Source organism: Lithobates pipiens, unplaced genomic scaffold, assembly GCF_037356315.1.
Source record: "Lithobates pipiens isolate NorthernLeopardFrog02 unplaced genomic scaffold, aLitPip1_a1.2 Scaffold_1, whole genome shotgun sequence".
Lineage (NCBI taxonomy): Eukaryota > Metazoa > Chordata > Amphibia > Anura > Ranidae > Lithobates > Lithobates pipiens.
The window spans coordinates 18,822,321-19,399,036 of NW_027507685.1; the positions used below are offsets into that span (position 1 = coordinate 18,822,321).

Genomic DNA, 576,716 nt, shown 5'->3' on the forward strand with positions numbered 1-576,716 from the left:
GCCATTACTAGTAAAAAAAATAATAAAAAATTATTAATAAAAATGCTATAAAACTATCCCTATTTTGTAAACGCTATAACTTTTGCACAAACCAATCAATAATCGCTTATTGCGATTTCTTTTTTTTACCAAAAATATGTAGAATACGTATCGGCCTAAACTGAGGGAAAAAAATGTTTTTTTTTATATATTTTTGGGGGATATTTATTATAACAAAAAGTAAAAAATAATGCGTTTTTTTCAAAATTGTCGCTCTATTTTTGTTTATAGCGCAAAAAATAAAAACCGCGGGGGTGATCAAATACCACCAAAAGAAAGCTTTATTTGTGGGGAAAAAAGGACGTCAATTTTGTTTGGGAGCCACGTCGCACGACCGTGCAATTGTCAGTTAAAGCGACGCAGTGCCGAATCGCAAAAAGTGGTCTGGTCTTTGACCAGCAAATTGGTCCGGTCTGAAAGTGGTTAAAGGAACCTATTTAGAAAATAAAAAAACAGCTTTACAACCCCTTTAATGCTTGGCACAGGCAATTGCCAATCTGTCCCTTTTTAGAGTTGGTTCACTATGGCAGTAAGTTTTTCTCTACCTTTTTGTCCTGAGGCCTCTCATTTTTATACCACTGACAAATACAGTCAATGTGTCTGCATTCACTGATGCTCATTTTGGATGAAAGGTTCTGCAAGTGGCCATTAATGTGCCCCCCCCCCCTTTTTTTTTTTGCCTGCATTTGTTTGACATGCCCGTGCTGCAGGTGGGTGGATTTTGGAATTCCCTAGGTTGTTTAATTATCAATCTGTGTTTCTCTCATGGTCAATAGAGAAAAATATTACTTTTCCTGGAATCCAATGAGGTACAAAGCGCACTTCATTTCTATGCTATAGTTTTCTTTTTGGACTGCTTGCTACAGCTGAGCAGTTGTGCATGGGGGAGGGAGGGAGGTTTATAGCCTCAAGGGGGCTGGAATTCTGGGCCTAGTGTCCATTTTCTCCTGTAGGTGGTGCAATGTAATCCTATGTCGTTTTAAAAATATCATCAAGCTGTGTCCCTCAAAGGATTCTAAGAAAAGGCTTTTACAGTGAGTATCTTTTTGTTCAATATCTTTTTATTAAACAGAAGACAAACTTACAACAAAAAGATATCTTAACATGCCAGGTTATTGTCTCATTACATCTCAAGGACAATAAATTGAGGCACCCTTGTTCCCACTTAGTGTCACAGAAAAGGGACGTAGGCCATTATTTGTAACAATTGAAGAAATAAAGAAATGCATATAGTATGATTCCAGTCCATTGGCTCAGGTGGGAGCAAGGGGGCGCACAAGTGTTTAGCAATCCAAGGGACACGCAGCCTGATAAGCAGTATAACACATTAATATTGTATGATATTATAGAGTAAGAGAGAAATAAGGCAGGTGGGGTAAGGGAGAAAGAGAAGGTTGGGGGGGGGGGGGGGGTAGGTGGAGGAAGAGAGGGCTGGCTCACATGGCATTTTTTAGAGCCTATAAGTGCATATAGCAGTAGTTAAGACACAGATAATCTTGATAAATGGGTTAGACAGTTATAAACCTATTGGTGTGGGCAGGATGCTTATTCAATGAAAGAACCCTTCTACCCACTTTCATTTGTCCTGAGGATGCAGAAATAATGGTTTTGTAACAAGTCAAGGTAAGAAATGAGGACCATGGGGCCCAAGTCAGGGTATTGTGAGTAGAGGTACCTCTTGCTATGTGCGTGAGTTCTTCCATGAGGTTCACTTCTGTCACTTTTTGAATCTAAGATTTCATAGGCGGGATTGAAGATTGGCCCCATAGGGTGGGAATGAGGGCTTTGGCCGCGTTTTAGCAGATGGGGGACTAGGGATCTTATGTACCTGCTAATTGGCCTTTGGGTAGCGTGGAAAAGAATAGTCCAGGGATCCTGGTGGAGTTTGATATTGGTGATCTGGTATATTAGGTCCAATACTGTAGACCAGTATGGACGCATGTGTGGACAGGCCCACACCAGATATGGGCATGGGTAGCTACTTCTCCACAGTTTCTCCAGCAGTCTGGTGACTTAAGATACATACGGTGGAGTTTCACAGGAGTATGGTGCCCTCTCGTAAGGAGTTTGTAGTTTCCGCCATCGAGGAAGCAAAGGAAAAGATGTGTGCAAGCTGGAGTATTTTAGATTTTTTCCTTATCCGATATGGTTGATTCAAGGTCAGATCCCCATTTAGACAGGAAAGCAGGATATTGAGGATTTTGAAGCTCGATCAGGGCTCTGTAAAATTGGGAGACAGAATATTCAGGAGGGTCTGCATAGCTGAAGACTGATTCTATTCCGTTGAGATCTTGGAATGATCGTAAGGGTTGAGGGATTGATTAACCACTTCCCGACCGCCGCACGACGATGTACGTCGACAGAATGGCACGGGCAGGCATAAGGGCGTACATGTACGTCCCTGCCTTCCCGCGGGTCGGGGGCCCGATCGGGCCCCCGCCCGGTGCCTGCGGCGGTCGGTATTCGTTCGGGAGCGATCCCGGACGAGGGGGCGGCCATTCATTCATGGCCACCCCCTCGCGATCGCTCCCGACGAATGAAAATGCTCCGTGACATCACTTCCTCTCCTGTAATGTAAACACAGGAGAGGAAGTGATGTAATCTCTCCTCCGTGTTGGTATTTTTCGTTCCGACACCGAGGAGAGAGGATCGGTGAGTTGCACCAACACGACACTACACAGTAGAACATGCCAGGCACACTCACACCCCCCCCCCCCCCCCCCCGATCACCCCCCCAATTACCCCTGCCCCCCCAGTCACAGTGACACCAATGTCTTTTTTTTTTTTTTTTTTTTTTTTTTGCATTGGTGTCATTTGTGACTATAATAACTGTTAGGGCAGTTAGGGTTAGCCCCCTTTAGTTCTAATGTACCCCCCTAACCCCCCCCCAATAAAGGTTTAACCCCGTGATCACCCCCCGTCGCCAGTGTCACTAAGGCTGGGTTCACATTGCAGCGGTTTATGAGAACGAATGTGATTCGCACCGCACTGCAGTGCAAATCACATCCGATCTCTGTGCGATTCGAGTTCAGCCATACAGATAGTATGGCTGAATTCGCATCGCACCCGCCGCAAATTCGCACGGGACCCTTTTTTTGGCCCGCAGCAGAATCGCACCGCGATATGCGAACTGATCTGGGGGTGTCATTAACATTTCACTGACACTCCCAGCAGTTCGCATAGGGCAGTGTGAACTGCCGCCGGGAGGCATGCGATGCGGGAACCCGCCGCGGATTCGTGGCGTTCCCGCATCGCTCCAGTGTGAACCCAGCCTAATAAGCGATCGTTTTTCTGATCGCTGTATTAGTGTCACAGGTGACGCTAGTTAGGCAGGTAGGTATTTAGGTTCGCCGCAGCTTTTTATAGCGCCAGGGACCCCCATATACTACCGCATAAAGCCCCCTGATTGCCCCCTAGTTTACCCTTTTACCAGTGATCACCATATAACTGTTACAGGTGACGCTGGTTGGTTAGTTATTTTTTTATAGTTTCAGGGCACCCACCATTTATTACCTAGTCTCACTAGTGTACCCCTAAATTTAGGGGTGTCTACTTTCCAAAATGGGGTCATTTGGGGGTGGGGGTTTGTGCCATCTTGGCATTTTATGGCCTTCAAAACTGTAACGCCCTTAGAAAGCCTGAAGGCAGTGCTTGGTTTTCGGGGCCCCGTACGCGGCTAGGCTCCCAAAAAGTCCCACATATGTGGTATCCCCGTACTCAGGAGAAGCAGCAGAATTTATTTTGGGGTGTCATTTCACATATACCCATAGCATGTGTGAGCAATATATCATTTAGTGACAACTTTGTGTAAAAAAAAAAAAAAAAATTTTTTTTTTTGTCATTATTCAATCGCTTGAGGCAAAAAAATAAAATATTCAATGGGCTCAACATGCCACTTATCAATTTCCTTAGTGGGTCTACTTTCCAAAATGGGGTCATTTGGGGGGGTTTTGTACTGCCCTGCCATTTTAGCACCTCAAGAAATGAGATAGGCAGTCGTAAACTAAAAGCTGCGTAAATTCCAGAAAACGTACCTTAGTTTGTAGATGTGACAACTTTTGCGCAAACCAATAAATATACAATTATTGACTTTTTTTTTACCAAAGACATGTGGCTGAATACATTTTGGCCTAAATGTATGACTAAAATTTGAGTTTATTGGATTTTTCTAATAACAAAAAGTAGAAAATATCATTTTCTTTCAAAATTTGCGGTCTTTTTACGTTTATATCGCAAAAAATAAAAATCGCAGAGGCAATCAAATACCATCAAAAGAAAGCTCTATTTGTGGGAAGAAAAGGACGCAAATTTTGTTTGGGTACAACATTGCATGACCGCGCAATTACCAGTTAAAGCAGCGCAGTGCCAAATTGTAAAAAGACCTCTGGTCATTGACCAGCAAAATGGTCCGGTCTGAAAGTGGTTAAAGGAAGCTTTGTAGCTGATTATATCTCCATTTGTCCATAAATGTAAGGGACTTAGGCCCAAGGATTTCAGACAGTGGTTTAAGGGTGTTGCATACGAGGACCTGATGAAGTAAGAGAGGTCCATCTGGAGACAATGTTTGGAATCCGGGGTCAAGTTTTCCAGGCATGCAGTGGTCATGGTGTAAAAGTGGCATTAGAGGTGAGTTCTAGGACCAAGACAACTTCTTGTGGAGGCTATCCCAGATGCCCAGAGATAAGGTGGTGAGGGGTAATGTGTTGTGAGAAAGTTTTCGTGATGCGCGAGGTATCCAGGGCATAATGGAAAGGTCCGATTCGCTCAGAGAATGTTCCATCTGGACCCATAATTTGAATGTGGAGGCGTACTTCCAATCCGCGATGCGAGACAACACCGCCGCCTGATGGTACGCTTTAAGGTTGGGTAGGGCTAGTCCACCCGCATTTTTGGAATGAAAAAGGACCAGCCTGTAAAATCTAGCGTGTCCATCCTTCCATACAAAACGGGCAATCGTGGTCTAAAGCATATTAAAGAAACCTATCGGGACTCCCAAGGGTAGCATTTGAAATAGGATACGGGGTAGAATTTTAATTTTGACGACATTAACTATACCTAACCAGGAATGTGATAAGGAGGACCAATTCCTAAGGTCTGCTCTAATGTTATTTAAGAGGGGGATATAATTGTGTTTAAAGAGGGAGTGGATGTTGGGAGTTAAGTATATGCCGAGGCATTTCATGCACCCACATTTTCCCAGCGAAAGGGGAATTGAGGTTTTAGTTGGTCTGCAAGGGCTTTGGGGACTGTCAAATTTAGTATCTCTGATTTAGATAAATTGATTTTAAAGTTAGATATGGATTGGAAATCTGAGAAAGCTGACCTGAGATTTGGGAGTGAAATTCAGGGCTGTTGGATGAAGAATAGAATGTCATCAGCGCAAACTGCATATTTGTGGGGTCTATCACCAATTTGAACACCAAGGATACTTTTATTTTGTCTAATTGTGGACAGGAAGGGTTAGAGGGAAATGGCAAAAAGGAGAGGGGAAAGGGGGCAGCCCTGTCTAGTTTCATTATGTAATGAAAAACTGACATGGGGCAGGTCAGAGGCTGCATTGCGTGGTCTTAGAGCACGGTGCACCAGATCGAATTGTAAGGCAGTTGTAACAGGGTTGCCCAAGACAGTGTTAAGAATGCCCCTAATGGAGGGTTCCAAATCATTGTGCCTTGTCGCTTCTGGTAAGCTCCTGATACGTAGATTGTTGTTACGGTTCTCGAGGTCCTCGAGTTTGTATAGTGAGGCCCTGTGAGCAAATGCATGTTGGGTGACCGTGTCCTGATGCTCTTTAATGGCGACTGCCTGTGAGTCTTGGCGCTGCTCCGTCTCCTCTAGTCTGCCCAGGAAATGGGACACATCCCTCCTCACTGTGTATATATCTTTTTTTAATGGATTTTTCCATACTGCGGAACATGCCTGCCATTTCTTTTTTAATCTCACTCACCAATGAGGGCATCTCGGTGCCTGCAGGGGATCCCGGTTCGTCAATCTGCTCCGAACAGCAGGAGGAGGCTGGAGAGCTCTCACGAGGGGAAGCTGCAGAACCGCTATGACGGAAGTCCTGGGGCAGAACCGCTATGACGGAAGTCCTGGGGCAGAACCGCTATGACGGAAGTCCTGGGGCAGAACCGCTATGACGGAAGTCCTGGGGCAGAACCGCTATGACGGGGAAAAAAAAAATGCTGGGCAGAACCAATATGACGGGAAAAAAATGCTGGACAGAAACCTGGGGCTGAAACGCCATGATGAACCACTTTCGACTGGAACGGTGGGTGCCCGGAAGATGTGCGGGGTAGCATATGTGTATATATGTGTATATATTAAAACCTTATATCAAACTTAATGATTAGTTTAGATAGTACCCTCCATAGTTATCTTGAAATCCTGTTTTTTTTTTTTTTTTTTCCCTTTCTTTTGGAGGGGGACTGAGCCCAGGAAGTAGGTGCAAGGAGGTGGATGAAACACCCCCCCCCCCCCATGAGCGCCGGGCGGCTGCACACTGGCCACCCGGAGCTGGGGGGGAGATTGTAAGGTGGAGGATGACCGCTCACCCCCCCTCCCCCCGGTGGGAATACCGGGGGGAGGGACGGGCTGCCTGCAGGAGAGCTGAGGGGAGAGTTGTGGGTGGATGGCTGAAGGACAGCCGATCACCCCCCCTCCCCCCGACGGGAATACTGGGAGAAGCGGGCAGGCTGCCTGCAGGAGAGCTGAGGGAAGAGTGGGTGAAGGACGGCTGATCACCCCCCTCCCCCCAGCGGGAATACCGAGAAGTGGGCGGGCTGCAAGCAGGACAGCTGAGGTGAGAGTGCAGGTGGAGGACGGAAAGACGGCGGATCACCCCCCCCCTCTCCCCGGTGGAAAACACCGGGAGAAGCAGGGGGGCGGCCCCCCAGATCTGCTGGCAAGAAGAGCTGGTGGGCAGCTGCTACATCCCCCCACCCCCCGGCAGGAACACCGGGAGAAAGCAGGCGGGCGGCCCCCACATGGCGTCAGATCAGCTCAGGAAAAAAAGAGCTGGCGGGCATGCCGATCACACCCCCCCCCCGCGGGAACCCCGGGAGAAACATAAGGGGATCAGAGTGAAGAGGGGGTGGGTGGCGGGCGGATGGTATCCCCGGTAGTGCCTCCCACCCCAACGAGACACATGATTGTCACTCAGCAAGGAGCCAGCAGTTTCAGCATAACCCAGAAATCCAGACAACACTGGCCCTGACAGAGGAGGAGGTTTAAATAGCCCTCTCAGGCTCCTCCTACAAATACAGGCTGGCCTACAGCCAGCCTTTCAACAAGTCGGCTCTGTTACCGCTGGATACGTTACCGGCACCTTTACCGGAGGACTTATCTCGCATACATGTGATTTCATCCTTTAAATGGGAATAGTGGTGCCTGGGGACACACAAGACTACATAGCCCTAAATCGAAAACCTATACTACAAGAATTTCAGCAAAAGCAGGCTAGTTGGAGTAGATTGCCGTTGTCAGTGACTGGCCGCGTTAATCTCATAAAAAATTATCTGGGCGCCACAGCTGTTATATATTTTACACAATGCCCCAATATGGATACCACAATACTGGTTTCGGTGCATAGATTACAATTTAGAGCTCTCATTTGGACAGGGAGAGTGGCAAGAATTAAACTGGCCACACTACAACTGCCTAAAGATCGGGGTGGGTTGACGGTCCTGCATACTCAAATGTATTACTTGCGGCACAGATGCAACATTTTATGGGTTGGGACCTCGGGACAGGAGCGGACTCCTCCAGAGGTCTTCTGAGCCCTGATGTGGACTACTCTGCCCTGTCTCGTATGGAGATGGGCTTCCATAATGTACCCTCCACCTGTCCTACAGTTCTGTCACTGATGAAAATATGGAAAGGGGTCAAAACCACATTGGGACTGTTGGGGTATATCAGACAGACCCCTATTTGGCGTAACCGTTTTACACTGAACTAACTGAATAGAGAGCCCAGCCGGTCGATTTGGGAAGGGGCCGGGGTTAGATACCATACCTAAATACTCAACGGACATGTTTTAAAACCATTTGATCAACTGCTGTGCGAATTCCCTGCACTTAGAGGCCACGCTTCCTATATATACAACTACAGCATGCCATTAGATATCAGCGTAGACACTCTAATATGCGACTAGAAGTGTCCACGTTTATTGAATCTATATACTCTGACCCAGAGAAGAAGGGAATCATTTCCAGAATATATGTCCACTTACTATCACATATACAAGCTCCAGACTTGCTACCATGTAGAGAGGGGTAGGAGCGAGATGTTGGTCCCGTTGACGGGGAGCAGTGGAACCAGATTCTGGGAGTGGGCCCAGTGGTGTCGGCGTCGCAGAGATTATCCCACCTGTTCATACTACACAGGGTATATTGTACCCCGGTACAACTGCACAAATGGGGCAGGCGGGACTCTGCCATATGTCCCAAATGTCAGGCCCACTCGGGTGACCTCATTCACATGCTCTGGCGTTGTCCCAAACTGGTGATACTGAAGTCGTGTTGTCACTAGAATAAACAGTGTTTTTCAAGTTCAACTTGAACTGGAGCCACTGGTGTGTTTACTAGGTAGCCTGGATGAAGACCTGTACCTTCCCTCGGTATACATTGCCCTCTCGAGGCTCTTATACTTAGCCAGGAAGTTGATTGCCCATTTGTGGATATCGGCACGCATCCCAAGGGAGGTGCAATGGATCCAAATGGTCAATGCTACTCTCATCCAGGAAAAAAAACACATTAACCCAGAAAATCACCAAAGAAATTCTCCAATATATGGCAGAAATGGTTAAACTCCCCGGATGTGGCACCGCCAGATGGCTCTGGATAGGCTGCTGCTGGGTTAATTGGTCACATAAAGAAGCTGGTGTAGCATTGTGCGGTGGAGCAAGTGGTGTAATATGGGGTGATTCATTTACACGATTGTCTGCCTCGCGCTCTCTGTCTGCCTCGCGCTCTCTGTCTGCCTCGGGCTCTCTGTCTGCCTCGGGCTCTCTGTCTGCCTCGCGCTCTCTGTCTGCCTCGCGCTCTCTGTCTGCCTCGCGCTCTCTGTCTGCCTCGCGCTCTCTGTCTGCCTCGCGCTCTCTGTCTGCCTCGCGCTCTCTGTCTGCCTCGCGCTCTCTGTCTGCCTCGCGCTCTCTGTCTGCCTCGCGCTCTCTGTCTGCCTCGCGCTCTCTGTCTGCCTTGCGCTCTGTCTGCCTCCTCGATAGACTGGCATCCGTTGTGATCACCGTCCATTGGAGAGGTAGGAATGACCTTCCTGACCGAATCACCGGGGTTCTCAGCCACCATAGCAGGGAGTCTCTGACTGGCTCGCCTGGATGGAGTGATCCAAGGACAACGGAGATTTGTCCCATTTTGACAAAATCTCCTTCTGCAAGACCCTGGTGTGAAACTGGGCATACGGCACGGCCTCCAAGGCGACCACCATGAGTCCCAGGACTCGCATGCAAAAGCGAAGTGACGACCGCTCGCGATTCCACAGTAGTTTTATCGCAGCTCTGAGGGTCTGCACTTTGTCTGAAGGGAGAGAATCTCGCTTCCTTGGAGTCCAGCAGCAAACCTAGGTACTCCAGATGCTGGGTCGGTACAACCACCGACTTCTTTAGGTTCAACAGCCACCCAAATTCTTCCAAAGTCTTCATGGTGATCGCAACATCCTCCTCCAACTCTGAGGCAGAAGATGCTCTCAGGAGGAGATCGTCCAGGTATCCCACGATCGCGATCCCGTGTTGTCGCAGCAACGCCAAAACTGAAGCCAATACCTTGGTAAATACTCGGGGGGGGGGGGGGGGGGGTTGGCTGATGCCAGGCCAAATGGTAGAGCCACAAACTGATAGTGGGCTTCCCCAACTGAAAAACGCAGAAATTTTTGATGCCGCAGACATATGGGTATGTGCCTGTACGCATCCTGGATGTCCAAGGACGCCAGGGAGTCCCCTTGATGGAGTGCAGCAGCTACTGAACGAACGGATTCCATTCTGAACCTCTGCACTTTCACAAAGTGATTGAGGGCTTTTAAGTCCAAGATCGGACGTACTCCTTCCTTCTTGGGAACCACAAACAGATTTGAGTAGAATCCCTGGAAGTGTTCCGATTCCGGAACTGGTACAATCACCCCTCGACTCCCGGGACACGGGTATGCTGGAGGGGAAGAATCTATTTGGCGGCCAAGAGAGAAATTCTATCTTGTAGCCCGTGGAAATCCGATCGCAGACCCATTGGTCGGATAACCGTGAGGACTACCGGGCTACCGGGCTGCAAACTCCCGAAGGCGACCCCCCCCCCACCCGAGACATGGGTAGGGGCAAACCTTCATGCGGTAGCACTTTTTGACGCAGGCTTGTGATGTCAGGGACGCTTTTGTCCGTCCATGGCCGTCCTGTCAGGCTGGGGATGCTTCGCCGAAGCCCCGGTCGGATGAAAAAGCAGTTTGTGAGCGGAAAAAGAAGGCCCTTGCCTGCGGCGTAGCTCCTTAGGCTTCCTGGCTTGTGGGAGTAAGGTACTCTTACCACCAGTGGCATTTTTAATAATGTCATCTAATGAGGCTCGAAAGAGCCGGTCGCCAAGGAAAGGAAGATCTGTCAAGGCTTTTAGATGCCTGGTCAGCAGACCAGCATTTTAACCAAATCGGGCACCACAGCTGACAGTGAAGCCCTAGATAACAAGGGGAGGGTATCCAGGGACGCGTCACAAACGTACTTGAGGCCTTGCACTAGTTGGTCCGCCAATTCTACGCAGACAGGCAAAGCCTTTTGCTCTCCCAGTATGCGGTGCAAAAGTTTTGCCCACTCAGTGTCTGTGACACAAGTGCAGATGCCAGTACTGGTCGTATGGCGGACCCCACAACCGTAAACGAGCCAGCCACTGCCTCGGCCTTCCTGTCCATGGGATCCTTGAATGCAGGTGTCCCCTCTACCAGGATTGTGATAAATTTATTTAACCTGGTTACTGGGGGGTCCACAGCCAGAGGAGCCGACCATTTCTTGAGAAGGCTTTCCTCAAAAAGGTAACGCACCCAGGGCCGTCTTTAAGGCAGGGCAAAAGGGGCAGCTACCCTGGGCCCTGTCATTGTTTTGGGGCCCAAAGCAGCTGCCTCATACTTGCCAACCATCCTAGTTTTAAATTTCCTTGTCCTTTGAACTTTGTCATGTGCTGTGTCCCAATATATGTGGTACTGGTACTAATGCTGCCCAGCTCTGCCCTATTGTGTACAGATGACTCACCTGCAGACCCTATGTTTACATGTAATGTTACATTCATAAGTAAATGGCTGTGGCCGGCAACATGCCCCCCTGCAGTGAGGAGATGATGTACTGTATCCTCAAGCAACCAATCAGTGAGCAGTATTCCTATACAGTAATCTGTAGCAACCAAATTACAAGCAGAAATCATTTGCTGCAACGTCTAGCAACTAATCGGTGAGCCGTAATGTGTGCTGTAACCTCTAGCAACGTCAATAAGCAGTAATGATATGCTGTACCTGCTGGCAACCAATTGCAATTGCTGCCTGATCTGATACAGTAAACCGATTTTAAGTCTAGCTGATATTTATTGTATATCTCAGAGCAGGATGAGAGTAAAATTGCATGGGGGGGGGGGCAAGAATTTTTTTGCCCAGGGTCCAATCAATATTAAAGACGGCCCTGATCGCACCGCCATGTTTTTGGGGACCGAAAAGGTCCTTTGTGGCCGACCCCATTCCCTGTAGATGAATTTGTCAAAATAAGTCAAATACGGGAACACCTTAGGTGAACGTGCTGGCTTGCGGGACCCAAAAGCAACCGATACATCAGCAGAGGGATCCGCTGGCTCCTGGATCTTCAGGGTATCACGCACAGCTGTGATAAGTTCTCCAACCACCGCCTTGTCGCGCCCGGACGGGGAATCATCCTCGCTGTCCGAATGGTCTTGGTCAGCTTCGTCTGATAGGTCAGGGCAGGAGTCACCAGCCGCAGCAGGGCCAGAGTCTGCATCAGAGCTCTCCCCAGAGGACGGAGAGGGCAGGGGCCTTTTTTGCACACCTTTCCTTCCACACACTGCCTCTATTTTAGCAACAAATAAGTTAAGGACCGCCATCAGGGTGTCTATGGGCACAGCGCTGTCCGCAGCTGACCCAGTTGCAATAGCCTGGATTTCGGGGGAAGAAACACCAGTTTCTGAAGCCATGCTGACCCTACCCTGTCTGCCACCTGAAGGGAACTTAGGACAGTGAAGGTCCCACCCTCCTGCTGCCGCTGGCTGGGGGGGCTCCTAGCGCCAGACTCGCCACCCTAAGGCATTCTGTGATGGTTACTAGCCATGCCTGTAGTCCCCAGGAGGTTACCCAAGTGCAGAGTGAAGAAGCTGTGTCGGCAGCAGCAGAAAAAAGTGGTGAAACGATCTGCAGAGCTTGCACCAGCGTTCAGGGAATGGCCGCCGAGCGTCCTGTATACACAGGGAACACAGGATACAGTGTGTGATGGCAGATGGCATGCTGTCACAAGAGAGCTGCGATGAAAAGAGTGCCCGCCAATGGTCTGAATAGGAAAATCTCACAGAAAATGGCAGCTGAAGATCACAAGGGGAACCTGCTCTGCCCTCATCCAAAGTGGCCGCTGGACAGCGCCATGCAGTGACAATAGAAGCCACAGAACAGTGCTGCCTCCAACCAGAAAAAACCTCCCCAGGCACCTTTTTGGGACCCCCCACACCGGAACCAGGACCATCGCTAACCGCTCAGACCCCCACACAGGTGAGAGACCCAGCAATCCCCTTACACACACTGCCAGCAGACACATGCAGCCGCCCCCCCGGGGGGGAAGGATGAAAGATAGGGACATGGGAGAGAAGAGGAGGAAGTGAGGTGGCCCCCGAATCGACCTCCCAGGGAATGCCCAGCTTCTCAACCCCCTGAAGCAGGGAAAGCTGTACTTTCCAGTCCTGAAGAGCTGGGAGACGTTCCATCACAGACCCACTCCTGCGCAGTTACAGGGTGGCTGCTGGCCTTGGTATACTGTGATCCAGACATCAGTAGCCCAGTCATATGTATACCCCAGAGCATTGAAGCTCACCGACCACCTCTGGAGCTGAGGTATGTCATGGCCTGCCGAGCCGTAGCTGTGACTTGCACACGCTCGATGGCCGGACTGGGAGGACTACAAGGATAACTCAACCAGCCTGTCACCCAGCCGGCAGTTGATAGAGCACAGAATCATTCATGTTGCGCAAAAGCATAAGTCCTGCATCAAAAAAATTGACCGACGGGCCCGCAGGGTTCCTAGGTCATTCTCCTTCACTAGGCAAAATAAAACTGAAGCTGCTGAGGCAGCAGGGAGGGTTGTTGGCACAGGGTCCGCCCCCTGGGCGGTACTGACAATTCTGTGTATTGTGTTACAATTTTGCCTAGGTCTCCTAGTGGCAGGCTAACAAACCCATTTAGTTAGAGAGGAGCTGTGTCGGTCGGTGAATATAAGAGAAAACCGGTTTCCCTGAATATCCAGGGTGTACTTCTATGCAAATACCAATCAGATTTTTTGGTTGAAAGCTTCCATCTCAATGCTGGTTATTAAGGCTACTCATCATAGCAGTAAGCCAATAGTGAGATGTGGGAGGGGGCAGGGCTAGGCTGCCTATAGTGCTGGCCAATATTTGTTTCATGGCGCACTCCAGAATTAATTTAATATCAGGAGATGTGCTAAATGTTAAACCAGGTATGCAGGCATCTGGCAATAGCCACAGTATGCCAGTGTAAATTTCTTTTGTTTGATGGGCACAGGTTTTCTTCCGTAAGCATATAGCATAGTTTATGTTAAATGTCACACAATAAAGGTTGTTCTCTTTGTGCAATGAAACAGCTCTCACCCACTCTTTGAATTTCTAGCTTGTTCTTTTTGTACAATTAAACACTCTCTTCTGAATTCCAAAGAGATATCTGACAGGGCAGGTCATACCACAATGTAATTACCTTTTAGCTTACTGAATTAATTATCTGAGGAACAAAATTGAGCTACATTAATCACTCTATTATATTCTTTATCTTATGGTTGCATATTAAAGGTTGCATTGTTGTAACGTCAGTTTGATGAGTAAATAGTCATTGTTAATTTTTATTATGGAATACAGTCGGTTTCAGTGTTGCATAAACTTTTTCTTGCAAGTTTTGAGTATTTCTGGTTTCAAAACGGGGCCGATTCTTCCACTGTGGACCAGAAAAAGGTTATGTCATAGACTTTAGCCTTTGGACTAAATTGTTGGAAAGGGCTGGATTTAGAATAAATGCAACCTCCATTTTTACTGTGAAGAACTAATCAAAGTTCTTAGTTTAATAGCTTTTTGTTTTACTTTAATAGCCAACTTCAATAACCATCACCATTAGGATTCCAAACCTGTTGCTTAACAATATCCTGCATCTGTTGATGATTCAGATTCAGTACTCTAAAAAGGACATTCTATCTTGGAATTTCTGCATCAGCGCCCTTCATCGAACAGGGCAAAAGTTCATCAGTTGATACTTCACAGCATTACTTCCATATGCAAACTGTTGTGCAGAATACCAAAACACAGTTGGATACAATTTCTAAAACTCAAAACTGCAATAATATAATTTAAACTTTTTCTTTTACCTCTCTGCATTTTAGTACTAAAGCAATGTTTGTCAACATGTGTATTACCATTCGATGGGTGTGTTTTTGTTTGTGGTTTGTTTTGTTATGTGGGTATTTATGTAATTTTTGTATCACATTTGCACTAAAGTTGATTCTAATTGGTGTTCTTTCACTAGCACAATAAATAAGTAAGCATAAAAACCTTGATACAGAATGTTTTTTTGACTCTGGCTCATTATAATGATTTGTTGGAAGAAATATGTTTGGCCAAAACATGAAGATCAGAATCTTTGTTGTCCGGATTATAATAAATATATATGTGTGTATATATTCAAAATTGGAGAACAGTTTATAAACACTTGATTTTTGATGACATTTTTGTTTTGGCTATACCATGCTAATAGAACAGTGTTTTTCAAAATAACCAAGGAACTCCAACAAAAAAAACTTTTGTAGAGCACTGCAATGACTGTAGCATGGGGAAAGATTACAACTAAAATTTCTGAAAGTTACAATAATTAGTAGGAAGTGTACATGCCCCTGATTTGAGTGACTTCAGCACATCTGTGTCCACAAAACATCACACTGCTCTAGTGTGATTTTGTTCCACTCTTCTTCCAGTTGTTTGCCACGGTTCGGTGACTGTAGTGGGTTTCTTGGCCATAACTTTGTCACCAAGGATTTTCCAGAGGTTTTCTTTTGGGTTTAGATCGGGCTGGCCATTTCATTATTTCAATGTTTTTCAGCTTTAAGGAAATGCTTTACCCATTTTGCTGTGTAAGGGGTCATTGTCGTGCATGGAAATTGCTGGCTGATTGGGTGATGAACACAGGGAAGGAACCGCATGTTGTCAAAGGTTCTAAAAATAAAAATAAAAAACATTTCATTCACTATGTCATGTCACTGTATGAGGCCCATCTCCTGCAGAAAGCATCCCTCAAACCATGAAGCCTCCCCCCCAGTCTTTCCCCAGTTTGACGATGAGCATATTGTTTCCCATCGGACCCAAATAAAAACTTGCTTTCATTACTAAAGTGAACTTTGGATCAGTTCTCCTCTGTCCACACAAAATGCTCCTCAGGTTACCGTATTTTTCGCTCCTTAAGACGCACCTGACTATAAGACACACCTAGGTTTTAGAGGCGGAAAATAAGAAAAAAAAAATCAACCAAATGGTGTACTAAAAATATTTACTAGTGCCAATGAAATGCAGCCTTACCAGTCCCATAAATGTAGCTTTACCAGTCCCATAAATGCAGCCTGACCAATGCCAAAGAAATGCAACCTTGCCAGTCCCATAAATGCAGCCTGACATGCTAAAGAAATGCAGTCCTATGCCATAAATGTAGCTTTACCTGTGCCATAAATGTAGCTTTACCTGTGCCACATGTGCAGCCTGACATCAGGTTATCACATTCGCCTGACAGAAGACAGAGCAGCCCAAGTGGCCACCACAGATATTGTTCGGCTGCTCTGTCTGAGTGACAGGGCCAGCGGGAGATCGCCCGGCTCTAGTGGGGGCATGGGATATCTGTCCTCTGCTTTCCTCCTCTCTTCTGGTAACATGGGGAGGGGGTGCCTGGTCAGTATTTGCTTTATAAGATGCTGAGAGTTTCCCCCATATTTTTTGGAGAAAAAGTGCATCTTATAGAGCGAAAAATACGGTCGTCTAGCATTTTAATTATTTCTGCTAATGAGAGGTTTGGTCACTGCACAGTGGGCTTTCAGTCCAAATTCTCTTAAACAGCAAGACACTGTATGATGAGACAGATCCTTACTCTGTTCAGCGCTGAACTGGGGAGCTAGCTGCGATGTTGAACCTATTGCCCATTGAGATTCTCCTCATTATCCTGTCCTCTTGCATTTCTTTCGTGGATGACCAGCCTTCTTGGGGGACTTGAATGCGTTTGTGACATTGTAAAGATGCAATATTATAGAAATAAGATTTGGAATGATAAATTTCTCTTGCTGTGGTGGAAAGGGTCATCGTTTTGGCCTTCATATGGACAACCTGCCTTCGGATGGTAAAAACTGGAAAGTTAGACTGCCAGTTAAAATAGGTTTTAGAAATTAGCACACGGTGCCAGTTTAACACCAATATCTGGGAGGTATCTGAAAGTGTTCTCTAATTTTAATCAATGTTTTTTTCAAATCTCATTGAAGTTTATTCTGTGCTTCTAAATATACGTAACTCATGAAATATGCTTAACAAAACTGCTCTTTTACTCAGGTTTAGATCATTTCAAATAGGACTAAGGGTGACCTGGAAATTTTAGTGTGTGTATGGATATATATATATATATATATATATATATATATATATATATATATATATATATATATATATATATATATATATATATATATATATACACACACACACGCACAGTGGGGACGGAAAGTAATCGGACCCCCTTAAATTTTTCTCTGTTATATTGCAGCCATTTGCTAAAATCATTTAAGTAAATTTTTTTTCCTCAATGTACATACAGCACCCCATACTGAGAGAAAAACACAGAATTGTTGAAATTTTTGCAGATTTATTAAAAAAGAAACTGAAATCACATGGTCCTAAGTATTCAGACCCTTTGTTCAGTATTTCGTAGAAGCACCCGTTGGATCTAATACAGCCATGAGTCTTTTCGGGAAAGATGCAACAAGTTTTTCACATCTGGATTATGGATCCTCTACCAACTAACCTGACAGAACTGGAGAGGATCTGCAAGGAGGAATGGCAAACGTTGGTGGACAGCCATTTTTAGGTCTCTCCAGAGATGCTCAATTTGGGTTTAGGTCAGGGCTCTGGCTGGGCCATTCAAGAACAGTCAGAGTTGTTGTGAAGCCACTCCATTATTTAAGCTGTGTGCTTAGGGTGATTGTCTTTTTATAATGTAAAACTTTGGCCCAGTCTGAGGTCCTGGGCACTCTGGAGAAGGTTTTCTTCTAGGATATCCCTGTACTTGGCCGCATTCATCTATCCCTCAATTGCAACCAGGCGTCCTGTCCCTGAAAACACCCCCACAGCATGATGCTGCCACCACCACTGTTCACTGTTGGGACTGTATTGGACAGGTGATGAGCAGTGCCTGGATTTCTTCACACATACCGCTTCGAATTAAGGCCAAAAAGTTCTATCTTGGCCTCATCAGACCAAAGAATCTTATTCCTCACCATCTTTGAGTCCTTCATGTGTGTTTTTTTTTTTTTTTTTTTTTTTTTTTTTTTAAGCAAACTCCATGCAGGCTTTCATGTGTCTTGCACTGAGGAGAGGCTTCCGTCAGGGGCCACTCTGCCATAAAGCCCCGACTGGTGGACTTTCTACAACTTTCTCCTATCTCCTGACTGCATCTCTGGAGCTCAGCCTTAGTAATCTTTGGGTTGTTCTTTACCTCTCTCACCAAGGCTCTTCTCCCCCGATAGCTCAGTTTGGCCGGACGGCCAGCTCTAGGAAGGGTTCTGGTCATCCCAAATGTCTACTATTTAAGGATTATGGAGGCCACTGTGCTCTTAGGAACCTTAAGTGCAGCAGAAATTTTTTTGTAACCTTGGCCAGATCTGTGCCTTGCTACAATTCTGTCTCTGAGCTCTTCAGGTAGTTCCTTTTGACCTCATGATTCTCATTTTCTCTGACATGCACTGTGAGCTGTAAAGTCTTATATAGACGTGTGTGGCTTTCCTAATCAAGTCCAATCGGTATTATCAAACACAGCTGGGCTCAAATGAATGTGTAGAACCACCTTAAGGATGATCAGAAGAAATGGACAGCGCCTGAGTTAAATATGAGTTTCACAGCAAAGAATCTGAATACGTGGGACCATGTGATATTTCAGTTTTTCTTTTTTAATAAATCTTCAAAAATGTCAGCAATTCTGTGTTTTTCTGTCAATATGGGGTGCTGTGTGTACATTAACTAGAAAAAAAGTAACTTAAATTATTTTAGCAAATGGCTGCAATATAACAAAGAGTGAAAAATTTAAGGGGGTATGAATATATATATATATATATATATATATATATATATATATATATATATATATATATATATATATATATATATATATATATACACACACCTCTATGAAGGCATTCTCTTCGGCGGCCGGTGGAGGACTATACCGTGGACTTCCGTCGGTCTACAGATACAGACTGGAGTGAGGCTGCTTTAAAACATCAGTTCTGTCTAGGACTTTCTGAATCCCTCAAGGATGAGTTGGCCAGGAGTGGTATCCCTACTACTCTTTAGGGTCCTCATTCAATTGGCCACCAGTTGGATAGACTCCTACCAGGAATGACAGGCCGAATGATCAGACCTCCAGTACATCTACCCCAGAAATAGGTGCTATGTCTGTGGGTCTGGTGCAATTTGCACTGACCCCTGAAGAAAAACGGTGGCGTAAAGCCAATCTATGCCTCTATTGTGGAAGAAACGGACACTTCCTGTGCAAGGCCCAGCAAGCCACTCAATTATACCCCAGTGTACTTCCAGGTTTCAGGAACTTCCCCTTCTCACCTTATCCTTCCCATCATGCTGCAGTTGGCCAAAGAGGGGGTCCAGCTTCAGGCCATAGTTGACTCCGGGGTATGCAGCTGTTTCCTGGACTTGAACTTGGCAAGAAAACTTTGGTCTTCCCCTGCTCCACAAGAAACATAGGTTGGAAGTTCTCCTGGCTGATGGGACCCTGCCTAGTTCTGGTCCCGTTACGTAAAAGACTGCTCCTTTTTGTTACTACCGATGGCCATCAGGAATTCATACTCTTTGACGTCCTAAGTTCGCCTGTGTTCCCAGTCATCCTGGGTACTCCTTGGCTCCAAGCGCATAATCCCCAGATCGAGAGAAATTTTGTTTACCTCTCCCTACTGCCTACAGCACTGCCTTGTTCCTGAATCCAGAGATGCTACCAGTTGCTTGACAGTTCAACCTGTACCCGCCAATAACCAGAGTGTACCACCAGCCTACCAGGAGTTCTTGGATGTCTTTAACAAGAAAAAAGCTGATGTTCTACCACCACATCGGCCATATGACTTCATCCATCCCTCTTCCTCTCCTGCTAGTATAGGAGTCGTTTTTGACGAGGAAAAAAAGCCAAGCCCTTAAGGCCATGTGTGGATTACAGGGAACTTAATAAAATCACCATAAAAAACACTATCCAGTCCCTGAACCCTTCCAGAGATTCCATACTGCTCGGATATTTGTCAAGTTTGACCTACGGGGGCCTACAATCTCATTCGCATCCGAAAGGGTGACAAATGTAAGACAGCGATCAGAACACGCTTTAGACATTTGAGTATTTAGTAATGCCATTTGGTCTGTGTAACACCCTGGCCACGTTCCAACATTTTGTAAATTTATATTTCTTTATTGTACATCATAAGACACAGCACCATAGTAATTACTATGAGTATATAGGCACCTTCAGGCGATGGACACTTGTATACCCAATACAGGAAGTTCACTGCTTTATATAACCCCTCCTCCTACCAGGAGTACCTCAGTTTTTTCCGCCAGTGTCTAAGGTGTTGGTCACGAGTGAAGATGTGCTCTGAGGAGCTCCAGGAGTGATACATGCTGGATTTAAACAGCCTCCACAGACCGGATCCATCCAAAGTGCCACTGAGGCCAAGGTGGTACCCGAACCTCGTATACAAAGCACAAGGTTTTGGCTGTAATGCCTCTCTGCAGGGCTGGACCCCGGGGGGGACCCAGGACTTTGGTCATGCTACATTACCTAAAGTTTTTTTCTGGCGGGCTACTAATACGGTTGCAAGGGAGTGGAACCCCTATAAAAGGGATCCAGTCCTTGAAGGTTTGCTAAACGCAGCCCGCCCGCCGTGTTGGGTGAAGTTTGGATCTGTCTGTTACAGCAGTATCCTGCAGCGAGGATAAGGTAAGGGAAGAAGCCTAGGCACTGTAAAAAGTTCACCCATGGTTGTTTCTTCCATTAGTAAAATGTTATGCCTTAAAATCTCCACTAGAGGGAGTAAATGCACATACCTTGATACTTCGTTTCTCAGCAGTTCAGTGTCCAGCTAAAACAGCATGTGTGTGGTCTAGGCAGCAGGGTGGGTTTTTTTTAATCGGGAACCAAGTTTGCAGCACCTTGTTACTCGGCACCAAGCTGAACTTTATATAGTACAAAAGGTAAACCGCGCTACTCAAACAACAAAAGAAAGCAACCTATAAGCAGCAACCCTAATCGTAATACTCCGATATCAAACTAAATAGGTGAACAAAAATGAGCTGCGCTAAAAACAATGAAACTAGAAAATAATCAAACACCAAAAAACCTAATCAACCTATACCAATAGACGTAAAAACAATATTAAATTGACAGAAAAATGTGATTAGTGAATAGTATACATGAATACTAACGTATCGTCATAAAGTGAATAAAGTGTATACTAGACCTAAAATGACATTGATGTGAATATTACAAAGAAAACCCCCACAATAATTAATGTAGATTGACACAAAAAAAGGGTTATAATGTGTGCTAGATTTAAACGAATAGTATTAACTAAAATAATATTCAAAAAACCATAAAAAGTTCATATGTGATGAAAAAAATATATTTATATATAGTCCCAAGATTAATATTGGTTCTTCAAACTTGACATAAAGGTGCAAAAATATCCACAAATGCGTGTATATAAAAACAAAAAAAAATTTTTCAAAACAATCCTCCACCAGTGAGAAGAGGGGCCGCTTACCAGAGCTTTAGATCCCAGTGTTAGTGAGATCAGTAAGGCAACAGCACAGAGGTTTCTGGGTGAACCGTCACAGGCATCCCACCATCTCCATCTCCAATATGAAGCCTCCAATCGAGAAACGAAGGTGTCGTAGATTGCTGACACCACGCTGTCTCTATCTCCAATACGAAGCCTCCAGTCCGGGAACGAAGGTATCGTGGATCATATAAAAAATCAAAGACACTCGCATAGCGTAAAACCACTTGGTTTAATAAAGTAAAGTTTAAAAGATTTACACTCACATGCGTAAAGAAAAAACGATCATATAAAAACGAGCCGGCCGGACTCGTGTGCCGCCCGCACTTCCTGGTTGGGCGTAGAACGCGGAGACGTCAGAACGCCTATCTCCCTACGCGCGTTTCGTCACGAACGGACGTGTTCACGGGATGCGGGACGGCGTTCTGACGCACCGCCTATATACAAATTCCTAAACGGACAGCCTCGGTCTGAGCTCCATGCTGTCCTCTCAATCCACCATGTTGGGTGAGGGAAAGAGGACTGGAATGCCCATATTAACCCCCAGTCCACCATTTTACATAAGAAAAAAGGGGTAAAGATTTTTGCCCTACCATTACGCAGAGGCAAACCCATAATAATAACCCTCCCGATTCTTTTAGGAACCATAAATTAAAAATACAAAATTGTTATAGAAGTACATAAAAAGAAATTAAAAAATTTCTTTCAAATATCAATTGAAAAATATATTTATCAAAAGGTATCCAATAAAATAATAAAACAATATTAAACACAAACAAAACAATCCAAACGGATAAACAAGACAGCTTCTGTAGTAAAGATATATACTGTCTCGTATGTCCAGATACTAATACGTTCTTAATTGAAAGAATTATATACCAGTGGAAATTGGAAACTTTTTATAGTAGTAAAACCACTGATATGGCGTGTCAAAAAATGATAAGGGCAAAAAAACCTCATTGGGGACTCATGGAACTCACACCAAGTTTACAGTTGAAAAAGCAGCAACTACCACAGGAAGCTTAAGCTAAATTATTCCAACCAATCATATACTATTCAAGAATTGTCAATAAACGCATTTACGTCTACTTCAATATTAAGACCATGAGGAACATAACTTTTTAATCTGTGTATCCACATCATTTCAAGCTTGGAAATGCTTCTTACCAAATGGGTTCCCCTCCAATGGGGGTTGAACTTGTCAATTCCCATAAATATTGTGTTGGTAGGGTCTCTATTGTGTGCCAGCAGGTAGTGTTTGGAGACCGAATGCTGGGTATATCCTCTACGAATATTCCCAATATGCTCATTCAAACGTACATGTAAAGCACGTTTGGTCCGCCCTACATACTGGAGGCCACAAGGGCACTCCAGCATGTAGACCACTGCCTCTGAACAGCAGGTAATAAAGGGTTCTATGGTATAAGACCTAGATGTGACCGTAGATCTAAAGGTAGTACTTCTCCTAGACCGACAGCCATTTAAGCTACATACCGTGCACTTCCTGCATTGATAGTACCCAGTAAGGTTCGAGAAAAAATGCGGACGATTCGTGGGTGGGTCCAAAACATTAGGGGCCACCCTATCCCTCAGAGAAGTTACGCCTCTATAAACTACTTGGGGTCTGTCAGGCAAAATGGTTCCCAATACCGAGTCGTTCCTAAGTACATGCCAATGTTTTTTAAGTATATGTTTGATCCTAGTGTGTTGGCAGGAATAATTGGTGATGAAGGGGTAACGAAAATTGTTTTGACGGTCTCCTTCTCGTTCCTTTAGTAAATCGGATCTTTCTACTTGACTAATCTCATCTATCAGACGTGTCAAGGGTTCAGGTGGATAACCTTTATCAATGAACCTCTGAGTGAGAACGCGGGCCTGTTGTATAAAAACATCCTGTTCTGTACAGTTACGTCTCAATCTTAAGAGCTGACTTCTAGGTACTGATTTGAGCCAAGATGGATGATGGCAACTAGTAGTAGGTATAAAGGAGTTCCTATCGGTGGTTTTAAAGAAAGTTGATGTAATAAAACGTTCTCCTTTAATAGTGATAGTAAGGTCTAAAAAATTTATTTTAGTAAGACTGGCTTCATAAGTGAGGTGTATACCCCTGGTGTTGGCGTTAAGCTCACTCATAAACAAGGAGAGATCCGATTCACTCCCATCCCATAGGAGGAGGATGTCGTCTATGTACCTGGCCCAAAAGGTCAGCTGTGGCCTGACACGGGCATAGACGACATCCTCCTCCCATTTCCCCATAAACAAATTCGCCAAACTAGGGGCATATTTGGCCCCCATTGCGACCCCTTTAATCTGGCGAAAAAAATCCCCTCCAAACCAAAAAAAGTTATGCGTAGCCGCATAGTCTAAAAGTTTCATAATAAAGATTATTTGTTCTGAGGGGAGGTCAGAAAACCTTTCTAGGGAATCTGAAACGGCCTCTAGGCCCATATTTTGGGGTATGCTTGTATAAAGTGACGCAACATCTGCAGTCACCAGCAGAGTCCCTGGTTTAGGATGGTATCCCTCGAGAAGGTTAATTATATGCCTAGTGTCTTTAATAAATGATGGCATTCGACGCACTAGAGGTTGTAAAAAGAAATCTATATACCTGCCCACCCGGGAAGTGATGGAATCGATCCCACTAATAATGGGTCGTCCCGGGGGGCAGGTTAGACTCTTATGGACCTTAGGTAGGTAGTAGATTACAGGGATTCTAGGAGTTTTTGGGACAAGAAAGGCCTTTTCTTTCTTATTTAAGATTCCCTGATCGAATCCCTCGGCAACAAGGGACTCCAAAGTTCTTTTATATTGTACATTTGGATTAGAGGGTAGGGAGATGTAGGTAGCCCTATCTCCCAAAATCCGATTCATCTCGCCTATATAGTCATCCTTATTAAGGATGACTATGCCCCCCCCTTTGTCCGCTGGGCGGATAAGAAGGAGACCGTCAAAACAATTTTCGTTACCCCTTCATCACCAATTATTCCTGCCAACACACTAGGATCAAACATATACTTAAAAAACATTGGCATGTACTTAGGAACGACTCGGTATTGGGAACCATTTTGCCTGACAGACCCCAAGTAGTTTATAGAGGCGTAACTTCTCTGAGGGATAGGGTGGCCCCTAATGTTTTGGACCCACCCACGAATCGTCCGCATTTTTTCTCGAACCTTACTGGGTACTATCAATGCAGGAAGTGCACGGTATGTAGCTTAAATGGCTGTCGGTCTAGGAGAAGTACTACCTTTAGATCTACGGTCACATCTAGGTCTTATACCATAGAACCCTTTATTACCTGCTGTTCAGAGGCAGTGGTCTACATGCTGGAGTGCCCTTGTGGCCTCCAGTATGTAGGGCGGACCAAACGTGCTTTACATGTACGTTTGAATGAGCATATTGGGAATATTCGTAGAGGATATACCCAGCATTCGGTCTCCAAACACTACCTGCTGGCACACAATAGAGACCCTACCAACACAATATTTATGGGAATTGACAAGTTCAACCCCCATTGGAGGGGAACCCATTTGGTAAGAAGCATTTCCAAGCTTGAAATGATGTGGATACACAGATTAAAAAGTTATGTTCCTCATGGTCTTAATATTGAAGTAGACGTAAATGCGTTTATTGACAATTCTTGAATAGTATATGATTGGTTGGAATAATTTAGCTTAAGCTTCCTGTGGTAGTTGCTGCTTTTTCAACTGTAAACTTGGTGCGAGTTCCATGAGTCCCCAATGAGGTTTTTTTGCCCTTATCATTTTTTGACACGCCATATCAGTGGTTTTACTACTATAAAAAGTTTCCAATTTCCACTGGTATATAATTCTTTCAATTAAGAACGTATTAGTATCTGGACATACGAGACAGTATATATCTTTACTACAGAAGCTGTCTTGTTTATCCGTTTGGATTGTTTTGTTTGTGTTTAATATTGTTTTATTATTTTATTGGATACCTTTTGATAAATATATTTTTCAATTGATATTTGAAAGAAATTTTTTAATTTCTTTTTATGTACTTCTATAACAATTTTGTATTTTTAATTTATGGTTCCTAAAAGAATCGGGAGGGTTATTATTATGGGTTTGCCTCTGCGTAATGGTAGGGCAAAAATCTTTACCCCTTTTTTCTTATGTAAAATGGTGGACTGGGGGTTAATATGGGCATTCCAGTCCTCTTTCCCTCACCCAACATGGTGGATTGAGAGGACAGCATGGAGCTCAGACCGAGGCTGTCCGTTTAGGAATTTGTATATAGGCGGTGCGTCAGAACGCCGTCCCGCATCCCGTGAACACGTCCGTTCGTGACGAAACGCGCGTAGGGAGATAGGCGTTCTGACGTCTCCGCGTTCTACGCCCAACCAGGAAGTGCGGGCGGCACACGAGTCCGGCCGGCTCGTTTTTATATGATCGTTTTTTCTTTACGCATGTGAGTGTAAATCTTTTAAACTTTACTTTATTAAACCAAGTGGTTTTACGCTATGCGAGTGTCTTTGATTTTTTATATGATCCACGATACCTTCGTTCCCGGACTGGAGGCTTCGTATTGGAGATAGAGACAGCGTGGTGTCAGCAATCTACGACACCTTCGTTTCTCGATTGGAGGCTTCATATTGGAGATGGAGATGGTGGGATGCCTGTGACGGTTCACCCAGAAACCTCTGTGCTGTTGCCTTACTGATCTCACTAACACTGGGATCTAAAGCTCTGGTAAGCGGCCCCTCTTCTCACTGGTGGAGGATTGTTTTGAAAAATTTTTTTTTTTGTTTTTATATACACGCATTTGTGGATATTTTTGCACCTTTATGTCAAGTTTGAAGAACCAATATTAATCTTGGGACTATATATAAATATATTTTTTTCATCACATATGAACTTTTTATGGTTTTTTGAATATTATTTTAGTTAATACTATTCGTTTAAATCTAGCACACATTATAACCCTTTTTTTGTGTCAATCTACATTAATTATTGTGGGGGTTTTCTTTGTAATATTCACATCAATGTCATTTTAGGTCTAGTATACACTTTATTCACTTTATGACGATACGTTAGTATTCATGTATACTATTCACTAATCACATTTTTCTGTCAATTTAATATTGTTTTTACGTCTATTGGTATAGGTTGATTAGGTTTTTTGGTGTTTGATTATTTTCTAGTTTCATTGTTTTTAGCGCAGCTCATTTTTGTTCACCGAACTTTATATAGTGGCATTATATTGCTAGACTACTGTTCAACAAATGGTGCATTTACTTAGTGCCTCTGCTTTTGTACTTAGCACTATGACTTCCAAAAGAGACGCCACACAAAAGGTACCAAAAATTCCACCCCCGGGCGCAGGGAACTCCAGTCTTGCCTCCACACTGTCATTCTCTCCTGAATTACCATTTGTGGCAAGCCAGGGTGAGTTATTAGAACCAAAACTAGCTGCTTTTAACATCTCAGCCCCTGTATTCGTGACTGAAGATATTTTCCTCCACCCTGCAAGGCCTAGAAGGAAGATTAGATGCTTTAATCGCATCCTCCATCCAAAGGGATAGGAAGTGTTAGATCCCCCACCTCAGACCCTTTAAAATATGTGGCGTTCATGGCTCTCTCAGCCAAAAAGGTTCCCTACCCCTGCTATAGAGGAAAAAGTCTCCAAAAATGAAATGTACCAGCAGTTGACGCTGCGATTTCCAGTGTGAATAAAAGTCTAACTTGCCCAAGTTAAAAGGTAGGAATTTCTGTTAAAATCTTTTTTTCCTTTGCAGGGGCCGTTACTCAGCCAGCATCTGTCAGTCCCTAAAGGACCAGTTTAGATAGGCCCGCAATTTGGCCGAACTACTAAAGTCCATTATGTTTTGCCATAGACGCCATGAAAGACTCTATTCACCAGGCATCCGGCCTTGCGCTTGTACTAATACACACGCGTAAGATCCTATGGTTAAGAAATAGGGTTTTTGTACTCACCGTAAAATCCTTCTCTGAAGTTCATTGACACAGCACCTTTAATCTTGACCTTAGGGATGTCCCCAAGCAGTGTCAAAAAGGAGGGGTGGAAACAGAAAATAAACTCCACCCATGGCAAGGACTCCTCAACAGAGGAGTTGCAACCTTAAACGGCCACCTGCAAAACCTTGCGGCCGAAGCATGCGTCCACAGATGCGCTCATATCAACCTTGTAAAATTTAATGAAAGTGTGGGAAACGGACTTTATTTTGGAAAGCCCAGGAGGCACAAATTGCCCTGGTAAAATGTGCCGTGACAGGAAAGGGGGGGCGCCTTATGGCATACACCTGAACCACGATCTGTCTGATCCACCTAGAAATAGTGGTGGACGAGACCGCCAGGCCCTTCTTCGGACCAGCCACCGATACAAACAGGGAATCCGACCTCCGAAAGGAGCTGTAGCAGACACATACACAGAGCGCGGACCACGTCCAAAGAATGCAAAGCAACCTATTTGGGATGTGACGGCCGAGGACATAAGGACGGAAGCACAATGTCCTCATTTTGATGAAAGGCCGAAACAACTTTTGGAATAACGAAGGCTGCGGGCGCAGCACCGCCTTATCCTTGTGGAGGACCAAGTAGGGGGACTTGCATGACAAGGCCACCAACTCAGAAACCCTCCTCGCAGATGTAATAGCCACTAGAAAGTCTACTTTCTGAGAGAGTGCCAATAAGGGAATCTCCCTAATGTTTTCAAATGGCGGTTTCTGAAGCACCGAGAACATCAGATTCAAATTCCTCGGAGGCAGCGGTTGTCGTACCGGAGGGGCCACATGTCGAACCACCCTGAACAAACGTACTCACCAATGAATGGGTTGCTGAAAAAGACAGCCAACGCTGATATCTGCCCCTTGATGGTGCTTAATGCAAGTTTCTGATCCACTCCTCGCTGCAAAAACAGGATCCTGGAAACTGAATATGTATGCGGAAGCCACCCCATCTCCTCACACATGGACATGTAGGCCTTCCACATACAATGATAAATCTTCAGAGAAGAGGAATTCCATGCCCTCAGCATAGTGGATATTATCGAATCCGACAGTCCTCTTCAATCCTTTCAATGAAGAAGAGGTGAAGCATTTGGAGTCAGCGCCGTTGGTAGACGCAGCAGTCATGAGGCTGGTGAAACATGTCACACTTCCCTTAGAGGATACTGTGTCTTTTAAGGATGTTCTGGACAGATAGATTGATGCTGATTTGAAGAGAGTATATCTCACAGCAGGAATGGCCTGTAAGCCAGCGCTAGCCCTGGCCGCTATGTCCAAAGCAATGGAGATATGGACGGATAGTGTAGATGAGATGCTTAGAAATATCTCTGAAGATACGGCTAAGAGCTCGCCTATCCAAGAACTTAGGCTGGCCTCCGCCTTTCTTGGGGAGGCCTCTATCGACGACATACACCTGGTGGCTCGGGTGATACTTTCTTCTGTTACGGCCAAACGGGCTCTGTGGCTCCGCCCTTGGCTGGCGGACCCAGCCTCAAAACAAGTATGGTGCTGTATCCCCTTTTGAAGGGTCCTCCCTTTTCGGCAATAAATTGGATGAGGCTATTACCCGAGCCACTGGTGGGAGGTCGGGGTTCCTTCCCCAGGACCGGCGTTTGCAAGCCCAGAGAAGGTCTTTTCCAAAGAGACAGTACCAGGAACGAGCCAGGGAAGCTCGCAGTTACAGACCGGGCCGTGAGTTTTCCAGGTCCTGGAAATCAAGACAATTCTCTTTTAAAAAATCTACCAAAAGTGATTTAAAGGGAGAGAGGGAACCGACCTAAATCCTTTTGAGGTTGGGCCCGCTCAGACAGGGCAGGTGGGGGCTCGTCTTTTCCACTTTCGCCATGTCTGGACGGCCTCGATCCAAGACTTCTGGACCGTCAAGACTGTCTCCTCAGGTCATGTTTGGACCTTCAAGGAATCTCCCAGGCTCAGATGGGTCCCCACCTCTCTTCCGGCTTCAGACGAAAAAAGGCTAATTCTTCTAGCCTACGTGGAATCTTTGTTGGCTCAAGGCGCCGTTATCCATGTTCCAGTCATTCAGCGAGGCATGGGAATCTACTCTCCTTTGTTTATGGTCCAGAAAAAGAGCCGGGCTTGGAGGCCGGTCATAGATCTAACTCACTTGAACAGTTTTATCAAAAAAGAAAAATTCAAGATGGAGTCATTATCCACAATTCAACAATCTGTTCAAGCAGGGGACTGGATGGTCTCCATAGACCTCAAGGACGCCTATTTTCATGTCCCAGTTGCAGAAAATAACCAGCAGTATCTCCGCTTCTCCGTGGGCGAAAGCCATTTTCAATTTACATGCCTTCCCTTCGGGCTATCAACTTCTCGTGTATTTTCAAAAGTACTGTTGGCAGTGGTAGCTCTTCTGCGAACCAAAGGGATTCGTCTACATCACTACCTAGATGACCTTCTGTTGTTGGCTCAAGACAAGGATCAACTTCTGGTACACAGAAAGCCGGTCATCTCCACCCTACAGGAGTTCGGGTGGATCTTGAACTTGGAGAAGAGCCAGCTGGTCCCATCTCAGCGGCTGGTGTTCTTAGAGGCCCTATTCAACACTGTCAGAGGCACCATCTCATTACCAGAAGAAAAGTTGTCAGTGGTCAGGGACAGAATCCGTCCAGCCCTCTCTGCCTCTCATCTCCAGGCTCTCCAGTGCCTGAAAATTTATAGGCACTATGGTAGCGACAATTCCGATGGTGAGGTGGGCACAGTGGAGGATGAGGCCCTTTCAGAAGGGTTTCCTTCATCAATGGTCAGGCAGCAAAACCCAGCTGATTCGGATCACCCTATCCATGAGGAATTCCCTTCCGTGGTGGCTCCAACGGGAAAATCTCTGCAACTGCCATTCCATTCTCCCCATCTCATGGGTCACCATAACGGATGCCAGCAACAGAGGCTGGGGCGCCCACTGTCTGGCGGAAGTGGCTCAGGGCACCTGGATTCTCCCCTCCAGAGGGACGGTGTCAAACATCCTGGAGTTAAGGGCAGCCTTTCAAGCTCTGCTAGCCTTTCGGCATCTGATTTCAGGAGCCTCGGTCTCACTCAGGCTAGGCAATACCACAGCAGTAGCGTACATAAGAAGGCAAGGGGGTACCCGAAGTCTATCCCTTCTCCGGGAGGTGGAACCGATCATGACCTTGGCTCAGAGGAACCTGAAGGATCTGACAGTATCCTATGTCCCAGGGATTCAGAACGTTCAGGCAGACTTTCTTTCCCGGATACTTCTGGACAACGAGTGGTCTCTTCACAAGGAAGTGTTCAACTGGATCCTGACAATGGGGCTCTCCCCAGAAGTCGACCTGTTTGCCTCTCCCTGCAACAAAAAACTGGAGAAGTATTATTCATGGTACAGGGATCCTCAAGCCTACGGGGTGGATGCCTTGACGGAGAAATGGTGGTTCCACAAGGCCTATGCCTTTCCTCCAACTCCTATCATTCATCAGTTCCTGAGGAGACTCAGGTCAGAGACAGCAGAAGTGATAGCCATAATCCCTTATTGGCCCAACAGACCCTGGTTTCCGCTTCTGATACTGCTCAGTGTCAGGGATCCAATTCCTTTACCATCCAGACCAGACCTTCTGTCTCAAGGGTCGAGATTACATCCTTGCCCGGATCACCTGCGCCTAAAGGCTTGGTTTTTGAAAGGGGACGGTTGAAGGCTTTAGGCTGTCCGGAAGAAGTCATTCCCACTCTTCTTAGTGCATGAAGAAGTAGTACTAACCGGGTATATGAGAGAATTTGGGCGAAGTTTGCAGATCCCTTATCTTCAAGGTCCAGTTCCTGTAATACCCTGACAGTCCGGGACGTTTTAAGCTTTTTACAATCAGGGTTGGATATCTCCCTTTCGGTTAGTTCTCTCCGGGTCCAGGTTTCAGCAATTTCAGCTTTTTCTGGAGTCGCATGGGCCAATCATCCCTTGGTCCAACAATTCTTCAAAGGAGCAGTCAGGCTTAGGCCACAAAGGAAGCCTAGATTCCCCAAATGGGACCTTCCATTGGTTCTCGATTTCGTCTCTCAACTTGACAAAACGCTCTCAATCAGAGAATTAACCCTTAAAACCTCTTTTCTGGTAGCCATAACTTCGGCGAAGAGAATCTCCGAAATTCAGTCTCTAGGCGCAAAGGAACCTTTTCTCACCTTCTTTCCAGATAGGGTAGTCCTAATTCCGATGTTGGGGACAAATCCCAAGGTTAGCTCTGTTTTCCATGAAAACCAGGAAATCACTCTTCCTACCTTCAATTCTGCTGGAAGTCCGGATCCACATCCACTCGATTTAGGAGTTACTCTAAAACAATATCTGGATGTTACAGCTTCTTTTCGTCAATCTGACTTCCTCTTCGTGCTATTTAACGGGAAAAATAGAGGCGCTAAGGCCTCTGTTAGATCCATCGCTGCTTGGGTGGTCCAGGCAATCCAATGGGCTTATAGAGAGAAGGGCTTGGCTCCTCCTGAGGCGGTTACAGCTCACACTACCAGAAGTCTCTCAACCTCATGGGTAGCTTCGCGTCATGTTGCGCCTGATGTAATCTGCAGAGCGGCCTCCTGGTCTTCAATTCATACCTTCATGTCTCACCATTGTGTTGAGCCAGCATCTTTATCCTCTGTTAATTTTGGTTTGAAAGTCCTGTCGGCCGACAGTGTTAAATCTTTTGTTCAGCATTTTGCCCACCCGGGTGTGTTTGGCGAGTTATTTCCCACACGTTGCTGCCATGGAGTCTGTCAGGAAAATGGAAAATTCCTATCAAAATACTTACCGTAATTTTCCTTTCCTGATGGACTCCATGGCAGCAGGAGTTCCCTCCCAAATGGCTGGAGTAGGCTAGTTACCGAACACGGCCAGGGGCAGGGAGCAAAGATTTATGGGAGTAGTGTCCTATAGGGTAGTGGAGGCGGGACTCAACCCACACGTTGCTGCCATGGAGTCCATCAGGAAAGGAAAATTACGGTAAGTATTTTGATAGGAATTTTCCATTTTTCTGACCTGGTGAAATGGGTCAGAACGTGAGGTCAGCGGCTAGGATATGGAGGTGGAGGGGAGCACTTGCGTTTTCAGCTTTTATGCACTGGTGGTGTGTTGTGCCTTTTTGTGCAGAAGACTCTGAGGATTATATTTGTGCATTTGGACTCTTATTTTTATTCAATTCATTTTTGCGTGGACTTTATCTTTATAGTCTATTGTTCACTATTCCCATTTAGGGAACACGTATATTTCATTATTGTGTATTGTTCACTATTCCCAGTAAGGGAACATTAATATTTGATTGTGCGCTCGGTATCTTGCTACATTACAAGTTAATCATTTATTATTATTTAACCATTTAAGCCCCGGACCATTTTGCTGGCCAAAGACCAGAGTACTTTTTGCGATTCGGCACTGCATCCCTTTAACCACTTGCCGACCAGCGCACGACGATGTACGTCGACAGAATGGCACGGGCAGGCAAATGGGCGTACATGTACGTCCCTTTAAATTTGCCACCCTGCCATCGGGAGTGCGCCGCCGGCGGCGCGCTCCCACGCTGGTCGGGACCCCCGTGAGTCCGGTCGCGGGACCCGCGGACTCGATCGCCGCGGGCGTCCCCGCGATCGTCTCACGGAGCGGCCGAATGGAGAAGTACCGTTGTAAACAACATTTCTCCATCCTGCCTAGCAACTAGTGACGCTGATCTCTGCTCCATGTGATTGGAGCAGAGATCAGTGTTCACTAAATGAAAGCCCACCCCCCCCCCCACAGTTAGTAACACATCCCTAGGAACACTTAACCCCTACACTGCCACCCACTGGTTAACCCCTTCACTGCCAGTGTCATTTACACAGAAATCACTGCATTTATATAGCAGTGATTACTGTATAAATGACAATGGTCCCAAAAATGTCCGATGGGTCCCCCACAATGTCGCAGTCACAATAAAAATCGCTGATCGCTGCCATTACTAGTAAAAAAAAAAAAAAAAATACAAAATTATTAATAAAAATGCTATAAAACTATCCCTATTTTGTAAACGCTATAAGTTTTGCGCAAACCAATCGCTTATTGCGATTTTTTTTTTTACCAAAAATATGTAGAAGAATACGTATCGGCCTAAACTGAGGGAAAAAAATGTTTTTTTATATATTTTTGGGGGATATTTATTATAACAAAAAGTAAAAAAGAATGCGTTTTTTTTTTCAAAATTGTTGCTCTATTTTTGTTTATAGCGCAAGAAATAAAAACCGCAGGGGTGATCAAATACCACCAAAAGAAAGCTCTATTTGTGGGAAAAAAAGGACGTAAATTTTGTTTGGAAGCCACATCGCACGATCGCGCAATTGTCAGTTAAAGCGACGCAGTGCCGAATCGCAAAAAGTGGTCTGGTCTTTGACCAGCAAAATGGTCCGGTCTGAAAGTGGTTAACTGAATATTGCGCGGTCTTTGGATTCCAAACAAAATTGACATCCTTTTTTTTCCCCCACAAATGGAGCTTTCTTTTGGTGGTATTTGATCACCTCTGCGGTTTTTATTTTTTGCGCTATAAACAAAAAAGCGACAATTTTGAAAAAAATGCATTGTACATTTTGGTATAATATCCCCCAAAAATATATAAAAAAAACATTTTTTTCCCCTCAGTTTAGGCTGATACATAGTCTTCTACCTATTTTTGGTAATAAAAAAATAAAGAAAATGCAATAAGCATTTGGTTTGCGCAAAAGTTATAGAATTTACAAAATAGGGGATAGTGTTATGGGATTTATATATATATATATATATATATATATATATCACACACACACACACTACTAGTGGCGTCAATCAGCAATTTTTATCGTGACTGCGACATCATGGACACATCGGACATTTTTGACACGTTTTTGGGACCATTGTCATTTATTCAGCAATCAGTGCTATACAAATGCACCGATTCCTGTGTAAATGACACTGGCAGTGAAGGGGTTAAGTATGTCCTGGGGAGTGTTTCTAACTGTGGGGGGGGCGTGGCTACGTGTGAAAAGTCACTGATCTCTGCTCCCGAGTACCCAACTCGCGGAGGTCCCAGCCGGCGGCGCATGCATTGGCGTGCGTCAGTCAGGAACTGGTTAAGGATTTATTGCTAATTATTTAGGAAGCGCAACATGGTTTGTTATGTGAAGTGAATGCATTTTCTGTGTGTGCAGCAGCCACGGCCAAATTTGAAAAAAAATTAAAAATTTTTGGTGGTATTTTGTTACCACCTATTACACATATCACTACATAGTGATTAAGGTTATTATTATTTGCTCTGATAGAAATTTGTTTTATAACTTGTTTCTAATGTGTTTCGTGCCAGAAAAAATTATGTGACCGTATTCCAAACTTAGGAAAAAAAAAAAAGCAAATCTGAGGCAACTATGAACTTTCATGATACAGTAAGGAATCGCATACATGAATTATAAAAATATATAAATTTATTTAGAACAAGACATCGTTAAAAGAACCCTTATAGGGAAAGATACAATACACGTAAACTAGAATCTCTGAAAAAACTGAAAAAGTAAACGTTTATCCATCTGTAATGGGGATCAGATAGTCGTCATGGATCAGTTCAGCCCCTACATGTTTAGTGGTGAAACCGTTTCTTCAGAAGTATGCTTTAGAGTTTATTTGTATATGTGTAAATATCTCTATAGAGAACAAACATATATGAGCAAACCTCAAAACAATACATTGAAATAAGTACATTTATAGTTGCAGAAATTTGGATATATGTGGAACCCAACTCTATCTGCCATATAGGCGAACCACTCCACAATTCCAACACCAATCTGTAGTAAACTAAATACAATTCCACCCAGAAAATGTGTCCCCAAAAAGAATGGGTATACGTAGCTTGCCAACACAGGACTGACGCAAGCCAGTAGGGTCCCTCAGGCCCCGAAGGGCAATTACCCGGGGGGAGAGTGTGGAAGCCAGGTCACAGTATAAGAAATACAGAAAAAACTGTCAAAAATAAACAAAAAAATTATATGTAACTGATGTTGCTTAAACTGTTTGACAAGTGTGCTTACAAATCGCATAATTGGTGTGCAAGATAAACCACTCTCAGATAAATGTAAGAAATAAGTATCTCAGATAATACACACCAATTGAAAGTTTATCAAAGATAAAATAGATGGCGGTCAGGCCTGAAAGGGCGGGAATCACACAGATGTAACAGGAGTTTAAAGCAGTTGAGGGATAGCTGTAGGATATCTATCAACAAAGGGATTAACTAAACCCTGTGTATTAACACATTTATATCACTACTACTGCCATCCAGATCATAAAGTCAGAAATGGAAAATATAGATGCTCACCCTACTCAGATGGTTAACATGGAAAACAGCATTTCATCCTTTGGACCGAAGGTCCAATCAAACATAGGTGAGGTTGATTGAAATATGTCAGGTTTAGACAGGTTTAACCATGGTCAGATAACAGATGACACCGAGATAAGTACAATAATGCCAAGGTAGGGCATTGCTGCAAATTGCAAATAGCCGAGACCTCCGCAACATCCTTTTACCTCAATCCATGCTTGGGGTATCGACGTCTAGCCGAACAATGGGAGAAAGCTCCCATTATATAGACCTAGCTTCTTTCAGGTGGTGTCACAGCACAGCGTGCTGGCGCCGGCCGATGACGTCACTGGACACTCTTGAACTGCGCATGCGCAGTACCGCTAATAGGGAAAATAGACCCAGAGAGACCGTTTGCCTGTCCATAACAAGCGCCCAACAGCACCAGCTAGTGGATGGAACAAGGACATAGTTGGACAGAGGGTCATACACTCGCCCAAACTACAGAGAACACCCACTGGCATGAGACAGCACCGCAGGCAGCCCAATACTCCAAGCCACATAAGGAAATATGGAAAAATAGGATAAGCAAAGGCAATAGACAACTATTTAAAGCTGAAAAAAAAGGAAAAGTAGTATTAATTTAGGAACCAATTAAATATACTAGTGCTGATAAATCTCATCTATAATTATAGTGGAAAGGCAGTTAGCAGGGATATGCAATTAGTGGACCTCCAGCTGTTGATAAACTACAAGTCCCATCATGCCTCTGCTTTTGGCTGTCATGCTTGTGGCTCTAAGAGTCTTGCTATGCCTCATGGGAATTGTAGTTCTGCAACAGCTGGAGGTCCGCTAATTGCATCTCACTGGCATATAGTAATAATCTGCTCCCAAAGGAGGTTACAGGCGGCCGACCAACAGCCTGGATAGTATTCCATAGCACCAACAAACAAGGTCTTTAAGGAATAAGAGGGGAATATAAACAATGGTATAGCAAGTTGTGGGGGAGGGTTTACAACCACTTTAAGCAAGCAGGTTTATTATATTTTAGCACAGGGCTCATATTGATCATGTTCACTCGATCAGCTGAATAAAGAGAGCGTGGGTAATTAGAACTCTCTTTCACGAGTTCATGTGGAGGGGCACATTTCTGGGACAAAGGCAGTTGAAGTGTTCTTAGATGTGCGGACTGTGGATGCCTGCCAGCTTGTGACAGGCTAGAAGTAACTCTGTGGAAAGCAAAGACAGAAGGAGAGCAGCGCCATCTAAGTGCAGCATTATTAATACATTTTATTCCATAAAAGACAAATTGGTAACTCACAAGATGTATAAGATGTCAGCGCATGTGGGATTAATAATGTGGTTGATCAACTCATGGGAAAGACTATCTTCTCACTGGTGAAGAGGCAGCTGATAGGTTCAGGTACGGCGGCGGTTCCCAGCGCTTCCAGGCACTCAGGTCGGCTCACAGACAGTAGTGTATGTCACTTTCGGTTGGAGAGAGAGCGGGGAGGAGCATGTGTTTGGAGGATGCGTGCTCCTTCATCAGGCTGATCGTCTGATGAAAGCACATTCATAGCTTTATTGTTCAACGCTTAGTTCGCTTTAAATTTTTATTTTACAATTTTTACATTTATACATTTTACATTCATTTATTTATTTGTTCATTTGTATTTTTATGCCCCTATATCAGTGCTATACATTTTTAGCTATGCAATACATTTAGGCAACTAGAAAGACAAACAATGAAAGCACACACACATTATTTTATATATTAGGGCTGTTACTGATTACAATTTTCGTGTTCAGTTAACCACTTCCCGACCGGCGCACGACGATGTATGTCGGCAGAATGGCACAGACAGGCATATGGGCGTACAGTTACGTCCCTTTAAGAATGCCGCCATGGCATTGTGTGCGTGCGCGCTGGGCAGGACCCCCGTAAGTCCGGTTGCGGGTCCCGCGGACTCGATCGCTGTGGGGATCGTCTCATGGGGAGGCTGAATGGGGAGATGCGGAAGTAAACGGCATCTCCCCGTTCTGCCTAGCAACAAGTGACACAGATCTCTGCTCCCTGTGATTGGAGCAGAGATCAGTGTTCACTAACACACAGCCCCATAGTTAGTAACACGCCCCTATGACACACTTAACCCCTACACTGCGACCCCCTACTTAACCCCTTCACTGTCAGTGTTATTTACACAGGAATCAGTGCCTTTGTATAGCACTGATTGCTGTATAAATGACAATGGTCCCAAAATGTGTCCACCATAATGTCGCAGTCACAATAAAAATCGCTGATCGCCGCCATTACTAGTAAAAAAAATATGAATAAAAATGCCATAAAACTATCCCCTATTTTGTAAACGCTATTAAATTTTGCACAAACCATTCTATAGTCGCTTATTGAGATTTTTTTTTAGCAAAAATATGTAGAAGAATACGTATCGGCCTAAACTGAGGAAAAAACATTTTTTTTATATATTTTTGGGGGATATTTATTATAGCAAAAAGTAAATAATAATACGTTTTTTTTTTCAAAATTGTTGCTTTTTTTGTTTATAGTGCAAAAAATTTAAACTGCAGGGGTGATCAAATACCACCAAAAGAAAGCTCTGTTGGTGGGGAAAAAAAAGGACGTCAATTTTGTTTGGGAGCCATGGTGCACGACCGCGCAATTGTCAGTTAAAGCGACGCAGTGTCGAATCGCAAAAAGTGGTCTGGTCTTAAGCCAGCAAAATGGTCCGGTCTGAAAGTGATTAATCCATTTTTTTTTTTAATCGACTAATTTCGATTAATTATAACGCACATACAGATTCAACTACTTTTAGCTGATCTCCTTGCATTGCATCTCTGCATTAGTCAGTGGTAAATGTGGTATACACTATATACAATCACCCGACACTAGTTAGTTTCCACAATCCATGACTTAACTTCACAGTTCACATAAATACGCTTTAAATTCAAACTGTAGCACTGTTGTCATTTTGTTTTTCCACAGTCAGTAGAGTGACAATCCCTCCACCTCCGGTCTAACTAATCACTCTCACCTTATGGCATGGACCCCTGTGCAAACAGGTGGTCATGCAAGCGGGTATCAAAAGGGTTAACACGGACCAGAAACTACTCTCATGTCTCCTTAGATCTCAGCAAGGATGCCAGGTCATGGGTAGAAAGAAAAGATTTAAGTGCTCACCGCTTAAGTATAAGATTTCATTTTTGTGTTCAAACAAACTACTCACATAAAGATGATAAAAACACAGCATGTAAAGCCGACAATCGTCTTAGTTCCGTAGGGCAGCAGCGGGTGAAGTCATGCATAGCTCCTCCCCCATATGCGTTACTTTCAATCAGAACTTCAACATAACCGGACTCCGCCCCCTTCCCTTCATTAGCAGACAGAGGCACTTGGGGAAGCGGGGAGGAATCCAGTGACATTGATGTCCGTGACGTCACTGGATCTCCGACGGAACTCCCTGAAGACCCGGAAGCCAGCAGAGAGGCGAGTACCAATCAAAAGAATTTTGATTGATCAAAAAAATTAAATTGAGGAATTAATCTTTCATTTCCACAGCCCTAATTATATATATACATACACACACACACACACACACACACACACACACACACACACACACACACACACACACTACCTGTTATCATTTGTGTGAGAACACCTTTATGTTGGCAGCTACTTTGATGGGTTTATACATTATTTTTTCCCCTTTGTGGTTTGCGCATTAGTAACCCCCCTTTTTACAACATTATACACACACATTTTTTTCATGTATTTTACTTCCCCCATATAGTCAAATCTTTCAGTCTGTGCAATTAAATTTTATAAAAATACAGAAAAGGAGCACCAGACCAAAACTGGATGAAAGAATCCAAGATCGTTTTAATTGTTGGTAAAAAGAAAAAGTAATATAAAAACAGCCAAATGTGTTTCGGGGCAACAACACTCCATTCATTAGGGCTCAACACAGAATAAAATGGTCTTAAATAAAGGAATAAAAAAAAACTCTATGAAAGCACCTTCTGTATTACAGTACTGATTGTATGACAATTTATAATCCACTGGAGTTACTATGTTATAAGCAGCAAACGTTTATTGAGCCATAAAAACCATAATTGGGCACATGAAGCAATAGGGCTACAACTGGTCTCCATATAAGACATCAGATTGTTACATAGTTACATATAGTTAGATAGTAGGGGAGGTTTATGTTGATAAACTTTAACTTTATAATCTTTATTGAATTTTTTTTTCCCCCATTAAACTTCTTCACATACAGAAAAACCCTTATACCCTATCCCTCTCCCTCCCCACCCCATTTAATATACAAAGATACAAAAAAAAAAAAAGGAGAGAACATATTCAATACATTTTTCAGTTATTTGTTCTATACCAAGTCCATTTTCCTCCCATACATTTCCCATTAGAAACCTGCACTCCTACCCTCCATAACACCCCTATCACACCATTCACTTCCTTTCCATTCCATCTCTTTCCTCACCATCCCAATAGCCACTCTCAACCTGCCTCCACTCCATGTTCCACACCTTTTGCTCACATTCACACTACTCATCCATTCCTATTCATCACCTCTTATTTTTATTGTGTTCGTTCTCTGCCCCTTTTCTTTTTCCTTTTGATATAGTTATCTTTTATCTCTGTCTTCTTAAAACCTTACTTATACTCCTTTCTCTGTACAAATGGTTCATGACTATTAATGTCTTCCACCTCACTCTAGGAAGGATATGCTTTTATCTCCCACCAGGGTTTCCAGATCTCTTCATATTTCATTAAACAGCCTTGTCTTACATATACAGATTTTTCCTTCCAGATTGTCTCATTCATACCTTGCTCCCATTCTATATAGGATGGGGGCGAGACCGACTGCCACCTTTGCATCAATTTCCTCAACCTGAAATAGACATCTGAGGATTGCAATCTGGGTGCATCAGGGGATTTCCCTCTCCCTCTACGAGCCTCAATACACAAAGCCTTACATTTGGGTTTAGAGGTCCTCCGAATACCTTACTTATAACTCCGGACACCTCCTTCCAGTACCAGAATAACTTCGGACACCTCCAAAACGTGTATTAAATCGCTAGTGTCTAATATACGGACAAAAAAAGTCTTGGAACAAATGTGATATCACTTGGGAGGGGGAAGGTGAAACCAAGGGGCTCAGTTCAAGGATTCTACTCCATTGCTCTTCTGATATAGTTCCTACATCTTGTTCCCATCTCCTCCTTCTTTGTGGGGCCCTTATCCCCTCCTGGCTATAAAATCGAAATAAGGCCTTATGGGGGGGTTGTGTTCATAACCTTCTGGAGCAAAGGAATCTTTTTCCATTCAAGCACCCTCTCTCCAAACTGCGCCTCCAAAGCATGCCTGACCTGTAGGTTCCTAAAGAAAGATTTATTTGGTATCGTATATTGTTCCCTCAATTCCTGAAAAGATTTCAGAGCATCTTCAAAAGGGGCAGGTTGGTGTAAAAGTTGTCAAGGTATATGTGATATCCTTTGTTCAGGAGCGGGTATGCCAGGTCCTATACAATCTTTCAAGTTGTGCCCATGTAGGCTGGGCACTCAGGGGGCTGGAGCTGGGAATCTCTTCCTTCATATATGCGGAACGCATACAGATATCCTGTGGCTCTCTCACACAGCTTGTATAATTTTTTTTAAAAAGAGCTGAAAGGGTCTCTCTCAAGCTCTGGAAAGCCTACTCATCTCTGGAATCCTTCCCTGAGAGGGGCTGGCTGGTTAGAATGAGCGTTGGGACCATGAAATGTTTGCAACTGTTTTCAACACTGCAGCCCCTGTTTATTTTACTAAAAAAGATCTTTGTTCCTCAGCCATGATAGATTAAAAAAAAAAAATAGTTTAGCGACTTCAGCCACATCCCAGTGTGGATCAAAATGCAACAGGTTCTCTTCCATTACCCAGAACCCTCAAACTAAGGAACTAGGAGCAGGAGATGAATTCCCTCAGGAGACTTTGGTGCCGCTGATGACTCCTCTTCTGAGGTGTTAAAGGCGGGAGAACCAGCTTTTTCAATCTTAAGATTGATGGTGCAGTTTCTTGCTGAATGGTCCTCTCCACATTTATGTACCCTTAACTGAGTGTTTGGGTTCACTAAAGCTTCCTCAAGCTGTGCATGCCTTTTCCTGTCCATTCCTTGTTGGAAAAGCTTTTTTGTATCTGAGAGGATCACCCAGATGAGCATTATTTTCCCTCCTAAAAAGTTTTCACACTTTATCCTATGGTGGAGAAAATTCACTAAGTAGGGTATACCAGCAATATATATCCTATATTCTCTGTAAATACGAGTTTGACTTGTCCGGCAGACAATGCTCAAATGCTTAGGGATCCAACAGATAAAAAGTTGGAATTCCTATTAAAAAAAAAAAAAAATTCTCTGGCAGATTGTGTCTCAGCCTGCGGTGACAGTAATTGCTTAATCATTGAGAGACCAGTTTAAACAGGTGTTCAAGGTTATCCTTCTTAGCAGGCCCAGGATCTGGCAGCTTTGTTTGCAATAGTTGCTATGAGATATTATATCCTTTAGGCCTTGTGCCCTTCGCTAAGCACCATGCAGAAGCTCTTGGCTAGTCTTCCTTTTTGCGATGAAATAGCTATTTGGGGATGTTTTGGATAATACATCCAAAGAAATTCTAGTGGAAAAAGTACCCCTTTTGCCATTTAAGAAAATTAGTAAATGTACTTTTGGTTTAAAGCTCCTTCTCCTGTGCCAAGGGCTTCAGTCTCCAGGCAGTCACGACGGCTTCCGCCTTCAGGTTCAAAAGGTATTCCTCAGGAATATCCCCAGGGACAAAAGAGGTCTTGGGGGAGGAAACCTACAAGATATTGAAGCCTCCTTATGAGGAGGGGCCCCCGCTCACTCAATAGGGGAAATTCTTCTACAGTTCTCAAGGATCTGGCAGAAAGAGTGTCAAGACGAATGGGGGATTCCATCCTACAAGGAGGAGAACTTCTGCCTTCAATCGACATCAAAGATGCATACCTCCATATGCCTATTTCCTCGCTCACTAGTAATATCTACTTTTCAAGGTGGAAAATCTTCATTTTCAGTGTGTAGCTCTGCTTTCCGGTCTAGCTACTGCACCTTGCATGTTTACAAAGGTTCTGGCCCCTCTTCTGGCCAGATTAAGGGCTCAAGGTATAACGATTATGGTTTACATGGACAATCTGTTCTTGATAGACCAGCTGTTAGCCCGCTTAGACCAAAGTATGGTCACCACATTCAACTACCTGGAATATCTATGTCAGATTCTCAACCTAGGAGAAATCTTCATTAAAACCATGAAGAAGGCTAAAATATTTGGGTCTGATCATAGGTACACCCAGAAAAGGGTATTCTTGCCCCAGGCAAAGATCAGCGCCATAAAGGAACTGATTTAGATGGTCGAAGCAAGATGAATTTTGCTTGAGGTTATTGCATGAGGTTATTGGGAAAGATGGTGGCTTTATTCAAGGCTGTTCCTTATGCTCAGTTTCATTCGAGACTGCTGCAAAACAGTATCCTATCATCTTGGAACAAAGGGTTAAAGCTCTAGATTCTCAATGTGTATGACTCCAAAGCCTATGGCCACATGACCCTGAAAGCACCCGATTTTTTCTGATCTTGGAGGCTAAGCAGGGTCAGGCCTGGTTAGTACCTGGGTGGACCACCTGGAAATACCAGGTGCTATATAGGCTGGGTGCGCCAGAGCCAAAAATCTGCAAAGGGGAAAAATCCTTTCTTCAGTTACCTGGAAAGTGGAAACAACAAATGCCAACCTTTCAATTTGGGTTGAGGAGCAGTCCTGGAAGAGCCAACTGTCCAAGAGAAGTGGCCCAGATCAGAAATGGCCTTACCCCTTTATCATTCTAGAAATTCAGGCAGAGCATTTGGTTCTGAGGGCCTGAACATTCAGTTTACGGTATTGTACTGCCAGGATTCAATCCGACAATGCCACAGCAATGGCCTATATTAATCACCAAGGGGGCACAGAGAAGGTGAATCATATCATATCTTGGGCAGAAAACAATGTACTTTGCCTATCGGCGGTCTTCATTCTAGGAATAGAAAATTGGCAGGCAGACTACTTGAGCTACCAGCAATTTTTCCCGGGAGAATGGTTCCTTCACCCCAATATCTTCCTGTCAATATGTCAAAGGTGGGGGATCTCAGACATGCACAACATATTCCCTTGGTCCTTTTTGACAAAAGAAACTATTTTTTCTGATAACCATATCTGCTGCAAGAAGGGTATTGGAATTAGCTGTTTTTTCTTGCAATGAGTCATATTATTATTGTTCACAAGGATAAGGTAGTATTGTGTTGTCCTCCTAACGTTTTACCGAAGGTAGTATCGGGTTTTTTTTTTTTTTTTATATTGTTCTATCTTCATTTTTTTCAGAACCCTGTTCTATGGAAGGAAGAAAAATCACTACATTCTCTTGATTTGGTGAGAGCAGTCTACTTAAAGACGACTGCTCAGATTCGTAAAACTGATGTTTTGTATCGTATTGCCTGAAAGTCCTAAAAGAGGACAGGCAGCATGGAAATCTACTATTCTAAATGGATTTGACAAGTAATTGTTATAGCTTATTGTTTAAAGAGGTAGTTTCTACCCCCTCAAATAAAAACGCACTCCTCTAGGGCTGTTAGTGCTTCGTGGGCAGTGCACCAAGCCGCCATAGCTCAAAACTGCAAGGCCCCAACTTGGTCTTCAATCCATAAATTTACTAGATTCTATCAGGTGGCTGTAAAAAGACATGAGGATGTTGCCTTTGGGCACAGTGTACTGCAGGCAGCAGTATAAGTCCTCTGATCTCATGGTGCCCTACTTTTGTTGTGTCTCTCTCCCCTCAGTTGCCATTGCTCTGGGACATCTCACATAGTAATTATTATGGCTCTGTGTCCCGTGATGTACAATTAAATAAAATAGGATTTTTATAACAGCTTACCTGTAAAATCCTTTTCTTCTGAAGTACATCACAGGACACAGATTCCCGATCCTCTTTCTATTATACACGTGTATTTCTTTGCTACAAAACTGAGATGCTCCCGGTATGGGAGGGGTTATATAGGGAGACAACTTCCTGTTTAGGGTGTGCCAGTGTCCAGCACCTGAAGGTGGACTATAACCCACATAGTAATTACTATGGCTCTGTGTCCCGTGATGTACTTCAAAAGAAAAGGATTTTACAGGTAAGCTGTTATAAAAATCCAATTTTTTTTCCATGCACGCTCTGAAACAGGTTAAAAAATTGGTTATTACTGAGCTAGATAATGCTGGTGAATTTGTGCAACAGTTCCATAAAGGTTTGGCAGCAAGAATTTGCACAAATGCCCCTTGGCACAATTGCAGCACATAAATCAGTCCCCCTGTGTCCTGTACTGTATTCCACAAAATTGATTTTTACGGTTAAGTCAAAATTGCTCATCTTTTCTGCTTTCTTTTCCCCTCTCTATTTTTCAAATACGTCCCCAACCTCTTTCTTCCCCCTTTCTACAACTTCTTGCTACTAGAGTCACTCTTCTTTCTTTTTGGGTTCCTGGAATCCCTGGTCTGCCAAATTCTGTATAACTATTACTTTACTATCTGTGCTACCGGAAACCCTACCATTTTGCGGATATGATGGCGATCTCTTCTACACACAGTGCACAGATGCTTATTCAACACTCCTTGTCCCATGTATCAATGTAGAATTTCTTCTTAACGCACACATACACAATACAAACATGACCGCACTTTCCTGTGGAAGACCAGGAGCATATATTCCCTTGCATTTTGTACCCTGTACATGATGATTAACACCTATTTTGCAAAAGTACAATAGTCTTACCAAACATAATAATTCAATACATGTAATTATGGTTAATGTATTATGACTATTGCATTAAATGCTGAAAATTTTTTTGATTGGTGACACTTTTGACCAGATGTATCACTGTCTGAACAATATTGCTGGCTTCCTGTCTGAATACAAAAGAAAAGCATTAAAAAAAATTACAAAGTAATCCTGCAAGCAGATTATTTTGTAGTAGTAAAGGTTTATTGGCAACGTAAAGTTTTCATACCATATGAAAGAATAAAAAAATTTAATTTGAGTAAGCATACATTTTTTGGGAAAAAAGATAAGCTTTAATTATATATTTCAATGTACAAGTAAGTTACAAAAAACATGGAAATAAATACATTTGTTATATACAAAGTTTCTTTGCAGGAATATCGATCTGATTTTTTATTTTTTTTGTATAACCCAAAGTGCTCTCTAAGTTAATTCTATTTTGCGTATTTTAAATGGACATTCAGAAAGTACTGGTACCCGTCTGTGCTGAAGGATTGGCAAGGCATGTTTAATGTATTAACTCTCACCTTCCAGGATTGGAAAGAGTTATGAATCCACTATATTCATTGCTTGCTCTATATGTGCAGGCAAGATGCCATTTTGGTGCATATTGCTGCCATTCTATAAAATTGTAAAAAATAATTATGTACAGAAATGTATGTACCTTTTCAATGTAATAAGCATATACAGTATATTTATACACACATACAGTATATATTCATATATATTTGATAAATTCCCAGAGATATTCAGTTCTGGTATCACCCATGCATGTTTGCAGAATTCCTATTGCGTTATATAAATAAACAAGATGGGCAAAAGGCTTTTTGGCTACTATTTTGCACAGTGCTGCATTAAACATACATTGAACGCATTTTCTAGACATACTGTAGTACTAAAGACTGACCCCTATGCCCAAAGCTGAACTGCTAATGCAGGTGTCCTGATATATCTTGTGAAGACTCAGTAGTTGTTGACATACGTTCAATCCTTCTTTAATACTTTTTAGTGTGGGTGGGGGCTTGAAACCAAACCCAGCCTACATTTTTGTGGCTTTAGATAGAGAACCATTGAAGGCTTTGTTTCATTTAAAATGTATGTTTCCCCATAGAGAAGATTTCTCTTCCTATTCTGTTTGGCCCTCACATCCAAAATCTAAACAGAAGCTCCTTCCCGCAGTACTAGAATTGTGTTTCTATCGCTTGCTGTGTCCTTGTTAAAGGGAACTCCACTCCCTTCTTCCAGTCCAACACAAATCAAATAGAAAATCTCTCTCACAGTAAACACAGATGACAAAGAAAGTTTATTCTAACCAGTGGCAGCTGCTCCATACGAGGCACCCCTAGGCCATGCACACGGCCCCTAATGTACATGCAGGGTGCCAGGGACATGGATTCCAATGGGTGTTTTTTTTTCTTCTAAAGCACATGATTAGAGGCCGAGACCCTAATCTAATTTGGCTTCAAAAGAGGGTGTACCCACCAAGTTGTGTGATAATAGCAAATTAAAATTCACTTTTGTCTTCCTGCTTGTCCTTGCCAATCAGAAAGTGGGTGGAGCACGATTGGGCGAGAGGGGAATCGATTGTATTGGCTGGGCAGGGGGGAGGATGTACAGGAAGATTTGTGAGTTGGCCGCCCATAGCGATCTTAGTGCTTTGCATTGGTGCCAATTGAGAGCCCGACCACGTGAGCACCTCCGGGGGGGGGGGGGGGGGGGGGGCGGGTGGTTTGTTTGACGCCCCCCCCCCCCAGAGCACCAGCCGCCACTGGTTATAACTATATTCCACTATATTTAAAACGGAAAAAAATGTTTGGCTGGAGTTGGGCTTTATTCTATTTAATTTTGTTCTACTTTGGCAATCTTTAAGGACAACAAATTTACACCTAGTCTACCTAAAGCTTTGCTACAAAATAGTCAGTGGTCAGCTAAGCTACTTTAAGGTTACTTTATATCCTTCTACAAAACCTTGTTTAAGCTACTTTAGTACAGAACAGCAAAATATCTACTACGCACACACACACACACATTTGAGGGGAACCCCCACGCCAAATTGTAAAAAAAAAAATTCCCCAAAACCTATACCAGACCCTTATATAAGCATGCGTCCCGCCAGGTAAGGAATGAGGGGAAGGAGCGAGCCCCCCTCCTAAACCAGGCCAGTATGCCCTCAACATGGGTGGGTGCTTTGGGGCAGGGGGGCTCTGCCTTCCCCCCCAAAGCACCTTGTCCACATGTTGATGGGGCCAAGGGCCTCTTCCTCAATAAATAAAGCTAGAGGTGGCAATGCATATGTCTAGTAAAATTAACAGATTACGTTTATGCTTTTTTTTTTTTTTTTTTTGTGTCTATTGGCTCAGTTACCACAGCATATTTGAAAATGAAGCATAATAATCTTAATGTTCTTGACAATAACATGCATAATAAATCAAGCATGTAGCATTATGAAACTTGTTTGTTTACCTAGAGCATAGGGAGTATCATCCCAGGTTAGGTTGCAGTGCAAAAAAAGCAGATGTATTCTCCGTAATCTGATTACACTAATTTGGTAAAGAGGCAAGTAATGAATGATTGTGTTTTCTGAACTGCTGTTTTTTGCACTGTAGTGGCAATGACTCAAATATTCACTGTGTTGGACTGTTAGTGTGGGCCATTGGTTCCTTTTTTCTATTTCTTTTATCAGGCTTAAGCTGGCAATACTCTGTAAAAAATTAATTTAATGGTTGGCTAATCCTGCCTGGCATTAAGTTGATGGAGTCGTATGGAAAATTATTGGCTGAACAGTAGCTGCATCAGATAATGCAATCGGATAATACAGCCACTGTTTGGGTATTTTGCTGTCAAAATAGAAAGGTTGCAGCGAGTGATTCATAGAAATATGAAAGGAAGAAGCTTTTCTATCAGAACATTTCAGTCATGATGTGTATGAGGTATATAAGATTTAGAAATTACTCCTATAATGAATAATTAATGAACTCCGGAAACAAAAATGTCACCAGCAGATCTCTGGTCTTTGGTGCAAAGTCCAATCTTTTATTTGGAAATCACTGTGCAGTTCAGTGCAGTGTTAGAACCACAAAACAACACCTCTCCATCAGGCATGTGGTAAAGGGGCCCTATGTGGCACCGAAACATTGCACTGTGACACAATCTCTCAGTAAAAGATTGAACTTTGAAACAAAGATCCAAGGGGTGCTGGCAGCATATTTCTTCTATGTTTATATAGCAATACTTAAAGGGGTTGTAAAGGTAAATGTTTTTTCACCTTAATGCATTCTTACCCGACACCTCGAAAATCCCGCGCTCGCCCCCGCCATCCTCTTCACTGCTCAGCCTGGCCGCTGATTGGCTGGAGTGGATAGATGGAAAGCAGCGCAGCCATTGGCTCGCGCTGCTGTCAATCACATCCACTGACGCGGAGCGCCGGGGGGCAGGGCTGTGTGATACAGCCAGCGGCTATAGCCGCTGGCTGTATCACGGGAGCGTGCCCGCAGGTGCTTCTCACCATGCGAGGGAGCTCGCATGAACGTGAGAAGTACCTGCGGGAGGAAGCAGAGACAGCCGCCGAGGGACCCCAGAAGAGCAGGTTCGGGGCCACTCTGTGCAAAACGAGCTGCACAGTGGAGGTAAGTATAACATGTTTGTTATTTAAAAAAAATTTTTTTTTTTAACTTTACAATCCCTTTAACAGTTACTGCAGCACCCTAAACCTACATGGTGAAATTTGGTTTGGTGTGTATATACCGATTGGTTTAAGAGTAAAGTGAAAGGAACTTTGGCTGCAGTGATTCATTCATTTTTTTTTCTTTTTCTGTTATTCTGGAAAAATACATATATATATTCTCTGCTTATGTCTGTATCTCAGTGCATGCCATTCTAGTTCCAAAACAAAAACGTGAGCACCATCCTGTGGGACATGGTTTTTTTTTTTCAGTTTAGTGGTAAAAACGTATTTCTTTTCATATTGTATGTATAGCCAAAATATTTTCTTTTTCTTTTTTTTTGTTTCTTTGCATAGGGAAGTATTGGAACCACTGTCCATTTTTATTGTCTGTCACCATTGCTGGAAAGACAAAAAGTTTTGAGGATTGCAACATTGTACAGTTGTCCCCAGAACTTTAGGGTTGGTAAATGTTTTGATGCAGAAATTAAGTAGCAACTAAGGGAAGGATTTGCATAACTTTGAGATTTTCTCTCACTTCCTCTTAGGATTCTAGGGCAGGAAGTGGCGAAAAATCTCCCCAGAATGAAACAGCAAAACACCTTAGCTTTGCTTTCCCTAGTCATCTTTCCTAATACCTGGAATGTTATTAAATAAACCTATCCAGAAAAAGGAAGGAGGCTGTCATCTTTCGGAAGTTGCTAGATGCCAAGCTGCCACCATCTACTTTACATAATGAGTTACTGACCTATAAACATACAGAAAGAAAAGTCAGGAATTTTTATTTTCTCTTGTTAGTCAGCGAGTTAAAGAGGAAGTTCAACCTCCCAATGAAAATTTGAAATTAAAGTTTCATTCTTCTTCCCACTTACCTTTTTAGCTCTTTTTTTCTTCTGTAATAATATGCAAGCCCAGTATCAGAATCGCAACATTATTTTTCTGTCTTAATTTTTCATTGCTGGTATTTACATTTTTTTACATTTAGCTGCATTCAGCTTCAGGAACCTGTCTGCGGAGACAGCTGATGACTCATCAGTTGTTAAGGACACAGTGGCCGCCCACTCCTTAACAACCAGGACAGTTACTGGTTGTTAAGGACACCAGCAGCTGCTTTCCTTAAAGGGAAACCCTGATTGGTTTTACTACCTCTTTGCTCCCCTGCAATGTAAAAGCGTAATAGGGTAGTATGCATTGCATACTAGGCCATTGTGTGCCACTTACCTGTAAAAAAAAAAAAAAAAAAGCCTGCGTGTCCCCGCTGGTAGCCGCATCCTTCTGCCCTCTTCCTATCAGGGCCGCGGACTCCAGCCGGAGCCACGTGACATGACTCATGCGTGTGGGAACCATTAGTCATGGTACATACGGGTGAAGAAATGGCACGGAGATCCGTTTCTTCACAGTGGCGCAGTGTACAGGAAATATCTCTTAAACGCTGCACGTTTAGGAGATATTTCCACTACCTATAGGTAAGCCTTATTATAGGCTTACCTAGGGGTAAAACTTACAAATGTGGGTTTACAACCAGCTATTTACAGCCTGTGTTAAGGACGCCAGCGGTAAATTACTGCAGGCTTTCACCACTAACATACTGCATTACATCACAAAATAACTTGTGCGGTATTTTAGTAGCATTGTTTTAGTGAATGCGAAAAAACATTTTGAAAAACTCTGCAATATTTTAATGCATACTCAGATGAGGTAAGATACAGATTTGTTTTTGGGTGTAATACTGCTTTAAAATGGAACTAAACCCTCCTATTCTTTTCAGCCAAGGACGCTGCCATATTACCCTCTGATCTGAAACTGCCATGATGCTGCCATTATCAGTTATGAAGCAAGCCATTTGTTGGTTTGACAGTTTGGTTGAAAGCACAAACAAATGTGAGAGATGGCATTCCTGGCATGCCAGAGATATAACTGTTTTTGAAACCATAAAATCAATGAGTTTAGTTTTACTTTAACTCAAACTACAGTTCAGCGCATTTATATTTGCACATTTTTCTATTGCTGCTCAATGCTTGTAAGTTGCTATTTTCTCTTAAGAATCCTTGAGTACATCTTTAGGTGGAGTTTACACACATGCCAATTGGAAGCGAGTTTCCCCGAATCCAATTTCTTTGACAGGAGAGTGTGACCGCCTCTCAATGGAGCCAGTTCACGCAGCTCTGGGATGTCCATGGTTCACATTTAAAAAGGGTCCTGTGCGTCTTTGATTTCGATTCAGGTGCAAAATCAGGTAACAATTCGGACCTGTTCACCTGAATCGGTGAACAGGGATAGACTGGACTCCATGCTGTGAACCCAGCCTTAAGTATGGTTTGTTATTACTTGCTGCACTTCAAAAACTAGAATGTGTTTAACATTTTTGTATTGTCCTTCAGTTTAAAAAAATAAAGTAATATTTTATCATATGCTATAAAACTGCTAAATTCAAATTACCTCAACCATGTAATTGCTTTTCATCTTCTAATTTTAATTTGAACGTCAGCAACTGCATTTCATTATCATTTATAAGCACAGGAATTGCACTTCTGAAGACCGTGCCACACTCCTACTATCAGGTATTGTAATGTTTATAACTCACTAGTAATGCTGTGAACAGGATAAAGTGAATGTTTTCTTACACCTCTCGGAAGTGAGATCTCAGTTTGTGTATGTGATCGCATGATAAAGCTGAAATTACTTTTGCTACACAGAGCTGTACTGTATGCTGCTATTTTTAATTGTGAACCTAAAATTACCTGTTTGATGCTTTTATACATGTATTTCCTTGTTTGAAACACACATATATGCTTATATAACACAATACTGGGTGTGAATAATATTTTCTTTGAAACATTTAGAGCTCTAGCAAACAGAATGCTCTTAAAAGACCTTTACATTAGGTTTTTCTAAAACATCAGGAGTGGACATGTCTATAAATTTTAACTTATTAGAAGAGAAGTATGACCAAAGCTTTTTTGGCCATACTTCTCTTAGGGGTCACGGGAGTGCACTTTTGCTGTCCTCTGACCCAGAGTCATCTTATAGCTGGCTGTTGCCCACTATCAGCTAACATCACAAAGCCACTCTAGGCCATATTGTCAGGACCCACCTAGGTGTCTGACAGCTGGCTCTGGCTCTCAGTGTGTGGTTTGGTGCCAAAGCCAACTGCACTTGCCCCTCTCCAGTCTGGTGCTCCAGTAAGTGTAAGCCCTTGTACAGACGGTCAGACATTTCAACAACCAAATCTGTCAAATTTTTTCCGACGGATTTTGTCCGAAACTGTTGCATACACATGGTCGAACAAAGTTGTCAGAAAATCCGATCGTTCAGAACGTGATGACGTTATTTCGTTATGACGGGACTACGTTCACGCTAGTAGCCAATAGCTTTGGTGTAGGAATTTGATCTGAGCATGCGTGGCACTTTGTCCGATCGGAATTCTCTACACGTGATCGGACAAAGTCCGATCGGATCATGTTGTTGGAAAATTATATAGCCAAGCTGGAAAACTTGGTCCATCGGATATTCCGATGGAAACAGTCCGATGGAGCCCACACGCAGTCGGATTATCCGACAACACGGTCCGATCTGACATTTTCCGTCGGAATGTCCGACCATGTGTACAAGGGCTTAGAGGGGCAGAGCAGAGAGCGGTGACTGACAATCGCCACTCTGTGCAGACAAGAACTGGGTGATTAGCGGTCATAGTTTGGCTTAGTTCTCAGTCTTAGAGCTGACATGCAACAGCTGCAGTATCAAAACCAATACTGTGCGTATGTTTTTTTTTTTGTTTTTTTTTTTGTTTTTGTTTTTTATAGATATATATCTATATATAGATATCCCATACATCTCTTTAAAATAATTTCTAAGGCTCGGTTCACATAGGGGTGACTTGTCCAGGCGACTTCGCCGCCTGACAAGTCGCGCCCCGTTCTGTACTACGGAACCGTTCTAATAGGAGCGACTCAAGTCGCTCCGACTTAGAAAAAAGGTTCCTGTACTACTTTTGCGGCGACTTCGGGCGACTTGCATTGACTTCTATACAGAAGTCGTTTTGCAAGTCGCCGCTGATCGTGTGCAGGTCGCGGCGCTGCAAGTCGTGCCGCGTTCTGTGTGAACCGAGCCTTGGGATCCCTTGGTGCTGAAACAGTGCTAATTTAGGCTGTGTCAGTGTGTTAGCCCCTATGCAGAAAATGTTGTGCAACGTTTTAGTCTTAAATACACTTGGATGAATCAAGTAATACAGCTCTGTAGATGCACTGCTAGTTTAGGGTAGACTATGCAGCACAAAACAGTAGGAAAAACATACAGCTATGTTTTGTCTTTCTAGTGATGTATACAAATCATGCTACATGTAATTAGCATTCCATTCCTACAACAGGGAAATGTTAATTCATTCACAAACAACTAAAAAAATAAAAATAAAAAAGAAATGACCTGTTTTATAACATTTTTGCCATGTTCAACTTTGCTTTTCCCTACGCACATCATCTGAGAAACTTATTGGAATAACTAAAGCGGAATTCTACTGGTCTGATTGCAGAGAGATTGCGTGAATGTAGAGGCCATATACAGCTTACCTACCTTTTGGATCCCTTACTCATTTATGATATATGCAGTAATTGGGACAATGTTGCTGTGACTTTAGGTAAAAGAAAGCTTACTTCAGGCCTTTTGCTAATGATTCAATTGAATCTGAGAAAGTAGCCTAACCAATTCAGAATAAGTTTAATACGGTTTTCTAACTGCTACTGCTGCTGTAGTAAACAGATAAATAATCCAATGGACTTTTTTAGCGAACAAGGAGCAGGAATATTCTTGCATATCTCTATCCCTTCCCATTCCCATACATATTGTCTTGCTTTACTTGCACATCTGGCTGACCGACTAGATACAGAATAGCCCAGTGTCTATCAATACCAATCTGATGTTTTGGGAGTATAGCCCATTTTTCTGGAAGCCTGATATTTTTAACATTAGCCTGAAAGGCATATAGGCTTTTATGAACATGGCAAGGAGCCCACATGTGCCCCTTTGCCATAGATAGCAGCCCATGTGGCTGATGCACGTTCGTGTTTAAGAAGGTGGGAGGGAATATGCGCTTTAGTTTTAGTGAAAAACCAAAAAGATGGACTGGCATAAGTAGATGTTTTTCTCTCCTTAACTCTCCAGTCTCTTAGGTAATAGTCACAATCATTTTCCAAAAAGTGTTACAGCTGCTGCATCATGCCATTTTCCAATAAAAAGAAATATGGGAGTTGTAATTTCTGGGCTTCTTTGGAAAATGCTAGTTACCTAACTTGCCTGGTTCTGGCTTCAACAATTGCATCGCAGACCAAGGCCAAGCATTTAGCAAATAAAATAGTAATTTCTTATATGTTCAATGACTTGGTTCATGGGTGCAGCCTATATGATCTCCCATGAAAGGTTTCCTTTAAAGTTCAGAATTCAGAGTGAACAAAGTTAATGCTTGCTTGTTGGTCAGTTAGTAAAGTGCAAGTTCTAGAAGCCTGCATGCATTTACATGACAATACAATGATGATTTAAGTCAGTGGTCTCCAAACTGTGGCCAGGGGGCTGGATGCAGCCCCTTGCTTTCCTTTATCTGGCCCTTGAGACCAATAATAAGGGGGAATTCCTGCCACTGACACCAATAATAGGGTACTATTCCTCCCAGTGACACAAACAATCTGGGACTAGTCCTCCTCATATTGCCAAAGATGGGGCTTTGTTTACTCGCACTGGGCACAGTCCAACCTCCCCTAAAGTCTGAATGACAAAAAAACTGGCCCTTTGTTTGGAAAGTTTGGAGACCCCTGATTTAAGTGATATAGTTTCATGATTTGTATGATCCAATATTGTATATGCCCTGTATTTTTACTCTTTGGCATTACTGCTGGTGTACTTGTCCAAAATGAAAACGAAGAACATTATCTTAAAAATAATGGTGCATTTATTGAATTAGTTAAATCTGCATCTTATTTTGGCAAAGGCTCAGTCACCCTGAGAAATGTCCCATCTGGGTCAGTAAATGTGTTTAACAGGTAATTAACATTGTTAAGAGAAAAACAATTTCTTCTGCATAAGATATGGGTTGTAACAGATTGGCATTTCATGCAAATAGTGTTTTGAAACCTTATATTTTTACAAGTGTTGTACAGAAAGTTACTATTATATGCATACATTGTTTACAGGATGCAATCTGCTGTCTGAAAGCCAACATATTCACACTCAGAAGCAATGCTTCTCAGGATTGGAAGGATAGGTGGAAGAGCAAACTAAAATTGAAAATCGCTTTACACAAAAAGTATGCATTATCTGGTTTAGGTTGAACTGTTTTTTTGTTGACTTTTTTTCCTGGCATGTAAAGCTCAAGAATGTGGATATATGGATTTTCAGATGTTGAATGGAACAAGGTAAGTCTTCCAGCCACAATTGGAGATGATTTACTAAAGGCAAATATGATTACTTTGCAAGGGGATTTTTACTTTCCTTAGTCAATGAGGTCACGTCCAAGCAAATATATTTTATGTGTGTGTGTAATCTATATAATATAATATATATATATATATATATATATATATATATTTATTAATTTTTTTTCCTTGAAGAGTATTCTGTGCAAAGTGAATTTCTATCACACTCACTAAGGAAATTTCCCTTGCTAATTGAGCATTTACTTGCAAATTGAACAGCCTATTTGCCTTTAATAAATCAACTCCATTGACTGCTATGATGATCACTAATGTATCTGACTCAAATTTTTTTCCTGCTTATAAATGTACTTTTTTTTTCTTAAACTGTACCAAATAGCTGTTCTTAACATCTGACCTGTGACCTAGTCTGTTATTATTCCTGGCTGCCAAAGACAAGGAAACATGTTTTCTATCTCTTCTTTACAATGTATTTCCTGCAGGGGCGGACTGACCATTCGGGTACTCGGGCACTGCCCGAGGGCCCCATGTCACTAAGGGGCACCATCAGGGTTGCCAGCCTCAATAAAACCAGTGACAGTATGTAAAAATCTGTGTTTTTTTTAAATTCCCAAGATTATAGCTGCCCTGCCTCTCCAGTACATTTTCGGTGTGTATGTGTATTCTGTGTGTGTATACTGTGTGTGTGTATACTGTATGTGTGTGTATGTATACTGTGTGGCCCCATAATCTATTGTCCAGGGGCCCCATAATCTCCAATTGCCCAGGGGCCTCATAATCTTCTCCTATTGTCTGGGGGCCCCATAATCTCCTATTGCCCGGGGGTCCCATGAGTTGTCAGTCCGCCCCTGATCTCCTGCTATGCAGCAGTTTCTTAATGTAAATCTTCAGTAAATGGTAGCAGTTTCTTAATGTAGATGCTCCACTAGATAGTGGACACTGCCCAATCATGCCAGTATTGTTAGGACTGGAGTGGCACTTTAAATCTCAATCTCAAATCTCAGGAAAGAGTCAACTGGCCTCTTATACACAGAAGCCTAAAAACCCCATGTTTTAGGCAATCAGACATTTTTTCCACTGATTTAAATGCAGCCTATTGTTTTTAATGGGCCTATACACACGGACACGTAAACGTGTACTGCATACAGATCAGTAAAAATAAACTTATAATGTAATTTTTTCATCCAAAAATCAGTTTTTCTGGGATAATAGTGGAGTATCTGCAGTTCACATTTAACATACGAAACCAGTGTGTTTACTTGTGCATACTGATCAGCTTGTTTATAGCTGTCTAACTACAACACTACAACAAGCTTAAACGAGTGCTTCTAGCTGCTATTTTTAACTTATTTCTATGTTAAATGTTGATTACCTAGGATTATAGCTTAACTGAATGCGATAAATTGACACTGTAGTAGGACTCATAAGCCAGAATGAAATTTGCATTCAAAGAAACTCATTGTATTCTTTTATTTATTGAGTATAAATGTAGTTATACTATAAAATGTAGGGAACATAACCAGTCATTATGACTGTGTAGGTGATCCAATTGTAACACCTATGCAAAACCTTTTACTTTCCTCTATTCTGTTTTTTTATTTTTTTATAATGCCCCTAGTTTAAGATGACCTATAAAATCCCAAGCAATTCGATTTTTTTTTTCTTAGTCAAACCTTTTCAAACTTGAACTATATAACTAGGCAGGTTCCATTATGATGAGTAACAATGTGCTGTTAACTCTGTTTGATATGGTTAGTTAGTTTGATCTAAATTATTTCCCTGGGGAAGCCAATAAACAAACTTTAAATACTGAAAACCACTTTTACCTACTGAAAATTTTTATATCCTGCTGCCAAGACTACAAACAGCTTCTATGTAATACTTCTAAATTAAATTTATATTAAGCTTAATTTTCTCGAATGGTGCTTACCTTTCCTTGTCTTCTAATACATTCCTGAGATAATTAAATATATATAAATAAAACAAATGTTTTTTAAAGTCAATACATTTTTTCATTAACTTTTTCAAACATTTGATTTCTTTAGCATTAATTCTGAAGCTTCGTAGGACATAAAATCCGAGGTGCACAAAACCACTCCCTTAACCTTTTAAGGTGTTATTTGTTGGTTCTTGGTTCAAATACTTATAGTAGTAGGATTTTGACTGAAGAAATACATATCAATATATAATATAAAGAATAAATAATATATTTTAGAATTCATTTTAAGTGATTCTATATATATGTATATAATTTGGATTAAAAAAAAAAATCACAATTTACTATTCTTAATATTCTGTGCCTGCCCCTGAGCTTCACATTTAGATCAAGAATACAAACACCTTTCTTAGGTTTATGTGATATTACAAGATAAATGATTTACAAAAGAAATTGAGAAACTTCAGTCAATAAATTGAGTAAAGAGTCCCTTCAATTATTCAATCATGTGTAAAACTAATTACTGTTTATTTCATCTGCACACGATTGGGTATTCACAATATCTTTTGTAAATTAGCAGAAATGTTACAAATTATACCAGAGTTTAAATTGCAAAAATAAACATTTAACTGTCTGTTTTTAAAAGCCTTAAAGTTGCCTTATATAAAATAAGTTATCCATGACATTCACAAACATATAGGTAAATATTTCCTGGAGTATGACTGGAGAATGCGATATTTCACCTAATCCTACATTTGTTTTATGTTTGTGCAAATGATGGGTTTCATACTTTGTAGACACTAGCTGCTGTTGCCAGCTATATGCGTCTGAAATATCTTCACAAAAATCTCATATTCTTCAAAACCTTAACATTTATATGCATATTTGTTATTTATAGCATCTTAATAAATGTCAGGACACATTAACTTCAGTGGACTGTGTAAACTGAAGACGTATCTTGTAGAAAACCTTTGCATCATATCTACATGGGCAATCTTGGAGAGAGAGCTGGGCCACATCACTCCATTTATGTCCTTCCAGTCCTGAGATTTACACAGTCCTGCAAAGACAGTCTAGTGACAAGACTTTTTATTCCTGCAGTTAAGCAATACAGCTAGCTAACCTTCCTACCTTTAGCCTGTAACTAAACAGTGAAGGAGTAAGAAACAGGACTCTGGCTCCTAGTGCTACTCCTTTCTCGCCCAATGTGAGTGCTGCTATGAAGATGATCTGTCTCCCCATATATTTCTGAATATATTTCTAGAAATGTGAGCCATCTGAGTTGTTCGCTTCAGATGGACTTGCACTTTAATTGGCTCGAATGTTTTCTCCTTTGGGTTTTAATGCTGTTTGGAATCTTCTCACTTAACTGCATAATTAGTTGAAGAATGTTTTTATTGTATAAAGACTATTACAGAATGCATGAAAATACCTTAGTGTAGAGTTAATGCTTACTTTATAGCGGTTGTCCAGTTAAAATAAAAAGTGCACGAAAGGGGATGAAATGCTAAAAGATATGCACAGATTATCTATATCTATCCTGATATACAGTTTTTGTGCAAAAATGTCAAAATCCCACATGCTGCTGGTGGAAATTGCAATACAAAAATCCATAACAATATTTTAAAAGAATTTTTTTTCTGGGAAACAGCAGGGGAGTGCATCAGTGAACAAACTTTTAGGATGCAAGTGCAGCAAGTGTTACCTGCACATGCTTGGCATTCCCCTTAATGTTCTTCTATAGCCTTGCTGATGCTGAAAAGATTAGCATGAAAGCTTAGACAGTTTAGTAAGCCTTGATATAAAAAGCAAACAAACATGGTAAAAAAATATTGCAAAATAGATCGCTGTTAATGAACGTCCACACTCATCTATGTGAACGGGAAGGGATTCCTACCTTATTTTATGCTCTGTAAAAGGAAATTGTTACAAATCTATATTTTGCTAAATAATACAGCAGTTCTAAATAATTATTTTATAGTCTTGTTGTGACCTGTTGCTCCTCCTGTCCCTCTTTCCACTTGTTCATGAGCAGGTCACATGCTTCGCCCCATGAGTCAAACACATCCTCCGTAGAGTCTATTAGCTTGGTATTAGAAGAGCAGAGGTTGGAAGCACAGTGTAGGGATAGGGAGTTGGAACAAATTGGAGAATGATCATGACTTTGACCACCAATACTCCCATCTTGACTCACCTCATTGAGGTTAATTTCACTTTTAGAGCACTCTGGCTCTTGATCGCTACATTTTGTGTCCTGCCACATGCAGTGAGGTTGAATAAGTCCATCAGAAATAGAATATACTGGTTCAGCTGGTGGTGTTGGCATATGTCCATTCATTTTAGAGAAAAGTAAGCCCAGTCTTTTAAAAGATTCCTTTTTGGAACTTGAAAGCCTTTGGAGCTTGTTTCCATTACGAATGAAGGAACGCTTGCTAATGCCATTGCTTTTGGGTGTATTATCCATGATTTCAACCCCAGACATAGTTTTAATAAGGGCTGAGACATTGAAATCCTTTTTCTTGTTGGTTTCATGAAAAGAAACACTCTTTGATTTGGGTCTCTCTTCTGTCCCTTCTTCCTTCTGTGATACCTCTGTACTGCTGGTGGAATAGCTTCTCCTTGGAGGTTTCCTGTTTCCCAAAAGATCAAGCACCTCGTAACGGAAGCTGGAGATATCCTGTTTTAATTCCTGCAACAAAATAATAAGTAATGATAAAGCTGCCTCTTTGACTGAGCAATTGGCAATAGGTTGCTTACTGGCTATATATGACACAGGCTTAAATTTCTATGCATATCGCTACAAGAAAAATGCACTGTCAATTCCTTTCTAAACATATTTTTCTTTGTTTAGGGGTTAAACTAATTATATTAAAGTCTAGCATTTCTGACCTTTTGAGAGTTGACAACATTATTTAACAATGATACCTATAGCTAGTACTAGTTCATTTTAGTGTCCTGTAATGTTAAAAAAAATTTCGGGCAGTGATCCAGGTGACCCCCTCCATTTCAACATTCCCCAGCATTTATACACATGTGGGCAACCTTACTCTGGTGTTTGTGAAATATGTCAAGAAAGAAGTTGATTATGTTTAGAGTTACCCGCTATGAAGTCTGGACAGCTCATTTAATTGGTTTGATTATCATTCAAAATTATTGGCCTGTAGGGGGGTGCCTATCATTTGCTGTCTAGCACTTCTTTCATCCTATGCTGGTTTGGCTCAGTGGTTGTCATCCAACTTTGTCTGCAATTGGCAGTGAATCCCAAGGGTACTTAGTTTTAGTGAACATTTGCAAATCTCTCACAGTTTACCATTCACAGAGATAAATCTAAAACCATTTGAGACAGACATGGATTCTATTAATTATTGTTACCCACTTCCATCAGTTTTAATAGGCTAGCTGGCTTTGAGGTTACAAACATACACACACACAATAGAAGCATGATATGAAGACACTTTGCTGTCTTCTAATTTATCCTGGTCTAATTTGTCACAAGTGAGGATGGTTACCTCAATAGCCATTCCAAACCCCTTTGTGTCAACGTGTGAGCATGTTATCAGGCCAAAATCACCAGGGTATGTAAACTTTTGATCAGGGTCATTTGGGTAGTTTCTGTTGTGATTATGATTTAAAAAGAGTAAAAACAGTTGATTTATAATAAATGGCTTCAGCCAAACACTAACCATGAGTAAAATAAATGTTTTTGTGTTATCAGTCATATTCTCTGAAAAATGGCCAAGAAATTATAAATAATGCAAGGGTATGTAGACTTATGAGCGCAACTGTATATATACATACACTACACATGCATGCTCATTAGCCAAACTCGAGATAATTATTTTTCAAAATTAGGATAAACAGAGGAAATAGCAGATTTCAAAGCGGCATGATACTTTCATCAGTAAGGCTAAGGTGAGAAGGCCAGCAGTGAAGAGGATGAATTGCTTCCTGTGGGATTTATGTGTCTGTGTTTGGCTGTCTTAGAGATGATTAACCTTTATTAGGCTTGACACAACATACAGGTATATACCAGCTCAAATGCTTCGCTTCAGACTGCTGATTAATAATTGGCACACTATTATACTCACATTGTCAAAATGCCATAAATTTCTTGCATGTGGCTGACTTTCACTTTTTTCTCCTATTACTTTTAGAATTTATAAAGTGCCTGTATGAATTATTCTGAATAAATGGCACTTATCTTCTAATAAATTCCCAACTTGAACTGTAAAAATTGCACGTCTAATTTAGCAAATTTGTTTTCTTTAGATAAGAATAACTTTCTAATGAATAGCTTGTGAGCAATGACATACTGTTGTACTGTTGCTGTCTACATACTGTAGAGGCGTTTAAAAAGATAAAACTTAATTTGTTTTTGTTTTTTGTCTTCAAAAAAATTATTATTGAAAGTTGTTCAAGGTTTACAAAACACAGATTTGAAACACAGGCAGTACCAGTTCTTCCACTGAAGCACAAGAAAAAGTAACTGGTTAATACAGTAAGGAAAAGATTTGTTGACGAAGACAAGTAGATGAAGACTTCAATGCGTGCAGTTACACATCTGATCATATCAAATGAGCCAAAAACACCAGTTATTCATAGACGGGCATAGGCGGCCATCGGTGGGGGCTAACATATATTCATACATACTGTAGGTGTGTACCAAGGTGATCATCTCTGATGGGGATTAGCCATTTTTCAGTGGCGTTCAATGACTTCTCTAGCGGCCAACAAAATGTGGATAAAAAGGCATTGAAGATGAGAGAATATTGTCAATACCAACATTTAGTAAGCGGGAGGGAGTTATAGGAATTTTGATATTCTTGGAAGCTAAGTGAATGATATAATTCCAAAAATAGGACACATTAGTACATTCCCAGAGCATATGATACAGATTACCTTTGGAGCCACAAACCCTTCAATAAAGGGAGGAAACTGAGAAATTCATTTTATGCAAGGGGCTGGGGGTAATATACCATCTGAGATTATTTTGTGAAACATTTCCCAGTGATTGCTAGAATGTGAGGCATTAAAAGGAGCTTTAAGCGCTGAAAACAGAGTCTCTAAAGGAGGAACCAATGTCCCTTTCCCACCTTACAAAGGGGGCAAACTTGGAGAAAGTAGCTGTAGGATCTTGATGGGGAGCGGAAGCTTAAATGGATTGGTTCCTTGTACAGCTTTCTAGAGAAAATACTTGAAGGCCGCTACAGAGGCAGATGATGTTGTAGAAAGAAGCTTGTTTTTGAATTGGGTCTGTGCGTTACTAAATAACCAATTGTAAAGAATTTTTCCTGGGATTTGTTGTCATTTTCTTCCATAAGCATAATTGAGCTGAAACAAACCAGGCTTTGATTCTGGATAAAATGGTGGCCTTATAGAAGGGGTGTCCTAACTTTTTTCAAAGAGGGCCAGATTTGATGAAGTGAACATGTGTGAGGGCCGACCATTTTGCCTGACATTCTTTGAACCATTAAAATTCAGTCTAAGTGTTTTCGTCAGACCACTAATACACTGCTCAGCAAGAATTATCTTGCCTTTGTGGCTGTGTGTGGTGAAGAGATGATGATGGGTGTGTTATTTGGATACATACATACACATATATATATATATATATATATATATAGTTGTGCTCATAAGTTTACATAACCTGGCAGAATTTGATTTCTTGGCCATTTTTCAGAGAATATGAATGATAACACAAAAACTTTTATTTCACTCTGGTTAGTGTTTGACTGAAGCCATTTATTATCAATCAACTGTGTTTACTCTTTTTAAATCCTAATCACCACAGAAACTACCCAAATGACCCTGATCAAAAGTTTATGTACCCCCAGTTCTTAATACCGTGTATTTCTCCCTTTAACATCAATGACAGCTTGAAGTCTTTTGAAGTCTCTTGAAGTCTTTTGTGGTATCTGTGGATGAGGCTCTTTATCTTTTCAGATGGTAAAGCTTCCCATTCCTCTTGGCAAAAAGCCACCTGTTCCTTTAAATTCTTGGGCTGCCTTGGATGAACTGCACGTTTGCGATCAGCCCCAGAGTGGCTCAATGATATTGAGGTCAGGAGACTGAGATGGCCACTCCAGAACCTTCACTTTATTCTGCTTTAGCCAATGACAGGTCGATTTGGCCTTGTGTTTTGGATCATTGTCATGTTGGAATGTCCAAGTACGTCCCATGCGCAGCTTCCTGGCTGATGAATGCAAATGTTCCTCCAGTATTTTTTGACAACATGCTGCATTCACCTTGCCATCAATTTTGACCAAATTTCCTGTGCCTTTTGTAGCTCACACATCCCCAAAATATAATTTTGATCTCATCACTCCAAATGACTTTGTGCCAGAAGGTTTGAGGCTTTTCTCTGTGCTGTTTGATTTATTATAAGCGGGATACTTTGTGGCATTTGCGTAGTAATGGCTTTCTTCTATCGACTTGACCAGGCAGCCCATCTTTCTTCAAGTGCCTCCTTATTGTGCATATTGAAACAGGCACACCACATGTTTTCAGAGAGTCCTCTATTTCACCTGAAGTTATTTGTGTTTTTTTTTAATATGCATCCCGAACAATTTTCCTGGCAGTTGTGGCTAAAATTTTAGTTGGTCTACCTGACCGTGGTTTGGTTTCAACAGAACCCTTCATTTTCTACTTCTTGATTAGAGTTTGAACACTGCTGATTGGCATTCTCAATTTCTTGGATATCTTTTTATATCCCTTTCCTGTTATATACAGTTGAACTACCTTTCCCATAGATCCTTTGACAATTCTTTTGCTTTTCCCATGACTTAGAATCCAGAAACGTAAGTGCAGCACTGGATGAAAGATACAAAGGTCCGTCAGGAGTCCAGAAACTCATTGACCCTTTATACACACACACACACACACACACTAATTACAAGCAAACATATCACAGGTGAGGATAGTTACCTTTAATAGCCATTCAAACCCCTTTGTGTCAACTTGTGTGCATGTTATCTGTCCAAAATCACCAGGGTATGTAAACATTGGATCAGGGTCATTTGGGTAGTTTCTATTGTGATTATGATTTAAAGAGTAAAAACATTTGATTGATATTAAATGGCTTCAGCCACACACTAACCATGAGTGAAATAAATGTTTTCATTCATATTCTCTGAAATATTGCCAAGAAATAATAAATTCTGTCAGGGTATGTAAACTTATGAGCACAACTTTATATCTTTTGTGGTCCCCGACGAATTCCCAAGCACCGCTCAGGACTAAGGATGAGCACAGGTGTGTTATTTAAATATTTATCTGTGTATAACATGCGCATGCATATAATACACACCTTCACTTTAAGAGGGAAGTTTCAGGAATTGTTTTTTTTAAATAAAGAACTGTGAAGCAAAATAAGGGTCAGTGCAACCTAATCAGTGCCCAGCTGCAGCCTTACCATTGCAATGAATGCAGCCTTACCATTGCCATGAATGCAGCCTTACCATTGCAATCAATGCAACCTTACCATTGCAATAAAGGCAGCCTCACCATTGCAATCAATGCAGCCTCACCATTGCCATGAATGCAGCCTTACCAGTCTACTGACTGGAATGGTACCAGCTGATTGGAGAAAAGCCAATGTAGCACCAATATTTAAAAAGGGCCCAAAATACATCCCTGGGAATCGCAGACCAGTTAGCCTAACATCAATAGTATGCAAGCTCTTGGAGGGGATCATAAGGGACTATATACAAGATTTTAGTAATGAGAATGATATCATTAGCAGTAATTGGCAAGGATTAATGAAGAATCGTTCTTGCCAAAGAATTAACCTTCTATGAGGAGGTGAGTTGACATCTAGATAAAGGAAGGCCCGTAGGCGTGGTGTATCTGGATTTTGCAAAAGCATTTGGCACAGGAATAAACTAAATAAATATTTACTGTACAAAATAAGGTCCATTGGCATGAACCATAGGGTGAGTACATGGATTGAAAACTTGCTACAATGGTGAGTTCAGAGGATGGTGATAAATGGGGAGTACTTGGAATGGTCAGGGGTGGGTAATAAATATCTCGTAAGTGCTGGTTGGCACTTTAAACCAGCCTTTAGCTGCAAGATTAAAAGTGCCTGCATGTACTGAGCCCCACTATAAAAACACATTTTCCATGTATGTAACTGTTCTGTAGTTACACTGAACTTCATGCAAAAGAGTAAAAGGCAAGTTTCTGTGTTGCTAGTTTCTAGCAACAGTGCAATTACTTTTCAAAGACATTATTACAAGACCACTTTAGTTCATGAATCACAGTGCTTATGACCACTTGCTCTTTCCATTCTTGGGGTTTAAAAAATAACTAAAAATAAAAACTGATACCTCAGACTTGTAACCTTTGCTACATGTCATACCTTAAAATTTTCCTCTGTTAGTCCTTCATTGGTCTTTGAATTTCTGATCATTGCTGCAACATATCGTTTCACCAAATTTCTAATAACTTCCTGCAATGAAAGAGATATTGTGCAATGTTAAGAGGCTGAATGTTCAATGAAAAGTAAATTTTCCTTCAAATGTGCCTGTACAGTCCAAATGTATCTGCAAATTAGAAACAAGTGTTAAATTTGTTTTAGCTTTACATGATACAAAACTGTTTGATCAAGCTGATTAATTCTGTAACAAGTACAGTCTGTGGAAGAATGGTACCAATTCTGTGTTGTTTTTCTTGAGGATCATATTGCTTGAGCCTAACCCAAACATACAACTCTAAAAGCTAAAATATGTTGGTCACATCCATAATTTACTAAAGGAATTGTCTCTCCAACAAATTTTCAGATTTACAGGGTACCAATAATTATTAAAGATGTTTTTTTGAGTGTGCTGTGTGTACAGAAGGGCACAGCTAAACAATGTGCTTTATGTATAGTAACATTATAAAAATCCTTTTCCTTACTTTACAACATGCGCCCTTGTTTTTCTGCATCATGTAACTGGCAAAAGAAAATGGCATACAAATCTCACAGGGAGCAAATATGAACATTCTAAAACTGTTTTGTAAGTGAAATCCAAGTACTAAAAGTCCCAACTGTGCATAGCTAGTATAAGCAATACTTGCACTTTATTTATATTGCCTACATCATAAACAAAATTTTGTAGTGCTGAAGAATTATTCTATTTTCTCTGTAAATGCATTTATCAATTATACAATAAGTCAAAGAGTCTACCGTTTTACATGTTTCACAAAATTTGTGGTTTGTTGTAGTGGGTTGCTACAAGCATGTAAGATTCAGTAATTTTGTATTTAGTGGGTTACAGTGAGGTGGGTTAAGCAGTCCATTAACTTGGAATCAGTTGCCAGTGCACGGAGAAAAAAACAAACAAACAACGCACCGCTTATATTTAAAGGTATTTGCTCATTTCCCCCAGTAAAACACACATTTTACTGCAAGTTAAAATAGCCCTAGTTAAATATCTCTTATATCCATGGTGAGGTCAAACAAGTGCCTTTTAAGTTCAGAGGTAGATTTATCCAGTAGAAGGTGTTGGTGACACTTCCAGTCAATGGAACGCACGCTGACAACCAGGAGCATGAGGTCACTTCCGGAAACTGGAGCCAGTAGGTGACGCCTTTGCGGAGCTACGCTCCTTCTTCAGGCCTAACGTAGGCTGTAATAGGGCAAAGCTTATGTGGCCGATGAACTGCACTGATAGGTCAGAAAACGCACCTGCTGATTGGATGGCAGCGCGTTCACTCACAAAATAGCATTAATAATAGTGACAATGGCAAAGTGATACATTAACATACATGGAAAGCCTTATAAGTTAAAAAGAAAAAAGTTTAAAAACAAGTGTGTTAAAAGGAGTAGTATTAAACTGCAGGTGAAAACCCAATTGGTTAAAAACAATTTCAAGTACTTGAGAAGTGATCGTTACGATCTTTACCTGGGGGTCATATGTGGACCAGTGAATTAAACTAGGAAGAAAAACAAAAAAATATATATATACATAAAAAGGAAGTGCGCATGGTGTTGCTGAAAAAAGAGGGGGTGGAGAGAGCACAACCAAAAACCAATGGATTGTTTCTCTATGTTTAAATGGGGAATATACATTTGCTGGAAACTCACGGCCAATTCATTTAACAATATGCTGATCGACAACCGATGTAAAAATAACAATAAAGGCCGATCAAAGGAAAAAGGGTGAAAAAACGGGAAGGATTGGAGGGAACTGAAGGTAGGAAGGGTACTACAATTACTGAAAATAAATCTTATAGTGCACCAATGTTTATGCAAATGGCAATATTGGCAAATGGAACCGTAAAGAAGACCAGGGGGGTCTCATCAGAAAAAAGAGGGGGAGATGAATGTAAACTAGAGGCAACCTAAAAAAACAAATGTATGTCCCACTAATGTAAACTACTCATGTGCATGTATGCACCTGATGGAAATGGTGAATAAAGAGAGAAATACAGAGAGAAGCAGTCAAATTAGACTGCTCACCTCTATTTCCTTGTTCAAGCTCTGGAAGTGAAGAGGAACACTGTGCGTGTCATGTCCTGCCTCTACGAGACAGCGGTGCTCCCCAAACCTTTCTCAGAGTGCATATGGTTCTACCTACATAGTGCAAACCACACAGACAGCTCAGACAATAAACTACGAACTCTGTAAGAACAATTTAGAAAACGACTGATCTGGTATGTTTTGCCTTTGTTGTTAAACGCCTTTTGACCATGATTGGCGTGTTTACACGTCCAACATAGTTTTTTACGACACTGGTATATCCCAACCAAGGGAATAAGACAAGGGGATGTGATTTTTAATCCTTGTTGGGATTTAAGTTTACTAGGTGCTACCAGATTTTTGATGTTTCTTGTTTTCCTGTATTTAAATTTGGGTTTTGGTGTGATGATAGATTTTAACTGAGGGTCTTGAAGTAAAATACTCCAATGTTTGTCCAGAATGTGTTCCATAGCCTTGTGTTGAGTATGGAATTGGGTCACAAACCTGACAGGTTGTGTAGTGGGTTGGTCAACGTCTCTAGTTGGTATAGGATGCTCTGAAAAATAGAATTCAAAAGCTTCATTGAAAAGGTTAGATGGAAATGCTTTTTCAATGAGTTTTTGCTTTAACAGGGATCCTTCTGCAATGTAATCTGATTCTCTGGTGCAGTTCCTGCTCAACCGGCAAAATTGGCTTTTTTGGATATTTGAAATCCACCTAGGGTGGTGGCAGCTTTGGTGGTGTAAAAAAGAGTTGCCAGCTGTGGGCTTGGTGTAATTATTTGCCAACATTTTTCCCTCTTGATGAAATAAGAAGGCTAGTTGCAGGGAATCATGTTCCGAGGGGAATGTTAGACCATGGTCATTATTATGACAATGTTTAAAAAAATCCTGAAAGAGGGGCTCTCAGGTGTCCCAAATGATTTACCTCCTATAAAAAACTATATGGGGTATTGGAATTATTGAGCCAGATGTAATTGGCTTCCCATAGCCCCATAGTCAAATTGGCTTAGCTGAGGGCAAAATTTGCCCCATAGCTGTGCCCTTTTCTTGGAGATAAAATTCTCCATCACACTCAAAATAATTGTGGGTCAGGCAGAATTCCGTGGCCTCCAAAATAAACCCTGCCTGGCCGGGATTTAGTAAAGGATTAGAAGAAAGGAAGCTTGCAGTTGCTCTGAGGCCTATTTCATGCGGAATGGAGGTATACAGTGAATTTACATCAAGGGAAGCCCACATGTATGTGGGCTCCCATGTGTAATGTTCTAATCCCAAAAGATGTGTCCCATCCCGAATATAGGAAGGAAGATTTGTTGCAAGAGGTTGCAAAAACTGATCAATGTATTGAGAAATAGGACTGGTGATGCTGTCTATGGCTGCAACTGTTGGTCGACCTGGAGGGTTATGAATGCTTTTGTGTATTTTAGGGATATGATAGATACGGGATGGAAAAATAATGTTTATTAAAAATGCATGCTCATGTTTGGAGATGATGTCCTTATCTCTGGCCTTATCCATAAGCATTTGGACTTTTGTGATAAATTGGGATAAAGGATCACAGCGTAATTTTTTGTATTTGTTGTCATCGAACAACAGCCAGCAGGCTTCAGCCAAGTAGTCACTGCGGTTTTGGACTACAATGCCTCTGCCCTTGTCCGCTGTTTTAATCACTAGATCATGATTTTTTGTGAGATTTTGTAAAGCTGATTTTTCATGGAAGGTCAGTTTGGAGTGATTAGAATGGCTATTATTAGTATGTTGACATAATTTCTGCATGTCAGAATAGACCACCTGGTAAAAAGTTTGAAGATAAGGTCCTTTTACATGTGTTGGATTAAACACAGATTTAAGGCTAAATTTACTGTGTTGAACCGAAGGGGAAGTAGAGAGATGTTGCGTGAGGAGGGACAAGTCCTCATCTTCATCATCACTCTCTAGGTTGTATAGATCCTTAAGAATTTCCAGTTCTAATGAATTACTAGTTCCTGTTGTCGAAGTGGAATCTACAGGGATAGGATATGTGAGGCTGTCTGGAGCCTTTTGTGATTTGATATTGTAATAACATTTTAAAGTGAGATTGTGAATGAAGGTGTGCAGGTTTTTAAATAGACTGAATGAGTTTGGTAAAGATGATGGAGCAAAATTGAGGCCTCCTTGCAAAATGGAAGCTTCAGCTGTGGATAAAGTCTGGGAAGAGGAATTGAAATTTTTTACTGTTTTAAGGATTTGGCCCTTTGATTTTGCTGTTTTCCCCCTCGCTTTCCTCGTCTTCTAATTTTCTTTTCCCTGAGGTTAGACTGTTCGTTAATGAGAGGGAAAGTACTAAAAAATCCTGAGAATCAAACATGACTGAGAGAGAGTTGTTCTAATTGTGGTGTGGGTTTCAAGCTGTTAGGAGATCCAATCATATGTATAATTGGATCATGGGAGCTCCCATCACTGTGAAGAGGAGACCGAGCTGTAGAAAGTATAGAACTGGTTAGGCTGACACTGTTGTCTCCACTGTGGGTCAAGACCCCAGAAACAGAGGGTATGGGAGTAGGAGGTACAAGTTCTGGATCTGTATGGTTAGATGTAAAACTAGCCAATGGGCCAGAGGGGACATTTATACCTTGTATGAGCTCACTACTAATATTATTGTTATTGTTTTTCTTGTTTTTACTTTTGTTTTTTGTAGCAAAATTTCTTATAAGGCACTCCATGTACTGTATGTTAATGCATCACTTTGCCATTGTCACTATTATTAATGTTATTTTGCGAGGGACCGGGACACCATCCAATCAGCAGGTGTGCGATTTCTGACCTATCAGTGCAGTTCATCGGCCACGTAAGCCTTGCCCTATTACAGCCTATGTTAGGCCTGAAGAAGGAGCGTAGCTCCACAAAGGCATCGCCTACTGGCTCCAAATTCCGGAAGTGACCTCATTCTCCTGGTGGTCAGCATGCGCTCCATCGACCGGAAGTGTCAGCAACAAGCGACTCAGCCTTCTCTTCGGACACTTGCTACCATCCAGCCTATGGAAAGGAAACACTTCCCGAACATCCGGCAGTTCATGCCTATACGCCTGATACTTGTGTACCTTTGTTCTCAGCTTTTATTAAAGTACCATTTTATTTACTGCACTTAGAGTGGCGGCTTTGTTTTATCTCCAGCATGCTGTGCATGGCCTCTCAGCCGCTGTCCTCTTTTTGTCGATTTTGAACTGTATGTTGTTTTACATAGTTACATATAGGGATGAGCTTCGTGTTCGAGTCGAACGTACGTTCGACTCGAACATTGGTCGTTCGGGCTTTCGGCGAATTCCGAACGTTTGGGCCGTTCGCGGCAAAATTCGTGTGGCCCACAATGCACTGCGACGGCGCAGTGCATTGCTGGCTCATGATTGGCCAAGCATGCACTGTGACCCCGCATGCTTGGCCAATCGCAGCGCCAGCAGCGAGGAGAGCCATGATTGGCCACGGGCGTCCTGCCTGTGGCCAATCATAGCTCAGGCTGTGTAGTGCACGCCCCACACTATATAAGGCCGCCTTTGAGGCGGCCTCGTGTAGTGTGTTGGCATCTGAAGCAGTGGGTGTTCTGTGTACCTTCAACACAGTTACACACCAATCGTTTTTGGCTGATTTCCTATCTTGCTCTTGTGTAGTGGTTACTGTCTGTGCCCTGACCGCAGTATACACCACTATATTCACCTCACCTATATAGCTAGTGATCTAGCTTTAATAATAGAGCTTGCAGCCAGTAGTGTTAGGAGATAGTGCGTGCTGTCTGCGTGCTCTGTACCCAGTACATACCGCTATAATCCACCTACATAGCTGTTCTCTATTTGAGCCCAATTGTCATCTGCAGGAGTTATTGGAAGTTGTGTGTGCTTCCAGCACAGCACAGTATACATCTGTATATACCCCTTTATCTCTGCTGTTTTCTGGTTATTGTCTGCGTGCCCTGAACGCAGTATACACCGTGATATTCACCTCACCTATATAGTTAGTGGTCCATCTTTAATAATAGAGCTTGCAGGCAGTAGTGTCAGGAGATAGTGCGTGCTGTCTGCGTGCTCTGTACCCAGTACATACCGCTATAATCCACCTACATAGCTGTTCTCTATTTGGGCCCAATTGTCATCTGCAGGAGTTATTGGAAGTTGTGTGTGCTTCCAGCACAGCACAGTATACATCTGTATATACCCCTTTATCTCTGCTGTTCTATAAAAAAGGCATCTGCAGGAGTTAGTGGGTGTTGTGTGCCTCCAGCACAATATAAACTACCCAACTACTGTTTTACCCAACTCCCTTCAGGCCATTACCATGTCTGGAAGGCCAGCAAGGAGAGGCAGACAGGCGCGAGCCGATAAAAGAGGGCAAGCAGGCTCTGTGTCTAGAGACAACAGTGCTGGTCGTGGACGCGGTGCATTGTCATCAGCACGTGGCCATGGGACATGCTTGTCCTTCTTTTCTGCAGCTGGACATGTTGAACCGCAACATGCCAACGACTTGGTAGAGTGGATGACCAAGCCCTCTTCATCCTCCTCATCCTCTCTCACCCAGTCTCAGGGTAGTAGCAAAGCAGCTGCCAACACATCGTCTTCCCTCCTCTCAATGTCATCATCAGTGACTCCTTCCCTAGACCCACCACGTCCTCCTGAGGAGTCTCCTGAACTCTTTGAGCACAGTGTTGGGTACATGCTCCAGGAGGATGCCCAGTGTTTGGTGGGCTCTGATGATGACACTCAGCTAGAGGAAGGCAGTAGCGTGAGCGCAGAGAGAGGGGATGCTCAAGAAGGACAGCAATCTGGCAGTCATGTTCCACAAGCTGCAGCATACTGCCAGGTTTGCTACAGCGATGAAGAGGGAGGGGATGATGAGGGCACTGACTCCACGTGGGTGCCTGGAAGGAGGGAGGAGGAGGAGGAGGAGGCACATGTCCAACGAGGCAGGATGCCCTCCGGGGGTCAGCTTAGGGGCAGCACACCAACTGAATCACACCGCAGAGCTCCGCCTGCGCAGAGCGCTTCCTCTGCGCGTTATTCTAAAAGTTCTTTGGTGTGGGCCTTTTTTGAGACGAGTGCATCAGATCGCACCGCTGCTATTTGCAACATATGTCTCAAGCGTATCTCACGTGGCCAAAACATCAGCCACTTGGGCACCACATGCTTGACCAGACATATGTTGACCTGCCATGCAGCTCGTTGGCAAGCGTACCTCAAAGACCCACACCAAAGAACAAAGCGGACCTCTCCTTGCTCCTCATCAGCTGGCATCTCCAACCCCACTAGACCTTCAGTCCTCTCTGAAACCTGCTCTGAGAGGAATGAAGGTGTAGAATTAGGTGTGTCACAGCCAAGTGCTTCCGGGAACTCTGCTAGTGGTACATCCACATCCGATTATAGCAGGCAAATGTCCCTGCCCCAGCTGCTGGACCAGCGGAAGAAGTTTACTCCCAGCCATCCACATGCCCAGCGGTTGAATGCTAGCTTGGCTAAATTGCTAGCACTTCAACTGCTGCCTTTTCAGTTGGTAGACTCGGCCCCCTTCTGTGAGTTTGTACAATGTGCGGTTCCTCAGTGGCAGGTCCCCAAACGCCACTTTTTCTCACGGAAGGTGATTCCGGCTCTCTACCGGCATGTGGAAGGCAATGTCCTTGCCTCGCTGGACAGGGCAGTCAGCGGTAAGGTGCATATTACCGCTGACTCATGGTCCAGCAGGCATGGACAGGGACGTTACCTGTCTTTCACGGCCCATTGGGTCACTCTTCTGGCTGCTGGGAAGGATGCAGGACAAGGTGCAGTAGTGTTGGAGGTTGTTCCGCCACCACGCCTCCAAAATGCTACTATTGGTTGTGACACACCTCTCTCCTCCACCCCCTCCTCTTCTTCTTCCTCCATGGCCTCTTCCAGTGCTCTGTCCTCAGAACCAGCGGTGCTCAGTAGGCGTTCCAGGGGCTACGCAAATACCCAGGCAAAACGATGCCATGCCGTGCTTGCGCTGGTTTGTTTGGGGGACAGGAGCCACACTGGGGCGGATGTTTTGTCAGCTCTGCAGGGGCAGGCCGAGAGGTGGTTGACGCCACGCCAGCTTAAGCCAGGAATGGTGGTTTGCGACAATGGCACCAACCTCCTCTCCGCCCTCCGACAGGGACAACTGACCCATGTGCCCTGTGTAGCTCACGTCCTTAACCTGGTGGTGCAGCGGTTCTTGGGCAGGTACCCCGGCTTACATGATGTCCTGAAGCAGGCCAGGAAAGTCTGTGTGCATTTCCGCCGATCATTTAATGCCTGTGCTCGGCTGGCTGAGCTCCAAAAGGAGTTGAACCTGCCCAAGAACCGCCTTATATGTGACATGCCCACCAGATGGAACTCAACATTGGCCATGCTGCAGCGGCTGCACACGCAGCAGAGGGCCATCAATGAGTACCTGTGCGACTACGGCACCAGGACAGGGTCAGGGGAGCTTGGTTTTTTCTCACCACGCCAGTGGGGCATGATCAGGGATGCATGCACTGTCCTGTCACCATTTTAGGAGGCCACAAGGATGGTGAGCAGTGACAGTGCATGCATCAGTGACACTGTACCTCTTGTCCACCTCTTGGAGCATACGCTGCGTGGAATAATGGACAGGGCACTTGAGGCAGAACAGAGGCAGGAAGAGGAGGACTTCCTTGCCTCTCAAGGCCCCCTTTATCCAGACAGTGTTCCTGCTGTGCCACCCATCACACAGGAAGAGGGTGAGGAGGAGGAAGAGGAGGAGGAGGATGATTGTGTCAGCATGGAGGTGGAGGCTGGCACTCAGCATCAGCAGCAGCAGTCTTATAGGGATGATTTACAGTCCCAAGAAACACGTGGACTTGTACGTGGCTGGGAGGAGGTAGCTGCGGATCATGTTGTCCTTAGTGACCCAGAGGACTCCGGACCGAATGCCTCAGCTAACCTACGCTGCATGGCCTCCCTGATCCTGCAAAGCCTGCGGAAGGATCCTCGTATTCTTCGGATTAAGGAGAGGAACCATTACTGGCTGGCCACTCTCCTTGATCCACGGTACAAGGGTAAGGTTGCCGACCTTATCTTGCCATCGCAGAGGGAGCAGAGGATGAGACATCTCCGGGAGGCCTTGCAGAAAGCTCTGTGCAACGCGTTCCCAGAGACTGGGAGGTCACAAACTCCTGGTCCTGGACAACGTGTTGCTGAGGCATCAGTCAGAAGGAGCGGTGGAGAAGGTGGCCGTCTGACTGATGCTTTCAGACAATTTTTTAGTCCTCAGCCCCAAGGTATGATTGGTTCCAGCACCCATCGCCAGCGTCTAGTTTACATGGTGCAGGAATACCTAGGGGCAAGGTCAGACTTGGACACCTTTCCCACTGAAAATCCTCTGGCTTACTGGGTCTTGAGGATGGATCACTGGCCAGAGCTTGCACAGTATGCAATTGAGCTACTGGCCTGTCCTGCAGCCAGCGTTCTTTCGGAACGCACCTTCAGTGCTGCTGGTGGCTTTGTTACCGATCACAGGGTGCGCCTGTCCACCGAATCAGTTGATCGACTGACCTTCATCAAGATGAATCAGTCTTGGATCACCCACAGCTACCAAGCACCTGAAGCTGATGTAACCGAATAATTTTTTTTGAAATACCACATCCCTTCAAGACTGCCTATGCTGATGCTGAGTGACTGTCTTGTTATGTTGATTGTCTATCCTCTTCCTCCTCCGCTGATATGTTGGAAGAACATTTTTGGTTCTGGGTGATGCCAGCAGCCCAATTTTTCTGCCCCTGTTTAACAGGGGCGTTTAATTACAATTTTTGATGCAATGCTTTGCAGCAGGGCTAATTCCTGCAATAAAACTAGAGTATATGGCAGAGGTTGGAGTGTGGTGGCACCAGCACCAGTGCCTAAGGCCCAATTTTTCTGCCCCTGTTTAACAGGGGCGTTTAAGTACAATTTTTGATGCAATGCTTTGCAGCAGGGCTAATTCCTGCAATAAAACTAGAGTATATGGAAGAGGTTGCAGTGTGATGGCACCAGTGCCCAAGGCCCAATTTTTCTGCCCCTGTTTAACAGGGACATGTAATTACAATTCTTGATATAATATTTCACAGGAGGGCCCCTTCCTGTGCCCACCCAGAGTAACGGTGAGGACTTATAGTGTTGTGGCACCAGCACCACAACCACCAAAGGTCAATTTTTCTACCACTGTTCAACAATGGCATGTAATTACAATTCTTGATATAATCGTTCACAGCAGGGCGCTCCAGCGCCCACCAAGAGTCACTTTCAGGGCTTACAATGTTGTGGCAAAACCAACACCTTGTTTCGCCATTTCTGCAGAGCATATAGGGCAGGCCCCTACTTACTAACATCCAACTTACAAACATCAGACAGCAGCAAGTGAGATGAAAAAAGATGGACGACAAAACAAATTATACAGGGGTGATAACCCTTCCCTATGTTTTCCAAAAAGCTTAAAAATAGTATTTTTTGACTGGAGCTACACTTTAAAAATGTACCAGTTGAAAATTACAAACAGATTCAACTTAACACAACAAACCTACACAGTCCCTGTCTTGTTTGCACCGCCTGTATACTGCTGTTCTGAGTATATAGGGCCTGGGGGCCACACGCATTTCCTTTTTTTAATATGGGTACGGGGTTCCCCTTAATATGCGTACAAGACCCAAATAGGCTGGTAATGGTCAGGGAGGGCTACCCATGCCATTTTTCTGAATGATTTTCAACCATATTGCAGGAACCAGATATAACATTAAAACCGCAAGCAGTTTTAAATGGTGTTATTTCCGTTTAATGTCATTTTGTGCAGGGACTGTTCTAAACACGGGAAACACGTGGCACTTCACAGGCATACTACAGACACCCCCCAGGCACCATATTTAAAGGAATATTTCACTTTTTTTTTTTCACTTTAATCGTCATTAAAATCAGTGCTCCCGCCAAAACGGCCGTTTTTAAAACCTTTTTTTGCATTGACCCATGTCCCCTGAGGTAGGAGTCAGGTCCCCAAACCCTTTTTAGGATAGTATCTTGCATATTAGCCGTTAAAATTAGCATTTTCCATTTCGAACGTTCAAGTCCCATAGACTTCAATGGGGTTCTAACGTTCGTTTTGAACGCGGGGTCCGTTCGAAAGTTCTGGTGCGAACCGAACCGGGGGGTGTTCGGCTCATCCCTAGTTACATAGTAGGTAAGGTTGAAAAAAGACACAAGTCCATCAAGTCGAACATATGTGTTGTTGATGTTCTTCTTTTGTACTTATGTTCCATCATGCCTTTTTTATGTTAATTTAGGGAAGCATATTCAGTTTGATTGTAGACATGGTATTGTAACCTGGTTATATTGTCTGATTATCCTATATCGAGCTTGCAGTCTCTTTTGCAATATCTATTTTGTACTTAAAGTGGTGTTGCCACCAAAAAAAAAAATTGCTTAAAAATCTTAAAAAAAAATAAAAAAATAATTGGAAATAAAAAAATATTTTACTCACCTCTAAATACCTGTTGCTAGGGGGTCCCTCGTAGTCTGCCTTCTTCCTTGCCTGGGCTGGTGACATCACTTCCCCTCGCGCCGCACAGTCATTTGGGACCTGACGTGTGTCACAGATGACTGTGCGGCGTATCACGGCACCCTGCGCCGCTCTCGCATGCGCAGTGGGTGCCTGGCTGTGAAGCCACAGCCGGGTGCCCACAGTATGAATGACGGTGCTGCGAGCAGAACAGGGAATGAGGGGGGGCTTCGTTCCCCCGCATCGCTGGACCCTGGGACAGGTAGGTGTCCGATTATTAAAAGTCAGCAACTGCAGTATTTGTAGCTGCTGACTTTAATTTTTTTTTTTTTTTTTTTTAGGGGCACCCCACTTTAATCCCTCATGTATGCAGAATTGTATTTCTTTTTTTCTTGGCACAATAAAAACATTTTTTGATTAACCAAAAATTATGAAAGCTACCACTGCTGACTTCTTCTTTGTACCTTCATTTTTTGATAAGTCACTGAACTGATATAAGTATTGACATATAAAGAGTGGGGACACCCGATAAGCACATACTTGTTCTAGGTCAGAGATTCCCATGTCATGAATAGAAAGTCAGCTATGGTAGCTTCCTTTTTTTTAGTCTGGACTTAAGGAGGAAAAATGGCAAAAAATTACCAACATTTGCAGAGAAGTCATAAATATTTTACAGTGTCATTGCTGAAGCCTTATCACAGAATACATTCTGCTCTTCAAGTTCGTCGTTAACTGTTTTGAGTCACACCTTATCAAGACTGTCATTTCAAGAAGTAATCTTACCTGGTAGTGCTGATTCTGAATCAGGTTGTCAGCGTGCCGCTCCTGCAATTAAAAGTGAATATATTAATTATGCATGCATCAGCATGATGTCTCCGCAAAGATCATTTCTATGATCCCCAGCTGAATCTTTGGAGGGCAGAACTTTAAGATACTAAAATTTAGGAGCCCTGGGAGATTTAAAAAATCGTAAGGGGAAAAAATGTCAGTTATCAGGCTTTACCGTGAAGGTTTTTAGATTCTCATGCTGCTTCTGAAGTTCCTCTTCACGTTTTTTATGTGGGCACAACTTATAGTGGATCCATTTGCACAGGTACCAGATAGACTTTGGGCTTGCAATAATGTTAAACGGGGGTGGCAGAGTGCCGCCTTCATCAAAATAACTCATCCACAGTTTAGTCCTGGCAAACTTCCATTCAATATCCGCATGATCCTACAGGAGAATAAAAGGAAGTCAGTCAGGACATCTTTACAGTTCACAACAGAATCAAAATTTTACCATTCACCATTTCTTCTTTGAGTTAACAATTATAAAATATTTTCCATGAAATGTACGCTCTAGTCAAAATAAAAAAAAGTGTATCTGCAGCCAAAACTTTTTTTTTTTTTAGTTTTTGAAAGAGCGGGGAAGGGTATGACCCCACAATGGGTCTTTACTGTTATCCTTCATCTGTTAGAGATTCCCCCCCAGTTACTGTCACAGCAACATTTTCATTAAGTAGGATATGAAGGAAAATATACAACAGGGACACAATAGGAAAACAGTGGTACTGTCATTTTTTTTTCTGAATTATTATTATTTTTATAATACAGGATTCATATAGTGTCAACGATTTGCACAGTGCTTTACAATATAAAGGAAGATAGTACAGTAGTTAGAGTTAGGAAGGCCCTTCTCCTGAGAGTGTACAATCTAGTAGGGAAGGGCAAGTGGCACAAAAGGCAATATCTGTGAGGAATGAGCTCATGGGAGAAAGAAAAGATTCAGTTTTAGCTGAAGGCAGGATAGGTTTCCCTGAAGAAATGAGTTGTCAGGGAATGCCTAAAAGTGGACAGAGTAGGAGAAAGCCAGAACATTTGGGGTAAAGCATTCCAGAGCATGAGACTCTGGAGACATCCTGAAGGCAAGCATGGGTGAAAGAGACAAGGGAGCTAAGAAGCAGAAGTTCTTGAAAGGAGTGGAGAGGACGGATTTGGAGGTGTATGATAAGATTGGTGATGTAGCTTCAGGCTGAGTTGTAAATGGTGTTGTTAGTTGTTGGTAATATTTTGCATCTTACAACATATTCATTGGGGAGTCAGAAACCATTGGAGGACACTGAGCAGTTAGTAAGGTAAACGAGTCTGGCAGAAGCATTCATGATAGACTGAAAGGGGGGAAAGCCTGTGTAAAGTTAGGTCTATGAGAAGGGAGTTACAATAGTCGAGAGAGAGATAAGGGTGTTTGAATTGCTTAGTGTCAGATTATAGGACGAATTTTCGTCAGTTTTTTTGTTTTGATGCTAGTCTCAAATCGAAAGTGAACAGGGTACACACAATAAGAAAATTTTCTGACGACAAAATTTAACGTCAGAAGTGACATAATGTGTTGAATTGTTTTGTAAGTGTTCTTTCATTTCTGAGCATGCCTAGTCTTGCTCTTCAGATTTATTTTTTTGTCAGAAAACCATACTAATGAAAAGAAAATTGGACATTGTGGTCATAGACAAAAATTTTCAAGCCTGCACATCCAGTATTTGTCTGCCGAAAATTCGTAATCGGCTGTCAAAAGAAGCATACTAACGATCAGAAAATCGGCAGATCATTCATCGGACTAAATTTATCTTCAGATTTTCTGACCGTGTGTGCGGGTCTTTAGAAAGCTTAAGTTACCTTTACTTGCTGTCCTGTGAAACCATTGTCACTGGGACAGTAATGGAAATGAAATCATTGTAATAAAGCACTGGAAAGCAGTAAAAGCCAACAGGGGTTCAAATACTGTCCTCCATCCTAAACTAAAAAAAAAAGTTTGTTCTGCATATGTAAGCCTTTGACTGTGTTGTATGACCACTTCTCAAGCCTACCTATTAAATCCACCTATAGTGCTATCTCTTAAACCTAAAAAAAAAAAAGAAAGACTTGAGAATTCACAGATGATTTAAATCCACCTGAGCCACATAGCTAAAAATGCCATTGACTGAGATTGTAAGATTGCTTCGATCAATTACACCCATTTAATTATTTATTGATTCACATGACTGTCATGACATTTAGTGAATTAATGGCAGTCATGGCTAATGATTGGGTTTCCTTGTATTCCTCCATAACTCCTATTGCAGCAGATGTCCTGAATACTTCAGCTGAATTTTTCTAAATTTACAATAAAAAGAGAGACTCCTTTTCAGTGTCAATGAAAGAAGGGTGAGCCTAGGAACTATGGTATAGAAATCTATTGTTTGTACTCATCAGCATTTACCCTAATCTTTATTATTAGTATATGGGGAGGGGCAAAATTGAAAATAAAAAACTTAACAGACTTTTCTACATCCACACAAACGAGGAATCCTGCTGCTGGAAAATTGAATTCTGACAGCTAAATATGCTGCGGCTGCTGATCAAGACACACATTTTAACATATCCCTTTGACAGAAGTCGATCAAACAATAGACTTATGTTGAACAGGGATGGACACATTGATTAAAACTCACCCAGTCTCTGCTAAACTGGCTAAACTTCTGTAGCGGATGACATTTTGGGCGAAGTGTCATTCCTGTGTAAATTTAGTTTTTTGCCTCAGAACAGTAGTGGGGTTCTGAGGGTTAATTATGTAGGTTAACTTTGACATCAGTTTGGCTGGGCTGTGTTAGAAGTTCTGCCTGGTCATGTGAACAGTGAGGTGCACATGACAAGCCAGAACCAGGCCTGGTTGGATGTGTTGGGTATCAGCCTTCTCAGAAAGCAATCAGTGGGTGTGCTGGGCCCTGCTGGGGAGTCTTGGAAGGGGTACTTAAGATGTTGAGGTCACGTATTGAGTAGGATTTCGTGAGGCCCGTGTGGTCTGTTCTGGTTTCCAGGACCGGGGTAGCCCCGTGAGGGGTCCTGGTCACGGGGTGTTCAACATCCCGCAACATGCTTCTGTCGGTTACCCCCAATAGGCCTGGTCTGGGGTAGGGATCCGTCTGTTCCAGTAACTGAGGGAGGATTCAAGGTGTCTGGGTGTGCTCTCGGCTTGGAGGGGCACCACAGCTCGTAAAAGTGACCGGGGGAGGACACTTCGGAGGAGGGCTGACAAGTGGCATCCTGAGAAGTGCCTGGTTACTGAGTTGGAAAGGACATTGACAAATCCACGCTTTTTCCAGTACTATCAAGGAGACAGAGAACGTTCCAGGTACTGAGGAAAAAGGTTCCTGCTCACCTTCTTTTACAAAAGTTCTTATTATTATTAATTACATTCCAATACAATAGGCTTTCATACAAATTACAGTTCAGGTTTCACAATATAATATTAAGTAAAGCAGGCTGTTGCCCAAGCGATGCCAACATTTTCTGTGTCCGGATGAACCCGGGTGTTCACATGACTGCAACAGAAGCTTGTCGTACAATACTTTGACAGCCCATAGTAATCATCTACTGTAAATTGGAAAAAGAAAGAAGGAGAGAAGGAGATGTACAAAAAGTCAAGAGTAGATTAAAAGGGTTGTAGAATGAAAAGCAGGGGAGGAGTAGTGAGAGTCAAAAAAGAGAAGAAAGGGGGGTCGAGGAAGAGAGAGGGGAGGGAGGGAAGAGAATGGGTTCACAAGGTGTGCACAGCCGGTCCTTACAATGACAATATAGCGACATCGAATCTAGGAGAATAATGATACGCGATCCAGGGCTGCCAGACACGTAGGAACTTGGCATGAGTGTCAGAAAGAACAGAAGACAATTTTTCGTTTGACCATAACATCATTCAGTCGGTTCTTGTTCCTGTTCACCTTCAGTTACAACTTGTACACGTTCAGAGATTTTACAAGTTCTGAATCAGAGTGCTGATTGCCATGATCTCTGGCTAGAGATCTGTTCAGCCTTGAAGTGCCCAGCTGCGAGTCGCTACTCTCTGGGTGGTATTAGAGACTTTGTTATGTCTGCAGTTCAAGGTGCCCGAGTTCTTCACCCTTGCCCTCTGTTCCTATACGAGACTGTGTTGTTGGATGTTACTCCTGCAAAATAAAACTTTTCAAAAGGACTTTATTGGTGTCAGCGTTCAAGTTGTTGGGTAACAACGCTGGGAACCCCTAGACGAGGAAGAACAAGCCAAGTGGAGGTAACCGGTAAGCCCAATAAGTCAAGGCCGCCCTACAAAGGGTTATGGCTACTACACTTCAATCAGTGTATGGCCAACTTTAAATATTGTTTAGACTGATGTCCAGTAGTTAATTTATAGCAGGACTTTTTTTCTTTCACACTGTCTTACTTTTTTCTGTTCCATTTCTCTTTTTGTGTTTTTTTTTCCTCTAAGCAGCTTGCTATGGGGGCCCCCAAGCTGAGGCACAGCTCTGTGTATCCATTGAGACATGGATCCCAACTCGGCACCCTCTCTCCCCTGATTGGCTAGCTGACTTTGATTGACAGCAGCGGGTGCCAATAGCACCACATACAGAAAGCTTTTTATCTTAATGCATAGAATGCATTAAGATAAAAAAAAAACTTGCACCTTTACAACTCCTTTAAAATTGACACTAAAAATATCCTACTTCTTCACAAATCCATACACATCCACTATTTAATAGCCCTAAAAACTAGTTTTAATTAAATTATTTTTGTTTAATTGTTCTGCTTCCTTGTAATGTACTCTGTGAGCTTCCAAATCCCTCCTTTGTCCCCTCACTTCCATTTGTTTGTAGTAGTGCATGCTATCTCCAGTTATTTGCTCTGCTCTATGCACTCTATAAATGCCATAGTTCATAATCCATAGTTTATCTTAGGAACAAGCAAGAGAGGATTGGCTACATTCCTACACAGAGTGGGACCATGGAGAACGTATATAGTCGCCCTCTATTAAGAAGTCACAGCAGCAAGAAAAAGGAATGTTGAGATTTGAGTGAAGCTCAGGGCAATAGAAGCATATGTCCTTAGTCTTCATCAATTCCCATAGTACGTTTGCAGTCTTTGGCCATCTTTTGTTGCACATCCATGGTCTCTGGCCATCTCTTTTAGCACTCCATAGTCTCTGATCATCATCTGTTGCATGTCTGCAGTTTCTGACAGCTTTTGGTAGAATTACATCACTGAATATTATGTGTGGCTATTTAGTAATGCCTGGGGCCATATTTCAGGGCCTCTTCATCAAGTATGTTGATAACCAATGATTTAGATGTTTACAACCAGTGATTTACAGTATATGCTTATTCACTATACTAGAGGATCATGCCAGTCTTTCTGGTGAATTCCAATGGTGATAGATTTTCAGTTTGAGCCAAGCAATTGTGTGAACAGCTGAGGTTGTGAGAGAATGGTAATGTGAACTGCACTATAATTCTTCAATGTAATGTAATCCTTATTACAAAAAAAAAAAAGTGAAAATGTTGGCTGATTACCCCCTGCTCATGAAAATTACAACCGTACGCTTCAACAGACTGTCACTGACTACATCATTTTGAATGGTATGAGTACAACATGCATTAGCACAAGTTTAAAAACATTTATTAAGTACGACAGACTAATTAATTATTGCTAGCTATACCAAGGAAATTCAATACTCAAACACTCAAGAACTGTATATAATTTCATATTTAGCTGAATAAAGAATGGCTTAACTCACATTGCAGATCATTTCGTTTTAGTACAAGAAATGTATTAGTAATTAACACCGTTGCCTTGAAGTTTGGGACTCTGGCATTCAATCCCTACTGGTGATACACTCAACATGGAGTTTGCATGCTCTTGTGTGTGTTTGATGCTTGGGCCCTGCCCATGTGTTTTTATCAACCCTCAATGTAAGCACATACTGGGGTTAATTTTGGTCCAATGTGTTCTGTTTCTTAAAAATAGAAACAAGTTAAAGCTGAACTCCAGGAATTTTATGGATTGCATACAGTACATACATTGGCTCAGCTTGGCACAATGGACTGCTGGGGAGTTAGGTTGGGGGGGGGGGGGTAGTAGTTGGTACTACTACAGTAAATAGCAGTGATTTTCTGAGTTCTGCTCAGATTTCATGTGAAGGGCTACAGCACTGCACACTGACCACAAGAGGAACTCATTCAGCACCACTGCCATTCACAGAACGCTTTGGTTTTTCCTTTATCAATAAATGCTAGGCATTCTCTCATTGGATGAAGGGGAGATTGTTACATCAATGCACCCTCTCTCCACCCAGGAGATTGTGGCTATCGCTGTAATATTTCCAACTACTTCAGGAATTTTTAGCTTCTCCAGAGTTCCATCAGGTATAAAAAAAAATACTTGCATTGTGCCAAGCTAGACAAATGTAAGTATTTAATACAAACAATTCCTGGATATCAGCTTTAATCCATTTAGCACATTTTCATTGTAGAATTTGTTGCAACAATATTATTAATTTTTGTATGATTTCTCTACAGGTATTTATATAAATTAATCCCTTCCTACCTCCAAACCCATCCCGTATTTTTTTTATTAGCTGGTGGAGTATGATATACTCGCCTCCACTCAAGTCCGCACATTGATTCCCTCACTGCTGCCATTTATGGGTGCGAGGGACTTCTTATCCAGTGCTACAGATATTTCTGCAGTGGCCGGTCCTCGACAATCCCCTGCGCTGAGGTCACTCCTTTTCTGGATCTAAACAGAAAGTTATTTCCATAGGCTCAATTCACAAAGCTTTAACACAAGAATAAGTATGTTTACTTTGGCCACATGACTATCATTTTTGAAATCTATCTGGACAGTAATAATAAATTACATTTATCTTGGTTTGATAACTTTGTGAACTGAGCCTTATGTCATCAATACTATAACAACCCCAAAGGCTTCATTCCTTTTTAAAGGGACCAGTTACATCTTTATAATTTGTCAGTGTGCGCTATGATGCATTTTAATTTGTAGCGCGTTAAGGCAGCTCATTTAAAATAAATAGTCTGTCAACACACCAAAATGCACCGTTTTTGGCATCTCACCACATTAGGGAGTTGCTGCACTTTGTGTGTCAGCAGGGTGTGTTGGGGTCCATTCAGAATAATTGACACGCATCACCCAAGCATATTAAACCTATGCATTACCACAACACAAAGATGTAAATATAGTATAGAAGTACCTATAATAATAAAATTAACCTTTCTTTATAATCTGCTATTACTGACCTAATGATAGAAATGCTAGGGAGAGTGGATTTCATTTTAATTCTCTGGCTTCAATGTTTTCAGAGTCAATGACCCATAACAAATGCAGATCATGAGCTTTATTGCCTGGTGTAATTGTTCCAGGTCAGGACATTGATAGTATTGAAGCCAAAGGATCAGGTAAGAAATGCTGGATCTAATGGACCAGTGTGGTGCCAATAATTGATTCAAATTTGGGTGCTCCTAGGAAACAGCACTAAATATTTCTGGTGTGGGAAGTGCTAGTTTTTCCTGACAAGATGTAATAGCCTGTGTGGAAAATCCCATGCAATGGCACAAATCCTGCTTACCGAGAAGAAAGGAGGGAGAAGTGAGCTAATAACTGTGTGGACACTACATCTGTTGTATTGGTAGGTAGTACCATTGACTGTGGTGGGTATTGGTGCTACAAACAATGGTCAGAAGTTTTCTATGCCTATTGTTTTTATGGAAACAGCTAGGATATGCATAATCTATAATGTGTAACCAGAATGAATGTTACTGAACTATGCAGGACACAGTTTGCCCTGTCGGTCACTCTGGTGCTAGCCTAAACTATCGATTATTGATCCAGATTGCTGCCTTTCAGGCCTCCTGCAGGAGCAAGTGAGGCATCATACTGCTACAGCCTACACCATCTTTCCTGCCAGTCAGCTTGGCTCGTTGCTGAAGAGATCCCTCGGGCTCCAGTGTCCTATTCTCCAGCGGCGTCCTCCATGGTTGTTGCTGTGCATCTACTCTCTTCTCCTAGGCGTCCAATAGGATTGCCTGACATTTTGGCCAATCGTTAAAAGGGCCTCATGACCCACTTCATGATTGGCAGGGAATAGATTTCGCTATTGTCACACAACTGGGTGGGATTGGGGAGCAGTGCTCTCCACCCCTAGCCCACCCTTTTTTGAAGCCTGCTAAAGCCCCTAGCTCTAATCACGTACTTCAAAAAACACCCCCCACATTGGAATCCATAGTCTGGTGCCCTGTATGTAGATCAAGGGGCTGGATACGGGGTCCGTGCCCCAATGGAGGGACCACCACTGCAAACACTCCCATTAGGATCTGCGTTCAGCATTTACAAACTGAAGCTGAATGGTACTTTAAAAGCTTCAACAGTGTCTGCTGAAAGCAATGCAAATGCTTTGTCAAAGCTTGCTAGTCACATTGCTCTTATACAAACTGAACCCTGCGCTAAACAGGCCTTAGGTGCAGCCTCTGGCGGTCATCCTAACCCTTATATCACTAGCTGTTCAGGCACAAACCCAGAAATTACCAATAAAACTGTAAATCTTGATACATATAGTTACAGAATGACTCCTTGAAAGGAAACCCGTAAACAGGGAAATGCATAGGATGTTATTGTTGACCTCCTCTGGAAATTTACCTATCAGCCTCTGACATCAGCACTTTCTAAGCAACAGAGAGTAATATACAAACTACTCATCTGCATACTTGCTCCATCTCAGTGACTTGCTGATGCCATTAATTCAGCATATCGGCTATCCAAGCAGCATTTTAGGAGAGATAAGCTGTGGCAGTCTCCATATTTCCTCAGTACTGGTTTTACCAAAAGAAGGATATTCTGTAAATTATTTCCATTCTAAATTGCAAAGAAATATTTTATTTTGCCACCTGGTGGCAGTGTAGTCAACATACTCATGTATAGAAATCATTCACTAAAATGATAATACAGTGACAACATTGAAACAGAAATAAACAACTGTGCCTCAAATACCTGGTGTATCAACACCATTTTTGCATGGTTGTTGTACATGTATCAGGAGTGAAGGGATATGCTTGCTTTTTGGTAATGAAGTGTTTTGTAAACATGTAATTGTAGTAATGCTGTTTGCATAGACCAGGGATCTCCAAACTTTTAAAGAAATGGCCTGCTTACTGACCTTTAGGGGGCTGGGCTGTGGCCTGTGGGTGTATAAAATGGAATATAGAATAATGCCCCATCGATGGTGTCCATGAGAAGAATAATGTCCCATCTTTGGTGTTAGTGGAAAAATAGTTCCTCATCATTGCTGTCACTGCTGACTTTTAATAAGGAGATTTACCTTTCCAGGGCGTCTGCGATGTCGGCCGCCAAGGCTGACATGTCCCTCGGCTCTTGGGTCCCAGTGCCACCATCCTCACTAAGGGAAACAGGCAGTGGAGCCTTGCGGCTTCACTGCCCGTTTCCTACTGCGCATGCACGCGGTGCTTTTTGAATGGGTCGCGCTGTGTTAGGGAACACACAGTTCCCAGAACACAGCGCGCCCCATTACCCAGAAGACGACGCGACGAGGAGAGAAGACGAAGATCACTGAGGAGCAGGAAGAAGGCAGATTAGGAAGACTGCCTAGCAACAGGGATTTCTGACAAGGTAAAAAACGTTTTTTTTTTTTTTTTTTTATGATTTTTTTTTACATTTTTTTAAGAATATTAATGATCTTCTTTTTTTTTTTTTAGGGTGGCCCTCCACTTTAAGGTAGATAATAAGGCAAAAAAAACATATTTCTTATTTTATTTTCGATTATTGTAAGTAGGTAGCTCAGGCACAGGCCTTGGGAGGGCAAGAAATTAGAATGGTCTCACACACACATAAAATTGACTCTCACGGTGACAGCAGCGTGCAGTAGCACAGATGATGATGACACCTCAATGACACGTCCCCTTCTGAGTCACAGTGACAGTCTCTCTCCAAGCCAAGTGATCCCTCCAGTCCACTCAGTTCTAAACAGCACAGACGGTCCCAGCCTGCCTTGCTGCCATACCGCAGACCCCCACGCAAGGCTCTGGCCACTCTGCTTGGCTCCATTGCACAATGACATGTCACGACATGCTCAGGCACGGCCTCCGCCAAAGCCGCCCCATCACACTGTAGTAGGCACTCAGTCTCAGCTGGCTCTGGACCAAGCCAGGCGTCACAGCCATATTTTTTACTAGCAGAAGAAAATTGCCTGTTTTTTTTACTGGCTGGCAGTAAAAATACTGACCATTGGCAACACTGGCTAAATGTGACAGCTTTCTTTCTAAGGGTAGATGGGTATTGCGTCCTAACAACCAGAGATGCATACTGTACCTGCCCAGACCATTCTGCCGTTGGACAGGTGTAGACAAAGGGATGGGATAGTGTGAAAAAACCTGATGGAATATGGATCTGGTATAGATTTCAAGATGGATCCCACAGGAAAGCAAAAAACAAAAAAAGTGTGAGGTCCCTCACAACATCATTGAAAATATAGTCATGTCCACCTTTTGTCAATGACATTGCCTGGGAGACCCTGTCCCTTTATGTACATTTAGCGGTAGAGCCCAGGAACTGTCATTTTCGGAGAGTGAGCAATGAGAACAGACATGCCAACTGGCAGGCGTTTTTTTTTTCCTTTGCTCGTCAGCATTGCTCATCGTGATTGACGAGGATCTGCATCACAGGTTGACACGATTGACATTTTATTTTTAAATTGCTCCTCAAAAAGTGTCCTTAAATTGAATTATATATATTATTTGTACCCTCTCCCATTCACATCCCCCCACCTGCAGACATCCCCCATCCACTGGAACAGAGTTGGTGGGGGGAGGCCCTTGTCCTTATCAACATGGGGAGTTCAGCTATCATTCTCCCTCAGAATGCCTATTCACCAAATCTAAAATCCCCATGAGTAACCAGAACAACCAATTAAAGAGGTTGTAAACTTTTACCTACACCCAGTGAAGTGACTGGCCTCAGGGGATACAGAGATGAAGCAAATCCTCATACATAAGTTGTACCTGTTTATCTACAGCAATTTGTCCTGTATATCCCTGTATAACTTAGAGATGAAAAACATTTTTCATAGACTCACAAAGCAGGGAGTGGGGAGCTGTAGTTACACACATTACAAGAGCTCTGATCGGAAGGACGGGACACACCCCCTTTCATACTGTAGCTTCCCTCCCATGTCACCCTTTTAGCTCTTTAATGCCGCGTACACATGATCGGAATTCTCGTCGGAAAAAGCTCTGATGGTTTTCCCAACAGCTGTCTTGCCTACACACAGTCACATCAAATTCCGATCATTTATAATGCGGTGACGTACAACACGTACGACGGGACTAGAAAAAGGAAGTTCAATAGCCAGTAGCCAATAGCTTCTGTCTCGTAGTTGAATGTGAGCATGCGTGATTTTTGGCGTGTCGGAATTGCATACACACGATCGGAATTACCGATAGAAAGTTTTTCCGTCTGGAAAATTGAGAACATGCTATCAATTTTTGTCTGGCGGAAATTTGGACTGAACTTCAAGCAATGTCTGTGTAATCTTAAAGTCTATGGACCTCAAGTCACATCAAAGTCAGACCAAAATAGTGCAGGGACTACTTTGAAGTCCCTGTGACTTGAAGTCGCACAGATATGAATGGTACTCATTAGAAATAATGGCGCATGACTTGTCATGCGACTTTGCAGCCCAAGTCACAGGAAAAATCGCACAAGTGTGAATGGGGCCTTAGTGCTTTGGAGAGAGGCAAGTAAACACCATAGAAATATGTACTTTGTTAAGAAACAATGCCTGATGTTTACAACCACTTAAAATCATTAGAAATGTATTGAAACTTTAACAGGACATAACATACAGTATGGACGTTATATATTAAACCTGTGCTTTGCTAGGGGGACCTTCCCCATGTTGAGTCATGTGGCCTTGTGTGGTTCAGGAAGGAGGGGTGCTGCTTTCTGCCGAATGGAATTTTTTAAAATGTATTTCGCTTTTGTACATATCCCTCTGAGCAGTGCCCAGCCCCCTATGCCATTTTTTGACAAGCTCTTGCATATTCGCCTAGAAAAAAGGCACTACTGATTTCTAAGATTCAACTCCCATTGACTTCAGCTGTGTTTGGATTTGGCACCCGAACTTCAGCAATATTCGGGCAAACCCACCCTAAGCTGAACCCAGGTATGGTCTGCTCATTTCTACTCATCACGTCTTCCCAGTACGTTCAGCTCATCAATACTGCTCAGTGCTCATTTACTCCACCCACACTACACAGACACTCAGGCATGGGGGGTCGTCTGTGGGGGGAGGCAAAGAGGAGCTAGAGATTTTAAGATGGAGGTGGGTGGCGCACTATTATTCCACTTGCTTACACCAGCTTCAGTGGATATTTTCTCTCACTTACCAGCAGTAAAGGGCACAGTATTACTAACCACTGCAGTGTACACAGTGCTGTATCTCAGACAGTTCTGACCCCTGCACTGCATTAACAATGTTGTACATTATACACATGACCCCTTCACTGTGTTCATTATATTGTATTTTATACTCCTGACCCTTACACTTCATTGACTATGCTGTACATTAAACTCCTAACCCCTGCACTGCATATTCTATGTTGTACATTATACCCCTGATCTCTGCACTGCATTCAGTATGTTGTACATTATACCCCTGCACTGCATATGCTATGGTGTATAATATACTGTCCCCTGCACTGTATATGCTTTATTGTATGTTATATCCCTGTCCCCTATTCTGTATATGCTATATTGTACATTACATGCCTGATTCCACTTAATTTGCTACTTTATCCATTATAATCTTTACCCCTGCACTGTATATGCTTTGTTGTATGCTATACTCATGACCCCTGCACTGTATATGCTTTGTTGTAGGCTATACTCATGACCCCTGCACTGTATATGCTTTGTTGTAGGCTATACCCATGACCCCTGCACTGTATGTGCTATGTTGTACATCATAGTCCTTACCCTTGCGCTCCGTTCGCTTTGTTGTACATTATACTTCTTTCCCCTTGGAGTGTCTACTTTTCGAAAATTGGAAATTTTGGTGGTGTTTTTAATGTACTGACACTTTGGGGCTCCGAGATATGAGATGGGCAGTCAAAACATCAGGATTGGTAAATTTCAAAGATACAGAGGGGCCCAAAAAAATGTATACACACTTGATCAGTTATCTATACGCTTTTTAAAAAAAAACAAATAGAATTATGGCAGCAATGTGTAGTATTATGTTTTGCCTAAAGATGTCAGTAGTTGGACTATTGTTGATGTCATCATGTTACCGGCCATTCATGCAGTTTATGCGGATGAGCAATTTTACTTCCTGCAAGATGGCACACCACCTCACTACCACCGAGACGTGAGAGCCTATCTCTGACATTCTGCCAGGACATTGGATAGGATGTAGAGGTGCTGTTGAATGCCCGGATTTAACACCCCTTTATTTATATCTGTGGGGAACACTAAAGAGGAACTACATTTATTCTCTCTTGAGAAGAGGAGACTGAAGGGGGATATGATCAACATGTACAAATAAATAAGGGGTCCATATAATGTGGTGTTGAGCTATTCACTTTAAGGTCATCACAAAGGACAAGGGGGCATCTAGAGGAAAAGAGATTTCATCAAAAAAATAAGGAAAGGCTTCTTCACAGTAAGAGCTGTGAAAACGTAGAATAGACTCCCTCCAGAGGTGGTTCTGGCTAGCTCAGTAGATTGCTTGTAAAAAAGGCCTGGATTCTTTCCTAAATGTACATAATAATTATTATTATTATTATTATTATTATTATTATTATTATTAACGATTTATATAGCGCCAACAGTTTACGCAGTGCTTTACAATGTATAGGGGGGACAACACAATTACAGTACAATACAAATGGTACAGGAGGGCCCTGCTCATAGAGCTTACATTCTAAAGGGAGGGGGTGGTGGTACAAAAGGTAATAGCTGCAGAGAATGATTTGATGATGCAGAGATGATTTAATATAACTGAGTACTGATATTTATAGGTAAAGTTGATCCAGGGAATATGCGATTGCCTCTCGGGTGATCAGGAAATATTTTTTTCCCCTGCTGTGGCAAATTGGATCATGCTTTGTGGGGGTTTTTCGCCTTTCTCTGGATTAACTGTGGGTATAGGATTGGGTATATGGGAGTGTATGATTATTTCTTCTTTTTTTTTTTATTGGTTGAACTGGATGGACTTGTGTCTTTTTTCAACCTAACTATGTAAAGGATGTGGCGTACCATAGAAAACCACCTGCACTGACAGTGCTATGGGAAAAAACTGAAACTCATGCAGAGCGATTCCTGTGGACACTCTAGTCAGAGTTCTTCATGCAGTAGTTCACTGAAATTAAATGAAGGGCAGCTAGCAGGGTAAATCTCTCGCGCTTGCAGTGGTTTATGCCCCTAATTAATCCCAAGCCTCATTTTTTTTTTTAAAGCCTTTTTTGCTATTTTGGATGGGTATAACTCTCCACATCTGGTGGTTGGAGGGGATTTTAACCTGGTGGCCCACTCTAAACTAGACAGGAGCCATATAGTTAGCCATGTGAATGCTTTCCCTAAGACACGCCAGGGATTATTGGATACCTCCCAACTTATTGTTTCCTGGAGGGCCCATGATATAGGAGCGTGCGAGTACACATACTACTCCCCAGTCCATGACGGTTATTCTAGGTTACATTTATTGTTCTCTGATATTATTAGCAAACTCCTCCAAAGCTCATATCCACATTTGTACCTGGTCAGACCATCAAATACTATTGTTCCATACGTCCTACGTAGGTCTCACCCCGGGAGTTGCTACTTGGTGCTCTAAGGCTCGGTTCACACAGGGGCGGCACGACTCACAGACGCGACCTGCAAACGACTTCAGCGGCGACTTGCAAAACTACTTCTGTATGGAAGTCAATGCAAGTCACCTGAAGTCGCCCCAAAAGTAGTACAGGAACCTTTTTTCTAAGTCGGAGCGACTTGAGTCGCTCCTATTAGAACGGTTCCATAGTACAGAACGGAGCGCGACTTGTCAGGCGGCGAAGTCGCCTGGACAAGTCGCCCCTGTGTGAACCGAGCCTAATGATTCTCTTCTCACTGACACAGAGATCCTTGACCAACTATAAGAGCCCCTTAGGGAGTATTTTTATACTAACAATGTAAAAGATATTCCCCAAACATCATTATGGGCTCGCCATGCGAGCTCATTTCATTGAAATAGCATCATAGAGAGAGAAACACAAACTTCAGGATATACACTCCCTCACGCACAACCTAGATAGACTATAATATCTACATAGTACATCGTACTCCTCAGACATTCTCAATCAAATAAACTCTAAATGCACTGCACCAGAGGCTTAACTAGAACCTTCAGGGCCCTGGTGCAAGAAACCATGAAGGGCCCCCCAACACCCCCACCCTTACATCACACTCCGTAGCATTCTCCTTTACATCACAGCTCTCCTTTACATCAGGGTCTGTAGCATTCCCCTTTATATCAGAGTTCCCCTTTACATCAGGGTCTGTAGCATTCCTCTTTACATCAGAGTTCTCCTTTACATCAGGGTCTGCATAATTCCCCTTTACATCAGAATCTGCAGAGTTCCCCTTTACATCAGATTCCATAATTCCCCCTTACATCACAGTCCACAAAGTTCCCCCTTCCATCAGTCCGCAGGGTTCCCCCTTACAGTGTACCCTGATGAAGAGGAGAGCTCTGTGGATCCTGATGAAAAGAGGAACTCTGATGTAAAGGGAAATGCTGTAGACTGATGTAAGAGGGGCTCTGGTGATCATGGTCCCCCTTACATCATGGTCCACAGTATTCCCTTTACATCAGAGTTCCCCTTTACACCAGACTCGGCAGGGTTCCCCCTTACAGTGTAAGGGAGAACTCTGCAGACCCTGATAAAAAGGGGAACTCTGTGTAAAGGGGAATGCTGCAAACTCAAGTGTAAAGGGAAACTCTGATGTAAGGTGGCCCCTACCATTACATCAGAGTCCGCAGCATTCCACTTTACATCAGCACTCCCCTTTACATCAGGGTTCGCAGAGTTCTCCGTTGCACTGGGGGGAATCCTTCAGACTGATGTAAATGGTATGATGTGTAGGGGGACTCTGGTGACCACAGTGACCCCCCTATAGTCTCTGTGTGGCCTGGCTAGAGCTGTCAAGCTGACTTCACCTACTCCATTGCTCGGGTGCAGGACAGGCTCAGGCAGAGCTTGGCTTTGATCTTTGATCCTCGTCTCTTCTCCTCCCGACTCTCCCACTCCCCCTCTTCATATCACCCGCCCATTCAGTGTAGTTTATCTCATTCACAAATGGTTTTGGGTGCCATTTTGTTGAAGGCCAACTCCACTTTGTGTATATGGGCAAACTTCAACAAAATGGCACCGGCAGTGGAGACATTAGCTTGGCAGGGGGACGGGCTCCAGCTGAGGGGGAGATCTCCTGTCCAGGCCAGACAAAGTGTGACTCTGCAGATGTTCTGCAGGATTGGTGTGTGGTGACCTATCCTCCTCCTAGAAACATCACACGGCCGTCCTGCCCCCCGAGTCTGTCCAAAACCGAGCACTAGTTGGCCATCCTGGGGCCCCTCCACAGTGGCGGAACAGCAGAGCCCAGTCGCAGGGGCGACTGCTGCAACCCTGGTAGCTCCACCACTGCACTAGATACTATAGTCTCTGAGGAAACAGAAAAATCACTTAGGTGGTCAAAAGCTTGCTTTTTGCTTTACAGTAATATGGCATCCTCTATGTTTACAAAGAAATTACACCAATCCTTCCAACTGACTCATGTATATAAACTTAGAGACCTGGCTGGACGAGCGATAACTCACCCTCAAGATGTCCTCTAGATTTTCTCCGATTTCTATAAAATCCTACTTTCCCCTCCTTTAGCCCTGCTGGGTTCTGCCTCCCCTAGCTTGGTTAGAGAATCTTTCGGTCCCACATCTTTCAGATGCACAAATTTGCTCCCTGAATGCTCCATGTGCACCGGAAGAGAGAGCTCACACAATAGCTTTGATGAAAACCTCCAGAACCCCTGGCCCAGGTGGGTTTTCTGATCTTTACTATAAGAAATTCTCTGCCCCCCCCCCCCCCCCCCCCGCCTATCCAAACTGTTTACTTATATTTTGGAAGATATTGATTATGGCTAATATATCCTTTTTACCCAAACTAAATAAGGATCATACATTGCCCCAGAACTATCACCCAATCTCAGTTATTAATAACGATCTGAAGCTGTTTGGCTGTGTACTAGCAGACTGCCTAGCTAAAGTTATCACAACTTTGATCTCTCCAGATCAAACTGTGTGAGATCGCAGTGCATTGATGTCTGATGATTGGGCAAAGCATGCACCTGACCTGCATGCTTTGGCCAATCACAGCGTGCTCTGCTGTGAGAGCCATGATTGGCCAAATGCAGGGTGCCTTTAGCCAATCATGGCTCAGGGGGCTAAGTCCATGGACCACACTATATAAGGCTGCTTACACGGCGGCCGTATATAGTGTTATAAATGAGAGAATGTTAGCTAGGCAGATTAGTTAGTGGTGTGCAGGCATTTTAGTATATATATATATATATATATAATATATATATATATATACACACATACTGTATTGTGTAGACTATATATACAATGCAGGCAGTGTGTATATACACTACCGTTCAAAAGTTTGGGGTCACCCAAACAATTTTGTGTTTTCCATGAAAAGTCACACTTCTTCACCACCATACGTTGTGAAATGAATAGAAAATAGAGTCAAGACATTGACAAGGTTAGAAATAATGATTTGTATTTGAAATAACATTGTTTTTACATCAAACTTTGCTTTCGTCAAAGAATCCTCCTTTTGCAGCAATTACAGCATTGCACACCTTTGGCATTCTAGCTGTTAATTTATTGAGGTAAGCTGGAGAAATTGCACCCCACGCTTCTAGAAGCAGCTCCCACAAGTTGGATTGGTTGGATGGGCACTTCTGGCGTACCATGCGGTCAAGCTGCTCCCACAACAGCTCAATGGGGTTCAGATCTGGTGACTGTGCTAGCCACTCCATTACCGATAGAATACCAGCTGCCTGCTTCTGCTGTAAATAGTTCTTGCACAATTTGGAGGTGTGTTTCGGGTCATTGTCCTGTTGTAGGATGAAATTGGCTCCAATCAAGCGCTGTCCACTGGGTATGGCATGGTGTTGCAAAATGGAGTGATAGCCTTCCTTATTCAGAATCCCTTTTACCCTGTACAAAGCTCCCACCTTACCAGCACCAAAGCAACCCCAGACCATCACATTACCTCCACCATGCTTAACAGATGGCGTCAGGCATTCTTCCAGCATCTTTTCATTTGTTCTGTGTCTCACAAACGTTCTTCTTTGTGATCCAAACACCTCAAACTTGGATTCATCCGTCCACAACACTTTTTTCCAGTCTTCCTCTGTCCAATGTCTGTGTTCTTTTGCCCATCTTAATCTTTTTCTTTTATTGGCCAGTCTCAGATATGGCTTTTTCTTTGCCACTCTGCCCTGAAGCCCAAAATCCCGCAGCCGCCTCTTCACTGTAGATGTTGACACTGGTGTTTTGCGGGTACTATATAATGAAGATGCCAGTTGGGGACCTGTGAGGCGTCTGTTTCTCAAACTAGAGACTCTAATGTGCTTATCTTCTTGCTTAGTTGTGCAACGCGGCCTCCCACTTCTTTTTCTACTCTGGTTAGAGCCTGTTTGTGCTGTCCTCTGAAGGGAGTAGTACACACCGTTGTAGGAAATCTTCAATTTCTTTGCAATTTCTCGCATGGAATATCCTTCATTTCTAAGAACAAGAATAGACTGTCGAGTTTCAGATGAAAGTTCTCTTTTTCTGGCCATTTTGAGCGTTTAATTGACCCCACAAATGTGATGCTCCAGAAACTCAATCTGCTCACAGGAAGGTCAGTTTTGTAGCTTCTGGAAGGAGCTAGACTGTTTTTAGATGTGTGAACATGATTGCACAAGGGTTTGCTAATCATCAATTAGCCTTCTGAGCCAATGAGCAAACACATTTTACCATTAGAACACTGGAGTGATAGTTGCTGGAAATGGGCCTCTATACACCTATGTAGATATTGCACCAAAAACTAGACATTTGCAGTTAGAATAGTCATTTACCACATTAGCAATGTATAGAGTATATTTGTTTAAAGTTAGGACTAGTTTAAAGTTAGCTTCATTGAAAAGTACAGTGCTTTTCCTTCAAAAATAAGGACATTTCAATGTGACCCCAAACTTTTGAACGGTAGTGTATATATATATATATATATATATGCACACACACACTCTGCATTCAGTGTAGATTATATATACAGTGCAGGCAGTCTAGTGTATATAAGATATATATATATATATATATATATATATATATATATATAGATATATATATATATACAGTGTAGTGCAGTGATGGCGAACCTTGGCACGCCAGATGTTTTGGAACTACATTCCCATGATGCTCATGTACTCTGCAGTGTAGTTGGGTAGTTGAGCATCATTGGAAATGTAATTCCAAAACACCTGGGGTGCCAAGGTTTGCCATCACTGGTGTATTGTGTGTGTAAATATATAAATATATATATAGTGCAGTCAGTGTACGGTATATAGTAGCCCCTTTGGGTCTGGTATAGATTTTAAGAGGAACTCAATGCCAACATTTTTTTTAAAAACAGCTTGGGGTCCCCCTCAAAATCCATTCCAGGCCCTTTGGTTCTGGCATAGATTTTAAAGGGAACTCCACCCAAAATTTTTTAAGAATATTGGAGTGGGGGACCCCCCCAAAATCCATACCAGACCCTTATCCGAGCAAGCAGCCTGGCAGGCCAGGCCAGTGGGGATGAACGAGTGCCCCCTTCCTGAACCATACCAAGCCACTTGCCCTCAACATGGGGAGGGTGCTTTGTGGTTTAATTTTGCGTGCTGTAAAGACTCGCTGCCATATTTGGGGATTTGCTTGGCCCCTTTGCTGCAACAGATCTACCAGACCAATTATCCTGCTGTATTCTCATGCATTAAACAATGACTAGGGCTTTGGTCTTCATATAATATCACATTCCTTCATAGGATCTAGGCGGTGAAGATGTCAGTCCTCCCTAAATAGCTGTTTTACTTCATAACCTTGCCACTTTATGTCTCTGGGTCGTCATTGAGGCAATACAGAGGTTAATAGATTTATATGGCAGGATAAGAGGCCTAGAATGGGAAGATTACTTATGTATATACCGCAGTTTCCTCCAGGTGAAAGGGTAGGGGTATGATGTACCCCACACTCATTCAAATAGGGTAGGGGGCTGGGATCTGGGGGCCCCCTTATTAAAGGGGGATCCCGGATCCCAATAAGCCCCCTGCCCGCAGACCCCGACAACCAAAGGCCAGGGTTGTCGGGAAGAGGCCCTTGTCCTTATCAACATGGGGACAAGGCGCTTTGGGGTGGGGGGCGCACGGTGTCCCCACCCCCTTTCCTGACCGGCCAGGCTGCCTGCTTGGATAAGGGTCTGGTATGGATTTTGGGGGGACCCCCACGCCGTTTTTTCGGCGTGGGGGTTACCTTTAAGATCCATACGAGGCAACAGGTCTCGCAAGGTGTCAATCTCACCGATGAAAGTGGCGAGATTGACTCCCTTCTCTAGTCACATCGTACCTGGAGTCACAATCAAAATGAATGGACTTTAGTCCATGTGTGGGCAAGTCCGTTCATTTTTAAAGTCCGTCGGACCTCCGCCAAAAGTCCAACGGGAAGTTAATCGGACCTAGTATGCCGGAAAGTCCGATCGTGTGTGTGCAAGTCCGCTCATTCGGTAAGTCCGGAGGACCACCGCTGCAAAGTCTGGTGGATGCTTCCCACTTCACATGTGCGAGTTGCACAGTGCTTTGTGAATGGCCGGCTGTGTTCTGGGACACACACAGTTCCCAGAACACACTGCGCCACCTTCCCCAGAAGAAAACGCGAGGAGGAGAAGACTGAAGATCACCGCGGGTGTAGGAAGTGGCAGATTAGGACGATCTGCCTAGCAACAGCCATTTCTTCTTTTTTTTTCAGATTTTTAGGGACATTTAACATTTAACGACATTCCCCATTGGGTTTCTTCCATTGTAGGTTTCATAAATGTACAGTGATGATTTCATACCACTCCTGCTTATTGTATGGAAACCCATTCTTTACGATTCCCAGTTTATGCATGGTGCTTTCTCTGTATTTGCCTGACCACAATGTACTCATTGTTTTTTTCTGTATATTTCTTTTACCTGCCTCATTCTATGTAAAACTGATCTTATAAATAAAGAAGGTCTTATAAAAAAGAAAAACAAAAAAAAAAACACTGGACTGACTATATGATTATAGATGAATGACTGCCCCACTTAGTATTCACTTCCTGCTAAAGCCCTAGCAGGGTCTGTTTCAATATCTACAGAGCTAAACCAGGTAAGACTCTGTACAGTTTGCTAATTTGCTTGCAATTCATATAGCTGACCAAGAAAGGATTTATTTTTTTTTCACATTAAAAAGTTGCACTTTAAATCTTTACAACTGCAATCTACTGAGAGATCTCTGAGGAAAATTGGAGTCTCACTTTAGATATAAGTTGCAGGAATAATATTTAATATTAAAATAAACAGCATTAGAAACTTTGACTCACTAGTCTAACAAAAATGACAAAGTATACTAACAATGGCCATAGACATTAGGGTGCCCTTACATTTGCGTCTGCTAATGTGTGGACCTGCGCTGACACATCCTGTGTCCAGCAGAAACCTCCATCCATCACAGAGATGAATGGAGGTCCATAGACAGTCTGCATCCGCTGCCAAATTTGGCGCATGATTGCATGTGTTAAGATGATGGATGTTCGTGCCTTTGTAAGGGCAGAGTAGGGAAAGAGATTGGTGTTAATATTTAGCAGGCACGTCAGACTGCCAGTCTTTTCATGATGTGTGTTGGCATATCTGTTTATTTTAGTGTATTGGCAGTTCTAACATGTTGTATAATGTACAAAAATACATTCACATCAACCACTGAAAGGATCTTATAATCAAATGTCAATAACACGCTCTTATGCATACTGGGGCGTGATGGATTGTTTCAGTGCATCACACTATTTACTTTTTTCTAACTTAAAGTAGTTGTAAAGGCTATTTTTTAAATGTAAATACTAAACAGGTTATACTTACCTGCTCTGTGCAATGTTGTTGCACAGAGCAGTCACTTACCTGCTCTTCTGTAGTCCCCACCAGTGCTCTCTGCTTGCTTCTCCTCTCCTGCGTGTTCCCCAATGGGAGGCCATGTGCTATGGGGGCACACATACATTGCACATCCATAGAAACACACAGCATGGGTTTGACCCTGCCCCCCTCTCCATCCTCACAGGAATTGACTGCCAATTGCTCTCACTGCTGCCTGAGGCTTCTGTGAGAAGAGGAAGACAGGAGAGAGAAAAGCTGAAGCCAGGCACAGCACTGGATCTAGACAGGACAGTGAAGTGTTTAGGGAGGTGCGGGGTGCATAACCGGTAGTAAAATGTTTCTTGACCTAATGCAAGGAATGCATTAAGGCACTAGATCCCTTCTCCCATTCCCCACCAGCAGTCACTCCGGCACAGCTACACCCGACCCCTCCTTCCCTTCTAGTAGCTCCTTTTAACCATCCCCAGCTCTCTAGATACACCATTCGGTCCACACCCCAACCCCCCCCCCCCCTTAAATCTATAGTAAGGCATGCAGTAGCTCCCTTCCAGTTGCTTGTATCCAGAGCCCGACTCTGAGCTGCTTGCATCCACAGCCCAACGCTGTATGCCAACACTACTCTGTCTCCATCTAGTTTTCTCCATCCTACTAACACTGTTTTTACACTCTCTTTGCCCCAGCTATTTGCACCCCCAGCCTAAGGATTCAAATCGGCACAATCAAGTCCCCATCCATTTAATTTTAATCCCTGTGCCATCCCCTCCCCACCCCCCCCCCCCCCCCCACTCATCCTGCTCCCCTTCTCCCCCCCATGCTCCACACCTTCCCTCCCCTTTCCCCTCACCCCCTTTCTTTGTTTTCCATTCTTTCTACCATTAATTTTACCTTCTCCATTGTATTTATGCATGTGTGGTTCCTAATTGTTATCCATCACTCATAGCAACTAAAGGGTCCTACTCAGTTGATTCTTTGTTCCCAATAAGTCACGACAACATCCAACCTCACAGGTCAGTCCCGCCTTCTTGCCCATTGGTCTAGATTTAAATATATGACTCTGCAATTCTATTTGTATTTTTACTTGTGTTTTTTATTTTTTATGTATTTTTATTTCTTTTTATTTACATTTTTTTTATTTAATTATCTATTTGATACATATATTTTACTATAGTCAATACACAACTATCCAGGAACTTTATAAGTCTAATATAATACTATCTGACGTCTTACCACATTTCTTGTGGCCAAGATCTTATGCTTCTGTTTCCTTTTGTACAGTGATGATTTTTTTTTTTACTGTATTTATCTTACCTCAATTATTTGTCATTTAAATGATCTATATCAATGCATAAGTTACTAACAATTTATCACTGGATACCTTAATCAGAATCAGAATACGTTATTAATCCCAAAGGGAAATGTTGAGATAATTATTGGTTGTTTTTAATGTTTCCCTGTATACTAGCCCTGATGAAGAGACAGGTACATCCCAAATGTGTTGGCTTTACTCATTACCCGTGAACTTCCAATTTCAATAAACTTTTTAATATTGTTAATTCAAGTGTGATGAACCTCTATACTGAGAGCACCTCTACATCCAAGTTTCTGTGAACTGCAGGACCACAGCTATTTCACTCACAGTAGCTGCCATAGCATATATACAAACTGTCCAGAGGGGGAAGAGGAGGAATGCCCTAAACTGCACCTGTGCCGTCACTACCTGAGGGGCCAGTGCCTCCTTAACTGGAGATAGGTGCACAGGCAAAAGGAGGTTTACTAGGGGCTTTAGGGTAAGGGTGGTAATGGTGTAAGAGGAAGGTGGCAGGAGATGAAGGAAGAATTTGTGGTCAATCTGGAAAAAGCAGAGTAAGTCATGGTTCTACTAGGGTAAGACAGAACAGGGCTAGCCTATATCCTATATGATATGTGTTTTTTATATATTGTTTGGTATTTACAGTAGACTCCAGATCCTATTCTTTATGCCCTACAAACGTTTTGCATTTTTTGTTTCATTATTCATTAGCTCAATCCCATGCTCTGCCCCCAACCTTTAGGAATTCTGATTTTCAAACATTGGTGATGACTGTGCATTTGAGCTTGGGTTTGATCCAGAAGTTAGTTGTCATTAATGTGCCAATATTTTTAGATAATGGGAGAAATCGGAATATCCGAAGGTAACTCCATGCTCACTATTTGACCTGGGGCAAGCATGAAACCAGAGAGATGGTTATCAAAAAGCATTTGCTTTTTCTTGGAGTTTATATATTATTATTTTTATATTGTATGTGTTTTGTTATTGCAAATAGAACGTGCTTTGTTCATTTTAAGATTAAACAACCAGGAATGTAATCTGTATGTGTTATTAGTAAAAAGTCTAGATAAAGAGGATGCAAAAACCCTCAAAATATATCGGTTTAAATGTTGTGTCCAGTAATGTCTTTTTCCATGTACAGCCATCCCAAATACTTTCACAACCCAACAATCTATAGAAGTATCCTACAACAATGAATACCAAGATTTTTTTGTTAACCACTTACAGACCGGACCATTTTGCTGGTCAAAGACCAGACCACTTTTTGCGATTCGGCACTGCGCCGTTTTAACTGACAATTGCGCGGTCGTGCGACGTGGCTCCCAAACAAAATTGACGTCCTTTTTTTCCCACAAATAGAGCTTTCTTTTGGTGGTATTTGATCACCTCTGCGGTTTTTATTTTTTGCGCTATAAACAAAAATAGAGCGACAATTTTGAAAAAAACGCATTATTTTTTACTTTTTGTTATAATAAATATCCCCCAAAAATATATAAAAAAACATTTTTTTCCCTCAGTTTAGGCCGATACGTATTCTTCTACATATTTTTGGTAAAATAAATCGCAATAAGCGATTATTAATTGCTTTGCGCAAAAGTTATAGCGTTTACAAAATAGGGATAGTTTTATGGCATTTTTATTAATAATTTTTTATTATTATTTTTTTTACTAGTAATGGCGGCGATCAGCGATTTTTATTGTGACTGCGACATTGTGGCGGACACATTGGACATTTTTGAAACATTTTTGGGACCATTGTCATTTATACAGTAATCACTGCTATATAAATGCAGTGATTCCTGTGTAAATGACACTGGCAGTGAAGGGGTTAACCAGTGGGTGGCAGTGTAGGGGTTAAGTGTTCCTAGGGGTGTGTTACTAACTGTGGGGGGGTTGGGCTTTAATTTAGTGAACACTGATCTCTGCTCCAATCACATGGAGCAGAGATCAGCGTCACTAGTTAATAGGCAGAATGGAGAAATGCTGTTTACAACAGCATTTCTTCATTCGGCCGCTCCGTGAGACGATCGCGGGTATGCCTGCGGCGATCGAGTCCGCGGGTCCCGCGACCGGACTCACGGGGGTCCTGACCAGCGCGGGAGCGCGCCGCCGGCGACGCGCTCCCGATGGCAGGGCGGCAAATTTAAATGGACGTACAGGTACGCCCATTTGCCTGCCCGTGCCATTCTGCCGATGTACATCGGCGTGCGCTGGTCGGCAAGTGGTTAAACAAAAGCTGCCTATAAGGAAACCTGCCTTGATACAAGTATGAAGTCAGGGCAAAGTGAAATCAAAACATCTGATCCGTAAGCATGATTTGGATCAGCAACAGAGAGCACTTAAGCTACTGAATTTGACAGACAACAAGGCAGTTCGTATTTTCAGAAGGAGAGCTCACACCTATATAGTGACAACCTATGCATTTCTCTGAGCACAGGAAGTCTGGCTTCAGAGCAACTCTGATGTTTCCCAAAATATTTTAACAACTCAAGAGCGTAATTTGTTTTTATCTGTCCTCCTGTCTGTTCATTCTTTAGGTTCTACCACTGCCATTGAGTCTTCTGCATCTAATATACTTCTGTGTTGGATACCTGTCACTCTGCTGAGCTCTATGGTCCCTTCCAACAGCCTCAGCAGCAAAATGGCATCTTATGGTGTGGGAGAAACTACAGTTCTCAGTAAAGGGGGGCCAGGTTTCCAGCACATACTGTCAAATAATAAAGATTATTCAGGCAGGCCTCCACAAAAAAAGCAAAGAATTGTGTTCTATTACAAGGGCTGCCTTATTTATTTTAGGTGTGACAGGGTCACTTCAAGCTGTTTGTTGCATATTGAAATTATAGGAGTTGATTTACTGAAAAAGTATTAAGGCTTTTCATTTATAAAAAAAAATGTTAACCTTACAAAGTGAAAATTAACTTTTCTTAAGTGAAGAGTTCTTAGTACTTAGTAAATCAACCCCACCGTGTATATTTCTAGAACTAATATTTATTTTCAAAAGCTGCACAATTGATATCACATTCACGTTGAATTGTGTTTATAAAGATTCAGCTTTGTCCTTCGCCTATATTCTTTCTTCATAAAGATACAATTTGTTCTGATAAATTGTATTTTTAGCCATTACCCTGATTCCGCACAAATAATGAGCATGTGAACCATGCCAATAAGAATCCATCCATATGTTATAAGAGATGGCTGCTGGAGAATAGGGGAAAATAGGTATTATTTGGTTGTTCATGCAAACGAGGTCAGGCAATTAAAACAAACCATGCAGAAATAAAGATTTGTTTGATGTTGTGTGTATAGACAAGCTGAACAGACATGGATAACACGATACATACAGTAAAGGGAGATGAATTGGCTAGCTTTCTGTTTCCAGAAGAGAACTTTCACAATAATTACCTTGACTTCCTCTCAGTGTGAAATGTCAATACTAAGCTGATCACTGAATCACACCTTCTCTCTTTACATGCTGTGGACAGGCCGTGTTTGTGTAAGAAACAAGATACCTGCTAGGCAAGAGCACCCTGGTCATAAAAGACAGATGGTGCTGAAGATATATTCATTTTGCTCATTACTCTTTTTCTTAAAGCACAACTTCATTTTAGAGAATGTGTTCACAATAAACCCGAACAAAAAAAAAAAAATGCAGGGCATTTTAATCCAGGAGCTGTTACAATTACTTAATATAACCAAAAAATGTTTTATTATATACGTTGAATATACATTCCATGCTTTCCAGTGTCTGATACCCTCACAAACTTGAATATATGTGTTCCTCTGCTGCATCATGCACACTGATTGATCAGCTTAAAAGGAACAGCAGGGAAGAAGGTTTCCATCTGTATTACTCTTCCTATATCTCCCAACTTTACCTGATTTTGAGGGACTGTCCCTAATTCGGAACAAAGTCCCTCTGTCCCTCTTTCCTCTTCATTTGTCCCTCAGATAATACACGCTATAGTTTATTTCAAAATAAAACATGCTTTGTGTCTCCCTCTTATGTTACCGCCTAACCAAACTGCTTACATAATTCCCAGCCACTGAAAAATATTAATCGTTTCTGTCTATCCCATAATACACTTCATTGCATGATAAAACTTGCCTTGTGTCTTTCTATATGCGCCATAACAAAATGCTTGTGTACTGTCCCAATGCTAGTTTTTTTTCTACCAAACACTTACCTGAAGCCTAGTTTTTTTTCATATTTTGGTAATAAACTGGGATGAAAGGGTGCTTGGAGAATGTGGGATTGTGATTCTGAATTGTTTTTTTCTTTTACATTTTACTAAAACTTTTAAGACAATGCATTTAAAAAAAAACCTTTGTGTCAATAATCACTTCGTGAGAAGTTGAGGGCTTTAGCTATTTTTTTAAAGAATATTTTTCCAATAGTTTTTAGATTTTTTTTTGTTGCTTCTTCTTCAACCCATCAATTCAGGTCAATTATCACTTGATAGGAAAAAAAAAGTCAGGTGTTGCAGCCAAAACTACCTAAAGTGCCTTTTTTCAAGTTGAAATAAAACAGATTGGGGTGCTACTGTATTTAAACCAAGCTATAAGTTATAAAGACATCCAAAATATGTAATGCTAGAATAAAGTGTTGATGTGAACATCGCACTGTTCCACAATCTAAATTTTAAAGACATCTCACAATCATTTAGAAGATTAGTGTGTTTTTTCTTTATATGGGTTTATATATTGCCCTCAAAGTCTCATTAAAATGATCCTATCTCTGCTGTACAATATATATATATATATATATAAAAGAAAAAAAGCTTTGGTAAATGCTCTCAATGACAGTACACAGCTCCCAATGCCCTTTTTGAAAAAAACATTGCCTATTAGACTTGAAAACGGGCAGAATTTAGTATCAGGATTCACCCCATAGATTTTAATATGGTTCACTGCTAGACTTCAATAGGATTCACTGATTTCAACAAACCCACCACAAATTGAACATGGGCAGATTCACCCATCCTTATTCATTAAGCTGGCCAGCCTAAACATGTATTGCAACATATGTGAACCAAAAATCTCTGTTTTTATACAAAATTTATATTGAAATATATGAGTGCATGGTGATTATATATATATATATATATATATATATATATATATATATATATATATATATATATATTCATAATATATAGTGTCAACATGTGGTCACATCCTTGTATGTTATATGTAAGCATTGTGAACGTGAGAGCAGACATATTACCATTTATATTGCATAGTTCAGGTGAGTGATTTAAGTCTATATCTCTCCCCCAACTGTGTCTGTCTGCCCCATATTTTGGGGATGATTTACTGAAACTGGTGCACCCAGAATCTGATGCAGCTGTATATAGTAACTAATTAGCTTCTAGGCTTTATATTCAAAACTTAATTAAACAAGCTGAAGTTAGAAACTGATTGGCTACTATACATGTCTGCATCAGATCATGTGTGCACCAGTTTTAGTAAATCTCTCTCTATATGTCCATCAAATTATGCTACAGTATAAGCAAGTATGTTTTAGACATTTTGCACAGAAGAGTAGGAACTAGCCACAGATTGATCATGTTGACACAGTTTGAACATGCATTCTTATACACGCTTACCAAGAATCTCTGCTCATAGACATATCACCATTTCCATTGAGTAGTACAAGTCCTTGACCAGACCTGAGTCTGTAGCTCTCAGAATCTTTAGCATTGTGCAGTGGAACATAAGCATATCTATATTTCCATCTACTAAAAGAAGGACCTCCATACATTGGTAGTGAGAAAAATGTCCCTGGCATTGGGGTTCAGTGGGAAGAATGCCCTTACATTGGTGGTTAGTGATTGGAATACTCCCTACATTTGTGTCCAGTGAAAATAATATCTCTTACATTGACAGTCAGTGATTAAAAGTCCCCAAGATTTGTGGTCAGTGAGAAGATTGCCCCTTGAAATCAGGGGTCAAAGGGAGAGGGGACCCCTTATATTAGCGATCATTAAAAGAAAAGCTCCCTTTCAGTGTTAAGTATTGGGAGAAAACAATACTCCCTTACACTAAAGGTCAGTAGGAAAACTGTTCCCTTACATCAATAGTTAGTAGGAAAAGTCAGCTGAATAGATCATTGGTGGCACTACTAGTTACCTACCTAAAAGGTGAAAGACATGGCAGCCATTAACCAAAAGTTCAATCCACTTGACTGACTGAACACAGATAATGCACCCTTACTACCTACATACAACACTCACTTTGTAAGCTAATGTGTGCATTTAACTTCAGCTGCCTACGACTGTGGATCTTCTTCTTTTTTCTTTTTTTAATTCTTTATTTCTTTGCAGGAATACATAACATAGGTTATTAGTAATGCTTACGTAGAATTACTTATAAAAAACACTTTGTGACCACAGCTTATTCTATTTGAAAACAAAAAACATAATGTATTCCTGCCAATTTTATAGACAAACAAATAACATTATCAATTCCCCATAGCAACCCTCCACTCCAGGGCCCCTTTTTTTGTTCTAAGAAAAAAAAAAGGAAAAAGGTAGGGAAGGGGGGGGGAAGAGGGAAGTACGTTGCTCGCTCGTCCCCACCCCCTTTCCTGGCCGGCCGGGTAGCGTGCTCGGATGAGGGTCTAATATGGACCTAGGGGGGGACCCCCACACCGTTTTTTCAGCCTAGGGATTCCCCTTTAACTCCATACCAGGTGACGGGGCCAGTGACGCCTCCTTCGCTGGTCCCGGCTACCTGGAGCCACGCTCAAAATGAGTGTACTTTTCTCCGAGCGGAAAAAGTCTGTTCATTTCAAAAGTACAGCGGACTAGCACACACACGGCCGCATTGTCCGCCGGACTAGCACACACAAGGCCGGATTGTTGTGCAAAACGAATTTCTTAGTCCGCCGGACTTTTGGGTAAAAAAAAAGTCCGCTGGAGCCCACAAACGGGCGGATTGTCCGGCGGACTTGAGTCTGCCGGACTTTTCCACCGGATTGTTTGATTGTGTGTACACGGCTTAAGACTCACATCACACAACAACCTAGTCTATTCCTCAAATTCCTCTCTGATCTATCTTTTCCCTTCATCTGACTGTAAAAATAATTCCCAAGGAGCCCAAATTTGCAATATATAGATTCCCTTTCCTCCAGAGACATAGGGATCAGGTTCTCCATGATCCCAATTCTTCTCACTTTATTTAACCATTGGATCTTCTAATCATTTTCATATGCATTTTGCTACTGACAGTGATCTTTACTAGAGAATTTTGTCATCATAAGCTTAATATGAATCACATCATTTATGATGAATTTTTTAAGCGGTTGCTGTAAACAACATTGTTATTAACCTTGATATTACCTGAATACCATCATTTTAGTTATGAACCTGCTTTACAATGCTTTAGAATTCATCAGAAAATTGCTTGTATAGAACCCAAATACAGCAAAACAAGGCCACTTGACCTCTGTGAACTGGTGACGGCAATAGGCTGGAATCCCCACAGTGGCAAACATACATTAGTTATCACTAGTCATTTAATCATAAACATTCAATTCAGGCAACATAAGCATAACTCCATCTCAACAAAAAATATTCTATTAACTTAAAGTTTGGAAATGTCAATTTTAAAACGAACAGAATAACTTGTGAGGCAGCATCATTATTGGCTGTCTTATCTGGAAATGTCAGTACTCACTTGAGATAAATGAAGATGGGAATGAAACCATTAAGTCAAGCTGCTCCAGGCATTCTATTTATTAATAATGTCCCACTGTGGAACTGTGGAAATGTTCTGTCCAAGTGTATCTATATGCAACCAAGAGACTGAAATATTTTAAAAACTTGGAAAAAATATGTTTTCTTGTTTAAATAATTTTTCCAGCTGTTATGGAAGTATCACCTTATTCATTCATTAACATGTCCTAAACGATTTAGCTAATGGCACACTTAAGTGCTTGGGTTCCCAACCTGGACTTCCCTACAGAATTTAAAGGTGTTGTAAACCCTCAAGGTTTTTCACCTTAATGCATTCTATGTATTAAGGTGAAAAACCTTCTGCGCTGCAGCTGCCCCCCCAGAGCCCCCCCCCCCCTTTCTTACCTGAACCTGATCGTTCCAGTGATGAGCAAAAGCCCAGTAGCTCCAGCCACTGTCTCAGGTCCTCCTGCTGCTGTCAATCAAATTCAGTGACATGGAGGCGAGGCCAAGTGAAGCTGTCTGTGTCAATGGACGCAGCAGCAGGACTCACAAGCATGCCCGCACGAGTGCCCCCATGGAAAGCGTCTATCCATGGGGGCATCGGATGAAATGGAGGATTCTGGAGCTCCCCCAGGACACCCCAGAAAAGGATGATCAGGGCTGCTCTGTGCAAAACTCTTGCACAGAGCAGGTAAGTATACAAAACTACAACTACAATCACTTTAATGAAACCTGCATGCAGGTTTCCTCTTAACCTGCTGTGAACAATTTAAAAAAAATGACTGAACATGAAAAGGCCATATGGATGACAATAAATATCTGAAAGTTAATGGCAAAGTGAGCTAAACCAGAACAAAAAACAGACTGTTGTTGGTTGCTCCTGTGCTCCCCTGTCCGACTCCCTGTTGCAGTAAAATATTTGCTTAGCACAACAACTTTACTGTAACTTCTGAAAGGTTCCAGGTTTCTTACTGGGAAATGTATGATAAATATTTCATGGTCTATTTTCAGTTTTTTTGAAGAGTTTAGATACAAATAACAAAAAGTACTTAAAGGAATGAAAACACGAGCAACTGGACCAGTCACCTTCAGAAACCAATCAGTTCCCCATTGCATTTAATTGATAAAACCTGTTTGGCTGCTATGGTAACGGTTATTGTTTCCTTAGATTCTGCATATTAATCCCACAGTCAATTCAACATCTCATTCAGGATTGCAGGGGTCTAGGGGATCTGCTCCTGGCAAGCCAATAGCTCGCTGCAATAATTTCTTATTTTGCTTTTTTATTTAAATAAACATTAAGACAGACATGTAGGTTGGGTGCAGTGTTGTGCCGTGGCAATAACTCACACAGTTGGTTGAAATAGATAACTTATATTGAAGTAAGACATCACCAGTTCACAGTAACTTGGTGGGACAGCTACCCAGCTAGGCACACTCACAATTTCCAATTATGTGAAGAAATAGGTTCAAGCCGAACTTACAGCATCTGTTGAGAGGGGACAGAATATGGCCTGGTCATTTCGTGCCCAGTCAGGAAGATATCCAGAGAGATGTGACCCTACGCTTTCCTTCCTTGTCAGGAACCTTTCCCTATCGCTAGCACTGTCCCTAACATATGGGGTTCCTTTCCCTACTCTACCCCCTCGCATAAAACATGACAAAGCCAGAGGCCAGAGCCTTAAATAGACTCTGCCACACTTAAGATGGCTACCAGAGTTACATGGGCAGACAGCATCCAATGAGATTACTGCCCCAGTGACTCAAAAAACCATAGTGGAACTCAATTCCTCATGACTTCCTCTCCCCCTGCATTGCTGCTGTGCACTGTATGTTGTTTTGTACATTTATAAAAGGTTATATACATTAGTTCATCAATCCAAAAAATTCTTAGGCCTATTTGTGTTTAAAGTGAACCTTTCGATTTCCCAACCATGTAATCATGGTAGAAAAGATGTAGCTGGATAGCCGCACTCCGAATTATTCAACTTTATTTAAAAAAATGTAATTAAAATCATAGCATCTAGGCCGGTAAACAGACTAACTGCACAGCCGCTGACATGTTTCACACCAAACACGGTGCTTAGTCATGAGCTATGACTAAGCACCGTGTTCGGTGTGAAACATGTCAACGGCTGTGCAGTTAGTCTGTTTACCGTCCTAGATGCTATGATTTTAATTACATTTTTGAAATAAAGTTGAATAATTCGGAGTGCGGCTATCCAGCTACATCTTTTCTACTTCATTTCCTGTTGCAAACAGAGCCAGCTCCCTGTGGGATTGTGGAGACAGCTGTTTTGGGAGAAGTCATTACCTTAGAGCGGTAACTCTTTGCATGTAATCATGGTGTAAGTACAGTTCACGATTCACTTCCTTCCTCAAAATGTACAGCCTAAGCAGACTAAACAAGACTAATATTTGACTTTTTCATTAAGACTAATAGCACTCCTCTCTATCTCTAACCACTCCCACTGGTTTTTGTTGTATACAGAAAGAGTGAAAGTCTTGTTGTTGTCTTAGCCTACTCTAAACCAATGGGGGAATAACTGGGTATTAGAGGACAGATGGGAGAATCGTTGTTTACTGAATATTCCCTGGTGATTTATTCATAAACTGAATAGTTCATTTTAGTCAGCAGTTTCTGTAAACAATGGCAAAGGAAAGAATTGCTTTAATAAAGAGTAGCATAAAAACAAATGGATACTTACAGCAATCAACTGGTATGAATTGTTCATCATGGCTATCAACATGTTGAGTAAAACAACCAGGGAGATGACATTGTATGTTCCAAACATGGTGGCTCCAACAAATTCTGTGAACTCATGGCGTGCTTTCACATTGGTAACATACAAGTTTAGGAGACCAAACACTGACCAGAACAGGGACTGAAGGGTCTCAAAAAGGCTGTAATACAGAAAAAAAATGTGCATCAATAAGTACAGTATCTCTATCATCCATAAACTAACAGATGTCTTTACAACATAATATGTATACACTAATCATTGGCAAAGGAAACAGAAGCCTTGACTCTTCAGCAATCAACAAAAGCAACTGCACCATTGGCATTTGCACATATGGAGCTACATAAAACACACAACTGCAAATTACCCAGGTAACCCAAAGTTTAATTGGATATTTAATTTTTGTGGTCACACTCTGTCAGGAAATTATTAACATGATTGTTAAAAATATAACAAATAGATTCATGGATATTCCTATAAAACATGAAAATTGAGAGAATTAGCGCATTTCTCTATCAACATTTCAGGTATGACTAATTTTTTCCATATAAATTGGACCTTTGATTAGGGATGAGGTCAAGGTTCATTCTGAACAGAAGTTCAGATCAAACTTTGGCTATTCTGTCATTAGTCTTAGCCTGTAGACTCTTAGCCCTTGTACACATGGTCGGACATTCTGACAACCAAATCCGTTGGATTTTGTCCGACAGATTTTGTCCGAAACTGTTGTATACACACGGTAGGACAAAGTTGTCGGAAAATCCGACGTGATGACGTTATTTCGTTACGACGGGACTACGTTCAGGCTAGTAGCCAATAGCTTTGATGTAGGAATTTGATCTGAGCATGGGTGACACTTTGTCCGATCGGAATTCTCTACACATGATCGGAGTATGTCCGATCGGAGCAGTTTGTCGGAAAATATTTCCAGCAAGTTGGAAAATTTGGTCCGACGGAAACAGTCCGATGCAGACCACACACAGTCAGAATATCCGACAAAACGGTCCGATAGGACACATTCCGTCGGAATCTCCAACCGTGTGTACAAGGGCTTAGCCTGTTTGATGGGTGCCAAACATCATATATAGTAGCAGTCTTTCTAAAATACTGACAATGACAATTGCGCGGTCATGCGACCTTGCACCCAAACAAAATTGATGTCCTTTTTTTCCCCACAACTAGAGCTTTCTTTTGGTGGCATTTGATCACCTCTGCAGTTTTTATTTTTGCGCTATAAACAAAAAATGTGTGACAATGTTGAAAAAAAAACCCAATATTTTTTACTTTTTGCTTTAATAAATATCCCCAAAAATATGAGAAAAAAAATCTTTTTCCTCAGTTTAGGCCGATATGTATTCTTCTACATATTTTTGGTCAAAATTGATTGGTTGGTTTGCGCAAAAGTTATAGCGTCTACAAAATAGGGGATAGATTTATGGCATTTTTTTTATTAGTAATGGTGGCGATCTGCGATTTTTATCATGACTGCGACATTGTGGTGGACAGATCAGACACTTTTGACACTATTTTGGGACCAGCGACATTTATACAGCGATCATGTCTATAAAAATGCACTGATTACTGTATAAATTACACTGGCAGGGAACGGGTTAACACTAGGGGACGATCAAGGGGTTAAATATGTTCTCTCAGTATGTTCTATCTGTAGGGGGGATGGGCTCACTAGAACATGACAAAGATCACTGCTCCTGATGACAGGGAGCAGTAGATCCCTGTCATGTTGCTAGGCAGAACAGGGAAATGTCTTGTTTACATAAGCATCTCCCCGTTCTGCCTCTCTTGATCTCTGCCTGTCACGATCATGGGCCACCAGTGGACATTGAGTCCATGGGACCCGCATGCACACTCACGTGCCGCACACCCACTAGCCCGTGATTTAATGGGGACCTACAAGTACGCCCATTTGCCCAGCCGTGCCATTGTACTGATGATATTGACAGCAAGCGGTTAAAGAGGTTCTAAAGCTTTTTTTTGTCAGCAGCTGCTGTTGTTCAGTGAAATTGAGCTCCCATCGGGCTCTATACTGCCACCTCTGGCTGCTTCATGTATGTGTGCCCCTTGTGTATGCTGCCAGTAATGTATTTTCACAGGAACATGTGGAATCAAGACCTGGGACAAGGAAGACCACCTTACAAATGGGGGCTGTGCATACAAGGGAGGAGGCTGTTTGTGCACGGGGGGGGGGGGGGAAGAGCTGTGTGTGTGTTTACAGATGTGTGTGTGTGGGGGGAGCCTGAAGGGGGTAGCTGAGTGTGTACAGGTGTGAGGGGGGCAACTCAGTGTCTACAAGTGTGAGGGGGCAGCTGAGCATCTACAGGTGTGAGGGGGCAGCTGAGCGTCTACAGGTGTGAGGGGGGCAGCTGAGTGTCTACAGGTGTGAGGGGGGCAGCTGAGTGTCTACAGGTATGAAGGGGGCTGAGTGCATACAGGTAGGAAGGGGGCTGAGTGCGTACAGGTATGAAGGGGGCTGCGTGCCTACAGATATGAATAGAGCTGAGTGCGTACAGGTATGAAGGGGGCTGAGTGCGTACAGGTATAAAGGGTGCTGAGTGTGTAGAAGGTATGAAGGGGGCTGCGTGCGTACAGATATGAATAGAGCTGAGTGCGTACAGGTATGAAGGGGGCTGATTGCTTCCAGGTATGAACAGGGCTGAGTGCGTACAGGTATGAAGGGGGCTGATTACTTCCAGGTATGAACAGGGCTGAGTGCATACAAGTATGAGGGGGCTGAGTGCGTACAGGCAGATCAGTGAGTTGCTGGTGTCAGATGCTCTAGGTACACCCCTGCATGTATGATACCATAGTGCCATCTAAAATTGAATAGGAGAAAGTTTTTCCCATTGAAAGGAAGTTTTGAGAAAGGGACCACACCAATGTGGGGATGGTAATCTATCCAAATAAAAGGTCATCAGGCATAAGCTGACAAGAGGAATCTATTATGACGTAACACCAAGGAAGGTCTGTGCCAGCCAGAAGAATCTATACCTGAAGATGCTTTTGCCTGATCTCCAGCAACTGCTATTTAGCTTGGGATCATCGTTGCCTACGGAGAACATGAACCCACTCTAACCTGAGTTAAGTAACTTTTCAGTGTATGTCTACTCTCTACAGACCATAGGCTGCTTATTTGCTAGTCATGTTGATTGTTATAGGTATATCTGTCAGTCTTTTATTGTATTTCTATAATTGTCATACACTGCAAGGTCTGAGCTGCCTTACTTATAACACAAAGCAACCCTAATAGACGAAAGCAAAAACACTGTCCATGCTCGCTTCCGAGCCCCGCTGCTGTGTCCACTGACACAGACAGCAGGACTCGGCCTTGCCGTAAACACTCCCATGTCACAGTATTTGATTGACGGCAGTGGGAGCCAGTGGCTTCTGCTGCTATCACTCTGTCAAATGAAAAGAGAGACAGTGGCTGGAGCTGCTGTGCTCGTGCACATCGCTGGATTGGATGGGATCGGGCTCAGGTAAGAAAAAGGGGGGGGGGGGTTTGGGAGGAAGCAATATAGTTTTGTTCAACATCACTTTTTAAAATGCACTTATGGTTCAAGTCTTTGTATAAGAAGTAGCTAATTTTTTTAAATGTAAATATAAATCATGTTAGGTGTAAATTCAGATAATACAGTGAACCACTGTGATTTATATCACATTACATTATAGCCTGAGTCATAAACAAGCTGTCTTGGACACATTTACTGCTGAGCAGTGAGGAACTTAGTAAAAGTGTGAGCTCAGCATCCTTCTGCTTGTCACTGTTGAGTGTCCTGCCATTTTGTCTTAGCAGCATTGCAAGAGGTTGATATTTTGTGTCATGCGTCTGCTCACTTTGCTATGAACAGTTTGTGACAGTGCAGATTTGGAAACAGAATTTGCTTGTCAGCACAGATGCCTTCTCATTGGAAACTGCAAGCTAAAGTGACAAAGGTCTGCGGAGACATCCAAAGTCATGTTATTTCATAGCTGCTAAAAAGGAAAGGACAATGTTTGGCAGAAATCGGCCTATGTCTATACAAGCTGAATGAGCACTGCTTAACCCCTCCTATTTAGTGTGAAAGGCTTTCTTATGCTAGCAATAATTTCTGGTGTAAAAGAATGTGAACAAATGAGGTAGCAGAGCCAAAGCATTGAGGGCTCTTTGCTCATGAACTGAGGACAATAAATGTATAAAAGAAATTTCTTTTATACTAGTAAAAATGAGTAAAAGGTCGATGTCTACTGTAATCAGGGTTACACCACATATTGTATATGCAGTATACTTGTATGTTTATATAGTACATAATATAATAAGAGTCATATTATGATCTTTTCCCCTCTTATCTGTAATCTTATTTTTAGACTGTAATCTTACTTTAGACTTCAGAGAGAATCTCATGTCTGCTAATGGGGAAACTGTTCCCAAAGTTTATATATGTAACATGATCCTTTTTTTTATTTTTTATTTAAAAAGTATTATCCTTTTCTAGTAAGTTCCCTATGTAATACCACACAATTATGCTTTTAATTCTCTATTTAAGCCATCAAATGGTGCTTTAATCTCCTCTTATTGTTTTCTGGGCTCCCTTACTTCTTTAATGTAAGTCATGTACATTACAAAGCTCAATAGCTCAAGCTGAAGTTTAGACACACAAATGATTTATTGCACAGATTCATAAACAATGATGGCTTAGTTCAAAGTTTCATCTCATGGCTTATTTCAAAGGCTGCTTTCACACTGAGGCGCTTTGCAGGCGCTAAAGTGCTAAAAATAGCGCCTGCAAAGCGCCCTGAAACAGCCACTGCTGTGTCTCCAGTGTGAAAGCCTGGAGGACTTTCACACTGGAGCGGTGCACTTGCAGGGAGGTTAAAAAAGTCCTGCAAGCTGCATCTTTGGAGCGCTGTAGGAGCGATGTATTTACCGCTCCTAAAGCACCCCTTCCCATTGAAAACAATGGGGCAACCCTGAAAACCCTTTTTCGGCTGCTTAAACGATGGTAAAGCGGCACTAAATATAGCGACGATTTACCGCCAGTGCCCGCAACACCCCAGTGTGAAAGTAGCCAAAGGCTTATGTTCTGCTTTCTCTGTAGAGAACGCATAATGCTTTAAAAATCCTGTTGTTATTATTATTATTATTATAATATTATTCAGGAGTTATATAGTGCTAACTTAGTGACAAGTATGCATAGCACTTTACATTATACAGCGAGACACTACAGTTACAGTACAAATTCAATACAAAATGGTAATGATGGCCCTGCTTCTGGGTGCTTACATTCTAATAGGGTGGGGCAAGTAGAACAAAAGGAAATAACTATGAGGCTGCATTCACACCTGAGCATTTTGTTTTCAGGCAGAAAGTCGTGTGTTTTTGCCGTGATTTTACCTGCATTTTTTACTGAAATTTTGCCACGATTTTGTACGGGTCAAAAGGTCACCAAAGTAAAATACGCCTGTAATCTGCCCAAAAGGAAGCTCATGTACTTTTTTGAGCTTCAGGCATTTTGCCTCAGGCTACAAAATGCTCAGATGGGAACAGGGGCCATTTAAATTAATGGAATTTTGCTTGTTGGGTAATTTTTGGGCGTTTAACAAACTGAAAATGCTCGGTGTGAATGCAGCCTTAGTGATGAACTGATGGGAGAATTAAAATAATTAGTTGTTAGGTGAAGGTGGGATAGGATTTCCTAAAAAGAAGAGTCTTCGGGGATTGCCTAAAAGTGGACAGAGTGGGAGACAGCCAGACAGATTGTGGTAGAAAATTCTATAGGATGGGAGAGGTTCTGGAGAAGTGCAGGAGATGATCATGGGAAGAAGAGAAAAGGGAGCTCGAAAGCAAGAGGTTTTTGGAAGGAGCAGAGAAGATGGTTTGGGTGATACATTGAGACATGATTTGTGACATAGCTTGGGGCAGTGTGGTAAATGGCTTTGTATGTTGTTGTTAGTATTTAGAATTTTATTTGTTGGGTAATTGTATGGTAGTGGAGGGATTGGTAGGGAGGGGTAGTGGACACTCAGTGGTTGGAAGGTGAATGAGTCTGGAAGCAGCTTTCATGAGGAGGGAGTTGCAATAGTCAAGGGAGTGAGTGAGTTGCTTGATGGTTTCATTGGTGAAATCTAAAGGATTTGGACAGTGATTGAATTTGGGACTACACCTAGCACCCTGGAATTAGGGGAAGGACTGACAGTTGTGTTATTGATCTTGATGGAAAAGTCAGAGGAGGGGGCATGGGCAGGGGGGATATTCTGAAACTAGCTTTGTAAAGATTTAGTTTGAGGAAGTGTTGTGACATCTATACTGATATGCCAGTTAATAAGCTAGTAATATAAGAGGAGACTAAAGGGGTGAGGAGAGGAGTAGAGAGCATGGGAGCTGGGAGTCCTCAGCATAGAGAAGATGGTATTGTAAGACATGGAAGTTTATCAAGTGAGTTATTGTAGATGTAGAAGAGAAGTGGTCCAAGCACAGAGGGTTGGAGGACCCCTACAGAATGTGGAAGTGAAGAAGAGAAGACAGAATTGTAGGAAACACTGAAGGAATGCTGTGATTGGTAGGGAGGGTCCCCACCCCATGTTATTTTACTGTCATGCAACTCCTTCCTAAAGTTTTAAAGTTTTAAAGTAAACTTTCACCCCCTTCTTTCACTTTCTATAATACTATCTCACCACCTTCCATCCTTTTTCAGAATTGCAAATGCATTTACAATTGTAAGTACCTTTTTTTTATTTAGCTGACCCTTCACTTCCTGGTTTCTCATTTAGGTGAAAATGTTGTTGCCATGATGCCTGCAGCCTCCTGTGATACTCTCGCATATCACACATTCCATCTGGCCTTGGGCCACCTATCACACATTGCACATAAGTGATGGTGGTTCATCACAGCTGCAAGAACCCAAAAGAGACAGCTGGCTCAAAGCACAGGACCTGCCACATGGCAGCAGACTGGGGGGTTTGCAACAAACAATATGAGAATTGCTGAGCATATGAATATGTACAGTAAGAGGGAACAGAAAAAAATGAAGGATGCAAAGTACCCCTCTTTAAAACAAGCTTCAGTGAAGGCATCTGGGATCCTTCCAGGTGGGCATTCTGTTGTCATCATTGGCTGTTGGGAAGCTTCTCAATTACTATACATTATTCACATTGCTCCACGAGGGCTGTACAAACTTTAGCAGCACCCACTATGCCCTAGCAGAGATGCCCAAATTGTGTTCTTTGTCGTAGTAGTGTCTTTATAACAACTGCTTTGTATCAACATGTGCTTACAGGTCCCTAACAGCAACTAACAAAATTTGAAGACTTCCAATATAACACAGTGGATTTTTCAAAAGCCAGCATAGGCATAACTGAACAAAACATGAAGCTATTACTGTTCACAGACTTGTTTTGTTGTCACTGTAATAAGACATATATCAGGAAACTTTAATTAGATTTTATGTATAACAACAGTGCCATACTTGTGCTCCAGCAGACCAGGTAAGAAATATGTCATCATACACTGCAGTGATTTGATCACGCATCACAGTGATTTGAGATCGTGGACATGTTTCATGTTTTATATGTGTAAAAATAACTGTTGTTCAGGCTGAAAACTCTACAAATATAATAATATTCATATCTCCAAGCTCCCTAACATAGGTGCAATAGATGCAGCATGTTGACTCTGATGAGGCATCAAAACCTGGAACATACAGTAGCTGTGACTATGGCTGTCCTGCTGTTGCAAGCCACTGAGATGAAACTACATCTATAAAGGTGTACGACTAGTTAACTGGTCAAATAAGTCAAAAGCAGACACCCTCAGGAGCTGTGACAAATAATTTTATGTCTGCTCTGGGATCAGAGGAGGACTGGGCTGATGGTACCCCAAAAATGTACACTTCTTATCAGAGATGAAAGCTGGCTCATTCCTTTGTACCGGACACATGTCTCATTGGCACATCACTATAGACAACCTTACTGGCCAATAGGAAAGTGCAGGAGATGATATGGGTGACCAAATCTCAACACCGGGAAATGTGGAACTTTGCACAAAAGGTCCATGAGAAAATATGTGAGGGCATGTGCAGATGCCTCGGGCTGCCCAGTTTTGATTTCTGGGGCTAACACATTATGCTCACTGATTTATAAGTTAAACTCCAAAGCTGCCTAGAAGTTCAACAGATTTTGTATGGATGGTTAGCCAGGAAATCAATTATTTTGGTGATCCTTTTCAATCTTCTAGTATGGGATAGGAAGTAATAAAAAAAGATTATTGCTGGCATGAATGAACACAGGCTAATATTGCTTTGTTTTAAAAAATGTAATTGAAAAATCACAAATTTGCATTGAAGGTCAGTACATTGCTTAACTCTTCAACATCATGGCACCACCATATATCTCTTAAGTCTTAAGTCTGCAAATAGCATTGAAGGTGAGCAGTTTATCAGCGCTTTATAGGCAATTGGTGATTTATTATACCAAACCTTCTCATAGTCTCCTCATTTGGCTGATAAACTGCTACATTGTTAATAGAAATGACACCTTAGTCAATATATATGGCTGGTGTACAGAATCTATTTTGTGAGTCTCATCTTCCACTACAGCCTGTTAGTAATCATGTTGTGTAGACACCTTGAAACACAGAGAAAAACATGGCACTCAACCCCCTGGTTTCTACTAAAAGAAAATTCTACCAAAACAATGAGACCAATGCATGGCAACTGCCTTTGTTGGCTACACTGCTAGCATATTTAACAAACAGACCATAGTTCCCAACTGTCCCTCTTTTGAAACCAAATCCCTCTGTCCCTATTTGCTCCTTAGTTGTTTCTTTTTAGCCTGTTACATAGACCACAATAACTACCAAAAGTGTTATTCAGCAGGGTTCATTCAACCTCTGAATTACTGCATGTTATTTTCTAATTTTCTTATGTGTCTTAGGACACATAAAGCAAATCAGACCTGGATCACAGAACTACTAAAACTCCCACTACAGATGTTACTGATATAATCAATATTTTTTTAATATACATTTAACCAAGAAAAGACCAAACGCTTGCTGGGTTTTATGTAGACATGGCATGGGTTTGTAGTGCACCTTGGGTGAGGGTGTGCGATCTCTTGAGTGTTTTTACTTTTCTTTTCTTTTTTAAACGATGAGGTGAGGTGCTGTGAAAATTAAGGCAGCTCTTGAATGGTTCAGCAACAACTGTCTGATGCATTCACCCAAGCTACAGATTATATATATATTTTTAAATTAAATTAATAGAAAAAAGTAGCTAAACTGTTGACATCTAAAGTGGACGTAAAAGCGGAAGCTCCCTCCAGCCCCCCTAAATACTTACCTGAGCCCCATCTTGACCCAGCGCTGTGCCTGAGAGCAACATCGCTTCTTTCTCTCTCCCTTCTCACTGGACTCTGTGAGAGCAGAGGGAGCCATTGGTTCCTGCTGCTGTCAATCATATCCAGTGATGAGGTAGCAGGAGGCGGGGCCAAGCCACTCTGTGTGTCAATAGACTCAAGTCGCACGAGTACCCCCTTTAGTAAAGGGGGTACTCGATATACAATGGTTTTGCTCTGTGCAAAACCATTGCACAGAGCAAGTAAGTAGGGCATGTTTGTTATTTAAAAAAAAATAACTTTACCATTACTTTAACTATTTATCGGTTGCTGTGGAAAGATATTTGTTCTTAAAAGGATTTTTTGGGAATACAGATCTGTACCCCAATATTGTAATTCAAAGAACTCAAACATACTGTAGTTCATTAAAAGTAGTAATTAAAATAATAATATGACTCAGAAATCCTTCTCTTTTATATATTTTAAATGCTAGCTTCCCTGAAAACAATGGTTTATGATACTGATGTAAAGCTCTTTGTTTTGACACTTTTATAGGTTAACAAAGTTCTGTCTCTGTCTCCCACAATCTCTTGCGTGTAAATCCCCTTGTGACATTGTTTTCCAAAGGATCTGCGCTGATGCACATTTCACTGTTGGACATTAAAAAGAAAAAAAAAACTGTGAGAAAAAAACAATAGTAGCTAAGAACAATTATGAGAAATGCGTTCCTGTCCCCTAATGACATCAATTGTTTTCGGATGGAAAAAAACGATCTAAAGTCATCATGACACATGCACGCTGGGCATCCCAAAACCTTTATATTTGTGAGTATCATTTTATGAATAAAACAAATAAATTATTTTACTATGTGGGGCCTTTTCTTTTAATATGGTCATGATATAACCTCATCAATAATGAGAGTTTCCATCCCTCCATTGTCCTGCTGTTTAACAATAAACAGAGCAGAGACAATTTATTAACACCTATATATGTGCACAGTCTCTTTCTTAATTGTTAATAGTGTTATTGATTATTGAAAACCACTATTGGTAGCAGACAGGAAGGCAACGAGCTCTATAAATGCTGGTGTCAATTCCATTAATGCTGTAATCAATCATTACAGCATATATTATTAAAGCCAGAAAAAGCAGGTGAATGTAGTGGATTTTCCACTTTTGCCTTTGCTATATGGTATATGTCAACCATTACTGTGTAGTAATTTTTTTTTTTTAATATTTGCTTATCTTTTGTAACTAAAACATATACATTAACATACAGTATAATGACTTTGCCAGGGAAGTGCTCATCTACAATGCCATAGATTGAAAAAAAAATATTGTTTTATATATATATATATATATATATATATATATATATATATATATATATATATATATATATATATATATATATATATATATATATAATCTTAAAGCTATAGTTTCTGGATTGAGTCTCTGCTGAATGTTTCCCTCCAAACTACCTAGAGAATCCATTATACCAAATCCTGCTCCAACAATTTCTTTAGAAATTGAATTGTAATTTGCAGAAACAATGCAGAGGTAAAGACCTAGTGGTAAAGAGGATGTGCTTAATGAAGTTTAATAATCATGGGTTAGATTTTACACATGCTACATTGAACAGATTTCATACACTTATTATGTTAATTTCTACAAAGTTATTAGAAGTCTAGCAGATCTGATCTCCTTTACTTAGTACGTAAAACATTTAGGCTGGGTTCATTCATCTGCGGTGCAGTAGCGTACATGTACTAACATGCATCTGTTACTGTGCATTGCTCTAAAGCAGCCCATTCATTTCTAATAACTGTATCCAGTGAAAAACCCCACATAAATGAAAGTGTTTGTTAACCCAAAAAAACAATATAGAGATCCTGGTCCCTTAAAGCAGATTACACAGCACAGTGCTTGTGCTGTGTAATCTGCCCCCCTCTAAACTGTAAACAAAAACCCCCTGAACGCGCTGCTTCCCATATGCCCTCTCTAAATAGACCACAAAAATCAGGGCTGCTCCACCCTGATCATCGTGGTCAAAGTACTCCCTCTGTGATAGGCTGCCCTGCTCTCTGCTCTCCTCTCTCCTCTCTCCCCCCCTCACCCCCTCTTTCCTGCCTGCCACCCCCCTCTGTGTCTGTCTCCGGCCTCACCCCCCCCCCCCCCCCCCGGGCGCAATTGTTGTAATATTAAATCCAAAAATTTAGTTAGAGGCTGAAGCAGTACACTATGTCAGTAGTTTTAAAAAACTAGCAGTATAAATACCTAATTTGAGCTGTCTTCAGGCCGGTCACGTGACTCGCAGCTGCTTTCCAGCTCCAATACATGGCTTCCGTGGAGGAGATGAGCGGCCATGTGATCTCCCCAGCTGACATCAGAGGGAGATCACGGCCCCTCCCGCAGAAGCAATCCATCTGAGCTGTAAAGCGGCCGCGTGTGACTGGCCTGAAGACAGCTCAAATTAGGTATTTACACTGCTCGTTTTTTTATTTTCTTATAGAGGGGCTGGCATTGTTTTATATAGGTGGGTTAACAAACCCTTTAAACCTTCAAAATAGTACCCCCTGAAATAAAAAAAAAAAGAAAACATTAGATGCTAACTAAGATCAACAACAAAATATATATTAAAGACAAAAATAATCCACCCCCACCCCAAAAAAAAAAAAAATGCAAAGGGATTGACTGCCCAAAAAGCTAGCAATCATTATTAGGGCTCATGCATACTGCATCTCTAAGATGCTCAAGGAAGCTGCTCCTTTGGGCTTTTGAGCCTTTTTGAGCTCTATTGTGTTCTGCCTGGAAACTCCCCTCAATGTTAGTCAATGTGTCCATGCACACTATAGCTTTTTCAGGAGTTTACAGGCATATGGCTTTACAGGCAGACCCCCTATATAGGCAAAACCTTTTTGTTTTTAATTTTGGTTCAAGCAAGGGAGGGTTATAACCCCTGTCAGATTTTATTTTAACCATCTGTGTCCCATTTTGGAGATTTCCCTTCATTTCCTATCCCATAGCCAAATAGGAAGTGAGTGGAATTCTCTGCAAATTAAGGGAATCCCTTGGGGACCCCCAGGTCACCAGAACTAGTGGAAGATTTCCCTTCTGTTATTTTTTTGGAGACAATCCAAAATTTGGGATTTTCTTTATGTTCACTTTAGATTATAATGGTAAACCGGACAAATAGAGATGGTGCATTTCCTAAAAGGGGGCACAGACAGCAATAAAAAATGACGTGTGTTCTAATCCCTCTCTACTCTATCCAAAACTAAAAAAATTTTTGCTTTTAGTCGTACTTTAAAGATACACTTTCATGTATGCATTCAAAATGTACTTGTTCTTTTTTGACACAGTATGATATGGCTCTGTTAAAAGTACATCAAAAAGGGCAAGCAGCATTGAGCCCTGGTTCATATTGGTGTGATTTGACATGCAAAATGACAATGGCACCGTCCTAATCGGTGCACCGCTGCATTTGCTACGCTGCACTGATTTCAAAAATTCATTTTTGTACTATTTTGTGATTTCCATTGACCTCTGTGCAGAAACCTGCGCAGATGTCTCTGAAATTTCTGCCGAAATCAGGACTGACATGCGGGAATGAAATAGTGTGAGTTCAGCTAAACACCATTTCATTCCCGCCCTCAGTGTGAACCTAGGCTGATGACTCACTCAACCTCAGTTTTTAAAGACATGGGGTACTAGTCCCTGCTGACCATAATTAAAGGGCAAATAGAGCACCAAAATGGAGAAAGTAGACAACTTGACCTGGGTTGTAATATAAAACAGTATGAACACAATCTCTGTCTGACATAATAGTGCAATAATTGTAAACAAGAGAATTGAAGAAAACAGGACTTGTCTTACGTGGAGAAGGCGTTGTTCTGTTTCTCACAGCGAATTCCTTTGCAGTTGTTAGGTTCTTCAGAGGCACTAGTCTCATAATAAAAGTACAGTTGGTTTAGTCCATTGGCAAAGGCCAGAAGCACCAGGCAGTAGATGAAGAGGAATTTGAGAATGTCCAGCAGCATCCGCCCTAGTGATATTTGCAGAGGACCAAGATGTGAATTTGCAGTGAACAGGGAGATGAGACGAAGGGAGCTCAGGATATTGGATATTGCAAAGAGTGCTTCGGCAATAAGTGTGGGGTGCCACATATCCCATTCCTCTCTTGGCCGGGAGCCATTGTACTAAGGGAATAAATACAAGAACAAGCTGTAAATTATCAAGGCTGAGTCACACAGAAACTGTCCTAGAGCTTGTGCCAAATGGTGAATTTAATCAATGGTAGCATTGGCCTTTTTCCTCGGGAAATGTCATCTTTTACTTGTAATGAAGGACTTGATTTGACTTATCTCAGTGTGCCCACTTTGCAAGGTCAAAACAACAAGTAGATTAAATCGCAACTCAGCTTAGTAGCAGATATTGGATTTTTAATACAAGAACTGCACTAAGGCAGGTAACATCTTGTCTGACATTGGAATTATCTTTCATGACAGCTGTTCACATTCAGTTCAAATCAGTAAACAGTTGAAAGAATACAGTAAGTTTTGTTACAAAAAAAAAAAAAACTATTACTTTTAATTAATATTTATTATAAGTAAATATAACAGCACCAATAAATAACACTTGAGCAGTGGAATATAAATAGAGGACTATCTGGATAATTCGAGAAGGAGTGGGACCTACATTTATGGATTTCTTTCCCTTACTCAAGGAGTAGTTGTGTTGTGGTCTAACAAAAAGGATGTGTTTTATAAGAGCTTTGTTATACACAGGTCTGGTAAAAAATGTAAATAGTTTAAAATATAGGAGTATACATTTGTCAAAGGGGACAGGAACATACGAACAGTAACAACCTAAAAACAGAAGTTCCAATCCTTCTACGGTCCAATAAATTGTGTTTTTATCTGTACCTCTTCAGGACCTCTAAGCCCTTGTACACACGGTCGGAGATTCTGACAACCAAATCCGTCGGATTTTGTCCGACGGATTTTGTCCGAAACTGTTGTATACCCACGGTCGGACAAAGTTGTCGGAAAATCCGACGTGATGACGTTATTTCGTTACAACGGGACTACGTTCACGCTAGTAGCCAATAGCTTTCGTGTAGGAATTTGATCTGAGCATGCGTGGCACTTTGTCCAATCGGAATTCTCTACACATGATCGGAGTATGTCCGATCGGAGCATTTTGTCTGAATATTTTACCAACAAGTTGGAAAACTTGGTCCGTCGGATACTCCGACGGAAACAGTCCGATGTAGACCACACACAGTCGGAATATCCGACAAAACGGTCCGATCGGACACATTCCGTCGGAATCTCCGACCGTGTGTACAAGGGCTAACACTTCCAAACTTGTTTAAAAAAAAGAAAAACAGCTGTGCAGTCACATAACCCTAAAACAAAACTCATTAAAAATATGACTATGGTATACTAATGGAAATACAAACTCAGCTTCTTCATACGTCAGCCCAACATATAGGTTTAGAACAGACAATAAATTTGATCGAAAAAGAATCACCATCACATTTTCTGCTACTGAATTTTTTTAATGCGTAATTTACTTTCTCTGACTTCAGTGAGTACTTTTATGCACACAATATGCTTCATTCTCTGGCCCTAGAATGCTTTGCCAAGACTACTTAAGAATAAATGTGTTTATTAAATATGCTGCTGACAGCCAATAGGAAAATACTTACATAGGAACTCACTCTTGATGTAGAGCACATTCTTTTTACTTGCTCTCAGAGGATGCCTTCTTGAGAAGTTCTTAGGATATGACAATTAACTAGAGAAAAGGTGCGTCTGTGTGCCTAACTTTATATGTCTGAAATGCTATCCAAAGGCAAATCCAAGCTGAAGTATCAAGCAGGGGGCACAATAGCAGTGAACTACTCTCACCCATATGTCTGATTCCCGGAGCTGTCTTGTAAAAACACAGTTTCTGGGACCTGTGAGAGCTGTTCCAAAGGATTTTGTTTCACACAATATCTTTAGGTTTTGCATGTGACAAGATTCTTGCAAAGTACCCAAGTACCAGGACTACTCCCTAATCCTATGTGCAGAGAAAAGTGTAGAGATTTGCATCTTTAATGTTAATAGTGACAGGAACCTCTGGGGCTGTAGGTTGACTGGGTTTAGCACTAGGCAGAAAGATGTGCAATGGGTGCTGGAAGGCTAGTGTAGTGCACCCCCTAAGGAGCCGCAATGTAGATGGGGATCCCCCACCCTGCACAGCCATGCACACCAAATCTTCACAGGCACACTCGAGGCAGAAAACAGGCCGTGACTTTGCTGTTTTTTATTTATTGAGGGATAATAACTTGGATAAGGATGGGAGATTATGGGATGCCCACTTGACATCAGAACAAACTTCAGGGACAACTCTTCTTGTATACAGTCTCTATATACAGCTCCTCTTCTTCCAGCACTCACTTGCTTACAAAACCCAGGTGGAATGCTGTGAATTATCCAACAGTCACTCAGTCAGATGAAGCAATAGCCCATTACATTCAGAAACCGGAGACCCCTTGGTTGTGTTGCAAAGGTTCAGTAACCAGCTTGTTTCCCTCCCGTGGCTACTAATCGCAGCACCACCTTTTCATGGACTGTCAACCCAGCTGTCTGCAGCTGCTCCTTTCACTAGAACTCCAGGCTAACGTCTCCCCACAGTCCTCCAGATTGACAATCACCAGCCCACCCGGCTGACTCTAAGAAGGTCTCCCAGACGTGCTGACCTGCTTCTGCTGTCCTCTCTATGCCCCGTGCCTCCAGGAAGGGTTTCCTCCATGTCTTTTAGGGAGAATCTTCCAGCACCTGAGCCCCAGGCCCATGGTCACCCCCTCCAGACTAGGTATTACCCTCAATGGCAACCAACAGTCTCCTCAGCATCCCATCCCCTTCTCCCACCTGACTGCCCCTGCTGGTAAGCTCTACCCCCTGCTGGCCCAAAGCTGGAGATTGGCTAAGGCCCCATGACTATGCATGGCAGCCCCTCTTCACTCCCACCCTCGTAGGAGAAAAGGTGTGCTACTGAGTGACCATCAAGGGAAAATAAAGGAAAGAAAGCCTGGAAAATGAATGCAGCAACCACATTTAAGAACTGGTAAGTTGGAATATATACGTTTTTTGTCCTTGAGTTTAGATTTAAAAGGTTGCCTTTCAGCCCATTTTGATCACTGTCCACTTTTCCTTTGGCCCTAGCATATTTCAGTTATAAGAAAAGCATACTCTACTTCTAGCGAGCATATATTTTTTGTTATTATTACAATGTTTTTCTTAATGTTATTGTTAATGTATTGCATTTTAAATGCTTGCTCTTCCACAATGTTTTGTATTTAGGAGACTTGTATATAAACTATAGTAGAGTCTTCATGTCATTAGAGTGCATGCTTACCTTCAGCAACATTTTCCAAAAAGCCCCCTATGCAGTTCCATATACACTGCATAGAACATACCAGCGCTCCTCCTTTTTCAATTGCTCCCTTTACACATGCAACGGTGGGAGAGGGGGCTCACTACAAAAAATATTGGTCCCTTATTTCCCCTACATACTGTCCTATGCGGGGCAGGCTGGAGGCCCTTATGCCGCGTACACACGTTCGAATTGTCCGGTGGACTAGGTCTGCCGGACCACAGTACGCCGGACAATTAGATCGTGTGTGGGCTCCAGCGGACTTTTTCATCGTAAAGTCCGGCAGACTTAGAAAGTAGTTTTGACTCAAAATGTGTCCGCCGGACTTGGCTTTCAGCGGACAATCCATTCGTCAGTGTGCTAGTCCGGTGGACTAAGACTGAGGTATGCTCTGAAGCAAGTACGAGAAGGAAGCTATTGGCTACTGGCTATTGAACTTCCTTTTTCTAGTCCCGCAGATTTATTTTGTTTTGTTTTTTTGCAATGGGAGTAGGTGCAACATTTGACAGAGCAGAAGTGCTGGTATGATCTATTCAAGGTGTATTGCTAAATGTGAACTTACGTTTTAGGTCTCCTGCTTAAAGGGATTTAATCATGGGAGAATAATTGGAGCTGCCTTTACTGAACGCTCCTTTTGAAAATGCTATTTCTCCAGCTGTCAACCTGTTCATCCAGCATTGACTTCAATGCTGTTATTGTTGCTGACCGGAAATAGTTATAAAGATTAGTAGTTCTAACACTCATTTTACAGCATGTTTATTCTTCACCTTTGGCTGAAATATACAGAAGTCAGACACAGCAAAGCACCTCACATATTAACAAGGAGACCTGCAATGGCAGCCTCCATACTTCTCTTTATGATAGAATTGTTTGAATACCTAATGAGATATGATCTAGCCCATATAGGAAGTGAATTATTGTCAAATAGTTAGCCATCTCATAGACTTGTATCATAAGGAGCAGTAATGCACAACCACTAAGTAGACCGCACAGCATGTAGCATAGAAATAATATGGGGAAATTAAAAAAATATGGTGGCTTCTCTCTACATGTACACATAGAAAGCATTTTACATCATTAAAGTGGTTGTAAACCCTTACAAACCACTTTGACCTACAGGTAAGCCTAGATTAAGGCTTACCTGTAGGTCCAAGAAAAATCTCCTAAAATATTTGCCAAAAGACAGGCACCGCTGTCTACGGAGCATGCAAGTGGCGGCTCCCGCGCGCATGCGAGGGAGTGACGTCATCGCGGCTCCGTCGAATGACAGCGCCAAAGCAGCGAGACCCACCAAGAAGATGGAGGCTCCGTACACAAGGGGACAGCAGTGACTTTGCTGGCTCCTGTGTCAGGTAAGTGACACATAATGGACTACTATGCGATGCATAGTAGTCCATTATGCTTTACCTTTGCAGGGAATCAAAGAGGAAGTAAACCCATCAGGGTTTAACACACATTGGTAACTTTATTTACAAAAAGCTGATCTATTTAACACATATCTAAAAACCATTAATAAGACTATATATTCCTTAATACTGTTGAATGATATTATGTTATTCGTAGTGGCCATTGTACTGTACATAATGTCCTTTATATGCCTATTTCTCAGATTTTTCATCACTGACCACCACTTAGATCCTACCATAGAATGGTATTATTTTTCTTGTATTATAAATAATAATTTTCCCACAAGGAAGAAATCAGAAGTATAATTTACCAAGAAGTATAATTTACCAATTGTTTTTATTTGATTTCCTGCATTAGCTGACTCTGAACCAGTGGCGGCCAATGCATTGTGGGCGCATGGTGCGCCGCCCCCCTAACACCTCCACCGCCCTCCCTATCCATGTGCCCGGCCCCTTTCAGGAGGCTGGACACATGAATTACTATGGCGGGGATAGGCAGAGGGTGTGTATTTTGAAGCACGTGATTAAAGCCAGAGGCCATAATAGGCTTCAAAATAGGGTGGGCTCGGGGCACAGAGCACTGCGTCCTGATCCCACCCTGTTGTGTGACGATATCAAATAAATTTTCGCTATGGTCACACTACAGCTCCTCCCCCGACCCTATTGGACGCCTAACACTTTGGCAGAAGAGGAGATACACAGGGGAGGAAGCCTGTGGAGCGGACACTGGAGCCCCCACTGCCCACACTGGAGGAGAGGAGGAGGACAGCCTCACCACTGGAAGAGAGGAGGAGGACAGCTCCGTCAATGCAGGAGAGGAGGAGAGCCCTGCCGCAAAATGGGTATGTCCAACCAGACCACCCGCAGGTGGTGCGGCTGGTGGTCAGTGCCAAAGGTGGTCAGTGCTGTGGGTGGTCCGGGGTCAGGGGAGTAGGTGCATGTTTGCCACCCCCCTAAAAGGAGAACCCGCCAGCCTGCCACTACTCTAAAAGTTCTGTGTTCTCTGCACCCCTTAAAATGCAAAGGACAAACTCCATTCTACAAAGCTGGAATAAGACCTTATTCACAATGGCATTGTCAAGCCTGTGTTTACAGGACATTTCTAAATGCATACAGTAAAAGATCTCTTTAATGATGTCATTCACACCGAGTGTTTACTGGCTTTTAGGTATAGGAATAGTCAGTTTGCCTACACTTAGGAAAATAGAATTCTGTGTGCCTATGAACTGTTTAGACTCTCCAAATGTGGCTAAATGCATGTAAACACAACTAAACACATCTAATTGCTCCGAAACACTGCTAAACCTGCTTAGCAGGAACATTGCATATAATGTTTGCATGCTCCTATTGAAGTCAATGGGTCCAAGAAAGCCTAATTCTGCTTTAAAAATAGCTCATGTACCTTTTTGACCTTCAGCCACTGAGCTACAGCCACCTGAACTCTCAGAGAACAGGGACAATTGAAAAGTATGGGATTTGGCTTGTTGAGCGTTTTGAAGCTTTGAGCTACCAAACACGCAGGTGTGGATGGGGGCTTTGGCTCCTGACTAAATAATAACTACATTTTTTATATAAAAAATATTCATATGTGTCCAGCAGACCTTAAAGGAGTTGTAAAGGCAAAAGGTTTTTTATCTTAATGCATTCTAGATAAAAAAAACCTTCTGTGTGTAGCAGCCCCCCCCCCCCCAGCACCCCCTAATTACCTACCTGAGCCCCTTCTCTCTCCAGCGATGTCCACGGTCCCCTCAGCCATCCAGGACACTCCTCCTGATTGGCTGAGACAGAGCACCGGTGCCAATGGCTCCCACGGCTGTCGATCAAAGTCAGTCAGTTAATCAGGGGAGAGAGGGGCGAGGCCAGGTCTGGGCCCTGTTTCTGAAAGGATGCACGGAGCTCTGACTCGGCTTGGGTGACCCCTGTAGCAAGCTGCTTACTGTGGGGCACTCAAAAGAGGGAGGGGCTAGGAGTGGCGAAGAGGGACCTGAGAAGAGGCAAAACCAACTGCACAGAGGAAGTAAGTATAACATGATTGTTATTTAAAAAAAAAAAAAAAACGAGCCTTTGCAATCACTTTACGATTTTAGAAATATTATTTTTTTTTCCTGTATAATGCATAGATTATTATTATATTGTTGCATTTGGTGGAATGCACATAAGTCATAACATGTTTTAAAAATGTTCTGAATACTTGCCAGCTAAACAACAGTATATTAACTATAGCTTTTGGCTATATTAAGGCCCTACTGCTTTCCCTCTTTTATTTCAGGCTGAACTGATCCAAATTCTTTTGCTTTGTAGTCTGCATGTAATGAGCCAGAAATGGAGGTTTTAAAAGGGTAAATCAGGCCCAGGTTTGTATATAGTCAACTAAGGAGCACAAATAGGAGATAAGTTTTATCAGGTTTGCACATAAATGAACAACATAAGATATTTTTTGTGGACAAGGAAATATTCTTACCTTCACATATGCTACTATTTTAAGAGAGATGGTTGCAAGATAGAGGGAATTCATCGCAAAATCCATTAGGTTCCACCAGTCATGTACATATTCAGTAAATCCCCCATCCCACATTTCTTTTATTTCACCCCAGATAAAACCTGTGCAAAAGAGAAAACAAAAAATTAGATCCAAAGGTGAAGAATCATTATTTGTAAGTAACGATATAGTTTCACCTAAACTTCTAAGGTAAGCTTTCATAACCGCTAACCATGGTTACTGGGATCAATGTCTGAACCAACTCCTCCCTTACAAATTTCTATTGAAAACCAGGGCACTTCAGAAACTAATTTGAAGCCACAGGTTTATCTTATGAGAAAGAGAGTTTACTGCAACATGCAGGCTTCCTCAAGTACATGGGAGAAATTACACGACAGGGTGGCCTGGAAGGCAGGAAAAGTCTTAGGTATGGGTGGATTAGTTCACAGATTTCACACAGAGAACAAGGAAGAAGCGGATAGAGGTTAGGAAGACCTTGAAGAACAACCGACAGCATGGAAGCAGTTTAGAATACTTGCCCTCCCTCTTGGTAACAATGTGGTTGATAAGAAATATTAAAGGATCATAGGAAATAGAGAATAGAGGTATGGAAAAAGAGATTAATATTGCTGGGGTATGTTGTAATTTTGTTACAGTGGGTCCTTGATGGTGCCACAACAGTTAGCTTTTATGTAATGTTTGGTTGGATTGTTTAACCATGATGGTCACAAATATGTAGGATTGTGTGGTGTTGTAGCCACCCTGCCCTAACCAGGAGTGACTAAATACATTTTCTGGGTGCTAAAAAGCTCAAGTTGATTTATAGTGCTAGTAGATAAAATACCAAATTTGGAGCTTAGAGGCACACAAATTAGAATTATAGGCAGTGGGTGGCAGCTGCAGAGTTCACAAATTATTCAAGGCACTCCCCAATAGCCTTTGAAGAGAAACAAAATGAACTATATAAGTAGAACTGTGCTTGCCTGTGAGAGATAAATGCAAAGAGAACCAGTGTAACTGTTTCTGGTTACAAACTGACAGCTTAATGAATCATGTACTACCACAGGACACAGAAGGCAGTGTGCGAAGTTATTGGCTGATTACCTTAGGTGATAACAGAAGTGTTCAGAGTAGTGTGTTTCTGTGGCGGCCAGTCCCCAATCCAGGGGTCTTCAAACTACGGCCCTCCAGTTGTTCAGAAACTACAATTCCCATCATGCCTAGTCATGTCTTTGAATGTCAGAGTTTTACAATGCCTCATAGGATGTGTAGTTCCGCAACAGCTGGAGGGCCGTAGTTTGAGGATCCCTGCCCTAATCTATGCGCCCGGCACCTAGTCCGTCAAAAAGTACAGAAAACTGTTGCACAAAACATTGTTGTTGCCTGCCTGGGAACATATTTACATTCATGTTGAATACACTGGCTCTGAACTAAAGTAAAATTTTGTATAGTGTTAGACCCCTTTCACACTGGGGTAGCGGAGTTTAAGCAGCGCTTTACGCTGCTGTGGCGATGTCCTAAATTGCATCGCTATTGAGAATGTGTATTTGATACTTTAACCAGTTCCTTACCAGCTCACACCGATATACGTTGGCAGAATGGCACGGGTGCGCAAAACCACGTACCCGTATGTCGCCTACGCCCCCGCCACTCAATCTGATTCGTTGCAGAACCGATCAGTCTTCAGAACCAGGCCAATGATTTCTGGTCTGGACCTGCTGATCAGTTCTGACCAATGAAATGCCTCCTCTGCCTGTGTAATGTAAACAATAAAAAATTACAAAAAAATAAATAAAGGAAATGAACAGTGTGAAAATAGTAAACAGCAATTGCACCATGCATGTGAGGTATCACCATGAACGTAAGATTGAGGGCAGTAACTCTAGCAGTAGACAACCTCTGTAAATCTAAAGTGGTAATCTGTAAAAGCTTTTAAAAATGCATGTAGTTTGTCACCGCTGCAATTTTAAAACATGTCATGTTTGGTATCTATGTACTCGGCATAAAATCATCTTTTATATTTTACCAAAAAATTAGCCTAGCCACATACAGAACCTCGAAAACCAATCACCGCATGCAGGCTTTATAAGGGCGTAAAATGGTGATTTCACTTCCTCACTATCTATCACAGCCATGAAATGCCAAGATAGCACAAAACCCCCCCAAATCACCCCATTTTGTAAAGTAGACACCCAAGCTATTTGCTGAGGGGCATGTTGAGTCCATGGAATATTTTATATTTTGCCACAGGTTTTAGGAAAATGACAAACCTTTTTTTTTTCTTTTTTTTTGCACAAAGTTGTCATGAAATTATATATTGCTCGAACATGCCATGGCTATAAGTGGAATTACACCCCGAAATACATTCTGCTGGTTCTCCTGAGTACGGGGATACTACATGTGTGAAACTTTTTGGGGGCCTAGCCGCGTACAGGACCCCAAAAACCAATCACCGCATTCGGGATTTCTAAGGGCGTAAAATGGTGATTTCACTCCTCACTACCTTTCACAGTTACGGAGGCCCTGAAATGTCCAGATAGCACAATCCCCCACCAAATGACCCCATTTTGGAAAGTAGGCACCCCGAGGTATTTGCTAAGAGGCATGGTGAGTATTTTGCAGCTTTCATTTGTTTTGGAAAATGAAGAAAGAAAAGGAAAATATATATTTTTTTCTTTTTTCAATTTTCAAAACTTTGGGACAAAAAGCGAGATCTGCAAAATACTCATCATGCCTCTTAGCAAATAGCTCGGGGTGCCTACTTTCCAAAATGAGGTAAAATTAGGTAATTTGGGGGGGGGGGGGTGCTATCTGGGCATTTCATGGCCTCCGAAACTGTGATGGGTAGTGAGGAGTGAAATCAAAAATTTACGCCCTTATGCCTCGTACACACGATCAAACAATCCGGTGGAAAAGTCCGGCAAACTCAAGTCCGCCGGACAATCCGCCCGTGTGTAGGCTCCGGCGGACTTTTTTTACCCAAAACTCCGGCGGACTAAGAAAGTATTTTTGCACTCGAATATGTCCGCCGGACTCGCACTTCGGCGGACAGTACGGCCGTGTGTGTGCTAGTCCGTCGTACTTTTGAAATGAGCGGACTTTTCCCGTGTGGAGAAAAGTCCGCTCATTTTGAGTGCATCTGCAGGTAGCCAGGGCCAGCAAAGGAGGCATCGCTGGCCCTGTCACCTGGTATGGACTTAAAGGGGAACCCCTACACCGAAAAATCGGCGTGGGGTCCCCCCTAGGTCCATATCACACCCTTATCTGAGCACGCTACCCAGCCGGCCAGGAAAGGGGGTGGGGACGAGCGAGCGCCCCCCCTCCTGAGCCATGCCAGGCCGCGTGCTCTCAACATGGGGGTGCCTTGGGGAAGGGGGGGGCTGCGTGCCCCCCCAACCCAAAGCACCTTGTCCCCATGTTGATGAGGACAAGGGCCTCTTCCCGACAACCCTGGCCGTTGGTTGTCTGGGTCTGCGGGTGGGGGGCTTATCGGAATCCGTGCGCCCCTTTAATAAGGGGGCCCCGGATCCCGGCCCCCCACCCTATGTGAATGAGTATGGGGTACAATGTACCCCTACCCATTCACCTGTAAACAAAAAATGGTTATCAAACTCTCCACCAACAATAGCGCAATGGTCCGAAGCAATTAATCTTAATCTAAAATGGGAGGAATTGGCATATAAACATAGGAGAAGCCCTAAAAAGTTTTTGAAAATTTGGTCCTGATGGTTAGTTTCCAACTTAGTTGGGTAGTCAGGTGAACATATTATAGATGCTGAGGAAAGTTAACAATGAGATCTTTGGAGGGGACAATTATATATGTGTATATATATGTTGTTAAGGTATAGTGATCAGATTGAATATAATGGTTAGATTTATATCGTCATTAACGTTATGTAGGGATAATGTAATGAGTTTGATGTGATAAAAGGTTTTTAGTAATAGTCAATGTATAATCTGGAAGGCTGTTGTTTTTTTGTTGTTTTCAATCTTCTTTTATTAATTTTTTAAAGCAATTATACAAATACATATAAATATCTTTCATCACCAAATTGAACATCATATTATTGTATAACATCCTCTCCTTAAGATATCATTGTAATTTCTAATAACCTATGCTATACTAAACCATCTGACATATATTTCTTTACAATGTCCATTCTCCATTCATCCACATCATTCATCCCTGTCTTACTTTTCCATACATACACTCTGTACATATATTTGTGCATATCCATTCATCCCCATCATTTATCTCTATCTTATTTTCCAAACATACATACACATTTTATGGGCTTTTAGTTTTTTTCCGTCCCTTCTCTCCTTATCTGCTCTTCCATATATTGTATTTCGTTCATTTCACATATCCATTCCATTAATGTAGGACCATTTATTTTTCTCCATTTTCAAGCTATTATCTTCCTAGCTGCATTCATCGTATGGTGAAGAATATCCGCCTTTATAAATTTCAATGATCCAGGTATTATAGACAGTATCGAAACCTTAACGATTGGTTGCATCTCGTTTGCAGACAGCAATTTATATATTTCAAATATTTTATACCAGAATTCCTTCACCACATGACATTCATACCAAATATGTGTCATTGTTCCTTTATCCCTTAGGCATCTCCAACATTTCTCTGTATTATCTTTATTTATTTTATTCAGATCTACTGGACTCCAGTACCGTCTCATCAACATGTTATAGTTGCATTCTTGATGCTTAACTGCTATCAATAGTTTGTGTTAATAAAATTGCTTTATCCCATTCCAAAAGTAAAATTGGACTCTCTAATTCACTTTCTAATTTTTTAATACTAGCGATTTCATTAAAGGGTCCCACAGGAAGAAGACGTTTATAGATTTTAGATTTAGATTTAATTTATGAGTTGTTTTTTTGTTCTTCTATTAGCAATTGTTCGAATTTAGTTTTAGAGATTTGATATATGTATTTCAATATATTAACCCATTATCATAAAAAGTTAAATCTTTTTTCCCTGGTCTAAATTGGGGTTTAATCCATGGAATTTTAATTTCGGACCTATTATATCTTCTTCTAAAGTTATCAATTGTTTATTTGATACATTATGATACCAATCTATTATCCTTATCAGTGATGCAACCTGTAAGTATATTGCAAAATCGGGTAATGCAAAACCTCTATCTTTTTTAAAATTTTTATTAGGATTGCTTTTTATCTGTGGTGTTTTTTTGAGGCCATATAAAACTTCATATAGCTTTGGGTAACCGTATTATTAATTTTCTTGGAATGGTTATAGGTATAGCTTGAAATATGTATAATAATTTAGGCACTATATACATTTTTACTACATTAATTCTTCCTATCCAAGAGTGGATTATGTTATCGAATCTTTGAAGTGCTTTTATAGTTTTACCAATTATTACAGAATGATTTAATTCATGTAAAGGAGTCAAATCCCTTGGAATAAATATCCCTAAATACTTTATTGCCTTTTTTTGCAATTTAAAGGGAAAGTCCTTTTGAAGATTCTCTTGTACCTTATCTGTTAGAGATACATTTAACATGTCTGATTTATCGTATTTAGCTTTGAAATTACTTACTTTCCCAAATGTTTTAAATTCCTGTATAAGATTTGGTATATGTAACAATTGGATTGGTGACATATATTAACAAGTCATTTGCATACACTGCCATTTTATATTCCTTTCCTTGAACCTTTATCCCTTGAATATCCCCATTCTTCCATATTGCTGTGGTAAGATGCTCCATTACTAACACGTATAACAATGGGGACAAGGGACATCCTTAACGAGTGCCATTCGTTATTTCTATATATTCAGAAAGAATTCCATTGTTCGTATTTTTACCCTGGGATTGGAATATAATTCCATAATTTTACTAAACATCTTTGGTCCAATCCCAAGTTGAATTAAGCTTTCTTCTAAAAACCACCAGCCCACCCTATCAAATGCTTTTTCAGTATCTATCGACAGAAGACACTCTGGGATGGCAGCCTTCTGAGCATAGTCTTCTAATGTGCATGTTTTAATTATATTATCCCTCGTTTCTCTCCCCGTTGTGTAGCCAGTTTGATCTAAATTTATATGTTTAGGTAATATATTTACCAACCTATTGTCAGTTATCTTAGAATATAGACGTATGTCTATATTTGTAAGAGAAATTGGCCGATAATTGTTACACAGTGTGTGAACTTTTTCTTGTTCAGAGATAAGTGAGATATAAGCTTCTATCCCTTGTGATGTAAAAGTTTGCGATGCTGATATGGAATTATATGTTTTCTTTAAAATAGGTGAGATTATCTCTTGAAATGTTTTATAAAACCTTGGAGTGTATCCGTCCAGGCCTGGGCTTTTGCTCAGGACCAGTGCTGATATAGCTTGTTGCATTTCTTCTGTTATCTATTTTTCTAACTCTTCCATTGTTTCTTTAGATAGGGTAGGTAATGCTGTAGCTTTAATATATTGACGTATTTCTTCTATATAATTTTTCCCCCTTCCTTATTTACTTGTGCCTTTATATTATATCATTTAGAATAATATATGTGGAATGTATTGCAGATTTCTCTAGGATCATATGTTATTTCTCCAGAGGTTTTTAAGATTTTTACTATGGAGGTTGTAGATTGTTGCTTTATTGTTCTAGTTAACACTTTTCCGATCGTATTCCCGTATTGATAGGACCTAGCTCTATTTTTATCCCTTAATCTTAAGGATTATTCATCAAACAGCTTTTGTAATTTAATCAGTTTATCATTTAGCATTATTTTATACATTGGTTTACACTTTTGTTTATGTATTTTTTCCAATCCTGAGATTTCTCCCAATAATTGTACTATTTTGAACGCTTTTTCTTTTTTTAATCTAGCTTCGTATTTGATGAACAGTTCCCTTATCACACATTTTAATGTTTAATGTTTGTATAGGGATTGCTGTTTCATCTGTCTCATGAATCTGCAAAAATTCATCTATTGCCTGCCGAATATCCTCTTCAAATTTTTTATTAATCAAATGATCATTTAGCCTCCATGTCCCTAATGGTTTCTTATATTCCATTAACTTTAGTTCCATATATATTGGGGCATGGTCTGACCAGAGAGAATTTCCTATATGGGTAGTTGGATTCATCATTAACCCTGTTTGATCAATAACAAAATAATCTATTCTTTGATATGTATTGTGCATATTGGAATAATATGAATAATTTTTTCCAATTGATGTTACGCTCTCTAAATATCCATCATTTGATACTTTTCCAATAGCATTTGATTCTTTTAGTTGTTTATTATTCCTATATGAGTGAGTCGCTGTTGTATCTATTTTTGGATCCATTATAAAATTTAAATCTCCTCCTATTACCACTACTTTACCCATTGCATCCACAAAAGACTTTATTCTATTTTTAATTTGACTGTAAATTGGTAAGTAAAAATGTATAATTGTAATAATCTTTTCATATAGCGAGATCCTTACTATTAAGGACCTACCATGTTTATCCTTCCATATTTTCAATATTTGATAAGGTAAGTCCTTATGGATTGCAATAGAAACTCCTCGTGACTTAGAGTATGGGAATGAATCATGGATCCATGTTGGATAATTTCTATTATATATTTTGGGAATATGATCTGAACGAAAATGTGTTTCTTGAAAAAAAATAATACCAATTTTCTGTTTGTGAAATTAATTTAAAAATGTATGCTCTTTTAGAGGGAGAGTAAAGGCCTCTTGCATTATATGAACTAAATTTCACCGTATCCATAGAGGGGGAGAGGAGAGAGAGAAAAAAAAGGGAAAATTTACAAAAAAGTGTTTATACAACTACAATCACACCAATATAACTACAACAGTTTTTGTTGTTTGGTGGGGTTGGTTGGTGGGAATGTTTTGTGTTTTTAGAGTTTTGTTGTACATTGGAAATAAAATAAAAGTTAAATGATTTAAAAACAAATTGCTGAAATGGTGCGCATTTAGGTGATATATACAGTACCTATAGGTAAGCCTTATTTTAGACTTACCTATAGGTGCAAGTACAGGATTGAGCTTTACAAGCACTTTAATTAATTACATTTTCAATCTGGCATGTAAGAAGCCAGATGGCGCTAAAGCATGGTGCAATCACATGAAACTTCCCTGAAAGATATACAGTATACTAAGTGTGAACACAGCAGCAATGACAATCTCATCTAAACAAATGGCAAACCTTCAGGCTCCATTTACACCTGAGCGTATCTACTTTTTTTGCAGCTTTTTGCAAGCTTTTTAAAGCATTTTAGAAGTGTATTGCAAGCATTTTACAGCTTCAGACTTTTTGTACAGCCAATAGAAAGCACTAGGGGAGGGGAGGGAGAGGAAATTAGAAGGGAAGGGCTGCTATTGGTGCAGAAAACGCTTGTAAAATGGTCATCAGGCCTTTCTATTGAAGTCTATGGGGACAAAAACACTTGTAATCTGCCAAAAAGAAGTTCATGTACTTTTTTGTGCTTCATGCATTTTTCTTCAGGTGACAGAACACTTAGATGTGAACAGGGGTCACTGAAATGAATAGGATTTGGCTTACTGAGCATTTTCGCTAGAAGCTTCAAGCAGAAAATCGCTCAGGTGTAAAGGGGCCTTTTAACTATAAAATATAATTTCTTGTTGTTTGAACAGGAGTTGTCTGGGCAGAAGAGTTCTACCCACGAGCCATGCAAACACTACAACAGGCAACCAGACACTAGGCCCATGTGTGTGCAAGCTGGGACACAAAAGCAAGTGCAGGTTTGCAGAACAACCCCGGGGATTCAGGGGCAGCAGAGGTAGGCACAGCGACAAAAGAGGAAGCCACAGAGTATCTAGATAGAGGTATACTGCCAGGTACTGATAAAGTAAGCAACCAGAGACAGATGACCACACTCCAGATGGATGACTCCCAAGGACAACCATTGGACACCTGTCTAATCAATTCTTTAGCAGGCATACCCCCAACATGCTCAATCTTTGGTGAACATTCAAAATGTTTTTTTCTTCCTTTGTAGTGGCTGTAGATCCGATTGCCTGTTCCCAACAAACTTTCTTTGGGTGACATTGCTGATGTTGCTTTCTCAACCAGGGTAGAGGGACTATGAGACATTCTCGCTTTCCTCCCAAAGTTTACGTATTCACCAGGACTGAGGGCTGTTACACAGGGATAAGGCAAAACATTTATAGTTGTGATCAATTTTATATTCTCTGAAGAAAAACATGCATGGGTGTCTTCGCAGACTGCAGTAGCAGTAGACTGGGGCAGTGTGAGAACATAAGAATTGTAAGAACTGACTCATCGATGAGCCTGCTAGCCAGTGAATATCCTAATTTTCCTGGGAAAGGCAAAGTTCAAATTTGCTTTACCACACAGTTTACTGCAAGTTATGAAACTTTCCAACACAATTTGTGTTGGCAAATGTCTATTTTTCTAGCTAAGTTTTTAGGAAGAAACAACTGGTCAACCACCATTTCTGAGGTGTCTGTTTTGTACAGTGTCCCATTTAGGACATCACTCTAACATGACGTGTTCATCTCCTTCAGTCACTAAAATAACTAATGTGATGAGGAGTGAAGAAAGGCTGTATATCTTGTAGAGAGCGAAGGCAGTTTTGCTAGGAGAACATAAAGTGCTTCCAAAGGCTTTACCAAAGACTTTACCAGTGCATTCTCTGTATTGAAGTGTTTGTTACCCCAACATTTCATATTCATGATATGTGCCTGTTGTACCATGTACTTGTATGAAAAAGTATCCCGTTCTCTTTGTATTACTTCCTTTGTGTGAAATCCCTGGTGTTCCTGTCAGTCCCTCTGTCCCTCTGTCAGTCCCTCTGCTTTCACATTTATTTCTATGTCAAAATGGGTTGTTTTATGACAACCACTTTAACCACTTGGGATCCGCGCTATTGCAAAATGACGGCAACAGCGCGGACCCACATTTCCGGGACTACGTCTATTGACGTGGTCCCGGTTACGAGCGGCCTGCGCGCCCCCTGAGGGGCGCGCGCGGCGCGCTCTGTGATCGGCGAGTCCGTGAGACTCGCCTGATCACCGATCCGTGTAAGGGGTCGATCCCGACCCCTTATCACGTGATCAGCTGTCAGCCAATGACAGCTGATCATGTGATAAAACGGAGCCGGTAATCGGCTAGTATTCCTCCTCGCGCTGACAGCGCGAGGAGAAAAAAAAAAAGCCGATCGCCGGCGGCCGTGTTCGGGACATCAGTCCCGATCACGGCCAGCAATTCAAACGGACACCTGCCCCCTGCCAGTGCCCACCTGCCACCCGCAGTGCCATCCTGAAATAAAGTAAGTGCCCCCCTGTCAGTGCCACCCAGCAGTGCCCATAGTGCCCACAGTGCCACCCAGCAGTGCCCACAGTGCCACCCAGCAGTGCCCACAGTGCCACCCAGCAGTGCCCACAGTGCCACCCACAGTGCCACCCAAAATCTGCCTCAAAGGTGCTGCACCCCAGTGCCGCCCATCAGTGCCCAGCAGTGCCGCCCATCAGTGCCCAGCAGTGCCGCCCATCAGTGCCCAGCAGTGCCACCTATCAGAGCCACCTATCAGTGCCACCTATCAGTGCCCATCAGTCCCATCTATCTGTGGTACCTATCAGTGCCCATCCGTGCCACCCATCCGTGCCACTTATCCGTGCCACCCATCCGTGCCATTTTATCTGTGCCCATCTTTGCCCATCAGTGCCGCCTTATCTGTGCCCATCGGTGCCGCCTTATCTGTGCCTATTAGTGCCGCCTTAACTATGCCTATCAGTGCCCACCAGTGCAGCCTATCAGTGCCCACCAATGCAGCCCATCAGTGCCCACCAATGCAGCCCATCAGTGCCCACCAATGCAGCCTATCAGTGCCGCCTAATCAGCGCAATTCAATGAAGGAGAAAAATGACCCGTTTGCAAAATTTTATAACAAACTATTAAAACATGATTTTTTTTTTTTTGCATCTTTTTTTGTTTGTTTAGCAAAAAATAAAACTCCGAGCTGTAACTAAATACCACCAAAAGAAAGCTCTATTTGTGGGAAAAAAATGATAAAAATTTCATTTGGGTACAGTGTTGTATGACCGCGTAATTGTCACTCAAAGTGCATCAGCGCTGAAAGCTGAAAATTGGTCTGGGACTGAGGGGGGTTTAAGTGCCCAGTAAGCAAGTGGTTAAGTTGAAAAACCTTTTAGGTGCAGCCCCCACTTCCCCCCTAAATACTTACCTGAAACGATCTTGGTACAGCCCTGTGTATAAGAGAAGCAGTGCTGCTTTATCTCTCCCTAGTATCTAGACTCTGTGAGAACAGTGGGAGCCATTGGATCCCACTGCTTCCAATCAAATCCAGTGAAGAGGGAGTGGGGCCGAGCCACACTATGTGCGTCAGTAGATGCACATGGTGCGGCTCGGGATCAAGCTTGCATGAGTAACCCCCTCCCCCAGCAAGCATCTTGCTAGGGGGTACTCAAATGGGGGGAGGAGCCAGAGGTGCTGGTAGGGGAGCCAAAAAGCGGAGGATTGGGGCTGTTTTGTGAAAAACTATTGCACAGAACAGGTAAGTATGACATGTTTGTTATTTTAGGGGGAAAAAATGAACCTTTAATATCAGTTTAAGGAAATCTGGATGTAGACTGATACAAAGGAAACATCATTGACGCTTAGGACCAGTGAGGCACCCACCTACTTGTATTGCAAAAAATAGCTATGAAAATAAAATGTATGAGAAAATATCCAAACTTGCATCATGTTGGCTGATGATTGAAATATTTGTACAGTCAGAATTTCCATGTTAGCAGCGTGGATCTGAATAGTGTTCCTGATGTCCTATAGCAAAATATTCTCCCACATCACATCATAGCTTGAAACCAGACTGCTGTTATTGACCTAGTTATGCTCCATGCACATCTATTCTAGGTGTATTGAGCAGTTTTATCATTTAACAGTGGTTTAATCTAGTTTCACCTTCACATCAACCTCTAAATATCTTCTCTCTTTTCTTTTTCTCATTTATTTTGCTAGGTCACAAAGCTGTACAAGGTATAATTCACCAATGTGTATAGGATTCCATTCCTATTATTATTGTATGTAGTTTGTCTACCTTTAAACCTGACGGTGTTCATTCAAAAACCATTATTGGCTTTTAACATTTACATACTTTTAACTGTCTTGCTGTTATACTTATCAATGGCCTAACATGGATAATGCCATACATTTACACATATTTTTACACAATAAAATATATAATTTTTAAATATACTTAAAATGACTTAATAATAAAAGTTAAAGTTATTGTAAACCCTTATTAAAAAATAAAAATAGCAAACACGATATATTTACCTGCTCTCTGCAGTGGTTTTGCACAAAGCAGTCCCAATCCTCCTCTTCTTGGATCCACTGCAGACACTCCCGACTTCCCCCCACCCTCCCTGCTGAGTGTCCACCATAGCAAGCTGCCTCCTATGGCTTGCTCCCGAGACGAATCTGTATGTTCATAGAAATGCAGAGCTTGTCTCGGCCCACCCCCCACTCCCTCTTCACTGGCTGTGATTGGCTCTGAGACTATGAGAGGAAGATAGCCAAGAGAGACATTGCTCTCATGCATATCGCTGGATCGAGTAAATATAAGGGGGGGGGGGGGGTCGGCTGCACTCAGAAGGTTTTTTACCTTATTGCTAAGAATGCATTAGGGGTAAAAAAAAAACCTTCAGCCTTTAGACCCGCTTTAAGTGAAAAAGAAAGAAAAATTGATTACTTCCCTCTAATAATACAGCACATTGTCTAGCTGGCTTTATCTAAGGATTTTGTTGGCACACTAGTCTACTATGACTGCTCTAAGTCTTTTGATCCTTTATTATAGACAGTTAGACGATGACTTATGAAAACGAATGGGAGTTACGGATCACCCTGTGATTGCTAAAAAAAAAGCACAATAGCATCAACTATATTTGAACATCACAAGATCCTTGCTGAATGCAACTGAAAGATGTAATTTGCAATTTTGAACTTGTAACCTGAGAAATATGAGCACAAAATAAAACCCTGAAAAGGAATAATAGCAAAGAGCAAGTTACAATTTTTGAAAAATATGGGTGGAAACATTTATATAGTGTATAGACCTTTAAAGCCTATCTAAAAAGCTTTTGTAACTGGTATTGTAATGCAGTGGCTGCTAATACCATAAAAAACGCTCTCTTATTTTTATGTATTTTTACATACAGTACTTATTGTTGTACCAAGGATTAAAATACACCGAGTTAGCAGCACATTTGAGAGTTGGACCATTGCTCTTACACACAAGCAACCTATAAGGTTTTCAGTGGTCCAACACTTAGGCTCTGTTCACACTAGAACCGGTTGCGGATCGCACAAGAGCGCTGGGCATCCCTGTTCCCCATTTCAGGGACGAATCAGGGACGAATCTATGCCTGAATTCGGCCCTGAAACATAGCCAAAGATGCACAGTGCGCTCCGCAGCCGCAACAGAGATATGTGAATTGGCTCCATAGGGAGCCAGTCACATTCTCCTGCTATGCAAATTGGATGCGGTGAAAGCCGCATTCCAATTCAAATAGGTGTGAACCCAGCCTTAGGCAGGGTATACAACGATGTGTGATGCAGGGATCTCTCCTGCTGAGCTATTATATTGTGACAGAGGGGACTCCCTCCAGTCCGAATACATTTTCAGCCATTAGCTAACAGGGCTGATCAAATGCCAGTTTTTCAGCATGACTGTTTGGGTCCGAACAGTAAGCGGTACACATAGACCAAAAATGTGGTCCTGATTTTTGGTCCATGTATACCTTGCTTTACTCCTGCACACTACTCCAATCAACAAACAACACACACCATTTTACATATTTGATACAAATAGTTTAATGAATAAAGGCCAAAAGGGTAGAATATTGCAGGTCAACTCCTAAAAAATTGAAATATTTTAAATACTTTTTTATTGCCAATTTATTTTATCTGTAGATCATTGCTATACAGAGATCAGGAGCTACATGGATAAGTGTTATTTTATGAACAGCCATGGGCAAAAGTTTTGAGAATTTTATGAAGAATAATCAGGCGAATTAGAATTAATTGCAAAGTCCCTCTTTGTCATGAAAATTAATTAATCACATAAAAAACATTTCCACTGCATTTGTGAAGAAGGCTTCAGGGCACCCAAGAAAGACCAGCAAGTGCTGGGACCGTCACCTACCTTCAGCTGCGGGATCTGGGCACCACCAGTGCAGAGTTTGCTCAGGAATTGCAGCAGGCAGCTGTGAGTCCATCTGCATGCACAGTAGGGCAAAGACTTTTGGAGGATGGCCTGGTGTCAAGAAGGGCAGCAAAGAAGCCACTTCTCTCCAGGAAAAACATCAGGGATAGACTGATATTCTGCAAAAGCTACAGGGATTGGATTGCTGAGGACTGGGGTATAATAATTTTCTCTGATGAATTCCCTTGTCCGGAGAAGAAAAGGTGATTGCTACCATTAGGCCTTTGTCAATAAAGCATTCTGAGACCATTCATGTGTGGGGTTGCTTCATGGGAGTGGGTTCAGAGAGCATGGTAAAGAATGGTACAAAAACATTCCCCGAGAGCAACTTTCAACCATCCAAGAACAGTTTGGTGACCAATAATGCCTTTTCCAGCATGACGGAGCACCTTGCCATAAGGCAAAAGTGATAACTAACTACCTTGGGAAACAAAACATCAACATCTCCATGGCCAGGAGACTCCTCAGATCATAATCCCATTGAGAACTCGTGGTCAGTCCTCAAGAGGTGGGTGAACAAAAAAAAAATCTCAGAAATTGACAAACTCCAAGCATTTATTATGCAGGAATTGGCTGCCATCAGTCAGGATGTGTCTTGGAAGTTGATTGACAGTATGCCAGGGTGATTAGCAGAGGTCTTGAAAAAGTAGGATCAACACTGCAAATATTGACTCTTTGCATAAACTTAATGTAATTGTCAATAAAAGCCTTTGACACTTATGAAATTCTTGTAATTATACTTCAGTATAATTACAAGAGTAACATCTGACAAAAAGATCTATAAACACTGAAGCAGCAGACTTTGTGAAAATGATTATTTGTGTCATTCTAAAAACTTTTGGCCACGGCTGTGCAGTAGTAGACAAAATGATTTGAACGCCTGAAAAATCGGTTTAATATTAGTAGTTTTTAAATGGAAAACGTATGGTTGGAAACATGAGTTTTATTAGGTTGACTTTTCAGTAGTAGGTGTCAGCTATAAGGAATGTCAGATAGCACTTATGGATGTGAGTTTTCAATACATGAGGCACCTAACAAAATGTAAAAATAACCAAAGTTTATGGTGCAGTAGCTGCATTGGTCAAAAATTTCAAACCCGTTTCATCTGCCATGGGCAAGTGCAACAATAAAAAAAGTGACTAAAAATAACTTTCTTATGTTGAACATGGATTCAGGTGGCACATTTAGGTGCTTCTTTTCCACAACTGCGGCAGTATTTTTTTTTTATGTTAAGGATACAGTATCTATTCAGCGTACTATTTGTTTACTTTCCACTGACTTAAGCCTAGTACACACTGCGAGTTTTATTTCGCTCAACCCAGCGGGGGAACAAAAAACCCTGACAGCTCAGATCAGAGCCGCTGTACTTACAATCTGATGTTAATACAGTGATCTCCCCTGCTATTCTAGCGTGTCCCCCCCCCCCCCCCCTCACCCCTGCCAGAACACTTCAGTCAGTGCTCTTAGCCCATTGGCTGAGATCTCTGCTCGGGAGCCAGTCAGTAGACGTGTCCAGTCATGCCCCTTCTACAGAAGGCAGTCCAATGGCCGGCATCTGCTGGACCAGTTGCAGTACACACAGGCCAAATGTCGTCCGGTTGCTATTGAACCGGCCAATACCATCTAACATTCGGCCGATGTGTATGGGGCTTTATAGTACATTTTGTAATCACAACATGCACTTCCCTGTGTGAACTTTAATTGTCGAGCCACAGGCAGATCAAAGGGCTGATGTAAAAAGAAACGATTTTATGCAGTTGAATGCATTTTAATACAGCTAGTGTAAGGTTTTGAATCTGTCTTTTGATATCAATCTCCTGTCATTCCTTTACACAGAAGGCACAAAGAGGCTGGGGCAGTACTAACAGCCAGTCAGGATCTACAGCAGTATATTGTGCTGATAACAAGCTTGCAGAAGAGTGAGCAGAGTTCATGCCTTATCGGTGTGTGCTGCTCATTTCATTGTCCAATCAACATTCTGCAGACAGAGAGAATTAACCGATGTAACTTCTATCAGTGTTAAAGACACCCTCCCGCTGTTCTGCTGTTTAGCAGAGGTGTATAAACCACAAAAGTAAATAGACATAATTATAAATTCTTTGCCAGATATAACAGTTGACATATTGTAAATGTTTATTGGATTACCTGGAGTTCTAGCTATAAAGCAAATTTCAAGGAAAAGCACCAGGTTCCCTTTACTGCTCACCCTCAGAGTTTTTATCTTTGTGTAAGCTCCGACTAGAGCAATTTAGCACTTACAAAAAGGCCGGAGAGGGAAGAAAACCTGAGTATGTGATGCTGGTGAAGGCAGAATAAGGGATATATGTTGCCTTCACCAGCATTTCTTGACTTTTCAGGTTTGCTGTAACAACAATATTTAACAGTATTATATGATAATAAAATTAATTATATTATTTTATTACAGTAATACTGCATATACCTTTTCTCATCACATTACTGCTGACAGTGGAAACGACAGCACAGAAACTAAAAAAAAAACAGGTCATTGCTTTAATATATCTATTTGACATTGCAAATCAAATAAACATAAATGCTAGCTTGGAGGAGCATATACTGATAAAATAAACATATGCACATCAATCATGAGAGACAAATATGCAATGGCAGAAGAGCAACCCTGCAAAGAGCAGATATGAAGTTCTATTTCTGGCTAACATTAATGGTCATACATGGAAATTAAACTGTATAAACTGTATGGGAATTGAAACTGCTGTAAACTCTGAAATACATGGGATTAAGTTGTTTGTTCATTAGAAAGCCTAATGGCGGGCTTTTCGACAGCAAAGGTCCAACGGGACGAATCCGCTGGACAATTCGGTCGTGTGTGGTCTTCATCGGACCTTTGCTGTAGAAAAATCAGATGGACTTTAGATTTAGAACATGTTTCAAATCTTTCCGATTGACTCGAGTCCGGTCGAAAAATCTGTTCGTCTGTATGCTAGTCCGACGGACGAAAACCAACGCTAGGGCAGCTATTGGCTACTGGCTTTGAACTTTCTATGAACTATTCTAGTCCAGTCGTATGTCATCATGGTCGAATCCGTCAAACTTTGGTGTGATTGTATGTGGCCAAGTCCGTTCGTTCAGAAAGTCAGTCGGAACTCTGCTGAAAAGTCAGTCGGGAAGAACGTCGGACCTAGTCTGCCAGAAAGTCTGGTCGTGTGTACACGGCATAAGAGCATAGGAATTGGTTTAGGCCTGCTGTAGGAAGGGCTAGGGGCTATTGTGCTGTAGGTATTTTATTAACACCTTTTCAAAAAGGAGCAATATAAATTATTAGGTATGGAACTTTTAAACAGAATAGGTAATCTGTTGAATGATCAGAGAGGGAGTAAATGTAATTTTCAGCTTACTAAAAAGGTGCAAAATTAGAAGCAATAATGCAAAAGAAGAAATCTTCACAGGACTCTTTAGAGCATTGTCTCTATGACTCAATCAGTATAACATGTGACTGCATAATATAGTTTTCTGTTAGACCCTATAACAACAGAAAGTCAGGCTAACAATCATAGAATTCCTCACAGAGACCAGCAAGACCAGCAGAATGGTGCAAGAATGTGGTAGAAAACATTACTTAATTTACTAGAGCGATCAATATACTATCCAGTTTAATGTTCACAAGGCAGTGCTCCATTGTCCTCTGGAATTTGAAGGGTAGGTTGTTCAGCTCTGAGGATCCTTTTCAACTGACACAGTGAGATGGGAGTAATGAAAGTGGTTCACCTTGGCAATAGGGATCTGCCCATGCCTGTTAGCAAGATCATGTGTGGAAACAAAAATAGCCTGTCCTAGGACCTCAAAGTGTTCCTCGTTCAGAAGCCTATAGTCTATGCAAAATTGGTGGGTGCAATACCCCTTCTGCTCAAACACAATTGAAGCCACCTATGAGCTCTTACTCTCTTCAATCCCCCCTTGTTGCATCAAATGTTCTAGAATCTGCTTGACTTCTAGGTAAAGGTGTGCAGATATGCTTTCATATCTCACTTAGATGAGGGGTATCTCATGCTCAATCATATTACTACAGCCACGTTCATGGTCCCCCCTGTGAGAACATCTCTGACCACTTACCCAATTGTTGTTTTATTATTACGAGCTGAGTGGGTGTCAGTTTCTCTGTTGTCAGATGTTTGAGTATCAGTGTTTGCTTTAATGCCCAATATTGGTTTGTTTCTGTCAACCAAATCATATTCACTTTTGCCAGGTAGCAACAACCATGAAACTCTCAGAGGTCTATGTGCCCCCACCATGAGAGCAATCACATTTATGATTATGGTCAATTCCGCCATTATTGTCCCAGGGAGCAGGTTAAGTGGAGGAGTCTTGGTGTCATTGTTTCTAACTAGTACCATACCTTGCCAGGCCACTGTGAGGGTCCTGGTGACAAAATGGAGCCACTCCTGAGGGCAAGGGTTCTACAATCAGACTGAAGTCTAGAGTGGACATCTATAGGGAATACTGTATGAGTTCTTGATTAAGTGGTACCACAACCTCTGTCCCAAAGGGAAACTAGACAATGTTATTGTTTTCCAGTAGTATATAGAACATGCACCAATGCCCTCTCCTTTTGAAAATACCAGCACCCTTGCTGTCATACCTATCCAGTGGTTTCAGTATTGTTAAAGTCACTGGCTTAAAACCCGTATGCAGTTTAGAAGGTCTGACTTATCATTCCTGAGCTGTATGATTTTTCCAGGTTAGAGTCTCAAAGTATTGACTCTGAAGACAATATATTAAATAACATGTAAAGTGATGGGACTCTGTGATGGGATGTATTTCTCACATTACAAGTTCTCACCTTTAGAATAGTAACTGCGTTCAAGTGCAATTGAGTGCAGAGAATTAATTTGCAACACAACTGCAAACTACTTATACTGAAAATAAAAGTAATGAGTCTGTTCCCCCCTAATCAGAACATTTCTACATAGTTTTCACATGTTCTTCAGTCTCTCCAAACACACTTTCCTTTTCACGGATGTTTGATTTTACATTTGCCGTGGCCTGTGACCTGTGTAAGTATGGGCATAGCTTGAGATCACAGGGCCCAATAGACATTTTTATGGGGCCCCCATCAATAGTAAGTACTCTATTTAAACCTATTTAAACCCCTTAATACTGGTGGTAAAAGGTGTGCAGCCTATAATGCATCTGTTTTTACAACAACTTAACACTGCTAGTTACTAAATTTTAACACTTACTGTAAAAATCAAATCGGGCTACATCTGCTTGCAGTGCTACTGGAAGACTTGTCTTCCTCCTCATGGGTTTCTGCTGTGTTTAATCTACGCATTGTACCATAGGAGAGAAGCTTCTCCTTCACAGCTGGAACTAAGCTATTTTTGGCAGTTGGAGAAATGTGCAATCTATGCTCAGAAAAGTCTACACTTCTACCTCTAAGCCAGTAATTTTACAAGACACGGACTGCCCCCACCGTTTGAAATGCCTGTAGTTTCATCTTTGGTTATAATATTTTGCTCATATAAATTAAATCTGGTATAACTTTGGATTCCTTAGTACATTTTAAAAATGAACTGTGATTGGTTGGCAGTAGCTATATACAGTTAATGCTGCAGTATTCATCATAAGCCTTGTGTCTCCTAAGCCCTTTCATATAGAAATTGGAAAGTTATACTGGGACATCGACTTCCAAAACATCTTAAGATAGCTGTTAGTATCTCCTGTGTTGTACCAGTTTTCTATTGTTCTTGGATCACTGATATTGGTTTTCGCAATAGTAACTTATCATATCAATGCCATTTCTCTATCAGCACAACTGCCCAACAGATTGCAGACCTACGTTGACAATAATAATAAAACCTTTCCTCATTTGTTTATTTTTTTAAATGCAAGGTAAGCAGTTTTATATGCCCCAGATATACCTTAAAGTGAAAGTAAACCCCCCTATCATTTTCAGCCAAGGAAGCTGCCATCTTTGCCTCTGTTTAATATAAAACTACCATGATGCTGCACATGTGATCAGTCATGACACCAGCCATTGGATGGTTTAACAGTTTGATTGAGAGCACAACCAATGGGAGTGTTACATTTCTGGCATGCCTCGGAAATTAAACTGTTTTATGGATGGGTTTACTTCCGCTTTAACATAATGAAACAGCATTTTTAGAATAAACACAATTTACCATGCAGTATGCAACCGAATTATACATTATAGTTTCATAGTTTCATAGTTTCATAGTTAGGTTGAATAAAGACACCAGTCCATCCAGTTCAGCCCGAGTGAGTGTCTACAATTGTCCCTGTCTCTGTACATTGCACACTCTCCTTGGTCCCTACCCTCAAGGAGCCCACAATCCAAGGTCCCCATTCATATACTAGGGCCAATTTTGGACAGAAGCCAATTAACCTACCTGCATGTCTTTGGAGTGTGGGAGGAAACCGGAGTACCCAGAGGAAACCCACGCAGGCACAGGGAGAACATGCAAACTCCAGGCAGGTAGTGTCATGGTTGGGATTTGAACCAGTGACCTTACTGCTAGGTGAGAGTGCTAACCACTACACCACTGTGCTGCCCAGTTATGTCACATTTGACAACAAATTTAAAAATCTACTGAGGCCGAAACACAACACTTGGATCTGTGATTCCGCTCTTGCAAATTATGTACTCAGCGTCTTTACAATGCACAGTCCATTTTTAGTCACTGACAGAAGTGTTACAATGTTGCTGGATTCAACTAACTCACTCACGCCAGCACTTTTGCCATACTCATTCTCCCAGTCATCCAGTTAAAGTATAACTAAAGGCAAAAATGATTTTTTAGATTTGAATAGGAGGGGTTAGAACCATCGACAGTTTTTTTATTGGTGTCTGTGTTTCCAATAGGAAAGATTTGGCTCGTTCACACCATACCTGTATGAAACCTGATGGGAAAACTGCACAGATTTCACTTTCAGAGACATGAGTTTACATCATTCTTTCTGCGTGTTTTGTTGAGTTTTTATGCACGGTGACAAGTTTGAATTTGTAGCCCACTGGTAGTATCAAACAGTGAGTTTATTCCATGTCAGAAGTATGTTTTTAGGGCTTTTTTTGCCCACTTTTATTTAAAACAAACCAAAAAGCTCACACTTAAATAGTTCCCCATGGAGGGATTCTCACCATCAATGCAGCAAAACATAGAATTCAGTCTCGTTGCTCTTTGAAGCTTTACTGCTCAGGCCTCCTGCCTTGGTCCTCCAGACCATCAAACACACAGTCCTAGTAAGATATTACACTTTTTTTTTTTGTAAGGCATGCCACATTCTACCACAGTCATTACTTTATCATACGTTTTATGAAACACTTAAAATTGTCACTTACCTAGAACCCATGGTAATATCATCCACTCCACTACCGTGGGTGGAGGCCCTTGCATGTGTAAGTCAGTCCGTACTATGTGTTGAGATGCCAAAAGCAAAAAGAAGAGGAACGTGAGATATGAGGCTGTGTGGCAGATAAATTTGATGAATGGCTTTTTAATGAACAGTCCCAGCCTGCTCTTGGGTGCTATCAGGTATGCCAAAGACAGCACAGGAAAAAGCAGTCCAATTGTGATGCAAGTCAACAGCTTCACTGCCCAGTGCTTCCGGCGCCAACCTGGGAATCCATCGTACCACAGTGTAGCCAGCAACTGCTGACAGTTTGGCTGGGCCACAAACTAGAAATGAAAAAATATATATTATCAGGACTAGATTAAAACATTAATTTAATTCATTTTTTTTGTTTTACTAAAAGAAAAATAAACATTTAATTCAGTAATCATAATTAAGTTAAGACGTATCACTGTATAGGACTCCATTCACAACATATTATTGAAAAGATACATATTATTACTTTATTTAGATATTGCTTTAACAAGCATGTGTTAATGCATGTGCTATACATGTTAACATTCTTTTTACAGGATGTATTATTGAAGGGTCAAGAACATCTCTCCAGAATGCAACATAGTAATATGAACTTTTTACACAGAACATCATAAATTCCTAAAGAGACTCTGTCATAAAATAAAAAGTTTAAGAAACGTGGTCCCTGTAAGGTGTTTGTTACGCGCCTCTTCCGCTGACTGCGTCATGCCACTGTAGTTCCTTCCACCAGCACCTGTGTCACTAACAGGCATAATAGTAACATGGCTGGAGGAAGGAACCACAGTGTGTGCAGGGGACTGGGAATTCAATACTCTTATGCCGCGTACACACGATCGGAATTCCGGCCAGAAAAAGACAGATGAGAGCTTTTCATCGGAAAATGCGACCATGTGTATGCTCCATCGGAATTTAGCTGTCCGAATTTCAGCCAGCCAAAAATTGATAGCATGTTCTCAATTTTCCCGACGGAAAACTTTCTATCGGTAATTCCAATCGTGTGTATGCAATTCCTACACGCCAAAAATCACGCATGCTCAGATTCAACTACGAGACAGAAGCTACTGGCTATTGAACTTCCTTTTTCTAGTCATGTCGTACGTTTTGTACGTCACCGCGTTATAAATGATCGGAATTTGATGTGACCATGTGTAGGCAAGACAGCTTGAGCCGAATTCCGTCGGGAAAACCATCAGAGCTTTTTCCGAAGAGAATTCCGATCGTGTGTACGCGGCATTATAAATGCCAGTTCATATTGTTCTTCCGGCACTGGCTTCTTCACAATAGAGGCAATGGCAACACAGATGGGTGTAAAACACTTTCTTTATGGTAGTCACATTTTTAAAAAGGTTTTATTCTAGCGAGAGAGTTCCTTTGAAGGTTTCTGAATTCGACCAAACAAATGCTAGAAATCTGCTTAGGTGGAATAAAAAAAAATGCAGTGTTATTCTAACCAGTGAAGACTTTGATAATTAGACAGCACTTTAGAAAGATAGAAAATGTCAGGATACAGTAGACGCTGTAAGGTGAAACCAAGCATTTTTTTTATTCAATTTTAATTTCCTTAAAGAGGAACAACAGTCTGCTCACATAATTTGTAATAAAAACATCTTTGCCATTCTGAAGCTTCTCTCCAACCACTTTGCATATTATTTTATATATACTGTGATTTTGTACTTGCCAAATATGGTGCAGAAATCTCCCTCCACTAAGTCTGGCTGCAATCATTTTAACTGTGGGCATCTGAAGCTGTTGCCTGTTTACTTCCTGGATTTACACAGAAGCACACCTCCAGCTCTGCAGCTTTCATTGGCCCTCTTATGACTCAACCCCCCTACCTTCCTGGAAAACTATCACAAGAGTGAGAGAGTGAGCTGTGCATGATGTCATAAGCCTAGGCTAATGACCAGACAAGAAACAGGAAGTGGGCTGTATAATAGGGTGACCAGACATACCGGTTTCCAGGGACAGTCCCCGGATTGAGGACACTGTCCCCGAACCAAGTCTGTCCCCGGTGTTTTCCCTGGATTGGATTTGAACAGGGGCTGGAGCAATTTCAAAGACAGACAGTGCAGAATAAAAAAAACCAAAAAACTGAATTACACCCCCCTGCTCTGTCGCTCCTACTAGCTTAGTGGGTGGGAGTGTATTTTTTTTTTCATTATCTGTGCCCCTTTCTGATGATCATGTGCTGGTTGGAGCAGAGAGAATATTTCTTCAGTTTTGGGTGCATTCCCGTTTCGCTCCTGCTCACATTTCTTCTGCCTTGGCTCAAATCCCAACCAGCCACCTGCCCATCTCCTTGCCTTCCCTGGCGGAGTGATCTTCCTCCGCTCCCTACCCAGTAGTACCCGGGGCCCGGAGAGTAAGACTTGACAGGCTGTGAGGCGGGCGGCAGCTGCGACGGGCAGAGAGTTGCTAATTGCCACCATTACTAGTAAAAAAAAAATGTCCCTGGATTTCATTTAAAAATTCTGGTCACCTTACTGTAGAAGGTATTTACTGGCAGAAAAAAAAATGTTTTACTATCCAAAGTTAAAACAACAAGGGCAGAAGATTTAAAATTTATTTTGAAAAAATTAATGAAAGTCTGCTTTAATAAAGTCTATATCTGATTTAGCATGGTTGACATTTGTGCATAATGCAAACATTACATATTCACTCAATTATCTAATTTATGATTTAAACATTAAGTGCTAGTGCATAATTAACAATACATAAATCAATGCTCCCAACTTTATGAGAACAGTTTGGGGATGGCCCCTTCCTGTAACAAAATGACTGCACACCAGTGCACAAAGCAAGGTCCATAAAGACATGGATGAGCGAGTTTAGGGTGGATGAACTTGACTGACCTGCACAGAGTCCTGACCTCAACCTGATAGGACACCTTTGGAATGAATTAGAGCAGAGACTGTGAGCCAGGCCTTCTCATCCACATCAGTGCCTGACCTCACAAATGCGCTTCTGGAAGAATGGTCAAACATCCCCATTCAAATGAGATCAATCAATAAAGTCCATAGTGATAACAAAAAGACATTCTGTTTGTTAAAAAGTGCCAGTGCTCAAAAACGCATGCTGAGGTGATGATTTTATTAAGAAACATGAAGTGCTTGTCTCCGTCAATACTCCATTCCGTGCGATTTCATGTGCCCCAACCCCAATTGGTTTAAACTCACCAAATGGAGATGACCCCCTTTGGCTTATACAGAACCTCAGTATAAATTTCATGCAGGGGGAACAGAGAGGGATCTCATAGTGTGTACCATTTTTTATTACAATCCATAAAAAAGTTTAGGAATGAATTCACATTTATTGGTGCCCATCCCGACATACAGGAATCATCTATCGGTTTTATTGTAAACGTCCCCTGATGATGTCAATACTGAGATGAAACTTGTACGTATAGAGGCAAGAATGTCTTCTTGGGTCTGCAATCAGCGGATGCATACACGCCATCTCTTAGTTTACAATAAAACTGGCAGATTATTCCCGGGTGTCTGGGGTGGGCTCTGATAAACAAGAGTGAAATTTTAAACTTTTTTCTGAATGTTAATAAAAACCGGTACACACTATGAGATACCATTCTGTTTGAGCATTTAGCTTACTATCTATATCCAACCAATTGTTACCACAAAAGTACTTTAGTTAAAGCAAAGGTTCACACAAAAATTGAACCTCCGCTTTTCGGAACCCTCCTAAGACAGGTATGTGCGCCCACTTCTGGGCATAGACTCCCACGGAAGTCTAGGCCCTTGTACACACGGTTGGACATTCCGATGGAAAATGTCCGATCGGACCGTGTTGACGGATAATCCAACCGTGTGTGGGCTCCATCGGACTGTTTCCGTCGGAATATCCGACCGACAACGTTTTAGAGCTGGGCTATAAAACTTTCCGACAACATGATCCGATCGGACAAAGTGCCACGCGAGCTCAGATCAAATTCCTAGACTAAAGCTATTGGCTACCAGCCTGAACGTAATCCTGTCCTAACGAAATAACGTCATCACGTTCTGAACGATCGGATTTTCCGACAACTTTGTCCGACCGTGTGTATGCAACACAAGTTTCGGACAAAATCCGTCAAACAAAATCTGACGGATTTTGTTGTCGGAATGTCCGACCGTGTGTACAAGGGCTATCTATGCCTCTTCCTGTCCAGCCGTGCTGTCTGCTGGGACACACCCGGGTCCCAGAGACAGAAGGGACCATTCAGATTGCGCTGCATGACTCGCGCATGTGCAACAGGGAAACAGGAAGTGAAGCCACAACGCTTCATTTCCTGATTTCCCATACCGAAGATGGCGCTGGCAGCATCTGAGCACCGAGGGACGGTTCGGCCTTGGGTGCCAACATCGCTGGACCCCGGGACAGGTAAGTGTCCTTATTTTAAAAGTCAGCAGCTGCAGTATTTGTAGCTGCTGACTTTAAAAAAAAATAATAATTTTGCGGGACTCCCACTTTAAGTTCATGGATTATACTTCTATCACTTCTCATTTCACAATTATTAAATAGAGTAAATAAGTAAAGAGAATGAAAACTCAGTTCCCCCTGTACAACAATACAGAAGAAACCTTCTTTTTTCAGTTTAAATACCAAACAGGTTGATGTTCACAAAATGGTGAAAAAGAGAACAAAGCTGCAATCATCAGCAAGCAGAGTTTGGCCCTTGGCCCTAGGTCTTATGATATTGCTATGATTAATCATCTTTAACCTTTTTTAGTTTTTAGATATTTTATACTTTGTAAACCTGTGCCAGGCCCACAACTGATGATCTCTCCACAAACAACACTTGGATGTTTGTGTTTCTTACAACATTTAGCCTACTCCAATGGTAAAATATAACCAGTTTGTAGGGACTGACGCTTTTCAGGAAAATAGCTTGAAGTCACACATTGAGCGTGAGACATTCACAAGACCTTTCCATACCTCTCCGGTTTAGTTAAGCTTTTCACACTTCCTGGTGACACAGGCAATTTACTCAAGAGCAACCTATTTTTCCAAAAGTCAAAAGTGTAGAATTGAAATTAATAATAAATATTATCCACCTTGCTGCTATATGACATACAATCTGTATACTTGATTTAAAAATTGGCTGTTTTTTTTGCCTAATATATTCTGACAATGACTATATACCATATTTATCGGCATATAACATGCACTTTTCCCCCCTTAAAATAGGGGGGAATTGGTGTGTGCGTGTTATACGCCAATATCGGCTGCCACCGAGGGGAAGGAGGGGGCGAGTGCTGCCGATATAGTGTCCTATCACATACAGTCCCCCATCGGATAGTGTCCGCTGTGTATTGCGCATGCACAGTACACAGCACACACAGATTCCGGAAAATAGCCAAAGATGAACAGCGCCTGCGCCGTCAGTCCAGGTTCTAGCCCCACCATCCAAGTGGACATAGAGTTGGAATATAGAAGAGCCGAGCCTGAAGCGTGGTGAGCCCTCTAATTTTCCCAGCCCTATGTCCGCTTGGAGGGTGGGGCTACAACCTCGACTCACGCCGCAGGCCCCGTTCATCTTCTGAGATTTTCCAAAGCTTCTTCTGCTCTGTACTGCACAAGCGCTGCGCAGTACGGGGCGGACACTATATGATGGCCGGACTCAATATGCCAGAACACTGGATCTCCTGTCTACTTGGCTCGGCTCGCAGTCACACTCAGCTGAATCCAGTGTCTGAAAACTTTGTTTTAAGTCAATGACATAAGACAGTGGTTATTCACCGAACATCTGGGTGCAGTTTGCAGTTATAGTCATGTAACCAATGCATACGGACACTGTTAATTGGATTAGAGCATCTACACTTCAATAACAACTGGTCATAAAAGGGGTTAGGCAACAAAAGAAGAAATTAATTTGAAATAAACAAATAAAATATTTTTGGCGTAAGCATAAATAGCCATGTGATGGTCTAAGCCCTTGTACACACGGTCGGAGAATCCGTCGGAATGTGTCCTATCGGACCGTGTTGTCGGATAATCCGACTGTGTGTGGTATGCATCGGACTGTTTCCGTCGGAATATCCGTCGGACCAAATTTTCCGACTTGCTGGAAATATTTTCCGACAAACTGGTCCGATAGGACATACTCCGATCATGTGTAGAGAATTCCGATCGGACAAAGTGCCACGCATGCTCAGATCAAATTCCTACATCAAAGCTATTGGCTACTAGCCTGAATGTAGTCCTATCATAACGAAATTACGTCATCACGTTCTGAAAGATCTGATTTTTCGACAACTTTGTCCGACCGTGTGTATGCAACAGTTTCGGACAAAATCCGATGGATTTGGTTGTCGGAATCTCCGACCGTGTGTACAAGGGCTATGAATGACCTTCAAAGACCAGTGTGTGCAACCAAGCTGTAAAGAGCTGGTTTGTCTGCCATGGAACAGAAAATTACAGTGGCCAGCATGTATAAATAACTTCTCCTTCCTTCAGCTACTTTATATGCAGCTTTTGCATTTCTCTTTGGACCTTGGGAGAAATTTTAAATCAGCAGCATCGTAAGAATGTTAAGTGACGTGAGCTTTATTAATGTGCTTCGTTATTGTTATTCAATAGACATTACTTTAAAGCTGTATTGCTATCAGTTTCAATATGCTGCATCGTCAGTTTGAAGCTGAGATTGTGTCAATACTAAAAGCAGGTTTTGCAACAAGATTTAATCCTCTAATAAGGGTGAGATAAAATACATCCATCATTTTAATTGTGCAGATTTCCACTTTTTTTAATTTCCTTCTTGAGATTTAAGTTCTGCAATTGGCTTTTGTTTTGGCTTAACAAGATTTTTCAACTAGCAACGTGATCATTTGGTAAGAAGGCTGAAGGGCTCATGCACAAGGACATCTGATTGTCCTGTTTAGAATGAAGGAATTATTAGAATTGTACACTTTTATTAGCTATGCACATACATTAGACTAGAATTGAGAAAGGAGTAATATCATATAAAGCATTGCCATCAGACTTCAAAGAACCTGCACTTACATGCCAGGCCTCCATCTTCTATCTCTGTCTACGTGAACTAGAGGTCCAGTCATTTTTTTGATGGTTAGAGTGGGGAAGGGTTAGAATCATTTGTCAGGTTTTTTTGTTTGTACATGTCCACATAGGTGAGATTTAATTTTCTACTCACTTCCTGTCCTAGTGACCCAAAAGGAAAATAGAAGATATATTTTTAAAGCAGGGGGAAAGACTGTATAGAGAAAGTGTAGTTGTCCATTAATGGGATAGTATATAGCAAGAATATGTTAAATATTCACAGCATTAATTAACCATTTGAGGCAGTTCTGCATAGCCAGAATGGAATGGATTGCAAGGACGCCTATTGCTATGTAGGCACTACTATTGGTGGAAGCAGTGTATCTTTAAACTGAATCTAAAAGGAGCCACACTTTTAGGTGACTAATCTATTTTCCAAAAATGTTGTAAATGTCTGTTTTGACAATAAAGTTATCCAAGCCAAAGACATAATTGTATCAGCAGTAGTCTAAAAAATGTACAAATTTTACAGTCACATGACAATTGGAATTACAAGACAATGGGATGTTAACAATGTAGTGTCAATTAAAAAAGTAACTCAACATGTCAGTTGGCAAGTGATAAATGTTCAAGTGCCAGAGGATATGCATTTAAAGTAAACCTGCATTTCAGCTTCCAAGATGCCCAGAATCTGGGACACACTGGCATAAGCATGCAATTTCATATTTGGGTTGGACATTTCATGCATTCTGCATATGCACGTATATAAGTCTATAAAATGTATTTTATTACACATATAAAAATACACAATAAGAATCAAGGTGATACACAAGGCCTTGCATATTGCAGTGGTTGGCTGTGGCTGGTGCTTAAGGAGGCTCTGGGGGTGTTTTCTATCACCTGGTATATCCAGGATGCCTTTAGGGCTTGGATATTTGGGTGGGGCCCTGCTAGGTAATACAGTGGGTTTCTCCTCTTTCTGCTATTGCCTCTTTGGGCATCTTTTATCCATCATCGGTGTTGCACTGGCTCCTGGTTTATGGTTCTGATGCAGCTCTGTTTATAGACATGAACAGTAGACATGTGCATTAGTTTTCGTCCGAATGCATTTTCGTCCGAATTTCAGGTATTTTCGTTATTGTTTTAACAAACAATAACGAAAGTGCAGAATCCGAAAAAATGAAAGATCCGACATAAACAAATGCTTTATTTTTGTTTTCATAGTAACAACAGTACGATATAGATAGAAGATTCAACATGATGCCGACAATAACAATCTGTGGTCGAATGTGCCTAACCTTAACTCTATTAGTCCAGGATTATTCTACATAGAGAGAAAAGATTTGACATAGAGAGAAAAGATTGCTGCTGGAATTGGGTGGGGGAAGTAAAATAAAAATAATGATGATGATGAATGTTACTGGCTGATTGTACCCAAAGAGGAGGAGCAGTAAAATAACTAGCACTAAGTATACATGTACAGCTAACTTACTTTCACTTACGATTGCTAGCAGAGAGAGACACACACATAAGCACAGCAGCAGAACAATAGTGAAGCAAGCTACAGTTTAACTTAACTTTTTCATAATAATCTGCTGCTATTGTGTTAGTGTTGTGAACTTGATAGTGATACTCGTGTTGCTAGTGTTGTGATAGCCTCAGAGGCTGCCCGTGTTGTGGGGGGGGGGGATTTATTATTATAGATTCTATATTATAGATTGAGATTATATATACCCTATCTGGTTACCTGTCTGATCAGTGATGACTATCACCAGTCCATTTTCTGTTTGAACTATACACATTCAGCATGAACGACAAAGATTCGACAAAGCGGAGAAAAACATACAAACGTTGATTCTTTGGCTTATGGTGTCTGTCGAAAGTTCTAAGAAGATTATATGGAGTCATACAGTTTAGCTGCTCCGTCGAATCTTCTTTGAACATTCGACAGACACCATAAGCCTTCAATGACAGATTCAACCTTAATTAATTTGGATTTTCGGACTAATGCAATTTTTTACGAAAAACTAAATAAATAAAAACGAATTTCAGGAGTAACTAAATAAATTTATTTTTCGGACGAAAACTAAATTCCAAAACGAAATATTTCAGTGTGCACATGTCTAATGAACAGTAACGCTAAAATATACAAGGTATACCAATGAACCAGTTAACACATAAATGCATATATCAAACCCAAAGCTAATAATCCAGGCACTGCCTTGACTCTGGCAAAATTGTGTACTCAATAAAAGTGGCATTTTGTGGCCTTTTACTTACTCCAATACTCCCAATTTTGCCTTAAAAGTCCACAGGGGTGGCCCCTGCTGCACTTCTTGCATGTCTCTTCTTTTCCTGGAAGGTGCTCTGGGTAATTACCCCCCTGATGACTGCAGCAATGTAAGCAATCTTAAGGAATTAGAAGATATATATATATATATATATATATATATATATATATATATATATATATATATATATATATGGTGACATGCTAGCTTGGGGATACCTATGTATATTTATAAATTTGCCTTTTAGCAGCCACCAGGCCTCTGGTGACCTGGCTATGGTTTGGAGTTGGGGGATGATCACCATTTTGAGAATATTATGCATTATTCCAAGCAATGTTTATATAGATAGAAGGTTGGCTTTTTTAATACTGACCATTTATAAGGAAGGTGGGGGTATATTAATTCTGATATTTTTAAAATGCTAATTTTTTTCTATAATTGGTTATTTCAAATAGAATTGGCACCTTGGGTCCTGCTGAGGGAGGCACCCTCTTTGGGCTTATCTGGGGGTTGTTTGCTGGTCGGTAGGCTTGTGCAATTCATTTTGTAACGAATCTAAATTCGGCCGAATTTTGCATCTTTCGGACATTGGGATGCATCCGAATGTCCAAATAAAAAAATAACGAATTACAACGAATACGAAAGAAATATAACGAATGAATTTGACATGATTCGGTAATTCTTTAAAGATCTAATGAAACAAAAGGTCAGCTCAAAGTAAATCTTATAGTCCAATCAGCTAATTAATTTTGTGCCGGAGGATGAATTACTGGCAAATAGTGATGGACGAACTTCCGACGGGACGTTTCGCGAACGCGAAATGCGAACGGACCCAAACGTTCGCGAAACCGACCGTTCGCCGCGGGCCCCATTGACTTCAATGGGAGGCGAACTTTGCAAACCTTCATGTCGAATTTGCGGCCACGTGGTAATTATTAGGGGGTAAAACGTAGTCCCACCATCTGGACAATGACATAATACATGTATGAGGTGAATTTGGGATCGATAACTACAAGCATTTTTATTTTATTTGGGAAATTGTTCTAACAATTCAGGACTATGGAGTTAATGAAGGCAATGGAGGAGAGGGAAGGTCAGGGACCAGGGTAGGCAAAGAAGAGGGTGCAGGAGATGATCACCAGCAGCGTGACATACCGGAATGACACATGCACCGTGATAGAGGCATCTGACAGCAGCACCGTAATACAGAGCACTGACAGCAGCACCGTGACATACAGCGCTGACAGCAGCACCGTGACATACAGCGCTGACAGCAGCACCGTGACATACAGCGCTGACAGCAGCACCGTGACATACAGCGCTGACAGCAGCACCGTGACATACAGCGCTGACAGCAGCACCGTGACATACAGCGCTGACAGCAGCACCGTGACATACAGCGCTGACAGCAGCACCGTGACATACAGCGCTGACAGCAGCACCGTGACATACAGCGCTGACAGCAGCACCGTGACATACAGCGCTGACAGCAGCACCGTGACATACAGCACTGACAGCAGCACCGTAAGCAGCCCCAGGAGGAAGTCAGCACAGCACAGGGATGGTGTGATCCCCTCATAATAAGAACCCCCAGGAGGAAGTCAGCACAGCACAGGGATAGTGTGATCCCTTCATAATAAGAACCCCCAGGAGGAAGTCAGCACAGCACAGGGATATCATAAGCAGCCCCAGTAGAAATATGACACCGCTCAACCTCTTCAAAGAGGAGGGTAGGGGCATATAGTACGGTGTGCTTTTTTGGGTCAAGGAAGTGAGCCAAATGAATTAAGAAGGTCTGTGTGCTTGATTAAAAAAATAGTTTATAGACATATACATGGTCTACTGGTCACATGTGTTGAATTCCTCCGAGATCCATGCCTCATTCATTTTTAGAAATGTGAGGTAGTTAACACTGTGGTGAGCTAGGCGAGTACGCTTATCGGTCACAATCCCCCCTGCTGCGCTGAACGTCCTTTCGGACAGGACACTGGATGAGGGGCAAGCCAACAGTTCGATTGCAAATTGGGCAAGCTCTGGCCAGAGGTCAAGCCTGCCCACCCAGTAGTCTAGGGGTTCATCACTCCTCAGAGCGTCCACATCGGCCGTTAACCCAATGTAGTCGGACACCTGACGGTCTAGGCGTTCCCTGATGCTGGATCCGGATGACACCTGTCGATGGGTCGGCTGAAAGAATGACCTCATATCCGAAGTCACCAACACATCTTCAAACCGGCCTCTTCTTGCAGGCGCTGTTGGATTGGTACCCGCAAATCCTTCTCTGGGAGTGGGAATTGCTCCTCTGCCAGCGCACGCAAAAGCAGAATGCAGCATTTCTCGAAGCAAGGCCTGGAAGTGCTGCATTCTGACAGCCCTCTGCGACGGCGGTAACATTTCCGCCATTTTGTGTTTGTACCGGGGGTCTAAGTACGTTGCCACCCAGTACTGGTCCTTGACCCTCATGCTTTTTATACGGGGGTCCCTATTAAAACACTGGAGCATGAAGGCCCCCATTTGCACTAAAGTGGAAGCGGTGTGGTGGCCTGGCTCCTGCTCATCATCCAGGATAATGTCGTCCTCTTCATTCTCCTCTCCCCATCCTCGCACAACAGGGATCCCAGAAAGGTTTAAAGCATGCTCTTCTTGCTCCTGCTCATCCGCCCCGGCACCATCCTCCTCTGACTCCTCATCAGACTCCTGTTGTTGACTTGTCTCAGATAGAGTAGCCCCCCCTGGGAATTCATCCAGCATTGCGACTTCCTCATCTTCCCGCTCCTGCTCCTCCACAGCCTGATCAATGACACGACGCAATGCACGCTCCAGAAAGAAGGCATAAGGTACCATGTCACTGATGGCGCCATGGCTGCGACTGACCAGTTTGGTGATCTCCTCAAATGGCCGCAGAAGTCTGCATGTGTCGCGCATGAGCAGCCACTGGCGCGGTGAAAAAAAACCCAGCTCCCCAGAACCGTTTCTTTCGCAGAGTTCATACAGGTAGACGTTAACTGCACGTTTCTGCTGGAGCAGCCTATCAAGCATATAGAAGGTTGAGTTCCATCGCGTCGGGCAATCGCAAATAAGACGTCTGACCGGCAGATGGTGTCGCCGCTGAATGTCAGCAAGGCGAGCCATGGCCGTGTAAGATCTTCTGAAATGGGCCGAGATTTTCCTTGCCTGCCGCAAGATGTCCTGGACCCCAGGGTATTTGACAAGGAATCGCTGCACGACCAAGTTTAAGACGTGTGCCATGCACGGCACGTGCGTGATTTTGCCCTGTTTCAATGCGCTAAGCAGATTGGCACCGTTGTCACACACCACTTTACCAACTGTCAAATTGAGCGGTGTTAGCCACTCATCTGCCTGTGAACGCAAAGCTGAAAGGAGTGCCGGGCCAGTGTGGCTCTTTGCTTCCAGGCACAACAGACGCAGCACGGCATGGCAACGTCTCACCTGGCATGTGGAATAGGTTCTGGGGAGCTTGGGCGGTGCAGTGGAAGAGACGCTAGCAGCGGAAAAGGAGGAGGCAGCTGAGGAGGAGAGGGAGGAGGATGGAGTAGGAGGAGGAGAAGAAGAGTCAGGCCTGCATGCAATCCGTGGCGGTAAAACCAAATCTACACGGGTGCCACGGGTTACATGCTTGACGGCCGTCAGAAGGTTCACCCAGTGGGCAGTAAAACTGATATACCTTCCCTGCCCGTGTTTGCTAGACCACGTGTCTGTGGTCAGATGTATCTTGGCACCGACACTGTGTGCCAGAGATACATTCACTTGCCGCTGAACATGGCCATATAGCTCTGGGATGCCCTTCTCTGAGAAATACTTCCTTCCTGGGACCTTCCATTGTGGTGTTCCAATGGCCACAAATTTGCGAAAGGCCTCCGAGTCCACCAGTTTATATGGCAGTAGTTGGCGGGCTATGAGTTCTGACAAGCCAGCCGCCAACCGTTGGGCAAGAGGGTTATCCGGCATCATCATTTTTTTACGCTCAAACATTAGGCCCACGGAAGCCTGCCTTTTTGCAGAAAAATGTGAGCTTGGCGTGATGGAAGGTGGAGTGGAGGACAATTGTGAGGAGAGAGGAGAAGGAGAAGTAGAAGACGAGGCTGGACGGTGAGAGCCTGCAGTGTGGCTTTGTGTGTTCCGTTGCTCCCACTGGGCTCGGTGATGGCTGCTCATGTGCCTTCTTAAGGCGGTCGTCCCTAGGTGAGTATTGGGCTTACCGCGACTAACGCGTTGACTGCAAAGATTGCAGATGGCAACGCTATTGTCAGCAGCGGACACGTTAAAAAAAGCCCACACTGCGGAGCCATGTGCCGGTGTCCTGGGAGCGCCAGATGTGACCGTACATGGTCGATGACTCGCTCCTGATACATTTGCAGTCTGCTTTGTCCCTGCTGTGCAATGTAAGTCATTGCTGCTTCTCCTCCCTATCTGCTGGTCCATATCTCCCTCTGAACTCCCCTCCTCTTCCTCTCTTGTGGGCACCCACGTGACATCACTAGACACGTCATCATCAACGTCACCTTCCCCACCGCTATAAGTAGAGATCTCGGAGTAGGCAGCAACACCGGGGACCAACCTCCTCCTTGGGCTGATCTGGGTACTGGCGTCAGACTGCTGAGTAGCGCTTGTTGCTACCTCCTCTTCCTGATCCAATACCAAGAGTGGCTGCGCATCAGAAATGTCCTCTTGATATGGATCGGAATATAATTCCAGTGACTCAAGCGGAAGGTATGTGGTGGTGGTGGTGGTGGTCGTGTTGTTGGTGGTAGTGTCTTTGGGGGTGCACATAGCAGAGAGTGAAGAAGAGGGTGCAGATCGAGAGGATGAGGAGGGTGCAGAAGAGTAAGGCTGAGCGAGCCACTCAACCAAGTCTGGTGCATCCTTTAAAGTAATTGAACGCACCTTCTGCAACTTCCCACTTTGGCTCAAGCCTGTTGCTCCTGCCCTACCCCTACCACCCCTGCGGAAGGGCCTGCCTCTTCCTCTGCATGTCATTTTTTAAATGACCCTGTGACAAAACTCTTAGTCCCTATACCGCTGAAGGACTGCTGCAGTATAGGTGAGCGGTCAGCAGTGGTGCACGTCAACCCTATCTATTGTGGACCTATAGCGGTCCTTACAGAACAGCAGACTGTACCGCACTCAAGCCTATGTACCGTAGCACCCTATACCAAGTTACCAGTCCTTATAAGAACTTTTGTGGACCAAGCAGGTTGTGTATTAGTGTTTAGCAGACTGTACGTCAGTCCCTATACCGCTGAAGGACTGCTGCAGTATAGGTGAGCGGTCAGCAGTGGTGCACGTCAACCCTATCTATTGTGGACCGATAGCGGTCCTTACAGAACAGCAGACTGTATCGCACTCAAGCCTATGTACCGTAGCACCCTATACCAAGTTACCAGTCCTTATAAGAACTTTTGTGGACCAAGCAGGTTGTGTATTAGTGTTTAGCAGACTGTACGTCAGTCCCTATACCGCTGAAGGACTGCTGCAGTATAGGGCAGCGGTCAGCAGTGGTGCACGTCAACCCTATCTATTGTGGACCGATAGCGGTCCTTACAGAACAGCAGACTGTACCGCACTCAAGCCTATGTACCGTAGCACCCTATACCAAGTTACCAGTCCTTATAAGAACTTTTGTGGAACAAGCAGGTTGTGTGTTAGTGATTAGCAGACTGTACGTCAGTCCCTATACCGCTGAAGGACTGCTGCAGTATAGGTGAGCGGTCAGCAGTGGTGCACGTCAACCCTATCTATTGTGGACCGATAGCGGTCCTTACAGAACAGCAGACTGTACCGCACTCAAGCCTATGTACCGTAGCACCCTATACCAAGTTACTAGTCCTTATAAGAACTTTTGTGGACCAAGCAGGTTGTGTATTAGTGTTTAGCAGACTGTACGTCAGTCCCTATACCGCTGAAGGACTGCTGCAGTATAGGGCAGCGGTCAGCAGTGGTGCACGTCAACCCTATCTATTGTGGACCGATAGCGGTCCTTACAGAACAGCAGACTGTACCGCACTCAAGCCTATGTACCGTAGCACCCTATACCAAGTTACCAGTCCTTATAAGAACTTTTGTGGACCAAGCAGGTTGTGTATTAGTGTTTAGCAGACTGTACGTCAGTCCCTATACCGCTGAAGGACTGCTGCAGTATAGGGCAGCGGTCAGCAGTGGTGCACGTCAACCCTATCTATTGTGGACCGATAGCGGTCCTTACAGAACAGCAGACTGTACCGCACTCAAGCCTATGTACCGTAGCACCCTATACCAAGTTACCAGTCCTTATAAGAACTTTTGTGGAACAAGCAGGTTGTGTGTTAGTGATTAGCAGACTGTACGTCAGTCCCTATACCGCTGAAGGACTGCTGCAGTATAGGTGAGCGGTCAGCAGTGGTGCACGTCAACCCTATCTATTGTGGACCGATAGCGGTCCTTACAGAACAGCAGACTGTACCGCACTCAAGCCTATGTACCGTAGCACCCTATACCAAGTTACTAGTCCTTATAAGAACTTTTGTGGACCAAGCAGGTTGTGTATTAGTGTTTAGCAGACTGTACGTCAGTCCCTATACCGCTGAAGGACTGCTGCAGTATAGGGCAGCGGTCAGCAGTGGTGCACGTCAACCCTATCTATTGTGGACCGATAGCGGTCCTTACAGAACAGCAGACTGTACCGCACTCAAGCCTATGTACCGTAGCACCCTATACCAAGTTACCAGTCCTTATAAGAACTTTTGTGGACCAAGCAGGTTGTGTATTAGTGTTTAGCAGACTGTACGTCAGTCCCTATACCGCTGAAGGACTGCTGCAGTATAGGGCAGCGGTCAGCAGTGGTGCACGTCAACCCTATCTATTGTGGACCGATAGCGGTCCTTACAGAACAGCAGACTGTACCGCACTCAAGCCTATGTACCGTAGCACCCTATACCAAGTTACCAGTCCTTATAAGAACTTTTGTGGAACAAGCAGGTTGTGTGTTAGTGATTAGCAGACTGTACGTCAGTCCCTATACCGCTGAAGGACTGCTGCAGTATAGGGCAGCGGTCAGCAGTGGTGCACGTCAACCCTATCTATTGTGGACCGATAGCGGTCCTTACAGAACAGCAGACTGTACCGCACTCAAGCCTATGTACCGTAGCACCCTATACCAAGTTACCAGTCCTTATAAGAACTTTTGTGGAACAAGTGAGTTGTGAATGTTTAGCAGACTGCAGCAGAAGGGCAGCAGTCAAGTATAATATCCTTTCTATATTTGGAAGAAAGAATATTATACATGTACAAGCCTATTACTGTACCACTGATACCAGTCCTGAAAAGAACCTTTGTGGAACTAATAATAACAGCAAGTCTTTAAAATTACCCTCACTGCCTGACAACACTGCTTCCTTCCTGTCCCTATACAAATTGGCAAAAAAAGAGAACGATTAGTGGTTACTGGAACAGCTCTTTTGTGGACCTTGATAGTAACAGCTAATGATGATGATGATGATGATGATGATGAAAGACTAATCTGGCTGTCCCTGTAGCATACACCGTCCTTTCCCTTTCTCTAAACTAACAAAAGACACTCAGGCTGCTGCAAGAATCAGCAGCACAGCAAACCTATCAACACCTAACACCTATACCAGTCCTGAAAAGAACTTTTGTGTACCAAATAGCTAGTGGTTTATCTCTCCCTACTCCACACAGGAACCTGTCCCTATCTTAACAGAAGAAAGAATGTAAAATGGCCACCGGATCGGGTGTATTTATAGGTTAGGGGGAATGTACAAGTGTCCATGTGCTGTCATGTCTCAATTGGCTGTCCTGTATCACATGATAAACGTGTCACCAAAGGTTAAAGCTCTTGTATACATTAAACACGTAAGTCCGCCGCGGCGAACGACGGAAAAAGGCGTTCGAACGTGCGGACCGCGAATGTCGGAAATTCGCCGCGAAACGACCGCCGGGCGAACCGTTCGGCCATCACTACTGGCAAAGTGCATTCCTGAGAACTGAGTTAGAAGGGTGTTGTATTGTATTTGAGCCGAGGAGAAGAGACGTTGTCATTGTTGTGTTAAAAGATTCAATAAACAAACGACTTTCCAAACTACGAATCATTATCACGAATGTCTATACATACATAAATAGCGAATTTCAATGAATACGAACGAATGAATTCGACACTACGAATAATAACGAATTATCCGAAAACGTATTAATGTAACATAACGAATATAACAGAACGAAATGATGTATTTTACGAATGACAACGAACCAAAACTAAACGAAATTTTCCGTTGTGCACAAGTCTACTGGTCAGCTTTTTAGCACAGTAATGATCTTGGCCTCATATACATTGAGATATCTGTAAATGTATATTTTGTTGATTATTTTTATGTGGATGCATTGTATGATGTATATTATTATTGTATATATTATTGGATGATTATTAATTATTATTTAACTTAACTTTAGCAGATTTTCGATGAGGAAGACACTAAGTTTGTTTGAAACGCATGAAGGGAATTATGTCCAATATGTCTTGATCACTATCGTGGTCTTATGTATTGCCTTGATTCTTACTGTGTATTTTTTATATGAAATGAAATACATTTCATAGGTTTATATAAGTATATATGTCGAATACATGAAAAGTCCCACCCAAATATGGAATTGCATACATAAAGGTATAGGGATGTTGGTATTCATAATCGGGGTGTGACCACTTGGTTAATATTTCTATAATGCTGTTATAAACATATTACAAGATGGTATCTAGTCTACAAGCTGGATTTACTCATCTCTACCTATAAACCATACTATGTTAGCCCATAACTGTGGTAAACATCTTTAGTGCAGCTTAGGAGGTGAGTTTAAGCTGGGCCATACTATTGACTGATTGATGTCTGACACTTTCAGGAAGCTAAAAAGGAATGATGACCTGACATGCAGATCCCTGGAGGTACTTATACATATAATGGAAGAAATATTTAGACAAATTACTACTGTAACTGAAAAAAGTTGATTTTACTCAGTCATGTGATTAACTTTGAGAAATACTCTTAAAATGGTCTAGAGATTTCAATGTGCCAGTTTGTCAGACATTCACAAAAGTAATTATGCTATTTTAGCTTTTTTTAATAAATATCCAAATGGTAGCTTTCCCAACACAAATTTAGCACATGGTTTATAGTTGTAGAAAGAAAACTTTTTTCTTGGTACAAGATTGCCAAGTGCATTCGTCTAAAGTTTAGGATGAATATTTCTAAAGACCTTAGAAGCTTTTTTTTTTCTTGCTGCTTAAAAACTTCACTGGGATTCTACCTTATGTATAAAGAGATGCCAGTGAGCCTTTGTAGAATACTAACTTGGGGATTCCCCAGGGGGTGGAGCTTAAACCCCAGCTTCATCAACATGGTCCCCTGATGGTGGGGATGGACTTGCAGCAAGCTGAAACCAGGTCGCGGCCCACAGGTACACAAAGCAGACAATACGGAGACCACCACGGTATGCAGGATACAGATGGCAGGAGACAGAAGAGGATCTTGGAAACGAGCCGGTGTCAGGATGGGTGGAAGGCAGGAAAATGGTAGACAAAGCTGGGGTTGGTACATGGAAAGTCAGATGTATAATACAAGTAATGCAAAGCAAACCAGGAGCTCAAAGAAACTGAAAGGTTCCTCAGGCAATGTGAGCTGCACTGAGCATGTCTTATATAGGAAAGCAAACTGGGAGGCAGGTCAAGAAGTGATAGAAGGGAAAATAATATAAATCCACAGTGGAGCAGGTGATGGCCATAGGTGAAGTCAAAAGCCAGCAGAAAATGTGAATGGAATCACAGATCTTAGCAGAACCACTGCAGCATGGAGCTAAGAATTTCACAGGCAGGAAACTACAGGCTAAACAATGACAATAGATCAACTTAAATCTATTACATTTTAATAATAGGTAAGACATAAATTCTTACACATTTGACTAAAGATGTCCCTCTATATCTGGGGACTAATCTAATGTAATAGAATCTTTCAATATTAAATGTATCTATTTTCATTCTGTTTCAGACTGCGGCAAACTCTTATTGAATTCTATTCCTGTTCAAGAGGCTAATAAACAATTGGATGTTGTCAAGAAACATAACCATTGGGATATATGTATCGTTCTTCCTTAAATCAGTTTCTATATATATATTTTAGATATTCTTAAATTTTGTTGGCTGATATTGATTTCTTTTCTGAGGCTCTTTTCTTATTACTTTATATAACATTTATTTGATAAGATGTGTATATTCTTATTATATGCAGTCAAATATTGCACCCTTCCGTACAGTGCAGTATTACTATTTTGCACTATTTTTTGTTTTTTACTTGCAGGGTTCCCCTGTTTATTTCATATGCTTTTTTTATATTCTTCGAATTCCAGATCTGTTTTACCCTTACTGGTTTTCTATGGGCCAAAAGTTGGCAACCCTAGGGCCGTTGGACAGTAGCCATTATTTTGAAACCCTGTGCCGGCCTGGCTACTGTATGCATGGACATACAGGAATTATCTTATAGGCCTAATCGTCTTCAATGTGTGGTGCTTTATTGTAAATGACTCGGGTACAGTAGCTATTCATTTTTAAACCAACGTATTACACACACCAATATCTCCAGCATATAAACCAGAAAATAGAGATTGAACATAGTTTTCCAAACATATCAGTCGTTAAGCATTCTGATGGGCTTAAGCTTAAGGAGGTGGTGGTGGTAGTGTGTGTGTGTGTGTGTGTGTGTGTGTGTGTTTGGGGGGGGGGGTGTTGGACACACTTCACTTTGGGTGTCAGATGGCTCTGATAGAAGAAAAAGAAGTGTAATTTTACAGAACATTTAAAAAAAATAACATAATTGACACTGTATCTAGCCTCTACTTTTATAGAAAGTCTTGCAAATGGAAACAGGTTACAGAGTTGTTTCATAAACCCAAATTATCAGTAGGCTTGTCCTGTGGTGGAAATGTACAGATTGCCGAGCCAGTCTGCATTAACCCTCATCAGTGATGCCTGTGGTTTGACATCATTTTCAGATATGGTTGTTTAAACAAACTTGCAAAATGCATTTAGTTTATGAGAGAGTGTATTGAGTATTACATTATGGAAATACTTCCCATGAGTGTTGTTTGATGTGATCAATATTTCAGCCATTTTTTTTTTTTGCATACAGTAATTTATAATGATAATTAAAAAGATATTAAGTATTCAAAACAGCAGTTTGTCTTTCCCTAAGTCTTTCTTCTGTTATGGAACACATTCATTTTTCCTATATAATTTAAGTGAGAAGGAGCTCTCACCGTTTGCTTTCATTTGTTACATCATTACAGTAAAAGATAGATTAAAAGCAGCACAAGCTTATTGCTAATAATATCTGTCTGCTATAGGGGAGAATGTGGATGTTGCCTAATATACCAGCAATGATGTGAGAACAGAGGTGGGAGATGCCATTTATATTTTATAAGGCCTCAGTTCTCTCTTTCAAGCTTCTCTGTTGAAATGCACCTTTGGTGCCCCCATTGATCTGATTTCCAGTGGTGGTTTCATGCCTTGATATCCTCATTGAGACAGACATATTGCCTAACTATTTCCTAAAATGCCATTGCTCAGTCAACTCTATCTCCAAGAGGGGCATGCTTGATTTTACAATGAAAGCAAGCTCTATATTCTAAGACTCAGTGTCAGTGTAACTGCTAATCTGGAACTGCAACAATATTCAACTATCATTTAAGGCAGAGCTCCATTATTTAGTTGGGGGCAAGCCAAAGGCCAGGTTATGCAGCAAACAAAGTATTACAGCTATGTGCAGTTGGTTTGAGGTTTTGCTTATTTCCAGCCTTGTTCCACTTACTTGGTACAACTTCATTAAGGCTTTGCTTGTTTCCAACCTTGTTCCAGTTCTCTCTCTGTCCTGCTACAGTCCAGGTTTTCTTTGTGCCTACAGTGCTGGTTTTGCAGCATACATCCACACATTCTAATGATGCTGGGAGTTGACTATATGGTATATAAATCCACTAGCCTTTAAAGAGACTGTTGCTGTGTCTTCAAACCTGCTATCTGTGAGTAAGAGCTATACCACTAAAGCCTGTTACCTGTTGCTGCTGACCTTTGTTGCTGGCACTGACTGCCTGACTGCCAGAACCTGACAACTCTCTCGTCTCCAAACTAGTTTACTGCCTACATGTAGCTGACTCAGACTGTCTGTCTACTCTCTGCCACCATCTGACAAGACCCCAAATTAATACCAACTGCTCTGTGGCATCCTAGCTCTCCTGTACCTGCTTCCCCCCATGGGGCAATTCTATGAGCCAGAGAAAAAGAGTTTGTGTGATTGAGGGTGTGGTTGGAGCCATGACCTGGTTTCAGTTGCAATTAAGAGTTTTGGGAACCAGTAGGTTTTCTGGTCCATTTCCACCATCAGGACCAACTTGTACAAAACAAAGATGGAAGCCAATGACTCTAACAGGGAAACAGTCGTTTCCAGAAACATGAAAACTGCCAGGCAGGTAGTGCACACACTTAATTAGGCACTGAATGTCTTTAACTCAATTGAAACCCTCCAGATAGAAGCCAGGTGTTTAGCCAACAAAGCTGAAGAAATGTAAAAATGCATGTAAAAGCAAAGGAGAAGGCCTTCAAAAAATATAAGGCTGAGGGATTATCATCAGCATTCAGACTTTACAAAGAATGCAAGAAGAAATGTAAAGGTGCAAGTAGGGCAGCTAAGATAGAACACGAAAGATGCATAGGATGCATACAGAGCAAAAAAATCCCAAGAAATTATTTAAGTATATAAACAGAAAAAAAGGGAGGACAGATCGTATTGGCCCCATAAAGAATGAGGTAGGAAATCTGGTTACAAAGGATGGGGAGATGGTGAAGGCATCAAATTTATTCTTCTCCTCAGTCTTCACGAGGGAATCTGGGGGCTTCAGTAACCAAACGGCAGTGTTTATCCTCATGACACAACACAGGAAGCACCCTCATGGCTAACAGAGGACAGAATTAGAAATAGACTTGAAAAACGTAACATTAATAAGTCACCGGGACTAGATGGCTTGATCCCAAAGGTCCTTAGGGAACTCAGTCAAGTAATTGCCAGACCATTGTTCCTAATTTTTACTGACAGTCTACTGACTGGAATGGTACCAGCTGATTGGAGAAAAGCCAATGTAGCTCCAATATTTAAAAAAGGGCCAAAATAGATCCCTGGGAATTGCAGACCAGTTAGCCTAACATCAATAATTTGTAAGCTCTTGGAGGGGATGATAAGGGACTATATACAAAATTTTAGTAATGAAAACTGTATCAGCGGTAATCAGCATGGATTCATGAAGAATTGTTCTTGCCAAACCAATCTATTAACCTTCTATGAGGAGGTGAGCTGCCATCTAGATAAAGGAAGGCCCGTAGAAGTGGTATCTGGATTTTGCAAAGGCATTTGATACAGTTCCCTATAAACCTTTACTGTACAAAGTAAGGTCCGTTGGCATGGACCATAGGGTAAGTACATGGATTGAAAACTGGCTACAAGGGCAAGTTCAGAGGGTGGTGATAAATGGGGAAAACTCTGAATGGTCCAGTGTGGAGAGCGGGGTGCCCCAGGGTTCTGTCCTGGGACCAATCCTATTTAATTTATTCATAAACGGGAGATAAACAGCTCAATATCAGTATTTGCATACCATACAAAGCTAAGCAGGGCAATAATTTCTCCGCAGGATGTGCAAACCTTACAAGAAGATCTGAACAAATTAATGTGGTGGCAACTACATGGCAAATGAGGCTTAATGTAGAAATAATTTAAATAATGCATTTGGGTGGCAAAAACATGAATGTAATCTACTCACTAGGGGGGAATCTCTGGGGGAATTTAGGATGAAGGACCTGTGGGTTCTAGTAGATGATAGGCTCAGCGTGCAATGCCAAGCTACTGCAAGCAAAGCAAACAGAATATTGGCATGCATTAAAAAGGGTATTAACTGCAGAGATAAAATGATAATTCTCCCACTCTACAAGAGTCTGGTCTGCTGGCACCTGGAGTATGCCATCCAGTTCTGGGCCCCAGTCCCCAGGAGGGATGTGCTGGAGCTGGAAAGAGTCCAGAGAAATGCAACAAAGCTAATAAAGGGACTGGAGGACTTTGGTTATGAGGAAAGGTTCAGAGCATTGGACTTATTCTCTCTGGTGAAGAGACGCTTGAGAGAGGATATGATTTCAATGTACAAATACCATACTGGTGACCCCACAATAGGGATAACTAACTGGTCTGTAGTTCCCTGGGCTGTATCTTGGCCCTTTTTTTAAATATTGGTGCTACCTTGGCTTTTTCTCTAATCAGCAGGTAGCATTCCATCCAGACTGTTCGTAAAAATTAGGAACAAACGGTCTGGAAATTACTGAGTTTCTTAAGGGTTATTTATGTTAACTTTTTCAAGTCTATTTCTAATTCTATACCCTGTTAGCCATGAGGGCTAACGTGTCATGAGGATAAACATTGCAGTTTTGGTTACTGAAGCCCCCCGTTTCTCTCGTAAAGACTGAGGAGAAGAATAAATTCAATACATTCGCCATCTGTCCACCCTTAGTAACCATATTCCCTTTGGAACCAATATGATCTTACCTCCCTTTCTTATTATTTATATACTTAAAGAATTTCTTGGGATTTTTTTTACTCTCCTGTGCTATGTGCCTTTCAAGTTCTATCTCAGTCACCCTGATTGCACCCTTACATTTCTTAATGAAAAAACAGGGATGTTCTCGCTGCTAATAATGAGTATAATTATATCTCACCCAAACATGGTGAGATTAGGGTGAGATTATGCGACAGTATAAATGAATAAATTATGAACCACTAAGAATCTATAAAACTCTGTACCGTATATACTCGAGTATAGGCCGACCCGAATATAAGCCGAGGCCCCCAATTTACCCCCAAAAAACTGGAAAACTTATTGACTCGTGTATAAGCCGAGGGTGAGACATGGCTGTCCATCCCTGTGTGTGTGTCCGTCCATCCCTGTGTGTCCATCCATCCCTGTGTGTGTATCCATCCATCCATCCATCCATCCCTGTGTGTGTGTGTGTGTGTGTGTGTATTCATCCATCCATCCATCCCTGTGTGTGTGTGTGTGTGTGTGTGTGTGTGTATCCATCCATCCATCCCTCCCTGTGTGTGTGTGTGTGTATCCATCCATCCATCCATCCCTGTGTGTGTGTGTGTGTGTGTGTGTGTGTGTGTGTGTGTCCGTGCAGCCTTGTGTGTGTGTGTGTGTGTGTGTGTGTGTGTGTCCGTGCAGCCTTGTGTGTGTGTCCAGCCTACCTGTGTCCCAAGCCTCCGTCCCGAGCCGCCGTCGTCCCGAGCCTCCTCCGACCCGTGCCGTGCCTCCTCCGTCCCGTGCCTCCTCCGTCCCGTGCCGTGCCTCCTCCTTCCCGTGCCTCCTCCGTCCCGTGCCGTGCCTCCTCCGTCCCGTGCCTCCTCCGTCCCGTGCCGTGCCGATGGATCGCCGCTCTTCTCGGCGGCCATTCTACAATTCAAAATTCCGCCTCCGCCTGTGATAGGCGGAACACTCAATTTCCCAGCAGCCTGTGTTCCGCCTATCACGGACATCCTCTCATACTCGTCCGTAGTATGAGAATGAGCGGATGTCCGTGATAGGTGGAACACTGACTGCTGGGAAATTCAGTGTTCCGCCTATCACAGGCGGAGGCGGAGAAGGAGGCGCGGCTTTTAAATTTTAATGTCCGCCGTCTGTCTGCTCGATACGCTGATCGAGCAGTCAGACAGCGGTGACTCGAGTATAAGCCGAGGGGGCACTTTCAGCCTCAAAAAAGAGGCTGAAAATCTCGACTTATACTCGAGTATATACGGTAAATCCCTAAACGGTGTTAATAGATCCTATTGGTAAGTGAAAGCAATTTCTTACCACATCAAATATGATGCATCATCATGGAGTAGACAAATAATGATAATTAGTGGATACCTAGTTGCAAGGTGAATAAAGTGATAATTGAAGATAATTGATAAAAAATATAAAAATGAAAACCTGTGATAAAAAAAATGAATAAAAAATTGGCTAGTGAATCAGACTAAAAAATATATATATCGATTGTATGACAATGAAAAAGGTCCATTAAACCAATATATAATAAAAATTTGTATGGTGTCCCATATTCATATTTCCATAAAAGTGGGTTGTGCTAATTTCCAGATGTTGCGACTTTATATCATCTTCTGTGCATCAAGTAAAGTGACTTCTTGTGCATCAAATAAAGTGACCGCGTGCATAAAATAAGGTGACTTCATGTGCTCCCCCTCAGATATATGCACTCACCAGAAGCCCCCACCCCTGCAGAGGTAAAGAGCATGTAATAAACTGTATCTCCAATCTGAATATTCTCAGGGAATGATAAGCTCTCCTACTCCTGAGTAGGGATGAGCCGAACACCTCCCAGTTCGGTTTGCACCAGAACCCACGAACGGACCAAAAGTTTGTGCGAACGTTAGAACCCCATTAAAGTCTATGGGACTCAAATGTTCGAAATCAAAAGTGCCAATATTAAAGGCTAATATTGTCCTAAAAATGGTTTGGGGAACCGGGTCCTGCTCCAGGGGACATGTATCAATGCAAAAAAAGTTTTAAAAATGGCAGTTTTTTCGGAAGCAGTGATTTCAATGATGCTTAAAGTGAAAAAAAAATGAAATATTCCTTTAACCATCTGACATCCGTGCTATGGCCGAATGATGGCCACAGCGTGGATGTGAATTCCCGGGAGGCCGTCATATGACGGCCTCCCCTGTGCACGCGTCCTATGATCCGCGCTGTGATCACCGAGTCACTGAGACTCGGGTGATCACCGATCTGAGTAAGGGGCCCCTTACCATGTGATCAGCTGTCAGCCAATGACAGCTGGTCACATGATCAAAACAAAAGCTCGGTGATCGTTTTTTTTTCTCCTCACACTGAAAGCTTGAAGAGACATTGGTCCGGAAACGAAGAGGCAATTATGATTGGAACCTTAAAGTGCCCACAAGTGCCACCTATCAATGCCCACAAGTGCCACCTATCTATGCCCACAAGTGCCACCTATCAATGCCCACCAGTGGTACCAATCAGTGCCACATAGAAGTGCTGCAATTCAGTGTAACCGTTCAGTGCCCATGACTGCCACCCATCAGTGCCCATCATAGACACCTATCAGTGCCCATCACTGCTGCCTCATCAGTGTACATCAATGATTTTTTTTTTTAAACGGTCTTTTAAAAAAAATTTAACCAAAAATAAAAATCACACAGGTGATCAAATACCACCAAAAGAAAGCTCTATTTGGGGGAAAAATTATAAAAATTCATTTGGGTACAGTGTTGTATGACCACGCAATTGTCATTTGAAGTGCATCAGCGCTGAAAGCTGAAAATTGGTCTGGATAGGAGAGGGATTTAAGTGCCCAGTAAGCAAGTGGTTAAATATCGTACCTGGGGGGTGTCTACAGTATGCCTGTAAAGTGGCGCGTGTTTCCCATGCTTAGAACAGTCCCTGCACAAAATGACATTTTTATCGGAATAAAAGTCATTTAAAACTGCTTGCAGCTTTAATGTAATGTCTGGTCCTGGCAATATGGATGAAAATCAGTGAGACAAACGGCAGGGGTAAGCCCCCCCCCCAGTCCATTACCAGGCCCTTTGGGTCTTGTATGGTTATTAAGGGGAACCCTGCACCCAAGTTAAAAAAAGGAAAGGCGTGGGGCCCCCAGGCCCTATATACTCTGAACAGCAGTATACAGGTGGTGCAAACAAGACAGGGACTGTACGTTTGCTGTTAAGTAGAATCTGTTTGTAATTTTGAACTGGTACATTTTTAAAGTGTAGCTCCAGTCAAAAAATCAATTTTTAAGCTTTTTGGAAAACATAGGGAAGGGTTATCACCCATGTAACTTTTTTTTGCTGTCTGTGCACCTCTTTAGAAGATTTCACCTCACTTTCTGTCCCAATGACAAATGTTTTTAGAACATTTGGGGGTTTTAGTGAAACAAGGATTGGTGATAAAGCATCAGTGAAGAGGGGACACGTTTTTCCCATATCAACTCTTACAGGAGAGAATTTCCCTTCCTAGATTTCATCTCACTTCCTGTTGTCTCCTTCCATTTGCAAGTAGGAGACGTTTGTAAGTTGGATGTTTGAAAGTAGGGGCCTGTCCTATATGCTCTGAAGAAATTAGGGCCTAAGGTGTTGGTGTTGCCACAACACTGTAAGCCCTCACAGTTATGCTTGGTGGGCACTGGAACGCCCTGCTGTGAACTATTATATCAAGAATTGTAATTACATGCCATTGTTGAACAGTGGTATAAAAATTGGTCCTTAGGCACTGTGCCACAACACTGCAACACATCACAGAAACTCTAGTTGGAGTGCAGTAATGAGCCCTGCTGCAAAGTATTGCATCAAAAATTGTACTTACACGCCCCTGTTAAACAGGTGCTTAAAAATTTGGCCTTAGGCACTGGTGCTGGTGCCACAACACTGCGACCACTCACTGATATTGTAGTTGAGCGTGAAAATTATTTGGTTACATCAGCATCAGGTGCTTGGTAGCTGGTGGTGATCCAAGACTGATTCATTTTTATAAAGGTCAGTTGATCAAACGAGTCGTTGGACAGGCGCACCCTGTGATCGGTTACAAAGCCTCCAGCAGCACTGAATGTGCGTTCCAAGAGAATGCTGGATGCAGGACAGAGCAGTAGCTCAATTGCATACTGTGCAAGCTCTGGCCAGTAATCCATCCTCAAGACCCAGTAACCCAGAGGATTTGCGGTGGGAAAGGTGTCCAAGTCTGATCTTGCCCCTAGGTATTCCTGCACCATGTAAATCAGACGCTGGTGATAGTTGGCGGAACCGATCATACCTTGGGGCAGCGGACTAAAAATTGTCTGAACGCATCGGTCAGACGGCCGCCTTCTCCACCGTTCCTTCTGTGACTGACCGAAGCCTCAGCAACATGTTGTCCAGGACCAGGAATTTGTAACCTCCCAGTCTCTGGGAACGTGTTGCACAGATCTTTCTGCAAGGCCTCCCGAAGATGTTTCATCCTCTGCTCCCTCTGCAATGGCAAGATAAGGTCCGCAACCTTACCCTTGTAACGTGGATCAAGGACGGTTGCCAGCCAGTAATGATCCCTCTCCTTGATCCAACGAATACGAGGATCCTTCTACAGGCTTTGCAGGATCAGGGAGGCCATGCAGTGTAGGTTAGCTGAGGCATTCGGTCCAGAGTCCTCTGGGTCACTAAGGATGACATGATCTGCAGCCACTTCCTTCCAGCTACGTACAAGTCCACGGGTTTCTTGGGACTGTAAATGATCCCTAAAAGACTGCTGCTGAGTGCCAGGCTCCACCTGCATGCTGACACAATTCTTCTCCTCCTCCTTGTCCTCTTCCTGTGTGATCTGCGGGCCAGCAGGAACATTGTCTGGATAAAGGGGGCCTTGAGAGCTAAGGAAGTCCTCCTCTTCCTGCCTTTGTTCTGCCTCAAGTGCCCTGTCCATTATTCCACACGGTGTGTGCTCCAACAGGTGGACAAGAGGAACAGTGTCACTGATGCATGCACTGTCACTGCTCACCATCCTTGTGGCCTCCTCAAATGGTGACAGGACAGTACATGCATCCCTGATCATGGCCCACTGGCGTGGGGAAAAAAAACCAAGCTCCCTTGACCCTGTCCTGGTACCATAGTCGCACAGGTACTCATTGATGGCCCTCTGCTGTGTGTGCAGCCGCTGCAGCATGGCCAACGTTGAGTTTCCCCTGGTGGGCATATTCACAGATTAGGCGGTTCTTGGACAGGTTAAATTCCTTTTGGAGGTCAGCCAGCCGAGCACTGGCATTATATGACCAGCGGAAATGCACACAGACTTTCCTGGCCATCCGGTAAGCCCGGTTACCTGCCCAAGAACCGCTGCACCACCAAGTTAAGGACATGAGCCAAACAGGGAACATGGGTCAGTTGTCCCTGTTGGAGGGTAGAGAAGAGGTTGGCGCCATTGTCGCAAACCACCATTCTTGGCTTAAGCTGGCGTGGCATCAACCGCCTCTCAGCCTGCCCCTGCAGAGCTGACAGAATCTCTGCCCCAGTGTGGCTCCTGTCCCCCAAGCACACCAGCTCAAGCACCGCATGGCATCTTTTTGCTTGCGTAGTCCCTTGAATGGTGGTTCCGAAGACAAAGCACAGGAAGAGGCCATTGAGGAAGAAGAAGAGGGGAGGGGTGTGTCAGAATCACCAGCAGTAGCATTTAGGAGGCATGGTGGCAGAACAACCTCCAACACTACTGCACCTTGTCCTGCATCCTTCCCAGCTACCAGCAGAGTCACCCAATGCACCGTGAAAGATACGTAACATCCCTGTCCATGCCTGTTGGACCATGAGTCAGTGGTAATATGCACCTTACCGCTGACCGCCCTGTTCAGCGAGGCTAAGACATTGGCTTCCACATGCTGGTAGAGAGCCAACTGGAAGGGGGCAGAGTCTACCAACTGAAAAGGCAGCAGTTGAAGTGCTAGCAATTTAGCCAAGCTAGCATTCAACCGCATGTGGATGGCTGGGAGTGAACTTCTTTCGGCGGTGCAGCAGCTGGGGCAGGGAAATTTGCCTGGTACAATTGGATGTTGGTGTACCGATAGCAGATTGCCTGCAAGTACTTGACTGTGACACACCTAATTCTACACCTTCATTCCTCTCAGTGCAGGTTTCAGAGAGGACTGAAGGTATAGTGGGGTTCGAGATCCCAGCTGATGAGGAGCAAGGAGAGGTCTGCTTTGTTCTTTGGTGTGGGTCTTTGAGGTACGCTTGCTAACGAGCTGCATGGCAGGTCAACATATGTCTGGTCAAGTATGTGGTGCCCAAGTGGCTGATGTTTTGGCCACGCGAGATATGCTTGAGACATATGTTGCAAATAGCAGTGGTGCGATCTGATGCACTCATCTCAAAAAAGCCCACACCAAAGAACTTTTTGAATAACGCAAAGAGGCAGCACCCTGCACATGCGGAGCTCTGCGGTGTGATGCAGTCGGTGTGCTGCCCTTAAGCTGGCCCCTGGAGGGCATCCTGCCTCATTGGAGATGTGCTTCCTCCTCCTCCTCTCTCCTATCAGGCAGCCACGTGGAGTTAGTGACCTCATCATTCCCTCCCTCATCACTAGAGCAAACCTGACAGTATGCTGAAGCTGGGGGAAACATGACTGCCAGATTGCTGTCCTTCTTGAGCACCCCCTCTCCCTAGGCTCACGTTACTGCCTTCCTCTAGCTGTATATCATCATGAGAGCCTTCAAAATGCTGGGCATCCTCCTGGAGCATGTAACCAACACTGTGCTCAAACAGTTTGGGGGACTTCTCAGGAGGACATGGTGGGGTTAGGGAAGGAGTGACTGATGCCATTGAGCCGAGGTAAGAGGCCACGTTGGCAGCTGCTTTGCCAGACAAAGTACCCTGAGCCTGGGTGAGAGAGGATGAGGAGGATGAGGACGGCTTGGTCATCCACTCTACCAAGTCTCCGGCATGTTGCGGCTCAACACGGCCAGCTGCCAAAAGAAAAGGACAAGCGTGTCCCATGGCCACGTGCTGATGAGGATGCACCCTGTCCACGACCAGCACTGCTGCCTCTAGACACAGAGCCTGCTTGCCCTCTTTTATTGGCTTGTGACTGTCTGCCTCTCCTTGTTAGCCTTTCAGACATACTAATGGCCTGCAGGGAGATGTAGCTGCACAAAGCTGGGGCGTATATACTGATTATACTGCAGCTAGCAGAATCAACTGCCTGCCTGTAGTATTATTAGTATGAGAACACCAGCAATTGGGGTAGCTTTATGTGCACACTGTGCAGAGTACACAGTACACCAACTGTAATTACTGCAGCTGCCTGCCTGTTGTATAGGATCAGAAGAACACCAGCAATTGGGGTAGCTTTAAGTACACACTGTGTCGAGTACACAGTACACCAACTGTAATTACTGCAGCTGCCTGCCTGTTGTATAGGATCAGAAGAACACCAGCAATTGTGGTAGCTTTAAGTACACACTGTGTCGAATACACAGTACACCAACTGGAATTACTGCAGCTGCCTGCGGTATAGGATCAGAAGAACACCAGCAATTGGGGTAGCTTTAAGTGCACATTGTGCAGAGTACACAGTACACCAACTGTAATTACTGCAGCTGCCTGTGGTATAGGATCAGAAGAACACCAGCAATTTGGGTAGCTTTAAGTACACACCATGCAGAGTACATAGTACACCAACTGTAATTACTGCAGCTGCCTGCCTGTAGTATAGGATCAGAAGAACACCAGCAATTGGGGTAGCTTTAAGTGCACACTGTGCAGAGTACACAGTACACCAACTTTAATTACTGCAGCTGCCTGCCTGTGGTATAGGATCAGAAGAATACCAGCAATTGGGGTAGCTTTAGGTGCAAAATGGGGCTAACAGACTACCCCAATAACAAGAATGGCTTGAGGCAACCAATTCCTGGGTCTGGACAGCATGCGTTCCACAGACCAGAAGTTGTTGGAAATTATATTGATATGTAACAGGTCCCGCCTTACGAGCTTCGTCCCTAGATGTCATGTGAGTCTTTGTTTGGGGAGGCTGCAGCTATATTTATACCTAAGTGAGAAATTTTAGTTTTATATAACCCTTACATTTCTTGTTTCATTCTTTGTAAAGTTGGAATGCTGATGATAATCCCTTAGGCTTGTATTTTTTTGAAGGCCTTCTCTTTTGCTTTTATATGCATTTTTACATTGGAGGTAAGTCACCCAGGACTAATACCCTTATTTAATATGCTCTTGAAGCATTTTTCCTCTGGGTTCTTTGTTCCTAAGATTTTATCCCATTTAGTACCTTCTAGCAAGGATCGTAGTTTAGGGAAGTTGGCCCTTTTGAAATTCAGTGTCTTTGTATTATGCTTATGCTTATATCCCTTATGCTTCCTATTTGTGTGATTTATACTGAAACTAATTGACATGTGATCGCTTGCTTCCTAAATTGCCCCGTATTTCCACATCTGTGATCAGGTCTGTAATGTTGGTAATAGGTCTAGTAACGCTTTGTTTCTAGTTGGTGCATTTAACATCTGACCCATGAAATTGTCCTGCAAGACATTTAGGAAACGGCAAGCTTTAGATGTATGCATGGTTCCTTCCGCCCAGTCTATGTCTGGATAATTAAAATCCCCCATTATAATGACACATTCCATCCTTGCCGCTAATCCAGTTTGTGATAGGAGATTCGCCTCCCCTTCTTCCCTCTGGTTAGGGGGCCTATAGCATACTCTCAGAATTACTTTCCCCTTAGTTTGCTCCTTTTGTAGCTCTACCCATAGGGATTCCACCTCATCCCTTGCTCTCTCAGTAATGTCGTCTCTCATGTTCCAAGCTTGGGATATTTTATTATAACCTAACCCTGCTTTAAACTTCTCCACAACTTTATCCTTTATTTTTGTTGTTGTTCTGTCTCTCACTGTTGAAATAAACCTTCCATTAAAATTATAGACTGATTATTTCTTTGTCAGTGGGCAAATGTACAAAATCAGCAGGGGATCAAATAATTTTTTCCCTCACTGTAGCAGTGGCCTCTTTCAGCAGGATAATGCAACCTGTCAGATTGCAAAAATGGTTTTAGAATGGTTTGAGGAACAAAATACAGCATTCCAGGTGTTGCCTTGGCCACCAAATTCTCCAGATCTCAATCCAATCAAGCATCTGTAGGATGTGCTGGAAGAACAAGTCCGATCCTTAGAGGTTCCACCTCACAACTTACAGGTCATAAAGCATCTGCTATTGATACCTTTAAAGGTCTTGTGGCATCCATGTCTCAACGGGTCAGGACTGTTTGGTGGCAAAAGGGGCTGTTTTGGAATCAAAAGGGGGAGCTATTCAATATTAACTGTGTGGTCATAAAATTATGGCTGAAATGTGAGTACAGTGATACCTTGGTTCACAAACACTTCTGTTCACATATAACTCGGGTCGCATACAGAAGAGTTCACAAAAATTTGCTTAGGTACGCAAACTCCACTTCAGTTCACTACCATGAGAAATGGCCATTTTCCCTGTTCTGACACTATATTGAGAGGCTTTTTGGTGTGCTTTTTATCACATACTGTACACTACTGTACATCCTTGTGCGCACTTGCTGTAAAGCTTTTTTGTGTGCTTTTTATCACATACTGTACTGTATTGTACTGGGCATCCAGTATGGCTCCAAAGAGCAAGCATGGTGGTAAGAATAAAGTGTGGAGCAGTAATGAAAGTGACAAGATTGTTCAGAGCAAGCATGTTGAAAAAGTGCAGAGCGGTAATGAGCAGTAAAAGTCGCCTCAAGCAAGGTTAGTGTTCTCTCTCTTCATACTATGCTGTACTTTGTTTCATATTTTTGTGGAAAAAAAAAAAAGTTAAGAACGGATTAACCTGATTTACATTGAACCTTATGTGAAAATTTGCCTCGGTTCATGACCAATTCGGTTCGCGACCAGTCATTTCACGAAGTTCGTGATCATGAACCAAGGTATCACTGTATAAGTTGAAGGTTCTGATGATGGAATGGGTATGCTTTTGGTCCAGTGCTGATCTGGTTAAGGTTAACTGCTCTTTAGAAAACATTTCTTGCTAATCTTAAACAACTTGTCGACCAGCAGCCGCCATTATACGGCGGCAGGTCAGCACGATTCTGCAAATCGCTGTATGTTTACAGGCAATAGCAGGCGCATGCACGTGCCCCCTGCATGGCTGGGGAACCAATGCGTGTGGCCTGTGGCCGCGATGCCTGCCGGTCACCTGTGATCTCAGGCATGAGAGCCAGAGTGGCGACGTGTGTATGTAAACACACAGATCCCTGTTCTGACGGGAGGAGATTCAGTCCCATCCTCCAGTCAGCTCCCCCACATTTAGAAATACACATGTGGGATCACATTTAATCCCTTGACCACCCCCTATTGTAAACACCTTTCCTGCCAGTGACATTTATACAGTAATCAGTGTATTTTTATAGCACTGATCGCCGCCATTACTAGTGCATAAAGGAGAAGGATGATTACTGGTTGGCAACCCTCCTTGATCACTGTTATAAGGTGAAGGTCTCAGAACTCATACCTGTCCCTGCAGAGAGTGCGGAAGATAAAATCTCTTGAGGACACGTTAAAGAGGATTTTATTGAACATGTTTCCTGACTCCAGTAGGTTACAGTGTCATGGAAAATGTCATTTTGAGTCTTCTGTTGGTCAAGAGAGGAGCGCTGGAGAAGGTGTCCACCTAAGTAAGGCATTTCAGAATTTTTTTAGTCCTCGTTGCCCAGGGCTGTCAGGTTTCACATCCCATCGGCAGCATCTGCATCACATGGTGGACGATTACCTCGGGGGACAAAACAGAGATGGAGAGCTTTCCAGCTGACGATCCACTGACTTACTGGGTCATGAGAATAGACCACTGGCCAGAACTTGCCCAGTAGGCTATGGAGTTGTTGGGCTGCCCTGCATCCAGCGTGTTTTCAGAATGGGCATTCAGTGCTGCAGGGGGTTTCGTTACTGATCATAGAACGCGTCTGTCCATAGGCTCCGTGGATCGTTTGACTTTTATAAAACTACAATCAGTCCTGGATTACCAGCTAAGAAGCCCCTGATGCCAATGTCACTGATTAAGTCTTTTTGGGATGTGGAATCTCTGCAGGACTGCAAGGCTGCCTAGCTTTGAGGGTGTTCAATCATTTCATCTGGAAGAATGTTTTTGGTATAGGTTTCATGGACACAATTAACACCCAAAGACCAATGTTTCAGCACCAGTTTGACAGGTGCATAGCATTAAAATTTTTTACAGCAAGGCCAATTCTTACTTTCATCAAGAGTACCTCTATAGGGTTACAGTGGGAAGGCGTCCTGACACCCAAAGAGTAATTTTTCGCCACCTGTTTGACAGGTGCATATCATTGCAATTTTTTACAGCATGGCCAATTCTTGCTTTCATCAAGATTACCTTTATGGGGATCTGCTAACCTAGCAGACCAGTTAATGGAATACCTGCTAGGTGGTGGGAAGCTACTATGAACCGTGTACAGTGGGAAGAGTGAATAATACAAGGATTCTAGCTTGTAGGATAGCTTGAGAAATCCTAGAAGTGTGTGCTAATTGCTAGACTGCTCTCCAACCCTTAGAGTGCACCAGATTGCATACAGTATAAGATTTGTATCTGCCTGTGTGTGGTCAACATAGGCGTGCGCAGGGGGTGTGCGAGGTGTGCCTGGGCACACCCTAATCACTATGTACAGGGCCGATTCCCCCTACTGCCTGGGTTTTCATCCTGTGTTGTCCCCTCTGCCCAGCAGTGCTGCTGGCTTACCCCCTCTCCTCTCCTCTCCTCTCTCCCGGCTGCTGCAGGGGATGTTTCAGGATGGAGAGCAGGGGAAAGAGCTAGTAAATGTAATTTACCAGCCCCTTCCTTTACTAGATGAACACACTCACTGTGTTCATTCACAAATGAAGCAAAGTAAACTGTTTACTATGCTTCAGTTCATGAATAAACAGGAAGCCGCTCAGAACAGAACACTTCCCATTCATTCTCTGGCCTGTGCAACAGCGGCTGCAGAAGGGACGTGTGTTTAAGCTTTGGAGTGCACACCCTAATGCAATAGGCTGCACGCACCTATGGTGGTCAGCCAGCTGGATTGAAGTGGAGTCTCCATCTAGTGGTGGCCAGAGGTAATGCAGGCTACCAGGAAAGTGTATCACAGCCAGTCTTATTTGGCAAAAATCAGCCAAGGCCTTCTCCCCCCGGTTAGCCAGCCCCCCCGCAGGCTTGCATCCTTGATAAAGACCCTTTATGTGAAATGGCTGTTATCCTGTCATTTTTAGTTTAAGTGTGCTATTAGAAAAAGATGAGGATACGTAAACATACATAAGAAATTGGACTTTATTTGGCCTTTTAATGGTTGTTGCTTGAGGATGTAAATCGCATGGAGAGAGTCTGCTGACTTCTCATAACACATTACAAATGCAAGTCAGCCTCCGAAGGCTGAGATGTATTTATTAGAGATTTGTAATGAGTCTGTATGAAGTGAATAATACAAAAAGCAGACAGGAAACATACCCAGAGGCAGTAGTGAGTGGGCGTGCAAGTCAGGTAAACACAACACATGTACAGCTTTTACTCTTGTAATAATTATTGTAGTCTAGGCACAAGCAAAAAAAAAAACACTAAATGCTTTGCACAATTGCCAGCAAGGTTACATCATTATCCATCGTATTTAGCCTCAATATTTTAGTTTATCAGCCTGCAAATGTGTATGTAGGGCAAACACAGCTACCAACATGTTTATGTATGTGTTGTTTCTCCCTAGGGCTTATAGTACACACAGCAATCCCAAGATTATTACAGAAATACTTGATGCAGAAGATAACATGACTGGGACTAATATAATGACTTCAATAATAAATATGTTCTTTAAAGCAGTGGTCATCAACCCTGTCCTCAGGGCCCACTAACAGGCCAGGTTTGCAAGATAACTGAAATACATCCCAGGTGATATCATATGCTGCTCAGTGATTGCAGGATTCTAGTCTGCATCTCCCCAAGGTAATACATAAAACCTGGCCTGTTAGTGGGCCCTTAGTTAGTGGACAGGGTTGATGACCACTGCTTTAAAAAATTCGAATGTGCTATTTCTATGCTGAAGCCATTATGATGGGTCATTCTCCTCTTTTTAATTACATGTGACTCAACTCAATAACCACAGAGAAGTTGACAGCAATCTAAAAACCTCTGATTATTGCGCTTCTCCCTGAACAGAGGTATAAACATTTCATGTATCAATCAAAACCACATGCCTAATGTATCTGAAAGGATGACACTGATTTACTATGCATCAGGAAGGCAGGGGTCTACTGCGCTGGGATGTGGTCAAAATCAGTGCTAGATGGAGACTGGTATATTAACTACTTAAGGACTTATTTACCCTTTCTTACTTATTTACCCTCTTAATGACCAGGCCATTTTTTGTGATACAGCACTACGTTATTTTAACTGACAATTGCACGTTTGTGCGAAACTGTACCCAAATACATTTGCCCCCCCCCCCCTCCCCCCACACACACACACACAAATAGAAATTTCTTTTGGTGGTATTTGATCACCTCTGCATTTTTAATTTTTTGCACTAAAAACAAAAAAATAGCAATAATTTTGATAAACGAAAACAATATTTATTTACTTTGTGCTATAAAACATATGCAATACATTTAAAAAAAAAAAAATCTACCGGTAATTTAAATTCAGTTTAGGTCAATATGTACTCTGCTACATATTTTTGGTGAAAAAAAAAAAAAACAATAAGTGTATATTGTTTCGTTTTGTGCGCAAAAGTTATATCGTCTACAAAATAGGGGATAGATTTATGGCATTTTTATTTTTTTATATATTTTTTAATAATAATGGTGGCTATCAGTGATTTTTAGTGGGACTGCGACATTGCGGGCGGACAGATCGGACACCTAACTGACACTTTTTTTGTTAATGAGGGACATTATTACAGTGATCAGTGCTAAAAAATATGCACTGACACTGTATAAATGACGCTGGCAGGGAAGGGGTTAACATCAGGGGCGATTAAAGGGTTAAGTGTGTTCCCTGTTTGTGCTTTCTTACTGTGGGGGGAATTGGCTCACTGCATGGACACAGCGATCCGTGTTCCTGATTAGCAGGAACACAAGATGACAGTGTCCATGCCTGATAGAATGGCAGTCTGCCTTGTTTACATCGGCAGACCGTTGTTGTATCTCTCTGGGGAACGATCGGTGGGTTCTGACAGACATCGTGTCAGCCGGACCAGCTGATTGGCTCCCCCTGTGGCCAATGGGTGCATGCCCATGCCATCCAGTGGCTATTGCATGGAACGACGTACAGGTATGTCGTTTTGCACAGCTGTGCCACCTTGCCACAGTACAGCTGCAACGGGGATGGTCGGCAAGTGGTTAAATACACTAGTCACAACATTGTATTTTTTTTTTGTTAAAAAAAAAAATATGGGCCTTATCATATATACAGTATATTAACACATTTTGAATAAAAAAAAAAATAAATAATAATATATATATATATATATATATATATATATATATATATATATATATATATGAATACCTTGAGAAAGAGATCAGTTACCCAAACAAATATTGTCAATTGCACTGGTTCCATGATTTCTCTGTATGCTTGTCCGTATACTATATGAAATCAACACATATATATATATATTTTTTTACTTTTACTCTAATGAAAGAAGTCAGTTCTATTCTAATGAGTGTTTTTGCCATGCATCCAACAATATTTAAATTCAGTTCAGATACTCTTGACCTTTTGATCATTTTTATGTAGGCTTAGAGCAATAAATCACTAGTGCTCTGTGGTACATGGGATTTCTACTGTCCCATATGAATTCTTATGTGACCTTCAACTCTGCACTGCTATCATGTCTAAGTCATGAGCTATTAGTGTTATTATGCAGTTACGTATAGCACAGGCTGGTGCCAGGGCTTAACTATCACCATGTCATACAAGGAGCCTTATATTGTCAAAGAGAACTTCCTCTCTTATTCTAAGACAATGAATGGGTTAATTATGTGAACTGTGAGAAAACGAGTATGCATTTTATGAAATTAGAACTTTTTTTTTGTCGTCTGAATTAATCTTTCATGTGTGCCATGCATAAATGTATAACAATTATGTCCCTTCTGTCTGCTAAATAAATAATTAGCCGCTGTTAGTGTTGTGAAATTCATCGCATGCATTTATTTGACACATAACTACTCCTAATTTCTGCTGAGGTTCAAGAGATACCTGATCTCACTACACAAGAGAATAACACAAAAAAAAAAGATACTGTATGTATAATAAAACCAGCTGAAAATATAGCGCAATTATGAAAAGTATAACCAAGCAGAACCTGAAAAACCCTTACACCCAAAGCTAGTTAAAGCGTTTGTAAACCCGCTGAATTTTTTATTTTTTTTTCTCACCTGCAAAAGAAAAAACATAATGAGCTAGTATACACAGTATACTAGCTCATTATGAAATACTTACCTTAGAACGAGGCCCAGACATCTGGCCCAATCCACGCCGAGGGAGCTGACATGTTCCCTCTGCGTTTCTTCCGGGTATCGCGGCTCCGGAGCTGTGAGTGGCTGGAGCCGCGATATCGATTTCTTCCCGGCAGGGTCCGGCGTCTGCAGGGCTTCCAGCCGAGAATTCCCTGTGCGCATGCGCCGCTGCAGTCAGCAGGGCATTGCGAGGGAAATATCTCCTAAACCGTACAGGTTTAGGAGATATTTTTTTTTTACCTACAGGTAAGCCTTATTATAGGCTTTCCTGTAGGTGAAAGTCAAAAAATGACTTTACAACCACTTTAAACAATAGAACCGAAAAAAAAGGGAGATGTTGTCCATAGTAACCTATCTGTTCAGTTGTCTTTTTCTATTATAGATAAGATCAGAGTTGTTTGATTTTACAGTACTTCTCCAAGCGTCAATATGCCATTTTTTTTTAATAGAAGCCAAGCTGCCAATCTGCTGATTAATTATCTTATAAAATCCAGGAAAAGAAAGTAATATCACATAATGCATGAACACTGGGCCATCGTCTAACAACAAATGTGAGGCTCCATGCACACTGAAGCTCAAATCAGACTGCTGGCAGAAAACGCTGGTTGAAAAACATGCTTTTAACAGCGTTTTGTACTAGCGTTTATTAGCGTTAGCGTTTATGGGCGTTTTCAATAAAAATACACAGAGGACACTCCAAAAATCCCACAGTGCATTCCAAACTCCCACAATGCATTGAAAAAATAGAATGCTGAACACTAATTAACGCGTGTTTATGAGCGTTTATCGGCCTTTGTTGTTTTTTTGCTGGTGAAAAACGGCACTTTGAACGCGAATTTCTGGCGTTCAGAAAAAAGCCCATAAACTCCACTGCTCATTAAAGCTAAAAAACGTCCATGTGTGCATGGACACATAGGCTAACATAGAGTGTAGTTTATGGGTTTTTTAACCACTTTCAGACCGGACCAATTTGCTGGTCAAAGACCAGACCACTTTTTGCGATTCGGCACTGCGTCGCTTTAACTGACAATTGCGCGGTCGTGCGACGTGGCTCCCAAACAAGATTGACGTCCTTTTTTTCCCACAAATAGAGCTTTCTTTTGGTGGTATTTGATCACCCCTGCGGTTTTTATTTTTTGCGCTATAAACAAAAATAGAGCGACAATTTTGAAAAAAACGCATTATTTTTTACTTTTTGTTATAATAAATATCCCCCAAAAATATATAAAACAATTTTTTTTCCCTCAGTTTAGGCCGATACGTATTCTTCTATATATTTTTGGTAAAAAAAATCGCAATAAGCGATTATTAATTGGTTTGCGCAAAAGTTATAGCGTTTACAAAATAGGGATAGTTTTATAGCATTTTTATTAATAATTTTTTATTATTTTTTTTTTTACTAGTAATGGCGGCGATCAGCGATTTTTATTGTGACTGCGACATTGTGGGGGACCCATCGGACATTTTTGACACATTTTTGGGACCATTGTCATTTATACAGTAATCACTGCTATATAAATGCAGTGATTCCTGGGTAAATGACACTGGCAGTGAAAGGGTTAACCAGTGGGTGGCAGTGTAGGGGTTAAGTGTTCCTAGGGGAGTGTTACTAACTGTGGGGGGGTTGGGCTTTCATTTAGTGTACACTGATCTCTGCTCCAATCACATGGAGCAGAGATCAGCGTCACTAGTTGCTAGGCAGAATAGACAAATGTTGTTTACACAGCATTTGCTCTATTCGGCCGCTCCGTGAGACGATCGCGGGGATGCCCGCAGCGATCGAGTCCGCGGGTCCCGCGACCGGACTCACGGGGGTCCCGATGGCAGGGCGGCATCGAATATTGGACATACCTGTACGCCAATATGCCTGCCCGTGCCATTCTGTCGATGTACATCGTCGTGCGCTGGTCGGGAAGTGGTTAAAGAAAACGCCCAATCTCCAATAAACTGCAGTTTATGAGCTCCAGTGGGCATGGAGCCTGAAAGTCTTTTTAGCAATGAAATGCAATTTCAATTTCAATGTCACTTCCAGTGTACCAACAGTAGATGTACTAGAAGCCTTACCATAACAATATTGCCTATAACAAAGCTAAGTCTCCCAGCATTCCATAACAGCTGTAAACACTACTGGGCTTGTTCTACAAATCGGTGTACAGAAAAATGATCTTAAAAGTGCAGTAACCCATATCCGTCAAAAAGAAAACCTCTTTCACCCTCATGCTTTTAGAAAACGTAAATGTCAGTGGATGTAAAAGAATAGTGCTCTATCAACATGCTGTACAGAATGATCCTTCATTATGTTGTTGCCCCTTTGGGTAAGGACTTTGGACTTCATAGATTTGACAATGAACCTGCTATATAACTGCATCAGAATAGGCAAAAACATGAATCTGAGAATGCTTTGCTCTGTTTGTCAATAATGTGTTTTTTCAAATTTACGGCTTGGCTATATATGTGGTGTGCAATCTATTCAATGAAATTACCAGGGCGGTCCAGTTGACTACTCTGGTTATATTATCACAAATATGATGCTTTATTGTAAAGAAGAAACATAGGGGGTTATTTACTAAAGGAAAATCCACTTTGCACTGTCGCTGTAGATCCGAGGGGGACATGCAGGGCCGTCTTTAAGGCAGGGCAAAAGGGGCAGCTGCCCTGGGCCATGTCATTGTTGTGGGGCCCAAAGCAATTGCCTCATACTTGCCAACTATCCCAGTTTAAATTCCCTTGTCCCTTGAAGTTTTAGTCCTGTGCTGTGTCCTAATATCTCAGTGTGAAGTGCTGCTACTAATGCTGCCCAGCTCTGCCCTATTGTTGTGTACAGATGACTCACCTGCAGACCCTGTGTTTACATGTAAATAACCGGCATTCATATGTAAATAGAGGCAGCGTTACTAAGAAAATAGCTGCGGCTGGCAGCATTGATATGTAAATAAAGGCGGCATTCATATGTATATCATGCTCCCCTGCAGTGAGGAGATGATGTGCTGTAACCTCTAGCAACCAATCAGTGAGCAGTAATACTGTACAATAATCTCTAGCAACCAATCAACAAGCAGAAATCATGTCCTGTAACCTCTAGCAACTAATCAGTGAGCCGTAATGTGTGCTGTAACCTCAAGCAACCAGTCATTAAGCAGTAATGATATGCTGTAACCCCTGGCAACCAATCGCAATTGCTGCCTGATCTGATACAGTAAACTGATTTTAGGTCTACCTGCTATTTATTGTATGTCTCAGAGTAGGTGGAGAGTGAAATTGCATGGGGCGGGGGGCCCAAGAAAATTTTTGCCCAGGGTCCAATCAATATTAAAGACGGCCCTGGGGACATGCAAGGAAGATAAAAAAAAAACAGCATTTTAGCTTGCACATGATTGGATGATAAAATCAGCAGAGCTTCCATTCATTTCAGATCTACCCCTTAGATTTACAGCGACTGCACTTCCAAGTGCACTTGCAGTGCAAAGTGGATTTGCCCCTCGTAAATAACACCCATAGTGTAGTTATGTAAATTTAAAGGTCAATTCACATACGTCTGTTTATAAAACTACTTAAGTAAGTAGTTAAGTACTTAAGTAAAACTCTCATTCTTTCTTGAATGGCTGTTAACATCTATGTGCTACAGTTTATTGTGTTTTAAAGAGGAACTATACTGTACATGTGTGTACTAGCACACATTAGGTGTGAAGGGATCCAAAAAGTATTATAAAATGGGCCCGATCACAAATAAGAATATTTTTTTTTAACCACTTGCCGCCCGCCCTATAGGCAATTGATGGTGGCAAAGTGGTTGCATAATCCTGATCGGACGTCATATGACGTGATCAGGATTATGAGCCGCTGTGCACCCCCGGGGGCGCGCATCGCGGCGATCGTTGTTGCGGGGTGTCAGTCTGACACCCGGCAACTACGATCTCGGTAAAGAGTCTCCGACGGAGACTCTTTACCACGTGATCAGCCGTGTCCAATCACGGCTGATCACAGTGTAAATGGGAAGAGACGGTGATCGGATTTTCCTCACTCGCGTCTGTCAGACGCGAGTAGAGGAGAGCCGATCGGCTGCTCCTCTGACGGGGGGGTCTGTGCTGATCGATTATCAGCACAGCCCCCCCGAGGATGCCCACACTGGACCACCAGGGACGCCACCAGACCACCAGGGAAAAGGTAATCCTCCCTAGACCTCCCGGGATGCCAGTCAGCACAATGGATGCCAATCAGTGCCCATAATGGATGCCAATCAGTGCCCACAATGGGCATCACTGATTGGCATGCATTATTGTTTGGCACTGATTGGCATCCATTAGTACAGTATAACACCAATGCCGCCTATGAGTGCCCCCCTGTGCCGCCTATGAGTGCCCACCTGTGCCACCTATCAGTGCCCACCTGTGCCGCCTATCAGTGCCCACCTGTGCCGCCATCTGTGCCCACCCATGCCTATCTGTGCCGCCTATCCATGCCCATCTGTGCCGCCTATCCATGCCCATCTGTGCCGCCCATCCATGCCAATCCATGCCAGCTATTAGTGCCAATTTGTGCCCCCTATCAGTGTCCATCCGTGTCTCCCATCAGTGTCGCCCATCAGTGCCGCCTATCAGTCCCGCCTATCAGTGCCACATATCAGTGTCCATCAATGCCACCTCATCAGTGCCACTTCATTGGTGCCACATCATTGGTGCCCATCAGTGCTGCCTTATCAGTGCCCATCAGTGTAGCCTCATCAGTGCCCATCAGTGAAGGATAAAACGTACTTATTTATAAAGTTTTGAAACTGAAACAAAAAAAAAACATTTTTTTTCAAAACTTTCGGTATTTTTTTATTTGTAGCGCAAAAAATAAAAACCGTAGAGGTGATCAAATACCACCAAAAGAAAGCTCTATTTGTGGGAAAAAAATGATAAAAATTTCATTTGGGTACAGTGTAGCATGACCGCGCAATTGTCATTCAAATTGCGACATCGCTGAAAGCTCAAAATTGGTCTGGGCAGGAAGGTGTTTAAGTGCCCGGTATTGAAGTGGTTAATAACTAGAAATTGTTCTCTTCCAAGAACTTCCTAAGGCCTGTATATTATTTTGTCAAATACAATAAAATTAAATTAAAGTTAATATAATAAAACTTATAAAGAGCAGATTAATGAAACAACTGATCTAGACATGTACTAATATTTGGAAATCTTGGAATCCCTGAGGTATATTAGATGACAATTTAATTAGTGTTCTTTGTATTTGTATTTTTTTTTCCTGTTTTTGTTTTGCGTGCACTTTTTATTTTTTTTATCTTTCTTTCTGTACTAAAAATTTGAAAATACTGAGACTAATGGGCAATTTAGTTTAACCACTTGCTTACTGGGCACTTAAACCCCCCTCAGTCCCAGACCAATTTTCAGCTTTCAGCGCTGATGCACTTTGAATGACAATTGCGCGGGCATACAACACTGTACCCAAATGAAATTTTTATCATTTTTTTCCCACAAATAGAGCTTTCTTTTGGTGGTATTTAGTTACAGCTCGGAGTTTTATTTTTTGCTAAACAAACAAAAAAAGATGCAAAAAAAAAAAAAAAAAAATCATGTTTTAATAGTTTGTTATAAAATTTTGCAAACGGGTCATTTTTCTCCTTCATTGAAGTGCGCTGATTAGGCGGCACTGATGGCTGCATTGGTGGGCACTGATGGGCTGCATTGGTGGGCACTGATGGGCTGCATTGGTGGGCACTGATAGGCTGCACTGGTGGGCACTGATAGGCATAGTTAAGGCGGCACTAATAGGCACAGATAAGGCGGCACCGATGGGCACAGATAAGGCGGCACTGATGGGCAAAGATGGGCACAGATAAGATGGCACGGATGGGTGGCACGGATGGGCACTGATAGGTACCACAGATAGATGGGACTGATGGGCACTGATAGGTGGCACTGATAGGTGGCTCTGATAGGTGGCACTGCTGGGCACTGATGGGCGGCACTGCTGGGCACTGATGGGCGGCACTGCTGGGCACTGATGGGCGGCACTGGGGTGCAGCACCTTTGAGGCAGATTTTGGGTGGCACTGTGGGTGGCACTGTGGGTGGCACTGTGGGTGGCACTGTGGGCACTGCTGGGTGGCACTGTGGGCACTGCTGGGTGGCACTGTGGGCACTATGGGCACTGCTGGGTGGCACTGACAGGGGGGCACTTACTTTATTTCAGGATGGCACTGCGGGTGGCAGGTGGGCACTGGCAGGGGGCAGGTGTCCGCTTGAATTGTTGGCCGTGATCGGGACTGATGTCCCGAACACGGCCGCCGGCGATCGGCTTTTTTTTTTGTCAGCGCGAGGAGGAATACTAGCCGATTACCGGCTCCGTTTTATCACATGATCAGCTGTCATTGGCTGACAGCTGATCACGTGATAAGGGGTCGGGATCAGGCGAGTCTCACGGACTCGCCGATCACAGAGCGCGCCGCGCGCGCCCCTCAGGGGGCGCGCAGGCCGCTCGTAACCGGGACGACGTCAATAGACGTCGTCCCGGCAATCTAGGTCCGCGCTAATGCCGTCATTCGGCAATAGCGCGGTACCCAAGTGGTTAAAGCAGCTCCCATAACTCTCGTAAACAATTTAAAACCCACTGCACCCTTAAAAATACCAATACTGATTTAATTTCTCTGTCCCCACCTTCAGACCTTTAAAGTGGTTGTAAGCCCTTACAAACCACATTAACCTACAGGTAAGTCTAGATTAAGGCTTACCTGTAGGTCCAAGAAATATCTCCTAAACCTATACGGTTTAGGTGATATTTACCTAAAGACAGCCACCACTGTCTACGGCACAGGCGCCCTGGGCAAGCCACAGATCACAGCGATATGCCGCGAGTGTCGGCTCCCGTGCGCATGCGCGGGAGTGACGTCATAGCTGCTCCGGCGAATCACAGCGCCGGAGCACTGAGACCCACGGAGACCCACCAAGAAGATGGACGCTCGGAACTACAGGGGACAACGGTGACTTCGCTGGCTCCTGTGTCAGGTAAGTGACACATAATGGACTACTATGCGATGCATAGTAGTCCATTATGCTTTACCTTTGCAGGGAATCAAAGAGGAAGTAAACTCATTAGGGTTTACTTCCTCTTTAAAATGTCACTAATTTAAATCATGAAAGTAGCAGTGAAACTCAAATACAGCTCGAATGTTAACTGGTTGTTCAGAACAATAAAGAACTGTGGGTAGTGGGGGCAGAGGGTGGCAAAAAAAAAACAACTAGGTGAGAACAAAGAAGGCTAAGAAAAAAGCACAAGTTACTCTAGCAGAGAAGGGAGCATGTTATCTGAAATGAGGAGGAAGAACATTTGTTAATAACACAAGAGGCTTAAAATAGCAAAGATTAAAGTAGGTGGAGGATGGAAGCTAGAGGTACAACCCATACAGAATTGTGCAGAAAAAATGTAAACATAAGAAAAAACTGTTTAAGTATCACCTGTGCTATGGCAAATGATGACTATTGATGATGAGTGATTTGATTTGCCCACATTTGAATTATTCTGAAATAATTATCCTTTAATTTTCCATGCCAACAGCATCTGTGCCATATTGTTTGCATGTGCATACTGTATGTGCATGTTTTTGGTGCTTAGTAGACTTTTCTTTGAATACATTTGAAATCTTAATTGTGTCTTCCCACCACTTAGACCCTTTTCACACCGAGGGCGTTTTGCAGACGCTATAGCGTTAGAAATAGCGCCTGCAATCCGCCCTTAAACTGCTTCTCCGTTGTCTCCAGTGTGAAAGCCTGAGGGCTTTCACACTGGAGCGGTGCGCTGGCAGGATTTCAGGAAAAGTCCTGCCAGCAGCTTCTTTGAAGCGGTGAAGGAGCGGTGTGTGTACCGCTCCTCTACTACTGCTCCCCATTGAAATCAATGGGGCAGCGCTGTAATACCGCTGGCAAAACCCTGCTATTGCGGCGTATTGTGGGTGGTTTTAACCCTTTCTCGGCCACTAGCGGGGGTAAAAGCGTCCCGCTAGCAGACTAAATCCGCTGCAAATCCGACCGCCAGCGCTATGGGTGGCTTGGTGTGAAAGCCGTCTTACAGCAGCCACTCTATAGTAGTGACTTTATCCCCTATAGAAAAGTTGAGGTTATGCATAATATATTTTCAGTGTGTCCTAAAGAAAGGATAATTGCTGTGGCATAGATGAAAAATAAAATGTTGCCTTTAGGATATTAATCAGAATCTGAAAACCTTATTTAAAATAAGGGGGCCCCAGATACTATACACCCCACTCACCCTCCCCACATTAATGAGTAAGGGGTACTTAGGACCACACATTTGAAAAGTCCTTTAAGAAAAAAATGTAAATCCCTGAGTCCAGAGTGTAAATCTATTGTCACTCATGTCGTCCAGAGATATAGACCCACATCAATCATGATGAACCATGATCTCACTGAACACGTTGACCAAGGAAACAACAGATGCCTCTCGGCATATGATAATTCCAGGACCCAGCAGCTGAATAGAAACAATAGGATGCGGTATTTTATGTGATGTCATTGACCTACAGGGGCAAATGACTGCTTGCAATATCCATGTGTACAACCCCCTTGCCATGTATGACTGATAATTGACATGGCTATACTTTATGGGACATGACCGCTTGTAATATCCATGTTTACAGCCCTCTTGCCATGTATGACTGATGATTGACACTGTTATGCTTTATGGTAAATGACTGCTTGCAATATCCCTTTAACCTGTTTCTGTCCACGCTATAGCCGAATAACGGCTACAGCGTGGACCTACATTGCCGGGAGGCCATCAATAGACATCCTCCCCTTTGCACGCTCTCTGCTCTCTGCACGCCCCCTGCAGGGCATGCGTGGTGCTCGCTGTGATCACCGAGTCAATGAGACTCGGGTGATCACAGATCTGAGTAAGGGGCCAATTCTGGCCCCTTATCACGTGTTCAGCTGTCAGCCAATGACAGCTGATCACGTGATGTAAACAGTAGATAGCGTGAGGGGAAAAAAAAGCCGATCACCAGCTTCTGTGTAAGGAACATCGATCCCGAAGAGGAAAAGGGCCCAGCCGCCTCATCTGTGCCCACCAGTGCTGCCTGCCAGTGCCACCTGCTAGTGCCCACACATTGCATATCAGTGGAGGGGGGCAGGTGCCCAGATAGCAAGTGGTTAACTTGTCTAGATTTTTGGTGATTGATGCTTACCTCCTTTTTGCCTTAAGGCTAGGTTTTCATTAGTGTGACTTTTTTCATGCGATTTGGGACTGAAAAGTCACATGACAAGTCGTACCCCATGATTTCCACTGAGTACCATTCATATCTGTGCGATTTCAAGATGCAGCGACTTCAAAGTAATCCCTGCACTACTTTGGTCCCACTCTGATGCGACTTAAGGTCCATAGACCTCAAGAATACACAGGCATTGCTTCAAGTCGCGGCAAAAAGTCACACGACTTCGGGGACACAATAGGGGAAACATAGTCTTAGTGATCAAACAAATTTGTTACCTTTTATGACTTTGGTCTGTGTCTGTGGCTGATCTGGGTAATTTTCCTTTCTTTTCAAGTGTCTGCTATCAGTTCCAAGTTGATCAATTGACAAATGCTTTTCTGCCTATTCTCACCATAAATTTATTTCAGCCTTTGAGAATGTCACAGACAGTGGCCGGTCGCAGACAGCATGTTTCTGCCTGAGTGCTTTTTTGAATGAGTGTAGTAGCAGTTTCAACACAGCATTTTAACTAAAGCAGTATGAAGATACATCAAGAATCACTCCACCCTGAAAAGACTGCAATCAAGCCAACATTTGATAAATCATTTCCTATGAAGTCTGATTGCCACTCCCTCTTCACTCTAATACGCTCCCTCTACTCTCCCTTCTCACATTCGTGTTCTCTGTCCTCAAACTGTCCTTGTTTTACCCCTCCTCTCCACCCCACAGCTTATAAATAACTCCCTCACTCCTACCCTCTCCCTATTACTGCACCCATCACCTCCTGTAATTACTGAACCCACTTATAAATTCTGCTCCCATCTTACTTTCCTCACCCTCCTTCTTCTCCTAATCTCTGGGGACATTTTCCCCAATCCTGGTCCTTCATTTTCTAACCCCCATATACAGTAACCTTCCTTACCGGCAACAGACGCAATCCACTCAGTTTAATTTCTATCCATCTGCTTCCAAAAATAGCCCCCCCATCTAATTTTCCCTCTGGAATGTCTGCTCTGTCTGTAACACGCTCACGTCTGTGCAGTGGCGGCTGGTGCTCAAAATTTTTGTGGAGGCGCAAACAAACTGAAAAATTCAGAAAAATACTGAAACAAAAAAATCAGTTGCAGTCACTGTGCCCATCATATGTAGACAACTGTGCCCAGCAAATGCAGCCACTCTGCCCATCATATGCAGCCAACTGTGCCTGCCATCATATGCAGACTGGTGTGGAGTTCCCCTTAACATCCATACCAGACCCACGCCATTTTTTAAAATAGATTTTTAGCTATATTGCTGGGGTCCAGAAATACATTACAGCTGCGATCAACTTTGAATGACATTTTTTCCTTTAGTAATGTAATTTTGCTGCAGGACTGTAAAACACATCAGACAGATGTACAACTTTACAGGCAGACTAAGGGGACCTCCCTGGCATGATATTTAAAGGAACATTTCATTTTTATGGTTTCACCTTAAGCACTCTTAAAATCACTGCTCCTGAAAAAACGTTTGTTTTAAAAACTTTTTTTTTTTACATTGATACATGTCCCCTGGGGCAACCCCCATACACTTTTTAGGGCAATAACTTGCATATAAGCCTAAAATTTAGCACCCTTGATTTTTCATTTTCGTGTCCCATAGATTGGGTTCACATTTTGGCATAAATTTCTTGCCTGTTCGCATGTTCTGGTGTGAACCGACTGAACACCGGGGGGTGTTTTCAGCCCATCCCTACTGAAGAGGTTGCCAAACTTTTCTCAGATGGCCACCTAAGCAATTGTCCCCCTGGATTCTGTAATCTTGCAACTAATACAGTCACGCTCCTCTACTATCCTATGCTCTTGAACTCACATCTTCAATCTCTCCCTATCTACTGGCACCTTCTCCTTCCCTCTAAAGCATGAACAGTTCACCCCCTTACTTAAAAAGTCCTCTCTTGACCCCACCAACCAGAACAACAACTTAAGACCTATCTTCTTGCTACCATTCACCTCTAACCTTTTAGAACACTTAGCCCTTGTACACACGATCGGAGATTCCAACAGAATGTGTCAGATCGGAGCGTTTTGTCGGATATTCCGACTGTGTGTTGTCTGCATCGGACTGTTTCCGTCGGAATATCCGTCGGACCAAATTTTCCCACTTGCCGGAAATATTTTCCGACAAAATGCTCCGATCGGACATACTCCGATCATGTGTAGAGAATTCCGATCGGACAAAGTGCCACGCATGCTCAGATCAAATTCCTACACCAAAGCTAATAGCTACTAGCCTGAACGTAGTCCCATCGTAACGAAATAACGTCATCACGTTCTGAACGATCGGATTTTCCGACAACTTCGTCCGACCGTGTGTATACAACAGTTTCGGACAAAATCCAACGGATTTGGTTGTCGGAATCTCCGACCGTGTGTACAAGGGCTAAGTCTATAACTGTCTGAGCTCCTTCCTCACTGAAAAAAACCTTGAGCCCTAACAGTCTGGCTTTTGCTTGCAGCACTCCACAGAAACTGCTCTAACAAAAAAACTCACTAGCAATTTCCTTAGGCGGCGTACACACGCGGGGACTGTCTGCCGAAACTAAGTTCGTCAAACAGTCCGCTCAAACTTTTGAATGAACTAACACGCCCACACACGGCACTTTTTGAGCGGACAAATACGGCAAACTTTGTTCGTCGTACTAAGTCCGCGCAACTTTTGAAATGAGCGGACTCGCCCACACACGAGGCAACAGTCCGCTCATTTCGAGCGCGTGTCAAGGTAGGCGGGGCCCGCGACGGAGACGTCGCGGGCTCCGCCGCCTGGAATGGACTTAAAGGGGAACCCCAACGCCGAAAAAAATCGGCGTGGGGGTCCCCCCAAAGTCCACAACAGACCCTTGTCCGAGCACGCTACCCGGCCGGCCAGGAAAGGGGGACGAGCGAGCGTGCCCCCCCTCCTGAGCCGTACCAGGCCGCGTGCCCTCAACATGGGGGGTGCCTTGGGGAAGGGGGGGCCGCGCGGCCCCCCCACCCCAAAGCACCTTGTCCCCATGTTGATGAGGACAAGGGCCTCTTCCCGACAACCCTGGCCGTTGGTTGTCGGGGTCTGCGGGCGGGGGGCTTATCGGAATCCGGGAGCCCCCTTTAATAAGGGGGCCCCCGGATACCGGCCCCCCCACCCTATGTGAATGAGTATGGGGTACAATGTACCCCTACCCATTCACCTGTAAAATAAAAGTACCCAAAAAAAAACACAACACACGAGATAAAATATTTTATTGCACAGCTCCGGGGGTCTTCCGTCTTCGGGGGTCTTCTCGCCGGACTCCTCCGCTATCTTCTTGTAGCTCTTTTGCTAGCGGAGGAGTCCGGCTTTCTTCCTCCCCGCCACCGGCCTCTTCTCCCGACTTCGGGGGTCTTGTCCCCCTCTTCGGTTCTTCTGCCGTGCCACCGTGCCTTCTTATAGCTCTTTTGCAGGCGGTGGCCCGGTCTTCTGTCGCCGCCGCCGCCGCCGCCGCCTTCCGTTCTTGTTCTTGTTCTTGTTCTTCTTGTTCTTCTCCAGGAGATGTTGACACGTCGCTCTCTCCGGCCGGAATGCCAGAGCCGCGCTGAGCGGCCACTTATATAGTGACAATGGGGCGGTGTCACATGGTATATGTCACATGGGTTGGTCACATGGTGACCCCGCCCCCTTACGATGTCATAGTCCCCATGTGACATCAACCCATGTGACCAACTCATGTGACATATACCATGTGACACCGCCCCATTGTCACTATATAAGTGGCCGCTCAGCGCGGCTCTGGCATTCCGGCCGGAGAGAGCGACGTGTCAACATCTCCTGGAGACGAACAAGAAGAACAAGAAGAAGAACAAGAACAAGAACGGAAGGCGGCGGCGGCGGCGGCGACAGAAGACCGGGCCACCGCCTGCAAAAGAGCTATAAGAAGGCGCGGTGGCCCGGCAGAAGAACCGAAGAGGGGGACAAGACCCCCGAAGTCGGGAGAAGAGGCCGGCGGCGGGGAGGAAGAAAGCCGGACTCCTCCGCTAGCAAAAGAGCTACAAGAAGATAGCGGAGGAGTCCGGCGAGAAGACCCCCGAAGACGGAAGACCCCCGGAGCTGTGCAATAAAATATTTTATCTCGTGTGTTGTGTTTTTTTTTGGGTACTTTTATTTTACAGGTGAATGGGTAGGGGTACATTGTACCCCATACTCATTCACATAGGGTGGGGGGGCCGGTATCCGGGGGCCCCCTTATTAAAGGGGGCTCCCGGATTCCGATAAGCCCCCCGCCCGCAGACCCCGACAACCAACGGCCAGGGTTGTCGGGAAGAGGCCCTTGTCCTCATCAACATGGGGACAAGGTGCTTTGGGGTGGGGGGGCCGCGCGGCCCCCCCTTCCCCAAGGCACCCCCCATGTTGAGGGCACGCGGCCTGGTACGGCTCAGGAGGGGGGGCGCGCTCGCTCGCCCCCCTTTCCTGGCCGGCCGGGTAGCGTGCTCGGACAAGGGTCTGTTGTGGACTTTGGGGGGACCCCCACGCCGATTTTTTTCGGCGTTGGGGTTCCCCTTTAAGTCCATTCCAGGCGGCGGAGCCCGCGACGTCTCCGTCGCGGGCCCCGCCTACCTGCACACGCGCTCGAAATGAGCAGACTTCCCTCCGAGCGGGAACAGTTTGCTCATTTCGAAAGTAACCTACACACGGGCGGACTGTTCGCTCAAACCAAGTTTCAGCGGACAGTTTTTCGGAATTTCCGAAAAACTTTGTTCGTCAAACTGTCCGCTGAAACTGTCCGCTGAAGCCCCACACACGAGCGGACTGTCCGCTGAAACACTGTTCAGCGGACAAAGTTGAGCCAACAGTCCGTCCGTGTGTACGCGGCCTTATTGCTAAAACCAATGACCAATACTTCATATATTTACTACTAGACCTTTTTGCGGCATTTGATACTGTTGACAACCTGCTTCTTTTCAATAAATCTACTCCCTTGGACTCAAGATTTGGCTCCTGAGCCTCATCCTATCTATCACAGCGTACCTTCAGTGTTACCTATATCACTGGCTCCTCTTCTCCACTCCTTCTTTCTGTAGTGGTCCCACAAGGTTCTGTTCTTGGACCCTTTCTCTTTTCTATTTACACCTCTTCATTTGATCACTTGATAACCTCCCACAGCTTCCAATATCATCTCTACGCTGATGACACACAAAGCTATCTCTACTTCTCATCTCACTCCTTCAGTCTCCTCTCGCATTACTAACTGACATATCTCTCTTAAAGGGTCCAATGGATCTTTTTTCTTTTTTTCTTTTTTCTTTATATCCCTTTGAATTGTTTTATTTCTCTCTGCAGATTCCCTATAGGCGATTAATTTCTCCTTGACCTGCGATTTTATCGCTAAAATTGAGCATAGAATTTTTTTAAAAGTCTCAAAACGGACTTTCGTCTGAAACTTTTGAATTTCTGTTGGAGCATTGGCAATATCGGTGAGATACTCATTCATTGTAATAAGTCCATAACTTAATCATTCAAAATACATTAAGTATCTGTTTTATCAATTTGATCTACGTAATACGATTATCCTTATCAATTTATTGTCCTTTATTGTCATTTATTCTATCAACTGTTGTTGCTCTATACACCAATTTATAGTAACATTCATTCATTCATTTTTTATTATCCTAGCTTTCTGGCTGCTCAATCAGTTTTTCCTGAGGAAGCCCATGCCGGGTGAAACATGTTGAGAATGATTGCAGCTTGCCTTTCCTTCACTTCTTCTGTTTGGTGAAAGATGATCTACATGCTCTCGTTTGCAAACTGGTGTTAAATCATCGTTTTTATGAATGTTTTTCCAATTGCGTATAGCATGAATAAAATTGTAATATTTTATACATTAAGGTTTTGTTAATATTTCTTGATTTGATACCTTTAAAGTCCCGGGGGGTGGTGATTCCCCAGCCCTCTTTTTGGCCCCTTCTTTCTTTGTCGTATTTATGGGGACGTGGTATCCGTAATCCGCCAAGATTCCCTCTCTCTCAAAATTTCTTTTCTTAATGTCATATCAGCATGGATGTTGCACCACTTCCGAGCTGATAATATTCCTTCCCATTCATCCCCCCTCCATGACTTTTGCTTTTAAATCAATAATAAAACCTATTCGATTATTAGATTGTAAACTCCTATGTGCAAGGACCCTCTTAACCCACTTGGATTGTATTCTATTGTACCTATACCATCTCTCTGTAGAATGTAAAGAGCTGTGCAAACTGTTGGCATTATATAAATTCTGAATAATAATATGGCGTTGACCAAATACCAAGCACAGGGAAACCATGTAAACTGCTGCAAGGCAGAGTTTCTATCCACTAAGCTAATGCTTTTATTGAAAAACTAGCCTTTAGACCTGTTTATACTTGCTTATTCATTTCTGACCTCGCTTTTTTTCGACACTGTCTTTGTTAGCCTGCTTGTTGTTGAAGTATCTAGTTCCTGACCACAGCTGGTGTATGGTAATTCCCCAGTGTGACCTCGACTAGTCACCTGATTAAACCCTGTCTACTACCCTGTTCGCTGTCTAATGTCACAGTTGCAAACCTCCACTTGTCTCAGACTATGCTTCTATCCAGTTGCAAGTTCCTTGTGAGTTCCGTTCCAGTCTGCTTCTCTGTGTTGACTCCTTTTGTGATCTTGCTCCTCCTGTGACTCCTCACTGGTCTGAATACCTCAGAGTACCTCACAGTCAAAGCTTCTACTAAAAGTGACTATCCGTGAACTGGACTTTAAGCATCTGGGGATTCTCAACCCCTGTTTATCATGGTTATTCAGAAAAGAAGTGTGAGGGAAGCCTTCCCATAACTCTGGCTTCTACCAGCTATGTGATACGGTAGGGAACTAGCACCTAGAGATTACACCATTACAGGAAATGGCACCAAGTGTGATCGCTTCACATGCAATCAATCATATCACATGCAAATGCTGATATTGACACTGTTAGATCTCAGTACGTGTCTATGTGGCTTCAGCAGAATCAGGGATAAGGGGGGTTAATTTTAAAGGGTAAGGTTAGGGGAAGGGGTAAGGTGAGGTATTAGGACTGAATTCAGTGTTAATTCAAAGATTTACATTTGGGGCGAGGGGATAAATTTAAAGTTAGGTTAAGGGGTGAGTGTTTAAGATTTTTTTTTTTATTATTTAAACTTGTCATAAAAAGAAATATGGTGTCTTAATGACTGGCTGTTATGATTTGAGGTGCTAAAGCCAAACAGTCAGCATGACAGTCAGACCGCTGGCAGCCTTTCTCTTTTTAGATGTTTCTTTTAAATGTAAAGTTTATGTAAAGCCAAAACCTCAATCTCACGATTGAATTCTGTCAAACAGGCATGGACAGACATGGATCAAAATTCCGCCAGTCCCTGCTGAACTGACTGAATTTTGTTCCATTTGTGACCTGCTTAAGAACCCCTTTTGGGTTTTAAATACTGTCTGTGCCACTGCTGGTGGTGCCATCCTACTGTTTGTCATGGTGACCATTCTAACTGCTGTAATGCAGACAGCAAAAAAAAAGAAAAAGAAAGAAAAACTGGACTATCCCCTACTTTACAAAAAAAATGCAAAAAGTTTTGCCTTTAAACATCTATTTTAAATATTTTAACATATTATTCATACAAGTTTTACCCTGGATTCACACATTTTTCATATTGGATTTAATTGTAAAAATGTGTGAATGCTGGGAGAAGGTTATGCAAATCTTGTGTGAAAATATGTATAATAAAATCCTAAGCATTAAGATGTTGGTTAAGTGTTCTTGTCTTCTGACTGAAACATGTATGCATTGCTGACCTAGTTGCCAGTTACCTGGCTTCAGTATTTTCTGAATCATTGTCCAACAAAAAACATGCAACAAGCAAAGTCAGGGCGAAGTCGGAACTTTTGATTTCCATACTAGTTCCAGATCTATGACAACCTCAAATGTCATATTTTTCAGTCATGACTTGAGAACTGTATTGCTTTGTGTACATACTCCTAAGGCCCCTTTCACACATGCGGACCCTTCATCTGTTTTTCAATCTGTTGACAGATGAAAAACAGACATCAATGCATCTCTATAGAAAAATGGAAGAAATGACACTTTGCTACAATGTAAAGTAGTGAGTGTACAGCTTGTATAACAGTGTAAATTTGCTGTCCCCTAAAAATAACTCAACAGCCATTAATGTCTAAACTGCTGGAAACAAAAGTGAGTACACCCCAAGTGAAAATGTCCAAATTGGGTCCAAGAGTCAATATTTTGTGTGCCCACCATTATTTTTCAGCACTGCCTTAACTTTCTTGGGCATGGAGTTCACCAGAGCTTCACAGGTCACCACTGGAGTCCTCTTCCCCTCCTCCATGATGACATTACAGAGCTGGTGGATATTAGAGGCCTTGTGCTCCTCCTCCTTCCATTTGAGGATGCCCCACAGATGCTCAATAGAGTTTAGGTCTGGAGACATGCTTGGCCAGTCCATCACCTTTACCCTCAGCTTCTTTAGCAAGGCAGTGGTTGTTTTGGTTGTTTTGGAGGTGTATTTGGGGTCATTATCATGTTGGAATACTGCCCTACGGCCCAGTCTCCGAAGGGAGGGGAACATGCCTTTGCTTCAGTATGTCACAGTACATGTTGGCATTCATGGTTCCTGTAGCTCCCCAGTGCCGACAGCACTCATGCAGCCCCAGACCATGACACTCCCACCACCATACTTGACTGTAGACAAGACACACTTATCTGTGTACTCCTCACCTGATTGCCGCCACACGCACTTGACACCATTTGAACCAAATAAGTTTATCTCTAGTAATCCATGTCCTTAGTCGGCTTGTCTTCAGCAAACTGTTTGCAGGCTTTCTTGTGCATCATCTTTAGAAGAGGCTTCCTTCTGGGACGACAGTCATGCAGACCAATTTGATGCAGTGTGCGGCGTATGGTCTGAGCTCTGACAGGCTGACCTCCCCCCCCCTTCAACCTCTGCAGGAATGCTGGCAGCACTCATAGGTCTGTTTCCCAAATACAACCTCTGGATTTGACGCTAAGCATGTTCACTCAACTTCTTTGGTTGATCATGGCGAGGCCTTTTCTGAGTGGGACCTGTCCTGTTAAACCGCTGTATGGTCTTGGCCACCATGCCGCAGCTCAGTTTCAGGGTCTTGGCAATCTTCTTATAGCCTACACCATCTTTATGTAGAGCAACAATTCTTTTTTTTCAGATCCTCAGAGAGTTCTTTGCCATGAGGTGCCATGTTGAACTTCCAGTGACCAGTATGAGAGAGTGAGAGCTATAACACCACACCTGAGCCCTTGTAACACTAACAAGTCACATGACACCAGGGAGGAAAATGGCTAATTGGGCCCGATTTGGACATTTTCACTTAGGGGTGTACTCACTTTTGTTGCCACCGAATTAGACATCAATGGCTGTGTGTTGAGTTATTTTGAGGGAACAGCAAATTTACACTGTTATACAAGCTGTACACTCAGTACTTTACATTGTAGGAAAGTGTAATTTTTTCAGTGTTGTCACATGAAAAGATATAATAAAATATTTACAAAAATGTGAGGGCTGTACTCACTTATTTTTTGTCTGTGTTAAAAAATGGATGTAAATGGACAAACAGTCCATTTTTGTGTGAAAAAATGGCTCTGCGACTCAAATGGTTAAAGTGTAAGTTCAGCCTAAAACTAAAATCTAATCTAAAGCTGCTCTGGTCTCCAGCAACAGAAGCTCTGTGCAGAAGACAGCCGACAATGGCTGGAAAATGCCTGGAAAGGGATGTCACCCTTATAGTTACTATGGGGTTTCCGTTGTCGGCTGCCTCTTCTGCACATGCCTACACAGATGTCACCGTTGACCGCTCAGCATAGGACCAGGCCGGAGCGAGTTCAGAAAAGGTATGTACTTTATAGGGATTTTTGATTTACAGGGCTACATAGGTTAGTCTTAGATTGTGGCTGCAAGTAGATTTAGAGATTTTAGTTTTAGGCTGAACTTCTACTTTAAGGACTCTAACTGGAGGATGTAAAAACAGACGAAAATGGATGACCAACGGATGAAAAACCTGATGTAAACTTCATCCCTTTTTTCTTAAAAAAATGTGACTGAAATTATGAAACAAATGGTCCCGCATGTGTCAAAGAAAGGGGCCTTACACTATTCTTTTTATCTTACCAGAAAAGAGAACATTTAAACATTGCTTGTATTTGAACAGTACATTAAAGTCTGAATCAAGACATGGGAAAAGGAAATTGGATTAAATATAACTGAGAAAACTGAAAATGCACAGTGGTTATGGTGAAAAATACAAGAAAAGTGGACTTAGTTTTTGGAGTTGTAGTATTGGAAATAATATATCTTACCTCTTTCTGATGATACTTTATTGCTACCTTAAGCTTTGCCAGGTCATGACACTTTTGAGGATCCAGCTCCTCGCTCTGGTCATCCCTGTGGTTGAGTATAGTTTCCAGTTCTCGAGAGCTACGTGCTTGGTCAAGCAGGTCCTTGGCAAATCTCTTACATTGCTGAGACAGTTCCTCATACTCCGCCTTGAATTCATTCTCCACTTTGCTAAGTTCTTTCAGTTCCCATCCGAGGCGAAAAGCTGTCAGAATGGGGTCTTCACTGGATAAGGCAATCAAAGATGGGCTAGCCAGAGCCTTGTAGATGTTGAGTCTCGACCTAGAGTGTCTGAGGCTATCAACTTCCGAGCTGGAGACACATTCCACACAATTGCAACGTATCTGGTGTGGGCGAGGTATAGTCACCCTTCTTTGGACTAATAGTTTTATTATTTCATAGTTATTAGTGTGAGCTGCCAACATAATGGGTGTTATGTCTGGTGTGAACTCTGAAAACTGGGTGTCCATCATTAAAGTGGGTACCTAAAGAAACAAGAAAAACAGTCATTTCTCAATATATTTTATTATGAAACAGTGGTTTCTATGACTATGTACAGATACTTCAAGGACTTCAAAACAAATATAAGACAAAACAGGTTATTCAAGTGATATATTTATTAAAAATATATATTTAAAGTATTTTAATGCTGAGATCTTTGCTTTAGGAGCACTAGTGTGTAAAACAGATGATGTCTACTGTGTTTCTCAGTGCAATCATTCTATGTGCTTTTAGGCACTGGGCACTATTTAGGTAGCATATAGGAATAGAGGAGATAGTGAGGATCTTAGTCTGCTAATCCCTAGTTCAGTAATCAGACAAGCAGGCAAGCAATGGGAATCTTTTGTGGTATCATCTTTCTGGCTATGCAGCATGACCTTCAGAGTGCAGGGTGGAGTACCAGTGATTGAAGAGAATTACAGCTACTATATTAGGTAAAACTATTCATGTTGATGACCTTCACTTATGTTTTTTGCTGTTAAGAGTTCTACTTTAAGATATGTGATGGCTAAACTGCTAACTGGTCAAAGAGTCAGCAGCTCCAAAAGGCAAAAAATGGATAGACTAATCTTACCTTGCTCAGTCAAGGATATCAAAGGGGAACATAAAGGGGTGGGTCCTGCGCAAATCGTGCCACTCAAATAAAATACACAAATTCAAAATAATATAAATATGTGCATACATACAATGCCGTGAAAAAAAATATAGTCCAAAAAACAGCACGCATAAAAATATATAAACAATATATAAAAAAATGGAAAAAAGGTTAAATGATAGAACAATAATAAAATGTCCGCTACTCAAGGCTCCCAGAACTCTCACCTTTAAACGAAGTGAATAAGCAAATCAAACAAACTCCAGGATTCTCTTATTTCATTCATAAATAATAAATAATAGCCATCAGGAAATCCAAAGGAGGGATGCAATGATACAATTCCGCCACTAGAGGGCCAGTCCCAGCTTCCAGAACAGGTGAAATGGATCTTCACTTCTATTTCACAGTGTATGGCTCAAAATAAGAGAGAGGAGGGGGAGAGAGAGAAACAGGAGACTTCCATAGTGTAGTAGTTTAAAAAACGGCAGGTAGATTTATTAAAAAGCAGTAAAGACTCTCACATTTTAATTGCAAAAACAAGCACAATCAGGAAGAGGGTATAATGACAACTTCCTCCCGCCTTACTCTACTTCCGGTTCGTCCTCTGGCCAATCCCTACGCGTTACGTCATGTGACTTCTTCATGGGGATTGATCATTTCATCCCCATGAAGAAGTCACATGACGTAACGCGTAGGGATTGGCCAGAGGACGAACCGGAAGTAGAGTAAGGCGGGAGGAAGTTGTCATTATACCCTCTTCCTGATTGTGCTTGTTTTTGCAATTAAAATGTGAGAGTCTTTACTGCTTTTTAATAAATCTACCTGCCGTTTTTTAAACTACTACACTATGGAAGTCTCCTGTTTCTCTCTCTCCCCCTCCTCTCTCTTATTTTGAGCCATACACTGTGAAATAGAAGTGAAGATCCATTTCACCTGTTCTGGAAGCTGGGACTGGCCCTCTAGTGGCGGAATTGTATCATTGCATCCCTCCTTTGGATTTCCTGATGGCTATTATTTATTATTTATGAATGAAATAAGAGAATCCTGGAGTTTGTTTGATTTGCTTATTCACTTCGTTTAAAGGTGAGAGTTCTGGGAGCCTTGAGTAGCGGACATTTTATTATTGTTCTATCATTTAACCTTTTTTCCATTTTTTTATATATTTTTTATATATTTTTATGCGTGCTGTTTTTTGGACTATATTTTTTTTCACGGCATTGTATGTATGCACATATTTATATTATTTTGAATTTGTGTATTTTATTTGAGTGGCACGATTTGCGCAGGACCCACCCCTTTATATTCATTATTTGATAGTTTGTGCTCACTATTTTGTCCTGCTGCATTTTTTAGTTAGCATTTGCACTTTATATCACTCAGGCTCTTTTTCACAGCATCTGTGTTTCATTATATCTGATTTTGGATTTTGTTCCACTTTAGTCACTTATTACCACTTAGCGGCGCGAAGGCTGACCACTTTTATCAAAGGGGAACAGTTTAAAATTCAAGAACACATTAGATCATAGGTAGACTCTAGTCACATTTGAACTATAGCATTTTGGTCCATGAAGAAAACACAACCTACTTGCGCGGTTCCCTTTAGTTTCAGTATTTCCTTGTGTACTCCAGACCACCCTATTCTTTAAACTAGTACAGTATCCGGTGTCTGGAGGTACCCATTTTTAGTCTGCAATGATACATGCCAGTGAGTAAAGCACATCCACTGGAGTCATCCTAGAGATATTGGATGGCCTAAAGAACTCCAGTAATAAAGTCAATTACCAAAAAAGATTTATTACGGTGCTGTCTGGATTTCAGCCAGTTAACAAACCAATATAATTACACAAAGGGTGGAACAAGGAAGCAGAATTATTGAGCTGCACTACTAAGCAGGAGGTGCAGCCCGAGTATTCAATGAGCATACATGTCATTTGCATGTAATTAGAAACTATGAGTTCTAGACATGTGCAATTCATTTGGTCGAAATACAAATTCAGACTATGTTTTGGCTATTTTGGAGATTTGGATATATCCAAATCTCCGTATGAAATAGTAATGAACTTCCTTGAATAGTAAAATTTGTTTTGTTTATTTGTTTTCTAACGGATTCCAACTTTTCAGAACAATTAGATTTCGTATTGGTTGAAAAATGACCAACTGATTCAAATTCTGTGTGAAGATATAGCTGATTGTTAAAGAGGGAGTCCACTGGAAAAAAAAATTATTAAAAGCCAGCAGCTATAAATACTACAGCTGCTGACTTTTAATGAATGGACACTCACCTGTTCCAGGGTCCAGCGATGTCGGCAGCTGAGGTTGATGGATCGCTCGGCTCTCAGCTGATGCCGCTGCCATTCTTGGTGAGGAAATCAGGACGTGAAGCATTGCGGCTTCACTTCCCGGTTCCCTACTGCGCATGCATGAGTCGCGCAGCGCAATGGGAATGGTCTGCGCTGTCTCTGGGACCCGTAAAAAAAATTAAAGCATCGCCTATGGAGATTTTTAGGTACCATAGTTTGTCGTCATTCCACGAGTGCGTGCAATTATAAAGCGTGACATGTTTGGTATCTATTTACTTGGCATAACATCATCTTTACATTACACACAACTTCACATTATACAAAAAAATTGGGCTAACTTTACTGTTTCGTTTTTTTAACATTCATGAAGGTGTCCCTTTTCCCAAAAAGTTATGTTTAAAACACCACTGCACCACTACCGTGTGACATAAAATATTGCAACAATCGCCATTTTATTCTCTAGATTCTCTGCTAAAATATATATATATATAATGTTTGGGGGTTCGAAGTAATTTTCTAGCAAAAAATATGGATTTTAACTTGTAAACACCAAATGTCAAAAATAGGCTTAGTCATGAAAGGGTTAAACAGGATTTATATAGCTCCAATAGTTTGTGCTGTGCTTAACAAAATGAAGGCAGATATTATAGTTATATTACAATTTGGTACAAGAGGAATCAGAGGGCCCTGCTCATTAGAGCTTACAATCTAAAAGGGAGGGTCAGTTGATGCAAAAGGTAATAGCTGTGGGGGGTGAGCTGATGGAGGAAGTAAAACAGTGTATTAGTTAGAAGCAGGATAGGCTTTTCAGGGATTGTCTGAAGATGTATAGATTAGGGGAGTCAGACAGACTGGGGTAGGGAGTTCCAAAGGATGGAAGAATCTCTGGAGAAATCCTGGAGGTGAGCATGGGAGGAGGGGACAAGGGAGCTAGAGAGTAGGGGGTCTTGATAGGACCAAAGAGAGTGTCTTGGTTGGTATTTTGAGACTAGGTTAGTGATGTAGCTGGGAGCTTATGGAAGGGCTTTGTAAATTATTACTAGTACTTTGAATTGTATTTGTTGTGTTAGTGGAAGCCAGTGGAGGGATTGGCAGAGAGGGGTGGAGGACCTTGAATGGTTGGTAAGGTGGATGAGTCTTGCAGCGGCATTCATTAGTAACTGAAGGGGGGTAGTCTATGTAAAGGTAATCCAATGAGGGGGAAGTTGCAGTAATCGAGGCGAGAGATAACCAGGGTGTGAATTAGAAGCTTGGTGGCGTCATTAGTTAAAAAGGCAAAAGGGCATATTGTAGAAATGTTGCAGAGGCTAAGGCAGTATGATTTAGGCAGGGATTGAATGTGGGCCTGAAAGGACAGTTCAGAGTCTAAAGTTACCCCTAGCACCCTGGCATGTGGGGGCGGACTGATAGATGTGCCATTGATCTTGACAGAGAATTCAGGAGAAGGGCCATGTGGGGGAGGAAAAAGATTCAGTTTGAGGAAGGGGTGTGACATCCAGGCTGACGTGTCTGTTAGTAAATCAGTGATGCGTGAGCATGAGAAGACTGATGGGGTGAGCTGAGGGTCAGAGAGATAGATTTGGGTGTCATTGGCATATCAATGGTAGTGGAAACCATGAGAGGCTATCAGTTGACCCAGGGAGGACGTGTAGATCTAGAATAGTAGAGGTCCAAGGACAGAACCTTGGGGGACCCCAATGGTAAGGGGAACCGTTGGGGTTCCTGACCTCACAAATGCGCTTCTAGAATAATGGTCAAACATTTCCATAGCCACACTCCTAAACCTTGTGGACAGCCTTCTCATAAGAGTTGAAGCTGTTATAGCTGTAAAGGGTGGGCCAACTCAATATTAAACCCTACAGACTAAGCCATTGTACACATGGTCGGACATTTCCGACGGAAAATGTCCGATCGGACCGCGTTGTCGGATAATCCGACCATGTGTGGGCTGCATCGGACTGGCTTGGCTATAAAATTTCCCGACAACATGATCCGATCGGACTTTGTCCGATCGTTTGTAGAGAATTCCGATCGGACAAAGTGGCACGCATGCTCAGATCAAATTTCTACACCAAAGCTATTGGCTACTAGCCTGAACGTAGTTCTGTCGTAACGAAATAACGTCATATAACGTCATCACATTCTGAACGATCGGATTTTCCGACAACTTTGTTCGACTGTGTGTATGCAACAGTTTCAGACAAATTCCGTCGGACAAAATCCGACGGATTTGGTTGTCGGAATGTCCGACCGTGTGTACAAGGGCTAAGACTTGGATGTCCCAATATTTTTGACAACATAGTATATCTTTACTCCAAAGTCGAAGCAAACACAGACAACCTCACAGAGGCAGTAGGGTTGTACCCTTAAAGCATGTCCATTGTAACATTATTTTTCTTGCTTCCTAGATCACTAATCACAATCGAACATCCAATATAGGTTTAATTGCCATTGGTGGTTGTGAGTGACAACTAGGTACTGACATTGTGTTTACCTCTGCCTTTCTGTGAAAGGCAACAATAAATGTTTTTACATAACCAGTAGGAATGCTCCAGGATCACCAGGTTATAGATAAGTAAGTTGTAAGATGGGTGACTGTAGATAGGTGAGTATACATTTAATGTAAACAACCTACGGTCACTCCATTAACATGTACACGTTTAATCATCCAGGAAAGGTTAGTTCAAATACCTGTGCATTTTGAAAGGATCTGATTGAATTGACTTGAATGAAACCTGCAGGGCAAATCTTCCAAAGTCAGATGCAGATTTTCTTGTGCTGTATTGTGCTGCAATGCAGTACATACAGTATATAAGAATATATTCCAGTTAAATGCATTGCTTTCTGCATCCCCCTGCATTTTGCCTGCATTGCACAATCCAGGGTGATAAGAGCGGTGTGAGCAAGCCCTGAAAATAGATTTGGATTCAGTTTTTGCTGTTTCTTATTTTAGAATCTTTGCCTCATTGTGAATTATGTATTGCTGAATGGGACAGTACAGTTCAACATGCTGCTTTTATAGGATGGATTAGTACCCTTTAGGTTATTTAAGCAGGAGATACAAAATGTATTCTGTCAGATAGAATGTAGGAGAGAACCATTAGAATTATAGTGATGAAGTGGGAACCATAACTAATTCCTTATATATTAATGCCTTTTTAATTTTTCAGTCATTATACTTGAGTTATATTGAAATGTAGAGCGAAATTCTTGGCTGCAGTCTTTTACATTTGTCTTTGGACATTCCTGTAACTGACAAATGTTTCGCGTTAACAGCAAGAGTACATGGTACTGAGACAAATCGGACAAGATCTTTATCTAGACATACAGTCTGAATGAAATTTTCTATTTATTTATTAAAGAACAAGAACAGAATATATATTGCAAGTTACCTGTCCATAGATGTGGAGGCTGCATTCATTTTCATTTTTCAAACTAAGTACATTTTCTACAAAAACCGAAAAATACCGGCTGATCCCAAAAGAAATCCAGTTTTTCTTCAACTTCCTGCACACTGAACTGAGACCTCAAACAATTTTATTAGCTGTCTAAGTTTTCTTCTGTGAACTGCACAACTCCATCCTCCTTTTGTTATGGAGGGCGTTGTCATCTTAGGACAGGAATGTGTTCCAGGCAATACAAACTCCGGTTCTGTTAAGCTTGGTCTCGCATTGATTAAGAGCCCCCACCAGATTTTTAGAAACAAATGCTACCTTGCTTTAAAGATGGGTTGCAGTGAACAAAGGAAGGGAATATAATAACCCCCCTCCTTTTTGCTACCGTTGTATCCTAACAGAGCTGGAGCATTTTCATACCCTGAATCTACACCATTGGCAGGTGACTTAAAAAGGACATACAAACATTCAGTGATTGTGTTCACATATTACCTTCCTCATGAACATGAGAAGTATGGCAGAGATGTGATTCAATAATTCCCAGCTACCTGGTCCTCTTGTGTCATTGGTAGAAAGACCCCCATACATTACTGCCAATATATGAGAAATAGTTCTTGGCCATCACTGTGGAGGACCAGATTTCTCGTACGTAAGGGGCAGAAATGTACAGGTGTAACTCCAAATCTACATTTTTTTTTGTAGTTTTGATAGAGTGTGGGAAGATTAGAACCCCTTACTTTTGATTTGCCTTAATGTTATTACAGTATAAATTTCTCATTGGAGAGATTGCTCCTCTTTTCTTCCACCAGTGACCACCATCCCTCACACAGGATGTAAGGGGAAAACGGAGTTCCAGCCAAAATATGACTTTTAAGATAAAAAAAAAGGGGGAAAGCAGAGTTGCGGCCAAAATATGACTTTTAAGATAAAAATACCCCCAGAATACTCATATCTCGTGCAATGTAACAAAAGTATGCTGTAAACTATGCCTAGTTTTTTATTTATGTGGCATTGTTTTCTTACTTTGTGAAGTTCCTGAACAGCGCAGCCATCTCCAGTGTGGGCATCTGAAGCCACAGCGTTCTCCTTCCTGGATTCTGTGCATGTTGGCTACCCAGCATGCACCTGCTGATCTCGCGCATGAGCAGTGCGGTGCAATCTTAGTCAGCCTTCCTTTTTGGTTTAGATCCTTTTTTATTTTTCCCTTTCTTTGGTGGTTCAGTTTTTGAGTCAAATAATGTATTTGTTTTTCCCACTTGGTACTTTTTTAGGTTTTTACACTTTTAAAGACTTATGTACTTATCTATCACTTTTAGACACAGGTACTCCAATACTCTCTGCACCACCCTTGTCATCACTCTTTTGTGGAGCTACACTGGGTTCACTTATAAGAATTACTACTATTACTCATAACATATTATCGCTATAATTACACATATTTAATATTTTGTTCCCAGATACCCCTGCTTCGCGAAGTACACACCATTTGTTTGCCATATGGATATTTAATTTATATCTTGCACACTCTTACACCGTCCGATGTTTCATCCCTGCATTATGCCGCTTCAGCTCCCGTGGTGGGCTTATGTTCTTGGCCAACCCTGTGCTGTCTACCCCGCACTGCAATTGCAAAAAATACTTTTGAGAATTTTTTTCTCTAAAGCATGGTCCTTTACATCTTTTTATATATATTCCATAGGAATGTCTGTCGCATTCGCTCCTGATGAGTGGGAATACCTACAAAACGCATAGAGCTTTAATTGATGCTGCAGCTACACCCCATACTGACTGATATTTACCTACTTACTACCATTATACTCTATGATGTTGTTCATATATCATTTGGTAGATGCACATATACCATGTGAGCGCATGTGCCAGCATTGAGCATGTTGCTATTGGCACATGCATGCCATTTTTATTTATACATCTACTACTTTGATTATGTGTTCTTATGCATGTACTCTTACTCATCCTGCTCAGCCCTTGTGCACACTCCATGTGTGTATCTATATATATATATATATATAATGCTTTTAGATCAATGGTATTAAATAAAAACTTTATATTGTAACTCACTTCCACTATTCAATTGCTTCATTTAAAGTCCCAACTCCCCTTTGTCTTCAATCTTAGTCAGCATGCCATGCCAAGCTGACCAAGATTTTCAATAGACGCCAATGTTAAATGTTACTGGAGCCGCGCCATGCCAAGTTGACCAAGATCTCACAGGAGCCATTGCAAAACTGGAAATGACATCCACATCCACGGCCGCGGCTGCTAAAGGAAGAAGTGAAATTAGATATAGGATTAAATCAGGTAAGTGAACAGAAAAAATAAAAATAAATTGCCAAGTCATTTTAAGGATGCACATTAGTGCTGCATGGTGAGGAGTGAAAAATGTGTGTGGAACTCCGCTTTAACAGAGCTTCTTAGCCTTCTACACAAATGGTTTTACTGTCTCCCTATAAATTATGGCATAGCAGCACAGAAATCATTATGTTTGACTGCTAAAACTGAAGGAATTAAATCAGAGATGTGTGGCATGGATGCTGTACTTTTTCTCAGTCCTTGTGAGAAGTGAAAATAAAAATAAAGACAAAGAAAAGGAAAGAAAAGTTAAATGTATTATGTCTTCCAATGGTGCATGGTAACCCTGGATATATTGAGTGCACTAATGTGTTTTAAAAGTGCAGTAGGGCCTCATTCATGTGGACAGCCATGGTGGTAAAAATAGGCAGTTGAGCCTGTATAAAGCATGTCACATTCAGCCAGCAGTACTGCCACTAAACGTGTCCTCAATTTTACAAATTAAATCTTTAAAAGGCCAGATATGGAGTAAAGCTCTACAAGCTTTGTGAAAGGGCCATGAGATATTTGTATGAGTTCCGCGTGTACAGAGGCAAAAATTCCCAGCACCAGCCCCCTGAGTGCCCAACCTACATCGGCACAAGTGGGACAAATTGTCTTGGACTTTTCCACTTTTCAAAAAGGATTACCACATCTATCTTGATAACTTCTATACAAGTATTCTTATTTTCTGCAACATGTACCTCAAGAAAACCTTGGCCTGCGGTACCACCAGAACAAACAGGATTGGCTTCCCACAAAGTTTAGTGTCCACAAGGCTACAAAGGGGGGGGGGGGGGGGGGAATCAGTAAGTCTGAGAAACGAGAAATCTGAAGTGAAAGGATAAGACAGATGTGTACATCCTTTCCATCATCCACAATTAGACCTTGGTGGAAATTCCTGGAAGACATGGTCCCATCCAAAACCTACATGCTTCCAAGATTATAATCTCTACATAGAGGGTGGGGGGGTGCTCATTTCAAAGATCAGATGCTACAGCCCTATTTAACAACAAGACAGACCCATTTTTTGTACAAAAAAAGTTGCAATTTACCTTATTCATTTGGCCATTTATAATACATATGTCACCTACGACAAATCCACAGAAAGACCCACACCTTCCTCAAATTTATAGAAGAAAGCATCACGTCCCTAATCTACCAGCAAGGACCCTTTTTTTTCTCTTTCCAGTTGTGTATTTTCTAGAGTTATACCTATTCAAATAAGTTTAAATATGATCCATATTTTCAAAAAATGTTTTCCTTCTGTATGTAATGTATAATTTGTATATATGGAATAATTTTCTTCTACCCTTTTTTGGCTACACAATACATACATGTTAAAAAGAGTATTGATTCATGCATAAATATTTACAATATCTTTTGTTGCTTATAGTTCCAATAGCCACTAAGCAATATCGGAGCAAAACATGTTGAGAAAAGAGTGGTATTGACAATCTATGTGTAAAGCTTTGAAAGTGCAACATTGGATTATGCAAATTTCAAATCATTGTTTTTTATAATATGTTTTTTTTTTTTATGAATTTTGTAATAAAAATTGTGTATGTAATTTTTAAACCATCAATTATGGTGATTTTTCTTTATAGTGTGTAAACACAAAATAAACACCTAAAAAGTTGCGAGGTCTGTGACCTCCAGTCCCTCCTTCCCCAGAATTAAAGATCCTCCAAGTGTTTGCCACCCTTTACTCAAGCAATAATACTTTTGATTGCACTCGTGCTGAATCCCTTCTCTCAACTACTACTTTACCATTCCTTTCATCTCTACAACACGAAAATCTCGAGAAAACTAAGGATATTTTGCTAGCTATAAAATCTCTAAAAAACCATAAGCGCCCAGGCCCTGATGAGTTCTCAGCCACATATCATATTTTAAACAGTTTGCTGACCTCCTAGCCTTGGTACTAGTTAGGGCATTCAACGTCATCCTTTCTGGCCGCCCATTCTGTTCTGAAACACTGAGAGCTGCCATCTCTTTGCTTCCAAAACCCCAGACAGTCTTGGTCAGTCTTGGTCAAACTATCAACCAATATCCCTCCTCAACCTAGACATCAAACTGTTAGCCAAAATCCTACCCACTAGACTCTTAATACCATTGGCTCCATAATACATAAAGACCAAGTAGGGCCATACCGATTCGGCAGGCAGGGGACAACATTCGCCACACTATTCTCTTGACTTATTTAGCCCACAAACACAAAATTCCCTTTTGGCTCATGTCTTTGGACATTAGAAAGCCATTCAACATGGTCTCCATGCCTTACTTACCCTTCCTACTAAGATGATGGGGATTTGTCTTTTACTTCCTTTCATGGATTTCTGAATTGTATGCTGACCCCACAGCCTTCGTTCATTATATGGGCCACAAGCCATCCTTTAAGATCAAGAGAGGTACACAGCAGGGTTGTCCGCTTTCGCAGCTATTTTTCGCCCTAGCCATCAAACCCTTAGCTCAGTTTATCTGCAATAACCCCAGTATCAAAGGGCTGGAAGTCAGTGGCCATCATCATAAATTGTGTCTGTTTGCAGACAATGTCCTCCTATTAATTTGGTTTACATTCACTTAAACACCTAATGAGATCAAAAATAGTTCTTCCACTCTTCAAACTTTGATTGAACAGATATGCTCCCTCATTTGATCTCACACTCACCTAGTGTTGTTGACATAAACAAATAAATGTTAGAAGTCAAATACATTTTAAATTACAGATCTCCCTTACTGCTGGGAATAGTAATCCTCCTCTCTAATGTTTAACATACATTGTATGGGAGAAAAAAGCCACTCCTCAAGAAAGGCCACATGCAGTCACAACTGAGGTTTGCCAAAATCCACCTTGAAGATTCTGAGGCCACATGGAAAATATGTTATGGTTAGATGAGACTAAAATTTAATTATTTGGTCTCAACACCAAACGACATGTCTGGCGGAAATCCAATACAGCTCACCATCCAAATAACACACCTTTCCTGCAGTAAAGCATGGAGGTGGTAATATCCTATTATCATAGCTCCCAACTGTCCCTAATTTCAAGGGACTGTTCCTGATTTGGAGCAAAGTCCCTCTGTCCTCCTCATTTGTCCCTCATTTTGGTCTGATCTATATAGTTGTATATAAAATGCACTATTTATCTTTCAAAAAGTGTTTCCCAGTGCTAAACCGTTCATCCAATTTATAGATTGCTGCATTTGTAAATTTCAAGTGTTAGTATAAAAGATTAGTAGTGGTAAACAAAAGCACTTGTGGGTTTAACTAATCTTTTTTTTTATAACTCTCCTTTAACCACTTGTCTGCCAGGCACTTACACCCCCTTCCTGCCCAAGCCATTTTTCAGCTTTCAGTGCTGTCACTCTTTGAATGACAATTGCGTGGTCATGCAACACTGTACCCAATCATTTTTTTTTTATCATTTTCTTCACACAAATAGAACTTTCTATTGGTGATATTTAATCACTGTTGGGTTTTTTATTTTTTACAAAAAAAGACCAAAAATGTTGAAAAAAAATGTTTTTTACTTTTCTTCTGTCAATAAATTTTGTAACTAAGTAATTTTTCGCCTTCACTGATGTGCACTGATGAGGCGGCACTGATGGGCACTGATAGGCTGAACTGGTGGGCATTGATGAGGTGGCACTTATGGGCACTGATGAGGTGGCACTTGTGGGCACTGATGAGGTGGCACTGATGAGGTGGCACTAATATGCTGCACTTATGGGTGCTGACAGGTGGCACTGATGAGCACTGATGTTTGGTGGCAATGATGGGCCCTAATAGGCAGCACTGGTGGGCACTGATAGGCATCACTGGTGGGCACTGGCAGGAAGCACTGTTGGGCACGAATAGGCAGTACAGATGGGCACTGATGCGCATTGATGTGTGGCACTGATGGGCGAAACTGATGGGCAACACTGATGGGCATCGATGGACAGAAGTTCTGGGCGTTGATGGGCAGCACTGATAGGTGACACTGATTGCCAGCACTGTCTGGCATCGCTATGTGCACTGATTGGTGGCACTTGTGAGCAGTGGTGGGCAATGATTGCTGCCACTGGTGGGCACTGTATGCTAGCATTGGTGGGCAATGGTGGGCACTGTTTTGTGACACTGTATTTATTGTAATCAGGGCACTGATGATCAGTGCCCTTATTACATTCCTAGATGTCCCCCTGTGAGGAGATGCCACTGATCGGCTCGCCTCTCCTCACACTCTGTCAGTGTGAGGCAAGAAGAGCCGATTACTGGCATCTCCTTGTTTACATATGACTGGTTGTGATTGGACACAGCCAATCGCATGGTTAAAGAGCTGCAGATGTGGCTATTTACAGAGATCGGGGTTGCACCGTGTCCTAGCCTTATGGTACGGCAGTGATTGCCATGCTGCGTGCCCCTGCGGGCATGCAAGAGTGTCCCAGGAGGAGAGCTGCACCACCCCGCTGTCATTTGACAGTGGGTGGCCAGCAATCAGTTAAGGGGGTGTGGCAGGGAGGATCTCCTATGCATACATTATTTTGCTAATTGATGTCCCTTGCTCCCATCTCAAAAAGTTGTGAGGTATGTATTATGAAGGTGTTTCCTTACAGCAGGGACTGAAGCACTTGTAAGGATAGAAGGAAAAATGAATGGAGCAAAAACCATCAAATTCTTGAAGACAATCTGCTGCTGTCATTGGGAAGGAGGTTTAACTTCCAACATGACAATGACCCAAAGCACACAGCAAAAATGGCCACACAGTGGTTGAAGGAGTAAAAGGTGAGTTTCCTTGCATGGCCTCACTCAAACCTCATTTAAAATCAGTGGAATGACTTGAAGAATGCAGTGCACAAACGATCACCATCAAATTTATCTGAACTTGAGCAGTTCTGCAAAGAAGAGTGGGCAAATATTGCAAAGTCTAGACGTGCAAAGTTAGTAGAGACATATCACAACAGACTTAAGACTGTAAGGTGGTTCAACAAAATACTGACGCAAGGGGGTAATCCTTTTCCCACCTCAGTGATTCTGTTTTTGATTATTTTTTTCATTTTTTCTGACATGGAGGTGTTATATCTTTCACTTGGATTTTATATACAGTAAATACAGCTGGATAAAATAAAAACTGTGCCTATCTTCATTTCAGGCTGAAAAGCAAGAAAAGGCGAATATTTTAAAGGGCGCTGATTCTTTTCTATACTCATTGTATTATGCCTCATAGAAAATACGCTGAGGTGAGGCTTTCGTAAATGGGGTCATTTTGTGGGTAATTCCGTTGTCCTGGTGCTCCAGGGCCTTCAAAATTGTGATAGGTAGTCAGGAAATTATATGAGTAATTTATGCCTCTAGAATGCCTGAAGGTGCTCCTTAGATGTTTGGCCTCTCTATGTGGCTAAGCTCCCATACTCAGGAGAAGTAGCAGAATGTGTTTTGGGATGTAATTGCAAGTATGCCTGTGCCGTGTGTTAGAAATTACTTGTTAATATGATAATTTTGTGAAAAAAAAGTAAATTCATCTTCATTTTCCAAAGAATTGTGGGGAAAAAATACAACTTCAATAAACTCACCATTGCTCTTACTAAATACCTTGTGCTGTCTACTTCCAAAAAAGGGTAATTTGGGGAGTATTTGTACTTTCCTGGCATGTTAGGGCCTCAAGAGTCAGTACATCAGGATTGATCACTGTTCATTGTTGCGTACCAGAGCTTGTAGACTATATAACTTTCACACAAACTAAATAATATTCACTGATTTGGGTTACTTTTCCCAAAGAAATATATCAGTATAAATGTTGGCCTAAATTTATGAAGACAAATTACTTATTTGCAAAATTTTATAATAGAAAGTAAAAAAAAAATTTTTTTTTCAAAATTTTCAGTTTTTTGCATCTATACCGCAAAAAAAATAAAAAATAAACACAGAAATGATTAAATACCACCAAAAGAAAGCTCTATCTCTATATTATCTATATATCTTTATATTATGTGCAAATTCTCGCTGATGAATTTGCACATACATTTGACAAAACTGTGAATCTCGAACGTGCAGGATTCAGATTGAAACCTATGGTGATGACAAATCCAAACCTCATCCATAGTCTTCATTGGAATGATGTTCTAGAGGTCCCTAATTGACTTCTGGAAGCTGTCTTTTTTTATACTGTTTATGCGGTGAATTGCAATCTTCATAATATTTCATATTCTCTACAATTTGGAGTATCAGTACTTGCTGACATAAACTGTGACAAGAGATATTAAGCCCTTTGGTTTTGCACTAAATATGTAGCAACACTGTTGGACATCTGTAAGCAATGCATTAGCAAGTATGAAATGACCCAAGATTTAATCCATTTTCTATTAACTGCATCTCCTGGCACAAAACAAATCAACATTCTGCTCAATGCTTCCTCTTTGTGAAAGAAAAAGGCTGAAAATGAGGAGAGATAGAGACAGTAGAAAATAATTCATCTTATAAGAAAGCTACTCTGAAATCCATATAAAAATATATACAGTAGATTCCTGATATTTTTTCCTAGTTTGGGTTATATAATGAAGGTACTTTTCTAGTTACTACGGACAGTGCTTTTTTTGGCTCCATTCAATGTATGTGAACTGATAAAGTTAGACCTCTTTGACTATACTTTCACTTAAGGTTAACAAAGTACTTAAGGGGACATTGATGCAAATTTAGAGCCTAGACACTTAACATCACTGGATGCCTTCCGAGCCACATATTTCAGTGTGCTCAAGTTCATATGCCATATTCAGGATCTTTGAGTGGGGTGCTGAAGCTTCAACCTCTTCAGAAGACAAAATCCATCTGCATGACCTAGAGGAGGAAAGATGCGTCAACCTTTTTTTGTGTGACCACTGTTATGTGCTTCATACCTCACACTGAACACACTCACATGTGTGGATGCACTAAACCCTTTTACTGGAATTCTTGTAATGAATCAACATAACAGGACTTGGGATCAACATGTAAGTGTAGGGTGGTGGTTGTCTGTCTCGTCCTACATAATCTCCTCCTCATTGGGCAGCGAGCATGGGGCCCTACCCTAGGTTGGGTTCTTCTAGGCAAGGTTAAACACCCTATACAGGGTCACCTTACTACACATGGTGTACCTTTGCTTTGTACCATCTTCATCAATGCCTTGAGACAAGGCTGAGGCTGCCATAAGGGAATACCTGACCTTAAGGTGGACCTCTACTCTTAGACCCCTTTCACGCGAGGATGTTTTGCAGGCGCTATAGCGTTAGAAATCCCACCTGTCCTAATGATTACTATATTAGGCCTAGACTGCATAAACAATGCTGTTTGAAACAAAAATAAAAAATAAAAAAATGTGGGGACCAATACACCATCTAAGGTGGATCTTCTGCCAGCTAACGGTAGGGCCCTTACAAGATGATTGGTGCACTAAAGGTAGTCTTTATATTCTGGAGTTAGTCAGAGGTGCAGCTTAAACAAAGAAAGGTGGAACATTCATGAGCTCAGGGGTGCGCAGCAAAGCTATAGTATAACTTGAACCTGAGATTGAAATAACATGAACACTGAAGTGGCTGGAATATCAACTGGCGGTATCTGCATATGAGGGGAATACTAATGGAATCCTGCCAGTGGTGTGTCTGTTATGAGTGATATGGATGGACCGGCGACCTGCTCACCAACTCCTTGTTAAAGCTGCAAGATCTCGTGGTGGAAGGGGCCCCCTCTTGAGCTGCTACCAATGTGGTGGTGGATTGACTGACAGTTCAGTAGATCTGGCAGATGTGCTGATCTCTTGGTGAATAACAGTTCAGCTGGTCTTCTACTTGTAACTAAATATGTTTGTCGTATGTCTTTTATGTCCTACTGTTTATAGATTCATGTTTTAAGGAATATACTCTGTATTCCTTCATGTAATCCATAATTTTTACCCTTTCACTGTAAAAATAGGTAGATTGAGTGTATGAGTTTAGGCCTCTTTACTATATACCAATACATTTTTGATATTGTGTTAAAGTTTTCACTTGTGGTCAAAGAACTCTCATTTAACCCAAATCATATCTGAGAGATATTAAATCTCAAATATAGTAAACGGGTAACAAAATTGGTGACCATGAAGGAACCAGACTGAAAGTATTTAATATAATACCAGCATTTGTGTAATGCAGATTAAGGTTATTGGGGTGAATTTAAACCGAGACAGTTTTTCCCGTAGTTTGGAGGTCACAGCAAGTTTTTCTAGGGAAAAATATAGGTAAATGTTTTTTATTTTATTATTGGGTATTAGAATAACTCTAAGAAAGAGGGAGAATACCCCACAAATTTTGTTTTGTTTAACCACTTTCAGACCGGACCATTTTGCTGGCTTAAGACCAGAACACTTTTTGCAATTTGGCACTGCGCTGCTTTAACTGACAATTGCGCGGTCGTGCGACGTGGCTCCCAAACAAAATTGATGTCCTTTTTTTCCCACAAATAGAGCTTTCTTTTGGTGGTATTTGATAACCCCTGTAGTGTCAATTTTGAAAAAAATGCATTATTTTTAACTTTTTGCTATAATAAATATCCCCCAAAAATATATAAAAAAAAATGTTTTCCTCAGTTTAGGCCGATACGTATTCTTCTAGATATTTTTGGTAAAAAAAGCTCGCGATAAGCGATTATTTATTGGTTTGAGCAAAATTTATAGCGTTTACAAAATAGGGGATAGTTTTATGGCATTTTTATTAATAATTTTTTTTTTACTAGTAATGGCGGCGATCAGCGATTTTTATTGTGACTGTGACATTATGGCAGACACAATCGGACATTTTTGACACATTTTTGGGACCATTGTCATTTATACTGCAATCAGTGATATGCAAACGCACTGATTCCTGTGTAAATGACACTGGCAGTGTAGGGGTTAAGTGTGTCCTAAGGGTGTGTTACTAACTATGGGGGCGTGGCTGTGTGTTAGTGAACACTGATCTCTGCTCCAATTACAGGGAGCAGAGATCAGTGTCACTTGTTGCTAGGCAGAATGGGGAGATGCTGTTTACTTGCGCATCTCCCCGTTCAGCCTCCCCGTGATATGATCGCGGGTATCCCCGCAGCGATCAAGTCTGCGGGACCCGCGACCAGACTCATGGGGGTCCCAATCGGCACGCACGTGATGGCACATTCTTAAAAGGACGTACCTGTACGCCCATATACCTGTCCGTGCCATTCTGCCGACGTACGTCGTTGTGCGCCGGTCGGGAAGTGGTTAATATCCCGTAATGATAGTAAAAAATATGTTGGAGGAACCATTGAAAACCGGTCAATTTAATGGAGAGGATTTATTGAGCGGGAAAATTTGTTTTAATTTGTTTGTGCTTACCAAGCATGGCGTCTCTGTAATCATTGTTTGAGTTTGTTTTATGGTGTGTACATATATGTTTTATTGGAAAGACACTGAAAGCGTGTAGTCCTTGTTGTTTTGTGGAAACATTTTGCAATTTTTTTTGTTCGTTTTTTTTTTCACTTTTCCTGGTTTAGTTTTTATGTTTTATTTTTATTTTTAAGACACAAATACGTCATGTACTTGTTTTCTTTTGTGTTTGGGTTGAAACAGGTTCAACAGGTTTTTGGTTGTTATTTAAATTGTGTGTCCACTAAAGGAATAGTATTTATTTAGGACATTGAAACTGAGCTACAAGAGAATTGGTTATTTTAATTGGTTGTAATTGGGTTTTTTGGGGGTTGTTTTTTTTTTCTTTTTTGGCTGTGGGAATTTACAAGCAGTAATATTCTCATTGTTGTCAGTTAAAGTACCAAACTGTGGAAGTCTGGTTACTTAATCTAATATTTGATAATGATTATAGAGTGTAAAATAAGGTGCATTTAGCATACAGTAAAATACCTTGAAAACATTTTTTTAAGGATAAAACCTACCAATAATTTGATAAACTGAGTTTGTAGTAGATTTTCTTTTCTGTTAAACTGAATTGGGCGTAACATTATGGGTCTAAACACGGCTGTGTTTACCTTTCTATTGTCTACCTAGAGGGTTATCCTATTGTTCCTTGTGTGCTTACTGTACACAAGGTATCTCAGCACTTTTGTTTCATATGTACTTATCTCTGCACTATTATTATGTGTATACTGTACATACTGTATCTCCATCTCTATTGTTCAGCACGTCTTCTCTACCTTTTGTTTCTTAGGTGTAGACTCTCTTCTGTGAAGATACTTGTGTTATTTTAATGTTTGTGTCTCCACTCTTGTGCATATTCTAATTGGTAAACTACTGTGTCAGAAGTCTGTTCTGTGGTGTATTGTTGTATCGTCACTGAACTTGTTGTACATCATGGAGAAATTGATGGCCAGGATTGCTAAAGTTAAAAATAATTCTGAAATAATAAGAGCAATGGAGGAATTTAAAAGCCCATGGCACCAGGCCCATGAGTATGTAAATGTAAAACTTACAGAGAAAAAATACAGCAAACAGGGTAAGACTGCACTCATTTTTGCTGCTTTCTGGTTGGCTAACTAACAATTACAAACAGTTATTGTTGCAAAACATATCTCTCAAGTAGGATCTAGAAATAGCCAAAAGTGATATCAGTACTCTAAAAGTTTCTTTGACAAATTTGAATGATAGCCACCAGCAACCAATAATATACAACCAAAGAGATCAGGGAGAGGTTGATCAGCTGGCACGAGGGCTGAATGAGGCAGAGAGCAAATGTAAACAATTGTCTACATTTCCCAGCCCAGCCCATCGCCACATACCATTGATTGCAATGGAACTGGTTTGAGTATATCTAGATGAAACAGTCAGGTTGAAAAAAGACACAAGTCCATCCAGTTCAACCTTAAAAACAAATGATCTCCATCTGGAGTATGTGCTAGTTTCAACAACTCATTGAAAGGTGTGAGCTCTTTTGAAAGTGCCTCTTTCTCTCATATTCAGACAGGAAAAGCTGTTAATCAGGTTTTAGCCATTGAATATTCTCAGCCTAAAACCACACCGGTAGTTAAGAGACACTTTAATACTTTACAAAAGATAAAATGTTACACCTGTGGCTTATTTGGGCACATTTTCCAATTTTGTTTGTCTTCTGGTGAAAAGGTATAGAAACAGAATCAATATACAACAAAGAGGTGTGATGTGAAAGTGTACTTACCACGCTGGGGAGAAGGGCCTAGGGGTAATAAATATGAAAATATGAGATCATACATCCCTTCCTCAACTATTAAGGCCGAAAATGAAGCTTTACAGTATGAGATTAGGCAAATGAAATGGTACAACAGGAAACAAATATATCAAGCACGGCGCTGTCACATCCTATCCAGTTCCTCCAGAATACCTCTACACAATATATATTGCTTGTTACATCCACTCTGGGTGGTGCTGCTCTTATTAAAGTCCACTGGGTGGCAGACAAACCTAAAAAGCACAAACACAAAAAAGAGCGCACACCAGCCCTAGTGCATTAACGTTTATTTAACTCAGTAAAAGATTAAAAAAGCCAGTCCCCCGTAATAGACTTCTAATATATATATATATATATTTAAATTTTTTTTTGTCAATCTTTTATGTTTTTAAAAAATTCTTATAGTTCATTTATTCATTTACGAGAATTTTTCCATGTGTATATATATATATATATATATATATATATATATATATATATATATAATTATTTTCTATTTTGTTTTTGTTTTTATTTTTATTTTTATTCTTATTTTTATCTTTATATTTTGTTTTTTATCTTTATTTTCATTTTTATTTTTATTTTTATTTATATTAATTTTATTTTTATTTTCATTTTTATTTTTATTTTTATTTCTAATTTAAATTCTATTTTTATTTCTAATTTAAATTTAATTTTATTTTATTGGATGGGGCTCTGCACAGACTGAGCTTTCTGACCCATACTTGCACGCCATATTAAAACGACATTGATTCTCATTGAAAGCGAAGCAACAACCCCTTTGGTACACTGGGCTAACTGGGTTAAACGTGTTCTTCTTACTAACTGTTGCTCTCTAAAGAAGGATCAAGTTAAGCTATAGGCCCACATACTTCGCCCCCCCAATTCAGGGCACAGCAAGCTTCTGACGAAAGGACTTGTCATAGAAGTATCAGCCCAAACTGCCAAAACTTTTATATGCCTCCAACACATGATCCATGTGCTGAAAAAGGCCTCCGCTCAGATTAGGGTGCCTCTCATCCAGCATGCTGTCAAAAACACAAAATGCCTGCAACCAATTATTAAAGGAGCGAGCAATAGGCCTGCGCCTATCCTCCTCCTGTCTATCCACCCCCTTCTTGTCAGTTTTAAAAATAAAATCCTTAGATGCCGGAAGAAGGAATAGCACATCCACAAACTCCCCTGCCCAAATTTTCTCCTTCACTGACACTAGTAAGTGGTAACCTAAAGGTGACATCTCACACAGCATCACTTCCTTCATACTAGCTTCAGGCACTGACAATCTAGCTGTCTCCGTGGGCAAGTTTAAATCTGCACTGTGTAGTGTGCTACCTAAATGGCTGGGTGACACAGGAGCAGTGACATTAGGAGCAGGAAAAGAAACAGAGGCAAACCCAGGGGAGGCTGCAGCTTTAGAAGCAAAGAAATCCATAGAGATAGGAATACCAGCAGAAGAGAGCGCAATAGAAATTACAGATAGGTAAACCAGGATATCAGGAATAACATTATGCAGCAAAGACTCACCCTGTGCAGCTGGTGCAGGAGCTGGTGCAGGAGCCGGTGCTGGAGCACTAGAGCCCGGCTGCAGCATGCTAAATAGTGCACCTGGGACCAAGTCACTCTGAGGAGCCAACAGCTGAGGGGAAGCCGCCGCCTGTTGCCCGGGGCACCAGAGACGGGCGGCACCATTCTTCCACGTCTCTCCACCCATGGTCTCATGTTCCCACCCCTCCTTCTTGCAGAGACTGTGAGCAGAGTCTCCTCTTCTGCCCAGGGCGTCTCCTGCAGGCTCTGGGCACTCTCCTCCTATCTTACGCCGCCGACACCACCACCTTCTGCCACGTGATCCTCCTAGGGGAAGGCTGTGCTGCCCGTTGCCCGCCAAGCTGCTGCTGATGCTTCGCCACCGCCGCTGACACACCACACTGGTCCTCCTCCACCGCAGGCAACTGCAAGCAGCTGCGCAACCAGGCCTCACTCCCTCAACTCTCCACTCTCTCCAGGAAACCGCGGACCAGTTCTTCCATCTCACAAGTAAGTGACAGTGCTGCTCACTGCTCTTCTTCTCTTCTTCCTAGCCGCTGCAGAGGAAGCCATAACCCCTCTGCAGACCTTATATAGCCTTTTCAGGGAAATCCAGAAGCTTCCAAGATTTCTCATTGGGTACTCCTTTCCCTCATCAGAAATATTTAAAGGGACAGTGCCCTTAACACCCTACACCTTAACAGTAACCTATTAAAGTATACTAAAAGGGGGCTGGGTGGCCCCAGTCCTAAGAAAGCCCAAATGGCTGTGCCCACTTTTTGCATTCTGAAAATAGCGAATTCCATCTTAGAACTGGGACATTTATGAAGTTCAGGACACAGTGTATTGGGTAATTAGCGAGTACACTTCAAATTGAAAATAATTAAATTGGGTCAGACAAATGTAGTCTATTTGTGCCAATTCATTTTCTTCCCATAACAATATTTTTTGACTGCAGTCTGTTCAGCCTTTCACAAAAATATTTTGTCAGTAGAATTCAAAATGACCTCTCCTGGTCACAGAAATTAAGCAAATTGAGATTGCCATGACAACAAGCAATTGTAGTAAAATAGAAAACCCCAGGCGCTTCAGAAATACATAACAAAAATAAGGAAATGTTGATTAAAGCAGGCATTGTTAGAAATTGGCACAGCTTTAGATTTTGATTAATTGTTTTGTAGAACTTGCATATACTATATTTAAAAAAAAATGAGGTTAAAAGCTAATAAAATTAAAATTTTGCTCAATGGAAAGTTCCATTACCGTACATACTTTGCCCAATTGCCATTTTACATTAAACATGGTCTTAAAATATGCTGTTGTAGCACAGACCAGGCACTGGTCTGGCTTTTGGTTCCATTTTCCATCCCCTGATAGGCACACAGCAGCCAGGCACACAGTAGTTTGCAGTCAGAAAACCGTCTGTACATTTTTTTTGCAACTTATTTTATTGAAGGAACTGGGATAGGGTGAGGATGGGCCTTGAAATACTCCAAAAAGTTGTAACAAACTGTAAGGGACGACTCTGATCTGATCCTTCAGGCTGAGAACCATCCCCTTGAATGTGAAGGGTAGCAGGATTCCAAACAGGAACTCCTCAACAGGAGTAAAATCCTGAATGTACGGCAGTAAGCTCTCCTAGATAGAGATAAGAAAAGTCTCTGGAATCCACATTACAGTTACTCACAGTGTCCTGTATTTTGTGTTGCCACCTACAGTACCAGTCAGCTGCTGTACTTGATGCCTTGGATCTTCAGATGAGCTTTCTATTTTTAGCGATGCTTTACCGTCATTTTAGCTTCAGCGGCGCTGTCCCATTGATTTCAATGGGCAGGGGTGCTTTAGGAGCGGTGTATACACCGCTTCTACAGCGCTGCAAAGATGCGGCTGCAGGACTTTTTTTTTACTATCCTGCAAGCGCACCGCTCCAGTGTAAACTCGGGCTTTCACACTGGAGAGACAGGAGAGGCTCTTTACATGTGCTGTGCAGGCGTTATTTTTAGCGATTTAGCGCCTGTAAAGCGCCTCAGTGTGAAAGCAGTCTCAACATCCGGTTTATTTAACAGAACACTTACATAAAAGTCCAAGCTATGACAATGTCACAATCAACAGATCAAACAGATAAATTCCTTGTGAGTTTCAAGCAGCGTTTTCTCAGGTGCAGCAGCATTTGTACGTAATGTTTTAAATATTTATACACAAATGTTTTACCTTTAATTTCTATTATAAACTGAATGGGTTAATTTGCAAGGTGAGGAGTTAGATATACTTTAACACCAGCTCATGGCGCAGTGCTTTTCAGAGCTTGCAGCAAAATAAGTCCACAGCCAAAACATTAATCAATAGATCACGGTGATAAACGTCTTAATAGTACTTAATTTTTAGCTAACGCTGTCTGAGCCATTTATACAGCCTGCTAAAATTTTGTTCTCTAATCAGCATCTATAAAGGCCATGATTAGGTATTATTAAATCATTTATCATATTTTACACCAATGTCTGAAGTAGTATTGCATAAGCAGTCACACAACTGCATAGCTCCCAACTATCAGTGATTTCAAGGGACTGCCCCTGATTTGGAACAAAGTCCCCCTGTCCCTCTTTCCTCCTCATTTGTCCTTTATTTTGGTCCGATCTATAGAGTTGTCTATGAAATGCAATTTTATCTTTCATATAGTGTTTCCCAGTGCTAAACCTTTCATCCAATTTCTAAACTGCTGTATTTATAAAATTCAAAAGCCAGTATAAACAAATCTTATGCCGCGTACACACGAGCGAATTGTCCGGCGTACTTAGTCAGGCAAACAATCCGGCGGATAGCCCGGCGGACTTTCTACCGAACAGACTTGGCCACACACGGACACACAGAAAGTCCGGCGTTTGCTAGCGCGATGACGTACAGCACGTACGATGGGACTAGAAAAAGGAAGTTCAATAGCCAGTAGCCAATAGTTTCCTTTTTCGTACTTGCTTCTGAGCATGCGTCATTCTTAGTCCGCCAGACTAGCATACTGACGAATGTATTGTCCGCTGAAACCCAAGTCCGACGGGAAGATTGGAGTGCAAAAATACTTTCTTAGTCCGCCGGACTTCACGCTGGAAAAGTCCGCTGAATCCCTCAAATGATCGGATTGTCCGGTGAAATGGATTTCATTGGACTAAGTATGCCAGACAATTCGATCGTGTGTACGTGGCATAAGTGGTAAAATAAAGTACTGGTGGGTTTAAGAAATTTTCTTTATTTATATGACTCTTCTTTAAGGGGGTGTGGCAGGGGTTGTGCCCTATGCCAACATACTTTTGCTAATAGGTGTCCCTCGTTCCCATCTCAAAAAGTTGGGAGGCATGCAAATGTAACAGAAGTAATACAACCTAAGGTAAATCTGTAAATTAATGCAATACCAAAGGCTATTTTATTAAAAAAGAGGTTATATTTACCTGCTCTGTGCAAAGGTTGCTTTATTCCTCTTTTGGCAGTCCCTGGCTGTGCTGTCCACTCTTCTCTTCTTTGGGCGCCTCCTGTAGCAACATGAGTGTTGAGGAGGCACCCATGCTTGTGTATCCCCAAGTCAGCCTATGGACACATACAGTGCCGTTAAGCCATGCTCCCTGCTCCCCCTCATATAGGAATTTGACTGACAGCAGCAGGAGCCTATGTCTCTGCTGCCCTGTAAAAAGCAGTGAAGCGAGCGGTGCTGGAGCTGGTGAGAGCTCTGGAGTTTTGATACAGAGCCATGAAAGTTTTTACTGACAGATGGAGGTAGGACAGGTAGTGGGGCATTTTTTTTTATTGTAACGTGGAAAATGTATTAAGGTAAAAACATTTTAGACTTTAGTACCACTTGAAATTTGTGAATATCAGGGTGTTCTATCGGATTGTGGGCTCCTTGAGGGTAGGGACCGATGTGAGGGGGCAATGTATGTGTGGAGTGCTGAGTAAAATTATCGGTGCTATTAAATAAAATAGGGATAATTGTGGAAAAGCATCCACACCTCACTCAGGTTGAACTAGATGGACTGGTGTCTTTATTCAACCTTACTAACTATGTAGTTAGTCTATTATAATATATACAGGAGATGTATTGGCATGTAGGTTTGAGCATAAACTTGGAATGAATCTCCTCGCTTTTATGTATGGTAATAAAACATACAATCAGCTTCTTTCACACTGTTACGCTGTGGCTTACCCACACCCTGGGTGCAGTGCAGTGTACCTGCAGCTTTCCTGTGGGTTTGCTGCGCTTAGCCATAGACTTCTATTATATCCTGCCTGAATGCAGGAGTTTGGGTGTGCTTTCAGAAAGAGCACTACACATACAGAATATAATAGAAGCCTATGGCAAAAAGCAGCTAACCCAGAAGAGTCGCAAATGCACTGAGCTGCACCAGCGGTGCAAGTAAACTGCAGCACATCAGTGTGAAAGCAGGCTTATAGCGGGAACAGAACAGCAAGGGTAACTCCATAGTTAAGATGTGTTTTTACCACCCAACTCCAACCGCACCCCCTTTTCCTGCAGTGGCCAGGAGTGTACACATGTCACATCTGCAGCGGGAGTTATACGTCCTGTCATGGTTGGCTGGTATAGCAGCTGCCAAGCATGACTCATTCAAGTGAATGAGGCCACTCTGCAAAGGCCCTGCAACCTTGTGCAGTACAACAAACAAGGGGTTAAAGCAGGCAGTGTTGTGTTGCTCTCTAAGCAGCTGCTTTACCCCCTTGGACCCCGCAGAAGCATGCAGTTGTGGGGTGCTTGCAGAGTGGTCCCATTTACTTGAATGAGTTATGATTGGCAGGCAGTAGCACCCAGTAGCTACCACATTGTCAAATAACCTTCTATAATGTGATAAGGGGGCAAAACAAATAACGTATTAACAGTTGTAGCCATCCTGCCATGTAAAACATTGCAGAGTAAAATGTGCTTTGAAGACATCTATTCAGTGTTGTTTAATTCAATGTTAGTATTCCACATGGCTTTTTCAAAGTACACAAGAAGGTATGGAAGTAAGTTCTACACAAACAGCAGGTCCTACGGTTGAGTCAACTTTACAACCAGGGCCTCCTGTACAACCTTCTAACCAGAAGCGTCTCCTACCTATGAATAAGGTTCAGACCAATACAACAAACCACACATACCCTTCCCCTCGGAGAGGACGTGGTAGCAATAGGGGTATCACTTCCTCGAGGGGCCAATTCAAATCTGTTGGCACCACGAGACCATTTAACGGTCATGGTAATGGGAATGTTAATTATACACTCCCTCACAATAATAACTATCCACCCCGTGGTAGGGGTTGGGCACAACATTCTAACATGAGAGGAAGAGGCCCCCCAATTAATCATTATGATGGGTGGAATCCACATGGTAGCAGAAATTGGGATTATAATTCTTTCCAATACGACAACATGGGAGGATACTCTGAGTGGGATTATGGGATACCTACGGGCAACTCTTTTTTTCCATTAAGGGATCTTAATGCTCCCATGGGGGATGGCCACTCACAGGCCTCCTTTGGCTACCCACAAACTTCCTTTGCCCCAGTTCAAGAACCTCTGAGAACTAGACCTTATCGGGCTCCCACTGCTGAACAGCCTATTGAGGGTCCTTTGGGCTTAAATGCACCCACCAGTGCTGGCTTGGGTTTTCCCAAACCCACACAAGGAGTCAAAAGATTAGGAGAAAGAGGAGAGGAACCAGAGGGGGGAGGAGAGTCCGAACAATTAAAAAGACCCAGAATGTAACTGGCAAGGGTGTTTTTAATTTAAGTTCAAAGGCCTTGTCAGAGTCAGAATTACTAATTCTTGACAAGGGTTTGAAATTTGTACCTCCAGCTAAATTAAATAAATTCCAAACATATATGGATGTACATAAATTTGTGAGAAAAATCAATATCAGAAGATATATGATGGGTTCATCCAATACATATAATTCTAATATAGTCACCAATCAAGTTCCGCAGGTTGTTCATTCAGGCTTGGCTAACGCCTCACTCTTTAATCCTCCTGGCACCCTTCCCGCTGCATTACGTGTATTTAGGGATGTTGTCTTAAGGGATTTAGACACAATGGAAGTAAAAAAATGCAGAATGAAAAAGGACTTACAAGAAGGTTTAGATTCCCTCTGTACGAATAAAGAGCTGGTTATTAGACCAGCCGATAAGGGTGGTGCAATTGTGGTATTGGACCGGGCTGATTATGAAACTGAGATCAGTAGAATCTTGAGTGACACCAATACTTACACCCAATTATCCTCTGATCCAAAACTTACTTATACTAGGGAATTGGAAAAGTTGGTAAAGACAGGACAGGGGGCGGGTCTTTTGAACCAAAAAGAAGGCTTGTTTTTGATTCCTAGAGCTCCACGTACACCGATCTTGTACTATTTGCCAAAAATACATAAGAATCCTGTCTGCCCCCCGGGAAGACCCATCATTAGTGGTATCGATTCCATCACTTCCCGGGTGGGCAGATATTTGGATTCATTTTTACAACCTTTGGTTCGGAAGACCCCTTCCTATGTTAAAGACTCTAGACATGTCATTAACCTCTTGGAAAATTTGTCTGCAGGGCCTGATACATGGATGGTCACGGCAGATGTGACCTCCTTGTATACTAGTATTCCTCACAGTCTGGGTTTTGAGGCGGTACATTCATATCTTGATAGAGACCCTAGGCTGTCCACCCAACAGGTGTCTTTCCTGATGTCTCTTCTGCGGTTTGCGGCTTCCCATAACTATTTTTGGTCTGGGGGCCAATACTACAGACAGACAATGGGGGTCGCTATGGGTGCAAAGTATGCCCCTAGTCTGGCCAATCTCTTTATGGCCAGATGGGAGGAGGATGTCATCTATGCCCACGATATTCCTCAGATTGTTTTGTGGGCTAGGTACATAGATGACATCCTCCTCCTCTGGGATGGCCACGAGCATGATTTGAGACAGTTTATGGATTCTTTGAATGTTAATGAAAGGGGCATACACCTCAGTTATGAGATAAGCCAGGTGAGAATAAACTTTTTAGATCTTAATATTGTTATAGCAAAGGATCGCTTTGTCACCTCAACGTTCTTTAAAGACACTGACCGGAACTCTTTCATTCCGACTGATAGTTGCCATCATGTCCCCTGGCTTCGATCAGTTCCTAAAAGTCAATACATCAGATTGAGGCGTAATTGTTCGGAAGTTGAGGAATTTTTGGCTCAAGCCGAAGTTCTCACCTCCAGATTTTTAGAAAAAGGTTATCAACCAGATTTCTTAATTAAGACCCTTAATGAAGTGACTAATATCCACCGTGCTGATTTGTTGGTCGAAAGAGGCAAGAGTGTTAATGACACTCAAGGAAAAGTCCCCTTTATAACTACTTACTCGTTCCAACAAAAGAGTATAAAAAAATTGATAAACAAACACTGGCACATTGTTAGTAGCGATGCTACTTTGAAAAATGTGGTGAGTGAGAGGCCTCAAATAGTGTTTAGGGGGGCATCATCAGTCCGTCATCGTTTGGCACCAAATGTTATAGACCCTCCAGCTAGGGGTAGGGGTTTTTTTGACCAGCTCACGGGATTCTACAAATGTGGTAAGTGTAGGGTCTGTTCCTTGAACTCTTGCCTTCAGAGACGGACCACCATTTTTCGCAGTACGGCCACTGGTCTAAATCATAGCATTAAACCATGTATTACATGTGCCACCTCTGGAGTGGTGTACATGTTGCAGTGCCCTTGTGGGCTGCAATATGTGGGACGTACGAAGCGCCCCTTACAGGTGAGACTCAATGAACACATTAGCAATATCATCATTGGTTTCCCCAACCACTCTGTGTCTAAACATTATTTGAAATTTCATAATAAAGATCCCTCTAAGACCCTCTTTTTGGGGATCGATAAATATAAGCCTCATTGGCGGGGTAGCTCTTTAGTAAGAGAAATTTCCAAACTTGAAATGTCTTGGGTCCACCGTCTCAAAACTTACACCCCCTTTGGGCTCAATATTGACACAGATGTCAACGCCTTCATCGATAACTCTTAGCTAAATATTTTTCTTTGTTCTTGACTCTTTTTACATTTTTTATGCATTTAATTTATGTAATTTTTTGTATTCTGAATATTATAGTGGTTTATACATGTAATATTCTTTTGGCCTCGCTGGTTGTGAGATGCTAGACTGGTCTACACATTCTGGATATGTGCGCCATTTCCAGATATGTGCTTCAGGCACATTATTATTTCTGTTACATATATACATTCTTTTTCATTATAGACTTTTTTATAGATTGTATAGATCAGGTCAACTTATTTTTATTTTTGTGCTATTATGGGGTGTGGCCCACGCGCGGTGATCCAGCTTATACTATTTAGGTTGGGATCTATGCACGTTGACCACTCCTGCATTTTTCACATATTTTTATGTCCCTTTCTCTTTTCATCTAGAGAAATATCATACCTATGGATTTGTGTGTAATAATTTTCTTCAACAATCCTTCTTTATCCATTTATCCCTTTTTTTTGATCATTACTACATATTTGCTATATATCTAGCACCGTATTTGCACATGCTTTTTGTGCCAATCCCTTCAGATGGATTGAATACAACTCCGTTATTTTATATTTTATCTGTATATTTTTTCGTGCACCGCGAAGCGATATGCGACTTTTTTTTTTTTTTTTTTTCATTGTTAGTATATGGCAGACATATGGTACTATATACGCACACGTTTTTTTATGCGCCAGTTCCGTCGGAAGGACTGGATGTAACTCCTTCGTTTCGTGATCTTACGACGTGACATGTGTCTGTGTAGTGCTATGCGATTTACTCATTGCCAGTTTTTTATTTGCGTTACACAAGCACGTACACGCATTATTTTTCCTTTTAAACACATAACATACCTGGTGGATGTGATTTTCAATTATCAGGTTCTATTCAACAAGTGACTAGTATTTTTGTTCAGAGTCGTTTTATTATTTTGATTCTGGATAGACAGCGCTCGTATTAGGGCTATTTGCCATTATCCAATATGGCGTGTGGTGACTAAGTCTTGCATCTCAGAACGAGGCTTGGTTCCCTTCGTTTGTTCTAGTAGGCGGAGCGTTACCACGTCTCGTATCTCAATACGAGGCTTGGATCCCTTCGTTAGCTTTATTAGGCGGAGCGTCACTGCGCTGCCCGTTCCCCATTGACAACGTCAGGTATGACGAAACGCGTCTGGGAAGGCACGCAGTGACGCCACCACGTTGTAGGAGAGGAGGACGGGCTCCTGTTTGCCGGCCGGCTTTTTACTTTGTTCTTATATGCTGTAATTTACCTACATACCTGTAAGTGCATTACTTTTTATTTTATTAAACTGTTCCTACGTTATTACGCTATGTCAGTCCCTCTCTTTTCTGTGGGTCTTTGAGTGCCTTATATCGAGACCACTGAACAGATCATCATCCTGTAAGATCGCTAAGGGATGGAGTGCTGACCCAGCTGAGGAAGGCTGACCTGGATGTTGTCCACTGACCATCTATATATGCTTCATTTCATATATTTTCTGGTAAGCGCATTCAACATTTGGTGACGGGCACTTCACGCGCTTTGGAAAGTGTTGAACCACTAGGGTGTTGTCATCTGAGGACATCTACGTCCGTTATTTGGATTCACCTATGAACTTTCCTTAGATTGGACTTTTTAACTTTTTGTCACTTTACACAGCATTTGAGGTCTTATTGCTCAATTGTATTATTGTTTATACATTTAATTTTATTTAGTATTTTATCTTATGCTAGAGGGATTGGCGCAGCCTTATATATATTTTTTTTTTCAAAGTAGTGCCCATAGGCTAAAGGCCTTTCCTACCAAGTCAACGTTTGTCTTAAGAAGTGCCTCTTATCTTGTGCTGCCTCTTGCTGGTAAAAGCCTAAATAATCATATTTGTTCTAGGAACCAGACCATGTAGGGATTACCTAGCTAGCAATAACAATATGTGTGTGGATATGCTCTGCATGAACACTTTAGTAGATTAAGGTAAAACAATGCCCTGGACTGTTTCCCAAATGCCCACAGTAGCACGTGGAAATATTGCTTGGTGATTGGCAAGGGGCATTTCTAAAGTTGATCACATATGATCATATTTTATTTTAGGTGTCATCTGTTGGATCAGCAATCAGCTGTTTAGCCAACTTACTGATCATAAAAATGATACGCTCGTAGGTAGATGTTCTATCTGTCTACTCATCACCTCACTCCTTCAGTGTCCTCTCGCATTACTAACCTGCTAACTGACATATCAGCATGGATGTCACACCATTTCCTTAAACTAAACCTCTCTAAAACTGAGCTATTAATAATCCCCCCTACACATGCCCCCCTCCATGACTTTTCCATCAAAATCAACAATGCAACCATCAGGCCCTCCCCTCACGCCAGGGTACTCGGTGTAACCCTAGACTCTGACTTGTCATTTCAGCCCCAAGTCCAATCGTTGTCAAATGTTTGTAGATTTCACCTCCGTAACATCTCTAAAATTCGCCCCTTTTTAACAAATTAAACTACCAAGATCCTCATTCACTCCCTTGTTATATCTTGCCTTGACTATTGCAACTCCCTTCTCATTGGCCTGCCTCTCCATAGGCTCCTCTTCAGTCTATCATGAATGCTGCTGCCAGACTTATCCACCTTACCAACCGCTCAGTGTCTGCCAACCCTCTCCTCCAATCCCTACACTGGCTCCCAATCACCCAGCGAATTAAATTCAAAATACTAACCACCACATACAAAGCCATTCACAACTCTGCCCCGAGCTACATCACCAATCTTGTCTTCAAATATCACCCAAACCGTCCCCTCCGTTCTTCTCAAGACCTCCTACTCTCAAGCTCTCTCGTCTCCTCCTCCCACACTCGTCTCCAGGATTTCTCCAGAGCCTCTCCAATCCTCTGGAACTCGCTACCTCCACCGGTCCGGCTATCCCCTACTCTTGCTACCTTCAGGCGATCCCTGAAAACTCATCTATTCAGGGAAGTCTATCACGTCTCCAACGAATCTCCTACCACTTCCATCAACTCATTACCGACAGTTATAACCTTCTGTACCACCTGCCCCACCCTTTTAGATTGTAAGCTCTTCTGAGCAGGGCCCTCTTAATCCTCTTGTATTTAATTGTATTGTAACTGTATTGTCTCCCTTTTATATTGTAAAGCGCTGCGTAAATTGCTAGCGCTATATAAATCCTGAATAATAATAATAATGTCACATAGTTTGAATTATTTATTTTTTTTTACTTTTTTTTTTGCTTTTGGACATCAGGCTTTTCCCTAAATCTTTAATATAGCAGTGAGTCTTACTTCGATTCAGGTTGTTCTAGCTGTGAAGGCGCATATAAATTTTTTCCTGTACCTTTTTATGTTAGGAAATCCTTGTTTTAGAATTACTAGCATGGTTTTTTGTTTTTTTGCACATGTAATTATATGAATGTCCATAGCTATAGCAGGTGTCCATAAAGCATAACGAATACAACATGTCCCGTTACAGATCACCAGGAAAAGGGGGTTACAATGTATGTAAAAAGTATATATTTATTGATATGACAAATTATGGCAAATGTAGAATAGTGGCACAGCTTCACAATGGCACAAGCTATCACAACTGTGTGACATTACACATGAAATAGGAACACCAAACAAAACACAAACATGAAACAACATTCAACATAAAAAGAAATGTTCGAACGCCATGTAACAACACACAGACAGGATGAAAAAACGCCTGGTAAATAACAATTAGGGTGAGGAGTCCTCAGTAAGAAATGACATGCTGTCTGAGTGTGGCCCCAGGGAAGGGAATAGGGAAGGAGGACAGGGAAGGGGAATACAGGGAAGAACAAGAGGAAGGGAGCCAGCTGATGATGGCTGGGTGTGCAGGAGCATAGAGGGCTCAGAATGGAGATGATGAAGGATAGGCAGATTCAAGCTGAAGTGTTGAGCAGAGGAATCAAATGATCCTACTGTCCTGGGAACATTGGTGCATTAGATGAAACAGCACAAGGGTGCACATGGCTGGTAATTAGTAGTCTAAATCCGTGTACTCAGATGTAGTATGCTATTAGCTGTACTTAGCAGCTGAAGATATAGGTCCTCTAGAGAGAAGTGCACCTGAGGCAATGTTGGGGTGTGTTAGTCACAATGGACTATGACACCAATAAGGTAATGTTGGGAGGTGACACCATCTGCGGCTTCAGAGATGGGGGTACATCATGCTGTATCTGAGCAGATCAGGACGGGGAGCCTCCAGTCGTAAAGCATGTATTATGATGCATATGGGGGGGCATTATCATTCCCATGCTGTAGGTAATTACTGACAGAAGTCTCTCTGTTTCCCAGTCCAAAGACAACCCTTAGCAGTGTCACCAAATGTCCACTGAATGGGGGTAACCTAGGCCACCATCTCCAATATGCCATGCAGCGTCTCCCGTCTTCCTCTCTCAGCAGGTTAACCCGAGGCAGCAGGGCTGGCATGGAAGGCGTCACGTGACGCTTGTGACCTCAACGCGTTTCGCTAGGGGAAGTAACGTAACTTCGTCTGGATCCATGAGTGATTATTCCATTAGAGTTGATTCATTTTTGATATGCCCATTTTCTATGTTTTGTTTTTGTCCATAAAGCATAAGCAAGTTATTACATCATATATTAATGAGTAAGGTAATGCCATTCCTGTGGGTGATCAGATAATGCATAATATTGAAGAAAGCGCCTGTGGCTTTAGGAATACCTTGGGTCCATGGAAAATTTGTTGCTATGGACTGACAATGTTTTTTTTCAGAGGTACTGTATTTTGTGTTAGCCACAGTGAGATAGCAGTGATGATGTCACTGTCCTGGGACCCTCGAAAATCCCATTAACACAACTCCCAGTAACACAACAACCTTTATACAAGAAAACAGTTTTAGTCTGAAATCATTTCAGTTTTTTTTTTTTTTTTTTTACACGTGATTTAATTTTGTCTCTGGCAAATGAATTACAAAAAAGATCTGAAAACATATTCTATCCACACTATTTTCTGTCAGAACCCACTACAGTATGTGATTTTAAATCTTTTGAGTATATACTTTCATGGTGATAATGACGACTTTGTTTCCTTAACAAAGGCATAATATTTTCTCAGTGATGCTGTGACGTGACTCATTTATTCAATGGCTCAGTTAAAGGAGTTGTGTGCTAGGCTGCTGAGAATCGCCTAAGCCAGCTCAGCCCCCTTTACGCACATCGCTTTACAAGTAAATTACTAATGTAATTACAGAAGGACTGAGCCTGGCAAATGTGTACTAACAGGCACAAAAACATCCGTATGAACACAACCCCACGAGTTCTTAGGGATTTATTTCTTTGGATAAGTGATGTTTATACTCCATTATCTAGCTGTGGATTTTCAAACGTAAATTGGAGGCACAGCTGGGAATATTTTCAATGGGATATTTTCTCTTTTGTATAATTTTTATTTTTTTTATGACACATGCATGTAACCCTTTCACAGTCTAACAAAGTATTACCTTCTAAATGTCAGTTAAAGCTTTCTTTTACCTCTGTCTCTGACCCACGTGTATCCCTGTGCTGGATTAGATAAAATGTGCCATCCGCTGTGGATGACCTGAATAGGCAAACCATAATTCTCCTGCACTTTATATGCCATCGAGTGTTTGATTCAATAGGAATCACAAAGAGATTTATGCATGTCTATAAGTAATCAAAAACATTTGCGCTGTTATTAAATAAATAATTTGAGTACAAATTATGTGCAGCACCTAAGTACACCAAACATGTTTTTATATCAGAATAATATGTATCTATAGGCAACAACGATCTGCCAAAATAAAGCAGATGGCCAGCAATATAATCAGATGGTAGCAATTTGTAGAGGATATCATGTGTATATCATGTATATACAGTATGTGTCTATGTTTGTACAATGTGTATATATATATCTATATATATATATTTTGTGACAGTATAGTTTCCTGTCCTAGTGTTTGTCACCCAGGATTCTCAAAAATAGCAGGTTGAGAGGCTCCAGGAGGATTGCATAATTTAGTTTTATCGGTTTTCTCTATGGTTGGTAAAATCCAGTTGGGGACCTGGAGCCTGGAGATTTCATAGTGATCTGTGTGGGATGAAATCTCCAATCCTGGGACCAGGATTTAGGGCTAGCCAGAAAGCTGAATGTTCAGGTGTGTGTGGATCTGACAATCGGCCTTGCACATTACCTGCGCAACACTTATGTATAAATTATAAAACTGCATACTCACAAATGAGTAATAAGAAGTACTGTAACTCATGCTTGATGGAGGTATATAAAGATATTAATATAAAGATATTACATCTAATGAAAGCCACCTATATTGTTTAAATTTTACATCAGTCGCTAGTTTGCAGGGGCACTATGGGGATGTGCGCGCTTACTGGCCAGCGCTACACGTCTCCCTTCATGGCCCCTGCAAATTCTCTCTCCTTGGGCCTAGATGTGACATCCCCAGTCGCCCTTTAGTACGTTGAGCTGGATTTTGTGCATGGATGGCGGTGGCTCTCATTGGGTTTCTCAGGTGTGCGCATGCTGTGTCACACCTGGATGTGGTTTGTATTAGCACCAGTGGTTCAGCTTCTGGCTGCTTCTGGATTTGTGTCACCGGAAGTGGCATTTCTGACCTTCTTTTACTGATTAGTGGATGTGAACTAGTCTCACATCACCAGAAGTGATGCTTGCGGGTCATAGGCTGGTTTCTGGCATGCTCAGAGCAGTGATTCTTCAGGGAATCGGGCCAGCTTGCGTTCCACAGCCAGAGGAAAAGATTGCATGATACATACATGCTAGAACAACCCACAACCCTCTCTTTGTGACATCTGACATTAACCTGGCCACGATCAGTATCATCCAGTTTTCTGACACTCCATATTCCTCACAGCCACATCCATCCCATCACCATCTAATGAGAGTGAGTACGTATGCACACATACAGTATCTTACCTCTCACATTTTTGAAAATATTTTATTGTAACTTTTCATGTGACAACACTGAAGAAATTACACTTGGCTACAATGTAAAGTAGGGAGTGTACAGCTTATATAACAGTGTAAATTTGCTGTCCCCTCAAAATAATTCAACACACAGCCATTAATGTCTAACCCGGTGGCAACAAAGGTGAGTACATCCCTAAGTGAAAATGTCCAAATTGTGCTCAATTAGCCATTTTCACTCCCTGATGTCATGTGACTTGTTAGCGTTACAAGGTCTTAGGTGTGAATGGGGAAAAAGTGTGTTAAATTTGGTGCTATTGCTCTTACTCACTTATACTGGTCACTGGAAATTCAACATGGCACCTCAAGGGCAAAGAACTCTCTGAGGATTTGAAAAATTGTTGCTGTACATAAAAATGGCCTAGGCTATAAGAAGATTGCCAAGACCCTGAAATTGAGATGCAGCATGGTGGCCAAGACCATACAGCAGTTTAACAGGACAGGTTCCATTCGGAATAGGCCTTGCCATGGTCAACCAAGTTTGTTGTGCCCAAGTGCACGTGCTCGACATCATATGCAGAGGTTGTCTTTGGGAAATAGACATATGAGTGCTGCCAGCATTGCTGCAAAGGTTGAAGGGGTGGGGGGGTCAGCCTGTCAGTGCTCAGACCATACTCCGAACACTGCATCAAATTGGTCTGCATGGCTGTCGTCCCAGAAGGAAGGCCCTTTTAAAATTGATGCACAAGAAAGCCAGCAAACAGTTTGCTGAAGACAAGCAGACTAAGGACATGGATCACTGGAACCATGGGCTGTGGTCTGATGAGACCAAGATAAACTTTTTTGGTTCAGATGGTTTAAAGCATGTATGGCAGCAACCAGGTGAGGAGTACAAAGTCAAGTGTGTCTTGCCTACAGTCAAGGATGGTAGTGGGAGTGGTCTGGGGCTACATGAGTGCTGCCGGCACTGGGGAGCTACAGTTCATTGAGGAAACCATGAATGCCAACATGTACTGTGACATATTGAAGCAGAGCATAATCCCCTCCCTTTGGAGACTGGGCCGCAGGGCAGTATTCCAAAATGATAAGGAGCCCGAACACACCTCCAAGATAACCACTGCCTTGCTAAAGAGTATACTTTTGAGTATCCACACAACCTGTGTTCAACTTTTCTTTTTGCAGGTTGCATTATATTAACATTTTTTTGCTACCACATTCAACCCTAATGGGATTTGTTAGGCATCTTATTGTAAGATGTCCTCAGACTGATGAATATGGGAACATAGACCCACAATTTTCTTTACCCATTAACTTTTCTGAAAGAAAATAATGTTTACACAGATGTGCAGTATATGTTAAAACAACTTATAAGAACTTGATTGTGAACTATGAAAGTTTTCCCCCAAAAAGCATTAAACATGCTATATTGAAAAGACAGCAGAAATTGGGAATAGGTGAAATGGAGAGGACATTTAAACAAACAAAACTCTTTTGTTCACGTTCTGCAAAAAGCAAAACACCAGGAATTAGAAAATAGAAATACCAACGAGAGGGGAGAAGCAGAAACAGCATTAGCACGTTTAACATACTTAGCGAAATAATTAATTTCAGCAGCAAACTTAATTTGCCTACATTTTGGGAACAAATTAATCTACATAGTGAAATGTTTACAGTATACATTGGGGACCTTCCCACCTTTGAGATGGATGCATTTTTAGGATTGGATTACTTTTCAACATTTCACTGTGGAATTAGATTATTCACAAAATGTGTTGAGGAATTTATTGGCCCAATAGAGCTTCACATATTGTAACTATACTGATTGGATTTGTATAACCTTTACACTAGTTGTAGCTGGGCTTAATATAGAGGCAGTATCCTTGTATTCCGTGTTATGCGAATATACAGTATATGTATAGTGCACTATTTTATGTTTTTATTTTTTTATAAATCAGCAAAAAAACTTGAATGAAATGTATTTATATCCTCATTGATTGGTTCCTTTTTTTCTTTTGAACATATATATGTTAATATGTTACATTTCTGTGAAGTATTTATGGGGCTATCAATTAGAAACCAAGAACATGTTTCTAGGTCCTTTCAATTAAAGTGGTGGTAGAGGCGATATCAGAGATGAATCAGACTTGGTGCTTTGCATTCAAGTTAGTACACATTATAGTGGGACATGCTTTCTTTATTTTTTGTGTCTGAGGTTTGCAACCACTTTAGGACAAAAGTACACTTAAGGAAAAAGATTGCAGATAATGTGTTAATTGGAATAATGTGCAAATGTGCAGAGAACTCATTCACATGATTCAAGTTATGGTATTTATATTATTAAAAGCCCATGTTTATGTGGGAATGGCTTCCATTTAATGAAGACAGCCTTCTGATTAAAGGCTTTCATCAAATAAATATTTTATATGGAAAAATTGCAAAAGTAATGGTTATTGTTGTCAGTGTACAGTATGTATCAGATAATTGATCATATAATTAAAGTGGTTTTAAAACTCCTCCTATACCCAGTCAAGTGAAGAGCCTCAGATGATATCCCTACATAAGTTTTACATGTATATTTGCAGTGTTCAGCTTGCAATATTCTTTCGAATTCTAACATTGTTTTACTTCCTCATTCAGCAGTAGGTGTGTAGTCTTGGCATACACTGTGACAGCTGATTGGAGGAAAGGTGCACACACCCCCACTCCACAGGCAGAGGAAGACCAGCTCTCTGCTAATCTATTTATAGCACCCACTCCAACACAAATTTCTAGCTCATTTTATCTCCTGTTTTGGAGAACTTGTCCGAAGTTATCATGCCAACAACAGACAAACGAAACAGCAGAAAGTAACTGGACTTAGGGCTTTGGAGAGAGATAATTAAACACTACTGATATATGTGTCTAGGTCAAATTTCATGAATCAGGTTTAAATCCACTTTAATTACCTTCCCTCTTTTCCTAATATGCTGCCATACTTCCTGAAGTTCTTGTGCAAGTTTCAAGTTCCTGAGCAAGTCAACAGCGATGAATTGTGGAGGCATAGGATTGTCACAATTACCTCATTCCAGGACTTGCTGGTATTTCTCTGTAGACTAGAGTGGCGTTAGAAGCATAAGTCAGGCTCACATCCCAACTCTTTTCTCTGCCACTCAGGACTGCTGTCTTCTGCCCAGTTGACATCCCTGTTGGTTGATGGGCCCTGCTCAATGAAAGGCCTCGCTTTCACTCTCATTGCCTAGTGGCATCATACCGCCTCCACTGCAGCCCAGGTTTCTGGGCAATGGTGTGGTGCTGCCAGTTTCTGCCCTACTAGCTTGGCTGCAGTGCTGCAGTGCTCTATTTCAGCATCACAAGCCCAGGGCTCTAGGCTTGTGATAGTGCCTGCTACCTAGCTCCCTATTTGTCATGCCTTGCTTGTCGGTGCCTGTTTAGCATGTCTTTGGAGTCTTTGTTGCTGACCCCTGCCTGGAAAGCAGATTGCTGCCTTCCTTGGCCTTGAACTGTTCACTTTTCTGTTATCTTTGCTCAGTTTAGTGTTGCCTGGCCAGGAACTAGAGCACTGTGTATTCATAGCTGAAAACAGTCCCAATTTTCCAGGGACATTCATGGGATTTAGACACTTGTCCTATTCTGTCTGTGTCCTGGGAAAAATCACGCAAAATTGGCATTGTCCCGACAACCCATCACCATCATATGATTCACATACAAAACATATATCCAAAATGAAACAAATTTGATGAAATGATGAAAGTCCATATAAAAGTGAATTTTGTGCCCAGATCTTTCAGACAGACAGTGGAACATCTTCACCGCTTGTAGATGTCACCCAAAAGTGCTCAAAGAATGGGTGTCAGCTTACCAGATGAAGTTGACCTAATTATTGAGAAAAAGGTCAAATAGGCTTTAGCAAGATATTGCTTGCTGCAACGGAGAAATCTGTAGATTGGTTAACCTTGCCCCACAATACATGGGACTCATGGATGGGATATCAAACAAAACGTAGAAGGAACCAAAATAGTGTAATCCCACTTATTTAAAAAAAAAAAAAAAAGAGTAAAAACAAGAATTTCCACGTGGCTGCTTACATTGATAGTACCATCGCCCGGCACTGAGGCTGAGAAGCGTAGCGTGTCAATGGAAGTCCCACAGTAAAACACTGGAAAGTGGCATGCGTTCCCCCTATGACAGTGAGCAGCCGCTCTCCAGTGTTTTACTGCAGGCCTCTGACCCAAGCAGCTAATCGGCTTCTCTCAGTGTACAAGCAGAGCAATTCACTTGTACACTGCAGCCGATCAGCTGCCCATGTCGGACACCCCTCCCCTCTCCACTGTACACATGGAAGAGACCTACTAGCTGCATGGAGATTTTACTCTGTTTACCTTTTTATTATTATTATTATTATTATTATTAATAATAAACAATTGTGACTTAACTGTACTTCTGTTTCAGTCTTATTCATGGCTTCTGACACTCACCCACCATGTCTGCACTCTCTCACCCTCTTCTGTATCATCTCCGCACACTCTCTGACAGTCTCCTCTACCCTCTCTGCACCCTCTCTGACCGTCACTTGTATCACCCCCACACACTTTCTGACTGTCTCCTGTATCATCTCTGCACACTCTCTTGACTGTCTCTTGTATCATCTCTGCACACTCTCTGACCCTTTCTCTCTTTCTTTCTTTCTCTCTTCTTCTTCCTTCTCCCTCCATCCCTCTTTCATCTCAGACTCTAACCATACCCCATGTTAACCCACGCCCAATATTTAGTTTAAGCCACACCCATTTTCACCTAATTTTTTAAATCATTGATGAGCCACACCTACAAATGAATGCCCCAACCCTAATTAAAATAAGCCCCTGCCTACATACAAAAAAGTGTCCCCATTCATTTATTAAGAATGTTGGCAACTATGTGTATTAAGACATGGGGACAACCAATAGACCTGCTTTCCCAAATTGAACGGGGGCCGCTAAAGGCAGAAGAAGCACCCACCAGCTATAGCTCCTGCGCAGAAAAAGGGGTTCAATTTATGGACTGCCCATAAATCTACAGGCACTGGCCACACTGGGTTGTAGAGACAGCAGGGAAGATAAGAAAATGCTGCCTATAATCAATTTTGGTTCAGGTTCACTTTAATTAAATAGTTAATTGCATGTCATTTAGAAGGAACAGGGAAAGAATTTCACAGCTGACAGTAATGACGTATTGAAATTCTGCTTTAAACTTAGTCCGTAGCATTAAATTAAGTGATATGAAAGATTATTTTGCATTTTGCATAAGTTCACTTCGAACATAGATTGCATAATTTCTCTTTAAAGATTAATAGAAGCAGATTTTCGTAGGATGAATTACAAAACCAAAATAGACAACATTCAAGAAAACCGATATTACTTAAGCCTCTCTGAAGAGCTTAGAGTGTTCTTATCCTATTAATTCCCTTTTTTCATGGCTAGGTGTTGAAATTCTGTTACAACCATTAAATGGAAAGTACCTTTATTATATGTAAGCAGAACTGTGGAAGTCCTCTTTGAAATGTCTGTTATTCAGTAATGCATGTGGGGCTGTGCTCCATATTTGTTGCACTTTGGATGTAAAAATACCCTAGAATCATTTCAGATCATACAACACAAATTCTATTTTTAGTAAACTGTACCATACAAATAGGATTAGCATCCTACTAGTACTGTATATTGTGCAGCTGTTTATTACACAGCTACAATTCTACACTTGACACAGAAAAGCAAACTGCGAGCATGATCAGCCTTCCAAAGAATTATACAGCAGCGCAACATTCCTAATTGATGATATCAGTACAGAGTTTCAGGTCAATGGTATTTGTTTCATTTTAGTGAATTCCATAAATATCAGTCACAGTTCTAAATTTAAATAGCATGCTATTTAAATTAGTAACAGCTATATTTAGCAGGGAAAGTGTTTGTCATATATGGGAGCTGTTTTAACTTTCAAAGCGTTCGTATTTTTGTCAATCCAGTCATACAGCGCAGTTCATCAACACTTGCAGGTCTTGTTCCTTTCCAGCAATTAACTGAACAATAAAAGTAAAAGCAGCCGACTGATGAGCCCCCCCCCCCCCCCCCCATGCACACTTTTTAGTATGCACCGTGTGCAGCAGGAAAACTGTTCCTTATGCATCTTCTCCCGCCCACAGATATGCTGTGCAGGAACTGCAAGAGGCTGATACCAACTCAAATCCTGGTACTTACACTGCAACTATTTAAAGTATAAACTTAAGGATGTATTAATAGTCACTGCTGCAATAATTTGTGTCTTTTACAGATGCATCTCAAAAAGTCAGAATATCATCAAAAAGTTAATTTATTTCAGTAATTTAATTGAAAAAGTGAAACTCATATATTTTATATAGATGCCTTACACACGGAGTGGTATAATTAAAGCATTTCTTTCTTTTCATTTTGCTGAATATGGCTTACAGTTAGTGAAAACACCAAATTCAGTATCTCCGAAAATTTGATTACATAGGATGAATTAACAAAAAAAAAAAGATTTTTATTACAGAAATGTTGGCTTACTGAAAAGTATGTCTATGTGCGGTATAGTATGCAATACTTGGTCGGGGCTCCTTTTCGCATTAATTACTGCAGAAATGCGGTGTGGTATGGAGGTGATCAGCCCAGAGTGATGTCTTCCTTGTCAAGAAAAGTGGAGGGGCCTCCACTTTTCTTGACAAAGAAGGGATCACTCCAGGCTGTACTCATATTACAGTATTGGCAGATTTTGGTCTAAGAATGTGTACACATAACACTCATCAAATAGATGGCGAGAGGATCTGGGTCAGTCCATGGCTGCTGGTTCCCCTAGTCCTTTTTACAACTCCTCTTGGGGGAGCTGGGTGTTACCATGCCTCAACCCCAGGTGAGACAGTTCATTCCAGACCACCTTTCAATCCTGTTGCTGGAGTTGGGTATAACTTACGGACTGTTCTCTTACATATGCATCTTACCCCTGATGATTGGCAGAAGCCATGAAACGTGTTGGGTTGTCAACCAAGGGTGCCTAGCTTAGCTTGTTTCAATCATGAATTTCAACAACATTACCATCCATTTTCTGCTTTGATTATGTGATTTATTCATTTTTGATATGTAATTGTATTGATTTTATATTTATCTGTAATAATTGTATTAATCATGTCCATTGATTGTCGGTATTACATTTATTATTATAATGATTATGTTAATCTTTTATGATTATATTCGTATTATATTATTTATTCATTATGCTCTCAAACATCATGGACCACCCCTAGGGGTTAATAATATAAATTTTTGGGGCGCGGCTTGAGCGCGGAAGAAGATGGCCGCTTAACTCCTCCACTCCCGCTGACAGGGCTATTTAACTTAAAGCTACGGAGGTATTTTTCACTTTTTTACACCCAAATCAACATGGGTACATCTTCTAGGAGTTCTTCCACCTTGAGATCACAATCTCCCCGTGATTTAAACAATAATTTATCCCTCACAATCCCGGAAATGTTCCGGTCACATACGGCTACTACAGTGCCATCTCAGACTGCCCAGTCAAATTCCAGTCAGACGCAGGCCGGTATTTCCCTCTCACAAGCGCCTGTTAATGACATTGTATTGATGCATCATCAACACCCCAGTATTTCGGATCTACATTGAGTTGCGGCAGACATTAAAGATAGGCTCACAGCAGCTATCACCGAACTCCACATTGATATCCAATCTATTGCTGGACGTGTAAATGAGGTGGAAAAAATACAGGCCTCACATTTCACTACGATCCGCAAAGCCCATCAATTTATTGATACGCATTCCCTTCAACTACGTGATCTTAATAGGCACGTTGAAGATCTCGACAATCGTGACAGACACAATTTACAACTCAGAGGCCTTCCTTAATCGGTCGATGTTGATCGCCTTAAACCTTCTGTTGTGGATATATTTAATAATCTTTTGGATAAACCCCCTGCAACCCCAGTAGGGATAGATAGAATACATCGAGCCCTCAGACCTCGAGGTAAAGATTCGGATCCACCTAGAGATGTAATTTGTCACATAATTGACTTTCAGCTTAAGGAAGACATTCTCAAACAGGCACGCAATAATTCTAAAATTCTATTTAATTGGTATGGAATTACATCTATTCCAAGATCTTTCTAGTATTACCCTCCAGAGACGTAGAGAACTTAAACCCCTTCTTGATGTTCTACGCAAAAATGGGATTTCATACCACTGGAAATTTCCCTTTTGTCTGTCTGCATCATCACTAGGCTGCACAGCCCTCCTCAGAGTGCCTGAAGACCTGTGTCACTTTTGCGCTACATTGGATATTCCTTTCACAGAAGTTCCGGATTGGTATGCTGAATTCCATCCACAGATCACGGAATCCGCTCATCTCATTTGTGAACCCATGGAAACCCAAGCAATTAGTTACCGGAGACAACGATCGCCATCTGAACCACGTTCCTTGGAATCAGTCTCTGATACTGACGGAAGATCGCGTTCCATGAGAGCTCCTCAAACCCGCCGAGCTCGCCGGGGTCATTGAATAACTACTATTTTGCCTAATGTTTCCATTTACCCTTATCTACTTAGTATTTCTTTTTATTCTATATTATTGTTCTGAATGTTACATTGTATTTAACTTTCATGTAATCAACATGAATTGTATATTTTTTTTTTTTTGATGATGGCATAGTTAATGCTACAACTTTTCTCTTATATTTATTCTTTCAATGTATTTTGATCCATTTGCCTTACGACATTCAATGGGTACTATTTATATTTTATCTTATACACACTCCAATTGATTACTTTTTTTAATTTATTCTTTTATATATTTATTTATTTAATTCCATAATTCTTATAGTCAACACCAAGGCTTTTCAATTTTTACCAAATTTATTGGTCTTTGATCGATATTAATTATACTATGAGTTAGTTTTTGTTCATGTTTCATTTACTCGTTTTATATACTGAATATACTATTTCAAATTAATTCTCATATACTTATTTTTTATGCTAAGTTATAGATTATTTAATATTTTTTTTTTATTCATCTACTTTATTAACTAATAACTGTACTCATCATAACTCTATATATCTTCAAATTTCATTTTCATTTTCATTATCATTACTATATGGTAACATTTATTCATTTTAATAGATCTTATATGATTTTGATAAGGACTAGGGATGAGCTTCGAGTTTGAGTCGAACTCATGTTCGACTCGAACATTGCCTGTTCGCCTGTTCGGCAAACAGTGAACAATTTGGGGTGTTCGCGGCGAATTCGAAAAGCCACGGAACACCCTGTACAAGTCTATGGGAGAAATCTAAAGTGCTAATTTTAAAGGCTAATATGCAAGTTATTGCCCTAAAAAGTGTTTAGGGGCCTGGGTCCTGCCCCAGGGGACATGTATCAATGCAAAAAAAGTTTTAAAAGCTGCAGTTGTTTCGGGAGCAGTGATTTTAATAATGCTTAAAGTGAAACAATAAAAGTGTAATATTCCTTTAAATTTCGTACCTGGGGGTATCTATAGTATGCCTGTAAAGGGGTGCATGTTTCCCGGGCTTAGAACTGTCCCTACATAAAGTGTAATTTCTGCAGGAAAAAAAGTAATTTAAAATCACTCGCGGCTATAATGAATTGACGGCTCCCCGTAATACAGAGAACAGTCATGGAAAGTCATTGATAAAAAAAAGAAAAAAGCGTGGGGTTTCCCCAAATTCAATTACCAGGCCCTTCAGGTCTGGTATGGATATTAAGGGGAACCCTGCGTCAAATGAAAAAAAAATTACGAGAGAGTGCCTCCCCCTCCTGAACCGTACCAGGCCACATGCCCTCAACACTGGGAGGATGCTTTGGGGGTCTGTGACCGCTCAAAGCACCTTGTCCCCATGTTGATGAGGACAAGGGCCTCATCCTCACAACCCTGGCCGGTGCTTGTGGGGGTCTGCGGGCGGGGGGCTGATCAGAATCTGAAAGCCCCCTTTAACAAGGGGACCCCCAGATTTCACCCCCCCATTTGAAATGGTAAGGGGGTACAAAAGTACCGCTACCATTACACAAAGAAAGTGTAAAAGAATGTTAAAAAAGACACACATACCATTGAAAAAGTCCTTTATTAAAAATAAAAAAATTAAAAAAAGATTCCAGGGGTGGTAATCCACGCTTGCTATCCAGCGACGGATGATCATCTCTCCGGGGTCCAGCGATGGCTGATCTGATCCAGCGACGGGTGATCTCTCCCTCCTTTACATGTTCCCTGGGGCAGGACCCAGGTCCCCAAACACTTTTAGGACAATAACTTGCATATTAGCCTTTACAATTAGCACTTTAGGTTTTGAACGTTCGAGTCCCATAGACTTTAATAGGGTTCTAAAGTTCACACGAAGTTTAGGTCTGTTCGCAGGTTCTGGTACGAACCGAACCGCCGGGTGTTTGGCTCATCCTTAATAAGGACTATTCATTCATCGATTACTTTGATATAAGATATTTCTTATCTTACTGGTTTCTCAGGTGTATTTCGTCCTCTTTTTCTAAAGCAATTGCTTATTTTTTTTCTTTCTTTTTCACTAATTAAAGGAGGAGGAAAGAGTAAAGAAAAAAAGGGGGAAAAAAGAAAAAAAAGGGTAAAAAAGACTTACATAGATATATTATAGCATTCTTCGATGACATGTTCATATTTTTATGCTCCTCACCTCCTCCATTTTAAAATTCCTGTAGTGTACCTCTGTTCAGAGGGCAGTTCACCATTGATTGTGAGAACCCATCTATTTTTTGTTTAACCTTGTTCTACCACAGTGGTATACATTCATTCTGTAATTTTTTTTTCTGTAACCTGTACCACTGAATAATTTCCGGTATATTGATAGATTGATTGTCCACTTTTAGCGGATTAACAAGCTAGTTCTTGTTCATCTCCGGTTTTGCCCTTTCCTCTTTCGCATTTATTTATTTGTTTATTTATTTCTTTATTTCTTTATTTATTTATATATTTATTTTATTAACTTGCAGTGTACCATTTTATTCCACTTTCCACATTCTCTTAACATATAATGGCATCTTCGCATCCCAAATCTTCTTTACCAACCATTAAGATCATCTCCTTAAATATCTGAGGTCTCCGGATGTTCCGGAGAAACACAAACAATTACTTTCTTATATGCATAAAATTTTTTTTTTTTTTACAAGAAACACATTTTAAGACAAATTCCACTCCCAACCTTTCTAATGCCAGATATCCAACTTCCTTCCATACCACTAACCTACACACTTTTATTCTGCCCCGCAAAGGACGTTATTCTAGACTTGATTATCTTTTTCTTTCTCAGAGACCTAATGTTTCTCACTTCAGCTAAGATTGATCCTATGTTTTTATCTGATCACCACCCTATCTCTATGTCCATGACATTTCCTGACCTTCTGCTGCAATCCTCAATTTGGCGTTTAGATCACTCCCTTCTTACAGATAAAAATATTGTTCCCAACATTAATAAGTGATTGACTCAATATTTTACAGAAAATTCCTCATTTGACGTCTCACCTATGATATGTTGGGAAGCACACAAATGTGTCACAAGAGGTTACTTAATCACAATCTCCATAAAACGCAAAAAAGAAAGACAATCATATATCGATAAACTGACGACTCATATCCAACAGTTAGAAAAAGCACATAAGTCTTCACAAGCGATTTCCTTTTTACATGATCTTATTCAGGCCAGAAATGATCTATTAGCTGAACTAAATAAACAATATAAACAAAATTACGTTTTAAGTCAAAAACATTTTTATGAATACGGAAATAAAGCTGGAAAACTATTGGCTAATGCTCTACGACTTTAAAAAAAACGTTCTACTATACATTCCCTCACTAATTCCATGGGACGTAAATTGGTTACTGATACTGATACTGCTAATCAATTTTGTTAATTACTATACCCATCTATACAATCTATTACCCTCCATTTCTCAATCTGAACAGAATGCAATTGATTAAAGACTTTTTGTCTAAACATACTCCTAAAAAACTTTCTGAACAAGAAGCAATGAATATGACACAGCCTATATCTTCTGAAAGAAATTGATGCAGCTCTTAAACAATTGAAACCTGGAAAAAGTCCTGGTCCTGATGGCCTGACATCGGATTTTTATAAATGTTTTATTGAAATTCTTTGTCCACGTTTTCTAGATGCTTTTAATTCTTTATCACCAGAACAATCTCCACCGCATGATCTGCTTACTGCTCATATAACGGTTATTCCCAAACTTAATAAAAATCCGTCTCTTGTTACTAATTATCGACCAATTTCTTTACTAAATATGGACCTCAAAATGTATGCGAAGATTTTAGCCAATCGTCTTTTACCATTGTTACCCAAACTAGTTTCATTGGATCAGGTAGGCTTCATTGCTTGTAGGGAAGCAAAAGACAACACCACGAAAGCTATTAATTTTCATTGATGGTTGACTTCCTCACAACAGCGTGTTTTTTTTCTTATCACTAGATGCAGAAAAGGCGTTCGATAGAGTGGCCTGGGACTATATGCTTGAAACTCTCAAATGTTTGGTTTTCCCAAACGCATGCTGCAATTTATATTAGCATTGTATTCTTCCGCGACTGCGAGAGTTAGGGTTAATGGCCACCTATCGAACGCCTTCCCAATTTCGAATGGCACCCATCAGGGCTGTCCTTTATCCCCTTTAATTTTTGTACTCACTCTTGAACCTTTACTTCAATGTTGTAGATCTAACCCTGACATTAAAGGAATAACCATCGCTCAAAACACATATAAACTGGCGGCTTTTGCCGATGACATTCTATTGTTTCTCATTGATCCCCATATTACCATTCCATCCTTACTCAAAGACTTTGCCACGTTAAACTTATAGCTAATCTCCAAATAAATTTCAACAAATCTGAAGCCCTCAATATATCTCTGAGTACAGATGATATATCTCATTGCCAATCGAATTTCCCTTTCAAATGGAATACAGAATCAATCAATTATCTTGGTATCCAATTACCCTCTAATTTGACTAACCTTTATTCCAAAAATTACATCCCCATCCTTCAAAATATACAAAAAGACTTACATTCTTGGTCCACGGGTGTTTTTTCATGGTTTGGCAAAGCTTCCATAATAAAAATGAGCATCCTTCCAAGAGTTCTTTATCTTTTTCAAACAATACCCATAAAATTACCGCAAGCGTTTTTTACCTCGATTCGCAGTGCTTGTTCTCTATTTGTGTGGGGTAAAATCAAACTGAGAATTAGTTTTGACATACTTACAATACCTAAATTGAAGGGGGGTATTAGTCTTCCAAATATGTCTAAATATTATTGGGCTTGTCAATTGACCAGAATAGTTGACTGGAATATTCATTCTTCTACTAAAGTTTGGGTAACCATTGAACATTCATTCTCTGCCATTCCTCTTCTACAACTACCCTGGATTGTTCCCGTTCATATACCACACACTTGCAAACATCATCCTCTCATTAATAATACTTTACAAGTATTCAAACTATCTTGTAAAAAAATAAATGTATCCTCTTCTCCTGGCCCTTTCACACCTATTTACAACAATCCTGATTTCCCTCCGGGACTTTCAAACTTATTTTTCACAAATATTTGGCCACATGATATCGTTAGAGCCACACAAATTTTTAGGGATGGTTCCTTTCTGGACTTGACAGACTTAAATTCACAGGCTTCGGATTGTCTCTTCCCTTTTTGGTTACATTTTGAAATTAGACATTTTTTAAATAATCCTCTTACACGGAAAGCTTATGCAAGATTATTAACCTCTTTTGAACTTTTGTGCTCTAAAAAAGAACCTCAAAGACAGATTATTTCTGAAATGTATTCCTTTTTTTCCTCTAAAGCCAACGCTGGGAAAAGGATCTTTCTATCAATCTTACAATGAAGAATGGAGCAGAATTTATTCTTATATACATAAAGGTTCCATTAATGTTTCCACTCAAGAAAATGGATTCAAAATGTTTTCTAGGTGGGATAAAACCCCACTTTGCTTACATAAAATTTCTCCTTCATTACCTCCTAACTGTTGGAGATGTATGAATATAGACGGTTCTTTACCTCATATTTTTTGGACTTGCCCACATATTCAGCCTTTTTAGAAGGAAGTCCACCGTCTTACTACACATATTTCCTCACTTCCATTAGATTTCTCACCAGCACAAATGCTTTTACACCACTCTCACATCCTGAGAAAAATTTACCATAAATCTCTTGCCTTACACTTACTTAACGCAGCGAAAATGTGTATTCCAGCTCTCTGGAAAGCTACTACTCCCCCATCTATTCTTGATTGGTTTAACCATATAGAAAAAGTAAAAACCATGGAAGAATTGATCCACCAGGAGAATGGCACTACTAACGACTTTAGGAGAATTTGGGATTGTTGGAATCGCTTTTGAACTCACCTGATTTTATGAAATTATTATCACAATAATTTTATAAAGTTTTATTATCAAATACTGAATTCAAATATTAATAATTTCTACTTACCCTTATTTATAACATTTCTATTTTATTGTTACTCATTGTACATTTGTGCTACTATATTATTATATTATTGTTCTTGCTCCTATGTATTTCAATAAACATTTTTGCAACAAAAATAATATCAATTTTAATGTAATATAAACTCTTATATCTATTATCCACAATGACATGCTTCATCTAAAGTCCCACGCCCACTTCCTATTTTTCTACAATGTATTTAGGGATGGAAGCATGCCAATGTTTTATTAAGGTTGCAGTGGGTCACATTTGATCTTCATTTTCCCTATACTGACTTTGGACTTGATAAAACACAGTGGACCAACACCAGCAGATGACATGGCTCATCAAATCATCATGGACTGTGATACTATCATTTTTGGTAGCTTGCAACCCTGTATTCGAAACCACCTCTTTATTCCTCCTCTACATTACTACTGTTTATCTTTACATAGGATGATTGGGACAGGCTGTAATGAGAAATAACAGGACTCTATAACATACTGTATTACCAGATGATACAGTCAAACATGAGGAGTGTTTGCTACCAGTTATCATTGGGGACCCACGGACTGGGGCTCCTTTTGCTGACACATGGGTTAGCATGTAGGTTAGCCCCCCTTTCTTACCAAAGGTCATCTAGACTAATGGCCCCCACAAACAGAAGGAAACATCCACTTTACATATCCTATCATTGACTCCAGTGCAATGGCACTGACTTGAAGATCATTCAATACCATTACTTGCAATACCATGGTTCCAGGCCAGGTCTCTATGATCTGCCGCTGTCGGGGCTGAGAAATATGTAATATTTGTTCAGCCATCCTGATCACCCCACTATTATACACCTACCTATTCCTCTTCCTAATGGTTCTAATTAGGGCTTATTGCCCCTATATTCCCTCAAATTGAGGATTGGTTGTGTGTATACACATTGTTTACCCTACGTCTAGGATTGATTTATGTATAGCTATTTTGGTTTTCCAACTTTCTCTCTATGCTGCATTTCCACTTGCTGTTGGAGCTGTTCGTCAGAACCTCTTTACAATCAGTATTGGCCCCAGTCTTTTTCTTTCCCCTTACTCTTTCTTTTTTTTTTTTCTTTTTTCAGTCTCAGTATGGCAAACTACCTTGAAGAGGATTGGGACACTCTCATGTCTAAAACTCTCAAGAAGTTTTACACGTATAAACTAGTAGAGTCAGAACTCATATTTGCATTTTCAAACCTTACTCAACTTGTGGAGAAAAAGGCATTTCTTCTTTGACACAGGACAAAATCAGTGTCCTTGAAAAGGGTCTCACCTTTTGTCCTGTTGTACAAGTTGACAAATTCAAGGCTATCGAAGACATACATCTATTCATATGTAACCTACTAATGAAAAGTCTATATGCCAAGAAACAAAATGATCCAAGCTCCTCATACACAGAGTTAGAAGTGATTGACAATTTGACATCCTTGCTTGAGGAAAATGAGCCAATGACTTCATTGACTCCATCAATCTCAAGACCATGCTGACCAAGGTTGATGACATTATTGCAATACTTCCATAATCCAAATCCAATACAAATGGTCTCAAAAAGAAATCCAGTCTATATCCAGCCCCAAGTTCCAACTCTAATGCTCCCAAGTTCCAACTCTAATGCTGCAGCATTTCTAAAATTAGTATCCAAAGATATTCTAGTAAATTCAAAGGAAATCTTACTCCTGCCGAATTTAAGGCACTACAATCTCTCATGCAGAACCAAGCGATAACGATCAAGCCAGCCGACAAAGGGGGCAATATCATCATACAAAACAATGCAGACTACAATCCCATGTGTAGAAATATTCTAGACAATAGATCTAGATCTATACCAAAGTCTCTTATAGACCTCTACATCAATAAACTACATTCTTGTTGACGGAGCCTACTATTGTAACATCATTGACAAAAACACATGGGACTTTTTTATCAAAGTTAGTTTTTTCACGAGAGGCCACATTTTACGCCCTCCCTAAGTAGCACAAAAACTCCAAGAAACCCCCAGGAAGGCCAATAGTTTCCGGTAGAGGCTGCCTAACTGAATAGCTCAATAGGTTTGTCCACACAATAATTAAAGCTTCCAGCTTTCATCCCAAACCATTATTAGCCTCCATACCATATGGGTAATATATCAGGGCCAGATGGAACTGCTCAACTGAGGCCTTGTTTGAAAAAGAGGCTCAAGTACTTAGAACCAGGCTATGTGAAAGGGGTTATCCCAACAACATTCTAAAAAAGGCTTACAAAAAAGCAAAAAAAATCTCATAATCTCATAAAGCAACAAAAAAGGATGACACCACTGGAGTCATCCCAGATATTGTTGCCAACACAAACAAGTTAGTTCCATTCCACAAAAGTATTGGCACTTTCTGAGTATGGATGCCACTATTGGCCCTCTACTGTCCGAGAAATCTCAAATCACATATAAAAGGATGCCATCCTTACGGGACAAACTGGTTCGTAGTTACATAGTAGGTGAGATGGAAAAAAGACACAAGTCCATCAAGTCCAACCTATGTGTGTGATTATATGTCAGTGAATTTAAAGGTGCTACATGCATTAAACACAAAATCATGGGAAAATTTTGATGTGGCCACTGTGGCTATTGCCAGTACATGTATATACGTAAACACATCATGTTGCCCAATGGAGATAAATTTAAACCAAGACACTTTGTCAACCACCGCACTCCCGGTATAGTATATGTAGTACCCTGGAGTTTAGGCAGGGATGCGCCTCACAAAGTTACTTGCCAGGAGTAGTTCACCTGGTCGATTGTTAGAGATCCATTGATTTCTCCCTAAGTTTGGCTTTATTGCACTTTTATCTTCTACCACTAGGTAACCGGGTACTTGGCGGTACTAGATATGAGAAGGGCAAGGTCAGGTTATGGGTATATGGGGTATCTCAGCCAATTGGCAGGGGTTTTCTTGGATTCCTTGGCCTGCTGCGAGAACCTATATATTTGATGGAGTCAGGTGATCTATGTTCTGTGCCACCCAGATGGCTGTCTGAGTGGACATGTGTCATGTTGTCCCAGGCTGCTAGGCAAGAGACTGGGCATATCCTGGGGGCATCTGACTGCTATACTGTCTGAGGATCTATCCAGAAGCAAGAGAGAGCAGCACAGGGTTGGTATTGCCGCTTGCAGTCCAGCCAAAAGTGATGGTTTTGCCAGCTGGAGAACCTGTCAGTGGTCGGAGGAGGAGGGGAAGCTGTTACCATAAAGGGACCATCCGCCTTATTACCAGGGACCACAGTGAATAACTGAAGCAAGTACCGGAGTCATATTCTCACTGAACGGGCACGGTGGATAATCGGGAAACTTCAGACGGTGATCAAGTCCGGAAACCCAGCCAGCAGAGGTGACGCTTGCAGGGCAGCCTTGTATGTCAAGTCAGGAACCGAGCCGGCCAGCACGGGTGAAGCCTGAGAACTATTGGGAGTGCCAAGCTAGGGGCCCATCAGAGAGACGGGGTGATGCTTTGAGGAAGATGCCTAAACATTGGAGGAGCTCAAGGGATTCAGTGACAGTGAATCAGTGGGTCTAGTAAGAGACCGGGAGCTCAGTGTGCTGAGGAACTACAAGGAGAAGTTGTAGTGAAAGTCAAGGATCTGTTACATTTGGTGTTAGGAACTGTTAAAGACTGTGGCCATAAGAGACAGCATTCCTGCATGTGCAGATGTGGCTTCTTGCTGGAGGCTTTTCCCTGCACGGCTGTCCTTTATTGAAGCCTCGGAGTCTGATAATTGAACGTGCAACTTCTCAAGTGTTTCCTGGCCCTAAGCCTCTTTCCCCCATAAAAGTTTGTAAGAGAAATAAGCATTTCTTTTGCATTCAAGAAGTGTCTGGCACCCAATAACTTACACCTTGCACCCATTATGCCTCATAACCCACCACATACAGAAGGATGTCAGCTATCTCTGGCCCTGGAAGTTCTCATTAGACTGAAGGAGGCCGGAGACCTTACTACACATACTTAGTCATGTGAGTGCGGCTGTTACTATCTGGAGAAAACCAAACTGGAATTTTGGCGTAGAATCTACAGGCACATATTAAGTATTACCATAAAAGATCTTGACCTACCTCTTGGTTGGCATAGTAATCTAGTGCATAGGCACACCATACCTCAAGTCAGGTTCCTTGCACTGGACCACATATATGCCGACCCACAAGGTGGTGACTTAGCTGCATTGGATTTTCTATCTCAAAGCGACTCAAGCACCAGGCCTCAATGAGGCTTTCAATTTCAGACCTATCGGGATTCCAGTCAGTCGTTTGTGAACTGGATCTATAATATTCCCAGAGACCATACTGCCCTACTATGTACACATAGATTTATCATCATGGACTAAGGTTTACTTAATTTTTTATTAAAAATCTTCATTTGTATTCTATTCTATTTTTCACTTTTTTAATTTTTTTATTCCTTGTCACATCCACAGGACTAGACTATGGGGGTTATTTACAAAAGGCAAATCCACTTTGCACTACAAAGTGCAATTGCACTGAAAGTGCACTTGGAAGTGCAGTCACTGTAAATCTGAGGGATAGATCTGAAATGAAGGGAAGCTCTGCTGATTATATCATTCAATCCTGCGCAAGCTAAAATGCTGTTTTTTATTTTCCTAGCATGTCCCCCTCGGATCTACAGCAACTGCACTTCCAAGTGCACTTTCAGTGCAATTTCAAGTGCACTTTGCCTTTCGTAAATAACCCCCTATATTACTTCCTTGACCCATGGTTTCCATATATCCATAATACAATTGTTTTTTGTTTATGCTTTCTGTCTTTATATTGTGTTTTGTTTGTTTTTTGGTGCAATGTCTTGTACTATATTCAATTCTACAAACATATCTATTATTTTTCACATTCATTCATATTTATTTTCATTTTATTTCCAATTGTCCAATGCATTGTTTTCTGTTTACCTAACTTTTATTGCCAATCTTTATTTACTTGTATGTATTTTTCTAGTGGCCACTCCTATGTGATGGTTTCTGACCTGTGGTCCCACATCTTCAGCCAACAACCTTCTTTTGGGGTTACATCCTGGGGGGTGTCATTATTTGCTCCACTACCCGACACACGTGGGTCCCCTTTTGACCCCCCCCTTTTTTGGGGGCCGCTCTGGACCAATTCAGCCTTAGGAGCCACGGTCTTCCTCTGGCTCTCTTCCGGTTTGCGTTCACTGTGCCGAGGGATCCCATGATGAACACCTGGCAACATCATCTAGCGCAGTTGTCCTCACCTGCTGACCAGCTGACTCCAATCACGTTGACACGCAATTGAGGCAAGATAAGGAGCTATATATATAGATTTCCATCAACATCCCAGGCCTCATTCGTGAAGCCATGGGATTACCCGGTGGACACATCGTACACAGTTGTCAACAAGATCAAAGGTAAGCAACCTGCACACTTTACATCTATTTTCCCCAGTGTTACCCATACATCATTATCTGTATTGGGGTGACACTGATAGATATAGACATATTGACTTATTGCAAGATACTTGACTACTATGGATAAATTCTAATTTAGACCTTCTGTTCTTATATATACAGATCAACACTGAAGTACTGTGCCTCCTACACACATCACTTATTAGCTTGCTGGCCAGTTTAGGCAGGAACCTATGTTCCAATGCCCAGGTGTCCTTGTAGTTGAGGCATTCACTGTCTCCTCCCCGGTGTCTCTACTCTACCTTTTGCCATCATTGGTTCCTTTGGCTGTGTGCCTGTGTGACTTGCAGGCTATTGATCATCACATCTCTGGCTTACTGCTCTATCTGCTTGTGCATCTTTTGTAAGTATGGGCCAAACATTGGCATTAACCATATCTAGCACTATATGTATGTTTTCTCCAAAAATTTAAATATACGCAACTAATGTAAATTGTGTATCTATATTATAGAATTCCTATGACCCAAATGGCATAAAAACCACTGAAGAAGGACTAGGAGGTCCGAAACATGTCAGGTGCTACCACCAGTATGCAACTTTGCCAGCCCATTCACTTTCTAGGGGCAGCTTATTTTACATACAGACGCATGTATTTAGGTATCACTATCTGATGTATTTAATGCATTTTATATTGTATAACGTTTTTTATGATATTTGTGGAATAGAATGTACTTATTTTACTATCTTGGTCTGTCTATTATAGTCCTGAGGGGCTAGACTGTGCAATTGGCACCAGGTCCTCTTTTTTTTCTTTTCTATATTATATTGGATTAGACAGACCAGATTATTATACACCTACCTATTCCTCTTTCTAATTACTATGATGACTTTGGGGGTTATTTACTAAAGGCAAATCCACTTTGCACTACAAGTGCACTTCAAGTGCACTTGAAAGTGCACTTGGAAGTAAAGTTGCTGTAGATCCGAGTGGGACATGCAAGGGAAATAAAAAACAGCATTTTAGCTTGCACATGATTGGATTATAAAATCAGCAGAGCTTCCCCTCATTTTATAGCTTCACCTCAGATCTACAGCGATCTACAGCGACTGCACTTACAAGTGCACTTACAAGTGCACTTGAAGTGCACTTGTAGTGCAAAGTGGATTTTCCTTTAGTAAATCAGCCCTTTTGTGTCTTCTGGCCACCACCACTCCCATCCAGAGCTGACTGTTCCTCCTCCCTTAACTTCACATTGCTCAGTTACCTTTAAGAATTCCCCTGGAAGCTGGACATCATTAAAGCAGACACCACTACTTCAGTGATCTCTACTTACTTCCGAGTCCCGTGCCCCTCTGCTTATTGAACACTGTAAGTTAGAACCAGTGTCGTTAAGAGATTGGTTTGCATTTTCTGAATGCATGAAAAGTGTTCTCTAATTGGATGTGGTGGGGAGGTAAACATTGCAAAGCATTCTCTGAAGGGCACCACTGCCAAGTAGCTGACCCCCTATGTTCACATTGCAGGAGAGCAGTCGCTCGGCATGGGACCTGGAAGCAAGTGGAGATCACTGAAGTAGCCATTTCTACTTCAGTGATTTCCAGCTTCCAGGGGCATCTGCCAGGTATGGTGTGTATATATACACAGCTTCATTGGTGCAAGCTGGATCAAGGTAACTATAAATAACATACCAATGCTTGCAGTTATTTTTTAAGCTAAAACTCAAGGCACGTAAACCCAAATCACAAAAATTATAAAACTGCTCCAATCAATTTAAAAATAGAAATTATTCCAGTGGTGGTCATCGTGGTAACAATCAACATGTCAAAAGGGCTGCAAAATAAATGTAGTTAGACTCTGATATGGCTCAAATGTTTAAATTTTTGTTGTGTGGTATACTAATAGCTGTTATTCAGGCACCATTTAAAACACCACCTGTAACTGAATTGGTTGATATAACTATTTATTTTTTTAAATTAAAGTTCACACTGAGGCAGCACGACTTGCAGCGCGACTTCCTCAGGCGACCGGCATCCGACTTTAGCGGCGGCTTGTGAAATGACTTCTGTATAGAAGTCAATGCAAGTCGCCCCAAAAGTCGTACAAGAACCTTTTTCTAAGTTGGAGCGCCTTGAGTCGCTCTGATTAGAAACGGTTCCATTGCATAGAGCGGGACGCCACTTGTCAGGCGGCTAAGTCGCCTGAAGGGTCGCCCCTGTGTGAACCGACCCTTAGATTATTGCTTATTTGAGCAAGCATGTTGCGGTAACACATGTAAAAATGCAGGGTAACACACTGTGGGGTTTATTTACCAAAGGCAAATCCACTTTGCACTACAAGTGCAAAGTGCACTTGAAATTGCACTGAAAATGCACTTAGAAGTGCAGTCGCTGTAGATCCAAGGGGGACATGCAAGGAAAATAAAAAACAGCATTTTTGCTTGCACATGATTGCATAATAAAATCAGCAGAGCTTCCCCTCATTTCAGATCTACCTCTCAGATTTACACCGACTGCACTTCCAAGTGCCCTTTCAGTGCAATTTCAAGTGCACTTTGCACTCGTAGTGCAAAGTGGATTTGCTGTTAGTAAATAACCCCCTGTATGTTTGTTAGTGTAATGCAATGCTATTCATTGCCAATCTGAAAGTGTACCTTAGCACATGATAAAGTAAGCATTTTAATGCAGAATTCATGTTTTTTTTGTCAGTATTTTATTTAAATCCAATAAAATTGTTGGTTAAAATAAATTCCCTTTTACGCTCAAAATTAACTGAGGTTACCTCACATTATTGTATTAATTTAACTCACAATAACCCTATTTTGTTTCTACTCTTCTGCTCTTTCTTCTTAAAGAGGAAGGGACTAACCTGAGTTCTAGCACTGCAGAGTAAAATGACCTCCTGACAACCCATGTCACCAGGGTGATACAGGAAGTAGGCAGTTAAAGTGGGAGATGACAGTCACTTCTACAAGCCACAGCCTGCAAGCCACCCCCGAAATTCCACAGAGGGAGCCTTCAAAGGACACTCCAGGATAAGTGGCCATATAGGACCTATTTATAAACCTATTGCCGAGTTTGTATGGTAGTGAGCCCTTGTGGAATGCCAACCCAGGGTTCCCCAGGGCAGAGTCACTGCTGTAGTCATTTTACACTGCTGTACCCTCTGCAGTATTTTCATTATTGTAGTAAAGCCCCAGGCTGTTCTCTTTGTCTCCAGTAAATTTAAACCTAGCCTTGCTATTTAAAATTGTCCCTTTTGCTGACCAATTATTGGAAAACTACTGGGCAATTTATATCTGCTGATCAAAGTGGGCCTATAACTGTTTTATGAAAAAGTATGTGTTGCTAAAATTACCTGAAATTAAGCTTTTTTGAAACTGAGATAATGCAGATTGAAATGCAGCTGCTGTATGTAAGCCAAGCTTATTGAAAAATTTAAAAATCAATTTAAAAATTCAATATTTGAATATGCACTACCAATGCATGTAAGAGTGTATGTAAAAATGGTACTGTTCTGTAGCACCATGTACAGCATTAAGGAATTCGCCAAGCGATTTGTGTATTTATAATTCTGTTCTCAAAGCTGCATGAAAAGATCCTTTCCCTGATTTTCTTTTTACATTTTTTGTATTTGCACATTACCAACACATTGCCCAGCTACCCGTGCTTGACAGTAGTTTGCCTATTAGAATAAAAAATGATTGAAAATTTAACTACAAGGTTATTCCCTATAGCTTTTAATGGCATTTGTTTCCAAGTTAGGGTTCACCTAATTTTGTACAAGATTTTCCAGACCCTCAACGAATCAAACATGGGCCGATTTACCCATCAATAGGTGACACTGCCATGTTATTTAAATATTTTGCTACGCTAGTAATTTGGCACTTCCAAAATTCCATATTAGATATCTTATCCCTTTACAGAATGCCTAGGCAAGCAACATTGTAATGCCATTATGCCAAGCGCCTGGAATAAAATTAAGAGGAGGCCCTACCAGCTCAATGTCACCTTTGAGGCCACATGTAAAATACAGGGCCCAGTTTTGAGCACCACATTTTTAACCATATCATTGTAGTTGTGGAAAAGTTAATGAAAAAATTAAAAGCTGTTTGTTGGTAACATTAGAAGTATGTAGTTCTATAATGCTTTTTTCTTTTTTTTTAAGGTATACCTATTGTATCTACATTATCTTGCTGTATTTTTTTATTTTGTGACAGTTTTATTAGCCCTTTTTCCATAAAGAAATTGTTGCCAATGATTTTGTCTGACATTCCATGGAGCAAAAATTCTACTTGATATAATTTCCGAGCCTGATCCACAATGCCCTTCAGCTATTTTCGGGAATGCAAGCAATAATATAATCCCACGTTGTTCTGATAATTAACTTTCCCATTATTAGCATCATTAAACATAGGCTAGATTTTGGCTCCTTTCAATCTTCTCATTTTAAAATGGCCACGATCTCTTGCATGGGTTATAGCCACTGGGACTTTGCTGCTAAAAATAATTTCTGGCAAGTGTGCAGTGCTATATATATTGAAAAGGTCCTAGTATTTAGCTTTGTGAGTATTGATGAACATCTACGACAGACTCAGTTTGACCCAAATGAGTTCTCTTTTATCATTTGTCATATACAGTATTAAATGGGTTATGATAAAAAACAAAAGGAAAAAAATAAGCAAAGGATAAACTAAAGGCAAACGTTCACGTCCAGGGGTGGACTGACAACTCATGGGGCCCCCAGGCAATAGGAGATTATGGAGCACCCAGGCAATCCGAGATTATGGGGCTACACAGTATACACACACACAGTATAAAATCATACAGTATACACATACATCTACACACAGTATACACAGACATGTTTCTATTGGCTCAAAAGGTACTGGAGAGATGGGGCAGCTATAATCTTGGGATTTTTAGACCAAAAGGATGTCGGTAAGGGACATTTCAGAGACAGATGTAAAAAAAAACCCACAGATTTTTACATACTGTCCCTGGTTTTACTGAGGCTGGCAACCCTGATGGGGCCTCCTAGTGGCTCAGGGCCCTCGGGCTGTGCCCGAGTGGCCCAATGGTCAGTCCGCCCCTGTTCACGTCTGAAGCCTATAGAAATTAACATTGTCAGCCTATTCCATCCATCCATAGACTTGGACCTTTGCAAGGAAAATGGAATTTCACATCCCATACTTATATTAAAGTAAAATGTAGATGTAAACCCAATCACTAAAATCTCAAATAAGGTTTAAGACGTTAATGTCAATTAAAGTTTTTTTTTTTTAATCTGCAGTTTTAATTAAAATAATACCAAGTGTTCCCATCTTTGTTCAGGCACTTACTCTGTCACATATCCCTAAGGCCCCTTTCACATATGTGGACCATTTCTCTGTTTTTCATCCATCTGCTGCAGATGAAAAACAGACATTAATGCATCACTGTGGAAATATCGATGTCCACGAATGATGATCCATTTACATTCGTTTATATCTGTTTCTGTCTACATCCATTTTTTGGAACGGATCAAAACCCTTTATTTCTACCATTAAAAAAATGGATCGGACAAAAAACTGATGTAAATGGACAAGAGATCCATATTTGCATGAAAAAATGGCTCCGGGACTCAAGTGGTTAAGGACTTTAGCTGGTGAATGTAAAAAGCAGATGTAAAAATGGATGACAAGCTGATGTAAACTTCATCCATTTTTTCTTTGAAAAACGTGACTGAATTGATGGGACGAATGTCCGCATGTGTGCAAGTGGCCTTGCTAAAACACAATGCTTCTTCTTGGCCTGCTTTCTCCTTGCAGGCTTTGATGTAATTCCCAACTATGTACACTGGAGTTACATTATCTTAGCACAGAACTCCATTCTCTGCATCTGTAAGATGTGATGCAGCCAGTATGCAGATTAAAAACCTTTTGCTAGCAGATAAGTAAAATAGTTTTCTCCTCTAAAATCTGCCCCACCAAAAGACCCTGCCTGCTGGTGAAATTGTGTTTGAGGTTTTACTTCCACTTTAAATTGTGGAGTTGCTTTTGTGTACACTACGCTAGATGTGACATACTCCAGTTTGCCAGATTAAGGGTCGTTGGTGGGTGGCACAGTGGTGTAGTGGTTAGCACTCTCACCTAGCAGTAAAAAGGGTCGTTGGTTCGAATCCCAACCACGACACTACCTGCCTGGAGTTTGCATGTTCTCCCTGTGCCTGCGTGGGTTTCCTCTGGGTACTCCGGTTTCCTCCCACACTCCAAAGACATGCAGGTAGGTTAATTGGCTTCTGTCAAAAATTGGCCCTAGTATATGAATGGGGACCTTAGATTGTGGGCTCCTTGAGGGTAGGGACCAATGTGAGTGTGTAATGTACAGGGATAGGGATAGGGATAGGGATAGGGATAGGGATAGGGATAGGGATAGACACTCACTCAGGTTGAACTGGATGGACTGGTGTCTTTATTCAACCTTACTAACTATGAAACTAGATTAATGTTATACAAACTCTGCACCAGCTTTTCTCAACCAAGATGCTGTGGCACCCTGGTTAAGAAAGGCTGGGTTAGAAAGTGGAGGCAGAGTGGTGCCAAACTGTATGTTGGCAGAGTAGGAGCTTGATCCGAGCAACAATAATGTGCAGAGCTGTGGATGGGGGAGGCTTTGTTCTAAGTCATGACCTGACCTGCCTGCTATTACCAACATGGCTGAGTGATGATTCGGACTCCATCAAACATCACAGTGTATGTATGTACTGCATGTGTGTGTGTATATATATATATATATATATATAGTTACATAGTTAGTAAGGTCGAATAAAGACACCAGTCCATCCAGTTCAACCTGAGTGAGTGTCTACAATTGTCCCTATCCCTGTACATTGCACACTCACTTCAATCCCTACCCTCAAGGATCCCACAATCCATGGTCCCCATACATATACTAGGGCCAATTTTAGGACAGAAGCTAATTAACCTACCAGCATGTCTTTGGAGTGTGGGAGGAAACTGGAGTACTCGGAGGAAACCCACGCAAGCACAGGGAGAACATGCAAACTCCAGGCAGGTAGTGCCATGGTTGTGATTCGAAACAGTGACCCCTTTTACTGCTAGGTGAGAGTGCTAACCACTACACCACTGTGCTGCCCAAAATATATATATTCTGTCCCTCTTTCCTCCTCGTTTGTCCCTGTTTTGGTCTGATCTATAAAGTTGTATATAAAATGCACTTTTTATCTTTCAAAAAGTTTCCCAGTGCTAAACCTTCTAAATTGCTGCATTTGTAAATGTCAGAAGGCAGTATAATGGATTAGTAGTAGTTAAAAAAAAAAAGCACTTGTGGGTTTAACTAATGATTTTTTTTATTTTTTATAATTCTCCTTTAAGGCGGTGTGGCGGGGTGTGTCTTTTGCCTACATACTTTTGCTAATAGGTGTCCCTCGTTCCCATCTCAAAAAGTTGGGAGGTGTAAGTGTGTGTGTGTGTATGTTTGTGTGCTGAGTGATTCAGAGGATGATTATGCAATACCGATTAGTGACTATAGAAGATCAGATAAAGAAATAGCCTCGTGCAGCAGCTGAACACCATGGTGGAATGAAACCTTTCAGAGTGTAGTTTGTGTTGACTGAATTCAATTTAAGTCAGGGATAGGAAATCCTGCAAAGGTAAAGATCTACCTAAATAATATGGAAGATCAGCAGGGTGCAGCACAGCCTTTTTTAGCAAGGCCCCATTAAAAAGTTGGGAAGGTTTGAAGAAAACCAAGAAAAATATAATAATACAAACATATAGCATTATCCTATAATGTTTCGTTTCAATAATGCAGAGTTTAGACGTTAGTTGTATGCAATGTAGACTGAAGGGGTCAGGAGTAAATAATGCAGAGTTCAGTTGAATGTAATGTAGAATGCAGAGATCAGGAGTAAGCAATGTAAAGTGCAGAGGCCAGTAGTATGTAACACACAGTGCAGGGGTCATTAGTAAGTAACACAGAGTTCAGAGATCTGTGTCAGTAATGCAGAGTTCAGACATTACAGGTATATAACACACAGTGCAGGGGTCAGTAGTAACACGGAGTTCAGAGATCTGTGTCAGTAATGCAGAGTTCAGACTATAAAGGTACATAACACACAGTGCAGAGGTCAGGAGTAACTAATCCACATTTCTACTTCATAAGCAAAAATATCCCCTGTCCAGTGCAAACATCGACTTCCCTAAGCAAAATTTTCCCACAGCGTTTTCTTTATGCTGCAGATAAGCCAATCAGATGTGCTCTAGCCCAAGTCTTGCCCTTTACCTATCGTGGGCACTTAAAAGGAAAGCAGTAGACTGATGAGCTCATCTTTCTCTCACTCTACTCTCTCCTACTATCAATATGCTCCTTGTACATAAGTCAATGTAATGATCCTAAGAAATGCATTTAAAAAATGTTGGAATTCCGCTTTAATTAACATTTTAATCACCCCTGCCAATGTTAAGTGGCTTGTCTCATCCATGTAAATTGATACATTCTGCTGGTGTGTTTGTATTGCAAAACACAACAGACTTGCTGGCTGGATTAGCAGATGAAAATATAAGAAAGAAAGCCTGAAAATGAAATGAATACAGTCATTACATCTAAGAATTGGTAATCTGCAAAATAAAAAATGTTTGCTTTTGGGTTTTATACTGATTTAATTAAGAGTTACATTTTTAATACTGGCAGCAACAAAAAACACACAAAATATAAAACTTCTACTTCCACTCTATCGAGTACAAATGGGAAAAAAAATTTGAGCAGTTTAGCATGGATTTCAGACCATAATGAACACCACATAAGGCTGGAAGTGCTACTTGTACATGTGATAGCACATTCACTACAAGTTGCATATTTTTGCATACCAGATGCTCACAATAGTAATGATGGCTAAAAGAGATAAATATTATTTGTATGCACATTAAAGTTAAATGCTTTTGAGAAACTATGTATATAGTACTATCTCAGATAATTAACGCATCCGTGTCTGTCAATTCTAAAGATGTATCCTGCTGTTATTCACACATATACTGTATTTTAGTATGTACATATAGAGTGCAAATGACGCGTTCATTGACAGTGTTTAGACGCGTCAATGAACCCCTTAGACCCCTTTCACACTGAGGCGCTTTGCAGGCGCTATGTTATTAAAAATAGCGCTTGCAAAGCGCCCTGAAACAGCGGCTCCATTCACTCCAGCCCGAGGGCCTTCACACTGCAGCGGTGCGCTGGAAGGGAGTCAGAAAAAGTCCTGCCAGCAGCTTCTTTGGAGCTCATTAGGAGCAGTGAACTCATCGCTCCTAAAACTCACCTGCCCATTGAAATAAACAGCTGCTCTTTGCCGGCGGTTTTAACCCTTTTTTGGCTGCTAGTTGGGGTTAAAAGTGCCCCCGCTAGGGGCCGAACAGAGCCGCAAAAATGATGGTAAAGCGCCACTAAAATAGTGGCGTTTTACTGCCCACACCTGGGGTGGCTCAGTGTGAAAGGGCTCTTACAGTCTGCACTGAACTGTGCTCTCAGTAGGACTACTGCACCATTTTACCAGCAAATAAGATATAACTTGCAGATAGAATTAGTATTAACCAGATACTCTAACAGGGGTAGGCAAACTTTACATAGTTAGTCAGGTTGAAAAAAGACACAAGTCCATCTAGTTCAACCAAAAAAAAAAAAAAAAAATGCAATACAAAATCCTTCAGCCACAGTTGATCAAGAGGAAGGCGAAAAAAGCCAGCAAAACGTGATCCAATTTGCTACAGCAGGGAAAGAAATTCATTCCTGAGGCAATCGGATTTTCCCTGGATCAGCTTTACCTATAATTGTTAGTACCCAGTTATATGATGTACATTTAGGAAAGAATTCAGGCCTTTTTTTTAAAGCAATCTACTGAGCTTGCCAGTACCACCTCTGGAGGGAGTCTATTCCACATGTTCACAGCTCTTAATGTGAAGAAACATTTCCATAGTTGGAGATTACATTTTTTTTCTTCTAGACATAAAGAGTGCCCCCTTGTCCTCTGTGATGACCTTAAAGTGAATAACTCAACACCAAGTTCACTATATGGACCCCTTATGTATTTGTAAATGTTGATCATATCCATCCTTAATAGATTCAGTTGCTCTAATCTTTCCTCATAGCTGAGCTCCTCCATGCCTCTTATCAGTTTGGTTGCACTTCTCTGCACCTCCTTCAGTTCCCCGGTATTCTTTTTGAGAACTGGTGCCCAAAACTAACCTGCATATTCCAGATGAGGTCTTGCTAATGATTTGTACAGGGACAAAATGATATCTCTCTCTCTGGAGTCCATACCTCTCTTAATACAAGAAAGGACTTTACTCACTTTGGAAAACGCAGCTTCGCATTGCATGCTATTATTGAGATTATGATCTACCAAAGCCCCCAGGTCCTTCTCCACCATTGATTCCCCAGTTGTAACTCCCTTGTATGTATGATGCATGCATATTCTTAGCCCCCAAGTGCATAACTTTACATTTATCAACATTAAACCTCATTTGCCACTTCGTTGCCCAATTAGACGTTATTCTACTGTATAGCTTAGTGTCATCTGCAAAGACAGAAATGTTACTTTTAATCCCAGACCCTATATCATTTATAAAGATGTTAAACGTAAGGGTCCCAGCACTGAACTTTGGGGTACACCACTGGTAATTTTGGCCATTCAGAGTAAGAGTCATTAACCACTACTCTCTGAACTCTCTGAATTTTAGCCAGTTTGCTATCCATTTACAAATCGATCTTTCCAAGCCTCTAGATTTTACCTTACATATGAGCCATGTGTAGGAAACTGTGTCAAAAACGTTTGCAAAATCCAAGTATACCACGTCCACAGCCACCCCTCTGTCCAAGGTTTTACTTACCTCCTCATAAAAAGAAATCAGGTTTGTTTGGCAACTTCTGTCTTTCATGTGTAACGGATGACATTTTGGACAAAGTGTCATTCATGTGTAAATTTAGTTTTTGCCTCAGAACAGTAGTGGGGTTCTGAAGGTTAATTATGTAGGTTAACTTTGACATCAGTTTGGCTGGGCTGTGTTAGAAGTTCTGCTTGGTCATGTGTACAGTGAGGTGCACATGACAAGACAGAATCAGGCCTGGTTGGACGGTTTGGGTATCAGCTTCCTCGGAACCAATCAGTGGGTGAGCTGGGCCCCGCTGAGGAGTCTGGGGAGGGGTACTTAAGATGTTGAAGTCACGTGTTCAGTAGGAGTTCGTGAGGCCTGAGCGGTCTGTTCTTGTTACCTGGACCAGGGTAGCCCCACAAGGCGTCCCGGTCATGCTTCTGTTGGTTACCCCCAATAGACCCGCCTGGTCTGGGGTAGGGATCCATCTGTCTCGGAACTGGCTGGTCCGAGGCGCAGTAACTAAGGGAGGATTCAAGGTGTCCGGGTGTGCACTTGGCTTGGAGGGGCACCACAGCTTGTGAAAGTGACCGGGGAAGGACTCTTCGGAGGAGGGCCAACAAGCTGGCATCTTGAAAAGTGCCTGGTTACTGAGTTGGGAAGGACATTGACGAATCCACACTTTTTCCAGTACTACAAGGAGACAGAGAATGTTCCAGGTACTGAGGAAAAAGGTTCCTGTTCACTTTCAGTTACAACTTGTTCAAGGTCAGAGATTTTACAAGTTCTGAATCAAAGTGCTGACTGCCCTAATCTCTGGCTAGAGATTTTTTCGGCCTTGAAGTGCCCAGCTGCCAATGGCTACTCTCTGGGTGGTATTAGAGACTTTGTTATGTCTGTAGTTCAAGGTGCCTGAGTAATTCACCCTTGCCCTCTGTTCCCATACAAGACTGTGTTGTTGGATGTTACCCCTGCAAAATAAAACCTTTCAAAAGGACTTTATTGGTGTCAGCGTCCACGTTGTTGGGTATCAACCCTGGGAACCCCTAGACATGGAAAAACAAGCCAAGCTGAGGTAACCGGTAAGCCCAATAAGTCAAGGCCGCCCTGCAAAGGGTTATGGCCGCTACACATGAATCCATGCTGTCTGTTGCTTAAAATATTTTTTTCCAGCAAGAACTCGTCTATGTGGTCTTTTAACACTTTAACTAAAACTAAAAGGTCTATAGTTACTTGGTAAAGACTTTGATAACTTTTTAAATATGGGCACCACATTAGCCCTGCGCCAATCCAGTGGTACCATTCTAGTCATTAACGAGTCCCTAAATATTAGAAACATTGGCCTTGAAATGACAGAGCTCAATGCTTTTAGGGTGGATGCCATCTGATCCAGGTGCTTTATCCACCTTTATTCTGTCAAAATATTTTTGGACCATATCATTTGGAGCTGTGTCACTACCATCCCCATTATGGACATGAGCTCCCCCATGCTACTTTGTATACACAGAGCTGAAGAAAGTATTTAATAAATTGGTCTTCTATTTGTCCCCAGTCACCCACTCTAGATTATTTTGTAAAGGGCCTAAATGCTCAAACCTGACCTTTTTACTATTAATATATTTGAAGAATTTTTGGGGGTTTGTCCTACTATCTTTTGAAATCTGTCGTTCATTTAGAATTGTTGCGTCCATGATGTCCTTTTTACATATTCTGTTATTTTCTTTGTAACATTTAAACAATGATAGTGTTCCTTAATTTTTATATTTTTAAAAGCTCTCTTTTTATTATTTATAGCCATTTTAACTTTGGCCGTGAGCCACATAGGTTTTATATTTAGCCTTTAAAACTAAAAAAGATTGTTTGTTGTCATATGTTATTCATCTATTATTTCTATTTTAGGTCAGGATTCACCTGGACACCATAATATAACACGAACATGGTTTTAAATATATATATATATATATATATATATATATATATATATATATATATATATATCTATACAAGTGAAAAAGTATTTATACACCTTGACATTTTCCACATTTTGTCACGTTACAACCAAAAACGTGAATGTATTTTATTGGGATTTTATGTGATAGACCAACACAAAGTGGCACATAATTATGAAGTGGAAGAGAAATGGTTTTCAATATTTTTTTACAAATAAATATCTGAAAAATGTGGTGTGCATTTGTATTCAGCTCCCTTTACTCTGATACCCCTAACTAATATCTAGTGGAACCAATTGCCTTCAGAAGTCACCTAATCTGTAAATAGAGTCCCCCTGTGTGAAATTCAATCTCAGTATAAAAAAATCTCGAGCTTTGAACATCTCATGGAGCACTGTTCAATCCATCATCCAAAAATGGAAAGAGTATGGCACAACTGCAAACCTACCTAGACATGGCCATCCACCTAAACTGACAGGCAGTGAGAGCTTTAATCAGAGAAGCAGCCAAGAGACCCATGGCAACTCAGGAGGAGCTGCAGAGATCAACAGCTCAGGTGGGGGAATCAGTCCACAGGACAACTATTAGTCATGCACTCTACAAATCTGTCCTTTATGGAAGAGTGGGAGAAGAAAACCATTGTTGAAAAAAAGCCATCAGAAATCCCGTTTGCAGTTTGCAAGAACCCATGTGGGGAACACAGCAAACATGTGAAAGAAGGTGATCTGGTCTGATGAAAGCAAAACACTATGTGTGATGGAAAACTAACACTGTATATCACCCTGAACTCAGCATCCTCACCATGAAACATGATGGTGGCAGCATCATGTTGTGGAGATGCTTTTCTTCAGTAAGGACAGGGAAGCTGGTCGGCTTTGATGGGAAGATCGATGGAGCCAAATACAGGGCAATCTTAGAAGGAAACCTGTTAGAGTCTGCAAAAGACCTGAGACTGGGGTGAAAGTTTACCTTCCAGCAGGACAACAACCCCAAACATACAGTCAGAGCTACAATGGAATGGTTTAGATAAAAGCATATTCATGTGTTAGCCCAGTAGAGTCCAGACCTAAATCCAATTGAGAATCTGTGGCAAGACTTGAACATTTAAATTCACAGACTCTCTCCATCCAGTCTTACAGAGCTTGAGCTATTTTGCAAAGAAGAATGAGCAAAAATGTCACTCTCCAGATGTGCAAAGCTGGTAGCGACATATCCAAAAAGACTTGCAGCTGTAATTGCAGCGAAAGGTAGTTCTACAAAGTATTGATTCAGGGGGCTGAATACAAATGCACGCCACACTTTCCACATATTTAATTGTAAAAAAAATTGAAAACCATTTATCATTTTCTTTCCACTTCACAATTATGTTCCACTTTGTGTTGGTCTATCACATAAAATCCCAATAAAATACATTTATGTTTTTTTGGTTGTAACATGAGAAAATGTGAAAAATTTCAAGGGGTGTAATTGTCTTTCTGTCATATTGACCTAGCTGTTTCTTTAGTTTTTATGTTATTGCAGATGAATGAGTTTTGTCTTGCCACAGACTTCACTGACTTATTACTTGTTCTAGTCTAGTTCTAGTCTAGTAGCTCAAAAAAGTATTTAAAGTAGAACTTCACTCTGCAAATTAAGTTTGAGTCAATGTCTCCTCCCCTTCTCCCTGAAACTAGGTGGGTTTATCTTGGTTTATTTCGTTTTTTTTCTAGGGCCCCCTTTTTCTAGGGAAACTCCTATCGCATATTTTAGGAGGCTACTTGAGCCAATTCATAGAAGTCTCACACCTTTTTATCTTTCTTCATATTATAGTCCTGTTTGTTGTCATTTGTGACAGATTTTAACTTGGAAATTCCTTTAAAGCGGTTGTAAAGGTAGAAGTTTTTTTTTATGCATTAAGGTAAAAAAAAAAACTTCCGTGTGCAGCCCCCTCCCCCCCCTTTTTACCTACCTGAGCCTGGTCTTGATTCAGTGCTGTGTCGAACGGTTCTCTCCACTCTCTCCCTCCTCATAGGCCAAATTAATAGCAGCGGGAACCATTGGCTCCTGCTGCTGTCAATCAAATATCGTGATGAGAGAACGGGGGGGGGGGGGGGGGAGGCAAGCCACACTGACTCTATCAATAGATGCAGACAGGGAGGCTCAGGATTGAGCCTGAAGGTGTGCTACAATAGGAGGCGGCTTCTTAGTTGGTATACTGAGAAGAGGAGTATCAGGGCCTCTGTGTGCAATACCATTGCATAGAGCAAGTAAGTATATCATGCTTGTAAACCTAACTTTTTTGTTTTAGTTATCAATCACTTTAAGATGGCCATACATAGATCAAAATTTGGCTGGTTCAGCTCATTTTGATCCATGTATGGGCAAGCTGGTTGCACACAAGTGACTATAGTTGGCAACACTGGTGATTGTATTCTAACAGCAGGGAAGGTCTCCCACTATCAGATTACAATACCACAGGGGGAAGGATTCCTCCATCCACCTTGAATGTGTACATGGGGGAATCTGATAATTTTTTTCTTCTTTTTTTTTCCTGGCGGTTGAACAAAATAAAATGCCCTAAACTGCATCGGTCAAAAACAATTAAAGATGATCGGTTCATATGGAATATTGCAGTCAGTAAATTGTTCTTTATGTAAATAATCCCCAGCGTGGCTGATTAATGGCAAGACAAATGTCTTGTTGCCCACTGCAGCCAACCAGCTTCCCACTGTCATCCCTAAAGAATGTGTTTGAAAATGAATCAAGGATTCTGATTGGTTATAAGTGGCAACAGGAAACCTAAGTTTAGCACACTTTTCATGTTAGGTTTTTCTGACCATTATTATATAGAGAGAGGAATGATTTTCTTCATGTGTTTTGTAGGCAACATGAAAGAAACATAATTACCAGCCCTAAATCTTATTATGAACCATAGAAAAATAACATATCATGACCAATCAGTTTCTTCCTTAATAACTAATTTATTTATCTCATTCAGGGTAGGTATAATTTAATGACTTAGCTCCAAAATTATCCCAGTGGAGGGAGCCTCTGAGGATTCTCCTGCAATGCAATCCAAGAACATTCATTAAAGTCATTTTAATGCAATCTACGGATATTAATTAGCATTGCTTTACACTATGGCATGGAAAATATGTAAATAAACCTAATAGAAAGGACCTCGCTAGGGACTGCCCTGATATATTTATAGATTTTAAACTGCATCTTGGCAATTTTAAAATAAAAGGACATGCACAATTTGCCTTTTTCATCTTTCACAATGTAAGCATGAACTTTGTGCTAAAGTATGTAGAATGTGCATTTTATTTGCTTGGAGTCCAAAGCTTTACACTTTACTTAAGCCTAGTACACACAATGAGATTATCGGATGAATGATCTCTTTTTTTTTTTTTTGGATGCTAATCAACATATCGAAAAAGATTAGGTGACTAAAGTACGAAAATTCTCGTACAATAGAATAAAAATTCAGAAGTGATGTAATGTGTTGTAGTGTATTTTGGATGCTAATCACCATATCGAAAAAGATTAGGTGACTAAAGCACAAAAATTCTCGTACAATAGAATAAAAATTCGGAAGTGATGTAATGTGTTGTAGTGTATTTGTATTGTATTTTAGGATGAAAACTGTACAGATTAAACGGAAATTGTATGATCTGGTATCGTACAAGTACATTTTTTGTGTTTGTCCCTTCAGATTATGGTAAGATTGCGATACTTTTTGTACGCCATTCTGATCGTGTGTACGAGGCTTTACTGAACTTCAGCTATGAACTATTGGAAAATAACTGTGAAAATCATGAATAGCGGTTAAAGAAATCTTGCCACATGGTAAATAAGAGTAATTTGAGAGGCTGATACTGAACAGTCAATGGGAACAACAGAATTTACATCTTGTAGTTTTACTAATAAACTATCCATTAATGCTTGGCAAGTGGTAACATATAGTTATGTAGCATAATATATATTTCCGGTAAATGAGAGCCTTAATCCTTTTGAGCACCAGTAGACAGACTAAAGGAATTATATGGCATGGGAAAAATGCATGCTTACGACTTTGGTCTATACATCTGTTATTTCCTTCACTAACATTTCAACAGTAAATATTTTAAGTAGCTATAGTTGTTAAAAGCAGACTTTGTCAGGGTGTGACTTGACACCAGAATAGTATGGCTGCTTTAGCTCAAAGCTCTGTTCTGGACCATCTCTTCCCTCACAACCAACAGCAACTGCAGCCTTTTAACACACCTGTAAGGACCCTCTACTACCCAGCTATGACCAGGGGATCAACCGCCCACCACCAAAATGAGCCCACAAAACCAAAACAGCTCTAAAACTTCTTTCCTGGTGCTAGCAAGGAGAAAACGCAAAATGGTGCCAGAGCCCACACCCTGCACCCGCTGTCACATTTTAGAGCTGACATCAGTGCCTACTTCATGGATTTTTTTCTCCTGGACACTTTACAGGAGGAACAAACACCTTGGCCGCTTCGCCTTCATCCTTACCTTTATCAAATCAAGGGGCATGCATCCCCTGCAGAAGATAGCACTCAGCACACACTAAAAGTCACTCTAGCTGCATTCACTACCACAGATGAGCCTGCTTCTAAATACATAAGGAGATGTTGCTCTTTCTCAAAAATATCAGTAAGCCCTTGTACACACGGTTGGAGATTCAGACGGAATGTGTCCTATCAGACCGTTTTGTAGGATAATCCAACTGTGTGTGGTCTCCATCAGACTGTTTCCGTCAGAGTATCCGACGGACCAAGTTTTCCAACTTGTCCGTAAAATTTTCTGACAAAATGCTCCGATCTGACATACTCTGATCATGTGTAGCCTACTCCGACGGACAAAGTGCCACGCATGCTCAGATCAAATTCCTAGACCAAAGCTCTTGGCTACTAGCCTGAACGTAGTCCCGTTGTAACGAAATAATGTCATCACGTTATGTACAATCGGATTTTCCGACAACTTTGTCCGACCGTGTGTATGCAACAGTTTCGGGCAAAATCCGTTGGACAAAATCCAACAGATTTGGTTGTCAGAATGTCCGACCGTGTGTACAAGGGCTAAGATCTGCACAAAGTTTCTCCAATTTGCATATTCAGGTAGAATAAATGGAGGAAAAGGCTAACCATACTGAATGAAAACTATGGGAATATACAGCTGACCAAAATGAACTAGTACTGTAGATGGTCAAAATTAGCACACCACGGATATTAAAGTGTTTTTTACCCCAAGTCTAATTTTTAAACACTTTGTGATTTAATTCTTTTATTTGGTGTGTTTAATTGCTATACATGTTGGTCAGCCAATCAAACTGGCTCATTTTGTTGCATCACTTTTGGGTGGAGCATTTAAATAGCTCAGGTTTGGGGCTACATTTTTGTTGTGAACAAGCACAAGTTATCCGTGTGAAACTGGTCTACCAATGTTCCTGTAACGTCCTGTCTACGTCCTTTGGCACTTTGACAATAAAGTAACTATTCTACAGAAGTTCTTCCTTCCATGGTGTGTGACCACTCTTCTTTTTCTTCAATAAAACTGTACACACCCAGCTCAGATTTCTTTTGGCACGTTTACAAAGTATTACTTCATTCTATTTCTCATCAATGTAATGACTAAATTTTTGCCATTTCCTGGCCGGCAGAATCTCAATGGTGAAAATGCTTTTTCTTTTAACCATTCTTTACTTTTTTTGAATGCTCTAAATCTCCCTTCCCACACCCCATCTATTATTTAACATTTGCTTTTATTTTATGCTTTAGGAAGTGTCTTGCTGTTTATAGTCTTGTAAGTCAAATTATAACTGCACAATGCAGTCGTGTCTTTTCTCATGATCATGTGCATCTAAGACCTCTATATATATTGCACATTATAATAAAATTAGATACTGTAGGTCCTTATTGATGCCAAACTAGGCTGAGTATATGGAAATGTTTGCTTGTGAACATGATTTACAAGCAACAGAGAAAAGCTGTTGAAAGCAAAACCCATCTCCAGTTAATTCAAATGTTAAGAAGAAATGGCAATGTGCAGTAATACATCACAAATAGAAAGCAAAAAAAAAGATTTGCATATAGTGCAGATTTTTAGACAGGTTGTGGTGAGACAGGAGCATAAAAGATCTAAGATCTCCGAAAACCACTTGGTTTCACAGTTGGGACTTTATACCATGTCATCACTTCTATCATAAACCAAAACATGAGGGGTTTATTACTCATTTAAGACTAGTGACTGGAACTATGGAAAATATTTTTCAAAAAAATGATATGCCCCCGGGCCAACTGCACACCCAGGGCTGCTGGTTATTATAACTATTAGGGCTTGTGTTGCTTTTTTTGCATCAGAACTGCTTCTCTCTCCATACAATTCAATAGTTGATGCAGCATATAAGGTGGTCAAACACAGGTCAGAAAGAGGTCAACTGCAGGTCAAATTCACAGTCAATGAACTGCAAATGATCTAAGAAGCACGTCAGACTGTTGTCAAATGCAAGTGTTTTTAGAAGGCTCTGTAAGTCAAATGATCTCTTTTCTATACATTTATCCATTGAGCTTCGTTAACAACTCTGTATTGTTACCCACCTGTTTTTCTCCACTCGGTCGTCTGTAACTTAGAAGTAGTTCCACAGCTCCCACCACTTCCTTCCTTATTGCATACAACAGAGCATCGCCCACATATACACTGTGACTGAGTAAAAGCTCCATGATTTCCAAGTTCTCGTTCTCTATGGCTATGAGAAGAGCACTGCGGCCAAGTGGATCCATGCAGTTGATGTTGATATTGTAGTAGATTTCGGCTTCTGCCAGAGCATGCTTGACGCTGGCATAATCTCCCTTCTCCACGGCAATGAGGTAGGCCTTTTCTTCCAGTGATAACTCTGCTTCTGCCCGCACAATCTGCAGAGGAATCCGATCTCTGTAGGGTGAGTAATTCACCTTTTTGTAGTACAGCTGGGCCATTGTTCATAATGACATTACAACCTGTAGGACAAAGTGTAGAAGAATCGAATCATTAAGAGAAGCAAATTTAAAAGAATAAATTACAGACATGAAACTCATAATTACACATTTATAGGACCACATAAAAATGACTTGTTCCTTACAAACTTGTTATATTTACTGACAAACGTGAGTAGAGGAGAGCCGATTGGCTGCTCTCCTAACGGGGGGGGGGTCTGTCCTGATTATTTATCAGCACAGCCCCCCCTCGGATGCCCGCCCAGGACCACCAGGATGCTGCCAGGACCATCAGGGATTTTCACCACCCTGGACCACCAGGTATGCCACCCTAGACCACCAGGGAAATGCCAATCAGTGCCCAGACAGCTGCCTATCAGTGCCCACCCCAAATGCCTGTAAGTGCAATCAGTGATGCCTATCAATGCCATCTATCAGTGCTGCATATCAGTGCCCATCAGTGCCACCTATCAGTGCCCAGCAGTGCCCATCAGTGCCTAGCAGTGCCGCCTATCAGTGCCACCGATAAGTACCCATCAGTGCAGCCTTTCAGTACCCATCAGTGTCGCCTATCAGTGCCCATCAGTGCCACCTTATTAATGCCCATCAGTGCTGCATATCAGTGGCACTTATCAGTGCCGCCTACCAGTGCCCATTAGTACTGCCTATCAGTGCCCATTGTCAGTGCCCATCAGTGCCACCTCATTGATGCCACCTCCTCTATGCCACCTTATCAGTGCCCGCCAGTGCTGCCTTATCAGTGTCCGTCAGTTAAACAAAGAAAACAGAAACAAAAGAAAAACTTTTTTTTTCAAAATTTTAGGTCTTTTTTTATTTGTTTAGCAAAAAATAAAAACCCCAGAGGTGATCAAATACCAACAAAAGAAAGCTCTATTTGTGGGAACAAAATGATAAAAGTTATTTTTGGGTGCAGCGTAGCATGACCGCACAATTGTCATTTAAACAGCGACAGTGCTACAAAAAGCTGAAAATTGGCTTGGGCCAGAAGGGGGTGTAAGTGCACTGTATTGAGGTGGTTAAGGAGCCTGGAAAGCATTGCACCAGTTATCAGCAGATCATAGATAGCATGGCTCAGCCTCAACCCTCATCATAGGATTTGACTGACAGCAGCATGAGCCAATGGCATATGAGAGCAGGGAGAGCTGCTACAGATGGGCGCAGTGCTGGATCAAGTGAGGACTCAGGTATCTATAAGGGGGGTTAGGGGGCAATACAGGTACTGGAATTTTTTTTACCTTAATGCAGGAAATGGTAAATTGGTAGCCATGATAAAATAGTTTGGTTAAACACCACTGGATATACAGTACAGTATTGAAAGCATTGTATAAATTATTCCACTCCTTTGGTCTCCACGACTGTACTCTTCATTGGTTCTCATCCTACCTATCCCATCACACCTTTTTTTTTAACCAATAAAAGTTTATTGAAGCATTTGACATCACAATACAGTGCAATAAAAACTAAGAGACAGTCGTGGGATCAAACCCACAATGCACAGCAAATCATATCGTTCAGTCCTAGATACCGTTACAGAGTGCCTTATATTTCGGTAACATTAAGCATCATGGAGGGGAGGCCCGAGGAAGGGGGGGACCCCCTCCCAACATAAATCAGGACCTCTGTAAATGCGGAATCTGATGAGGTAATCGACTAAAAACCCCCGATGGTCCATATAATAAGATACTTGCAAATGGTGGGGGTGAATTTTAAGTGTCTATAAGGAAAGGGAAGAAAAGAAAGAAGGGTTGGGAGTAAAAGGAAAGGTGGTGAGCACCCCGCATTGGGGGAGGTGCGGAACAGAAAAAGCGAGAACCTGTCAATAACTTGTCTTGAGTACACTAGTTGGCTTCAGAACGGCAACAGAGATGTTACATTATAACCGTCACATAACCCCAATTCAAGATGTGAATTAGTTGAGAACTGAAATGTAGGGCTTAGCTTAATTCACATGAGACCATCTTACTACTAAACAGACATGTACATAGCTAATTAGGGATTCAACCGCTTTGAAGTTTCGCAAAAGCATCAGAGTATTTGAAGGTAAACCAAGGTCTCCACAGTCTGTGAAATTTGTCAGTCCGTTCGGTAGCCATCGCCACCGTTTCTTCCATTTTATACAGGGAGTCCACCTCTGACAGCCACTCCCTCAAAGAGGGAGGGCACGTGGACTTCCAATGTCTGGGAATAATCGCCTTAGCAGCGTTCAGCAAGTGGCGCACCATTGATTTTTTGTATTTGCTTAACGAGTAGCTGGAGATGTGGAGTAAGCAGCATTCAGGGGTAAGGTCAATGCCCGTCTCTGTGATGGCGCGAATCTGCGAGAAGATCCCGTCCCAGAACCCTTTAAGGCTCGGGCAGCTCCACCAAATGTGTATCATATCACCGCCATCACCTCCACATCTCCAGCAGGATTCTGACGTGCCTCGGAACCATTTATTAAGTCTAACTGGTGTAAAGTACCAGTTCGTCAGGACTTTATACGCCGTTTCTTGTGTGCTAGTGCTTATAGAGCATTTGTGTGCCAATATGCATGCATTACTCCATTGCTCGTCCGTAAAGGTCTTGGAGAAAAACCTCTCCCAGTCCAGTTTATGTCTGGTCGAGCAGTCAGTCCTGGAGGTCTGTAGCCAATTGTAGATCAGGGATGTCGCCCTTCTCACTGGTTCACCCGTGATGCACAATTGTTCGAACCACGTTTGTTCTCTCAGAACATGCGATCTGTTGGTCGCGCAGTGAATATAGTCATGTAGCTGTCTGTACTGCCAGTAAGTGAAGTGTTTTGCCTGCAAGTCCTGTGCCAGGGCTTGAAAGGTCTTAAGTTTGTTCCTCTCCAAGCAGTGTGTCACAGTCGTGGGTGTCCCATCAGCCTTATGTGGGAAAGACACCGTAGAGTGCCCAGACGCAAATGAAGAATTGTGAGCTAAGGGTGTCAATGGACCCGGCGTAGATGCCAGTCCACACCGACGTGATGCTTCCCCAAAGACTTCCAGAGTTGGTCCTATCAGAGGGTGTGTTACAAGCATGGCCGGTCTAGCCTCCTTCACTACCCACGGCAGGAACCTCAGTGGCGTATCTGACAGGCCAGCTTCCAATCTCACCCAGTCTTTAGTCGTGGCATGGCAGTTCCAGTCCAGTATGCGAACCAAGTGTGTCGCATAGTAGTAGAATCTGAAGTTTGGAAGATTGATACCCCCTTTTACCTTCGGCAAAGTCAAGGTAGAGAAATTAATTCGGGGTTTCTTGTTGGCCCATATAAAACTTCTCACTAATGCTTGCAGGTGAATGAAGAACCGTCTAGGCAACTTAATGGGAAGTGTGTGAAAAAGATATAGTACCCTCGGCAATATTGTCATCTTAATAGCAGCCGCCCTCCCGAACCAGGACAACGGGTGAGTGTGCCATGCCCGTAGGTCCTCACGCAGGTCACTCAGAAAGGGTTGGAAGTTTTGTGCGTAAAGACTGTCTGAGTTGGGCGTGAGCCAAATTCCCAAATATTTGAGTTTGTGATCTACCCACTTAAAGGGACAATTAGACTTGGCAGTCCGCAGGCACGCAGGACCCAGGATCCCATCACACCTTCACTGTCACTTACAATTCTACCTCCTCCTCTTCCTTTTTCTGTCAGGGTCCCCAGGGTTCTTTTCTTGGACCTCTCACCTCTCTTATTTTTAAACTACACCTCCTCCCTGGGTCATCATTTCTATGCTGATGACACCAAAATCTATCTTTCAGACTTTCTTATGCATCACTAATTTACTGACAGACATAGCAGAATGACACACCACTTTCTCCAAGTCAATCTGTCCAAAACCAAGCTCAAAATATTTTCTCCACAATTTGCTCCTTCCCCAGACTTCTCTGTCAAGATGGATGGCACAACTATCAGCCCATCCCCGCTTGGTGCTAGGCATAATCCTGGACTCTGAACTTTCCTTTCAGCTCCACATCCAACTACTGACCAAATCTTTGCGGCTCAACCTTCACAATACATTCAAAGTACTCCCTTTTTAATGTCACCACAAAGCTTCTAATTTACTCCCTGGTTATCTCTCACCTCCACTATTGCAACTCCCTCCTCATGGGATTAGCCATCCCTCCTTAAGCCCATCACAAAAGCTGCTGACAGATTCACCCTCCTTACCAACCACTCAGTGTCTGCTAAACCTCTCTGCCAATCCCTCCTTTGGCTCCCGCACTCCCAAAAAATAAAATTTTAAATACTAAGCAATCCATGACTCTGCCACCCAGCTACATCACTAACCTTGTCTCAAAATATCAACCAAATCATTCCCTTCATTCCTTCCAAGACCTCTTGCTTTCTAGTTCCCTTGTCATGCTTGCCATGCTTGCCTCCAGGACCTTTCTTGAGCCTCTCCCATCCTTTGGAACGTCCCACCAAAGTCTGTCTGAGTGTCCACATGTAGGTGACCCCTGAAAACCCTTCTCTTTGGAGAAGCTTATCCTGCCTCCACCTAACAACCGTAATCATATTTTCTCCATAAGCTCATCTCCCACAGTTATTACCTCTTGTATCACTTGACCGTCCCTTTTTGTTTATAAGCTCCTATGAGCAGGGCCCTCTGATTCCTCTTATATTGAACTGTATTGTAACTATACTGTCTGCCCTCATGTTGTCTCATGTTGTAAAGCGTGGCACAAACTGTTAGAGCTATATAAATCCTGTATAATAATAATAATAATAACAATGATTTCCAGACATTAAATAGTTTTTTAACCTTCGCTTCCGTGTTTAGATTCCATGTGGAATACATACAATCATTTTTCAAGAAATAATGAGGGATGATCAGGATAAATCCACTTATGTAAATTTGTGTTTTTAGCCATAAGGAGTTTCTTACAGCCTTTAGAACCTTAAGTCCTGGGAACATCCATCATGCAAAAAGTGCCCATTCAGGTGTTAAGGGTGGGAGGGCAAAATGCATTAGGTGGGAACTTCTGGTGACGTCATGATCGGCATTTGGCACGCACGCTGCTCTGCTGGTTTTGTACCAGTGTGACATGCTTGTTTGCACAGGAAACTTGGTGAGTGGGAAATTTGTGTTTTTAAATCTTTTTAACCATAAAACACAGTTACACTATGGAGATTTCTCTACCTCTTTATGTGGCCATTAACCTGCCATCTTATTGAGAGAAATGGAGGAGCTGGAGAAATGGCATCTGAGCATTCATCTGTAACAGGCACATTTACACTCATAATTTGGTGAGTGAGGGCACAAAAGGGGGGCATGGCACCGTAACAACATTTGGAGCACTGAATGCACTTTGAAGAAAGCACTCTTGCACTTTGTTGGGAGGACTTTGATGATATTTTGCACAACGGAATTTTATGAACTAATCTTTTTTATTTTTTATTTATGGTGTATATGTATGAATTGTATAATTTAAAGGGACAGCACTGGGGATCTGCATAAATATCATTTAAAGGGACCACACACCTTTTTTTTTATAGCAGCAGCCCATGCACATTTTATTGTTGTTATTATTTAATAGAAACTGTTTTCTACCTTAGCAAAGATATACAAATATTACATATAAAAATATGCATGTCTTTTTAAATAAATCTAGTGGACGTGCCTCAGTTTGACTTAATATGGCCATAGATGGCCATAGAGCGATACTTTACTGCTTTCTGTTGTAGAAATATTATCTAATTTTTATGCAGACAGCCAGATAGTCTCTTGTCTACAATGACCTATGGTCACAATTTAGTCTAGGGCTGCGCATTTTGCTTACAGGGGAAATGATAGACAAATCCTCTTGGGATGCTCCTGGCTGTATGCTAGCTCAGTAAATCAGCCTTGCCATCTGCAATGAACATGAATGCCAGTACTGCCTATATCTAGGGAATTGTGCCATCATGACACACTGGTCTGTAATCTTCTCCTCAATACTGCATTATAAAATTCTTTTTAATAAGTAAAATATTGTACATAGGTAATTGTGATTATTTTTAGTTGAAGCGAGGTTTAAATTTTAGCTAAAGTGTGAAGGAAGCAAAACACGTCTCTAAGGTTTTCTTTGGGCCTGTACAGCTTCCCAAGTGTTTTAATAGTAAAGAAGTAGGTTTATCGTTTCCTGTCTGTGTTATGTAATGAAAATTTTCACACTTCAAGTAAACCAAAATGTACTTTTTTTTAGCTTTGAGCAAACTGATAATGAGTTAGAACTTCACTTGTGTTTATATTGGTATTTTTTTGGATATTGGGAGTATTATCGCTCACATTCTTTGTGATCACTGAGACAGAACATGAGCATAACCACTTCAGGAGGGGCAAAGACTTTTTGGCAGGGGTTTGTTTTTAAGCAGAATGCTATAGTGCATTCTGTTTTGTGTGCCTAAGATCCTGCATGTGTGAACAGACAGTCCCAGCCTGGGACCTCGTCTGCTAATGTGTTTCATCTGCAGCCTCTATGATTAGGTCCAGACTTGTGGGTGAAATGCATAAGCGTACAAGGTCATAGGTAACCAGCATTTGAAATTCATTTGGTATGCAACCACCTTTGGATTTGTGCAGTCTGTGGGGCATAGATGAGCCCTTGCTGATGTTTAGCACTCAAATTTAGGGTTACCTAATTTGGGGGTTGGAACCAGCATACCCTATACTTTTGGAAGCATTTCAGCCACAGTTTGATATTCTGTTTTATGACTAAAATTGGCAGGGGCCTGGGAACTGCAGGAGGTAAGGACAATGTTGAGCTGCCTATGCACCACATTATTAAGTGCATCTCATTATTAATATTACTAGCATCTAATATAGATTGTTGGTGTAGGTTAATGTCAAACATAAATGTATGCAACACTTTGCTTTTACCTTTCATTGTTAAAATAGGTGCTTCTGGTGATATCAATTTCTGGTACCACTGAATGTCTCTCTGAGTACTGTCTAATTAACTTAATCTATGAACTAGGGCTGAGTTGCAATGAGCTAGAAGAACTATTAAATGTGTGTTTTGCTACTTAGAATGTACAGTTATGTTATCTCCATGTTTCTGATAGGCTTTGGATAATCAACTATGCCCTGATAAAGTGGCTTCCAGATTGGAGGATGACACAAGTTCAAGATCACTTGTAAATTATGACATAATTGATGCCATTATGGCCATATAAGAAGATCCTTCTAAGAAACTATTACAACCTAATAAAGCTTATTCACATGGGCAAAATAAATAAATAAAATGCTGCGTTTAGATGCATACAGCAGATAGTTTTGTACACATCTAAATGCAACACTATAGTAATCAATGAGCCTATACAGTACATACAGCTACTTTCACACAGCAGCAGCTGGTCCATTAGGGGCGCAGGGGTGCCGCCCCTCTAATCTTCATGCCGGGTGCTGAAAGCATAGATTTCTATGCGTTTCTTTTTTTTTAAGCACATGATTAGAGCCTGATGCTCTAATTGGCTTCAAAAAGGTTGGGCTCAGGGTGCACTGCGCCTCGAGCTTACCCACTTGTAACATTAGTGAATCAATATTCGCTATTGTCTTCTGGCTTCTTCACCCGGCCAATCAGGACAGGAGGCAGGTCCTAAGACTGGATTGGCTGACAGGAGAAGACAGTGTTCCATCAGAATAGGCGACCCGACATGAACCTCCTCTCCCACCCAGATGCGTATAGATGTGAGTACTTTAGGAGTGTATTTTACGGAGGATCTTAGAACCTTGCTTTCATGTAGGAATTACACTTCTAAAAGCAGCGAATAGATAGGTAGAATTGTCATTTATCTCTGATCAATTTTTGGCAAATTGCTAGATGGAAGGAACTCTGTAAACTCCATGCATGTAAACTCTATAATTGCGAGAGATTCTTTTGGGGGAAGGGATCAAACAATAAATAATAATAAAAGGATGAATATATGCAGCGCTAAAAGCATGAAATTATATAGATGGCCGCAGTCGGCACATACAGCGTCATGGAGCTGGGTGAAGCTCTGACGTCACAACACTGTACGTGCCGACCGCGGCCATCTTTGTGGTTGAAAACCTATGACAGACGGTAGCTTCTGACATGCCTGCGTTTATTTAATGAATTTTGAGTATTCTGGCTGTTTTATATGAAAATTCACCCTGTTTTACATGCTACACCATGAGAAGTTGCCTTCTTGTATTCTATGCTTGTACCTATGGATTTGCCATGTGTTGAGACTACAAGATCCAGCCATCTACTATCCAAGCAAAATGGTGCCGTGTTGTTATGGATGTATTATGCCCATCTGACCACCTGTAATTCAGTGGTCCATTTTCTTTGGTAAGAGGCCCGGTGTGTTGATGTTCCCTGTTTACACCATGGGTGTTTCCAGTTTTTTTCCCCTGAACAATGGACTCTTACTTTATATTTAATGCTTTTAGCGCTGCATATATTCATCCTTTTGTTATTTATTGTTCCCCTACAATTTATGTCAGCTGCATTATTAGTATTAGCGCAGTGATTCATTTTACATTTATAATAAATAATAATGATGATACCACATGCTATGCTTTTACACATTTTTGCTTCCAACACTTTGTAAAATAAAGAAAACCACTATGCAAAAGATTTCTTCTCCAGTGTTCCTGGCTTTGACAGACTAGAGTCAGTGAACTACAAATTTTAACCAGTAAATCATGAACCTTGACTTAAATCAGTAAGACACAATTAAAAATAGTAAATGTTCAAAAGACATGAACATATTTTGTTTTTATTTAAGAAGTACAGACACTTTATGAATCTCTGTACTTCAAAAATAAAAAGTAAGACTTGCACCAACTTTTTTTTTTTACCTGTTATAGAACTAACTTTTTGCACCAGAAATCACTGAAAATTTCCATTATCAGAATGCCCACTTTAATCTATGCTTAACATAGACCATTACATGCAGAATAATTTTACAGGGAACCTGAGTGGGACTGTAGCCTTTTTTTCACATAATTCTAAGCTTCAACATTTGTGCAGGAGTGCTTAAAACCAGAAAACCTGGTGTCAGTAAATTCAAGCCAGCCCACATAGGTAAATTCCAGCATAAGCACCTCTGCAATCATATGTGTATGTGCATAGTTTCCTCACAGAGTTGTGCATGGTCATGTATCTGTGCACAGGTACGATGTCAAAACATCACTTCCACCCATAGCTCTTAAATGGACATTTTTTTTAATTTTTTAAATGACAATATTTTTTTTATTGCATTTTAGTGTAAATATGAGATATGAGGTATTTTTGACCCCAGATCTCATATTTAACAGGTCCTGTCATGCTTTTTCTATTACAAGGGATGTTTACATTCCTTGTAATAGGAATAAAAGTGACACAATTGTTTTTTTAAAACAGTGTAAAAGTAAAAAAAAAAAAAAAAAAAAAAGGTAAAATAAATAAGAAAAAAAATGTTTTAAACATGCCCCATCCCGCCCAGCTCACGTGCAGAAGCAAAAGCATATGTGAGTAGCGCCCGCATACGAAAACAGTGCTCAGACCACACTTGTGAGGTATCGCCGCGATCTATAGAGTGAGAGCAGTAATTCTAGTCCTAGACCTCCTCTCTAATGCAAAACATGCAACCTGTAGAATTTTTGAAATGTTGCCTATGGAGATTTTTAAGGGTAAAAGTTTGTCACCATTCCACGAGCGGGCGCAATTTTGAAGCGTGACATGTTAGGTATGAATTTACTCGGTGTAACATTATATTTCACAAGATAAAAAGAAATTGGCCTAACTTTACTGTTATCTAATTTTTTTTGTGTATTTAAAAAAATATAAGTGTGCTTGTAAGACCGCAAATTCAATGTGACAGAAAGTATTGCCATTCATTTTATTCTCTAGGGTGTTAGACATTTTTTTTATAATGTTTGGGGGTTCTAAGTAATTTTCTAGCAAAAAAACCTGTTTTTAAATTGTAAACAACAAATCTTTAGATGACGCCCTGTGGGAGGGCGAAATGCATTGACGTGACACACTTCCGGTACTGATGTAATTTCCTGTCTCGTGGGAACGCTAATGAATGGTGTTTTCTGCATCCTCTGATCATTTCAATGCCTAATTTTAATTTACTTTTGTAAGTATAACCTTTTATGCGCAATAAATTTCCAGTCTGAACATACTTCACTATTGGTCCCCCCTTTTTTCTTCCTTTTTTGGTTACCCGTTTTTGTATGGCTGAGTATTAACGTTAAAGGATAGTTTATCGTCTCATCAGTGAACCTGCCATCCTGCAACATCCTCTGGATATTGCTATAAGGCTATTTTGACTCCCAGACTGCAAAGCTGGGTGTCATTGTGATTTGGTAAGTGGGGACACATGTGGGGGTGTCTGGGTACACCTGAACATTTTTCTGCAACATTTTCTCTGCACCTTCTGCACACCAGATGTGAAGCATTTCCTGCATTTTTTATTTGTGAAGCACATTCGCAGTTTTATATGGACTTTGTTTTTTTCATCACTTATTATGGATTTTTGTTTGTGAGCGCTGTATTCATATTTTATTACTATGTCCAGGTGTCTAGCACTTTGTGTATAGCAGCTTCATTCATTTTTTTATCACCCAATTTTTATCACACCATCAGCGAGTTTATATATCTAGATTATATATTTTCCCAATGTTGGGTATCAAGTTACTCGGCGTAACATTATCTTTCACAATATAAAAAACAATTGGGCTAACTTTACTTTTGTCTTATTTTTTAATTCAAAAAAGTGTATTTTTTTTAAAAAAAGTGCGTTTGTAAGACCGCTGCTCTAATACGGTGTGACAGAAAGTATTGCAATGAGCGCCATTTTATTCTCTAGGGTGTTAGAAAAAAAATGTATAATGTTTTCGGGTTCTAAGTAATTTTCTAGCAGAAAAAAATGTTTTTAACTTGTAAACAACACATCTAAAAAAGAGGCTCGGTCCTTAAGTGGTTAAGAATAGAGCCATTTAGCAAGGATGCTCAAAATCTAAGTTAAGTAATAGAATATAAAATATGGCACACTAGCAAGAGGGAAAATACTGAATGTTTTTAAAAACCCCTGAAATGGCATCCAATTATTAAAATGGGTAAGATAAATAGATATGTTCAATATTTGGTTTAATGTCTAGGTTTACAGTGCAGTGTGGCGTAGGGTGATTGGTTTTTAGCAGAAGGTAAGCTGAAGGTTGTCTTCACCCAAATTGCTGCATTCTGACATTCAATTATAAACACTCAATCCCATTTGGATGTTGCCAGCTGTTCCTTCCTTTTCATATTTATGAGACTCTAGTGTTGGCCTTGATGTGCTTCCAAAGCTAATTAAAGATACAAGGTATGCTGGCAGACCACACTGTTACCTAAGTGTGCAGCACTGGCCATTAGCCCACTTGGAATTTAGTTTTCTATGATCAACAAGTAGACTCAGTGATGAGCTTACATGGTAATTTTGAAAAGCCAAACACTGCATTGGATAGCAGCCCATTTCATTCTTCTTTTCTCAGATGCTTGGCAGTATCTAGACAGCAAGATGATAATCAATGTTTCCAGTGACACTGTTAGTGTTCTTAATAAATACATTGTTTGGCACAGGAGCAATTTACTTCACAGATCTACTATAATGGATGATGGATAAGATAGTGATACATTAACAGAATATACTCAAATATAGTTCTAGGAGACCTTGGATGAAACAACACACGTCAGACTGGTCATTTAGGGCAACTTTTACTATAAAAGGAAATCCTGTTAGTGATCCCTTTGGGGCTGTATTCTCTGCTGGTCATATATTTCATTATAAGGTGCGTGTGTTATTTTTAACCTGTTAACTAAGAATGTAGCTACATAACCTTGGGAACAGCTAAAAGGAATAGTGGAACCATACTCATTTGACTTTTCAGTGCCATACATTGTTTGTTTGTCAGTGTCTTTTCTTTTTAGATTGGATAGATGGTTATCAGAACTGGCCTTATTATTGACAAGTGGTTTCAACAGTGCAATTGGGGAAGGATATTTTACAATTATGTTTTCTGGGGTTCTATGTGCAATGTGAGGCGAACCTTAATGACACCCTTGTGAGCAAGAAAATGATTTACATTTTCAGACCAGAAGTGGCAGGAAGATGTACCTCCCCTGACGTAGGAATACTGGGATAAGTGTCTGCAACAAAGTCTTTTGTGTATGATCCCTAACAGAGACAGGTTTATACAGCTTAACTTCTGCATCAAGCTTACTATACACCACAAAAAACCCTGAACAATTTACCCATCTATTGGCCCAATATGTTATAAGTGCCACACGGGTCATGCTACTGGTTGTAACAGAAAAGGCTGGCCACCACCTAACGTTTTATATCCTATAATGTTCTCTATCCCATATGAAAGGATTTGCTAAAATTGAAACAGCCTACTTTACCCACGTTACACAGGACGGGCAGCAATTAATGGGGGTCTAACATTATACAAATGTTCATAGCAAAAATTGTCTTAAAAAATTGGGCAAAATATGGGCTAACTGCAGTAATGGAAAGGGGGCTAACAATTTAAACATACAGGTATATAAATATACTATATACATATATATATATCTTCTGTATGGGCTGCTTCCACAAATGTGTTAGGGATATATCCATAGCCTGGGTGTCAATCGCTGAATGAACTTTCTCATTCCTGGGTTTAAGTGACTCTTACTCCCCTGCCCTTTTTTTATTTTTTCCTCTTCCTCTCTCCCATTCTCATATGCAAGCTACTCAACGGATAAGGTAATGTCCTCCTTATTCTTTATGGTATATTTATAAAATATACCATGGTATATGTCCTAACTACCAGATTAATACATTTTAAATGCAATTTACCTTTGTACCAATGTCTTTTCAGATGCTGTGGAAAAGGTGTTGCTATCTGCACTTTGTTGTACCTATGCATGTTTTATTTAGCAAAAAACTTCAATAAACTTAACTGTTAAAAGAAATGTTCATAACTTTGCCTTCATACACTATAGACCCTGTAGCAATTCTCGTTTCACTAATCCTGTTGCTACATGCACTCTCAACTTTTAACTCCACTAAAAAATGTCTTTGTTTTGGTTACATTGGTACAATTGTCTTTGCAGGACAGAGATATGTTGGAGTTGATTTACTAAAGGCAAATACAGGCATACCCCACTTTTAAGTACACAATGGGGTTTATTTACTAAAGCTGGAAATTGCAAAATCAGGCTCACTTCTGCATAGAAGCCAATGAGCTTCCAGGTTTTATTACCAAAGCTTAATTGAACAATCTAGGGTTAGAAGCTCATTGGTTTCTATGCAGAAGTGAGCCTGATTTTGCACTTTCCAGCTTTAGTAAATAAATCCCATTGTGTACTTAAACCTGGGGTATGCCTGTAGGCTGTTCACTTGGCAAGTGAATTTTCCCTTACATTAATGAATGAAATAAAGTTCTGCTGATATCCACCATCCAATTAAGTGCAAGGAAGAGTACCGTTTATTTTTTATTTCCTTGCACATGATTGAGTAATCATTGTGAATTTTCACCACATTCACTAAGCTAAGGGACAATTTCCTTGCAAAGTGAATTTGCTATTTAATATGCCCTTAGTAAATCAATCCCATTGCATCACCTACTGTATGTATGAATCCTAGACTAGACTGTGTATCAGTGACTCTTTATTTGTACAGTATGTAGTAGAATAAATTTGTAATAATGTACTAATTCAAGGAAGGACTAGGGACAGGGCATACAGGGGGACTCGGGGAGCAACTGTCTATAGGTCACTGAGGTCAGCAGGCCAACCATATACACAGAAAGGTATGTTCTACCCCTCCATATTTGGGAGATACCTGCTCCTGGAAAAGGCCAGAAAATAAACTCAGAGCAAGGCCTGGCTCAGGAAAAGAGAGAGAAATTGACACCTGGGAAAAGATACACCAAGCTGGAAAGTAGCTGCATTTGTATGGTTTTAAATGCAATGAAAGTGTATGGTTTACACGCAGAAGACAATGTTTCAATCTGCCTTAAGTTACATTGGTTTTTAACTATTATTTACCAGATAACTTTGAACCAGAGGATACTGGTGTGATCTGCTTTAGGGTTATAAGGGTCTAATGATATTTGGGCACATGAAAAAGTGTATGCGGTGACCATGTTGTTCAGGTCACAATTCCCCCATGCCATTTTGTCATAAGATGAGACATAGCTGCAGTAACCTACACCCTCCCTCTACCTTCAATTTATACAATTAACAAGCTCTTATCGGTACTTTGATAGGATTAGCAGAATCCAGCCACAATGCCCTCAAAAACTGTCAGACTTGCAAGCCTGAGTAACTAAAATCCTAACAAATACACATCCCAGTCTCAGTAGTATCAGTTGTTTAACAGTCGTAAATAGCTCAGCTGGTGGAATGGACAATACGCATTCCTGATTGACTGGTTATTAAAAAAGACTCAAAAACTTCAATGTATTTCATAATTTCTGAAATAATAACAGTACAGCCAGGATAAGGACATACTTACCTCCATTAGTTAATTAGTAGTTTTTTGAGCCAAAACGTCACTCCCCTAGGAGGAGAACCAACTCAATTTCTCTCCTAGGTGAACATATTCTTTGTACTACCTTTTTCTGTAAACATTTTATTTGCACCATTTTTTACGTTTTCATTATTAGTCAATATTTTGAAACGTGTTAAATTGTCTTTAATGCCCTAATGCGTAGTTCAAAAGACCCCTGTCTCTTGAAGAGCACTACTGTAGTATAAATCTCTGAATATGCAAAACAAAACCAATGAAATTCCCAGCTCAATTTACCAGCCTGCTAACCAACCAAATTGGCCTGTATACTTTAAAAACAGGGGTTTAGTTTGCACACATTTGCAAATACATGCGTGAGCTACAGAGCTCTGTCAAGGCACCCCAGTATCTGTAGTCCTAGCACTAAATTTTGAGAGCCTCCACAGTGGAAGCACATGCATTCTAATGGATAGACAGAGGTTAGGTGAGCCTGGAGGGAGCCCGCCCCTCCTTAACCACTTTAAGACTGCCCACCGCACATATACTGTGGCAGGGCTGCTCTATTGTGCAAAATGACTTACCTGTACGTTGTTTAATGCAATAGATACTGTGGGAGCGTGCAAGCGGGTCTGGTGGACTCGATGTTCACTGGCTACCCACGATCGCTGCACAGAGAGGCACAACGGGGACAACACTGAGATCTGCTACTCCTAGTGATCAGGAACAGTGATCTCTGTGTTGTCCCAGTGAGCTCAGCCAACACACACCTAGAACACACCCAGGGGACACAGTTAACCCCTTGATCACCCCTAGTGTTAACCCCTCCCCTGTCAGTGTCATTTTTAAATTGATCAGTCCATTTTTTAGCATCGATCACTGTAATAATGTCCCCAAAAAGTGTCATTTGGGGTCAGATTTGTCTGCCACAATGTAATCTAATCACAATCTATCCCCTTTTTTGTAGATGCTATAAGTTTTGCCCAAACCAATCAATATACAGTGGTACATTGGATTACAAGCATAATTTGTTCCAGAAGAATGCTTGTAATCCAAAGCACTATATCAAAGCGAGTTTCCCAATAGAAGTCAATGGAAATTCAGATAATTCGTTCCACAGTGACTTCTATTGTATGCAGTATCACATGTGACCAGAGGAGGAGCGCCGGAGACACTCGCAAAGACTCAGAAACTGGTCGGAGCTGCTCGGAAACACTTGAGAAGGGAGTGGATTTCAGTGCATCCGAGTGGCTCCGAGTGTCACCGGTGCCCCCTCACCTCTGGCCTAATGTGGTACTGCACACTCTAGAGGCTTGAATCCTGCTCGTTTTGTGAGAAAACACTTGCAAAACTGAATCAGTTATTTGTCACAAATTGGTGAAAAAGGCAGTGGCCAGACCCACGTTTGTCACATGGGATATTATTGTTAACCCTTTTTTTATCAGCACTTTGTAAATTTGTGAAAGAGTAGATTGTGTATCAGTGACTATTTTTTTTTTATGTAGTAGAAGGAAGGAACTGTCAATGATCCCTATAGGAGGTCAGCAGGCCAACCACATACACAGAAAGATATACTCTACCCATTCATAGTTTTTTGTTTTGTGATAATAAGCCAAGCAATTCCTACAACAGGATAAGTTAAAAGTCTAATATGGGCTGTGTGTACTGAGCAGCAGAGATGAATTGTCTAACTAGGGAAAAAAAATGTACCTTATCTGCTTCTAACTAAATAGAAAAAAAAATAGAACTATAAAATTATGGGTAGGTGAAAGGAATCAGGATAATGAAAAAAAGCAAAAGAGATGGCCGGCTTGAAGAGATAAAATAAAATTACTGGATGTGGTTAAAAACCTAAAAAAACACCAGAAACCCTGAATTATTTTAATCATGAGTGGAAACAGCAGCAGCTTTGAGGGCATTGTCTATTTGAACTAATTCTGCTGTATTATGCTCCCAGTGGAATGTGTAACACGGCAGAAAGAAGTCATGTATTGGTTATTATGTGTCCTCCTGAAATAAATCACATCTGATTCCTACCTTATCCTTTAATCCTTTCTTTTACCAGACGTTCATAAACTTCTTACAATGCCTCAAACAGGAGAAACTATTTAAAAGGAAATCATGTCTTTTCACCAGACATTTTGAGTTATTAATATTTTGCTATTTTTAAAATGTTTTACAAATGTTTATATCTCTGTATCTCTTATAGACAAATGTCTATATCTCTCAGTATTTATGATTTATACGTATATTTATATAGAGACTGTGATGTGGGATGTTCCGGGTGCTTCTGGGCATGTAGTTGTGTTATTTGGGGCTCTTGTGGTCTAATAGTATAAGTATGAAGTAATGTCAGTGAATTTAGCAGTTACAGCAGTCATTTTAGAAGGCAGTTTCTGTGAAGTGTTGCAAGCAAACTCCAGACTGTAAGTGGTCATAAAGGTTGTCGGTGAGGCTGCAGCTCAGTTGGTTGTAAACTAGGTGTTCTAGATGTTTAAAGTTAAATGGAAGCACAGAGATAAATCGTAAAGAGGAGCTCCAGTTCACCCCCAAAAAATTTTAAGTCTGCAGCTACAAATAATGTAACTACTGGCTTTTAATATAAGGACACTTACCTGCAGGGCTCAAGTCCTGCAGGAACGCATGGGAACGGAGTTCCTGTACTTTTTCCACACCAGGAACTCAGTTCCCATTAGCAGCCGTGTCCTGCAAGACTTTGAAGTATATGAGCTGTGTGGCAGGTGCTACACCAGCAGCCGCCGACACAGCTCGCAATAGTAAGTGCCGCACACCTGACCATTCAGGCATTGCCAGTAGGGGGCCCCATGACAGCTTCCGCTTGAATCTACCTGTCAATCACAGCTAGCTGACGGGTAGATCAGGTCCCTGCTGCTAAGAGATTGTATTTAGTCAGACCTCTCGCTCCTCCCGCCGGCCCCTCCTGATTTTCTGTCTCCTCATCTCCCCCCCCCCCCAGTCTCCCGCATACTTGCTCTGTGTGTCCCGCTGAATCCCCCCCTCCTCTTTCTTCAGTGCCAAATGATGAGAGAGCCCAGAGGAGGAGCACAGCTATTCTGCTCACATGACATGCAGGGAGAGAGGTGAGCTGAGGGAGGAACATCAGTTTGGGGTGGTAAGCTGAGCACAATACCTGGAAAAGTTTAATGCCAGGAGCGAAGTTTATGTGGAAATATGTGAAGGGTTGGAATAGCAGCGAGTGTGTGTTGGAGCCCTGCAGAGTTTGCAGCCCCCCAAGCTAACATACATCTCCTAAGCTGGAACACATCACTATCTCCCTAAGCATCTGTCCAGATAATGAGCAGTTCATTTATGACCTTTCCGTTTAACCCTGTGTTATCCAAACTCTGTTCAATGAAAAGTGTAAACTCACCACATAAACACTCTATATACAAAATAACATTCCCCAATAAAGATCAGAACATGTTGTTCACATTTGCATGGAATCACAATTGAATGAATGCTGATTATTCAGAGAATTACCGTATTTATGTTTATTGAGGATTTTTTATTTTTATGTACTAACAGTTAAGCTTCATATACACAATACGAAAATTGCATGAAAAATACCACTTTTGAAGCGTTCGTGCATATGAGCGTATCATTTTTTTTTTTTTTTTTGGTAGGCGAGTGGATCTTGGGTGGGAGTTTCCCCACTTTTTTCCCCAGGACTTGACCCCTGCTTACCTGTCCAGGGATGCAACGATATCCTCACCAGAGCCGATTATTCAGTCAGCTTCAGGTGCAGGTGCCAGCATCTTAGCTAAGGGAAACAAGCAGTGAAGCCTTCCGGATTTACAGCTGGTTTCCTACTGTGCACGCCCAAGCCAGGCTGCACTTTGTGAATGGTCCTGCAGTCTTCTAGAACCTGTGATGTGTCCCAGAAGGCTGCCGAAGGAAGGATGGAGGGATTAACTTCCGCACAGATTGCCATGGTGATTTGACCGAAAGTGGGAGCAGGTACCTGTCAAAGCCAGGTACCTGCTCCCCCCAAAAAGTGCCAAATGTGGCAGTGGAGGGGGGGATGCTAACAAGAGGTTCAACCTTAATTTGGTAACCCCCTCTATAGTAACAGGGTCAACCTGGGAAATTATTGAATGTGGTAATAGACAGAGTATGTTAAGTGGGGGAGATATGTGTACAGTAGGGATGTGCCTACCAATTGTATTAATCTTGTTTTTTAAGTAATTGACAATCTCCTGGGCAGTGAGTGAGTTAGTGGGTGGATGGAGGTGGTATGGAGGGGCAATGGTGAAGAAAAGCCAACAAGGACCGGATGAAAGAATGTTAATGAGAGGGCTGAAATAGGTTTGTTTGGCAGCATGAAGGCAGGAATTTTATTTAGGTGGGCATTTTATATCAGGTAAGGTTTTGCAGGGATTTATTATTACGCTGTAGTAGCTCACGGGTATGACTATCTCTCATGAGATTTCTAGTGTAGTCAGTTTACCAAGGTTGTTAGGCTTAAATTTGTGTGTAGTGAGGGGAGCAAGAATGTCCAGTAAGGATTAGAGTGAGCTGTAAGGGACAGAAGTGGTCTGGTCAGGGCAAGTAAGGGGTGAGAGTTTGCCACATGAGTGGTCAGTAACAGAATAGACAAGGGAAGGGTTAGTGGTGAAGGTTTCTATGAGCAATTGTTTAGTACTTTGACAGGGACATTGTAAAACTGATCAGGTTGTTATCAGAGAAAGAGCAAAGGGGGTGTTTGAGAGGCTGGAATGAGTGCAGAGATGTAAGGATACAAGGTCCAGGGTTATGATCAGGATGGGCGTGAGTGTGTGTCCATTATGATGAGGTTTGGTCAGGGTTTTGCAACTCCAGTCCTCAAGGCGCCCCAACAGGTCATGTTTTCAGGTTTTCCATTATTTTGCACAGGTGATTTGATCAGTTTCACTGCCTTAGTATTTACTACAGCTGTTTCATTTGAGGGAAATCCTGAAAACATGACCTGTTGGGGCGCCTTGAGGACTGGAGTTGAGAAACACTGTGTTAGGTTGAAAAGTTGAGATGTAGCCAGGCTCTTAACTTTGAAAGGAATGTTAAAGTCATTAAGATTATAATGAATACTTCAGTGAAGAGCTACTACAGTAGACAGGCAGAGAAATTGTGAAGAAAGTAAAACACCAGTCAAGGAGCCTAAGCCCTTGTACACACGATCGGAGATTCCGACGGAATGTGTCCGATCTGAGCGTTTTGTCGGATATTCCGACTGTGTGTGGTCTGCATCAGACTGTTTCCGTCGGGATATCCGTCGGACCAAATTTTCCAACTTGCCGGAAATATTTTCCGACAAAATGCTCCCATCGGACATACTCCGATCATGTGTAGAGAACTCCGATCGGACAAAGTGCCACGCATGCTCAGATCAAATTCCTACATCAAAGCTATTGGCTACTACCCTGAACGTAGTCCCATCGTAATGAAATTACGTCATCACGTTCTGAAAGATCGGATTTTCCGACAACTTTGTCCGACCGTGTGTATGCAACAGTTTCGGACAAGATCTGACGGATTTGGTTGTCGGAATCTCCGACCATGTGTACAAGGGCTTAGAGTTAGAAAGAACTTGAAAAGTGTTCAGTGGTCATACTGTATGTGAAATCCAACTCCGCCTCTGTTTTGTTTCTTAAAGGCTTTAGTAACCGTAAGTCGATTAAGGGAGTTTGGAGTGAAAAAAGGTAATGAAGAGAGGTGAGCTTGTTACAGAGAGAGCAGGTGTTCCAAAGGGCTGGTCCTTGGAATCAGAGGGATAGGAAAAGATGGGCAGTAATGAGAATTTGAAGAGAGAAGACACTAATGTATGAAGAAAGGGTAGAGCAGGCATAAATTATAGGGCGAAAAAAAGAGATGCTTTGTTGGTTTACTTGTCTATATGGGCATTGTAGAAAAAGCCAGGTTCTACCAGTGCTGACGATCTTTGCAAATCTTAGACAGTAACAATTTGTCTCAAAAAGCTGCCCCAGGTTTGATGTGAGCCATGTTCCCGGATTTTTATGGTGTTTCAGGGCCCAGTGGAATAGGAAATCTCTTTGCAATGCTGAAAGTCTGCTAGGAGGGACACAAATATGGAGATCCTCTTATACGTTATACTTATTGTAAAAGTAGAGAGCTCTTCTTATTGATGGAAGAGAGAGAGAAAGAGTAAAATAAAGAGCACATTTTCTGGGTTTTAAATAAAGAAGTGAGGATTATTAGGCTGACTGATACTTTATGACAGGGATATGCAATTAGCGGACCTCCAGCTGTTGCAGAACTACAAGTCCCATGAGGCATAGCAAGACTCTGACAGCCACAAGCATGACACCCAGAGGCAGAGGCATTATGGGACTTGTAGTTTTGCAACAGCTGGAGGTCCGTTAATTGGATATCCCTGCTTTATGATGTGTATTTGAAAGGGCAGTCTCAGGATGCCCCAGTTCATGCTGATGGTATATAGAAGAAGTTCCAGTGTGAGAACAAAGATACTGGGGGAGCATCCCTGGTGGTTTCCATTAAAGAGGAACACTTTGATTCAGTATTATGGGGTGTTTATGGAGAGTTTATCTGGAGTATCTTGCTAAATTGGGGATAGATGATGATGAGTATAAGACTGGAAGATGGGCAAGGGGACTTACAAAATAAGTACACTTTAATGTTGGGATCTCAGAATTGTTGTAATGCCTGCAGCCTCGTCTGCCAAAACATTGGCTCTCTTGTACTCTCTGATAGATGTCACATCCTTTGGTGCCCACACTGAGCAGCACAGGCTGCGATTTCACTCAGAAAGTAGGTTAACCTTTTGGAAACCAGGGGAGTCAGTAACGATAGAAATTATCTTTGAATACAAATATTTCCATCAGGGGGATTTGAAACACACAAACCTACACCCACGGCTGACAGATGGATCAAAAATGGCACATTTTTTCAGTGATTTTTCAATTAGAGAGATTTCCTAATCAGTTTGTTAATTTTATAATTACTTTTAAAGGGAAATTATCTGTCTAGTCTATTGTACTTAAAACAAAGTGCTGTCATAGAACATACAAATCCTTCAACATACCCCTAAAATAGCATGTAACTTGTGGGTGAATTATAATAATATTTTTTTTACCAAATTGGAAAAAAAATATACAACAATGTGTTGTAGACCAAAATCTCTGTATATATATATATATATATATATATATATATATATATATATATATATATATATATATATATATATACATAAGCAAAATTATAAATGCAACACTTTTTGTTCTGGATCAGCGTATATGGCAGCGTGTTACAGTTACTGCAAATATCCAGCAACTTTGCACAGCCATTGAAGAGGAATGGATCAACATTTCACAGGCCACAATCAACAACCTCATTAACTCTATGCGAAGGAGATGTTGAGAGCTGCTAAAGCTTAGAACTGACTACTGACTGTTTGCTTTCTTTGCAGAACAACTACATTTGGTTTCATCTAGCCGCCAAAGAATGGCCAGAGAAAACCTTAGTTTAATTATTTTACAGAGCCGCAATGTTATCAAACAACATTATCTGTACTGTAGATTTTATTTTATAGCACTGCTGCAAAAATTGTTGGAACGTTCCTAATATATACAGTAAATCTATACACTGCACAATGTATTATTCAGAATGTCACAGTACAATAAAGCGAAAAATAATATTAAAACAAATGTATGCAGAGATGTGGGTCACTTCTAAGATTACTTCACTTGAGAAAGCTGAAAACCATTTCTTCCTATAATTTAAACTAACTCTATAATTCTGAACTATACATTTTCTTTAAAGACAGCAATAACTGTGTAAAAGATGTAGGATCTAATTTAATAAATGTTTTGACATTTAGTTAACGGTCCAGTTTAATATTTATAGGTTTTAATTTTTGGGTGGGCAGGCAAAGCAATTTTTAAAGGTAGTGTAACTGTTAGACCTCATACACACATGAGTTTTAAAATATGCCCATTTTTTTTTCTGCCAAGAGAAAAATCCAGCATAAAAAGCTCAATCTGGCACATATTTACACGTGTGCATTTATGTGTGTAAGGCATATGCACACAATTTCATTCTATAGGTTAGAACAGCCTTTTTCACCCTGGGGTACCTTGAGGTTTTTTCATAGTTGCCTTGGCAAAATGCATAAAAATTGCCCAAAAATTGTATACATGCTGACAGGTGGATGAAGTCTTCCTTATAGTTACACAAAGCCACAGGTTTTCATTGTGCACCATTATGAAAGACACGGGTGTTCATTGTGCACTATTATGACCTTCTATCTGCCAACCTCCTAATGACCACACACATTACAGTAGACAAGGAGGATGTTAGTCACCTGTATAGCATCATTGTTTGACATTCCCTTGCCTCTCTCCATCAGTACCAGTTTGCAAATGTGTATCTGCTTTGGAAGAATAAATCACCTCTAACATTGAGTGTCCTACATGTGTGGATGTTGCTGTATTAGTTATTAACTATTAGAATCATTTTTACATTTTAGAATGGGATGCCTCATGACTGTCCATAATTTTAAAGGGTACTTCAAGACTGTTCATCATTTTGGAGGGTGCCTTGAGATTACCCATAATTTTAAAGGGTGCCTTGACTAAAAAAAAGGTTGAAAAATACTGTGTTAGAACATAAATTTGTACTAGCAAAAAAAAAATGCAGAAATTACGTGCATACCTGTAGGTTTATGTGCTTTTTGGCATGCATAAGCATAAATTACACCAGTACACTTTTTCCTGAACACAGGTTTGGTTGCATATGCCCCAAACACTGCTCTAAAATATGAATATAAACATCACAATGTGCATAGACTCGTTAACTAATACTAGGCATAAAAAAACCAGAACAATTATTCTAGCAGCAGCATTTCCTGCTTATGTGCATGTCACCCGAATGCCGCGTACACGCGGTCGGATTTCCTGATGGAAAATGTTAGATGGGAGCTTTTTGTTGGAAATTCTGATCGTGTGTAGACTCCATCGGACATTTTCCATCGGAATTTCCGACACACAAAATTTGAGATCTGGAGCTCAAGTTTTCCGACAACAAAATTCGTTGTCGGAAATTCCGATCATGTGTACACAATTCTGAAGCACAAAGTTCTACACAAGTTCTACGCGTTCTGGCTATTGAACTTCAATTTTCTCGGGTCGCCGCACGTCACTTCGTTCTTGACGTTTGGAATTACCGACAACATTGTGTGACCGTGTGTACGCAAGACAAGATTGAGCCAACATCCGTCTGAAAAAAATCCATGGATTTTGTTGTCAGAATGTCCGATCGTGTGTACGCAGCATTATGGTGTATAGAAAAAAAAGTAGAAAAATGTATGTGCTAAAGAATGATTGATAAAGAAAAGTTGTATTTTAAATGCCTATAAACTATGGTTTAAAAACGAAAATGTACCTAAGTCATGCCAAAGTGCTTAAATCTTCACTGACATGCCTGGACAAATATCATATGGAGATTCACAGATTTCTGAATGTAGCAGTATAGTGGTATGTAAATTTTGTGTCTGGCCACCTTGGTTTGCTTATGGCTAATGAGGTCACTCACAGCAGATACCTGTTACATCATAGCAGCAGTACACAAGATCCACTCCATCATTATGGATAAGTACTGTAAAACAGGTGCGTTAATAAAACCAGGTTGGTTTATAACAATCCCAAATGACAATAGAAAATAAATGCTAACAATCATAAACTGTATGTGCTCAAATCATAATAAATGCACGGCAAGATTATAAGTGAAAAACATGAATAACACAATTTATGTGCAAATACTGTACTAGTGACAATGTCCCCAATAAATACAGTGCTATATAGCACTGAATATGAAGAGACAGGTGTACAGCCACAGGTAACATTTCAAAATACTGAGTCTCCATGACAAGTGTCCCCAAGTGCAGCAAACACTCTTACCAGAACCGTAGGATCTCTAAATTAAAAGAGATCTAAGAATGCAAGGCTGACATACAGCCTTGACAACCTGTAGTCTGAGATGATATGCTTCTGGTAAGATCTCTGGTAAGGACATATGTTTTTTCACATAATATTGCTGCAAGTTAATGTATTATGATTTGAGCACATATAGTTTATGATTATTAGCACTTATGTTTTATTGTTATAAACCAACCGAGTTTTATTAGTGCACCTGTCTCACAGTATGTTTTAGGTCTTATGTTCAAAGGGACTCAGGGAGCACTATATGTCCGTGGGTTAGGGACGCAAATTACTTGTCTTGCCCTAGGTGCTGACGAAAATAATTTTAACTGTTGGGGTCCCCACAACTTGGGAAATGTTATCAAGGGGTCATGGCACTAGATAGGTTGAGAACCACTGCACTTTTGGTTCAGAGTCATCAAATTAGATAATACAATCCAGGATAATAATTCAAATTGTTAGAAAAAGTTGTGCTAGTTGACAGCTTTTTTATCTTTTAAATGAAAAAGGAAATCTAATGCCGCGTACACACGACCGGACTTTTCAACATCAAAGGTCCGACGGAACAATTCCGGCAGACCATTCGATCGTGTGTGGGCTGCAGCGGGCTTTTGATTTGCAAAAATCCGACAGACTTTAGAAATGGAACAAGTTTAAAATTTTTCCACCGGAACTCCGCCGGACCCAGTTCCTGCCGAGAAATCCGCTCGTGTGTATGCTAGTCCGACAGACAAAAACCGACGCAAGGGCAGCTATTGGCTACTGGCTATGAACTTCCTTATTCTAGTCTGGTCGTACGTCATCACGTTCGAATCCGTTGGACTTTGGTGTGATTGTGTGTGGCCAAGTCCGTTCATTCGGAAAGTCCGTCAGAACTCTGTCAGAACTCTGTCAGAACTCCTTCGAAAGTCTTTAAGACCTAGTCCCTCGAAAAGTCCGGTCGTGTGTACGCGGCATTAAAGGTTGTTTTGGTGCAACTGCTCCACTTAAAGCGGTTGTATTGCCCGCTTGGTAATTTTTACCTACAGGTAAGCCTATAATAAGGCTTACCTGTAGGTAAAATGAATATCTCCTAAACCTGCACGGTTTAGGAGATATTCACCCTTCATGCAGCTGCATGCATGCTGAACATCTGGTGGCTCGTGCTGGAACTTGCTGGAACGAAGGACTCCAGCGCTGGAGCCTGCAAACCCAGAAGAAACACAGAGGGAACATGTCAGCCCCCTCGGCGGTGACCAAGCCAGCTGCGGGAGTCTCCTTCTAAGGTTAGTATTTCATAATGTGCTAATATTCGATGCATACTAGAACATTATGCTATTGTCTTGCGGTTTACTACTACTTTAAACTCCAGTTTTCTATGAGCCTATCTTTGTTAGTTTAACCACTTCAGCCCCGGAAGGATTCGCCCCCTTAATGACCAGGCCATTTTTTGCGATACAGCATTGCATCGCTTTAACTGACAATTGCGCGGTCGTGCAACATTGTACCCAAACAAAATTGACGTCCTTTTTTACCCACAAATAGAACTTTTTTTGGTGGGATTTGATCACCTCTGTAAGTTTTTATTTTTTGCGCTAAAAAACAATAAAAAAAAAATGTTCTTACTTTTTTTTGCTATAATACATATCCAAAAAAAAATGTATTCATCAGTTTAGGCCGATATATATTCATATATATTCTTCTACTTATTCTTCTACATATTTTTGATTTAAAAAAACGCAATAGGCGTATATTGATTGGTTTGCACAAAAGTTGTCTACAAACTTCGGGATAGATTTAGGGACTTTTATTTATTTTTTTATTGTTTTTACTGGTACTGGTGGAAATCTGCTATTTTTAGTAGGACTGCGATATTGTGGTGGACAAATCTGACCCCAAATGACACTTTTTGGGGACCAGTGACATTAATACATTGATGTGCACTATAAAAATGTACTGATCAATGTAAAAAATACACTGGCAGAGAAGGGGTTAAAAGTAGAGGGTGATCAAGGGGTTAAGGGTGTTCCCTGGGTATGTTCTAACTGTAGGGGGAGGGGCTTCCTAGAACATGTCAGAGATCACTGCTCCCAATCACTGGGAATAGTAGATCTCTGTCATGTGATCTGGCAGAACGGGGAATTGCCTTGTTTACATACCCTGTTCTGCCTCTCCTCAAGGTGTGCCCGCTATCCTTTGAGCAGGAGAGCCAACCTGCCACAGTATATCTGCATGAGCTGGCCGGCTAGTGGTTAAAGTTTACAGTAGTTTAATAAAGATGTTAATAAAATGTATTGTCCTTTCCTTATGTAAAACAAAGTTACCCAGTATGAACAATGCTGTGTGAAAGTGGGATTTTATAACATTGGACCTACATGTTTTTTTTTGTTTTGTTTTTAGACACAATTTAGTAGAGCTAGACTGAAGCTGAGTTGAGTATTTTCTCTTGCTATCCTATGCTGCATTATTTTTTCATGCTCTTTTGTTTAAACACTGATTTATTTATTAAATCACTTTTAGCTATTCCCTAGGTCTGAAGTTACTTGAGATTCAGCATTCAGCAGAGCTCTGTGTTCCAGTGCAAATTGAGCTGCTGGCAAAAAATGAATGCATGGGATCCTTACATATGACAGCACTTTGCTGGCCACATTTGGCAGGATCCCCCATACTAAAGCCAATGTGTTCAAACCACAAGTCGTTTGAGGAAAGCTCTGGAAAAAAGAGAGGCCTTTGTTTTCCTTGTCTGATAAGAAAACAAATATAGCATTTTGTTCTCTTGGACTACAGTTAACTCAGTTAATAGAATTCATCAGTGCGTAATATAAGAATGGATTGTGCCTTTACTGTGAGCAAAAAGATAACCTTACACAAGCAAGACAATCTGCCTGGTTTGATTGTTTGATGACCAGGTCTTTTTTTTTATACGGTTAGCTCACACCTTCTTCTCAAAATACTAGGTAAAAATAAAATCATTAGGGATTTCCCTAAATTGTTTCCCATATTAATCCACAACATATAATATAATATAATATAATATAATACAATACACCCACAACAGAATAAAGTATAACTCTTGTGCTAAGATTCAATATAAAAAGTGAACCAAGCGCTGCTTCTATACCAAACCTCAAGTTTAAAACGCTCGAAATGTGATTATCTCAAAAATGGTATAAATTAATAAAAAACAAATCTTATGATATAAAGTGCCAGTGCAAAATCTTAATTAATATAGTTCATAAGTGCAAACAAAGTACAAGTGCTGATGAGTCCTTCAAGTTAATATCCACAATGCCGTGCTCCCCCCCCCCCCCCTATACTCTTCACTCCCCAACAGTAAAGATAAAGTAGGCATGTAGATGTCCAAGTGTGACTTGAATGGATATGGCCCTTCATTCCCCCGATTACCAGATCCTCAGCTATATAATGTATACATGGCATATGGTTCAACACAAAGAGAGAACTTCAATGCATAATTCCATTTGATTTATTAATTTTTTTTAAAACTATTACACTTCCAAAAGTATTAAACATTCAAGCATGTAACTGTAGTTGGCGCACTGCCTCGGCGTGGGTTCCAATTACCGAAATGACGTCACTACTCGTTCCGTCTTGACACGTTTCGCCCCTCTCAATGGGCATCTTCAGAATTATAGCATTGGTATAGAAGAAGCACTTGGTTCACTTTTGATATTGCATTTAAGGCCAATTGATCTAACACTACAGCAGCAGCTTAATATTTTTTTTCTCATTTCTTACTTCATATTTTTCACGTTTTATAGGAAGCATTTAACTTATAAAAGTGAACTATTCGTGTACTAAGATTATCACAGGAAACAGTTCTAAATTCATACACATGCAATGCAACATACAAGTTAATCAAGCAACTGATGTGACATGAACAATATATGTTTAGTTATATACAATTAGGGGCAGGGCCATCTTTAATATTGATTGGACACTGGCCAAACATTTTCTTGGCCCAGCCTGGCCCCCATGCAGTTTAGCTCTCCACCTGCTCTGAGACATACAATAAATAGCAGCTAGACTCAAAATCTGTTTACTGCAGCAGATCAGGGAGCAATTGGGAATGGTTGGCAGAGGTTACAGCATATCATTACTGCTCACTGACTGGTTGCTAAAGGTTACAGCACAAATTATGGCTCACTGATTAGTTGCTAGAGGTTACAGCACATCATGTCTGTTTGCTGATTGGTTGCTAGAGGTTACTGCACATCATTACTGCTCACTGATTGGCTGCTAGAGGTTACTGCACATCATTACCACTCACTGGTTACTTGAAGTTACTGCACATTCTTACTGCTTACTGATTGGTCGCTAGAGATTACTGCATATCATTTTAAATATAATAAAGCAATTGTCCCGTGCTCTGAGTAATAAAACAATCAATGTTTAGCAAAACCGGCTAGCAAAAATGTGCTGCTGACAAACACTCCAGAAAAAAAGATACATATGCAGTGCTTTTACACAATAAATAAAGAGTCTTTCACAGTCCCATTGCAAAATCCAGAGATTGGTAAACGCGCCACAAGTGCAATATCAACGCAAAGAGTGATCTGCAGATGTCCTCCACCGATATATTAGAACACTACAAGCCTCTTAACCTCTGTTGTGGACCACCTAAATAAAGTGATTGCAGTGCTAAATTAAGCATTAGCCCCAATCAGTGCATCCAGAGTAGCCTCCTGCTATGTTAAAATACATAGGACCGGGACATTCCACCAGAAAGGATATTAAACCATGCAGCATAGAGGGGTAAAACAAAACCTCATTGCGCAGTATTAAAAACAGGTTTGCATTTCTTTAACTCAGAAGCAACAAGGCATAAAGTGCATATCAATCAAGAAGAAATATCAAAGTTTCCAACCAACTAAATGGCTGACTTCCATGCGTGGCAACATCATGTGACCAGGTTCTATCCAATGCATTTCATTACAATCACTACATCAATACATCACCAGGGGCACCTCGCCACCCACTGCCAATTTGTTGGTCAGAAACTGACATTTCTTCTGGATTGATATGCATTTTTTTTTGTTTGCCTTCTTGCTTGTGAGTATTCTGATGTACTTAAATAAATGTAAACCTGTTTTTAAAGTGTTAGTAAAATCAGTTTGATAAGGCTTACCTGTAGGGACAGTAAATATCTTCTAAACGTGTACAGTTTAGGAGATGTTTACTTAAGCAGCAACATCGATGTCATTGCTCTCAATGGATGGTGTGCTGTCCATTGAGAGAACCGTGCTGTGGCTGTAACTCCTGCGCACATGTGCGGGAGTGATGACATTGCGACTCTGCCAATCCGATGGTCGCAGCTTAGGAACCCCGGAGGAAATACTGGGTAAAGACGTAAGCCCTGTCAGTGGTGACAGAGCATCGCTGGAGGGCTTAGTTTTCAGGTAAGTCTTTCATAAAGTGTTAGTATGAGATGCATACTAGCACATTATGACATTGCCGTGCAGGGAGAATATTTTTTTTTCGTCATTTACTACCGCTTTCATACCTCATTGCTGCTCACTGATTGGTTGCTAGAGATTACTGCACATCCTTACTACTAACAGATTGGTTGCTAGAGGTTACTGCACATCATTTCCACTCACTGATTGGTTGCTAGAGGTTACTGCAAATCATTACCACTCGCTTATTGGTTGCTATAGGTTACTGCACATCATTACTGCTCACTGATTGGCTGCTAGAGGTTACTGCACATCATTACCACTTACTCATTGTTTGCTAGAGGTTACTGCACAATGCATATCATTAGAAATATAATAAAGCAATTTTCCTGTGCTCAGAGTAATAAAATAATCAATGTTTAGGAAAACCGGCTAGCAAATATTTGCTGGTGACAAATACTACAGATAAAAAGGTACATATGCAATGCTTTTACACAATATATAGAACCTTTCACAGTCCCATTGCAAAATCCAGAGATTGGTAAATGCACCACAAGTGCAATATTAATGCAAAGAGTGATCGGAAGATGTCCTCCACCGGTATCGCAACTAGTAATCGTGGCAATCAGCAATTTTTAGAGGGACTGCAGCGGACAAATTGAACACTAAGGGGGTTATTTACGAAAAGGCAAATCCACTTTGCACTACAAGTGCACTGCAAGTGCACTTGGAAGTGTAGTTGCTGTAAATTCGAGGGGGACATGCAAAGAAAATAAAAAACAGCATTTTGCACATGATTGGATGATAAAATCAGCATAGTTTCCCTTCATTTCAGATCTACCCCTCATATTTACAGCGACTGCACTTCCAAGTGCACTTGCAGTGCACTTGTAGTGCAAAGTGGATTTGCCTTTTGTAAATAACCCCCTAAGTAACACTTTTTGGGGACCAGTGACACCAATACAGTGATCAGTGCTAAAAAAATGCACTGGCACTGTATAAATGACACTCAAAGGGAATGGGTTAACACCAGGGGCAATCAAAGGGTTAAATGTGTTCCCTATGTATGCTTTCTAATGGTGTGGGGGATGCTGACACTAGACGAAGAGAGAGATTGTTGTTCCTGATTAGCAGGAATCACAGATCTCTCTCTTCCTCTGTGACAGAATGACGGTCTGCTTTGTTTACATAGGCAGACCACCGTTCCGTCATTCCCCCAAACAATCGCAGGCAGCTGGCAGCCATCGCGGCCGCCAGACCCGCCGATTGGTTCCCACTGTGTCACCACGCGGAAGCGGGTCACCACGAACAACGTACATGTACATTGTTTTGCACAGCCTGGCTGCCCAGCCACAGTATATGTGCTGTGGGCAATCCGGAAGTAGTTAAAGTGGTTGTAATCCTAAAAAAAAAAAGATCCTCTTCCCTTAAAATATGTTAAACCGCATAGTGTTTTTGCTGTGTCATTTGTTTGTTTGCATGCTATAAAAAACCTGGTTGATCCTACCAGTACCCATGTCCCCTTCTGTGTCCTGACCATGATAATCTGTCTGCTGCCCTCCCCTCTCTTCCCCTTCTCCGTGACTGTCAGCTCCTGTGTGTAAGAAACCCCCCCGCCACATAGCTATTCCGTGTGGTAGTAAAGTTATTGTCCTCAATTACTGACAGCCCCTCTGTTAAAACAATATATACAACTCAGTGTATGTGTTTTTGCTAAATTCTAATCCTAAATACCTTAATCCACATCACCGATATGTGGTCACGTGACCATTCAGCTGACTTCAGAGGGAGCTCTCTGCCACTCCTACTGTAGTCCTTAAGCTGGGGAAGGAGAACGGTGGGCATATCAGCTATGTGCATGAAGGTATTTAGGATTAGAATTTTAAGCTAGAAGCTGATTGGTTTCTATGCAAAGCTGCACCAGATTTTACACTTTTAAGTAGATCAACCCTATAGTGTTTATGTCACAGCAATTGCTTGATTAATTGTGTATTGTATTGTAATGTATGTGTATGTTTGACATTATATTCATGTATTAAGTTATACTGTGGATTTGTAACTATCCATATATCATATGATACTATTCTGTTGCAGGTGTGCTTTTTCATGTTATGTAATAATTGCCAAATTTTTAGATATGGCCATTTAGATTATAAACAAATCTAAATGATTTAGATATTGAATATCATTGTTTAACCGCTTGCCAACCACCGCATGTAGATTTACGTCGACAGAATGGCACGGCTGTGCAAATGGGCGTACCTGTACGTCCCTTTGAATTTGCTGCCGTGCCATCGTGTGCGCGCTCGCCGCAAGCTCCGTGAGTAGGATTGCAGGCCCCGCGGACTCAATGTCCGTGGGACTTACTGGCCAGATCACTAGCTGAAAATAGAAGAAAGAAAGCCTAAAAAATGCTTTAGTTATTAGTTATAGTTAGTATAACTTGAGAGGGAATATGATTTCAATATACAAATACCATACTGGTGACCCCACAATAGGGATAAAACTTTTTTGCAGAAGGGAGTTTAACAAGTTTAATGATTCTTATTCTGAATTTTAAGGTTATCAGTGGTGTACCCCAATGTTCAGTGCTGGGGCCCTTACTTTTTAATATCTTTATAAATGATATTGGGTCTGGGATCAAAAGTAACATTTCCGTCTATGCAGAGGACACCAAGCTATGCAGTGGAATAACATCCTTTCAGGATGTCTCCAATTTACAAGCCGACATCAATGCTCTGTCTAATTGGACGACTATGTGGCAGATGAGGTTTAATATTGAGAAATGTAAAGTTATGCACTTGGGGGGTAAGAATATGCATGCATTATACATACTAGGGGGAGTACAACTGGGGGGATCCATAGTGGAGAAGGATCTGGGGGTTTTGGTAGATCAATAATAGCATGGAATGCCAAGCTGCGGTTTCCAAAGAGAGAAAATAAAAATATTGCATGATTTTGTTTTATCACAAAACCGTGAGATCGCCATGTCAATCCTTTCATAAGCAAAGGGTTAGCATTAGGGCTATGGTTAGCATGCAATTTTATTAAAGTGGTTCTGAACTTAAACTGTTTTTTTAACCCTAACGCATTACCCACATCAAGGTAAAAAATGTTCATTACTTATCCTACCCTACCCATCTCTAAACAATTACCTGGCTCCCCCTACCACTCCAGCACCACCCTGGCTGCAGTAAAACCACTCTTTTCTCTTCCTGGTCTCACAGGAGATACTGTTGGCAATGAGAACCATAGACAACACCAGCGGGGGACCACCAAAGATGAGGTAGGAAAACACACTGTGCAATATGGTTTCACAGAGCAGGTAAGTATAACATCTTTTTTAGTTTAAAAAAAAATAGCCTTTAATATGACATAAAGACAATGTTGCCTTAGCAATCTTTAGGGCAAAATTTGAGGCTAATTTAGACATAATTTATGCAAAAGAAAATTGGTTTGCAAGATTAATTTAGCCAAATCACTCAACTTATTCCTAAAGACAGCACAGTTGTATGATACCCTATGCAAGTCTTTATGCCTAAAGGGGGCCCTTTGTAGTGACATCTGTGCATAATATTATTTGGATGCAACAACAGTCATGTGGTATGAAAGACTAACTAAGCTATCCTTTAAATTGCTATCCAATCAGGTATACCCTTACAGTATATAGTTCATAGATCTAAAGAACATTGGAAATCATATAGTAATGTGGTCAGGATTAAAAAATGAATACATATGCTGCATTATAATAATATATTTAATGATAAAATTAGAAGTAAAAAGAGGTCCTCAAGAGTTTATTGTATGCATTTAAAATCCCTAGCAGAGGGGGCAGAGAAGCTCATGGGGTGAAAACTATGCAGCTCTCATGGCATTTAACTTTAACACTGGTAAAAATCCACCAGTTCCTTTGAGTTAAAACCTTTAGTACTTATTACTGTTTTATTTATGGTTTCAAACCTTTAATTGGTAGTCGACAGACTTTGATTTTCTGTCTCTCTTAATCACACTATATCATTGCAATTTGTTACAGAGCGATCCTTATAAAGACCGTAGCCTTATTTTAGTTAGCAATACTGAACTGATATATTTATGTGCTACTTATACTTATTTGAAATCTCTTTTTTTTTTATCAAATATTTATTTTAATTAGTTGGTCTACTGGGACATAACGCTATATCTTATTCATATGTGTGTTTACTTACTGTTCTCTACCCAGTAAAATCTAAAGTAAAATGTTTGTATTTTAGGTGTTCTTTTAAGACTATATGTAAGTGTATTTTATTAGTAAATAGACAAAAGGGAGAGGAAAGCAGAGTGGTTTCTTAACTACTTGCTGACAACCCAAAGTACATAAATATCCTGGCTGCAAGTGGTTATAACAAGCTCATGACTGCAGCTGCAGCAACAAGCTTTGTGTAATTTTTTTACAGCTGGTGATAAGCGGTTCCTTAAAAGTGATCTGGGCAGCTCTACACCCACCCAGTCACGTTTACTGTAGTGAAAGTGTGTCTGTGCCTGACTAGTTGCATTGGAGTGCAGGAAAGACATTGGGAGTCTAATAATTCCCTGATATATCCATAAAAAGTACTTGTTAGCCCTTTTGTGATTTTTTATATTTTGGATTAAGGCTTGGAGTAAGGATGGGTTATGATGACCCTGTCAATTTTTTCTTTTTTTTTCCCATTTGCGTCTCATCGTGGAGATTTTCCTTTACTTCCTGCCACATAGCCCAAAAAGAAGGTATTTTATTTTATGTTGGAATTACACGGGCAACCCTACAAACTAACCAAGGCCAATATCAAAACTTCCAAATAACAGTTTGAAAAGTATCAGTTGCAACAGCATGAATTCGTGTTAGCTTGATACTCATAATCATCACCGATGGCTCGGTTCTCACAGCTCCCCGAGCAGAGAGATGCTCACTTTCATTCAGCATCTCTCCGCTCTGTTCCCCTGCACTCCATGGAGCACTGGGCTGGGGAGGGGCATGGAGCAGCTGACTTAGGCTCTCGGAGGCTCGCTTAGAGGCTGATATGGGTGTCAGTCCAGGCACCTGGTGCATCCAGACTTCCATTGTTGAGATGATGCAGTCTGTTCTTTGTTGAAAATGCTAAAAATGGGTCACATGAGTGTAAAACGCATTGCACTTGTGATCCATAGGAGAAGCCCAGCCAAATGAGCTTCGGTTGGATTTCTCATTTAAGACTTTGACAGTCTGTATATTATAGGCATCAGGTAATTCTACATTAGGTGAAGATCGGGGGAGGGTGGTTAAAGTCAATAATATACAGTAGTGATAGTTCTATGTCTTCCCTCATAGCTTGAACATGTATCTTGGAAAGAGGGTTTTCCCCTGTTTTGCTTAGTTTGATCTCTCTCTCTCTCTCTCTCTCTCTCTCTCTCTCTCTCTCTTTCTTTCTCTCTTTCTCTCTTTTTCTATTTGTCTCTTTTTCTTTTTTTCTCTCTCTCTCCTCACACATGGACATTTTAGTTTTTCATTGTAAAACAACATAAATATCAACACTGATCCTCTAGACTTGACACCAAATAATTGGTGCCACTCTGACTGTCATTGTCTGCCAAGTAGTTGTCATACTGTAGTGCCATTCTGAAGTGAGAATTGCAGTACAGTAATAGAGAATGATTTGCTGTATCAGGAGAGATGAAGACACAGTATGAATAGACATTAATCTTTCCTTGAATTTACCAAGTAAATTGATCTTCACACCTTTTCATAACATATTAAAAGACAAGGAAGGTTTCTGTGAGTTTGTGAAGAAACAAAATAAAGATCATCAAAGATTATGTACAAGCAACATAAATAGGGAAATGTTGTATTTGTTATGTTATAAAGCTGATAAATGATATTCAAAGTGTGCCTATTCCCAAGGAACAATGACCAATTAAATGCAGGCTAACATATACCTTGACTTATCTTTAGAGTTTTCTCAGAACTGTGTAACCCATGGTACTTGATTTTGGCACTTGGTCTTACCCCCCTCCCCTTCAAAGTCTCACTATTGTCTATTTAGTGATATTGACAGACCTATTAGTTGACTACAAACTCTAGGATGTAAAAGGTGTTAGGGTCAAGTTCCAAGTTCAACAGATGAAATTAGAATGTGATTAACAGAGCACTCCCTGAGGGCCCTGACAAGGAGTTGAGGTATATGTAGGCACCCTATGTGCCTTAAATTAATTAATTAATTTCTAGTGTCAGTTTAGTTAATCTTATTTCAGCTTAGGTGTGCTATATGGGGGTTTCATGTCTGGAGGTGAAAATTCTGATAGCTGTGCAGTCAGACAACTGTTTTTAACCATTACTATCCATCAAAAGAAATATTGACAGGAAGTGATGCGAGTGGTCTCCAGCCCACCAATTAACTCAGTAAGAGAATGTGGGAACCATCAATGGCAGAATGGCCAACTCTGCTGTCAAATCCAGTCAATAAGTACATTGTAGTATATAGGGAATAGGGAAAACTATTTTCAAAGTCTCTTTTTCTGGGCTGCAGAATGGGTTTACTACACTCTCAGAAAAGTAATAAATAGTTAAAATTATTGACACACCAATAAAAGCAGTCTCTTGTTTGTGCTTTAGCCCAATTTTTGATTTTTTTTGAAGGAAGTTGATGTGTTCAAAGACATGATGTTGAATATATTTAAGGATCATAAGCATAGCTAGGAAATGCTTATAGCTCTTGATACGCATCATTGCCTTATCGCTTTGTTTCTCTCAGTGCCGCCTCTGGCCAAACACCAGAATCGAATATTCTTGCTCTATTTAAATACTGCTTAAATCCCTCTCTACCTATTTTAGAATCACTGGTACGGTAGATGATTCCATTAACGGTGTCAAGTGTTAAATAGGATTCAGTACAAGAAATTCAGAACCAAGTACTTGCTCTGTTTTTCATTATGGTATTCATTCCATGTGACAGATGGTTTACAGTAAAATTACATAATATCTTGTGATTTTTTAAGTATTCACTGAGCATCAAATATATATTTACAAAGATAATTCAATATTTTAATTTGTTTTAGCTCTACACAAAGATATTAACATTTTCATAGATGTGAGATGGTGGTGAGACTGCTGAAAGACTTCATAGACCAGCAATTGGATCTGCACACTTTACACTGTATGCCTGTGTTTGCTTGTGAAAAAGCCTGCATGTTTATGAGCACTGTAGACTTTTCACTTATATGAGTGAACAACTCAGTAATCAAAAATCCTAAATCTTCTTATGCTTTTTCTAATAAGACCAATAAACCAACAGTCTGTGCATCTCATAGACATCCTGTGTACCCAGTTCCAAATAGTTTGACAGGTGATCATGTAGTCAAGTTGAATGATCTCTGTTTAAAAATAATGGATTTGCAGATAAGCATCACCAGAAATATGTAGTGTAGAACTCAATTTTTTGTATTTTCTGGTGGACAAAAAATATGTTTGCATGAAGTTGCTTACATGTTAAGATAACTAAACAATTGTACAAAGAAAGCATGTGCATGTCATGTGCCTGGTAGTATACATTTGTTAGCATCTGTCTTACATTTATAGATTGTAAATAAGATTTCAACTGTTTATGAAATGGCTGTATACATAAAACACATTTCATCATTCTGGAAAATACCGTCCACAGTTAGCCTTGGCCTGAATCATTAGTATTTGCCTATTTCTCATTTTACCACTTGGATTATTTTCTTGCCAGCTCCTTTTGTTTCAACGGTGTGACTCTTTGGACAGATGCATTTCAGATTTACATTAGTTGCTTTTCTGATTGTTTTTTTTGTGAGGGGACTAATGCCGCGTACACACGACCGGACTTTTCGATGGACTTGGTCCGGCGGACAATCCGATGGACTTTGCAGCTGAGGTCTGCCGGACTTTCAAACGAACGGACTTGGCCGAACACAAACACTCCAAAAGTCAGACGGATTCAAACGTGATGACGTAGAACAAGGAAGTTCATAGCCAGTAGCCAATAGCTGCCCTAGCATCGGTTTTAGTCCGTCGGACTAGCACACAGACAACCGAATTTATCGAGTGGACTCGAGTCTGTCGGAAAGATTTGAAGCAAGTTTTATTTCTAGGTCCGCCGGACTTTTGGGAAGAAAGAGTCCGCTGGAGCCCATACACAATCAAATTGTCCGACGGATTCCAGTCCGCGGACCAAGTCCGTCAAAAAGTCTGGTCGCATGTAAGCCTTTCATGTCTGATTGCAGTGAAATCAAGTTTTCATATGTTTAAAGAATTTTTATTATTTTTTTTTCACAATAGTTTTTATTGATGAAAATAAGTAATAACAAAGGTGACAGGGAAATAATAAGGACATAAAGCGAATTAAATATGAGTTTTGACATTAGGCAATATTACAATGTGCAACAATATAAATGAGAGCAAGGTTCTATTACAATCATAGTAATCTTGAAATAGATATATTGATACTATTATGATGTAGTGAAATAAGAAATAAAATGAGGACCACTTAAGACTAGAATCATAGGCCACCAGATACCTGAATCAGAGGGCCAATATATGAATGGGGTCTAGGTTTGGAAGAACAAGGGTCGATTAATCTGAGTAAATTTACAGATCTGTAAATCTCGTGTGTTTATTTAACTAGAGTGGTGTAAGTGTTTGATGAGGTGAAAGAACGCCAAGGTTCCCACATTTGATGGAACCTGTCAGTATAAAGAATTATTAAATGCAATAGAAATAATACTGTGTTTACAGTTTTAGAAATAAAATTGAACCCAACACTTCCAGTTACACCCGATTAACCTGTACATGCCTCAACAACTGTTTGACAAACTAGATAATACTGTCAATGATCCCTTCCCAATAACCCTGTCATTTAATTTTAACAGTTATATCTTTTTTACACTGATCACCTCTCTTTTTTTGGGATTCTTTTATATGTTTCTATTAAGAAAAGTGTTATACACGTGCAGACTGGAATGCTTCATAATAATGACATCATCGTGATGGATTTGGGTTCTTTTATCTATCATTGCAGATGAGAAGTGATATCCACAGTCATAGTCTGCAATATGTGGATAGATTAATATTTCATTACAGCTGGACAGCTTGTACTGCATATATCAACAAGACTTGGAAAGAGCAGTGGCAGACAATTTTAAGAGCAGTGGCAGAACTAGAAAATAATGTACCTCTAATTATATCACCAATATGCCCTATCTTCCACTCTGTCCTGAAATATATGCTATTGTTCATCCTAAAACACGTGTCAAACACGAGAACCGCAGGCCAAATCTGGCCCACCAGGACATTTCATGTGGCCATTGCAGCTCTCCTGCAGCTGTGGCACCCCCATTGTCTCGGTCCCCACCTTGTCTCAGCAGTTGGCAGCAGGAAGGAGGACAGAACTCCTCCTATAGATCTCGTCCCTCTCTGTGAAATTGCAGCACCCCCTTGTATCCATCTCCCCTGGTCTCAGCATTCAGCGGACTCCTGCAGCTGACTCCAGCCCTCTTTTGGCCCTTTTCCAAACCCGGCCTTTTCTGCAGATTGCACATTAGAACAGAGCGCAATTATTTGGTTTACCTGTCTCAACTGGAACCAAACATTTCAATAAAGTAATGTAATAAATGTCTAATGATTAAAAAAAATAACTTTTTGCTGCCGAAGTTACTTTTTTAATTAAATTGTACACTTGAATATCTGCTTGCCATTATTTTTCTCAGACTTCTACATTCAGAGCTAGTTATTCCTTAAAGGAGAAGCTGGGCCAAAGGCTCTTTTGGCCCTATAGAAAAAAGGACACTTCCAAGAAGTCACATAAGTGGAACACTGCGGTTGAATGCAAAACACAGCTGTATTTAGAAAATTGCACTATACAAAAAGGACATTAAATTGAGCCTTTACCAACCTCTTATTAGAAAATAAAAAGACAACGTTGTCTAAAATCGGCAATCGCAGCTGCACACACACCCATACACACAGCTAATCACTCTCAGATGCTCGAAATCCAGGATTAGAAGTTACACAAGTCCTCAACTGAGGCAGTAGGATGTAGAACTTAAATAGGCCACTAGAAGCAGACTTCAAAGGTACTAGTTCTGTATCCAATCAAGGGCTGAGTATACCGTGAGACAATGTATCAGATGAAAACAGGCAGGTATGTGGAGTTATCTAGGGAGCCCTACTTGAATGCAATTGTGTTCTGGAGACTAGTATTACAGTCCAATGGCAAGTAGTTTCTCCATCTAGGAAGACAGGGGCTGGTGCTCCTATAGGTGAGGTGTATCAAAGCTCGCAATCAACCATATTAGCCTCAAGATGCAGTGATAGGGGTAGATCCTGGTCAAGGCAGTAATAGATATAAGGTTTTGATCAGGGTGCATAGAGAGATCTCACCACCTCAGTAGTATGGCCATTACCCGTTCCGTTAGATTCACTGTATCGATCCAATCCATTTAAGTCCATAAGCCATCTGCATCTATGTCCCTTGGTCAGGCTACATGCAGTAATCACCTCGCCCTCTGCACATGCCCACGAGCTGTGATCCTGAGAGACGTCAGGTGCGTGATGACGCCACGTTATTTTGTCCCTACTTCTGCTGTGGGTCACAGGTGCACATTTTGTTCTGAACTCTTGTGACCCTAAAATCTGCTGCCAGCTGATGTCACTCCAGGCTCTGGAGAGATCCTGACTTTAATGTTGAAATCCGCCAAGATGGCTGGCGGCAGCTGGCTCAGCTTCTCAGTGTATCGATAAAAGCCTAAGTTAGCCACTCCTGCCCTCTGCACAGCCCAGTGCTCGAGTGAGCACTGGAGGGGCAAAGCAAAGAGCCTGTAACTGGCAGTCACTGGCTCTCTGCTCACTAAAGAATGATAACTGAGCGATCAGAGGTATTTGATCACTCAGTTCTTAGTCTTAGCCCCAGTACACACGGTCGGGCATTCCGACCACAAAATCCGTTGGATTTTGTCCGAAACTTGTGTTGCATACACATGGTACGAAAATGTTGTCGGAAAATCCGATCGTTTGTAATGTGATGACATTTGTTCGTTATGACAGGACTACGTTCAGGCTAGTAGCCAATAGCTTTGGTCTCGTAATTTGATCTGAGCATGCGTGGCACTTTGTCCGATTGGAATTCTCTACAAACGATCGGAAAAAGTCTGATCAGATCATGTTGTGGAAAAATTTTATATCCAGCTCTCAAACTTTGTTGGACAGACATTCCAACGGAAAAAGTCAGATGGAGCCCACAAACGGTTGGATTATCCGCCAATGCGAGCCGATCGGACATTTTCCGTCTGAATGTCTGACCGTGTGTACGGGGGCTTAGAGGTGGCAGAGACAGATGCAGCATCTGAATGATGCTGCATCCACCTAGGTGAGTATGTATGTTTGTTTTTTTTAGGCCCCTTTCACACTGGGGCGGTGCGGGCGTCGGCGGTAAAGCGCCGCTATTTTTAGCGGCGCTTTACCGTCATTTTAGCGGCGGTCTGCGGGCGCTAGCGGGGTGGTTTTAACCCCCGCTAGCGGGCGAAAAAGGGTTAAAACCGCCCGCATAGCGCCGCTGCAGCGGCGCTATGCCGGCGGTATTGCCGCGCTGTCCCATTGATTTCAATGGGTAGGAGCGGTTTAGGAGCGGTGAATACACCGCTCCTTCACCGCTCCAAAGATGCGGCTAGCAGGACTTTTTTCACTGTCCTGCCAGCGCGCCGCTCCAGTGTGAAAGCCCTCCGGCTTTCACACTGGAGTGAAAGGGGCCGGTTTTTTTCAGGCGCTACACAGGCGCTATTTTTAGCGCTGTAACGCCTGAATACCGCCCCAGTGTGAAAGCAGCCTTAGAGCCTGCACTTCTCTTTTAAGTTATTACTAAAACCAGCAAATGCAATTATTTAATATGATAGAGAGTAGATACATTTATATAGTCTTACAGATACAACTAGCCCTTTGAGGGCAACCATAATGCTGATAAGGCCCGCAATGAAACAACCCTGTGGTGAATGACATATTTAAATTCTGTTTCACCATAAAGCAATGCTGAACAGGAGCAGTAGACATTCTGAGGGATTTTTGAGAGGGTTGTATGACAGATTTAAAGCACTGCAAAAACTGTTGGCACTATATAAAACCTGAACTATAATAATAATAATAATGTGCATATAAGTAAAAAGGAACAAAATATAAAGGCAAACCAATATGTGTGAAAAGGCCACATAGATTGCAGCCTAGGGCTACAGAGTGTCAAGAGTGTAGTGGCTGCCCTTGTTCCATTACTAATATTTTTCACTTCTAGTTATGCATATCCCAGAGGTTGTAGATGAAGAAGAGGTTGAGATGGTGAGTAGTTTTATGTTTTTGGGTACAATAATTACAGATGAAAGTTCATGGTCTGCACATATATTAGGTTTGGTGGTAAAGGTGCAGCAGCGATTGTTCTTTCTGAGGAGTCCAAAGAAAGCTGGGATGTGAAAAGAAATACTGTATGATTTTTATAGGGGTGCAATAGAGAGTATTGTGACTTATAATGCCACTCTGTGGCAGGACATGTTCACTGCCAGGGATATTAGTGTAATGCAGAGGGTAATAATGTTTGCACAAAATATTATAGAAGGAGAAATGTAGCGCTAAGAAGTGAAATCAAATAGTGAAAAAGCAAAAGCAAGAGTCCACTAGAAGTCCCTCCTAAATGATGATGGGCCACCAGGGCTCAGAAATCAATCCTGTGCAATGGGAGTCAGTGGTCAACTGTGCTTGATGGAGTAATGATGTCCAAAACAATCGAAAATGACGAAATACTCTTACCAGAGTTGGTGGGCCTGTATGTCAGCGACACCAGATCTTAAAGGCATAAAACGGTAATCACTTGGAAGAAGCTGGCTGTATAGGATCTCTCACCGTCCACAATCATCTGGAAGGTTCGGCAATCCAAAGCTCAGGCACCAAGGAAATCGAGATGTATATTTCTCAGGCCACCCGAAGGACACAAGGGGCAAATAGCAAGTAAGAACATAAAAAAACAGGCTCCCAATGGTGTAGGTCTGAGAGTGCAAATTGGCTTTTTATTTGCAAAAAATGCCAAATATACAAATAATAATAAAATGAAGAATAAAATAAAAAATTGTCATACCATAGATTTAAAAAGCAATATGGGAAGCGTACGAAGGTATTGAGTTGCCAGTTATTAAGGACATTAGGGAGCAGAGATACCATCTTAGGGCATGTAACATTTTAAGGGATATTATTGAGTGTTTTAAGATGCTACTGTTGGGAAAGTGTTATATGAGCATTGGGGCTTGTACAAATAGATTGCAAAAATAGTTTTTTCCTCGGGTGGTGCAGCTTTCAAATTCAGTAAGTTAGGATAAGGTAATGTGATTTATTTTTAAGGGGGTACTTTTTTCTAGAACTTTGTAGAGCTATAGTTGAATTCCATTGTATGATCTATGATTGTAAAATTACAATAAATTGTTTGAATCCTTGAATCCTTTGACATAGAATTTTTTTATTTTTTTAAACAAATTACCATTTCTTTTTTTAGAAAGCAAGGGTTTGTAAATCTGTATTGATAATGTTACTTATACTCTAAAATATTCTTGATGTTCAAAAAACATACGCCAGTTGTTTGTGCAATAGTTCACAGTGTAATGTATCAGTAAGGAAAAACCCAGCAGTTCCAATAGGAATGTGAGACCCACTTGTAAAGAGCAGCACAGTGGAGGTGACCTATCGATGGGTACATCCATGAATAAAACCAAAAATCAATAAAGCTTGTGCAATTTTTTACTTTACGTAGAAAAAAGTGGAAATATATTATTTTCGTTTTCGTTTTCTCTTTTCACTTGGAAAAAAAATATTTTACTTATGTTTTATTACCCATTAAAAGGAAATTACGTCTTGCTTCAACAGTTTTTTGTCTTCAGAATGTAAAGACTTGTTGGTAGCCTTTTGCTTTGTTAATGAGAGAGAGAGATACTTAGCCTAGAAGCTTTAATATACAAATTTTACTATGTATATTAAAAAATAATTTTAATTTGATTCTCTGTGTAAGGGTAAGTATTAACAGGCAAAACCTATAGCAAGCAAAAATTACTGTCTATAAGAAACCAATAGGGTTTCTGCATGCTATTGCATTATTTTTGGTCAGCAAAAAAGTATTCATACACACTTGATTATTGTTTGAATATCAATATTGCAACTGTTTTTAAAATATTGTTTGTCTGTGTAAGATTTATGCACACAGATATATCAAAATAAGCCTATTTGTGTTTTGTGTACCACCTGTGTGTACCGAGCCATTTGAATCAATTTGCCCTTTCATGCTCAAAATTGTGGAAGTGCTTGGCAGGCATTTGGAGTGATGGAGAACTACATGCAAGATTGGTGATTTATAGTAAAATATGGTAATTTACATTTGATCAAACGAATTAAGAGAAAAAAGTATTATTTTTTTTGTTTTGTTTGTGTTTCTTCAATTTAGCTCACATTTTACATTAAAGTGCTCACTTAAAATTTTACTTTCATTGGAAATAGGGAAAGCAAACTCCAGGCCAGTCGGAAGCCTTATCTTACATGGGCATAAAGAAGAAGGTTGTATTTTCTACAGCATGATAAAAAGCCACATGATTTTCCAGTTGCCCATACTAAAACTAAAATATACGCTCTTTGTTAACCTATTTGAAAAAAAAATGACACTCTAGAACCAAGCTTAAAGTAATATTTATTCGAAGCAGTAGTAGCTATGGTTTCAGAAAGTGTTTTAAAAGGGTTTAGCCTATACTATAGTACAACTTTCTTTTAGTTTGATGTATTCTTAGAGTGAACAGGAACGCTAAGCCCTTGTACACACGGTCGGAGATTCCGACGGAATGTGTCCGATCGGACCGTTTGGTCGGATATTCCGACTGTGTGTGGTCTCCATCGGACTGTTTCTGTCGGAGTATCCGACGGACCAAGTTTTCCAACTTGTTGGTAAAATTTTCCGTCAAAATGCTCCGATCGGACATACTCCGATCATGTGTAGAGAATTTCGATCGGACAAAGTGCCATGCATGCTCAGATCAAATTCCTACACCAAAGCTATTGGCTACTAGCGTGAACGTAGTCCCGTCGTAACGAAATAATGTCATCACGTCGGATTTTCTGACAACTTTGTCCAACCGTGTGTATGCAACAGTTTCGGACAAAATCCGACGGATTTGGTTGTCGGAATCTCCAACCGTGTGTACAAGGGCTAAGGGTTTGTGTTGTGGTTAGGGATGAGCTTCGTGTTCGAGTCGAACGTACGTTCGACTCGAACATTGGCTGTTCGGCCGTTCGGCGAATTCCGAACGTTTGGGCCGTTCGCGTCAAAATTCGAGTGACGCGCGCGCGGACCACAATGCACTGCGGTGGCGCAGTGCATTGCTGCCCCATGATTGGCCAAGCATGCACTGTGACCCCGCATGCTTGGCCAATCGCAGCGCCGGCAGCGAGGAGAGCCATGATTGGCCACAGGCATCCTGCCTGTGGCCAATCATAGCTCAGGCTGTGTAGTGCACGCCCCACACTATATAAGGCCGCCTTTGAGGCGGCCTCGTGTAGTGTGTTACTTAGCATCTGAAGCAGTGGGTGTTCTGTGTACCTTCAACACAGTACACACCAATCGTTTTTGGCTGATTTCCTATCTTGCTGCTGTGTAGTGGTTGTTGTCTGTGCCCTGACTGCAGTATACACCACTATATTCACCTCACCTATATAGCTAGTGATCTAGCTTTAACCACTTAACAACTGCCCATTGCCGATTAACGGCTTCAGGGGGGTTGTTTAACTCTGAGAGGCCGTTAATTAACGGCCTCCCAGAATTCTGATCTCGCGTGCCCCGAGGTGTGCGCACTCGAGAGCATCCGTGACCGCCGGGTCGCATCATGGATCACGGTAAACGGCCGCTCATAGCGGCCGTTTACCACGTCATTGCTCCGTCAAATGACGGAGTGATCACTTGGAAACAAACCGGCGTCATGTTATGACGCCTGTTCCTCCCTCCCCTCTCTGTACCGATCGGTACAGCGGAGGGGAAAGAGATCGGTGTCAGCAGCGATGTGGGTTGCATCTGCAGTGCCCACATCGCTGCTCACCGAATTTAACCCCTCAATTCCCTGCCAATACTCTGCAATACCAGTGCATACTCTGCAGTACCCTGCCATTACTCTGCAGTACCCCGCCATTACTCTGCAGTGCAGTACCCTGCCATTACTCTGCAGTACCCCCCATTACTCTGCAGTAACCCCCATTACTCTGCAGTACCCCCCAATACTCTGCAGTACCCGCCATTACTCTGCAGTACCCGCCATTACTCTGCAGTACCCCCAATACTCTGCAGTACCCTGCCATTACTCTGCAGTGCAGTACCCTGCCATTACTCTGCAGTACCCCCCATTACTCTGCAGTAACTCCCATTACTCTGCAGTACCCCCCAATACTCTGCAGTACCCGCCATTACTCTGCAGTACCCGCCATTACTCTGCAGTACCCCCAATACTCTGCAGTACCCTGCCATTACTCTATAGTACCCCCCAATACTCTGCAGTACCCTGCTATTACTCTGTAGTACCCCGCCAATACCCCGCCAATACTCTGTAATACCCTGCCATAAATTGCCATACCCAGCCATACTCAGAGATACCCAGCCATACTCGGTGATACCCTGAAATACCCAGCCATAGACGCCCCCCACCCCTCACCGCCCTACGGTGCTTCTACCAACTCGCCAGTACGATCAAAGCCAGAATCTTTTTTTTATTTTTTATTTCAGGCTTCCCAGCCTAGAGGTGAGATGTGGGGTCATATTGACCCCCCAGATTTCACTGTAAAGAGGACCTGTCACCCCATATTCCTATTACAAGGGATGTTTACATTTCTTGTAATAGGAATAAAAGTGATCAAAAATATATTTTTGGGCAAAAAAATGTCAAACTAAAATAAATAAAGTAAAATGAACAATAAAAAAATAAAATAAAAATTAAAGCGCCCATGTCCCCATGTGCTCGCATGTGCCACACATGTGAGGTATCGCCGAGAATGTTAGAGCGAGAGCAATAATTCTAGTCCTAGACCTCCTCTGCAACTCAAAACATGTAACCAGTAAAAAAAAAATTAAAGCGTCGCCTATGGGGATTTTTTAAGTAGCGACGTTTGGCGCCATTCCACGGGCATGTGCAATTTTGAAGAGTGACATGTTTGATATCTATTTACTCAGCATAACTTCATCTTTCACTTTATGCAAACATTGGGCTAACAAGTGGTTAATAATAGAGCTTGCAGTCAGTAGTGTTAGGAGATAGTGCGTGCTGTCTGCGTGCTCTGTACCCAGTACATACCGCTATAATATAGGGCAGGCCCCTACTTTCAAACATCCAACTTACAAACATCTCCTACTTGCAAACGCAAGGAGACAGCAGCAAGTGAGATGAAAAAAGATGGACGACAAAACAAATTATACAGGGGTGATAACCCTTCCCTATGTTTTCCAAAAAGCTTAAAGATAGTTTTTTTGACTGGAGCTACACTTTAAAAATGTACCGGTTGAAAATGACAAACAGATTCAACTTAACACAACAAACCTACACAGTCCCTGTCTTGTTTGCACCGCCTGTATACTGCTGTTCTGAGTATATAGGGCCTGGGGGCCACACGCATTTCCTTTTTTTAATATGATTACGGGGTTCCCCTTAATATGCGTACAAGACCCAAATAGGCTGGTAATGGGCAGGGAGGGCTACCCATGCCATGTTTCTCAATGATTTTCAACCATATTGCAGGAACCAGATATAACATTAAAACCGCAAGCAGTTTTAAATGGTGGTATTTCCGTTTAATATCATTTTGTGCAGGGACTGTTCTAAACACGGGAAACACGTGGCACTTCACAGGCATACTACAGACACCCCCCAGGCACCATATTTAAAGGAATATTTCACTTTTTTTTTTTCACTTTAATCGTCATTAAAATCAGTGCTCCCGCCAAAACGGCAGTTTTTACAACTTTTTTTTGCAGTGACCCATGTCCCCTGAGGCAGGAGGCAGGTCCCCAAACCCTTTTTAGGACACTATCTTGCATATTAGCCGTTAAAATTAGCACTTTCCAATTCGAACGTTCGAGTCCCATAGACTTCAATGGGGTTCTAACGTTCGTACCGAACGCGGGGGTCGTTCGCAAGTTCTGGTGCGAACCGAACCGGGGGGTGTTCGGCTCATCCCTAGTTGTGGTTACTCCAGACACACAGGGAAACTGTCAGGATGGAGAGCGGTGGGGGGGAGGGGGGTTTGGGGCTGGAAAATATTTGATTACCAGTCCCCTTCCTTTCCTTGAATGGACACAGTGTCCATTCATCCCTGAAGCATAGTAAGCAGTGTTTATGCTTCAGTTTGTGAACAAATACAGTGACCATACAGACTCCTCTTCATTCATAAACAGTGCAGCTGAGGCTGCAGAGCAAGGGACTGTCTTTGGTCTGAAAAAGATTCACATCTTATATCTCACCAAAGCCCCCCCCCCCCCCTAAAAAATAAATAAAAAAAAAGTAATTGTGAAAAAATAAAATAAATAATTAAAAATGAAACAAAAAAAACATAGGCCCTATTCACACAGGGCATACTACAGCATACAGCCCTGCCCCTGCAAGGCTGTGTTTACTTACACAGGGATGCACAGGTGTTCCATGCATCCATGCGTAGACAGTCCCATTAATGCCATTTGGGATGTAGTTAATGCTACTAATTTGACATCCATGTGGGTCCGGGTCCTTGTGCCTGAGCTCACACTGTCCGTATTTGGGGTCATGCACACAGATGCCCATGCAGCCATTGCATCCCTATAGACAATGGACAGTTGACAATAGGACTACCTGCACAGGGATGCACGGAGCACCTGTGCACCCTCATGTGGAGAAACACGGACCTCCATGGGCATTCACTTTAGTATGCCCCATGTGAATGAGGCCTTAGTAGAAATTTAGCAGGAATTTTGTAAGTTGTGTTTGTGTGTACTAATAATGATTTTAGTGTATTGTGGATTTTTGTTAAAATAGCAATATGATGAACATTTGCAAACTATTTCACTGGCCTAAATAATCAGTAGCACATATTTCTTCAGGTTCTTTGCTTTCAGAAAATTTATGATTTGGGGGTATTTTACAATTTCTGAAAGCTGTAAGTGAAAAATGGTAACCGTCAAATTTTAGTATATTGTTTTAAGTTATGCGCACCATCAGTTTTCTCCATTTCACAAATAGACAGGAATTTTGTCAATTTTGCCATGTACGGTATCTCACAAAAATGAGTACACCCCTTATATTTTTGTAAATATTTTATTATATCTTTTCATGTGACAAAACTGAAGAAATGACACTTTGCTACAATGTAAAGTAGTCAGTGTACAGCTTGCATAACAGTGTAAATCTGCTGTCCCCTCAAAATAATTCAACACAAAGCCAATAATATCAAAACCGCTGTCAACAAAAGTGAGTACACTCCAATTTGGGCCCAATTAGCCATTTTCCCTTTCCCGGTGTCACGTGACTCGTTAGTGTTACAAGGTTAGTGTTAAAAGGTCTCATGTGTGAATGGGGTGTGAATGTGTGAATTTGGTGTTATCGCTCTCACTCATATTGGTCAGTGGAAGTTCAACATGGCACCTCATGGCAAAGAACTCTCTGAAGATCTGAAAAAAATAAATGTTGCTTTACATAAAGATGGCCTAGGCTATAAGAAGATTGCCAAGACCCTGAAACTGAGTTGCAGCATGGTGGCCAAGACCATACAGCAGTTTAACTGGACGGGTTCCACTCAAAACAGGTCTCACCATGGTCGACCAAAGAAGTTGAGTGCACATGCTCAGTGTCATATCCAGAGTTTGTCTTTGAGAAATAGACGTATGAGTGCTGCCAACATTGCTGCAGAGGTTGAAGGGGTCAGCCTGTCAGCGCTCAGACCATACGAAGCACACTGCATAAAATTGGTCTGCATGACTGTTGTCCCAGAAGGAAGCCTTGTCTAAATATGATGCACAAGAAAGCCTGCAAACAGTTTGCTGAAGACAAGCAGACTAAGGACATGGATTATTGGAACCATGTCCTGTGGTCTGATGAGATCAAGATAAACATATTTGGTTCGGATGGTGTCAAGTGTGTGGCGGCAACCAGGTGTGGAGTACAAAGACAAGTGTGTCTTGCCTACAGTCAAGCATGGTGGTGGGAGTGTCATGGTCTGCATAGGTGCTGGCAGCACTGGAGAGCTACAGTTCATTGAGGGAACCATAAATGCCAACATGTACTGTGATATCCTGAAGCAGAGCATGATCCCCTCCCTTCAGAGGCTGATCTGCAGGGCTGTATTCCAACATGATAACAACCCCAAACACACCTCCAAGACGACCACTGCCTTGCTAAAGAAGCTGAGGGTAAAGGTGATGGACTCCAGACCTAAGCCCTATTGAGCATCTGCGGGGAAAGGTGGAGGAGCGCATGGTCTCTAGCATCCACCAGCTCCGTAATGTCATCTTGGAGGAATGAAAGAGGACTCCAGTGGCAACCTGTGACGCTCTGGTGAACTTAATTTCCAAGAGGGTTAAGGTAGTGCTGGAAAATAATGGTGGCCACACAAAATATTGACACTTTGGTCCCAATTTTTTTTTGTTGCCAGCAGTTTAGACATTAATGACTGTGTGTTGAGTCATTTTGAGGGGACTACAAATGTACACTGTTATACAAGCTGTATACTCATTACTTTACGTTGTAGCAAAGTGTCATTTCTTCAGTGTTATCACATGAAAATATATAATAAAATATTTACAAAAATGTGGGGGGTGTACTCACTTTTGTGAGATACCATATGTATCCACTAATAATGATTTTAGTAAATTTTTTGAGAAAATTGTGATTTGATGAACATTTGCATAACTATTGCGTCGCAATTTTTTTTAATTCAATAGGTCATGTGCTTTCAGAAAATATATGGTTGGGGGGGGGGGGGGGGTCTTTTACAAACTCTAAAACATGTAAGTAAAAATGATAGCCTCAAATTCTTACAGTAAATTGTTTTAATCCACAATTAATTTACACCGTTGGTGTACAAGACACCCCAAGAGATGTATTTTTCCGCTTGGGTGAACTCTGCACTTAGATACAAGTCAGGTTTGAGGCATTCTCTGCAACAAAATTACATTTTTGTTGAAATACTCCCCAAGGGTTAATCACAACTAAAGGAATGTAGGCACATCAACGTTTCTAATCCAAACACATAAAGTACATCAGCTGATTAAAATTAATTAGTCACTTCAATTCAGAATCAGTATCTAAGATAAATATTGGAACAAGCAGTGTTTCCTTCAGAGCAGAAACAGGTAGGAATCTGCAACAAAGTATGTTAACGTTCTTGGAATATATAGATCATCCAGAGGTGATTTTTTTCTCAACAAAAGTGGACTTACTTTTTCAATCTGGGAAATTAGCTTGCGATTTATCAGGAAACGTACAGTATGTGGCATTTTCTCAAGTTCATCTATTCCTTTGATAGCATTGGGGTTGATTTACTAAAAGTGGAAAAAGCTAAATCTGGTGCAGCTGTGCATCAGCTTCTAACTTCAGCTTGTTTAATTAAGCTTTGGCAAAAAAGGTAAAAAAAAGGTAATTGATTTCTAAACAGAGCTGCACCAGATTTTGCACGATACAGTTTTGGTATCAACCCCTTTAAGTTTTAAAGCTATATATTCAATAAAACACCAGAAAAAAGCCAAATTTCTGCTCAAAAACCATGTAAAAAATTACTGGGCTATTACAAAGAATATAACAAGTACAGATGGGACAAACGACCCCCTGCTCGATTCACGGCAGAACTTTAAAACATTGCAAAAGTTCGGGAACCAAATAATGCATCTCATTGAAGTCTATGGGACCTGAACTGGAAAAGTCAAACGTGTCCATTTTGAATGCTTTTATGAAAGTAATAAGACATGGTTATGGGGGTCTGGGTACTGCCCTGACGGACATGTATCATTGAAATAAAGTTAGTAAAAAACATCATTTTTAAATGAGCAGGGATTTACTGATGCTTAAAGTGAAGCTATCAAAATGAGAAATAACAATGAAAATTAAAAATTCCTTTACATATAGTGTTTGGAGGGGGTCCTCTTAGTCTGCCAGTAATGTGGCACATCTGTACAGTACCACGTATAGAGCCTGCTGCAGCAATTATGACATTTATAAAGCCAAAAAAAATGAAATTTTCCATTCAAGCTTTCTTTATTTTATAAACATGTGATTATTTACACATACTTGTAGTGGGTGTGATATGCAAGGTGTTTGCTATTATAATTACTCTACGTGGCCTTTTTTTTTATTTCTAACTACCTTGGTTTTAACATATAAAGTCTAATAGAATATATGTAATTCTTAGCATTGTAGTGAATTGTATCTGTTCCTGAGGTTGTGAGCACTTTAAAAGTCCTATCTTCATTCTATTCATGATTACGTTTTCTAAAGACAAGGGTCTTTTTCACAAAACCTTCACCTTGTGGTTGTAGTAGTCTGCAGGTGGTGGTTTATTGAAGTTTTGAAACCCTTTTAACAATTAGGGGGCCTGAGTTATTACCTCTCACTATGTAAATGAGTAAGGGCCGGTTCACACTGGGGGCGATGCGAGGCGACACGACTTGCCTCGCCGCGACCTGACAAGTCGCCCCCGTTCTGTACAATGGAACCGTTCTGAGAGGAGCGACTCGAGTCGCTCCGACTCAGAAAAAAGGTTCCTGTACTACTTTTGGGCGACCTCGGGGCGACTTGCATTGACTTCTATACAGAAGTCATTTGCAAGTCGCCGCTGAGGTCGCGGCAGGTCGTGGCGAGGCAAGTCGGTGTCGCCTCGCATCGCCCCCTGTGTGAACCGGCCCTTAGGGGTACATAGCACTTGTAGTCATTCACAAAAGAATGCAAACGGTAAAAACAAAACAAAAAAAACAGACAGTTTTTGACAAAACCTTTAAAAGTATCAACGTACTGTAAATTCACCATCAATTAAGTCGTCCAGCAATGTAGATCCACATCAGTCATGCCCCACTCCCACCAATCCTTATTCACATAAGAGGCAGTATCCCCCCGCTGAACCACAGAACATTATTCATTTTTTGTAGAGATGAGAAGATGAAAAGGTGTTCTTGTTAGAAATTGTGTATTTTCCGAGAAGCCGCCACTGTTAACAGTGTTCTGAAGTACATTGTTTTGCAACTGGAGCAAAAGTAGCTTAATCCTTACCAAAATTTTGTGATTACTCTTTTGCCACTAACTGTGCTTTGTACCTACAGACCTTGCCTTCAGTGTCGTATTTGGCCTTAAAAAAACTTTTGCAGTTGATTGCATGCTTACAATGAGGTAGCTCTGAAAGTGTCCATGTCTGACGTTTGGCTGGAATGCCTTTATTGCTTCTGGTGGATTTCCTGATTGAAGCCTCATGTGGCCTAGTTTCCTCTTTTATGGCATTTGGATTGTCTGTGTTCATTTCTAATTCTGTGTCACTTTGTTGATTATCTTCATGTGAAACTGATGCGGAATTTCTCTCAATTTGAAGTGTTTGTATTAGATCATGAAATTTTGAACACACTGAAGTTTAATCAACAATTACACATTTGCTGGTGGTTACTTTGTTTGTGTCTTGGTGTAGAATCTCTTTTGTGATTCACTGTACCCCACAAGTAAACTTTCCTTTGGGCAAACATCTCATTTTGTACATTTTTCTTTTGGGATGTGCATATAGGCTTTGCTTCCAAAATGATTTTAGATGGTTCACATTCAGGGAATTTCCATTTTACAGTTCATATGGAGTTTTCTCAGTTGATTTTCCTGGTAGTCAGTTTTTGAAATAGCATGCGGTCAGTCATAATTGCCTCCCCTCAGTATGTGGTTGACATATCTGCAAACAGCGTGGTTCTTCCACTCTCACAAAGAGTATAGTTCTTTCTTTCTGCAACCCCATTTTGTTTTGGGTTGTATGGTTCGCAAATAAAAACTTTATTGCAGCTGTGTTAGGCCCATAACCTGTTAGAAATTCTTTGTAAAGTCCTACAGAACAGACACAGTGCACAGTCCACATGGGTTTTACTGGTTAAAGCGGAGTTCCACACAAAAATGGAACTTACGCTTTTCCGGTTCCTCCCCCCTCCGGTGTCACATTTGCCACCTTTCAGGGGGGAGAGGGGAGCAGATACCTGTCTAATACAGGTATTTTGCACCCACTTCCAGGCATAGATACCCAAGCCACCCGCGGGTATCTACGCTACTTCCCGCCCCCCCGCTGTATTCTGGGTGACACATGGGTCCCAGAAAACAGCAGGGATAAGTGGAATAGCGCAGCACGAGTCTTGCATGCGCAGTAGGGAACCAGAAAGTGAAGCCTCAAGGCTTCACTTCCTGATTACCTTACTGAGGATGGCAGCGACAGCACCCGACAGCTGAAGGACAGATCGGCTTTGGCGCCCTGGACAAGTAAGTGTCCATATTTTAAAAGTCAGCAGCTGCAGTATTTGTAGCTGCTGACTTTTTTTTTTTTAAATGGTGGAACTTCACTTTAACTGCAGACAGGAAACAGGAACTTTATTCTGGGAAAAGACCGAGTTTAATAGTGGCTGCAGCTAAAAAACATATAAACACTGGCATCTCCTGCCTGAAAAATATATTTGTAGTTGTTGCACAAAATACATGGACACTGTATTCCAACAGTTCTGATTGGGTAGATCTGACAACACTGCTTGGAGTTTTTAGTGCAAAAGAGGCACAATGTTGCCAGATCAAATAGGAAATCTGAGGCTCATTGTACTTACAGTGTTTTTAGAAAGATAAAAACATGGGGAAACGTGCATGTATTACAAAGATGTACTGAACGACACCTAGTCAGATTTTAGATTTTAGCAGGTAAGTATGATCAGATCAATAAAGGATGGGCCCTCATTGATTACTTTGGGTCATAGTATATAACGTTTATATGAATGTATTGGAAGGGCAAAACGTTGTCAAAGCAAAGAATAAGGTATTGTCCTTAGCTCAAATGCAGATTCCTGCTGACCACTTTGTCCTGCTGGTTGCAAAGAAAATCCTCAAATTTACAGATTGCCATGGTCATCTGTCCCAGTTATATAAAAATACATTTTTATGACTTTTACTGTTTCTGTAGAAAAACCTGTTACATAGTATTCTGTGACTAAAGGAGTCCATTGCATCAAATTGTTGATTGGCTACCATTTTCCCCATCTTTATAGCACAGCTTTATGGGTATGAAATTATATATAGATATTTATTTCAGAGAATAACTTGAGAACCACATATTTCATTCCCATCCTGTTTCTTGATTGTTTATTGAATTCAAGGCAGCAGCAGTACTTTTCCACAAATTGCAGTGGGCATTTTTAGGTTGTCTTCCCAGCGGCAGTGCTGCTTTACTGTGGAGTTAATACGTCAATCTGACATAGCAAGTGATAATCACTGGGAACCAGAACAGTTCTAGAGAAATCAGTAGTGATACCCTCGCTAAAATGATTGCAAGGGTGTCTGGACATATTTATATTTGATATGTCACAATACCAATTCTACATGTCAAAATGGTTTATGAAGGATACTTAAAGCATGACTCCATCTTTGCATAAAGGGTAATATTTGCTTAGCAACATCTAGATACATGTTTTGAACTTTGTACATTTTTCAAAGAAATGTAGCTGTTTAAAGCCTTCCTAGTAGATGGTTTTCCATAAAAATGTCCTAGTTTCTATATAGTGCCAGAGCTTACCTATGCATTTAGTTCATATATAGTCAGGTTGCCCCTCACTTGGTTGAGGTTCGGGTTCACCAACACCGTAGTCCCCCCCCCCCCCCCCCTGAAAAAGCTCACAAACCATAAACTTTTGTTTGGATAACTTTGCAAGTGCTCTTTTTAAACTTTGAGCAAGAGTTTGTGAACTGAACCTAGAATAACTTGATCATTCTCATCCCTCACTCTACACATAGCAGTTGATAAATTTAGCTGACCAAACATATACATCTGTGTTGAGGCGGAATGTTTTTGCCCAGTTGAAGAAACAGATGTGCATGATCAGTTTGAGAAATATCATAGATCAGTTTTACAACCCCAGTCTGTTATCACTTCGATGATTGAATAAAATCCCATGTAATCACTGATATTCACAAATTCAGGACAGAGTATTTTGTCATAATTCACATGAGAATTTGCTCTTTGGGAATGATAGTTGCAATCAAAAAGACATATTAAAGCAAGACTTTTACCTGTACTGTATTTGTAGGCCAGATGGCAGCATTAGATGCTAATAGACCAGGGAGTGATGTAGCAATACAGCATTGCTAAGTTACTTTCTGGCTCTTGCATATTAGTAAATAGGTATGGGTGAACGGGTCGGCCGAAGCATGAATTAAAGTGAGGGTGAGGCACAACCCCAACGAGGCAGCCATCATGGAAGTGTAGAGAGCAGCCACCCTATACCATCACATTGTGGAGCTGTTATCTCCCGGCCCACTTCCCACAGCTCAGCTGTCTGGGCCTTAGCAGATGTGCAGCCGATCTCACTGTTGCAGTTTACAAACTTTGTCTCAAGCACATCAAGTGTGGCAAAAACACCAGTCATTTGAGTACCACATACTTGACAAGGCATTTAACCTCCCACCACTCAGCCCTTTGCCAAGAGCACCTGAAAGCCACATAAAAAGGATGCAATTCTGTTCCTCCTTCTTATTCACCTCATTCTGCCCCTACTATACCTCATGACCTCTCAGCAGCCTCCACTGATAGGGATGATGGTATAACGCAGGGTGTCCGAGGTCCTTGTAGCACATCTGCCAGTAGCACACTGTCAGCTGTAGACTATAGCCAGCACATATCTCTGCCCCATCTGCTGCAGCAAAAAAAAAATACAGTCACTGCCACCCACAAGCTTTTCAAAGCTGCTGGCTCTACAACTTCTGCCTTTCCATCTTTTGGATTCTGCCCTTCTGTGAATTTGCAGAATGTACTGTACAACAATGGGAGGTTCCCAGTCGCTTTTTATTTTCAGGCAAGGCCATTCCAGCCCTGTATCATCACATGGAAGGGAAAGGCAATGTTGTGGCATCGTTGGGCAAGGCAGTCATCTGCAAAGTCCACATTACTGCTGACAAGCACGGTCAGGGATGATATATTTCATTCACAGCACACTGGGTAACTCTGCTTGTAACTTGGAAGGATGAAGGACAGGGTTTAGTGCTGCACCTTGTTGTGCCGCCATGTCTCCATACAGCTAGTGGTGATGATGCAAGATTTGTTAGCTCTACCCCTCCTCCTCCTTCTCCTCCTTCTCCTCCATGCTCTCCTCTGCTTAATTGACCTACAAACCACAAGTACCCCCTAAGCTTTCAAGGGGCTATTTAATGAGTCAGGCTAAAAGGTGCCATTCCGTGCTTCAGCTGGTGTGTCTATGGGACAGGAACCACACTGGAGCAGAGATTCTTGCAGGTCTGCAGGGGCAGGTCCAGAGGTGGTTCCCACCATGCCAACTGGAGCCAGGAATGGTGGTGTGCCATAATGGCACAAACCTCCTCTCTGCCTTAGACAGGCAAATTTGACACATGTGCCATGGCTGGCAGTCATACACAGCCTGGCGGTCATACACAGCCAGTGCTCGGTTGGCTGAAATTCAGCGTAAATCCCACCTGCCTGTAAACCGTCTGATTTGTGACATGCCCACCAGTTGGAACTCGACTTTGGTAATGCTGCAGCAGAGGGCCATCAATGAGTAGTTGTGTGAGTATGGCACAACGACAGGCTCAGGCTGGCTTTGCTTTTTTCCTACACCAATGGCTGCTCTTAAAGGATGCATGCACTGTACTGTCACCATTTGAAGAGACTACAAGGATGGTGAGCCATGACAATGCATGCATCAGTGACACAATCCCTGTTGTGTTTCTGCTGGAGAAAACTCTGCATGGCATAACGAACAGGGCACTCGAGGCCGAGCAGGAGAAGAAAGAGGAAGACTTCCTTTCCTCTCAAGGCCAACTTTATGCAGAAACCAATCTTCCTACTCCACAGAACACGCAAGAGGAGAGAGAGGAGGAGGAGGGGGAGGATTATGGCAATCTTTTGGAGGCATTGAAACAGAGGAAGACATACGTAAAACATTACGAGTTGGTTTTCTATCCCCAGAACCCTTGGGAGTAGTACATGGCTAGGAGCAGGCAGTTCCAGATAGTGTAATCCTCAGTGACCACAAAGAGTCTGCTTCTCATGCCTCCGCAAACTTGTGGTGCATGGGCCCCCTCATGCTTCAAAGCCTGCAAAAGGACCCAAGAATACGTGACATAAACAAGCATCACTATTGGTTGGCAACCCTCCTTGACCACCGTTACAAGGGGAAAGTCTCAAAACTCATTCTGTCCCCACAGAGGGTGCAGAACATGAAATCTCTTGAGGATTCTTGAGGATGCTTTTCCTGACTCTGATCTGGTTATAGCGATGTGGTAACAAAGTTTTGAGGCTTCTGTTGGTCAAGAGAGGAGCGGTGGAGAAGGCGGCTGCCTAAGTGGTGCATTTCACTATTTTTTTGGTCCTTGCCACCCTGGGCTGTCAGCTTCCATATCCCATTAGCAGTGTCTGCATTATATGGTGAATGATTATCTATGGGTAAAAACAGAGATGAAGAGCTTTCCAGCTGACGATCCACTGGCTTACTGGGTCACGAGAATAAACCAGAACTGCAATTGAGCTGCTGGGCTGCCCTGCATCCAGCATGCTTTCCAAACAGGCATTCAGTGCTGCTGGAGGTATTGATAATAGAATGCGATTGTCCACATACTTCGTGGACCATCTGACATTTATCAAAATGAATCAGTCCTGGATTACCAGCAACTATGAAGCTCCCTATGCTGATGTCGCTGATTAACTGTTTTTGAGATGTGAAATCTCTGCAGGACTTCTAGGCTGCCTAGCATTGTGGGTGTTGATTTCATCTGGAAGAATTTTTTTGGTGTAGGTTTCATGGGCACAATTAACACCCAAAGACCAATTTTTCCGCACCTATTTGACAGGTGCATATCATTTAAATTTTTGACAGCAAGGCCAATTCTTGCTTTCATCAAGAGTACCTCTATAGGGTTACGGTGTGAAGGCTCCACCGACCCCAAAAGACCAATTTTTCCACACCTGTTTGACAGGTGCATATGATTTCAGTTTTTGACAGCAAGGCCAATTCATGCTTTCATCAAAAGTACCTCTATAGGGTTATGATGTGAAGGCACCACCGACACCCAAAGACCAATTTTTCCACACCTGTTACTTCTATTCAAAGTCTGTGGAAGAGACACCAGAATCTATCCAAAAAAAATCTCTAATCTTGTTCCCAGTCCACTACATTGTGATCTCATCATAAAGACTGACTCCCCAAGCCTTTGTTTACAAAATAAAAAAGCTTGCAGGGAAAATGTCCTTTTTGTGGCTTTATAAATGCAATTATTACTACAGCAGCTCCTCTACATAGTATATATGTGTCACTTTACAGGTAGACTAAGGGGGGCCCCCAGGCAATATACTGAAAGGAATTTCCCATTTCAATTGTTATTTCTCATTTTTATACTTTAATTTCCAGCTACAGTATAAATCACTGCTCATTTAAAACCTTTTTACAAACTTTTTTTATTGATACGTGTCCCCCAGGGCAGTACCGGGACCCCCATAACCATTGTATGACCAATTACTTGCATATAATATACAGTATCTCACAAATGAGTACACCCCTCACATTTCTGTAAATATTTGATTATAACTTTTCATGTGATAACACTGAAGAAATTACCATTTGCTACAATGTAAAGTAGTGAGTGTACAGCTTGTATAACATGTGCTGTCCGCTCAAAATAACTCAACACACAGCCATTAATGTCTAAACCACTGGCAACAAAACTTAGCCATTTTCCCTCCCCGGGTTCATGTGACTCGTTTGTGTTACAAGGTTTCAGGTGTGAATTGGGAGCAGGTGTGTTAAATTTGGTGTTATCGCTCTCACTCTCTCATACTGGTCACTGGAAGTTCAACATGGCACTTCATGGCAAAGAACTCTCTGAGAATCTGAAAAAAAAGAATTTTTGCTCTACATAAAGATGGCCTAGGCTATAAGAAGAGTGCCAAGACCCTGAAACTGAGCTGCAGCACGGTTGCCAAGACCATACAGAGGGTTAACAGGACATGTTCCACTCAGAACAGGCCTCACCATGGTTGACCAAAGAAGTTGAGTGCACATGTTCAGCGTCATATCCAGAGGTTGTCTTTGAGAAATAGACATATGAGTGCTGCCAGCATTACTACAGAGGTTGAAGGAGTGGGGGGGGCAGCCTGTCAGTTCTCAGACCATATGCCGCACGGTGCATCAAATTGGTCTCCATGGCTGTCAACCCAAAAGGAAGCCTCTTCTAAATATGACGCACAAGAATGCCCACAAACAGTTTACTAAAGACAAGCAGACTAAGGAAATGGATTACTGGAACCATGTCCTGTGGTCTGATGAAACCTAGATAAACCTATTTGGTTCAGATGGTGTCAAGCATGTGTGACGGTAACCGGGTGAGGAATACAAAGGCAAGTGTGTCTTGCCTACAGTCAAGCATGGTGGTGGGAGTGTCATGGTCTGGTGCTGCATGCGGGTAACCAGGTGAGGAATACAAAGACAAGTGTGTCTTGCCTACAGTCAAGCGTGGTGGTGGGAGTGTCATGGTCTGGTGAAACCTAGATAAACCTATTTGGTTTAGATGGTGTCAAGCGTGTGTGATGGTAACCAGGTGAGGAATACAAAGACAAGTGTGTCTTGCCTACAGTCAAGCATGGTGGTGGGAGTGTCATGGTCTGGTACTGCATGAGTGCCGCCGGCACTGGTGAGCTACAGTTCATTGAGGGAACCACGAATGCCAACATGTACTGTGACATACTGAAGCAGAGCATGATACCGTTCCTTCGGAGGCTAGGCCGCAGGGCAGTATTCCAACACGATAATGATCCCAAACACACCTTCAAGACGACCACTGCCTTGCTAAAGAAGCTGAGGGTAAAGGTGATGGACTGGCCAAGCATTTCTCCAGACCTAAACCCTATCAAGCATCTGTGGGGCATCCTCAAACAGAAGGTGAAGGAGCATAAGGTCTCTAACATCCACTACTCCTCCTAGACCGCATCCTAGATGCCGTCTAGGAGGAGTTGAAGAGGACTCCAGTGGCAACCTGTGATGCTCTGGTGAACTCCATGCCCAAGAAGGTTAAGGCAGTGCTGGAAAATAATGGTGGCCACACAAAATATCGACACTTTGGGCCCAATTTGGACATTTTCACTTATACTCACTTGTACTCACTTTTGTTGCCAGTGGTTTAGACATTAATGGCTGTGTGTTGAGTTATTTTGAGGGGACAACAAATTTACACTGTACACTCACTACTTTACATTGTAGCAAAGTGTAATTTCTTCAGTGTTGTCACATGAAAAGATAGAATAAAATATTTAAAAATTGTGAAGGGTGTACTCACTTTTGTGAGATACTGTTTGTCTTAAAAATTGACACTTTTGATTTTTCAAGTTCGGGACCCATAGACTTCAATGGGTTCGTCGTTCGGTTCCGAACATTCATGATGTTTGAATGTTTTGGTGCGAACTGAACAGGGGGTCATCCCTATTAGTAAAGAAAGTAGCCATGTAACTGCTGCTTACCACTGGCATTAGTGGAGCCTTGCTTAGGACCAATGTTTTCTCTGCCATGGACTCTGGGTACCATCTGGGAAGAATCTCATTGAACACCTAGTTCTCTTGATATAGTGGCCATCTTGAATGTAGGGATGCTAAATATCACCCCTTATTTTTCCTTAGGTGTGCCCACAGCGTGGGAAGTATTAGCAGGGAAAGGCCCCCTCTTGTTAGGGGTTGGATAACTCCTTCTCTTAGAGGAGGGACAGCTCAGGCCCTGGACATATGATCCCTTAGAGGACATGAGAGGGAAGGAAAGGTTCCAGATCCCATAACAAGTGGAAGCAGGATTAGGACAGGGTCCTCTTCTCAGTTAGCCTCACCACCAGAATTCTTGTCAGAAAAATGCTTATGGAAGCACATCTTGCACAACTTTGTATGTGTTGTTGTAACTGCTGATTACTCTTATATAAACAAAACACTAAAGCATGATTTTTTCAACTTAAAGTTTTCTCAAAGCCACTACTACATTGTAAGCACACACTACATACTGTTAGAACACCATAATTCAAAGCCCTTGTACACACGGTCGGAAATTCCGACGGAAAATGTCCGATCGGACCGCGTTGTCGGATAATCCGACCGTGTGTGGGCTCCATCTGACTTTTTCCATCGGAATGTCCAACCAACAAAGTTTGAGAGCTGGATATAAAATTTTCCGACAACGTGATCGGATAGGACTTTGTCCGATCATTTGTAGAGAATTCCGATCAGACAAAGTGCCATGCATGCTCAGATCAAATTACGAGACCCATGCTATTGGCTACTAGCCTGATCGTAGTTCCGTCGTAATGTATAAAAATCATCCCGTTAAGAACGATCGGATTTTCCGACAACTTTGTCCGACCGTGTGTATGCAACACCAGTTTTGGATAAAATCCGTCTGAAAAAATCAGTCGGATTTTGTTGTCGGAATGTCCGACCGTGTGTACAAGGGCTAACAGAATATTTGCTGTTCTGGACAATTTATTTAGTGTATACACTTCAATTGTTTCAATGAATAGAAATAAAGTAAAACATTTATGGCAAAGCAGAAAGTAATATATATATATATATTATATATAAAGTATAACTGTTTTCAACTACAGAGTCAATTTGTATCTGGTAAGAATTACGTTTTTGCTACACACTGCTTTCTGCAGAAGAACATGCATTATGTATATTGTCATACTCTGTCTAGTAGTAATTTACATACACATATATGATCTAATCAATAATAATGTAAATATATTTGGTATTACTGAAAATTGAATTTTGTAAATAAAATGTGTAATTTGTAGAACATTTTGGGATTATGGCCAGCTTTTTTACTGAAATGAGGACAAAACATTGAGGCAGGTTTCTTTTAATACTCAACAAGAGCTAGATGTTTTCCCTAGCCCTAAAACCTATCCAGCCTTACCCAGACTCCTGGCAGGAGATAACTGCTTACCAAATGATGGTCTCTAAAATAGCCATTTTTTTGATGCAGAAATACAGTGGGCCGACTGTTTACCAAACCCTACTGTTAGAGTCCATTCACACAGGGGCAACACGACTTGTAGGCGACTTGAGTGAGGCAACTTGGACACGACTTGAGTTAAGATCACAGCGCGACTTGGGACGACTTCAACACGACTTGTGCTGACTTCAACCTGACTTGGGACGACTTACAAGTCGCCCCAGGCCAGGCGACTTTTGCCGTGGCCAAGCAGAGAATGAGCTCAAGGGGGAACTCCACGCCAAATTTCTGAAAAAAATTTGGCGTGGGTTCCCCCTCCGAGAGCATACCAGGCCCTTAGGTCTGGTATGGATTCCAAGGGGAACCCCCCTACGCCGAAAAAACGGCGTGGGGGTCCCCCCCAGATCCACACCAGACCCTTATCCGAGCACGCTACCCGGCCAGCCAGGAAAGGGGGTGGGGACGAGCGGGCGCCCCCCCCCCTCCTGAGCCGTACCAGGCCGCGTGCCCTCAACATGGGGGGTGCCTTGGGGGAGGGGGGCGTGCGGCCCCCCCACCCCAAAGCACCTTGTCCCCATGTCGATGAGGACAAGGGCCTCTTCCCGACAACCCTGGCCGTTGGTTGTCGGGGTCTGCGGGCGGGGGGCTTATCGGAATCCGAGAGCCCCCTTTAATAAGGGGGCCCCCGGATACCGGCCCCCCACCCTATGTGAATGAGTATGGGGTACAATGTACCCCTACCCATTCACCTGTGAAATAAAGTACAAAAAAAAACACAACACAGGGAAAAAATATTTTATTGCACAGCTCCGGGGGTCTTCCGTCTTCGGGGGTCTTCTCGCCGGACTCCTCCGCTATCTTCTTGTAGCTCTTTTGCTAGCGGAGGAGTCCGGCTTTCTTCCTCGCCGCCGGCCTCTTCTTCCGACTTCGGGGGTCTTGTCCCCCTCTTCGGTTCTTCTGCCGGGCCACCGCGCCTTCTTATAGCTCTTTTAGAGGCGGTGGCCCGGTCTTCTGTCGGCGCCCGCTCGTCCCCACCCCCTTTCCTGGCCGGCCGGGTAGCGTGCTCGGATAAGGGTCTGGTGTGGATCTGGGGGGGACCCCCACGCCGTTTTTTCGGCATAGGGGGTTCCCCTTGGAATCCATACCAGACCTAAGGGCCTGGTATGCTCTCGGAGGGGGAACCCACGCCAAATTTTTTTCAGAAATTTGGCGTGGAGTTCCCCCTTCAGAGCTAATAGTTCTGTCAGAGTCGCCTCCGTATAGACGGAGATCCGACTTGGAGGCGATCTCCATTGAAATCAATGGGTACCGGTCGCCTACAAGTCGGATAGAAGTAGTACAGGAACCTTTTCTGAAGTCGGAGCGACTTCAGTAGTGTGCATTAAGACGGCTCTCATTCACTTACATTGCTTTTTAAATGTTGTCCGACCTGAGGCGACCTGAGGCGACTAGGGGCGACCTGAAGTCGGATCAGGAGTTGCCCCTGTGTGAATGGACTCTAATAGTGGGTGATTATATTATGTTATAATGGGTGATTTTTACATAGATGGGGTCGCTTTGGAGTGAAATAAACACTAGCTTGCTTTATTGCAAGTATTAATCAGGACGGTTAATGTACCCATTTGTTTGAAGAAATATTCAGATGTTTAAAGGTCATGTAAAGGACAGTTCCATTAGCTGGTAACAACCTAAATCATATGGCCAATTATATTAATTGAATCACAGAAAACCAATACTGATTATCTGCACATGACACTGTAACTAATAATGCAAATTACAAAATGTATTTTCTGGCCCCGTTCATGATACTGATTATCCTACACTTCTGCAGGTTATTGCCCAGCACACAGGGGTTAAATATTCTTTTTGCTAAAGTAACTAATAATTATGCATCCTGCAGACAAATCAGATTGATCAATATCTAGGCTCTGTTCCTCGTTAATAGGGTCATTAGAGTTTTTCATTCCAGCCGGGCCTCAAGTCAGAATAAGAACATTTAGGTACTTGATTGTTTGTAACAAAAGTAACTTATAATGTTTATCAATTGTGCACATACTGTAGGCTATGGTTCTCTTTTAGGTGCTATTGGTAGTATACACATACATTTACAATTACATTTGTTTTTGGCTGATGCCATTCAAGCAGTGTTCTTCAAGCAAATACAAATCTCTCTTATATTCTGTGGTAATTTATAGCTTATAACAAAGATATAATTGAAGCTAGATAATAAACAAAAGAGCCGCGCCAAATAATATAAATCAAAAAACCATACAATTATAAAGAAAAGTCCATGAAAACTTTATGCTATCCAAAAAAGGAAGACGATCGCACCACAGTGATTTCACTTCCTTATCACTATAGTGTCCCACCACCGACAAAACAGTGCGCTTACCAGATGGTAAAAGCAAAAGGAGCGTTTAGAGTACCAAGCCACCGACAGCTCCTCGCCTCCACCAGACACTTTATCCTTTATCCCTCAGGAACGAACGATCCATACACTGTAGCCGCTCCACATTCTCATAAGTAACCCAATTTCACGTTCTTTGTTCGTCCCAGGTAATTTGAGTTCCTGTGACCCTCCTGGCTCTCACCCCAGAGCGGCACGCAGGCCAGGTCCGCCATGATGATGTTACATGACGCTGCGTTCTAAGCCTCGCTGCGAGCGGACACTTCCGGGTATGAGTGGGCAGGCTGAGAAAAGAGAGTTTCAGTGTCACTGTCTGACTTTATTTTTTCTGACTTCTCTGTCAGTGGTTGTTAAGCAAGCAGTGGGTTCTGGCACCAGCCCAGTGTTTAGCAACCAGTAACATCACCTGATCACATTCATTTGACAGCCTGGAATCCTCGGTCTTGTAAACAAAGGAGCAGGAATAATGCTGACATCACTGACCAAATATGGCCATAGTCATATTTGGTCAATGACATCACTGGGTATTACCTGCCCCTTTGTTTACATTTTGCATGGCTACCAGAGCTTGTCATTCATGGTTAGTGTAGCAAATACATCAGATCTGTTCCTCAGTAAGATGATTTTACTTTCACAAGATGTTCATCATAATTGATGTAGATCTGTACCTGCATTTAATATATTACACAGCGGTACCTGAAGATCTCCCCTACTAGGCAGGAGAACACAGCATTGTCAGTTCTTAAGCTGTGCTGTGAAATCAGCCTGCTTCCCTCCAATGATCACACTCTACACTGGGAAGACCAGTGTGCTACTGTTTCTCCTCCCCAGCTCTCTCATCTCCTTATGCAGCTTAGAACAGAGGGTATATAATCATAAAAAAATAAGAAGGGCATTCAATGTTCTATATGTATATATATATATATATATATATATATATATATATATATATATATATATATATACACATATACAAATATCTTGCCTTTCATTTCTATTTTAAACTGAATGGGTTGTATAGAGTCAAAAATGACAAGCACATTATCCTGTATTGTTTTATCAGTTTAATTTGTTCTGCTGCAAAACACTTCAGTCTGAAAGCCTACAATGGACCATATAAATATATCTGAGATCTGTTGCATTATGGTCTGTTTAAATATTGCCTCCAAATATTTAGTAAGAGCTTGATGCCCGCTTTCAGCTGACATCACAGAGCCACTCCAGGCTCTGGATAAATCCAGGCCATAAAGTTGGGATGCACCCAGATACCTCACTGCTGGCTCCAGCTATCAGCACATAGCTGTTAGTCAAAGCCAGCTGCACCCTCTCCAGCGTTGCTCTCCAGAGAGCGCTGGAAGAACAGATTAGAGAGCACTGACTGACAGTCAGTGCTCTCTGCTCCGAGCTGACCAAGAACTCAGTGATCAGCGGTTAAAGGATTGCTCAGTTCTCAGGCTTAGATCCATCGGGGGACAGCTGCAGCATCGGAACAATGCTGCAGCATGGAGGAAATTATGTAAGTTATGTTGTCTTTCATTAAATAGTAAATAGATAGTGTTGCGCTCCACATAAAATAAATTAAGTCTAATAACACAATTAATAAATAATCTCATAAAATCTTGAAAACGCACTCATGTGATTAAAATTAAAATCACTAAATAATCGCATAAAATCTTGAAAATGTGCTCATGCGATTAAAAATTCCATTAATTCTAGAATAAATACCAAGTGAATAATACAGTGCTTGAAGCTATTTCCTACTAATATTCATAAAATGAAGAAGCTAAAATAATCTATATACTCGTGATAAAGTGACAAGAAAAAAAATCGCAAGTCTTAAAATTATCAACAAAATCGTGACATCAAACAAATCTGTGTCAGTCCATGAAAGTGCATACAAGTGCCAGCAATATGTGCAAAAAAGAGTATATATAAAAATATACAATAAAAATATAAAAAACGGTGTATGAAAAAATTATTATCACAAAATGCAAAAGATAGTAGTCCAGCAAACGTGATAAAAAAATGTCTCTAAATAAGTGTACAAAGGCTAAATCATAAAGTTCATGCAGAAGATGAAATAAATCCACGCTGTGCTATGTGAGGAAATGAATCCTATGAACAACCCCGGGATGATTCCACCAGTGATTTTTCAGCTCCTTAAACGTGGGTGCTCACACACTGAGTGCAGTGGGTACCTTACCTCACTGCTGTCAGTAAGACAGCAAAATACTCCAGTGCAGCAGTTGTGTCCTCAAATGGGGTGTATATCCTCAGTAGGTATAGGGGAACTTCAACACTTTGCGGTGTATATCCTAAATGTAGTATGGGCGCCCCCAAAACCTTTTCCTCCAGATATTCCGCAAGGGATCGCAAATCAGACCCAAGAAACCACACCAACCTGCTCTAACTTTACCACTATAGCGCGAGGATAACCTACCATTACTATGTTGTCTTTCATGTCATAATAAAATATTAGGATTGTGGTATGTAAAATGAATAAGTAAATGAAGATATATTTTGCATTAGTAAATTCAAAATACAGATACTGCATTCTGTTTCAGAATCTGACTTATAAGTCACCAAAAGAAGACAAATGTAATATTTAAAGACCTTCCGGATGAAAAAAACCCTTGAAGCTTAAGAATATCAGTTCTGGGAGAAGATTTGATACAAGAGATCCATTTGTTATAATTAGTGTTGTCTTTTTATGTTCAATAACATTTTTTCCAACTTTACAGAGTGCAGGAAGAAGAAATATGGATTATAGATTTATGCTAAACATAATTTGAAAGGAAAGTATGGAAACATATATTTTTGAAGTCACATCCATACGTCAAAGTATTGTACAACAATGTTACATTTATGAATTTATGAATATTAAGGGGATTGATTGTTTGGTAAAAGAAAAAGAAAATAACAGGGTGAAAGCATTTTTATGGTATATGAAGCAAAAGGTTTAATAAGTACATTTTTTCTATATAGAGTCAAAATTGAAAATATATTCAAATCAATTATCTGAAGATCTAAAAGCGTGTATGGACACCAATGAAATGCGGTTGTAAATGAATAAGAAAATGATTACGATTATTTAAGCATTTTGAGAGGGAAATGTTAGAAAGTTTCTTTAGCCTAATATCTAATATTCATCAATTAACAAATATTAACAAATTAATGAATGGATTGGAGGATTGGATCTTTATAGTATCTTTATATAGGATCTTTATAATTTAGTTGAATGGATATATATATATATATATATATATATATATATATATATATATATATATATATATACATCATATCTTCTTAGTTATGGAAAAAGTGAAATTATATAGACTCTTATACTTGTAAAAGTATACGTATAGCTTCATAAACATTTCTATGGTGAGCCAACACGTTTTAGTAATTAAGATTGAGCTGGGTTCTTACCATCCTCCCATGGGAAATGAGATAAAAGCTTTCACATTTCTTAACCGGTTCCCGACCGGCGCACACCGATGTACGTTGGCAGAATGGCACGGGCAGGCAAATGGGTGTACCTGTACATCCCTTTAAATTTGCCGCCCTGCCATCGCCAGCGCGCCGCCGGCGGGACCCCATGAGTCCGGCGCGGGCATACCCACGATCGTGTAACAGGGCGGCTGAATGGAGAAATGCCGTTGTAAACAGCATTTCCCGGTTCTGCCTAGCAACTAGTGATGCTGATCTCTGCTCCATGTGATTGGAGCAGAGATCAGTGTTCACTAAATGAAAGCCCAGCCCCCCACAGTTAGTAACACACCCCTAGGAACACTTAACCCCTACACTGCCACCCACTGGTTAACCCCTTCGCTGCCAGTGTCATTTACACAGGAATCACTGCATTTATATAGCAGTGATTGCTGTATAAATGACAATGGTCCCAAAAATGTGTTAAAAATGTCCGATGTGTCCGCCATAATGTCACAGTCACAATAAAAATCGCTGATCGCCGCCATTACTAGTAAAAAAAAAATATTAATAAAAATGCCATAAAACTATCCCCTATTTTGTAAACGCTATAACTTTTGCGCAAACCAATCAATAATCGCTTATTGCAATTTTTTTTACCAAAAATATGTAGAAGAATACGTATCGGCCTAAACTGAGGGAAAAACATTTTTTTAATATATTTTTGGGGGATATTTATTATAACAGAAAGTAAAAAAGAATGTGTTTTTTTCAAAATTGTCGCTATATTTTTGTTTATAGCGCAAAAAATTAAAACCGCAGGGGTGATCAAATACCACCAAAAGAAAGTTCTATTTGTGGGAAAAAACAGGACGTCAATTTTGTTTGGGAGCCACGTCAATTGGCAGTTAAAGCGATGCAGTGCCGAATTGCAAAAAGTGGTCTGGTGTTTGACCAGCAAAATGGTCCGGGGCTGAAGTGGTTAAGATGCATCACATTTCTTAAGATGTAAAAGTTCATGTTTTAGTTAAGATTATAAGCTCTTTATACTACAATATTTCTTGATTAGGATATTAATTAAAACGTTAGGTTTTTAATGAATATAATATACATACTGATTTATGTAGTATTTGGTTTAGATGTTAAAGACATTATATCTTATACTTAAAATAGTTTCACACATTGTTCTTGCCCACTCGTCAGGAATGTCAATGCCCAGAGACTGAACAATCCCCATCCTTGCGTGAGAGGTGGGAGGGAAGCTATGTCTCATTAGAAGAGGTCTCAGAGGAACTTTAAACCAGCCCTTTTAACCACTTTCAGACCGGACCATTTTGCTGGTAAATGACCAGAGGTCTTTTTACACTTTGGCACTGCGCTGCTTTAACTGGTAATTGCGCGGTCATGCAATGTTGTACCCAAACAAAATTTGCGTCCTTTTCTTCCCACAAATAGAGCTTTCTTTTGATGGTATTTGATTGCCTCTGCGATTTTTATTTTTTGCGATATAAACGTAAAAAGACCGCAAATTTTGAAAAAAAATGATATTTTCTACTTTTTGTTATTAGAAAAATCCAATAAACTCAATTTTAGTCATACATTTAGGCCAAAATGTATTCAGCCACATGTCTTTGGTAAAAAAAAAGTCAATAATTGTATATTTATTGGTTTGCGCAAAAGTTGTCACATCTACAAACTAAGGTACGTTTTCTGGAATTTACGCAGCTTTTAGTTTACGACTGCCTATCTCATTTCTTGAGGTGCTAAAATGGCAGGGCAGTACAAAACCCCCCCAAATGACCCCATTTTGGAAAGTAGACCCCCTAAGGAAATTGATAAGAGGCATGTTGAGCCCATTGAATATTTTATTTTTTTGCCTCAAGCGATTGAATAATGACAAAAAAAAAATTTTTTTTTTTTTTTTACACAAAGTTGTCACTAAATGATATATTGCTCACACATGCTATGGGCGTATGTGAAATGACACCCCAAAATAAATTCTGCTGCTTCTCCTGAGTACGGGGATACCACATATGTGGGACTTTTTGGGAGCCTAGCCGCGTACGGGGCCCCGAAAACCAAGCACCGCCTTCAGGCTTTCTAAGGGCGTAAATTTTTGAGTTCACTTCTCACTACCTATTACAGTTTTGAAGGCCATAAAATGCCAAGATGGCACAAAACCCCCACAAATGACCCCATTTTAGAAAGTAGACACCCCAAGCTATTTGCTGAGAGGCATGTTGAGTTCATGGAATATTTTATATTTTGCCACAAGTTGCGGGAAAATTACAAACTTTTTTTTTTTTTTTTTTTTTTTTCACAAAGTTGTCACTAAATGATATATTGCTCACACATGCCATGGGCATATGTGAAATGACACCCCAAAATAAATTCTGCTGCTTCTCCTGAGTACGGGGATACCACATATGTGGGACTTTTTGGGAGCCTAGCCGCGTACGGGGCCCCGAAAACCAAGCACCGCCTTCAGGCTTTCTAAGGGCGTAAATATTTGACTTCACTCCTCACTACCTATTACAGTTTTGAAGGCCATAAAATGCCAAGATGGCACAAAACCCCCACAAATGACCCCATTTTAGAAAGTAGACACCCCAAGCTATTTGCTGAGAGGCATGTTGAGTCCATGGAATATTTTATATTTTGCCACAAGTTGCGGGAAAATTACAAACTTTTTTTTTTTTTTTTTTTTTTTCACAAAGTTGTCACTAAATGATATATTGCTCACGCATGCCATGGGCATATGTGAAATGACACCCCAAAATAAATTCTGCTGCTTCTCCTGAGTACGGGGATACCACATATGTGGGACTTTTTGGGAGCCTAGCCGCGTACGGGGCCCCGAAAACCAAGCACCGCCTTCAGGCTTTCTAAGGGCGTTACAGTTTTGAAGGCCATAAAATGCCAAGATGGCACAAACCCCCCCCAAATGACCCCATTTTGGAAAGTAGACACCCCTAAATTTAGGGGTACACTAGTGAGACTAGGTAATAAATGGCGGGTGCCCTGAAACTATAAAAAAATAACTAACCAACCAGCGTCACCTGTAACAGTTATATGGTGATCACTGGTGAAAGGGTTAACTAGGGGGCAATCAGGGGGCTTTATGCGGTAGTATATGGGGGTCCCTGGCGCTATAAAAAGCTGCGGCGAACCTAAATACCTACTTGCCTAACTAGCGTCACCTGTGACACTAATACAGCGATCAGAAAAACGATCGCTTATTAGGCTGGGTTCACACTGGAGCGATGCGGGAACGCCACGAATGCGCGGCGGGTTCCCGCATCGCATGCCTCCCGGCGGCAGTTCACACTGCCCTATGCGAACTGCTGGGAGTGTCAGTGAAATGTTACTGACACCCCCAGATCAGTTCGCATATCGCAGTGCGATCTGCAAACTCGGATCGCATGGTGTGAACACCCATGCGATCCGATTCTGCTGCGGGCCAAAAAAAGGGTCCCGTGCGAATTTGCGGCGGGTGCGGCGGGTGTGGCGGGTGCGGCGAATGGCTGAACTCGAATCGCACAGAGATCGGATGTGATTTGCACTGCAGTGCGAATCACATCCGTTCTCAAACCGCTGCAATCTGAACCCAGCCTTAGTGACACTGGCGACGGGGGGTGATCACGGGGTTAAACCTTTATTGGGGGGGTTAGGGGGGTACCTTAGAACTAAAGGGGGCTAACCCTAACTGCCCTAACAGTTATTAGTCACAAATGACACCCGCCGGGTGATCAGGGGGTTAAACCTTTATTAGGTAATAAATGGCGGGTGCCCTGAAACTATAAAAAAATAACTAACCAACCAGCGTCACCTGTAACAGTTATATGGTGATCACTGGTGAAAGGGTTAACTAGGGGGCAATCAGGGGGCTTTATGCGGTAGTATATGGGGGTCCCTGGCGCTATAAAAAGCTGCGGCGAACCTAAATACCTACCTGCCTAACTAGCGTCACCTGGGACACTAATACGGCGATCAGAAAAATGATCGCTTATTAGGCTGGGTTCACACTGGAGCGATGCGGAAACGCCGCGAATCCGCGGCGGGTTCCCGCATCGCATGCCTCCCGGCGGCAGTTCACACTGCCCTATGCGAACTGCTGGGAGTGTCAGTGAAATGTTACTGACACCCCCAGATCAGTTCGCATATCGCAGTGCGATCTGCAAACTCGGATCGCATGGTGTGAACACCCATGCGATCCGATTCTGCTGCGGGCCAAAAAAAGGGTCCCGTGCGAATTTGCGGCGGGTGCGGCGGGTGTGGCGGGTGCGGCGGGTGCGGCGAATGGCTGAACTCGAATCGCACAGAGATCGGATGTGATTTGCACTGCAGTGCGGTGCGAATCACATTCGTTCTCATAAACCGCTGCAATGTGAACCCAGCCTTAGTGACACTGGCGACGGGGGGTGATCACGGGGTTAAACCTTTATTGGGGGGGTTAGGGGGGTACATTAGAACTAAAGGGGGCTAACTCTAACTGCCCTAACAGTTATTACAGTCACAAATGACACCAATGCAAAAAAAAAAAAAAAAAAAAAAAAATGACATTGGTGTCACTGTGACTGGGGGGCAGGGGTAATTGGGGGGGTGATCGGGGGGTAAAGGGGGGGTGTGAGTGTGCCTGGCATGTTCTACTGTGTGTGGGATGTGTTGGTGCAACTCACTGATCCGCTCTCCTCCGTGTCGGAACGAAAAATACCGACACGGAGGAGAGAATACATCACTTCCTCTCCTGTGTTTACATTACAGGAGAGGAAGTGATGTCACCGGGGATTTCTATTCGTCGGGAGCGATCGCGAGGGGGTGGCCATGAATGAATGGCCGTCCCCTCGTCCGGGATCGCTCCCGAACGAAAACCGACCGCCGCAGGCACCGGGCGGGGGCCCGATCGGGCCCCCGACCCGCGGGAGGCAAATCACGTACATGTACGTGCTTATGCCTGCCCGTGCCATTCTGCCGACGTACATCGGCGTTAGGCGGTCGGCAAGTGGTTAAAGATAAAGTGTAGGTCCGATTTTATTAGTAAAAAAAATAGTAACAGAATGACAGCTGAGCAGAGATTTGCTGCAGACACCATAAGACATTGAAGGAAGCTGGCACCTCAGGAAAAGAAAATCCACCACATCCTTCAGTAAAAACAGCACATAACCACAAAAACACTGGTTAGGCACACATTTAACCCTTTGAATGCCCTAGATGTTTAACAGCTTCCCAGCCAATGTCATTAGCACAGTGGCAGTGCATATTTCTAGCACTAATATAAGTGTCAAATTGTCCACTGCAATATCGCAGTCCCTCTAAAAGTTGTTGATCACTGCAATTACTAGTACTGTATAACAAAATTCCAGTATACTGTATATACCATAGCTTGTAGATGCTATAACTATGATATAACAAACCAATCAATATACGCTTTTTGGAATGTTTTTACCAAAAATATGTAGCAGAATACATATTGGCCTAAATTGATGTAGAGATTTGATTTTTAAAAAATTTTTAATGGACATGTTTTATAGCAGAATGTAAAAAATATTGTCTTTTTTTTTTTTTAAATTATCAACCTTTTTTTGTTGCTAGCGCACATGTAAAAAAAAAAACAGATTAAATACCACCAATAGAAAGCTCTATTTGTGGGAAAAAAAAGAATATACATTTTATTTATGTACAGTATTGCATGACTGTGCAATTGTCAGTTAAAGTAACACAGTTCCAAAAAGCAAAAAATGGCCTGGATCATGAAGGAAGGTACAGCTTCCGGAGTGCAAGTGGTTAAATAACTTTGTCCCTTATTTAAAATTACATCTTTCAATTCATTCTACGAACATATGAGATGTTCACACGTCATTGTCCTTGGGTATTAAAACAGGTGTAAATTTCAATCAGAAAAATAAATAGTTTTTTTTTTTCTTTACAATCAATACATTTATGTACAATTGTGCTTTCCAATCAAGCTAATCATCTGATACAGTTATATTGCTTATGGAAGAATGAGAAAAAAAATCCTCTCTCTAATCCCTGCAACATATTACTAATACACAAAAACCAGTGCCAACATAATCCTTGTAACTGAAGCTGCTCTACTGCCCTGTAATACACAGCTGCTCCTGGAGATCCCATAGTGTACATAGTCTTCATCATATTTATAGTTAATGCCTTAAATAAATATAGCTTTAATTTTAAGAAAACACATTATTACAAATATATCTGCTAGCTATATTCTGCTAGGCATTTAATTAATGATCTCAAGTTAATGGCAGACCTCTGTCTTTTGGAGATTGTTGACATACACTGAAGTCTTACAGCTTTATTTATAAAGGGATGAATGGGATTGTTTGCCTCTTGTAAGTTATTTGTTGCTTATTTGCTATGTAGTCAATTATTTGCCTGGTTTATTAAGATTCACTGCTACTCACATCTGACAGAATTCAATAAACTTATTTATCTTTTATGTATATTATCCACCCTCTGGAAATAGTCAGGATCTGCCTGCTGCCTAGATCAGAGTATCTCTGTACATTTACCACATGCGTGTGGCCTTTTATTTTTAAATGTTAAAACTAAAGCTATTAATCAACAACAGACATTGCAATATATTCAATTTATCCTCCACAAAACTCTCTACTCTCTCTCTACTATGTACCACTCTGATTTGATCCTAATGTGACCTTGGGGCTGTATGCTTCAATGCATGAAGGTAAAAAACCTTTTGTGTGCTGCTCTCCCCCCCCCCCCTCCCCAATATTTACCTGAGCTCCCTCTTGATCCAGCGATGTGCACAAGAGACTCAGCTTTCCTGGGACTCCCTCTCCTAATTGGCTGAGACAGCAGCAGTTGCCATTGGCTCCCACTGCTGTCAATCACAGGCAGTGTGCCAATGAAGAGAGAGCAGGTGGAGGGGCCAATTCATGGTTTTATGTGTCTTGGGCTTGGGAGTCGGGCTTGGGAGCGAGCAAGCACCAGTGCCCCATAGCAAGCGGCTTGCTATTGGAGGCACTGGTCAAGGGGGAGGAGCCAGGAGCGCCAGCGGGGGTCCAGAGATAAGGAGGATCAGGCCTTCTTGGTGTAAAACTGTTGTGCAGAGCAGGTAAGTAGGACATTTTTTTTTTATCCCACTGTCACTTTAACTTAAGTTCATTTTCACCTACCTATTGCCCCACTATTGCCCCACTTGCAAAGTACTCTGCGGAACAAACGAGTCAGGCAACATGGAATTCGCCATAAATGGAGACAATCGGAAGGCAGAATTCAAGGCACTGTTGTGAGCAAACTCTGCCCAAGGTAATAGGTCAGACCAGTTGTTATGATGGTCAGAAATATAGCAACGTAGGAATTGCTCCAAGGACTGATTGGCTCGTTCTGCAGCCCCATTAGACTGCGGGAGATACGCAGAAGAGAACGCAAGCTGGATTCCCAACTGTGCACAAAAGGCTCGCCAGAACCGGGAGACAAACTGACTGCCCCTATCCGAGACAATCACCTTGGGTAGCCCATGTAAGCGAAAGATCTCCCTAGCAAAAATAGAAGCCAGTTCCTTAGAGGTGGGCAACTTCTTAAGTGGAATACAATGACACATCTTTGAGAACCAGTCAACCACCATAAGGATAACAGTGTTGCCTTGGGAGTTGGGCAATTCCACAATGAAATCCATAGAGAGGTGAGTCCAGGGCCTCTCTCCATTGGGTATGGGTTGTAGGAGGCCCACTGGAAGGTGTTGTGGAGTCTTACTCTGAGCACACACGGGACAGGCAGCTACGAAGGCGGTTACATCAGCACGTAGACTAGGCCACCAGAATTGTTGGGAGATGGCCCAAATGAGTTGATTCTTCCCAGGATGGCCAGCTGCCTTGGGAGAATGGTAAGTCTGGAGCACTGCAGTACGGAGACTCTCTGGGACAAAGCAGCAGTCACAAGGTTTATCAGGAGGAGCATGGACCTGAGCAGCAAGAATTTTGTCACCCAATGGAGAACTAGTGCGAACCGTAGCCAAGATACGATCAGGAGGAATCATAGGAACCGGAACAGACTCCAACTTGGAAGTGGTGGAAAATTGTCGTGACAAGGCATCGGCCCTTACATTCTTAGTACCGGGTAAGAATGAGAGAATGTAATTAAAGCTCAACAAGAAAAGAGCCCATCGCGCCCTTCTGGGAGAAAGTTGCTTAGCCTAAGACAAGAATGTAAGATTCTTTTGGTCAGTAAGAATAAGAACGGCACAGTGGTACCTTCAAGGAGATGTCTCCATTCTTTCAGGGCTAAAATGATCGCTAACATCTCTCTGTCACCAATCTCATAATTGCATTCAGCAGGTGACAATTTCTTGGAAAAGTAACCACACGGATGCATATCCTCCAAGACCGACAAAGGGTAAACAGGGCCACGAGGAGGTATAGCACCAGGTTGAAGGTCAATTGTGCAATCATAAGGCCGATGTGGAGGCAAACTACTGGCTTGACCTTTATCAAAGACATTGCCAAAATCACGGTACTCCTCTGGCAGGGAGGGGAGTGAAGTGGTGCACAGGACCTTGGATACCTTCAGGAAGCATGTCTCACTGCATTGTGGTGACCAGGAGAGAACCTCAGCACGGAGCCAATCAAAAGAGGGGTTGTGCCTCTGTAACCAAGGATAACCAATAACCAGCGGAAATCTGGGTGAGGAAATAACTTGGAATTGGATTATCTCATGGTGAAGAGCCCCAAGGCCATGGACAACGGAACCGTCTCATGAGTCACATGGGCAGGCTGTAAAGGTCTCCCGTCAAGAGCCTCAATGGCAAGTGGAATGTCACGCAGCTGCAGCATAATCGAGTGCTGTGAAACAAAAGCAGCATCAATGAATAGTCCTGCAGCCCCAGAGTCGATTAGCGCCTGTATCTTGATGGATGACTCAGCCCAAGAAAGGGTGACCAAAACCAGGGGCTTATCCTTCCGGATAACTGGGGACGAAACAACGCCACCTACGGTCTGTCCATGACAAGACCTCAAGGTTCGGGCGTTCCCTGGACGGGTAGGACAAGACTTTAAAAAGTGACCTGCCTGGCCACAATAAAGGCACAATCTCTCCCTCCTCCTAAAGGCTCTCTCATCCGCAGAGAGACACGTGAAGCCCAGGTGCATGGGTTCATCTTCACTGACCAACTCGGTACCAGGAGGCATGGGAGGTGAGGGAGGCATGGGTGGGACTACAAAGCTCGGAGGCAAACGTACAGGAGGCTTCCGCAAGCGCTCCTTAAGAGAAAGTCTTTCTCTGAGTCTGGAGTCAATGAGGATGGCAAACGAGATCAAGCTCTCCAACTCAGTGGGTATATCTCGGGCTGCTATCTCATCCTTGATGGAATCCGAGAGACCATGAGAAAAAGCAGCCACGAGGGCCTCATTGTTCCAAGCAACCTCTGCTGCCAGAGTACGGAATTCAATGGCGTAGTCGGCAACAGTTCTCATACTCTGTTTGATGGACATGAGGCATTTGGCAGCAGAAGCGGAGCGTGCGGAAACGTCAAAAACCCTTTTAAAGGAGGCCACAAACTGAGGGTAACTCAAGACAACAGGTTTTTGCGTCTCCCATAGAGGGTTAGCCCAGGCCAAAGCTCTCTTAGAAAGCAAAGATTACGAAATCTACTTTGCTTCTGTCCGTGGGAAATGCCTGGGGCAGAATTTTCAAAAGTATATCTCAACCTGATTGAGAAACCCTCTGCATTGAACTGGATCTCCCCCAAATCGATGGGGAAGCAGAGCAGCAGGGACGGCCTGCGACTCAGATTGTACCAGAACAGCCACCGTGGGGGATTCCAGGTGAGCTGTGCGATTCAGGAGCGTTTGTAACACCAAGGCAAACTGATCCATGCGGTGATCTTGCTCATCCAATCTGGAAAAAATATTACCAACAAGTGGATTGACTGTATCTTCTGAATTCATGGCCTTCGCGTACTGTCAGGAACCATGAAACAGACAGAGACAGAAGTACAATCAAATCACACTTGTTTATTAATAAAAATAAAAAGGTAAATAGGGAAAAACGTAGTCAAGCATAGCCAGAGTCCAGTAGCCAGATCGGGAAGTCAGCCAGTCCAAAGTTCATAAACCAGATCGGATAATCAGCCAGTCCAGACGTCAGGGATCCAAGGAGAGCAACTGCAAGCAGGATAGAAGCCAGGAGGGATGTCAGCAAGCCAGTCTTGAAACAAACAGCAGGAGATGATTCCTAGAGATGTGACCATGCGAAGGCAAATGAAAGAGTGAGCCGGAAGGCTTTAAATAGGCAAGTCAGACGAGCATCATCGGGAACAGCTGGTAACTGTGGAAAGAGAAGAGAGCTGGCAATTAGCCGACAGCTGAGCGGCCAGCCCAGAGAAGGAAGGGCTAAGCCAGCCCTGACACCAAAACCTTAATGCCCCGTACACACGATTGGACATGCCGAAAACAAAATCCATCAGATTTTTTCCAACGGATGTTTGCATACACACGGTCGCACAAAGTTGTGTTGGACTTCTAGCTTTGACACAAGCCCAGTCCATGAACAGGGTGGGGAGGAGTTCATGGACGAATAATTGGTTGTTCTAGAATGACCAATTCTCGCACATTGCTTTGCTTCATGAGATCCAGGAGAATAATCCTGATGATTTCAGGAATTATCTCAGGATGATGGACCCCATTTTTCACTGTCTGTTGGCTTTGCTGTCCCCTTATATCAGCAGGCAGGATACCGGCATGCGGCAAGCCATCACTCCGGAGCAGAGGCTAGTAGCCACATTGCGGTACTTGGGGACTGGGAGAAGCCTGCAGGACCACAAGTTCTCGACAGGCATCTCCCCCCAGGCTCTGGGAATAATTATCCCAGAGACCTGTTCTGCCATTATTCAGGTCCTTCAGAAGGACTATATTAAGGTATGTTTTCTCCTTTAACATCACATTCTATGTATTTAATGTTTGCTAATGTATTGTATTTATTTCACCATTCCATAATTACCATGATTGTAATATGCTGTAATATGCTGTGCCCCTTTGTCCTCATGCATGCTGGAAGCTTATAACATTCCTTTTTTGTCCTTCATGCATATTTGCCTTCACTGACCTCCCCAGCATGCTCTCCTGGGCCCATGTACACCTATGGCCTAGTCACTCAGCAATGTATTTTGTCAGCTCCATGGTAGTGCTTTCCCCTAGACATCCCCTAAAATGTGTACAAATGTTATGTGTGTCCTTAAATTCATGCAGAGCGCCAGAGGCTTTTTTTTTTGGGTGGCCCAAACTCATTTGGAACCCCCCACCGCTAAGTCAGCTGATGCCAATCCTCTATTTGCTGACTTTGACAACCCATACACACTATACCTACCTCTTTTGTGGTCAGATTTATGGATGAATTCACCAAAGCATTTAGTGCGAGGGCCTGCCTGAATACTTTCAAATTGTACTGTTTAAAGTTTGTTTCTCATATTATTATTTTGATAGATAATATCAGAATGTACAAATGTGCTTCCATTTGTTCAGTGTGTATTTTGATTTTTTAATTATGACACTTCTTACCTGTTCAGTGGACTGCCAATAGTGTAAGTAAGGAGGGGCTGGCCAAAGTTAACACACATTATTTATGCATTCAGCTCGCAATGAAGTGGAGAGGGTTACCTGTCCAAAACATTGTCCAAGACATTGTCTGAGACAGGAGATAAAAGCAGCTGAGAATGTGTGTGTCGTGGGAGGTTGCTATTTATAGATTAGCAGAGAGCTTGTCTTGTCACAGCACAGCTCTGAAAGTATCTTCGATCTTTTGAAGTGGCGGTGTATGCCTATCTTCCAATCAGCTGTCTCCCAGTGTAAGCCAAGACTGCATTGCTACTGCTGAATGCAGAAGTGCATGAACCCGATTCAAGAATTATAAAGAATATAGCAAGTTGAAGACAGCAGATATGCATGTAATACTTATGTAGGGAGGTTTGTTTCATCTGTGTCTCTTATGAGGCTATTCACTTCGCTGGGTATATGTGAGGGTTTGCATCCATTTTAAGGTCTGTGATACTATTGTTTGCTAAGACCAGGTGATGGTTAAATTGCTGAGAGTCACTTCTACCTTATATATGGACAACTACCTCTGTACCTTACTCTGTATTTCTGGTCTGAAGAAACATCAGCCTTTCTTGGACACTCTTGGCAGTCAAAGAAATGGCAATAAGAACACCTTATGGCCTCTGGGCTTGATTTACTCGTGCAAAATCTGATGCAGCTCTGCATAGAAACCAATCAACTTCCAGGTATTTTGCCAAAGCTTAAATAAATAAGCTGAGGCTAAAAGCTGATTGGCTACCATGCACAGCTGCACCAGATTTTTCACTCTCCAGTTTTAATAAATCAACCCCTCTGTCTCTAATATTGACTCAATATTAAGGGTTATTACACCTTTTATCAGCACTTCTAGTTGGTTGCTCTGGTTCAGTCCCTCAGGGTGAAGCAGTAGAGTTATGACTAAGGCCGCATTGACCAAAACGAGTTATGCCCCATACACACGATTACATTTTCCGACAACAAATGTTGTATGTGAGCTTGTTGGCGGAAAGTCTGACCATGTATATGCTCCATTGAACATTTGTTGTTGGCCTTTCCGCCAACAAATGTTGGCTAGCAGGTTCTCAAATTTTCCACCAACAAATGTTTGTTGTCTGATTTTCCGATCATGCGTACACAAGTCCGTCAGACAAAAGTCCACGCATACTCGGAATCAAGTACGAGCCAGAGATATAACTAGCGTTTGTAATGGAGATATCACGAACGTCTTGTACGTCACTGCGTTCATAATTGTTGGCCAACATTTGTGTGACCGTGTGTATGCAAGACAAGTTTGAGCCAATACCCTTCGAACAAAATTCCACAGTTTTGTTGTCAGGAAATCTAATCGTGTGTATGTAGCATACGATTAATAGTCATTGTATAACAGCCAATAGATGATTATTTTGTAGGCCTCCATTTAAATATGAGTTTACGACTATTATAGAAGAAGCTGAACTTCAGAAAGCTATCATTCAAATCCAAGGTGACCTTATCTAATATAGAAGGGAAACATATGGAGCTGCAAATCCTTTGGGTGAACTTAGGAACCTAGACAATACAGGGAAGCTAGAAAGATCAACAGTCGCAATGAAGGCTTCATGTATTGCTTGCAGTAAATTACCCTGCACAGCAGAACATCAAGATAATCTGCTTTTAACCCATTTTCTGCTAAGACAGGCTAGAAGATCTTACTGCACATATGATGGAATGTAAAACTGCTATTTGCAAAATTCAAAATAAATAACTAAACCTGCTTTTAAAATCACGTGTGACAATGGACCCTTGAGACTTCTGTAGCAGATTTATTCTGTAGATGTTTTTCTCAGGCTGCACTGACAATTCAAGCTGGAGTTTTTGGATGAATGCACAAAGTCTGCTACAATGAGATCTGACATTTATAGTCATTAGGGGTGAAATGAGGGAAATATATTTCCTAGTTCAGAAAACAATAATATAATTACACCCAGGATCAAGATAATATTTATTTCAGTTAAGAAATAGCATCATGTAAATTAAAGTTCAGAGATTTGACAAGCTGTGACCTATGCCTACAAGAGAATATACTCATGGTGATATCAGAGGTGTAAAGGCTGCTGGTGTCAAAAATGATTTGAGCAGTAAAAGGGCTTTTGGGTTAAGAATATATGGCATGTAGGTACTGGTAGTGTTTGAATAAATGTAAGGGATAAAGAGACTCCTAGGTTACCAAGTGATGCATGGCGTGTAAGGCCAGAGGTTTTTGATTTGATGTAATGGATGAATAGTCTGAATGGTGAGCAGAAATGAAGCCAAATCAAACTGCTAATTTTAGATTTGCATCATATTATTTTCTTTTTGGATCGTTTGATGGTTAATGCATTGAATATTTTATGTCTCATTGATTCTATTGGGTAGTTTTGTTAGGACAGTGGTGGATTGGTGCTATGAAAGGAGCATAAGATACTTGATTAGGCAGGACAAAAAGAAGAAACATTTTATATATTCACACATTTATTAACCACTTTCAGACCGGACCATTTTGCTGGCTTAAGACCAGACCATTTTTTGCGATTCGGCACTGCGTCGCTTTAACTGACAATTGCGCGGTCGTGCGACGTGGCTCCCAAACAAAATTGATGTCCTTTTTTTACCACAAATAGAGCTTTCTTTTGGTGGTATTTGATCAACCCTGCGGTTTTTATTTTTTGCGCTATAAACAAAAATAGAGCGACAATTTTGAAATAAACGCATTATTTTTTACTTTTTGTTTTAATAAATATTCCACAAAAATATATTAAAAAAATTTTCCCTCAGTTTAGGCCGATACGTATTCTTCTACATATTTTTGGTAAAAAAATCGCAATAAGCGATTATTGATTGGTTTGCGCAAAAGTTATAGCGTTTACAAAATAAGGGATAGTTTTATGGCATTTTTATTAATCATTTTTTTTTTACTAGTAATGTCGGCGATCTGCAATTTTTATTGTGGTTGCGACATTATGGTGGACACATCGGATATTTTTGACACATTTTTGGGACCATTGTCATTTATACAGCAATCAATGCTATACAAATGCTTTGATTCCTGTGTAAATGACACTGGCAGTGAAGGGGTTAACCAGGGGGTGGCAGTGTATGGGGTTAAGTGTTCCTAGGGGTGTGTTACTAACTGTGGGGGGCTGGGCTTTGTGTTAGTGAACACTGAGCTCTGCTCCAATCACAGGGAGCAGAGATCAGCGTCACTTGTTGCTAGGCAGAACGGGGAGATGCTGTTTACAATGGCATCTCCCCGTTCGGCCGCCCCGTGAGACAATCGCGGGTATCCCCGCAGCGATCGAGTCCGCGGGACCCGCAACCGGACTCACGGGGGTCCCACAAATATTGGCCGGCGGCACGCACGTGATGGCAGGGCGGCATTTTAAAATGGACGAACATGTACGCCAATATGCCTGCCCGTGCCATTCTGCCGACGTACATCGGCGTGCGCCAGTTAGGAAGTGGTTAAGCAAATATGTATTTATTTTTAAATAATATTACCTGATATACAAAACCGAATTAGTACAAATTTATTTTAGGCCCTATGCAAATAGAGTCATCTAGGTACAGTGCATCACTCCTGGTGTTTTAATATGCCCAGGAGGGAGAGGTGCAGCATCCAATCCTAATGCTTGCATCCTGTCAAAGTCTATGATACAATGGAGCTGAACACTGTACCAAGTGGTACCCACATTTTTGGCCCCGTGTGTCACACCAGTCTACTACATTCTAGGCACACATCCCTGGGTGCATAAGTTCCTGAATGTACTACACAATACAGTGTTTAGCTCCATCCAGTCGCAGCCTGCCATAGACTTTGAAAGGCCGCAGGCAGTGGAGCTGGATGCTACACCTGTCTATCCTGAGTGCACTAAAATTCCGGGTAGGAAGCTCTGTACTTAGATAGCAGTGTACTGAAGGAGATTTATATACAAAGGGTTGAGATGTGGCGACATCACTGGCCTACAATTGACATAGCCCTATTTGGTTTATGGTTTGGGCTATATTTAGTACATTGCCAGGGGTTCTTGGACAAATAATGAATGGAACTGGTGAAGCTACTGGACCGACCTGTGCCTCCACCCACTGGCATGCTTGACAACTACTGATAGTGGGAAATTGTCATGTATAATACAGCTATTTTACACAATGTTTGGCTCCCCTGGACAGCCCAGGTTCACTGTGAACTTGTGTTCAGACCGAACCTTAAAGGGTGACTACACTTTCGTGGGGAAAAAAATATATAGCGTGCACAATTGCGATACAAGTCATACTGTAATTGAATGTTATTAAAAATGACTTCTTCTTTTCAATCTGCAGCTCTGTAATTTTCTGTAAATGCAGTGTAATATGGCTACCTGGAGTTGTTCTGTACACAGTGTGTGTACTGACCACTCCCCAGAAAAATCATTTCCTGGTTGTGTGATTGGCTCACCAGTTTTCCCAGAAGTCTGCCTAAGATACAAGTCAGATTTCAGGCATCCTCTGCAACAAAAATGCAATTTTTGGTGAGATATTGCCAATAGGAACACGTCTAAAAGGATGCAGGTCCAGCAGCTTTCCTCATTAGTGCTCTTCAGCTGCCACAGCTGATAGATAATTATGAAACCCCTCCCATTAGACCTACTCAGCCCAGAGGTACAGAGAAACACACATGGATTTCTTCAGAATAACAAAGGGTAGGAATTTGCAAAAGCTTTAAGCTCATTCCTACACATAAACATCATTCGTGTTCCTGAAGACTGATGATCAAGCTTAAAGCGTTTGTTACCCAAACACTTCATATTCCTAAAATATGTCTGCTGTACCATGTACTTGTATGAAAATATCCTGTCCTCTCAGTATCGCTTCCTTTATGTGATATCCCTGGTGTTCATGCCAGTCCCTCTGCTTTCTAATAAAAATTAACCATACTAGATAGGAGAACACACCATGGTCAGTTCTCTAGCTATGCTGGGAACTCAGCCTGCTCTCCTCCAATGTTTAAACTTGTCCTGACATGCCCTCACTGCACAGTCATTCACTGGGAAGCTCAGTGTGCTGCTGCTTCTCCTCCCCCCAGCTCTTATGCAGCTGAGAACAGAGAGAATGTGATCACTTATAAACAAAGGGTATTTATAGTATTTTTTATATCTATACACAAATGTTTTGCCTTTAATTTCTATTTTAAACTGAATGGTTTGTTTTACAAGGTGATTGGTTACAATCATTTTAAGCGTCGTCATCTGTTCTCTAGCTGCCCCCCAATGTTTTTGTCATGTGTTTGAGGATTGTTTGTCTTGTTTGGTGCCCACTTCTACTTAAAGCAGTTAAGATGCAAACATTTTTGCATTTGTAAACAATCGATTTTAGAATGATAAAGGCCTGGTTTACACTGATGCGGTGTGGAATTTGCAGCAAATTCTGTGTAGTTTCCACACTGCATCAAAATCGCAGCCCGTTCATGCAAACTGCTGCAGGCATGTATGTTAAGTTAACAACACCCCAAAATCAGTTTGCAGAATCAGATAGCATGGGTGTGAACAGCCAAGCAATTCAATTCTGGTGCAGCAAAAAAGGGTCCTGCATGATTTTGGTACAGATGTGGTGCTATTTGAGCCATACAGAATGAACGCCTCAAATCGCGCTGCTGCCAAATCGCATGTGATTTAAATAGGAATGTGGTGTAATTCCTGTCCAAATCGCATGCGGTTCCTGCACCGGGCCCTGGTCATATTTTTTTGTAGCTCATTTTTCCCTGACCCTATCAGTATCTGACCATATCAGCATCTTCTATTTGTGCGTGTTTTTCACTATCTGAAAAACAGAACACAAATCTTTCTGCTCACTGTCAATTTGTAGATCTAGGAACAATACTTTTCTGCACAATGAACTAGATGTCCCTTCCCTTTGTGACAGTTATCTACAAAGGATTACATTCTGATTTTCTGCTTCAGGTTTAAGGTCTAGAAAAATCTTTCAAACACATTTTAGGGCAGGATGGATCACACGCACATAAAAAAGATTTAACTTGGGCTTCTATCATAATTCTTGCCTTTAAGCTTTCTCATCTTTTCTCTGTGGAGCAATGTAACTGTATTTGTCACAGAGAATAATGTTATAGAGTTCCACTCCTATTTACTGGTACAACAGTTCTTTGAAATATTGATAAAACATGATTTTTTCTTAAGTGGCTTTTACATATTACATGCACACACTGTACAGGACACCAGTGATTTGTAGGGATGAGCCGAAAAAATTTAGACCCGGATAACAAACCCCATTAATGTCAATGGGACCCAAACGTCAAAAATCATAAGTGCCCATTTTGAAGGCATATATGCAAGAATTGGGCATACAATTGTTATAGGGGTCCGGGTCCTGCCCTGACGGACATGTATCAATAAAGAAAAGGTTGGGGAAAATGTCATTTTTAAATAAGTAGTGATTTTTTTCTTTTTAAAGTGAAAGCATAAAAATTAAAAATTCCTTCCAATATAGTGCCAGGGGGGTCCCCTTATGCCGCGTACACACGATCGAACTGTCCGGCAAACAATCCGGCAAACAATCCGCCAGACTTTATAACAAACGCACTTGGCCACACATGGACGCTCCGAAAGTCCGGCGATTTCTAATGCGATGACGTACAGCACGTACGATGGGACAAGAAAAAGGAAGTTCAATAGCCAGTAGCCAATAGCTTCCTTCTTGTACTTGCTTCAGAGAATGCGTCATTCTTAGTCCGCCGGACTAGCACACTGACGAACAGATTGTCCGCTGAAAGCCAAGTCTTTGAGTCAAAACTACTTTCTAAGTCCGCCGGACCTTACGATGAAAAAGTCCGCTGGAGCCCACACACGATCGAATTGTCCGGCGTACAATTCGATCATGTGTACGTGGCATTAGTCTACCTGTGAAGGGGCAGATCTATACCATGTACCAGAATCTGCTGCAGCAATAATTGCATTTATAAAGACCACAAAAATGAAATTTTCCCTGCAAGCTGCCTTTATTTTTCTAGGCAACAGCTGAGGGGCCAGTGTGTATGATGAGACCACAATGTAGTGCACTGGGAACAAGATTAGAGATTATTTGGATACATTCTGGTGTCACTTTGGATAGAAGTAACGGGTGCGTAAAAGTTGGTCTTTGGGTGTCAGTGGCACCTTCCCACCTTAACCCTATAGAGGTAATCTTGATAAAGGAAGCCAAACCATTTTTTCCTATTGGGATAAAGGTCTTATGAGTAAATAAATGCTGGTCCATGTAAGCACCCCCGTCATTGTTAAATGGTTTGTCACATCCCTATAACTACCAGTGTCACGATTAAGGGTCAGGCTTGAAGACCAGATGCTGGCTCACCTGAGGTGCGGAGTCTAAATACTAAACAGTGTTCAACAGAGCTCCTGATGGTGAAGATGGATTTTGCTGCATATTAGTACCAGGTCGTGGTCCTCAGGATGGCCCCACCAGGAGGTGAGCGGGTCCAGTAGCTGATAAGCAGGTGGGGATCAAACAGAAGCATAGAAGCGTAGTCAGTAAACAAGCCAAAGGTCTGTATCAAGTGTTTGCAGGTTGGAATCAGGCAGAAACGTAGTCAAGGAACAAGCCAAGGGTCAATAACGAGTGGTAGCAAAATATCGATGGCAGCAGGAAAGACAAGAGCGAGATACTGGCTGAAGAGGGCACAATAATCTGACAAACAAGTGCAGAGGCATGGCTTAAATCAGGAAGTTCATAGGAGGAGCAAAGAGTTCAAGATTCAAGACAAACAAGGTTTAAAGCAGGGTCATCCAAGGGATTGTTCAGTGAGAACTGCCCAGGAAGAACAGACATTGCCTAACACAGCCAAGGTGCTGGGTTTGAATTCAATCCCTGATGACAAGAGAGCTTGTTCTTTAGAAAAACCACAGACTTACTGGCCATATCACCATCTGAAAATAAAAGAAAAAGAACCTAAAAAAGAAAACAAATGCAGCAATCATATTTAAGAACTGGCAAGCTGCAATATAATAAATGTTTGCTTTTGGGTTTAATACTGCTCTAAAGGACAAGTTTTCCAGGTGGCAAGCCAAAAGTAAAATTTTTGTACCAAGAGTTTGGGCTGTTTTGTTTCCTGTCTGTCTGAAGATAGTTGTTTTATTTGTTTGTTCTTGGAAACAATACATTGGGTTGATTTACTAAAACTGGAGAATGCAAAATCTGGTGCAGTTCTGCATGGTAGCCAATCAGCTTCTTCAGCTTGTTCAATTAAGCTTTAATAAAATAAACCTGGAAGCTGATTGGTTTTTATGCAGAACTGCACCAGATGTGCATGCTCCAGTTTTAGTAAATCAGCCCAATTGTTTTTCTTTTACAAACGACTGACAATCCCAAGTTCCCATATTACAACACAATCACTTCAATATTTTTACAAACTGGCACTCGATCCCAGGGTTGCTTGAATGTCTATATTAAGCATGCAATAAAAACTCTATGTATGTCTTAACACTTAGAAGTTTCCAGGGCCTTATATGGAACACTACATGATTTGCAAATTGAAATGGATGACATGTTCCACATTGAAAGCAGAAGTAATGTAACATGAGATGGTAGGCAGTAACTTCAAACATGCAAAGAACACTAGATACACCAAACTGGATTAATAACAGCCATTGCCTTGTTTATTGGTTTTCACAAATATAAAAAATGAACAATTCACCATAACTCTTTTAATCCCATTGGTGCGATGCCTGACATCGCATGTGATTCGCACCGCACTGCAGTGCAAATCACATGCGATCTCTGTGTGATGCAATTTCAGCCATACAGATAGTATGGCTGAATTCCCATCGCATTTGGACCTCTCACAGGACCCTTTTTTTTGGACCGCAGCATAATCGGATTTCATGTGTGTTCACACCCATGCAATCGAATACCTGTCCGAATTTGCAGATCAGACTGCGATATGCAAACTGATTTGGGGATGTCATTAACTTTTACTTGACACTCCCAGCGGTTTGCATAGGGCAGTGTGAACTGCCGCCGGGAGACATGTGATGCGTAAATCCCGCAGTGGATTTGCAGGGGTCCAACATCGCAGCAGTGTGAACTGGCCCTTAAACGAAACAACATTAGCCAAATCAGTGGGGCACGCTTGAAACATCTCTCTGACAACTGGCAAAGACCCCCCTTAGCCTCCTGCTTAAATAGGTGTCCTGGAAATTTATGGAATTTTCTGGGGGGTCAGGTGACCTTAATAAACCTAGCCTAGAGGAGCCCCCAGAACTTCCAAATCATCCCCAACTGCTGACTTTTTTGACCTATCACAAGACCCCACACTGAAATAAATCAATGGTGGGCTTTACACTCCTACCTACTTCCACCATCCCATGAGGGAAAGTGGGGCCTTAAACCAAGCTATCCCTGCTTGCCCTACATTCTTTGGCTTCTGCTGTGTGATGAGGCACCTAGCTAACAGGAGGGAAGCCTCACTTTCGCCATTCACTGCATGTGCAGCTAGTAATACGGAGCAATGTCAGAGATTCAAAAAGGGCAAATTGTTGGTGCCCGCTTAGCTGGTGCCTCTATAACTGAAGTTGTCAATTTATTTGCGATGTCAGAAGGTACAGTATCAAAGGTTATGATGGCATATGCAGGTTCAGGGAAAATGACATCTGATAAGCATAAGCACAGTCGACATGGTCAACTGGTATCCGATTCCATTATCCACCATCTAAGACATATATGTCAATTCCCAGGAATATTCAGGCTGTCTTCAATGCCAAAGGTGGTCCAACACCATATTAGGTAACTATTTTGTTCTTTTACCTGCCGTTTCCAAATTTTTTCCAATCTCTGTATATGAAAGAGTTAATGCATTAGGCTGGCTGTGTACTAATAGAATTGTATTCAAAATGTTTTCTTTAAATAACATTTGTTCAATTTTTTTTAATCATTAATGAGGTCAAATCAACATTTGTTTTCAACAGCAGTGATGAGAAAATTCGAATGAGCAGGATGGAAAATTGCTTCTCAAATGAATGAATTTCTAAGGCCGCGTACACACGCGGGGACTGTTCGCTCAACTTTGTTCGTCAAACAGTTTCAGCGGACAGTCCGCTCAAAATTAGCATGGACGGACATGGCCACACACGACGTAAGAACAGTTTGCTGAAACCGTGCGCGATGACGTGAACGGCACGTACGACGGGACTAGAAAACGACGTCCTATACACTGCAATGCAACCTTGGGCATATAAATTCTTTCTGAGCATGCGCGGAACTTTGTTTGACGAACAAGCCTACACACGAGGGGACTGTTCGCTGAAACAAGGTTTCAGCGGACAGTTTTTCGGAAATTCCGAAAAACCTTGTTCAGCAGACTGTTCGCTGAAACTGTCCGCTGAAAGCCCACACACAAGCGGACTGTCCGCTGAAACACTGTTCAGCGGACAAAGTTGAGCGAACAGTCCCCGCGTGTGTACGCGGCCTAACAGTGTTGTGGTATTCATTTGGTAACAGCCATTCGTTTCAAAATCAAATCTTAAAAGCAAACACAATTTTGAAGTACTTGAATGCAATGAGAATTTTTATACAAATTTTTGTATGACTGTTCGTACAAGGGTTTTTTCGAGGATCTACTAGTGCATGGCCAGGTCTATGAGCCTGGAATATAAGCACCAGCTACTGGATTAGGGTATCTTTTACAGATGACCTCACCAAAGTTATGGTTCGTAGTGTAGCTAAAGTTTCTTTTTTAAATAAGTGCTGGGCTAATTTTTTTAGTTATGTTAACCATTTTCCACCCTACCACTGCATATAAATGGCCGGGCAGAACAAGCATCCCACTATGGTGACATCATTCCGCTGTGGCCAAGATAATGTACAATGCCTGGCTGCTCTGATATCACTGTATGTCAGTGCCACCAGTTACAGTGTCTCTGATTATCTCTGGCCAGTCCCAGTGTCACCTGGCCAGTATAAGTTGACAGCAGTGTTCCTGATTGCTGCCACACTAGTTCCCAGTGTCACCAGACCAGTTCAGCCAGCAACAATGTTACCGCCACACCAGTGCAGTGTTGACTCTGCCTGCCACCTGTCCTGACCCTGACCTGTTTATTGACCACATTACTGCCTATTACTTAGACCAATTATTTGCCTGTTTGATGACCATGTCTCTGTCTGTGGCCTGAACTGACCCAGTTCCAACCATCCCCTGCAGACAACTGTACTCCTGGAACCAGAGGGACTCTTTTGTTCTTTCTTTCTTCAGCCTCCTGTACTTCCTGGTCAGTGAAAGTGACATTCCTCGGGGTAGCCATCTAACAGTAGCCTAGGCTTGCTTGGTTTATAGGAACTGGGATTGCTATAGGTGACGCTACACTAAGCTATATTCCCTGACCCCTCATAAAGAGGTGAACATTATAGGACATTGGCAATTTGATCTGTGTGATACATAAGATACAATGCCCAGTATATAATCAGCCCAGACAGTGAAAAGGTTTTACACATGTGCTATCAACATACTCAGAAGGAATAGTAGAATGTGTTTTGGGGTGTAATTCTAAGTATGCCTATGCTGTGTGTGAGAAATATCTTATTAAATTGACAACTCTGTGTAAAAAAAAAATACATTTTCATTTTCTTTCTGCATTTTCCAAAAATGTGTGGCAAAAATTAAAGTCTTCAAAATACTCGCCATTACTCTTAAAAAATACCTTGGGGTATTTGCTTTCCAACATGTTGTCATTTTGTAGGTTTTTCTACTGTTCTGGCGCTCCAAGGTCTCCAAAAATGTCTTAGGTAGTCACAAAATTAGACACATATTTTATGCTCCTTGAAAGCCCAAAGGTGCTCCTTGGATTTTGGCCCCTCTATACATCTAGGCTATAAAAAAGTTTTACACATGGTATCCCCATACTTAGGAGACATAGCAGAATGTGTTTTGGGATATATTTATATGTATGCCTACTCTGTGTGTGAGAAATATCATGTTCAAACGACAACTTTTTCACAACATTGTGAAAAAAAAACACATTTTATTTATTTTACTTCAAACTGTGACAATAATTTACAAACTAAAAAAAATTCAACCACATCTCTTACAAAATACTCCTGACTGTCTATCTTCCAAACAGTGGTCATTTGGTGGATATTTGTACTGTCCTAGCATTTTAGGGCCCATGAAATAAGAAGCTGAAGGCAGTCAAAACATCAGGACAGATTACCTGTAGCGCACCTCCTTATGAGCCGCAGATGACTGGGATCCCCCACCCTGCACAGCCAGACACACTGAATTCATATCTATTTATGAGGTGGCCTGCCCCCTGCCAGCCCTTTACTGGAGATTGGCTGAGACCCGCATAAATATTCTAAGCAGCTCCTCCTAACCTTCACCCACTATATCTAGAACATTCTCCAATGTCCCAGAAAATGGGGGAGGCACCAGAGAAGTTGCTAAGATGAGTCATCCAGCCCTGAGTCACAGAAACCTGAACAGATTCACAGCTCAGGCTTAGCCCTGAGCTAAAGAAATTTGCCTACACTAACAGTCTACACTAATACCTAGCACAACTATAGGGTGCTACATATCATAGTTTGTACACTATATAACTTTCTCACAGACTAAATAATATACACTAATTTGGGTTATTTTACCAATTAATTGTAGCAGACTACAGTTTGCCATAAATTTATGGAAGGATTATTTACTTTTACTATTTTATAACAGAAACAAAGAAGAATGTGTTAACTTTTTTTTGCATAAATATATAAAAAAAAAAAAAAACTGTGGTGATAAAATCCCACCAACAGAAAGCTCCATCTGTCTCAAAAAATGATAAAAAATTGATTGATTGAGAATAATTGTCATTCAACGTGTGAAATTGCAGAAAGCTGAATATTGGCCTGGCAGGAGAGGGGGTGAAAGTGTCTAGTATTGAAGTGGTTCGTTTTACTGTGGCAGGTTGGCTCCCTTGGGCAAAACAACGCAAAACGACGCTACCTTACGTTGCTTTGCCCTTTGGCTACTAAGGGGCGTGCGTACCGTCGGAGCCAATGCAATTGCTCGTGACAGAGTGAGAACCAGGATCTGTGTGTGAAAACACACAGATCCCGGTTCTCTCAGGGGAGAAGAGACTGATCATGTGTTCATACTGATTTTGAACACCGATCTGTCATCTCTCCTAGTCAGTCCTCTCTGCCCCATAGTTAGAACATAGTGAGGGAACACAGTTAACCCCTTGATCGCCCCCTAAGGTTAACCCCCTTCACTGCCAGTGACATTTTTACAGTAATCAGTGCATTTTTATAGCACTGATCGCTGTTTATTTGTCACTGGTCCCAAAAATTTGTCAGAAGTGTCCAATGTGTCCGCCGCAATATTGCAGTCCCGATAAAAATCACTGATTACTGCCATTACTAGTAAAAAAATAATAATAATAAAAATGCCATAAATCTATCCCCTATTTTGTAGGTTCTATAACTTTTATACAAACCAATCAATATACGCTTATTGTGATTTTTTTTTAACAAAAATATGTAGAATACATATCGGCCTAAACTGAGGAAATGTATTTTTTTTGTTTTGTTTTTTATTGGGATATTTATTATAGCAAAACGTAAAAGATATTGTGTTTTTTACAAAATTGTCGCTCTTCTTTTGTTTATAGAGCAAAAACTAAAAGCTGCAGAGGTGATCAAATACTACCATAATAAAGCTCTATTTGTGGGAAAAAAGGACATCAATTTTGTTTGGCTACAGCATCATACGACCATGCAATTGTCAGTTAAAGCGACATAGTGCCGAATCGCAAAAAAATGGCTAAAGTAGAGTTCTTCTTTAACAATCTTATTATTTATTTTGAGTTATTTTTTTGCCATCATACAAGATGTCTTAGTAGGGAAAACATTTAGTTAGATCTATTGCAGTAGCACACTACTTTTTGTAGCACAGATGTAGTAGCTGGGAGCTCTGAAGAAATGGTTAAAATGTCACTTTAAATGTAGCTATTTATTTACAAAAGAAGGGGAAAAAAAACACTTTCTGAAAAAAATAAAATAAATCCAAAGCTAATATTCAGTTTGCCAATTGGAAAATTTGTTTTTAAATACTTACATGCCACATTTAATCTATCTAAACCAAAAGTAAAACATAACATCTACTTATTTTAGCAACGCAATACAGTTATCATAAAAAGTTATATAAAGTAAAAACTGCAAACCCAGTTGTTTCTTTTTTTATATAAGCTAGTGTATTTTCTTCCTCCAACTATCAGCTGCTCTGCCAGTAATGATAAAATGAGATCATTTTGCAATAAACACAACATTATTGTAAAAACAGTGGAGCAGAAAAGCAGGACAGTAAATTGAACCAATGGCTGCAATAAGCTAAAACAGCTGCAGGCAGAATATCCAGAAGACAAGACTGTTTGAGTTCCTTAAACCTTAAGATAAACAGAATATAACTTTAGTATTATAATAACATTTGATAATATAGCATATTTAAAAAAAATGTTTATGAATTTAGAGGCATCAGTTTATAATATTTAGTGGAACATTGGGCCTCATTTGCAGCCTCAGACTAATCAGACTAAACAAGCATAAGACGGCAAACCATTGACTGATCAAACAATTTATTTAAAAATGTTTAAAGTATGTTAGTGCAATTATTCCCACTTATTTATGAGTTTCATTTAAAAGAAACTAAACTATCAGTTGACTTAATAGCAAAAAGGCAGTTCTGTACATCTTACGGTAAAAAAGGGATGTTTATTTGAAAGATAGATTTTTTTTTCTATTGTTTACCAAATGCATTGAAGAGAATTGCAGTATCCCTGAATTATAGCACTGACTTGATAAATGCTATACTATGCACAATGAGGATTATTGAATTTTTTTTTTCTCTTTGAGACACTTTCAAATTTCACCATATGTCAAGCATTCAAGGTGTGCTATTTATGAATAATTCCAAAGGCAACTTGTCTGCTGAATCCATAAGAAATTCCCCTAATATGGAACATTCTTAGCTAGCAGCATTTCTGGCTGTGTATGTCATTTAGGAGTATCTTGAAATTTACTTGCAATAGGAGATGGCATACTTCCTGTTATTTTAAATAAAACCAAAGAAAATTCACTTAAAAATAACAACAAAAAATCAGATATGCACGTTTGTATTTTGACAGTTTACTGTAGCTAAATTAATTGTCATTAAAATAAAATTATAACACAAAAAAAAGTAAATTGCTGCAAGAGGGATTTTTTTTCTTTAGTATTATTTCTGCATTCAAGGGACAAAGCCATTTTGGGATATGAACCAATATTGATGAAAAAATAATTTCATTTTATTCACTGGTAAAGAATACCTAATATTTAATGGCTACTCATTACAGCAAAAGAAGTTCAGCTATACAACCAGATACGGTATGTCCTTGACAAGCCACTCAGAACTATCAGTTAGGTGTATGCAGTTTAACCATTTCCCGACCGGCATACAACGATGTACGTCGGTAGAATGGCACTGGCGTACAGGTACGTCCAATTGAATTTGCCCCCGCAGTTAGTAACATGCCCCTAGGACACACTTAAACCCTACACTGCCAACCCCTGGTTAACCTCTTCACTGCCAGTGTCATTTACACAGGAATCAGTGCATTTGTATAGCACTGATTGCAGTATAAATGACAATGGTCCCAAAAAATGTGTCAAAAATGTCCGATGTGTCCGCCATAATGTCGCAGTCACAATAAAAATCGCTGATCGCCACCATTACTAGTTGTTTACTATTACTAATAGTTTATTAAAATTATTAATAAAAATGCCATAAACCTATCCCCTATTTTGTAAACACTATAAATTTTGTGCAAACCAATCAATCGCTTATTGCAATTTGTTTTACCAAAAATATGTAGAAGAATATGTATCGGCCTAAACTGAGGGAAAAAATAATTTATATATATTTTTGGGGTATATTTATTATAGCAAAAAGTTAAAAATAATGTGTTTTTTTCAAAATTGTCACTCTTTTTTTGTTTATAGCACAAAAAATAAAAACCGCAGGGGTGATCAAATACCACCAAAAGAAAGCTCTATTTGTGGGAAAAAAAGGACGTCAATTTTGTTTGGGAGCCACGTCGTAGGACCGCACAATTGTCAGTTAAAACGACGCAGTGCCAAATCGAAAAAAGTGGTCCGGTCATTGGCCTGCAAAATGGTCCGGTCTGAAAGTGGTTAAGTCAAATTTATGTATTTTTCATGGGTATTACAGCTATTCACAACAGATAGACCATTTGGAGTGTCGTGTGAAAATATGGAAGCTTCCATTTCTGATTTCCCTCTCAAAACTCTTCCGTCAATACTCTTACTGACCCACAATAAGTATGCAGATGATTTATCATTCAAAGCATGGAAGCAAAATGGCCAGCTTCCCAGATAGGCAAGTGGCATCTGCAGAATAATAAGTCAGCAATGACTGGCTTCATGTGTCTTTAACAAAAAGTTCTCTTAATACCGCAAGTATTTGATCTAGCTGTCAAGAATTGCCTTCCAGCCCTCTTGCTGCTTTTAAAGGGGGCCCTCTCTGAAGTTCTTCATTCTTTGATTTTAAAGTAAATTCCTTTTAGTAAACTGATAAACTGTAATACAAGAAATGCCTAGAATACAGGAGTACAAGAAGTTTTTTTTATCCTGACCACTTCAAACAACAGAAAACAATCAAAGATGTGTTGGGGTTCACAAATGGATGACAACATAATTTACAAATATCTGAGATAACACTATCGGGTCCACTTTGCCAGGTAGCTTTGAATATACACATTGTCCACAATACCCTGATTCTTTCCAGTGCTCTCAACAATTTCCCAGCAGCATGGTTGCTACAGAGGCTTCCATCAACATAATGGCAACAGCCTCAGTTATTGCTTACAATCTATCAAAGGTTGTGAAGTATGCCTTTTGTAGGATAGGCATCTCAGTCATGTGCCAATACAGTGATCAGCACTATTTGGCTCTTTTGTGGCTAAGAGAGAGTGAAGTTCCACTTTCCCTTTAAGGTTCCAAACAGTTTGCCTAAATATTATTGGGCCCATGCTCTCTTTCATGTTCTACCACATCCATGTCTTTGTCCCATATCGGATCTCGCTGCTGCCTCCATGCATGCTGATTCAATTCTACTGAAGCAAAACACTTTTTGAAAGCATTGCCATGAAGGTCACCCTTTTAAACTCAAGGACTTTCTTCATCTTTGGTGCCTTCCAGTGGGTCCTATGCTTACCACCATGTCCATCACTATTTATCATCTGTTCACTACTTTTACATCAGCTTTCATAACTAATGTCTTAGACAACTGGGCTCAATAGCGATTGATTTACTAAAACTGGAGCGTCAATGATTATGAATACCTCCGTGCTGCCACTATTAACGATGTCTGAGTGCAAAAAAAGGGGTGGCACTCACATACATATGCGTTCCCTCACGTGGATGTAATGGTTATAGCTAATTAGCTATAACCACAACTAAAACTAGAGAGTGCAATATCTGGTGCAGCTGTGCATGATAGCCATCATCATCATCTTCTAACTTCAGCTTGTTCAATTAAGCTTTGACAAAAAAAAAAGGACACTGACTAGTTTCTATGCAGAGCTTCATCGGATTTTGCATTCTCCGGGTTACTAAATCAACCCCGATGTGTGCCAGTCTCAGCATACAAACTTGTGAGACTTGAATTTCTCCTGAACAGGGGCTTGCCTTGAATGTTCCTATTTATTTTGGATTGGTCTTATTTGACCTCCTCTGCCGGGTTTCTGAGCCCATCTTAGTATCAAGTGGTCAACTGACAGCTCAGCTATCTTTCCTCACATTAGGAGGAATAACTGTTTTTTAAAAATGCACTTTTTATTATATTAAATATTTACACATAGATCTGTCTACCTTCAGAGAATTATTTAATCTAAAGCCCCGTACACACGATCGGATTTTCCAATGGGAAATGTTGGATGTCAGGCTGTTGGCGGAAAATCCGACCGACTTTCCACCAACAAATGTTGGCTAGCATGTCTTCAAATTTTCCGGCAACAAATGTGTGTTGTCCGATTTTTCGATTGTGTGAACACAAGTCCGCCTGACAAAAGTCCAAAGTACAAACACACGTGCTCGGAAGCAGAAGAGGCCGGTCTTATAAACTAGCATTTGCAATGGAGAATTAACATTCGTGACATGGCAAATTATGAAATCTCCAAATGCAGCTCACAATTCTCTTCTTCTTTAATGGGATAATAATGAAGCTGCTTTGCTGGTGATACTGATGGAGTTATTGCAAACTAATTTTCAAAGGCTTTTTTTTTCTAGTTATATCAAGAATAATATTATTATGTTTTTTTATTTTGTATTTGTGCAACTTACCACAACACCATTATCCCGTAGTTTTTAAGATCAAAGATACAACTATGTTGGTGTCCCTTGTCAATTTACATTGTATTTTTTAAAATGTAACTGCCTCCTCCCAAACTGTCATTTGAAGTAAAACACACAGCCAAGTATTATTCTCCACAATTTTTTTATTGTGCATAAAAAAAAAAAAAAATAGACATACTAACTGCCAATAGAACTTAACCACTTGACCACTGGGCACTTAAACACCCTTAATAACCAGACCAATTTTCAGCTTTCGGTGCTCTCACATTTTGAATGACAATTACTCAGTCATGCAACACTGGACCTATATGAAATTTTTGTCCTTTTTTTCACACAAATGGAGCTTTCTTTTGGTGGTATTTAATCACCGCTGGGTTTTTTATTTTTTGTGCTATAAAAGAAAAAATACAGAAAATTCTGTAAAAAAATGAATTTTTCTTCATTTCTGTTATAAAATTTAGCAGATTAGTAATTTTTTCTTCATAAATTTTGGCCAAAATTTATACTACTACATATCTTTGGTAAAAATAAGTACAAATTGGTGGATATTATTTGGTCTTTGCGAAAGTTATAGAGTCCACAAGCTATGGTGCCAATATCTGAAAATTGATCACACCTGAAGTACTGACGGCCTATTTCAATTCTTGAGACCCTAACATGCCAGAAAAGTACAAATACCCCCCAAATGACCCCTTTTTGGAAAGAAGACATTCCAAGGTATTTAGTAAGAGGCATGATGAGTTTTTTGAAGTTGTCATTTTTTCCCACAATTCTTTGCAAAATCAAGATTTTTTTTACTTTTTTTTTTTTTTCACAAAATTGTCATATTATCAGTTTATTTCTCACACAGCATATGCATACCACAAGTTACACCCCAAAACACATTCTGCTATTACTCCCGTGTACGGCGATACCACATGTGTGAGACTTTTACACAGTGCGGCCACATACAGAGGCCCAACATGCATGGAGCGCCATCAGGCGTTCTGGAGCACCCAGGACAATTCTGACATTTCTCTCCTACATGTAAAAATCATCATTTATTTGCTAGAAAATTACATCGAATCCCAACACATTATATATGTTTTTTTAGCAAACACCCTGGAGAATACAATGGTGGTCGTTGCAACTTTTTATCTCGCACGGTATTTGCGCAGCAATTTTTCGAATGCTTTTTTTTGGAAAAAAAACTGTTTTGTGCTTAAAAAAAAAAAAACACAGTAAAGTTAGCCCAATTTTTGAAGTTACACCGAGTAAATCGATACCTAACATGTCACTCTTCAAAATTGCACAGGCTCGAGGAATGGCGCCAAACGTCGCTACTTAAAAATCCCCATAGGCGACAATTTAATTTTTTTTTTTACTGGTTATATGTTTTGAGTTACAGAGGAGGTCTAGGGCTAGAATTATTGCTCTCGCTCCAACGTACGCAGCGATACCTCACATGTGTGGTTTGAACACCGTTTTCATATGTGGGCGGGACTTACGTATGCGTTCGCTTCTGCATGCGAGCACATGGGGACAGGGGCGCTTTAAAAAAAAAAAAAATGTTATTGTTCATTTTACTTTATTTATTTTAGTTTGACATTTTTTTCCCCAAAAATAAATTTTTTGATCACTTTTATTCCTATTACAAGGAATGTAAACATCCCTTGTAATAGGAATATGGCATGACAGGTCCTCTTTACAGTGAGATGTGGGGTCAATAAGACCCCACATCTCACCTCTAAGCTGGGAAGCCTGAAAAAAAAAAAAAAAAAGATTCTGGATTTGATAGTATTGGCGAGTCGGTAGAAGCACCGGAGGGCGGCGGGAGGGGGGGGGGGTGTGTCTATGGCTGGGTATTGCAGGGTATCACCGACTATGGCTGGGTATGGCTGGGTATATCAGAGTATGGCTGGGTATCTCAGAGTATTGCGTTGCAGAGCATTGCAGGATATTGGAGGGTGTTGCAGAGCATTGCAGAGTGTTGCACGGTATTGGCGGGTGTTGCAGAGCATTGCAGAGTGTTGCACGGTATTGGTGGGTGTTGCAGAGCATTGCAGAGTGTTGCAGAGCATTGCAGAGTGTTGCAGGGTATTGACGGGTGTTGCAGAGCGTTGCAGAGCATTGCAGGATATTGGAGGGTGTTGCAGAGCATTGCAGAGTGTTGCACGGTATTGGCGGGTGTTGCAGAGCATTGCAGAGTGTTGCACGGTATTGGTGGGTGTTGCAGAGCATTGCAGAGTGTTGCAGAGCATTGCAGAGCGTTGCAGAGTGTTGCAGGGTATTGCAGGGTATTGCAGAGTAATGCAGGGTAATGCAGAGTAATGCAGAGTAATGCAGAGTAATGGCAGGGTATTGCAGTGTAATGCAGACTATTGCAGAGTATTGCAGGGTAATGCAGAGTAATGCAGAGTAATGCAGAGTAATGCAGGGTAATGCAGAGTAATGCAGGGTAATGCAGAGTAATGCAGAGTAATGCAGGGTATTGCAGAGTAATGCAGAGTAATGCAGGGTATTGCAGGGTATTGCAGAGTAATGCAGAGTAATGGCAGAGTATTTGCAGGGAATTGAGGGGTTAATTTTCGGTGAGCAGCGATGTGGGCACTGCAGATGCAGCCCACATCGCTGCTGACACCGATCTCCTCCCCCTCCGCTGTTCCGATCGGTACAGAGAGGGGGAGGGAGGAACCGGCGTCATAACATGTCGAGTGCGCGCCCCAGGGGGCGCGCGAGAGCGGAATTCTGGGAGGACGTCATATGACGGCCTCCCACAGTTAAGAAACCGCCCTAAAGCCGTCATTCGGCTATAGGGCGGTTATTAAGTGGTTAACCAAAAAGTGCATTCCTCCAAAAATATAGAAAATGTACCAAATCAAATCATTATTCAACCAAAAAATAATGAATAATGTCAAAGCAATAACTCCAAGGCCAATAATAAATAACACGTTATCTCCTCTGATTTCGCAACATGTCTGGTTCATGAACGGCTGTTCAGAAACTGAAAAGCATGAAATGAAAAGCGCAAACTGAAAAGCGCTAAATGAAAAATGCGAAAAGAAAAGTGCAAATCAGCGCTCACCAAACTTCTACTAACACCAAATTAGCAGAAGCAGCCCAAAGGGTGGCGCTAAAGAGCTAATAACCACGTAGTAAATCTAGTATGTCATTACGTTCGTAATTGTTGGCCAACATTTGTGTGACCGTGTGTATGCAAGACACGTTTGAGCCAACACTCTTCGGACAAAATTCCCCGGTTTTGTTGTCGGAAAGTCCGATCGTCTGTACGGGGCTTTAGAGTCACAGTTTTTTTGCATCTTGACAATTCTCGATTCACGGAGGACAGGTCAATTTCAGTCACTGACCCTGACCTTTGGTAGAAGATGATCTGGTACCACTATATAACACGTATCCTTGCTTTGCAATAAAGTATTTATTATGGACAAACTTTGGGGTGTATATAAACAAGACAGTAAGATTTCTTTATCCTGCATGAATTGAAAGTCTAAAGAAAAACGTCTTATCCACTATTACAAATATGTACTGTTCATCCTGAGTCTACAGTTTGTGACCATCCCCTCACTTGCCTGAAATATTCCACTCATGGGAACTTTACTATTTGCCAATAATACATAAAACATGTAGATGGTCAGTCAGTTGTTAAAATGTTTTTTTTTTTTTAAAGTAGCTAATAACTGGGAGTATAAAACTATTTGTGTGTTCCTTGTTGCAAAATATTCTTAATGAGATTTTTTCAAAAAAAAAAAAAAAAAAAAAAGTCTGCTAATAGTGTCATTGTAGTTGAAATATAAGGAAAGCCTGGATATGAAACTACCAAGTGAAAACATCAAAAAGATCATATAATGTCCAATCCAAAATATATTATAATGTCCAACTGAAAATATTTATTCAAAGTCGCATCATCTAGTTGCTGAAAAAACGCATAAGACTTTTATCAGATAGGAAGGTGAAGCAAGGTGACTGGTGAAAACAAGGGTTAAATTCCTCTCCGGTGCGCCACTCTGTGTTAGAGAAGAAATGTATATATGCGCTCACCAGACATTAAACCCCCAATGGGTTAGCCAAGCAGTCACAGTATGAGCCACTGTGCAGCTCTCTCAAGGCTCTGCCACCGCTGTGCTGTGGGGATATTTTACACTCTTCCTTCCGTGAATGGTCCGTTTAGCGTTTGTACATGAAGGGAAACAGAAGTACAGCCATGGTGCAATATTGTTGTGTAAACGTACAATGTTTATTAAAATCAGTTTTACTCACAAATTCCAAAAAAGATAGATCGCTGTGAAATATGTTCCGCCGGCGTTACTGCTTGAATAGCAGTGTAAGGTGCACGTTCTAGGCCACGCCCTACGCGTTTCGTCAGAGCGACGTCATCTGGAGCGGCCATATTGGTGCACCTTCACGTTTATGTAGGGTGCAGTGCTCTTCTGCGCTTGCGCGATGTATTAGCGCCATTTTAATTGTGGGAATGCCCTATCCGAGCCGCTGTGCGTCTATATTGTATGGTCTCTTGTGACAGTATAAACGTGGGAAGACTCTTTGCTTATTGTCAATCCAGGGTATGCCGTCTTCTATTGTGTAACGGTCACAATTAAACTTTTGCCTACATGTTTGTAATTGCGGACTCCGGGCATGGTGAGATATAATAATGTAGCACCGCAACCTACATAACTATTCCAGTATACTTATAAAGGGAATATCAGCAATTATGCATGAATACAATTGGTATCTTTCAATATACTCATAAAAAGAGGTTAACCACTGTACATAAAAACAATTAGTAAAATTAATATAAAATTAATACAGTGTATGTAAAAAATATATGTAAAACATACAGAAAAGAAAGGAGAAATTATTAAAATATATAAGGACCAAGTATATAAAATTTAATATAAAATTTAATATATTTAATATATTTAATAGTAATACCCTGACCAGCTGCATATTGCATGTGTTACCTGCTGGGCTTCCTGACTACAGGATTTTTATATGTGTTTATTTTCAGTCTGAATGGTTAAAAACAAGAATACAAAAAACTATATGTCCACTATATTAATAAATGGACATATTCCCCGGTAAAGAGGACAGGAGGAGAGGAAAAAAAACTAAAAGTGAAAAAATGTGTATGTGTGCTACTAAGCTCACACAAATTAGAAAAAACTTTTTTTCTCTTTTACCAATAAGCTGAAATAAATATATTGTGGGGAGATATTGATATCTGCTCATTTTTAAAAGGCCTTATTTTAAAACATTTGTTAATAGGGCAAACTAGATAGAAGAAGTGCAATGAAAGGAAACTAATAGTGAAGTTGAATGGGGAACTCAGTGTTTAGATGTATACCTCGTTTCAAGGCCTTGTGCATGGCCTTACATGTTGCTAGACATATTCTCCAGTAGGGGGCAGACTTTTTTCTGTAATGTCAAACAATTATTGGTAGGGGGGGGGAGATGGGAAAGGAAAACCTTCTAGGTTATGGTTCGAATGTTATATTGTGATTTATTGGTTTATTTGGTCTATATTAGTCCTGCCCTGAGCCGATAATGTATAGTTATGAGTTTAGACTGGGGGAGTTTTAAAAGTTCGTTAAAAAACAATTCAAATCCAGCTCTACATTCATTCCCTGGGGTTGGAGGGTGTCTAAATTGTATATCCATTTGGTTTCATTTCTGGATATTTTGATGGTTTTGTCCTCACCTCTCCAGTGGGCCTTTACTTTGTCAATACCATAAAATGTCATCTGTCCTGGGTCACGATTATGGTAATCCCTAAAATGTCTGGAGACACTGTGATTGGGGTACCCTTTTTTGATATTCCTAATATGTTCACCAATTCTAGTTTGGAGTTCTCTCGTGGTGCGTCCTACATATTGTCTAGAGCAGGGGCACTCTATAATGTAGGTGACATAAGTGCTTTTGCATGTAATGAGCTCATTTATTCTATATTCTTTTTTATTTGAAGCTGACTGAAAAGTGGTTCTTTTCTTTTCAGTTTTTTTACTATTTCTACACGGGAGGCATTTACCGCACCTGAAAAAACCTTTCAGATTACCCCCTACTTTAATTTGTTTCGGGGGATCAATGGTGTTTTTAACAAGTTTGTTCCTCAATGTAGGTGCCCTTCTGTAAATGAATCGCGGTTTTTTTGGGAGGATATCTTTGAGTGTGTGATCTGCTTTCAAGATAGGCCAATGTTTCTTGATGATGGATTCCACCTCTTTATGTTGCCTATTGTATCCCGTGAGGAAAGCAACTGATGAGTTGTTAATTCTATCTTGTTTTTTATCTTCCAATAATTTGTTCCGTTCCATTTGTTTTATTTCGTTTTTGAGTTTGCGCAGGCCCCTTTCATCATATCCCTTATTTTTGAACCTTTCTATTATTATTTCCGCTTGTTGTTCGTAGTCAGTGCTTCTGCTGCAGTTTCTGTAAAGTCGCATCAGTTGGCCTTTCGGTATGTTCCCCAACCATTTAGCATGATGACAACTATTTGTGGGAATGTAACCGTTACGGTCGGTGGGTTTGAAGAAAGTGCGTGTGCCCAGTTTGTTTCCTTCCTTGTATATTTGTAGATCTAAGTAATTTACACTATTGCTGTTGTAATTACCAGTAAATTTTATGTTGTAAATATTATGGTTGATCTCGTTGAAAAATTCTTGTAGTTGTTCTGCTGTGCCACCCCATATTATCACGATATCATCTATATACCGTCGGTACATTTTGAGGTTCTCCCTATGTACACCATATATTTGCTCTTCCTCCCATCTATTGAGAAATAAATTCGCTACACTGGGGGCATATTTGGCCCCCATGGCTACGCCTTTGATCTGATTGTAGTATGTTCCCTTATACCAAAAATAATTGTGGTGCATTGCCATTTTAAGACCTTCCGTTAGATATTGTATTTGCTCTTGTTTTAGGTCAGACATCTGTTGCAATGCCCACTCGACGCTACTGAGCCCATCATCCTGTCTTATATTGGTGTATAACGATTCCACATCAATCGTAACCAATAGGTCTTTCTCTTGAATTGTCAGATTTTTCAGTTCTCCAATCAGTTGTTTGCTGTCACGTAAATAAGACTTTCCTTTGATTACCAACGGTTGCAGGAAGCCATCAATATAGGCCCCTAATCTGGAGAACAAGGAATCGATCCCACTCACAATTGGTCGCCCAGGTGGGTTGTTTTGATTCTTGTGTATTTTAGGGACGAGGTATATAATTGGAGTTTTAGGTGCCTTCTGTATTAGATATCTGGATTCCTTTTTGTTTAAAATGCCGAGGGTTTTTCCTTTTTCTACAAATTTTTTAAGTTTCCTTTCGTATTCGGCTTTGGGATTTTTCTTCAGTTTCTTATAGGTGTTAGGGATGTTAAGTAAATTCTCCATTTCCCTCTCGTAGTCCTGTTTGTTTAAAATTACCAGGCCCCCCCCTTTGTCCGCTGGTCTGATTACTATGCCTTTCTGTTTTTCTATCCGCTTAATGGTGTTCCATATGTTTTTTCCTTTAGTTCTTTTTACTTCCAAGTTCTTCAAATCGTTCTCCACCATCTTTCTGAAAACTTTTATATTCTCATCCTGCGTTACCTTAGGGTTGAATGTGGAGTTGTTCCTTAATTGGGAATGTTTGTATGGACCGTTGTCTTTGTCCCTAGTATTTGGCTTTGTTGGACCAAAGAACTTGGTGATATTAAGTTTCCTCACAAATTTTTGGAGATCTATGTAAGTTTCAAATTTATCCAGACCTTTATCAGGTGCAAATTTCAACCCCATGTTTAAAACTCTGAGTTCCTCTTCTGTGAACACGACTTGGCTGAGATTGTAAATGCCATCTCCTATTGTTCTCTTCTTCTTTTTCTGGAGGCCTCCTCTCTTCCCCCTTGTACGTTTTCTGTTTGCCAGTCTGATGGCCTGTGTGGTTCCGCCCTTCTCTGTTGCCAAGGGCGTTCGTGTTCTCCATGGTTTCTCCTTGGGTTGTCTTGTCTGGTCCATCTCGGGTTCCAACCTCCATTTCTGTAATGGCTTCTTTGCTGGTTTCTTCCCGGGTATCGAAAAGGTCCTCCTTCTCTCCATGGGTTGTGATAAGTGTCCGGTATTCTGGGTGGTCTGCGCTCCTGCCCCCTGTGAAAAAAATCTCTATTGTATCCCCTATTCCTATAAGGGGTGTATTGGGGGTATTCCCTCAGGGGTGAATACCTATTGGGATGTCTGGGGATATTTGGCGTATAGGGAGTGCGGTTGTCCCAATATCTGTTCTGAGTTTGTTCCCTAGGGGTTCTGCCTTCTGTTCTCCTATGTGCTGGGGTAGCAGGGGTGTTCTGTACAACCGTGTTACTTTGTGTCTGTATGTCCCTTACCCAATGTTGTTCTTCTTCTTGTATATCATTTTCTCCTGATTCTTCCATCAGTGAAGTTTCATTTTCCACATCACTGTAGTTATTGTCTGTCTGCCATTTGTAAACCTGCTGGTTTTTGTAGTCCAGTACGTCCCTTTTAAACTTTTTCTGTTTCTTCTGTTGCACTTCTTTGTCATACTTCTTTATGGTTTCTTGTAGTTCCCTTTCCTTGTTTAAGTATTCCTCTGTTTCTTTAAATGGTGTTAATTGCTCTCTAAGTTGTGTGATCTCCGTTTCTATGTTCCTTAATTTGTGTTGTCGTCTCACTACTATTTTTTGTAACAATTCGGTCTCACATTGATTAAAGAACCTGTACCAATCATCCATCAACTGTTTATCATTAACTGCATCATTAGGAGAAACATCCCAGCGTAATCTTCTGGGTGTTATTTTCTCAGTTATGTACATCTCTAGTATGGCCACATCCCACCATACTCTCAATTGTTTTTCTAAGCAGTGTTTTAGGTGTTTGAATAAACTTTCCAGGTCCTGTCGGATGACCACATGTTCTTGATTGAACACCTCCATTAAGTTAACTTTCCTGCTATTGACATATTTAAAGATGTCCATTGCTGCAACTTAGAGTGAAACTAACTGTTTCACAGAAAATAGCAAAAAGAAAAGATAAGATTGCGCTATGGACAAATTTACCTGTTTGCTAGACAAGTTTAAATAAGTTTAAATGTTAAAATGACTACAATAAAGTGAACTGTGAAGGGTTAAAGCTGCCTGTGCTTGAAACCTATCCCTCAAGATGGGAATAGATTAGAAATCTGAAAAATAAATTAAGCTTTGGCGCTAAAACCTAAATGGTGTACTAAAAATGCTAATATTCTGCAAATTACATAAAATGAAGCCCAATGTGGGAATTTCACCAATACACTGTATATGTGATATTAAAAATATATGTGAATGGGAATGTGTATCCGTTATCTTACATAACAACTATGCACAAGTGTGGTAAAAAATAATAATAACTATGCACAAGTGTGGTAAATAATATGATGAAAAATACAACTAATCTATCACAACTAAAAATGTAAGTGCTTTGGTAAAAAGTGCTTTTGCTCACATAAATGAGCCAATACTTATACTCTAAAAAGTGATAATCAAAAAGGCATTGTGAAACTACCAAGTGAAAACATCAAAAAGATCATATAATGTCCAATCCAAAATATATTATAATGTCCAACTGAAAATATTTATTCAAAGTCGCATCATCTAGTTGCTGAAAAAACGCATAAGACTTTTATCAGATAGGAAGGTGAAGCAAGGTGACTGGTGAAAACAAGGGTTAAATTCCTCTCCGGTGCGCCACTCTGTGTTAGAGAAGAAATGTATATATGCGCTCACCAGACATTAAACCCCCAATGGGTTAGCCAAGCAGTCACAGTATGAGCCACTGTGCAGCTCTCTCAAGGCTCTGCCACCGCTGTGCTGTGGGGATATTTTACACTCTTCCTTCCGTGAATGGTCCGTTTAGCGTTTGTACATGAAGGGAAACAGAAGTACAGCCATGGTGCAATATTGTTGTGTAAACGTACAATGTTTATTAAAATCAGTTTTACTCACAAATTCCAAAAAAGATAGATCGCTGTGAAATATGTTCCGCCGGCGTTACTGCTTGAATAGCAGTGTAAGGTGCACGTTCTAGGCCACGCCCTACGCGTTTCGTCAGAGCGACGTCATCTGGAGCGGCCATATTGGTGCACCTTCACGTTTATGTAGGGTGCAGTGCTCTTCTGCGCTTGCGCGATGTATTAGCGCCATTTTAATTGTGGGAATGCCCTATCCGAGCCGCTGTGCGTCTATATTGTATGGTCTCTTGTGACAGTATAAACGTGGGAAGACTCTTTGCTTATTGTCAATCCAGGGTATGCCGTCTTCTATTGTGTAACGGTCACAATTAAACTTTTGCCTACATGTTTGTAATTGCGGACTCCGGGCATGGTGAGATATAATAATGTAGCACCGCAACCTACATAACTATTCCAGTATACTTATAAAGGGAATATCAGCAATTATGCATGAATACAATTGGTATCTTTCAATATACTCATAAAAAGAGGTTAACCACTGTACATAAAAACAATTAGTAAAATTAATATAAAATTAATACAGTGTATGTAAAAAATATATGTAAAACATACAGAAAAGAAAGGAGAAATTATTAAAATATATAAGGACCAAGTATATAAAATTTAATATAAAATTTAATATATTTAATATATTTAATAGTAATACCCTGACCAGCTGCATATTGCATGTGTTACCTGCTGGGCTTCCTGACTACAGGATTTTTATATGTGTTTATTTTCAGTCTGAATGGTTAAAAACAAGAATACAAAAAACTATATGTCCACTATATTAATAAATGGACATATTCCCCGGTAAAGAGGACAGGAGGAGAGGAAAAAAAACTAAAAGTGAAAAAATGTGTATGTGTGCTACTAAGCTCACACAAATTAGAAAAAACTTTTTTTCTCTTTTACCAATAAGCTGAAATAAATATATTGTGGGGAGATATTGATATCTGCTCATTTTTAAAAGGCCTTATTTTAAAACATTTGTTAATAGGGCAAACTAGATAGAAGAAGTGCAATGAAAGGAAACTAATAGTGAAGTTGAATGGGGAACTCAGTGTTTAGATGTATACCTCGTTTCAAGGCCTTGTGCATGGCCTTACATGTTGCTAGACATATTCTCCAGTAGGGGGCAGACTTTTTTCTGTAATGTCAAACAATTATTGGTAGGGGGGGGGAGATGGGAAAGGAAAACCTTCTAGGTTATGGTTCGAATGTTATATTGTGATTTATTGGTTTATTTGGTCTATATTAGTCCTGCCCTGAGCCGATAATGTATAGTTATGAGTTTAGACTGGGGGAGTTTTAAAAGTTCGTTAAAAAACAATTCAAATCCAGCTCTACATTCATTCCCTGGGGTTGGAGGGTGTCTAAATTGTATATCCATTTGGTTTCATTTCTGGATATTTTGATGGTTTTGTCCTCACCTCTCCAGTGGGCCTTTACTTTGTCAATACCATAAAATGTCATCTGTCCTGGGTCACGATTATGGTAATCCCTAAAATGTCTGGAGACACTGTGATTGGGGTACCCTTTTTTGATATTCCTAATATGTTCACCAATTCTAGTTTGGAGTTCTCTCGTGGTGCGTCCTACATATTGTCTAGAGCAGGGGCACTCTATAATGTAGGTGACATAAGTGCTTTTGCATGTAATGAGCTCATTTATTCTATATTCTTTTTTATTTGAAGCTGACTGAAAAGTGGTTCTTTTCTTTTCAGTTTTTTTACTATTTCTACACGGGAGGCATTTACCGCACCTGAAAAAACCTTTCAGATTACCCCCTACTTTAATTTGTTTCGGGGGATCAATGGTGTTTTTAACAAGTTTGTTCCTCAATGTAGGTGCCCTTCTGTAAATGAATCGCGGTTTTTTTGGGAGGATATCTTTGAGTGTGTGATCTGCTTTCAAGATAGGCCAATGTTTCTTGATGATGGATTCCACCTCTTTATGTTGCCTATTGTATCCCGTGAGGAAAGCAACTGATGAGTTGTTAATTCTATCTTGTTTTTTATCTTCCAATAATTTGTTCCGTTCCATTTGTTTTATTTCGTTTTTGAGTTTGCGCAGGCCCCTTTCATCATATCCCTTATTTTTGAAACATGAACATGTGGTCATCCGACAGGACCTGGAAAGTTTATTCAAACACCTAAAACACTGCTTAGAAAAACAATTGAGAGTATGGTGGGATGTGGCCATACTAGAGATGTACATAACTGAGAAAATAACACCCAGAAGATTACGCTGGGATGTTTCTCCTAATGATGCAGTTAATGATAAACAGTTGATGGATGATTGGTACAGGTTCTTTAATCAATGTGAGACCGAATTGTTACAAAAAATAGTAGTGAGACGACAACACAAATTAAGGAACATAGAAACGGAGATCACACAACTTAGAGAGCAATTAACACCATTTAAAGAAACAGAGGAATACTTAAACAAGGAAAGGGAACTACAAGAAACCATAAAGAAGTATGACAAAGAAGTGCAACAGAAGAAACAGAAAAAGTTTAAAAGGGACGTACTGGACTACAAAAACCAGCAGGTTTACAAATGGCAGACAGACAATAACTACAGTGATGTGGAAAATGAAACTTCACTGATGGAAGAATCAGGAGAAAATGATATACAAGAAGAAGAACAACATTGGGTAAGGGACATACAGACACAAAGTAACACGGTTGTACAGAACACCCCTGCTACCCCAGCACATAGGAGAACAGAAGGCAGAACCCCTAGGGAACAAACTCAGAACAGATATTGGGACAACCGCACTCCCTATACGCCAAATATCCCCAGACATCCCAATAGGTATTCACCCCTGAGGGAATACCCCCAATACACCCCTTATAGGAATAGGGGATACAATAGAGATTTTTTTCACAGGGGGCAGGAGCGCAGACCACCCAGAATACCGGACACTTATCACAACCCATGGAGAGAAGGAGGACCTTTTCGATACCCGGGAAGAAACCAGCAAAGAAGCCATTACAGAAATGGAGGTTGGAACCCGAGATGGACCAGACAAGACAACCCAAGGAGAAACCATGGAGAACACGAACGCCCTTGGCAACAGAGAAGGGCGGAACCACACAGGCCATCAGACTGGCAAACAGAAAACGTACAAGGGGGAAGAGAGGAGGCCTCCAGAAAAAGAAGAAGAGAACAATAGGAGATGGCATTTACAATCTCAGCCAAGTCGTGTTCACAGAAGAGGAACTCAGAGTTTTAAACATGGGGTTGAAATTTGCACCTGATAAAGGTCTGGATAAATTTGAAACTTACATAGATCTCCAAAAATTTGTGAGGAAACTTAATATCACCAAGTTCTTTGGTCCAACAAAGCCAAATACTAGGGACAAAGACAACGGTCCATACAAACATTCCCAATTAAGGAACAACTCCACATTCAACCCTAAGGTAACGCAGGATGAGAATATAAAAGTTTTCAGAAAGATGGTGGAGAACGATTTGAAGAACTTGGAAGTAAAAAGAACTAAAGGAAAAAACATATGGAACACCATTAAGCGGATAGAAAAACAGAAAGGCATAGTAATCAGACCAGCGGACAAAGGGGGGGGCCTGGTAATTTTAAACAAACAGGACTACGAGAGGGAAATGGAGAATTTACTTAACATCCCTAACACCTATAAGAAACTGAAGAAAAATCCCAAAGCCGAATACGAAAGGAAACTTAAAAAATTTGTAGAAAAAGGAAAAACCCTCGGCATTTTAAACAAAAAGGAATCCAGATATCTAATACAGAAGGCACCTAAAACTCCAATTATATACCTCGTCCCTAAAATACACAAGAATCAAAACAACCCACCTGGGCGACCAATTGTGAGTGGGATCGATTCCTTGTTCTCCAGATTAGGGGCCTATATTGATGGCTTCCTGCAACCGTTGGTAATCAAAGGAAAGTCTTATTTACGTGACAGCAAACAACTGATTGGAGAACTGAAAAATCTGACAATTCAAGAGAAAGACCTATTGGTTACGATTGATGTGGAATCGTTATACACCAATATAAGACAGGATGATGGGCTCAGTAGCGTCGAGTGGGCATTGCAACAGATGTCTGACCTAAAACAAGAGCAAATACAATATCTAACGGAAGGTCTTAAAATGGCAATGCACCACAATTATTTTTGGTATAAGGGAACATACTACAATCAGATCAAAGGCGTAGCCATGGGGGCCAAATATGCCCCCAGTGTAGCGAATTTATTTCTCAATAGATGGGAGGAAGAGCAAATATATGGTGTACATAGGGAGAACCTCAAAATGTACCGACGGTATATAGATGATATCGTGATAATATGGGGTGGCACAGCAGAACAACTACAAGAATTTTTCAACGAGATCAACCATAATATTTACAACATAAAATTTACTGGTAATTACAACAGCAATAGTGTAAATTACTTAGATCTACAAATATACAAGGAAGGAAACAAACTGGGCACACGCACTTTCTTCAAACCCACCGACCGTAACGGTTACATTCCCACAAATAGTTGTCATCATGCTAAATGGTTGGGGAACATACCGAAAGGCCAACTGATGCGACTTTACAGAAACTGCAGCAGAAGCACTGACTACGAACAACAAGCGGAAATAATAATAGAAAGGTTCAAAAATAAGGGATATGATGAAAGGGGCCTGCGCAAACTCAAAAACGAAATAAAACAAATGGAACGGAACAAATTATTGGAAGATAAAAAACAAGATAGAATTAACAACTCATCAGTTGCTTTCCTCACGGGATACAATAGGCAACATAAAGAGGTGGAATCCATCATCAAGAAACATTGGCCTATCTTGAAAGCAGATCACACACTCAAAGATATCCTCCCAAAAAAACCGCGATTCATTTACAGAAGGGCACCTACATTGAGGAACAAACTTGTTAAAAACACCATTGATCCCCCGAAACAAATTAAAGTAGGGGGTAATCTGAAAGGTTTTTTCAGGTGCGGTAAATGCCTCCCGTGTAGAAATAGTAAAAAAACTGAAAAGAAAAGAACCACTTTTCAGTCAGCTTCAAATAAAAAAGAATATAGAATAAATGAGCTCATTACATGCAAAAGCACTTATGTCACCTACATTATAGAGTGCCCCTGCTCTAGACAATATGTAGGACGCACCACGAGAGAACTCCAAACTAGAATTGGTGAACATATTAGGAATATCAAAAAAGGGTACCCCAATCACAGTGTCTCCAGACATTTTAGGGATTACCATAATCGTGACCCAGGACAGATGACATTTTATGGTATTGACAAAGTAAAGGCCCACTGGAGAGGTGAGGACAAAACCATCAAAATATCCAGAAATGAAACCAAATGGATATACAATTTAGACACCCTCCAACCCCAGGGAATGAATGTAGAGCTGGATTTGAATTGTTTTTTAACGAACTTTTAAAACTCCCCCAGTCTAAACTCATAACTATACATTATCGGCTCAGGGCAGGACTAATATAGACCAAATAAACCAATAAATCACAATATAACATTCGAACCATAACCTAGAAGGTTTTCCTTTCCCATCTCCCCCCCCCTACCAATAATTGTTTGACATTACAGAAAAAAGTCTGCCCCCTACTGGAGAATATGTCTAGCAACATGTAAGGCCATGCACAAGGCCTTGAAACGAGGTATACATCTAAACACTGAGTTCCCCATTCAACTTCACTATTAGTTTCCTTTCATTGCACTTCTTCTATCTAGTTTGCCCTATTAACAAATGTTTTAAAATAAGGCCTTTTAAAAATGAGCAGATATCAATATCTCCCCACAATATATTTATTTCAGCTTATTGGTAAAAGAGAAAAAAAAGTTTTTTCTAATTTGTGTGAGCTTAGTAGCACACATACACATTTTTTCACTTTTAGTTTTTTTTCCTCTCCTCCTGTCCTCTTTACCGGGGAATATGTCCATTTATTAATATAGTGGACATATAGTTTTTTGTATTCTTGTTTTTAACCATTCAGACTGAAAATAAACACATATAAAAATCCTGTAGTCAGGAAGCCCAGCAGGTAACACATGCAATATGCAGCTGGTCAGGGTATTACTATTAAATATATTAAATATATTAAATTTTATATTAAATTTTATATACTTGGTCCTTATATATTTTAATAATTTCTCCTTTCTTTTCTGTATGTTTTACATATATTTTTTACATACACTGTATTAATTTTATATTAATTTTACTAATTGTTTTTATGTACAGTGGTTAACCTCTTTTTATGAGTATATTGAAAGATACCAATTGTATTCATGCATAATTGCTGATATTCCCTTTATAAGTATACTGGAATAGTTATGTAGGTTGCGGTGCTACATTATTATATCTCACCATGCCCGGAGTCCGCAATTACAAACATGTAGGCAAAAGTTTAATTGTGACCGTTACACAATAGAAGACGGCATACCCTGGATTGACAATAAGCAAAGAGTCTTCCCACGTTTATACTGTCACAAGAGACCATACAATATAGACGCACAGCGGCTCGGATAGGGCATTCCCACAATTAAAATGGCGCTAATACATCGCGCAAGCGCAGAAGAGCACTGCACCCTACATAAACGTGAAGGTGCACCAATATGGCCGCTCCAGATGACGTCGCTCTGACGAAACGCGTAGGGCGTGGCCTAGAACGTGCACCTTACACTGCTATTCAAGCAGTAACGCCGGCGGAACATATTTCACAGCGATCTATCTTTTTTGGAATTTGTGAGTAAAACTGATTTTAATAAACATTGTACGTTTACACAACAATATTGCACCATGGCTGTACTTCTGTTTCCCTTCATGTACAAACGCTAAACGGACCATTCACGGAAGGAAGAGTGTAAAATATCCCCACAGCACAGCGGTGGCAGAGCCTTGAGAGAGCTGCACAGTGGCTCATACTGTGACTGCTTGGCTAACCCATTGGGGGTTTAATGTCTGGTGAGCGCATATATACATTTCTTCTCTAACACAGAGTGGCGCACCGGAGAGGAATTTAACCCTTGTTTTCACCAGTCACCTTGCTTCACCTTCCTATCTGATAAAAGTCTTATGCGTTTTTTCAGCAACTAGATGATGCGACTTTGAATAAATATTTTCAGTTGGACATTATAATATATTTTGGATTGGACATTATATGATCTTTTTGATGTTTTCACTTGGTAGTTTCACAATGCCTTTTTGATTATCACTTTTTAGAGTATAAGTATTGGCTCATTTATGTGAGCAAAAGCACTTTTTACCAAAGCACTTACATTTTTAGTTGTGATAGATTAGTTGTATTTTTCATCATATTATTTACCACACTTGTGCATAGTTATTATTATTTTTTACCACACTTGTGCATAGTTGTTATGTAAGATAACGGATACACATTCCCATTCACATATATTTTTAATATCACATATACAGTGTATTGGTGAAATTCCCACATTGGGCTTCATTTTATGTAATTTGCAGAATATTAGCATTTTTAGTACACCATTTAGGTTTTAGCGCCAAAGCTTAATTTATTTTTCAGATTTCTAATCTATTCCCATCTTGAGGGATAGGTTTCAAGCACAGGCAGCTTTAACCCTTCACAGTTCACTTTATTGTAGTCATTTTAACATTTAAACTTATTTAAACTTGTCTAGCAAACAGGTAAATTTGTCCATAGCGCAATCTTATCTTTTCTTTTTGCTAAAGCCTGGATATGGCCCTTGATATATTTAAAGCTCTATCCAAGTAAAATATGTTCTAAGAATAGTACTGTATTTGCATTTACACAATAAAAGTATATAAGCATAATTAAATCACCAGCCAGACACAATGTAGAAAATATGACTAAGGCAGCAAGGACCTGAATACAAATACAGGAAAATGTGTCAATATTTTTTCTCTCTCAACATATGTCTACAAATATATCACCCCTTAACATATGCCACATTAAAGTGTTACTAAACCTAAAAACATGTTTGCATTGTTTTGTATTGTTTGCATTAAGGTAAAAAAAATGTTCTTAATTTCCCTGTGCCCCCTACCCCTGTGTGAAGGGGAAGAGAGGGCAGAATAGATCAGCACTGCGCATGGCTGCATCTATTCTCCCCTTACTTCCTCTTCACACAGCATTCGAGAAGCAGCAAGAGCCATTGGCTCTTGCTGCTGTCAATCAAATGAAGTGAAGAGAAAGTGGGGGGCAGGCCTAAGTCCCACTGTGTAAGTCTATGGAGTGTGGCTCCATAGACACACAGGTCAGGAGTGTGCAGACTATGTTTCTTCCCGTAGCAAGTGGCTGGCTATGGTAGACATAAAAAGAAGTGGAGTAGCCATGATCGCCGCCAGGGACCTCAGAATAGGAGGATGGGGGCCACTCTGTGCAAAATCACTGCACAGAGCAGGTGAGTATAACATGTTTGTTATTTTAATTATTATTATTTTTTATGACTTTAGTAACACTTTAAGGAAGCCTTATGAAACAACCATGACAAGTAGGTGAATTTCATGAAATGGGTCAGAGCATGCCAATGAAATATTGCATGACTAGTACATGTGTGCAGGGTATCAGTTCAAGTGACATTGCAAATGTATATAGTAGTGTCAGCATTAATTTCATTCACTACATCATCACACTCAATTCATGTCTGTTTTCAGCAGATGCCTTCCAGAGTTAGACAATATAGGGTTGATTTACTAAAGTCAAATTGGCGTTTTCTTAACTAGGGAATTTGTACTTTGCAAATTAATAATTCCCAGAGCTTAGTGAATGAGGTGAAGCTCTGCTAACTTCCATCAGACAATCATGTGCTTTTTTTTTACCTTGCATACGACTGGGTATTCTTTACAAATTGAAATAGCCCACGTTCACTAAACTCCAAGCACAATTCATTTGCAAAGTGCAACTTCCCTTCCAAAGTGAACAGTCTATTTGCCTTTAGTAAAATCAACCCCAAATCTTGTGATACCTCTCTCCAAGGTTAAAAGCAGAACCTACTGATGAGGTAGGGTGCATCAAAAACCAAAGTTATGAAAGCTCAAGATATGGATTTATCTGCCCCGAATAAGAGATTGACCTGTTTAATGGTTGCTGTATGATACAGTATAGACAATGAAGTAGTACTGGGTGAGAAATAAAAGGGAAAACAGTTAAAGAAACAAATGTCCTAGCTGGCTTAACAAACTATGGGTGTCATATGATTTCCTGGTGCAGAAAGTCTAAGAAGCAATGTTATATTATTACCAATTAGAGATGAGTCAAATGTGTCCAGTGTCAAAGATCAGATCAATAATCTGAACCCCAATTAATTCATTGGGAGCCAAAAGTTCCTTTTCAGTAATACCCATTTACAAAGAAAAACGTCAGTGGATTGACAAAAAAGGGCATGGGAGGAAAGACATGGCCGGGCGGGGGGACATGTGCCAAAGAAAAAAAACTTAAAAATAATTGTTGGAAGAGGCCATTTTAAATATCATGCTTGGGGGATGTCTTAAAGTCGTACATGTAATTGCAGAAGGTTATGACTCTCTGGGACACCATATTTTGGAACCTCATAAATTGAATGCATATTCCTTTACTATAATTGCTTGGTTTACATATAACAGAAGCAAGACAATATTATTGATTTCCTCCCCAAAAGGCAATTGTAGTAGACAGTTTTGCAAAAATAACAGACTTTTTTTGTGCAGCAGTGATAAGCGTTAAAGCCGTTATAAACCCTTAAAGTGACCGATCTCAGATGATACATAGAGAGGACACTTATCCTACTACATAAGTTGTACCTGTTTATCCGCAGCGATCTCTTATGTACAGCTATTCAAAATGTAGAATTTATAAAGCTTGCTTGAACATTTAGAAAAAGTGGCCGAAGAGCTTAATTTATACTCCCCAGAGCTCAGCAAGGAGAGCACTTGACAGCTGAGGCTGTGAATCAGCTGGAGATCCCTCCCCTGTCACCTTTATTCTCTTGGTATCATGAAAACTTGTTAGAAGTGATTCATGCTGATAGCAAAGGAAGGAAGCAGCAGACAGAAATGACACTTAGTGCTCTTAATTAACCACTTGCTGACCGGGCCATAGCCGAAAGATGGCTACAGCGCGGCCGGGTTTTTCTGGGAGGGCATCCATGGACATCCTCCCATAATCTTGCTCTCACGTGCCCCCCTGGAGCGCGCTCCCGTAAACATCTGTGACCGCCGGGTCGGGAATACCTGGCGCATCATGGATCGCGGTAAACGCCTGCTGGTAGCGGCCGTTTATCATGTAATTGCTCCATCAAATGACAGAGCAATCGCTTGTAAACAAACCGGCATCATGTCATGATGCCGGTTCCTCCCTCCCCTCTCTGTACCAATTGGTAAAGTGCGAGGGGAGAGGGGGAGAGATGGCAGCAGCGCAGTGGGCCGGATGTGTAGTGCCCACAGCACTGCTCAGTGACAATACTGCAATACTCTGCTGCCCATACTGTGCAATTCTCTGCCAATACTCTGCCAATACTCTGCAATACTCTGCAATATTGTGAAATACTCTGCAATACTCTGCCAATACTCTGCCAATACTCGCCAATATTCTGCCAATTCTCGCCAATACTCTGCAATAAATTTTAACAGAAACAACGATTTTTTATTTTTTTTACCTAATTTTCAGCCTTTTTTGATTTATAGCGCAAAAAAATAAAAAACCCAGCGGTGATTAAATATTACCATTTGTGTGAAAAAAAAAGGACATTTCATATGGGTACAGTGTTGCATGACTGAGTAATTGTCATTCAAAGTGTGAGAGCACCGAAAGCTGAAAATTGGTCTGGTTAGGAAGAGGGTTTAAGTGCCTAGTGGTCAAGTGGTTAACTTGTAAACAACAGATGTCAAAAATAGGCTTGGTCCTTAAGTGATTGTAAACCTCCATGGGTAAGTTGTACCTATAGGTAAGCCTAGAATAAGGCTTACCTATAGGTAGTGTAAATATCTTCTAAACATGCGCCGTTTAGGAGATATTTACTGTGTTTTGCGCTGATGATGTCAACGGCGCATGCGCTCTGAAGAAACAGCCCTTTGTGAAGTTTCTTCTCAAGCGGATGCCATGACTGGCTGCTCCCACGCGACATCAGTCACAGAGCTGGAGTCTGTTGCCTCGGAAGGAAGAGGATGCAGCCTCCAGCGGGGACAGCGTGGGCTTTGTTTGCAGGTAAGTCTCACATAATGAGCTACTATGCGATGCATACTAGCCCATTATGATTGTACTTTGCATGGTCAGAGGAAGGAAGTAAAACCCTTCAGGGTTTACTTCCTCTTTAAGTAGTTAGTTGAGTGTTGAGAGCAGCAGATGCAATACAGCAAAAAAGTGCCATATGATATATACATATATAAAAAAACAAAAAGCTAAAGATATGAACACCATATAAATTGCTAAACAGATGCAAAACAAGTCATAGGGCATAGCTTGTTGTAATTGTCTATTCAGTAACACACTGTATTGTGTACACAATGTCAGCCAAGAGTGCATTTAAACTGTCCCAAACCACAAAATCACATTGTAGGCTCGAAGCAGTTGTCATTCCAAAGAAGAAACAAAATCATAATGCCATGTTTCAGAGACACAGGCAAAAGAAGCTTTACACAGTAGCTGCCAAGCATGCAAGCAGTTTGATTGGGGCCCAAGGCAGTAATGAATAGAGCAGAGAAGTGTCATTTTTTTCCAAGAAAAAAACAATCAGATATTCCAAGCACAGCAGCACTAAATATTGTAGAGACTTGTTGCCCATTAAGCAAGCATTTGTATTTGTCCACTATGTCAGAAGAGATGAGAAATATTTTATTTAGATAAAAAAAAAATGGTTTCCTATGTCACAGTCAAGAGCCAGAAATATTGTATAGACACAAATCACGTTGTATGCTTCTACTAGGCCACAATGCAAGACACAGACACTAGGCAGGTTTGAGCCTCCTAAAATATAAATATACAAGTTAAGCCAGGTATACATGGGCCGAATGACAGAAGACATTTTTCAGTTAAAAAAAAACTGCCCGACATTCGGCCCACTTGTATGTCGGTCTGTCCGACAGAAGCCGCCTGTTTGCCTGACTTCTGTCAGACGAGCATGCTGGAAAACAAGCAGCCGATCAGCTCCCGATCCGCACTCTCAACCAATGGTGGAGAGCCTGATCAGAGTGTTCTTGCGGGGGGGGGGGGGCATCCCCCTGTAAGAACACAATAGCTCAGCAGGGGAAATCACTGTACTTACTTCACATAGTGAGTACAATGGCTCAGACTGAAGCTGACAACTTTTTTTCGTTCCACCCAATGGGTTGAATGGACAAAACCTCTCGTGTGTACCAGGCTTTAGAGTGTGCTTCTTCAGAACTACAAGCCAAAGAAACTGAACTCATTAGGTGTACTCCTTATTTGCTAAGATTCTATGTCTAAGGCACCTAAACTGAGATAAGCACATCACATTGGCTTTTTTTCTCAGACTGCAGAATTACACTTTGTGTAAAGATTTTATGCAGATGTTTTGAAGCCTTTTTTCTGTTCTACTATTGCTAAGGGAAAGTGCAGACAAATTATATGTAAAAAAAGAACATTTAGAGGTACTTTCTAAGTCCAAAGACTAAAAAGTGGAAGCTTTGAAGGACATCTTTTACATCTTTACCATATAGGCCACGGTTTTTGTAAGGACAAAGCAAAATCAAAATGTACCTTCAAATCTAAAATTTGTGTCTTTTATTGAAGCCTAAAGATGAATAAAATGTAACAGTTTTGCAGCACAGTTATTGAGCCTGTATGGTCAAGTCATAATTTATGAGCAAAATTAGCATTTAGCATTCATTAAAAAAAAAAGTGTCTTTTTTTTTAACACTAATTATGGAATTAGCATACAGGTTGACACTACAAAGCCTGTTCAAACATGTTGAAATTTCTGGGAGATTGAGCAGGATTTGGCATTAGTAAAAATGAGTGTCTTTTTGGACACTGACTAACTACAGAAATAGCATACAGGTTTACACCACAGCTAAAAAGCCTATTTAGACAAGTCACAATCTACGAGCCATTGAGCAAACATTTAGTTTTAGGAAATATGTGGGGTTTTGCACGCTGAGTTTAGAAAGAAAACATACAGCTTGGAAACACAACTAACAGTTGGCAATAATTTTGGAGGGATAGAGCAGGCATGCATTTTACATATTGGTGTAGTTGTTTTGCATACTGAAGATGCAAACGATATACATCTTTGCTACACAACTTTGAAGCCCTCTTTGTCAAGGCCGCAATTTATATAAAAATCTTTAAAAAAATCAAACAGATAAAAAAAAAGCTTGAATAAAAAATTTCAGGATTCTGCCAAACATGCGTTCAGTAAATGCTCAGTCTGAACTTATATTTGTAACAACTCAGCTCATTCCTCTTACTAACTAATGTCAACCATAAATATAATTTGTCTTGAAATAATATTTTGTATCTGTTTTATGCTGGAATCTTTTTTTCATAGATTTTGATTTAGACAGCACTAACCAAATATTGTCACATCACCCAAAAGATCCTCACCTGGGGGATACATTTTGGTGGAACAGATTCAGACATATTGGCAATTTTTTTTCTTTCAGTTGGTGTTATTCATTGTGACTGACATGGATCTGCGTCACTGGATAACATGGTTAATGGTAGATTTACTTTGATGGACTTTTTATTAAAGGACTTGTCAAAAACTGTGTGTGTGTGTTTATTTAAAATTCATATTTTGTTGTGTGTCAAAGAGTAGGAGTACTGTGTTCCCCTTACTAGGGATGAGCCAAACTACTTGTGGCTGTAATGTATTGTCGGGTCCCATAAATATAGCTGAAAATCATTAAAAGAAATGGCATGGGTCCCCCCCCCAGTCCATTACCAGACCCCTTGGGTCTGGTATGGATATTAAGGGGTACCCTGCACCCAAATTAAAAAAAATGGTGTGGGGATCCCTCCCCCAGGCCCCCAGGCACAATATACTGTGAACAGCAGTATATATACTATATGGCCTGCCCTATATACTCTGCAGAAAATTGGGCCTAATGCCACGTACACACAACCGGACTTTTTGACAGCAAAGGTCAGACGGAACAAATCCATCTGACAATTCAATCGTGTGTGGGTTCCGTCAGACCTTTGCTGTCCAAAAATCTGACGGACTTTAGAAATAGAACGTTTCAAATTTTTTTTCGCTGGAACTCCGCTGGACCCAGTTCCTATCGAGAAATCTGCTCATGTGTATGCTAGTCCGATGGCCAAAAAGCAACGCTAGGGCAGCTATTGGCTACTGGCTATGAACTTTCTTATTCTAGTCCGGTCCTACATCATCACGTTCAAATGAGTCGGATTTTGGTGTGATTGTGTGTGGCCGAGTCCATTCATTCGGAAAGTCAGTCCATCGAAAAGTCCGGTCATGTGTACGCGGCATTAGGTGTTGGTGGTACCAGAACACTGTAAGCCCTCACAGTTACTCTTGGTGGGCGCAGGTACAGGCCCTGCTGTGAAATATTATATCAAGAATTGTAATTACATGCCCCTGTAAAACAAGGACAGAAAAATTGGGCCTTTGGTGGTGGTGGTGCCACAACACTGTAAGCCCTCACAGTTACTCTTGTTGGGCGCAGGAACGGGCCTGCTGTGAAAAAGCATATCAAGAATTGTAATTACATGCCCCTGTTAAACAGGGGCAGAAAAATCGGGCTTTGGGTGGTGGTGGTGGTGGTGCCACAACACTGTAACCCCTCACATATACTCTTGTTGGACGCAGGAACGGGCCCTGCATTGAAATATCATATCAAAAATTGTAATTGCATGCCCATATTAAACAACAGCAGAAAAATTGGGCCTTGGTGGTGGTGCCACAACACTGTAACCCCTCACAGATCTTGTTGGGTGCAGGAACGGGCCCTGCTGTGAAATATTAGATTGAAAATTGTAATTACATGCCCCCATTAAACAGGGGCAGAAAAATCGGGCTTTGGGTGGTGGTGGTGGTGGTGCCACAACACTGTAACCCCTCACAGATACTCTTCTTGGGTGCAGGAACAGGCCCTGCTGTGAAATGCTAGATCAAAAATTGTAATTACATGCCCCTGTTAAACAGGGGCAGAAAAATTGGGCCTTGGGTGGTAGTGGTGCCACAGGGGCAGAAAAATTGGGCCTTGGTTAGTGGTGGTGGTGCCACAACACCGTAATCCCTCACAGATACTCTTATTGGGCGCAGGAACAGGCCCTGCGTTGAAATATTATATCAAAAATTTTAATTACATGCCCCTGTTAAACAGGGCCAGAAAAATTGGGCCTTGGGTGGTGGTGATGCCACAGGGGCAGAAAAATTGGGCCTTGGATGGTGGTGGTGGTGCCACAACATTGTAACACCTCACAGATACTCTTGTTGGGTGCATGAACAGGCCCTGCATTGAAATATTATATCAAAGATTGGAATTACATGCCCCTTTTAAACAGGGGCAGAAAAAATTGGCCCTTGGGTGGTGGTGGTGCCCTAAACCAAAAATATTGTTGGAACCTAGCATCATCAAGATTGAGAAAAATTGGATAGTCATCCTTCATGGGATCCCCCATCCATAGCAAATTCAATCAGTTACATCAGCATCAGGTGCTTGATATTTGCTGATCCAAGACTGATTCATTTTTATGAATGTGAGCCTATAAACAGAGTCTGTGGACAGGAACACTTTTTGATCCGTTACAAACTCTCCAGCAGCACTCAATGTGCGTTCATAAAGCACGCTAGATGCAGGACAGGCGAGTAGCTCAGTTGCATATTGAGCTAGTTCTGGCCAGTGGTCCATCTTCAAGACCCAGTAACCCATTTCTGGCTGAAGCTGGTCCTGCCCCTGCATAGCTGACAGAATCTCTGCCCCAGTGTGGCTCCTGTCCCTTCGGCAGACCAACTCAAGCACCTGCTATGGCATCTTTTAGCCTGACTGCTTGCGTAGCCCCTTGAAATTTTACAGAGCACCTCTTCTGCAGAAGAGGCCATAGAGGAAGAAGAATAGGAGGGGTGGAGGAGAGAGCCACTAACATTTTGGCGGAACAAGCTCAAACATGTCACGGTCCCTACCGTGCCTTTTAGACAGCCAGGTGTGGTCACACCCCAAGTGGCTCTGGGTGGTATTGAACTCAGGACTGTCAGTTGTTGCTCCTGTTTCTTTACATCTGAGCCACACCTCAGTTCTATTCAGCCTGCTTTCATGCCATGCCTAGTTTAGTATAAAGTACTGTTTGTACCTGTCACTCCTGGATCAGCTAAGGCAGGTTACCTAATTAGCTGGGTATAAAACCCTGTCTCACTCTGAGGGCTTTGGCAGTTCATTTTGTCATGTTTGCCAAGTGTTCTTGTGTGCCTGTCTTCTTTTACAGAGTTCCAGTGTTCCAAGACTGACCCTGGCTTCAGACCCTGGCTTTGTCTATCATTATCCTGACTTCTGAAATCCCTGACTATGGCTTTACCTTGACTATCCTTTGGCTATTCCTGTCAAGCCCCCATGCACAGATTCACAGTCCAGGTAGCTTATCTCTTTGTTACCGTGGGCTGTGTCTATTTGCAAGGGTGAGCCTACATCTCTGCCCCATGGACTCCAACCTAGGTAAGCCCTCACAAAACAACAGTGAAAACTGTCCTGCATCCTTCCCAACTGCCAGCAGAGTAACCCAGTGTGCCCTGAAGGAAAGGTAACATCCCTGCCCATGCTTGCTGGACCATGAGTCAGCGGTAATATGCACCATACTGCTCACCGCCCTGTCCAACGAGGTCAAAACGTTGCCTTCAACATGCCGGTAGAGAGACGGAATGGCCTTCCATGAAAAGAAATGGCATTTTGGAACCTGTCACTGAGGTACAGCACATTCTACAAATTCACGATAGGGGGCAGATTCTACCAGTTGAAAAGGCAGCAGCTACAGTGCTAGCAATTTGGCCAAGCTAGCATTCAGACGCTGAGCATGTGGATGGCTGGGACCAAATTTCTTTTTATGGTTTAGCAACTGGGGTAGGGAAATTTGCCTGCTAAAATCAGATGGAGGTGTACAGATAGCAGATTGGCTGCAAGAACTTGGGACACATATTATTATACCTTCATTCCTCTCAGTGCAGGTTTTTGAGAGGACTGGAGGTATAGTAGGGTTGGAGATCCCAGATGAGGAGCAAGGAGAAGTCCGCCTTTTTCTTTAATGTGGGTCTTTCAAGTGCTGTTGCCAACAAACTGCATGGCAGGTCGCCATATGTCTGGTCAAGCATGTGGTGCTGTTCTGGCCACGCTGGATCCACTTCAGACATAGGTTGCAAACAGCAACAGTGTGATCTGCTGCACATGTGTTAAAAAAGGCCCACACCAAGGAACCTTTAAAAGTCAGGGGAGGCATCAGCACCCTGCACCTGCGGAGCTCTTTGGTGTGATGCAATAGGGTAGCTGCCCCCTATAGGACTTCCTACCTCATTGGAGTTGTGACTCCTCCTCCTTCTCTCTTTTCTCAGGCACCCAAGTACAGTCAGTAACCTCATCATCCCCTCCCTCCTCATCACTGGAGCAAACATGGAAGTATGCTGCAGCTGGGGGAACATGACTGCCAGTTTCTTGTCCTTCTTGGGCACCCCCTCTCTCTAGGCTTAAGTTACTCCCTTCCTCTACCTGGGAACCAACATCAGAGCCATCCAATCGCTGTGCATCCTCCAGCAGCATGTACCCAACACTGGTCGAATAATGATGGTGAGGCTACTGAAGGAGAGACTGTGGACAAGGAGCTGGTGGAATAGGCTGCTTTGGCAGCTGCGTTGGAAGACACACTACTCTGAGCCTGGGTAACAGGGGATGAGGATGATGGGGACGGCTTTGTTATCCACTCCACCAACTCTTCTGCATATTCTGGCTCAATAACAGGGCCAGCAGCAGAAAAAAGGACAAGGTAGGATAACTATTGTACATTGTTGCAGAATGTTTGCAATGAAAGTTGATCTGGAGTCATGCAATGCAAACTGGCTGCAATTCTGCAACAAACCTGTGAAGCCTGGCAAGTCTAGCAATAGCTTAGTAAATATTTTTCAAACTTGCAGCTCAATTGCTTGCTATCTGGGCTATACCCCATGCATTTGTTTGACAATCCCTTTCCTAAAAGCCCACAAAAAGGTCATTGCTGTTTTTTTTATTCTTTATTTGAAGGTTTGCATCCAAAATACACATATTGACAAGAAACATTGTGGTTTGTGATTACAGACGGACATTATACGGTAGTGTAAAATGCAACAACAAAGTATCTAGTAACCATAGTGGTATGTACCATTACAGATTATATGAGGTTCAAGGTGATAAAACATCATCTTAGGAGACCATAAATAGAACTAGGATCTGTTTCTTGCAGGGGAAACATTTTGTAAGTCATATAGGGGTATCGATAGGGCAGGGATATGCAATTAGTGGACCTCCAGCTGTTGTAGAACTACAAATCCCATGAGGCATAGCGAGACTCTGACAGCCACAAGCATGACACCCAGAGGCAGAGGCATGATGGGACTTGTAGTTTTGCAACAGCTGGAGGTCCCCTAATTGCATATCCCTGCGATAGGGAATAGAAAAAAAAGAGTAAATAAAAAAATAAGGGATCTATGGGGGGGTAATGGGAGAGCAGGGAGGGTGTTCGGAAAAAGGGTCCAAAGGGGAGCTGCCAGGGTGGGATATGTCCCATCATACATAAAGGAGTTATGCAGGTATTCTCTCCATGTGTGTTGGAGGTATTCATCAGAGAAGCAAAATAGGCCCCAATAGAACCACTTGAGGTCAATTGTTGGAGACATTGTAAATTATTCACCCTGGAAAACCATTGTGTCACTGTTGTATTGCTGTTTTTTAACAGTCTACTACTCTTGACTTTAATCATGTTTGGATTTAGCACCCAAACTTTAGTCTTGTTCTGCAAACCCACCTCAAACCAAACCTAGAGTATATTCAGCTCATCCTTAGCCATCATGAATACCCTAATAATACCTTATTTTTCATATCCTGTTATAATATACAAAAAAACTGGGCATATTGCTGAAACATGTGTCGGTCCCAGCTATGCAAAGAGGAAAATGTTTAATTAGTACATAACACATATCACATTTACACTAAGCTTTAATTACCAGTCTTTGGCATTCATACTAAATGGAATGACACATCAATATCTGGAAACAAATGTATTTTACCAATCTATAATTAGTATCACTTCTGGTAAAATAAATTGACTAAAACACAATATAAGTTCATATAAATTGAAGAAAGAGCATACAGGCATACCCAATTTTAAGTACAAAATGGGGTTTATTTACTAAAGCTGAAAAGTGAAAAATTAGGCTCACTTCTGCATAGAATCCAATGAGCTTCTAACCCCAGCTTGTTCAATTAAGCTTTTGTAATAAAACATGGAAGCTCATTGGTTTCTATGCAGAAGTGAGCCATTATGTACTTAAAGGTGGGGTATGCCTGTATATGCACAAAAAAAGTGCCACCTGTCCCCAGTGCCATCTATCAGTGCCATCTGTCCCCAGTGCCACCTGTTCCCAGTGCCACCTGTCAGTGTCACGTGTCATCAGTGCCACGTATCAGTGCCACCTGTCAGTGTCACGTGTCATTAGTGCCACGTATCAGTGCCATCTGTCATCAGTGTCAGGTGTCATCAGTGCCACATATTAGTGCCATCTGTCAGTGCCACGTATAAGTGCCATCTGTCATCAGTCCCACACACGTGGTATTTTAATACTCAGGAGAAGTAGCAGAATGTATTTTGGGGTGTCATTTGTGGTATACATATGCCATGTGAGAGAAATAACCTATTACAAACCTCACTATGCTTTTTACTAAATACCTTGGAATGTCTACTTTCCAAAAAGGGGTCATTTGGGGGGTATTTGTACTTTGCTGGCTTGTTCGGGTCGCAAAAAACTGATGTACTGGCCACTAGTACATCAGGTGTGATCAATTTTTTATATGATTTACACCACAACTTGTAGACTCTCTAACTTTCACAAAGACCAAATAATATCCACTAATTTGGATTATTTTTACCAAAGATATGTAGCAGTATAAATTGTGGCCAAAATTCATGAAGAAAAATTAATAATTTGCAAAATGTTATCACAGAAACAAAGAAAAATTTGTTTTATTTCAAAATTTTCAGTCTTTTTTCATTTATAGCGCAAAAAATAAAAAACCCAGAGGTGATCAAATACCACCAAATGAAAGCTCTATTTGTATGAAAAAAGGACAAACAATTTATTTGGGTACAGTGTTACATGACTGAGTAGTTGTCATTCAAAGTGTGTGAGCACCGAAAGCTGAAAATTGGTCTGGGCAGGAGGGGGGTTTAAGTGCCCAGTAGGCAAGTGGTTAAAGTACCCCCTAATGATAAACACCATATAGGCTTAGATCAAGAAGGGGGGAGCTGTCATTCAAAATAAATACCAACCCACGTGTCACAGACTTGCATTTCTGGCAAAGGAGGGAAGCTATTGCTTTTTGTTAAAGTGTGTTTAAAAAAAAAAAAAAAAAAATGAATAACAGTTAGTGTGGTACACATGCATTCCTGTTTTGCTTATGGCTTTCAGATGTGAAGTACTTTTGATTGATTTGGAAAAGCAATGGTCTAATATTAAATTGGAACATGTGGAGCAATGTTTATTATTGCCATGCCTTGCTTCTTTTCCTCTACACAAGTCAATATGTACGCTGTGTTAACGCATGGTAAGCACATCCACAAAATATTTTAAATGAACCATGTAGCAAATTACCTCAACATAAAGCAACCTTTTTTACAGCTCTATAAATATAATCCATATCATGTTTAAGACAGACTGTAAAGGGCGCATGTGAAAATATCCTGCAGTCTTGTTCATCATTCCTGCTTTACATATATGCATGCCATGTTACCATAATGCCAGTCTGCCCACATCAAGGATTTCACAGGTCATCTGCTGGATACCAGTTGCATCTGTATTCACTTTTTTCTCTGACACAGCTCATCATTCACTATACTCTCTGACATTTCTCCTAGTACTGACATAGGTTAACTGCTATGCAACAGCCTAGACATATTACATTATTAGTGGCTTTTTGTCTTTAAACTGGGATTAAACCCCTAAGCAAATCTATTACATCCTTATCAATCCTTAGTTGTCATCTCAAAAAAAATGTATTATAACACAAGTGAAAATACAAGTTCACTTTAATAAAGGCAGTTACAAAATTGTGTTCCAATAGTTTGCTATGATCCACCCCAATTTCCACTCTTGTAAATTCATTGATGTCCTCCTTTCCACACTCATGACTTCCTCCTTTCACCCATGCTAGTTTAAGCCAAACAGCATTTTCCCTTTTAAGGGCAGTGGCTCAAGCATTCATCTTTCTATGCCTCCACCAAACCTCAAAATAAAACCCTTTTATTACAAATCATAAAAATACACTCACATTTGTACACTATTCTGGTGCACAATGGTATGTCATAGGTATATGCCCCCTCAAGAAAAACTCAGCGGTCAGCCTGCCTCCTTCCTGGACAGCAAGATGGTGTCACCAGCCCACGCTAAGCATTAGGGTCACGGGACTTCTTAAGGGCATCAGAGCTCAGTGACTAAGGCCAGTACTTATCATTACTCATCCATGAGTTTGAAAATTTATGGAGCCTTATCCAATCTTAAGATTCATTTTCTTAAATCGAAAGGGCGATGAGGTTGTGATGCCACAATCGCTTATTGCCACTTTATAATCAAACTTCACATTTTAATGAACCACCAAGGCCTTATCTTAGGCCATACCTATTGCTATCCCTCCCACTTATTTTAAACAGGCCCAAGCTCTTTTTGCTGATTTCATTTGGGCACGCAGATTGCCCAGGATCCACCACCTACTTTCTTTACCTAAATAATACGGGGGACTTGCTGTACCGGACCTTCACAAGTACTACCGGGTGACCCATTTGGGGTGGGTTGATAGACTGGTGCCGCCACACAGAAAGTAAATTGTGGCCACGATGTGAACAAGCTCAAAGCCAAATATCGCTTCAACAGGCTTCATGATGTCATATGGTTCTGTCCTCCTGTTTGAAATCACACCCTCTAATAGGCCCGATGTTACCTGTATGTTCTACACTCTTTTCTACCACTTCTTTAGCTCTGGGAATGTCTCCACTGTTCCTAATCTTTGGGAATTCATGCATCTAACCAGGTCTTCAAGAGGGTCTTTTTGGGATTCTTCCTAACATCAGCTTCTTCCAGGCATCCCACTTCTTGAGTGCTGGTTCCTGGACATCTATACCGACATTAATGGACCCAACGGGATTTTTTGATCTGGATTTTCGGATGGCCTTTACAAAGCCACATTTTTTTCTGCTATCTTCTCTCACCAAGGAAATTTCAATGTCAACTGACTACCCTGGAAGAATACTGTATGGACCGAGGTGCCCTACCGCATGCTCCATGCTCTGTCTAAGCTCTATTCCCTCTTAATATTGTCACCAGATAACTTTTCACTGCCTTCCTTTGAGAAATGGGGATCCGATTTAAAAAGAGCTTTTACGATGGAACCAAGAGCCAACATAGTTCGGTTCACCTTAAAATCTACATTATTGGGCAGGAGTCCGTCGAATAGTCCAAAAGTTTACTGATTATCCTGTACAAGATGGCCTGGCTTTTTTCCTTCTCCATGTTACAAACATGCCTACAAAAATTTTCAAGAGATCTATTATATGCCACCTTCTCAATGCTGCCAAATCGTGTATTTCTTGTAGATGGAAGGATTTGTAACCTCCATCCATGGGCCTCTGGCTCCACAAAGTTGAGGAGCTGAACCAAATGGAGGCTCTTGTGCTGACACCTGAGAGGTGTATTCTAAAACACGGACTTTATGGATTATGTTTGTTTACTCAGAGTAGGGAAAGTCTCTTTTTGAACTGAATCCCATTGGTTCATAAGTGTATGCGATCCTTCCACCCTGGACATGTCAATTTATGCATGTATATATACAGTACAGACCAAAAGTTTGGACACACCTTCTCATTCAAAGAGTTTTCTTTATTTTCATGACTATGAAAATCGTAGATTCACACTGAAGGCATCAAAACTATGAATTAACACATGTGGAATTATATACTGAACAAAAAAGTGTCACCAGAAGATGATTAAAGTTTTGTAATGGCCCAGCCAGAGCCCAGACCTGAATCCTATTGAAAATCTGTGGGGTGATCTGAAGAGGGCTGTGCACAGGAGATGCCCTCGCAATCTGACAAATGTGGAATGTTTTTGCAAAGAAGAGTGGGCAAATATTGCCAAGTCAAGATGTGCCATGCTGATAGACTCATACCCAAAAAGACTGAGTGCTGTAATAAAATCGAAAGATGCTTCAACAAAGTATTAGTATAAGTGTGTGCACACTTATGCAACCATATTATTTTGTTTTCTTTATTTTTACTTCCCTCCACCTAAAATATTTCAGTTTGTTGTTCAACTGAGTTGTACAGTTTATAGGTCACATTAGGTGGAAAAAAAATCTGAAATGATTTATCTTTGTCTCATTTTTTTACATCACAGAAACCTTACATTTTAACAGGGGTGTGAAGAATTTTTATATCCACTGCATATACTTTAAATATATATATTTCCCCTTCTCTTTTCCTGCTTTTCTGCACTCTTTTCTAAGCTCCTTTAATCTCATATGACAAATAAAATCAGCAGTTTCCTCTCTTCAATTTATGCACCTCAGGTCCGCAATGATTTCATGATCATTCGATTGACTGATCCCATGTTGTTTAATTGGCGCTTGTTATTGGCGAGACCATTTTGCTCACCCAATGAACACTTATGTATTTGTGGCTGTACATTTTATGTTCAGTTTTATCGTGTGACGTTGTTGGTAACTGCTGTTAATAAATTTAAAACAATTGCAAATAAAAAATGTACATAGGTTTTTGATATCCTGTTTTGATACATAGTATACTCAGAATCTAGTGTTCTAACTATATATTGCATACTACCATAATCCTTACTGTTAAAAATCATTAAAGTAGTTTTAAAAGCTCCTATTGTTTTTTCTTAAAATAATGAACATGTTATACCTGCTCTGTGCATAAGTATTGCACAGAGCAGCCAAAACCTCCTCTTCTGGGGTCCCCCACTGGCACTTCCTCTTCTGTGTGCTCCACCATAGCAAGCTACCTGCTATGGGAACGCATGTGTGGGCTTGCTCCTGAGCTGGATTGTGACACACAGAGAGTGGCCCAGGCCCACTCTGCTCTCTGTACAGAATTTCATTGGCCTCTGTGTCCCATAAGTTGAGTGAGAGGGACCAACAATGCTGCTCTCGGGGGAGGACTATCCAGGTAATTATTTAGGAGGGTCTGTGATTGTGTTTGTTGGTCCTTTGTGGATGCGGATTTGATGCCTGCTGTGTGCCACCTCTCCCCGCACCTTCTGGCCAAAGTCCATGTACAGTATTTTTATGCAAGAAATATACATTTCTCTGCATGCCCTTCTGAAGAAGCACATCTGTAAGGGGCATTGCGTTATTGTTTTCCCTCCACAGCCAACATTTGTTTGGATTATATTAAATTTTATGCATTATATTCAACTACTATACATCCAGTGGACTGATATTGTGGCTTGTTCCAGAGCTAAATGCAATGTATATGCATTGTATATGCGGGGCTATGAACAATGGGGGTTTTGGTTAACTTTGCAATAATAAGTAGACGTTTTTAAAAAACGTTGTTGCTTTTGGGTTTTAGCTTTAATCAACATATGTTGGGTTGGATTGACATTAATAAAATCTGTTTTTATCTGACGCATGTTTGCCTTTTTTAAGAAATAACATACCAATAAAGTCCTTTGGTTCCTTTTTGGCTTCATAGGTCGACAGCTGGTATTTGTCAATGGGTTTATGGGATGTGTTGATAGGCAGATTCTGACCCTTGGCTGTATTTATTTGAAAAAAGGTTGCATGGGATTTAAACAATGTCCTTCTTCTCATATGATTCCTTACTCTACTGCAGCTAAAAGACCTTTCCTTCAAAGAATGATAAAGTTTTCCTCATGAGGGGATTCACTTAATTTTTCACTAGATGGTTTTTCAATGTTGGTGTTCTTCTATAAATAAATGATGTTTTATCAGGAAGCACACTCCTCACATGTTTTTAATATGGACCAGTGTCTTTTAATTATGTTTTCTACACCTTTTTGCTGTAATTTATAGTCCATAATGATGGCAATGGCATATTCACTGTCATCATTTCCTTTTCGTTTATCTCTTAATAGGTCCCCGCTATGCATCTGTTGCACATTTTCTATTTGATCATTAATAAACATAGCTTTTAGGTCCATCAACTGAGGAGGATTTTTTAGATGCGTGAAGGCACGTTTATAAAATCAGACAGGAACTATAGACAACCTAACATAAATAAGTGTCAAACACTCCTCTTGTATTCCAAAGTTTTAAATTTTCAGATGAAATAAGTGGAAGCTAAGGATGAGCCAAGTGCTGGATTTCAGCCTCTCTGATTGTATAGCAGTATGCCATGCCACCTGTATCTTTCCGTGTGGGCGCAGCACCCTGAGGGAATAAAGATGATACAACTGATCTCAGTGACTTTATGATTAAAGTAAGTTGTGTTATCGGCAAAAGCTGTTCAGTAAAGCATTACAAAAACATCTGCTTCATCTTGTGTTATTAAGGCCACTATGCCACCTTAAAAGAACCTATTGAGGATTGAGGAGGATAGAAAAATTGAAAGTTAGTATATGATATTAAAATGTTACTAAACCCACAGAAAATCAGGGGTTTATCCTCCACATCTGTTTGATCCTGTCTTCTCTTATTATCCCCTTCTTTTACTGTCCCCAATCCATCTGCGGAGAGCACAGAGCCCTAGGAGGCACTCTGCACATGCTCAGTTTGGTGTATATTCCTAGAGAATTTTTTTTTTTGGAGGGTGCATGTGATCAATACAGGGCCAATCAGCACTGTCCAGACAAAGGGTCAGGGGTCATGTAGCCTCATAGGACAGGCAGAGGAGAATGAAAACTCCTCCTACAAACATTATCTAGTGCTTAGCCAGACACTGATACAAGTCACAAGACTGCTATATACTTGTGATGAGAAAAGGTATTTAGCAGCTTATATTTATTGAAATATTTGCATTTCCATGTTCTGTATACTGTGGATGACCAGATATAGTGAATTCAGGGTCCTGAGTTAAATAGTGCAATATACAATACCAGGGAGAAACAAAATGGCACATACGTAGACAAATAAACTAAGCATATAATTTAAAAAATGCATGAGTGGAAGATAGCACACATGTAAACTGTATGTCACAATAATCAATAGAATTATGGGCAGCTGAAAATGTATTCAAGTCTTCTCTAATGTTTGATTCAATAGGGAAGCTTGGGAGACACAAAGAAGGTGCAGGTTTCTTAACTGCTAGATGTTTTGCCTACGTGCTTTTCTGGGAAATTATACTTGCTTATATAATTATAATTATACTTGCTTAAGCCATAGACAAATACCGTGCTTGGGATAATTTTTGTCAAAAGTGATATCTTTATAGTTGATCAATGCGCCAAACTCTTGAGAGACACGGAAGTTGCTCAAGCAACCATAACACATTAAAACTGAGATACCACCTGTATTTCCAAACACAGTGCATCTCTCTATACCCCCTACTGATCAAAGGGAGCAGAAACATTGATCAACAGACATGTCTGATTGGCAAAAGAATTTACTTGAAATTCAGTTTATTAACATACACACACAAAGACATGAGGGATTAGAAGTGCATTATGTGGAGAGTGCAGAACAGAGAGAGAGTACAAGAGTCAACAGTGAATAATGCAGAGAGTACAAGGGTCAACAATGCATAATGTGGAAAATGCAGGGGTCTGAACATAACCCAGTGTACAGAATACAAACAAAAATTAGCCTGGTATGAACCTTCCTTGATGACTTCTCTGCCTGGCTACTCTACTTTCTCTCTTCTGAATTTCCCACACTCATTCTCGGTGATGTCAACATCCCTGGTAATAATAAGGTTGGGCATAAATTATACAATTTTCTATTAGATTTACTAAAACCATATATTATGAGGTCAAACCTTAACACTTTTAATGTGTATGCAACCAGGCAGGCCCTTTCATTACATAGTTAAAGGTAAATCTAAAGGAAATTCTAACCATCTCAGTCTAGCCTCCTCTTTGGACCTTGTTTTCTCCTACCTATGCAATCTGTGCAACCTTTCCAGCAATCTTTTTCCGCTCTCTGATCACACACTAACAACATAGCCATTTCTGTCTACAACTGTTCACTGTCATCCACGCTATTGTGGGTCTGAAATACAAATTTTTATGCATACGAATTCCGTATGAAATATGAAATTTCATTTCCGAATTTCAGATCCAAATTCATAATGAATATTCGTAATTGTTACAAAAACGAACCTAAAAGTTAAAAACCCAGGAAGTTGGCACTGCACAGGGATGGTGGAAGCCCTTCATAATGATAAATTCATCATAACGAACTTTCGTTATTTTAACGAAAATGTATCAATCTAACGAAAATTCGTATTTCGTACGAATCCGAATTGAATTTCGTACACGAATTATGAATATTTTTTCATACGGAATGAAATGGAACGAAGCAAAACAAATTTTTTTGACGGCGCCCATATCTTCTATAGATTGGGCCGTGTCTCCTTGCTGTCTTCATAAGAGACTCTATTCTGTGGTTTTAAAGTATAGTGGCATACATATGTGATGTAATCTCTGCGACGTGGTTAGTACAGTACCATTTTCATATAATTACTGTCTGTATGTTTAATGGTAGCCATGTACATTTATGTCTACATTTACCTTTCAGAAAGCATTTACCTTTTAGAAAGCTGAGTTTGGTTGAGAACCCTGTTGCGGGGCATTTGGGTCTTGGGTGATGAGGCCTGGCCGTAGAAAAAGCTTTTCTCCTTCCTGTAGAGAGCCAAAGGTTTATGCTTTGCCTTTGAAGAGGAGTTTCAGTTGAAACGGGAAGAACCACCAATATTTAATTTCTCTATCCATCAGAATTTGAAGAAACGGTTTCAATGCTCACCTTTTTTGTATAGTGGACGGGGACATGCAGTTGATGACCCTGAAACATTATTTTGGACATGGCTCTCGATTTCTTCATCACGTCCTTCTTCACAGAGCAGAAGTGTGGTTTCAGCACAATATCACGGGGGGAGGCCGTCTTTGCTAGTGGGCCTGAGAGCTCTGTGAGCCCGATCAAGCTCTAGTCTATGCTGAGGTGTGTCGGGGAGCAGGTCTTTGATGAAAGCTCTTATGGTTTTAGGGATGTCTTTGTAAGACTCTGGTAGTCCCCTGACTTTGAAATGATATCTCCTATTCCTGTTCTCGAGGTCGTCGATTTTAGCATTGGCAGACTCCAGTTGCTCCTGCAATACTTGTATGCAAGCAGTGTTTTGGTTTGTTCTGGTAATGGTGGCTTCCAGATTGGTTTCTATGATTTCTATGCGGCTCCCTATGTTCTGGAGGTCAGCTTTAATGTCACTGGTAATCCTGTTGGCTGTATTTTGCAGTCCTCTATCCAAAAGGTCAGCAAACTTGGCGAAAAGGTCAGCCACATTAACAGGCTGCATTAGCCCCGAATCGCCAGGCTGTAGTAGATGTTGGGGCTGGGATGGGCCGGCTTCCATGGGGGAAATCCAGGTCCGACAGGGATTGCTCAAGAAGGGATTCGGTGGATGCCAGAAAAACTGGGTTAAGCGGGAGGATACCTGCAGTATGTCCTTGCTGCGGCAGATAAGGAGAGGCCACTGGCTGCGCGCTGGCTAGGTAGGCCACGTCAGTGTTGTGAGGTACGGCCGCCATTTTAGCTGTCCCAGTCTTGAATGCTGGCTTCAGGTTCCTCCTCGCAGCCCCCGAGTACATCAGAGGAGTCCTCGGGTTTACGATGCTTGAGGGGGGTCAATCCGGGCGAAAGTTGCTGGTGCGAGCGCCGTTATGGAGGCCTGAACTGCTGGGGCAGGACGGAGCTCCCGGACTAAGCGTCCATCTTAGGTGCTGCTGCGCATGCTCCTTTCCTCCTCTCATTGACAATTTATACGCAGACACTAATTGCAATTTAAAAAGCCACAGATGTGGGAAATTAAACTTTAATTGCCATTTTAACTTGTGTGTGTCACTTTGTGTGTCTGTACCAAGGCCAAACATTCTAGGGTATGTAATCTATTGATCAGGGCCATTTGGGTGATTTTTGTTATCATTATGATTTAAAAAGGAGCCTAACAACTATGTGATAATAAATGGCTTCATATGATCGGTATCCAACCACATCAGCCCCGGAAGGTTTTACCCCCCTTAATGACCAGGCATTTAGCGACTGTTAGCGGCGAGATTGACACCCACGAGTCCCGTCGCGGGAGCCAGCGCAGAGCTATGTCGCTCCTCCGCTCGCTGCCCCGATACATTCTTATGGATGTGCGACATCTCGTGGGGGCAGCGAGCGTGAGAAGCACAGCTCGCAGTGGTGATTTCCAGAGCGACCCCTTCACGCTGGAAACACAATATCGGCGGCACCTACTGTAAGTATATATTATTTGGTCTCTGTGAAAGTTATATGGTCTACAAGCTATGGTGGCAACCATTAAAAATTGATCACACCTGATGGCCTATCTCATTTCTTGAGACACTAACAAGCCAAAAAAGTACAAAAAAGAAAACAAAAAAATGGCGTCTGCAAAAGTTTGGGCATCCTGCAGAGTTAATATATTGTACTGCCCCCTTTGGCAAGTATCACAGCTTGTAAACGCTTTTTGTAGCCAGCCAAGAGTCTTTCAATTCTTGTTTGAGGTATCTTTGCCCATTCTTCCTTACAAAAGTGTTCCAGTTCTTTGAGATTTCTGGGCTGTCTGTCACGCACTGCTCTTTTAAGGTCTATCCATAGATTTTCAATAATGTTAAGGTCAGGAGATTGTGAAGGCCATGGCAAAACCTTCAGTTTACGCCTCTTGATGTAATCCCATGTGGATTTTGAGGTGTGTTTAGGATCATTATCCATTTGTAGAAGCCATCCTGTCTTTAACTTCAGCTTTTTCACAGATGGCATCAAGTTACCATCCAAAATTTGCTGAAATTTTATTGAATCCATTTTTCCTTCTACTCGTGAAATGTTCCCTGTGCCACTGGCTGAAATACAACCCCAAAGCATGATTGATCCACCCCCATGCTTAACAGTTGGACAGAGGTTCTTTTCATTAAATTCTGTGCCCTTTCTTCTGCAAACGTACCTTTGCTCATTCCGGCCAAAAAGTTCTATTTTAACCTCATCGGTCCACAGAACTTGTTTCCAAAATGCCTCAGGTTTGTCTATATGTTCATTTGCAAAGTTCAAACGCTGATTTTTGTGGTGAGGACGTAGAAGAGGTTTTCTTCTGATGACTCTTCCATGAAGACCATATTTGTACAAGTATCTCTTTATAGTGGAATAGTGTACCACAACTCCAGTGTCTGCCAGATATTTCTGGAGGGATCGTGGATTTTGAATTGCTTTCTCACAATCCTGCGAGCTGTTCTGTCTGATATTTTTCTTGGTCTTCCAGATCTTGCTTTAACTTCCACTGTTCCTGATGACTGCCATTCCTTAATTACATTCCGACAGAGGATATTGACATCTGAAAACACTTTGCTACCTTCTTATAGCCTTCTCCAGCTTTGTGAGCGTCAACTATTTTTAGTTTCAGTTTTCTAGACAACTGCTTAGAAGAACCCATGGTGCTGATTGTTGGGGCAAGGTCAGATGAGTCTGGCCATTTAAAACCTTTGAGATTGACATCACCTGGTCTTCCCAGACGATGATTGAGAACAATCCATGACACTGACAGGTCTCAGCTTTGCAAAGGGGGCAGTGCATGCTATAAATTCTGCAGGGTGCCCAAACTTTTGCAGACGCCATTTTTTTGTTTTCTGTAATTTTGAAAGTGTAAATGATGGAAATAAAATCTAACTTTTTTTGACATATTATAAGAATGTCTAATTTGTAATTTGATGCCATTTGGAGATTTTTCCATCTTTCCTTGGCTTCGTTATGCACATTAATACACATTTTTACCTGGGGTGCCCAAAATTTCAATCCCCACTGTATAAGAGGGGCATAGACAGGATTTCTTGATTTATGTAACCTAGGAAAAGTGGAGGAAGTGGATGTTGCAGCCAGGGTAACTGGGTATCTTAACTCTTGTTCCTTGAGGGGAGGAGTGGGGGGAGAAAGTTTTTGCTTATTTTCTTTCCTTTTATTCCCTCCAGTCTCCATCGTCTTTAAAAAAAAAATGTTGTTAGTTTTTGGTGGGATTTTTCAGGGTGAAATTAAATGTATAGTGATTTATTCTTGTTTTATTGGTGTGCATTTATTAATATGAAAGAAAAAAAGGATTTGATAATGATGAAATGTGATATTGTTAATGTTTGTAAATGCAGATATATGAAATAAAAAGTATTAAAAAAAAAAAAAAATGGCTGTTGCTAGGCAGATCGTCCTAATCTGCATCTTCCTATTCCGCGGTAGTCTTCATTCTTCTCCTCCTCGCGTTGTCTTCTGGGGAATGGGGTGCGCTGTCTTCTGGGACCTGTGTGTGTCCCAGAACACAGCCTGCCATTCACAAAGTGCATGCGCAGTAGGAAACGGGCAGTGAAGTCGCAAGTCTCCACTGCCTATTTCCCTTAGTTCAAATGGTGACCGGGACCCGATACGATGGAAATATCGGCCTCTGGCAGCCGACATCGGGGGAACACTGGGCAGGTAAGTGTGCTTATTAAAAGTCAGCAGCCACAGGGTTTGTAGCTGCTGACTTTTAAAAAAAAAATTCAGCTGGAACACCGCTTTACCTATACATAAATTATAAACTTCTGATTTACGTATTGATGTCGCCCAGCTTCACCCAACACGTTGCATCATGATTCAATGTGTTGGGTGGAGCAGGATGATTTTCTGTGCAACACTGGGGTTATGGTTTCATATACCTGGACATTTTTCTCATTTGATTGGAAGGGCTTTTAGAAATCACAAATGTGTATTATGAATATATATATTCATTTGTCATGGTTTCAGAAAAAAAATATTTTTCAAGCAGCACAACAGCATTAGTTGATGTCATACGGCTCTTTTATTTCACATTCGTTAAACATGTTCTTTCCAAAGTCTTTACCCTTATTATTTTCTTTCTATAACACTTTGATGCATGAGTCCACAATTACAAAATGCTGCTGGACACAGAATATGTAAAAACAAACAACTTGTTATCAAAATGTTATCGCTTGGTTTATAACGATTTTTACTTTTACATTATTTATTGCACTAGTTCTTATCATTGCATTTTCTTATTATCAATAGAGACTACAAACACAATCATGCACATTTCTTGAATGAGAGTAAGCTAATAAATCATACAATAAAGTGTAAAAAGACTAAACAATGCACTCTTTTTCCAAAACAAAGTGTAGCCTCCTTGTCTTAAACAGGGGCTACTAGTAGACTTGTGCACTGCCAAAAAATTTGTCTTTGTTTCATTTGTTTTTTGCTTTTTTCGTAAATTCGTAAATTAGAAAATTCGGAATCCAGAAATTGAGAAATTCGAAGATTCGAAAATTTGGAATTCGAAAATCCGAAAATGTGGAAATTCAAAAATAAGAAAGAAAATCCAAAAATTTGAAATAATAACTATTACATTATAGATATTGGAATTTAATTTCAAATTTGGTTGTTAGTGAACATAATGAATTTATCTGAAGTTATGAATTATTCAGATTTTCGGATTTTACATTTCTGAATTTTCAAATTTCTGAATTTTCGGAAGAATTCGTTAAACGGGTTCTCATGAATTCGGATATTTCTGAATTGACTAATTTGTCAACATTTATTAAAAAACTAATTTGGAACAAAACTAATTGCACATGTCTAGCTACTAGTAAATTTAGGTGTGCCAGGTGGTAACTAACCTGTCTGATTTGTAGTCTTTGTGATCATTTGGGTTTTCTCCTGAGCATAGTTTAGCTGTGGTTCCTTCCTCCCTTCTGTCAACAGGTGTCACTGTTGCCTGTGTTATTAGTATGATAAGCTGCAGTGAAGCTAAGTTACGAATATGTATATTTCTCTCAGCCAATCACTAGGAGTTTCACGGCCACTGAGCATGCTGGAAGAGAGTAACTATTTTGAGGAAGTCAGGTGATCTGGGTCCTCTCACTCAGACCTTGGTTTGAAGTGGATGTGGGAGAAACAGCTGCATTGGATGAGTCCTGGAGTCTAAATCTTGGCCATGTCCTTGAGACTTGGTTGGTGAGAGGCTGTTCATTGCCTTGAGGCACGAGGGAGGCTCGCCCAGAGGGAGTCTGGTTGTTGCCCGGGGACATGAGGAAAAAGATGGAGTTCTGAGATGGAGTACCGAAGGTTACTCTTCCACAAGCGGGAGACTGTGGAGAGGCTGGGAAAGCATGAAGAAGGACTCATCCAAGAAAACCCTGCATGGTACTTTGAGTTTTTGGTTGCTATTGGAGACAGTGGTTGGAACGTTGGGTGCAAGCCTAAGGCTCTTGTACTGTATTGCTGTCTACCTGGCTGATTTTTGTAGTCTGCTAAATCTCTTGCTGTCCTAAGGGTGCCCTGTGCCCTAACCCTCTCTCCCTGAATTTTATGTTGTTGTGAGCCATCAACTCACCTTGTTCATTTTAAAAGTGACTGGCACCCATCTTTTCTGCAACCGTCCACACCCTCCATGCCTAAGAAGCAGCACCCTGAGGTGAAATGTCAGCCCTCCCTAAAACCAGGGGTCAGGGGGCACTACAAGTATTTGTTAACAACTAAATCCTATCTCCCAAATCATCCTTCTTCACAGTCATATGCTTGCTACTAGATTACTGGTGTACCTAAAAATTCAGCAGATAATTCATAAAACAAGGTTTTTTTGTTCAATGTTGCAAATACGGATCTTTTGCAGGTATGAAATAATAATTCAATATTTCTCAAACTCCCATTGGCTAATTGTGTGACAAAATAAAATCTTCAGAGATTGGAAAAAAATGAAAAAACAAACAAAAAATCTAGGTCTCGTTATTTGAACTAAGCTGCTTAAATCCTAACTAATGATGACAGTGTGGCTACTGTGAAACATTTACGGGAGGATTAGGAAACGATATGTTTATAACCATGAGACTTTCAATCAAAATTTTTTTTACAGCACTCTTGTTCTCTGTCTTTGCTCTTAAGCAAGCTTAATGATTAATGATCATTACATAAATGTAAAAATACACTGTTTGATAATATAAATTAATCAATAAAGAGAAGCGTTAATATTGGTTAGGGTATGAACAGAAACAAGATAAATTACTGCCATTATTTTTTATATTTTACAGTATGTTTTCCATTAAAGAGTTGGTACTCCCTAAACTGATACTTCAGATATGAGTGGTGGTTGTGCAATTAACGTGATTGTAAAGTCTCATTTTTTTTTCTATAAAAATAACAAACATGTTATATTTATCTGCTCTGAGCAGTGGATTTGCACAGAGCAGCCCCAATCCTCCTCTTCTCGGGTGCCTCTTCGGTGCTCTTGGCCCGTCCCTCCTGTTGAGCGCCCCCACAGCAAGCAGCTTGCTATGGGGGCATCCAAACCGAGTCCCAGTTTCCTGTGTCCATTCAGACATGGAGCCGCTGCCTGGCTCCCTCTCTCTCCTGATTGGCTAGCCGACTTTGACAGCAGCGGGAGCCAATTAGCGCCGCAGCTATGCTTCACACAATCAGGAGGGAGAGTCTTGGATGGCCGAGACACTCGTGGACATCGCTGGACAGAGATGGAGATCAGCTAAGTATTAAGGGGGCCTAGGGGGGTTGCTGTACACAGAAGGCTTTTTATCTTAATGCATAGAATGTATTAAGATCAAAAAACCTTCTAACTTTACAATTCCTTTAAATCAAATACTGATTACTTTGTCTAGCTCAGGGGTTCCAACAATGGCAATTCTTGTTAGAGCTACACAGCCCCCTCCTACATTAAGGCCAGCCATAGATTATGCAATTTTCTTTCCTTCCATCACAGGCGGAAGGAAAGAAAATGGCTCGATTCTCCCATTAACACAGAGTTGATTCCCGGCACTAATCATTCAGGAAAAACTTGACAGGCTGGTTGTACACTTCACCACAGGTTTGCCTTTTAGTGCAGCTGTCATCTGGACTGTGTTTTTTTTTTCAACTTGGGGAACAGACGACAGTGATGCCAATAATGTTTGTATTAACTGTCCTATAAGTTAGTGTGAAAGATTATCATTTGTGTATTTTCACTTTGATGTTGAAAACAGAAGCTCCATGCAAGCTGGGCATTCTCTACATTTAAATAAGCAAATATTAGATGATAAATTTAAACAGTAACTATTAATACGGTGATGTACTATAAAACATAAAAGATGAGCCTTTGCAATCATTTATTCAACAAAAAACTATTGATTTAATAGGGTACAATAGAAAAAAGTAATTATACCCTTGGTTTTAGAAGTTGATATTGCCTCATTAGCAGAATTACTTAGACCCCTTTCCCACTGCCGCGACCATAGCGTCGGCGGTAAAACACCGCCATTTTTAGCGGCGTTCTACCGTTGGATTTGCCGTCGCCCGCTAGCGGGGTGCTTTCCCCCCCCAGCTAGCGGCCGAGAAAGGGTTAAAACCGGCTGCAATACGCCGCAATAGCGACGGTAATGCAGCGCCGCCCCATTGATTTCAATGGGGAGCAGCGGTGGAGGAGCGGTAAACACACCTTCACCGCTCCAAAGAAGCTGCTGGCAGGACTTTTCCTGACGTCCTGCCAGCACAACGCTCCATTCATTTCTAACGCTATAGTGCCTGCAAAACGCCCTCGGTGTGAAAGGGGTCTTATTGTAAGTGCTTTTGCACATCTGTCTACTAGTTTTTGATTTAGAAATTGTGAACATTTTAACCACTTCTCTGTGCAACTTTTTTCAGTTGCACAACATTGGGGGGTTTTTCTTGCAAGAACAACCCTTTCAAATCTCCCCATAACATTTTAAAGGGATTCAAATCAATACATTGACTTGGCCAGTCTATTACTCCCATATTTCTTCTTTTTGAGCAATTCCTTTTTGGAAATTCTAGCGTGATTCAGATAATTTTCATTTACAGATCCTTTTTCTGTTTAACTTCAACTTTCTGACAGATGGTCATACATTCTCATTAAGCAAACATAGATATGATGCAAAATTCAAAGTGGAATTTATGACCGCAAGCTGTTCAGGCCTTGAAGCAGCAAAGCAACCAAAAGCCATAAGATTTTCACTATCATGCTTCACAGTTAGTATCGGATATTTCTCCTGCATTACCATCTTCAGTTTGTGCCAAAAATGTCTACTGTTACCATGGCCAAACAACACACATTGGCCCAGAAGTCTTCAGCTATATGTTCAATGGCAAAATATAGTCCTGCTGTAAATCTCTATTTGAAAGCAAATGCTATTTCCTGGCACCATTCCCATGCAAATTACATGGGTACAACCTTTTTCTGATTGTACACTTTTACATTGTTGTACCATGCAGATCCTTCAGTTACATTTTGCAGCTCTTGGAGAATTCTTTTAGCATCAAAAATCAACTTTTGGACACATTATCAGTTGTTTGAAATCTATGAAACACAGTTCCCAGAACACACCGCACCCCATTCACTAGAAGACGACTTGAGGAAGAGAAGACTGAAGATCACCGCAAAATAGGAAGAGGCAGATTAGAACGATCTGCCTAGCAACAGGCATTTCTGGTAAGTTAAAAAAAATAATAATAATTTTCCCTCCAATTTTTAAGGAACATTTTTAAGCATTTTTTTTTTTTTGAGTGGCCCTCCACTTTAATTGGTGAGTCTCAGAAAACTGGTGACATGGAATCAGTGCCTGGAAAACAATGGAAGCTCTATTTTATATAGATTCAGCAAATGTTTTTCTGTGCACATACACATACAGGACTGTATTGAGCCATTAGGATTAGATACAACCCTTGAACTCCAGCATATAGAAAACGTGTCATGGTCATGAGGATGAATTGTACCCATGTGTATAAAGGTACTAGTTCCATCTTTATAATGTACATCCATATACTAAATATATGCTCCCCTAAATGTATTCAGGTATATTTATGATGGAATATATTTTATAGAATTTCAAAGTAAATTATCAGTGAAATATGTCATCAGAGAAATATATGAGCTACCATTGCATGGCTTCATCTGAAAATGCTAGTTGACTGACTGTAGTTTTGACCCACTGACTTTAATACTTTATGAGTCACTGACTCAGAATACATATGTAGATTGAGATGATCAGAGATTAATCCTTTGTTTACTCATAGCTCAGTGATCCAAGGTTTCTGAAGCAGCATGCAGAGCCTCCAATGCTTAGTGACCTTTATAACTGCTCTCAGTTAACCATTTCATTGTAAGAGTCATGAAAAAGTCAGAATATTTTTTTAAGATCAGTATTAGGCTGGCCACACACTATTTGTATTCCTTCAGGTTCCTGGTGGCTCGGTTGGCCCCCCTTGCCTGACATTCATCAACTGATAAATGAAATGAGCCAGACAGAAATCAGTTCGCTGAACAGTGGCTGCATCTGATAGATTCAGCCACTGTCTGGGTATTCTGACAGCCGCTGGTGCCTCCTGTCATTATACAGTAGCCGGAGTGGGACATTTGTCCATCAGCACTGTATAGAGTGGATGAAAAAATCTATTCGATTTTTTTTTTTATTTAGCCCAAAGACAAAAAAAATAACTTTGTATGGCCAACATTACATTGCCTCTTTATTAAGGCATTAAAGCAGTTTAAAACATATATTATATTCCCTAAAATGAGGACTTTTGTTTCTGAAACAAGTAGATTATTTGAATATTTATATGTGCTTTTGAAGATAAGATCAACTGGCCTTTTTCAATCCTAAATAAATGAGAAAGGTCTGCAACTACAAATATGTAAATAAGAATAACAGCAGCACTTTAAAATATCATACACATAGGCATAGGGGAGGCTTTTCAAAGAAAATCAGGTGATATAAAGTCTATAAATCAGCCAGTAAATGAATCCATTGATAGCATAATATGACTGTGTGATCATGTATAAATTTATAGATGACATAGTAATATATCAGGAGGACAGTTCAATGGCAAATTTTAACATAGTGGCTATAAGTATGGGCCAGGTAGCTTTTTTTCAACTTCAACACAGTTGTTCCTGCTTCATCACACACTTCGCCTGTGACCAGGTAATGCATAGAAAAACTGGCTGATATACAAAGCAAGGATGCAGTCGACCCCAATAGAGGAGAGCTGGTGTACAATGACCCTTTAGGGAGGAGCTGGAGTGCACGGCATGAATGCAAATTAGCCATACATAGGAGAGCTGATGTACAGTGCAAAAATTTAAATTTCTCCTACAGAAGAGAGCTGGTATACAGGGTCAGAATGCAGATGACTCTTACAGACTTAGGGAAAGCTGATGTGCAGGGCAAGGATGCAGATGTCCACTACAGAAAATAGCTAGTGTGCAGGGCAAGAATGCAGATCACCCCTATAGAAGAGAACTGGCGTACTGGACAAGAATGCAGATGACTCCTACAGAGAAGAACTGGTTTGCAGGGCAAAAATGGAAATAATATTTGTACCACTTTGCCAATAAGAACTGCCACTGAAAGTGTCAAGAACCATTACCAGTTCCTTCATTGTTTATTATTGATTTATACGAAAACGAAATAACTTCTTCAGGATCTTCCACTGGCCTTATCTGCAGTTTTTCCCATAATCCTTCCTTTATCAACTCTTTTTGAACTACAAAATGAGGTAGCTGGAGCCATAAGTATATTAATGGGTATTGGGCATATTTCCTGACTTTCTAGTAACTTAGAGTGGTTCTAAAGTCAGAATGTTTTTTACCTGAATGCATTCTATACTTTAAGGTAGAAACCTTCCGCTTGCAGCTCCCACCCAACCCCCTCATCTTGATCCAGGTATGTGCACGAAAGCAGAGACTCTCTCTGCTCTCTTCCTCATCATTGTCAGAAACCATGAATCAGACCAAGACGGAAGTACAATTAAATCACACTTGTTTATTAAATAAAAATAAAAAGGTAAATAGAGAAAGCGTAGTCAAAGCATAGCCAGAGTCCAGTAACTGGATCGAGTAGTCGGCCAGTCCAGAGTTCAATAACCAGATCGGGTAATCAGCCAGACCAGAAGTCAGGGATCCAAGTAGAGCAACAGCAAGCAGGATAAGGAGCCAGAAGGGATGTCAGCAATCCAGTCTTTGAACAGAACAGCAGGAGAGGGTTTCTTGTGATGTGACCAAGGCGAAGGCAGATATGAAGTGAGCTGGACAGCTTTAAGTAGGCAGGTCAGACGAGCTGGATAAGCAACAGCTGGTAACTGTGGAGAGAGATGGGATCTGGCAATTAGCTGACAGTTGAGCAGCCAGCCCAGAGAAGGAAGGGCTAAGCCAGCCCTGACAATCATTGACTCAGAGACAGCAGTGGGAGCCATTGGATTCTGCTGCTGTCAATCACAGCCAGTGAGAAAGGAGCAGAGGGCAGGGCTGAGTACCTCTTTGTGTGTGAATAGGGGCAGACAGCAAGGCTCAGGAGGCTCTGATGTCACCTGGCTCCTCCACACGCGTATTGTCACGAATTACGTGATTTCATCAAGATCTTTTGGCTCAGATCAGTGTACTTGTACCTGGTCTGGGCCTGAGGTAATGACCCAAGTCCCTCTTGGCCTTGGGGTGTTTCCTTGGGAGCACCCCTTGAGGCTATTGGGAGGGACATCCTACTGAGAGTGTACGGCAGCAATCACTTTCTACAACCTGCCCTTGTGGCTTGTTGTGGGTGAGTTATACAGAGGAATGGCAGCAAAAGCACCAGAAGATCTGAACACTGTGAAGCTGGTTGTTCCCAAGCCTAGATGAGAGACCAGTGGGCTTTTTGTGGTATAGAGGAAGGTGATTGAGGAGTTACTCGGCATGCCATGGGAGAGAATTTTTTTGCGTGCAGTGTTTTCCTAGTACTGGCTGGTATGATGTTACCTTTTGGAAAAAAGGTGACCTGCATACATGTTTGGCGAGGAAGGCAGAGAAGGCAGATGATTCACTATTAAAGGGTATAACATTCTTGCATGGTGAGTCTAAGCAACGGTGCCAGTGACCATCCCATGTATAACCCCTTCCTAAAGAATGAGGTGGATCAAGCGTACCCCCTTCAGTACAGTGATTTTGTGCTGGTATGAACAAAGCTCACAACACAAGAATTTTCAGTAGGTTCAATGGCCATAAGCAGTTTTGGGATGATGTGTATCTTGTAGGGTGAGTCCGGCACCCCTTGCAGGCATTTTGGGAGTAACCACCGTTACTTGTGGTACCCCGGTAAGCTTCAGTTCTGTTGGATTTGCTTTGCTTTTGGCCACACAAAGGACAGCTGCAGCATAGGTTTGCTGAAATTGCTACAAAACTAGGCATATGATGACGGATTGCCCGGCTCTTCAAAGATATCAAATCGGTGGAAGTGAGAGACATTTGGCCAGACAGTGCCCAGAGGTGTATTGCATGCCAAGGATGGACTCAGGTGTTGCAACTGTTGGTGAGGAGGGCATTGTCAGCGGGGTGTATGCTAGCACTGATAGACCCGAAAGAGTGGTTTTGTTTGATAAATTAAAGTTTCTTCTGGTAGGGATGGAACCTATGGTAACATTGAGTGATTTAAATATGTCTTTAGGACTGGGGATAGGTTTGATGGTGGGATGTTGTGGATGGATATAGGAAAGAATCGGAGGATATTGTTGACACTTTTAATCTGGAGATGCTGGGAAGGAAGGTGAGTTTACATTTTTTAGTGAAAAGGGGGATGTAAACACACAAAAAGAATTTTGTTTTTTATCTAGGTGTTGCAATGTGGAATCTTTTGTGGTACGGAAGGAGCCTTTCGTCGAATCAACTGTGTTGTAAGCAGCATGAAAGGGGAAGATGTGTATGGAAGGGGGTATGGAAATTAAATGTAAGTTTGTTGGAGGATATGGGAATAAGGTGCGAATATGTGTGCTTGTTTAACAAACTTATGAAAAGAATGAATGATTTTGAAATTTTCGTTGAGTGATGGGAGTTGGTTAGAACAAAGTGTTTTTATGTTAAGAAAGGATGTGAGACAAGAGAGAGAGGATTATGATGGATGGCGTGGATGAAGAAGCATTTTAAATTTTTAAATGAGTTAAGTAGATAGGGAGAGGATATAAAGTGTGAATTGGAGGAACAATTTAATAAATGTATGGAACAAAGAGGTAAAAATATAATATTGCAAAGTGTGCAAAGTTTGTCTTTAAAAAGTGTATGTTGGGAAAATGGAGAATGTTCTAAATGAGGATGGAGAAGAGGTATATGGTAATGAAACAGTGAGAGAGGCAGTCTGGGAGTTTTTTCACAATTATATGTTGATTTCTGAGAAAGACGGGCAGGAGTATGAAGGATGAAGTTTTTGAGCATGTTGAGAATTGAATATGTTGTGTGGTGATGTGGAGAAAAGAGAAACAGAAGCATGTTTGAAAAATATGAAGACAGGTAAGATGCTTGGCAGTGATGGGCAGTGGAATGTTATTGTACATTTTGGGTCTTGTTGGGTGATTGGATGCATCAAGTATGTTTAGAAGTTTTGGAAGGAAATAGGTTGCCTGAGTCTATGCGTTGCCATATAAGAAGGGATGTAAGGTGGATTTTAAAAACAAGAGGCGTATTTCATTATTGAATGTAGATTATTGCAAAAATGATTGCTGATAGGTTGCGGGAGATGATTAGGAAATTAGTGGGGGGAGAGCAAATGTGTGCTGTGCCTGGGAGATCTATTGCAGAAAGTTTTAGCCCTTGTACACACGGTCGGACATTCCGACGACAAAATTCGACGGATTTTGTCCGAAACTGGTGTTGCATACACACGGTCGGACAAAGTTGTCGGAAAATCTGATCGTTCGTAACGTGATGAGTCCGTAATTTAGTTACAACGGGACTACGTTCAGGCTAGTAGCCAATAGCTTTGGTCTAGGAATTTGACCTGAGCATGCGTGGCACTTTGTCCGATCGGAATTCTCTACAAACGATTGGACAAAGTCCGATCGGATCATGTTGTCGGAAAATTTTATAGCCCAGCTCTAAAACTTTGTCGGTCGGATATTCCCGGCGGAAACAGTCCAATGGAGCCCACACATGGTCGGATTATCCGACAACACGGTCCGATCGGACATTTTCCATCGGAATGTCCGACCGTGTGTACAAGGGCTTATATGTCTGAGAGATGTGTTGTGGCATTGTAAAGAAAGGAATCAGAGCGATTGCAGTGCTGGGGGTAGATTTTGAGAAAAGCGGGTTTCACATAAGTTTATGTTCAAGGTGCTGAGAAAAATTGTATTGTTGGGGTGGATTAAATGTTTGTATAGTGGGATGATTAGTAAACTACAGGTGAATGAGTGGTTAACAGAAGAAGTACTTATAGGTGCAGGTGTGAGATGGGGATGTCCTCTGTTCCCTGTTCTGTTTATATATACTGTATAATTGAAGCTTAGTTGCGAATGTTGGTGAACGATCAATTTGTGAGGGAGGTGGAAGTGCCTGGGAGTGGGGGGAGGAGTTTGAGTGTGATTTGCTATGTGGATGATGTGATTGCGTTATGTAAAATTATTTCTGGACGGAGAGGAGTGAAGTTGTTGATTGATATTTTTTGTTCTGTGAGTGGGTTTGGGATAAATATGGAAAATAGTGAATGCAAGTTTTTTGGTGAGTGAAATGATGTGGATGAATGTGGCTGGAAGGTGTGCAAGTTAGGAATTAAAATTTTGGGTGTCTGGTTTAATAATGAACTGTATGGGAGAGAGAAAGATACATTTTTGGTCATTAAGGTCTCTAACTTTGGAGGGGAAGGCATTGATCATTAAATATATTGTGCCAATTCTACTGTACTTAATATATGTATTTCCCACTCCTGATAGAGTATTAAAGAGGATAATAAAAGAGTGCTTCACATTTTTATGGGCGACGTGGATGGAGAAATTGAGGAGAGAAAGTAATGAAACAAAGAACGAATGGAGGAAAAAGTGTGGTAAATACTGAGCAGTTTTTGGTGGTGAAGTATGTGTGCGGATTAGTAAAAAGGAGAATTTGGCTGGATGTATGCTAAAGTATGCTAGTGGCAGTGTGTTAAGAAAATATAAGTTGTGCGAGATTGATTTGAGGAAGTTTTGTGAATATTTAAAGGTGTATGAGGAGATATGAGTTGCATGTGGTTACAAGAGAGGTTTGGTGTGAGAGTAGGAAATGAGTAGGAGAGTAGGAAATGAGGCCGTAAGAGGGAAAACAAAGTTTGGAAGTGTTATGCCACGTACACACGATCGAATTGTCCAGTGGACTTAGTCCGCCAGACCACAGTACGCTGGACAATTTGATCGTGTGTGGACTCCAGCGGACTTTTTCATCGTAAACTCCAGCGGACTTAGAAAGTAGTTTTGACGCAAAATTTGTCCGCCGTACTTGGCTTTCAGCGGACAATCCGTTCGTCAGTGTGCTAGTCCGGCGGACTAAGAATGACGCATGCTCAGAAGCAAGTACGAAAAGGAAGCTATTGGCTACTGGCTATTGAACTTCCTTTTTCTAGTCCTGTTGTACGTGCTGTACGTCATCACGTTAAAAATCGCCGGACTTTCGGAGTGTCCGTGTGTGGCCAAGTCCGTTCATTATAAAGTCCGGTGGATTGTTTGCCGGATTGTTTGCCGGACCAAGTCCGCCGGACAATTCAATCGTGTGTATGTGGCAATAGGTGGATTGAGTGAGGTATAGATTAAGAGAGTATGGAAGAATCTATGTGATATGGATCTTGTAAATAGACAAAAGGATGTTGCATAGACAGCTGTGCATAGATGTTTGCTGACAAGAGAGCTATAGAGGAGGAGAGAGCTGGTTGATAGGGAGGAGTGTGTGAGGGAGGGGTGTAAGAGAGTGGAGAATGTGGAACATTTATTTTGGGATTGTGGGTTTGCAAAGAGGGTATGGAAGAATTTAATGAAAATGGTGAAAGGTTTGACTGGGATGGAAAGGGTGATTCTTGAAATGATGATGTTTGGATTGTGTAAGCTGGGGAAGGATCAAGAAAGGTTTTTTGTGATGTTGGTGATCTGAGTGAAGGAAAGATTGTGGGATGTGCATAATATTTTCATTTTCAGAAATGAAGTATTAAGTGTAAAGAAATGCATTTCCATGGAAGGCTATATTTGTATGCATATTGTGACTGTAAAAGTTGTGGCTTTGAAGAAGCACAGAAGATTTGGAAACTGAAAGGGTGGAGGGAGTTTAGCAGGTAATGTTATATGTATAATGTTGGTGGTGGGTGTCAATGGGAGTGGAATATGTAAATAGTTGTGAGGGGGGGTGGTGGGAATTTGTGTATTTGAATTTTGGGTATGGCTTTTATGTAATGATGGTTGGCATGGGAGGTGGCAAATAATGTTGTATGTTTTTATTCCCGATGGTAGGGGTGAGTTTTGTTATGTGAGTTAAGTAATGTTTTCTGTGTGTCATTAATTTGTTTTCTTTTTTTGTAATGGGGGTAGTGACAGCGATGGAGGAAAGCAAAGTTACGTGTTAAGGTGGAGGAAAAGGTTTTGAATGAAAGTTCCTTTCTTCTATTATTTTGGGTGGGAGAATATGTTTTGGGTTTGTGATTATTGTGTGGAAAAATTTGATGTCTTTCTTGTGTGAAGTTTGTTTTTTGTATTACTTTTAAGGCTTTTTAAATAAAAGAATTAAAAAAGAAATTGTGGGCTGTTCTTAATCTCTGCGAGGAGCACCTGGTCCTGGCTGGTTTATAGTGACATTGTGTTCTTTTGGATTATGACCCCAAAAGTGCTCACTGGAACATTCAGAAGTTTAAAAATCCTTCTGTAACCAATGCCATCAGTATGTTGCGAAGGTCTTGAGAGAGCTCTTTGATTTTACCCATCAAGAGACACCTTGGTAATGAGAAATATTTGTATAGGCTTTCAGGTGAGACTGAACCAGCTGATATAAATTTTAACTGACAAGGGGCAGGATTGCTTTCTAATTACATATAGTTATATAGTAACATAGTTACATAGTAGATAAGGTTGAATAAAGACAATAGTCGATCCAGTACAAGCTGTGTAGGTGTATGTGTGTCAATGTCAATAATTATTTCCCATATGCCTGTATGTTGTGTTCTTTAAGATGCATGTCCAAGAGTCTTTTAAAAGACACATCCTTACCACCATGACAGTGAAAACCCCCCTGCACAGCTTAAAGTTAAACTGCTTCTCCTCCAATCCATTGGTGTCCACATGTCCTCTTACACTCCCTGAGATGGAATAGCTTTTTTCCTATGCTGGGATCACCATTGAGGTATTTGTAAATCGCCATCATGTCCCCTCTCAAGCAGTGCTTGTAGTCGCTCCTCGTAATTGAGGTCCTCCAATCCCCTTATGAATTTCGTTGCCCTTCCTTGGACTCTCTCCAGCTCCAGCACATTCCTTCTGAGGACTAGTGACTAGAACTGTACAGAATACTCCAGATATGGCCGGACCTACGTTTTATAAAGAGGCAAAATCATAGTTTTATCTCTGGAGTATATCCCCTCTTTTATGCATGCTAATATAATGCCGGCTTTGGTAGTTGCAGCTTGAAATTGCATTCTATTGCTCAGTCATTCCTCCAATAGGACCCCCAGATCTTTCTCCATCCTTGATTCCCCCAGACGTTCTCCCCCTAGTGAGTAGTTTGCATTTACATGTTTAGCCCCAAGTGCATTACTTTACATTTCTCCACATTAAACCTCACTTGTCATGTAGTTGCCCATTCCAATATTTTGTTCAGGTCTTTCTGTAAAATTTCTATATCCTGATGTGAAGTTGATGCCCTGCTTATTTTTGTGTTATCTGCAAAAACTGAGATTGAGCTATTTATCCCATCCTCTATATCATTTATGAATAAATTAAACAGAATTGGTCCCAAGATCAAACCTTGTGGTACTCCACTTACCACTCCAGACTAGTCTGAGTACATGTTATTTATCAATACCCTTTGGACGCGCCCCTGTAACCATTTTTCTATCCAAGAACAAACCCTCTGGTGCATGCATGCAGACCTCAGCTTGTAGATTATGCGTTTATGGGGAACCCTATTGAATGCTTTTACAAAATCCAGATACACTAAATCCACAGTCCCCCCCCTATCTAGATGACAGCTCACTTCCTCATAGAATGTTAACAGATTGGTCTGGCTAGAACGACCCTTTGCAAACCCATGCTGGTTACTACGAATACTGTTTTCTTTTTTTTTGTGATACTTTTTTTATTTGCACTAACATACAATTTTTCAGGACAAGCTTTCGGGGTGTGTCCCCTTTTTCAAGGTCCAAGCAGTACGGACATACCCCGAAAGCTTGTCCTGAAAAATTGTATGTTAGTACAAATAAAAAAAGTATCACGGACAGTACTTCATTTTCTCTGTCACAATTGCACTAATACGGCTACAATCACATTAAGTATGTTTTCTTCAGCAAATTCTTGTCTATAGTCCCTTATCATCCCTTCCAGTAATTTATCCACTTTTGATGTTAGGCTGACTGGCCTGTAGTTTCCAGCAATACGTCTATGCCCTTTTTTGAATATTGGTACCCCATTGGCTTTTCTCCAATCAGTAATCATTAATTACTGATAGATTTTAGCTGGTGTCTTGGCTTTCCATGCCTTTTTGCACATCCCTTTCTTCATGTTTCAATACTTTTTCCCCTGTGTTATTCCATTTTATTACACATGACTTAATTTCTGAACTTATTTGGTTTGTTTTTTTTGCATGTATGGATTGTATGGGTTGTTACCGACATGTGGTGAAAATGTCAATAACACCTTAAAAAATATATTTAACTAGAAAAATTGTGACATGCCCAATACTTATTTTACCCACAGTATATATATATCTATATATAGATATATATGTATCTATATATAGAGAATGAGATATAGATAGATATAGATATAAAGTATTTCATAAAAGTAAGTACACCCCTCACATTTTTGTAAATATTGTAATAATATTGCTACAATGTCAAGTATAATAAATGTGTAAGTGTAAATTTGCTGTCCCCTCAAAATAACTCAATACACAGTCATTAATGTCTAAACCTCTGGCAACAAAAGTGAGTACACTCCTAAGTGAAAATGTCCAAATTGGGCCCAAAAGTGTCAATAATTTGTGTGGCCACCAGTTTCCAGCACTGCCTTAACCCTCTTGGGCATGGATTTTACCTGAGCTTCACAAGTTGCCACTGGAGTCCTCTTCCATTCCCCCATGATGATATCACAGAGCTGGTGGATGTTAGAGACCTTGTGCTCCTCCACCTTCCATTTGAGGATGCCCCACAGATGCATAATAGGGTTTAGGTCTGGAGACATGCTTGGCCAGTCCACCACCTTTACCCTCAGCTTCTTTAGCAAGGTAGTGGTCGTCCTGGAGGTGTGTTTGGGGTCCTTATTATGTTGGAATACTGCCCTGCTGTCCTGTGGCCTAGTCTCCAAAGGGAGGGCATCATGCTCTGTTTCAGTATGTCACAGTACATGTTTGCATTCATGGTTCCCTCAATGAACTGTAGCTCCCCAATGCCGGCAGCACTCATACATCCCCAGACCATGAGACCCCCAACACCATGCTTGATTGTAGGCAACACACACTTGTTTTTGTACTCCTCACCTGGTTGCCGCAACACATGCTTGACACCATCTGAACCAAATAAGTTTATCTTGGTCTCACCAGACTACAGGACATGGTTCCAGTAATCCATATCTTTAGTCTGCTTGTCTTCAGCAAACTGTGAGTTTTCTTATGCATCATCTTTCGAAGAGGCTTCCTTCTGGGACAACAGCCATGCAGACTAATTTGATGCAGTGTGCGGCATATGGTTTGAGCACTGACTGGCTGACCTGCACCCCTTCAACCTCTGCAGCAATTCTGGCAGCACTCATATGTATATTTCCCAAAGACAACCTCTGGATAGGACGCTGAGCATGTGCACTCAACTTCTTTGGTCAACCATGGCAAGGCCTGTTCTGAGTGGAACCTGTCTTGTTAAACAGCTGTATGGTCTTGGCCACCATGCTGCAACTCAGATTTTTAGGGTCTTGGCAATCTTCTTATAACCTAGGCTAGGGATATGCAATTAGTAGACCTCCAGCTGTTGCAGGACTACAAGTCCCATAAGGCATAGCAAGACTCTGACAGCCACAAGCATGACACCCAGAGGCAGAGGCATATTGGAACTTGTAGTTTTGCAACAACTGGAGGTGCACTAATTGGATATTCCTGCCATATACCATCTTTATGTAGAGCAACAATTCTTTTTTTCAGATCCTCAGAGAGTTCTGTGCCATGAGGTACCATGTTGAACTTCCAGTGACCAGTATGAGAGAGTGAAAGCAATAAAACCCCATTTAACACACCCGCTCCCCATTCACACCTGGGACTTGTAACACTAATGAGTCACATGACACTGGGGAGGGAAAATGGCTAATTGGGCCCAGTTTGGACATTTTCACTTACTGGTGTATTCACTTTTGTTGCCCACGGTTTAAACATTAGTGGCTGTGTGTTGAGTTATTGTGATAGGACAGCAAATTTACACTGCTATACAAGCTGTACACTCACTACTGACCCCTCACCCCTTCAACCTCTGCAGCAATGTTGGCAGCACTCATACGTCTATTTCCCAAAGACAAATTCTGTCTATGATGCTGAGCATGTGCACTCAACTTCTTTGGTCGACCATGGTGAGGCCTGTTCTGAGTGGAACCTGTCCTGTTAAACTGCTATATGGTCTTGACCACCATGCTGCAGCTCAGTTTCAGGGTCTTGGCAATTTTCTTATAGCCTTGGCCATCTTTATGTAGAGCAACAATTATTTTTTTCAGATCCTCAGAATTTTTTTTTTTAGATCCTCAGAACTTCCAGTGACCAGTATGAGAGAGTGAGAGCAATGACACCAAATTTAACACACCTGCTACCCATTCACACCTGAGACCTTGTAACACTAACAAGTTACAAGACACCAGTGAGGGAAGATGGCTAATTGGGCCCAATTTGGACAGTTTCACTTAGGGGTGTACTCATTTTATTGCCAGCAGTTTAGACATTGTGTGTTTGAGTTTTTGTGAGGGGACAGCAAATTTAAACTGTTATACAAGCTGTACACTCGCTACTTTACATTGTAGCAAAGTGTCATTTCTTCAGTGTTGTCACATGAAAATTTATAATAAAATATTTACAAAAATGTGAGGGGTGTACTCACTTTTTGTGAGATACTGTATATAGATATATACATATCTATATACAGATATATATATATATATATATATATATATATATATATATATATATATATATATATATATATATATATATATATATATATATATATATAGATATAGATATATATATATATATAGATATGGATATATAGATATATTTAGATATATATCTATATAGATATATATACTGTAAATATATCAATCTGGTACTCCACATGATTAAAAAACACCTTTTCTGGAAACCCCAAGTGCAACACTTTTATGATAATAGATTGCCTATATGAATAAGGAGTATTGCTATAACATTTCACGATTTCATGTGCCTGCAAGGTTGCAGAGTATTGATATTGCCGGTGTTTATTATTCCTCTTTGCTGGCTAGGCTGTTAAATTGTGAGTCATTTCACAAGCAGATTAACCTAATACAGCACACCACAACTAACAGGCAGAACGAAAGGTGACATTGTGTTAAAACACACTGAAAACGTCTTCACAACAGACTCAATTATTGCTAGCAGTTTAACTAATTGAACTGCAAACTGCTAATTAGTATTCCAACCATCATGGTAAATGCAGTTTTCTTTGCTGTTGCATCATTGGTTGCTCTGAAATTAGTATTGACTGAAATACAAATGAACAAATCAGTTCAATGGTGCAAATTATCATGCAGAATTAATAACAACGAATGTAATGTAATTGATTAAAAAATGGTATAAAGAGCATGCATAGTAAATATAGGAAAAAAAGGCTGAACATTTTACGAAAACAGAAGTGATCACATCTTGCTTCATTCTTGGGACCACTAATGCAGCCCTTGGCCTCTCTGCAGGAACACGCATTACAAATCCAATTTTGCTAAGAAAACAGCAACTAATTATATGGCATATGCCCTGAAACCCCAGTTACACAGTAATATGCACAGCTGAAATAATCATTCCCATCAGTGACAATAACCCCCTAACAAGGTATTACTCTCAAACCTAAGTATAAAGTTAGTGGCAACAATAGCATTTAAAGATAAAAACACGAAGGAACAGAAATTTATGTGGTATAGATTTTTTTTTTTACTTAAACCTAAACATCTGACAGATATAAAAACACAAATGTATACATCATTAAAGTGGTTGTAAAGTCAGTGCTCACAACTACTGCAAGCACCTCTGTTATAACACAATATACCACACAGTGTATGTGTTTTTTTTTTTAGTTCTCCTGCTAAATACTTTTTTCCACATTGCCTATGTGTGGTCACGTGACTGCCCCTGCTCTTCTTCCCCGATCTAAGGACTACAGAGGGAGGGGCTTAGATCCCACTCTCAAGTCAGCCGGGTGGTCACGTGGCCGCACATAGGTGATGTGGAAAAGGGTATTTAGCAGAAGAATATTAAAAAAAAAACATACATCATGCAGTATATTGTGTTATAACAGAGGGGCTTGCAGTAGTTGTGAGCACTAACTTTAATACTACTTGGGTGAAATATGTCATAGTAAAGCTCTGCCTGGATGGACTCTTAGGCTGCTTTCACACTGGGGCGGGAGCAGCGTCGGCGGTAAAGCGCCGCTATTTTTAGCGGCGCTTTACCGTTGTTTTAGCGGCGGTGTGCGGGCGCTAGCGGGGTGGTTTTAACCCCCGCTAGCGGCCAAAAAGGGGTTAAACCCGCCCGCAAAGCGCCGCAAAGCGGCGCTTTGCCGGCGGTATTGCCGCGGTGTCCCATTGATTTCAATGGGTAGGAGCGGTATAGGAGCGGTGAATACACCGCTCCTTCACCGCTGCAAAGATGCGGCTAGCAGGACTTTTTTCACCGTCCTGCCAGCGCATCGCTCAAGTGTGAAAGCCCTCCGGCTTTCACACTGGAGTTAAAGGGGCCGGTTTTTTTCAGGCGTTACACAGGCGCTATTTTTAGCGCTGTAACGCCTGAATACCGCCCCAGTGTGAAAGCAGCCTTATCTGTGATATAGTCTGGAATAATAAAACTTTGTGAATGCTGATGTCATTGGAGTTTGGCTAGCTTGTTTGTCCCTTCCATGTGGGGAGCATTAACAAGTACCATTGTCCACCATCTGAAACCACAGAGATGGGCAGATTGCAGGTTTTGAGAACCAGTTCTCTTTGGTACTGCTGATAAGAGGAGGCAGCAGAGTCACAGAGGGATGGACCCATCAGATAACCGTTTGTCCTTTTACTGTCCAGCCACCGTCTGAGGGATGAACAGGACTGGGCAGGCTGTGGCAGAGTCATGTAAATCTAAGAATTATATGGACAGAAATACAAATATTTTGGCAGGTAAAACAGCTTATATATATGTATACTGTATATTTCTGTGTATTTAACTGTGTAGTTGTGTATTACTTAAAAAAAAAAGACTATATATATATATATATATACACACACACACACACAGTAAGTACTTAAACTGGTGTCAATATTAGCCTATGTGATCATTTCCTGTGGATGGTAGAGGAAGAGGCAGCACTAGGAGCCAATCAGGCTGTGTTCCATACACATGTGCTGGGAGGGAACATGCTGACCGTGAGCTATCAGTGTTCAGCTACTCCTTTATTGTCCACTCAGAAGGCTGCAGGCAGAGACATGACATCACTATACAGTATCTCCTAACAGAGAAATAGATGTATAAATCACAAAAGTGGTATTTATCGGCGTATAACATGCACCCCAAGTTTAGGAGGGAATTTAAAAGAAAAAAACTTTTAGGAGGGAAGTTTAAAGGAAAAAACTTACATTTAAATGCCCATCAATGCAGCCTTGTCAGTGTCATTTGCAGCCTTGCATTGCAGCCTTGTCAGTCATTTGCAGCCTTGCATTGCATTGCAGCCTTCCATTGCAGTCTTGCATTGGAGTCTTTCATTGCAGTCTTCCAGGCTTGTCTCCTTGCCATTTTAAAAATGGCGCCGCCAAGATTCAGAGCAGATGTCCTGTGTATCTCGGCGGTGCTAGTTCTCGGCTGTTCTCGTCGGCTTTCAGTTATTTTCGGCCGCACTAGGCCCTTTTCTGCTATTTTCGGCCCTTCTCGCCTATTTTCGGCCGCACTCGGAAAGCCGAAAGCCGCTGAGAATGGCCGAATGTGGCCGAAAATAGCTGAGAACGGCCGAATATACCCGAGAATGGCCGAAAATACCCGAAAGCCACCGAGAGCAGCAGAAAAGGTTAGGAAGGGCGGGTGATCGGCGTATAACACGCACCCCCAATTTCCCGCTGATTTTAGGGGGGAAAAAGTGTGTGTTATACGCCGATAAATACGGTCTATAAATACAAATTCTTGGGCAGATAAGATTGTTTGCACGTGTTTATTCCACTTTTTTCTTGGAGTTCCCACTTCAATTGCTTATTTTGTTTAAATTTGTCTTTTACCAACACCTTATATGACCAGACAGTGACTTGCCTTTATTTGACCTTCTTTCTATATTTTTAATAGCAGGAATGTGTAGAATTTTGAGCTCTCTTCAGTAGTGTTGTGTCAGATGAAAACAGGAGAAAGCTGTCTTCATACAACGTTCCAGACCCTACTGTAGACACTACTTACAAATTGCTATGTATATGACACTTAAGACGCATTGATGTTATTACACCCAACATATTTGCTCTTTAAAATAGGCACATGGTCTCAGTGACTGGTATTTTCTATTATACAACTTATGTTCTAGGAGCAGTGATTACTGGTCAAACAAAGGTTATAAAGGCTGGACACTGTAAAATTTCTTCATTTGCCATGAACTTAACCACTTCAGCCCCAGACCATTTGGCTGGCAAAAGACCAGAACTTTTTTTGCAATTTGGCAATGCGTTGTTTTAACTGACAATTGTGCGGTCGTGCGATGTGGCTCCCAAACAAAATTGACGTCCTTTTTTTCCCACAAATAGAGCTTTCTTTTGGTGGTATTTGATCACCTCTGCAGTTTTTATTTTTTGTGACAATTTGGGAAAAAAAACGCGTTATTTAATTACTTTTTGCTATAATAAATATCCCCGTATTCTTCTACATATTTTTGGTAAAATTATAATAAGCGTTTATTGATTGGTTTGCACAAAAGTTATAGCGTCTACAAAATAGGGGATAGTTTTATAGCATGTTTATTAATAATTTTACTTTTACTAGTAATGGCGGAGATCAGCGATTTTTATCGTGACTGCGACATTATGGCGGACAGATTGGACACTTTTGGTGCTACTTTGGGGCCATTCACATTTATACAGCGATCAGTGCGATTAAAAATGCACTGATTATTGTGTAAATGTGACTGGCAGTGAAGGGGTTAACCACTAGGTGGTGCTGTAGGGGTTAAGTGTGCCCTAGGGAGGGATTCTAACTGTGGCGGGGAGGGGCTATGTGTGGCACGACACTGATCACCGCTCCCGATTACAGGGAGCGGTGATCAGTGTCAGTGTCAGTAGGCAGAACGGGGAAATGCTTGTTTACATTAGCATTTCCCCGTTCTTCCTCTCCGTGAGACGATCGCTGGTATCCCTATGGACATCGAGCGATCACAGTCACGGAGCTCACGACGGGTGTGCGCACGCCCGCAAACTGCTTCTTAAAGGGTAACGTACAGGTATGTTAATATGCTTGTACGTGTCCTTCTGCCGACGTATATTGGCGTGAGCCGGTTGGCAAGTGGTAAATGAAATTGAAAATAAAATTTTGGTCCATCGAGTCTAAGTTATAAAACTTACCCTGAGAGAAATGGGGAGGCTGTCATTACTATTGTCTTCAAAGAATATAAGTGCCTGGACATCTCTTCTCTGTGTGCCCCATAGCATTGTCTATTTCATGCTGTTCAACTCACTATTTAACCACTTGCCGCCCGCCATATAGCAAAATGACGGTGGCAAAGTGTTTGTAATATCCTGACCGGCCGTCATATGACGTGATCAGGATATTAAGCCGATGCGTGCCTCCGGGGGCACGCATCGCGGCGATCATTGTTGCGGGGTGTTAGTCTGACACCCTGCAACTACGATCTCGGTAAAGAGTCTCCGACGGAGACTCTTTACCACGTGATCAGCTGTGTCCAATCACGGCTGATCACAGTGTAAATGGGAAGAGCCGGTGATCGGCTTTTCCTCACTCGTGTCTGTCAGACGCGAGTAGAGGAGAGCCGATCGGCTGCTCCTCTGACAGGGGGGGGTCTGTGCTGATCGATTATCAGCACAGCCCCCCGAGGATGCCCCGACTGGACCACCAGGGACGCCACCAGACCACCAGGAGATGCCCAGCACCAGGTATGCCCCCTAGACCACCAGGGATGCCAGCCAGTGCCCATAATGAATGCCAATCAGTGCCCATAATGGATGCCAATCAGTGCCCACAATGGGCATCACTGATTGGCATGCATTATTGTTTGGCACTGATTGGCATTCATCCCTACAAAACTTTAAATTACAATGCCGCCTATCAGTGCCCATCCTAGCCACCTATCAGTGCCCATCCTAGCCGCCTATCAGTGCCCATCCTAGCCGCCTATCCATGCCCATCCTTGCTGCCTATCCATGCCCATCCGTGCCACCTATCCATGCCGCCCATCCATGCCAATCCGTGGCCACCTATCCATGACAATCCGTGCCACCTATCAGTGCCTATTTGTGCCACCTATCAGTGTCTGTGTCGCATATCAGTGCCACCTATCAGTGCCACCTATCAGTGCCACTTCATCGGTGCCACCTCATCGGTTCCCATCAGTGCCGCCTTATCAGTGCCCGTCACTGCCCATCAGTGAGGGAGAAAACTTACTTATTTACAAAGTTTTGTAACTGAAACAAAAAAAAAAAAGATTTTCAAGATTTTCTGTCTTTTTTTATTTGTTTAGCAGAAAATAAAAATCCCAGAGGCGATCAAATACCAAATGGGTACAGTGTAGCATGACCGCGCAATTGTCATTCAAAGTGCGACAGCGCTGAAAGCTCAAAATTGGTCCGGGCAGTAAGGTGTATAAGTGCCCTGTATTGAAGTGGTTAAAACTATACTCATACTAAAACTATAAATACTAAAACTATACTCTTAGGCCTCTTTCACACTGATGTCCCGTTCAGGCCCGCCTGTCAGTTTTTCAGGCGGACCTGAACGGGTGCTCCATAGAGGTCTATGGAGCGTCGGATGTCAGCGGTGACATGTCCGCTGACATCCGACCCGCTCCGATCCGAAAAAGTGTAACGGAGGAAAAAGCTATTTTTCCATCCGTCTGCGGATCGGATCGGATGACGACGGGCACTGCGGTCCGTCGTCATCCGATCTCCCATAGGGGAGAGCGGCGCTGTGACAGGTCCGTCCCTGCGCAGTGTGCAGAGACAGACCTGTCATCTCCCTGCTCAGCGGGGATCGGCGGAGTTATCCCCGCTGAGCAAACGGACATCCACGGGGCGGATCAGAACTGATCCACCCCGTGTGAAAGGACCCTTAGGCAAATATAAAGTATATATATTTACACAGCTGTTTACTAATTATTACATTTATTTGTATTGCAAGCAGAGTCAATCGTGGTTTTTGTCTAAGTATCAGCCTCTTAGAATGTCTTGTGCAGTAGACCTCAGACTGGGAAAGGGGAGAAGCAGCACAAGGTGCCAATCAGGTATATGGCAGAGCTCATGTGCTATCAAGGAATGTGCTGATAGCATGAGATAGCAAGTGAGAGAGATACGAGCTTTCTGTTCTGCTGATCTTCTCCACTGACTGCCCAGTGACAAGATGGGAGAGAGACAGGTCCTATAAGGCTAGATTTACTAAAATTGAAGAGTGCAAAATATAGTGCAGCTGTGCATGGTAGTCAATCAGCTGATTGGTTTTTATGCAGAGCTGTACCAGGTTTTTCAATCTCCAATTTTAGTAAATGAACCCCAGTGCTACTTACCTGCAGCAGAGAAACATTACATCACCTGTCATGCCAGACACGGCTGTGCTGTGTGGCAGAGCTGTGAAAATATCAAATCTGAACGGACAAAAATACAAATGCTTTGGCAGGTAAAACACCCCCTTATACAGTATATGCATTTAATCTGTGTATTTAGCTGTTTGCCCAGAGTTAGGTTTTATCTACATGTTTTTCATCACACCCAGGGGTTGATTTACTAAAACTGGAGAGTGCAAAATCGGGTGCAGCTGTACATAGAAACCAATCAGCTCACAGGTTTTATTGTCAAAGCTTAATTGAACAAGCTGCAGTTAGAAGCTGATTGGCTACCATGCACAGCTGCACCAGATTTTTCTCCATCCAGTTTTAGTAAATCAATCCCATAACCTGTGTCAGGTGTGTATTGTCTGGCAAGTCTGGAAAAAAAGTGGCCAGTCAGTTGTATGATTTTCTCAGTCTTTTTCTAGACACATAAAAGTCAAACAAAATGTCAAGACCATTGTGAAAGTTACATCTAGTCTACATTTGTATCTTGTTAATATAGATAGCTTGAAAGCCATTTACTTATATATATATATATATATATATATATATATATATATATATATATATATATATATACTAAGTGGCACATTTTTACATTGGTTTCATACTTAACAAAATATGTAAACATTTGAAATATTTCTGTAGAGTACAAAGCCTATATATTCTTACAACAGTTGTATGTTTATAATCCATTTACATGTATGCATTCCTTGAAGAAAGACATTTAAAGAGTCATGTGACCTCAATGTTCACCATATATAGACATTTTACATAAGTGACTACACTTCCCAGAAAAGATAGCCCTGTGACACAACCCAGCTCACTGACACACTTGCTTTATATTGTTATGAATGGAAAGAAAGCCATCGTTTTTATGATTGATACTTTTAAGAATGGCATTGCATTCCTAATAGAACTTAGGTTCCTTACATAGCAATAACTCATTGCATTCAACTTTTTAAAGGTTTGAGAACATCTAGTGTTTTTTTTTTTTTTTGCATTGGTAAATAGCTTAACGAAGGCAATGGACTTTTTCTTTATTTTTACAAACATGTACATTTTGCATTAATACCAGCAAATGCTTAAAAAAAAAAAAAAAAAAAAAAAATGTATATATATATATATGTGTGTGTGTGTGTGTGTGTGTGTGTGTGTGTGTGTATAAATTATATATATATATATATATATATATATATATATATGTGTGTGTGTGTATATATATATATATATATATATATATATATATATATATATATATATATTAGTTTATTCACAATTAATTTTCTTTTATTGTGCATAGATCATCTCCATAGAACATAAGGAAAGACTCAAATTGCCTTGTTGCTGCCATTTGTTGATGGAGATGCTTGGAGCGATGACAAGGTAGAGCTTGTTTTAAGAGGTTAATTTAGTGTTAGGGTTTACGGTTAAAAGTTATAAACAAAAAAAAAAAGACTGGCAATTTTGAAAATATATATATATATTTTACTTTCTGTTAAAAAAACATAGCCAATGTTTCCAAATTTCTTCATAAATTTAGCCCAATATGTATTCTGCTACATATTTTTGGTAAAAATAAAAAAAAATCCCAATAAGGCGATATTGATTGGTTTGCGCAAAATCTTGCAGGGTCTTCAAACTATGGGATATTTTTATTTATTGTTATTTATTTATTTTACTAGTAATGGCGGTGAGCTGTGATTTAGACCCCTTTCACACCAGGGCGTTCTGCAGGCGCTATTGCGTTAGAAATAGCGCCTGCAAAACGCCCTAAAGAAGCTGCCCCATTGTCTGTAGTGTGAAAGCCCCGAGGGCTTTCACACTACAGCGGTGCGCTGGCAGGACGTCAGGAAAAAGTCCTGCCAGCAGCTTCTTTGGAGCGGTGAAGGAGCGGTGTGTTTAACGCTCCTCCACCGCTGCTCCCCATTGAAATCAATGGGGCAGCGCTGTAATACCGCCGGCAAAACGCCGCTATTGCGGCATATTGCCGGCGGTTTTAACCCTTTCGCGGCCGCTAGCGGGGGTAAAAGCGCCCCGCTAACGCGCCACAAATCCGCCACAAATCCGGCGCAAATCTGGCGGTAAAATGCCACTAAAAATAGCGGCGTTTTACCGCCCACGCTATCGGCGGTGTGGTGTGAAAGGGGTCTTATAGCAGGACTGGGATATTGCAGCGGACATTCTGACACTTTTGACATTTTTTAGGGACCAGTGACACTAAGGCCTCGTGTACACTGCAGCTGGTAAACGGACGTTTTGGAGCATTTAGGCATTTTGTTCAGCAGCCCCTGAACTCTCCTCAATGTTATCTTATGGGTACATGTACACTTCAGCGTTTATAGCCGTATAGAAGCAGTAGAGGTAAGTGAGAGAGAGAGACCGCTAAACGTGCTTAAACGTGGCATGTAAAAGGGGCAAGACAATGTTTTTTTTATTAGCTGTCAAGTTCCAGCGGTCATAATTTTTTTTTTTTAAACATCCTGTGCTAATGACATTGGTTGGAAAGGAGAACAAATATTATAAACGAGCTGAAATACTGATAACTGTTTTTAGCGCCACATCCCATAATTTCTACAAAGAATACCGTATATATATAAAAGGGATTTTTTAAGCGCAATGACACCATATTATATAAAAATAAATTTTTAATACAATATAGAAAAAACATACATACATAATTGAATTCAGTACAGAAATAACATAGAATAGATATGAACAATTGCAATGCGGATATATCTCTCTAGATATATCCGCATTGCAATTGTTCATATCTATTCTATGTTATTTCTGTACTGAATTCAATTATGTATGTATGTTTTTTCTATATTGTATTAATTGTATTAAAAATTTATAAATTTTTATATACTATGGTGTCATTGCGCTTAAAAGGTCCCTTTTAGAAATCTTATATATTCCTTATTGGTTGGGAAGGGGTTAACAAGGGCGATTAAAGGGTTAACTGTGTGCCTCGCATGTTTTTTTTTTACTAAACTGTGGGAGGTGCTTTTACTAGGGGAAGACATGGATCCTTGTCCATCCTTTGCAAATACACAGGATCCAGTCTAAACGACGATCTGCCTTGTTTACAATCATTAACCATCATTCTGCCTCTCTGCTCGATGATTGGTGGATGCCCACAGACATCGAGTCTGCAGTACCGGCCACTGGGCTCCCGCTGTGTGTGATCACCGGTGGTGTGCATGTGTGCCGCCTAATTGGAAGAACCAGATCACATATATACACAGGATCCGGCACAGAGGTGCCACCCTTTAGCAGTAAAAGTAGAGGGGCGGACCTTAAGCGGTTAAGATTTTCTTACCACACACATTACAATCCCCTTTTGATTTACCAATAAATATGTAGTGAAAGGCCCTGGATGTTTAGATTTAAATGTATTACAAAGATTAGGTAGGACCTTCATGCTACATAGTTTTGGTAGATCTAAAGTTGATTGTACAAAGATTGTCTGTGCAGATTGCAACATGTATGGTGACCAGGCTGTTAACACTTTATGATATGAAGACATTCATGTGCATTTTGTTTTGATATGTTTGTGGTTTTTATACTGTCTAGTATTTCTCATTGAATTATTCATCAGCCTTTTATGTTTATGTAAGCACAGAAAAGTACCACTCATAAAATATCTGATAAAAATAACCCTGTAAAATAGAACACTTTTTTTCGGGATAGCAGCTTCGACGTAAGGTGTATTTTGTAAATACATCAAAAATAAAATTATATGTAAAATTATAAAGGCAGGCAATAGATGTCTGGAGATAATGAATTGTTGGTAGCTGCTCTAGTGATTGAAAACATTTTAAGATTAATTTGAATGAAAAGTTATAATTGCACTTTGCATGATCATTGTTTTTCAGTGTGATGCAAAAGCCCATTGGAGATGTGGTAATCAATTCTATGAATGGCGCAGTGGATTCATGGCACTCTAGGGATGTTTAGATGGGGCCACATTACTTTTAAACGATTTATGCACCGCACACTGTTCAGTATTAGCTGTCAACAAATCTCTCAGACATTTTCAAAATGTATTAGACTATGGCTGGTAAATGGTGCATATGCAAATGTTAGTTTAAAAGCATAATTGTGTATTTTGAAATGTTGTGCCTGATGAAAATATTAAACTATCAAGTAACATATCACAATTGAAAGATTTGATTTGTTTGCTGCAACAGTTATAGCTAGTTACAGCTTGCCGACCGTATACTCCTGCTCTCCTGCACTGGATCACATATCTAGTACATGATCCAGCACTTTCAGGTTTGGGGCTTGCAGGCTCGATGTCCGCCGACACCCGCCGATTATCCGTTACACAGGTAGAACGGCGGTCTGACTATGTAAACAAGACAGATTGCTGTTCTGTCACAGGGGAAGCCATTGATCAGGAACACAGGTCTCTGCCTTCCCCTAGTACAGTGGCCCCCAACCTTTTTGGCACCGGGGACCGGCGTAGTTGAAGAAAATTGTGCCAAGGCCCAGAGGTGTGTATGCGGATTTTGGCGGGCAATTTATCGGGGTGATGGCTGGCGTTGGCGCTTCAATCATCCCAGCACCATCATTGATATGATGTTAGGATGATTGAAGCGCATTATTTCTATTATTACATTGTAATATATAATGAAATAGTTCAACTCACCATAACGCAGAATTTGCCAGAGTGTCACTTGCCACGTCGCCTGTCACCAGATGCAGATTGTCACTTTCCACGTCGCCTGCCTTCAGATGCAGGTTGTCACTTGCCACGTAGCTTGTCACCAGAAGCATTTTGTCCCTTGCCACGTCGCCTGCCACCAGATGCTATTTTGTCCCTTGCCATGTCACCTGCCACCAGATGCAATTTGTCCCTTGCCACGTCACCTACCACCAGATGCGGATTGTCACTTGCCATGTCGCCTGCCTTCATATGCAGCTTGTCCCTTGCCACGTCACCTGCCACCAGATTTGGATTGTCACTTGCCACGTCCCCTGCCATCAGATGCAGCTTGTCATTTGCCACGTCGCCTGCCACCAAATGTGGATTGTCACCTGCCACCACATGACGATTGTCACTGCAGTGGGGGCAGCACAGGTGTGCACATTTATTTCAAAGGCAAGCCTGGACTAGTGGGTAGTAAGGAAGAACAGCGGTAATGTGGGGGGGGGCGCGGGCAGTGAGAGATGACCTCATCTCTCTGTTCCCCCGCCTCACCTCATTATAGCATTATAGCATCCCGCTGTGAGCGCGGAAGAGCGGCGATGCAGGCGGGGAGCGGTTGGAGATGATCTCATCTCTCTGCTCGCTCGCCTCCGTATAGCGGCCCCGCTGTGAGCACGGAACAGCGGTGATGATGTCATCTCTCTGCCTGCTCCACCGTCGCTCATCAGAGACAGTGCAGCCTTCGCGGGCCGGCTGCAAGCAGGCCACGGCCCGGCAGTGGACCGCGGCCCGGGGGTTGATGACCTCTGCCCTAGTATAAGCACCTCCCACAGTTTAGTAAAGTTTAGTGAAGCATAGGCTAGGAACACATTTAACCCTTTGATCGCTCCTGATATTAGCCCCTTCCCAGCCAGTGTTATTAGTACAGTGACAGTGCATATTTTTAGCACCGATCACTGTATTGGTGTCACTGGTCCCCAAAAAGTGCCAAAAATGTCAGTGTCCTGTCTGTCTGCCACAATATCGCAGTCCCGATATAAGTTGCTGATTGCCGTCATTGTTTCTAAAAAAAAATAATAATAGTGATAACAATTCCATAATTTTTTTTACTTTTTTTTGTTTTTACGTTTTTTGTTTATAGCACAAAAAAAAAAAACTGTAGAGGTGATCAAATACCACCAAAAGGAGGCTCTATTTGTGAAGAGAAAAGGTACAACAATCAATTGATTTGTCATATGTCTGTTGCACTTTTATTAATTTTTTTACATTTTTTTTATAGCTTTAGCTTTTTACTTCTTAACTGACATTGGACCCAGGATGTACATTCATTTTAGTCTTGATGGAAATTGCCCTCCAGGACCTGTTTTTTTTTTTTTTTTTTTTTTTTTTTTTTGCATATCTGGAGAAATTTTGGCACCCAATAAAAACAAAGACATTCTAATGCTTTCTCATTTTATACATAAGTGAGAAAACAATAAAGGCTAAGTTCCTAGTTTAAACTTTAGTCATTTGAATTTCCCAATCAGAATGACAGTTTGATTAGTTGCACTGGCTGCTCTAAACAAGGCAATCCTGAGTTATGAAGGCAACCTCACATCAGCTGTCTCCTCTTGGGTACGCAGCTGTTTTATCAAAGAAGAAAAGTGCATTTACCTGTAAGGCCTCTTTCACAGGGGGCGGATCATTGATGATCCGCCCCATGGATACCCGCTTGCTCAGCGGGGATCTGTCCATCGATTCCCGCTGAGCAGGGAGATGACAGGTCTGTGTCTGAACACTGCACAGGGATGGACCTGTCAGAGCGCCGCTCTCCCCTATGGGAGATCGGGTGACGACGGACCGCAGTGTCCGTCGTTACCCGATCCGATGACGGATGGAAAAGTAGGTTTTTCCTCCGTCACACTTTTTCGGATTGGAGCGGGTCGGACGTCAGCGGACATGTCACAGCTTACATCCGTCCCTCCATAGACCTCTATGGAGCGTCCGTTCAGGTCCGCCTGAAAAACTGACAGGTGGACCTGAACGGATCGGCCATGTGAAAGAGCCCTAAGGAGAGGCGAGGGGTCCCAACAATAGTTTATAACTCCCGAATTAGTGAGGAAAACTGACTTATTTATCTGCTCTCTAAAACAGTAACAATTTATTTTAACCACTTGAAGACCACGCCTTTTCTGGCACTTTTTGTTTAAATATAAATGCAATTTTTTTATGTCACATGGTATTTGCGCAGCGGTTTTTCAAACACAACTTTTTTAGAAAAAAATAAATTTTAATGAATTAGAAACAATATATACCCCCATTTTATTGTAGAATATGAAAGATGATGTTATGCTGAGTAATAAGATACCTCACATGTGACATTTCAAAAATGTGCACGATCTAGAATGGTGACAATCTATGGTACTTCAAAATCTCCATAGGTGATGCTTTAAATGCCTTTACAAGTTACCTGCTCAGAGTTAAAGAGGTGGTTTAGATCTAGAATTATTGCTCCCACTCTAACATTCACCGCCATACCTCACATGTGTGGTGCGAACATTGTTTACATGCTTAGATATGGAGGATGCACGGAGGGATGGTGGGGCTTTAAAAAAAAAAAAAAAAATCTTTATTTTATTTTTTAATTTACACTGTCCTTTTATTTTATTTTTTTGTCAGTTTTATTCCTATTACAAGGATGTAAACATCCCTTGTAATAGAAATAAGGATGGCAGGTCCTCTTAATGGAGAGATCTGGGGTCGTTCATATGACATCTACTCAGATTCATTTGTCGGTGGGCAGGCGGCAAGTGGTTAAAAACAAAAGACTTACTGCCACCCAGGACTAGAAGTGATATCATGATGTTGCTCTGGTCCTCCAAGGCCATAGAGGCGTTCAAAAATGATCTAGTCTTTTATCACCTCTGTGACCAGCTGGCTGCACCATGGGATCATTTCTTGAGCAAACCGGTGATAATGGCAAGCCCGAGCAACACCGGCGAGTTGCGGGGGTAGTCCACCTCCCACTGCTTCTGAAAGCGTTCCAGAGGCTCATGAGCCATTCAGATCACTTTTTAAGAGAAAACCAGCCGCTGGATGAAAAAAAAAATATTGGGGTTATGGCTGATATTTTCAGCCATAATCCCGGTAAACCACTTGAAAACCGCAAAAAGATTCTTCTTTGAAGTACACCTATCATGTTAGCTGCCTAACTGTCATACTGGTGCTTTGCCTTCACTTCTTTCCAAACCACTGACCTGGTAAAAGACTAGAAATAAAGAGCCCCAACACGTTTCTTACACTCATTTGCAGCATACTTATTTAGGGTCGGTGACTTAAATGTATTGAAGCCAGACAAAATCAAGAAACAGGCATTTTCTAAAGGAGACCAGCAATGACATCCCCATTATTGTCTTGTGACAAGTGCACTTTAAAATGATCAAAGCTGGAGTTTGAGTAAAGCTCTGCTGAGTTCCATCATTCAATCATGTGAAAGCAAAAGTGCTTTATTGTTTTGGGATGTGATTGCAATGTAAAATTTCACCACATAGTGCTTGAAGACACACAGAGCAGAATCTGACGCCTGGGAGACACTGCAGGGATGTTTTTTAACAGAAGCACCAGTGGCCTGCAGGTAATATAATACACACCATTAAACATACATAATGTATATGGGGCTTTATTAAAAAAAAATACTAAACATAAGCTTTTTTTCCAGTCCAAATATTAATGAGAGATCCTGCATTTTGTGCTGCCTAAAGTAGCACATAAAAGGCCATGTGTTTACCGTCATGTCATTTTTTACAATATGCATACTAGGAAATAATACATGAACAACCCTTCTACTTTCCCGTGCTTCTTCCAAAGTGCTCAAGTTGGCTCTTGGAAAGGATGGTCTTAGCCCTTGTACACACGGTCGGAGAATCTATCGGAATGTGTCCTATCGGATCGTGTTGTCGGATAATCCGACTGTGTGTGGTATGCATCGGACTGATTCCGTCGGAATATCCGTCGGACCAAGTTTTCCAACATGTTGGAAATATTTTCCGACAAACTGGTCCGATAGGACATACTCCGATCATGTGTAGAGAATTTCGATCGGACAAAGTGCCACGCATGCTCAGATCAAATTCCTACATCAAAGCTATTGGCTACTAGCCTGAACGTAGTCCCATCGTAACGAAATTACGTCATCACGTTCTGAAAGATCGGATTTTTCGACAACTTTGTCTGACCGTGTGTATGCAACAGTTTCGGACAAGATCCGACGGACAAAATCCGACGGATTTGGTTGTCGAAATGACCGACCGTGTGTACAAGGGCTTAGCCCTTGTACACACGGTCGGACATTCCGACGGAAAATGTCCGATCGGACCGTGTTGTCGGATAATCCGACTGTGTGTGGGCTCCGTCGGACTGTTTCTGTCGAAATATCCGACCGACAAAGTTTTAGAGCAGGGCTATAAAATTTTCTGACAACATGGTCTGATCGGACTTTGTCTGATCGTTTGTAGAGAATTCCGATCAGACAAAGTGCCACGCATGCTCAGATCAAATTCCTAGACCAAAGCTATTGGCTACTAGCCTGAACGTAGTCCCGTCGTAACTAAATTACGTCATCACGTTTCAAACGATCGGATTTTCCAACAACTTTGTCTGACCGTGTGTATGCAACACCAGTTTCGAACAAAATCCGTTGGAAAAAATCTGTCTGATTGTGTTGTCGGAATGTCCGACCGTGTGTACAAGGGCTTACACTCAGTTCAGCATAAGCATAACTTCAGAGACCTAACACAGCTCTTATTTTATTTTAAAAAAATGCTACAAACCCCCACTATGATGTTTGATATGCATGGGGTCCATCAATTATTCTGTATACCAATTATTTGTGTGTTATAATGTGGCAATGGTGCAGTGGAACAAGTGTTAAATCGAGATAATATAGGTCATACAATACAAAATTGACCTAGCACAGATCATTTACCATTTACAAATGTTGTCAATTTGGATTGTTTATCTGTTAATGAAATATAGGTTTTATAATCTCCTTGGAATCTTTCCAAGATGTGCTGCAGAACACTATGGGGTTACGAAAGGCAACTCCACTTTGCACTGCAAGAGTGCCCTTGGAAGTGCAGTCGCTCTAAATCTAAGGGGTAGATCTGAAATGAGTGGAGGTTCTGCTGATTTTATCATCCAATCATGTGCAAGCTAAAATACTGTTTTTTATTTTCCTTGCATGTCCCCCTCGGATCCACAGCAGCTTTACTTCCAGGGGCACTTTCAGTGGAAAGTTGATTCTCCTTTAGTAAATACCCCCCCTATATCTTTATGATGCTGCAATGAAAGGCTGAGTATGCTCTGGTCACCACAATGGTGCTCAGGAATTATATCTAAGCTATATTATAGCTTTGACATTATTACTGTGATTTCTGTAAAGGAAAGAGGAAGTAAGAAAGATGGTGCAAGAAGTACGGCAAATTTGTATAGAAAAGTGGAGAAGAATGGAAAAGCTCAGTTCTGGTTTTCGCAATTTTGGTAATCTTCTTACATTGAAGTTTTATGTAGTTTATTTATATAGTTTTTTAAATAAATAATACACTTTTCTAATGAATTCCTTAAAGAGCTCTGGTTCTGTTTTAAAGGATATGTAAGCGTTTGTTTAAAAAAACAAAACAAAAAACAAAGATGTCATACTTACCTTTTCTGTGCAGTTGGTTTTGCACAGAGAGGCCCGATCCTCCTCTTCTGGAGTCCCTCAGCGGCACTCCTGGCTCCTCCTCTTCTCGAGTGTCCCGTTGAAGAAGCGCTCTCCCTCGGGGAACACATGCAGGCATGCTCCCGTGTCCTGCTGCTGCATCCATTGACACAGACAGAAGAACTTGGCTCTGCCCCCCCCCGGCTCCCACGTCATTGGATTTGATTAACACCAGTGGGAGTCAATGGCTGCACTGCTATCCAATCAGGACCCGAAACATCGGCTGGAGCAGGAGTGCTCGCCCCCGAAGCAGGAATAATAGGGCTTGGGTAAGTACAAGGGGGGCTCTAGGGGGCTGGTGCACTATAAGAGGTTTTTCCCCTCAATGCATAGAATGCACTGAGGTGAAAAACCACGAGGGTTTAAAACCCCTTTAAGCAAGTCCTATAATCAGCAGAAGATATAGTTCCCTAAATATTATTCACAGACACAGGTGTGTTCAGAATCTCTAGTGCTTGCAGACTGCAGCAAGTCCTCAAGGTCTTTGTATGGGGTACATTTTTCTATGATACTATTGTATAATTTCTTCTCAAGAATATCTTTCATACATACCGTATATACTCGAGTATAAGCCGAGATTTTCAGCCTCTTTTTTGAGGCTGAAAGTGCCCCCCTCGGCTTATACTCGAGTCATCGCTGTCTGTCTGCCCGATCAGCGTGTCGAGCAGACAGACAGCGGCCATTCTAGGATTCAAAGGCCGCGCCTCCGTCTCCGCCTTCGCCTGTGATAGGCGGAACACTGAATTTCCCAGCAGTCTGTGTTCCGCCTATCACGGACGTCCTCTCATCCTCGTCCGTAGTATGAGGATGAGCGGACGTCCATGATAGGCGGACCACTGACTGCTGGGAAATTGAGTGTTCCGCCTATCACGGACATCCGATAGGCGGAACACTCAATTTCCCAGCAGTCAGTGGGAAATTGAGTGTTCCGCCTATCACCGACGGAGGCGCGGCTTTTGAATCCTAGAATGGCCACCGACGAAGAGCTGCGGGACGGGCCGGGACGCAGGCCGGGACGGGACGCAGGCCGGGACGCAGGCCGGGACGGGACGCAGGCCGGGACGGGACGCAGGCCGGGACGGGACGCAGGCCGGGACGGACACAGGCTGGACGGACACAGGCTGGACGGACACAGGCAGGCTGGACACAGGTAGGCTGCACGGACACACACACACACACACACACACACACACACACACACACACACACACACACACACACACACACGGATGCATGCACACACAGGGATGGATGGACACACACGGATGCATGGACACACACACACACACACACACACACGGATGCATGCACACACACAGGGATGGATGGACACACACACACACGGATGCATGGACACACACACACACACACGGATGCATGGACACACACACACACACACGGATGCATGGACACACACACACACGGATGCATGGACACACACAGGGATGGACGACACACAGGGATGGACAGGCATGTCTCACCCTCGGCTTATACACGAGTCAATAATTTTTTCCAGTTTTTTGGGGGTAAATTGGGGACCTCGGCTTATATTCGGGTCGGCCTATACTCGAGTATATACGGTATGTTAAATATTAACACGGTTAGCTCTTGTCTTTACTGAACAGGTATACATAAACTCAAGTAGTCAACTGTTACTCTCAGTTTTTACCAACTGCTTTCTCATGTTCTTTCCATAACAAATAAAGAAACTCTGTGGGCCCTTTTTATTCATCTTTGCACAAAAAACAAGAAAAATAGCCCCGGGATCTTTAGATGAGGTGAGAGAGGTTTAGCCAATGTCCACAGCGAACACTGAGACAAAATCAATCTATTTGTTTCACAATGTTATGTAACAGAGCGGCAGAAACAATGATTGTGAGTTACCCGGCATAATAGCCAATGTACACACAACACAGATGAAAGTAAATATACAAAGATTTATTACGAATGTTGTACATCCATGAGAAACAATAAAACTTAAAAGTTGCTGGGTCAGTTAATACACATACACAATAAGAAAATAAAATGTACATACATGTGGACAGGGAAGTATGTAAACATAATGCAGACATCAATAATACCCAGCATGTACTGGCATGAAACAAGCATCAATAAAGCCCTATGCATTTCACGAGACCCTGCTTGCCTCTTCAGCGGCGGATGCATGAATGTTGTATCGAAGGTCTGAGATAAATCGCCAAACGCTGGATATCAAAATGGCAGCCGTGTATTGCATCCAGCTCAGGAGCCGAGGGGGGGGCGGAAAAAACAAAGGCCACAACAGGTGAACATCCGGAGGATCAGCGCGGTCAGGATAGGGGTATTTCTCACTGCGGTCTCCACTTAGCCCCTTAAAATTATGTCCAGAAAATGTCTCAATGGAGTGAAAAATCCAATGGTTGTCAGTTTGTTCTTAGAGATGCGACTACTCTATCCAATTGTCAAGTTGTGAATCAGAATCCCAGCCATGCTGAACATCTAGATATACCCACAAGGGCTTGAAGGTTACGCCCTCAGCGCCATGTACGGGCAGAGACACATGGGCGTCCATAAGACATCAAAGGGGGTGCACAGATGCCTTTTTAGTCATCTTTGGAAGAAAAAGCTATAAAGCCCATTTCAATACAAAATGGCAACTCAAGAGTCCATTGATATTGTAAACAGCATTGGTATAATGTGTAAATGATCCGTTTACATTTTGTTCCAGTGCCCTATGGCATTTGGTTACATCTCTATTGAAAGACCACAGTCTAAACACATGTGAAAAATGAAGAGGCACACTTAAATTCAAAATTGTTGTAAGCTACAGGGAGTGGTAAACATTAGAATTTGAGGGGCCTGAGCGACACACCATAAGTTGTTTGGTGTACTGATAATAGCCAGCAACATGGCTCGATAGATTTATTTATTGGAGTGATTATTGTACTTTAGGTAATTGTAGTTCCTTCTAGTAGCTTCCAGAAGCATATTCTTCTTTAGCACAGCATAATATACAGTATCTCATAAAAGTGAGTACACTCCTCACATTTTTGTAAATATTTTATTATATGCTTTCATGTGACAACACTGAAGAAATTACACTTTGCTACAATGTAAAGTAGCGAGTGTACAGCTTGTATAACAGTTAAAATTTGCTGTCACCTCAAAAAAACTCAACACACAATGTCTAAACTGTTGGCAATAAAATGAGTACACCCCTAAGTGAAACTGTCCAAATTGGGCCCAATTAGCCATTTTCCCACCCCGGTGTCTTGTAACTTGTTAGTGTTACAAGGTCTCAGGTGTAAATGGGGAGCAGGTGTGTTAAATTTGGTGTTATCGCTCTCACTCTCTCATACTGGTCACTGGAAGTTCAACATTGCACCTCAAGAACTTTCTGAGGATCTGAAAAAAATAATTGTTGCTCTACATAAAGATGGCCTAGGCTATAAGAAAATTGCCAAGACTCTGAAACTGAGCTGCAGCATGGTGGTCAAGACCATACAGCAGTTTAACAGGACAGGTTCCACTCAGAACAGGCCTCGCCATGGTCAACCAAAGAAGTTGAGTGCACATGCTCAGCATCATAGACAGAATTTGTCTTTGGGAAATAGACGTATGAGTGCTGCCAACATTGCTGCAGAGGTTGAAGGGGTGGGGGGTCAGACTGTCAGTGCTCAGACCATATGCTTCACACTGCATCAAATCTTCTAAAGATGATGCACAAGAAAGCTCTCAAACAGTTTGCTGAAGACAAGCAGACTAAGGACATGGATTACTGGAACTATGTTCTCTGGTCTGACGAGACCAAGATAAACTTATTTGGTTCAGATGGTGTCAAGCGTGTGTGGCGGCAACCAGGTGAGGAGTACAAAGACAAGTGTGTCTTGCCTACAATCAAGCATGGTGGTTGGAGTGTCATGTTCTGGGGCCAACATGAATGCCAACATGTACTATGACATCTGTGGGGCATCCTCAAATGGAAGGTGGAGGAGCGCAAGGTCTCTAACATCCACCAGCTCCGTGATGTCATCATGGAGGAGTGGAAGAGGAATCCAGTGGCAACCTGTGAAGCTCTGGTGAATTCCATGCCCAATAGGGTTAAGGCAGTGCTGGAAAATAATGGTGGCCACACATAATATTGAGACTTTGGGACTAACTTGGACATTTTCACTTGGGGTGTACTCACTTTTGTTGCCAGTTGTTTAGAAATGAATGGCTGTGTGTTGAGTTATTTTGAGGGGACAGCAAATTTACACTGTTATACAAGCTGTACACTCACTACTTTACATTGTAGCAAAGTGTCATTTCTTCAGGGTTGTCACATGAAAAGATATAATAAAATATTTACAAAAATGTGAGGGGTGTACTCACGTTTGTAAAATACTGTACAAAGAATGCAGGACCTGTGGGCTGCAGTGGGGAAAGCAGGGAGCTTTAGGGACTCAACAGCTAAATTATTAATGTAACCCTTTGGCTGTCCCACCAACACTGGGATTAGTGGAGTTAATGGTCTGTTGGCAACTTTGTTAGCAATTTCTCAAGGATCTAAATGCTAATGTAAAATCACATGTCAAATCATACCAATGTGAACCAGGGCTCAAGCAAAGCTAAGAAAAAAAAACATGCAAAATATACATCTTCTAAAGGTAAGCCTGCAAAATTGTAACAACTGAAATAGTAAAGCCCAACAGAGTCCTCATTTTGAATGATCTAATTGATACATCCCAAAAGGTTTTCAATATCTTAAACTTTTTTTTATTCCAAAGCAGTGGCAGCCTGAGTAGAAAAGCCTGTTCCCTTCTAGTATTTGAAGAGTGGGACCCTTGATTTCTGTGTGGAAGTAGCAATCTTATTGCAGAGGTCTGGCACATGTCTGCTGGTTCAGGCCTATAGCTCTGGAATCAGTCAAGTTCATGCATCCTACTGATTGGAATGCCCTGGCACTGACTAATGCCACGTACACACGATCGAATTGTCTGGCGGAATTGGTCCGGCAAACAATCCGCCGGACTATATAACAAACGGATTTGGCCACACACGGACGCTCCGAAAGTCCAGCGATTTCTAACGCGATGACGTACAGCACGTACGACGGGACTAGAAAAAGGAAGTTCAATAGCCAATAGCCTCCGTCTCGTACTTGCTTCAGAGCATGCGTCAATCTCAGTCCGGACTAGCACACTGACGAACGGATTGTCCACTGAAAGCCAAGTCCGGCAGACAAATTTTGAGTCAAAACTACTTTCTAAGTCCGCCGGACTTTATGATGAAAAAGTCCCCTGGAGCCCACACACGATCGAATTGTCCGGCGTACTGTGGTCCGGCGGACCGAGTCCGCCGGACAATTCGAGCGTGTGTACGCGGCATAAGTAGAGGATATGTCATATTTCTACAAAAAGAATACTGTTTCCCCACAGAAAGCAAGACTCCCACTCTGCAGCATGCTGACAGTAGACAAGCTTTTCTACACAGACAGTGGCTACTTTAAAAAGACATTGAAAACCTTTTGTTTTGATTCACCTGAAATGTATTTAGCTGATTTTAATTCAGGGTTCAATTGGGCTTTTAGGATCCATAAATCCATCTAGCTGTCCTTATATGCACGTTTGTGAATCAAAATATTGAGTACATTTAGTAAGTACATATTTTTATTGTAAAGTTTACTTAAAATATTTGTATTTATTTTTTACATGCTAGCTGTATAGTAGTTGATTTGTACATTATTCATTGATTGACTTTTTTGCATATCAGGCAGTGGAGTATGCATTCCAGCTGTATAAATACTGAGATAAAATCAATTACATAGTAAATATGAAAGCAATAATAAACCCAAAAGCAAACATGTATTATATTGCAGCTTACCAATTCTTAGATTTGATGTCAGTATTAGTTTCCTTTGTTATGCTTTCTTGCTTCTATTTTCACATGACTTTGGCCCTTTATGAAACCAACATCCATCAACAGGTCTAAACCCCACCCCTCTTTTCCCCCAGCTTATCAGCAGACACCAACCCCTCCCCGCATGGATGTAGGTCTGACAAAGGAGGTGTGCATGCTCCGAAACACGTTACCGACCACCACCTTCACCTGATGTCGCATCGCCTGCTTGCGTTTCAGCTTGGTTCCAGAACCCAGGCCGCCTCATCACATTTTCACCTACTCGCCAATCCACGTCACTAGGGACTCTGACAGCTGCAGGACGGATCTCTCTCTCCCCCATACAGATGAAGATTACAGCGATCCGCATGAGGACAAATCATTATATGCCTATGACCTCTTATTATCTTGCAAGTGTTTTTAATCTCATTGTGCCTGTAATACATATTTTAACCACTGGACTTATAGGAGCCTTTCTCTTTCCTTTGTGACCCTCCAGATCTGCTTCTTCACTACAAAGTGCTGCCTTCAGTGCCATCTCTCCACTGCTACTAAGGACCGGATACCCAGCCTCAACAGAGTCCCCTCGTCTCCCTCCTTTCTAAATCACTTAACACTGTCAGGGGTGATTAAAATGATAAACCTTTATTCCAAAAGTAAAAAAAAAATGTTTAGTGTAACTGTTTATAAAGTGCAGGCTGGAGTTTGGCTTCAATTTGTTAGTGTATATAAATCTGGTAATACATTTACCATTACCCTCCTCCCCATACTGATAATGCTACTGTTTGCTGTGCATCTTGTTCTCATTCCTCCAGAGTTCTGTATCTTTAATAAAGGTGTGTTACTGTCCAGATCCCCAGGTGAAAAAAGAGGCGAAAAAAGCGAAAGAAAAGAAAACTGATGCAGCCACCACATCTAATAATTGGTAAACTATAATATATTACATTTTTGGTTTTGGGTATAATAGTGCTTTGAAGGTGTCTTTTTTTTCATTCAGCCTGAGCTGACCTATAGGCATACAATGAGGTAAGAGAATTAGGAGAACACAGTCATTATGCTGCGCTATTTGCCAGGAAGTGCCGTATCCAAATACAATGAGCAAATATGGCAGCACCTACTGATATATGGTAATTTATGGTTAGTAAAATATCAATACACATTACATGAATTATTCACATTGAACTGCTCACACTCATATATTTATCTTAGCTTCATAAAGACCCCACATTCCTTTTAAAATACCTTAATATTTTAAAAATGAATAAAAAATTACAAAAATTTCAATATATTTTCAATATAAAATTGCAAGTAAAATGCAATGCGTCAGGAATAATTTACCAAAGCTGCTTTTAATTCAAAAATTATTCAGAACTATCGCTCTGCTCATACTTGCAGAATATGGTCTGTGGACTGCCCCTTGCCCTTGAATCAATTATCGGCAACCACTACTGTTATGAAAACGTTCATATTAATAGGAAAACTTTTGACTATGTGTGTTATCACTCGCAAGGGACTGCATTCATTGTTGTTCTTTGCTTCTGCAATGATCCAGGATTATGCAACCAATAATATGTGTGCTTCATTGTATGTGGTGTCTGTATGCTCAGTGGGGCTGGAAATCCTAATACCCTACATTTAAAAGCTTCCAGGAGACACAGTGTATTAAGCCTTGTAATATGGCCTCTTCTAGTGAATGATCCAGAAAAATAAAAAAATGTAGGCAAATGTCATGCTGGTTGGCTGCTGTATTCCAGGATTGATTTTGCTGGGTTAGTAAGGCAAGTGCAGTACCTGTTGCAAATATTCAGGGATACTAAAGGTATAATTGTACTATATAAAGAGGATTTCAAAATAAATGCAATTGTATCGTATTTGGAGATATGGCGAGATAGCATTCGGTGCAGATTTATGCTCTAATTATATTGCCAGCATCCGCACTTGAAAGCAGACAGGATTAAGACGCATCAAAGGAACAGACAAACATTTGTAGCATCAATCCCAGTTCATCCTCAGATAGATTTAAACAAATTATACTTGTTAATAAATAAGAATTATACGTCTGTTCTGCATTGGACTTCCAGAATCTGTGTACCTTATTGATCAACGTATATGACATATTCACAATACAGAGCTCTGAATTTTGCTGAAGATAAAAGACACTATGCAGAAAAGAATTACTATGCAGTATAAAATTCACAAAAATGTGGCTACGTAAGCTTCAGCTGTCAGCTAACTTCTATCATTCTGACCTGGCATTACATCACGCAGCAAACGACTATGAATTTGTGCAGCACCGACACCGAAGTGGATTTTGTATTGTAAACCTGACATTTCAAAGGTCAAAGATCACTCTGAAACAATTTACAGGTATGACAACTGTTCCCTGGCGGAGACTATACAAACCAAAATTTCTAAGCAGCAGAAAACTGGGTCAGATAAAAGCTCAACTAATATTTCAAGATTCCAGCAATGCAGCAGATATAATTCACTGAATCACTGTGTGGATTAAACATCAGGTTCCTTTAATTGCCTTAACTCCGGCTTTTCCGTTCTGCTGGGCTTTAATACTTAAGCCGTTGTCGTACACCATGGTTGATTATACATATTGTCTAGGTTTAGGAGGTACCATATACCGCTGCACCATAAACTGATATTATGTTATAGCTATTACAGATTACTCTTCATATTATACATATTATTGTTTTATCAATATGTTTCTAAGCAAGTAATATCTATAGTATATGCATTCCAGGCCCTTCTGTGTGCATCATTACACAGGAGAACAATAGATGTGAATGGTGTGGACTTACCTAGGCTGACTCTTATGGTCTACATGATCAAAGGTCTGCTTGTGTGCGTCGCATCCACTTCTTCTATACATCCTCTCGTCAACCTAAGAAACAGCCCAGTAAGTCCAGTAAGTCCCACATTTTGTCTATCTTCGCCCAAAGTTCCCCATGGTAGTTAAATGCCAAGGAATTGATATGTAATAAAAACCATGTATAACAATAAATTCTCCTTATGGTGTCTTCAGCCCGATCCAAGGAACCAATATCCCCGTCTCCATTTAGAGATTATATACAGCAACAAGATCATGGTTTCTTTAATTCAATAGATCTCTAGAGATGAAAGCATTTCCCACTAGAAAAAGAGGGAGCAGTTTACCATACCCCTAGAATAACTGACTGTTGCATTGCACACTGCCATGAGTGGTAATTTCCCAGACTCATCAGAGGATGCTTCTGCTTCCCGTGAAAGGGTTACCTTTGGATGATGGCTGAGGATGCTGTTGTATGATGCTTGTATGTGTGTGTGTTTCAAGGAGCAGAAGCAGCAGTCAGTGAAATCCATGCACCTCCCTCTATCCTCTCCCTCCCACCCTATCTCTCCCTCTGTCAGCCTCTGCCTAACACCTTGCACACATATACACGCACCAAATACAGATGCATGCTCAGAAGCATTTTCCAATTTGTACCCTGATGTTTGCACAGCTATTGTGAACAAGGGTACCACGTTTTTACCTGTTTGACCCCATCGCTTGTGGGTTTATTTCACAGATAATTGCAGGAATCTGCCACAATTTATATTTTAATAGCACTGCAGCCCAAGCGAATGCTTTGTGTGATAAAATAGCAGGTTGTGTCTGTACTGTGTTAATGCATGACAGTTAAGGGGTTACAACGAACTACTTTGAATGCAGCAAATTATTGGATCCAATAAAACCAGGCAAAAAAGAGGTTAATGACACTTCAATACGACATCAAGCTTTGGATTTAATCAGAGGGCTCTGGGACTGTCCTGTTGGTTATGGTTACTATAGCAATGACAGCTGATTGTGCATTTAAAGAATGAAATATTTTATGGGTAAGCTGCTGAAAGCCTTCAGAACTTTTTGGCATCATGCAGGAGATAAAAAAAAAGGTTAATCTGGATGTTCTGTTTAATCAGAATGGGCTACTGGCATGAAAGTGTGCTTTGCTTTCCTTACCTCTTCTTATGTGTCTACAAGTCTTACGTCCTGAAAAAACACCATCTTGTTTATTGTAAGGGATGACAATACACAGGTCTGCTGCGTAATATAGTGCAAGCCATTGCGATCGTGTGTCCAAAGAAAGCATTGCAATTTCCAGACACAAAGTAAACAGCTTGCTCGATTTACATTGTATACAATAACTGTGCAGAAGATAAAAGCTTAAAAATGATTGGGATGACAGTGTGCTACATCTAAACTGAACATAATTAGAGTCCAGAAGACAGATTTGTGAGAGCTGCAAAGAAGCAGACTGAACGAAGGTAAAGGGTTTCTTTCATCCGTGTAACATAGAGACTGCCATTGCTAGCCTATCCTTATGAAAATGCTAGTTGCCTCACTGTCATGCTGATCATCTGGCTTTAAAGTGATTGTAAAGGGGAAGTTGTTTTTTTAACCTCCCTGGCGGTATGATTAGTTCTGGTTTTAGGTGGTGAAAGCGGTAAAATTATTTTGCATGGAAATTTGGCGTTTTATATTGTAGTCCTGTAATTCTTAGGAATAACTCTCTTAAATCTGTTCAAACCAGAGTCTAGCAGACATCCAGGGTATGATAAAGTTTATAATAATAAAAATTATTCAATAATGTAATCAAATCCTAAAACACTGAAAAAGGGACACTTTTTGGTTACTATGGGCAATCTCCAAATTCCAGGCAGAAAAAACAGTATTTATAATATAAAAGTGCATGCCGGGCACTGGACAGACCACTAGGGACAAAGGGGGTGTGTAATTTTTTTATACAGTACTGTAATCTGTAAGATTACAGTGCTGTGTATGTTTTGTGTCTTTTTACTTTTTTGAATTTTGCGCCGATCTCCGCTCCCGTGCGCCGTAACGTCGCAGGGAACAGAGCTCGGCGGCATTCGGCACTGTGAATCGAGTGGAGGACGGCTCGATCACACAGCGCGGAGGACATCGCTGGATCCAGGGGACAAGGTAAGTAACTCTCCCTGTGTCCTCCCTGTATCCAGCGATGTGATCCCGAGTCTGGCTCGGGGTTACCGCTCGTGGAACTAAAATCCCAACCCGAGCCAGACTCAGGATCACCGCTAGGGAGGTTAATAACAAACATGTCATACTTACCTGTTCTGTGCAATGGTTTTACACAGAGCAGCCCTGATCCTGCTCTTCTTGGGTTCCCCACTGGCACTTCAGGTGTCTCCCCCTTGCTGAGTGCCCCCATAACAAGACATTTCCTATGGGGGGGGTACAAGCTCCTGAGTTGGTTCCGTGTGCATAAGACATACACATACTGTACCTCCCAACTTTATGAGATGGGAATGAGGGACACCTATTTGCAAAAGTATGTAGACATAGGACACACCTCCTGCTACACCCTCAAAAAAAGATGAATTAACCGCTTCCTGCCCGCCCTATAGCCGAATGACGGCCTTAGGGCGGGCGGCTTCCCTCGCCTGGCCGTCCCTGGACGGCCTGGTGTTTACTTCCGCAATGCGCGCCGCCGCGGGCGCGCATCGCGGAAGTTCTGTGTTTGCCGTGTCCCCCGGGGACAGGCAAACACAGATCGCTGTAAACGGCCAATCACAGCGGCCGTTTACAGCGTGATCGGCGTGTCCAATGGGAGATGATCTCATATGTAAACATATGAGATCATCTCTCAGCGCCGCTCTCCCTCCTCACACAGACAGCGTGTGAGAGGGGAGAGAAGAACGGCTGCAGCAGCCGTCAGTGTAAAAAAGAAAAAAAAAAAAAAAAGTAAAAAAAAAGTTAAAAAAAAAGTGCCATCCTCCCCCAGAGCCATCCTCCCCCAGTGCCACCCCCCCCCCCAGTGCCATGCCCCCCCCCCAGTGCCATCCTGCCCCAGTGCCATCCTGCCCCAGTGCCATCCGCCCCAGTGCCATCCGCCCCAGTGCCATCCTGCCCCAGTGCCATCCGCCCCAGTGCCATCCGCCCCAGTGCCATCCGCCCCAGTGCCATCCACCCCAGTGCAATCCACCCCACCCCAGTGCCACCTGCCCGCAGTGCTATCTGTCCCCAGTGCCACCTGTTGTCAGTGCCATTTGTCCCCAGTGCCATCTGTCATCAGTGCCACGTATAAGTGGCATCTGTCATCAGTGCCACGTGTTATTAGTGCCACATAGTGCCATCTGTCATCAGTGCCACGTATTAGTGCCATCTGTCATCAGTGCCACGTATCAGTGGCATTTGTCATCAGTGCCACCTGTCAGTGTCACGTGCCATCTGTTGTCAGTGTCACGTGTCATCAATGCCACTTATCAGTGCCATCTGTCATCAGTGTCACGCGTCATTGGTGCCACGTATTAGTGCCATCTGTCACCGGTGGCGCGTATTAGTGCCACGTGTCATCAGTGCCACGTATTAGTGCCACGTATCATCAGTGCCACATATTAGTGCCACGTGTCATCAGTGCCGCGTATTAGTGCCACGTGTCATCAGTGCCACGTATTAGTGCCACGTGTCATCAGTGCCACATATTAGTGTCAACTGTCATCAGTGCCACGTGTCATCAGTGCCACGTATAAGTGTCATCATTGCCACGTATCAGTGCCATCTGTCATCAGTGTCACGTGTCATTGTCCTGGTATTTCAAAAGTGTAATAAGTAGTCAACAAGTTAGATGTGTAATTTATGCTTCTAGAACACGTGATGGCGCTCCCTGCATGTTGGGCCTCTCTATGTGGCCAGGCTGTGAAAAAGTCCCACACATGTGGTATTGTAATACTCAGGAGGAGTAGCAGAATTTTTTGGGGGGTGTCATTTGTGGTATACACATGCCACGTGAGAGAAATAACCTATTACAATGACAATTTTGTGGAGAAAAATAAAGAAAATGAAAAATCTTCATTTTGCAAAGAATTGTGGGAAAAAAATGACAACATCAAAAAGCTCACCATGCCTCTTACTAAATACCTTGGAATGTCTACTTTCCAAAAAGGGGTCATTTGGGGGGTATTTGTACTTTCCTGACTTGTTCGGGTCACAAGAAGCGAGATAGGTCACCAGTACATCAGATGTGATCAATTTTGTGCGATTCGCACCACAGCTTGTAGACTCTCTAACTTTCACAAAGACCAAATAATATCCACTAATTTCGGTTATTTTTACCAAAGATATGTAGCAGTATAAATTGTGGCCAAAATTTATGAAGAAAAATTAATAATTTGCATAATTCTGTCACAGAAACAAAGAAATATGCGTTTTTTTTTCAAAATTTTCGGTCTTTTTTCATTTATAGCGCAAAAAATAAAAACCCCAGAGGTGATCAAATACCACCAAAAGAAAGCTCTATTTGTGGGAAAAAAAGGACACAAAATTCATTTGGGTACAGTGTTGCATGACTGAGTAATTGTCATTCAAAGTGTGAGAGCACCGAAAGCTGAAAATTGGTCTGGGCAGGAAGGGTGTTTAAGTGCCCAGTAAGCAAGTGGTTAAACCCACAAGTCCTTTTTTGTTTTGTTTTTTTGTTTACCACTACTATCCCTATATATTGGCTTTTGAAATTTACAAATGCAGCAATTTAGAAATTAGATGAAAGGTTTAGCACTGGGAAACATTTTTTGAAGGACAAAGATCAGAAAAAATGAAGAGGAAAAGGGGACAAAAGGACTTTGTTTCAAATTAGAGACAGTCTCTTGAAATCAGGGACTGTTGGAAGCTACCCTGTTTCCCCGAAAATAAGACTTAGCGTGATTGTCGGTGGATGCTGCAATATAAGCCCTACACCCCAAATAAGCCCTACCGAGTTTCCCCGAAAATAAGCCCTACCTGGAAAATAAGACCTACAAGGGCACAGTGGTGTAGTGGTTAGGGTGGCACAGTGGTGTAGTGGTTAGCACTCTCACCTAGCAGTAAGAAGGGTCGCTGGTTAAAATCCCAACCACGACTCTACCTGCCTGGAGTTTGCATGTTCTCCCTGTGCCTGTGTGGGTTTCCTCCGGGTACTCCAGTTTCCTCCCACAATCCAAAGACATGCAGGTAGGTTAATTGGCTTCTGTCCAAAATTGGCCCTAGTATATGAATGGGGACCTTGGATTGTGGGCGCCTTGAGGGTAGGGACCGATGTGAGTGTGCAATGTACAGGGATAGGGACTATTGTAGACACTTGCTCAGGTTGAACTGGATGTACTGGTGTCTTTATTCAACCTTACTAACTATGAAACTATGAAACTAGGGCTTATTTGGAGGGTAGGGCTTATATTGCAGCCATCACCGACAATCACTCTAGGTCTTATTTGCGGGGAAACAGGGTAGCTTCCAACTGTCCCTGATTTCAAGAGACTGTCTCTAATTTGAAGCAAAGTCCTTCTGTCCCTCTTTTCTCTTCATTTGTTCTGATCTTTGTCCTTCAAAAAATGTTTCGCAGAGCTAAACCTTTCATCTAATTTCTAAATTGCTGCATTTGTAAATTTCAAAAGCCAATCATTCTAGGTCTTATTTTTGGGGAAACAAGGTATGCACACAGAGCACAGCTTAGCCCTGTCCCCGCTCCCTCCTCACTGGCTGTTAGGGAAAGTTGGGAGCTATGCATTCAGAGCACGGTTTGGCCCTGCCCCCTGTTCCTTCCTCACTGGTTGTTAATGACAGTACCAAAAGTCAATGGCTCTTGCTGCTGTGTCTGAGCCAATGGGAAGAGAGAATACCGAGATTGGGCTCAGGTAAGTATTTAGGGGTGCTAAGGGTGCTAGGGTTGAGGGAGCTGCTTGCAAAAGGTTTTATACCTTAATGCATAAAAGGTATTAGTCGTGTTGTGGCTGCAATTACCTGTTGATCCTGTCAGTTCCCTATTAAGAGTGGCAACGTGATTGTGAACAATGTTCACTGTTCTGTGTTGCCATTCAGTCTGCGCATGCTCTAAATTTGCTTTATTACCTACTCAGCAAGCCGCCCTGGGTGACAGTCCTTGGGTGGCACCAGGAACGTAATTAATAACAGAACATTTCCTCATTGTTCTGCTGTTTATTATTGCCATCTGTGTGAATTTGTGGGTGGAGACCTGGCAGTCACATGATTGATTAAAGAACTGTTCTAAATGTAAATATTATGTGACAGACACCCATAAGAGAAATGCTTGTGTAGTGCCAACTCCGAAGGAGCCGCTTGATGAAATTGGATTCTCTGATCTCCGCCTCAACTCCAAAAATGACCTCAGCCCTTTGGCACACTTGGTTAAATAAAATGACTGCAAACACATTTAACCACTTCAGCCCCGGAAGAATTTACCCCCTTCCTGACCAGAGCACTTTTTGCGATTCGGCACTGCGTCGCTTTAACTGATAATTGCGCGGTCGTGCGACGTGGCTCCCAAACAAAATTAACGTCCTTTTTTATCCACAAATAGAGATTTCTTTTGATTGTATTTGATCACCCATGTGGTTTTTATTTTTTGCACTATAAACAAAAAAAGAGCGACAATTTTGAAAAAAATGCATTCTTTTGCTATAATAAATATCCCCCAGAAATATAAAAAACAATTTTTTTCCTCAGTTTAGGCGATACGTATTCTTCTACATATTTTTGGTAAAAAAATCTCAATAAGCGATTATTGATTGGTTTGCGCAAAAGTTATTTTACAAAATAGGGGATAGTTTTATGGCATTTTTATTAATATTTATTAATATTTATTTATTTTTTAAATGGTGGCGGTCAGCGATTTTTATCGTGACTGCGTCATTATGGCGGACACACTGGACATTTTTGACACATTTTTGGGACCATTGTCATTTATACAGCAATCAGTGCTATACACATGCACTGATTCCTGTGTAAATGACACTGGCAGTGGAGGGGTTAACCACTAGGTGGCAATGTAGAGGTTAAGTGTGTCCTAGGGGCGTGTTGCTAACTGTGGGGGTGTGGCTGTGTTTTATACATCACTGATCTCTGCTCCAATCACAGGGAGCAGAGATCAGTGGCACTGTTGCTATGCAGAACGGGGAGATGCTTGTTTACTTTAATCTCTTGGAAGGTTCCCCTCACTCCATAACGATCTTTACTGATCACAATTATCTACAATACCTACAGAACGCTAAACGTCTGAACCCCAGACAGGCCAGGTGGAGTCTCTTCTTTTCCCATTTTAAATTCATGATTACGTACAAACCTGCTTCCTGCAACGGTCGAGCTGATGCGCTCTCTAGGTCATTTGACACTTCATTTTTGAGATCATTCCTACCTCATGCATTGTTGCCCATTCTACCACCCTGGAATCAAATATTCCTCCTGGCAAGACCTTTGTTCACATGATTCCAAGGTGGCAGGTCATGCTGGGTTCCTCCGATCCTTCCTGCTCATCAGTCATCACTACTGGCCTAATCTCCGCTCGGATGTTAAAGACTACGTTAAGGCTTGTCACGTCTGTGCTCAGTCTAAATCTTCCACTCAAGACCCTGCTGGTCTTCTCATGCCCTTGCCCTTTCCTAAGGAGCCCTGGTCTCATATCGCCATGGATTTTATCACTGATCTTCCACCGTCGGAGAATATTACGGCCATTTGGGTGGTAATCGATCGGTTCTCCAAGATGGCTCATTTTATTCCTCTTCCTGGTCTCCCTTTTGCCCCTGCCTTGGTTCCCATTTTTGTACGAGAGATCTTCTGCCTTCATGGTGTTCCTTCCCATGTCGTTTCGGACAGGGGTGTGCAGTTTACTTCTCGTTTTTGGAGAGCCTTTTGCAAATCCCTCAACATTACCTTGGATTTTACCTCTTCTTACCATCCTCAATCCAATGGCCAGACTGAGAGGGTTAATCAGGAGTTGGAGGTCTTTCTCTGTACCTTGGTCTCGGCCCATCATGATGATTGGGCATCACTATTACCGTGGGCTGAGTTCTCCCACAATAATCATGTCAACGTCAGTTCTCAGAAAATACCCTTTGTCACTGTTTATGGAAGACATCCTCAACTCCCTCTTCCTATGACTTGTTCTTCTGACATTCCAGCTTTGGCTACTGTTCAGAGATAATTCAATTCCATTTGGGCTGACGTTCATGATTCCCTCCAGAAAGCTGCCAACAAATTCAAGAGTTTTGCTAACTGTCGCAGGTGTAAGCCACCTTCTCTTCAGCCAGGAGACAAAGTTTGTCTCTCCAGCAGGAACATCAAACTCCGGGTTCCTTCTCTCAAATTTGCCCCAAGATTCATTGGTCTGTACACTTGTATAACTTCTAAACTGAATCCGGTTTGTTTCAAGTTCCAGATTCCCAAAAGCCTCAAAATCTCTAACTCCTTCCATGTTGGGCTTCTGAAGCCTTTAGTCCTCAATAAGTTCTCTTGTCCTCTCTCAACCGTAGCATCAGTCTCTGAGGATGATCAGGAGTACGAGGTTAGCCAAATTTTGGATTCCCGACTCTGTAGAGGCATTCTCCAGTACCTCGTGCACTGGAAAGGGTTTGGTCCTGAGGAGAGGTCATGGATTTCGGCTTCCGAGGTCTTTGCACCTCATCTGTTGAGGAAGTTTCATTTGAAGTTCCCCTCTAAACCTGGTCCCAGGCGGGGAATTGGGAGGCCTCGTAAGATGGGGGGGTACTGTCATGGTCATGCAATAGAGTTTGTCTGCTTACCTGTCTCCATGTGTTAGTCTCTAGAGACCAGCTGACCCTCACCTGACTGCTTTTGTAATCCATCCTCTGGCATGGCTCCACCCTAGCTCCTATCAGAGAACTCTATATTAAACTGTGCACTGCAGGCCAACCCTGTTGATCAACCTTTGTGTGTTTGGCTTCCTGTTTCCTGCCGTGTGCTCTTCTGTTGTTCTGTTACCGACTTTGGCGTGTCCCTGACTATCCTTGTTTGCCTGTGATCCTGACCTTTTGGCATGTCCCTGACTATTCCTGTCTGCTTGTGGCACCGACCTTGGCTTTATCCCTCACTATCCCTATCCTCCTCTTGCCTACTGTGGGTGTGAGCTGGGGGACCCTGGGGGTCGCGACCTGGAGCCAGTTGCAGCCCAGTCCATCCTCACCACTAGAGGCTCTGGGGAACACCTACTGGCTCTTAGACTCCGCGTCCCAGGGAATCTTACGCTCTAACCCTGGTGGGATTCGTCTTGGTGTTCTGGCAGCCCTGCCTTCCTTATCACCTAGACTCCAGTCCGCAGCAGTCAGCTGTAGGGTCCACAACCTTGCGGTGCACTCCTGAACCCTACGGTGTGCATCTGTCACCTGGCCTCGAAGGTGATCTGACACATATGGAAGCTTACAACAATGTTAAACCTTTCTGCAAATAATTAACAGTGCCTTGAAAAAAAAAATACCCCTTGAACTTTTCCACATTTTCTCATGTTACAACCAAAAATGTTAATGTATTTATTTTTTTTATTTTTTTTGTGATAGACCAACACAAAGTGGCACATAATTGTGAATTGTGAATCGAAAGGAAAATAATAAATAGTTTTCAAAAATATGTCTTGGTAGGTTTGCATTTGTGCCATACTTTTTCCATTTTGGATAATTGATTGAACAATGCTCCGTGAGATGTTTAAAGCTTGGGATACTTTTTTAAAGCCTAACCCTGCTTTAAACGTCTCCACAATTGTATCCCTGATCTGTCTGGTGTGTTCCTTGGCCTTCGTGATGCCGTTTGTTCACTAAGGTTCTCTAACAAACCTCTGAGGTCTTCACAGAACAGCTGTATTGATACAGAGATTAAATTACACACAGGTGTACTTTATTTACTAATTAGGTGACTTCTGAAGGCAATTGGTTACGCTCGATTTTAGCTAAGGGTTTCAGAGTAGAGGGGGCTGAATACAATACACGCCACACCTTTCAGATATTTATTTGTAAAAAAAATGTGAAAACCATTTATCATTTTCCTTCCACTTCACAATTATGTGCCACTTTGTGTTGGTCTGTAAATTACATTTATGTTTTTGGTTGTTACATGACAAAATGTGGAAAATGTCAAGGGGTATGAATACTTTTTCAAGGTAACTGTATATGCCCAAAACACAGACGCTGAGAGGAAGGAGAGAAGATTTGTCAACTTCTCAGCTCCTACTGGGCCACAAGCACCATTGAAAGTAACAACACAAAAAGAATAAATTCATTACCAGGTACAGTAAGCACAATTCTGTAAGAGGGGTCCTGGGTTGAAGAGTACTAGTATCTTCTGCTAGCAAACGTTGGGGGCCTTTGAAAAGAAAGTAGGTTTAATCAAGCAAAGTAAGACAGTAATCCTCTAGGAAATCCCATTAGGTAGTAGTTGGTAAGAACAGAATGGCTAAAAGTGGTAGTTCCAAACAAGCATCCTCTGACACTAGAAAAGGGAATAGGTGTCTGCATGCAGCGTCTGTACTGTGTTAAGAAGGATGATGGAAATTCCAAATGCTGGTTCAGGCACCTAGCAATGTTGTAAGGCACTGGATCACCACCTTTTCGGCTGATCAGGATGGCTGGTAGCTAAACTGACAAGGTGACCGGACAGTGGCAGACTGAACACCTGGATGGATATTGCGATACCTGAATTGGCGTGGATTGTCTCTGCTGGGTGGCACTGGGTTGCTGAGCAGGGTGCCTGGCCTGAATAGCCATGAACCGTGTAGTTGTCACTGCTCCTGGCTCCCCTCAGTCTCCTGTCAGCACTCTCACAATAGTCTCAGGAAAAGCGTGGCTAGCAAGTGCCGCTAGTCAGTGTGACTCTTTCTTTTGCTTTCAGATAGAGTTTCACCACACAGTCCTGTCACCTCTCCCCCACCCTCTCTACTGCATACAGCACTCTCTATGTAGTTCTGTGTGGAAGTCTGTCTCTCTCTTTCAATCACCTCAGCCTTCCCTCTCTTCAGTCTCCTGTCAGCACTCACTCTGTAGTGCTGTGTGGAAAACCTGTCTCTCTCTCTCTCTCTTTCAATCACCCCAGTACTTCCATCTCTTCAATCACCTCAGCACTTCCTGAAACTTCTCTTTTTCCCAGTATACCCTGTGTCTCTGAGTCTTCTGGAAGGACAAGTCAGCATCTCTCTGTCTCCATCTTGTGGCCAAAATGAGAAATTGCATCACAATATGCCTCCTACATACCCCCCCCCCCACCAAAAAACCTTTGGTCCCCAAAGGAAGGCCAGAGTCTGTCAACATATAATGTCCACAACCTGTTACATGCTTTCAAAATACAAAGGCAAAAACAGGTTAGTACATGTAAGAAAATAAGCAATTGGCATGCACGTATGAACCTGCCACCTTTTGTCATAAGAGGTGAGGTTGTCTTGCCCACAAGCAACCGATATCGGGATGGCACACCTAGTTGTGCCAGGAGGTGAGTTGGAGTCACCCTCCACTAAACTTGTAGTGGGAAGGGTTGGCGTGTTGTGAGTTCTTTGAGATGTATACATAGCTTCCTCAGAACTTTTGCCTAGAGTCAGTCTTTTTGGTGGGTGAATTGTTCATTTTTCCCTTTGCTCTTTGGGCTCAGATAGTCCTGGTATAGCAGCCTCTTCCTCTTCCACAATAAAAGGTTGAAGAGTCTCTGTGTCCTCTGCAGTTAGGGAAATCAGAAGATCCTCCTGGTCTGTCAATGACTGGCACTGTGGTATGAACTCAGGTGCCTCAAGCCTGAGGGTTCCAGTATCCTTTTCTCTTGAAGGAAGAAGAGCGTCAGTTTCTGATAGCGTAGACTGCCACAACCAGTCCATGCCCAGTTCTTCCTCCTCATTGTCCTCTTCATCTGTGTTCAGTGGCACAGACTGAGACCTGGTTATTGGACATGGTCTCTGAGTAGTTTGAGTAGGCTGTGGATTGGTGGTTGTAGAGGCACATGAACGGCGTTTAATGAGTCTACTCTCAAAGTCTCTCCCCTGGTCAGAGTGAATACGCCGAGGTAGGCCGTAGTGGACGAAGAACTTCTCTACCAGAATTTTGGCCACTGTAGGTGCTTGTTGGTCTTTAGTTGGGAATGCCTGGGCATACCGAGTGAAGTGGTTGGTCACCACCAGAACATTTACCTGTCCACTCGAGTTAGGCTCAAGACACAGAATGTCAATACACACTAATTCCAGTGCTCCTTGACTTGGAAGATGACCCATCTGAGCACTCTGGAAGAGGGCACTCTAGAAGAGCAAGGTGTAAGGGGGCACTCATTCAAGAGAAGAACTTAAGGGGGCATAAAGGAAGAGAAGGAGGAGGAATGAAGGGGGCATTCAGGAGGTTGTAAGGGGACATTCCAAAGGAAACAATGTAAAGGGGCACTTTGGAGAATGTAAGGGGGCACTCTAGAAGCACTGATGTAAGGGGCACTCTGGAGGATGTAAGGGGGCGTTTATGTAAGATGGCGCTTTGGGAGATGAATGTAAGGGGGATTCTCATTTATAGAGGGAAGAATGTGGTGTTCATCCTGACTGCTGCACTCTATATGCTGTTTTGTTTGTTACTTATTCCTGACCCCTACATTCTATACATTATGCCATACATAGAACTTATCAAGGTGTTCATTGTCAGAACAGTTGGTCGACCAGCAACGTACACATACTGTACATGGCTAGACTTCAAATGGTTATACTGGCATCAGCTGCAGGCATCATTTTGATACAAGCAGCAGGAGGGGACACCCCCCTCCTTTTGAAAATTACCCCAGATCTCTGCAATAAAGAGTTTTTTTGTGCCAGCAATACAAAAAATTGCAAAACCCACCATTTTATTCTCTAAGTCCTCTGCTTTAAAACATATACAATGTTTGGGGGTTCTAACTAATTTTATCACAAAAAAAATGAATTTTTACATAAACTAAAGTGTCAGAAAAACACCCTGAAGGTCAAGTGGGCTCAGTAAGACAAAAATATAATTTTTATGTGCATAAAAACATGTCATTGAATTTAACTTTTAAACAAAGATCCTTTGTCCTGAGGTTTGTCTGTGAGGCTGTTGGTTGTAGTGCAGGAATTAGTAATTTGTGTGTACAAGAACTGTGGTATAGGTGTGCAGTGTACAGTATCTAGCAGGCACAGATTTTGTTCAATTCCCCTCCTCACTGGTTATTGCCCAGTATTTTTCTGTTCTTTCCCATGTCTTTTAACATTTTAAACTTGCTCACACTTTGAGTCACTCTGTTTTGACTTTATAATTGTAAAGCCAGGCAGATTACGTGTTACAAGTATCGTTAATGTTTACAGATTGTTTGTTTGTTTTTTGTTTCTTTAAAGGCTAAGTTTGCCTTTAGGAACACTGTATATGTTACACTCGTGTTTAGGGTGTAACATGTTGCTAAGCACCCCAACCCTCACCCCCTGAACAGCACACTCATTGTCCTTTGACACTTCCTCCAGCTTTCTACCTGAAAATCTGGAGGCAGTGTCTGTCGGAGTCTGACTGAGCACAAGTGCTACGCTTTGCACGCTCCTGTGGATAAAAAATAATAAATGTGCTTTTTTCCTGCAAATATATGTGCATTTGTTATATTTTCCATGATAATGAATTTAGCCTTTAAATATTGATTTTCTTTGTTTATAATACGACTTTCGTTCATATTTTAGGCTGTTGGTAAAACAAAATGTCAGTAATTTTTTTATGTTTTGTCAGTAAAAATAATCATCAGGGCGTGGCAACACTGCATACACTACATATTAATTAACAAGGTCGGTTCACACTGCCGCAATGTGAGATCCGACTTGTAAGACCCCAAGTCGCGTGACATGTGAAATCCCATGTTAGTCAATGAGAGCTGTCTTAATTATCACTACTGAAGCCGGTCCGACTTTAGAAAAGGTTCTTGTACTACTTCAAGGAGACTTTAACCTCTTAAGGACTGCCCCATGCATATACTGAGGCAGAGTGGCCCTCCTGTGCGAAATCATGTACCTGTATGTGATTATGTGATTTCGTGCACAGGGTCTAGGGGAAACGTGCGCGCACCGCCAGCGATACGTTCCCGCTATGATTGGACCCGGTGATCGTCCAACAATGTACTAAGGTAATGATGAAACTCCTAATAGAAGAGTATCAAAAACGAATTACCTCGGTAGGAAAGGACATTGACACAATCTATGCCAAATTAGAACCATTTAGGGAACTCCCAAACTTCAAAGAACAGGACGAAAGTACCAAGACTCATGTAGATTAAGTAGTCAAAGAGATTATAACAACAAAAGAAAGAAAGTTTTGGATGGACAAAACGGCATTTCGGGAGGGCAAAGCTTATCATTGGCAGCAGAAAAATACACAGATACGAAAGCAAAGAAATAATAACTTCAGGACATATAACAGTGGCAAAAGTTCAAATGTATCCTTTAATTCCCTATCCTCTTCATTTTCACAAACGTCAAAGGAACAAAAGGCACCTCAGAAACCCACGTAGTGCTCCCTGGAAACAGCAGTAAAAAAACACAAAAAACACATTATGAAATCCACGGTTTCTACACAGTCTACTTCTTTGGTGATGGGATCTGATCATACACAAAAGTCAGGTAACGCACATGGTGGCCCCTGTGGGCAAGCCAAACACATTTCCATTACAACTTCTAAAATGAAATCACAAAACTCTGAATAACCATCTGGGGAAATGGTCATGGATGGTCTCCTAGAGAATCAATAACACTTTACCAGTGAAGACCATTTGAGTGTCATCAATTTGTCAGACTACAGATTGTCTGCTGATGAGACTCAGCTTCTGTGTAAAGGACTAACCTTTTGTCAAGACTCGGATGTGAACACATTTAAAATTATAAAGGATTTGCAACTATTCGCTAGAAAATTGATCCTTCAAAGTCTATATGCTAAACGCACCCAATCAAGTCAACCAACATTATGGGAAAAGAAGGCCCTGGATGACCTGATCTCTTTATTAGGGAACAGGAAAACAAGGACTTGATAGATCAGGTTCATATTGAGGCTCTATTAAATGAACAAGGGGCTACATACACCAACAACCCTTTAGAGGGGGCATGCGCTCCATCAGGGGCGGATCCAGAGTCTAGTCTCGGGAGGGGCACTGCCAGAAAATACGTTCGTTTTTTTGCGGGCAATTTATGAGGGAAATGGCTGGTGTTGGCGCTTCAATCATCACGGCACCATAGTTGTTATGGTGTCAGGATGATTGAAGAGCATTATTTATATTATTACACTGCAATATAAAATTAAATGGTTCAACTCGCCTTAATGCAGAATCAGTGGGAGCCCTGAGCGTGTCACTTGCCATGTCATCTGCCACGCATTGCGGATTGTCTACCTGCCACGTCACCTGCCACACATTGCGGATTGTCCACCTGCCACGTCACGTGCCACACGTTGCGGATTGTCCACCTGCCACGTCACCTGCCACATGTTGCGAATTGTCACTTGCCACGTCACCTGCCACGCATTGTGTATTGTCCACTTGCCACGTCACCTGCCACACGTTGCGGATTGTCCCTTGCCACGTCACCTGCCACACGCTGCGGATTGTCCACCTGCCACATCCTCTGCCACATGTTGCAGATTGTCACTTGCCACGTCACCTGCCACACTTTGCAGATTGTCACTTGCCACAAGTTGGGGGCAGAGAAGGAAGAATACTGGCGCTCTGCCACTTACAGTGGACGCTGGACATTTTAACAGTCTGTCTAAACTCCAGCAACAACTGTTCCCCTATTTGAGGCTCCAGCTCCTTTCACATCGGCTCTGAGACTTGAGTCCGACGTGACTCACTGACGTCACTCGTCTGAGACTCAAGTCTCAGTGCAACTGCGAGTGCGACTGCAACTGTTCTCTCCCTGGCCTGTTACAGTGAGTCACGTCGGCTCTGAGAGTGAGACTGGAGTCTGACGTGACTCACTGACGTCACTTGTTGCTAGAAGCCAGGCGGCCCAGGCGTTAGCAACGAGTGCAGGGAAGAGGCCCCACCCACCTGTTCCTCCTGCTCCTGGTATTAGTCGAGTCTCTCTCTCTGCGCCGCTGATCGGCTGATGTGAGAGAGACTCGGCAGAGGCAGCGACAGAGAATGGGAGATGTCATGTCAGTCAGTGCAGACAGTGCTACTATTTCGGGGAGGGGGGGCAATTGCCCCGTTGCCCCCCTGGATCCGCCCCTGCGCTCCATAGACTGTTGGTCCCATCCTGAGTAGCAGCAGTGATGCAGTGCACATGTGTGGGCATCTGGCGCCATATTTAGATCCCTGGGTCAGTGCACACAGCAGGCACTGCCAGGGAGAACAATGCACGGACGGGACAAGCACACAGGCATAGTGATGGCCTCCACCATTCACTGGAGCTCCTTAACCCCCCCATCCCACGTTTTTCCGTCCCCATTCCACTTTTTTCATCCTCATCCCACTTTTTGCTTACTTCCAGCGGTTTCTGTCTTTAATGAGACTTGGAGGTGTCTGTGAACTGGACATAAGCCCAAAACATCACTTTGATACATCTAATTTTTGTAGGGGGAAGATTCGGAGGCTGTGCTCACACTATGTTCCCCGTTGAAGGACTACACAGGGCTCTTTTTGGCTCTATTATACCATCCCTCTCTCACTATTGGGGTAAATTACAACAACCTTTCACATACATCTGTTTGATTTAACTGAGAGTGCATTGAATGACTCTGTAGTTCACTGTGGTTTTCCACGGGCAGTCACAATATCTCTCAGTCATTTTTGTGAGTGAGGTGGTATCTATTATGTATCCCCCCTTTTTTTGTTTCAGCTCCTGTTACCTCTTTTACATCCATGCTTGCGACCTTCCACAGTGGGGGCCTCCATGGGGTATCCTGTCTAGCTCAGGGGACAAACCATACCTCCAATCACGCCATATGTGGCAGTGACCAATACTCCCTGTCTTAACAATTGCATATCTGAGCATTGTGTCATTCACCTTATGTTGTTAGGTACCCCTGAGCATCACAACATTTTGCTTTCTTTATTTATTAGACAAGTTGAACGCATATTCTCCTGTACAAATAACCCTGATGAAGGGCTTGCCCTAAAACGCGTAGGGTAACAAAGATTCTTTTTGGAATACTGGAGAGAATTTTGAAATGTTTTTTTGCAATGACTATGCAATTCAGTTTTGTTCTATCTGATTTTACAAATCACCACTTGTATGAGTGATCATATTTTTAAATATGTTCTAATAAACATTGGTTTTATATAAGTTTGGTGGTGTTGTTGCTGTTTAAAATCTCATCTGAGGGGAGAATTTTATTTTTTCTTTAACGTTGACAGGAGAGGCAGAACGGCAGTCTATATAAGACCCCTTTTATACCGAGGGCAATTGCAGGCGCTATAGCGTTAGAAATAGCACCTGCAATCCACCCTTAAACTGCTGCTCTGTTGTCTCCAGTCTGAAAGCCTGAGGGCTTTCACGCTGGAGCGGTGCACTGGCAGGACATCAGGAAAAGTCCTGCCAGCAGCTTCCTTGGAGCGTTGAAGGAGCGTTGTGTTTACCACTCCTCCACCGCTGCTCTCCATTGAAATCAAAGGGGCAGCGCTGCAATATCGCCAGCAAAACGCCGCTATTGTGGAGTATTGCGGGCAGTTTTATCCCTTTCTCGGCCGCTAGCGGGGGTAAATGCACCCCACTGGTGGCCGAAATGCGCTGCAAATCTGACGGTAAAACACTGCTAAAAATAGCGGCATTTTACCGCCGACGCTATGAGCAGCTTGGTGTGAAAGCCGTCTAACCAAGGCAGACCACCGTTCTGTCAGAGAGGAAGATGGAGATCTTGTGTTTCTGCAGAAACTCAGATCTCTGTCTTCCTCCAGTTAATACACCCCCCATACAGTTAGAAAGCACTCCCTAGGAGCACACTAAAGCCCCATACACACTATTTGATTGTCTGCAGATTTTTGTCTTCAGATTTACCAAAACCAAATAATATGAGATCAAACCTTAAAAGTTTTAATTTGTATGCAAATTAGGCCCTTGCACTACATGGTTTTTGGTAAATCTGAAGACAAAAATCTGCAAACAATCTAATAGTGTGTATGGGGCTTTAATCTTTTGATCGGTCCTGATGTTAACTTCTTCCCTGCCAGTGTCATTGGTACAGTGACAGTGCATTTTTTTTAGCACTGGTCCCCAAAAAAGTGTAAAAAGTGTCAGTTTGGTGTCCAATTAGTCCGCCACAATGTTGCAGTCCTGCTAAAAATTATTGATCGTCACCATTACTAGTAAAAAAAAAAAATCCATAAAGTAATCCCATCATTTATGTGCAAACCAATCAATATACACTTATTGGGATTTTGTTTAGCAAAAATATGTAGCAGAATACATATTGGTCTAAATTGATGAATACATTTGATTTTTTTTTTTTTATATTGGGTATATTTTAAAGCATAAAGTAAAAAATATAGTTTTTTTGTTTATAGCGCAAAAAAATAAAAACTGCAGAGGTGATCAAATACCAGAGAAAGCTCTATTTGTGGGAAAAAAGGACATACATTTTATTTTGGTACAGCGTTGCATGTCCGCACAATTTCAGTTAACCACTTTCCGGCCTCCTCGCGCAGATATACAGCGGCAGAAGGGCACATACAGGCAGATTAACGCAAGCCGCCCTTTTTACGTTGCCCTTTAAGAGGCGGCTTGCGGGCGGGCTCGTGCCGGAAGCTCCGTGACTGTGATCACGGGTCCGCGGATTCGATGTAATCGGGAGCTGTGATCAGTGACGTGTCACACACAGCCCCCCCCCCACAGTTAGAATTACTCCCTAGGACACGCTTAACCCCTACAGTGCCTCCTAGTGGTTAACCCCTACACTGCCAGTGACATTTTTACAGTAATCAATGCAATTTTTTTAGCATGTATTAAGGCCAATGGTCTCAAAAATGTGTCAAAATTGTCCGATGTGTCTGCCATGATGTTGCAGTCACGATAAAATTCACCGATCGCCGCCATTACTAGTAAAAAAAAATGCATCAATGAAAATGCCATAAAACTATCCCCAATTTTGTAGACACTATAACTTTTGCGCAAACCAATCAATAAACGCTTATTGCGCCAAAATTATGTTTTGGCCTAAACTGAGGAAATTTTTTTTTTAATATTTATAGCAAAAAGTAAAAAATAATGTGTTTTTTTCAAAATTGTCACTATTTTTTGTAAATAAAAACCACAGAGGTGATCAAATACCACCAAAAGAAAGCTCTATTTGTGGGGAAAAAAGGGTGTCAATTTTGTTTAAGAGCCACCCCCTGGTTAACCCCTTCAATGCCAGTGTCATTTACACAGGAATTACTGCATTTATATAGCACTGATTGCTGTATAAATGAAAATGGTCCCAAAAATGTGTCAAAAATGTCTGCCAGAATGTCGCAGTCACAATAAAAATCGCTGATCGCCGCCATTACTAGTAAAAAAAAAAAACATTAATAAAAATGCCATAAAACTATCCCCTATTTTGTAAACGCTATAACTTTTGCGCAAACCAATCAATAATCGCTTATTGCATTTTTTTTACCAAAAATATGTAGAAGAATACGTATCGGCCTAAACTGAGGGAAAAAATTATTTTTTTATATATTTTTGGGGGATATTTATTATAACAAAAAGTAAAAAATAATGCGTTTTTTTCAAAATTGTCGCTCTATTTTTGTTTATAGCGCAAAAAATAAAAAACCGCAGGGGTGATCAAATAGCACCAAAAGAAAGCTCTATTTGTGGGAAAAAAAAGGACGTCAATTTTGTTTAAGAGCCACGTCGCACGACTGCACAATTGTCAGTTAAAGCAACGCAGTCTGGTCATAAAGGGGGTAAATCTTTCGGGGCTGAAGTTGTTAATGGAAGTCGTCTTCAAGTCGGATCCTCACTTTAATTGATGTGATTTGGATCAAACATTACATATTCCCTGACATTGCTTCAAAGTCGTACCACAGTCATGCCTAAGTCGTCTGGCAAAATCGCACTGTAAGTCGCACGACTTTCAGGTCGTTGACAGTGTGAACTGAGCCTTGTATTTTTAAGCAGGTATACATTTGGGGCAATTTTTGTGTGGTAGTGATTTTCTCCACACATTCACTGGTGGTGAATCATTTGCTGTCATTTAAAATGCATAAACCAGAAAGATCTACTTGCAGTGATCATTTGGTGAATGTCAGAATAACTGCCATGACCAAAATCTCAGACCCTTCTGACAAGTAAAGCTTTTACCAACCACCTTCTACCGCCTGTATTTTTTATTGGCTAGAGATACTGCCTTAACCACTTCCCGACCGGCGCACGAAGATATACGTCGGCAGAATGGCACAGACAGGAAAACTGGCGTACAGGTACGTCCATTTAAAATTGCCACCATGCCATCGCGTGCACGCCCCCGGCGGCGCACGCACATGCTGGTCGGGACCCCCGTGAGTCCGGTCGCAGGTTCCACGGACTCGATCGCCACGGGAATACCCACAATCGTCTTACAGGGAAGCTGAAAGGGGGAGATGCGGAACTAAACAGCATCTCCCCGTTCTGCCTAGCAACAAGTGACGCTGATCTTTGCTCCATGTGATTGGAGCAGAGATCAGTGTTCACTAACACAAAACCCAGCCCCCCACAGTTAGTAACATGCCCCCAGGAACACTTAACCCCTACACTGCCACCCCCTGGTTAACCCCTTCAATGCCAGTGTCATTTACACAGGAATTACTGCATTTATATAGCACTGATTGCTGTATAAATGAAAATGGTCCCAAAAATGTGTCAAAAATGTCTGCCAGAATGTCGCAGTCACAATAAAAATCGCTGATCGCCGCCATTACTAGTAAAAAAAAAAAAGATTAATAAAAATGCCATAAAACTATCCCCTATTTTGTAAACGCTATAACTTTTGCGCAAACCAATCAATAATCGCTTATTGCATTTTTTTTTACCAAAAATATGTAGAAGAATACGTATCGGCCTAAACTGAGGGAAAAAATTATTTTTTTATATATTTTTGGGGGATATTTATTATAACACAAAGTAAAAAATAATGCGTTTTTTTCAAAATTGTCGCTCTATTTTTGTTTATAGCGCAAAAAATAAAAAACCGCAGGGGTGATCAAATAGCACCAAAAGAAAGCTCTATTTGTGGGAAAAAAAGGACGTCAATTTTGTTTGGGAGCCACGTCGCATGACCGCGCAATTGTCAGTTAAAGCGGCACAGTGCCGAATCGCAAAAAGTGGTCTGGTCATTGGCCTACAAAATGGTCCGGTCTGAAAGGAAATAGGACAAGAGAAACATGCAGGAGCTGGGATTAGTGGAAGGTTCTAACACTACAAAGAGGTGTTGGGGCCCTGCCTGACAGAAGGCCTGGAATCAAGCTATGATTGAAAGACTTGGGAGGCTGCTGAGGGCACCTTGAGGTGTCTGCACTTTGTACCTGCAGCAGTTTTGTTCTCTTTTCTTCCATGACAGAATCTTTTAAATTCATGTTTCATGTGATTTAATTCATGTGCTTACAGCTGTCCATGTTTTCATGACATGTCCTAGTGAGTGTTGTAGATCCTTTAATGTTTTGCTGTACACCAGACAGTAAAATCAGCTTCCTTTTTACCGTATTTGCCGGTGTATAAGGCGACCCTCTAATCTTACAGGACAAAAACGCTTTTAAAACTGTACTTACCTTATAAGATGACCCGGCTTTCGAGGCTTCATATTTCTTCCTTCTTCCTGCATTTGCCAGAGCCAATCACGGTGAGCGATGTATTGTATTAATGAATACAAAGCCTGCTTGGATTGGCAGAGGCTGTAACATCATCAGCCCGCGCCTCGCTGACTCTCCAAGCCAATCCGAGCAGGCTACAGAGTAGCCTGCTCGGATTGGCAGAGGTCGTTACTCCAATCCGAGCAGGCTCTTTATTCATTTGAATACATCGCTCACCAGGATTGGCTCAGCGGTATATACTGTATGTAGCAGAAGCTACATACAGTATTACCGAACACCAAGCAGACATCCGAGGGGCTGACCCGGCGTATAAGATGACCCCTGCTTTTTGGGCAATTTTTTTACATGTAAAAGGTCGTCTTATACGCTGGAAAATACGGTACATGTCTAATTAGAGATGATTATTATTATTATTCAGGATTTATATAGCACCAATAGTTTGCGCAGCGCTTTACAACATGCTAATACGATTATGAGCCAACCTACATAATCTATTATATTTAGCAAACCATTCAATTTGTGAAAAAAAAAAAAAAAAAAAACATTCAAGTTTAAATAGAACCATGAGCATATACTGAGATAAGAGGAGCTGTATTGATGTTACTATTAATGTGCAATACTATTATTATTATACAGGGTTTATAACATTTTATGCAGCACTTTGCAATATAAAGGTAGACAGCACAGTTACAATACAATAAAAGTGTTAAGAGGGCCCTGTTCATAAGAGCTTGCAATCTAATACTATTAAGCAGGAACACATGTAACAAGCAACTATAGGTTCCTTGGTTATATATTGTATAAAAACTATACATAGCAATTTTTTTTTTTAAAGAAATCTACACTGAAAGAAATATGGAGGCCACCATTACTGATTTTCTAAGAACACTAATTGCCCAATAATAATATTTTATAATATAATATATACACTCACCAGCTACTTTATTAGGTACACTTGTTCAATTGCTTGGTAACGCAAATTGCTAATCAGCCAATCACATGGCAGCAACTCAATGCATTTAGGCATCTAGATGTGGTGAAGATGACTTGCTGAAGTTCAAACTGAGCATCACAATGCGGAAGAAAGGGAATTTAAGTGACTTTGAACATGATATGGTTGTTGGTTCCAGAAAGGCTGATCTGAGTATTTCAAAAACGCCTCATCTACTGGGATTTTCATGCACAACCATCTCTAGGGTTTACAGAGAATGGTCTGAAAATAGAAAATATCCAGTGAGCGGTAGTTGTGTGGGCGAAAATGCCTTGTTGATGTCAGAGGTCAGAGGAGAATGGGCAGACTAATTTGAGATGATAGAAAGGCAACAGTAACTCAAATACTCACTTGTTACAACCAAGGTATGCAGAATACCATCTCTGAATGCACAACACATCAAACCTTGAAGCAGATGGGCTACAGCAGCAGAAGACCACACCAGGTATCACTCCTGTCAGCAAAGAACAGGAAACTGAGGCTGCAATTCGCACAGGCTCACCAAAATTGGGCAATAGAAGATTGGAAAAATGTTGCCTGGTCTGACGAGTCTTGATTTCAGCTGCGACATTCTGGTAGGGTCAGAATTTAGCGTAAACAACATGAAAGCATGGATCCATCCTGCTTTGTATCAACGGTTCAGGCTGGTGGTGGTGGTGTAATGGTGTGGGAATATTTTCTTGGCACACTTTGGACCCCTTTGTACCGATTGAGCATTTTTTAAATGCCACAGCCTACCTGAGTATTGTTGCTGACCATGTCCATCATTTTATGACTACAGTGTACCCATCTTCCAGCGGGAAGTTATGAAGCTCGTATCATATATCCACTCACACAGTATCACTGTGTGGGGGGCAGGACCAACTGCTATTAGCCATGTAAAAGACAGGGACACCCAGGAGAGTCCAAGCAGATCTGTCCTGCACTTTTATTTAGCAGTAAGCAAACAAAATCTTTGCAGTAGGCTTTGTACAGCAAACTGATAGCATAAAACGGAGCATCTGCTTGTCCAAGCCACTAATTAAACCCCAGTCCATTCCTGACTAAAGCCAACCATACATGGATCAAAATTAGTCTCGTCCGGCTGGTTGTACACAAGTCGTTCTATTAATCAACTTGCGTACAACCAGTCTGTCGGATTTTTCCCAAACTATCAGTACCACGGGCCATAGCCAGCAACACTGATCAATGTATTCTAATGGTGAGGAAGGCTTCCTGCTCTCAGAATACAGAATGCGTGGATTGGGGAATCGGCTATTTTTTTTTTTTTTCATTCGTTGGTTGAACAAATAAAATTAATCATGTATGGCCAGACTAACAGGATGTCCCCTAATAGGTTACCTAAACCAAACAAGAAGTGCTGATATGTTTTTAGCCCTTGTACACACGGAATGTGTCCGATCGGACCGTTTTGTCGGATATTCCGACTGTGTGTGGTCTACATCGGACTGTTTCCGTCGGAGTTGGAACTTGTTGGAAACATTTTCCGACAAAATGCTCCGATCGGACATACTCCGATCATGTGTAGAGAATTCCGATCGGACAAAGTGCCACGCATGCTCAGATCAAATTCCTACACCAAAGCTATTGGCTACTAGCGTGAACGTAGTCCTGTCGTAATGAAATAACGTCAACACGTCGGATTTTCCGACAACTTTGTCCGACCATGTGAATGCAACAGTTTCGGACAAAATTCGACGGATTTGGTTGTCGGAATTAGTGATGGACGAACTTCCGACGGGACGTTTCGCGAACGCGAAATGCGAACGGACCCAAACGTTCGCGAAACCGAACGTTCGCCGCGGGCCCCATTGACTTCAATGGGAGGCGAACTTTGCAAACCTTCATGTCGAATTTGCGGCCACGTGGTAATTATTAGGGGGTAAAACGTAGTCCCACCATCTGGACAATGACATAATACATGTATGAGGTGAATTTGGGATCGATAACTACAAGCATTTTTATTTTATTTGGGAAATTGTTCTAACAATTCAGGACTATGGAGCTAATGAAGGCAATGGAGGAGAGGGAAGGTCAGGGACCAGGGTAGGCAAAGAAGAGGGTGCAGGAGATGATCACCAGCAGCGTGACATACCGGAATGACACATGCACCGTGATAGAGGCATCTGACAGCAGCACCGTAATACAGAGCACTGACAGCAGCACCGTGACATACAGCGCTGACAGCAGCACCGTGACATACAGCGCTGACAGCAGCACCGTGACATACAGCGCTGACAGCAGCACCGTGACATACAGCGCTGACAGCAGCACCGTGACATACAGCGCTGACAGCAGCACCGTGACATACAGCGCTGACAGCAGCACCGTGACATACAGCGCTGACAGCAGCACCGTGACATACAGCGCTGACAGCAGCACCGTGACATACAGCGCTGACAGCAGCACCGTGACATACAGCGCTGACAGCAGCACCGTGACATACAGCACTGACAGCAGCACCGTAAGCAGCCCCAGGAGGAAGTCAGCACAGCACAGGGATGGTGTGATCCCCTCATAATAAGAACCCCCAGGAGGAAGTCAGCACAGCACAGGGATAGTGTGATCCCTTCATAATAAGAACCCCCAGGAGGAAGTCAGCACAGCACAGGGATATCATAAGCAGCCCCAGTAGAAATATGACACCGCTCAACCTCTTCAAAGAGGAGGGTAGGGGCATATAGTACGGTGTGCTTTTTTGGGTCAAGGAAGTGAGCCAAATGAATTAAGAAGGTCTGTGTGCTTGATTAAAAAAATAGTTTATAGACATATACATGGTCTACTGGTCACATGTGTTGAATTCCTCCGAGATCCATGCCTCATTCATTTTTAGAAATGTGAGGTAGTTAACACTGTGGTGAGCTAGGCGAGTACGCTTATCGGTCACAATCCCCCCTGCTGCGCTGAACGTCCTTTCGGACAGGACACTGGATGAGGGGCAAGCCAACAGTTCGATTGCAAATTGGGCAAGCTCTGGCCAGAGGTCAAGCCTGCCCACCCAGTAGTCTAGGGGTTCATCACTCCTCAGAGCGTCCACATCGGCCGTTAACCCAATGTAGTCGGACACCTGACGGTCTAGGCGTTCCCTGATGCTGGATCCGGATGACACCTGTCGATGGGTCGGCTGAAAGAATGACCTCATATCCGAAGTCACCAACACATCTTCAAACCGGCCTCTTCTTGCAGGCGCTGTTGGATTGGTACCCGCAAATCCTTCTCTGGGAGTGGGAATTGCTCCTCTGCCAGCGCACGCAAAAGCAGAATGCAGCATTTCTCGAAGCAAGGCCTGGAAGTGCTGCATTCTGACAGCCCTCTGCGACGGCGGTAACATTTCCGCCATTTTGTGTTTGTACCGGGGGTCTAAGTACGTTGCCACCCAGTACTGGTCCTTGACCCTCATGCTTTTTATACGGGGGTCCCTATTAAAACACTGGAGCATGAAGGCCCCCATTTGCACTAAAGTGGAAGCGGTGTGGTGGCCTGGCTCCTGCTCATCATCCAGGATAATGTCGTCCTCTTCATTCTCCTCTCCCCATCCTCGCACAACAGGGATCCCAGAAAGGTTTAAAGCATGCTCTTCTTGCTCCTGCTCATCCGCCCCGGCACCATCCTCCTCTGACTCCTCATCAGACTCCTGTTGTTGACTTGTCTCAGATAGAGTAGCCCCCCCTGGGAATTCATCCAGCATTGCGACTTCCTCATCTTCCCGCTCCTGCTCCTCCACAGCCTGATCAATGACACGACGCAATGCACGCTCCAGAAAGAAGGCATAAGGTACCATGTCACTGATGGCGCCATGGCTGCGACTGACCAGTTTGGTGATCTCCTCAAATGGCCGCAGAAGTCTGCATGTGTCGCGCATGAGCAGCCACTGGCGCGGTGAAAAAAAACCCACCTCCCCAGAACCGTTTCTTTCGCAGAGTTCATACAGGTAGACGTTAACTGCACGTTTCTGCTGGAGCAGCCTATCAAGCATATAGAAGGTTGAGTTCCATCGCGTCGGGCAATCGCAAATAAGACGTCTGACCGGCAGATGGTGTCGCCGCTGAATGTCAGCAAGGCGAGCCATGGCCGTGTAAGATCTTCTGAAATGGGCCGAGATTTTCCTTGCCTGCCGCAAGATGTCCTGGACCCCAGGGTATTTGACAAGGAATCGCTGCACGACCAAGTTTAAGACGTGTGCCATGCACGGCACGTGCGTGATTTTGCCCTGTTTCAATGCGCTAAGCAGATTGGCACCGTTGTCACACACCACTTTACCAACTGTCAAATTGAGCGGTGTTAGCCACTCATCTGCCTGTGAACGCAAAGCTGAAAGGAGTGCCGGGCCAGTGTGGCTCTTTGCTTCCAGGCACAACAGACGCAGCACGGCATGGCAACGTCTCACCTGGCATGTGGAATAGGTTCTGGGGAGCTTGGGCGGTGCAGTGGAAGAGACGCTAGCAGCGGAAAAGGAGGAGGCAGCTGAGGAGGAGAGGGAGGAGGATGGAGTAGGAGGAGGAGAAGAAGAGTCAGGCCTGCATGCAATCCGTGGCGGTAAAACCAAATCTACACGGGTGCCACGGGTTACATGCTTGACGGCCGTCAGAAGGTTCACCCAGTGGGCAGTAAAACTGATATACCTTCCCTGCCCGTGTTTGCTAGACCACGTGTCTGTGGTCAGATGTATCTTGGCACCGACACTGTGTGCCAGAGATACATTCACTTGCCGCTGAACATGGCCATATAGCTCTGGGATGCCCTTCTCTGAGAAATACTTCCTTCCTGGGACCTTCCATTGTGGTGTTCCAATGGCCACAAATTTGCGAAAGGCCTCCGAGTCCACCAGTTTATATGGCAGTAGTTGGCGGGCTATGAGTTCTGACAAGCCAGCCGCCAACCGTTGGGCAAGAGGGTTATCCGGCATCATCATTTTTTTACGCTCAAACATTAGGCCCACGGAAGTCTGCCTTTTTGCAGAAAAATGTGAGCTTGGCGTGATGGAAGGTGGAGTGGAGGACAATTGTGAGGAGAGAGGAGAAGGAGAAGTAGAAGACGAGGCTGGACGGTGAGAGCCTGCAGTGTGGCTTTGTGTGTTCCGTTGCTCCCACTGGGCTCGGTGATGGCTGCTCATGTGCCTTCTTAAGGCGGTCGTCCCTAGGTGAGTATTGGGCTTACCGCGACTAACGCGTTGACTGCAAAGATTGCAGATGGCAACGCTATTGTCAGCAGCGGACACGTTAAAAAAAGCCCACACTGCGGAGCCATGTGCCGGTGTCCTGGGAGCGCCAGATGTGACCGTACATGGTCGATGACTCGCTCCTGATACATTTGCAGTCTGCTTTGTCCCTGCTGTGCAATGTAAGTCATTGCTGCTTCTCCTCCCTATCTGCTGGTCCATATCTCCCTCTGAACTCCCCTCCTCTTCCTCTCTTGTGGGCACCCACGTGACATCACTAGACACGTCATCATCAACGTCACCTTCCCCACCGCTATAAGTAGAGATCTCGGAGTAGGCAGCAACACCGGGGACCAACCTCCTCCTTGGGCTGATCTGGGTACTGGCGTCAGACTGCTGAGTAGCGCTTGTTGCTACCTCCTCTTCCTGATCCAATACCAAGAGTGGCTGCGCATCAGAAATGTCCTCTTGATATGGATCGGAAAATAATTCCAGTGACTCAAGCGGAAGGTATGTGGTGGTGGTGGTGGTGGTCGTGTTGTTGGTGGTAGTGTCTTTGGGGGTGCACATAGCAGAGAGTGAAGAAGAGGGTGCAGATCGAGAGGATGAGGAGGGTGCAGAAGAGTAAGGCTGAGCGAGCCACTCAACCAAGTCTGGTGCATCCTTTAAAGTAATTGAACGCACCTTCTGCAACTTCCCACTTTGGCTCAAGCCTGTTGCTCCTGCCCTACCCCTACCACCCCTGCGGAAGGGCCTGCCTCTTCCTCTGCCTGTCATTTTTTAAATGACCCTGTGACAAAACTCTTAGTCCCTATACCGCTGAAGGACTGCTGCAGTATAGGTGAGCGGTCAGCAGTGGTGCACGTCAACCCTATCTATTGTGGACCTATAGCGGTCCTTACAGAACAGCAGACTGTACCGCACTCAAGCCTATGTACCGTAGCACCCTATACCAAGTTACCAGTCCTTATAAGAACTTTTGTGGACCAAGCAGGTTGTGTATTAGTGTTTAGCAGACTGTACGTCAGTCCCTATACCGCTGAAGGACTGCTGCAGTATAGGGCAGCGGTCAGCAGTGGTGCACGTCAACCCTATCTATTGTGGACCGATAGCGGTCCTTACAGAACAGCAGACTGTACCGCACTCAAGCCTATGTACCGTAGCACCCTATACCAAGTTACCAGTCCTTATAAGAACTTTTGTGGACCAAGCAGGTTGTGTATTAGTGTTTAGCAGACTGTACGTCAGTCCCTATACCGCTGAAGGACTGCTGCAGTATAGGGCAGCGGTCAGCAGTGGTGCACGTCAACCCTATCTATTGTGGACCGATAGCGGTCCTTACAGAACAGCAGACTGTACCGCACTCAAGCCTATGTACCGTAGCACCCTATACCAAGTTACCAGTCCTTATAAGAACTTTTGTGGACCAAGCAGGTTGTGTATTAGTGTTTAGCAGACTGTACGTCAGTCCCTATACCGCTGAAGGACTGCTGCAGTATAGGGCAGCGGTCAGCAGTGGTGCACGTCAACCCTATCTATTGTGGACCGATAGCGGTCCTTACAGAACAGCAGACTGTACCGCACTCAAGCCTATGTACCGTAGCACCCTATACCAAGTTACCAGTCCTTATAAGAACTTTTGTGGAACAAGCAGGTTGTGTGTTAGTGATTAGCAGACTGTACGTCAGTCCCTATACCGCTGAAGGACTGCTGCAGTATAGGGCAGCGGTCAGCAGTGGTGCACGTCAACCCTATCTATTGTGGACCGATAGCGGTCCTTACAGAACAGCAGACTGTACCGCACTCAAGCCTATGTACCGTAGCACCCTATACCAAGTTACCAGTCCTTATAAGAACTTTTGTGGAACAAGCAGGTTGTGTGTTAGTGATTAGCAGACTGTACGTCAGTCCCTATACCGCTGAAGGACTGCTGCAGTATAGGGCAGCGGTCAGCAGTGGTGCACGTCAACCCTATCTATTGTGGACCGATAGCGGTCCTTACAGAACAGCAGACTGTACCGCACTCAAGCCTATGTACCGTAGCACCCTATACCAAGTTACCAGTCCTTATAAGAACTTTTGTGGAACAAGCAGGTTGTGTGTTAGTGATTAGCAGACTGTACGTCAGTCCCTATACCGCTGAAGGACTGCTGCAGTATAGGTGAGCGGTCAGCAGTGGTGCACGTCAACCCTATCTATTGTGGACCGATAGCGGTCCTTACAGAACAGCAGACTGTACCGCACTCAAGCCTATGTACCGTAGCACCCTATACCAAGTTACCAGTCCTTATAAGAACTTTTGTGGACCAAGCAGGTTGTGTATTAGTGTTTAGCAGACTGTACGTCAGTCCCTATACCGCTGAAGGACTGCTGCAGTATAGGGCAGCGGTCAGCAGTGGTGCACGTCAACCCTATCTATTGTGGACCGATAGCGGTCCTTACAGAACAGCAGACTGTACCGCACTCAAGCCTATGTACCGTAGCACCCTATACCAAGTTACCAGTCCTTATAAGAACTTTTGTGGACCAAGCAGGTTGTGTATTAGTGTTTAGCAGACTGTACGTCAGTCCCTATACCGCTGAAGGACTGCTGCAGTATAGGGCAGCGGTCAGCAGTGGTGCACGTCAACCCTATCTATTGTGGACCGATAGCGGTCCTTACAGAACAGCAGACTGTACCGCACTCAAGCCTATGTACCGTAGCACCCTATACCAAGTTACCAGTCCTTATAAGAACTTTTGTGGAACAAGCAGGTTGTGTGTTAGTGATTAGCAGACTGTACGTCAGTCCCTATACCGCTGAAGGACTGCTGCAGTATAGGTGAGCGGTCAGCAGTGGTGCACGTCAACCCTATCTATTGTGGACCGATAGCGGTCCTTACAGAACAGCAGACTGTACCGCACTCAAGCCTATGTACCGTAGCACCCTATACCAAGTTACCAGTCCTTATAAGAACTTTTGTGGACCAAGCAGGTTGTGTATTAGTGTTTAGCAGACTGTACGTCAGTCCCTATACCGCTGAAGGACTGCTGCAGTATAGGGCAGCGGTCAGCAGTGGTGCACGTCAACCCTATCTATTGTGGACCGATAGCGGTCCTTACAGAACAGCAGACTGTACCGCACTCAAGCCTATGTACCGTAGCACCCTATACCAAGTTACCAGTCCTTATAAGAACTTTTGTGGACCAAGCAGGTTGTGTATTAGTGTTTAGCAGACTGTACGTCAGTCCCTATACCGCTGAAGGACTGCTGCAGTATAGGGCAGCGGTCAGCAGTGGTGCACGTCAACCCTATCTATTGTGGACCGATAGCGGTCCTTACAGAACAGCAGACTGTACCGCACTCAAGCCTATGTACCGTAGCACCCTATACCAAGTTACCAGTCCTTATAAGAACTTTTGTGGAACAAGCAGGTTGTGTGTTAGTGATTAGCAGACTGTACGTCAGTCCCTATACCGCTGAAGGACTGCTGCAGTATAGGGCAGCGGTCAGCAGTGGTGCACGTCAACCCTATCTATTGTGGACCGATAGCGGTCCTTACAGAACAGCAGACTGTACCGCACTCAAGCCTATGTACCGTAGCACCCTATACCAAGTTACCAGTCCTTATAAGAACTTTTGTGGACCAAGCAGGTTGTGTATTAGTGTTTAGCAGACTGTACGTCAGTCCCTATACCGCTGAAGGACTGCTGCAGTATAGGGCAGCGGTCAGCAGTGGTGCACGTCAACCCTATCTATTGTGGACCGATAGCGGTCCTTACAGAACAGCAGACTGTACCGCACTCAAGCCTATGTACCGTAGCACCCTATACCAAGTTACCAGTCCTTATAAGAACTTTTGTGGAACAAGCAGGTTGTGTGTTAGTGATTAGCAGACTGTACGTCAGTCCCTATACCGCTGAAGGACTGCTGCAGTATAGGGCAGCGGTCAGCAGTGGTGCACGTCAACCCTATCTATTGTGGACCGATAGCGGTCCTTACAGAACAGCAGACTGTACCGCACTCAAGCCTATGTACCGTAGCACCCTATACCAAGTTACCAGTCCTTATAAGAACTTTTGTGGAACAAGCAGGTTGTGTGTTAGTGATTAGCAGACTGTACGTCAGTCCCTATACCGCTGAAGGACTGCTGCAGTATAGGTGAGCGGTCAGCAGTGGTGCACGTCAACCCTATCTATTGTGGACCGATAGCGGTCCTTACAGAACAGCAGACTGTACCGCACTCAAGCCTATGTACCGTAGCACCCTATACCAAGTTACCAGTCCTTATAAGAACTTTTGTGGACCAAGCAGGTTGTGTATTAGTGTTTAGCAGACTGTACGTCAGTCCCTATACCGCTGAAGGACTGCTGCAGTATAGGGCAGCGGTCAGCAGTGGTGCACGTCAACCCTATCTATTGTGGACCGATAGCGGTCCTTACAGAACAGCAGACTGTACCGCACTCAAGCCTATGTACCGTAGCACCCTATACCAAGTTACCAGTCCTTATAAGAACTTTTGTGGAACAAGTGAGTTGTGAATGTTTAGCAGACTGCAGCAGAAGGGCAGCAGTCAAGTATAATATCCTTTCTATATTTGGAAGAAAGAATATTATACATGTACAAGCCTATTACTGTACCACTGATACCAGTCCTGAAAAGAACCTTTGTGGAACTAATAATAACAGCAAGTCTTTAAAATTACCCTCACTGCCTGACAACACTGCTTCCTTCCTGTCCCTATACAAATTGGCAAAAAAAGAGAACGATTAGTGGTTACTGGAACAGCTCTTTTGTGGACCTTGATAGTAACAGCTAATGATGATGATGATGATGATGATGATGAAAGACTAATCTGGCTGTCCCTGTAGCATACACCGTCCTTTCCCTTTCTCTAAACTAACAAAAGACACTCAGGCTGCTGCAAGAATCAGCAGCACAGCAAACCTATCAACACCTAACACCTATACCAGTCCTGAAAAGAACTTTTGTGTACCAAATAGCTAGTGGTTTATCTCCCTACTCCACACAGGAACCTGTCCCTATCGTAACAGAAGAAAGAATGTAAAATGGCCACCGGATCGGGTGTATTTATAGGTTAGGGGGAATGTACAAGTGTCCATGTGCTGTCATGTCTCAATTGGCTGTCCTGTATCACATGATAAACGTGTCACCAAAGGTTAAAGTTCTTGTATACATTAAACACGTAAGTCCGCCGCGGCGAACGACGGAAAAAGGCGTTCGAACGTGCGGACCGCGAATGTCGGAAATTCGCCGCGAAACGACCGCCGGGCGAAACGTTCGTCCATCACTAGTCGGAATCTCCGACCGTGTGTACAAGGGCTTAGTGTTCTGTCAGCAGTCAGCCTTTTCACACAACATCAGACCCTCATGGCAGACAGAATGAAACAGAGAGAGAGCTTTTAGCATCAGTCACCTCATATATAAAAAAAAAGGCCTGTGCACAGCAGAGACTAATTAATAAAGTTTGATTACCAGGTAAGATGTGGACTCGGGGATGGAGGCTTTAACCATTATTTATACATCAGTTTTGTGTTTTCATATGTTCTCCTGTGGAAAAAGTAATGTTTCTATTGGGCCTGCAACAGAAAGATAAACTTGCCTTTTGATAAGTACAATAAACTGGTACAGACAATAGAATTCCAACCAGTAGTGGACATGCTCACATCCACATAATACCCACCCAAGCAGCATACTGCTTTTTCAGCCTTCATCATGAGCAATTCTCAAGTCATATTTTTTATTAAAATACACAGAATACATAACATATCATGTATTATCATGTCATTGTGCTTTTTATCTTAATTTAAGTTTTCCTTTAAATGTCTGTTTTGATAACAGAATTTATTGCTGTGATTGGCAATTATCAGGTTGCTGAAAGCTCTAGAGATAGGTCCTGACACACAAGGCCCACCAAACACCCAGAAACCAATTCCATCTCCTGCATCTTGCGAATAAGAGCTGACAAGTGCTTTTATCACCTACTAAAAGTATCCGAAAAACAGAGGTCAATCCGAGCCCTGTGATTTCCCAGGAGGAGGTCCAGAACCAGTCTGAGGACCATGTGTATACATGTATCTTCCTTAAATGTGCAATTTCTTTCAAGTCCCTTGGGAATGCTGTTACGTCTTTTGTTTACATTAAAGACTGCAGATCCTTTAGCACACATCTGTTTTGTTAAATTAATGATAGACAGTACAGTGCAATTAATCTCTCCAAGGTACAAATAGAGTCATTTATTTTCTGATACAATTACAGCAGCAAATTGGTTTGGCAAAACAGGCACACCTATTTATATCAAAATGATGATTAATAACAAAAAAAAACTACAACCGTGTACAAGTAGATATTTATTTTCAACACACCACTATTATATTACTATCTGACACCATCATATAAACTGATATTTCAGAGTTGAGTCTTTACTGGAATGTAAAGTCACATGTTGATACTCTAATGCCCCGTACACACAACTGGACTTTCCGACAACAAAACCATGGATTTTTGTTTGAAGGGTGTTGGCTCCAATTTGTCTTGCATACACACAGCACACAAATGTTGGCCAACAATTTCGACGTAGTGACGTACAAGACGTTTGACGGTTGATAAAAAGGAAGTTCAATAGCCAATGCGCCACCCTTTGGGCTCCTTCCTTGTTTACCTTGTGTTAGTAGAAGTTTGGGGAGAGACAATTCGCGCTTTTCAGCCTCATGCTTTTCAGTTCGTTTCTGCTTTTCAGGTTGTGCTTGTCGGTTCGTATCTGTTCTTCAGTGCGTACTTGTCAGTTCGTTTCTGTCTTTCAGTGCGTTCTATTTATAGTTTGTAGTTTGCTTCTAATTTTCAGTGTGTTTTTGTCCGGTTATTTCAGATTTTCAGCTCATTCTTGTCAGGTCCTTTCTGATTTTCAGTGCGTTCTGTCAGTTCGTTCTGAGCAGCCATTCATTTATTACTATTAGCCATGTTGCGGTTACATACCGTATATACTCGAGTATAGGCCGACCCGAATATAAGCCGAGGCCCCCAATTTACCCCCAAAAAAACTGGCAAACTTATTGACTCGTGTATAAGCCGAGGGTGAGACATGCCTGTCCATCCCTGTGTGTGTGTCCGTCCCTGTGTGTCCGTCCATCCCTGTGTGTCCGTCCATCCCTGTGTGTGTGTGTGTCCATCCATCCATCCATCCCTGTGTGTGTGTGTGTCCATCCATCCATCCATCCCTGTGTGTGTGTGTGTCCATCCATCCATCCATCCCTGTGTGTGTGTGTCTCCATCCATCCATCCATCCCTGTGTGTGTGTGTCTCCATCCATCCATCCATCCCTGTGTGTGTGTGTCTCCATCCATCCATCCATCCCTGTGTGTGTGTGTCTCCATCCATCCATCCATCCCTGTGTGTGTGTGTCTCCATCCATCCATCCCTGTGTGTGTGTGTCCGTGTGTGTGTGTGTGTGTGTGTGTGTGTGTGTGTGTGTGTCCAGCCTACCTGTGTCCCGAGCCTGTGTCCCGAGCCTCCGTCCCGTGCCTTGCCTCCTTGCCTCCGTCCCGTGCCGTGCCTTGCCTCCTTGCCTCCGTCCCGTGCCGTGCCTTGCCTCCTTGCCTCCGTCCCGTGTCGTGCCTTGCCTCCGTCCCGTCCCGTGCCGTGCCTTGCCTTGCCTCCGTCCCGTGCCTTGCCAGGATCGCCGCTCTTCGTCGGCGCCTCGGCGGCCATTCTAAAATTCAAAAGCCGCGCCTCCGCCTTCGCCTGTGATAGGCGGAACACTGAATTTCCCAGCAGCCTGTGTTCCGCCTATCACGGACATCGTCTCATCCTCGTACTACGGACGAGGATGAGACGATGTCCGTGATAGGCGGAACACAGGCTGCTGGGAAATTCAGTGTTCCGCCTATCACAGGCGGAGGCGGAGGCGGAGGCGCGGCTTTCGAATTGTAGTATGTCCGCCGTCTGTCTGCTCGATACGCTGATCGAGCAGTCAGACGGCGATGACTCGAGTATAAGCCGAGGGGGGCACTTTCAGCCTCAAAAAAGAGGCTGAAAATCTCGGCTTATACTCGAGTATATACGGTACTCGTCGTATAGTTCCTGCTGTTGTTGGGCTTGTTGTATGAGTTATTGCTTTGACCCAAGTCCAGTCCATGAACAGGGGGAGGAGGAGTTCTTGGACCAATAATTGGTTTCTTAATCGTGACAAATTTTGTCATGTGGGGAGGCGTGGCCGGATGTGATCGAGGCAACACGCGTCTCTGTGGAGCTCCGTCTATCCTGATCGAATCCGCCGTTTTGGAGCAAATTAACTTGTTTTGCACAATAACCAGTATCTGGGGAAAGGTGTGAGGATCACAGCCATGCAGTCATCTGCATCTAAGAGGACACAGAAGCCGCCTAAAGACCAACGCCAGACACGCTCCACGAAGGAGATGGAGCGTGACTCCACCCCCCACCATCTTGCCTGCACAAAAGGCTGATCAGTGCGCCAAGCAGAAGATGGCCAAGATGGCACAGATAGGGGACCTGGCGGAGACAGGCCCTGAAAATGACACCACGGAGGAGCAGTTGCTGGCAGTGGACACGGACGCAATTACAAGGCCGATGCTAGAAGCCATCAATGCGAGTAAGTCAGAGCTTATGGGGTGCATAGATCACTTGTCGTCAGAGTGCACGCTGGTTAGACGCGATCTAGACAAAATCCAGGGCAGGCTCACCATGGCGGAGGACAGAGTATCAGGGGTGGAGGACACATCCCACACAAAAGACTCCCACATAGCTGAACTCCGCTACCTGGTAGGATCCCTCCAGCGCAGAGCCAAGAAAGCTAAGGACCGACAAAGGAGAAATAATATCCGGGTGGAAGGCCTGCCTGAGGGAGCGGAGGGAGACAAACCTGTACTGTTTGCTGAAGCCTTATTTAAAAAATTGCTTTCACTGGAGGATTTACCCCCCACTTACGCAGTAGAAAGAGAGCACAGGGTCCCCACTGGAAACAGACCTCTTGGAGCCTACCCTAGGCCCTTTCTAGGCCGGTTCCTGAACTACAGGGACAGGGACATGATCTTGTCCTGGTCCAGGAAGATCCAGGAGCTGACACATGAAAATGCACGGGTAATGCATTGGCAGTGTGAAGTCTTTTGAGAATCCTATGGAGGCGTATGAATGGCTGGATAAGGAACTCTCCTAGCTGAATTCTGAATGACGGCTATATTGTGGGCCCCAGGAGGCCGCATGGTCCTGAATTATGGTTGCGCCGGTTGTGCCTGTTAATTATACATCGGGTTCTACTGCCATGCTAAAGTTGTATTTAATAACTGAAATGACAGAGGGTCACACGCAATTATGATGCACAGCTCAAGTGAGTGCAAGCGAGCCATACTTTAAGAGGCAATGCAGCTGCATAGTAAATGGTGGAATTTGCACCCAGCTTCAAGAAGCTAACACAAAGTGACACCTTGATAGGCTTACATTACTGGAGACAATACCTGCAATAGCTGGGTCGCATTTTTGTTTCTACATCCCAAATTTTTTCTTTTCTAATTTTGTTTTTATACATTTGCCCTAGAGATCCACCCTTCTGTTCAATGGAGCACATAGCAGATGTGACAACTACACCAAGAAATCTGCCGAACTTTGATTGATGCAGCTGGAATTCTAGCAAAATATGTACACCAATGAAAAGTGCATAAAAAGTTCAAAATCCAACATGATGAAATGAACAAATGTATAAATAAAGAATATTTATATAAATCTCATGACATGAATCCCAATGAAGAAAACTGGGTTGAAATCCCCAACGAAGTGATAATCTTCAAACGAGCTGGGTGCAATGTGAAACATCAAAGGTAGGTGAATCCGAAAAATTAATAAGATTGGATACCCTTACCAGAGCAGTTGGACCCGGATGTCAGCGACACCGAATTGTAACAGCCTGGACACACAGATCGATGGTTCTCTCAGATGGATGCAGAAACCCGGAAACTCCAGAGATGTCTTCCAAAGACCTCATAGATCTCAATCAACTTGGAAGGTAGCTTATCCAAAAAGAACACCAAGACCACTTTCATCCAAATACGATGTATGTAAATAAAAAAGAGGGGGGCTCCAAATAGTGCAGGTAGAGTAGGTTTATTAAAACCAGCATACAAAAAATAAATCAAAAGTGATCACAATTAATAAAAGCAATTTGGGAGTGATGAACCTCCCAAATGGGACATCTACAGGGGCATCTAACTACTCCCCCATATTGCACATATATATAAATATCTTAAAAAGTACACATCCAATCAACATCACCCAATTAGACATGGAAGTACAAATAACCAACTATTGGAGGAGGGGTGGTCAGCTGATCATTCACCAACCAAGCCTCAGCTCTGTTCACCAATAAAATAGCAATGGCATATCCACAGCCAATAACAAAACCCCTAACTAAAAGATACACAAACAAACATGGCTGACACAAGGTATATGTGACGTATGAAAAAGCCAGCGAAAAATATATTACCAGTCACATGACAAATAATGGGGGTATTCAACTCCATTATGCCCAATTCAAAAGGGCCCCAGTGTTCCAATACTTAAAACAGTCAAAACCGCACATAATTTTCCTTCAGAAGACGCATCTAGATGGAAGTAGGGTGATGTCTCTATGCAAACCGTGGATTCAGAGAGCCTTACACTCTACATACTCTACCTTTACTAGAGGAGTTTCCATACTCATTAGCAGGTCAGTCCCCTGCACTATACATCAGGTTATGTCAGACCTGGGGGTGGGGGGGGGGATATGTAGCGGTGGTGTTAGATGTGTATCACATTCAAATGCTGCTTGTAAATATATATCTCCCCCTCCTTTTCAGGCTCAGCTATTATATGACATGATAACCCGGTTGGCGCAGTTCTTACACCTTCCTGTGCTCCTGTTGGGAGATTTCAATGCCGTCCTAGATGCGGCCTTGGACTCTTCCAATCCGAGCAGAGGGAGCTTGGCCGACCTGAATGAGTGGGCCTCCATGGCCGGGTTGGTTGAGTTATGGAGATGAAAGCATCCAAGAGATAGATGTTACTCTCATATTTCAACATCACACGGGTCTTTGGCCAGAATTGATCTGGCATTTGGTAATGCTTGAACCTTACAATATGTGGTAGACATTGAATATATGGCAGGGGGGATTCTCAGATAATAATCCCCTATCTCTAGCCCTGTCCTTCTCGGCCAAGTTGGGGAGCGGAGGATGGTGTCTTTCACCCAGCTGGCTTCAAAATTAACAAGTGGCAACCCAGCCGGAGGAAGCAATTAAGTCCTATTGGACCACAAATGTTAACACTTCAGAACCACCAATGGTATGGGATGCCTTTAAGGCCTTTAAGGCCATCAAGACAGCAAGGGTAAACGATAATGAGATATTCAATAGATTGAAACAGAGGGCAAGGGAGTGTGCTGGGGCTCAAGCGGAGTCCCCTATGGGGGCCTCGTATGAGGCTCTTCTGGAGGCAAGGAGAGACCTATCATTGCATATCAAAGAACTGACAAGTGCAGAGTTAACTAGGAATGCACACACAATATTTGCAGAAGGGGATGAGAATGGCAAACTCCTGGCTGGCTATGTTGGTGGCGGATCACCATCCAATTGCGCATATCCCTGCCATAAAAGATAAAGGGGGAACACTGGTCACTGATCTGTCACTCATCATGCAGGAGTTTATTGACTTCTTCTCCACCATATACTCACCCATCCCAAAATATGACACAGAAGCATTAGACTCGCTGCTAACAAATTTACCAATTCCAAGACAATGCGCTAGATGCCAAGATTACAATCAAGGGGGTGCAGGAGGCAATTTTTGCCTTTCCTCCCAACAAGGCTCCAGGTTCAGACGGTTTTCCGGCAGACTTCTATAAATCACATGTTGATCAGCTAGCCACGAGATTTAACTGGTTACTAGAACACTGCATAGAAAACTCATCCCTACCAGACTCCATGTTGGAGGCGTACATGGGAAAGACCCAACTGAGTGTGCATCATACCGCCCCATAGCACTGTTAAATGCAGATCTGAAGACCTTAACCAAACTGTTGGCCACCAGACTAGCTAAAGTTATCCAGACCATAGTTAACATTGACCAGACAGGGTTCATGCCAGGGAAATCAACTGACACAAACCTAAGGAGACTGTTCACCCACCTGCAACTCCCACAGACGGATAAGGACACCAGAATTGTAGTGTCAATAGACATAGAAAAAGCCTTTGACCTTGTTGACTGGTTGTTTATGTTTAAGGTATTGGAAGTAATGATTTAGACCGCAATTTAGGAAATGGATCTCTATGTTATATAGGCGCCCCAGAGTAGCTATCAGACTGGGATCAGTGATATCTGCTTTCTTTGAGGTAGGCAGGGGCACAAGGCAGGGTTGCCCACTGTCCCCATCCTATTCGCCCTGACCACTGCACTGAGATTTTCTGGAGACGTGCAGGCAATTAAAGTGGGTACAATCCACGAGACATTAGCTTTATCTGCTGACGACATGCTCCTGTTTATAAACGACCCAGATGCCTCATTGAAGGCGGTGCTGAAGATCCTAGATGAATTTGCCAAATTCTCTGGAGTAAGTCATCAATTTTACCATTGGACATCAAAGCTAGGGAGAAAGTTGATCCAGACATACTGTTGCAATGGGTTGCATCCCTCAAATAACTTGGGGTAAAAGTTACTGCTAAGGTGCAGGAATACCTTTCTATAAATTTACTCCCTCTCCTGACCTTCCTCAAACATAAAGTACAGGCTTGGAGCAAGTTACCACTCTCCCTAAAGGTAGAATCAGTTTGCTCAAAATGAAGATCCTTCCGGTAATATTATACTTCATACGACATGCGCTAGTATGGATACCCAAAACATATTTCAAGCAGATTGAAGGGATTGTTGGCTCTTTCCTCTGGGCGCCTAAACCCCCGAGGATAGGGATTAAAGTGTTACAAGAACCAGAGGACCAAGGGGATCTGGCACTGCCAGATTGGCACAAATATTATTTGGCTGGCCAAATGGTGTTTACCCACAGATGGCTATTGTCAGATGATGGGGATGGCAACTCACCTGGGTTCTCAGGAAAGTTTGCGCCTGGCGCTATTTAGGGGTAACAAATCTGACTTGCCTTTGACGTTGACGATGAAGGCCACTATTAGGGCATGGGGACTAGCAGTGAAATTGGCATCTTCCAGCTATAGGGAGTTCTCTCCATCCACGCCAATTTGAATGAACCACACCTTACCTCATTTCTATAACATACTGGACCCTGTGATCTGGGTGGTCAAGGGCATTAAAACTCTAAAAGACATCACTTCATATGGAGACCTCCTGACCTTTTCCCAACTGCAACTACAAGACATGAACTTCCCAACTCATACCTCTTTAGTTTCTTCCAAATCAGACACGTCTATTAGGTGCATTTTGAAGAATTGACGGTGGAGGACTTGAATAGAGTTCTCTCGGTGACTTATAAAGAATTCTTTAAAACTATACTGAAAGTCGTCACAAAATGTAGGGCTAAATGGGAGTTAGAAGTTCCAGAAATTCAGGGTGAAGACTTATGGACTCAGCCCTTTAAGCACATGGGGTCAGCCAGGGACAGACTGATACAATTTAAATTTCTCCACAGGAGTTATTATACAGCAGCCAGGCTAGCAAAGATTTAGAAAAATGGCTCAGCGGAATGCTGGAGATGCTCGGGGTCTCCTGCAGATGCTGAACAAATTTTCTGACAATGTTCACACATTCAAGGTTTTTGGAAGGAGATTAGAGCATGTATATCTGACCTCCTGACAGTACTCATACCAGTGACTGTGAGGGTATGTTTAATTGGGACTGGTGGAGGAGGTGGTCCCAACGAGGGCACTGAGAACATTACTTACTATTTTATTGCTCTATGGGGAAAAAAAGCCATACTGCTTAAATGGAAAAATGTAAGTGCTCCCGATATAAATTTTTGTAAGCGGTTGGGAAAATCCATGTTGCCTTACTATAAAACTACATATAGGGCTAGGGGATGTATGAAAAAATTTGACAAAGTGTGGAAAGTTTGGTATGAGTCTGATAATACAGTGGGAAAAACTAAGAACTCCTAGGGGTTCATCCATCTAGATGAGGTACCAGGCAGCAGGACTTGAGAGTATATTAAAATAAAACAATACTGCGTTATAAGATTATATAATGGCAAGATGGTTGGAACCTAATACACTGATAAATTACTCATTGATGACATTATGGAATGAAATATCTAGAAAAAAAAAACTGAATTGTGAGTAAGCTTTAATAACTCAATATGCAATATGAGCTGTGACAAGGGGGAGGGAGGGTGGGATGGAAGAAGAAAGGGAGGGGGGAGTTCAATAGTGAGTTAGTTGACTATGTTAGTCAGAATAGATATACTGAGCCCTGCAAGGCCACTGGTTTTCAGGGGAATGTCACATTGACATGACCCCAATGTTTGTATATTTCACTCAAAAGTGTTTAATAAAAATAAATAAATAAATAAATCTGTCATATGCCTTTGTCGCAGGAGCTCCAGGAGAATAATCCTGATGATTTAAGGAATTATCTCCTGATGATGGACCCCATCTTTCACCGTCTCTTGGCTTTGCTGACCCCTTATATTATGAAGAAGGACACCTGCATGAGGCAAGCCATCACTCTAGAGCAAAGGATCGTCGCCACCTTTTGGTACTTTTATCCTTTAACATAACATTCTATATATTTAATGTTTGCTAATGTATTGTATTCATTTCATCATTCCATAATTAACATGATTGTAATATGCTTTGAATGTCCTCTTTGTCCTCATGCAGGCTGGAAGCTTTCAATGCTCCTTTTTTGTCCTTCATGCATATTTGCATTCACTAACCTCCCCAGCATGCTATCCTGGGCCCATACACACCTAGCCTAGTCACTTAACAATGTATTTTGTCAGCTTCAATGTAGCGCTTACCTTAAACACCCCCTAAAATGTTTCCAAATGCTATTGTTGTCCTTACATTCAGGCAGAGTGCAAGAGGATTTTTTTTTGGGGGGGGGGCAAAACTAATTCGGAACCCTTCCACCCCCTCAACCGCTAAGTCAACCAATACCAATACTCTATCTGCTGACTTTGCCAAACCCATACACGCTATACCTACCTCTTTTGTGGTCATATTTATGGATGAATTAACCAAAGCACGTGCCTGCTTGAATACTTTAAAATGGTACTGTTTAAAGTTTTGTTCTCCTATTATCTTGATAGGTAATTGCAGAATGTAAAAATGTGCTTCAATCAGTGTGTTCATATTTTTGGATTATGACACTTCTTACCTGTCTGACAATAGTGTAAGTAGGGAGGGACTGGCCAAAGTAACACACATTAATTATGCATTCCGCTCTCAATGAAGTGGAGAGGGTTACCTGTCCAAAACACCTCCCCCCCACCCTAAAAATTTTACAATGGGCCATCAGAGGGGATGAGGAATCTGATAAGTGGACCTAATACTTTTGTCTTTAAATACTCATTTCGATAAATGTTATACTTATGTTGGCCAAGAATGTTTGTGTCTAATCTGCTTGAAATGTTATGTGCAAAAGTACTCATTTTTTTTGTTTGACTCCAACTCACAGGAATGGCAGACTGTGGTCTCCCAATTCCACCAGCAGTGGGATTTTCCCAATTGTGGTGGTGCGATCGATGGGAAGCACGTCCGGATCATCCCACCACCCAACTCGGGATCATACCACTTCAATTTTATGGGGTTCAGTAGTATTGTGATGTTGGTAGTGGTGACGCCGAATTATGAGTTCCTGTATCTGGACAGAGGGAAGAATGGCTGTATGTCTGATGGAGGAGTGATCGCCCAGACAGAGTTACCGGTGTCTCCAAAATGGCACCTTCGGGTTGCCACATCCAGAGGATAACGTTGCGGGCCTCAAGTTCGTTTTTGTGATGGATGAGGCCTTTGTGCTGGGGGAACATCTGATGAGGCCGTTCCCCATGAGGACCCTGACCCCAGAATAGAGGGTTTTTAATTACCAGCTGTCCTGTGCCAGAAGAATGGTCGAGAATTTTTTTGGCATAATGGCCAGCTTTACCTTACAGCCATCAACATGGCCGAATACAAAATAAATCACATTATCTTGAGCTGCTGCATTCTTCACAATTTCCTTCAGAAGAATACAGCCAACTATCTGGTCTAGCTGCGACTGAGGCCAACTTTTCACTGGATCAAATAATGACGGCGCTTGAAAGTGGCCGTCCTGGCTTGCCCCCCCAAAGCACCTGCGAAGTATGGCAAAACTATGTCAAGTACTTTGTGGGTAGCGGTCAATTGATTTACAAGAAAATCTGGAATCTGTTTAATATATTTTTTTTAAAACTAAAGTCATATTTCATTTTAATTTCTGTTTGTGTTTCTTATCTGTCTCCTAGGTTCTTAAATTAAATTTTATTTTTGGCCATTTTCTTCAATAGTGCAAACATAACTTATTTGATACATGAGGTGACAATCTCTTCTTCAGCTAACTATTATGTTGTTCTGTGGGTCTGCTACACACACACAATTTTATTGTTGGTAATGTATGTAATGCATTAATAATAAAAATAATCATCCTTTTCAACTCCATGAATTAATTGCTCGGAGTCCCTAAAATGGCCTGATTTTGGCAAATTTTACAGCACAGTGGGGGTTATTTACTGAAGGCAAATCTACTTTACACAAGTGCACCTCAAGTGACTGTGCACTTGTAGTGCAAAGTAGATTTGCCTTCAGTAAGTAACAGTAATTAAAAAATGTATTTAAAAAACGGTAGCGTTTGCTCAGTCTATGGAGCTAAGAGCCCACTCCACCTAGATCCTGCATCCGAAGTGGAAAAGGCAGGGACATCTGTGGAGCAGACCTGCAAATCAGCCGCATGATCCAGCTAAGATACCTTCATCAAGCATATGGAGTGGAGGTAAAGCTCACAAGGTTCACCAAGAGGGTCTTGCAGTGGTCCCACCCTAAGGAGCCCTAACCCATTAACATTTACATCTAGTGGAGGAGGAGAGAGGAACAAAGAAGTGATTTGCTTTGAAGGCATACTAACACAGGTTTTAAAAGTTTGTAGATTTCACCTCCGTAACATCTCTAAAATTCGCCACCTTTTTAACAAATGAAACCATCAAGCTCCTCATTCACTCCCTTGTTATATCTTGCCTTGACTATTGCAATTCCCTTCTCATTGGCCTGCCTCTCCATAGGCTATCTCCTCTTCAGTCTATCATGAATGCTGCTGCCAGACTTATCCACCTTACCAACCGCTCAGTGTCTGTCAACCCTCTCCTCCAATCCCTACACTGGCCCAATCACCCAGCGAATTAAATTGAAAATACTAACCACAACATACAAAGCCATTCACAACTCTGCCCGAGCTACATCACCAATCTTTGTCTCTAAATATCACCCAAATCGCCCCCTCCATTCTTCTCAAGACCTCCTACTCTCAAGCTCTCTCGTCTCCTCCTCCCATGCTCGTCTCCAGGATTTCTCCAGAGCCTCTCCAATCCTCTTGAACTCGCTACCTCCACTGGTCCGGCTATCCCCTACTCTTGATACCTTCAGGCGATCCCTGAAAACTCATCTATTCAGGGAAGCCTATCATGTCTCAAACTAATCTCCTACCACTTCAATCAGCTCATTCCCGACAGTTATAACCTTTTGTACCACCTGCCCCACCCTATTAGATTGTAAGCTCTTCTGAGCAGGGCCCTCTTAATCCTCTTGTATTTTATTGTATTGTAACTGTATTGTCTCCTTTTTATATTGTAAAGCGCTGTGTAAATTGCTGGTGCTATATAAATCCTGAATAATAATAATAATAAAACGTTTTCTGGTGAGTGCATCCCCAAAGGGAATTCTAAGCTACACATGGTGAACTTTGGTGGAAGTTTTCTTGCAATCACAACAAGGACCTTATATTACCCCTATCTCGCTTCTATATTGTCGTGTTTTTTGAACTTTGATGAGAATTTGGTTTCATTTGGATGAAAGTGAAGAGCGCTGCTACAATATATAAAGAGGACTTTTTTTGTGCTAATTTTATATTGTTTTTATACAGCTGTTTATGTTTTAACTACTTCCCACCCAGCCAATGTACATATACGGCCGGGTGGGAGCTCTCTACTTCTGAGTGGACGTTCCTGAACGTCCATCAGAAGTAGGGGGATCACGCGCGTGCCCACGCAGCGGCGCGATCCTGATGCTCCCCTGTCACCCGGACACGGCGCATCTCGGATCAGTAGGAGGGTTCTGTGATTGGCCCTCCTGATCACATGACGGCCGTGTCCAATCACAGCCGTCATGTGATGTAAACAAACAGCCGGTTGCTAGGCAATCGGCTCCTCCTCTCCTCACACGGAAGTCATCGCTGAGGAGAGGAGAGCAGATCGCTGCAGCTGGCTGGTGATCAGTGAGTATGAGCTGTTTTTACAGCTTTTTACTCACTGATCACCAGTCTAGTGTAAACACACAACACACCACACACCACACAGTATAAACACAATGTCCCCACATATGTCCCCAAAACACACATGTCCCCAAAACATACATGTCCCCAAATAATAAAAACACATGTCCCTAATAATAAAAACATGTCCCCCACATATGTCCCACTAAAATCACATGTCCCAATGATTATCTGTACACATATGTCCGTGATCACCTGCACACATTTGTACATGATCATTTGCGTACATATGTCCGTGATCACACAAACCAATTATTATACACTTAACCAAATTTTTTTTACCAAAGACATGTAGCAGAATACATTTTGGCTTAAATTTATTACAAAATTCGATTTTATTGGATTTCTTTCAAAATAGAAAGAAGAAAATATTGTTTTTTTTCCAAATTTCTGCTTTTTTTTCACTTATATCACAAAAAAATAAAAAACGGAGTCGTTAATAAATAACACCAAAATAAAGCTCTATTTGTGCAAACAAAATGATAACAATTTAATTTGGGTACAGTGTAGCATGACCGCGCAATTGTCATTGAAATTGTGAGAACGATGAAAGCTGAAAATTGGGCTGGGAAGGAAGGGGGCGAAAGTGCCCTGTATTGTGGTGGTTAAAGTAGCTGCTTTGAGGTATACATTCTTATCATATATACTTATATACGTTTAACTATGGGAATTTATTCAGAGGCGCGGAGAAGTGTTCAGTAGGGCGCATTGAGAACACTAGTTTTTTATAGATTACTAAGGCCGCGTACACACGCGCGGACTGTTGGCCCAACTTTGTCCGTCCAACAGTTTGAGCGAACAGTCCGCTCAAACTTAGCATGGACGGACATGGCCACACACGACGGACGAACAGTTTGCTGAAACCGTGCGCGATGACGTGAACGGCACGTACGACGGGACGAAAAATACGACGTCCTATACACTGCAATGCAACCTTCCGACGTGGAAATCCTTTCTGAGCATGCGCGAGACTTAGTTGGCCGAACAAGCCTACACACGAGCGAACAGTCCGCTGAAACCTTGTTTCAGCGGACAGTTTTTCGGAATTTCCGTAAGACCTTGTTCGGCCAACTGTCCGCTGAAACTGTCCGCTGAAGCCCCACACACGAGCGGACTGTCCGCCCAAACACTGTTCAGCGGACAAGGTTGGGCGAACAGTCCGCGCGTGTGTACGCGGCCTAACTTTACTGTTGTCTTATTTTTTTGTTCAAAAAAGTGTATTTTTTTTCAAAAAAAGTGCCCTTGTAAGACCGCTGCGCAAATACGGTGTGACAGAAAGTATTGCAACGACCAGCATTCATTTTATTCTCTAGGGTGTTAGAAAAAAAAGGTAGAATGTTTGGGGGTTATAAGTAATTTTATAGCAAAAAAAATGTTTTTAACTTGTAAACAACAAATCTCAGAAAGTGGCTCGGTCCTTAAGTGGTTAAACTGGCAGGTCATTATAGCACATTTCTTTTAACAGAAGAAAGATACTGTGCTATACTATAGATTGACAATAACCATTCAGAAGTCTAAGCTAAAGCTATAAAGTCACTTAGCTGACTGTTAAAGTGCATCTCTGGGAAAAAGTACAATTCTGTCCTTTGATTTAATTAGATTATTGCAAGAGGGAGAAAAAGACATAGTGAGCTATGTCTTTACGTATTTGTTGCTATAATCTAATTATAATGTGGATAAAGAAGTCTTTTTATTTTACACATTCTGACATTTTTGTAATGTAATGAATGCAATGTCAAATAACAGTAGGAAAGCTTCTGCTGCCACAACCTGAATGAGAGCAACTGAAGGCATTTTCAGTTTTAAGGCTGGGTTCACACTGCTGCGGGTGGGAGATCCAGATGTGATTCGCACCGCACTGCAGTGCAAATCACATCCGATCTCTGTAGCGATGCGAGTTCAGCCATACAGATAGTATGGCTGAATTCGCATCGCACCCGCCGCAAACTCGCACAGGACCCTTTTTTTGGTCCGCAGCAGAATCGGATCGCATGGGTGTTCACACCATGCGATCCGATTCCTGTCCGAGTTTGCAGATCGCACTGCGATATGCGGACTGGTCTGGGGGTGTCATTAAGATTTCATTGACACTCCCAGCAGTCCGCATAGGGCAGTGTGAACTGCCGGCGGGAGGCATGCGATGCGGGAAAACGCCGTGGATTTGAGGCGTTCCCGCATCGCTACGGTGTGAACCTAGCCTAAAGGTGTATCTGCCAGGGGTTCAGAGGTCAAAAAAGTACACCACCTATGCCCAGTAATGATGCTGCCTGTTTGCATAATCTATCGGCAGGAGCAGCTATTGCTTGACATTCTTAACAGGAAGCCCAGAAAGTTCTTCAAACTGTATCATGCAAACATCTTGTATATTTATGTAAAATAAAGATTTTATGAGAATTAAAAAAAACATCACTTTATTAACCTGCACACTTCAATTACATTTACCCCAAAAATATATATTCTTTCTCCTTTAAAAAAAAAAAAAAAAGACAGCACTCACACCACTTGAGTGTCTGTGGTGATAGGGAAAGGTTTTGTGATGTATAACTGTCACTCATGACAGCTTTTGTATTAGTATAGCATAACATTATGTAACATACAGTTTTTGTATCATAGCAACTCCACTGCAAGCCTTTATATCATAGCATTGTCTAAATCAACTGCCACATTACAAAAGACATAATACTGAGCATTCTATTTACTACATGTATAATTCAGCACTCGCCTAATTAAAAACTTAAATTATATACTTGCATGATATGTTATATAGTAGACTCCAGTCCTTTTTGTGAAGCAGAATAATAAAAAAAATCTTTACTAATGTCTAAGCGTAAATTACAAAGTATTTATTAAATGCAGTCAGTGCAGGTTAAAGTGGATGTAAACCCTCACATATACCCAGTGAAGTGAACAGCCTCAGATGATACACAGATGTGATACAAATCTCCCTACATAAGTCTTACATGTATATCGGCTGTCTTCAGCTTTCTACATTCTTTAGAAAGTGCACATCATGTTACAAATATTTCTTCCTGTTTCAGCAGTGGGAGGGGAGTTTGGGCATACACTGTGTGAGAGCTGATTGGTGGAGCAAAGGCACCCCCCCACCCACATAGGCAGAAGAGCTGCTTGAATACTTAAACATACTTGAAACTTGCAGAGCTGTGCTGTGAATAGACAAGCTCTCTGCTTATCTGTCTCTAAGTTACCTCCCCAACACAAATTTCCAGCTGCTTTTATCTCCTGTGCCAGAGAGCTTGTCAGAAGTTATCATGCTGATAACAGAGGAATGGAGCAGCAGAAAGACACGGAGACTTAGGACTTTGGAGAGAGATAAGTAAACTTTACAGATGCATGTGTCCAGGTCAGATTTCATGAATGGGGTTTAAATCCTCTTTAAGTGGAGTAAATTATTGTTAAACATAAATATTAAAAGTCAGAATGCCCACATTTGTATGGTGTTTATAGGCAGAGGCATAGTCAATCTCTCTGAAGCCCTGGTGCAGGTGACACAATCTATTATGCTGGCCTTACCAACTAATACAATGATACCTAAATATCTGTAGCACACAATATTATAATACAGAATGTGATAACAACTCTACTAAAATATATAACATTAAAGTATTCCTAAAGATTTTTTTTTTTAAGTTTTAAATAGTGTGGGAGGGATTAGAACACCTGTCAGGTTTTTGTTACAGTTTGTGTCACCATTAAGAAGATTTTCCATTACTATTTGTGTTGGTCATCATTATAACCAAAAGGGAAAATGAAAGGAAATGTAAAATTTTAAATGCTCACCCGAATAGGAATTGGGGCAGAATTCTTCCAATGAGAACACTAGTTCTGGTGATCCAATGTTGCTTCTACATCGATGCAGAACAATAACAATGTCACGCTTTCTGGATGACTTCTCTGCATGGCTACCCTATTTTTTATCATCTGAAGTGCCTACCATCATCCTAGGTGACTTTAACATTCAAATCAATGTTAATACTGCTACCACTTCTAAACTACTCAACCTAACCGCCTCTTTTAACCACTTTCAGACCGGACCATTTTGCTGGTAAATGACCAGAGGTCTTTTTACACTTTGGCACTGCGCTGCTTTAACTGGTAATTGCGCGGTCATGCAATGTTGTACCCAAACAAAATTTGCGTCCTTTTCTTCCCACAAATAGAGCTTTCTTTTGATGGTATTTGATTGCCTCTGCGATTTTTATTTTTTGCGATATAAACGTAAAAAGACCGCAAATTTTGAAAAAAAATGATATTTTCTACTTTTTTGTTATTAGAAAAATCCAATAAACTCAATTTTAGTCATACATTTAGGCCAAAATGTATTCAGCCACATGTCTTTGGTAAAAAAATAGTCAATAATTGTATATTTATTGGTTTGCGCAAAAGTTGTCACATCTACAAACTAAGGTACGTTTTCTGGAATTTACGCAGCTTTTAGTTTACGACTGCCTATCTCATTTCTTGAGGTGCTAAAATGGCAGGGCAGTACAAAACCCCCCCAAATGACCCCATTTTGGAAAGTAGACCCCCTAAGGAAATTGATAAGAGGCATGTTGAGCCCATTGAATATTTTATTTTTTTGCCTCAAGCGATTGAATAATGACAAAAAAAAAATATATATATTTTTTTTTACACAAAGTTGTCACTAAATGATATATTGCTCACACATGCTATGGGCGTATGTGAAATGACACCCCAAAATAAATTCTGCTGCTTCTCCTGAGTACGGGGATACCACATATGTGGGACTTTTTGGGAGCCTAGCCGCGTACGGGGCCCCGAAAACCAAGCACCGCCTTCAGGCTTTCTAAGGGCGTAAATTTTTGAGTTCACTTCTCACTACCTATTACAGTTTTGAAGGCCATAAAATGCCAAGATGGCACAAAACCCCCACAAATGACCATGACCCCATTTTAGAAAGTAGACACCCCAAGCTATTTGCTGAGAGGCATGTTGAGTTCATGGAATATTTTATATTTTGCCACAAGTTGCGGGAAAATTACAAACTTTTTTTTTTTTTTTTTTTCACAAAGTAGTCACTAAATGATATATTGCTCATGCATGCCATGGGCATATGTGAAATGACACCCCAAAATAAATTCTGCTGCTTCTCCTGAGTACGGGGATACCACATATGTGGGACTTTTTGGGAGCCTAGCCGCGTACGGGGCCCCGAAAACCAAGCACCGCCTTCAGGCTTTCTAAGGGCGTAAATTTTTGAGTTCACTTCTCACTACCTATTACAGTTTTGAAGGCCATAAAATGCCAAGATGGCACAAAACCCCCACAAATGACCCCATTTTAGAAAGTAGACACCCCAAGCTATTTGCTGAGAGGCATGTTGAGTCCATGGAATATTTTATATTTTGCCACAAGTTGCGGGAAAATTACAAACTTTTTTTTTTTTTTTTTTTTCACAAAGTTGTCACTAAATGATATATTGCTCACGCATGCCATGGGCATATGTGAAATGACACCCCAAAATAAATTCTGCTGCTTCTCCTGAGTACGGGGATACCACATATGTGGGACTTTTTGGGAGCCTAGCCGCGTACGGGGCCCCGAAAACCAAGCACCGCCTTCAGGCTTTCTAAGGGCGTTACAGTTTTGAAGGTCATAAAATGCCAAGATGGCACAAACCCCCCCCAAATGACCCCATTTTGGAAAGTAGACACCCCTAAATTTAGGGGTACACTAGTGAGACTAGGTAATAAATGGCGGGTGCCCTGAAACTATAAAAAAATAACTAACCAACCAGCGTCACCTGTAACAGTTATATGGTGATCACTGGTGAAAGGGTTAACTAGGGGGCAATCAGGGGGCTTTATGCGGTAGTATATGGGGGTCCCTGGCGCTATAAAAAGCTGCGGCGAACCTAAATACCTACCTGCCTAACTAGCGTCACCTGTGACACTAATACAGCGATCAGAAAAACGATCGCTTATTAGGCTGGGTTCACACTGGAGCGATGCGGGAACGCCACAAATGCGCGGCGGGTTCCCGCATCGCATGCCTCCCGGCGGCAGTTCACACTGCCCTATGCGAACTGCTGGGAGTGTCAGTGAAATGTTACTGACACCCCCAGATCAGTTCGCATATCGCAGTGCGATCTGCAAACTCGGATCGCATGGTGTGAACACCCATGCGATCCGATTCTGCTGCGGGCCAAAAAAAGGGTCCCGTGCGAATTTGCGGCGGGTGCGGCGGGTGCGGCGGGTGTGGCGGGTGTGGCGGGTGCGGCGAATGGCTGAACTCGAATCGCACAGAGATCGGATGTGATTTGCACTGCAGTGCGTTGCGAATCACATCCGTTCTCATAAACCGCTGCAATGTGAACCCAGCCTTAGTGACACTGGCGACGGGGGGTGATCACGGGGTTAAACCTTTATTGGGGGGGTTAGGGGGGTACCTTAGAACTAAAGGGGGCTAACCCTAACTGCCCTAACAGTTATTAGTCACAAATGACACCCGCCGGGTGATCAGGGGGTTAAACCTTTATTAGGTAATAAATGGCGGGTGCCCTGAAACTATAAAAAAATAACTAACCAACCAGCGTCACCTGTAACAGTTATATGGTGATCACAGGTGAAAGGGTTAACTAGGGGGCAATCAGGGGGCTTTATGCAGTAGTATATGGGGGTCCCTGGCGCTATAAAAAGCTGCGGCGAACCTAAATACCTACCTGCCTAACTAGCGTCACCTGTGACACTAATACGGCGATCAGAAAAATGATCGCTTATTACGCTGGGTTCACACTGGAGCGATGCGGGAACGCCGCGAATCCGCGGCGGGTTCCCGCATCGCATGCCTCCCGGCGGCAGTTCACACTGCCCTATGCGAACTGCTGGGAGTGTCAGTGAAATGTTACTGACACCCCCAGATCAGTTCGCATATCGCAGTGCGATCTGCAAACTCGGATCGCATGGTGTGAACACCCATGCGATCCGATTCTGCTGCGGGCCAAAAAAAGGGTCCCGTGCGAATTTGCGGCGGGTGCGGCGGGTGTGGCGGGTGCGGCGGGTGCGGCGAATGGCTGAACTCGAATCGCACAGAGATCGGATGTGATTTGCACTGCAGTGCGGTGCGAATCACATTCGTTCTCATAAACCGCTGCAATGTGAACCCAGCCTTAGTGACACTGGCGACGGGGGGTGATCACGGGGTTAAACCTTTATTGGGGGGGTTAGGGGGGTACATTAGAACTAAAGGGGGCTAACTCTAACTGCCCTAACAGTTATTACAGTCACAAATGACACCAATGCAAAAAAAAAAAAAAAAAAATGACATTGGTGTCACTGTGACTGGGGGGCAGGGGTAATTGGGGGGTGATCGGGGGGTAAAGGGGGGGTGTGAGTGTGCCTGGCATGTTCTACTGTGTGTGTAGAGTGTTGGTGCAACTCACCGATCCGCTCTCCTCCGTGTCGGAACGAAAAATACCGACACGGAGGAGAGAATACATCACTTCCTCTCCTGTGTTTACATTACAGGAGAGGAAGTGATGTCACGGGGGATTTCTATTCGTCGGGAGCGATCGCGAGGGGGTGGCCATGAATGAATGGCCGCCCCCTCATCCCGGATCGCTCTCGAAGGAATGCCGACCGCCGCAGGCACCGGGGGGGGGCCCGATCGGGCCCCCCACCCGCGGACAGGCAGGGACTTATATATACGCCCATATGCCTGCCCGTGCCATTCTGCCGACGTATATCGTCGTGCGGCGGTCGGCAAGTGGTTAACCTAACACAATGGACACAAACCACCACTTACTCCAACAGTAACACTCTCGACCTCGTATTCTCCCATCGCTGCACTCCCTGCAATCACTCTAACACACCCTTTCCTCTCTCAGATCACAACCTTATCCATTTCACTCTCTCCTTGTCTCCTGCATCCCATGCTGCCAACCCACAAACCACTACCCACAGAAACCTTCGCAACCTGAACCCTTCCCTTCTTCACTTTGCTACTGATGGCCTTTATGACAAAATCGCACCCCTGTCCTGCCCAGGCCTAACCACTTCCATCTACAACAACACTCTGTCATCCTCCCTAGACGTACTTGCTCCTCTTTCTACACGCAGAACCAGGCCCCACCTGCCACAACCCTGGCAAACAGACGACACCAGAAGTCTCAAGAGACACAGCTGTGCTCTTGAGTGAGCATGGCATGAATCTAAATCCCTGCAAGACTTTACCCTCTACAAATCTGCCCTTCTCAAATACAACTCCTGCCTCCACACTGCTAAACAAACCTATTACAACACTCTCATCAATTTCTACCCTTAATTCCTTACTTCACCCTCCACTACCCCCACCCACCAACTTGCTTAACGCTCAACAGCTTGCCAACTATTTCAATAGCGAAATCGACACAATTTGCAAGGAGATATCCAGCATTCAACTTCCTCCCCTACCCAACACATCAAGTCCAACGCCACACTCAATACTCTCCTCTTTTTGTCCAGTTACCACAGATGAAGTTTATAAACTCCTCCCCATGGCCCACCTCACCACCTGTTCCCTGGACCCTGCCCCCTCACAATTACTGCGACCACCTTCCCACTCTATCCTTAACTCCCTAACCCACATCTTCAACCTCTCCCTCTCCTCCAGCACTTTTCCTTCCCTGCTCAAACATGCACTGGTTACCCCCATACTCAAAAAACCCTCACTAGACCCCACCTGTTTGAATAACTTAAGACCCATCTCCCTGCTCCCATTTGCCTCTAGGCTCATCGAATACCTTGTCCATGACCAAATGAGTCGCTACCTCATGGACAACAACCTTCTTGACCCCCTACAGTCTGGTTTCCGCCAACAACATTCTACTGAAACTGCCCTACTAAAACTCACCAATGACCTACTAACTGCTAAAACCAACAGCCACTGCTACATACTCATACTTTTAGACGTCTCTGCTGCCTTTTACACAGTTAACCACCTGCTCCTCCTCATAAAATTACACTCCCTTGGCCTCCGTGATTCTGCTTTATCCTGGTTCTCCTCCTACCTATCTCAGCACACTTTCAGTGTCACAACTCCATCTCCTCCACTCCCCTTCCTCTTTCTGTTGGGGTACCCTAATGTTCCATCCTTGGGCCCCTCCTATTCTCGCTCTATACCTCTTCCCTGGGCCAGTTGATAACCTCCCATGGTTTCCAATACCACCTCTATGCCGACGACACCCAGATCTATCTCTTCACTCTTCAACTTGCCCCCTTGATCTCCTCACGGATCTCAAACTTACTGAATGGCATATCAGTATGGATGTCACACCACTTCCTCAAACTCAATCTTTCTAAAACCGAGCTTTTTCTATTTCCTCCTTCACGATCCCCCCCCCCCCCGTGAATTCACCATTAATATCAACAACACAACCATTGGTCCCTCCACACATGCCAGGGTCCTGGGTGTAATCCTTGACTCTGACCTCTCCTTCAGCCCCGATATCCAATCATTATCTAAATCCTGCCGCCTTCACCTCCACAATATCTCCAGAATTCGAGTCTTCCTGACTAATGACACCACAAAGCAACTCATTCACTCCTTGATTATTTCCCGCCTTGATTACTGCAACTCTCTCCTTAATGGCCTACCCTTAAGCAGGCTATTCCCCCTTTAGTCTATTATGAATGCTGCTGCTAGACTAATACACCTCATTACCGTATATACTCGAGTATAAGCCGAGATTTTCAGCCTCTTTTTTGAGGCTGAAAGTGCCCCCCTCGGCTTATACTCGAGTCATCGCTGTCTGCCCGCTCGATCAGCGTGTCGAGCAGACAGACAGCGGCCATTCTATGATTCAAAAGCCGCGCCTACGGCTCCGCCTTCGCCTGTGATAGGCGGAACACTGAATTTCCCAGCAGCCTGTGTTCCGCCTATCACGGGCATCTTCTCATCCTCGTACTACGGACGAGGATGATACGACGTCCGTGATAGGCGGAACACAGGCTGCTGGGAAATTCAGTGTTCCGCCTATCACAGGCGAAGGAGGAGGCGCGGCTTTTGAATTTTACAATGGCCGCCGACGAAGAGGGCACGGGACGGAGGCAAGGCAAGGCACGGCACGGGACAGGACGGGACGGGACGGGACGGGACGGGACGGGACGGGACGGGACGGGACGAAGGCAAGGCACGACACGGGACGGAGGCTCGGGACAAAGGCTCGGGACACAGGTAGGCTGGACACACACACACACACACACACACACACACACACACACACACACACACACACACACGGATGGAGACACACACACACAGGGATGGATGGATGGATGGATGGAGACACACACACACAGGGATGGATGGATGGATGGATGGATGGAGACACACACACACAGGGATGGATGGATGGATGGATGGATGGAGACACACACACACAGGGATGGATGGATGGATGGATGGAGACACACACACACAGTGATGGATGGATGGATGGACACACACACACACAGGGATGGATGGACGGACACACAGGGATGGACGGACACACAGGGATGGACGGACACACAGGGATGGACGGACACACACACAGGGATGGACAGGCATGTCTCACCCTCGGCTTATACACGAGTCAATAAGTTTGCCAGTTTTTTTGGGGGTAAATTGGGGGCCTCGGCTTATATTCGGGTCGGCCTATACTCGAGTATATACGGTAATTGATCCGTGACTGCTGCCCCTCTCTGCCATTCCCTTCGATGGCTCCCCCTACCCCACCGTGTAAAATCCAAAATGTTAACCATGACATACAAGGCCATTCACAACATCGCCCCCAGCTACATCACCAACCTCATCTGCAGATATCGCCAAAATCGTTCCCTCCGCTCCTCCCAGGACCTCCTGATCTCTAGCTCCCTTGTTACCTCCTCCCATGCTCGCCTTCAGGACTTCTCCAGAGCCTCTCCCATCCTCTGGAACTCCCTGCCCCAGTCTGTCTTATCAGTCCCTACTCTGTCCACCTTTAGGAGATCCCTGAAAACTCATTTATTCAAGGAAGCCTATCCCACACTCGCCTAACTGAGGTTTTAACCCTTTTTCGGCTGCTAGCGGGGGTTAAAACCACCCCGCTAGCGCCTGCAGACCGCCGCTAAAAATAGCGGCGTTTTACCGCCGACGGCCGCACCGCCCCGGTGTGAAAGGGGCCTTAAGGAATTGGCTCTCATGGAGCAGATATTACTAAGATTTGTAAAATAATAAGGAGATCTATTAGCTCAACAGAATGATGTACTGGGGGAGTGACAAGCGGTCCACCAGAGGCCAAAGAGCTATCGTCAGATGCCCACATAATAATAGGGATCCGAGGGTAGCAAACAGGAGGCGCAAAAACACCACCAAAGGGAACACCTGCAGCGGCGCTATGCCGGCGGTATTGCCGCGCTGTCCCATTGCTTTCAAAGGGTAGGAGCGGTTTAGGAGCGGTGAATACACCGCTCCTTCACCGCTCCAAAGATGCGGCTAGCAGGACTTTTTTCACTGTCCTGCCAGCGCACCGCTTCAGTGTGAAAGCCCTCCGGCTTTCACACTGGAGTGAAAGGGGCCGGTTTTTTCAGGCGCTACACAGGCGCTATTTTTAGCGCTGTAACGCCTGAAAACCGCCCCAGTGTGAAAGGGGCCTTACTTTTCTTCCAGACTTTCCTTTTTCCTACACCGTATACTGAATTGTATGCGATCCTACTGTCAGAACTTAACATTTTTGTTATGCAACTCCTTATATTACCAATATGGCTCCCTTAAAAATTTTGACCCTAAATGTCCTGTTAGATGAGTATTGAAATCATGCACTGGAAGCTTGTTGTATGAAGATGATAGCATACAGAACTTTCTTTATAAGGATACTCTGCTTGCTTCGTGGTGTAATACAGTTCAGAAAGCACTGGCCTTTACCTTCTGCAGTGATGCTTTTCCCGTTTGCTAGGAAAACGTTGTCTTTTGCACTGTAATCAATGTTTGTGAAAAAGGTCTATTCGCTAGTCATGTGGCTTGTTGCACCGGAGTTTATACACCAGCTGCGTGGCTTGCCGCTCTGTGTTACTTTAAAGGTGCCACTCCATGATGTGTCTGCAGTTTCCTTTGAGATTGTGTTGACTCTTTCTTTTGTGGATAGCTTTAGCTTTTGCTACTCGGCTTTCAAGATAGAACAGTCCCTTTTTATGTGAACGGTCCTTTTACAGTGAAAACAGGCTCTGCTTTCTTTGTTGTGCTGTGTGCCTACAAAGGCTCTTAAGGGCTTTGTAAACACGGTGCATATTTTCTGTTCTTCTGTCACATTCATTGAATAATTTGCCTTTGACATATTTCAGTGTCAGTTCCTGCTCAGGTCTGGTTTCTAAAGCGTTAATAAGAGCAGTATATGTCTCTGGAAAGCTGCAGAGTAGCAGGGCAACAATATGCTTGAATGCTCATGCATTTTTTATAATGAAGTCCACATACCTTTGGCCGTTTTCTCCGTTCTTATGTGGATAAGCTGGTCATCTTCCACTAATAAGCTTTTAGTTGCTTTTGTCTTTCCTGTCCCATTCCTCCATTTCCCCATTTGTGGGTCTGTCTGTATTCAGCACCTGCCACAAGTCAGACTTGCAGAATTCTTTCCAGTTCTTTCCAGTTCCTGGATGCCTGGGTACCTGCTAGGTACGTTGGATGTATGAGTGCCCTGGGCCCATTACCTATTAGCTGAGTATTGAAATCATGCACTGGAAGCTTTTTCTATGCAGAGGATAGCTTTACTTTCATGGAGGATATCTTTACCAGGAACAGGAACAGGAAGAGAACAACAAACAAGTACAAATTTAGATACAGACAGTACATCCTGTAATTACATCGTATCATAGAATACACACTATAATACTACAATGCCACCTGCTGCATAGATTGGTATAATGTATATACACAGTCACAGTATGGAAGCAGATTGCTGTTGTTCTTCCAACGTGTCCAAGGTCTCAATATACTACCAAACTGCACTGAAGTATTCCGTTCATTTGCCGCAGCTAGAATCCACATTCTTTGCCTACAGGAGACCCATTTTTCCTGAACAGTCTACTCCTAAGTTTTTCAGCTCCTCTTATTCATGGCTATATACAGCCTCGGTAGCTACTAAAAAACAAGGTGCTCTTATAGCTATTCACCGTACAACCACATTTGTACTTTCATCTGAATTTAAAGATCCTGAAGGCCGCTACCTCATTCTTATTGGCCACATTTTTGATGTTGCTGTAACCATTGTATCATGTTATGCTCCTAATAAACATCCATTATAATTTCTTTCCAATCTTTTTCATGTAATTGATTCAAACAAGTTAGGTACAGTTATATTATGTGAAGACTCGTTCTTTTTCCCTTTTCCCTCCTCCTGAGCTTTCATTCAGTAACTTATCTCTAAGCATAACATGTTAGACTCATGGCATGAACTCAATCCAGCTTGTAAACCCTTTATTATTCCCATCCACACAAATCATTTTGTAGGATTGATCATATCTGTTGGCATGTCTGCAGAGATGCTATCATCAGTTATTATGCCCTTTACTTGGTCTGTTCATAGTGCAGTTTGTACTACCATCTCTTCCCATATCCTGAGATCCCAGGATTCGTCTTGGTGCAATAATGATTCCATTCTAACTCACCCGTCCCATTGTATAGATATTAAACATGCTCTTAATGGCTATCTCTTTAATAATACTTCTGGAGATATTTCCCCTCTCACTCTTTGGGAAACCCATAAACCTGTAATTTGAGGTACACTTATCCGGCAAGCATCATTCCTCAAAGACGAGCATAAGCCCCTTCACCAAAAATTAGAAAACAACTTCAAACTCTGCTAAGCTTGATAGAGCCTGCTTAGAATTCTACCCATTTCTCACTAACTCTGCAGATAAATTAATACGCAAGTCACAAGACCTTTATCATCTCAAAGCAAACAAACCAGATACCCTATTAGCTCAAGCCTTATGCTCACTGCAAAAACCTATGACATCTGTGCGACTCAAACGAAACCGTGATTCATACACAAGTAACCCTGTCAAGATTTTACACACATTCCGCTCAAATCTCGCTAAAATCTATTCGCCCAACCATAATTTTGACCCTGCTGCTGCTGATTCCCTTTTTATACAAATTACCCTTTCACTCTCACAAACTCACCGTGAACGACTTGAGTATTCCATCTCTGCAACAGAAGTCATCAAGGCTATTAAGGCTTTAAAACTTAATAAATGTCCTGGCCCAGATGGATTTTCTGCTTCCTACTACAAGAAATTTTCTGATACATTATCTCCTATCCTGAGGTCTTCAATACGTTGTTGAAGGGACACTCTTTTCGTTCAGAATCCTTAATGGCCATAATTTCTATACTTCCCAAATCGAAATCTGATACAACCTCTTGGAAAAATGACCGTCCTATTTCGCTTCTTAATAATGACATTAAACTTTTAGCTAAAAGTTGGGTTTATCCTCTCACGTCAAGCAAGTGATCATATTTGTAGAGCTTCTTTACTCGCCTATGTCGCTAAATCAAGACGTCTGCCTGGGTGCTTTTTTATCGTGCAATATAAGAAAAGCATTTGACACTGTCTCATGGTCATACTCACAATATATTCTTCAAAAATGGGGGTTTGGAAAGTATTTTTTTTTAAGTGGATTTTTTCCTTATACGACAAGCCGAATGCATTTATCAAATATGCTTGTTTTAAATCAGACACTTTCCCTATTGGAAGAGGCACCCGTCAAGGATGTCCTCTCTCACCCTCCTATTTGCATACCTCATTGAACCCTTGGCCCATTTAATTAGATCTGATCCAAACATAAAAGGTATTGAATTAGCTGGATGTCATCATAAAGTATCTCTTTTTGCAAATTACATCTTACTCTTTATGTCATCTCCGCATATCACAGCACCCAATCTCCTCTCTGTCCTAAATCGTTTTTGCACACATTTCGGGCTTAACAGTTAACTATTAAAAATCGACTGCACTCAACATTTCCTTGCCTCCTTCAGACCTTCAGCTTGCTAAAGATTTACTTCCCTTCTCTTGGACACCTCATAGATTTCCATACCCAGGAATACAACCCATTCCTAAGATAACTGAATTATACTCTGCTAACTTCCCTCCATTACTAAAACATATTACTGAATTATTATCACAATGGTCCTCTATCTCTCTATGTAATTAAGATGGCTATATTGCTCAAGTTTTTATATCTTTTTGAAGTCTTGCCCATCCCATTTCCATCTAATTTTTTACGGCTTATACAGCGCAGAATTATGTCCTTTATTTGGGGTAAAACGAACCCTCGAACCTCTAAATCCACTCTCTGTCCCCCCCAATGCTGCAGAGGTTTATATTTCTGCTTACTATCATGCTGCACACTTTGCACATTTACATTTACCAAAATACCATGCAATCAAAGAAATTTCTTTATGGGTAACAATTAAATCTATTAACTGTGACCCTATTTCAGTATCTAACATGTTATGGTTAAGACCAACTGATCGTACTTTTATTCATAATCCTATCACAAAACATTCTTTATCCATCTGGGGCAGATTCAAAACTTCTCTTGGCCTTCAATACCCTCATTTTCCGCTCCTTTCTTTTGTTAAAAATCCTGCTTTTCACCCTGCCTGGATTGCTCCTAATTCTTTCAAAGCATGGAATTCAGTTAATTTATCCATTTATATAATTTGGTATCTGCCTCCTCCATACACTCTTTTCCTACTTTGTGTGATACATTAGGACTTTCTCAATCGGAACTGTTCCGATATTTGCAGATCAAATTTTTTTCCCAGCCTTATCTCAATTCCAATTTCCAACTATCTCAGATGTTGCATTTTGAAACGCATATGTATTTCCGACCCTCAAGCTAGAGGACTTCGTTTCTCTATAAACAAATTTTTGCCCCCTCCCCCTCCCCCATATGTCTCCAAATGTGAACTAGACCTTAATCGCTCATTTAATTCTACTGAATTGTCTAGCATGTGGTCTGCCACTAAGTTGGCTTCTTCTAATGTTGTTGCTGTGGAAACTAACTTTAAGGTGCTAACCCGTTGGTATTTGGTCCCCGCTAGAATATCAAAATATTATTCTGATTACCCTGGAGCTTGTTTTCAGGGCTGTTCAGAGTCTAGCACTCAATTTCATATTTGGTGGGATTGCCCAATTGCCCAAAAACTCTGGAAGGCAGTTTTTGACTTATGCCGCGTACACACGACCAGACTTTTCGAGGGACTAGGTCCGATGGACTTTCGGCGGAGTTCTGACGGAGTTCTGACATACTTTCCATATGAATGGACTTGGCCACACACAATCACACCAAAGTCCGACAAATTCAAACGTGATGACGTACGACCGGACTAGAATAAGGAAGTTCATAGCCAGTAGCCAATAGCTGCCATTGCCTCGGTTTTTGTCCATCGGACTAGCACACACACGAGCGGATTTCTCGGTTTGAAACATGTTCCATTTCTAAAGTCTGTCGGATTTTTGCGAATCAAAAGTCCGCTGCAGCCCACACACGATCGAATGGTCCGCCGGAATCGTTCCGTCGGACCTTTGATGTCGAAAAGTCCGGTCGTGTGTACGCGGCATAAGCCTCCAAAATCTTTGATACACCTATACAGCCCAATCCTGTTACAGCCCTATTAAACCTGAAACCTGATGGGATAACACAGAATCAATTTCACCTTCTTTACAGGTCCCAACAGCTGCAACACAAAGTTCTAGCTTAAACCATACACAGAACCAGTAAAGCTCTTATTCATACTGAAATGGAAGCAATCAAAAGAGATTGAATTGGTCAATTTGAGAAACTCTGCCTTCCTTGGTTAACCAGTTCCCGACCTGTACATCGGCAGAATGGCACGGGCAGGCATATTGGCGTACAGGCACGTCCAATTTTTAATGGCGCTCTGTCGGCGGTGGGCTCGTGTGCTGGTCGGGACCCCCGTCAGTCCGGGCGCGGGTCCCGCGGACTCGATCGCTGCGGGCATACCCGTGATCGTCTCATGGGGCGGCTGAACGGAGAGATGCCATTGTAAACAGCATCTCCCCGTTCTGCCTAGCAACTAGTGATGCTGATCTCTGCTCCATGTGATTGGAGCAGAGACCAGTGTTCACTAAATGAAAGCCCAGCCCCCAACAGTTAGTAACACACCCCTAGGAATACTTAACCCCTACACTGCCACCCACTGGTTAACCCCTTCACTGCCAATGTCATTTACACAGGAATCACTGCATTTATATAGCAGTGATTGCTGTATGAATGAAAATGGTCCCAAAAATGTGTCAAAAATGTCTGATGTGTCCACCATAATGTCGCAGTCACAATAAAAATCGCTGATCGCCGCCATTACTAGTTAAAAAAAAAAATTATTAATAAAAATGCCATAAAACTATCCCCTATTTTGTAAATGCTATAACTTTTGCACAAACCAATCAATAATCACTTATTGATATTTTTTTTTACCAAAAATATGTAGAAGAATACGTATCAGTCTAAACTGAGGGAAAAAAAAATTATATATATATTTTTGGGGAATATTTATTATAACAAAAAGTAAAAAATAATGAGTTTTTTTCAAAATTGTCGCTCTTTTTTTGTTTATAGTGCAAAAAATAAAAACCGCAGGGGTGATCAAATACCACCAAAAGAAAGCTCTATTTGTGGGAAAAAAAGGACGTCAATTTTATTTGGGAGCCGCGCCGCACGACCGTGCAATTGTCAGTTAAAGCGACGCAGTGCCGAATCGCAAAAAGTGGTCTGGTCTTTGGCCAGCAAAATGGTCCGGGGCTGAAGTGGTTAAGCATTGTTTACCTTCAAACTTTGATGACACGCTATTATTGCCTTGGTAATTTTACTCTATTTGTCTTGACTTTACATTCTATTCATTTGGGATCGCATCACCACTTGTAACCCCCCCCCCCCTCTATTTCCTTCCCCACTTTTTACTACCCTTTGCTTTCTATCTACTTATATTTTTCGTTTTCTACCCTTCTTTTAATATTGTGTGGTATTTATAAACACATTATCTCTTCTGGATTTAATACATTCCTCTTAGATTGATTTTCTTATTACTGCTCTTGCAAAATGAACTAATAGTCACTAGCTGACTTTTTTCCTTCTGATGGAATTTTCTAATGCTTGCAATGTAATACTTTATTGATTTATTCGTTGCTCTATTCGTTACATTTTTACATTGTTATGCATCCTGTTCATAAATCGATAAGTTTAGCTTTATTGCTATTTGAATATTGTACCACCATACCTTTATATACTCGATTTGACAATCTTTGTTATATTTAAAAAATAATAAACATATTTGACGAGAGTAGGCAGTTACTGGTCCAGACAAATAGGGGTATGTATGTATCTATATAGATATATAGATTTATATATATATATATATATATATATATATATATATATACATATATATAGTATCTCACAAAAATGAGTACATCCCTCACCTTATTGTAAATATTTTATTATATCTTTTCTTTTACAAAGATTTTATTGAGAAGTAACAAGGTTATGAGTCAATACAATAGGCTTACAGTTGGATTTCGGTACAGGTAGTTTCAGTTAAGTATAATTCAAACAGATTTTCTTCTAACCGTGTACACATTCACTGGATCAGGAGAAACCCTAGGTTTCACATAGATGTAGCACAGGCCTGGCCTGGAGTTTGCCTGAAGCCTATAGTAATCATATCTGATAAAGTGGAAAGATGGAAAAAAGAGAAAAGGAAAAGAGAGAAAAGGAAAAAGGGGGGAGGGAAGGAAAGAGGGGAAAGGTGAAGAGACAAGAGCAGAGGCAATAGAGGGGTCCAGAGAGAACAGAGGGAGGTAAGAAAGGGGAGGGGGGGATTGAAGAGGAGGAGGACGGGCTCACGGGGTGCGCACCACTGGGCCCCTACAGCGACAGCAAGGTAACATCGAATCTAGGAGAATGGTGGTACTCTATCTAGGGTTGCCAGACTCTAAGAAATTTGGTATGAGTGTCAGAGAGAACAGAGGACAGTTTTTCATTGATCATGACATCATTCAGATGGTTTTTGACTGCCTCAAAGCTAAGGGCCAGGGTTCTCCATGCCCGCGCTATTGTCAGCTTAGTTGCGGTAAAGAGATGCTGAGCCAACTGCCGTTCTGGGCGTAGTAGGTCTGGTATTGCTTTACCGAGAAGAGCCTCGAATGGGTCCTTTTTTAGGTTCACCCGAAGTAGGCTGCGAAGCAACGCGTAGACCCTGACCCATAGTCTGCACACCTTCGGGCACATCCACCAAATATGGGCCATTGTGCCCTCCTTGTCGCACCCCCTGAAACAGAGAGAGGAGCAGGAGGGAACGAAGCGGGCTAAACGTGTCGGGGTGTAATACCACCGGTATAAGACGTTATAGGCGTTCTCTAGGATCGTGACGTTGCATGAGCATTTTGACAGGGTTAGGGTCATTGCCTGCCAATCTTCCGGATCCAACTTCTTCCCCAGATCCTTCTCCCACTGCAGGTGATAGGATCGCACCGTGGGTTTCCTCTTGGCGATCAAGGCTGAGTATATTAACGATATCAGACCAGGAGAGTGAGGCCTGGATCTGCAGATGCTTTCGAACGGAGACAACCTGTAAGGGGTATCCTGGGATTTGGTAAGGCTTTGGAGGAAGGGATGAATCTGAAGATATCTAAAATGTTCCCTTAAGGGTACATCGTGAGACGAGCGCAAGGCTGCAAATGGTAGTATTCTAGTGGGTGCAAGTAGTGAGTGAATGTCTACAAAGCCATTTTGGGTCCACCAATTGAATTGCACAGGATTATCAAGACCCGGGGGGGGGCAACGAAGGAGTCGCAGCAGCGGGAGATGGGGAGAAGCCAACCCTGCAGAAAACTTCACTGAGTGCCAAACTCTCAAAGTGTGGGTCATGCAGGGCCCCGTAATCGTGGGGCGGTGTTTTGGCGGGAGCCAGAGTAAGGAGGAAATGGGGATGGGGTCCACTTCGAGTAGGTCGATCGCCGCCCACAATGGGAGCTGATACGTTTCGTGGAGGTGAGAGAGGGGTGCTATGGCGGCTGCTGTATAGTAGTCTCGTAGATTTGGGACCGCAAGGCCTCCATTCGCTCTTTTAGCAAACATGATTTGTCTGTTGATACGAGGGTGAGACGACCCCCAGATGAATTGTAGGACCCTGTGCTGATGAATATTAAGGATATGCGAAGGAACCGGGATCGGGAGGACCCTGAAGTAATATAGTAGCTTCGGGAGATATGTCATTCTGATGGCTAATATCCTCCCGAACCAAGAGAGGGGTAAAGATGACCACGATGTCAGCATATCTGTTAACTGCTTGAACAGGGGTGGGTAGTTGGCCTGATATAGGGCCTGGTATGTGGAGGTGATGCGAATTCCCAAATAAGGTAGAGAGGAGACCCATTGATAGGGAAAGGCTGATTGCAAGTCCCTCAGTAGCTCCCGGGACAGGTTGGTCAACAATGCATTCGATTTGGACGGGTTGATCTGAAGCCCTGAGAGTGATGCAAACGTCCGTAGTAGGGCGTGTAAATTGGGCAGAGTGGTTCTAGGGGAAGTGAGAGAGAGGAGAATGTCGTCGGCAAACAAGGAGATCTTATAAGGAGAACTGGCAATTTCAATGCCCTTTATATCAGGGTGCGTTCTCATCGCTTCCGCCAGGGGTTCCAGCGCCAGTACAAACAGAAGGGGTGATAACGGGCATCCCTGGCAGGTCCCTCTTCGAATGTCAAAAATGGGGGATTCAAACCCGTAATATTTTATTTTTGCTCTGGGGGAGTCGTAAAGCGCCGACATCCAGGACATAAACGGGGACCCGAAGCCAAAATGCCGCAGAACAGACATAAGATAGGGCCATGACAAGGTATCAAAGGCTTTAGTCATGTCGAGGGAGAGAAGCATAGATTCCAAGGAGCGAGTGTGAGCTAGGTGTTGAAGTTGTACTATACGGCGGATTGCGTCGCCAGCCTGTCTCTGGGGCACAAAACCGACCTGATCTTTTTTTATCAAACGAGGGAGAAACGAGTTTAGGCGTGTCGCCAAGATTTTTGTCAGGAGCTTCATATCGATATTAATAAGTGAGATAGGCCTGAAATTGGCCCAAGATGAGTGATCTCGGTCCGGTTTCGGAATCATAACTACGTTTGCCGTCAGAAGATCCGGGGTAAGAGGACAGCCTCTCTTTACCGAGTTGTACATAGCCACCAGATGGGGCGTCACAACTGGTGCCAGTTTCCTGTAATATAACGCGGTATAGCCGTCTGGCCCGGGTCGCTTGCACACCCTAAGTTCTTTTATAGCTTGTAGAACCTCCGAGGGTTGAATGTCCCTATCCATAAGGGCGACATGGGCCCCAGTCAAGGATGGGAGCGAAAGGCCCGCGAGAAAGTCCGCCGTTCTTTGAGTGGAAGCCCCCTCTGATGCCGCATACAGCTTCGCTAGACAAAACCCAAACTCTTCTAGAACATGCTTTGGGTTCCCGGAAAGGACATTGTTGCGATCTCTCAGCGTGATTGGGGTTATTTTGGGGGCAAATATTCAGAGCCTGTTGGCCATCATGCGAGTCGGTTTATTTGCTTTCTGGTACCATCGCTGACGGGACCAGCGGAGTACACGCTCAGCCCCCTCAGTCAGGTCAAGTTCAGATCTGATTCGTTCCAGTAGTTTGCGGTTGCCCGGGGTAGGAAACTGTTTAAACCTCTCGGATATATGTGCCAGTCGGGACTCCAGCTCCTTTTGTTTACTCTCTCTAGTCTTCTTACGGGCCGAGGCTAGGCCAATTATACGTCCGCGCAAAACTGCTTTATAAGCCTCCCAGAGGATCACCGGCGAGGTCACTGAGCCCAGGTTTTCCCGAAAGTACTCTTCAGAGGCCTTAATAATTTCCTCTGTAGTGTCTACATGAGTAAGGAGTGAGTCGTTCATGTCCCAAGGAGAAAGTCGGGGTCTATCTAGGATAGAGTGGCAGACAATCAAGACAGGGTCGTGGTCAGACCACGGTACGGCCAGGACTGAGGCCGCTACCACCAGTGGCAAGTGTCGTCTAAGCATAAACATGTGGTTAATCCGTGAATGCACTTGGTGGGGGTGGGAAAAATGGGTGTAGTCTCTGCCCTGCAGATGGCATTCCCTCCATAAGTCAACTAGGTCATGGGATTGTAGGGCTCGGGTGAATAATTTGGCGCTCGAGGTCGGACCCTTTTTCTCCGGCGGGTGTTTATCTAATTTAGGGTTAAGAATTAGGTTGGAGTCTCCTGCCAGTAGAAGGGTGCCCTTGCCATGGGAGGCCAGAAGCGCGCAGACATGGGTCAGAAAGGGTCCCGGACTAACATTGGGCATAGTACGTCAGTATGGTCACTTCCGTGTCATGGATAGTGCCTTGAAGCAGTAAATATCTGCCGTCAGGATCAGCTATCTGTTTAGCGCATCTAAATGGAGCTGACTTGCGGAACGCCACGAGAACCCCGCGTTGTTTGGTTGGGGCATTAGCCAAAAAAACCTGAGGAAATTGAGCATCAAAGTACTTAGGATGAGAGGTCTCAGAAAAATGTGTCTCCTGTAAGCAAGCAATATCAATGTGTTGTCTGCGAAGAAACTTAAAAACTTTAACCCTCTTGTGGGGGGAGTTCATTCCCTGAACATTCAGGGACAACCACTTAATCGTCATTGGTAGAGTAGCAGAAAAATCGCTTACCTGGAGCCGAAGTGCACACCCCGCGCGGCCGAAGGAGAGAGGGAATAAGGAAAGAAGTAAAGAGGGGGGTGGGGAAGGAATAGAGAGCATCATTATAGCATGGAAAGTAGAGACATGCAATGCTAGGTACCAATAATTATTACACAGCAAGATTGCTATCGGTCGTGGGACAAAAAACCCACTACGCAGTTGGGAGTTGGCTCGAGCAGAAATCCGAGCCAAGAACCAACACATGGGGGAGCGGTGGTCCGTCGGAAACCACCTGACTTAACATTAACAATTATTGCAAATGTCAAAGAACCTGACAACAGTGGCATAACTGCATAAACAATAAAACGAATCATCAGTAAAAATAAACAGAAAGAAAAGTAATTCTGACTTAAGGAACAGAGAACCCGTAAGCTAAGGCCTGAAAAATTGCTGCGGTTAGGCGGTAAGTCTCCGGTTCCAAAGAGGGAGGGAAAAAAAAAAAAAAAACCCAAACCCCCACAGGCAACCTGCAGCTAGTACCGTCTAAGTCAGACATTAAAAACATATGAACCCGTGAAACCAAAAAACAAAAACCCTGGGACGGGCCGAGGGCCACGCCCTTTCTTGAATGAAACAGTCTACGCATAGGCCCCTTGAGTAAGAGCGTAAGAGCAGGATAGTAGTCACGGTAATAGACCTCCTGGACTAATAGTTCCTGGGTAGCAATGGGGGGCCCTGCTTTGTAAGGTCGTGCGTCATGGGTCACTACCACCCATTTCTTTGAGGGCCAAAAAAACAAAAAAAATAAATAAATAAATAAATAACTAAAATATTGGGTAAGGGCGGTGGACAAAAATCTCAAAAAAAAAAAAAAGGATTGGGCTGTTGCGGCTGGGGGGAAGAAGACAGTCCTTCCCTGAGTGAAAACAGTGCTCATAGAAATGGTAGGCTATAGTAGACCAAAGTTGTGGGTAGCCCTAGTCCATCCAAGATGTAAAGGGGGGGCTCAGCGTGGCTCCCATTTGAGTCACAATAAAGGATACATGGATACCTCCTTCTTTTAGTCTGGGCACCCAAATTGTGGCAAACTTTCTCGCTACCGGCCCGCGGGATGCGTGGCGGCAGTGGGTAGAAGGAAAAAAAAAGGAAAAAAAAAGGTGGCAGTCAAACAAGTCAAAACAGAAATGCGGGATTCTTACTGTCTTCTAGCGATGTCCGCCCGAGGAAGCCTCTTGGAATTTCTGAGCCTTGAGAGAACGGAGGGCTTGAGATCCATTCTGAGAAGATTGTGAGGATCGCATTGGGGCTCTGGAAGGACCCGGGTGGGCCACAGCAGCCTCAGGCTGAGAGGGAGGAAGGTCAAATTGAAGTTCCTGAAATTGCCGTCGCAGGTCTGGCAGGGAGGAAGCGTGAAACTGACGACCCATGTGGTAGAAAGAAAGTTTAAAGGGGAATCCCCACCGGTAACGAATGTTCCTGGTTTGTAAGATTTGCAGATAGGGCTTCATATTCCGCCTCTTAGCGATAGTGATTGGGAAAAGATCCGCAAACAGTTGAAGGGGGTTGCCTTGAAAAGATATGTCAGGTAATTCCCTGGCGGCTTGAAGGAGTCGCTCTTTGGTTCTGTAGAAATTAAATTTTATTATTACATCTCTGGGCGGACCTTCCATGGGCTTGGGAGTGAGGGACCTGTGTATGCGATCGAATTCAAGGCGTTCAGTCGGGATATCAGGTGCGAGCTCTTGAAAGAATGCAGTTGCTGTTCCCTGAAGGTCTATTATGGTCTCCGGGAGGCCGCGGATTCGGAGGTTGCCCCTGCGGGCCCTGTTTTCAGAGTCCTCAAGTTTATCCTGTAGAGTAAGGAGTTCCGCGTTCAGCTTTTCTACCTCCTCCTCGTGACCTTCTAGCACCGTGGTCGCCAGGTCCATCCTCTCCTCCAGCTGATTTGTGCGGTGTCCCAATTCCTTGAGGCCCCTCACCAGTTCTGCAGATAGTTTACGAGAAGCTGCGTTGATCTCGTCTCTCACAATAGTGCGGAATTTCTGTAGCAGGGCGTCGGAGCCGATGTCCGCCAGGCTCGTTAAATTCGAGGGGAATTGGGACAGGCTATCGTCCGAATGTTGGGTGGTGTCATCAGGTTCTGGGGGTTCGGGTGCCATCTTGCCTTTCCCTTTCACCTTCCCCCGGGCAGGAGATGCTTTCTGTTGTGATCTGTTACGGGGGCGATTTCGGGGCGTATTATACATACCCGCCGCTTGCTCAGTAGCGCACGGCCAGGGCAGTAGTGGCAGTGAAATAGGACTGGGTATGCCTTATATGTCAAGTGGTATTTTCCGACGGCGCGACACTAAGGGACTACACTGTCATCCTCCTAGCGTCCGCGCATACATCCCCACACAGTTTTGTCAGTCACTCTCAGGGCCCTCCAGGGCCACTGACATGTATTAGGTGCTGTAAGTTGCAGAAGGTTGCTGGGGGGGCAGGTCCAAGCCCAGGGAGCATAGGGTGCCTGCAGTGTTATGGAGGGTGTACCAAGATGGCCGCCTACCTCTGCCTCTGGGTGTACTTCTTCTGAGCTGGCTTCTCAGCAGGGTTGGGCTGGTACCTCCACGCTCGGGCCTCAGGCCGAAGGGGTCCACGCTGACTGCGGCGAAACGACCACCGTAGCGTTCGCGCCGTCCAATACTCCAGGGCGGAGGGTCCGGCGCCTCCGCAGGCCTCAAGATGGTGGCTGGGACTCGGAGTGCCGAGTAGGCCGCAAGCCTGATCGCGGGCCCCGCGGGTGTAGACAACGGCCAAAATGTTTCTGTCACCTCCCGCCGCTATCTCCTAACAACACTGAGTCCGCCGCCGGTCGAGAACCGGCCCGATGAGGGCGGATGGCGGCAGATAGAGGATTAGGCCGGCGGAGCTCAGCTAAAGCACGTCCTCCCCTTGCTGCGTCCGGCCACGCCCCTTTATTATATCTTTTCATATGACAACACTGAAGGAATTACAATACTACAATGTAAAGTAGTGAGTATACAGCTTGTATAACAGTGTAAATTAGCTGTCTCCTCAAAATAACTCAACAGACAGCCATTAACCATTAACTTAACCGCTGGCAACAAAAGTGAGTACACTCCTAATGCCACGTACACACGATCGGAATTCTCGTCGGAAAAAGCCCTGATGGTTTTCCCGACGGAATTTCGACGGAACTCCGCTCAAGCTGTCTTGCCTACACACGATCGTTTATAATGCGGTGACGTACAACACGTACGACGGGACTAGAAAAAGGAAGTTCAATAGCCAGTAGCCAATAGTTTCTGTCTCATAGTTGAATCTGAGCATGCGTGATTTTTGGCATGTCGGAATTGCATACACACGATCGGAATTTCCAATAGAAAGTTTTTCCGTCAGGAAAATTGAGAACATGCTATCAATTTTTGGCTGGCGGGAATTCAGACAGCTAAATTCCGATGGAGCATACACACAATCACATTTTCCGATGAAAAGCTCTCATCTGTCTTTTTCTGGCCGGAATTCCGATTGTGTGTATGCGGCATAAGGCAATATGTCCTAAAAGAAGCAAAACCTCCCACACTGTCTCACTCTCTACTTATGAAACTGGTTTTATTTCCTGGTTAAAATCGTTATAATACAACTTACTGTTATTGATGCAATCTATTATTGATCTTAGTGTCATACTTGTCGCATGCACTCTGACCTTGTTTCTGTGAATATAACACAACTTTATGATGTTCTTGTACTGTTTTCTCTATTTTAAAAGTTTAGAACAAAAAAATAAAATTATCCAAATTCGGCCCGAAGTGTCAATATTTTGTGTGGCCACCATTATTTTCCAGCACTGCCTTATCCCTCTTGGGCATGGAGTTCACCAGAGCTTCACATGCTGCCACTGGAGTCCTATTCCACTCCTCCATGATGACATCACAGAGCTGGTGGATTTTAGAGACCTTGCGCTCCTCCACCTTCAGTTTGAGGGTGCCCCATAGATGCTCAATAGGGTTAAGTCTGGAGACATGTTGGCCAGTCCATCACCTTTACCTTTAGCTTCTTTAGCAAGGCAGTGGTCATCTTGGAGGTGTGTTTGGGGTCATTATCATGTTGGAATATTGCCCTGCGGCCCAGTCTCCTAATGGAGGGCATCATGCTCTGCTTCAGTATGTCACAGTACATGTTGGCATTCGTGGTTCCCTCAATAAACTGTAGCTCCCCAGTGCCAGCAGCCTGACATCATCTGAACCAAATAAGTTTATCTTGGTCTTATGAGACCACAGGGCACAGTTCCAGTAATCCATGTGCTTAGTCTGCTTGTCTTCAGCAAACTGTTTGTGGGCTTTCTTGTGCATAATCTTTAGAAGAGGCTTCCTTCTGGGACAACTTTGATGCAGTGTGCATCAGACCAATTTGATGCAGGCTGACCCTCCACCCCTTCAACCTCTGCAGCAATGCTGGTACCACTCATACGTCTATTTCCCAAAGACAACCTCTGGATATGACGCTGAGCACATGCACTCAACTTATTTGGTTGACCATGGCCAGGCCTGTTCTGAGTGGAACCTGTCCTGTTAAATCACTGTATGGTCATGGCCACCATGCTGAAGCTTAGTTTCAGGGTCCTGGCAATCTTCTTATAGCCTAGGTAGGGATGAGCTTCGTGTTCGAGTCGAACGTACGTTCGACTCGAACATTGGCTGTTCGTGCGTTCGGCGAATTCCGAACGTTTTGGCCGTTCGCGTCAAAATTCGAGTGACGCGCGCGTGGACCATAATGCACTGCGTTGGCGCAGTGCATTGCTGCCCGATGATTGGCCAAGCATGCACTGTGACCCCGCATGCTTGGCCAATCGCAGCGCCGGCAGCGAGGAGAGCCATGATTGGCCACAGGCATCCTGCCTGTGGCCAATCATAGCTCAGGCTGTGTAGTGCACGCCCCACACTATATAAGGCTGCCTTTGAGGCGGCTTCGTGTAGTGTGTTACTTAGCATCTGAAGCAGTGGGTGTTCTGTGTACCTTCAACACAGTACACACCAATCGTTTTTGGCTGATTTCCTATCTTGCTGCTGTGTAGTGGTTGTTGTCTGTGCCCTGACTGCAGTATACACCACTATATTCACCTCACCTATATAGCTAGTGATCTAGCTTTAACCACTTAACAACTGCCCATTGCCGATTAATGGCTTCAGGGCGGTTGTTTAACTCTGAGAGGCCGTTAATTAACGGCCTCCCAGAATTCTGCTCTCGCGTGCCCCGAGGTGTGCGCGACTCGAGAGCATCCGTGACCGCCGGGTCGCATCACGGATCACGGTAAACGGCCGCTCATAGTGGCAGTTTACCACGTGATTGCTCCGTCAAATGACGGAGTGATCACTTGGAAACAAACCGGCGTCATGTTATGACGCCGTTTCCTCCCTCCCCTCTCTGTACCGATCGGTACAGCGGAGGGGAAAGAGATCGGTGTCAGCAGCGATGGGGGCTGCATCTGCAGTGCCCACATCGCTGCTCACCGAATTTAACCCCTCAATTCCCTGCCAATACTCTGCAATACCAGTGCATACTCTGCAGTACCCTGCCATTACTCTGCAGTACCCCGCCATTACTCTGCAGTACCCCGCCATTACTCTGCAGTGCAGTACCCTGCCATTACTCTGCAGTACCCTGCCATTACTCTGCAGTACCCCCCATTACTCTGCAGTAACCCCCATTACTCTGCAGTAACCCCCATTACTCTGCAGTACCCCCCAATACTCTGCAGTACATTGCCATTACTCTGCAGTACCCCCCATTACTCTGCAGTAACCCCCATTACTCTGCAGTACCCCCCAATACTCTGCAGTACCCCCAATACTCTGCAGTACCCTGCCATTACTCTGTAGTACCCCCCAATACTCTGCAGTACCCTGCTATTACTCTGTAGTACCCCGCCAATACCCCGCCAATACTCTGTAATACCCTGCCATAAATTGCCATACCCAGCCATACTCAGAGATACCCAGCCATACTCGGTGATACCCTGAAATACCCAGCCATAGACGCCCCCCACCCCTCACTGCCCTCCGGTGCTTCTACCAACTCGCCAGTACGATCAAAGCCAGAATCTTTTTTTTATTTCAGGCTTCCCAGCCTAGAGGTGAGATGTGGGGTCATATTGACCCCCCAGATTTCACTGTAAAGAGGACCTGTCACCCCATATTCCTATTACAAGGGATGTTTACATTTCTTGTATTAGGAATAAAAGTGATCAAAAATATATTTTTGGGGAAAAAAATGTCAAACTAAAATAAATAAAGTAAAATGAACAATAAAAAAATAAAATAAAAATTAAAGCGCCCATGTCCCCATGTGCTCGCATGTGCCACACATGTGAGGTATCGCCGAGAATGTTAGAGCGAGAGCAATAATTCTAGTCCTAGACCTCCTCTGCAACTCAAAACATGTAATCAGTAAAAAAAAAATTAAAGCGTAGCCTATGGGGATTTTTTAAGTAGCGACGTTTGGCGCCATTCCACGGGCATGTGCAATTTTGAAGAGTGACATGTTTGATATCTATTTACTCAGCATAACTTCATCTTTCACTTTATGCAAACATTGGGCTAACAAGTGGTTAATAATAGAGCTTGCAGTCAGTAGTGTTAGGAGATAGTGTGTGCTGTCTGCGTGCTCTGTACCCAGTACATACCGCTATAATATAGGGCAGGCCCCTACTTTCAAACATCCAACTTACAAACATCTCCTACTTGCAAACGCAAGGAGACAGCAGCAAGTGAGATGAAAAAAGATGGACGACAAAACAAATTATACAGGGCTGATAACCCTTCCCTATGTTTTCCAAAAAGCTTAAAGATAGTTTTTTTGACTGGAGCTACACTTTAAAAATGTACCGGTTGAAAATGACAAACAGATTCAACTTAACACAACAAACCTACACAGTCCCTGTCTTGTTTGCACCGCCTGTATACTGCTGTTCTGAGTATATAGGGCCTGGGGGCCACACGCATTTCCTTTTTTTAATATGGGTACGGGGTTCCCCTTAATATGCGTACAAGACCCAAATAGGCTGGTAATGGGCAGGGAGGGCTACCCATGCCATGTTTCTCAATGATTTTCAACCATATTGCAGGAACCAGATATAACATTAAAACCGCAAGCAGTTTTAAATGGTGTTATTTCCGTTTAATGTCATTTTGTGCAGGGACTGTTCTAAACACGGGAAACACGTGGCACTTCACAGGCATACTACAGACACCCCCCAGGCACCATATTTAAAGGAATATTTCACTTTTTTTTTTCACTTTAATCGTCATTAAAATCAGTGTTCCCGCCAAAACGGCAGTTTTTAAAACTTTTTTTTGCAGTGACCCATGTCCCCTGAGGCAGGAGGCAGGTCCCCAAACCCTTTTTAGGACACTATCTTGCATATTAGCCGTTAAAATTAGCACTTTCCAATTCGAACGTTCGAGTCCCATAGACCTCAATGGGGTTCTAACGTTCGTACCGAACGCGGGGGTCGTTCGCAAGTTCTGGTGCGAACCGAACCGGGGGGTGTTCGGCTCATCCCTAAGCCTAGGCCATCTTTATGTAGAGCAACAATTCTTTTTTTCAGATCCTCAGAGAGTTCTTTGCCATGAGGTGCCATGTTGAACTTCCAGTGACCAAAATGAGAGTGATAACACCAAATTTAACACCCCTGCTCCCCATTCACACCTGAGACCTTGTAACACTAACGAGTCACATAACACCAGAGAGGAAAAATGGCTAATTGTGCCCAATTTGGACATTTTCAGGGGTGACTGTCTAAACCACATTTGTTACCAGTGGTTTAGACATTAATGGCTGTGTGTTGAGTTATTTTGAGGGGACAGCAAATTTACACTGTTATACAAGCTGTACACTCACTACTTTACATTGTAGCAAAGTGTAATTTCTTCTTGTGTTGTCATGTGAAAAAGTATAATCAAATATTAACAAAAATGAGAGGGGTGTACTCACCGTTGTGAGATACTGTGTATATATAGACATATATATATATATATGTACAGTATATACTGTATAGTGGTTAACAAGACATTCACCAAATATTCACTACAAGTGTATCTTCCTGAGGCATGTGTTTTTAGTTACCGTGATTAATTTAGCTGCTTTATTAGTATACCTTCTAGATTAATTTTATAATCAAATGACAAAAAATGAATTCTTTATAGCAGCTTAAAAGTTAAAGTGTTTGTATACCCAAATTTTTAACTTTTACCTACAGGAAAGCCTATAATAAGGCTTACCTGTAGGTAAAAAAAATATCTCCTAAACCTGTACGGTTTAGGAGATATTCCCCTCGGTATGCGCCGCTGACTACAGCGGCGCATGCGCACAAGGGGTTTCTCGCCGTCAAAATCCGGCAGCGGCCGAGCGGCCGGACTGAAATCTCCCACGCGCATGCACGGGAGTGACGATATCGCGGCTCCGGCCACTCACAGCGCCGGAGCCGCGATACCCGGAAGAAACGCCGAGGGAGCATGTCAGCTCCCTCGGCGTGGATCGGGCAGGATGTCGGGGCTTCGTTCTAAGGTAAGTATTTCATAATGAGCTAGTATGCGGTGCATACTAGCTCATTATGCCTTTTGCTTTGCAGGTCAGAAAAAAAAAAAAAAAACGTGCGGGTTTACTACCGCTTTAAAGGACTTTAACTTTTAAACTTTAAAGTTTAATTACAAGTTTGCAAAATAAATTGCTATTTGCCTATGTCATTTTTTTAACTCCATTTGGAAGAAAGAAAATAATTTCTTGGTTGCCAAAAGATTAAACACTTTTTCTCACAACTACTTACTTCTGTGGGTGACAGAGAGAAGCTATTGAACCCTTTCTTCTGCAAAAAGTCTTAATTATAAACTCTTATCTGAGCCAAGGTGATTCGCAACCTTCAGTGCAAGTCCTGCATTTCAGAAACAGAAAAATAAATAAAAATAGAAGAATAAAGAAATGAGTGTCTGCAAGGATTTCCAAAGAAAATATAATGCCTTATAATTATTAATACAAAATAGTACCAAAATGTATTTTTAGAAGATACAATGAAGGCTTTGAAATAAAGATGAGAAAATAATTTAATTGGTTGCACTGGCTATTTCATTGATCTGGTCCTGTGATCTCATCTGCCAGGTTTTCATCTGCTGATTGGTGAGTAATGAAACAATAACAACAGCCTAGCATAGAGAACACATCAGATAGTATCCCCAAGGCTGGGGAGCTATGAGAGTGCTTCAAATGTGGGATCATACAAACTAGGGCACCCTGAAAGGTGATGTGGTATTAGAGGAGTTAGGTAAGTCACTATCATCCTGGGCTGGTAAAAGTGTCCATTTGCCCTTTACCAGTTTCCATGATGGGTAATGCGGTAATGCAGGGGAGTGCAGGTCCTTTTAGGAATCGGGACCACCCACTATTAATTGGTGGCTGCCCTGCCAGTCAGGATGTAAATAGATCAATAGGAAAGAGACAACAGTAGTGAATAGCTTGGTAGACAGCTTAAAGTGGTATTAAACCCAAAACGAAAAATATAATATATTGCGCCTTTCCAATCATTAGATGTGGAGGCTGCATTAGTTTCCTTTTTTAGTGCCTACATCCTGCAGCATTGACAAACTAAAGCTAAACTCTAGCTCACACATTTTTAAGCAGTTACAGCAACAGTTTTTTTTTCCTTTGGGGATAAATATTTTACACAAATAAATAAAAACGGATCATCATTTGAACCCTCTAACTGTTCTTTCTGCTGGGCATCTTATTCTAGTTCACCAGATGAAAATAAAGGAAAGGCAGCCTACAAAAGAAAATAAATGCAGCTATCGTATCCATAAAATGGTAAGCTGCAATATAATAAATGTTTGCTTCTGGGTTTAATCCTGCTTTAACCACTTGCCGACTGTGCGCCGTCATTTGACAGCCGCAGAATGGCTCCCCTGCGTGAATCGCCATAGCTGTACGGCAGCCGCTTCAAGGGGAATAGGGGGTGCACGTGCCCGAGTCCCCAAGGAGCCGATGCGCGGGCCTTGTGGCCGCGTTGTCCACCGGGCACCCGCAATCACTCCTGACAGAGCCAGAACATGGAAACACATACATCCACGTTCTGGCAGAGGAAAGGAGACAGATCGTGTGTTCCTAGTATATAAGAACACAGATTGGTGTCCAGGCAGTTCCACCACACCCTTCCACAGTTAGAACATGCTGAGGGAACACATTTAACCCCTTGATCAACACCCTAGTGTTAACCCCTTCCCTGCTAGTGACATTCATACAGTAATCAGTGGCTATTTTTAGCTCTGACTGCTGTGCAAATGTCACTGGTCCCAAAAAAGTGTCAAAAGTGTCCAATTTGTCCGCCGCAATGTCGCAGTCCCGATTAAAATCGCAGATTGCCGCCATTACTAGTAAAAAATAAATGAATAATAAAAATGCCATAAATCTATCCCCTATTTTATAGACGCTATAACTTTTGTGCAAACCAATCAATATACGCTTATTGCAATTTTTTTACCAAAAATATATCTAAGAATATATATTGGCCTAAACTGGGGAACACATTTTTTTTTTATTTGAGATATATATTATAGCAAAAAGTTAAAATAAAATGTGTTTTTTTCAGCAGAGGGCCATCAATGAGTACCTGTGCGAGTATGTCACCAGGACAGGATGAGGGGAGCTTGGCTTCTTTTCACCAGGCCAGTGGCTACTGATCAAGGATGCATGCACTGTCCTGTCACCATTTGAAGAGGCCACAAGGATGGTGAGCAGCAACAATACATGCATCAATGACACTGTTTGACGCGCTTTGTGGAATCATGGACAGGGCACTTGAGGCAGAACAGCGGGAGGATAAGGAGGACGTCCTTTCCTCTAAAGGCTACTTTATCCAGATAGCGTTCCTGCAGGCCCGCCAAACACAAAGGAAGAAGAAGAGGAGTAGGAGGAGGATTGTGTCAGCATGGATGTAGAGGATAACACACAGCAGCAGTCTTCAAGGGATGATTTTCAGTCCCCAGAAACCCAAGGAGTTGTATGTGGCTGGGAGGAGGTAGTACGGATAATGTGATCCTTAGTGACCCAGAGGACTCAGAATTAAATGCCTCTGCAAACATATGCTGCGTGGCCTCCCTGATTCTGCAAAGCCTGTGAAAGGACCCTAGGATTTCTGGTATCAAGGAGAGGGATCATTACTGGCTGGCAACCCTTCTTGATCCACGTTACAAGGGTAAAGTTGCAGAACTCATCCTGCCTTTGCAGAGGGAGCAGAGGATGAAACAGCTTCAGGAGGCCTTGAAGAAAATTTTGTATAACACATTTCCAGACCCTGGGAGGTTACCATTTCCTGGTGCTGGACAACATGTTTCTGGGGCTTCCTTTGGTCAGAGTAAGAGCGGTGGAGAAGGTAGCTGGCTGATCAATGCATTTAAATAACTTTTCAGTCTTCAGTGCTAAGGTCTGATATGTTCAAGCAACCATCACCGGCATCTGCAGTATATGGTGCAGGAATATCTAGGGGCAAGAGCAGACTTGGAGACCTTTCCACCAGAGCATCCACTAGGTTACTGGGTCTTGAGGATGGACCACTGGCCATAACTTGCTCAATATGCAATCGAGGTTCTGGCCTGTCCTGCATCCAGCGTGCTTTCTGAACACACATTCAGTGCTGCTGGAGGGTTTGTAATGGATCAAAGAATGTCCCTGTCCAAAGACAGGCTCACGTTTATAAAAAGGAATCAGTCCTGGATCAGCAGCTATCTGGGATCCTTTGAAGACTGCCTATGCTGCCTATCCTATTCCTCCTGAATCTTGAGGATACTAGCTTCCAAAAATATTTTTGGTTTAGGGCACCACTAACACCCAACACCCAAGGCCAATTTTTCTGTCCCTGTTTAACAGGGGCATGTAATTGCAATTTTTGAAATAATATTTAACAGCAGGGCCCGTTCCTGTGCCCAAAAAGAGTAATGGTGAGGAGTTGCAGTGTTGTGGGACCACCAAAACCCAAGTCCCAATTTTTCTGCCCCTGTTTAACAGAGCTATGTAATTGCAATTTTTTAAATAATATTTAACAGCAGGGCCCGTTCCTGTGCCCAACAAGAGTAACTGTGAGGGGTCACAGTGTTCTGGTACCGCCAGCACCTAAGGCCCAATTTTTCTGTGTATATAGTGCAGTTCGTATAGTATGTATACTGCAGTTCAAAGTGAAATCAGTGTAGTATATATAATACAGTGCAGGGTATATAGTGCAGTGTACAATATAATCCAGTGTATTGAAGTGGTTAAGGGCAACCTTATGACAGAATTAAGAAAAAAAAGGGCATGCCCCCCCCCCCCCCCCCCCAGTCATTACCAGGCCCTTTGGGTCTGGCATCGATTTTAAGAGGAACTCCATGCCAAAATTAAAAAAAAAATGGCAAAATCCATACCAGACTCTTATCCAAGCATGCAACCTGGGGGGGCCACAGGAAAAGGGGGGACAAGAGAGCATCCCACCCCTCCTGAACTGTACCAGGCCACATGCCCTCAACATGGGGAAGGTGCTTTGGGGGGTGCTTTGGGGGGTGCTTTGGGGGGCCATGTTGAAGGGGACAAGGGCATCATCCCCACAACCCTTGCCCGGCGGTTGTGGGGGTCTGCGTGTGGGGGCTTATCGGAATCTGGAATCCCCCTTTAACAAAGATCCCCCAGATCCCATCCCCCATGTGAATCGGTATCGTTACATTGTTAAAAAAAGTGTAAAAAAGTAGAAACCACAATACATAGTTTTTGACAAGTCCTTTATTAAAATGAAAAAGAAATAAATGTCTCACAATGTCCATCCATCTTCCTGGCGCTGATGGACCTGAAAAAAAAAAGCAAAAAAACTCCGCCTTGATGGAAGGCGTCCCGCCGTCTGCTGTCTCTTGGCGGTTACAGCTGTTATATAGGCAAGGGCGGGGCCACCCAGTGATGTAACCGCCCCTTCTGACAGCATGTGCAATCAGGGGGGCAGGGTCATCCAGTTACGTCAGCGGGTGGCCCCACCCTTGCCTATATAAGAGCTGTCACAGCAAAAAGACAGTCAGTGGGAGTATTTTCGGGGTTTTTTCTTTCTATTTTTCAGGTCCGTCTGCACCGTGATTAATGATGGATGGACATTGCGGGACACCTTTTTATTTATTTTTTTAAATAAAGGAATTTTCAAAAATTGTCTCCTGTCGTTTTTTCTTTTTTAACACTTTTATTGGTGAATGAGTAGGGGTACAATGTACCCAATACCCATTCACATAAGCGGGGTGGGATCTGGGGTCCCCCTTGTTAAAGGGGGCTTACAGATTCCGATAATCCCAGTGCCTGCAGACCCCCACAACCACCAAGGTGGTTTGTGAGGATGTTGCCCTTGTCCCCATCAACATGGGGACAAGGTGCTTTGAGGGGACCCCAAAACACTCTCCCTTATGTTTGATGGCATGTGGCTTGGTATGGTTAAGGAGGGGGGGTGCTCTCTTGTCCCCCCTTTTCTTGTGGCCTGCCAGGTTGCATGCTCGGATAAGGGTCTGGTATGGATTTTTGGGGGGGGGCACGCAATTTTTTATTTTTTTTGTTTTTGGCGTCGCATTCCCCTGAAGGGCCTGGTATGCACTGGGGGGAACCCACGCTGTTTTTTTCAATGATTTTTTATGTATATTGCTGGGATCTGCCAATACATTACAGCTAATGAGACTAAGGGGACCCCTTCCCAGGCACGATATTTAAAGGGATATTTAATTTTTATTGTTTCACTTTAAGCATTATTAAAATCACTGCTCTTGAAAAAACTGCCATTTTAAAAACGTTCTTTTTGCATTGATACATGTCCCCTGGTCCCCAAACACTTTTTATGGCAATAACTTTCATATAAGCCTTTAAAATGAGCACTTTTGCTTTTTCACATTTGTGTCCCATAGACCAGTGGTCATCAACCCTGTACTCAGGGCCCACTAACAGGCCAGGTTTTATGTATTACCTTGGGGAGATGCAGACTAGAATACTGCAATCACTGAGCAGCAAATTATATCACCTGTCATGTATTTCAGTTATCTTGCAAACCTGGCCTGTTAGTGGGCCCTGAGATCAGGGTTGATGACCACTGCCATAGACTTTAATAGTGTTCGCGCACATTTTTGTCTGTTCACTTGTTCAGGTGCGAACCAAAGCGCACGCACGGGTGGGGGGTGTTAGGGCTCCTCCCTAATGATAGGTCATGAGATGTCCAGTTTGCTAAAGAGAGACATTGGGGTGGTTCTGTTCCCGGTAATCTTAGGGTAATGATGTTTGGGCTCAAAACACTACAAATTAACCGAGGGAGGTAAATTCTGGCTGTGTTTTTAATTCATGAGTTATGAAATATACTGGTATCATGAAGAAGAGAAATAAATGTGGATTGCTAGAGGTTTCAGCTGAGGTATTTATCATAGAGTGGTCTGGCAGATCTCTGTTTGTTTTCCGGGCTACTCAAGCTTGCAAAATGGACAACCTAGACTGAATTGTGTATTGGTTAATGGAGAGGTTTATGAACTGAGCGGAGGAGGGAGGGGGAAGGACACTGCAGCTGTGTCTCTGGTTCAACACAGAAAAGACAAATACAAATAAAATGTAAAGGCTGAATACTGAACAACATGGCTGCCACACACACAGCCCGTGGTGTGCCAAGTCTGCATGACCATTACAGGTACCACCAGTCCTCATGTATGGGGTCTGGGCCAGCAGGGGGGCTCAGACAGCAGGGGGGAATCAGGTGTGGGCAGGAAGGATGATTGGTGCAGGAGGGCAATTACTCGACCCAATCCCCCTGTGGCTCTCTGCTGCAGCGGAAAGCTGTCTTCTTTCTTCTTCTTCCAGCTGCTGAAGAGAGACCCATACAGGCAATCAGCTCAAGTAATTGCCCCCCTTCTACACTGATCAACCTCACATGTATTATTCTCTCCCCCCTGCTGCCCAGGCCTCCCTGTGTATCCCCTACTGCACTGCTCCCAACTTACGTCCTCTTGCTCCATGGCTGCTGAAGGCATACAGGGGGATGTTTATTGGCCCCTTTCCTGAATGATCATAATGAGTGATCGATACTGACCACTCAATGTGTTTATTCATAACTGAAGCATAGCAAACTACTATGATTCAGTTTGTGAATGAACTGTCCAGTGCAGCTGAGGCTTCAGTGAAAGGGACCAAGAAATTGAGACTCTCTATAAAGTCTCTTGCTTTCTCTCAAAAGTGAAACAATAGGAGTCTGTTTGGACCCCCTCATATTTCACCACAGCCCCCCCCCCAACCCCCATCCCCACCCCTTTTAACGTTGTGAAAAAATAAATATAAAATAATTAATGTGCTGATCCTAAAAATAAATGTAAAAACTGTAAAAAAATATAAACAATGTAAAAAATAATAACACAATTAAATTATAAATTAAGAGTTTACACAGATTCTCTGGTCAATACAGTTTGAACAAGCGGTTTGTTTGTGCTCTTATTTTTCACACCTTTCAAATTGGGATCCGCGGCTTTGTTCATGCAGCTGCTGCATCCCCATAGTGTAATATAGCCTGCCTACACACAGCTCCAACCACACAAAAAAACACTGATTTACACTGTACAGGCCACAGCACCCATCTGAATGAGCCCCAAAACCTCATTCACACACAAAACTTTAATCATTAACCCAATACAGTTTTATCTTTTAGATTTAACATGAATTATGTAAGTTATATTGTGTTTGTGTCCACTAATAATGATTTTAGTGTTTTTTAACCACTTACAGACTGGAAGATTTTCCCCCTTAATGACCAGGCCATTTTTTTGCAATGTGGCACTGCATCGCTTTAACTGACAATTGTGTGGCTGTGCGACATTGTACCCAAACAAAATTGACATCCTTTTTTTCCCACAAATACAGCTTTCTTTTGGTGATATTTGATCCCCTCTGCGTTTTTTATTTTTTTTGCGCTATAAACAATATTTTTTACCTTTTGCTATAATAAATAACCAAAATAAATGAATAAATAAATAAACTAATTTCTTCATCAGTTTAGGCAAATATGTATTCTTCTACATATTTTTGGTAAAAAAAAATGCAATAAGCATATATTGATTGGTTTGCGCAAAAGTTATAGCGTCTACAAAATAGCGGATAGATTTATGGCATTTTTATGATTCATTTTTTTTTTTTTTACTAGTAATGGTGGTGATCTGTGATTTTTAGCAGGACTACGACATTGCAGCAGACACATTGGACACTTTTTTGGGACCACTGACATTTATACAGCGATCGGCCCTATTAAAAAAAGCATATATTGATTGGTTTGCGCAAAAGTTATAGCGTCTACAAAATAGCGGATAGATTTATGGCATTTTTATGATTCATTTTTTTTTTTACTAGTAATGCTGGTGATCCGTGATTTTTAGCAGGACTGCAACATTGCAGCGGACACATTGGACACTTTTTTGGGACCACTGACACTTATACAGTGATCGGTCCTATAAAAATGCACTGATTACTGTATAAAGGACACTGGCATGGAAGGGGTTAACACTAGGGGGCGATCAAGGGGTTAAATGTGTTCCCTGGGAGGTGTTTCTAACTGTGGGCTGACTGGAGGAGCAGAGAGATCGCTGTTTCTAATCACTAGGAACAGACATTTCTCTTTACTCCCCTGTCAGAACAGGGATCTGTTTGTTTACATTGACAAATCCCCGTTCTGCCTCTCTGTGGGGCGATCGCGGGTGGCCTGCGGATGGTGCAGTGGGTGCAGCGGGTGCATGCCAGCTATAGCTGTTAAAGGGACCGACATACAGCTACGGCGGTTTTTGGGAACGAGCTGACCTGCCGCAGTATAATGACGTCGGCTAGACGGCACGTGCTTAAGGACAGGGCTGTCTTTAATATTGATTGTACCCTGGGCAAAACTTTTCGTGGGCCCCCCCCCATGCCGTTTTACTCTCCACCTGGTCTGAGACATACAATAAATAGCAGCTAGACTCAAAATCAGTTTACTGAATAAGATAAGGCAGCTATTGCAATTGGTTGCCAGAGGTTACAGTGTATCATTACCGCTCACTGACTGGTTGCTAGAGGTTGCAGCACACAGGGCTCACTGATTAGTTACTAGAGGTTACAGCACATGATTTTTGTTTGTTGATTGGTTTCTAGAGATTACTGTGGATATGACCTCAGGGGGTATGATATTCATATCAATGCCGCCGGCCGCCACTATTTACATATGAATTGCCGGTAATTTAGATGCAAACACAGGGTCTACAGGCGAGTCACCTGTACACAACATTAGGGCAGAGCTGAGCAGCATTAGTAGCAGCACTTCGCACTGAGACATTGGGACACAGCACAGGACTAAAACCTCAAGAGACGAGGGAATTTAAACCAGGATAGTTGGCAAGTATGAATCAGCTGCTTTGGGCCCCACAACAATGACAGGGTCCAGAGCAGCTGCCCCTTTTGCCCTGCCTTAAAAACGGCCCTGGTTAAGGAAAGTATTGTTTTGATATGGGGGGGGGGGTATAGGGGCTGTAAGGTCAGCTGTATGGGGCCCTGGATTTCTATGGTAAAATATGGATATGGTATTCTTGCATATAGGTGAGGCTAAAAACCAAAACAACATGAGACTGCAAGCTGTGCCATCAACCCTGACTGCTTTGTGTTTTTTTTTCTGTTGCATAATCAGCTGAGAAACAGTGCCATTAATGACTCAGTGTTGGTGCTTACCTGAGCAGAAAGTAACATTCATGTATCAAGCCACAAGTCACAATGAATGCACAAAGCATCTCAAAAACAAAGCATAATTACAGATTCAAACATCACTAAAGCATCACGGATTCTTAACAAAGGAAAATCGCTAAATGGCACTTCAAAGATAAAGCCACAGACATACAGTGACATTGGAGCTTGTTAATGCAGATAATTCATATGTGGATCTTAAAATAGAGTTTACATTAAAAACATCCAAAATTAACATTTCATTTAAAAAAATGATACCACAATCGATTTATTTATTTAAAGAAATCTGACTAGCCTGTACATTAGCCTGCTTATTCAAAAGCATCTTTTCTATAGCATGATGTTTGTTACAGATAATATGTAACTGTAGAATTTCTTAGCTATTTAACATTTACATTAAGTTTTGTATCTCTATAGCAATCCATGAAGCTGCAATGTTCTGGACCCTACAGCAGCCAAGAGGCTGATCGGCTGCACATGTTAAGGATGGCTGCCTCCTTGTCAGGGGGGTTTCTGATTGGTAGTTGTCATGGAAACACTACAGTAAGTAATCTTGGTAGTGACACAAGGCCTTGGCTTGTGTTTAAATGGGATTTCTTCTATTTTATACCACCTTTTCTCTGTCCTGTATGTGTTTGAAAATATTACAATGGAGGCAGAAGAAGTCTATACCGGCTCTACTATTTATAGCCAAGCAGTAAATAATTTATGAATGTGCTTTTCATTTGAAGGGAAAACACTTTTAATTTAAAGACATTTTAAATCAACGTGAGGATAGATTTTGTTACCTTAGTAAATGTAGGTTGAAGGATGGCCATAAATAAAATGACAGATTTTAGTGCAACGGACATCTTGAAAAAACCCCAAAAATGCTGAATAGAACCTCATATAAATCTGTACAATGAGCACATTACACGACTGTCATACTTCTAACATACATGATCAGAACAGGGAAATATTTGAAAACCGGTATCTTTTACTGGATTACCCGGATGGCAGCATAGCTCCCAACTGTCCCTGATTCGGAGTCACTGTCCCTGATTTGGTCAATGTCCCTCTTTCCCCCTCAAATATCCCTAATTTTGGTCTGATCTTTAGACCCCTTTCACACCACGCCACCCATAGCGTTAGTGGTATTAGTGGTATTAGTATTAGTTAGTGGCTATTTTTAGCGGCGTTTTTCCGTAGGATTTGTGCCACATTTCGGCCGCATTTCGGCCGCTAGCGGGGCGCTTTTACCCCCGTTAGCGGCCGAGAAAGGGTTAAAACCGCCGGAAATATGCAACAATAGAGGCGTTTTGCCGGCGGTATTACAGCGCTTCCCCATTGATTTCAATGGGGAGCAGGGTTGGAGGAGTGGTAAACACACCACTCGTTCACCGCCCCAAAGAATCTGCTGGCAGGACTTTTCCTGACGTCCTGCCAGTGCACCGCTGTAGTGTGAAAGCACTCGGGCTTTCACACTACAGACAATGGGGCAGCTGTTTTAGGGTGGATTACAGGCGCTATTTGTGGTGTGAAAGGGGTCTTATAGTTGTATATAAAATGCACTTTTTATCTTTCAGAAAGTGTTACCCAGTGCTAAGCCTTTAATTCAGTTTCTAAATGGCTGCATTTGTACATCTTAAAAGCCAATATAAAGGAATAGTAGTGGTAAAAAAAAGTCCTTGTGGATTTAATGAACCTTTTTTTGGGGTTAATTCTCCTTTAAGGGGGTGTGGCAGGGGGCGTGTCCTATGCCTACATACGTTTGTTAGTAGGTGTATCTCATTCCCATCTCAAAATGTTGGGAGGTATGTGGCAGGCAAGCACTTGTTGGAAAATATCAAACCATCTTAATTTTTTTCTTACCAATATTCTTGTTTTTGTTTAAAAAATTAAGCAAAAATTAAATCCGTATTAAACTCAAATCCAAAATGCATTATATTGCAGCTTGCCAACCATTAGATGTGGCGGCTGCATCAGTTTTCTTGTCTTTGGCTTTTCCCTGTGTTTTCACCTGGTGATCTGGACAGCAACACACCTCCTGTATTCAGTAGCATGCACAAATCCTGAAAATATTGCTGCACTCCTTGGTATCTTTATATAAAGATGTCAATGGAATGAAGCAATATTCCAGATTTGTGCATGCTACTGAATCCTACAGATGAGCTGTGCAGCACCTGGAGAGTCGGTCACTCACCTAGAGCATTACTTTGGCTTTACACCTACCGTATTAGTGAGACACAACTCTGGAGGAATGAGCACAGGGAGCACAGTCGACAACAGCATTGTCAGTCTGGGTAAGGGAGGTGTTACAGTAAATGCATTAGCCGCAGATTTATGCCGTGTACACACGATCAGAATTCTCATCGGAAAAAGCTCTGATGGTTTTCCCAACGGAATTCCTACGGAATTCGGCTCAAGCTGTCTTGCCTACACACGGTCACACCAAATTCCAATCGTTTAGAACGCGATGACATACAACACGTACAACGGGACTAGAAAATGGAAGTTCAATAGCCAGTAGCCAATATCTTCCATCTCGTGGTTGAATCTGAGCATGCATGATTTTGGCGTGTCGGAATTGCATACACACGATCGGAATTTCCAATAGAAAGTTTTTCCGTCTGGAAAATTGAGAATATGCTATCAATTTTTGGCTGGCGGAAATTCGGACAGCTAAATTCCGATGGAGTATACACACGGTCGCATTTTCCGATGAAAATCTCTCATCGGTCTTTTTCTGGCCGGAATTCCGATCGTGCGTACGCGGCATTAGACACTAACAAATTGAAGCCAAATTCACACTTTATAATCAGTTACAGCAAATCGTTTTTCTTTTCCTTTTGGGATAAAGGTTTTGCATGAGAATAAAAGATAATCATTTTACCCACTTACAGATAGCTAGAGATAGTTTTACATCACTAATTTGAAGAGGAATATTGTTGTTATGGCAGCAGCTAGCTTCCATAACCCCGGTATCCTCTTCTTCAGCGGGCGGTCCGCTTCAAGATAAAAGTGGTCTCTGGAGCGGATTTGCCACAAGCTCACTTTTATCAGTGGTGAGAGAGGGCCCTCCCGCCACTCTCCAGCGGCGGAGATGATCGTGTCTGCTCCCTAGCTTGGCATGGAGATGAGTGAGGGGAAGATGGCCCCCACCCGTCTCCATATCATTGCAGGGCAGAAGCAACGTCAAAATGTCAATTCCGCCCTAGCTCTTAAAGGGACTTTTTTATTTAATTTTTTTTCAAATGACATTAAATTTATTTTTATTTTTTATTGCATTTTAGTGTAAATATGAGATCTGAGGTCTTTTTGACCCCAGATCTCCTATTTAAGAGGTCCTGTCATGCTTTTTTTCTATTACAGGGGATGTTTACATTCCTTTACATTACATTAAGCCAGTATCTGCAAATTCAATAACAGGCATTTTAAAGAGGGAATGAGATATGTCAACATATAAAGTAAGGCAGAACGCAACAGTGACATTCAAAATATAAGCCTTATGCCACGTACACACGACAGGACTTAAGTCCGGCAGACTTTCAACGGAGTTCTGACTGAGTTCTGACAGAGTTCTGACGGACTTTCCGAATGAACAGACTTGGCCACACACAATCACACCAAAGTCCGACGGATTTGAACGTGATGACGTACGACTGAACTAGAATAAGGAAGTTCATAGCCAGTAGCCAATAGCTGCCCTAGCGTCGGTTTTAGTCCGTCAGACTAGCACACACACGAGCGGATTTCTGGGTCCGGCAGAGTTCTGGCGGAAAAATTTGAAGCATGTTCCATTTCTAAAGTCTGTCAGACTTTTGTGAATCAAAAGTCCGTTGCAGCCCACACACGATCGAATAGTCTGCCGGAATCATTCCATCAGACTTTGGATGTTGAAAAGTCCGGTCGTATGTACGGGGCTTTACACCTATGATTTTGCCCATCGTTGTACTTTTATCAATGTGCAATTGAAAGTTTCTAAAATTCAGTAATTTTACTTCATCGGGTTCCTCAGGAGAGGAAGTAGCTACAAAATGTTCAGGTACCTTGTAATACATACAATTTAGAAATTATGTCATATTTTCCATTTCCCATTCAAACAGGTCCTTTGGGATGGGCTCAACATTTGATAATGGCACCTATATTTGAAAACGAAATTAGGAAAACCACAACAGTGGCAAAAGCATATAATAAATCTACGTACACATAGATTATCATACGTTTCCCTATGATATAAACCTGCAAGAGAGTAGCATTAGAGGCATCAGCAGGCCCAGCTATGCTGATTGAACTCCAAGCAACTGGCTATAAAATAAAGGTGATTGTTAACAACAACAGCATATCCTAAACAGTGTGTCCCTACTAAAGGCAATAGCGGGACTTAACTACTAAAGAAATCAACACAGTGGGTTGCAAAATATTTCACCCATTCTGCTTTCATGTGGGGATTCCACCCTTCCCCTCAATCATCTGCCCTAAAAAGTGTGGTCAATCTTACTAACTCTGCTCTCGGATTGGGTGTAGAAATCAGAAGAAATTCCTCACTCTCTAAGAGAGGCTCAGGCAAGGGTGCATTACCATACCTGTGTTGCTTATGAAAGGTTCCGGTACTGGATGTATCTCAACATCCTCCTGTACAATTAAGTAATCTGGATCCACTAGCGTTTGGGGTACTCGTAGAAGTCCCCTTTCGTCAAGAGGGAGCACTCTGTTAAGAACCATATATTCTTGAGGTGGGTCACTAATTGGTCCATGATACTCCTGACCACTGACATGTGGGGACAACATCCTACTTGTAGTAGGAGAAGACGAGCAATTATGCTGCACAGATTCTGAAATGGTGAGCTGTTGCAGGACATATGCAGTATTTCCAAACTCAAAACCATCTAAATTTAGTGGGGAGGCAACATAACTCCCTATTTCTGGAGTAATGGGTATATCAGCCTGGGGTACATTTAAAAAGTGGTAGGTGAGGGCTTCTAATATTGCGCAATGTTCTGCACAACGGGAAATGGATTTCCTAATTGCATTGCATAATTATATCTTTTAGTCTGACTGTTAAATACACGTGTTCCTGCAACACCTGCTGAACTAACCCTGAAACTCTCTGAACCTTCTCCAGGTACCCTACATTTGTGGCATCTCCTTGTGATAGGAGGCCACCAGGTGATGTAAACGGGTGACCCCACCCCCTCTGACGCCATGGGACAGCCATGGGGAAGCCTCCATGACATCAGAGGGGGTGGCGTCACCCGTTTACATCACTGATGGATGAGGGAAAACTGAAAGGGGGACACTATGGTAAGACGACTCAGATTAAGGGGGGAACTGTTGGAAGAGGGGGCAATGATTTAAGGGTAGCACTAATGTAAGACAGGACATGGATGTAAGGGGTGGGGGGGTACTGATGTAAGGGGGAAGACTCATGTAAGAAGTATAGCAAGGTGCCGGACCTCCAAAGGCCTAATGGTGACCTCCAGATTTAGGGAGAGCTGACATCAGTCTTTGTAGAGTGGGTTACAAGGCATGGTAGGTGTAATGCAAGATGGAATGATGGATGCCAGACACTTTCTGATTGCAAAAGAGATTTATTGTCTCTTAACAGAACTGTGGGAGAGAGGGTTAGGGCCAGGACACCCTTAAGTAGATGCAATGTTAATTGGCAGACTCCTATAGGTAGACAGCTCGACAGTGGAAGGCTTCCAGTCAGACACTGTATAGGTGGGACCGCTGTCTCCTATGGCAACAAATCTTGTAACAGTCACTAACGATAGTTGTATTTAACTATTGGTAACACAGATAGTCCTCCTTGCACTCTACCGTCTCTGACTGTAGGTCTTCACTCACCAAGCTCCCAGTCTCTCACTAGACTCTCCTACCCAATTGCCACTGGATCCCCAGAGCTCCTCCACTTTCATTACTTGTTATCTTACTCAAGCCTCTCCCCCACTTCCCTGCTGGGTCCGTGGCTTGGCACTCATAGATACTCCTCAAGTGTCACCCCTGCTGACCCGCTAGGCCCCTGGCTTGGCACTTGCTGAGGTTTTCCCAGTTCTTCACCATCTCTGGTTGGTGAGAAGACCGCTCTGGTACTGGCTCCAGCTTACTCACAGTGGTCTCCGGTAACAAGTTGGATGGTCCCTTAGTGGCATCAGTTTCCTGTCTGGCAGAACTGCTACATTGGACTTTAATCCTGCAGGCCCAACCCTGCGCTGCTTCTGGATAGGCCCTCAGGCAGCCTAGCAGCCAGATGTCCCCCAGGATAGGCCTCAGGCTTCCGGCCTAGAAGCCCCTGAGCAGCAAACCAACCATCCACCGAGACAGCCGTCCAGGTGGCACAGAACCCCGATCACCTGACCACCCAAATAAACAGGCTCTCCCAGCAGGTCAAGGGGCTAAAGAAACCCCCGCCAATTGGCTGAGACACCCCATCCATTCATAAGCTGACCTTGCTAAGCCCTTGTTCAATCAGCATAGCTGGGCCTGCTGATGCCTCTAAGCCCTTGTACACACGGTCGGACATTCTGACAACCAAATCTGCTGAATTTTGTCCATCGGATTTTGTCCGATGGATTTTGTCCGAAACTGTTGCATACACACGGTCGGACAAAGTTGTCGGAAAGTCCGATTGTACATAACGTGATGACGGGACTACGTTCAGGCTAGTAGCCAATAGCTTTGGTCTAGGAATTTGATCTGAGCATGCGTGGCACTTTGTCCGTCGGAGTAGGCTACACATGATCGGAGTATGTCCGATCGGAGCATTTTGTCTGAAAATTTTACTGGCAAGTTGAAAAAGTTGGCCTGTCGGATATTCAGACGGAAACAGTCCGATGGAGACCACACACAGTCGGAATATCCGACAAAACGGTCCGATAGGACACATTCCGTCGGAATCTCCAACCGTGTGTACAAGGGCTAATGCTACTCTCTTGCAGGTTTGTATCATAGGGAAATGTATGATAATCTATGTGTACGTAGATTTATTATATGCTTTTGCCACTGTTGTGGTTTTCCTAATTTTGTTTTCAAATATAGGTGCCATTATCAAATGTTGAGCCCATCCCAAAGGACCTGTTTGAATGGGAAATGGAAAATATGACATAATTTCTAATTGTATGTATTACAAGGTACCTGAACATTTTGTAGCTATTTCCTCTTCTGAGGAACCTGATGAGGTAAAATTAAAGTTTTAGAAACTTGCAATTGCACATTGATAAAAGTACAACGATGAGCAAAATCATAGGTGTAAGGCTTATATTTTGAATGTCACTGTTGCGTTCTGCCTTACTTTTATATGTTGACATATCTTGTTCCCTCTTTAAAATGCCTGTTATTGAACTTGCAGATACTGGCTTAATTGTTCTGCAACCACTAGTTTAATATGAGAGGTTTGGGTTATTTCCAATGGTTCCTTGTCAAGCATATGAGGCATTATATGGTGGATTATTTTTTTCTTCTGCTAATGTTTTGTATGCTAACACTATGAAGTACTAACCCCTATTTTTAAAAGGTTTTAAATATACTGTCTTAACTTAATACAGTTTATCATATTGGCTTTACGGACTGTTATGGACTGCTACCCTTCATGATTGTTTTAAGTCATGTTGGGTATCAGGAATTTGTTGTCTTATTGATGCAATTTACAGTTATACCTCTATTTTCTGTTAAAACTCAGTCTGCTTTGCATTTAAGCCCCTGATAACCGGGATTTTTTGATGGGATTACTATTGCTCACATTGTCGCCAGTCTTGCGGTTATTTGAATACTTGTCAATAAGGTTCATGAATTATGCATCAAATTAATATATTGCTTTAAACTGGCTCTAATGTGAGTATACTACATGGTATTGTGCTACTCCTTACATAATAGGCCCTCTGGTGGTACATACCTGGGATTTAAGCAATGCGTTCTACTTATTTCCCATGTAGTTCTCCTTTCTTTCTAATTCAGACGGTATTGCCTACTTGTAATCTGCCTCTAATGTTAGCTTTTAAATACAAGTTCCTTTAGTCCCTGGTATCCAAACAATTTTTCTGATCTAATATTTCAGTGCAGTGTGTGCAGTGCTAAATGCAGATTTTGTAGTTTTGAAAGATGTTTTTTAGTTCCATTAAGTTAAAGTGGTTGTAAACCCTTACAAACCACTTTGACCTACAGGTAAGCCTAGATTAAGGCTTACCTGTAGGTCCAAGAAATATCTCCTAAACCTATACGGTTTAGGAGATATTTGCCCGAAGACAGGCACCGCTGTCTATGGCACATGCTCCGTAGACAGCGGCGCGCAGGCGCACTGAGCGCGGCATTTCCAACAACGGAGCTGCCGCGCGTGTCGGCTCCCGTGCGCATGCGCGGGAGTGACCTCATCGCTGCTCCGCCGAATGACAGCGGCGGAGCTGCAAGACCCCACCGAAAAGATGGATGCGCCGGACTACAGGGGACAGCGGTGACATCGCTGGCTCCTGTGTCAGGTAAGTGACACATAATGGGCTACTATGCGATGCATAGTAGTCCATTATGCTTTGCCTTTGCAGGGAATGAAAGAGGAAGTAAACCCATCAGGGTTTACTTCCTCTTTAATAGTTTATTTGCTTGCTCTAGCCCTGATCAACAACAACAAAAAAGAGGAGGATATCTCAGCTGGTGTAATATTATGTTTAATGAACTAAAGTATGATGTGTTAATGACATGGGTTGTCATAGATATAAATATCTATCTATCTATCTATCTATCTATCTATCTATCTATCTATCTATATATATATATATATATATATATATATATATATATATATATATATATATATATATACATACACAGTATCTCACAAAAGTGAGTACACCCCTCACATTTTTATAAATATTTTTTATATCTTTTCATGTGACAACATTAAAGAAATAACACTTTTCTACAATGTAAAGTAGTGAGTGTACAACTTGTATAACAGTGTAAATTTGCTGCCCCCTCAAAATAACTCAACACACAGCTATTAATGTCTAAACCGCTGGCAACAAAAGTGAGTACACCCCTAACTGAAAATGTCCAAATTGGGCCCAAAGTGTCAATATTTTGTGTGGCCACCATTATTTTCCATCACTGCCTTAACCCTCTTGGGCATAGAATTCACCAGAGCTTCACAGGTTGCCACTGGAGTCCTCTTCCACTCCTCTATGACATCACAGAACTGGTGGATGTTAGAGACTTTCTGCTCCTCCACCTTCCGTTTGAGGATGCCCAACAGATGCTCAATAGGGTTTAGGTCTGGAGACATGCTTGGTCAGTCCATCACCTTTTACCCTCAGCTTCTTTAGCAAGGCAGTGGTCATCATGGAGCTGTGTTTGGGGTCATTATCATGTTGGAATACTGCCCTGTTGCCCAGTCACTCAAGGGAGGTGATCATGCTCTGCTTCAGTATGTTACAGTACATGTTGGCATTCATGGTTCCCTCAATGAACTTTAGCTCCCCAATGCTGGCAGCACTCATGGAGCCCCAGACCATGACAATTCCACCACCATGCTTGACTATAGGCAAGACATACTTGTCTTTGTACTCCTGGTTGCCGCCACACCAGCTTGACACCATCTGAACCGAATACATTTATCTTGGTCCCATCAGACAGCAGGACATGGTTCCAGTAATCCATGTCCTTAGTCTGCTTATCTTCAGCAAACTGTTTGCGGGCTTTCTTGTGCATCATCTTTAGAAGAGTTATACAGAAGAAGCCGCGCTTATGGAATGGGCCACGATAAACAGGGATATAGATGAATATTTATGTACCCCCAAAGATTTTCTCTCTTTGTTACTTTTTGTTAGTTTTAATTATATTAATTGTAACAGTTTTATTAGTTTTATGAGGTTGCTGCCTCCCTGAAGTACACGGGCTATGTTCAACAACCCGTGTTGAAGAATGAATAATTGTTGTGGGCTGCTGGCGCTACCCCAGGCTATTTCTGTTCACAATATTGAATTTAAACCTATTTTAATCACCATTTACTGTCCCTAGGGACTAAATGTATTAAAATCGTGTTTGGTGTTATATACCAACTACAGTGGTTAAACTAAAAAAATTCTCATACCCTTAATCTGAAAAAAAGTGATTTCACAACACTTTATATCAACTACCATAAGTGAGCTAAGAAAATGTGTCACTTATTTCAACAAAGAACAAAAAACAAGAAACCAAGTGTTATCCAAACTATTCTGTGATACTAGAAGTTCCCATATATGGGAAATGTAACAGCTATACCCCTAATTTACATAAGCTTCCCTTGTGCTAATTATACAATAGACCCCCAAAATTAATCAATAATACAATTTTTTCACGTGTAAAGATAAATAAAGAATACAAATTCATCCGATATTTAAAATATAAGCCGGAGAGTAGTAAAAAATAGAAAAAAGAAAATTATATAAAAAATGTGAAAAATAAATGTGAAAAATAAAATTATAAAAATATAAAAAATAAACAAAGAATATATGAACAAAAATATATATATATAGTCCACAATAACTCTTCTATCAGGTATCCACAAATATGCAATTATTCTGCTTCAGAAAACAGGAAGGTGACTTTCGTGATTATGACTGCTTATTGGTGACTTCCGTGCTCATTCCCCCTCAAGGGTCCCCACTCACCGAATCCACGCACCCCCTAGGGCAGTGATGGCGAACCTTGGCACCCCAGATGTTTTGGAACTACATTTCCCATGATGCTCTAGCACTCTGCAGTGTAGTGGAGCATCATAGGAAATGTAGTTCCAAAACATCTGGGGTGCCAAGGTTCGCCATCACTGCCCTAGGGGGTTGTTCGCATGTAATCTGTATTCCACTTTATTGAGGGTTCCACCGCTCGACTGTATCTTCAAAAGGTCCTCCACAAGGTTTTTAAGAAGATGAAAAAACTCTTATATCCGGTGGTAGTTCCTCAAAGGAAAAAAAACCCACTCATGGTGTAGTATTTCTGATTTGCTGAACACTTATAATTGGGGGAAGGGGAACAAGATGAAGCGCTTCTTTAATTTAAAAAATATTTTTTATATATATATATAGTGGGAGACTGATAGCCACTTAAAAAATGCTTTATTGCAAAAAATTGTTAATTTTTTTGTTAAAAAACCTTTTCGCACACCGAAAGGTTTTTGCACAGCAATTATACAAAAAAGGTTTTCCACAAAAATACAAATCTATAAAAATTGCACAAAACATGCACAAAAAATGTATATACAGCAATTATGCAGCTCAAAAAATAATAAAAATAAAAATAAACAATAAAAAACTTTTTATATGTGCAAAAAGCTGTAATTTTAAATCAGTCATATAAGGCCTATTTCCCCAAACTTGCACCCTCCTTCTAAAGTGGGGAGCTAAAGTCACTCTTTAGGGGTAGTTGTCTCCCCAGGGGAGCCGCTTCCCAAGCTCTTTTAGGCTACTTATAGGCTGAATAAAAGTTATTCTAAAAAAGTATTTAGCTTAATAAATCTTTGGCGTCGTTGCGCAAAAAGGAGCCAAGATACAAAACACACCGGTTCGCCAGCACACAAAGCAGTCCCCCTGAGCGAGCGGCGTGCGCTCCAGCTGCGCTCCAACGGGTCAGGCGCACCGGAAGTGACGTAGTGTGCGTAATGACGCTGTACGCGTTTCGTCAGAGACGTCCTCAGCAGCAGCATATTTAGAAGAGGTTTCCTTCTGGGATGACAGCCATGCAGACCAATTTGATGCAGTGTGCGGCGTATGGTCTGAGCACTGACAGGCTGACCCCCCACCCCTTCAACCTCTGCACCAATGCTGGCAGCACTCATACATATTTTTCCTGAAGACCTCTGGATATGACATTGAGCATGTGCACTCATCTTCTTTGGTCTACCATGGCTAGGCCTGTTCTGAGTGGAACCTGTCCTGTTAAACCACGTTATGGTCATGGCCACCATGCTGCCGCTCAGTTTCAGGGTCTTGGCAATCTTCTAATAGCCTAGGCCATTTTTATGTAAAGCAAAAATTCTTTTTTTCAGATCCTCAGAGAGTTCTTTGCATTGAGGTGCCATGTTAAACTTCCAATGACCAGTATGAGAGAGTGAGAGCGATAAAAACCAAATTTAACACACCTGCTCCCAATTTACACCTGAGACCTTGTAACACTAATGAGTCACATAACAATGGGAAGGGAAAATGGCTAATTGGGCTCAATTTGTGTACTCACTTTTGTTGCCAGCAGTTTAGACATTAATGGCTGTGTAATGAGTTATTTTGAGGGGGCAGCAAATTTACACTGTTATACAAGCTGTACACTCACTACTTTACATTGTAGCAAAGTGTAATTCCTACAGTGTTGTCACATGAAAGGATATAATAAAATATTTACAAAAATGTGAGGGGTGTACTTACTTTGTGAGATACTATATGTGTGTGTGTGTGTGTGTGTGTGTGTGTGTGTGTGTGTGTGTGTGTGTGTGTGTGTGTGTGTGTGTGTGTGTGTGTGTGTGTGTGTGTGTGTGTGTGTGTGTGTGTGTGTGTGATAAAAATATATGAAAGAATGCTTTCTAAATGAATGAAGGATTTGAGGGCCAATGAATGAAGGAATGAAAGGGGGAATTTGTTTCTACAGACTGGAGGGATCAGATAATGTTGTATTGCATCCAAGATAAGTCTGGGTCATGTTTAATAGATGTACAAGATTTATTGTTTAATTATTTGAACTATCTAAGGCAAGGATATTGGTGTTGGTATTAGGTAGACAAGTTGACGCAAAGGGGTTTAAATGGCTATTAAAGGTAACCATCCTCACCTGTGATCTGTTTGCTTGTAATTAGTGTGTGTGTATAAGAGGTCAATGAGTTTCTGGACTCCTGACAGATCCTTGCATCTTTTATCCAGTGTTGCACTGACATTTCTGGATTCTGACTCATGGGGAAAGCAAAAGAATTGTCCAAGGATCTGTGGGAAAAGGTAGTTGAACGTATAAAACAGGAAAGGGATCTAAAAAGATATCCAATGAATTGAGAATGCCAATCAGTAGTGTTCAAACTCTAATCAAGAAGTGGAAAATGAGGGTTCTGTTGAAATCAAAACACGGTCAGGTAGACCAACTAAGATTTCAGCCACAACTGCCAGCACAATTGTTTGGGATGAAAAGAAAAACCCACAAATAACTTCTGGTGAAATACAGGACTCTCTGAAAACATGTGGTATGGCTGTTTCAAGATCGAAGTCGCCAGAAGCAAGCCATTACTACGCAAATGACTCAAATTATCCTGCTCATATTACACCAAACAGCACAGGGACAAGCCTCAAACCTTCTGGCACAAAGTCATTTGGAATGATGAGACCAAAACTCAGCTTTGTGTCTTGTTGGCCACAACCATAAACACTTTATTTGGAGAGTCAACAAGGCCTATGATAAAAGGTACACCATTCCTACTGTGAAACACGGAGGTGAATTGCTGATGTTTTGGAGATATGCGAGCTACAAAGGCACAGGAAATTTGGTCAAAATTGATAGTAAGATGAATGCAGCATGTTATCAAAAAATACTGGAGGAACATTTGCATTCATTAGCCAGGAAGCTGCATATGGGACATACTTGGATATTCCAAAATGACAATAATCCAAAACACAACAGAAAATTATGTATATAGAATGAAAACATGATATTGTAATATCCTGTTACATACTGTATTTAAGACTAAAATTGTGGAATTAAAACTAAGTGACATTTCACCATGCTCTTGGATGTGAGTGTATTGCTTCCAGGGCTGCCCTGAGATGTGGACGTGTGGAATGGAAAGATATGCCAGCAAAGGTTAGTACAGATTACAGATAATATAGAAAGGGATAAAACTCTTAGGTGGATAGGAACAGTTAAATTGTTGCACTTCTGGGATAATCTTTTAACAAGGATAAAGTAATATATAAGAGAATATGGGTATGTACCATTAACGTGTTACATATCAGGTATATTACTCTATAAGGGGGTTGGTCGTTTGCCGCCCCCCCCCCCACCCCCTCAAAAAAAACACCAACCACCAATGATCCAGGCTTTGAAGGCGCTTTGAAGGAGATATGGGGTATATTTTTTTAAAGCAAAGCAAACACAATGTGTGAACAGGACTGTAAGCTAACAATTTTATTTAGTGACAGGTGCCTTGCCTGGCATTCAGACAGCTTTAAAAAAGCATGTCCAATGGCACATTTTGAAGCAAGTATAAACAATCACCAAGAGAGCAAATTTTCCAAGGATGAGGCCTGCTCTCCAAGAATTAGACTGGGAGGAAATATTGACATAGATAAACACAGAACAGAAATGGGAATTCTTCAAAATGACCGTATTTGAACACACTGCAAAATATATTCCCATAGGAAATATGTTTAAAAGCTAAACAAATTAAACCTATTTGGCTCACAGTCAAAGTTAAGAAATCTATAAATAATAAAACATTAGCTTTTAAAAAATATATCATCATTTAAATGTTACAAGGAATATAACAGAATATGTAAAAAGAAAATCAAGGCCGCAAAAATTCAAATTGAACAACAGATTGCAAAAGATTTACAAAACAATATAGAGTGGGTGACTGGGACAAAGAGAAGGCAATTTTACTAAATCCTTTCTTCAGCTCTGTGTATACAAAGGAGCATAGGGGGGCTCATAACCCAAATGGGGATGATACTGACACAGCCCCAAATGAACTACAATGGCTCAAAATTTATATGGTCCAGAAATATTTAGACATAATCAAGGTGGATAAAGCACCTGGACCAGATGGCATCCACCCACGGATCCTAAAAGAATTGAGCTCTGTCATTTCAAAGCCATTGTTTCTCATTTTCAGGGACTCTTTAATGACTGGAATAGTACCACTGGATTGATGTAGGGCCAATGGGATGTCTATATTTAAAAAGGGATCAAAGTCTTTACCAAGTAACTATATCTATCTCTGTTAGTTTTACTTATATAGTCAGGAAGATACTGGAGATGGAGAGTTTAATAAAAGACCACATGGATAGTACATACATAGTGGCTGTGGACATGGTATACTTGGATTTTAACATAGTTCCCCAAACACGGCTAATGTGTAAGGTAAAGTCTACAGGCTTGGACAAATCAGTTTGTAAATGGACAAAAAAATTGTCTAAAAGGCAGTATTCAGAGAGTAGTGGTTAATGATTCATACTCTGAATGGTCTAGGGTTGTTAGTGGTTTACCCCAAGGTTCAGTGTTGGGACCCTTACTTTGATATATTTATAAATGATATAGGGTCTGGGAGTAAAATTACCATTTCAGTCTTTGCAGATGATACCAAACTATTCAATGGAATAACATATAAATATCGAAAAATTTGCACTACAGAATTATGACTAATGTGCTAATACTCCTGTTGCTGCTGTTAAAAGTGTCAAAAAAATGTATAATACAATAAACCACAGCCCATAACAATGACTTTTAAAAATTGATCAACTACAAATGAAAATTCCATCAATTCCGTGTGATAAAAAAATTACCATATAAAGTCCATGCAATATTTTTATAATGTCCCAAAAACATTGGCTGGTAGGCATGAGGGTCTAACACGCCTAATGCTGG

At 42.0% G+C, this 576,716-nt stretch overlaps 2 protein-coding genes across 2 annotated transcripts in view; one reads left to right on the plus strand and one right to left on the minus strand.

Annotated features, from left to right (window-relative positions):
- ALG13 (ALG13 UDP-N-acetylglucosaminyltransferase subunit) overlaps window positions 1-14,836 on the plus strand; it is a 273,986-nt gene extending 259,150 nt beyond the window's left edge. The window contains exon 31 of the mRNA XM_077485629.1: window positions 14,381-14,836. The gene's annotated coding sequence lies outside the window, so the exon portion shown is untranslated. The remainder of the gene's footprint in view (window positions 1-14,380) is intronic.
- Window positions 14,837-49,457: 34,621 nt separating this feature from the next.
- Window positions 49,458-474,817, minus strand: TRPC5 (transient receptor potential cation channel subfamily C member 5). Its single transcript, XM_077480887.1, has 11 exons — window positions 474,321-474,817; window positions 289,754-290,152; window positions 213,558-214,079; window positions 154,530-154,866; window positions 132,910-133,049; window positions 125,491-125,813; window positions 112,256-112,451; window positions 78,490-78,699; window positions 78,270-78,311; window positions 65,899-65,988; window positions 49,458-60,228 (listed from the first exon to the last, which is right to left on the minus strand). The coding sequence occupies exons 2-11, from the start codon at window positions 290,129-290,131 to the stop codon at window positions 59,515-59,517; spliced, it is 2,952 nt and encodes a 983-aa protein (XP_077337013.1). The 5' UTR covers window positions 290,132-290,152; window positions 474,321-474,817; the 3' UTR covers window positions 49,458-59,514.
- Window positions 474,818-576,716: the final 101,899 nt, after the last annotated feature.

Excerpts from the sequence above, each read along its gene's own strand:
- TRPC5 (XM_077480887.1), bottom strand. The coding sequence starts at position 290,131 with ATGGCCCAGCTGTACTACAAAAAGGTGAATTACTCACCCTACAGAGAT. Across the intron at positions 214,080-289,753 it reads GACCGAGTGGAGAAAAACAG|GTACCCACTTTAATGATGGA; the intron begins GTGGGTAACAAT and ends TTGTTTCTTTAG. Across the intron at positions 154,867-213,557 it reads TAAAGTATCATCAGAAAGAG|TTTGTGGCCCAGCCAAACTG; the intron begins GTAAGATATATT and ends TTTCATTTCTAG.